At 43.8% G+C, this 576,716-nt stretch overlaps 7 protein-coding genes across 26 annotated transcripts; 2 read left to right on the forward strand and 5 right to left on the reverse strand.

The window, feature by feature from the left end:
- Positions 1 to 671: 671 nt before the first annotated feature.
- Positions 672 to 4,903, forward strand: LOC144485975 (transmembrane 4 L6 family member 20-like). Its single transcript, XM_078204068.1, has 4 exons — positions 672 to 842; positions 3,100 to 3,165; positions 3,313 to 3,464; positions 4,558 to 4,903. The coding sequence occupies exons 1-4, from the start codon at positions 672 to 674 to the stop codon at positions 4,901 to 4,903; spliced, it is 735 nt and encodes a 244-aa protein (XP_078060194.1).
- A 6,256-nt stretch (positions 4,904 to 11,159) lies between these two features.
- Positions 11,160 to 21,838, reverse strand: mrpl44 (mitochondrial ribosomal protein L44). Its single transcript, XM_078201944.1, has 4 exons — positions 21,585 to 21,838; positions 19,525 to 19,993; positions 13,714 to 13,892; positions 11,160 to 11,442 (listed from the first exon to the last, which is right to left on the reverse strand). The coding sequence occupies exons 1-4, from the start codon at positions 21,758 to 21,760 to the stop codon at positions 11,274 to 11,276; spliced, it is 993 nt and encodes a 330-aa protein (XP_078058070.1). The 5' UTR covers positions 21,761 to 21,838; the 3' UTR covers positions 11,160 to 11,273.
- Positions 21,839 to 27,797: 5,959 nt separating this feature from the next.
- Positions 27,798 to 54,146, reverse strand: mffa (mitochondrial fission factor a). Of its 8 annotated transcripts, none has more exons than XM_078205990.1 (8): positions 53,799 to 54,146; positions 48,335 to 48,568; positions 46,022 to 46,185; positions 44,132 to 44,220; positions 38,920 to 39,087; positions 34,998 to 35,060; positions 30,451 to 30,532; positions 27,798 to 29,210 (listed from the first exon to the last, which is right to left on the reverse strand). In XM_078205990.1, exons 2-8 carry the CDS (start codon positions 48,546 to 48,548, stop codon positions 29,079 to 29,081), a joined length of 912 nt encoding a protein of 303 aa, XP_078062116.1. In that variant the 5' UTR covers positions 48,549 to 48,568; positions 53,799 to 54,146; the 3' UTR covers positions 27,798 to 29,078. The 8 variants fall into 8 exon arrangements, with proteins under 8 accessions (XP_078062116.1, XP_078062112.1, XP_078062123.1 ...); XM_078205986.1 differs by having other exon boundaries at positions 48,335 to 48,552; positions 53,799 to 54,059; XM_078205997.1 differs by having other exon boundaries at positions 53,750 to 53,926.
- A 9,368-nt stretch (positions 54,147 to 63,514) lies between these two features.
- Positions 63,515 to 179,830, reverse strand: LOC144487994 (uncharacterized). Its single transcript, XM_078206018.1, has 42 exons — positions 179,797 to 179,830; positions 179,653 to 179,694; positions 177,854 to 177,925; positions 175,201 to 175,254; positions 174,588 to 174,644; positions 172,577 to 172,621; positions 172,260 to 172,313; positions 172,099 to 172,140; positions 168,666 to 168,753; positions 166,609 to 166,644; positions 164,010 to 164,165; positions 161,522 to 161,614; positions 157,623 to 157,715; positions 156,414 to 156,484; positions 151,502 to 151,690; positions 144,748 to 144,916; positions 141,497 to 141,589; positions 134,982 to 135,086; positions 130,722 to 130,819; positions 129,273 to 129,423; positions 128,306 to 128,419; positions 126,608 to 126,772; positions 122,823 to 122,912; positions 121,446 to 121,580; positions 119,097 to 119,195; positions 116,799 to 116,888; positions 115,479 to 115,618; positions 113,812 to 113,938; positions 111,225 to 111,305; positions 94,313 to 94,411; positions 92,158 to 92,208; positions 91,402 to 91,587; positions 90,173 to 90,306; positions 85,932 to 86,001; positions 83,653 to 83,724; positions 82,574 to 82,699; positions 79,813 to 79,911; positions 75,540 to 75,746; positions 74,037 to 74,214; positions 69,498 to 69,612; positions 66,075 to 66,247; positions 63,515 to 63,814 (listed from the first exon to the last, which is right to left on the reverse strand). Exons 2-42 carry the CDS (start codon positions 179,686 to 179,688, stop codon positions 63,739 to 63,741), a joined length of 4,329 nt encoding a protein of 1,442 aa, XP_078062144.1. The 5' UTR covers positions 179,689 to 179,694; positions 179,797 to 179,830; the 3' UTR covers positions 63,515 to 63,738.
- A 6,993-nt stretch (positions 179,831 to 186,823) lies between these two features.
- LOC144488060 (uncharacterized) lies at positions 186,824 to 292,145 on the reverse strand. Of its 3 annotated transcripts, none has more exons than XM_078206080.1 (9): positions 291,965 to 292,145; positions 203,479 to 203,535; positions 200,835 to 200,924; positions 199,787 to 199,831; positions 192,738 to 192,782; positions 190,971 to 191,033; positions 190,741 to 190,794; positions 189,547 to 189,573; positions 186,824 to 187,241 (listed from the first exon to the last, which is right to left on the reverse strand). In XM_078206080.1, the coding sequence occupies exons 1-9, from the start codon at positions 292,112 to 292,114 to the stop codon at positions 187,116 to 187,118; spliced, it is 657 nt and encodes a 218-aa protein (XP_078062206.1). In that variant the 5' UTR covers positions 292,115 to 292,145; the 3' UTR covers positions 186,824 to 187,115. The 3 variants fall into 3 exon arrangements, with proteins under 3 accessions (XP_078062206.1, XP_078062215.1, XP_078062223.1); XM_078206097.1 differs by having other exon boundaries at positions 187,154 to 187,241; positions 190,918 to 191,033; XM_078206089.1 differs by lacking the exon at positions 192,738 to 192,782 and having other exon boundaries at positions 186,984 to 187,241.
- Positions 292,146 to 292,264: 119 nt separating this feature from the next.
- On the forward strand, positions 292,265 to 476,093 carry LOC144488006 (uncharacterized). The gene is made up of 48 exons (XM_078206027.1): positions 292,265 to 292,411; positions 293,120 to 293,236; positions 293,378 to 293,420; positions 339,072 to 339,149; positions 355,244 to 355,378; positions 355,975 to 356,019; positions 356,217 to 356,333; positions 358,969 to 359,037; positions 362,057 to 362,092; positions 364,936 to 364,998; positions 367,354 to 367,389; positions 368,759 to 368,791; positions 370,136 to 370,207; positions 371,802 to 371,855; positions 373,373 to 373,435; positions 374,764 to 374,808; positions 377,161 to 377,214; positions 379,607 to 379,670; positions 381,253 to 381,348; positions 388,133 to 388,294; positions 391,550 to 391,642; positions 391,960 to 392,114; positions 392,779 to 392,851; positions 396,480 to 396,586; positions 401,079 to 401,262; positions 404,224 to 404,286; positions 408,525 to 408,632; positions 411,491 to 411,709; positions 417,003 to 417,164; positions 419,572 to 419,739; positions 421,854 to 421,997; positions 423,541 to 423,648; positions 425,085 to 425,266; positions 425,376 to 425,439; positions 428,116 to 428,190; positions 431,800 to 431,907; positions 434,563 to 434,670; positions 436,059 to 436,130; positions 436,574 to 436,702; positions 441,844 to 441,951; positions 445,070 to 445,228; positions 447,798 to 447,909; positions 452,358 to 452,492; positions 457,800 to 457,916; positions 461,766 to 461,954; positions 466,990 to 467,276; positions 468,583 to 468,884; positions 475,256 to 476,093. Exons 2-43 carry the CDS (start codon positions 293,175 to 293,177, stop codon positions 452,407 to 452,409), a joined length of 4,080 nt encoding a protein of 1,359 aa, XP_078062153.1. The 5' UTR covers positions 292,265 to 292,411; positions 293,120 to 293,174; the 3' UTR covers positions 452,410 to 452,492; positions 457,800 to 457,916; positions 461,766 to 461,954; positions 466,990 to 467,276; positions 468,583 to 468,884; positions 475,256 to 476,093.
- Positions 476,094 to 494,727: 18,634 nt separating this feature from the next.
- rhbdd1 (rhomboid domain containing 1) lies at positions 494,728 to 574,309 on the reverse strand. Of its 11 annotated transcripts, none has more exons than XM_078206168.1 (10): positions 574,140 to 574,285; positions 572,626 to 572,730; positions 563,639 to 563,746; positions 561,773 to 561,868; positions 560,558 to 561,097; positions 557,057 to 557,189; positions 552,834 to 552,922; positions 540,908 to 540,958; positions 527,929 to 528,048; positions 494,728 to 495,604 (listed from the first exon to the last, which is right to left on the reverse strand). In XM_078206168.1, the coding sequence occupies exons 5-10, from the start codon at positions 560,988 to 560,990 to the stop codon at positions 495,504 to 495,506; spliced, it is 927 nt and encodes a 308-aa protein (XP_078062294.1). In that variant the 5' UTR covers positions 560,991 to 561,097; positions 561,773 to 561,868; positions 563,639 to 563,746; positions 572,626 to 572,730; positions 574,140 to 574,285; the 3' UTR covers positions 494,728 to 495,503. The 11 variants fall into 11 exon arrangements, with proteins under 11 accessions (XP_078062294.1, XP_078062262.1, XP_078062236.1 ...); XM_078206136.1 differs by having other exon boundaries at positions 540,908 to 540,961; positions 561,825 to 561,868; positions 563,639 to 563,683; positions 574,140 to 574,271; XM_078206110.1 differs by having other exon boundaries at positions 540,908 to 540,961; positions 561,825 to 561,868; positions 574,140 to 574,271.
- Between the last annotated feature and the right edge of the window lie 2,407 nt (positions 574,310 to 576,716).

Raw genomic sequence — 576,716 nt, forward strand, 5'->3', positions numbered from 1 at the left:
CAGGCTCAAGCTCCTCTCTAGGATTTGTTGGCGATGAAAGAACGCAGCCAGGGCTGCCAGCCAACCAGGGTGTATTGATGGGTGTAAATAGGGAGGGTGAGCAGCAGGAACGGCCTCCGGCTGCAAAACCACCTGTTCAGTCCAAAACAGAAAAATAGGGCTGAGATAAAGGTGATCAACCCTGGTGTCCCTGTGTAATATAGGGAAAGGAAGGACTAGCAGGATTCTATTGCACTGAGAATGAAAAGATTATTACATGAAAATCATGAGATCACTGCCGTGTAACAATAGATCAGTTAATCCCAGTGTAAAGTTCTCAGCGGTAGGTCCAAACATCAGCATATACAAAGTACCGTATTTTCTAACAGCCCACCCTATGCGTAATCCTACTTTTGATCTGTTTCTTATCCGTGGCTGTTCTATATCTAACATGTACTGCTTGAACGACCTGAAGATGTTAATAATTCAATTTAGTGAGTCAGAACTGAAGTTCGTCATAAACACACCTACATCACAACTTCACTTTAAAAAAAATCCCCCAATATGGGCTTAAACTTTCGGCTAATATTTAACCGCAACATTTTAAAAATCAATCGCCCTGAAACTTTGTAATATATATTAGTCCCTGACTCCCAGCTGCTTTTTACTGCCGCGTCTGCAAGAGATCAGGAATGCCGTGTTTCACCTTGTTCAATGGTTCCTGTCTCCTGGCTTTGACCATTTTGGCCATTGTCCTGAATATGGTACCTCTAATCTTCAACTGTTACGATGGTCGGCTGTTTCAGAACCCCGTATCGTGTTACGAATGGTGGCTGCCCGGTGTTTTTGGAGGTGGGATCTTGGTAAGACATTGCACCAGCTAGGGGAGTCCTCTTGCAAGGTTTTAATAAGAGTTTGCTCCTTCCATAGAGGAATTGAATTAGAAATGGTTAGTATTAGACGAGGACTGGCACAAGGACCAGAACCGCCTTGGTGTAGATGCTTGACTGGGAGAGAATACGGCATATTTCAAAAGCAGGAATTCTGGATTGAGTACAATCATTTCATTCTGGAATGAAATGACTTCCAATGAAATATCAAGTCTGGGATTCTGGTATGTTATTCAGTTCAAAGTTATAATTCTATACCGACCGACAGACAGATATTCCAAGGTGCGTCCATGTTCTCTAAATAGGGGTGCCAAAATCATGTCTTAGTCACAACAAAAATAAAAAAATGCTGGAAAATCTGATCTGCTGACATGTTCCAGCATTTCTGTGTTTCAGATTCCAGCGTAAGGTGTTACTTTGCCTTTACCTTCATGTTTCAGACGGTGCATTTCCAATTCTTTTCTTTTTTTAACTTTGTAAAAACAGTTTAAAATTTATTTATTAGTGTCACGAGTAGGCTTTCATTAACACTACAATGAAGTTTAGAAGGATGAGGGAAGATCTTGTTGGATCTTATTGGGGCAGCACGGTGGCACTCTGGTTCTAGTTTTTCCTTCCAGTGGAAACATCCTTTCCCTTATTAATCAAGAATCTTTGTCTTAAAGACATTCAATGACCTGGCCTCCATAGCCTTCTGCGGCAAAGAGTTCCACAGATTCACCACTCTCTGTCTGAAGAAATTCTTCCTCATCTCTGTTTTAAAGGATCGTCCCTTTAGTATGATGTTGTGCCCTCTGGTTCTAGTTTTTCCTTCCAGTGGAAACATCCTTTCCACGTCCACTCTATCCAGGCCTCGCATTATCCTGCAAGTTTATTTATTACTCACAAGTAATAATTGCTTACTGCAATGAAGTTACTGTGAAAATCCCTTAGTTGCCACACTCAGGTACACTGAGGGAGAATTTAGCATGGCCAGTCCACCTAATCAGCATGTCTTTTGGACTGTGGGAGGAAACCGGAGCACCCAGAGGAAACCCACCCAGACACGGGGAGGACGTACAAACTCCACACAGACAGTGACCCAAGCCCGGAATTGAACCCAGGTCCCTGGAGCTGTGAGGCAGCAGTGCTAACCACTGTGCCACCGTGCTGCAATAAATCACTGCAAATGCTGGAAATCTGAATAAAGAATCAGAAAATCTTGCAAACACAGCACATGAAGGAACAATAAAGAATTGTTCTGACCAAAGGTCACCGACCTGAAGTGTTAATTTCTCCCTCCACAGGTGCAACTCCACCTATCCAGTACTTAGAGTATTTTCTATTTTATTTTAAGAAAGAGCACTTGTTGATGTTTTCGGACACAGTGTTTCATGTTGTAACAATAAAAATGTCTTGTGAAAATGGTAATTACAAACCAGCCTGAAAGAAAGCAAACATTTCACCGCGCTTGCTGGATATCTAAAATAAAAGCAGAAAATGCTGGAAACTCTCAGCAAGATTAGGCAGCGACCGCGGAGAGAGACCGCAGGAGCAGAGATCAGAAATTTCATCAGAAATTTAACACCATTTCCCTCTCCACAGATGCTGCCCCCCCCCCCCCCCCCGCTGAATATTTCCCAGAATGTTCTGTTTTTATTTGCCTCCCTATAGCTCCATCCGCATGGGCTTCTTAAGACACGAGGCAAGAAACTTAACGAACCTGATATTTTGTTTGATTCGCTGGAAGATACAAGCAAAATGACATATCGATAGGGGTCGCAGTTCAATCACATGTAGCACTTTCTGTGCCCTTAGATATCTTCGAAAGAAACATCTAGCTAAAAATGGTTATTTCCAGCATAATTACGTTGAATTATTTCTCTCTCACGTGTTACCATCTGGCTAAAATTGTAAGAAAAAAAAAGAAAATTCGATCAATCTCCACGCTCATTCAGTTCGTTCTCCTCAGTATCACAGCATTTTTGTGCCGTTTCTGGTATAAAAGCAGAAAATGCTGGATGAACTCAACAGGTCTGGCTGCATCTGAGGAGAGAGAAACAAGAATTAACGTTTCGGATCTAAATGACCCTTCCACAGATCTCCAGCATCCCCGGTATTTTGTTTCTATTACTGTTCAATCATACATCTGTTTATGCCTGTTGGATGTTTTTAAGATGGTCTGTTCTACAAATGACCAGCTCCAGAGTAGTTACTTCTGAACACTTGTTTCGGCTCCCGTTTGACACAGGTGATTCCAACGGTATCCATGACTTTGGCAGCAAGGAAGGGGCAAAACTGTAATACCAGAACGGGGGTAGGTGCAACCATCAAATCAAGCCTCCCAATCAATATTGAAATCATTACTTAATTTTATTTTATTTCTAACCTCGATAACAAAAAAACCTGCATGTGATCATTGCATAGACATTTTATTCTTACCATCCTGTGTTCTGACTTGCAGCTGTTGCTGTCTGCACTCCTTAGTCTGATCAGTGTTCTTGGAGCCCTGTACTGTGCATTGGTCTCACTTCATTCCCTTACTAAGGGGCCACTGGTCTGCGAGACAGAAAATCACAGTCTGGAAAATTGCAGCCTCTCAATAGAAGACATAAAGCAAGTATATTTTTGTGTGCACACATCATAACAACGGCTAAACCAAAATATTGGTGGAAGGACTCCTGCACAGCACAGCGGTACATTACACTGCAGCAAGACACTGATGCTGCTTAAAACAACCGCTCAGACCTGTTTCCTACACACCGGAGAACGGTTTTGCTTTATCGAACGAAAACAGAAAATGCTGGAAAATCTCAGCAGGTCTGTCAGCATCTGCGGAGAGAGAGTAGAGCCAACGTTTCGAATCTAGATGATCCTTCATCACAGCGTTTATCCAGGGTCACATAGACTAGAAATGTTGGCTCTCGTCTCTCTCCACAGATGCTATCAAACCTGCTGAGATTTTCCAGCATTCTCTGTTTTTTTTGTTTCAGATTGCAGCATCCGCAGTATGTTGCTTTTATCTTGGTTTATTGGACTTCTGGCTCACTGGTTTCCGTTTAATTTAAATCAATTCGTAATTTGATCTTTAAAGAAAGCGCTTAAAATAAGAGTGGGGCGTTAGGGTCCTGTTCCGGTTCTCAGGAAACAAATGAGACTTGGGGTGGAGGTGGGGGGAGGGAGGAGGAGGAGGGGGGAGTGGCAGTGCAAAGAATTCCAGGCGACGACCACAAGGAAGAGAGAATGGGACAGCGTAGCGAAAAGCACCTGAGCTGATCTGGGAAGCCACCTCTTCAGCTGGCAACCTGACAGCCAGTTTCCAACCACACATGGTGGAGGGACAAAGTCACGTTGTTCTTGGCTAAGTGAGGAATGGGGCAGCAAATCTTAAATTTACAGCAACAGTGCACTTTGAGTGAAGCGATGTTCCGGGTGGCCATAGCCTTGGTTTAATTGCGTTGTAGTCGATCCCCTGCATCTCTCTCTCTCTCTCTATATATATATACAGGACTCCCCATTAAAACAGGAAATAAATATCACAATGAATCCTTCTCGGGTAACCTGTGCACCCGCAGATTTACATCGGCAGAGACCTGATCCACAATCACAGCCCAGTCTATTGTGCGCTCTGTTAGAAACGCTCGCGAAAAATACTCAATTGTACCCAAAAAAGATGCATTGAATTCGTGAAAATCATTTTCTTTTCTAGGTCTCTTTCAAATCTCAAGATTGATTTGAAGTGGTTCCTGGAAGACGAGTGCGGAATTAATCAAACTGGCTTCCACACGCTACCAGTTGCGCCCTCGGAGCTACCAGGTGCCAACTCTTCTACCGCTCCTAACAATAAATTCATCGTCTCCAGCTTGAAAGCCGCATCGATTGCTCCCACCTTAGAGACGGATGTGAGCTTTCAAAAGGCGGTCCACATGATCACGTTCAGCGGGCTCTTTCTGATCGGGGTTTTGGAAATGATTGTCAGCGCCATGCAAATAATGGTCGGAGTTTGCGGTTGTGTGTGCGGAACATCCAGGAGGAGGCGCAGTAGAGCCGTGTGATAGAGCCAGCTTATTACAATAGCAATTGCTGGTGGGGCAAAAACCATGTTGGCGCCTCTATGCCGAATGTACTCTAAATAATATTTGTCTAAAGTGCATTGTACAAAAAAAAGTCATGATCTAGCGGATTTCCTTCCCCTCCACTGAAACCTCTTACATGTTGACTGTTTGAATGGTAACACATTATTGCAACTGTGAAAGTATCTAATTGTTTATATATGTAAATTTACACAATTCATATACAACACACGCTGACTCTGAACAAAATGAATCTCAAATATCAGCTACAATATTATTGCTTTGTATGAAAATTATCTAAAAATATGTGGTGGCTTCCGCAGTTGGCAGAATCTGGTTTTCGGCTCTGATAGTTTCTCACATACTCTTTTTCGAAAGCAAAATTAAACACCGATTTTACTCGCTGTTACTTAGAACCGAATTAAATGCCGTAACCCCCTCATGTGATATTATATAAATCCCAGGGTTTCAGTTGGTAGATTGAGGATTGTGGTAGTTTATACTGACAACTTTATTAGGGCGACACAATGATTGGTGGCATAGTGGACAGTGAAGAAAGTTACCTCCAATTGCAACGGGATCTTGATCAGTTGGGCCAGTGGGCTGACGAATGGCAGATGGAGTTTAACTTAGACAAATGCGAGATGATGCATTTTAGGGCAGGACTTACTCAGTTAATGGTAGGGCATTGGGGAGAGTTACAGAACAAAGAAATCTAGGGGTACATGTTCATAGCTCCTTGAAAGAGGAGTCACAGGTGGACAGAGTGGTTAAGAAGGCATTTGGCATGCTTGGTTTCACCGGTCAGAACATTGAATACAGGAGTTGGGACATCTTGTTGAAGTTGTACAAGACATTGGTAAGGCCACACTTGGAATACTGTGAGCAATTCTGGTCACCCTATTATAGAAAGGATATTATTAAACTAGAAAGAGTGCAGAAAAGATTTACTAGAATGCTACTGGGACTTGATGGATTGAGTTATAAGGAGAGGCTGAATACACTGGGACTTTTTTCACTGGCTGAGGGGTGACCTTATAGAGGTCTATAAAATAATGAGGGGCATAGACAAGGTAGATAGTCAATATCTTTTCCCAAAGGTAGGGGAGTCTAAAACTAGAGGGCATTGGTTTAAGGTGAGAGGGGAGAGATACAAAAGTGTCCAGAGGGGCAATATTTTCACACAGAGGGTGGTGAGTGTCTGGAACAAGCTGCCAGAGGTAGTAGTAGAGGCGGGTATAATTTTATCTTTTAAAAAGCATTTAGATAGTTACATGGGTACGATGGGTATAGAGGGATATGGGCCAAATGTAGGCAATTGGGATTAGCTTAGGGGTTTTTAAAAAAAAGGGTGGCGTGGACAAGTTGGGCCGAAGGACCTGTTTCCATGCTGTAAACCTCTATGACTATGACTCTATGACAATGGTTAGCACTGCTGCCTCACAGCGCCTGAGACTCAGGTTCGATCCCTGGCTTGGGTGACTGCCTGGAAGGGCTCTGCATGTTTTCCCCGTGTCTGCAGGGGTTTCCTCCGGGTTCTTCGCTTTCCTCCCACAGTCTGAAAGAAGTGCTGGTTTGGTGCATTGGCCATACTAAACTCTCTCTCAGTGTACCTGAAGAGGCGCCGGAGTGTGATAACTAGGGGATTTTCACAGTAACCTCATTGTAGTGTTAATGTAAGCCTACTTGTGACACTAATAACTAAACTTTCATAGAATCATAGATTTAACTTTATTATTAGCAAGTGTGAAAACCGAAAAGCTAACAATGAGAGTGGAATTATAATGTAATTACTGACCGCTTTGAGGCCGAGCTGGACAACTCGTACTTGTTACACGGTTCATATCAAAAATCCTCCACATCTGAGACTAAAGGTTCCAAAATGAACTGTTGTCTTTCACTTCTGAAGAGTTTGATCTAACCGCGTCCCATTTAACTGCCCATTGAAGCGAACAGATGTAGACAAGAACTGAACAAGCAGATGCACAAACTGGACATATTCTTCTCTGACTTGAACTGCTTCAGGATCCAACTGCTAAGTAGCATCATTAATATATGCAATTTGGCCATCAAACGACAAGGGCTAACGGGAGAATAATCTCAAAGGGCTTGTGTTTGTTTCTCCTTTTATTCATTCACGAGATAGGGCATCACTGGCAAGGGCAACATTTGTTGCTGACCCCTAACTGCCCTTGTGATGGCAGTGGTAAGCCACCTTCTTGAACCATTGCAATCGGTGTTGCAATCTGAAGGTATTCGCACAGTGCTCTTAGTTAGAATTCTTGGAATTTGACCCAGTGATGGTGATATCTCTCCAAAGTTGTGTGAGTTGGGGGGGACTTGAAGTTGGTGGTGTTCACCTGCACTTGCTGCTCTTAAATGGTAGAGGTTGTGGGTTTGGAAGGTGCTATTGAAGAAGATTTAGCAAGTTGGTATGAGGCATCCTGTGGATGGGACACCCTGCTGCAATTGTGAAGGGCCTGAACTTTTGAGGTGGTGGATGAGATGCTAATCAACCAGATTGTTCCATCCTGCATGGAGTCAAGGTCTTGAGAGAATTTTTGGAGGTGCACACCTCAGGCAAGTGGAGATTGTTCCATCATGCTCCTGACTTGTGCTTTGTAGATGATAGAAAGACTTTGGGGAGTTAGGAGGCAAGTCGCACATTGCACAATACCCAGTGTCTGACCTGGTGTTGTAGCTGCAGCATTTATACAGCTGGTGGAGTTACTTTTCTGGTCAATGGTGACCCCCAGGATATTTCTGGTGAAGGAAATTTGATGATGGTAACACCATTGAAGGGGAAGAGGTCAGACCTTCTCTTGTTGGTGATCATTGGTCATCTCTTGGAAGTCATCTCTTGTACAGCCTGAATATTAGATCGCTTTATCAGCCCAAGTTTGCATATTGTCTCAGTGGTTCACATGGGAACAGACTGAGGCATTGCAAATGCACATTAAACAATCATCAGCGAATATCCGTACTTTTGACCGTAAGGTGGAGGGAAAGCCATTGATGAAGCAGCCGAAAATGGTTGCCCTGAGGAACTCCTGCTGCAGCATCCTGGGTGAAATGATTGGCCTCCAGTAATCACAATGATCTTCTTCTGTGCTAAATATGATTCATACCAATGGAAAGTTTCCCCTTGATTCCACTGATTTTGCTCAGGCTCCTTGATACCACATCTGATCAAATGTTGTCTTGTTGATCCCTAGAATCCCTACAGAGCAGAAGGAAGCTGTTTGGCCCATTGAATCTGCAACAGCTCTCCACAGAACATCACACCCAAGCCCACTTCCACCCCTGCTCTATCCCCACAACCCCATTTATTTACCGTGCTAATCCACCTAACTTACACATCTTTGGACACTCAGGGGCAATTTAGTATAGTCAATCCATCTAACCTGCACATCTTTGGACTGCGGGAGGAAACAGCAGCACCTGTTGAAACCCATATCCCCTCTGATATTGTGTTTCTGTGCATGTTTGGACCAGGGCAATACCAAGTCTGGAACCAGGTGACCCTGACAAAATCCAAAATGAGAACTAATGAACAGGTTATTGGTAAATGTATACCTTCCATTATTTTGTCCGAGTAGACTGACAGGATGGTAATTCTCCAGATTCGATTTGTTTCTTTTCATGGGCAGGACACGAAGGGGGCAATTTTCACCTTTCCTGGTAGATACTCAATCATAAGTAAAATCTGTTGGAAAGCAGTGCAACACATGTTTTGACCTAAATGAGAAGAATCTGTCTGCCAATGTGCAAACTTTTCTGTGATTACAGCTTGATGATGGCCTTTGCTCCCACACTCCGATGATCAAAAAATTACCACTAGTAGTTAAGTATTGTCATTTTGATCAAATACATAAAAGGATTAATCTTTAACCTACCTGCTAAAGAGGTCGACAGTGCAGCAATGAGACCTTATTACAAGGCAGCAACATTGAGACTGCAGCTTCTTATAAGAAAGTGACGCTTCGAACATTAACATTCACACATGGCTAAAAAAAAAATCAATATCTGGTAATATACTTATTAGGGGATTCCTCCATCCCATTTTCCATCTGAAGGTGTCTGTTGGCTTCCTTATACCACATTGCAAATTGTATTTGTTTCACTTCATTCCAGGATTCTAAATTAAGAAAATACTGGGTGGCTAATATATCAAAGATCTCTCCTGACTGGGCAAAACTTCAGAGGATACCAGAATGTAACAAGAAAGTGAAACTGCATCTGTTGACTGGAGTCTTTCCTCTCTCAACAACGTACCTTTCAGCTGATTGCTACCAATAGAGACTTATGTCTTGTTTACTTCTCTGATTAATATAAAATTATTTTTGAGGGAAATGTACAATATAATTTTCAAGTTCCTTTACATTCTATTTGTGCCTGCTGCTTCTATGGATCTGGTTTTTACTGTGCAAATATTAATAAGTTCAATGATGCTTCAAGCCTTTTAAATTTGATTGCAGATGGGCTGTATTATATCACCATGTTTAAAGCTGAATAAAGCACACACTGTTCAATACTTTCACCTGACAATTTTCCCATTGAGCTGCATATAGGGGAGGTACCAGTGAGGCCATTCAGAAGTTATGCCTTTCAAGATATAGGCAACCACAGCTGTGCAAGGAAGCTTAAAAGGCACCATGCAAATAACAAGATTGTGCACAATGAAAATAATTTGAAGGAATCTTGGCATACACCCGGCCAATCTTTTTCAAAATTTAGTTACAGGATGTAGGTGTCACTGGCTAGACCAGCATTTATTGTCCATCCTTAACTGCCCTCAAGTAGGTAGTGGTGAGCTGTTTACTTGAACCGCTGCAATCCCAGTGTTGTTAGGGAGGGAGTTCCAGGATTTTGGCCTAGCCACAGTGAAAGAATGGTGATATATTTCCAAGTCAGAATGGTGTGTGGCTGGGAGGGAAAATTCCAGATGGTGGTCTAGATGGTACTGGTCATGGGTTTGGAAAGTGCTGTATAAGGAGCCTTAGAATGCATCTTGTAGGTAGTACACACTGCTGCAACTGTGCGCTGGTGGTGGAGAGAATGAATGTTTGTGAAAGGGGTGTCAATCAGGTGGGCAGCTTTGTCCTGGATGGTGTTGAGCTTCTTGAGTCTTGATGTTGCAGCACTCATCCAGGCAAGTGGAGAGCATTCCATCACACCCCAGACTTGTGCCTAGCAGATGGTAGACAGGCTTTGGGGAGATCAGGAGGCAAGTTACTTACTGCAGAATTCCTAGTCTCTGACTTGCTCTTGTAGCCATGTGGCTAGTCCAGTTGAGTTTCCGGTCAATGATAACCCATAATATCTACCTATTATCCCTATTCTCCATCTCCTGTCACTGAGTGCTAGTTTGAAAATGGTTAAGGAAAGTGTCATTTAAAATGTACTTCAAATATTATTGCAACTTTTTTTTAACAAAAGCATGGTAACGTATTTATATTTGAATCTATGGCATCAAGATGGATTGAAAATGTTTTCTGTATTGCATAGCAAGAAGACAAAAAAAGATTTTTTAGCAATATCATTACTCCTTTCAAAATTAATGTTGAATAAATTAAAAGGGTCAATCTGATGAGATTTTTCTGTACCAATCGTCCAATTAGATCTCGGAGGAACTTATTAAAAAAATTTGAATGTCAAACTGAAATGATCTTTTCACTCATTTCAATGCATCTTTCACCCAAACCTCGTCCCATCCTTGCTCATCAGAATAACCCTGAATTCCTTTCTTCATCGTATCTTTTTCTAGTGACTGCGATTATCGTTAACATTTTTAGTGTGACTGCCTGATCCAGTAGTGATATCACATCATCCAAAACCTTAATTCATCTGTCCTATTTACTTTAACTATTTGCTGTGGTAGAGATCCATATTCTCAACATTCTTTGGACAAAGTTTCTTCTATTCTTTATTTGCCTTTATGGTGTCAATCTCATATTTTGGTCTCTCTTCCCCAACCCACTAAGTGGAAACATTCTGTGTCTACTCTTTCAAAACCTTCCATAATCTTAAAGACTTCAGTCACCTTTCTTGAGCAGAACAAAAGCCAGCCTGTTGATGCTCTTATGATAGATATAACCTCATAGCTCTGGTATAATCATTGTAAATCTTTATTCTTGTCTCCACTCCAGTGCCCCTATCCTTTGTATAACATGGCGACCGGAACTGTACACTTGGATGGAACTTTCCCCAAATCCTTTGCAATAAATACTAAAAACTGATTTTTAATGTCTTTATTACAGCTGCAAAATGATGAATATTTGCACAATGGTTAAGGTCTCATAACCAGAAGAATATTTGGATGATGTACGTTACGTAGGATGGGTCCAGCTCATTAATTGCTCAGAGCCTTGGCTGCCACAGGTTGCTTTGTGAAGCTTGAATAATCCCAAGGTCGTCTATTTTCTGTATAGCCATAAATTTTACGCAGCGCTACACGTGCTGCCTCTTCTTCAGCTGACAGCACAGTTTCACCAGGTCCTTCTGCAATTAGCTGCTTATCACTGCAACAAGACATTGGACATCTGTTAATACTGGCATTTCCAGGTCAGAACTTTGTCATTTCTTGTATAAATGCATGACAGATGCTATTACTGATTTAAAACCAATATATCCTGGCAAACTGATGAGTTACTTGTCATGTGAAACTTCACTAATCAACCATTTCACAAACCATTTGACTCATCCCTTCATTAAACTCAGTCAATTGGAAAAACCTAATTGTTTAGACAAGTTGAAGGAAACTATAAAATGAAAACTCACGCCTGAAAGTTGGAAGTCCAAAGGACATCCCAGTTTTGGATCAAACATTTATTGAAGCAAAATATGCGACAACTCTAGAAATATTTAATAAATGCAATTTTATTGAATTGCCCAAGAGAACAGACTTTTCCTCTTAAAATAATCATGGTGTTATTAGGAGTTGATCACTTTGTTGGACTCTATTATAAATTAAAACAGCAGCTGCACACATTCTACCGAATGCCTTTGATCCACTTTTCTCCATTCGTCAGCTTTTCTCTCTCTATTCTTAGGTTAATTGTACCAGGCACTAACCATATCACAGACCAAAACACAATAAATCATTGCACACGTTCAAAGAAGCACCCTCAGCCCAAAACCCTTTAGCTGCTGCACCAGTGATCTTTTGTGTAAGATTTAGAGTTAAGTCATTCACTGACTGATTCACAATATTCAGCTCCATTTGTAACTTCCCCAAAGTGGGAAATAATCCATACCAGACTACTGCAGGACTCTGACAGCATCCCAATTTAGACCAACAAGTGGCAGGAACAACAACCAACTCTTCAGACCTTTAACAACACCACTGGACTATTCCCACCACTGGCGCATTTGAAACTAAAGTATGCACCATCTACACGATTTGCAGCAGGTCACCAAGTTTACGTTAACAATACTGGCTAGTCAAAAGAAGATCTACCATGGAGAAGGAGAAGTAATACATCTTGGGCATGTACCACCATTTATTTACTGTTGTTAGGTTAGAGCCCAGAATCCTCTCCTTCTACACCATTACAGGACAAACAGCACAAGAACTGCATTGGTTCAAGAAGGTGGCCCACAGACAAGTTTAGGGAACCAGGAATAGGGCACTGTGATCCTACCAGTGATGTCTACATCTCAAAACCAAACTAAAAAGGCAACAAGTCCTTTCCAGAACAGTGATGTTGTAGAAAATTTAGACACTGCAATATGTGCCTGGAAATGGCACAAGCTGATGTGCTTTTACTGTTAATTAACTTATGTCTTGAGAAAAAACAAAGCAGATATGCTAACTCTCATGAATTAATTGAGAGAGAGACAATTTCTAAGTGAAGTTAAGGCTCACCGTCAATCTATAGTGGTTTATGTTTGGAGGAAAAACTCATCTTTTTAACAAGTTCCATAAACTTTTAAGAGTTTGTCTCATGATTTATGAGACTTTATTTCTTACCACTCTCTGGTCAGTATGTCACCCCCACTTTCAGGATTAGCTCTTGCACATGTTTAATTGTGTTTTTACCACCTTTAAACTCAGCATTACGGTAAAAAAAAGTAATGCAGTGCTGATAGAAGAATTTTCACCTGGGTTCTTTGCCAGCTCACAATGTTGATCAGCCAGTGTGAACTCTTCTCCAAATAAATCACAGCTAGCTGGCAAACAAACTACTCCCATTACCAGCTCCTTTGTCAAAGAAAAGATTTACCACCCAAATCAATCAATCAGCAACCCTCCCCACGGCCAGCCAATCAGCAACCCTCCCCACGGCCAGCCAATCAGCAACCCTCCCCACGGCCAGCCAATCAGCAACCCTCCCCACGGCCAGCCAATCAGCAACCCTCCCCACGGCCAGCCAATCAGCAACCCTCCCTAGTCATGTCTCATTCAATCGACAACTCTTACCACTAAATTACCGTTCCACTACATAATGCACAAATCCTGCTTCAAACATCAACTAACCTTAAGCTTCTTACCCCTCTCCAATCACCCCCCAATACTTCTCATTAGCAATTAGATTTCTCCCATTTTCCTCACAGCTAACAGTCGGTGTCTTTACTCTATGTCAAGCAACAATTTCCAAACTTCTCAGTCGCTCTTTGGTGTACTAAAGCCAGTATTTTACATTTGTACGAACAACATATGATCATATAAAATTGAACACAAAATGTAAAGATTATAATAGCCCTACCATGCATTTTTGCAACAGTTTCTTGCTGATATTAAACCCAATAAAGTTACAGCTCAAACATGTTAAATAACACTTATCACGTACCTGTACAGCCCAACGAAATACAGCGGGAGCACAGTGCTGGCTCCAGCCTGCTTGGTCAGTCTGGACTCGGGAAGAGAGATATTCCTCTTTTTCAACTCTTCCACCAATTGTCCCATGGGATTAACAAGAGGCCAGATATCAAACAGATCCTTACCAATAAGTTGAGTAACCAGAAAGTCCTATAAAAAAAACAATAAATCAGAAATTTTAAAGTCAAATACTCTATTCAAAAGTGAAGACAGAAGCAAACAGACCAAGAGCTGTTAATAGGATGTTACAGTAAGAAGTTTAACAACACCAGGTTAAAGTCCAACAGGTTTATTTGGTAGCAAAAGCCACACAAGCTTTCGAGGCTCTGAGCCCCTTCTTCAGGTGAGTGGGAATTCTGTTCACAAACAGAACTTATAAGACACAGACTCAATTTACATGAATAATGGTTGGAATGCGAATACTTACAACTAATCCAGTCTTTAAGAAACAAAACAATGGGAGTGGAGAGAGCATCAAGACAGGCTAAAAAGATGTGTATTGTCTCCAGACAAGACAGCCAGTGAAACTCTGCAGGTCCACGCAACTGTGGGAGTTACAAATAGTGTGACATAAATTCTGATTCTAGGATCGCATGATAAAGACTCAGGAGGAAAAAAGCAGAAATATTTATGTGAAATAGTGTGACATAAACCCAATATCCCGGTTGAGGCCGTCCTTGTGTGTGCGGAACCTGGCTATCAGTTTCTGCTCCGCGACTCTGCGCTGTCGTGTGTCGCGAAGGCCGCCTTGGAGAACGCTTACCCGAATATCAGAGGCCGAATGCCCGTGACCGCTGAAGTGCTCCTCAACAGGAAGAGTCCTCCTGAGTCTTTATCATGCGATCCTAGAATCAGAATTTATGTCACACTATTTGTAACTCCCACAGTTGCGTGGACCTGCAGAGTTTCACTGGCTGTCTTGTCTGGAGACAATACACATCTTTTTAGCCTGTCTTGATGCTCTCTCCACTCCCATTGTTTTGTTTCTTAAAGACTGGATTAGTTGTAAGTATTCGCATTCCAACCATTATTCATGTAAATTGAGTCTGTGTCTTATAAGTTCTGTTTGTGAACAGAATTCCCACTCACCTGAAGAAGGGGCTCAGAGCCTCGAAAGCTTGTGTGGCTTTTGCTACCAAATAAACCTGTTGGACTTTAACCTGGTGTTGTTAAACTTCTTACTGTGTTTACCCCAGTCCAACGCCGGCATCTCCACATCAATAGGATGTTACACATTCACAAATCATTTGAATCACTAGTCACACAGAACAAAAGAGCCAGCAATGCAATACAATGCTATCACATAACAAGTCAAAAATAGCATCCGCTATTACACAGAACAGATATTAGTTCCAGCACCAGGTCAAATTATACACAATTGCAGCAGCACACTGAGTCAAGAAACAAGAACAACCTAAAGTTAGATTGGAATTCTTTCAATTCCACAATATAAATGGAAGCCAAATCCCTAAAGTATCAGATATTTTAACTGGACAAGCACCAGGTAATTTACCCCCGTGCTGTTAAGCTACAGGATTTCAGCTTGTGAGTTGAGCCTACATCGATACTACTACAACTGCTGTGCCAGCGATAAGCAGCTTTGCTTGGCACAGATGTATTGTAAATCATGCTATAAATCCAGGGCAAAGTCAGAAGCAGACTTGGAATTTACGTAACTTCGTAGCATTGAAGAAAAAGAGCACTGCACATTTGCAGTCCAGTTGTACTGTAATAACTATGTATAATATAGTGAGACACACAAATATTTAAATCTGGACATTAGAAGAAATCTGCAGCAGGGTTCCAAGAACCCATCAAGCCAGGTCCTCCCTCTCCCATGAATAGAATTTAGTTCTGATTTCCCCACCGCCTGCCACCCACTGCCATTCTGACCAGTGGACAGTCCAAATTCATTTTACTCAAAACTCCTTTTGTTGGCAAAGGTGATTTTAGTTCCTTCACTTTGTAATTCTGAGTTTACCCTGCAGTCCTCCTCGCATTATTTTAAAAAGATTCTGCTAATTTTCTCCCCTCCTAAAAATACTGGAATATGATTGCTAGGTGAGCTCCAATACTTGACCAGAATTAGTACTCATGTAGCTATGGCTTTCATTTTGAATGCATTGCACTTTAATGAGATGAAACGGCTCCAAGTGAAATGAGTTTTCAGTAATCTCAATCCAGCAGGCAACAGCAAAAACTTGTCCACAAATTAACAATCTTAGAGAAGCCATAAAGTTGGCCATGTAGGAAATCATCATAGAGTGCAGAAGGAGGCCATTCGGCCCATCGAGTCTGCACCGACCACAATCCCACCCAGGCCCTACCCCCACATATTTACCGCTAATCCTTCTAACCTACGCATTTTAGGATTCTAAGGGGCAATTTTTAACCTGGCCAATCAACCTAACCCGCACATCTTTGGACTGTGGGAGGAAACTGGAGCACCTGGAGGAAGCCCACGCAGACACGAGGAGAATGTGCAAACTCCACTCAGACAGTGACCCGAGCATCGAACCCGGGACCCTGGAGCTGTGAAGCAGCAGTGCTAACCACTGTGCTACCGTATTAGAGTTTGGGGTTTAAAGCAAGATAGAGAGAGTTTTACTCTATGCCTGGGTTTGCTGCACAACTTTGATGTTAGCTAAAAGAATTATAAATAATTTTCCATCACTGACATCTCTGACTTCACTAATTACAATTTTTGCCAAAATATATAAACTAAAGATTGGGAAGCTAAAAGTTCAACTAAAATAGATAAACTATTGCCAACATTCAAACATGCCAAGTGCTATTGTCCTCGTTCTTTGGTTTTGTGTATTAACACTTTAGCAAAACATACATTTCTTCATTAGTACCAGCAATTCTGTTTAATATCTTCCTTGCAATCACATAACATACCAATGGATATTTTGTTTTTAAGTCCACTTGGTATCCTCACCTTTCGTACAGCCTGACCCTAACTAGAGCCCAACCCTATAGAGTTCCTGACATACATCCCTTTCCTCATTAGCTCCAGCTCCAACTTAAAACCCATCTTTTTGACCATGTTTCTTGTTAACCCTCCTAATATTTCCTTGTGTCAAAATTATCAAGCACAGAATGAGGCCATTCAGCCTGTCATGCTGACTCTTTGGAAGTGCTGTTCAATTTGTCCCATTTCCGTTTTTCCCATAGCTCTACAAATATTTTCCTTTACAAGTATACATCCCATTCCCTTTTGAAAGGAACAATTAACAACTGCTTTTGCCACCCTTTCAGGCAATACAATCCAGCTCTCCAGCTCATAATCTAAAAACTAACTGGTTCTTTAGTCGATTACCTTAAATCTGAGACTGCTCAGGTTACCAATCTTCCCGCCAGCCCCACCATTCATTTTCACTTGATTATGCCTCTGTGAAACAACTTGGGATATTTTTCTACCTTAAAGATGCTATGTGAATTATATGAACGCAGTAACGATAGCAGTGCAATTGATATAAATATATATTTTTTATGTTTAAATGGAATGTTTGTTCTTTCTGCTACACGGTCGGTATGTCTGGTGGGAAAACAACTCAGATGCTGGGAGAGCAGGAAAATTACTCGTTTTAGCCTTGCAGAAAAAAGTGGTTAATTTAAGTAGAGTTAATGGTCTTTTGTTTACTTAAGTTCCCCTAGGATTTCTGATTAGAGTGATTGACAGGGTCATGTGATGATGTGGTTTGAGTGCATTCCTGGGTCTGCAGCAGAGAGAAACGGCTTTTGCAGAAAGCAGTTTAGTTTGCAGCTGAAACCTGGTTGAATTTACAGGCTTCTGTAACACATTTTCTCTCTGAAAGCTTCAAGACTGCATTCACTCATTATAGCAAGTTATATTTATAGTTGCTAACTATATTTTAAGTGACATTTAAGTTTGTTAGAAGCATATTGCTTATTTGGAACTGAAACAGTGAAAATTAGAAATTAAAGTTGCTTCCTTTTCATTTTTAAATATTGTTCAACTGTTAATAGTTAAGCTGGTTCATTTGTAGAGTTTTATTTAAACTGTGTCATTAAATAAAAAGTTTGTTTAACTATAACTGAGCGTTACTCAGTTAATGGTAGGGTGTTGGGGGAGAGTTACAGAACAAAGAGATCTGGGGATACAGGTTCATAGCTCCTTGAAAGTGGAGTCACAGGTGGACAGAGTGGTGAAAAAGGCATTCAGCATGCTTGGTTTCAGTGGTCAGAACACTGAATGCAGGAGTTGGGACGTCTTGTTGAAGTTGTACAAGACATTGGTAAGGCTACATTTGGAATACTGTGTACAGTTCTGGTCACCTTATTACAGAAAGGTTATTAAACTAGGAAGAGTGCAGAAGAGATTTACTAGGATGCTACCGGGACTTGACGGTTTGAGTTATAAGGAGAGAACATAAGAACATAAGAAATAGGAGCAGGAGTAGGCCATCTAGCCCCTCGAGCCTGCCCCGCCATTCAATAAGATCATGGCTGATCTGAAGTGGATCAGTTCCACTTACCCGCCTGATCCCTATAACCCCTAATTCCCTTACCGATCAGGAATCCATCTATCCGTGATTTAAACATATTCAACGAGGTAGCCTCCACCACTTCAGTGGGCAGAGAATTCCAGAGATTCACCACCCTCTGAGAGAAGTTCCTCCTCAACTCTGTCCTAAACTGACCCCCCTTTATTTTGAGGCTGTGCCCTCTAGTTCTAGCTTCCTTTCTAAGTGGAAAGAATCTCTCCACCTCTACCCTATCCAGCCCCTTCATTATCTTATAGGTCTCTATAAGATCCCCCCTCAGCCTTCTAAATTCCAACGAGTACAAACCCAATCTGCTCAGTCTCTCCTCATAATCAACACCCTTCATCTCCAGTATCAACCTGGTGAACTTTCTCTGGACTCCCTCCAAGGCTAATATATCCTTCCGCAAATAAGGGGACCAATACTGCACACAGTATTCCAGCTGCAGCCTCACCAATGCCCTGTACAGATGCAGCAAGACATCTCTGCTTTTATATTCTATCCCCCTTGCGATATAGGCCAACATCCCATTTGCCTCTTGATCACCTGTTGCACCTGCAGACTGGGTTTTTGCGTCTTGATAAACTGGGACTTTTTTCTCTGGAGCGTAGAAGACCGAGGGGTAATCTTATAGAGGTCTATAAAATAATGAGGGGCATAGATTAGCTAGATAGTCAATATCTTTTCCCAAAAGTAGGGGAGTGTAAAACTAGAGGGCATAGGTTTAAGGTGAGAGGGGAGACTTGCAAAAGGGTCCAGAGGGGCAATTTTTTCACAGAGGGTGGTGAGTGTCTGGAACAAGCTGCCAGAGGTAGTAGTAGAGGCGGGTACAATTTTGTCTTTTAAAAAGCGTTTAGACAGTCACATCGGTAAGACGGGTATAGAGGGATATGGGCCAAATGCGAGCAATTGGGACTAGCTTAGGGGTTTAAAAGAAAAAGGACGGCATGGACAAGTTGGGCCGAAGGGCCTGTTTTTACATGCTGTAAACCTCTATGACTCTATAAAAATATCTCTACTTTGTCAGTAGAATCATTCCTGGAAGGAAACATCCTTTCCTCACATTTATGCCAAAAATAGAAAAATCATTGAGGTCTCGTCTGGCTTCATGATAGATATATCTTGAGGTTCTGGTTGTTCCTGCTCATACAACCTGTAAATCTGCTTGAATTTCAAGCTATTGTCCTGTACCGAATGTAGTCTCTTGTTATTATTTACAACGTAGTCCATTGCCCCTCCCCCCCGCCTCCATTACAGTCCCAGTATCTTACCCGCATAAATAAGCTGGTTCTTTCACTTCCACTGCTCTCAAGCAAAGCTCCAACAAGAGCAAAGAATGTTCTTTGTAAAATCTCCTCTGGCACTGGGAACTCTGCACTTAGTATCAAGTCTTCCACAGCTAGGTTCCTGGCAACATGGCACACAACCTGTGACCCTGTGATGTGACTAGTAAATGCCTTAACACCATCAACAGGTAAGTTTGGATAGGCATTACTGAAACAGTCTTGGAAGTAAGTGTCTGCAAACAATGAGCCTTTGTCAAATAACTGTTGATTGTCTTTGAGATTTAACTTGATGTCCTCTCCTCCCAGTCTAAGTTCCCGGCGGCGTGCTTCCTCAAACGTAATATAGCAGGGATTGATGAACGCTGTTTTGAGAAGATCCAGGTTGAAATTCTCATGAAGACGTTGACCAAAGGCCACTATTTCAGCATGGTAGTCCCAGTTTGGCTGCTGTGATCTGACAATGCAACAAAATATTTTAAATACAACTCTCTCTGTTCCCTCTCACAGATCAATCATATTTGATGCTTTTATTAAAATGATATATTAATTTAAAATACTGCACTACTATAACATATCTAGAACCCAGTCTCAAGACTCTTGGCAATATCACTCTGTACTGTATGCTGGATGAATGAGATAACACAAGTGTCTCAGTAGCCAATTTTCCTTTCTTCTCTATGAGAAATCAGTTGCCTCTATTTGATGCTCACACACCCTCAGACAAATCAAAATTTTGTCATGACAATCAGATCTTATCACTCCATGGCACAATACATCAATTGGTTACATAAGGGGGCCACTGGTACTCACACAGATAACTGAGGCGCTAAGTTTCTAAGATTCATTTGATTATCCTTGCTCGGTGATGCTGACAGCTTAATAGGTCAATTACAAACTTAGGAGTATGGAATATGATACAGCAGTTCAGCATTCTTAGCCATGGACGTATTGTTCAAATTTGTATAATACAGATTAGAATCTTGATTACAGAATCACAAGATTCCAAACTACTGACAGCACACTGTAACTGGAAACTACTTTGCTCCATAGCCAAAGCATCTTTAGGAATAGTTTCCATTCCTATTCCTGGATCGGCATCAAAGAATCCAGGATTGGTCCTCTCAGTTACAAACTATCCTTTGGCAACAGCATTCACAGACACAAGATGCATACACTAGCAGCACCCAGGTCTACCACTTCACCATCGCTCTCGACTGCTTTGTTGCCTCTGCACCATCTCACTGCTCACCTGCCATCTACCTAGTCTCGGGCAAGTCAGTTTTTGCTCATTAAAAACTGGCAAGACCACAAACATCATTCTCAGCTTCCACGAGTTTTGTATCCTTGGTAATGCCATCGTCCCTCTGCCGGTCTCAGCTTGAATCAAAAAGTTGGCAACCTCTCTACCCAATTCAAACTAAGCTGCTGCCCTTACTTTCCCCTCTTTTACATCTACCTATGACCTTCCTCAGTAATCATCATTCATACTTTCGTCATCTCCAGACTCAGCTATTCCAATGCTCTCCTGACCAGCATTCTATCCTCCCTAAACTTCAATTTATCCAAACTCTTGTGCTCATAGGCTACTGCCCTAAGTTTTAATTCTGCTAGTCTATCATTCCTGTCATTGTTGACGACCAATTATTTCCATATCCTGCTTCAGTGCACCAATGTCTCCATTTCTCTTACCCCAGTCTTTTAAGACAACTCTGCCCCTCACCATTGCCAAACATTCTTTCGGCTCTCTCGGTCCCTTGGTTTAGTTCCCTCGCTAACCTTCAGCCTCTCCAACTTTAATGCCCTTTTCGAACATAACAAAATGTTATCACCTCTCCAAACATCTTCATTGGCTTGACCACCTCTGTGGAGCACCGAGAAACATTTGTCATATAAAAATGCAAGTTGCTGTAACGTACAACATAAATGAAGCTAGTGTACTAAGTACAAAACAGCAAAGACAAATTTATATTTTTTTCATTCAGAGCACCCATTCACTTGTGTCTATAAGGCCCTGTGGCCTGCTCCCTGTGCGCGTTCATACACACCGAGGTTGAGGCGGTGGAGGCCCTTCAAGTTTTTTCTTTCTTTCCATTAGTAACATGTAAGATTTCATCCATCTCTTCTTCTCCCTGGTCTGTGTGAATAGGGGGATGGTGTGACTGAGAGAAAGCCTTTGTCTGAAGGGACTGAGAACACTTCGGAACAGCGCCAGCGACGCCATGACAGATCCCAGAGCCGGCCTCAATCCGCGCCTGCGCACTACAAACGCTCACGCCAGGCCCAGAATACGCGTGCGCATTGCGAATCCGCGGAGCCCCTCAGATAACGCATGCGTATTGTGAACTCTCCCGCATCCTACACATGCACATTGCGAATCCTCTGGGACCCCTCAAACTGCGCTTGCGCAATGTGAATGCAGGGCGACCGGGAAGCGCCTGCGCAGTCGGGCTGGTCGTAGCACTTGTTAACTTGCTGGTGGATGGTAATGATATTCCGGCACTGACCAAAAAGAATAGGGGCAGTAATACCACGAAGTAGATATTTTCACTTATTCATGAACAATTGCAGCACAGTACAAAACCAAAATACTCAGGATGCTCTAAGTCTGAAATAAAAACAGAAAATGTTGGCAATACTCAGCTGGTCATATAGTATCTGCAGAGAGATAATTCTGCAGATTATCTGCAGAATAATGATGACTCTCAACCAAGGATTCCGGCGCTCCCCTGCTTTGGTTGACAGAGCCCTTAACTGTGACGATCCTGTTCTAGCACTTATGCCCTCACCCATTCTCCTCCATCCTAGAACCACAATAGGATTTCCCTTGTCCTCACTTCTCACCCCACCAGCCTCCATACTGAAAGGATTATCTTTGGTTATTTCTGCCATCTCCAGCATGATGCTAGCACCAAACACACATTCCCTTCCCCTCCTCTGCCAGCATTCCAAAGGGACCATTCCCTCTATCCACTACTCAATTACCCCCAACAATTTGTCTTTTTCCCACGACACCTTCCATGCAGGAAGTGTTAACATTTGTACTTTCCCTTCCCTACTCCTAACTGTCCACGCCCCCAAACACTCCTTCCAGGTGGAGCAATGACTTACTTGTACTTCTTCATTCTACTGAATCTGCTGCTCACAACATGGTCTCCACCTCATTGGGGAGATTGAATGCAGATTGGTTTGCTTTACAGAACACCTCCATTCAGTCCACAAGCATAACCCTGAGCTTCTGCTTGCTTGCCATTTCAATTCACCATCTTGCTCTCACGTTCACATTTCAGTCCTTGGCCTGCTGCAATGCTCAATGCAAGTTCAAGGAACAGCTCTTCTGATTAGGCACTCAATATTGAGTTCAACAATTTCAGACCATGAACTCTGTCTCTCACCTTGGTTCTGTTTGCCACTTGCTGGTTTAAATCTTGCTTTTGCTTTTGGACATTATTCAAACATTTACACTCACCAATTTGCATTAATGCTTTGTCTCTTTATTACAACCATTACTACTCCCTTTATCTTTTCATCCATGACACTTTTTGTCATTTAATCTCTGTCATCCTTGACTCGACCCCAAATCTTCCTATGTTCCTCCTAGTTCCCCCTTATAATGGTATATTTCTCCCCATCTTCAGTTCAGAAGGAGTCATGTTTGACTCAAAATGTTAACTCCTTTTCTCTCGCCACAGATGCTGCCCAGTTCTTTGTTCTATAGCCTAACCCGAATGGTGGGGTAATTTTTGGAAAAGTCCTGAGGGACCGTATTCATCATTTAGAAATGCATTGATTAGTGAAGGAGAAAAAATAGAACTCCATCTGGAGATGTGTGAGGCAATGCATTCTGGGAAGGGCAAATAAGGCAATGAAATACGTAATAGATGTACATGAGAAATATAGAGGCGCAGAATGACTTTGGGAGTGCATAATCACAGATCCCAAAGGTAGCAGGACAGGTCAATAAGATGATTGAGAAGGTAGAGGGAATGGTTTCCTTTTTTCTCCAAGACATGATACAGGAGTGGAAAAGCTATGTGAAAATTGCATAAAGCAGTAGCAAGGCTGCGACCAGAGAACTGTGTGGCGTATTGGTATTGGTCACATTACATGATAGTGATCGCACTAGAGAAGGCACAGAGGAGAAACACAATGATGTTCCACTAATGGAGAGAAGTTTAAATAGACTGCAGTTGTTTCCAACAGAAGAGACGAAGTGAAGATTTAATTGAGATGCACAAAATGTTGGGGTGGGGTGGGTGGGAGGAGGGGAAGAAATGAGCTAGATTGAACAGGAAAGAAATATTTTCCCCAGCAGAAAGGATAGTAACCACATCGATAAATGTAAAGTGATTAGTTGAAGTATTATAAAGGAATTGAGGAGAATTTCTTTTCATCTGAAGAACAGTGTGAGGTCTGGAACTGCCCGAAAGGATGGTACAGGCAGAAACTCTCATCACATTTTAAATGTATTTAGATATGCACCTCAAACATTGTAACCCACAAGATTGCAGCCAAGAGCTCCAAAACAGGATTAGGTCGGATTGCTTTTTCAGCCAGCACAGATATGATGGTTTCCAACTATGTAAATTTATGTGATGCTATTAGATACATCCTCAATTTTATTACAACTGTGGCTGGTGCAGAAATTACAGGAAATTATGAAAGGCACAGAATTTGGAGTCATCCCTCGCCCCCCCCCCTCCCCCCCCCAACAATTACATTCTACACAACATAACCAGCAACAATGCACCCCTCCCCAATGAGCTCAATGCAGTCTCTGCCCGTTTTGGGCAAGAGGTCAGCGAGAGCACATCTTCCACCCCTGAAGCCTCGGCCGAACCGGTATCTGAGGTCACCATCGCAGATGTCAGATCAGCATTCTTGAAACTTAACTCACGGAAAATGACTGGGCCAGATGGAATACCCGGATGAGCACTCGGATCCTGTGTGGACCAGCTGGTTGAGGTATTTGCAGACATCTTTAACCTCTCCTTACACCGATCTGAGGTCCCTACCTGCTTCAGGAAGATGACCATCATCCCTGTTCCAAAGAAAAGCCAGGCCTCAATGACTATCACTCAGTGATTCTGACATACATCATTATAAATTGCTTCAAAAGGTTAGTCATGGCATGCATGAACTCCAGTCTTCCAGATTTCCTGGATACACTACAGTTCACCTATCGCTGCAAAAGTTCCATCTCCCTGGCTCTACACTCAACCGTGGAACACCTGGATAACAAAGACACTTATGTCAGACTCCTTCTTATTGACTACAGCTCAACCTTCAACACATTATCCCAACATAACACATCGCCAAACTTCATGGCCTGGGGCTCAGCTCCTCCCTCTGCAACTGGATTCTAGACTTCCTAACCCACAGACCGCAATCAGTAATGATAGGCAACAACACCTCCTCCACGATCATCCTCAACATCGGTGCCCCGCAAAACTGTGTCCTGAGCTTCTTCCTATGCTCCTTATACACCTATGACTGTGTGGCCAAATTCTGCTCCAATTCCATTTTCACGTTTGCTGCTGATATCACCATAGTGGGTCAGATCTCAAACAATGATGAGATGGAATACGAAGAGACAGAGTAAAACAAAGGAAATAGTTATTGACTTCAGGAAGCGTAGTGGAGAACATGCTCCTGTCAACATCGATGGTAGTCATGATGTGGAGATGCCCTGTTTGTGAACAGAACTCCCACTTACCTGATGAAGGAGCAGCGCTCCGAAAGCTAGTGGATTTTGCTACCAAATAAACCTGTTGGACTTTAACCTGGTGTTGTGAGACTTCTTACTGTCGACATCAACAGTGATGAAGTGGAAATGGTCAAGAGCTTCAAGTTTCTAGGTGTCCAGCTCCCTCCACACTGACGCTACAGTTAAGAAAGCCCACCAACACCTATACCTTCTCAGGAGGCTAAGGAAATTTGGCATATCCACTATGACTCTCACCAATTTTTACAGATGCACCATAGAAAGCATCCTTTCCTGATGTATCACAGCTTGGTATGGCTCCTGCTCTGACCAAGACCACAAGAAACTATGAACGGTTGTGAAAGTAGCCCAGTCCATCCTGCAAGCCAGTCTCCCATCCATTGACTCCATCTACACTTCCCGCTGCCTTGGAAAATAATCAAGGACTCCATGCATCCCGAACATACTCTCTTCCACTTTCTTCCGTTGGGAAAAGATACAAAAGTCCAAGATCACGTACCGACCAACTCAAGAACAGCTTCTTCCCTGCGGCCGCCATCGGACTTTTGAATGGACCTACCTTATATTAAGTTGATCTTTCTCTACACCCTAGCTATGACTGTAACACTATATTTTGCACTCTTCTTTCCTTTTCCCCTCAGTACTCTATGAACAGTATGTTTTGCCTGTATACAATATTTTTCACTGTATCCTAATACATGTGACATTAATAAATCAAATCAAATTTTTGGCACATTATCTGTTGGAAGTTTTTGACATTTTGGTACTTATGGCAGTTACTGTTGTAATGTGACATTTTCTTGGTGTGCAAACTTGTTGAGTGATAACAAGATTAACATGGAGGTCAATGGTCAACAACACCTTCTTTGGGCATAGTACCTGAAGAGAGAGATTGCGATGGAGGGTTTATTCACCACTGAGGCAACAATACAAGGCAACAGCCCTTTTCGAATCTCCAGGCACAAAACATAACAGATCAAACCAAATAAAATCGGGTTTCAAGGGCCATATTGTCAGAGGTTGCATAGTGCCCCCAACAGCACATGATGTGCACTCCTATTCTACACTATAACCCATCACATCTATTTCTGAATTTAAAATAAAAAACTTCCAATTCCTGATTAATCATGGAATTACAAGTTTAGAAATGTGGCAAATTCCTGCTGAATCTCAAAATGTGGAGATTGTCAATATGCGCGATCTTCTTGGAGACTTGATTACCTGTAAAGACTCGCATTCCAACCATTATTTTGTAAATTGAGTTTGTGTCTTTATATGCCCTGTTTGTGAACAGATCTCCCACTCACCTGATGAAGGAGCAGCGCTCTGAAAGCTTGTGCTACCAAATAAACCTGTTGGACTTTAACCTGGTGTTGAGAGACTTTTTACGAATCTCAAAAAAAGTGCAGAAATTAAAACACCACCCATAATCTGCCTTGGGTACTTATGGGTTAAAATAGAATACGGTACCATAAGCTTATGGTATTTGCTACCAAATAAACCTGTTGGACTTTAACCTGGTGTTGTGAGACTTCTTACTGTGCTTACCCCAGTCCAACGCCGGCATCTCCACATCATGACTGTATTTATCAACCAGCCCTAGTTGCTCTGGAGGGCTGATTGTGAGCCTTCAACTAAGTGGCTTGCTAGGCATATTCAAAGGATAGTTAACTCAGCCATATAGGTCTGGGATCAGACTTGTATGTAACATCAAAAAAAATTGAAACTCTACTCAAGATAGTAGGACAACTGACCAAAAGATTGTTTGAAGTAGTATGTTTTGAGGAACATCTTAAAAGAGAAGTAAAATGGCAAAGATTTAGGGAGTGAATTCCAGAGCTCAGTGCCTAGACAGCTGAAGGCATGGCCACCAATGGTTGAGTGATAGAAATTGGGGATGTGCAAGAGGCCAGAATGAAACAGTGCAGAGGTCTCAAAGGGTGTAGGGCTGCAGAGATAGGACATAATGGGTAAAGACGAGTTTCCTTCTCTAAAAACCGTTTGGTTCTTACAGCCATCTGGCAATTTTGTAATGACCTTAACTGGTAACAGATATTTTATTTTCAAATTTTTAAAAGAAAAATATTGAATTCAAGTTCTCAAATTGCCTTCTGGGATCTAAATTCAGGTTCTCTGGATTATTAAGGCAGCACAGTGGTACTGTGCCACCATGCCGCACTGCTATCTCACATCGTCAAGGACCTGAGTTGAATTCCCGGCGGAGTTCGCACATTCTCCATGTCTCCGTGGGTATCCTCCGGGTGCTCTGGTTTCCTCCCACAGTCTGAAGATGTGCGGGTTAGGTTGTTTGGCCATGCTAAATTGACCCGAGTGTCAGGGGATTAGCAGGGTAAATATATGGGGTTGCAGGAATAGGACCTGGATGGGATTGTGGTCAGCGCAGACTCAATGGGCCGAATGGCCTCCTTCTGCACTGTGAGGATTCTATGGATTCTACTAGCCCAGACCTCTCGATTACTCGGTCCTATCTTCTCCCTTCCTAGATCACACACTGGTGAGAAAAAAAAACACAATATTCAGATTTAATTTTATTTATTGCCACATTGTATATAGTCAACTATATTTACATACACAATCGTACTTCTGATAATCTTGTGTAAGCTTGCTCCACATAAAAGATACAATAGAAAAAAAAAAGTTTGCCACATTTAAAAGATTTTTGTTTAATTTAAAGTTTGCTTACATTAAACGTTCCTGCAGTAAATGTCTTGAACTATGTCAAGATTTATTGTGCCTCTGCAGGTCAAGGGCAAAGTAAGTGATATACTAAAAGATACATCATTTAGTTGAAATCTTTACAGTGTAAACACTTGTCTGATCCAAACATGAATGGAATACGTTCGATCAAAGCTGCACAATGGCCTTTTTCAGCATTCATGGAAAAACATATTCCCACCCTCCCAACCTGCTCCGTCGCACGTATTTTACAAAACATTTTTTGGGGAATTCTATACAGAGTAGTACAACCAGAACAGATCCATTCACAGTATCAGGGGATGGACGTTCAAATGAAATACTGGGGGTTGGCTTCAGCTCTCAGCAACCTATGCTGCTGATTGCTTTACGTGGAGCACAGGAATGCTAGGAGCTAAAAGATAAGCACATTGGCATTTCAGAGGACAGCTAAATATGTCGGAAGGCAGAATTGCATGATGAAAATTCAAAATAAAATCAATGAAAGGTGGATATATTTTTAATGCATACTCAAAAAAAAAATTTTTTTTGCCTTATCCCACAGTATTTCTTTCGAACTCAGTGCAAAAACAGGAAACATAGGGGCCCAAAACCAGAAATTCATCTTCATGTGACAATGGAATACATGCACAATATGTTTATATACATCCCTTCGCATAAAACTCCTGCAAAATCATTTATATGCAATTCTTCCGATCAATAAGTCATAAATTCAAAAAACAGCTTGTCAGCTTTACTCTCTGTTCTGTTCCATGACACCCTCTCTACTGGTCCTGTACAATCGCATGCACATCAGGTTCAACAACATCTTTACAAGTCCTGAAAGCCACACATTCCCTAATCATGGGCATGCAAAATGAGTCGATAAATGCCTAATGAAGTGATATAATAAATACTTTTAAATGAAGCAACAAAACATCCCTTTGTCCCCATGATTCCTTGTCCCGTTTTTGTATGGAGTGAGCAATCAGTGCATGGACGTTGAAGAAGTCTGTACGACACAGAAGAAGCTATAAACAATGTCTGGCCCTTCGTGTCACTAGCTGGCTTTGAAAAGACCTGTTGTTCAGTTAGCACATGATCCGATTCATAAAATGCCTACTCAACGCCGGAACCAAAGCCAGCTATTGATCAACCAGAACCCCACTGTGATTGAGTAAATAATGATTTCCCGTCGGGTGCGTTCTCTGTTTTCTTCCTCCAGGAGCTGGAGTCGGCGGTTGAGTTTAATTATCTGACAGCAAGACAGAAAACAAATATCACATTTAAAGAGAAGCAGCTCATAAACTCCTATTCAATGTAATTTGAAAAGCGATTATGTTATAGGAGTACGAGCATTGTTCGAGTGTATTGTCTTCACATGCTTAGAAGACTTTCCTTTATTCTGGAAAGGCAAGTGGAACAGACGACACAGAGTCTACAGAGGGACATAGACAGGTCAAGTGGGTAAAAACTTGGCAGATGGAATATAATGTAGGAAAATGTGATGGCGCATTTCAGCAGGAAGAATAAAAGAACTGAATATCATTTAAATGGAGAAAGACTGCTGAAAACTGCAGTACAGAGGGATTTGGGAGCTCTCATGCATAAATCACTAGCATGCAAATTCAGCAGGTAATAGGGAAAGCGAATGTTGGCCTTCATTTCAAAGGAACGGAAGGGAAGTCTTGCTAAAACCATACTATGCACTAATTAGACTACATCTTGAATACCATAAACAGTTTCAGTCTGCTTATCTAAGGAAAAATATACTGGCATTGGAGGCAGTCCAGAGAAGATTCACTAGGTTGATCCCAGGTATGGAGGGATTTTCGTAAATGAGGAGAAGTTGGGTAGGTTGGAGCTGTAATTATTGGAGTTTAGAAGAATAAAAAGCGACCTTATTGAGACATATAGCATTCTCAGGGGGCTTGACAGGGTAGATGCTGAGAGGTTGTTTCCACTTATGGGCGAGTCTAGGAGCAGAGGGCATAATCTCAGAGAAAGGCATCACCCATTTATGACAGAGATGAGGAGGAATTTCTTCTCTTGAAGGGGACTGAATCTGTGGAATTTTTTATCGCAGAGGACGATAGAGGTTGGGTTGTTAAATATGTTCAAAGGCTGAGATAGACAAATTTTTAATCAGTCAGGCAATCAAGGGTTATGGGGATAAAGCAGAAAAGTGGATTTGAAGATTATCACATCAGATCAGTCATCATCTTATTGTATTGTGCAGCAGATTCGATGGGCTGAATGGCCTATTTCTGCTTCTATGTCTTATAGTGGGAAGGAATAGGAAGGGTAATGTTTAGTGCATTGTTTTATCTCCCTTCCTTTCTTACATTATGCACCATTCTCAGCCAAAAGATAACAAACGTCCTAAATCAAGGTCCTGCCAATTATGTTCCTCAGTTTACTTGCCATAATCCCATTAGATAGGTCTAGGTGAGCAAAAACATTGACGAGAATAGGTTAATAAATTAATGTAGTACCTGTCTTCGTAAGGAAACAGAATCCACTAGAGCCATGTCATCTGGTGTTCCTTCTGCAGGATCACAGTTGGAAATACTATACCTAGTGAAAAGGACAAAGTGAGACTATTTTTTGTACATCTAAATCAACACATAATTAATTGCATTTGTCTTTATCATTGTTGCACTAAGTTACTGAAGACTAACATTGCTGAAGATTTATTTGTTTCATTTCTCTGTCCTTGCTGTGTATTATTCGTTTGGGGAGGCTGTGGGATAGTGGTATCACCACTGGACTAGTAATTCACAGACCCAGGTAATGCTCTGGGGATCTGGGTTCGAATCCCACAATGGCTGATGGTGGAATTTGAATTCAATAAAACTTGGAATCAAAAGTCTAATGATGACCATGAAATCATTGTCAATTGTCGTATAAAAACACACCTGCTTCACTAATGTTCTTTAGGGAAGGAAATCTGCTGTCCTCACCTTGTCTGGCTAGCCTACATGTGATTGACTCTCAAATGCCCACTCAGTTGTTAAATATCAATCGCTGAAATCTTGTTCCTGTTACGCCGGCGGGATCTTACAGTCCCGCCAACAGTGCACCTCTGCTGCAGGTTTCCCAGCGGCAAGGAATGTGTTCAATGGGAAACCCTGTTGACAACAGCAGGGACTACAAGTTCCTGCTGCCAGCGAGCAGCAAGCCACCGCTTGCCACTGTCAAACATGCCACGGAAAGCAAGACAAACCCCACCCTTTAAAAAGGAATAAAACTGGATAGACCACTTGGTATCGATATAGGCAGCGGAAATGACAATCCAGCCTGCAAAGTCCTCTTTACTAAGATTTTGTGCAAAAATTGGGAGAGCTGTCTCACATACTAGTCAAGCAACTAAGTAATACTCACGGAATCATACCTTACAAATAATGTCCCAGATACCACCATCACCATCCCTGGGAATGTCCTGTCCCACCGGTGGCAGAGGTGGCACAGATGGAAGTTGCCCTGGGAGTTCACAACTCTGGACAACAACCTCACCAACCTGCCTGTCACAGATCATAGAATTCCTACAGTGCAGAAAAGGCCACTGGCCCATCGAATCTGCACTGACTCTCTGACAGAGTACCTTACCCACGACTTCTCCCCTGCCCAATTCCAGTAATCCCACACATTTACCATCTAATATGAGGTAAATTAGCATGTCCAATCCACCTAACCTGCACATCTTTGGACTGTGGGAGGAACCAGAGCACCCAGTGGAAACCCACGCAGACATGGGGAGAATGTGCAAACTCCACACAGAAAGTCACCCAAGGCCAGAATTTAACTCAGGTCCCTGGAGCCTTGAGGCGGCAGTGTTAAATACTGTGCCATCGTGCCGCCCCAATGAATCTGTCCACCGCAGAGCCTTGTGGAGATAAAATCCCATCTTCAAATTGAAAATACTCTCCACCGTGTTGTGTGACACTACCACCATCCTAAACGAGAGATTACAAACAGATCTGGGCATTCACAAGGTGCTGTGGGCCATCAGTAGCAGTAGAATTATATATGACCACGATCTGTAACTCATATCTTCAACTCTACCATTACCAGTAAACCAGGAGATCAAGCCTGGCTCAATAAAGAGTGTAGGAGGGCATGCCAAGCATACTTAAAAAAATGTCAACATGGTGAAGCCACAATACAGCACTACTGGTGAGCTAAACAGCATAGGAAGCAAGTAGTAGACAGATAGGTCTAAGCAATTTCACAACCAACAGGTCAGATCGAAACTCTGCATCCTGCCACATCCAGTCAAGAAAGATGGTGGGCAATTAAACAACTCACTGGAGGAAGAGGCTCCTCAAATATCCCCACCCTCGATGATGCAGGAGTCCAGCACATCAGTACAAAAGATAAGGCTGAAGCATTTACTATAATTTTCAGCCAAATTGATGATCCATCTCAGCCTTCTCTGGAGGGTCCCAGCATCACAGATGCCAGTCTTCAGCCAATGCCAGTCATTTCACATAATATCAAGACATGGCTGAAGGCACTGGATACTCAAAGGCTACGGGCCCTGACAATATTCCGGTAATCGTGTCCATAGAATCCCTGCAGTAGAGAAGGAATCTGCTCTCTCTGAAAAAGCATTCCACCCAGGCCCACCCCCAGGTCAATTACCACCCCATCAGTCTACTTTTGATCATCAGTAAAATGATGGAAGGCGTCATCAACAGTTTAAAGTTTATTTATTAGTGTCACAAGTAGGTTTATTCCTTTAACACTGCAATGAAGTTACTGTGAAAAATTTTAAACTTAAACTTTAAACTTAAAGTGATGAAAGGTGCCATCAACAGTGTTATCAAGCAGTACTTGTTTCGTAATAACCTGCTCACTGATGCTCAGTTTGGGTTCCATCTGGGTCATTGAGCTACTGACTTTGTTACAGCCTTAGTTCAAACATGAACAATTCCAGAGGTGAGATGAGGTGACAGTGACTGCCTTTGACATCGAGGTAGCATTTGACCGAGTGTGGCATCAAGGAGCCCTCGCAAAACTGGTATCAATGGGGAGCAGGAGGAAAATGTTGGGAGTCATAACTAGCACAAAGGAATATGGATGTTGTGGTTGGAGATCAGCTCCAGGAAATCACTGCAGAAATTCCTCAGGATAGTCATCCAATGTCCAACCATCTGCAGCTGCTTCATCAATGATCTTCTTTCCTTCATAAGGTCAGAAGTGGGGATGTTCGTTGACGATTGCACAATGTTCAGCACCATTCATGACTCCTCAGATACCGAAGCAGTCCATGTCCAAATGCAGCAAGATCTTGACAATATCCAGGTTTTGTCTAACAAGTGACAAGTAACATTCATACCAACCAATGACCATCACCAAAAAGGGAGAATCTAATCATCGCCTGTTGACATTCGATGGCATTACGATCACTGAATCTCCCACCTATCGACATCCTGGGAGTTTCAATTGACAGAAACTAGGCCTCTCCCCCACTAACAGCACAGCGGGTGTATCTACATCACCCAGACTGCAGCGGTTCAAGAAGGCAGCTCACCACCACCTTCTAAAGGGCAATTAAAGATGGGCAATAAACGCTGGCCTAGCTGGCGATGCCCACATCCATAAATGAATTTTTAAAAATCCAATCTGGTCTCACTTAAAACAGCTAAGTTGCTACATCGTCTTTGTGCAAGCTGAGAACCATCTGCATGGTTTATATTTCAATGATTCCATCTCCAATTATTGAAATGCTTATTTCAAACATTTTATATAATGAAATGGTCAGAAATTGTTTGGGAAGGAATTCTATTGTATTGAGGCAATGTGATTATTGTAATAATGAAATCACTTATTAATAGAGAAAACCCTACAGTTGTATAAGTCAATGAAGTAACTATCACTTGGCAAGCACTGCAAACAACCTCAGTCTAAATGTTAAACAAAAAATCAATTTATATTTTAGACCTCAAAAGCGGTTAAACCTTTAATAGGTGATAAAGGTTCAGCATCTCTTAAAGTACCTGTTCACTGGAGATAGAACCATAAAAAAGTTATCTTGTGCAAGGAGGCCATCATATCTACACCAGCCAAAAAAGGGAAAAAAGAAACTAGCCACTCATTTTAATCCCACATTCCAGCACCTGGTCCGTAGCCATACAGGTTACAGCACTTAAGACACTGATCAAGGTTTTGCCCCGTTTCTACTGACAACGGATCAAAAAACTGGATCCAAAATCCAACAAATGATTTATACTCAGTAAATTCTTCAATATAAAACATAAATCAATTCTACATAGTAAACCCACCTCTGTGGCAGGCTTCATCCAGAAACCAATTGAAAAGGGTACAAAATAAATGTGCCTGAGTCATGGCTTCATCTATTGTTCCAATGGAATCCAAATAGTCAATGTTGCATATCTCACCTATTGCTTTATTGAACCCAGGTCTCTACCCCACTAAAATCAAGATTTTAGTATCACCTTAGAAGCACAATTATCTAGACTCTCAATGAACTATTCAAGAGTCACAACTAAAATTAATTTATTTGCACCTTGCATGTCCCAAAGAAACTATGGTTTTGCTGATTTTTTTTAAAAAAAGGACCAACTTCAGTCAATGCATTTACACGCATTGCAAAGTCAGACAAGGTTATGTAACAAGTTCACATTATGAACAAGATATGCTACATCTCTTAATTCAAAATTGCTTAATTCAAATTATCTACATTTTCAAGGACTGCATTCCCAGCCTACTGTGATATTTAGATTAGCTGATTTAAGTTACAGGCCAATTCACTTTTTTAGTAGAACACCTTCAAATTATCAGGAATATAACAAGCAAGGAAGGAACTTTCTTCATGGCTATCACAAAAGACGACAAACAAATTAATTTTACATATTTCATTCTTTCACTGCTTGTATGGCAGATCACACTTCTGGAGTTAATAAACTATATTTCCGATTAGGGGTTTGTCAGTCAAACAATTCCTAAAAAAAGAAAAGCAAAGGATGACGGACTAATATCAAAGCCTCAAATGGGGACCACAAATGGCCATATTTACCTGGAGCCATCAAGCAGAGGGTTAGATGAAGTAGCACAACTTGACCCACCATGAAGTACTGCTCTGGTTTCCAGGAAAAGAGACAATAGGACAGGTGACAGTATTCAGGATATAGAATGGCAAAGGAAAGAACAGGAATAAGTACACACACACTTAGACAGACAGGCCTTAGATTATTATAACTATAAGATGCAGTGCTATGTTTTACTGAAAACATAACTTCCATTTATATATGGCCTTTAATGTAGCAAAACATCAGATTGTTTAGTTTTGAAAATAAAGCACAAGAACTTGCATCAAATATTGTAGAGATCCATTCCCGTGCACCGCATTAGTGTACACAGAAATAACCCTAACCTATCACAACCCCTGCTGCATCCTCCATGTTGCAGCTTTTAAAAACCAATTTCTTGTCACTATCACCCCCCACTTGGTGAAACCAGATGACATTACCTGTAACGCCTTCAAAGTGATTGTACAAGGGATCGGGATTCACAGTTTGTCATGTACACTTATTGTTCAATTTCATCTGACAAAGAAACACATTTAGCTGCGAATGAAAAGAAATTATGCACAAAAAACCGACAGTTGAATTGCATGGGAAAGCAACTCAACCACTCAGGTTACTGACCGTACTCCTAGCCTCATATTATGCTGAAGGTAATACTGAGACAGTCTCTCAGGAGCAGTTATCCATCTAATTCTTTTGCTTTACAAAATGGCACAGAGCTCGAGGTCCCATCTGAGCAAGTGGGAGGTTGGCAGAATTGGATTTGTGAAAAATAAGGATCCGCTTTTTAGTTTGCTTTGGAAGGTTTTAAATGTATTTGATGGTTGATTTATTGATATGGAGTAGGGGAAGAGAAAAGAGGAAGTTTGGTGAACATGTCTCACTCCTACACGTTTGGAACGCAAAATTTATACTCCAACATGGTGTCACTAATATTTGTAACAAGAATCTGCAAAGTGTCACAGAAAGTTAATGATATACGCATGCAAGAATTCTGCTAGAGGCTACACCTTTTCAGCTGCATGCTGCGCAATCTCCTTTAACACAAGGCACGATATAGTAGCAACACACACCACTTGTAATACTTCACATGATTGAAATTAGAAAAGCAAAAAAAAACTAAAAAGTACAGCTTTGCCAATAAACAACCTTGTGCAAGTTATTAGAGAATTTCCTTCTATAATTGCAGACCAGCACATGATTAAAATGCAATAACAGATTGCTATAAGTATCATATCACGTGCATGACGGGCAGGTCCAAAATTCACTTTCTGTGCACTGAATGTAAGCTTTCTCGCAAGACCTTAAAATTAATATTTAAAGATAATTTACAATTAATTATTAGTATATTACTTAAACTAATCAATATTTTTTCTAAACATAGGAACAGGAGTAGCCTTTCAGGCCTTGGAACATATGTCTCCATCCCAAATGTGTTGGCTGTGCCTGGTGTTCTATTTGTAAACCAGCTGGTCTTGGTTTTTAAAAAAATTGTGAGTCCAATATCCAGCTGTATTGGTTCTGCAGTGTCCTGTAAATATCAATTATTCTATTAACTTAGCACAACTGAGCAACTCCACTCCCTTTTTTTGCAGAGCTAACACAGTAACATGCTGCTGGCTGTGTTTACAACAATATCAGGCGCAACATTATTTAAACTATGCCCAGACTTATGAGATTTATGGATCATACAAAATTAATTTAAACTTTTTTTTTGCATTAGTGTGCCAAAATATGCAAGCCTCGTCTTGTAATAAATAGGAAGGGAATCCATTAATAATTTAGCCAAAAATTGTTCAATAAAGTGACCACTGATAAACTGACTGGCCGGTTTAGTTGGTATAATTGAGCATGAGCAAGGAAGTGACCATTTGCTGCTTTCACTAAATTAAAGAAAGCTTTCGGCTTACAACATCGTCACAACACTTTAGGCAGTCCGATAATGTTGATGATAGAGGAATTTTTCTTGGATAACGTATAGAACTCTTTATAAAAAGACTGCACATTTCTCGGTTTCTGTGCTTTATCATTCTCCAATATGATTAGGAAGTCCCTTTATGATTAGGAAGATGATTAGGTGGTGCCTTATGAATTTCTATGAGTAGCTATATGCAAGCAAAATCCAACTCATATTCCAGTTAATAAAGTCAATGGCTGAATTACAGTAAAACCAATCTTGAAGCCTATTACTTGATGAGGAATTATTCCATCCATATATTTTACTTTAGTCAGGATTATCATTTTCCTGAAGAATTAGTGGACAAATATGGAAGATCACTCGGGTTTGATAATTGGTACTTAAATTGAAAACATGCACTGCAGCAGCTCACCAAGTCTCCTTTGACAACACTTTCTAAACACACAAGATTTACCACCCAGGACAAGAGCAGCAGGTATATGGAACATCACCACTTCTAAGTTTCCCTCCAAGTCACAACATCCTGACATTTGAAATATATTGCCGCTTTTCAAAATTGCTGGGCCAAAATCCTGAAACTCTTAGTGAATAGTACTATGGGAATATTGTCATCTTAGAGCTTTAAGAAAGTGACTCATCACTTCCTCAAGGGCAAACAGGGATGGGCAATAAATGCTGGCTTTGCCATTGTAAACACACATCTAATGAATAATAGAGATAAAGCAAAACTGGGGCACCATGCAGCGAGACTGAGCAGCAAAACAAGCATAAATGCAGCAGGAAAAATTCAGCTGCAAAGAAAAAAATCTCAATTTTTGCCTCGTCAAGTCATGAATACTCAGCTTCTATGAATGGCAGCATAAGCCAAGGTGGAGTGTACTGAAGAAAAGGCTGGGCAAGGGACCACAAAATCTGCAGTCAACATACTACAAATAGATATACCTTGGGCTAATTGATGCCATCATATATTTCTAATGTGATCACCAGTTTTTCTTCCCCCACCCTTTCTCCTTTGAAGAGTTGACTTCTTGATGGTATATTAAGGGCATGCACAGGAGGTCATTTGATCAATGGAGACTGGGTGGCAAGAGCCACTGGGGAATCCATAGACAAATACAATCCTCCCTTTACCTCAAAATCACACGCATCTACTAAGGACCACCGTTGAGTGAAAAGCAGCAGCGATTCTGAATGATTTGCCCCATCGTATCAGAGGGGTGCTGAGATCAACTATTACTAGCAAGGCACTCAACAGGGCTCTGGGCACATTCCTATGAGTGAAAGATGCTTGAGATCTTAAGAGGTAGGAAAGTTAATTTGTGATATCAGTCACCATGATATCCTGCAAAGGTCAATGAGGAACTTCCCAGAGTTCTTTTCCAAATTCGACTAAGGTTTGTTCCCTTCACTCTCTCCACTACCACCTCCCTCTTCCACCCATTTTCTTTCCTCTTCCAAGATTATGTGCCTCTGTGGGTGGGAAAGATGTGGGGTCCGATGGGTTTAACGCTGTGTGTAGATTGTACCACGTAGGATAGGGCGAGCGTGATACATCAGTTGCTCTTTTTGCATATTTTTCCATTTTTGTTGCATTATACTATAGTTTGAAACTGGAACAACTATGATCTGTAGTCAGCTACTCACAGGATCAACTCATGGGACATGAGGAAAACTCTAGTTGTATTTATTATGTGAGTACAGTTTGTTTTCTGACTTCTCTTTGCGGGGGGACGCGCTATGTCCAGTTGAGATGGGAGCAGTAACCTGCTATGCCTTTTCAATGACAGCTAGATCGCAAATTTGAACTCATGCATATTCTGCTACTAACCACCTTAAAAGTGAATTTTGGACCCACCTTTAATATCAGAACATGGAAATTAGACATAAGCCACTGCTTCTAAATTATACATTATGGATGAGGAATGCCTATGATAAGCAATTAGCACCCTCCACTTATTACAGTACAACACAACTGAAGTCCAACAGCCAGTCACCTTCTGCGATTTTCATCTAGCATGTCCAAGACTTGCTGGTAGGCCCTACGGGTGGTGGAGTGGATTATTGACAAAATGCCGTGAGGAGAGTAAGCGTTTGATCCGTCTTCGGAGATGAGTGGAGGATAAAGACGAGGCTGAGGCTGAGGTTGGGGAGTTGGTGTCACACTGTCCATATGCACACAACAAAGTAAGAGAAAAACATGGAAATCAGATTCAGACAGAAGTACAAATAATGGACAGTGAGCTTCATACAAGTGATATTGTAGAGGACTGGTCTCCCAGTCACTTCCAAGCTCTGAACGTAGTTCGCTTTAAAGGTGATGGTGTACCTTTATGTGATTTGCTCATACTTTAAAAAAATACTTTTTCAAAATATTAGCAAAGAATGGATTGCCATTTCTTCAACATTGGAATGGAAAGCAGATAAATGGGAGGAACAACAGTCACTGGGATCCCCATGGAGTATACTTCATCCATGACAGTGTCAATTATGTTAGAATTATCTTTTTTCCACTCATCCCCAGTTTCCATCGAGCACTTATATTGTGTAGAATTTTTTTTTAAAAAAGCAAATACTCAGAGACCTGAAATATAAACAATCAATGGACACACTTCAGTCTGTGGACAGCTTCTAACTGCACCAATGTCAATACTATGGACTAGAAGTGCTCTAAGGGATCCTCTTGGCTTATGTTACTTCCATCATATACACTGAATGAAATTAACAATACATAGGGTTCAACTGCCCTATAGATGGCAACACTCCACCTTTAAAATAAATCCAAACAAGTAATATTTCAGCAAGTTACCATCTCTTAGGTAATATATGGTATTAGTGAAATGAATAACCGTGGCAGACTGTAAAATGCATTAATATTTTACAGATTTTTTTAAAATTCAAAAATACCATGGAAAATAGCATTTTTTCCCCCCCCAAGACAATTACCCTCCCTGGATTTTAGATGTGCCAGAGAACATTCAATCTGGTGTTAAATATTAGAAAAATTACAGACTTTGCAGATTTGAATGCAATATGGTGAACCATATACTACAGTCTTAGAGCTCAGTAGGGTAGTGAGCAGGTACTAGATCAAGGATATGATCATGGTTTTCTGCTTCTATGCCTACCAGCTCCCAATTTTCTACCCAATGGGTAGTGTACTTGAGTTTGGATATAGAAGCAGAAACCCCTGGTCTTTAGGTGCAAAAACATGCGATGTTGCTAAAATTGAAGGGAAGCATCACAGCTAGGAAGCTTTTTGTTACTGTACTGGAGGATTTGAATTCAGATCTTTAAATGGAAGCATGGCAAAAAAGTATAGAATAAGATGGTAAACACAATTGTGCATCTCAAATTCCCAATAAATCTGAGAAAGAGCAGGGTTGCCATTGCCCACAGAGAGGGAAAGAACGAAAAGTAAATTGAACAGGCCACCTGAAGTTGCAATGTTACACATTTTGGAAGCCATTTATACCCTTGATTAGGGTAAAAAGGATAGAATATTATGCCATCAAATTACTGAATTCGGAGGTCTTCTCTTTAAAACATGGACTAAAATAATTGTAGTTTCTTGCAGTGACATACATGTTCACTCACCTTGCATAGTTGCACATAAAGCAGACTTAGTTTTTTATGAGAAACCAGTAATACACTTGCTCAATATATTTTGTATAAACAAAGGATCCTCTAATACCAGGCCGGTCTGATCTGGTACAGTGACAAACAAATGGAAGTGCTGTGGGACTCTTCACAGGATCTCAAAAATCTTCCACTTTGCCCATCCCTCTTGCCATAGAAATAATGCTTATTTATATCATCCAGCCAGAAATTAAATGGTCCAGTGGCCATTTAAACTTCCTGACATGTGCTAAATGGAAGATGCCACTGCACAAAGCAGCCCATAGTCACAATATCCAAATTTTACTCAGTTGCACCTGTTCTTTGAAATATTAAAAAGATATGACGTTTATTTGTTAAATAAATTACTTGGATTTACTCCATAAAATGTTTTAGTATTAACTTTTTGAAAGTTTTCAAAAAATGAAATGGTTTTGTAGTAGTTGGGGAGGTGATGGCCTAGTGGTATTATCGCTAGACTATTAATCCAGAAATCCAGCTCCAGGTTCGAATCCCACCATGGCAGATGGTGGAATTTGAATTCAATAATAAAAGAAATCTGGAATTAAGAATCTCCTGATGACCACGAAACCATTGTCGATTGTCGGAAAAACCCATCTGGTTGACTAACGTCCTTTAGGGAAGGAAATCTGTCGTCCTTACCTGGTCTGACCTACATGTGACTGCAGATCCACAATAATGTGGTTGACTACCAATTGCCCTCGGGCTGGTAGGGATGGGCAATAATTGCTGATGTGGAGATGCCGGCGTTGGACTGGGGTAAACACAGTAAGAAGTTTAACAACATCAGGTTAAAGTCCAACAGGTTTATTTGGTAGCAAAAGCCACAAGCTTTCGGAGCCTTAAGCTCCTTCTTCAGGTTATTTGCCCTGTTTGTGAACAGAATTCCCACTCACCTGACGAAGGAGCTTAAGGCTCCAAAAGCTTGTGGCTTTTGCTACCAAATAAACCTGTTGGACTTTAACCTGGTGTTGTTAAACTTCTTACAATAATTGCTGGCCAGCCAGCGACGTCCGAGTCCCATGAATGAATTTTAAAAAAGCAATAAAACCCTCCGTTTTTAAATTGCCAACGTGGTTTAGAAATCATAGAAACCCTACAGTACAGAAAGAGGCCATTCGGCCCATCGAGTCTGCACCAACCACAATCCCACCCAGGCCCTACCCCCATATCCCTACATATTTTACCCGCTAATCCCTCTAATCTACGCATCCCAGGACACTAAGGGGCAATTTTAGCATGGCCAATCAACCTAACCCGCACACCTTTGGACTGTGGGAGGAAACCGGAGCACCCGGAGGAAACCCATGCAGACTCGGGGAGAATGTGCAAACTCCACACAGACAGTGACCCAAGCCGGGAATCGAACCCAGGTCCCTGGAGCTGTGAAGCAGCAGTGCTAACCACTGTGCTACCGTGCCGCACAAACATGCCGTTTGTTCCATTTCTGGTTTCAATTTTGTTAAACTCAATAAATTTCTTGGGAGTGAATGTAAATTTAAGATGTACGGTGATGAAAGATCAACATTCTGGACATCAGATTGCCTATATTCCAGCTGAGTTTCTGTTCCAAAAATAATAATAATAATGCGAACAAAGTTCTCTCAGAGGCTTGTCAATACTCTTGAGTGAATTTTTAATTAGAGGAATTGGGGCAAGATTTTGTTCAGAACTTCTTAAAAGTCAGAGATTAGTAGTTTCTTCCATTTAAACCCTTAGAAATAGTGACAAACTGGATTTCCCCAGTGTACAATTGTAATGGAGATGCTATTAATATGAGGTACAGCTTGTTGCCACAGTGTGGAAAAAAAACTTTAAAATGATCACTGATTTATTTGTCACATAATAAGAACTTAAAATGCAAGGAATAACTCAATACATCTGAATCATGCAATTTGGATGACTATTTCTGCACTCTAATCTAATTCTCAAAATGTGATCAGCTACTGTGAACTCATAATTGAGGGCGCTGTTGGGTTTTATACTTGCAGCAGTCTTAAGCCCATTTCTTTAAATGTAGTTAAGATTTCCCTATCAAGTGGTCCAGCCCTTAAGATGAATTTAGTCTTGGAAGTACATAGAATCCCTATAGTGCCATTCGGCCCATAGAGTCTGCACCGACTCAAACCCTAACCCTGTAACCCCATGCATTGACCTCACCGATCCCCCTAACCTACATATCCTGGGACACAAGAGGGCAATTTAGCATGGCCAATCAACCCCAAATGCACATTTTTGGATTGTGGGAGAAAAGACATGCAGACACGGGGAGAGCTTGCAAACTCCACACAGTCATCCAAGGATGGAATTGAACCTGGTCCCTGGCGTAGTGAGACAGCAGTGCTAACCATTGTGCCACCGTGCTGTCCCTTGCGCTGTTAATCAAATTATTAAGCCTGCGAATCAATGCTACTACTTTCTGATTCTCATAGAATCCCTTTGGCCCATTGAGTCTGTACTGACCACATCCCACCCAGGCCCTATTCCCGTAACCCCATACATTTAGTCTGCTAATCCCCCCTGACACTAAGGGTCAATTTAGCATGGTCAATCAACCTAACCCGCACATCTTTGGAGTGTGGGAGGAAACTGGAAAACCCAGAGGAAACCCACGCAGACAAGGGAAGAAAGTGCAAACTCCGCACAGACTGTGATCCGAAGCCTGAATTGAATTTGAGTCTCTGGCGTTGCGGCAGCAGAGCTAACCACTGTGCCATATTTGCTACTTTTCGTTGTGTTCTGTCAGGCATCCTCTTCATTTAACTAGTTTTAGATTAATTAACAGTAGGTACGTGACATATTACATCCCCAAATGTAATGCAAAATTTCAGGTGGCCAAAGGCCAAATTAAGATTCTTTGTTTTTTCAACCCAATAACCACGTGTGGATAAGCCATTTGGCTACAAAGCAACTAACTTAGATTCTCCCATCAAATACCATGTTTAAGTTTACTGTACAGTATAGAATGATTATTACAAATCACTTTTTCTGAAACCATTTGCTTTAAAAAGAACTGGAATAGTGACAAGATCTCCAGTCCACAGAAAATAGCGGGGTGGAGAAAAACGATAGAAAACCGAAAACTTATTTGAAAAATCCACCTTAATCATATTGGACTCACCTCTTCTCTGATTAAAGTACAGCAAATAAAACAGAACTGTGTTTTCTAATTATATAGTTATCATAAATGTTTAGATTATAACTTACTGTTCAGCTTCCCATTTGTTGAATCAAAGTGAAAGGGGAAGCAGCTTCTCTTTATGGGGGAAGATTGGGGTAATTCCAATGAGCTTTGATCAAGGTCATTAAAATGGATAATCTAACAAGAAACTAAATGTACTGCAGGACAAGAGGGCTTCATCTGGAAGAACATTGTTTCAAGGTCTAGATCATTGCATACAAAACTGGCCATGCTTAAAAAGCAATAAAGCAACAACCATAACAATAGATGGTCTAAGACAGCTCCAGTTTGGGAAACAATGCAACAAATAACAAAGGAACACAGAGGAAGAAAGAAAACGATTACTCAGGCTTTCAATGGAACTGAAATTTTGTCCGAGGCCTACTCACATGGACTCTGTTCTGACAAGCTGCCCATTCTGTCGGGCAGCATTTTCACTCATTGAACGCTCCCTCCGCACACGACTATGTGAACGAACCTGAAAAGAAGGTATTCGGTAAGCAGACAAATTTGTCTAAGTATTTCCAAGTTAAAAACACCTGCAACTTACTAAACAACCATTTTCTTCCAGAGGAAGCTTTCAACACCCAAGACATTTCCTTCTTGTGGGTAGCTTGTGAATCAAGTCAGCAACTGCCCTCCTTCTACAATCCTCATTTCTGTTTCTCTCCATTTTCTATTATACTTTTGTTATGTCTGGTACAGAAGTGTTAAAAAAATTATTTTAGTCTTCATTGCCTCTAATTGAAATTTTGGACATGTTTCTAAGTCTAGACCTCCAAGTTAAAAATGACAAATACTTTTTCAGCACCAGCCCAGGCAATAGTCCATTTTCATATACTACTGGAAGTGGGCAGCACGATGGCACAATGGTTAGCACTGCTGCCTCACAGCGCCAGGGACCCAGGTTCAACTCCGGCCTTGGTCACTGTCTGTGCAGAGTTTGCATGTTCTCCCTGTGTCTACGTGGGTTTCCTCCCACAGTCTGAAAGACATACTGGTTAGGTGCATTGGCCATGCTAAATTTTCCCTCAGTGTACCCGAACAGACGCTGGAGTGTGGCGACTAGGAGATTTTCACAGGAGCTTCATTGCCGTGTTGATGGAAGTCTACTTGTGACATTAATTAAAAAAAGGCTTCCTGCATAGAAACAGTTTAAATAGGAAACTAATACAAACCCTGCTTGGTGCTACTATAGCATTAGAAGATGGCAGTACTTTAAATAAATGAAGAAAACATTTGACAGCAATTGCGGCAGAAGGTTTAAGGGAAGACTGAAATGATCAAGCATCCAAGGAATACATTAGGTCATGTGGCATCTGTGGAGGACACAAGGAATGGAGTTTGGGGTTTCACTAAAGTCTCTTGAGATTTGAAACTTTTTGAACAAAATTTTCACTTAAAAAAATTAATGAAGTGGGTAGAATAGGCTCCATAATAAGGTACAATATATGTGTGTGGTGTGTGCAGGAATGGGCTTGGTAGCTGAATAAATTTGCTTTTTGCTTTCTGTTCCTGTGACAGAGGAACACATTTTGCTTAACATTCCATTATGTCATGCAATACGGTCCATCCCTAAATTACCTTCACACCCTCAACGTGTTCGGTGTAAACCTGCTGCAAATAGTTGAGGTATGACATGAGTACACTGCCTGAAATGTCGAAGCTTACCAGTTCTAAGGCACTCTTTGAAGTAACAACTGCTCTTTTCAAAGCAAACTTTACATGGTGTAAGTGTAAAATTATCTTACTCATTTAAATACCAGTTGAATCACGCACAAACCGAATTGTCAGGGAATTTTTGGTTATTATGGTGTTTCCCAGTAAGAACATAGAACAGTACAGCACAGAACAGGCCCTTCGGCCCACGATGTTGTGCCGAGCTTTATCTGAAACCAAGATCAAGCTATCCCACTATCATCCTGGTGTGCTCCATGTGCCTATCCAATAACCGCTTAAATGTTCCTAAAGTGTCTGACTCCACTATCACTGCAGGCAGTCCATTCCACACCCCAACCACACCCCTGATGTCCTTCCTGTATCTCCCACCAATTCAATTCAATCTCCAAGCTTCAATTCAATAGAGAAAAACTACAACACGCTGAGTAACTAAGAAACACATACATATTAGTGGTTGCATGATCAAAATGGAAATGATAAATCATTACTTAACACTCTAACTGCTGCAGAGAAACCCTGACACATGACAAAGAAAAATGCCTGTAAAATTACTACATATTTGGCTGCCCAAAAGACAGCTTGTATCATTATCTACTTACTTCCTCATTCTGTGGTGTTGGAGCAACAGGTTGCTCAAGATCCAAGAAATCTAAAGGCTGCTCGCTTAAAGTGAGCACACGAGGAGGAGTTTTCAATGCCAAAGGTTCCGTAGGGGTTAATGTCATAAGATCAAGATCCCTTGGTCTGGAATTGTTATGATCACCTAGAACAACAATCAGCACAGTATGTCACACTTTAGAAGGGTTTTTAGGATCATACAATTACTAAAACCTGTAAAAAGTGATACACTAATCATCAACACTAATTGTAAAGTTGACAAAAAGTCCTACCAACCAAATGTTGGCCAGCACTACACTGAAAATGCAGGACCATCAGTAACATTTGGAATGAAGGAGCAGGACTTTAATAGCATCAGACTGGTGCCTATAGCACAGGGTTTAATCCTTTCCAGCTAGGGTGGTTTTGAGACTTGCTTCATTGCCCTACCTGCGGTTGAGATTGCAGTTCTGTTGGTCAGACCTGCCGTTGGACAGACACTGAACAAACAGTTTTGCTTCCTCCTTCAGCATTAACATTAAACATTTACACCCATTGTCATATCTGTAAAGAATGCAACATCATTCAAAATTGGAGATGCAGGCATAAGACTACACCATTTAATAAGATCCTGGCTGATCTTCTACTTCAACTCCACTTCCAGAACCCTCTAAGATAGAATTCCAAACATAATGTTAATATTTTGCAGGAGCCAGTGTCTCTGCCCCTTTCCCTTAGAGGGAGGGACATAATTGAGAAAAAAAACCCACATTAAAAGGTTCTGTAACATTATGCTTTGATTAAATTAAGATAACTGACAGGGTGAAGGGCTTTTTTCATGTCACCGATCTTTTCTGGATGAGGATATAAATGGAAAGCCCACTGTAGGGACAAATACCACCTTTTTAAAACTTGCTGTGCATGTCATAATTTCCATGGGCTGTATCTGAACCTCCTTCCTCTCCCACCCCACTGAATACTCCATCACTTTAATTACTACTCCAGATCAAGGGTATTTAATGCTAACATAAACTGTAATACAAATGAATCCTGAATAAGATCATCTTGCACTCTCAGTCCACAGGAGGAGTGGTCAGAGTACGACCTTCAGGTTAGAGAAAGATGGGACAGCATGGAATAAAACCCAATCTCCAGGCAGTGAGGAGGAGGAGGATGGGGCAAAAAATACGTTTTTGAGAGCAGTAACAACAAACTAGGACAGTAAATTTCTCCACATTGCAACAGTGACTACATTTCAAAAGCAGTTAATTGACTGTAAAGTGTCTCAGAACCAGGGATTGTGAAAGGCTCCATATCAATGCAAGCCTTCCTTCCATGTTTGGTTTTAAAAATAAGATTTAATAAAGAGTCAGTGCTGTGACAAGTTGTTTGATGGGCAATCCGGAGAATGCCCTCAATCGTGGTTCAGAGCTTCTAGGCAAGCAGCAGGAGATCTTCCATTGGGCCACGTGCATGATCGGAGCTACATTTGCAGGGAAGAGATGGGAAAGGTGTTGGATGGGAGTCCAATGGACTTCATAGCTAGTCATTCAATCCCCTGTGCGGAGACTTGGTCTTACAATCGAAAAACATCTCTCACACAAGGATCATTTGGATTAACATCTGGATTAAGCAGCTGTTGATGAATATGTTTAGAACGCATCAGTGCATTTGAACAGCACGATCAAAGGAGCTGTTAGGTCTATCAGATAGCTGGGGTAATTCTGAAACTTCAGGAGTCTGCTGCATGGAAACACATTCATCAATTTGGAGACTGGTAGGGTAGGGAGGGTTTCCAAGAGAAAAGTCAATGAAGATCTCCAACTAGAACTGGTCAACTTCAGAGCTAAAGACTTTTCTCTAGAAAAGGTAAGGCTTAGAAATAACCTGATAGAGATCTTCAAGATTATGGAAAAGTTTAACTGAGTAGACGTAGAGATAATGTTTCAACATGCTGGTTAGACCAGAACTAGTAGCCACCAATATAAAAAAGTACTAAAAACCCTTTTACCCAGAGAGTGGTGAGAATGTGGAACTTGCTACCACATGGTGTAATTGAGGCAATTAGCATAGATGAATTTAAGAGTAAACTAGATGGGTAAAGGAGAGGGAAAGGAATAGAAACATGTACTGATAGAGTTAAATGAAGAGGGAAGATATTTGTATGGAGCATATACACCAGCTTATACAAATTGAGCCAAATTGTGTTATACCATGTTATACATTCAATGTTATAATTCTATGTTATACATTCAATGCAATTCAATTGCTGCATAATATTTCAAAAGCTGTAGCCTGAACCAGGAATGCAGTACCTGCTATAAAAATCCTTTCTGGCACTTCCATCACAACTGTGGTGCTCTGACAATCTCCTTTTGCCCACTTGTCTTCAACATCCTGTGCTGCTACCTGTAGCTTCTCGGGAACTCTCATTCGCTGGCTAATGCCTTCAGTATAATCCATTTCATACTGGATGCGGTTAATTTCTGCCATATCAGCGGTGGGAGAAGGAAATGCTGCCACGTTCATGATACTGAAAGTAATGATGACTGTCAGACCAAGGCATGGCAACCATAAAAGAAGTTAAAGATTAGTTAAAACACAGACTTTCAACTGCAAGACCACACACATGAAACTGAAATGGAACATACCAGAAATTAAAATAACTCTGATCAAGAATAACTGGTAAAGTCACCATAGTCCCAGATGACCATAGGCTGCTCTCCCCCTCAAAAGGGGGGACTGGTGGTGATTTAACCCGAGGATCACCATACTTCAGGTAAGGGGCAAGGTTGAGAAGGCGGGGCCTTCATGAATAACCTCAGCCAGTACACTTGAATGCACACTGTTGGTGTCACATCACAAACCAGCCGTCCAACCAACTGAGCTAACTGATCCCCATAAGAATAGCCACATCACTAAACATGTGTTCTCCCCACTCTCCCGTGTTGGCCCTAAACAGTTCAAAAATCTGAGAAGTTAGTGAACACAATAAAATCAGATTAGCGACTACAGTATCTTTTCCCTGATTTACAATCTGCATATGTCACTGCTGCATTGTCACTCGTACTTCAGAAAAGCATGATGGCAGATGCGTGAAATTTTCAACCGTCCAGTCCACTCAGTCACTGATACAATTACAGTTTTTGGAATTGGACAAGAACACTTGTGTTGTCTCTCGAGGCACCAATTTGAGCTACATTATACTACAACAGTAACTTGCATTTATATAGCAGCTTTAACATAATAAAATGTCCCAAGGTGCTTCACAAAGGCACATTCACCAAAAAAAGGATGCTGGATCAAGGAAGGAACATAAGAACTAGAAGCAGGAGTAGGCCATCTGGCCCCTTGAGCCTGCTCCGCCATTCAATAAGATCATGGCTGATCTTTTCATGGACTCAGCTCCACTTACCCACCCGCTCACCATAACCCTTAATTCTTTTACTGTTCAAATAGTTATCTATCCTTGCCTGAAAAACATTCAATGAGGTAGCCTCAACTGCTTCACTGGGCAGGGAATTCCACAGATTCACAACCCTTTGTGTGAAGAAGTTCCTCCTCAACTCAGTCCTAAATCTGCTTCCCCTTATTTTGAGGCTATGCCCCCTAGTTCTAGTTTCACCCACCAGTGGAAACAACTTCCCTGCTTCTATCTTATCTATTCCCTTCATAATCTTATATGCTTCTATAAGAGCTCCCCTCATTCTTCTGAATTCCAATGAGTATAGCCCCAGTCTTCTTAGTCTCTCCTCATAAGCCAATCCTCTCAACTCCGAAATCAACCTAGTGAATCTCCTCTGCAATCCCTCCAGTGCCAGTATATCCTTTCTCAAGTAAGGAGACCAAAACTGTACACAGTACTCCAGGGTGTGGCCCCACCAGCACCTTATACAGCAGCAAAATAACCTCGCTGTTTTTAAACTCCATCCCTCTAGCAATGAAGGATAAAATTCCATTTGCCTTCTTAATTACCTGCTGCACCTGCAGGAGATAATAGGACAGTGATCATAAGCTGTCTAAAAGAAGTGGGCTTGAGGATAGAATTCCAGAGTGTGGGGCACAGATCGTAGAATCCCTACAGTGCAGTAGGAGGCCATTTGGCCCATTGGGTCTGTGCCGACTCATGGACAAGAGTATCTTACCAGGCCCTCTCCTTGTTACACAATACATTTACCATGGCCAATCCATCTAACCTGCACATTTTTGGATGGTGGGAGGAAACCGGAGCACCCGGAGGAAACGCACGCCACACGGGGAGAATGTGCAGACTCCGCCGGAATCGAACCCAGGTCCCTGGCGCTGTGAGGCAGCAGTGCTAATCACTGTGCTACCCAGAAGAGTGAATGTAGTTCCTAGTGTCTCGGCAAAGAGAAGGGAGTGCAGAAAGGTGGAATACTGTTAGTCACAAAGATGGTAGCAGTGGGTGCCACCTGATGGGATGTATTACTAATGTTCCAAGACTGGATCAATTGCTAATATTAACATCACATTATACAACATTGGAGTATATAGAGTGGGATCCTCTGGCCGCGCTTGTCCAAAAACCGGAGAATTCCCGCCCAAGGTCAATGGACCATTGCGTGCTTTGCCCCCCCCTGCCCGCTACAATTCCAATGGCAGGCGGGACGGGAGAATTCCCCCCATAATTCTTGTATTTACAACCTACAGAGTAATGCAGTCACACCACTATAATTTGCACTATTAGGTCAGTGAATCAGTAAATGAAAGGCATAAATTTAAGGTCATTGTCAACGGGAAAGGTTGTGAGTTTGTTTATGCAGTGGGTTGATGGAATATGGAGATCCCTGATAGAAACAGTGTTGGCAGCAGAACACATACAGCAGCAAAATGGAAAATAGCTGAAAATTATAAAATCATAGAACCCCTGCAGTGCAGAAAGAGGCCGTTCGAGTCTCTGAAAGAGCATCTGACTCAGGCCCTCACCTTCATCCTATCCCCGTAATCCCGCACATTTATCATGGCAAATCCATCTTTGGACACTAAGGGGCATTTTGGCATGGCCAATCCTCCTAACCTGCACATCTTTGGAAAATGAAAAATGGTATGGGGAGAAAGGTGGGAATGTGCCCAAATGATTAACCCTTTCAGTGTTCCCTAAGATATGATAACCCTTTTCTATGCTGCAAAATTGCACTTTTACCACTTTAACTATATTTTACAGAGTAGCATACTTTCAAATTTTAAATATATAATATGTAGTCTTGTTATCAACTATCTGGGGCTGGTTAGCTCAGTCAGCTGGTGTGGTTCAGAACAACATCAACAACACGTGTTCGATTCCTGGACTGCCTTTAGTTGACTTGGGACCTGCCTCCACGCACTGCCTATGACGGTGGAAGGCAAGGGCAAACAAAAACTGCCATGAAAATAGCTCTGGATGAAGAATCAGCACATAACCTGCCTTCAGGAAAAGCATACATGACATGACAGTATTAACCGTACTCAAGTTAGATTTTCAAAATGCCTTTCAAAAGGGAATCCACTTGCTTTTACTCCCTACCATCTCTAGAAAAAGTATTCAAATGATGCTCATGATTCCCAGCCAAAATATTCTAGGAATAAGTATTATCACAAGATTTGAGGAGGGATGTGCTCAATTCTGATCATCAGTCTGAGGTAAATTAACAAAATATGAATAAATATATAAAGAGGAAAATTAAGTACTTCTGTGTGTGTCTTTTAGTATTGCACAGATGTCAGCCTCAATGCCTAAATGACGCAACCATCTTAATGAGTGTGCTACCATAGAGAACAAAAGTTGAAATTAATTATCTCTCTCCTACAAATCCATCATAATTCTCCAATATTTACAGAAGCGACAGAAGGAAAGTAATTCTTATTTGAAGAGAATTACTGGGTTGCAAGTATTGGAGCAGTTTATAAACAGAGGGAACACGATCACTTGTTGGGGATATCAAACAGTACATAGCAGCACCATGGTTACTGAGCCCCTCTCCAGGTCTTTCACATTGGAGCGGTGATTGTGTTCAAAACATTCTCCTCCAACCTCTACCACATGCAGTATATTTGCGTGTTGACACTTGCATCCATGGGATAAAATTTCCACATAGCTGAGGCCATAGTTTAAGGATGTACACACCTAAACGTGAATGTTTTCATCAACACAAACATTAGTTAAAGGAAGAATAGCTTGGGGGAATTTAGAAATGAAAACAAAAGCAAAACCAAAATGATGTACCAAATACTAAAACTAAAACAGAAAACGCTGGAAAATCTCAGCAGGTCTGACAGCATCTGTGGATGGTAGTCATGGTGTGGAGATGCCGGCGTTGGACTGGGGTAAACACAGTAAGAAGTCTAACAACGCCAGGTTAAAGTCCAACAGTTGGACTTTAACTGTTGGACTTTAACCGGGTTTTAAAGCTGTTGGACTTTAACCTGGTGTTGTTAGACTTCTTACAGCATCTGTGGAGACAGGATAGAGCCAATGTTTCGAACACACCAGCTCACTGAGCTAACCAGACCCTCTGTCAGAGCGGCTCTGATGAAGGTCATCGAGACTCGAAACCTTGGCTCTATTCTCTCTGATGTGGAGATGCCGGCGTTGGACTGGGGTAAACACAGTAAGAAGTCTCACAACACCAGGTTGAAGTCCAACAGGTTTATTTGATAGCAAAAGCCACTAGCTTTCGGAGCGCTGCTCCTTCATCAGGTGAACGGGAGTCGTGTTCACAAACATCCTGGACTTTAACCTGGTGTTGTGAGACTTCTTACTCTATTCTCTCTCCTCAGATGCTGTCAAATCTGCTGAGATTTTCCAGCATTTTCTGTTTTTGTTTCAGATTCCAGCATCTGCAGTATTTTGCTTTTATCCAAATACTAAAACTTCCTGACGTATTCAGCCCTGGCAAGAAATGACACTGCGAAAGCAACTAGTTAGATCTCTGAAAATCTTTGGTGTTGAATGACAAATTGAAAGCACTTCACCATTATTAGAATATTTCCTCCTGCAAGCTGCCATTTAAAAAAAAATCCATTCTGAGGCCTCTGACAATCCTGCACTGTAACTGGTGCCCAGAATTGCAAGTCCACCTCTTAATTTTCTCCTGCAGTTTCTTGACATCACCCCTGTTTATACTCATTGCCAGTCTCAACAGTGTGGAAAATACAGATGTGACCACAACACATTTCCATTTTCCTCCTGGTAGCCATCTTGCCCCAGACACTTGAAAACACTCTTACCAAAACACCCTCCAACTTTCTTTCATTCATTTCCACCTTCAGTAGCCTCCTTAAAATGACTTGAATCGTTTTGATTTTTTTTCTGATGAACAGCGCTGGAACAAGTTTCTTACATTGAAGACACTATATAATATCACAATATCACATAGGTGCTATACTATACACAATATCTACACGAATGGTTGCCACTCTACCCTGTAAAAGGGGGGCCACTGGGTGTCCAGTGGATGAGGATAATTGCAAAGCAGAGGGGCATTGAGGCCTAGCATTAGGTTTTGACCTCAAAGAACAAGCCCTAATAGATTGGGACCAAGATCTCCAGGTCCAACACCAGCTAACACCATCACTGAGTGGGAAGCTGTCAACCCAGGGCCAAATGTGGCAGCGAGGGAAATAAATGGTGGGGGAGAGAGACAGATGTGGGAAGGGTCAAGTAATGTCCTTCACTTGGATTTCATTTTAAAATGATTGATCTGGTACCATTTTCTTGGGAGAAGTTTTACCTAAAGGCTCTCCCCCGCGTTCTGGTCTTATTTTCCACCCTGTGTTTACCTCCACACGGCCGGACCTGCGGCGACTTCACTGGGAACAGGCCGGGGCTCCAACTCGATTCCAGGCCGCAGCTTCCCAGTTAAGAACGAACGAAACTTGTTTATTTTTTTTCTCTTCCCCTCCCACTCCCCCCCCCGGGTTGAATTCGGAGCTCGCCCCGCAATCACACCGTCCGAACCATTTCGAAGAGGCGGAGACCAAGCCGACCGGTTTACTGCCAGCGGGGGAAAAGCCGCAAGACGTGGACGGGGACGGGACTGTTCGGCCCCCGTAGAGGAGGAGGGGGGGGGGGGGGGGGGAAGCGGGGAGAAGAGGCGGCGGCCTGCACTGCGCATGCCCGTCAACGGCTCCGGCTCAGGTGCGCGACGGCGCATGTGCGCCGCGGACGCTGGGCCCGTGCTGCCCCCAAATACGCATGCGCCTGTCAGCATACCTGGGAGAGATTGTCCCGATGTGGAGATGCCGGCGTTGGACTGGGGTAAACACAGTAAGAAGTTTAACAACACCAGGTTAAAGTCCAACAGGTTTATTTGGTAGCAAAAGCCACACAAGCTTTCGGAGCTCTAAGCCCCTTCTTCAGGTGCTATGCAGACTATGCGTACTATGCAGACGCTGCGACAACGGATGAATGAACACCGCTCGACAATCACCAGGCAAGACTGTTCTCTTCCTGTTGGGGAGCACTTCAGCGGTCACGGGCATTCGGCCTCTGATATTCGGGTAAGCGTTCTCCAAGGCGGCCTTCACGACACACGACAGTGCAGAGTCGCTGAGCAGAAACTGATAGCCAAGTTCCGCACACATGAGGACGGCCTCAACCGGGATATTGGGTTCATGTCACACTATTTGTAACCCCCACAGTTGCCTAGACCTGCAGAGTTTCACTGGCTGTCTTGTCTGGAGACAATACACATCTTTTTAGCCTGTCTTGATGCTCTCTCCACTCACATTGTTTCGTTTCTTAAAGACTTGATTAGTTGTAAGTATTCGCATTCCAACCATTATTCATGTAAATTGAGTTTGTGTCTTTATATGCTCTGTTTGTGAACAGAATTCCCACTCACCTGAAGAAGGGGCTTAGAGCTCCGAAAGCTTGTGTGGCTTTTGCTACCAAATAAACCTGTTGGACTTTAACCTGGTGTTGTTAAACTTCTTACAGAGATTGTCCCTCCAGCAGCCAGGTGTGGTTCAGAGTTTACAATGTGTGTGTGTGAGGATTACTGATAAAGAGTGCTTGTAATTATTAACACTAAATTAAATCACATTCAGATAACGCAAAGGTTAAAGTTCCTTTTTCATTTCAGGCTTGAGACCGAGTGTGGATGGCGGTCTCTTTTGATTTGATTTATTATTGTCACATGCATTGGGATACAGTGTAAAGTATTGTTTCTTGCACGCTCTACAGACAAAGCATACCATTCGTAGAGTACATAGGGGAGAAGGAAAGGAGAGGGTGCAGGATATGGTGTTGCAATTACAGCTGGGGTGTGGAGAACGATCAACTTAATATGGTGGTTCCCAAACTTTTTTCACTGGGTCACACTTTCGGAATAAAAATTTGCTCACGTCACACCGAATTTTTTATTGATAAGAAATACATTCATCAAAAACAAAAAACAACAACTCCTAGCAGTGCTTGATTCATAACATAGAACACAACTACTTTATAATATGATCATGGGACATCCAGAAAGAATAAAACAATGCTTAAATGTTTCTTTGATTGTCCTTGAATCTTCCCGCCACACTTGCCATCCTCTCTCGCCGCACCAGTGTGGCGCGCCGCACCCTTTGGGAACCACTGACTTAATATAAGGTAGGTCTAATAAAAAAGTCTGATGGCAGCAGGGAAGAAACTGTTCTTGAGTTGGTTGGTACGTGAGCTCAGACTTTTGTATCTTTTTCTACATCAACGATGAAGTGGAAATTATCAAGAGCTTCAAGTTTTTCTTGTGTACTTTACAGGCAAAGCATACCATACATAGAGAAGGAAAGGAGAGAGTGCAGAATGTTACAGTCGTAGCTCTGGTGTAGAGAAAGATCAATTTAATAGAAGGTAGGTCTATTGAAAAGTCTGATGGCAGCAGGAAAGAAGCTGTTCTTGAGTCGGTTGGTACGTGTCCTCAGACTTTTGTATCTTTTTCCCAACTGAAGAAGGTGGAAGAGAGTATGTCCGGGGTGCATGGGGTCCTTGATTATGCTGGCTGCTTTTCCGAGGCAGTGGGAAGTGTAGACAGTGTCAATGAATGGAAAACTGGTTTGAGTGATGGACTGGGCATCATTCATGACCGTTTGTAGTTTCTTGAGGTTTTGGACAGAGCAGGAGTCATACCAATCTTGCGACTCGGCCAATGTTGTCTACTTGATACGTTGCAGGAAAGGATGTCCCAAGGCATGGTACATTGGCGAGACCATGCAGATGCTACGACAACGGATGAATGGACACCGCTCGACAATCACCAGGAAGGAGTGTTCCCTCCCTGTTGGGGAACACCTCAGCAGTCAAGGGCATTCAGCCTCTGATCTTCGGGTAAGTGTTCTCCAAGGCGGCCTTCAAGACACACGACAACGCAGAATCGCCGAGCAGAAACTGACAGCCAAGTTCCGCACACATGAGGACGGCCTAAACCGGGATCTTGGGTTCATGTCACACTATCTGTAACCCCCACAACTTGCCTGGGCTTGCAAAATCTCACTAACTGTCCTGGCTTGAGACAATTCACACCTCTTTAACCTGTGCTTAACCCTCCCTCCATTCGCATTGTCTGCGCCTGTAAAGACTTGATTACCTGTTAAGACTCGCATTCTAGCCATTATCTTGTGATTGAGTTTGTGTCTATATATGCCCTGTTTCTGAACCCAACTCCCAGTCACCTGATGGAGCAGCGCTCCGAAAACCCGTGCTACCAAATAAACTTGTTGGACTTTAACCTGGTGTTGTGAGACTACTTGCTTGTGGTTGAGTGTTCTATATTTGTACCATTTGTACCATTTTTACCATTTGTAAATAGTTTTATCATTTTGGATTTATCTGTAGCTAATAAATAACATTATTAGATAGCCAATAGGTTTATTATCTTATATTTATTCACCCTCAAGTGGAAACATTTTTATGCCATTCCTATCAAATCCTTTAATTATCCTAAGGCCCTCTCTTTGGAAAAAAAAAGCCCACCAATTTCAGTCTTTCTTGATAAGTGTACTTGTTCAGTTCTGAAAGGCATTGTGAATGTCTTTTGCATTTTCCCTAATGCCTTCATATGTTTTTTATAACATGGAGACCAGAACTTTTCAATATCATAACTGTGCATGGTACTCCCAAACGTTTAACATGATTTCTTGGATTTTCAGGTTTATCCCTTTAGAAATGGACCAAAGATCTTGGCTTCCTTTATTTATGGTCTGATTAATCTGTTTTGCTGCTTTTAGTGATTTTGTGTAGCTGTGCCCCTCGATCCCTTTGCTCCGCTACCCCATTCAGACTCTCATTATTCAAGCAATATGTGGCTTCCTTATTCTTACAAATTGCACCATGTTATATTTATGTATATTGAAATTCATTTGCCAAAAACATGCACATTCTGCAAACTGATTTTTGTCTTACAAAAACAAAATACTCCAGATGCTGAAAATTTATGATAAATTCTGATGAAAGATCATTGATCTGATCTGTTATCCTGCTGGGTATTGCCACTATTTTCTGAGTTTATTTATCGCTAACGTCTTCCAGTATTTTGTAATTTTCTTTTTATTTACAGCATCTTTATTTACACCAATTTGGTGTCATCCACAAGTTTTGAAATTGTACTTCCAACTCGTGAGTCCATATCATTAACGTAAATTGTGAACAACATTGATTCCAGTCCCGATCCCTGTGGAACATCACATTCCAATCATTATTCATTATTCTGTAAATTGAGTTGTGTCTTTATATGCCCTGTTTGTGAACAGAACTCCCACTCACCTGACGAAGGAGCAGCGCTCCGAAAGCTCGTGGCGTTTGCTACCAAATAAACCTGTTGGACTTTAACCTGGTGTTGTTAGACTCCTTACTGTGAACATCACATTTGCCAGTCTATGGAGCTATATTTAATAATTTCAGTTTGTAGCTAGCTTTCTAACTCCTGACTCCACAGGTTCTGGTTTTAGTCTTGAGTTTATCAAAGGCCTTTTGAATTATTGAATCACCTGTGTCTACTCATACTGTTAATTCTTAAAAGAATTCAACAAGATTGGTCGAGCATGATCTTCTCTTTTGAAATTCATGCTGACAATTCTGTTATATTTTTAATTTTTAGATGCATTGGATTCCATTATCTTTCGTACCACTGATGTTAAGCTAATTGGTCTTGTTCTTATTCTGTTAAATATAGAATACATATTAACAGTCCACCAGGCCTCTGTCACTATTCCCTTTTCAAATGAATTGTTATATTTATATGAGATAAAGCCATTCATCCATCTTCTACAGAACACGTTTACCTATTTTATCACAGAATATATGAATCTCCTAAGGAAAAATTCTGAATAATTAAATATTCTGTGATCCCCAAAAGTATCATAAGGAATGTTTCTGGAATATCTATTCAGTCCACAGCTCTTCTGTAATATCCAAGCTTGCTGCCCTCCACTGACTTTTAAGGATGACCAACTCTCCTCGAACAGCATACATGTGGTTATTTCAGTCTCTTGACCATGTGTGTTCTAAAGAACTTCAGGCTCTGTACACCAGGGCACTGAATGTCCTACCACTTAAATGAGCTGACCTTGCATTATTAGCACAAACACATGTGTGTAGATTGGGCTGCAGACTCCTGAAGCTCAGCACCCACGACTGAGTTTGCTTATATATTTAAAACACACCCTGACGAGGAAAGACTTTGCTTATTTTTTTGGAAAGATAACACATGTCACTCTTTGAGCTGTAGAGATTGAATTTCCACAGAGGTTCTCTTGATTGTCCATTGTAACATCAGGGTAAGATCCTCTGGGGTTTTCGGAGATTTTCTGCATGAAGTTAAAGCTGATGATTGGGAGAAACCTGAGAAAATGGATGGCAATACTTTTATTCGATGTGCCGAGCACAGAACTATCCAAGACTGGATTGGTTTTATCAACTCAGTTTTACTTGTAAATTTTTAACAACTAGTTATTTACAAAATGTTGCATAAAAACAATGGTTCCAAGAAATCAGAGTATGTACATAAGAATGTGAAATTATCAGCATTACCTACTCCCCAGTAATAAATCACTAATTCCAAAATGTTCTGCTCTTCATTTCATTGATACTACATTAGGCCACGGATAGCAAATGATTATAATGCCACATATACCTTTTTATATTGTAATATTTAAAGAAAAATTTAAAATCACACAATCAAAATTGCTTGGAGGTTAAAAAAAAGCTAGTACACATCTCCATTAAATGCTCTGACAAAATTATTACATTAATGTTTTAAATACAAGTAATGAAGTTTGTATGAACAAAACTTAACATCACATTGTTGATTATATTAAGAACATTCCACCACTGCAATCATTGTTTATAGATTATAACTTGTACCCTATCATAGGTTTTTATTTCAGCATAATACAATGAAATATTTAATACGGTAAAGGCTTAATCTAGTATGGAAGAGAAAAATTACTTGGAAATAACATTGCCAAGTGGTGTTAACAAAAGGGTAATAAATTATTCCATATTCTTGGCTGAGCATCCGCCATATAACCTTAGAGAAATTGGTTGCATTATTGGCTGTTAGTTGGTTCATAGAATCCCTACTGTACAGAAGGAAGCTATTTGGCCCATCGAGTCTGCATCGACTCTCTGTCAGAGTATGTTACACCATCCCTCTCCCCGCCCTATCCCCGTAACTCCACACATTTACCATGGCTAATGTGAAGTTATATGAACTAAGGAATAGCATGATGGGAAAATTGGTACAATATAAGAAAGACTGACTCCGCATAACTTAAAACATGACTGACCTCCGTGCAAACCTGATAAAGCTGACTTCGCATAACTTATGACATGAATGAGATCAGAGAAGGTCAAGCTATTCCAATTGCCTGACCTCTGAGGCCTGATTCTTCATAGCCTAAGGCTATAGGAGTAAATAAAACAAGATAAGGTCAGGGATGACGGAAATCACTGACCTTCGTCTGTCACATCAATGGGCAAGATAAGGGTATGAATGATGCGACAAAAAGTTCTAGGAGGTCAACAGATTATAACATGATTAATGGTATTGCTTATACTTCTATTAATGATCGAATTCCTGAATAAGCTCTGGTTACGCTAACAGATAATGATTATGTATAAATACTGAACTGTTTCTTTCTGTAAGCGCGGACTTGGGGAGGAATTAGCAAATTGTAATAACTGCTCTCTGAACCCAAGTTTCAGCCAAAACTGCATGCAGTCTTTTTGTAAATAAAGGCTTGTTATTTTGTCTGAACAAACTTTATTGAGTTTTTCTATCACAGTCAAGAAGCAAGAAAGTTTCCACTTCAACACTAAGCCATCTAACCTACACATTTTGGGACAATGAGAGGCAATTTAGCATGATCAATTCACCTAATCTGCACATTTTTGGAGTGTGGAAGGAAACTGGAGCACCTGGAGGAAACCCACGCAGACACGGGGAGAATGTGCAAACTCCACACAGTGACCCAAGGCCGGAATTGAACCCAGGTCCTTGGCGCTGAGGCAGCAGTGCTAACCACTGTGCCATACCAGATGTTATTAGTAGTCAGTGGCACCAGGGGACAACAGATATCAGCATCTAACATAAAAGGGAATTACACAAAGAATGGTTGCACCACTGATATAACATTGTCCTGACATAACATTGGCAGAATCTCCAGAATATTGGTGTGAATCGCCAGTTATGTGTTTCTTTGGGGTTTCTGTTAGTCTTCTTCAGAAATGTGGGAGAGTGAGAAAACCCCTGTGGAAACTACTAGAGATTACCCTCCAAAAAATACATTTTACTACTTTTTTTTTGTTCTTTCATGGGAAGTGGGACTTGCTGATAAGACCAGCATTTGTTGCCCATTCCTAATTTCCCTTGAACTGAGTGGCTTGCCAGGGCATTTAAGAGTCAACCATAATATTGTGGGTCTGGAATCAAATGTAGGTCAGATCAGGTAAGGACGGCAGATTTACTTCCCTGAAGGACATTAGTAAACCAAATGGGCTTTTACGACAATCGACAATAGTTTCATGGTCATCATAAGACTTCTAATTCCAGATATTGAATTCAGATTCCACCATCTACCATGATTGGTTTTGAACCTGGGTTCAAAGGGCATTATACTGTGTCTCTGGATTACAAGTTCAGTGACAATACCGCTTCACCATTACCTTCCAAAACTACAGAAATATAATTTTAAGGTAAATAAGTCAATTGTTTTGGATAGAGGTGGGGATCTTCATGGATGATTGCACAATGTTCAGCAACATTCACGACTCCTGAGATACTGAAGCAGTTTATGTCTAAATTGAGAAAGACCCGGGCAATATTCAGACTTGGGTGATAAGTGGCAAATAACGTTCACCCCACACAGGTGCCAAGCAATGACCACCTCCAACAAGAGAGAATCTAACCATTTCCCCTTGATGTTCAATGGCATTACCATTGCTGAAACTCCCACTATCAACATACTGGGGGGGTTACCATTGACTAGAAACTGAACTGGACTAACCATATAAATACTGTGGCTACAAGAGCAGCTTAGGGGCTGGAATTTCTGTGGAGAGTAACTCACCTCCTGACTCACCATTTTGAAGTGGAAACTTTCCTGCTTCTTGACTGCGATTAAAAAAAACTCAACAAAGTTCGTTCAGAAAAAATAACAAGCCTTTATTTATGAAAAGACTGCATGCAGTATATGGCTGAAACTTAGGTCAGAGAGCAGTTGGTACAACTGCTGATTCTTCCACAAGTGCGCGCTTACACAAAGAATCAGTTCAGTATTTATACATAATCATTATCAGTTTGCGTGACCAGAGCATATTCAGGAATTCGATTAGTAATAGAATCATAAGCAATGTCATTAATCATGTCATAACTTGCTGACCTCCTAGAACTTTTTGTCTCATCATTCATACCCTTATCTTGTCCTTTGATGGAACAGAAGAAGGTCTGTGACTCTGTCATCCCTGACCTTATCTTGTTTTATTTACTCATACAGCCTTAAAGTTATGCGGAGTCAGCCTTGCTTATATTGTACCAAATAGCTGACCAATTTTCCCATCATGCTATTCCTTAGTTCGTACAACTTCACACCCAAAACCTGTCTACGATCTACACGGCCCAAGTCAGGAGTATGATGGAATACTCTCCACTTGCCTGATACGTACAACTCCAATAAGACTCAACACCATCCAGGACAAAGCTGCCTACTTGATCAGAACACTATTCACCACCTCAAACATTCATTCTCTTCACCACTGTCAAACAGCGGCAACGTTTCTGTACCATCTACAAGATGCATTGCGAGAACTCACTGAGGTTCCTTCAACAGCACCTTTCAAACCACAACCTCTCCCACTTAAATGGGCAAAGTCAGTAGAAGCATGGGAACACTATCTGTAAGTTCCCTTCCAAATCACACACTATCTTGACTTGGAACTATGTCATCATTCCTTCACTTTTGCTGGGTCAGAATCCTGGAATCTCTTGCTAACAGCATTGTGGATGCACCTATATCACATGGACTGCAGTGGTTCAAGAAGGCAGCTCACCATCACCTTCTCAATGGCAATTGGGGATGGGCAATGAATGTTGGCCTAGCCAGCAACACCCACATCCTATGAATGAAAGAAAATGTTCTGGTGCTGCTCCTATTAGCTTGACTACATATTTACTGCATTCTTAACATGTGACATAATAAGTAGAAGCATTCAAACAAGGAGCATGTCCTTCAGACATCTGTACTTTGACCAGTTCAAGATAAAGTGCAGAGGTGTGTAGCAATTTACTATATAATGAAGTTGAGCATGGAAACTGATGGTATTAATGACTTATTGTGCACTTGCTTCAACTGAAGGCAGACCTATATTTCTCAATTAAAAATGCAAAAATTACCTTATGTTAAAGATTTATACTTCAGCTGCGCATTATCTCAGCCCTTAAGGTGTCTGAAAAAAATTGTATGTGCTAATTGTCATTTTCTCCATGAACAACCTTCCAATTCCCGGCAAAGTTTTAGTTCTTTCGTCTAAATTTTCAATGCAACCCATTATTGCACAATAATCTACAAGGCCCTGGAAGACAATGATTTCCTCTCTGGAATTTAGGCTTGGGTGTAGCTCAGGGCTTTAGGAGAAATCAGTTTGGGTACATTCATCTCAGTTTAAAATGGGTTGTGCTGTACTGGATACTACTTAGTACAACTTGAATAACTACTAAAATATATAGGTAACCGTGGGTACAAAGTCAATGCTCATTCACTTTATAGGGCTTAGATCATATATTAAGCACACATTATTAAATAAATTCTACTTGTGGCTCAAAGCTATCATGTAGACTCACAAATTAGGCCAAAGATATGTTGAAATCATCAGATGTCTGAAAATGATTAGTGTGTGATGCTCCATCAAAGTCTTACACTAGTTTTATTATGATGTGAAGATGGGTGGAATCCACATCGAGACTAAAAGACGCTTAAAATATTTATAATTAGTAAAGAAAAGTGGCAGAGGCTTTGCTAAGCTTGGTAACAGCACCATCACTTTATTGACTACCAATTACTTTGTTGGCATGAGTGTGTTTGTAAATGTTACCAACATAGCAAAGTGGCAGGTCTGTTAGCTGCATTTGCTAGAATTTAATCAGCACCGTAAAACAATAGCATCTGATTATTTTCAATGCTATATTAAAACATTTCAAAATATTATTAGGAATAGCACCATTATATCCTTTTGAGTCCACATTTATTTTGTGCAGACTTGACAGCGGCTGATTATGGATAGCAAATCTCCTGCCTTTAGTGTTTGTGGCCTGGGTTTCCTGCAACACAAATATAAAGAATTTCTTTAGGTTCATCTCATCAGCACTGTAATTATGCTAAGTTAGTAAATGGGTAAACTATGACCTCAACCTAAAATCTCTGGATTAATGAAGACAATGATCAAGTCTTTGCAAGGTTTTAAAGCAAAGCACCATATACACTACCTGTAGGATGAAGAGTCTGAAATGAGGGGAGAAATCTTCCATTCTGGAGTCTTAAGTTCTGTAGCAGGAGCAGATGTGGGTGTGATTTCCCCTGGAGGGAGGGATGACTAAACATGTGCGATCCTGCATTGTTCAGCTCATTACCTATCCATCCATGTGAAGCATGGCTAACCTTGTGGTGGGAGTGGGCAGAAAGTCACTGTCCCCATTGTTTCCTGATGAGGCTGAAGTTCCAGATGCTATATTTAAAGGGCACCCGGACAGCTATTCATTCATCGCAGGGCAGGAGCTCCAGTCTGGATGTCCATGATGTTTCCAGAGAAGAAAACAGCATGCGCCCTTGTGGTTGGCAAAGCTTCCCTGGAGACTCTCCTCCAGGCTGTCTAGGCAAGGCACAGAGTACTGTTTTCCCATGAGGTCCTCCTGTCTGATCATGGTGACCTGGACGGAGGTCACAGTGGAGGTTAGTACCTGTGGGGTCCAGAGCAGAGACAGCCAGCATTGCAGGAAGAGGATGATGATCTGTTGTTCTCCACCAGGGTATGTGCATCATCTACTCACCACAATCAGACACCCATAAGGACATTAGACAGTCCGAGGCCCAGACGTTCGGCTCCAGGTCGGGTTTGCTAAGTCAGGAGATTTCCTGACTCAGCAAACAGGATCATTAAAAATGTCCGCCTACAGGTTGTATTTTCAGTTGTGGGGGCAGACTGAATCAGGAGTTGGAGTGGGTGACTCTGAAACGAATGCACAGGCTGCCAGGTGCAGAGGTGGGTTGGATGCAAGGCATCCAATGTTGCTGCACCCTTGAATTCCCCTTCTGCCTCCACGTCTTCCCTGAAGTTCAACTTCGACAAGGATCCAAAATGGGTTGTAGTGGATTATATATATCCTATGTAATATATACATATATATGTTATATATATCCCATATTATCATGTATCCTGTGCAACATTCTTTTCTGTTGAAATGTGATGTGGCTCAATCTGTTACTGAATGATTTAAGTCCCTCCTGAAGTTGAATTACAACCATGATGTGTTTTCTTTCTTGTAAAAATATTTCTCATCTCTTTATGCCAAAATACAGGCTTTCAAACTGAGGAGATCCCCATGTCAATAGGTTTTGGGGCATTCATAAACAGTGCTATTAGAATTCTATAAATGATATATATTTTCCACTTGCTTAGTAGTCTGTTATTTCTGTTGTACAACAAGTAATTGTTTCCCCTGGAATGATAGGACTGTGTACTTCGTGCACTGTTAGAGGTTAGCACAGGCAGTTCCTGGATGAGAGTTAATATTTCTATTGAGTCACCAAATGTTTCGATATTTTTAAGAAGTCCCTGATATGGAAATGTTTGGAAAAGCCCAGTTTTTTTTACATGGTTAGAATTATAAATATTACTGTTTTATACCCAAAGAACTGTAAATATTCCTGTTTTATACCTAAAGGAAGCCACTAGAAAGGTAAAATTTATTTTGGGCAGTAGTGCAAAACCATCTTCAGCTGCCACATTAATGAGCTTCTCTCAATCATAAGGTCAAAATTGGAACGTTCACTGATAATTGCACAGTATTCAATATCATTTGTGACTCCTAAGCTAATGGAAACAGTCCATGCCAGTTTGCCACGAGAGCTGGACAATATCCAGGCTTTGCTGATAAGTGCCAAGTAACATTAACAAACCCAAGTCTCTGGCATTGTGAGGCAGCAGTGCTAACCACTGTAAAATATGTTGTCAATTTGCAGTCAATTGTTTTGCATTATTGTTCAAGATGAACTCAATTTCCAATGATTCTTCAACATTTGGTTCAGCATAAATTTCTGTTAGGGTACCAGAAAATATTACAATACCCCCAACTTGAAATAAACAAAAAATTTAAGGATGAAATAAATTAGTCTTTTACGAACCAACCAACTTCCATATCTAGCATATTAGCACTTGTACATATAATAATCTGGTCCACAAAGTATCTCCATTCACTTACAAAAGTGATAAATCCATGATTCAATTTATGTAAGGAGCTGAGAATAAATTCAATTTCACACAAAACAGGCACCAGTGACCTTCCTGAGGTACTATTTCTATACCTGAACATTTGTGAGGGATCCAATGTCGCCAGCCAAAAACTGTAGGCATTTGTATAATAATTGCACGTTCCCCTCCCATGGCATTCAATAAAGGGCGCAACACGAAATTCTTCTAAACATGAACCGGGTGAAGACAATGCTTGGCCTGACCCCTCTGCACCTGAGCTTCTGTGCTGTAGATGAAGGGGAGGAAAAAACCATTCATTAAAAAAAAAGTCACACAAGTACAAATGAAAAACAACGTTTACAGAGGCTAAGAGATTCATCTTCCTTTATACTGAATTGATCCAACGACAAGTAAAAGAGCACTTGTACTTGTCACAATTGCAACTTATTATAATAATTTGACTGAACTTTTGTCTCTATCCCTTTTTCTAACATGAATTCTCATAGTTGCCACAAACATCCTTCATTGCTCTGTCTGATCAATTGTGTCAGTCGGTGACCACTATCACTGAGTTCCTCCAATTCTGACTTCTTGACCCATTTTTAATCGTTCCACCATTGGCGGCTGTGCTTTCACCTGCTAAGGGCTTACACTCTGGAATTACTTCTTTAAACCTCTCTGTCTCTCTTCCTTTTTTTCCTCCTTTAAGATGCTCCTTAAAACTTACCCCTTTAACCTAGGCTTTGGTCATCTGATGAAAGAAAAGGAAAATAGGCAATCCAGAGTAAAATAATTAACTGGGGGACAGGCAACTTTAATTGGGCAAGAACAGAACTGGGCTGGTTAGACTGCAACAAGAGGTTGGCAAGAAAAACTGTAGCTGAACAATGGACTTCCTTCAAAATGAAAATGGTCTAACACAGTCTAAGTATATGTTCTTAAAAGGGAAAGGTAGGACAAAAAAATACAGCGCTCCCTGAATGAAAAAGTAAGAAGTCTCACAACACCAGGTTAAAGTCCAACAGGTTTATTTGGTATCACGAGGTTTTGGAGCGCTGCTCCTTCATCAGGTGAGTGGAGAGTTGGGTTCACAAACAGGGCATATATAGACAAAGACTCAATTGCAAGATAATCTGTCGATATGTGCAATCTTCTCGGAAATCCTCTCCGCTTTGAACCGGCGGTTTACGGTGTTGGTGGTAGGCATGATGTGGAGCCATGATCCACATCATGGATGAAAAAGGAGATACAAATTAAGATAAGGAAGAAAAGGTGTGCTTACCACAGATGAATCGTAGAATGCCTGCAGTGCAGACAGAGGCCATTTGGCCCATCAGGTCTGCGCCGACTCTCTGAAAGAGCATCCCACCCAGGCCTCCTCTCTGCCCTATTCCCATAACTCCACACGTTTACCATAGTTAATCCACCTAACCTACACATCTTTGGATTGTGTCTTGTATAAATTCAGTATAATCTCCTTGTTCTTGTACTCTATTCCCCTGTTAATAACACCCAGAATATTATGTACAGAATACAATGCAGAAGGTTCAAAGGGAAGTGAGTTAGAGAAATGAAGAGGGATTATGAGAAAAGACCGGCAGCTGCATAAAGGGGAATCCCAAAGTCTTCTATTGGCATATAAGTAGTAAAAGGGTGATAAAAGGAGTAGTAGAACCGACTAGGGACCTAAAAGGGAATTTACACATAGAGGTTGGGGGCATGGCTGAGGTATTAAATGAATACTTTGCAATCATATTTACCAAGGAGGTAAATGCTGCCCAGGACATGGTGACAGACAAGGAAACTCTATCCCTAGAAGGTTCAAAGTTGATAAGGAGGTAGTTTTGAATAGACTGTTGGTACTGAAAGTTGATAAGGCAGCGGGACCGGATGAGATACATCCAAGAATATTGAAGGAAGTGAGAACGTACTGGCCATAATCTTCCAGTCTTCTCTAGACTCAGGGGAGGTGCCAGAGGACTGGAGAATTTCAAATGTTACACCCTCGTTCAAATAAGGTTGTAAGGATAGCCTCAGCAATTACAGGCCAGTCAGTTTAACATCAGTGGTGTGCAAGCTTCCAGAAACAATTACGCAGAATAGAATTAGTAATCACATGGAAAAGTGTGGGTTGATTATGAAGAGCCAGCACGTTAAACTAACTTGCTGAAGTTTTTTGAGGAGATAACAGAAAGGGTTGATAAAGGTAATGCTGTTAATGTGGTGTACATGGATGTTTAGAAGGCATTCGATACAGCACCACATGACAGACTTGTGAGAAAAGTTACAGTGAATGGAAGAAAAGGGACCGTTGCAATGTGGATACAAACTTGGCTTAAAAATAAGAAGCAGAGAGTAATGGTCAATGGATATTTTTCAGGCTGGAGGAATATTTGTCGTGGAGTCCCCAGGAGTTGGTATTGAGACCATTGGTTTTTCCTGATATATATTAGTGATCTAGATCTTGGTATGCAGGGGACAATTTCAAAGTTTGCAGATGACATGAAACATGGAAGTATTGTAAACTGTGATGAGAACAGTGTAGAACTTCAAATGGACATAGGCAAGTTGGTGGAGTGGACAGATAGGTGGCAGATGAAGTTCAACGTGGAGAAAAGTGAGGTGATGCATTTTGGTGGGAAGAATATAGAGTAACAAATAAAATAAGGGTAAAATTCTTAAAGGGGTGTAGGGGTATCGAGGGACCTGGGTGTATATGTGCATAGATCGTTGAAGGTGGCAGCACAGGTGCAGAGAGCAGTTAATAAAGTATGTAGTATTCTGTGCTTTATTAATAAGGGCATTGAGTACAAAGCAAGGAAGTTATATTGGACTTATTTAAGACACTAGTTAGACCTCAGCTGGAATATTGTGTATAGTTCTGGGCACCACATTATAGGAAGGATGTGAACACATTTGGAGAGAGTGCAGAGAGGTTTACAGGAATGCCTCTGGGATGAGAAACTTCATTTATAAAGATACATTTAAAGAGGTTGGGACTGTTCTCCTTGGAGAGAAGAATGCAAAGAGGATATTTGATAAAGATGTTCAAAATCATGAGGGGGCTGGACAGAGTAGATAGGGAGAAACTGTTCCTGCTTGTAAACAGATCAGAAATGAGAGGGCATGGATTTAAAGTGATTTGCAAAAGAAGCAAATGTGATGTGAGAAAAAACATTTTCACACAATGAGTGATTCAGGTCTGGAACACACCGTCTGGAAGTGTGGTGGAGGCAGGTTCAATTGAGGGATCCAAGAGGGTATTAGATGATTACTTGAATAGAAACAAGATGCACGGGTATGGGGAAAAGGCGGGAGATTGGCACCAAGTCATGATGCTCATTTGGAGAGTCTGTGCAGATACAACGGGCCAAATGGCCTCCTTTTGCACCGTAACAATTCTGAGATTCTATGATCTGCCCTGTTATCTACAATGTGACTCGGTGTCAGATTTCATTTTTCTAATATCCCTGTGAAGTGCCTTTTTCTACTAAAGATGCTGTATAAGGACAAGATGTTGTTGTTCATACACTTACCATTACAAAGGAATAGCCAATCCACAAGGACCTCCAGCCCCTCGGGCATGGTGGGATCTGAACAGTTTGACTATGCACAGCTAGGACCATTGCAGGACTTTCACAAACGGTACATCTAGATAACAAGACACATTTACTGTTAGCGTAATGCGGCCTACTATTATTCAGTCACTTAACTATTGTCAGACCAATGTAATGTATTTAGCCGTGAATTCTTGCGTTTACATCATACTTGAAATGAATGGACAATTCAGTGTTTTAGTGTGAAAAGTGATGAAGTTATCTGTGAACTGTACTAAAAAAACAGCTCAAATACATTAAATCAGGCAACAAGACTTTTCCTAAGCAAAAGAAAGTGCCCTCTTTGTGAATGTTTAATTTTGTGCTCATCAAGGTGAAAGGCATCATTGAGAAATGGAAACAAAATCTAATCTTTTCTTCACTCAATGGCTGGGATTCTCCCAAAAACAACTAAGTGACCAACAGGCGGGAACACAAGAGTATTTCCCACCTGTTTTTTGGGCGTACTTACCTGAACGAATCTCTGACACTCTGTGCATCATGCCAGAAAGTTGGAAGGGTCAGGCCTTATCTTATCTCACCCAAGAGGCCAGCAGCATAACACTGATTGGGCCACTGCACATGCGCTGATCTGTCAGTGTGGAGATTGGCGCATGCGCACTGAACCTCCCCATCGCTGGCCTCCTGTTTATTCCCGAACCCTCACCCTGATCGCTGGCTTCCCCCTCCTGGTCGCTGGCCTTCCAACACTCCCTCCTCCCCCTGATCCCTGGCCTTCCTGACCCCCCCCACCCCGATTGCTGGCCTACCAGATCTTCTCTGGGCCAGCCCCGACCACCCCACCCCTGATGACCATCCCCGATCACCCGCCTCCCTCCCACCGATCCTATTGCAAAGTGGCAGCGGGTCCCCCCCCACGACCAATCACCCCCAATAGGCCCCACCCCCCAGTATGCCCTGTCTCCCTCTGGCCCCACTGCCTTGGCACTGCCTGATGCCTGGTGGGCAGTGCGAGTGTGCTCCTTGGCCAGTACCAGTGTGCCAGGCTGGCACTGCCCAAAGGGCAACCCCCCTTGCCCCTGACCTCCTGGTGGGGCCACAATGGCCTCTATCCCTACCAGCGGGATAATAACTGGTGGGAACCTCTCCCGGGGAAGGCGGGGGGGGGGGGGGGGGGGGGTGGGGGGGGGGGGGGGGGGGAAGGAGGAGATGCTAGCGGGCCCAGAGACTACCATCTCGGGTCCGCTAATCATATTGAAAATCAGATTTCAATATGCTAATCAGCTCTGCGATGATTTCCGGCGCGGAGCTGATTACTCTGAAAAAAAACAGCCTGTGAGACTTGCGAATCCCGCTGAAGGCCCCCTGCTGTTGTCACCTGGCACACTGGACTAGTCGAGTAGCGCAGTGGGTTGGGAGAATCCTAGCCTATATTCGGACATGTGAATTTTCAGTAAGGGTCACTGGGTGGTGATCAGGAATGGGAATACTGACTAATTTCCCCATCCCAAGTAGAACCCTAATGTTGGTCTGGGAACAGAGGAACAGAATTTGATTTGTTTTATTATTGTCACATTTGTATTTGTATTCAGTGAAAAGTATTGTTTCTTGCGCACAATACAGACAAAGCATATCATACATAGAGAAGGAAAGGAGAGAATGGAGAATGTAGTGCTACAGCCATAGCTAGGGTGTAAAGAAAGATCGACTTAATCGAAGATAGGTCCATTCAAAAGTCTGACGGCAGCAGGGAAGAAGCTGTTTTTGAGTCGGTTGGTACGTGTCCTCAGACGTTTGTATCTTTTTCCCCACGGAAGAAGGTGGAAGAGAGCATGTCTGGTGTGCGTGGGGTCCTTAATTATGTTGGCTGCTTTTCTGAGACAGTGGAAAGTGTAAACAGTGTAAATGGGTGAGAAGCTGGTTTGAGTGATGGACTGGGCTTCGTTCACAACCCTTTTTAGTTCCTTGCGGGCTTAGACAGAGCAGGAGCCGTACCAAGCTGTGGTACCATCAGAAAGAATGCTTTCTATGGTGCATCTGTAAAAGTTGGTGACAGTCATAGCGGACATGCCAAATTTCCTTAGTCTTCTGAGAAAGTAAAGGCTTTGGTGGGCTTTCTTAATGATAGCATTGGCATGGAGGGGCCAGGACAAGTTGTTGGCGATCTGGACACCTAAAACCTTGAAGCTCTTGACCGTTTCTACTTCGTCTCCATTGATGTAGACAGGGGCATGTTAAAGTTTATTTATTAGTCACAAGTAAGGCTTACATTAACTCTGCAATGAAGTTACTGTGAAATTCCCCTAGTCGCCACAGTCCGGCGCATGTTCAGATCATTGCACCTAACCAGCATGCCTTTCGGAATGTGGGAGGAAACCGGAGCACCCAGAGGAAACCCACGCAGACACGGGGAGAACGTGCAAACTCCACACAGACAGTGACCCAAGCCTGGAATCGAACCCGGGCCCCTGGCGCTGTGAAGCAGCACTGCTAACCACTGTGCCACCATGCCGTCCCACTACGCTTCCTGAAGTTGACAACTATTTTCTTCATTTTGTTGACACTGAGGGAGAGATTATTTTCATCGCACCAGTTCACCAGATTTTCTCTCTCTTTCCTGTACTCTGTCTTGTCATTGTTTGAGATTCGACCCACTACTGAGTGGACCATTTAGCACCTCGCCCTGTTCCACCATTCCATGCTGATTATGACTGATCTGTATCCTAACTCCACACACCGACCTTGGCTCGATGTCCCTTAATACTTTTGAATAGCAAAAATCTATCAATCTCAGATTTAAAATTGATCGAGCAATGATTGTCGTTTATGGAAGGGAGTTCCACAAACTTTTACCATCTTTTATGTATCGACGTGTTCCCTAATTTCACTCTTGAAAGGTCTGGCTCTAACTTTTAGGTGACAAAATGAACAGAAATAGTTTGCCTTCATCTATCCTATCTGTCCTCTTTAATATCATGAAAGTTTTGATCAAATCACCCCTTAACCTACTAAATCCTAGGGAATACAACTCTAGTTAGTGTAAACCCTCCTCATAATCCAACCCTTGAAGTCCAGATATCTTTCTGACAAACTTACACTGCACTCCCTCCAAGGCCATATATCCTTCCCAAGATGTGACATCCAGAATTGCTTGTAGGAACCTATAAACTAAGAGCAGAAGTAGACTATTTGGCCCCTTTGAGCCTGCTCCATTATTTGATAGCTGTTCGAATTGTGGCCTCATTTCTATTTTCCTGTCTACCCCTTTAACCTTTGACTCTCTTGTCAATGATAAATTTATGTAACTCAGCCATAAAAATATTCAATGATCCAGCCTCCATTGCTCTCTGGGAAAGAGATTTCCATGGACTAAAGACCCTCTGAGAGAAAATAATTCTCATCTTTGTATTAAATGGAAGACCCCTATTATTAAACAGGTCACAGTACAGGTGTGGTTTAATCAGGTGTTTGTACAGCTGAAGCATGACTTCTACCCCCTTGTATTTCATTTCTCTAAATATAAAGGCTAGCATGCCATTCATCCTTTTTGATTATTTTCTGTACCTGTTCATGACATTTTAGTGATCTATGTACTTGGACCTCCAAGTTTCTCTGAAATTCCACTGCTTCCAGCTTTTCACTCTGAGAATTACTCTGTTTTATCCATTTTATGTCCCAAAGTGATGACCTCACATTTGCCTACATTGAAATCTATTTGCTGTAGTTTTACCCATTCACTTAATCTATCAATATCTCATTTTGTGTTTCCATTTACGCTGCTTACAATGCCACCTATCATTGACAAATTTGGATATATGACTTTCTAATCCATCATCTAAGTTCTTATTAAATATGGTGAATAGTTGAGGCTCTGACACAGGTCCTTGCAGGATGCCACTGGTCACAATGATGCCTTGATCTGCTAACTCAGAGCATGTAGTGATTGAATGTGGGACTTTACTGATCCATAGTCACAGTAAGTAGTCTCACAACATCAGGTTAAAGTCCAACAGGTTTATTTGGTAGCACGCCATGAGGATGGCCTCAACCGGGATCTTGGATTCATGTCACACTATCTGTAACTCCCACAACTTGCCTGGGCTTGCAAAATCTCACTAAATGGCTGGAGACAATTCACACCTCTTTAACCTGTGCTTAACCCTCTCTCCACTCACATTGTCTGCACCTGTAAAGACTTGATTACCTGTTAAGACTTGCATTTCAACCATTATCTTGTAATTGAGTTTGTGTCTATATATGCCCTGTTTGCGAACCGAACTCTTCACTCACCTGATGAAGGGGCACCGCTCTGAAAGCTCGTGCTACCACATAAACCTGTTGGACTTTAACCTGGTGTTGTGAGACTACTTACTGTGCCTACCCCAGTCCAATGCCAGCAACTCCACATCACTGATCCATCGTGATCAATTATTCACTGGGTAACTTGCTAAGCCTGTCTGCATATCAATCTTTCGACTTCTGGAGAGGTGCTTACAGATTGTTTATTGAAAGCACTACCTGCTTATAAATGGCTTCAGTTCTTGTCCACTGATTGGAGCCATATCCATAGGCATTTGTCTTGAAGTTGACAGCCAGTAAGAATAGTCATTCCTTGATGCATAGTTACAGACATCATTCACATCACAGAACAAGAATGGCATGACACTGAATCTTGGCAAGCAACTTCCAGCAGCTCCTGAAAACCACATTAAACAGCAAGTAGATTAAACAAAGAAACATATAACGGAAATCTGTGCAGCTCAGCTGGACTGGATTCATACAACATGTTGCACTGTGTACCATACTAGTTAAGCACTGCTCCCAAATGCCAAGTGGGACAGCGTCTTTCTGTAAATTGAATGGGATTGTGGCACTGCTGTCAAATGCTATAATCAAACTTCAAAGTCTCTAGCTTGGCAGGATTTTATGGAATTCACAAGAGTGGGAAATGGGGTGAGTTAATTAGAGGGGCTGGAAAATTTCAATTTCCCAATGGCGGGTTGCAGTGATAAAGTCAACGGTGTGTTTGCAGCGTGTCAAGTTCTTACTGTGCCAGGATCTTGCAAAACATTTGCATACCATGAATACTCATTGATGTAACACATTTTTAAAATCAGTTTCTATATTCAAGGTAAAGTCAGTGGTGCACGAGAATCTCATGGCACCCGATTCACAATCACTGAAGGTGGCATGCACCAGTGGGTTTGTGCTGTTCTGTGTAAGATCAACAGTTTTTCTTGTTGGACCCCATGGCAGAAGGGAGTGGAGCAGGAGAGTGGCAGCCTGCCTGGGGCTTGGTATCGGCCAGAGTTAATTAATGGTGAGAAGAATTGTGGAGTGGGCCTGTGGGCATGGAGCAATGGAATAGGGATTCAGGGGAGGACAAAGGGTGTGATCAGGCATGGTAAGAAAATGGTAAATAGGGAAAAGGTAAGAAAACGAGGGGCCTCAAGGGCAGTGTCAGTACTGCCCAAATGGGGGTCCATCTCAGGGTGTTAGCTGGCAGAGTCCTTACATGGCTTTGTTCACCAGCAACATTTCAATTGTCCCTGCTGAGAGTGATCTTGGACAATCTCCTTTGAAATGCATGGAAAGAAGGGACAGCTGAGCAAGTTCAGCCCTGAGCTGAGTACAACACTGGATGAAAACATGAACATTCAATAAAGAGTGAATATAAAATACACATTGTTCTTTCCACAACACAGGAAGCAAATGTCCCCAACTCCCTTGGAACCAATCAATTAATTCCAACCTTGAGGCGTACCAGTATATTTAGCTCTCTGACTAAGCTAGTCTCAATAAATAATGATGATGCTCGCATGAATAAAATGAAACTAATGTGATGTAGAATAGTTACAAGTGAAATTTAAATTTGAAGAAAGCGTGTGCCGCCCTAATGCTCTTTTGCCAATGGTGATTACTTTCCTTGAAGCTCTGAATTACACTAAAACTGATAAGCAACAATCATGTTTTAAGCACATTTAAATTGTAACAAATTTGTTCAGGACTGGATTAACATACCTAAATCTTGTCCGTATGCACGTTTGTTTCCTTGCACATGGAGGAGAGAGTAGCCAACGTATAGCTGTTTAGTGTTTCCTGGACACAGAGGGATCTCTATAGTTTGACTATGTCGTGTAAAGATAACACCTTGGATATCCATTCTTGATGGTCCAGGGGTTCCCAGACCTCCCTGCTTTCCTTGACGACCTGGAAAGCCCTTTGGTCCTAATTTAAAGAAAAAGAACATATGTTCAATTTGCAACGAGATGAATAATTAGTGATGTTATTGCCTCATTTTACTTGCTCCAAAAGCAAAAAGTAGTGAAAACAATCCTCTGCCAATATCCTTGAAAAAACGTCAGCCTGTAGGATATATGCTGGCATGGTCTCAAAGTGTATCCTCCTACTTACTTCTTGGGAAAGTTGTCGGTTTTAGTATATGTCTCCTTATCAAGAAAGTGGTGAGCATGTGAGGACTTATAGGTTTGAACTCATGTTGTATTAATTTGTGAGAAGTATGTTAGAGATGTGCTCTTTATTGCAGCATTGCCAGATCCGCTCAGGATTTAAACCCCCAAAAATTTACATCATATATTGAGACTATTTTTAACTCCCTCCAAATGGTGGAAATGGAGCAGCAACCATTTAAAATGGTGAGACTTATCCACTCCACCACATTTCCTTGGACCTGCTGCTGAGTGGTCAAGCAGCTGTTTGAATCAGGTGGCAGCCTCATGAATTATTGCGGGTCAAGGTCTTGTAAGAGCTTGTAATGTAATTTTAATGTACCACTGGACAGAGGATGTCCTATGGACTCTCCATTCATCAAAACACTGAGAAATAATTTCCACTTACGGGGGGAATCCAACACCAAAACCTCCAACCTATCCGTTGCTGGGATTCTCCGGTGCCGCTGCGGTGAATGCACTTTTGGCTGAACGCCAAATTCTCCATTCTCACTGATAGCGGGCCGGGAATGGATGAGATTGGAGAATCCCGTACCAAAACTAGGGAGATGTAAATATATGCTAGTGTCTAACGAGTCCAGTAAGGAATTCAGGAGAAATGTATTTTGTTAGAATGGTGAGAAGGTGGAACTCTCTATCACACTGGGTGATTTGCAGAGATGTATTTTCAGGAAAGTTAAATAAATAAATGGAGTAAGATAAATTGATGGACCAAGTTTAAATAAGTAAGGAGGCTCATGCAGATTATAAATACTATCCCACATTGTAAAATCTGGTGGCCAACAGGAAGAGGCTCAAAAAGCAATGTTCTTTCTTTGTGGGGCCAAAAGGAGTAGAAGTGTTCCACTGCATTTAACGAACAAATGTAGACTGCTGCTGTCACAGCCATCAAGTTAATCAGGTCAAGTCAGTTGCCCTCCCCACCACCCCTCAGAAAGAGAATACCTTTCTTTTTCAAATTTTTATTCCATCCAAAAAATCAAATTCCAATTGAGTCCAATTAACGGTTCCCACAAGAGAGACAACCAAGATCCAAGCTGACAAGATGAGGCATTGCACCCTATCCTGGGCTTGTTCAAATGAGATCCAAGCTGACAATATGAGGCACCCCATCCCAGGCTTGATCTAATGCTTCATCTTAACCAAAAGGCCAACTGAGATGGCTTTGAAAAATTGCATCAGGTGATGCCTCCATTAAACCTCATTGGTTAAACCTCATTGGCTACTATGATCATTGACTCTACCCTAGCCTGGGAGATCAACCTGCCTGATTATTGGCTGTCTTGGAAAGAGAACACCTACCTATTTTTTCTTTATTTTTATTTTCTTTCGGAACTTTATTTCTAATCAAAAAAGTCAATTCAAATTAAGTCCAATCATGGTCCCCACATGAGGGACAACCAAGATCCAAGCTGACAAGATAAGATATTGCAACCCATCTTGGGCTTGATCAAACAAAATCCAAGCTGACAGGATGAGGCACTGCACCCTTGATCTAACGCTTCATCTTAGCCAAAAGGCGGAAATGGCTTTGAAAAAATTGCATCAGTTAAAACCTTGGTTTAACCTCATTGGCTACCCTGTTCCTATTCTGCCATAGCTTAGGGAAACCCACCATTGCAGGTATCAGCGCACCCCAGTGCAATGGGCTAGCCTTGTCATCTGCCTGACCATGGTTTCACCCCTGCCAGGAAGACGGCCTTGAGGAAAGTCACCAGGGTATTGTGGCTGAAAGGTGGCGCTCAGGGCTTGCTTCTCTTGGTGGACATCTCAATGAGCTGGCTTGCAGAAAGTGAATGTGTGTTGGACGCTGCTTAAATATGATGCCAGGAACTTTGACCCCATGAGGCCACAGAGGGCAGTCAAATCACAGCCTGTCCCACCATAGGATTGTGTGAGCAGCTCACTGGTGCAGAGTTAATGAGCTGACAAGCAGAAAATCAGGCATAAAAATCTGCCCCACCAACCGGCGGGAAACATGCTGACAATTCCACCTACCACCACACTTAGTCTGTAAAAGTGAAAATTCTGCTGAGTGACACTATGCCTACCATAGGAGTGACACAGTGGTTAGCACTGCTGCCTCACAGCACCAGGGACCCAGGTTCGATTCCCGGCTTGGGCCACTGCCTGTGTGGAGTTTGCACATTCCCCCCGTGACTGCGTGGGTTTCCTCCGGGTGCTCCGGTTTCTTCCCACAGTCTGAAAGACGTGCTGGGTAGGTGCATTGACCCGAATAGGCGCCGGAGTGTGGCGATTAGGGGAATTTCACAGTAACTTCATTGCAGTGTTAATGTAAGCCTTACTTGTGACTAATAAATAAACTTTTACTTCATTATTCTGCCAGTGGGATCAAGGCAGTCAGCATAATCAAGGACCCCACGCATCCCAGACATACTCTCTTTCATCTTCTTCCATCAGGAAAAAAATACAAAAATCTGAGAACACGTACTTACTGACTCAACAACAACTTCTTCCCTGCTGCCATCAGACTAATGAATGGACCTATCATATATTAAGCTGATGTTTCTTTACTTCCTATCTGTGACTGCAACATTGTATTCTGCACCCTCTTCTCCCCTATGTACTCTATGAACGGTATGTTTTGTCTGTAGAGCACACAAGAAACAATATTTTTCACTGTATCCCAATGCATGTGACAATAAATCAAATCAAAATCTCAGGATGCCCACTCTCACAATTAAAATAGAGTGCCACTGTTTTGATTGAAGAGTGTTTGGCAAACTATGGGCCCGATTTTACCATCGCGTTGTGCCCATTTTCGGATGCGAAAACTTGAAGTCGGGCGTGAGGTGAGTAGCACGATCTGCGCTCGGCTCTGCGCCGGTTCCCCCTTTGCCAAGGCCCGAAAATGGTCGAAATCGGGACCGTGCCTGAAACTGGCATGACGGCCATTTAAATGTATTTGCATGCATTGACTTAATGGCATGCCCAACCTTACCGACACTTCCCCCTTTACCACCGCGTTCGCCCATCCAGAATCGGCATGAAACAGGTGTGCTCTACAAAATTCCGATTTGGACACTCCAGCTACTGAGGAGGTAAGTGCTGAGCTTTCGATGGCTTTCTGCTTGAGATCATGGGGCTGGCGGCGGGGGAGGTGGGTCTGATGGCTCTCTGCTTCAGATCAGTTGGGGGCGGGGGGGGGTGTCTGCTGCCACTCTGCTTGAGATCAGTGAGGTGAAGTCCGCTGCCACTCTGCCTGTATTCAGGGGGTGGGGAAGGGGGGGTCCGCTGCCACTCTGCCTGCAATTGGCGGGGGGAAGGGGGAGTGGGCCGTGATTGGTCTGGGTGGTGTAGGGGGTGGGGGAATAAGGGGGTCAGTAATGTTGTGAAAGTGGGGCAAGGTCACTGGGGGCCCCTGAGCGATGTAGCAGGGGAGTCGCATTCTATCTTTTTTTCTCTGCGCATGTGCAGTCGGGGGCGCCGATTGGAGCTGCAGGATTTCGGGTGCGTTAAGCCCCGCCCACAGGCTTCTGCAGCGCGATTTGGACTCACTGTTTTTTTTCAGGCAGAGTGTGTATGGGGGCACCTGAGAATGGGTCCAAAAGTCGGATCTGAAACACTCCAGTTTCAAGTCCGCCCAGCACTTAGAATCAAAATGGTAAAATAGGGCCCAATGTGTGCTTACTTACAAAGACACAATGGTATAATTTGTTTTAAATATATTTTTAAATTTATCTTAACTGTATGTTGTATTATTAATATGAAATGACATATGCCTCCTCTCACTGTCCTCCCTCGCCCAATAATAATAGATTCTTAAGAATTGATCATTGTTATTCAAAACTCTTGTCGCTTACCTTGTTCTCCAGCAATTCCTGGGACCCCCTTAGGTCCTGGAGGTCCTCTACCTCCAGGACGCCCAATACCACCGCCTGGACCAGGTGGACCTGGGCTCCCTGTGTGTAAAACAAAAAAAAAGTAACAGTATCATGTTACAATAACAACTTGTATTTACATGGTGCCCTTGATGTAGGAAAACATTTCATCTTGTTTCAACAAAGCATAACAGGACAAAATTAACACAGAACCAAAGAAGAAGATATTTGAATGGGTGAATAAAAACCTCAGTTAAAGCATAAGTTGAAAAGAGGCTCTTAAAAGTGGACAGAGAGATGGAGAGGCTTAGGGAGGGAATTCCAGAGCTTCCAGACAGATATGGACACAGAATGAGGGAGTAGATGTGGCAGCAGCCAGAAGAGGAACACAGAGTTCTTGGAGGATGGTAGGGCTACAGGAGGACTACAGAGACAAGGAAGGGCCGCCATGAAGGGATTTGAGCAAATATAGGGCGAATGGATGAATGGAGCTGTGCACGTGTTAAGATATGGACAGCAGAACTTTTGGATGGGCTGAAGGTTTTGGAGGGTGAAGGAGAGGCTGGAGGGTGAAAGAGAGGCTGGGGGATGAAGGAGAGAGCAGAATTGGAATAATTGAGACTGGAGATACAAACAAATGGATGAGAGTTTGCCTGTAGATGAATTGTCGAGGTGGGCCATGTCATAAAGGGAGAAATGGGCCTCTTTTGGGACAGGGAACATATTAGCGCAGCTGATGGTGAAATGGCATAGTTAACGTCAAAGGAAATGCAGGTGGTTTGCAGTGGCTAGATTATGTACTGCTGCCAGTTTCCAGCCTGATGGGTTGAGTTAAAAATCAACTACTTTGTATGATTTTACGTTAATCTGCCTAGTGACAGTCCCATTTCCTTCTGCCCGGTAATGGGCATAGCTACTTCCTGTTCATCATGCCACTCAAGGTCAGCACTGGCATCATAGTTATGCAGGAATGTGCTGACCTGTTTCATTTGGGGCATAGCAAGAAAGACCAGAGTCATAGAGGTTTACAGCACGGAAGCAGGCCCTTCGGCCCAACTTATCCATGCCACCCTTTTTTCTTAACCACTAAACTAGTTCCAATTGCCCGCATTTGGCCCATATCCCTCTATACCCATCCTACCCATGTAACTGTCTAAATGCTGCTTAAAAGACAAAATTGTACCCTCCTCTACTACTACCTCTGGCAGCTTGTTCCAGACACTCACCACCCTGTGTGTGAAAAGATTGCCCCTCTGGACCCTTTTGTATTTCTCCCCTCTCACCTTAAACCTATGCCCTCTAGTTTTAGACTCCCCTACCTTTGGGAAAAGGTATTGACTATCTAACTGATCTATGTCCTTCATTATTTTATAGACCTCGATAAGATCACCCCTAAGTCTCCTACGCTCCAGGGAAAAGAGTCCAGTCTATCCAGCCTCTCCTTATAACTCAAACCATCCCGGTAACATCCTAGTAAATCTTTTCTGTACTCTTTCTAGTGTTATAATATCCTCTCTTTAATAGCGTGACCAGAACTGTACACAGGTATTCCAAGTGTGGTCTTACCAATGTCTTGTACAGCTTCAACAAGGCGGCCCAACTCATGTATTCAACCTTCTGACCAATTAAACCAAGCATGCCGAATGCCTTCTTCACCACTCTGTCCACCTGTGATTCCATTTTCAAGGAGCTATGAATGTGTACCCCTGGATCTCTTTGTTCTATAACTCTCCCCAATGTCCTACCATTAACTGAGTAAGTCCTGCCCTGGTTCAATCTACCAAAATGCAGAGGCTATAGAATAAAATTTGTTCTCAGTAATGATGGGAGGTAGGAAGCAATAATAGATGTTCAACTTGCCCTCCAGTAGTAAATCTGATGTTGCAGATCAATTTGCCCGATATAGAAACTACTGGGTTTTTTTTTCATTGAAATGCTAGTTTTACATCCAAATAGCAATTTGAAAATTATCCCAGAGTGTCTAAGCTGAAGCGAGATGGCTAAATGTCAGGGAACAAATAGGATAAACATTATCAACAGGGTAAACATTATCAAACGAATATGAAGTTGGAAATTTGTTTAGGCCCTTGTTTGGCCTGCAAAACGATACACCAGAACATGGAGATTGGAGGTTTTGTTCAAAACTAGGACTTAGGCCTCATTAGCATAATTCTGATGAACAACAATTGGGTGTCTGGTAATAGGTTGCTGCTTTCCAGCACACCAATTTGAGATAGTTATGCTGATCAGTAGTGGTCCTCATTTGGTTCTGGAAGAGGGTAGGCTGGGAAGTGGGAATGAGTGTGGGCTAGTAGTTGCTTGGGTTATTGTTGCTGTGCTAGGAGGCACTTCCTCCTGAGCAACATTCAAGTAAACTAAGATTAAAGGATTGCTGGTTAAGTAACAATATTACAGGGATATGCTCCTCTCGCCTTGAGCAAATTATTGAGAGGAGTCTTGAGACGTGTATGTGACTCTTTATTAGCATTTGCTCGGAGCCTGATGCTGATTTCAAGCAGCTGCTAGAGACGCTTAAATACCGTGAGACCCAAAATGGCATCAGACCCACCTCGGGCTTACATTGGGTACGAAAACCCAACAAAATTAGTTGACTTTGCCCACATTTTTACTTATAAAATGGTCAAAATGGCTTCAGTTTTTCCTTATAGTGAGATTGTGGTGCTTGTGAGCATTTGCCTGAGTAAGACTCAAATGTCAGGTTCTTCTGGAGTTTTGAACGCACCAATACATCCAGGTTGTCCAGGAGATCCAGGATATCCACAGGGTCCTTCAGGCCCTGGTGCGCCTGGGAAACCAGGATTGCCCTTTTCAAGTACTATGTCTTCTGGGAATGACATCCCTTTTGGACCTAAGAGCAAATGTAAACATTTAAATTTGTAACTATCTCTTTCAATCCTTTGAAAGAGATGTTCATTTATTCATCACAATTAATGAACCACTAACAAGATTATAATAAACATATAGGCCCCATATCCCCCTTGTTTCTTTTTACGCAGAAATGACCAATCATCATTCTTCTCATTGCCGATGAAAGGGAGAATTTTTTTTGTTATTCATTCATGGGACATGGGCATCGCTGGCTGTCCGACATTTATTGCCCATCCCTAGTTGTCCGAGGGCAGTTGAGACTCAACCACATTGCTGGTTGACAATGGTCACATACAAGCCTGACGAGGTAAGGACAGCAGATTTCCTTCCCTAAAGGACATTAGTGAACCAGATGGGTTTTTCTGACAATCGCCAATGGTTTCATGGTTATCAGTAGATTCTTAATTCAAGATATTTTTTATTGAATTCAAATTTTACCATCTGCCGTAGCGGGATTCGAACCTGGGTCCCAGAACATTAACTGAGTTTCTGGATTAATAGTCTAACGATAATACCACTAGGCCATCGCCTCCCTACACTATAAGAATGACAATCTTGTAGCTTTGATTCCTTACTTTGCAGAACTGTGTTAGATGGAAACCGTAGTCTCATTGCAACAGACACTGTTACATGCCTTAGCATGAGGTTTTACAATGTGCACCTGGAAGGACACTAAAATGAATTTCAAAAGTTAAAAATCACTTATGACATAGCAAGAAGTCTCACCACACCAGGTTACAGTCCAAAAGCTTTATTTGGAATCACAAGCTTTCGGAGCGTTGCTCCTCCATCAGGCTTATGACACAGCAGAAGATATTACCATACTCACCTTTCTATTCAAAAAGAAATGGCTTGCAAGAAATGTTAGTTCATGACTCAGTGATATTAATATTTTCTTCCTCACTCTTTGCTCTTGTTAACCTGTGAAGTTACCTGGTAGCCCAGGTAATCCTGGTGGTCCTATATCCCCACCCTGGCCTCGAACTCCTTTGTCACCTTGTAAACCTACAAGATTGAATAGAAAGATTATCAAAATTAGACTGAAGTAGAATATGCAATACATAAACTGACCATTTAGTCCAAGCAGCCCATCAGAGTCTGAAGAATACTTATCCATTAACTATGACATTAAAATACTCCCTACATTTGTGATGCCTGTAGACGTTTGACTCCCTGCACACCAGGCAAGTGACATAGGAACCCAGTTATCATTTTCCTACCTCTAATATAATTCCAATGCAAGCAGAAACTTTTAATTTCTTGAAATTTCCTGGTGAAATTTTAATGCAAGTGTGTTGTAATGTTGGTTTTTACCAAGGAAATTCATAGGTAACTGACCGATGCTGTTTTAGGCCAAAGCATCTTTATGGACAAATTTCCACTTTGTGGACACATCAATCAAAATCACTCAATTACAAAGTTTCTACCCCACCCCTTGAGCATATTTCCTAAAATTAAGCAAGTTATGCTCCTGTGTGGATCAATGCCTGAAAATTAAAGTGCAGCACAAACCAAAGTCAACTGATATTGTGGTAACTGAGATTTCTGGAGCATAATAGAGATTTTCTCCCTGGTATTTATTGGCCAGGATTCTGCAATCTCATTTATCCCGCCACTACTGCCGGCAAGAACGGAGGATTTGGCCCTCAGCCAAAACTCCAATCACTGCAGAGAATCCCAGCCGCAGGCGAGTTCGGAGAATTCGGGCCATTGACTTATCTAGCTGAGACTTGCATTTAATTATTGCCTCTTGCGTCAGAAGGTTGTCCCAATCCAGAGCTTTAAACACAAATATCCAGGCTACACTCCAGTGCAGTACTGAGGAGGTGCTGCACTATTGAAGGTGCCTTTTTTTAGATCAGAGGTTACACTACTCAATTAGGTGGATGTAAATGATCTCATGGCACTACTTCAAAGAACAGGGAATCTATCCTGGTGTCCTGACCAATATGTATTCCTCATTCAATATCACAAAAAAACACATTGGCCGGAATGTTATGGCCGTTCCCACTGGTGGGATTTTCCCATCCTGGTGCAGTGAACGGAGATTTGGCTGGTCGCCAAATACTCTGACTTTGCTGCACTGGGAGCGTAGCGTGAATGGTCAGTAAGATTGCACCCATTATTTGATCATGATCACATTGAACATAGTAGGGGCTTAATGTAGCGATTCCCACACTACAGCAGTGACTACACTTCAAAAGAACATAATTATTCTGTAGAAGGATCATTTAGATCCAAAACCTTGGCCAGAATTTGCCAGTTTCGTACACCCCGCTACTGCTGCCAGCGGGAATGGAGAATTCAGTGCTCAGCCAAAACTCCATCACTGCAGCGGGACCAGAGAATCCCAACCGCGGGCAAGGTCGGAGAATTTTGCCATCAACCCTGTTTCTCATTCCACAGATTCTGACGGACTTGCTGAATTTTTCCAGCACACTCTGTTTTAATTTCAGATTTCCAGCATCCGTTTTGCTTTCCTATAATTAGCTGTAAAGTGCTTTAGGATGTCCTGAGGATATGAAAAGTGATATATAATTGCAAGTCGTGCTTTTTTCTTTTTTATGATTTGGTTCCAGGTGCAATTCATTTAGTCACTAATTTGTGCTGCTTGGCTAGTTTGGTGGTTCCCTCCCACCATCTCTGCCTCCCGCATTGAGGAACATGTGGGAATCAGGTTCTAGAATGGGTGAATGATTCATAGAATCCCTACAGTTCAGAAGGAGTTCATTCGGCCCCATCAGGCCTGTACCGACAACAATCTCACCCAGGCCCTCGTCCCATAACCCCATGTATTGACCCTGTTAATCTCCCTGACACTAAGGGGCAATTTAGCATGGCCAAATCAACCTAACCCACACATCTTTGGACTGTGGAAGGAAACTGGAGCACTCGCAGGAAACCCACGCAGACACGGGCTGAATGTGCAAACTCCACACAATGTTCTGAGGCTGGAATCGAACCTGGTTCCCTGGCGCTGTGAGGCAGCAATGCTAACCACTGTGCCACAGTGCACTCTGCAGAAATAGTCAAGGTGAAAACGGTCTTCCCTCAGAGCAAAAAGATACATTTATATTCCTGCTGGAAGCCACATTAATGTTCCTTTGGCAGGAAGTTTTATAGCCAAGTCTGCAGATCATTGAAAGTTCATGCTGGAGTATTAATCAGATATGACAACATTGTTAAAAATAGCAGAAACTGCAGAGCAATACCTGGGAACCCTGGGGTCCCGGATGAACCACTCTCGCCTTTGGGACCTTGACTGGAAGTGCCAGGAATTCCCTGTAAGATTGAAGGAAGAGAACAGTCAAAAAAAGATGTTCTGTCTAGCGAGAGTGGGGTAGGGGAGATGGTAGCGGAACACTTAGAATCATAGAATCCCTACAGTACAGAAAGAGGTCATTCAGCCCATCAAGTCTGCACCGACCACAATCCCACCCAGGCCCTATTCCTGCAATCCCACACATTTACCCTGCTAATCCCGCTGACACTACGGTCAGTTTAGCATGGCCAATCAATCTAACCCGCACATCTTTGGACTGTGGGAGGAAAACTGGAGCACCCGGTTTCCTCCCACAGTCCAAGTGGTTTCACCACTTCTCCACCGGCAGTGTATATTAGAAACTTATCTTTATACAAATTAAAGCAGACAATATTTAGTGACCACATTTCCTTGATGGCTATTTAATGTTCTTATAATCCTTTGACGATGTGCGCATTCCAAAAACTATATCTTACATTTATACAGCCACAGGATTGCATTAAAAGTGAGTGGGAATCAGACTGCCCTTGATGTTATTATGTGTGCATAAATGAATACCCTTTGGTTTCTTCATAAGGATATCAAAAGAATGGCAACTTCACAATAGCCATGGTATTAACAGGGAAGCAGGGTGGATTGTTGAAGAAGCACAGCTTGTATTTCACGGTCATGAGAGTTCCATTGACTGCATACAGCTGATAAACAAAGAATACATGATTTCTGCAGCTGATGTATGCTTGGCAAGGCCAGGAATGTGGAGGTCCTCCTGAATTTAAAGGCAGGGCTTTATTATAATCTTTTCATTCCATTTCCTGCCCATCTGATCCAGAAGAGGGAGGGAGTGAGAAATTGGGACTGGGAATGAGTAGAAAGGCCATCAGGAAGAATAGGCGGGATCAGAGTGGCAGGAGGAAGGAGGCCATAGTGGATGGTAGGGTGGGAGTTGTGAGTATAAAATCGGGTCTAGGGGTGAGGAGGTTTGTGATCATAGTAGGGGAGACTGGAGGCATTCTTGGTCCTGGTTGACAAGTAAGTGATGGGGAGGAGATGGCCTAATGGTATTATCACTAGACTATTAATCCAGCAACTCAGCTAATGTTCTGGGGACCTGGGTTCAAATCTTACCGGGGCAGATGGTGGAATTTGAATTTTTTAAAAAGTCTGGAATTAAGAATCTACTGATGACCATGAAACCATTGTTGATTGTCGGAAAAACCCATCTGGTTCACTAATGTCCTTTAGGGAAGGAAATCTGCCGTCCTTACCTGATCTGGCCTACATGTGACTCCAGAGCCACAGCAATGGGCAGCATGGTGACACAGTGGTTAGTACTCATGTCTCACATAGCCAGGGACCCGGGTTCGATTCCCGGCTTGGGTCACTGTCTATGCGGAGTCTGCACGTTCTCGGCGTGTCTGCGTGGGTTTTCTTCGAGTGCTTGGAAATCTACAGTTTCACCAAGGGGACTTAGGTTTTACTCCAGTCCATACTGATGAGATGAAAGTCTCCTCTCATGCTGTTGGTTATAAAGTCCCTAAATTTTGACAATCTGCTCCCAGCTTCAGGTTAACACAGCTTAAAACAGTTTGGCAACAACTAATAATCTCATTCGGAGAGACTAAACTGAGAAAGCAAAGAGAAAATGGTTCTATAAATTAACAAAGTTCAACTTTTAGCACTTTGAGCAAAGCTTCCTCAGTAGTTGCAGGATGCTATCTCAGTTTTACCAAGAAAAAGTAACAACTTGTCTTTAATGCAGGAAAACATCCTAAGATTCTTCACAACTTGGATGCTGAGCCAGAGAAGGTGATAACAGGATGAGCAAAGAAAAGATTGGTCAAAGAGTACATTCTTAAAGAGAGTCTACGAGAAGGCAATGGATTGGAGAATGGGTTAAGGGAGGGGATTCCAGAGTGTTGAACCTAGACACTTGAATGAACAGTCTTCAAATGTGCGGTGAAGGGGTGCGAAAGGATCAGTGTCTACTTTTTCAGGAGGATAAGGAAATTTGGCATGCCCGCTATGACTCTCACTAATTTTATAGATGCACCACATAAAGCACCCTTTCCGGATGGATCATTGCTTGATATGGCTCCTGCTCTGACCAAGGCCATAAGAGACTACAAAGGGTTGTGAACGTAGCCCAGTGATCACACAAACCAGCCTCCCATCCATTGACTCCGTCTAGCAGCCAGCATAATCAAGGACCCCACGCACCCCGGACATACTCTCTTCCACCTTCTTCCGCCAGGGAAAAGATACAAAAGTCTGAGCTCACATACCAACCAACTCAACAGCTTCTTCTTGCTGCCATCAGACTTTTGAATGGACCTACCTTAAATTAAGTTGATCTTTCTGCACACCCTAGCTATAACTGTAACACTATATGCTGCACCCTCTCCTTTCCTTCTCCCCTAGGTACTCTATGAACGGTATGCTTTGTCTGTATAGCGCGCAAGAAACAATACTTTCACTGTATACTAATACATGTGACAATAATAAATTAAATCAAATCAATAGTCAGGATTAAAATGTAAAGAGTATAGGAGGCTATAGAAATAGGGAAGAGAAAGGCCATGAAGTTATTTAAATACAAAGGTGCATAATAGGTTCATGATTTTCTGATTTCCTTCTTCTGGTAACCACCGATATTGCATATCAGAAATGTGGACATATAAGAACATATGAACTAGGAACAGGAGTAGGCCATCTGTCCCCTCAAGCCTGCTCCGCCATTCAATACGATCGTGGCTGATATTTTCATGGAGTCAGCTCCACTTACCCGCCTGCTCACCATAACCCTTAATTCCTTTACTGTTCAAAAATTTATCTATCTTTGCCTTAAAAACATGCAATGGGGTAGCCTCAACTGCTTCACTGGGCAGGGAATTCCACAGATTCACAACCCTTTGTGTGAAGAAGTTCCTCCTCAATTCAATCCTAAATCTGTTTCCCCTTATTTTGAGGCTATGCCCCCTAGTTCTAGTTTCACCTGCCAGTGGAAACAACTTCCCTGCTTCTATCTTATCTATTCCCTTCATAATCTTATATGTTTCTACAAGATCTCCCCTCATTCTTCTGAATTCCAATGGTTTACTCAGTCTCTCCTCATAAGCCAACCCTCTCAACTCCAGAATCAACCTAGTGAATCTCCTCTGCACCCCCTCCAGTGCCAGTATATCCTTTCTCAAGTAAGGAGACCAAAACTGTACTCCAGGTGTGGCCTCACCAGCACCTTATACAGCTGCAACGTAACCTCGCTGTTTTTAAACTCCATCCCTTTCTCAATGAAGGACAAAATTCCATTTGCCTTCTTAATTACCTGCTGCACCTGCAAACCAACTCCTTGAGATTCCTGCACAAGGACACCCAGGTCCCTCTGCACAGCAGCATGCTGCAATTTTTTTACCATTTAAATAATAGTCCATTTTGCTGTTATTCCTACCAAAATGGATGACCTCACATTTACCAACATTGTACTCCATCTGCCAGACCCTCGCCCACTCACTTAGACTATCTATATCCCTTTGGAGACTTTCAGCATCCTCTGCACACTTTGCTCTGCCACCCATCTTAGTGTCATCTGCAAATTTTGACACACTACACTTGGTCTCCAACTCCAAATCATCTATGTAAATCGTAAACAATTGCGGTCCCAACACTGATCCCTGAGGCACACCACTAGTCACTAATCGCCAACCAGAAAAACACCCATTTACCCCCACTCTTTGCTTTCTGTTAGTTAACCAATCCTCTATCCATGCTAATACATTACCCATAACACCGTGCACCTTTATCTTATGTAGCAGTCTTTTGGTGCGGCACCTTGTCAAATGCCTTCTGGAAATCCAGATACACCACATCCACATATGTAGCACAAGTTGTTCTGGCAATTATTGAATTCATCCTGACAATGAAAAATAACTAATGCCTTATCACTCTAGGCTCAGTTGCAACGGTGAAGATGTGTAGCACCTGACTGCAATATCAGGTGCTATTTTACAATACAATTTGCAGCTCTTGTAAACTGGACAAGCCGCAAAAGTCAACAATTTGTTTTTTTTTGAAACCTCACCTTTGTCACCCAAAAGAATAAGTTTAACTAAAGTCATCAATGGAATTGTGACGTATGGCACAACCACATAATACACACACAAAAGTGCTGCATAAATTAATTGATGAATTCCTTACTGAATGTCCTTTTGTACCCGGATCCCCTCTGTCACCTGGGTTGCCTGGAAGTCCTGATGAACCAGGTGAGCCTTTTTCCCCTTTTAGACTATCTGGCCCTGGCTCTCCAAGTAATCCTTTCAGTCCACGGTGACCTAAATGTAGAGAGGTACCAATTTACTTCGAGAAGAATATTTTCCACTTTGTTTTATATAGTTTTATGTACATCTATTAAATACAGGTGCCTTAGGGTGAATTCAGTGGCCACAGCAGTGGCCACAGGCTGGAAAGCTGGTGGCAACACCCGTGCGGCCATTTTTAGAAACTCTGACTAAATTCAGAAATTTAGTGACTAAAGTCAGCTAACTGGGTTTCTATCCCTTTAAAGGGCAGAAAGGTCCTGCCCCTAAGAACGTTTGGTAAATCAGAGGGCTGTCAGCTCTTCAACCCCAGCAGCGTCACTGCGGGGACTGCAGCAGATCCAGACTAGCGAAGATGGAGAAGGCCCTGGAATGAAAATAGGTTTGTGGGGCTCACCGTGGCCAATCAGGCAGGCCTCAGAGAGGTCGGTGCGGAGGGCAGGTGGAGGGCTTTCAGTGGGGGCTGCCATTGCCACTGGGAAGAGAGTGGGGGTGGGGGGGGGGGGTGGTTGAGGGGACCTCAGTGGTCCAAAATGTCCTTGATCAGGACGGTCCTCACTCACTCAGCCTGCAGGGAGGCTGCTAGCTTTTACTGGGCATCTCCCCACATAACGTATTCGCACTGCTGGAATTCAAATTAGCCACTTAAGGCCTCAATTGGTATTGGGATGGTAAGACACGCTCGATCTTCTGCACTCTTGATTTAATTGGAGAAAGTCAGGAAGGTGGTAAAGGCTTCAACGCTCCTCCCCCCACCCTCCCTCACTTATCAGCCATGATTGAATGGCGGGGCAGACTCGATGGGGTGAATGGACTAATTTTGCTCCTATTATCTTGTGGTCTACAGGCTGGGAGTGCAGAATTTCCCAACCGGTGCTTTCAGCCTATGCCAGAGGTACTGATGCAGTAAATTCCTCCTTAGAAATTGTTACTGATCTGCTTCCTTAGAGCAATTTGGTCACTTGGAACATCGACCTCCCCACCCCCGAATCCCTTCTAGCATTGCACCTGTATTAAAACCAGAAATGGACACATTTGAGGCAGTCTGTGATCGGATTTGACATTGTTTTTTGGTTTTAATTTCTCCAACTGATGTAATTAAGAGTTTACCCGCAGGCCCAGGGGTGCCGTGTGGGCCTCTGTTTCCTTTGGGACCCTGAATGCTCATTCCTACAGGACCAGGTGGCCCATGTTCACCAGGGAGGCCTGGAGATCCACGAGGGCCTGGGTCACCATGTGGACCAGGAGGACCTGTTTGCGTCGTGTCACCAGGAGATCCTGTATCACCTTTGGGACCTGTTTGAATTTAAGAACAATATTAATTTCAAATCATGAGGACAACAGCTTGATATAGAGGGGGTAATTTTCCAAGCATGCACTGTCAGCAGGAATCTTTTCGACCAGCATTACATATCAATAATTGAAATCTGCAGATGTAAAAGACATGGAGGGTAGGCCTATAATCTTTCAACGTGCACTCTCAGTGGGAGCAGATTCCTGCCACGAGCATGTATTTGGATATTACCCACATATTATTATTACAAAAGTAAAAAGTTTATTTATTAGTCACAAGTAAGGCTTACATTAACACTGCAATGAAGTTACTGTGAAATTCCCCTAGTCGCCACAGTCCGGTGCCTGTTTGGGTCAATGCACCTAACCAGCATGTCTTTCAGACTGTGGGAGGGAACAGGAGCACCCGGAGGAAACCTATGCAGACACAAGGAGAACATGCAGACTCCGCACAGACAGTGACCCAAGCAGGGATTGAACCTAGGTCCCTGGCACTGTGAGACAGCAGTGCTAGCCACTGTGCCACCATGCCATGCATTGGCACAATGCTAGAAGTGTATATTTTAATCAAACCTGGTGAGCCTGGGAAGCCTGGCCGGCCTTTAGATCCTCTTCCAGGTAAACCTACATTGGGAATGAAGGAGAGAGAATCTGTATTTAATTTGAATGGCAACTACATCTTGACATTCTAAATTATTGTACCCTTAAACTGAACCATTAAATGTGGTTGACTTTAATTTTCAATGAACACATGAACACACGACTTACGGGCCCCTCAAGTCTGCACCGCCATTCAATAAGATCATGGCTGATCTGATTGTAGCCTCAATGTCACTTTCCCTTCTACCCCGAAAACTCTTTAACTCCCTTGTTCGTCATCAACATCTGCATTCTGACCCTGCCTCTGCCATTCTCTGGGGAAGAGAGTTCTACAGATTCACAGCAGACTCTGAGATAAAAGATTTCTTCTCATCTCCATCTTAAATGGGAGACCCCTTATTTTTAAATTAATTCTGGTCTGTCTCGCAAGGGAAAACATTTTGGGAGCGATTCTCCCCAAAAAATTCTAACGGACGAATTTGTGTAAAAACTGGAGTAAATCCCGCAGGTTTTTTCAGCGGGAGTTTCAAAATGAATCTCCCACACTCTGCGCACTGCCGAGTGCACTGGCGTAAATCAGTCCAAAAAGCTGTGGTTGGGGCCTATTTCTAATGAAGAGGCCGGCAGCATACACTGAACGGGCCACTGCGCATGTGCCAATCTGTCAGTGTTGAGATCTGCACATGCACAGCAGCCCGGCACTGCCAGCCTCCTGATCGCTGGCCAACCCGATCGCTGTCCAGCCCCGCAACGCTACCCCTCCAAGCCCATCCCCCCCCCGGCCCATCTCGAAATGCTGATCCTCCCCCCCCACTACCCCCACCGGCAGCCCGACCACCGCCCCCCCGTCCTGCATTCCGACTACCCCCCCCCCGCCAAGCAGGCCAACCTCTCCCCTTCTCCCCCCCCAGGCCCGATCGTTGGCATCCCTCCCTCTGTTACCCTGTCCAATTACAAAGTGGCCACGGGACCCCCCCCCCCACCAATCTTCCCCTCCACCGAGGCTCCAACATTAGGCTCTGCCCCTTGACACTGTCCCTGGGCATTGGCACTTTGCCCCTTGGGCAGTGCCGGGGGTCCAGGCTGGCACTGCCAAAGCAGCACTGCCCAGCAGGCATACCCCTGGCCCCTGACCCACTGGGGGCCTTGATGGCCCCCCTTCACTCCAGCGGGTTTGGGCCACTAGCTCCCTGCAAGTGGAGCTAATGATGAGTAAAGTACATTAAAATGTTAATTCAAGTAAATTATGCAGCTCCACGCCGATTTCTGGCACAGAGTTGAGCTCGCAAAATGGCCTCTGCTTGAGTCTCCCAGCCTGCTGCACTACAAAAGCAGCACAGCGGGCTGGGAGAATACCCCCCTTTGTCTCAGCATCCACTCATTCAAGTCCCCTCAGGATGTTATATATTTCAACAAGATCGCTTCTCATTCTTCTGAGCCCCAATGGATATAGGCCCAACCTGTCCAACCTTTCCTCATAAGATAGCCCTGTCATCCTGGGAATTAGTTGATTGAACCTTCTCTGAATTGCTTCTGATGCAATTATGTCCTTTCTTAAATAAGGAAACTAAAACACTACACAGTGCTGTAAATGCGGTCTCATCAATGCTCTGTACAATTAGAATTACATTACATCAGCCTAACCATTCCATATTGGTGTGTATTCCCCACACGATCAGTAGCCCATCTGTTCCTGTATCCTCTCTCCATTAACCACTTGCCCACTTGAATTTAAAATGTTCCTGAGTGCTCTTACTTCAGTGAAGGATTGCATTCCATAGCTTCACGATCCTCTGTTTAAAATACATTTCATTTATTGCCTCACCTAAATCTCTTTCAGCTTCTGGAATTTCCAACAGGGATGGGTGAAACCAATATCTTACCAAAATATGGCATCTTGATGTTTCAGGTCTCGGTGCAGGACTGAGGGGAATTTCCTCCACTCCGAATTCCTTACTACTCAATAACCTTGACACCGAGCTGAACCTCATCTCAGTGTAAATGTTGGTTAAAAGTTGGAACTGCGATCCACTTTGGGTGCAGGTATGGGCCACCCAAAGGAAAAGTAACACAAAAGAGATGCCGGCCTTGCATAATAGGGGCTAATGCTTTATATGGAAGTGTTCACCTGGATCTCCTTTTAGTCCATGATGACCTGGAATACCATCACGTCCTTGCCTGCCCTTTGCTCCTGTTGGTCCTGGTGGACCATGAGGTCCTATCATTCCTATATTAGATTTGGGATATCAAGAAAAAAAGGGTTAAAAACTTGTAACATTTGTCTCACAGGAGTTGCCAGAAGTGAAAACGATTTACTTTAAACAAGTTATTGCTGGTGTTATAAAATAGCAGAAGAATTTAGCAGGCGTGCTCTTCATCTTATCTACCATTATATACAAAAGTGTCCAGAGGGGCAATTTTTTCACACAGAGGGCTGTGAGTATCTGGAACAAGCTGCCAGAGGTAGTAGTGGAGGCGGGTACAATTTTGTCTTTTAAATAGTGTTGATGTAAGATGGACTTGGAGGGATATGGGCCAAATGAGGGCAATGGGACTAGCTTTGGGGTTTAAAAAAAAGGGCAGCATGGACCAGTTGGGCCGAAGGGCCTGTTTCCATGCTGTAAACCTTTATGACTCTATATATTGCTACTCATATCTAGAGTGATATTACTGAAACCAAAGAATTACATTAAAGCACATTCTGTTACTTCACCTTTACTCTGGGTCCATTATTTTAATGGGAACAAATCCAATCAGTATTATTAGTATCAGTATCAGTATGTATATGTGGCCAATCACTGATATGCTTCACACTGATCTTGCAATTGACCCGGATTTTGCTCTCAGTAGCAAAAGAGCAGTGCTCATCATTCACCTCCCTGAAAGCTTAGTGGAGATTTCCTCCAAGCTGGTGATTTTTCCCAATGCTTCAAAGTCAATGTTTATTTATTAGTCACAAGGCTTACATTCACACTGCAATGAAATTACTGTGAAATTCCCCTAGTTGCCACACTCTAGCGCCTGTTCGGGCCAATGCACCCTAACCAGCACATCTTTCAGACTGTGGGAGGAAACCGGAGCACCCGGAGGAAACTCACGCAGACACAAGGGAGAATGTGCAGACTCCACACAGACAGTGACCCAAGCCGAGAATCGAACCTGGGTCCCTGGCACTATGAGGCAGCAGTGCTAACCACTGTGCTACCCGTGCCGCCTTCTTCCTTGACATGGAATCAGGGGCATGTGAGAGCAGGGCAAGCAACAGCAATGCTCTTCAGAGAAGAGTCCTGACTGGGACATGCAGGCTGCAAAATTTGGCTCCTCTGCCATCATTTTTTTTTGGCATGACAAGTGCTCTTTTACGACCATAATAGCCTCTGTGGCACTTCTGGTGTGAGCTGTGTCATTTGGGTGAGGGTGTTAGTGCATACACAGAGAGCATCTGATAGAAGTGTAAGGAGTAGGGAGATAGTGACGTCAAGCAGTCTATAACATTGATTTGACACCGGCTTGACTACTTTGCAGCCCAATGCTCCAGCTAATGTCATCACTCAGCCTTGCACAGCTGTAAATGAGTTCAACAAGAGGAAGGATTCCCTTGCCCCTTACACTATTCAAATAAATCATCAAGTTCTTTCATGTTTGTTGCTATTGATTTTTATTGCCTTTTGCTACAATTTAGAAGTGTTTGGAGGTTTCCAGAGTTGTTAAAGATTCCCAAGGAATGGAGTCACATGCTCCAGGACTTTGTCCTGATTTCAGGGATTGTGCGTAAACTAATACAAAAATGAAATGCGGCAGATGGTGAAAATCCGGAATGAAAACCAAAAGTGCTGAAAATACTCAGCTGGTCATGCAACATCTGTGAAGAAAGAAACAGAGTAAAGTTTCAGGTAAATGATGACTTGTCATCAGATGAAGGGTTATCTGATGCTCTCCACAGATGCGGTCTTATCCACTGAGCATTTCCAGCATTTGCTGTTTATATATTTTTGCATAAAATGCTTGCTCACAGACATGAGTGCGGTTGTGTGCATCCCCCTCGGATTACAGCATGACAGGAAGAATGAACAGGGGTCGCAGAGAGTAGGGCAAGTTGCTCGAAGTAGGAGGAGAAGGCAAAGGGGGAGAAAGGTTCTCAGTATGAGGCCTCATCTGCCAAGCTTGTTCAGGGAACAATTCTCCTCCCTGAAAATCGGCGAGGAACAATGTGTGGAACATCTGTGCTTCAGTAAATAGGTGCTCACTGAAATCTGACAGTTGCTGTTTCTGCAACTGCAACCTCAGAGCAGGGTGAGGACTGCATAACCAGTTACTGTGAAGACAACCATGGCCATGATCTTTCCTGTGTGTGGCTCCTTCCAGGCTGAAACTGGAGTTAATTGAAACATCTCCTAGTTTGTTGTCCACTGTGGCCTAATGGAGGGTCACTGAGGGTCTATGTTTCAAGGGAGCTGAATACATGTAATTCGCTTTTGATGGAGGAAAGCAGGTAAAAAAAAAGCATGTGGCTTTGTGAGGATTGAAGGCTTTCCCATTGTACAGGGTGCCAGTGACTGCATGTAAGTCACTTTGCATGTTAACTCCACATGTCTAACCTAAAGGGAATCAATTCTTCAATGTTCAGCTGGGAGGCAACACATGCCTATCATCTTGTATCCTGGCAGCAGTCATGATGATTTCATTCTGCGGCAGTGCACTGTGTCATCTGCATCTGAGCCACCATGACAAAACAGAGGGTTGATACTTAGACACAGGGGTTATTCTTTGTGAAGTAGGGAAAAACATAAAGATGGATACATAACACATAAAATGGCTGCCTGGCACGTAAAAAGGTTACCTGGGAGAGAGACATTAAGCAGGCACTGACTTTTAGTGCAGACAGCTACTTGAAATTGAAACATACAGGACAGACAGTTATTTAAAGTTAAACATGCAGGGAACAAATACTACAGGAAACAGCCAGGGCTTGAGGCACTTTTAAGATAAGGACAGATCTAGGACAATAAGGACTGATAAAGAGGTTAGCCACAAACGGGAACGGGAATACATAAACGCAGGAAAACCGATTACTGTATGTATAGACCGAAACTAAGTAATTGATAGGGAAAATGTACCCATTCTATGAAACAATGCGATCTTAAAAGCCAATGTCTGTATATGTCTGGCTGTAACGATGTGTTAACTATCGATCCTACTCAACTGTAACAATGTGTTAAATGGCTAATGTCCAGACTATCCATTGTCTGAAAAGTATAAAAATGAACCACTCCTATTGTATCATTGAGAGAAGGGAGCTGCCTAAAGCACTGTGGAGTGCCAGTGCCTTTTCTCCACGAAGCTTCGTCAAATAAAACTCTATTGTTGAAACCTCCAAGTCTGACTCCAAAGTGGCAATTGTTGCCTCTTATCTGCCGCGCAGTCTGTTTTAACCCTTATACGGTGGACAAATAACTACGAGTAGACATCTTGTTAGTACAACCAATATTTATTTAAACCCACACAATCAATAATCACTCACCCAACCAACGATAAGTTATCTTACAGAAAAATACTAGAATTCAAGTCCAATATAAGACCTTAACTTAACTTTGCGTGACTGGCAAGTACCCAAGCAGATATTGGCCTTTATCTGTGCGCTGGTCTCGGTAGTCGTCTGCGTAGTCTGGTTCTTTGCTCTGGTCTGGCGCTCTGGCTCTGGTCTTCTTTCCTTCCTTCTCGGGTGTGGTGGCTCTCCTCGAGCTGGTCGTCGCTGGCGATGTTCACCATTGTTGTAGCCCGTTCATGAGGTCAGAGAGAGAGAGAGATTCCTTGTTGTGCAGCACCCTTTATACCCTGTTGGGTTTCACGCCCCTTTTGGCCATTGCCAATCAATCGACCAGGACTTGATCACCCTGATCGATAAGAGTCCAGTCAGGTGTTGCCACACCGATCCCTGGATGTGTCCCCAACGGTCATGTCTGTAGGTGCTGGAGGCACAGAGGCCACATACCTCCCTCCTAAATAAGGGGTCATGGTGCCCTTACGTCTGGTAAACAACCCAGTGTGACCAGAAAGTCCCTTTCATCCTGGAGATGACCCATATCCTGTTTATTCACTCGTCAGGATTGCAGCCTGTTTGTCTCTGTCTTTAGACTGCAGCCTGTCGTTTTAGTTCTTGTCCAATTGTCCCAGAGTGCTTTTCAAATCGCCATTTTAGATAGCCCGTTCGGCCACACAATTTTCCCACAACATTTGGTAACGTTACACATGACTCCAGTGCGCAACCTACGCACACGTGGGCAGCATGCATTTAATGAGAACCATGCTGCCACATGAAAAGTGACAGAGTAGGCCACTGGGGCTCTGAAACAATACTTCCACTGACTGGGGATACAGTGGAGGAACACTGCAGCATTCCAGTGGAGAAACTGTATATCCAAGACAGCCATTTCTTGATTTCCACCTTTATTTGCCCATGTGCAGACTATAGAAGTCATTGTCAGACCTCTTCCAATATAAAAGTGAGCACTGATCGGCTCGCTGTTATTCTTATTGTAAATGACCAGAATTAACAATGTGATTAATAAAAATTCTCTCCATAACAATGAGTGTAATTACTACTTTATGCAAGGGTTTGCTAATCAGATGAAATGACCTCTGTGGTGGAAGTCCCCCCTTTGATCCTGAATGCGAAGCATGCTGGATCACAAACTCAGGACCAGTATCTGTCAGGAATTCCCCAGTCACTCAACAGTCAAGCAAGGTCCAGGCATTGGCATGCGCAGTGATAATACATTCCTACAACATATTCCAGAAGCTACAGACAACAACATTCTACAAATACAAACAACCACATATTCTAAGCCCCGTTATTACAATAAGCTAGTTACCCACAAATGCAGACAATCAGGTATTCCAAACACCATTATTATAATAAACTAATTATAAACCAACATTCAAACAAACATTAGAATAAAGTATTCGCAGATCTGAGGCACATTTTGGTAGTAGAATTTCCAATGGCTCATTAGTACAAATCGTAAAATGGCAGGCTTCCTGTAAACATTGTTCTACTGAATTAGAGGAGACCATGGTTCAAGGACGGACCCTACATTCTGCCTCTGGGTGATCCTCTTTTCCATCGGCTGAATTGGACTGTGAGGATGATTAGATACACCAGGGTGAACAAAATCAGTACTATTGCCAGGTGTGACATTATGCGGACAATTGGATGGATTTGGATGTTTGGGCCCCAGTTCCAAAGGTCATCCCACCAAGAGGTGACTTTAACTTCCTTAATCCTCCTTTTTACCTCTTGGGTCTGCTGTACTACTTTGGTGAAGGTTCTGTGGGCTGTAGCCAATTTTGCCCGAATCAGGTTCAATTCCTCCGGCAGGAGGTTTAGGCTTGTGTCATATTTCTCATGGTACTCCCCTAGAGTCTGTCGGAGCTCGTCAGTGGCATTCAAATCTACCCTCTCCCTCTTATGGATGTCTATTAGTTGAATGAGGCCCACTCTGGCTGGTATGTCTGGTTTGATACAGAATGTAGTGTTAGTAATATTACAATGTGTCGCGCCATACTGATACTGTTTCAGGGAGGTGATGAGACAGTATCTCCCTGCTCCCTTGTATTTTTATTCCAATTCAATCAAATCAAGTCCAATTCAGAGTCTCAACAGGTTGAGACATTCCCGATCCAAGCTGACAAGACAGGGCTCTCACCTCCTGCCTTGGGCTTGATCTACATGATCCAAGCTGATTGGAGTAGGCATAGCTCCTCCTCCAAGGCTTGATCTCATTTGCAGCTTAGCCAAAAGGCCGAGATGGCACTTATAAAAATTGCTTCAAATGAAGCTAAAATGTAACCTAATGACTTCATCCAAGCACAGCATGTCGATACTACCCTTGATCGTTATGTCTGTGTCCAGGCTACGAGCTTCTACTGAGCAATTTAGGCTAGTGTTTGTTCTGAAGCCACACAGCGCATGCTCATTTAAGTAAACTGGGTACGGGCATGCGATTATTTCGTCAGCTTGCTGACATCTGTCCAGAGTAGTGCCTATGAGCCTCTCTTCTTTCTCCACTGCATATGGTAAAGTGTCGTCGTGCCCTATCCAGATATCCTCATGGATAGTCCCTATATTCTCCACTTCAAAGACCCTCAGTCCGACCCGGTCGCCAGTGATTATGGAGAGCCCTAATATCATTCCCAGGGCTTTCCCTGGAGTCCCTTTGCAGTCGTCGTTGAACCAGACTTTGGTCAACCATCGCATCTGGCAGCCAGATAACTCGGGGTATTTCTTACCCGTAAATAGGTGTTCCATCTGTTCGTCACTAATTCAAGATGGAACCTGTCCACTGCGTACCTGCTCAAGGTTTTCCCTTAGTTGTTCTATCATTCACTGTCCATATGCACTACATAAAGGCCGGTTCTGTTGTCCGTCATCATCCTCTAATTTTCCCCTGATAATTTGATTGTCTTGGCGTGTCCTTCCAATACAGCTACCATGTGGCTGTTGGCTGTGTTCCCCGTCAGTTCCCCTTCAGCATCCTGCTGATTGTCCTCATTGATAGAATTTAGTGTCTGTTTAACCTGTTGGGTCAGAACCCTAAGTTTATTGTCCAGGTCAGCTAAATCAAGGGCGTTGATGGTTGCTACCCCTGTCCCATATGCTGTGGCCATGTCATTGACTAACTCCCTCTTGGATCTTTCCTGTCTTTCATCCACTCCTACCTTCCGTCCTAACAGTCTGCAAGTTAAGTGGAGGTATAATCTCTTAAGTTGGGGAGAGCACCACTCTGGCAGTTGGGCCCCAGCAATATCCACCACCACAGGTACCAATTCGTGGTGGATGTTGTCATACAAGATTTTCCCTGTGTGTTTTAGTATCAATCCGTTCTGTGGTCCTGGGCTGGCTTCAGGACAAATCGAGTGGGATGAGTCTGGGGTTGGCTTCAGCCCAGTTCTTATGCCATACAAGGCAACGTTCCCCTCTGAGTGTCTCGGGGCACCGCTGCCCGAGCTCTAATCCTTTTTCTGGGCTATTGGCCAGACATCCAATTTCGGGGTACCCATTATTTGAAAATCCCCACCAATCCCCTGCTACGGTGACACTCAGATAACATTCAGTCGAACTGCCATTTGGTTTTTTGTATACCAGCCGCTGGTTGTTACACCCAAACATTATACTCTTCTCGGGGTGCACCCATAACACACCCTCCTCACATTCTCCTGCGTCAGGTGGGGCAAACCATAAATAACCGGGATACCACAAGTTCATCTTGCTTGGAATGTCCTGTGTGCTTATCCCGATGATGAGTCCGATGAGGTAGATCGTAGGTTGCATCTCTGTCGTTGTCCGTCGCTGTCCTGAGGAGATCAATGTAATTTCTGCTATTATCACCTCCAATATTTGATGTATATACATATATTTAAACTGTCCATGCTCCCCCTTTTTTCCCTATCCTTGGACACTTATTTGACAGTGGTGTGGTCAGGAGGACCCAGGTATATCAAGTGTCACTTGCATGTCGTAGTTTTTTAATCCTAATTGTGGAGCACTACGGAGCAATTTTGTTCAGATCGATGAATAGACGAGTTGTGGGGTTGTCAGAAAAGAGCTTACTTAACTGGCCAACAAAATCAAGGCGGCCAGTTTTAGTCGAGCAACAGCCACTATTAACTATAGGGATTCGAATTGCACTGGAGTCGGTCTGTAATGACCTGACGAGGTGTCTGTTCTATGAGTGCGTTGGAGTTTGAAGGCGGGCCGCATGTAAAATTTAGCACAAGTGCCTCTAAGAGTCGAAAATGTGTCCCTTTAACATTAGGGGTAAAGAGATGGATCTTCTTGTCATTAGACCACTGGAAATAAATTCTTAGTGTCACTTGGAATGCTAAGGAGCGGGGTTAAGAGCAGCTGCATATTGTCCCAGGCTTTCGTACTGTAAGAGTTTGGTTTCAATTCCTGTTGAAAATGCAGCTCAGTTGCCCTGAAGATTTTAAAATTTAGCACAGCTGCCTCAATGATTTGTATAATTGGCTTAGTGTTGTCTTTACTAAAGAAAGGTGACGAAAGAGCTGGCATCGAATTATATAATCAACCTGGTTAATCGTACTAGCAGTATACGACTGCTTGAGAGTGGGTGCTTCCATCAGAGATTCTTGTACCTTGCATTGGTCTGTGTTGTAGGTTGAAGGTCATCATTTGGATCACCTTAGATTCCTTCATTCAATATGTTCGTTAACCAATGGCCCAACAGAGACTCATCTTCTGAATCATTTGTCTTATGGGGCTCCATCATTATTTCCTCACCTGGTTTCCATACCCGTGTTTGTTTGTTGGACTGCACTGTGGATCTACGTTTGAATCAGGGTTCAGGGGTCCTTCATCCTTGTGTCCCAGTCTAATTAATCTATGTGTCTGGTCCCTTATCCATGTGGGGGATGCAGCGTCGGGTGTCCCCATCAAAATAACCCGGTGTCGTTTAGTCAGGACCTCACTGTTGGGTCTGGGGCTGTTAAGGTTTATGTCTATGGGAGAATCCATAATGCTGCGAGGGCAGATATCTGGCGAGTTGCGCCAGTCCTCCAGGGTGTGCAAGTCTCCTGTTATGCCTGGGTCGATCAGTACCCCTAGGGGCACTTCAAGTGTGGACGAGGCTCTGGGCTGTAGTGTGGTCGGGGTAAGGGTTTGGTCTGAACCTGAAAGTGGATGAGAAGGTGTCTGAGGAATTACATTTCTCGGATGAGGCCATTCCGGTCGTCTAGTGTCCTCCTCCCCCATTGCTAATGAGAGATGGTGGAAGTGATTACTCTGAGCCCCGTGAGCTTTCAGTTGATTAACGTGAAACCAACCAGTTTTCCTGTTGGCGATTAGGACTTTATACACTGAGGGGCTTATTTTGTCGGTGACGGTGTGCGGACCTGCGTATCTCGGGGACAGGAAAGAACTGAGGTTGTAGAGGGAAATCATCACCTGCTGGCCAATTGGATATTCTACCGGGTGTACTCTTTTATTGAAATATGCCTTGCTCTGTTTCCTTTTAACTCCTAATCGGACAGCCGCGGCGAACTGGGCTGCTTTAATGTTTTCGGTTATCTGCTGGGTGGCTTTCTCGTGGGTGAGCGCTGTGATAGCAGGCTCAGTTAAATCAAACCCCAATAAATATTCAGCTCCCCTCATAGGTCGGCCAGTCATTAATGTGTGGGGGGTGAATCCAGTAGAACTGGAAACGGTGTTGCGTACCATCATGAGGGCAAAGGGAAGTGCTGTATCCCATGTTGTGTTGTTTTGCTGCGCCGTCTTTCTAATGATCCCTTTTAGTGTTCGGTTCATGCGCTCGACGATGCCACTGGACTGTGGATGGGAGGCGATATGGAATTTCTGCTTGATGCCGAACATAGCCATAATGTTCTGCATCACCCGCCCAGTGAAATGTGTCCCTTGGTCGGACTCTATGCTGCGGGGAAGACCCCATCGTGTAAACACCTGCTGGGCTAATATCTTTGCGGTGGCCTTAGCTGTATTGGATCTAGTGGGGAATGCCTCGACCCATTTGGTGAAAGTGTCTATTATTACCAGGACGTATTTAAATCCATTCCTACATGGCGGTAGTGGGCCGATATAATCAATTTGGAGATTTGTCCAGGGGCCTTTGACTGGGCGTGTGTGTCTTAGCTCTGCTTTTCTGGCAGACCTATCGGGGTTGTTCTGGGCACAAATTAAACAATTGTTGATATAATGGGCAACGTCATCGTGCAGTTCAGGCCACCAACATAATTCTTTTAATCGCTCAGTTGTTGTCTCTATGCTTAGATGGCCATGTCCATCATGGTGCTGGTCGATGAGCTGATTTCTGTCCTGGGTAGGGACTATGTACGTGCCTGCCTTTAATATCAGACCATCCTGGATCTGTATTTTGTCCTTCCATTTCTCATATGGGCCTGGGTAGACTCCTTCTAAAATTTGTTTTAGGGAACTGTCAGTGCGCTGCGCCTGGACCAGGTCGGCTATATTAGTTTGGCAAATGGTCACAGCGTTTACTCGCTCTCCTGCAGGTGGTTGCCAAAACTGTCCCGTGCGAGCACCGGCTTTGGCGAGTGCATCAGCCTTACAGTTACCAGGTGGGGAGATCCTGTGGTGGCTTCTAACCTTAATGATTCCATATATGCGCCCTTCGGTGGCCTGCAGAATGTATTTTAATAAGGGGGCTGACGGTAGGGGCTTTCCGTCCGAAGATACGAAGCCTCTGGCTCCCCATAACGGTAGGAACTCAGTCAGGCTGTTGCACGCGTACATACTATCGGAGTGTATGTTGGCAGGGGTTGGGAATAGGTCTGGGTGGCTGCTAGTTCGGCAGCTTGAGCACTCAAATGGCTGGGTAGTTTGAGAGTGAGCTTATTAGTGGCTGTCCCTGTTGATTTTCTACATAAATGCCACATCCTGTGATTCTGGTCCCATTCTCTATGGTGGATGAACCGTCTACATAAATTCTCAAGGCTGAGTCTGTCCGTTGGGTGGCTGTTTGTTTTGTCCCGGATCGTCTCCCCTGTTTGTTTCGGGATAAACGGACCAGTGGAGTCCTTTGTGGCTATAACCTGACACTCATGTGGATCTCCCCCATAATTTAAATTATCTGCTAGGAACGTGGGTACCTTGGTTCACTTTAGTGATGTCCCTACCCTGCAGTAGTCATGTCCAACGGGCAGCACGGGCCTGGCTTACTGAGCCGTCTTTAACGTGGCCGTCCAGCAGAATCTGGGTTGGGGTGTGTTCAGTGAGGAAGGTTATTGGGTTCAGTCCGGTGATATCGGCAAAATGCTGCACGGCCCAAAATACCGCGAGCAGGTGTCATTCACACCCGGAGAAGCCCCGTTCGACTGGGTCTAATACTCGTGAGGCATAGGCTACTGGGCCTGGTCTACCATGTCTTTCTTGTGATAATACTGCTAACAGTGTGAGGTCGGTGGCTGCAACTTCTAAGGCGTGTGGTAGATCTGGGTCAGGGACTAGTAAGGCTGGCGCTGTGGCGAGGGTGTGCTTTAAATCGGTTACTGCAGCTGTGTGCTGCACAGTCCACTTCCAGGTTGTGTTTTTCTTTAGCAATTCGGAAAGTGGGGCTGCCTTAGTGGCGAAGCCGTCTATATGGTTCCGACAATACCCTACTAGACCTAGGAAAGATTATAGGGCACTCACATCTCGGGGCAGTGGAAGGTGCACTATGGAGTCTATCCTTTTCTGTTCAATCTCCCTCTTCCCATGGGTAATCACTGTACCGAGGTATATAACCTTGGGTTGCAAAATTTGGGTCTTTTTCGGGTCAACCTTGCAGCCTAATGAGTGGAGCAGTGCGAGTAATTCATCCAGCAATGTTATATGCTCCTCTTTGGTGTTAGTCTGTAACAATAAATCATCTACATATTGGACCAAGCATTCGGGTCAGGAAAACTAGCTAGTCCGGTAGCTAGTCGCCTGTGAAAGATGGACGGGGAATTATGGAAACCCTGTGGTCGGCAAGTCCAAGTGTATTGCTGTCCCTGGAAGGTAAATGACCTGGATGAGGAAGTGGAGGGATGGGTTGGTAAGTTTGCTGACGACACCAAGGTAGGTGGTGTTGTGGATAGTTTGGAGGGATGTCAGAAGTTGCAGCGAGACATAGATAGAATGCAAGACTGGGCGGAGAAGTGGCAGATGGACTTCAACCCGGATAAGTGTGTAGTGATCCATTTTGGCAGATCCAATGGGATGGAGCAGCAGTATAAAATGAAGGGTACCATTCTTAGCAGTGTAGAGGATCAGAAGGACCTTGGGGTCCGGGTCCATAGGACTCTTAAATCGGCCTCGCAGGTGGAGGATGCGGTCAAGAAGGCGTATGGCGTACTAGCCTTCATTAATCGAGGGATTGAGTTTAGGAGTCGGGAGATAATGCTGCAGCTTTATAGGACCCTGGTTAGACCCCACTTGGAGTACTGCGCGCAGTTCTGGTCACCTCATTACAGGAAAGATGTTGAAGCCATTGAAAGGGTGCAGAGGAGATTTACAAGGATGTTGCCTGGATTGGGGGGCATGCCTTATGAGGATAGGTTGAGGGAGCTTGGTCTCTTCTCCCTGGAGAGACGAAGGATGAGAGGTGACCTGATAGAGGTTTACAAGATGTTGAGGGGTCTGGATAGGGTGGACTCTCAGAGGCTATTTCCAAGGGCTGAAATGGTTGCTACGAGAGGACACAGGTTTAAGGTGCTGGGGGGTAGGTACAGGGGGGATGTCAGGGGTAAGTTTTTCACTCAGAGGGTGGTGGGTGAGTGGAATCGGCTGACGTCGGTGGTGGTGGAGGCAAACTCGTTGGGGTCTTTTAAGAGACTTCTGGATGAGTACATGGGATTTAATGGGATTGAGGGCTATAGATAGGCCTAGAGGTGGGGATGTGATCGGCGCAACTTGTGGGCCGAAGGGCCTGTTTGTGCTGTGACTTTCTATGTTCTATGTTCTATGTAAAGACAAACTTGTACTGGCAAGACCGATTTAAAGGGATGGACCAGAAGCCGTTACTAATATCTAGCACCGTGAAAAACTTTGCCTGGGCTCCCTGTCTCCTCATGGTGACGGGGCTTATGGCTACTGTGGGGGCCGTGAGCGGGGTAACCTTATTTAATTCCCGGTAGTCGACCGTTAATCTCCATGATCCATCTACCTTTTTCACGGGCCATATCGGCGCATTATTTGTGGATGCCACTCGTCTCAACACCCCCTGCTGTAATAGACTATCAATTACTTTGGCCACCTCCCCCTCTGCCTGTCTGGGGAAACCGTATTGTCTCTGTGGTAATGGATCCGGCCCTTCAATTAACACCTCCCCAGGTATCTGGCCACAATCATGTTTATGCCGTGCAAACACCCCATTGTTTCTTTGAAGCACCTCCCTGATGGCTGGATCGCTGCTAATCGTTAAGGTTTCAAACCAGAATTCCCCTATTGTGCTAACCCTATTAGCATATGTCCCGACTGGAATGATTAATGACGCTCCGCTAATCGTAGCCATCCGCCAAATAAATCGATTAGCTGGATCGAATGAAAGATTATATTTATTCATGTAATCGGACCCAAGGATGTGCTCAGTGTTTGGGGGAAGGTCGACTAACACTACTGGAGGTTAAACACACCATGTTACCTAGGCGGACCTGCATGTGTCCTGTGAATCCACTAAGTGTAATTGTGCCCGTAGTTGTCCAAGGGATGTCTGTTTTTAATTTTGATACATTCAGGGTAGTTCGGGAGCCTCCAGTATCCCAAAGGAATTCTACGAGGTGGCCTCTTACCTCACCGTTAACTAGGGGTCTCCCTACGCTATCCCACCTGGCGCTACAGATCCAGGTTGGAGAAGCCGGGCACCGTCAATCTAGGGTTCCACAGGCGGGAACAGTTGGATACAGTGATGGGCTCGTGCTTATGGTATGCATGGGGTGACCGGGACCTTCCATCGGTGGTGGGCGGTGTTCTCTCTTGTACCTAGGAGCTGGCCTAACTGGTGGAGCCGGTGGTCCTGGTAGTCTCGGGGACAGTGTATATGGTGGCGGGGGTCTCCTACAATCTCGGGCGAAGTGTCCAGACTGCCCACAATTAAAACATGTCCCTCTATCTCTCCCCGGGGCTGCTGTGTAAGGTGGAGCTGTACCTCTCTGGCGTTGGTGATCCCCTCTACCTTTGTTTCTCCATACTGGACCCTGGCTAGCCCTCATCGGAATCATTCTCGCCTCCCTTTCTGACCGTGACGTTGGGGCTCCCTGGACTCCCTGTTCCCAGGCTCGAGCTAAGCGCCTAAGAACCCATGCTTCATTGTGTGTGGTTTCTGCGGGGTCAAAATTAGCGCAGGCTTTCTTGCCTTCCTCTGTGGTGTGCGACACTAATGTCCAAGCCCATTTGGATGAATCAGCTTCATTCAATCTAGCCTGATCTAATTCCCCATATACTCCTGTGAAGTGGATCCATAAACAACCAGCAAAGGCAGTCGGATGTTCCCCTTTCCTCTGTCTACATTTATTTAACCCATCTACAGGATCCCCTTTATTAAACCCTACCGCGGGCAATATCGCTTCCTTAATTCCCCAACATTTTGAGGGGCTGGCAGGGCAGACCGTACAGACTTGCTCAAGCACATGACTATCAGCTTCACCTCTTCCCTTTCATCTAGCCCATGCATTATCTTCGTCTGCCTAACATCCTCAAAGAAACTGTATGGGTCAGCCGATGGCTCAAAGGTTGTGATTTTATTTGTGATCTCAGCCAATTGTGCCACCGTAAATGGGGTCGTGTATGTAACAGCTGGGTCCTGAGCCTCTCATGTCCGACGTTCAGTCGTCACTGGGTGCATCGGTACTGGAGGTGAATCTGGGGGCGCAGTGGGTATGACTTCCCCGGGAAAGATGGTGGTGGTCCCCACTCCTCGGTTTGCATAACGTAAAGTCTAGCACTCTAACTCTCCCCAATCCGCATTCTCTATCTCCTCTTCCTCTACTGTCCCGAAGATGCACATAAATCGCTTCTGAACCGATAATAGGGATTCCAGCCGTGAAATTTCTCACTGGCATTTGGAGTGGTCAGCAGTTGCCTGTCTCTGTTCTTGACTGACTTGATGTAGCGCTTTTATTGCCGCCTGCAGATCGGTGCACTTATCTTCCAATCGTGCTACTGCCCGCTCGGCTTCACCTTTGGCCAAGACAGCGCGCTGGGTGTCTTGGTAGGCTCTCTCATACTGGGTTTGAAAATTGCCCAGATGTAATAAATTTGCCTGGTTGGTTCTCTTTAATTCATCCACCTCTCTGTCCTTTTCGGCTCTTATCTGTTCTATCCTCTCCTGCTGTTGTTCCTTTAGTTTCTTAATCTCCTCCTCCTTTTCCCCCTGTGCCTGCTTCGATTCCTCCAGTTCCTTATGAACTGTGTTTAATTCCTTTTCTGTTCCTAGCAGCTGTCCTAAGCAGCCCACAATAGCAATCTGTTTCTCATATTTGTTTGCCCGTTTTCCCTGAACTTTCCTTAGATCATCCCAATACTTCTGCCCTAGGGATCCCGGTCCCGTCTCAGTATTGGCACAAGATTCTGTCCATAGGGGCCACCCTTTCTTCTTAATATATTCCCTGATTCTTTTTCCCATATGGGACACTTCTTTGTCTCTGTGCTGTTTCCTGCCATTCTATATTTAACGACAAGGGGTAGGGAGTCAATCGGAGTGCGGGTATAGCTTTGGGCTATGTTCCGGTCTTAATACAAACCTACAGAGTTTACCGTATCCTCCTTGTTAGTAACAATGCATGCACAATAAACAATTTCCCGAAAGCAGTTATTTGTCCAATAAGGAGTTTACACCTGTCGGCTCTGAGTTTTAAATAACCCACAACATAGATTCTTCGGAGCAATAAAGTTACTTCTTATCGAGCCCACCCAGGGACGCCAATGTTGCCTCTCATCTGCCACACAGTTCGTTTTAACCCTCATACGGTGGACAAATAACTAAGAGTATTCGTCTTATTAGTACAACCAATATTTATTTAAACCCACACAATCAATAATCACCCACCCAACTAGCGATAAGCTATCTTACAGGAAAATACTAGAATTCAAGTCCAATATAAGACCTTAACTTAACTTTGCGTGACTGGCAAGTACCCAAACAGATATTGGCCTTTATCTGTGTGCTGTTCTCGGTAGTCGTCTGTGTAGTCTGGTTCTTTGCTCTGGTCTGGCACTCTGGCTCTGGTCTTCCTTTCTTCCTTCTCGGGTGTGGTGGCTCTCCTCGTGCCGGTCGTCGCTGGCGATGTTCACCATTGTTGTAGCCCGTTCATGGGGTCAGAGAGACAGCGAGATTCCTGGTTGCGCAGCACCCTTTATACCCCATTCAATCGATCAGGACTTGATCACCCTGATCGATAAGAGTCCAATCAGGTGCTGCCACACCGATCCCTGGCTGTGTCCCCAACGGCCATGTCTGTAGGTGCTGGAGGCACATAGGCCACATACCTCCCTCCTAAATAAGGGATCACAGTGCTCTTATGCCTGGTAAACAACCCAGTGTGACCAGAAAGTCTCTTTCTTCCTGGAGATGAAACAACCCAGTGTGACCAGAAAGTCCCTTTCATCCTGGAGATGACCCATATCCTGTTTATTCACTCGTCAGGGTTGCAGCCTGTTTGTCTCTGTCTTTAAACTGCAGCCTGTCATTTTAGTTCTTGTCCAATTGTCCCAGAGTGCTTTGCAAATCGCCATTTTAGATGGCGCATTTGGCCGCACAGTTTTCCCACAACATTTGGTAACGTTACACATGACTCCAGTGCGCAACCTACGCACACGTGGGCAGCATGCATTTAATGAGAACCATGCTGCCACATGAAAAGTGACAGAATAGGCCACTGGGGCTCTGAAACAATACTTCCACTGACTGGGGATACAGTGGAGGAACACTGCAGCATTCCAGTGGAGAAACTATATATCCAAGACAGCCATTTCTCGATTTCCACCTTTATTTGCCCATGTGCAGACTATAGAAGTCATTGTCAGACCTCTTCCAATATAAAAGTGAGCACTGATCGGCTCACTGTTATTCTTATTGTAAATGACCAGAATTAACAATGTGATTAATAAAAATTCTCTCCATAACAATGAGTGTAATTACTACTTTATGCAAGGGTTTGCTAATCAGACGAAATGACCTCTGTGGTGGAATTCTTCATGCACTCTCCTCTTACTCAGATCTCTATTGGGGAGACACTGAATTGTTTAAATAATTCCAAGACCAATAACCTTTACTTAGATTATGGAACAGTGCAAAGTAACCCATCATTAAACAGAAAGAACTGGGGCTTAGATATGTAAATAATTTGAAAAGGTGGGAAATGCTTTGGAAATTCCCCCTCTCCATTGATGTTGCTTTGTTGGAAGTGTGGTGGAAAGTCGATTAGTGCATGTTAATGGTGTTTTCACCACATCTCTGACCAGGTAATGCCAGCTCCCCAGAATTTCCTCGTCAGAGTAGGCTTTAGTTAACGGAATAGCTGAATCCTACCTGGAGTGCCTGGGACACCTGGACCTCCTCGTAAACCTGGTTTCCCATCCAGTCCTTTACTGCCTTGAGGGCCTGCAGAACCTACATGATAACACCAGTAAAGGCATCATAAATAAAAAGAAGCTGAACGACACTGATATTTTGTACAATCCTGCTGAACAATTTCTGACACATTATCTACAACAACATGTATCTGTACGACCATCATTTAATTCGAAAGAAATTGCAGAACACTTGACAGAGCAGAGAGAGCAACAGACCCAGAGTGGGAGCGAAGAGTTGATAACTCGGAAATGTGGCTGAATGATACAAAGAAATGCAAAGGAAGTTACACAGAGTTGAATAGTTACGTGTGATGTCTTTTGTGAGGGTGCTCCAGAGGATAGATGCCTCGTGCGAAAACAGAAAATGCTGGAAAATCTCAGCCGGTCTCATAGCAGCCGTTAAGAAAGAACAGAGCCAACTTTTCAAGTCTGGAGGGGGCCATCCAGACTCAAAATGTTAGCTCTGTTCTCTCTCCACAGATGCTGTCGGACCTGCTGAGATTTTCCAGCATTTTCTGATTTTGTTTTAAGACAAAAGCATCCGCAACAATTTGCTTTTATCTTAGATGCCTAGTGGGCAGAATAAGCAGCAAGTAATAATGGAAAAAAGACAATGGTAAAAAGGAGTACATCCATGTCAAAAGAGTCAGTGTTGTAGCAGAGGACAAGGCCAAAGGAAATTGCCTGAGGTAGGATGAAGGGGTGAGATGGTGGAAATCTGGAAATTGATTTGGAGGGATCGGTGAAGCCTGTAAATAATGGAAGTAATGGGAATGGAGAGAATAAGGTCATGGATATTGCAATCTTTGGAGGGTGGAAGGAGAGTGGTCAACTTGGACAGAATTAGAGAAGTTGAGCTTTGAGGAGATAAAAAGTATGGATTAGCGTTTTAGCAGCAATGAGTGAAAGGTAAAGCCAAAATTAGGTTAATTAAAAAAAAATAATTATTGGGATGAGGCCATCACTGGCTCGGCCAGCATTTAAGGTCCATCTCTAATTATCCTTGAGAAGGTGGTGGTGAACTGCCTTCTTGAACCGCTGCAGTCCATGTGGTGTAGGTACAAGCACAGTGTTGGCAGGGAGGGAGTTCTAGGATTTTGACCTAGCAACAGTGAAGGAATGGCGATATATTTCCAAATCAAGGTGGTCAGTGGCTTGGAGGAGAATGTCCTGTCGGTGGTGTTCCTATGTGTCAGCTACCTTTATCCTTCTAGATGGTAGTGGTCATGGGTTTGGAAGGTGCTGCCTATAAAGGCTTGGTGAGTTCCTGCAGAGCATCTTGTAGGTGGCACACACTTGTAGATGCCAAACAAGTGGGCTGTTTTGTTCTGGATGGTGTTGAGTTTCTTGAGTGTTATTGGAACTGCACTCATCCAGGCAAGTGGGGGATATTCCACCACACTCTTGACTAGCGCCTTGTAGATAGTGGACAGGTTTTGGAGAGTTACTCGCTGCAGGATTCCTAGATTCTGACGTGCTCTTGTAACCACAGTATTTATATGGTTATTCCAGTTCAGCTTCTGGTCAGCAGTAACCTCCAGGGTGTTGATAGTAGGGGATTCAGTTATAGTAATGCCATTGAATGTCAAGAGGCGATCATTAGATCTTCTCTTGTTGGAGGACATTGCCTGTCATTTGTGTGGGGCAAAGGTTACTTGTCACTTGTCAATCTAAGCCTGGATATTGTTCAGATCTTGCTGCATTTGTACATGGAATACTTCAGTATCATAAGAGTCAGGAATGGTGTCGAACATTGTACAATCATCAGTCAAATCCCCATTTCTGACCATATGTGTGAGGGAAGGTTATTGATGAAGCAGCTGAAGACAGTTGGGCCTAGAAACACTACCCTGAGGAAGCCCTGCCGTATTGCCCTGGGACTATATGATACATGTAGGGAAGGAAACTGAATTTCTGGATCACACAACGTGTCACAGTTCTGTATAATCAAACCTACTGTAAACTGGCAGTTAAAGAGGTAATTGGAAATAAAAAAATAAGCTTTCATGAACAAACAGGAGCAGGAAAAAGATGACTTAAGCTTGGAAATAGATTTTAATTTGTCCAAGACCTGAAGCATTCGCAGAGGTGAACAGTTGTTCTGGGGTCAACAGAGGAGACAGTAAAGTCAAATGTATACAAGGTATATACATATGGGTCCTGGTCTTCCTAAAACATGATACCACCAAGGGACAACTTTTGCATGATGAGTGGAGAGAACCAAAGATAGAGTCTGGGGTACATCAAAGGTGAATATGTGAGTAGGAGTGGATACATATGGCTGGTGTCAGTACAAATATCAATGAGTTTAGAGAACCACAGTGCCTTAAAGAGGAACTGCTGAGGAAAGATGTCAGATGAGGATGAAACATCAATGGTATTGAAGGAGGTAGGAAGGTTGAAAAGAATAAGCAGGGACAATGAATCACAATCTCAGCCGCAGAGCTTGTCATTTGTGCTTTGACTAATTCAGCTGCCCAACCCCCCCTTCCCACCCCCATTTGACTTTTGGAGATGGTCTGAAGAAGTTAGAAACAAAATACCTGCACAACCAGATTGGCCTTGGTCACCTTTTTCACCAGGAGGCCCACTAGGCCCATCAGTACCTGGTTTACCTCGAGACCCAGGAGTACCTGGTGATCCTCTGGGGGCTGAAGGACTTTGATTACCCTAAAATACATGGGGATCAAATTAATATTTTGCTTTGAGACCTGGTACTGTCAATACAAGTTCGGAGTACCTGATAGGATGAAAGTAGTTTCAATTAAAGCACAAGATAGCTTCTAAGCTAGTGGGATAAACTTTACAAATCATTGTTCCTGCTGCAGAAATTTGACCATTTCTTGGGAATGTGGTCCCTGATGCCCTTGTACATGATTCATGAGCTGCATAGTTTTTTCATCCATTCATTGCTGAATGGAAAACTGTACGCTCTGAGATACAGGAACACTGACCTTGGAGTCCAGATTCCTAAAATGTATTTTTTTCTATTTAAAAAACAGCAGCACTGTTGAACTAATTATGTTTCTTCCTGCACAGTTGCTGTCAGACCACTGTGCTGCCAGGTGGCACAGTGGTTAGCACTGCTGCCTCACAGCATCAGGGATCCGGGTTCAATTCCCAGTTTGGGTCACTGTCTGTGCAGCGTCTGCATGTTCTCCCTGTATCTATCTGCATGGGTTTCCTCTGGATGTTGCGGTTTCTTCCCACAGTCCGAAAGATGTGCAGGTTAGGTGAATTGGCCATGCTAAATTCTCCCTCAGTGTACCCAAACATGAACTGGAGTGTGGCGACTAGGGGATTTCTCAGTAATTTCATTGCAGTGTTGACAAAGGGTCATCAGCTCTTTTCTGTCTTTACAGATGCTGTAAGAGTTTTAACAACACCAGGTTAAAGTCCAACAGGTTTATTTGGTAGCAAATGCCATTAGCTTTCGGAGCGCTGCTCCTTCGTCAGATGGAGTGGAAATCTGCACTCAAACAGGGCACAGAGACACAAAATCAAGTTACAGAATACTGATTAGAATGCGAATCTCTACAGCCAACCAGGTCTTAAAGCTATAGACAATGTGAGTGGAGGGAGCATTAAGCACAGGTTAAAGAGATGTGTATTGTCTCCAGATAGGACAGCCAGTGAGATTCTGCAAGTCCATTTCCACTCCACCTGACGAAGGAGCAGTGCTCCGAAAGCTAATGGCATTTGCTACCAAATAAACCTGTTGGACTTTAACCTGGTGTTGTTAAAACTCTTACTGTGTTTACCCCAGTCCAACGCCGGCGTCTTTACAGATGCTGCCAGATCTGCTGAGATTTTCCAGCATTTTCTCTTTTGGTTTCGGATTCCAGCATCCGGAGTAATTTGCTTTTATTTAATGGAAGCCTACTTGTGACACTAATAAATAAACGTTAAACTTTAGACCTGCTGAGAATTGCCAGCATTTTCAGATTTTATTTCTGGTTTCACTTTGCGGCCTTTTGACTGGTGTGTGTATATGTGCGTGTGTATATGTATGTGTGTGTATATGTATGTGTGTGTATATGTATGTGTGTATGTGTGAGCGTGTGCGTGCATGCATGCGTGTGTGTAGATGTCCAGCATCCAAAGTATTTTACATTTCAATCTATTTTTGGGTTCATGATATGAATTATTTCATGAAAGGATAATGACATTTTGCTGAATTATTTAAACTCACACATGAATATTAATCTACCTTTTCTCCAGGATGCCCTGGGTTGCCATAGGTTACTTCACTTGGTTCTCCTTTCTCTCCCTTTGGACCGGTAGCACCATTAGAACCTGGTAAAGCTGGAGACCCTGGTGTTCCTGAGAACCCTTTCTCTCCTTTATCACCTGATAAAATCATCAGAAAAAACAAGTCACAATACTTTATAGTACAGTATATAGTATCCAATACAGAGATCAACGCCACACACTGCTAATCAGAAATCAGTATCACGCATTCAAATGTTCAATTATATACCCATTACAGTTCTGTTTATTTTATTTATTAGTGTCACAAGTAGGCTTACATTAACACAGCAATGAAGTTACTGTGAAGATCCCCACAGTCGCCACATTCTGGCGCCTGTTCGGGTACACTGAGGGAGAATTTAGCATGGCCAATGCACATCTTTCAGACTGTGGGAGGAAACCGGAGCACCTGGAGGAAACCCATGCAGACAGGGGGAGAATGTGCAGATTCCACACAGACAGTAGCCCATGCTGGGAATCGAACCCAGGTCCCTGGTGCTGTGAGGCAACTGTGCCACTGTGCCACCGTGCCACCCAATTGTACTTCCCACTACCTCACCATCCTACATAGCACCATCAGGTGCTATTATTACACATCCAGCTTCATCTGGGTACCACATTTTAATGACATGTAATCACAAGGGGGCGGCACGGTAGCACAGTGGTTAGCACTGCTGCTTCACAGCTCCAGGGACCTGGGTTCGATTCCTGGCTCGGGTCGCTGTCTGTGTGGAGTTTGCACATTCTCCTCGTGTCTGCGTGGGTTTCCTCCGGGTGCTCCGGTTTCCTCCCACAGTCCAAAGATGTGCGGGTTAGGTTGATTGGCCATGCTAAAATTGCCCCTTAGTGTCCTGAGATGCGTAGGTTAGAGGGATTAGCGGGTAAATATGTAGGGATATGGGGATAGGGCCTGGGTGGGATTGTGGTCGGTGCAGACTCGATGGGCCAAATGGCCTCTTTCTGCACTGTAGGGTTTCTATGATTCTAAGTTCTACACAGCTTGACCACTATCCTGCTGACCACCAGTATTTTGCTTATTATAGTTTAACAGAAGTCTAGCGCTTACTCCCATTACAATTATACTTACTGTTCAGCCTAAACTTCTTCCATATTCACATCCAAGATCATTTACATTTCAGATTGAAAATCCAATTTATGTAACTCTTGGTCAATTCAGTCTAATCCTCATTTCTGAAATAAACTCATATTTGTTTGACTCATTATATACATTTCAGAAACTTACCCTGCTCCAATCTCATGTGCCAAGATTTGAACCTACCTGGCAGGCCCATTGGACCTATAGATCCTTGAAGGCCAGGAGGCCCCTCATTGCCCGGTTTCCCTGTTAAACCTGGATCTCCTGGTGGACCTGTTTGGAAAAAAACATAGAAGACAATTAGAAATTTTACAACTTTCCAGGACTAATCGTACAGCAACAGAAGACTGATTGCTTCTTCCTCTCTCAAGGGGGACTACAAAGCCAATTACAATATTGCAACACTTTGGGAAAGCTGGTTTGATGATGGGCTAGATTCAAATCTATAAATGGAACCAGAGACAAGCATCAAGGAGCACAGGCGCCTTATATTTACACACAATGGGCAGAATTTAATGTCCTCCCCTGAGGCGAGTTTGGAGGCCGGGGATATATAATTGGCCAGATGATGCTGGAGGGGGATCATGCTGCCTTCCCACTGCTGTCCTGATTGCAGGAAGGCTGGGGGATGGCGTTCTACCCTGATGCCAATTGAGGCCCTCAAGTGGGTAACTAATGCTGAGAGCCCACTTGCTGACAGCCATTTTCTTTGAAGCCCCCTGCAAACAAAGCCAATGACCCAGCAACCATCATCCTTCCTCTCACGCTGTGGACGGAATTTTATGACCTCTTAATGCCCATTTTGCGGCGGCAAAATGTCATAAAATCAGGCGTAAAGCGGCTAGTGTGAATGGCACCCGTTTTCATGCCTGTTGCAATTTTACGACACCCGGATTTCTGGCACGGTCAGCCTCTCCCCGGAAATGGGGGAGAGGCTGATTAATTTATTTAAATTTATTTAAATGTTGATTTCAATGTGTTTAGCAAGCCCGGCGCTCAATCGTCCAAGCTCGCTTGCCTTTATGGCATTGCCGGGAGAGGCTCTCCCCTTTGAGGAAAACACCTGCTCCCCATGAACTGGGAACAGTTGTGTTGGGCTCACCGGTGGAACCAGAGGCCTTTGAAGAGCGCCGGGGAGGCCGAGTGCAAGGCGGGGGTGCCCCTTAAGCAGTGCCAGACTGGCAGTGCCACCCTGGCACCTGAGGAATGCCAGCCTTGCACCTGGTCAATGCACATTGGGCACCTGGGCAATGCCCACCAGTCGGTGCCAACGGGGTGCCTGTGGGGTCGTGCCAGGGGGCAGGCCGATGGGGGAAGAGGAGGCCCGCTGCCACTTTGCATGTGATCAGTGGGGAGGGAACGGGGGCCGTGATCGGTCTGGGCAACGGTGGCTGCATCTCGGGCCGCAGGCCCCCGCGATTGCGGGGCGGGGGGGGGGGGTGTGGGAGCTACTTGAAGCTGCCTGCAGTAGCAGGGGCCAGACAGCCCTCTCCCTGGAGACCCCTGCTACTGATAATGCACACATGCAGCATCAGAGATCTGCACATGTGCAATACCTCCCTCTGCCGGCTGTCTGGCAAGTTAAGCCCTGCCCACAGCCTCTCTGGCCAGAAACAGACTAGTCCAAAATTTCAAAGACAGAGTGCATAAGATTGGGCGTGTAAACAACACCCAAAAAATGGATCTGGAACTCTCCCATTTTCAGATTAGCTGAACACGTAGAAAAAACCTCGTAAAATTCCACCGGTTCTGTCCCGTAATGCTGTCTGGTGGTTGCATTACCACCATTTCTTCAAGTGGCGCTGATGGCAATGAGGACCTGCTGGCTGGCAGCTCTGGTGGTGGGGGGCAGAATTTCCTCCTGCAAGATCCTTGTTGCCACCTGGGAAGGAACCACTGCTGCCCATTTAAGAGCCTAAATTACACTTAATACGGCTGGCTTTCTCCAAAGGAGGCCCTCACTGACATTCTAACTGGCAGGCGAGACCACCCCCCGCCTACCCCTGGATGCCTGGATTAAGTTCTGCCCAATGAGTTATCTCTAAATAGTTGGTTGCACAATTTATATCCTGCTACTTCAAGCAGCTTAGTATCTTAAACTGGTTTAGCTGCAGAGTGAGGCTAGTTTTAGTATAAAACAAGCAACCCCACTTCATTTTCCCAATGAATCTGAGAGGGGGAAGGAAACAGGAGAAATAAATAGAGAGAAAGTCCAGTCGCTAATGGAAGGTTACTGCTTAGAGTAGAAGGGAATTCTCATGTTGCTGCAGTCATCAGCCAGCAACCCCCAACAGAGATTCATGGGCAGTGGGGCTGTTAGTCTGTCCACAGCCTACTACAAAGGAGTTCATCCTATCTTCAGTTGTAGGAGACTCAGCCCAGATAGAGTCCCATACAGGTTAAAAGCAATACATTATAACAAGATTATGCTATAATTTGGCGATAAACTTGTAATGCTTAATTGTACTTAAATCTCAGTACCTGGTGGACCTGAAGGCCCTGGCACTCCGTCTTTGCCTTTGTATCCTGGTTCATTACTGGAACCAATCTCACCTTTTGTTCCTGTCGTTCCTCTCAAACCTGGTGAGGAGATGTTATATAAACGCAAATTACTGCAGATGCTGGAATCTGAAACCAAAAGAGAAAATGCTGGAAAATCCCAGCAGGTCTGGCAGCATCTGTAAGGAGAGGAAAGAGCTGACGTTTCGAGTCCAGATGACCCTTTGTCAAAGCAGCTTTGTACTGAGGTCACAAAGACAGACCGGGGTAACTGTGTAAGGATAGGAAGAGGAAGAAAAGCCATTGCAATTTTAGTTTTTGGTTTCGAGTCCAGATGACCCTTTGTCAAAGCTGCTTTAGTCAAAGGGTCATCTGGACTCGAAATGTCAGCTCTTTTCTCTCCTTGCAGATGCTGCCAGACCTGCTGAGATTTTCCGGCATTTTCTCTTTTGGGAGGAGATGTTATAGTTATGTTACTCTTGCAATTTTAACAACATCACTTTCAACTCCTCATCTTTTTTGGAGCACCCCATTTTAAAACTCATTTGTTTTCCAATCTCTTTCTTTGTCTGGCAAGTACATTCACAGCCAGGATCACACAGATCAAACTCCCGGATCTTTCCTAGTGCTGGTGATAATGCTGGCCTTTAGGCAGTGAAGAAATTAGGCCCCAGGGATAGCTCATCTGTCCATTTGCTTCATTCAGTGCAGAGACGTAGGCAGCCTGGGAGCAACGTTGACTTTGTATGATCGTGAAAAACGGTGAGAGAAAATTGGCAGCCTGCTTTTATATATCTCCCAAAGTTTAGCTTCATTGACAGGACTGCTGACTTGCTGTTGTTCACTGCAGCTGTTCAAGCACCTTCTCAAGGGCAATGAGGGATGGGCAACAAATCTTGGCCTTGCCGGCGATGCCCACTCCCAGGATAATAAAACCATCGTGCATTTTGAAACTAGTCCTAATGTCCGAGTGATGAAATCACTGGGTAAAAGTTTCATCTTGAATATTTGTTTCTGGAGAAGCTGCTGCAAAGTGCAACATGCAGACAGTGAAATGCCACAAACCCTAATCCTCTTCTAGATTCTTAAACCTTGTGCACAGCTGTAAAGAAGTTTTCAGTTAGAAAGATATTTTTTTAGTTTATTTGTTAGTGTCACAAGTAGGCTTACATTAACACTGCAAGGAAGTTAGTGTGAAAATCCCCGAATCGCCACACTCCAGCGCCTGTTCAGGTACAGAGGGAGAATTTAGCAGGGCCAATGACCTAACCAGCACATCTTTCAGACTGTGGGAGGAAACCAGAGCACCCAAAGGAAACCCACGCAGACACGGGGAGAATGTGCAGACACTGCACAGTGACTCAATCCAAAATCGAACCCGGGTCCCTGGTGCTGTGAGGCAGCGGTGCTAACCACTGTGCCATGGTGCCACTCATGTCAGGTCGTTTGAATTTGAGCACTAAATCCGGCATCATCTGTATGATATCTCAATTTTCTTTAATGATGGTATCCTGGACTTAATTGCTAAGAGCAGGAGGTTGCCACTAAGAGATATGTCTAATGTAATCTTTAGGCAACTTGATTTATTGTGGATAATATACAACTTCTTCATATTTTGTTTCTGATTTGATTTGATTTATTATTGTCACATGTATTAGTAGACAGTGAAAAGTATTGTTTCTTGCGCGCTATACAGACAAAACGTACCGTTCATAGAGAAGGAAACGAGAGAGTGCAGAATGTAGTGTTACAGTCATAGCTAGAGTGTGGAGAAAGATCAACTTAATGCAAGGTAAGTCCATTCAAAAGTCTGACAGCAGCAGGGAAGAAGCTGTTCTTGAGTCGGTTGGTACATGACCTCAGACTTTTGTATCTTTTTCCCAACAGAAGAAGGTGGAAGAGAGAATGTCTAGGGTGCGTGGGATCCTTAAATATGCTGGCTGCTTTTGCCGAGGCAGCGGGAAGTGTAGACAAAGTCAATGGATGGGAGGCTGGTTTGCGTGATGGACTGGGCTTCATTCACGATCTTTCATAGTTTCTTGCGGTCTTGAGCAGAGCAGGAGCTGTACCAAGCTGTGATACAATCAGAGAGAATGCTTTCTATGGTGCATCTGTAAAGGTTGGTGAGAGTCATAGCGGACATGCCAAATTTCCTTAGTCTTCTGAGAAAGTAGAAGCGTTGGTGGGCTTTCTTAACTATAGTGTCGGCATGGGGGGATCAGGACAGGTTGTTGGTGATCTGGACACCTAAAAACTTGAAGCTTTCAACCATTTCTACTTCATCTACATTTATTGTAAATTTTGAAAAGTTTGAAGAGTGCAGTGATTTACCTGGTAGCCCAGGGTCTCCCAATACACCTTTCACTGTCATATTACACGCAGCTGCTTTCATTCCTTTTTCACCTTTTTGACCTGCCATTCCAGTCGCACCTTGTTTGCCCTTTAGTCCAGTCTGACCTTTAGAACCTGCATTAAAACAGCAAGAAAAACAGAGAAAGAAAGGCACGTGACTTATTATTCTCACCAGCAATATTTCCTTGGAGTTTTTTTTTAATCGGAAAGGCTTGAAACGTAAAATGTTGAAGTTTGAGTGTCCATACCAGTCTCTGTGTACACAGCTATTATTGATTTGTGAATGAACTGCAGCTCTGAATCAAGAACCTTGAACTAAAAGGATGCTTTTTTTCCCACCCCATTCTGTCAGGTTGCATGCTCAGTGAAGAGTATGCATTGCAATATGTTTGTGATTCAACAGAATACGGGAAGAAGGTCTTGCCTGCGATTTTCATATGGTATTTTTGCTATCTCAGTCATACTATCTCAATGGGCATTAGCTGGGTAGAGGAATGGTACTTATCTACAGAGAGTGAGAGAAATTTGGAGGGAGAGGCAACCTAGTTCATAACACAGGATAAAAGCAAATTGGCGTGGATGCTGGAATCTGAAACTAAAAGAGAAAATGCTGGAGCATCTCAGCAGGTCTGGCAGCATCCGTATGGAGAGAAAAGAGCTGACGTTTCGAGTCCAGATGACCCTTTGTCAACTTTGACAAAGGGTCATCTGGACTCGAAACGTCAGCTCTTTTCTCTCCTTGCAGATGCTGCCAGACCTGCTCAGATTCTCCAGCATTTTCTCTTTCAGTTGATAACACATTCTAGTAGCTGGTTACAGAAAAACATTACTGTCACCTCCTTTCATTCTCTCTGCACCATATTCTAGAGTGAGAAGGAGAGAAGATAAGCAGCTTGTCTCTGATGTTCCCTTCAATAGGTTATCAGTTCATGTATAGGAGTTCAGGCCAATTCATGTGTAGCAGTTCAGGCCAGTACATGTGTAGGAGTTCAGGGTATTTATGTTTATCATAATAGATTGCTCTATTATCAATTTACTGACAGCTATCTTGGATTATATTCATAACATTTAGAAGTTAATAAATTTGTAATGAGTACAAAAAATAAGATTGACAAAAATCAAAATGCCACACACAAATTAAATATCACTGTATTGGATTTAAATATCCCGAGCCACACAGGATCACTGCTTTGAGATACAAATTTGAACCAGTAAATTAGATTTCTCAACCTAATTACAATTTGCCTAACTAAAAACATTTACAAAGCTGAGACATTTTGATCATGGAGTAAGGTAAAACCTAACGGCAAATATTTCTTTTTTGTTCCTGCACCCATGTACTATGCTGCGTTTTACCTTTGTCCCCTCTGGGGCCTTGAAATCCTCGTGCACCAGTTAATCCTGCACCTCCTGGCTCTCCCATAACACCAGGTTCACCTTTTGGACCTGTTTGAAGATTTAACAAAACATTATCAGACAAGACCTGGAAATATTTATTTGGCAAAGAATAAAAACTAAAATTTAAAACTTCTCTGAGTGAAATGTCACAAGGATTCAGAATGATAGAATCCTACAGTGCAGAAGGAGGCCATTCGGCCCATCGAGTCTGCACCAACCACAATCCCACCCAGGCCCTATCCCCATGCATTTACCCTTGCTGGTCCCCCTGAAACTTCGGGGCAATTTAACATGGCCAATCCACCTAACCCGCACTTTGGACGATGGGAGGAAACCGGAGCACCCAGATGAAACCCATGCAGACAAGGGGAGAATGTGCAAACTCCACACAGATAGTGACTCAAGCCGGGAATCGAACCCGATCCCTGGCGCTGTGGGGCAGCAGTGCTAACCACTGTGCCACTGTGCCGCCCAGTATGTTTTAGTGGCTTTGATTATTCGTTCAGTTAATTTTCTATAATAATTTTTTTAAATGTGCTTACTTACAATCCCTTTTAATGACCTCTGGTGAATATTTTACTAATTTGTTTGCACTTGTATCAGTATCCATTCCTTCAAACACGTCTATATTTGGTGATCTTTAAACATTCTTTTCTACCCATAATATTACTATATATAAACAGATCAAACAATAGCTGTTTACAGCCTCTGACACTAAGTGAAGACTTCACAACAAACTCTAGTTGAAAGCTTCATTTAAAATTACTATTTGTTAAGGATAAACATGATTATTTATTTATAAGAAGGACTCTTCATAAATTAATTGTTACTAACATTTTCGTGCAAACTCCTGACAAGGCAAAATAAGATTTGTTTCTCAGGAATAGAAAATGGTCATGAGACCCAGTTGGCTAGAAATTCATCTTCAATGGTAATGGAAGACAGGCAGTGTTGCATTGGATAATTATTGTACATCAGCTCAATATTCTATTCCTTGACTTAAGTGTAGCAAATCAGATATGACCGAAGCAATGGATTACTCAGTGAATAGGTTTCTGTTTCAACAAGGATTGAAGTATACGTGCTTGACATTAGCAGGAATGTGAAAATGATCAGAGTATGTTCTTTAAATATATCTGAACAACTGAGTGAATGAGATGGGTCGAATAACCCTTCCTCACTCCAATATCATATTTTTACAACAGTTTTTACAATGAGTTTGAACATCACTACTTTATGGGCTGGATTTTCATGGAGGAGACAGGAAGGTAGAATCAAGAGATCTCCAGAATTGGTGGATCTGTTTCCTTTAGATGGGCCCTCACCCACCATACTTTTTCCCCGGGCTAGAATGTCCACCTTCGCATGGATCTAGTATTAAAGCTGAATGTTAGGGCCTCAGACCTTCACCACTCACCATCCACCCCATACCCTTTCATATCTCCCATGCCATTTCCCCCAACTCCATGTGTCCTCCATAGTCACTCACCCAGTATCCATTATGGACTGAACTCAGGATGGACATTTAGAAAATTCTAACAATCTAGACTCATTCAAACACACCAAACTGAAAAAGTAGTCAATCTGTTGTAAAAATAAACAAACATCTATTTCACTAACCACATCAAAGACAGTCATCCTTTAATAACTTCTCAAAACACAATCTAAGTGTGAACAGAGCCTCCTGCTGAGATAAGTGGTTCCGGACATCTTGAAACTTAACAAATCATTCATAATGGGCTCAGCTGTCATAATAGACCATCCCAGCTTTTTGACAATGGAGCCTATTGAAATTTCAAAAACAGATGGCTACATTTTTCCTAAGCTACGTCAGACATCCAGTCAATTAATGCACCCGGCAGCAGGGTTTTTTTTTAATCAAACTGACAGCTGCTGAAAGTTTCTTTCATTTTAAAGGATTCTGAGCATTTAAATCACATTGGATCTTAACATCAGAGTTCCCAAACTGTGTTCTCTTCAGTTTTGAATGCATAAGAGCTCTTTTCCAAATGGATGTATCTGAACACCGACACAATGCCAGTCAATGTAATGGTTAGCTTTCCTTTTCAGGACAGAGCCCCATAATAAATTACTGCAGGAAAAACACAACTAAGTTGCAATACAGTATCTAACTGTTGAAACTGAATGAAAATATATTTTATTTTTGTATTTCAAGGTCTGTCAAAATGAAAGAATTCCAGGAACAGGAGACAATTTTCTTTTGGTTCCCTTTTGGGGATTGGGGGCTCTCTGATGTGCATGAGCCCTCTAAGAGGCTGTGAAACACATAAACGTCCAGAAGCTTTCGGGGGGTGGTGGGGTGCAGTGCCCACCCCCAATAATAGAGTTAACCAGGGCAGCGGAGCTGCATGCTAACTATCTATCTGCAGGCTTATTCTACACCAATACAAACAGGCAGAAACAGGAATGGAGGTGTGAATCCCAGAATTGGGAGTCATTTACCGCTTTTAAGGGGCTCCTGATTCGGCCCAATTCAGCAAAAAATGAGGCAGATATATTTATATACTGTGCCTTTAAGAAATGTATTTTAGTCATGTTCTCTGCAGTTTGTAAGAAGGCCTTTTTTTTGTCATTGGCCCTAAGCTGTCTGAGCCGAGGTCCTTGTATTGTTGCTGAAGCCACAGAATGGGCCTTTTGTTTATTTTTAATCTGGGCCTAATGCAGTGTTCTGGAGTTTATGACCCTTTTGGGAATTGTTGATTTGGACTGCTTCACAGGTCAGGTGGTATGTTTAAATAGTTTTTTTTCTCACAGGAAAATTCCAAAAGGTCTTTTGTTTGACAGAAGCTGTTTGTACTGCCGGCTGGATGCAGTGGTTTAGTCTCTCGCTCTCTGGTATTGGAGATTCTGCTGGCTGCTGGCTAGTTAGAAGCGAGAGGTAAATAGTGGCTCCTTTTCTCGAATTGTGCTGAAAGTTCCAGGGTCGGAAGGCCTCAGTTTTTTCAACTCAACATCCAAAGGAATAATCCACCACAGGGGTTGGAAAGCTGCAAAATCTAGCATCTTGTGAGCATACTTGTTTTCTGTGCTAAGACTAGAATGGGGTGTGCATTTGGGGCGACACGGTGGCATAGTGGTTAGCACTGCTGCCTCACAGCGCCAGGGACCCGGGTTTGATTCCCGGCTTGGGTCACTGTCTGTGCGGAGTCTGCACGTTCTCCCCGTGTCTGCGTTGATTTCCTCCAGGTGCTCCGGTTTCCTTCCACAGTCCAAAAGATGTGGAGGTTAGGTGAATCGGCCATGCTAAAATTCTCCCTCAGTGTACCCGAACAAGCGCCAGAATGTGGCAACTGGGGTATTTTCACAGTAACTTCATTGTAGTGTGAATGTAAGCCTACTTGTGGGCTAATAAATAAACTTTAACTTTGTTTGTAGGGATTTGTTTGGTTGGAACAGTATAGTTTAGCTGTTATATACAATATACAATGGTATATACAATACCATGATTGTTTTGTTTTCTTCGTTGTAATTGGCAAAAGTTATTGCTGATTTTTCTTATTATAGTTCAACAGTATTCTTAAATAAACTTTGTTTTACAAAAGCTCCCTAGTAGGTCATTTGAATCATACCTGGAGTGAAATATCTTATGCTTACTTGTGCCAAATTCAAAGTGCAAAACTTATGGTCTAGGCTGACTTCATAAAACACCTTGGAGTTTCTGACCTGGATTATAACAACTTTGTCATTTTCTTTCTCAGACTCCATTACATATAATGCTTTACCTGATCTACCCGGTATTCCTGGTCTTCCTGGATTCCCTGAAGAACCTCTTGGTCCAATAGCACCTGGACAGCCTGGAGCTCCAACTGATCCAGGAATACCAGGGAGGCCTGGAATGTCCAGTCCTGGAATTCCTGGATCTCCATTAGGTCCTCTACTTGGTGTTCCTGTAAACATAAATTCCCTATTGAAAATGATGGAATTGAAGCCTGTTTCAGCACACAAACAGGAATTTGGGCAGAATTTTACAGCCCCTCACGTTGGCGGAATTTTCTGGTCCCGTCAAAGTCAATGTATTTTTGAGCATCTCGCTGCATTTTCCAGAGCTGTCGGTGCTGCACTGTGGCTATACAATTTCAGTTCATCACATTTCCAACTCCTGCACTTGGGCGACTTAATTGAATTCCACTAATTCTAATTGAGTGTGGCATCAAGGAGCCCAACAAAACTGGAGTCAATAGGAATCAGGGAGAAAAAATTCTGCTGGTCGAAGTCATATCTGGCACTTGGAAGATGGTTGTGGTGGTTAATAATCAATCATCTCAGCTTCAGGACATCACTGCAGGAGTTCCTCAGTGTAGTGTCCTAGTCTCAACCATCTTCAGCTGCTTCATCAATGACCTTCCATAATCATAAGGTCAGAAGTGGGGATGTTTGCTGCTGATTGCACAATGTTCAGCACCATTCACGACTCCTCAGATACTGAAGCAATTCATGTCCAAATGCAGCAAGACCTGGATCTTGGGCTGACTAGTGGCAAATAATATTCGTGCCGCACAAGTGCCAGGCAATGACCATCCCCAACAAGAGAGGATCTAACAATGGCCCCTTGACATTCAATGGCATTACCATTGCTGAATGTCCCAGTATCAACATCTTGGGAGTGACCATTGACCAGAAACTGAGCTGGAACAGCCATATAAATACTGTGGCTACCAAAGCAAGTCAAAGGCTAGGGATCTTGCGGCAAGTAACTCACCTCCTGTCCTGATGAGGCACAAGTCAGAAGTGTGATCAAATATTGTCCACTTGCCTGGACGTGTGCAGTTCCAACAACGCTGAAGCAGCTCAACACCATCCAGGACAAAGAAGCCCGTTTGATTGCTACCCTTTCCACAAACATTCACTTCCTCCACCGCTGATAAACAGTGGTAGCAGTTTGTACCATTTACAACGTGCGCTGCAGCAACTCACCAAGGTTCTTTAGGCAGCACTTTCCAAACCCACAATCACTAACATCTAGAATGACAAGAGCAGGAGATACCTGGGAACACCACCACCTGGATGTTCCCCTCCAAGTCACTCGCCATCCTGACTTAGGAATTTATCACCATTCCTTCATTGTCACTGGGGCAAAATCCTGGAACTCTCTCCTTAACATCACCATGGGTGGGGTACCTACACCTCATGGACTGCAACGATACAAGCAGGCAGCTTACCACCAGCTTCTCAAGGGTAATTAGGGATGGACAATAAATGCTGGCCTAGCCAGCAATGCCCACATCCCAAGAGTGAATAAATAAAGTAAAAATAAGGTAAAGATGATGAGCCTCCAAATATGATTAAACAATAATATTAATACATAAATTATTTGCAGGTAAGTTGTTTTATTAACAACAAATATTTTAAATGACCACAAGCGAATGTCACAAAACTCTCTGAAAGATAAAAATAGGAAAGAAGCAACGTAATCTCAGTACCTTGTGGGCCAGGTACACCAGGTGGACCTTCAGTACCTGCAGGTCCAGGGATTCCTCTCCCTGGTGGTCCACGTAAACCCGTTGGCCCCCGAAGACCAGGACTTCCAAGGTTACCTATAAAGTAGAAATTAGAGCTCTATCAAATAAGTACGGTATGCGCAGAAGAATGCATATCATATACACACATGCATGCGCACACACATGCATGCAGACACACACGCACACAGACACATGCATGAACATGATTGGAAAATTGTGTCAAAAGGAAGGCAGCACTCACAGGAGTATATTGCCGTTGTGCCTCTGTGCAGATTTGACCGTTATTGAATATTTTTTCCTCCCTTGGTTGAAATGCCCACCATTGCATTTCCCACTATCTGAATACAACAGAGTACATCTAGAGACCTATAATCCTCGAGAAAACTGAAATCCCGTCCACCCATTCCCAATACAATTATTACGTCCTCAACAGGTTAGGGACAATTTGCTGGAGTTTCCAATAAGAGCCCTCAAAAACTAGCACATCCCAAAATCCCACGCAAATGCTGAGAACATATGAAAAATAATTAGTTCTTTCAAAATGATGAAAAAAAAATGGTTAACTTGCAATAGGTACACATGCTCTCCACATCTGTAATGTTACCTAATGGATCAGAAAGTTTCTGCCTCTCTTCACTTCCAAAGAAGATTGGACTCGAAACGTTTACCGTGTTTCTCTCTTCACAAATACTACCAGAACTGATGAGTTTATCCAGCACATTCTGTTTTTATTTCAGGTCTCCAACATCCACAATATTTTGCTTTTCTTTAAGGAGGTTTAGGCTTACATACATAAATCAGATGCTCTATGGGGATTGTTGTTCCCATTTCCCCTATCTGTTTGTAGCAACCTTAGTGAAGATTGTGTCCAGAATAAATTAACTAACGTGCTACTTTGATATTCAAAGGCAGAAGCAGAGTTCAATACCTTTTGGACCTCGAGGGCCACTACCACCAGGACGTCCTTCACCTCCAGGCAATCCAGGAGGACCTAAATTACCCTTCTCTCCTGGTAGTCCAATATTTCCTGCAGGACCTGGGGGGCCACGATTACCTGGCTGTCCATAACTTCTGTCACCCTGAAAAGAAGATACAATATTTTGCATCATTTGTACATTTTTAAAAACACAAGTCAGAATAATTAGCTAGAATTAACAAATAGCAAAATATCTTTCTCGCACTTCTTTTCTCTAATAAAATTAGGACAAGGACAGTCCAAAGCCAGTCCCTGAAGGAAATACTTCTAACATATCATAGCTTCCAATATTTAAAATATCTTCAAATCTCACCGAGTATTATACTTTTGCAATCATTGCTTACGCGAATGACAAAGAAAAAATACAATGTTCTAGGTCATTCAAAATACTATAATGCTGCAATATATGATAATCCAGTACCAAATTCCTGCATGATTATATTGTAGTGTAATTTTAACAGTGTAGAGAGCTAATAATAATGTTGAAATATAATGCTGTATATTAACATATTCTCCTGTAGTTTCATGCTAAAGCACTAGTACATAATATTGTCCAGTCATCAGAACTGGGTTGGCTGTGGAACCCAGATTTTGTCACTGCATGTGCTCTTTTGCCAACTATTTGACTCTCACTCATCCACTCAACCATCACCAACAACCTGTCCTGGTCCCTCCATGCCACCACGAAAGTTAAGAAAGCCCACCAACGCCTCTACTTTCTCAGAAGACTAAGGAAATTTGGCATGTCAGCTACGATTCTCACCAACTTTTACAGATGCACCATAGAAAGCATTCTTTCTGGTTGTATCACAGCTTGGTATGGCTCCTGCTCTGCCCAAGACCGCAAGAAACCACAAAAGGTCGTGAATGTAGCCCAATCCGTCACGCAAACCAGCCTCCCATCCATTGACCCTGTCTACACTTCCCGCTGCTTCGGCGAAGCAGCCAGCATAATTGAGGACCCCACGCATCCCAGACATTCTCTCTTCCACCTTCTTCCGTCGGGAAAAAGATACGAAAGTCTGAGGTCACGTACCAACCGACTCAAGAACAGCTTCTGACTTTTGAATGGACCTACCTCGCATTAAGTTGATCTTTCTCTACACCCGAGCTATGACTGTAACACTACATTCTGCACTCTCTCGTATCCTTCTCTATGAATGGTATGCTCTGTCTGTATAACACGCAAGAAACAATACTTTTCACTGTATACTAATACATGTGACAATAATAAATCAAATCAAAAAACATTTCTGTACACAACAGCTTGCACACATGGAAGGCACATAATAAAGGTGTCATGACTGTTCAAAACTAAGGCTACCTTAAAATTCTGTAAGCAAAGCCGTGCACTGATTTTTCACATGATGTAGAATTTGAAATTCTAGCCGGTAAACTGACCTTAGAACCTGTCACTCCTGGCAGCCCTGGTGCTCCAGGTGCTCCTGGTCTTCCTGGAGGCCCTGGAGGACCCAAAGGTCCAGGAGGCCCTGGGTCTCCTGCAAAACAGTAAGGTATGTGGAAAGAGTTAATTTATGGTTACACTCAATAGATATTCTGGGGACAGCAGGACGGAAATCATTTGTAATTGTTCAAGATAATAAGAACAGTTTGGATGATGGTCATTTGTGATAAAGGCAGTCACAGAAAATGCTTTTTGATGTTCCTTTCTGCACTACCAAACCACTAAAGATTTTCTTCCTTTTGTCACTTGAAGTTTTGCCTGTAACAAAGGGCTTCCCAGTTGGGAGGATGGGTGGCCGACATGCAACCAGACATCTGCCAATGCCATCTATAGACTCCCACTGCTTTTACATGGAGGAGCACAAAGCCTCTTTTCAGTATTTTCCAGTCGATATGAAAAAGCTGTCAATGTGTGGCATTGTTGGTGTGAATATGCATTGATGCCACTGCAGTGTCTCTAACCAAGGCAGTCCAGTACTATAACAGGCATTGGATCTCATTCTAATCCTTAATGCAGTGCATCAAAATCAGAGGAGAGTGCCAGACTGAGTGAATGTATCAATTGACCAATTGATGAAGCGTTTGGAATTAAGGTCATTTTCAAATTACAAAAGAAAATTACAGCAAGAAGCTGGGGAGGTGGGGGGGGGGGGGGGGGGGGGGGGAAGAGGAGGTGGGGATGGAGGGGGGGGGGGCGTGGGGGGGAGTGCTTAATTTGACTTTGGGACAACAATCTGTGCAGTGTGTGATCCACAGTCACTATTTGATTCACTTCATTAGAATCTTGTTCATTGTCACTATTGCACACCTGAAAAATGTGTCATCCGGCTGCAAGAAGTGTGCAGGGGATAGCTCGTCCAATATACTCGGAGCTAGAATTATGTTACACTTTTCTGCTCTGAACCTAGTGGTTCCAGCGGTTTAATTCATTTTTTAAAACCATTTGCCATCTTTACTGCCTGCTGTACCTACATACTTGTTTTCAGTGACTGATGCATGAGGACAACAAGGTCTCGCTGAGTATCCACCTCTCTCAACTTACACCCATTCAAATGATAATTTGCTTTCCTATTATTGCTACCAAAGTGCATAACCTCACATTTATCCACATTGTACTCCATCTGCCATGCAAATGCCCACTCACTCAGCCTGACCAAATCACGCTGAAGCATCTCTGCATCCTGCTCACAGTTCACCCTCCCACCCAGCTTTGTATCATCTGCAAATTTGGAGATAATACATGTAGTTCCCTCTTCCAAATCATTAATATATAATGTGAATAGTTGGGGTCCTAGCACAGATCCCTGCGGTACCCCATTTGTCACTGCCTCCCAGTCAGAAAAGGACCCATTTATGCCAACTCTTTGCTTCCTATCTGCTAACTAGCTTTCCATCCATCTCAAGACACTATCCACAATCCCATGCGCTTTAACCTTACATAGTAGTCTGCTATGTTAGACCTTGTCGAAAGCTTTCTGAAAGTCTAAGTAAACCACATCCAAAGAATTCTAATAGATTCGTCAAACATGATTTCCCCTTTGTAAATCCATACTAACTTTGTCTGATTATACCACTGCCTTCCAAATGCTGAGTTATGAAATCCTGTATAATGAACTCTAGCAACTTTCCCTGTACTGAAGTTAGGCTCACTGGTCTATAGTTCCCTGTTTTCTCTCTACCATCCTTTTTGAATAGCGGGCTTACATTAGCTACCCTCCAATCTGTAGGAACCAGTTCAAGATAGGATGCAAAGCTGGGCTGAAAAATGGCAAATGGAGTTTAACCCTGATAAATGTGAGGTGATTCATTTTGGTAGGACTAATTTAAATGTGGATTACAGGGTCAAAGGTAGGGTTCTGAAGACTGTGGAGGAACAGAGAGATCTTGGGGTCCATATCCACAGATCTCTAAAGGTTGCCAGTCAAGTGGATAGAGCTGTGAAGAAGGCCTATAGTGTGTTAGCTTTTATTAACAGGGGGTTGGAGTTTAAGAGCCGTGGGGTTATGCTGCAACTGTACAGGACCTTGGTGAGACCACATTTGGAATATTGTGTGCAGTTCTGGTCACCTCACTATAGGAAGGATGTGGAAGCGCTGGAAGGAGTGCAGAGGAGATTTACCAGGATGCTGCCTGGTTTGGAGGGTAGGTCATATGAGGAAAGGTTGAGGGAGCTAGGGCTGTTCTCTCTGGAGCGGAGGAGGCTGAGGGGAGACTTAATAGAGGTGTATAAAATGATGAAGGGGATAGATAGAGTGAACGTTCAAAGACTATTTCCTCGGGTGGATGGAGCTATTACAAGGGGGCATAACTATAGGGTTCGTGGTGGGAGATACAGGAAGGATATCAGAGGTAGGTTCTTTACGCAGAGAGTGGTTGGGGTGTGGAATGGACTGCCTGCAGTGATAGTGGAGTCAGACACTTTAGAAACATTTAAGCGGTTATTGGATAGGCACATGGAGCACACCAGGATGATAGGGAGTGGGATAGCTTGATCTTGGTTTCAGATAAAGCGCGGCACAACATCGTGGGCCGAAGGGCCTGTTCTGTGCTGTACTGTTCTATGTTCTAAGTCCAAACAAGTTTGGAAAATGACCACCAATGGATCTACTACTTCTAGGGCCACATCCTTAGGTACTCTGGATGAAGATTATCAGGCCCTAGAGATTTATCAGTCTTCAATCCCATCAATTTCCCCAAAACCATTTCTTTAATAATACTGATTTCCTTCAGCTCTTCACTAAAACTTGTTTATCTCAGAACTTCTGGTACATTATTCATGTCTTCCTTTGCAAAGACAGTTGCGAAGACAGAAGCGAAGTACGAATTTAGTTCCTCAGCCATTTCTTTGTTCACCGTTATAAATTCTCCCATTTCTGACTGTAAGGGGCCTACATTTGTTTTTGTCAATCATTTTCTCTTTACATACCTATGGAAACTTTTACAGTCAGTTCTTCCTTACCCACTAGCTTACTTTCATTCTCTATTTCCCCTTTTTTAATCAATGTCCTTTTACATCCTTTTCATAAATAGGAGAGTATATGCTAAGCTGAAATCTAATGATTTAATGAAGATACATGGGGAAAGTAGCCTCAAAGAAAATGACAAGATTGCACGTATGGGTATTAGATACAGCTGAAGTTAATTAACTAAAGCCACTAAAGTTAATTAACGAATAATAAAAGTGCATTGGAAAAAACAAATGATCAGGTGGCATTCCCATGGTAAAGCTTTATAAGTTCTAGTGGCCAAAAAAGCCACATAGGTCGTTTGGATGATTTAGCATGGTGGTAAGGAGTGAGAAATACGATGTGGCAGAAATGCTAATTGTATATTTTATGTTTCTTTTCACTGCTGAAGATGATACAGTGGTAGGTACAAATGCTTTAGATACTGACTCTTCAAATGTAAATGCATAAATGGCTTTAGCTTGGTTTGAGGCACTGAAGATTGATTAGGTTGCTGGACCTGACAATTTTTAACCTTAAATGCTGTAGGAAATTGGAGAGGTACTATGCGATTAATTTAGCTGATTAAGAGTTCTTAAAGATCTGGACTAGTTCAAATTGACTGGAGAAAGAGCTTAGAATTGAAAACATGGAATCATAGAATTCCGACAGTGCAGAAGAAGGCCATTTGGCCCAATGAGCCTGCACTGACAACAATCCCACCCAGGCCCTATTCCCATAACCCTATATTTACCCTACTAATCCCCCTGACAGTAAGGAGCAATTTAGCATGGCCAATCAACGTAATCCGCACATTTTTGGACTGTGGGAAGAAACCGAAGCACCCGAAGGAAACCCATGCAGACACGGGGAGAACGTGCAGACTCCATACAGACAGTCACCCAAGCCGGGAATTGAACCTGGGTCCCTGGCACTGTGAGGCAGCAGTGCTAACCACAATTCCATGTGATGTTGCAGCCTGAACACACCTCCCCTTTAAGAGATTTCAATGAAAATTGGATCCTGTCGACAATATTGCTTGGGATTCGAATTGGAAAGCAGTTGAGGATAAATGATGCTAGTTTCCAAAATTTGAAATGGAATATTGAGATGGACAGTGGTTTATTGCATTACTGAAACTCTAACAACTCTTCTTGTTGAACTTTCTTTAACCTCTTCAACTGGTTTAACCCGAAATTTGGATCATACTAAAGGTCAATAGAGAAAAATAAAATAAATAACTGTTCTGTACCTTTAGGACCTTGAGGACTTGGTAATCCTTTTTCTGATGGTCCTCTGTTTCCCTTTTCTCCGAAAGGACCTTGTGAACCATCTCTACCCGGAGGTCCAGGATTACCTGCAAGCACAATATTAAACTTGATCAACAAACACAAATCCCAGCATCCACAGTATTTCGCTTTTATATTAAACTTTATCATTTCAATCCATCTCAGCACTGAGTCGCTTCAGTGTTACTGAACATTGAAAGCCTCCTATTCACACAAAATTACAAATGCAGCTACACTACTGAACAGCAAAATTCCTCAATATACATCTCAGCACTGCTGAGGTTCAAAGCTATTGAGATGGACAATCTTACTGTTTCCCCAGCAGTTTAAAATTATTTCACTGGTAAAGCCAGGATTTGTTGCCCATCCCCAGTTGCCCTTGAGAAGGTCTTAACCACTGCAGTCCACATGGTGTTTGGAAGGGAGTTCCATGATTTTGATCCAGCAACAGTGAAGGAATGACGATATATTTGCGAGTCAGGGTGGTGTGTGACTTTGAGAGAAACTTCCAGGTGGCGGCGTTCCCATGTATTTGTTGCCCTGGTCATTCTAGGTGGCAGAGTTTGCAGGTTTGGAATGTGCTGTTGAAGGAGCCTTAGTGAGTTGCTGCACTGCATCTTGTCAATGGTATACACTGCTGCCACTGCATGTTCGTGGTGGAGGAGTGGATGTTTAGATTGGTCGATAGGGTGCCCATCAAGTGGGCTGCTTTGTCCTGGATGATGTTGAGTTTCTTGAGGGTTGTTCGACATGCGCTCATCCAGGCATGCGGAGGATATTCCATCACACTCCTGATTTGTGCATTGTAAATAGTCGACAGGCTTTGAGATGGTGAGTTACCTGCTGCAGAATTTTCACCTTCTGACCTGCTGCTGTGGTATTTATCTGGCATGTCCAGTTCCATTTCTGGTCAATGGTATCCCCAGGATGCTGCTGGTGAGGTATTCAGTGATGGTGATGATCATTGCCTTGTGACCATGAATGTTATTTACCACTTATTTGCCCAAGCCTGAATGTTGATGATGTCTTACTGCAAATGGACATGGACTGCTTCAGTATCTGAGGAGTTGTGAGTGATGCTGAATACTGTACAACATCAGCAAACATTCCCGCTTCCAACCTTATGATGGAGGGAAGGTTATTGATGAAGCAGCTGAACAAGGTTGGGCCTAGGACACTATGCCGAGGAACCCCTGCAATGATATTGTGGGACTGAGATTGTTAGCTTCCAACAACCAGAGCCATTTTCCTTAATGCTAGTGTTAGGGTAAATGAATAGATTCAGTAAAAGGAGGGATAATGTTAAAACCCCCGCATTAGAGTAAAAATCACATGCTGGTCAAATGCATATACTCCAAGGGAACATTGCAAACCCTTAAGGATAAGATCAACAAGAACCCTCCTTGGTTGTTTATGTCAGAGCAGATATTCTCTAGCAAATGTAGTCTGACCAGAGCCTTATAAAGCCTCAATATGGAGATGCCGGCGTTGGACTGGGGTGGGCACAGTAAGAAGTCTCACAACACCAGGTTAAAGTCCAATAGGTTTATTTGGAATCACAAGCTTTTGGAGAGCTGCTTTCAGGCAGAACACTGTTCTGCTTTTAGGTGAAAGGCTTAATAATACAAGATCAGAATTTTAAACAATGTTCTGTGTACTGACTAACAGAATAAACATGTGTATCGTGTAACATAGAATACAAAAGCAGGGATGTACTGCTGAGGATTTATAAGAAGTCTCACAACACCAGGTTAAAGTCCAACAGGTTTATTTGGAATCACGAGCTTTCGGAGCGCCGCTCCTTCATTAGTTGAGAGAAGATGAGTGAGCAGCTCTCCAAAAGCTTGTGATTCCAAATAAACCTATTGGACTTTAACCTGGTGTTGTGAGACTTCTTACTGTGCCCACCCCAGTCCAACGCCGGCATCTCCACATTGAGGCTTTATAAGGCTCTGGTCAGGCTACATTTGGAATATTGTGAGGAATGTTGAGCCCCATTTCTAAGGAAGGATGTGCTGGCCTTGGAGAGAGTCCAGAGGTGGTTCACGAGAATGATCCTTGGCATGAAAAGCTTGATGTTTGAGGAGCATTTGAGGACTCTGGGTCTGTGCTCAATGGAGTTTAAAAGGATGAGGGGGGATTTCACTGAAACCTACAGAATACTGAAAGGCCTGGACAGGGGGAAGATGCTTCCACTGGTAGGAGAGAGTAGGATCCGAGGGCACAGTCTGAGAGTAAAGGGCCAACCCTTTAGAACCGAGATGAGGAGGAATTTCTTCAGCCAGAGGGTGGTGAATTTATGGAATTCATTGCCGCTGAAGGCTGTGGAGGCCACATCATTGAGTGTATTTAAGACAGAGATAGGTTATTGATTGGTAAGGGGATCAAAGGTTATGGGGAAAAGGCGGGAGAAGGGAGTTGAGAAACTTATCAGCCATGATTGAATGGCGGAGCAGGCTCAATGGGTCGAATGGCCTAATTCTGCTGCTATATCTTATGGTCTTATCTGTGACTTAGAGGTGAGAGCTGTATTAGAATGCTGTCCCTGTGAGAGTTATATTAGAGTTTAGGGCTATATTAAGCACCATTGGAGTGCTGTTTCAGAGGTTTCTCTGGGATAGTTGCCTCTATGCTTGAATCATGAATAAACTGTTGTAACCTGCCCCTGGTTCTCTTGCGGTTAGTTGGAAGAAGTCCACCACAGCAGTAGGCATGACTCCAACCAATGGAGAGTTTTCCCCTTGATTCCTATTTTCTTCAGTTTTCCTTGATGCCACACTTGGCCAAACATTGTTTTGATGTCAAAGGCTGTCATTCTCACCTCACCTCTGGAATTCAGTTATTTTGTCCATATTTGGACCAACGTTTTTGAGGTCAGGAGCTGAAAGGTCCTGGCAGAACCAAAATTGAGCATCGGTGAGCAGGTTATTGTTGGGTAAGTGCTGCTGGACAGCACCGAGACCTGAGTCATTTCCGAAAATATGGTGAATAATGAGGAAGATACAAATTATACAAATCCAGAACTAGAGATCCAAGGGACCAGGGAGCATGATGAATTGAAATAAATTACTATTAGTAAATATTGGCGAAATTAATGAGACTGAAGTTTGCTAAGGCCCTCTGCCCTGATATTCTACATCCAAAGTGGTGAAAGGAGTTGCTATGGAGATGGTGAATGCTTGGTGATCACCTTCCAAAATTCTATATATTCCAGAATGGCTCTACAGTTTAGAAGAATAAGAGGTGACTTGATTGAAACCTTTAAGATTCTGAGGGGTATTGTACTCTCCGTGTCTGCCTGGGTTTCCTCCGGGTGCTCTGGTTTCCTCCCACAGTCCAAAGATGTGCGGTTAGGTTGATTGGCCATGCTAAATTTTTCCTTAGGAGGGATTATCAGGGTAAATACGTGGGATTACGGGGATAGGGCCGAGTGGTACTGTTGTCAGTGCAGGCTCGATGGGCTGAATGGCCTCCTTCTGCACTGTAGGGATTCCATAACAGGGTGGATGTGCAGAGGATGTTTCCTCTTGTTGGTGAATCTAGAACTTGGGATCACTGTATAAAAATAAGGGGTCATTCATTTAAGACAGTGATGAGGAGAAATTTATTTTCTCAGAGGGTTGTGAGTCTCTGGAACTCCCTTCCTCAAAAGACAGCGGAAGAAGAATCTTTGAATAATTTTAAGGCAGAGCTAGATAGTTTCTTGACTAACAAGGGGGTGAAAGGTTATCAGAGGTGCTGCTTGCTTTATTCACACCGCAACATAAAAATAAATCAGAATTTTGCCGGCCAAGTGCGAGCCTCTGCAAAACTGCCGCGAGGGAAAACTACCAAACGTTTCCGCTTGTGAGGAAAGAAATGTTACATATGAGATGAATGTGGGGTTGAGGTTACAAGCAGGTCAGCCATGATTTTAGTTAATGGCAGAGCAGGTTTGGGGTCCAAGTAGCCTACTCCTACTCCTAATTTGTATGTCTGTATGTTAGCAAAATTAAGCACATGGAATAGGAGGTAATATACTGGTATGGATTAAGGATTGGTTTACAGAGAAGGAATAAACAGGTATTTCTGTGCTGGCAGGCTGTGACTGGGGTCACAGGGGCTAGCGGGGTCCCACAAGGGTCAACATTTGGGTTCCAGCTGTTCCCAATATATACCAATGATTTGGATGTGGGGAGCACATATAATATTTCCAAATTCCTGGGTGACGTTAAAGCTTGGTGTGTTGTGAGGAAGTGGCTTCAAGGGGATGTGGACAGACTAACTGGGGGCGATTCTCCCAAAAGTGCTGAATTGGCGAGAAAACTGGTCTAGATCACAACTGTTTTTTTTCAGTTCAACTTCAGACCTGAATCTCCGCACTCTGTGCACTGCAGAAGTCACAATCGTGAATATCATTAAAAACTGGGGGGGGGGGGGGGGGGGGGGGGGGGCCTATTCAAGCCAGAGTCTGACAGCTCTGGGACTCTGTGCATGCGCAGTCAATCTCCCCGTTTGCTGAACAACCCGGTCGCTGGCCAGCCCGGGATCCCCGCAGTGCTGCCCCTCCAGCACCCCCCACAGCCTGATCACGGCCCCCACGCCAATTCCCGGGCCAGCCCCGACCCACCCCCCACCCTGGAGCGCCCTGCTGTCCAGCCCACCACCCCCCAGCAGAGGCAATCCCCCCCCCACCCACCACCACCACAGCAGACCTCCCTCCACCACTGACTCCCCCGGCAGACCAACACCTCCCACCCACCCTCCCCCCCCCCCCCCCCCCCCGCCCCCGGCAGCATGCCCCGATCCCTGGCCTCCCTCCAGCCCAGACCGATCCCCATGCAGAGTGGCAGCAGGACCCACCACCCCCACCGATGCCCCCCTAAGCCCCACAATAGGCCCCACCAAGGAAATGCCCACCGGGCATCAGGCAGTGCCAAGTTGCCCCCTTGGAATGGGCACTTTGCCCCTGCGGGCAGTGCCAGGGGGCACAGGCTGGCACTGCCAGGGTACCGGTGCCTAGGGGGCACCGCCCCCCGCCTCCCGACTTCCTGGGGAGTCCCGATTGCTCCCCTCCTTCACTCAGCGGGGTCTCCTGCTAATTCCCCGAATGTGGAGAACTACTCTAAATCCCGCCGGAGTGAAGTACTCCTGGTGGGGTGGGCGATGCTATCGGGCCCAGCATGTTCCGTGCCGATAATGACATTTAGAATAGATTAAAAATACATTTAAAACAGATTAAAATCACTTGCCTCTCTTCCCGCCGGTTTCCAGCGCAGTCCCGACTGCGACTGTTCTCTGGCTCTGGGAGACGCGCATGCATTGGACACACATGCGTGAACCCCGCGAAATGACCGACACGCGCATCTCCTGATCTGACCCCACCTGCCAGAAAATTTACGGGTTGCGATGGGAGAATCGCCCCCACTGAGTGGGCAAGAACATGGCAGATGGAATATAATTTGGAAAATTCACTTTGGTAGAATGAACAGATGTGCAGAGTATTTCTTAAATGGCGAGAGATTAGAAAATGTAAATGTACAAAGGGACTTGGGAGTCCTCGTATCCTCACTGACATCTAATATACAGGTACAGCAAGCAATTAGGAAGGCGAATGATATTTTAGCCTTCATTGCAAAAGGATATGAATACAGGAGTAGCAAAGTCTTGATTTAATTGTATAGAACCTTGCTTGGACCGCATCTGGAGTTGTGTGTGCAGTTTTGGTCCCTTTACCTTGGGAAGGATATTGTTGATTTACAGGGAGTGCAACAAAGGTCCACCAGACCTGTTTCTGGGATGGCAGGACTGACCGAGGAAGAGAAATTGGAAAATGGGAGCCAGTATTGTCTAGAATTTTGAAGAATGAGGTGATCTCATTGAAACCTAGAAAATACCTGAAGGAATAGACAGGGTAGATGCAGGCAAGATGTTTCCCTGGTTGGGGAGTGTAGAATCCGGCTACACAATTTCAAAATAAAGGGGAAGCCACTTAGGACAGAGATGAGAAAAATTCTTTTTTACTCAGAATGGTTGTGAATCTTTGGAATTCTCTACTCCAGCGGGCTGTGGAAGCTCAGTCATTGAATATGTTTAAAGCAGAGATTGGCTGATTTCTAAATATCAAAGATATGCAGGAAGATGGGATTAGATTGGAAAGGGCACTTGGGTATCTTTGGATCAGCATGGACAAGATGGGCCGAATGGTCCCCTTCTATGCTGTATCATTTCTATGGTTTCTATAAACGAATATGGGGATAATGTGGAAAGAGGCTCTGCAGTGATCAGCCATGATTGTGTCAAGTGGTTGAGCAGCCTCAATAGGTAGAATAGCCTACTCCTGCTCTCATGTTCCTTTGATCCCAGTGTGGCAGGCAGTAAGTAGCAATGGATGGAATGGCTTCCTCTGTGCAGTAATTGTTACGATAGTTAGCTTGGGTTTCTTAGTGCAACATTCACTTATTACTGAATTTGTCCACACTGAAGGATCTATAGTTACCTTGAAAGCCAGGTGGTCCTTGAAGCCCTGTTTCACCACGAAGCCCAGGCGGTCCAGGAACTGGAGGCACCGTGTTCTGGCCTCCTTTCTCACCTAGAGCAGAGACAAACAGTGAGAGAGTTAAACAATGCTGTGAATGTAACTATAAAAGAACGTCTTATACCAAATCTGGAACGCTATTTCATGGTATCTTAATTGCATAACATAAAATTGCCAGCAGGAACAGAGGTGCGATTCTCTTGAATTTCCAGTTTAAAAAAAAATCGGAGTTGAATTGCTGTGGGGAGGTAGGGTTAAGGGCAGCACGGTGACACAGTGGTTGGCACCGTTGCCTCACAGCGCCAGGGACCCGGGTTCAATTCCAGCCTTGGGTGATTGTGTGGAGTTTGCACATTCTCCCCGTGGCTGCGTGGGTTTCCTCCGGGTGCTCTGGTTTCCTCCCACAGACCAAAGATGTGCGAGTTAGGTGGATTAGCCATGCTAAATTGTCCCTTAGTGTCTCAAGATAAGTTAGAGGGATTAGCAGAGTAAATAGGTGGGGCAACGGGGATAGGGCCTGGGTAAGCTGCTCTTTCGGAGACTCGATGGGCCGGATGGCCTCTTTCTGCACTGAAGGGATTCTAAGATTCCAAGAAAATACAAAAGATGACTCTCTACTTGCATTGCATTCCTTGCATGCTTCCTCATGCCAGGTTTGGACCGCATTGATAAAGGTTTGGGAGCAAATGCACTGCCTTCTTAATCATAGCTGGCTCCACAGTCTCTCAAAAATTAGAGCTCCGCCAACTTTACTTTTCTGATCTTGATGAAGCAGCATTGAGTAACTGCTTATAATGAGTTAGGTTTTACTGCTAAAAGTAGGCAGGGCTCAGTATGGGAGATTAGAAAGTGAGGTCCCATCTATAGCATTTTCTACTTTCTTCTGCTGGAAATAGTTATTTCCAATAGGAAATAATTCCATGATCATGGACAATCCTGTGGCATGTAGGATGCTTCTTCTGTAAGCCATTGATTGTCACAAGGGTTATTAACTTATTTTTATTCATTTACAGGATGTGGGCTAAGCCAGCATTTATTGCCTATCCCGAGTTGCCCTTCAGAAGGTGGTGATGAACTGCCTCCTTGAACTGCTGCAGTACCTGAGGTGCAGGTACACTCACAGTACTGTTAGGGAGGGAATGGCAAGATTTTGACCCAGCAACACTGAAGGAATGCCGATATATTTCCAGGTCAGGATGTTGAGTGATTTAGAGGGCAAACTCCAGGTGGTGGTGTTCCCAAGTATCTGCTGCTCTTGCCCTTCTAGATGGTAGTGGTCGTGGGTTTGGAAGGTGCTGCCTAAGGAACCTTGGTGAGTTCCTGCAGTGCATCTTGTAGATGGTACACACAGCTGCCACTCTTTGTCAGCAGTGGAGGGAGTGAATGTTTGTGGAAGGGGTGGCAATCAAATGGGCTGCTTTGTCCTCGATGGTGTCAAGTTTCTTGAATATAGTTGGAGTTGCACCCACCCAGGCAAGTGGAGAGTATTCCATTACACTCCTGATTTGTACCTCGTCAGGACAGGCTTTGGGGAGTCAGGAGGTGAGTTCCTCGTTGCAAGGTTCCTATTCTTTAACTGCTCTAGTAGCCACAGTATTTACATGGCTAGTTTTTTTATTTGTTTATGGGAAGTGGGCATCGCTGGCTGGGCCAGCATTTATTGCTCATCCCTGAGGGCATTTAACAGTCAACCACATTGCTGTGGATCTGGAGTCACATGTAGGCCAGACCAGATAAGGACGGCAGATTTCCTTCCCTAAGGGGCATTAGTGAACCAGATGGGTTTTTACGACAAATGACAATGGTTTCATGGTCATCAGTAGATTCTTAATTCCAGATTTTTATTGAATTCAGATTTCATCATCTGCCGTGATGGGATTCGAACACAGATCCCCAGAATATTTCTCTGGGTCTCTGGATTACTAGCCCAATGACAATACCACTACACCATTGCCTCCCCTTAGTCCAGGTCAGTTTTGGTCAATGGTAATCCCTGAAATTTTGATAGTGAGAGTTTCAGTAGTGGTAATGCCATTGAATGTCAAGTGGTGATGGTTAGATCCTCTCTTGTTGGAGACTTTTGGTTATCAGAGTGGAGCACACTGTCTTCTCACTCAATACCCACATACATATATTTTCCAACAAAGTTTACCTTCCTAGTGCAGAAGCAATAAGACCATTTGCAGCACCTCCATACTATTATCTATGAGGTCAGATAATGCAGGCTCAACAAAGGATCAAACCTGATATGTTCTTTATCTATATGGCTTAGTAACAGAATGGAAAAGAGAGAAATTTATAATATAACAGACTCTTAAATCGTGTAGGCCTGTGATAGAAATGTATTCCATTTTTCAAATACAAAGTTTGTCTACCTTGGAAAGTACAAACATTAAACAAATTAAGTGGCAATTAAGGCTCCACAACATTGTGGTGCTGAATTTCCTGCCATCCCTCTATCCTTGTGCGGGACAGGAGTTGGTTCAGCCTTATATTCTGCCTGCCCGTTAATAGGCCTACCTCCTGGCCAAGCTTAGTACCTGCAAAAAGTGGTGGAGAAAATATGAGCTTGAACCCAGCATGATGCCCTGGAAATCCAATGCTGTGTAAAGGGGGGAGAAACATGGCATCAACATACGAATTAGGAGCAGGAGGAGGCCATTTGGACCCTCAAGCCTGCTCCTCCATTTGACAAGGTCATGGCTGATCTGATTGTGGTCTTGACTTTACCTTCTTCTCTACCCTTATACCCCTCGGCTCTCTTTTTCCTGACCTTTGGATCCCAAGAAAGGGCAAGGAAATTCTTTTTATTTTTGTTTGTCTTTGAATTGCCCGTCCTGTCACTGAAAAGATTTAAAATGTTATGGGCGGAATTTTCCTGTCCCGCCCGCCATGGGAATCGTAACTTGTGGGGGATGGACCATGCAAAGGTCGGTTGACTTCAGGCGGGATTTTCCGGTCTTGGGGCGAGCCCAGCTGGAAAATCTTGCCTTATATCTATTAGTGGATTGTGTTTAATAAGACGGAATGAAACAAAAAGCAAACAGGTCTAGGTTCTTACCACTAATGCTCATCACTCTACTCTTTGGCTGAACATATTCTGCAGGTCAATCAATGCTGCCCACAGGGATATACATGGAGTGAAGGGCTATGAACATTTTCACTACATGTAGACTTCCAAACCTCACTACAATCCAAACTGTCATACAAACCTGGGACACCATCAACTCCCCGAAATCCAGGCACACCACGGTTTCCTTTGACTCCTGGTGTACCTGGACGTCCAAATCCAGGTGGTCCAGGGTTGCCCACAGGTCCTGGGATACCAGGATTTCCAGGGGGACCTTGTAGGCCTCTGTCACCTTTTAGTGGAAATGGTGTCTGTAAATAAAAGGTTTTGCAAAATTAGCACTCATTAAATAAACTGATAAATGAAGAAGTATTGTGATTTTTAAGCTTTAAAACCATTGCTACGTCATATGAACATTTATAACTGTTTCTTTACTTAAGTCAGGTTTGGTACATCTTTTTAAAAATTGTTATTCATTCTTAGGATGTTCATCACTGAAAAGTCAAAATAGATTTCCAATCCTATTTGCTTTTAGGAAGGTGGTGGTGGGTCTTCTTCTTGAACCACCGCAGTTTATTTGGTAAAGGTCCTCCCACAGTGCAATTAGGGAGGGAGTTCCAGGATTTTAACCCAGGGATGAGCAGGGATGGTGGTATATCTCCAAGTCAAGATGGTGTCTAACTTGGAGGAGAACAAGGTGAATTTGGTGGTGTCCCTATGTAACTGCTGCCCTTGCCTTTCTGGTTGGTGGAAACTGTGTCTGCTGGAGATGCCTCATACCCAATGTACATATTTTTGGGTGTCTTGGAGCAGGAGCTTTATTGAAATGTCCAAAGGTAGGCAGGTGAGTCCAGCTGCAATTTTTGGTGACATTTGAACATGCAAGATAGTCCGTGTGCGCACGTTCAACTTTGGTGAGCATCGCTAGTGAACGCTTTGTTAGATGAAAATTCATTTAAAACTTATGGTAATGGAACTAATAAATCAAATCTGAATCTATCTTACCTTTTTTGATTTACTTACACTATTGAAAATTTGCACCAGCTGCTCTGTTGACTTTCCCTTAACAATTAGCAGCTGGCAATAGATTAATTTGAACAACTGGTTCAAAGCAGACAAAGACTCTCAGATAGAAATTTCTTAGTAATGGTGAATGTTCCTGCAATATCTTTCTTTTAAAACCTGAGTAAATCTCCTCAATTTGCACCAATTCTAGGCGCAGCGTCCTATGGGCAGGATGCCCCACTATCAGAAAAGTACTGCCTAAAATTACAAAGAAACATTAAAGAAGCAACAATATAAGTGAATTCTCAGTAATAGTCTTCAGCCTTGTCAAGCATGCAGTGTACGGCATTTTCCAGTCAGTTAACAATAACATAACGATGATAGCATTGAACCAGTAACCCAGAAGAAATGTCAGCCTTGCCTGTGATGTCCACATTCCCATGAAAAAAAATCCTGTTCAGTCATTCATTCTGTGGCACCAGTCTTGCTTCAGTATCACTTTCTCCATGCATCAGGAGGTTGTGCATTTAAGTTCACTCCAGAGACTTGAACACTGGTATTTATTGTAAAAAATCTTTCTTTAGAAAATCAAGTGAGCTGTAAAATTAGGTGAGTGATTCGCTATGACACATTTTTAACCTACCTATGGAAGTCAAAATGACAACCCCTACCCTTTCACTATTTTTTGTAAACTTTGCCAGGCTTCCAAATGATGTTTGCACCTTAAAAGAGGCCAAATGATGTTTTTTTACTCGTATGCCATGGAAGCAAGGAGAAGAATCAATTCATTGAATCTTCAGTAATTAAAATAGGGCAGGTTTCCAGAGATTTAACAATTCTACAGGCCCAGTGTTGCTCGGTAGAATATTGGGGGCTGATTTGATTGTCATTGTTGGGCAAGGATTTGGCAATACGGTGAAAAGAACTGCAGCACAGCATTTACCATAAACTTTCTCGCTGCTGTTCCAGCTGTCACTATTCAAAATGGGGAGCATTGGCCCCTACCAGAAACAGACAGGTGCCCCTTTAGCCCATGCGGTTGGGGTTCCGGTAGTGTTAGTAAGGCTTTGATCCAATTTTGAAGAGAAATGGAGTGTTGATGTTCAGGAGATGCTGGAGGCGGCATTGAAAACCTAACAGGTAAGTTTTTAAATGCTCTTTTAGGAACACATGAATTTAGCTCAATGCAGGGGAAAACTGATCTGCAAACTTCGATATTTTAAAAACTCTTAGGCAGCATTACAATTTACTGCAAACAAAATCTACTGAGCCCAATATATCCAAGTCCACAGTGAACAGAACTCCCAATTGAAAATGAATAATTCAAATCTATTGGTCCACTGAGATATAGAACTATAACCAATAATTTTAGATACGTCAATGCAGTGAACTGGGAAATAGTTGCACTGGACAAATGTCAGGAAGTAATTGTTTATACAGAATGCCTCTATCAGCTGAATGGGTCTCTAAGAAACAATTAGACATTGTAATGGGAGCATTGGTAGTCTAGAAAGCTGAGAAAAAATGACCTGAACCCCTTTTCATCTGAAGAAGAGGTGTATGGACTCGAAACATTGCCTCTGTTTCTCGCTCCACAGATACTGCCAGACCTGCTGGGCTTTTCCAGCATTTTCTGTTTTTATTTCACATTTCCAGCTTCTGAAGTATTTTGCTTTTATTCCTTTTTCAGCTAAACTTCCTTTGTGATATGAATCAAGTAATCTCTATTTGGTGTTGGACCAGATCATCAGTGGTGAAATGGAGATGTACGCCTCTTATCACATTTAAAAGTATATTTCTACCTGTTATCTTTAAAGTCTATTTATTAGTGTCACAAGTAGGCTTACATTAACACTGCAGTGAAGTTACTGTGAAAATCCCCCAGTCACCATACTCCGGCACCTGTTCGGGTACACTGAGGGAGAATTTAGTGTGGCCAATGCACGTAACCAGCACTTCTTTTGGCCTGTGGGAAGACACTAGGGGATTTTCACAGTAACTTCATTGCAGTGTTAATGTAAGCCAACTCGTGACTATTAAATAAACTTTAACTTTTACTGGAGCACCTGGAGGAAACCCACAGAGATACGGGAAGAACGTGCAGACTCCGCACAGAGACCCAAGCCAAGAATCTGTGCCACCGTGCTGCCCATTGACTGCAGTTAGGAGTAATTGGCAAAGTGATTCATGAGGTCATGTGGTGAAGTGTGGTTGCGACAAAGACATAGCCCCTTTGAAGTCATTGGAGGAAGGTACGCCCAATGCTCCAGTGCTCTGGTACCTGCTTTATAAAGCTTTTAAGCAGAATTTAACTACTTCAACTCTTGAAAACATTTTTCAATTTTTAAAAAAAAGTTTGTTTTTAAATGTTTACGAGTGTTTACAGCTGCCTTCAGGTATTTACAGGAGCCGGAGGTCCAGGGACAAAGCTCCTGGAGCCAGAAGATCTGGGCCATTACAGTTTTGATGTTGGGTTCAGGCTTCCTTGAAAATTCTTTCCAAGTACCTGCAGTACCCATTGTTCCTTTAGGTGGCACTATGATACACATATTCAATATTAAAGTCTTTTCATCAAATCATGAATTCATAAGAATTGTTGCAGTGCTGAAGGAGGTCATTTGGCCCATTGTGAAAGCAGCTCAGCTAGTCCCACTCCCCTATCCTTTACCTGCAGCTCTGCAATTTTTTTTTCTATTCAGATACTCATCCAATTTCCGTCTGAAAACCATCTGTCTCCATCTCATTCTCAGGCAGTGCATTCCAGATCCTAATCACTGGTTGTGTAAAAATGATTTTCCTCATTTCACCTCTAGTTCTTTTTCCAATCATTTAAATCTGTGTCCTCTGATTCCCGTTCCTCCCTCTAATGGAAACACAGTTTCTTCCCAGCTATTCTGTCCCAGACCCTTCATGATTTTGAATACCTCTATCAAACCTCCTCACAATCTCGTTACAGCCTTCCTGACTACGTTACAGCCTTTGTCCAAACATGGACTCAAGAGCTGTAATAAGGAATAAGGTGGGAATGACTACCCGTGACACCAAGGCAGCATTTGACTAAGTGTGGCATTAGGGAGCCCTAGCAAAACTGAAGTCAATGGGAATCAGGGGAAAACTCTCCGCTGGCTTGAATCATACCTAACACATTGGTTGTGATTGTTTGAGGTGAACCATCTCAGCCCCAGGGCATCACTGCAGAAGTTACTCAGGACAGTGACCTAGCCATCTTCAGTTGTTTCATCAATGAACTTCATCATAAGGTCAGAAGTGAGGATGTTTATTGATGATTGCACAATGGTCAGTACCATTCACAACCCCTCAGGTGCTAAAGCTGTCTGTGTATATATGCACAGCAAGACCTGGACACCATTCAAGCTTGGGCTGGTAAGTGACAAATAGCATTCATTCTTCACAAGTGCCAGGCAATGGTCATCTCTAACAAGAGAGAATCTAACCATCTCCCCTTGACACGATGGTATTACCATCGCTGATTCCCTACTATCATATCCTGATTGTATAACTGGACTTGCCATATAAATACTTTGGCCACAAGGCTGGACATTCTACAGTGAGCAACTCACCTCCTGACTCTCCATAGTTCACCATCTACAGGATCCAAATCAGGATTGTAATGGAATACTCTACATTTGCTTGGACGAATGCAGCTCCAATAGCACTCAAGAAGCTCAACATCATCCAGGAAAAAGCAGCCTGCTTGATCAATACCCCAACCACCATCTTAAGCATTCACTCCCTCCATGACCAGTGCTTAGTGGCAGCAGGAAGTACCATCTACAAGATTCACTGCAGCAACTTGCCACATCTCTTTCGACAGCACCTTCCAAACTCGCAACCTCTACCATCTAGAAAGAGAAGAGCAGCAGATGCATAGGAACACCACCACCTGCAGATTCCCCTCCAAGACACGACACCATACTGGTGTGGAAATATATCACTGTTCCTTCACTGTCACTGGGTCAAAAACCTGGAACTCTCTTCTCTCAATCACTGCTCACCACCACCTTCTCAAGGGTAATTAAGGATGGGTGACAAATGTTGGCCTAGCTGGCGAGGCTCCCTTCCCACGAAAGAATAAAAAAGTCCTCTTCCCTAAGGAGATCAATCCCAGTTTCTCTCATTTATTGTTGTTAGAGGCGGCACGGTAGCACAGTGGTTAGCACTGCTGCTTCACAGCTCCAGGGACCTGGGTTCGATTCCCGGCTCGGGTCACTGTCTGTGTGGAGTTTGCACATTCTCCTCATGTCTGCGTGGGTTTCCTCCAGGTGCTCCGGTTTCCTCCCACAGTCCAAAGATGTGCGGGTTAGGTTGATTGGCTATGCTAAAATTGCCCCTTAGTGTCCTGGGATACGTGGACTAGCGGGTAAAATATGTAGGGATATGGGGGTGGGATTGTGGTCGGTGCAGACTCGATGGGCCGAATGGCCTCTTTCTGTACTGTAGGGTTTCTATGATTTCTATGATTTCTAGAGTATATTTCCTGGCCACTGATTTCCCAAAGATTTATTGATAAAAATGGGATTGGCCTGAGCTCTCTGCTGGTATTCCTGCATTATTATACCATTAGCACTGCATGTTTTAATAAAAGTAAAATAACTTGCATTTATACAGCACCTTCATGACATCAGGATGTCCCAAAGCGCCTCACAGTCAATGACGTAGTGTAGGCATACAGTCACTGTTGTAATTAGGGAAACTTCACAGCAGACTTGTGCACAACAGGGTCCCACAAACACCAATAAAATAATTGACTGGAAAGCTTGTTTTGTTGGTGTTGTTTGAGGGATAAATATTAGTCAGGAGACTGGGCGACCTCTCCTACTCGTCTTTGAGTGGTGTCATGAGATCTTTACATCCATCTGATTTTGCAAATGGGACCTTGGTTTAAGGTCTCATGCAAAAGAAGGCATCTCTGGCAATGCAGATCTCCTTCAGTTGTGCAGTGCACTGAAGAGTCTGCCTAGACATTGTGCTTAAGTTCTGGATTCACCAGGAACGGCAACTTGTAATTATAAAAAGTCTTTAACGCAGTAAAAAATGCCAAACCCCTTCCTTCACAGGAGCATTATCAGGCAAGATTTGACACTGACCCACATATGGAGAAATTAGGGCAAAAAGGTAAAGTTTAAGGACTGTCTTAAAGGAGGAAAGAGGGGTGGAATGGTGAACAGGTTTAGGGATGGTCAAGCTCAGGACCTCACAAGCTGAAGGCACAGATACCAATGGTGGAGCAAATGAAATCTGAGATACACAAGGGGCTGGAACTGGAAGACACAAATATCTCAGTGGGTTGGAGGGCTGGAGGAGATTAGAGAGATAGGGAGGGGTGAGATTATGGAGAGACTTGGAAACAAAGGATGAGAAGTGTAAAATCAAGGTATAGCGTAACAGGGAGTAAATGCATGCCAGTGAGCACAGGGGTGGTGGGTGAATGGGACTTGGTGCAAGTTAGGATTGGGGCAGCAGAGTTTTGGATGAACTGAGCAGAGAGAACTGATAACAATAGCTGCTGACATGGGGATCAGGAAGGGGATAGAGATGGTCAACAGTTTCGTGGGAACATGGTTGAGGGATCAGGGGATGGGTCCCATGGACAGGAGGAACTCGGAGAGGACATAAAGGAAGACAGGATAGAAACTTGAGAAAGATGCAGTTTCAGGGCTAGTGTGGGGCGAGGGGGACCCAAGAGAAAGTTAGGCCTGGTGGGTTAGTGGGAACGAGAGAAGCATAGATGCAACTGATGGTGCTCTCAACGTTAATGGAATAAAAAGCCCTTGAGTTCTTGTTGCTGGAGGAGAGTGTAGAGGAAATTCAAAGAGGATGCTAACATCGAATCAAGGCTGGCGCATTAAGAACAGGAAGAAAGTACTGACTGGGTCACCCTTAGTTCCTTGGTGTCCTTGTGATCCTGGTCGACCTGGTATTCCGTCCTTTCCTTGCCTTCCTGGATTCCCAGTGAAACCTGGTTCACCTTTGTTTCCTTTTTCACCTTGGCTGCCACCGATTCCTGGATCACCCAACAAGCCAGGTGGACCTACAGAACCTGGAGAGCCTGGAGAACCCTAGAAGGTTGACAATTAAAAAATAGAAGCAACAATGTAAAGCTAGAACAAACAGGGAATTCCAATCGGTGAAATACATATGAACATACCAAATTAGGGGCAGGCATAGGCCACTCAGCCCCTCGAACCTGCTCCACCATTTAAAGTGATCACAGCTGACCTGATTGTGGCCTCAACTCCACATTCCACCTACCTTGATAATATTTGATTCTCTTGTTAATCAAGAATTGATCTAGCCCTGCCTTAAAAATATTAATTCTCCATGCCTCCATTGTCCTCTGGGGAAGAGCGTTCTACATGCACACAATGCTCTGAGAGAAAGAATTTCTCCTCATCTGCATCATAAATGGAAGATCCCACATTTTTAAACGGTGTCCTCTATTTTTAGCCTCTCTAACAAGGGGAAACATCCTTTCAGCATTCACCCTGTCAAGCTCTCTCAGGATTTTATGTTTCAATAAGGTCACCTTTCAATCTTCTAAACTTCAATAGACAAAGGCCCAGCCTGTCCAATCTGTCCTCATAAGATAATTCCCTCCATCTAGGTATCAGTTGGCACGGTGGCACAATGGTTAACCCTGCTGCCTCACAGTGCCAGGGACCTGGGTTCGATTCCCAGCTTGGATCATTGTCCGTGCGGAGTCTGCACGTTCTCCCCGTGTCCGCGTGGGTTTCGTCCGGGTGCTCCGGTTTTCTCCCACCAGTCTGAAAGACGTGCTGGTTAGGTGCATTGGCCATGCTAAATTCTCCCTCAGTGTACCTGAACAGGTGCCGGAGTGTGGCGACTAGGGGATTTTCACAGTAACTTCACTGCAGTGTGAATGTAAGCCTACTTGTGACACTGATAAATAAACTTTAAAATCAGTTGAGTGAACCTTCTAACGGATTTAAATCCTTTCTTAAATAAGGAGACCAAAACTGTACACAGTACTCTACATGTGGTCACACCAACGCCGTATCCACCTTGTAGCAACTCCCTACTATTATATTTAATTCCCTTTGTAATAAATGACTACATTTAATTTTCCTATCTAATCATTTGCTGTACCTGCATACTAACAATTCCCAATTCATATACCACGACACCCAGAATCCTCTGTATCTGTGCTCTGCAATCTCTCTCCATTTAAATAATATGTTGCTTTTCTATTCTTCCTGCCAAAGTTCACCATTTCCCATTTTTTACTCAATCTACCAGATGTTTGCACACACACTTAACCTATTGATGTCCCTTTTAGATTCCTATTTCCTCTTCCCTTCTCACCTCGCTTTGTGCCGTTTGCAATTTTTGTGACCAAACATTCAGTTCCAAAACATTGCTAAAAATTGTGAAGTGTTGAGGGCCCAGCACTATTCCCTGTGTCACTCTACTTGTCACACCTTGCCAACTCAAAATGACCAATTTCAGCCAACTTTCTGCTTCCTGTTGGCTAACCAATCCTCAACCCATGCTAATATCTTATTCCTGACAGCATGAACTCTTATTTTGCATAGTACTCTTTGATGTGGCACCTTGTTGAATGCCTTCTGGAATCTAAGTATGGTACATCCACAAGTTCCCCTTTATCCATGTTGCTTGTTACTTCCACGAAGAATGCCAATAAATGGTTTCATAAAACCATGTTGCCTCTGCTTGATAAAAATTGAGATTTTCTAAGTGTCTCACTATAACTTCTTTAAGAAGAGATTCCTGCCATTTCCCTATGACAGATCTTAGAGTCATAGAATCATAGAGGTTTACAGCATGGAAACAGGCTCTCTGGCCCAACTTGTCCGTGCCGCCCCTTTTTTAAATCCCTAAGCTAGTCCCAATCGATAAGAGTCATAGAAGTTTACAGCATCTTAAGCCATAATTCCTTTAATTTCCTACTTTCTGTCTCCTTCCTTTCTTGAATACTGGGGTCACATTCGTGATTTTCCAATCTGGTGTGACCTTTCCAGGATCTAAGGAATTTTGGGAAATTAAAACCAATGCATCTACTATCTCAGCAGCCACTTCTTTTAAGACCCTCGGATTAAGCCCATCAGGACCTGGAGACTTGTCAGCTTTTAATTCTAATAATTTTCTCAATTCCCTTTCCCTGGTGATTCTCATTATTTTAAGGTCCTCCATCCCTTTCACCTCCTGATTCACAATTATTTCTGGGAAGTTATTTTGTATTCTCTGGAGTGAAGACAATTCATCTGCCATTTCCTTATTTCCCATTATTAATTCCCCGTTGTCACTCTGTATTGGACAACTGCTGATTTGCTTTTTTCCTTTTTTACATTTCTGTAGAACCTTTACTATCTGTTTTTACATTACTAGCTAGTTTTGTCTTGTACTTTAATTTCTCCCTCATTATAAACCTTTCACCATTCTTTGCTGCTCTTGTATTCTGTCCAATCTTCTGACCTTCCACTCAATTTTGTGAAAACACTTTTTCTTTCAATTTGATCCCATCTTTAATTTCTTTCATTAGCCATGGATGGTGCCTCCTTTTCTTAGAACCTTCCTTTCTCATTAGAATGTACCTTTTCTGAATATCCTGAAATATATCCTTAAATGCCCGCTGTTGCATCTCTGATGATCTATCCCTTAAACTAATTTCCCAGTTCACTTTAGCCAACTTTATTTTCATGCCTTCATAATTGCCCTTATTTAAGTTTAAAACACCAGACTCAGATCCACTCCTCTCCCCCTCAAACTGCATGTAACATTCAATCATATTATGATCTGTGGTACCTATGGGACCTTCACTAGGGGGTCATTAATTAATCCAGTCTTATTGCATATTACGAGATCTAGTATAGCCTATCTTTTGTTAGTGCTAGACTATGCTGCTCTAAGAGCTCATTACCCAGGTTACCTTTGCCAATCTGACTTGTCCGGTCTATATGTAGATTAAAATCCCCCATGATTACCACCATACGTTTTTCACAAGCCCCCACTATTTCTTCCTGTATACCCCATCCTACAGTCCAAAGACACATTATTTTAAATGTTTGAAATGTGCTGTTAAGGGAAAGAAAGCGTAAATGATTTTGTATTTTGTTGCCACGGTTGTGCTATTTTTCTCTTTAATCTGAATCTTATAGTGGGGCACCGTCCAGAGTCGCACGTTAACGAGGAAGAAAGATAGACTTGCATTGTACCTTTCAAAACCACCAGACATCTCAAAGCACTTTACAGCCAATGAAATACTTTTGAAGTGTTTTTGTTTTTGCAAGGGGGAGGCTGTGGTAGCGGTACTGTCACTGGACTAGTAATCCAGAGACCCAGGGTGATACTCCAGGGATAAAAGCAAATTACTGCGGATGCAGGAATCTGAAACCAAAAGAGAAAATGCTGGAAAATTTCGGCAGGTCTGGCAGCATCTGTAAGGAGAGAAAAGAGCTTTTGTTAAAGTTAAAAGGCATAGAAAGTGGGAAATATTTATACTGTCGAGTGAGGGAATGAAAGTTGAGTCATAGCCACAGAAACAAGGGGAAAGGCTGCTAATGGCAGTCCATAGAGAGAATGCAAGGTGACTAGGAGAATAGCACCCTTTCCCCTTGTTTTTGTGGCTATGGCTCATCTTTCATTCCCTCGCCCTACAGTATAAATATCTCCCACTTTCTAAGCCTTTTAGCTTTGACAAAGGATCATGTGGACTCGAAACGCCAGCTCTTTTCTCTCCTTACAGATGCTGCCAGACCTGCTGAAATTTTCCAGCATTTTCTCTTTTGGTTTTTAATACTCCAGGGACCTGGGTTTGAATTCCTCTGTGGCAGATGGTGAAATTTGAATTCAATAAAAGTCGGGAATTGAAAGTTTAATGATGACAATGAAACCATTGTCGTAAAAAACCCATCTGGTTCACTGATGCCCTTCAGGGAAGGAAATCTGTCATCCTTACCTGGTCTGGCCTACATGTGACTGCAGATCCACAGCAATGTGGCTGACTCTTAACTGCTCTCAGGTATGGGCAATAAATCTGGCCCAGCCAGCGACCCCACATGGAATGAATATATAAACAACAGGAAATTTGGCAGCCAGTATGAGCACAGCAAATTCCCACAATGACCAGATGACCTACGTTGACTTAACAGGAATTAGAGTAAAAACAGAACTAGTCGGTTTTCGGTTTATTTATAACATTGCTGTTTGTGGGAATTTGCTGTGCACATATTGGCTGCTGCTTGTCCAACAGTGACAATGCTTCAAAATTACTTTTTTCGCTGCAAAGCACTTTGAGACATCTGACGGTCAGAAAAAAATGTTATATAAATGCAAGTCTTCCTCCCCTAACCTGCAGTTTCAAACAAAGGCGTGCCAAAGAAATTGATAGAATGTGGAAAGCTTGATGTTAGTTACTTTGCGGTTATTACTTGAAACTGAATACCTAATAGCTTAACTTTATCTGGAGTACGACAAGTACTGTTTTGGTCACTGATCATAGTGACTGTCAAAGCAAAATCATTTACCTGATTGAGACTATGCTCACGGTAATGGGAGAGAGTTGGTGCCTTCTGAAGCATCTTCAACAACTTTCGTTACAAAATGCTTTAAGTAGAGAGCTGGGAGAAACTCTTCCAGCCTGGGCTAGGGGAGTGTTCACTGTGAGATCCCTGCAAAGTGGGAGGGCTGTGGGGTTGTGGGGGTTCTTTATTGATTAGTGTCACAAGTAGGCTTACATTACCACTGCAATGAAGTTACTGGGGAGTAGGTGGTGGTGTAAAGGATAAATGAAAAGAATCTTACCGGGAGACCTGTTCTGCCACATTGACCAGAAGGTCCAGGATTTCCTTTTGGGCCTGGTGGTGCTGGTTCACCTATCGTGGAAAAAAAGCAAGTCATATATACAATTGGGGGCATTACAAAAACTTTTCAAGTTCCCGGATCTTGTTATTCTTTGAAGTTAAAGAGATCCTTATCAATAAGGAGACATTCTGAGAAGGGTATGAAGTGTCGCTTAAATTAGATGTTAAGCTAAGATAATTGTAATAAAAGTAACAGACATTTCTCTCCATCTTCTTTTCTTTTTTGTATGGGAAGCAATGGATCAAGGAACTGTTGAGGTTTGTGGGTTACCTTTACCAGTGTGAGTTGTACCAGATCTGGGTTTGCTGCCCTTAGTGGGCAACTCCCATCCCATCATTTGTTGCTTTCCCCAGTTCCTATGAACCAATAATGAATAATGTCCTGCCACCATTCATGTTTTCACTACCCCATCTTCATCTTACCATTATCTCATTTCTATCACTTCATGCACGGTTTTTCAAACTTAATTAAATTTAAATTCCACCAGCTGTTATGGCCTGGCCAGTGGGTGAGGGCCGGGGAGTCATTTATCAGGAAAGCCTGGATCTTCTGGTGAATGTGGCAGAACAGGTTTCCAGGTAAGATTATTTTCATTTATCCTGTGGGAATGGGGATTTATATGGCGGGGTGATCAGTGTTGGGGGGGGGGTGGTGAGAGGAGGGTTGGGGGGAATCCTGTGGGGGTTTGGGATTGTGGTAGAACTCCCGTTGCAGTGGTGGTCGGGAGTGGGGGGGCGGGGGGGGGAGGGGGGGGAGGGGGGGGTGGTTGTCTGTGTGGATATGTACAATGGTTATCCAGAAGCTGGAAGTGGTTTTAATTCTTATAACCTTTTCTTGGTAACTATTGCTGTAACACAGTTGGAACCATCCAAAGTTTGTGATTTAAATTATATTTTCAGGTGGTTCCCAATGCTGGACAATTGCACATCGGATGTTTGCACCTTCCCAGGTAATTGCTGTGCAATCCTTACTTGGGAACCTCTAGGGATGGGGGGTGGTTCCCCAGAACATCTTTGGGAGATACCCCAGATACATCGCCCTGGAGCTCAGAAGTCATGGCCTGTTGTGTTACAATGTGCACAATATATAAAGTAACAATCTTTATGTAGGTACAGGTATGAAACACATGAAACATCAACAATAGTTTACCAGGTATTCCAAGACGACCGGGTGCACCAGGAAGACCAGGAGGACCAGGGCGTAAATTATCACCACGTACTTCACACAAGTCACCTTTATCACCTGTAACAACAAAAACGGCTCAATTATAACTCACTAAAACCGCATTTACTTACATAGATTTAATATTGGGCCATAGCATATGAACCAAGACAACAATTTGTTAAACACCATAACTGACAGACACTGCTATATTAATTGTTGTACATTCAGTCAGCAAATGGAGCTATTAAAAACATACGAGTGATAAATAATGACTACATTCTGGTCCTTTATTCTTTCATGGGATGTAGGAATTCCTGGCCAGGCCAGCATTTGTTGCCCATCCCTAATTGCCTTTGAACTGAGTAGTTTGCTAAGCTATTTCAGAGGGCAGTTAAGAGTCAACGACATTGCTGTTGGTCTGGAGTCACGTGTACGCAGACAGGGTAAGGATGGCAGATTTCATTGCCGAAAGGACATTAGTGAACCACTTGGGTTTTTACAACAATCAATGATTGTTTCACGTCACCATGACTGAGACTAACTTTCAATTCCCGGTTTGGACAGTGGATCTTCTCCTGGATAAGTGCTGTGTGACGAGGATCCTGAGATATATTTTGTGACTAGCCTGCTCTATATTTTAAGGGAAATTTAAATTTAAATAGAGTTATAGAGTGATAGAGTTTTACAACATGGAAACAGGCCCTTCGGCCCAACTTGTCCATGCCGTCCTATTTTTAAACCCCGAGACTAGTCCCAATTGCCTGCACTTGGCCCATATCCCTCCATACTCATCTTCCCCATGGAACGATCTAAATGCTTTTTAAAAGACAAAATTTTACCTGCCTCTACTACTACCTCTGGCAGCTTGTTCCAGACAGTCACCACCCTCTGTGTGAAAAAATTGCCCCCCTGGACACTTTTGTATCTCCTCCCTCTCATCTTAAGCCTATGCCCTCTAGCTTTAGACTCCTCCACCTTTGGGAAAAGACAGTGACCATCTAGCTGATCTATGCCCCTCATTATTTTATAGACCTCTATAAGATCACCCCGCAGCCTTCTACACTCCAGAGAAAAAAGTCCCAGTCTATCCAGCCTCTCCTTATAACTCAAATCATCAGGTCCTGGTAGCATCCTAGTAAATCTTTTCTTCACTCTTTCTAGTGTTCATAATATCCTTTCTTTAATAGGGTGAACAGAACTGTACACAGTATTCCAAGTGTGGCCTTCCCAATGTCTTGTACAACTTCAACAAGATGTCCCAACTCCTGTATTCAAGGTTCTGACCAATGAAACCAAGCATTCTGAATGCCTTCTTCACCACTATATTAATGATTTGGATGAGAGTATAGGGGGCATGATTAGTAAGTTTGCAGATGACACCAAGATTGGTGGCATAGTGGACAGTGAAGAATGTTATCTCTGATTGTAACGGGATCTTGATCAATTGGGCCAGCGGGCTGACAAATGGCAAATGGAGTTTAATTTAGACAAATGCGAGATGATGCATTTTGGTCGATCGAACCAGTGCAAGACTTACTCAGTTAATGGTAGGGCGTTGGGGAGAGTTACAGAACAAAGAGATCTAGGGGTACATGTTTATAGCTCCTTGAAAGTGGAGTCACAGGTGGACAGAGTGGTGAAGAAGGCATTCGGCATGCTTGGCTTCATCTGTCAGAACATTGAATACAGGAGTTGGGACGTCTTGTTGAAGTTGTACAAGACATTGGTAAGGCCACACTTGGAATACTGTGTGCAATTCTGGTCACCCTATTATAGAAAAGATATTATTAAACTAGAAAGAGTGCAGAAAAGATTTACAAGGATGCTACCAGGACTTGATGGTTTGAGTTATAAGGAGAGACTGGATAGACTGGGACTTTTTTCTCTGGAGCGTAGAAGGCTGAGGGGTGACCTTATAGAGGTCCATAAAATAATGAGGGGCATAGACAAGGTAGATAGTCAATATCTTTTCCCAAAGGTAGGGGAGTCTAAAACTAGAGGACATAGGTTTAAGGTGAGAGGGGAGAGATACAAAAGTGTCCAGAGGGGTAATTGTTTCACACAGAGGGTGGTGAGTGTCTGGAACAAGCTGCCAGAGGCAGTAGTAGAGGCGGGTACAATTTTATCTTTTAAAAAGCATTTAGATAGTTACGTGGGTACGATAGGTATAGAGGGATATGGGCCAAATGCGGGCAATTGGGATTAGCTTAGGGGTTTTAAAAAAAAGCAGCATGGACAAGTTGGGCCGAAGGGCCTGTTTCCATGCTGTAAACTTCTATGACACTATGACTCATTCTGTCCACCTGTGACTCCACTTTCAAGGAGGTATGAACATGTACCCCTCGATCTCTTTGTTCTGTAACTCTCCCCAATGCCCTACCATGAACTGAGTAAGCCCTGCCCTGGTTCAATCTGCCAAAATGCATCACCTCGCATTTATTTAAATTAAACTCCATCTGCCATTCATCAGCTCTCTGGCCCAATTGATCAAGATCCCGTTGCAATCCGAGATAACCTTCTTCACTGTCCACTATGCCACCAATCTTGGTGTCATCTGCAAAATTACTAACTATGCCTCCTATATTCTCATCCAAATCATTAATATAAATGACAAATAACAGTGGACCCAGCACTGATGCCCAAGGCACATTGCTGGTCACAGGCCTCCAGTTTGAAAAACAATCCACTACAACCACCTTCTGTCATCAAGCCAATTTTGTATCCATTTAGATGCCTCACCCTGGATCCCGTGAAATTTAACCTTATGCAACAACCTACCACGCGGTACCTTCTCAAAGGCCTTGCTAAAGACCATGTAGACAACATCAACTGCATTATCCTCATCTACCTTCTTGGTTACCCCTTCAAAAAACTCAATCAAATTTGTAAGACATGATTTTCCACTCACAAAGCCATGCTGACTGTCCTTAATCAGTCCTTGCATCTCTAAATGCCTGTAGATCCTGTCTCACAAAATACCTTCTAACAACTTACCCACCACAGATGTGAGGCTCACCGGCCTGTAGTTCCCAGGCTTTTCCCTGCAGCTCTTTTTAAACAAAGGCAGAACATTTGCCACCCTCCAATCTTCAGGCACCTCACCTGCGACTATCGATGATTCAAATATCTCTGCTAGCGGACCCGCAATTTCCTCCCTAGCCTCCCACAATGTCCTGGGATACACTTCAGCAGTTAATCTACCTTGATGCACTTTAAGACTTCCAGCACCTCCTTCTCTGTAATATGTCCACTCACTATTTATTTCCCCAAGTTCCGTAACATCCGTGCTTTTCTCAGCATTAGATACTGATGAGAAATATTCATTTAGGATCTCACCCATTTCTTGTGGATCCACACATAGATGACCTTGTTGATCCTTAAGAGGCTCTACTCTCTCCCTAGTTACTCTTTTGCCTTTTATGTATTTGTAGAAGCTCTTTGGATTCTCCTTTGCCTTGTCTGGCAAAACAATCTCATGTCCCCTTTTTGCCCTCCTGATTTCTCTCTTAACTCTACTCCTACACCCCCTATACTCTTCAAGAGATTCACTTGATCCCAGCTGCCTATGCAATATTTTGCAAATTTCAGTATATTTCTGTTTCCTGTACAATTCTTGATTTAGCTGCTGGCATCAACGGACTCAAATGATGAATTGACCAGAGAAGGTTTGGATTGTTGCTACAGTGCAAGAAAATGTGGGCTTAAACTAGGCAAAGGGGAGATCTGGTGTTTTCAAACAGCAACTTACACCATGATACAAGAAAGATGTTTATGAACATGAGTGAATTTCAATTAAAGCTGTAGATTTTGGTAGAGGCACTCTGCTTGCATTGTTCGCTCTGCCATGAACAACACTGAGTCTAAATCAATGAACAAATGCTTACCTTTGAATCCAGCTGCACCACGAAAACCAGCAAAGCCCTTTGGTCCAGGTGGCCCTCGAGGTCCTGGTTGACTACTTATACGGATTCTCTCACCTGAAAAGGTTAATTCAAAATGTTTACGACTGTTTTCTATAAAATAATTTTGTCTTTGCTCCCCTTTCTTGTTCTTCAGGAGTGGGCCATTTGGCCCCTCAAGACGGTTCCAGCATTCATGGCTGATGTCCTCAGGCTTCAGGCTAATTTGTGACCCGTGTTACATTCTTGTCAGGGTTATGGTGGGAGTATGCCAACTGTGTTGTGGGTTTGTGGCCACCACATTCAGGACAAGCAAAATTCCAAGTAAAACACATGAGTGTGAAAGCACTTCCCACAGATTCCCTAATGAAGAACTAGTTGACATTCCTAATGAGGAAATCTAATTTTTATTCATTCAAGGGCTGTGGGCATCATTGGCTAGACCAGCATTTATTACCTATCACTAATTGCTCTTTAGAAGGTGGTGGTGAGCTGCCTTCTTGAAACAATGCAGTCCATGTGGTGTACGTACACCCACAGTGCTGTCAGGAAGGGAGTTTCAGGATTTTGACCCAGCAACAGTGAAGGAACAACGATATATTTTGAAGTCAAGATGGTGAGTGACTTGGAGGGGAAGATTCAAGTGATGGTGTTTCCATGCGTCTGCTGCCCTTGTCCTTCAGGATGGTAATGGTCGAGGGTTTGGAAGGTGCTGCATAAGAAGCTTTGGTGAGCTCCTGCAATGCATCTTGTAGATGGAACACATGGCTGCTAGTGTGCGTCGGTGGTGGAGGGAGTGAATGTTTGTGGAACAGCTAACTATCAAGCAGGTTGCTTCGTTCTGGATGGTGTCGAGCTTCTTCAGTGTTGTTGGAGTTGCACTCATCCAGGCAAGTGGAGAGTATTCCATCACACTCCTGACTTGTGCTTTGTAGATGACAGGTTTTGGGGGGGGGGTGGGGGGCGGGAGTGCACAGGAGGTGAATTACTCGCCACACGATTCCTAGTCTCTTACCTGCTCTGGTAGCCACAGTATTTAAATGGCTTGTCCAGTTGAGTTTCTAGTCAATGGTAACCCTCAGGATGCTGATAGTGAGGAATTCAGTGATGATATTGCCATTGAATGTCAAGGGATGATGGTTAGATCCTCGCTTGTTGGAGATGGTTATTGCCTGGCAGTTGTGTGGTGTGAATGTTATTTGCCACTTGTTAGCCCAAGCCTGGATGTTGTCCAGGTATTGCTGCATTTGGACATGGATTGCTTCAGTATCTGAGGAGTCATGAACAGTGCAGAACATTGTACAATCATCAGCAAAGATCCCCACTTCTGACCTTATGATGGAAAGGAGGTCATTGATGAAGCAGCTGAGTTGATTGGGCCTAGGATACTCGCCTGAGGAATTTCTGTAGTGATGCCCTAGAACTGGGATGACTGACCTCCAATCTCCAAAACAATCTTCCATCGTGCCAGGTTTGACTCCAACTAGCAGAAGGTTTTTTCCCCCTGATTCCCATTGACTCCAGTTTTGCTAGGGCTCCTTGATGCCACACTTATCAAATGCAATGTTAATGTCAAGGGCAGTCACTTTCACCTCACCTCTGGAATTCATTTCTATTGTCCATGTTTGACCAAGGCTAGAATGAAGTCGGGAGCTGAGTGGTCCTGGTGAAACCCAAACTGAGCATCAGTGAACAGGACATTGCTAAGCATGTGCCACTTGGTAGTACTGTTGATGACTCCTTCAACACTTACACTGATGATTAAGAGTGGACTGATGGAGCAGTAATTGGCTGGGTTGGATTTGTCCTACTTTTTGTGTACAGGACATATCTGGGCAATTTATCACATTGCTGGGTAGATGTCAGTGTTGTAGCTGTACTGGAACAGCTTGGCAAAGGGTGTGGCAAGTTCTGGAGCACAAGTCTTCAGCACTATTGCCAGAATATTGTCAGTGCCTATAGCCTTTGCAGAATCCAGTGCCTTCAGCCATTTCTTGCTATTACGTGGAGTGAATTGAATTGGCTGAAGATTGGCTGGTGGGGATGTCCAAAGGAAGTCGAGATGGATCATTCTCTTGGCACTTTCTGACTGAAGATTTTGGCAAATGCTTCAGCCTTTTCTTTTGCACTGATGTGTTGGGCTCCTCCATCATTGAGGATGGGGACATTTGCGGAGCCTCCTCTTCCAGTGAGTTGTTTAATTGTCCACCACCATTCATGACTGGAAGTGGCAGGACTGTTGAGACCAACAGCAACAACTCTTGTCATGTTTACTACAGTAACTTGTAGAACTGGGGCAACTGAAGCATGGCATGTCCAGGCTTCAACACATTGCACAAGATCATCACATGTAAACAACCTTAGAGTATACTGACACATTTTTGCCTTAATAAAGATTGGAGTTTACAATTCACTGCATTATAGCATTACAAACATGTTCAATATAAAATTAAAATGAAGTTAAGTATTGCACCTGGTGGACCCACAGGACCTGGTGGGCCTTGCAATCCTGGTAAACCAGGAGGACCTGGAGGACTTTCAAATATCTGCCCAGGGTCACCTTTGTCTCCTTTTGGACCAATCTTTCCAGGATGTCCAGGTTGACCATTAAGCCCACGTCCGGGGATTCCTAAAGGAAGTAGTAAAAGAATTAGGAACAGATACCATAAGATATATCAGTGACATATTTTTAATCTGCTGAATCTGACGCAGTGTTGCCTGCGGAAGCCACCTTCTTCTGCAAAGAGAACTTTGATTGCATGGGGTGCAGTAATGCAAAGAAGCAAAGGCTGCACAACAGTGTATTGATTACTGATAGACTAAATGGAAGGCATCTTACGAGCTGAAGATGGTAAAGAAGGGTAGATATTTTAGTGCAGTCAGTTCTATCTCTGCATAAATATTACTGAAAGTCAACTATTTCTGGCTTGTTGCAATAGCTCAGAAATTTCCCACTTATTTCTGTTCTGCGCTCCAATTTCAGAAAGGTACTGGCTAAATTGGGGTTAATAAGACTCTTGTAGGAATTATTCAGACAAATATGCGCTTACCCAAAATAAGTAATTCCAAATGTAAACCTGTAGAAGGATGTACTTATAGAACATAGAACAGTACAGCACAGAACAGGCCCTTCGGCCCATGATGTTATGCCGAGCTTTGGCAGTATTTGACAATTGACAGAGCTTAGTGTGGCATTATTCTTCAAACAGATACTTCTTCCATACACCTTACCAAACGTGGCAGGTCGTTAACATCATATTCACTTCCTGCATGATTGCCTCTCAAACCTACTCAACCAACTGTTTTGTTCTAGGTTATGCTTTCAACTCATTCATTTCAAGCCATTTGTCCATTACCTCACACCATCTACATTGATTTCCTTCTATTCGTTTTGAGGATATGGGTGTGGCTAGCATGGCCAGCATTTATCGCCCATGTCTCTTGCCTTTGATAAGGTAGTGGTGAGCTTTCTTCTTGAACCACTGCACTCCCACAATGTCATGAGGTAGGCAGTTCCAGGATTTTGACCCAGTGGCCCTGATATGGACAGGACCTAAACTCTCCAACGGCATTACAACATACAGCCTGTCAAATTGTCTAAATATGTTATGAATTTAAATTCTGCTAAACTGAAGCAAAACAGTTGTCTTGTCTTTTAACAAGGATAAAATATGGAGAATTTCATAATCCAATTTTGGAGAGGGAACTGTTTGTAGATAAGGACTCAATAAAAATGTTTTTAAATCCCTAGCAAATAGCGAGAATTCTACTGGAAACACAATAGAGATCACTGAGATGGAGGCACAATTTTCTGTGGTGTTAAGATGATGAAAAACATACTTCATTTCTTTAAGTCACTTCATTACATTACTGTTATGAAAATTAAATTTTCAAGCCATCATTTGTGCACAGTCGGCACCACATGTTATAAGTATTAGAGTAAGTGGAATGGTAAAAACCTATCTTTTATTAATGTAACAGATTCTGATACCATTAAAAATTCAGAAGAATACACGCTGTAGTACATGCCTCAGTAAGGAGAAATGAAATAAATTTAGAATAAATATTTCAACAAGTACACCAGAACAAGTGACTTCAAATCTTATTTTGCTTAGGATATTGGGTACGAAATTGTATCCTTACAGAGCTTGTGTAGATGCAGGGAATGTGTTCTCTGGCCTTCAGCATGGGGTAGTGGGCAGAGCTAGGTTAACCCATTAAGCAGGCTTTCAGTAGATGCAAATGATCAAGGAAATTTGTACAGAATGTTTGTTCCAGAATCTTATCACCGTTCACGCTGGTGGGATTTTCCCATCCCACTGCAGTGAACGAAGGTTTGGCTGGCCGCCAAATTCTCCGACCTCGCTGCAGCGGGAGCGTGGCATGAACAGCAGGTAAGATCGCGCCCACTGATGTATGAATTCCTTTGAAAAATCTCTGACCTTAACTTCCATAAAATTCTCTGATCTAAAAATCTCTGATCTTTTATCTTCCATAAAATTCCAGTTTTCATGGCTTTAATAGGAATTACTGAATAAATGTCAAACAGCAGAGTTTTGTTCAGTAATACTTGGTTGAGTTAATTAGTTTATAAAAATGCTGTGCTCACTTCATGTTACTATGCATGCCCTTTACTTTTTCATTCACTAAATAACTTTCCTATGTGTTTCTTCCTTCAGAATGTTGTGGTTTAAATCCTTTGTAGTCAATACTAACTCAAACTCAAGAGTTTGGTCTTGTGTCAATGGGATTGACATTTATTTTTATTCTTTCATGGGATGTGGCAATACCAATATTTGGTGTCCATTTCTGTTTGCCGTTGAACTGAGTAGCTTGCTAGGCTATTTCCTTTCCTAAAGGACATTACTGGCAATCAATAATAGTTTCACCATCACTGAGACCAGCTTTCAATCCAAAATTATTTTAACTAATTAATTTGAAATTCTATGAGCTGCATTGGTGAGATCTGAACCCACGTTCAACCCATTTGAACCTAAATTACTAGCTTAGTGACATTACTACTACACCACTATCGCTCATAGCTTTAAAATAGAGTGAGTACAGGGTCTTACCTGTTTCTCCTGGTAAGCCGGGCAGACCTGCAACACCTGTAGAGTTAGAAACAAATGGATCATTTCATTTCGTAACAAATGGATCATGAAACAAGATTGGGTTGTTGAATTGCTAAATAAATATAAAACACTTGTATTTGTATCAAACATAATTATTTGGCCATTGGGGCCGGAGAGACTTGCATTGTTTCTGCAGCATTCAGTGCCAATTTCTTGACCAATGTTCAAACCCTATCTTTGAGCACATGCAATGCTTTTTCATCAACTATGGATGCCACTTCAGCTTGACCACAGCTACCATCTGGTGCTTTAGAAATAAGTATAAAGAATCTCAAATATTATCTCGTGATTACTTCAATATCCATCGTCAAAGAAACTGATGACGGTGTTTTTTGTGTATCTTCTCGCTCAATATATTTTGCCTTATCTTCCCCTCTCATGTAACCTGCCTGCTCTTGGACCAGTTTGCATCATTCCTGGCCTAACTTCTGCAATGGTCTGTTAAAGGTTTGCAAGATCCATCAACGTCTTGGGGTTGTCACAGTCCATAAACTTATCTGGACCAGCCATATAAAACTGTGGGTATGAGAGCAAGTGAGAGGCTGGAAATTCTGTGGGTGTACCGACACCAGTGGTCCAAGAAGGTGGCTCATCACCATATTTTCAAGGGCAATTAGGGATGGACAATAACTGCTGGCTAAGCCAAAATGCTCACATTCCATGAAACAAGAAGATAAAGCAGTTTGATTCTCATCATCCACTAGCAACTCAACTTAGAGCATAGGAACCGAGGAGGCCTTTTGAGCCTTTTGTGCCATTCATTTAAATCATCGCTTTTTAAAATTCATTCTTGGGACATGGGCGTCGCTGGATAGCCAGTATTTATTGCCCATCCCTAGTTGCCCTTGAGAAGGTGGTGGTGAGCTGCCTTCTTGAAACGCTGAAGCCCACGTGCTGTGGTTTGACCCACAATGCCATTAGGGAGGGAATTCCAGGATTTTGACCCAGCGACTGCAAAGGAACGGCGATATATTTCCAAGTCAGGATGGTGAGTGGCTTGGAGGGGAACTTGCAGGTGGTGGTATTTCCATGTATCTGCTGCCCTTGTCCTTCTAGATAGAAGTGGCTGTGGGTTTGGAAAGTGCTGTCTAAGGATCTTTGGTGAATTCTGCAGTGCATCTTGTAGGAGATTTTCACAGTAACGTCATTGCCATGTTAATGTAAGTCTACTTGTAACACTAGTAAATAAACTTTAAAATTGAACTGTAGATAACACACACTGCTGCTACTGAGCATTGTAAGTGGAGGGACTGGATGTTTGTAGATGTGGTGCCAATCAAGTGGGCTGCTTTGTCCTGGATGGTGTCAAGCTTCTTGAGTGTTGTTGGAGCTGCACCCATCCAGGCAAGTGGGGAGTAGTCCATCACACTCCTGACTTGTGCCTTGTAGATAGTTTGTGAATTAACTATAGACAAAAAAAAACCTAGAAACTTGGTGAGAAAACGGCGAAAGATTTTGCTGTCTTTAGTTCCAATTAACCTGACTGCCTCACCAAGGGTGGAGAGAGAGAGGAAGAAATACTGTTAGGAAAATGGAGGAAGATTACATTTTGTGATATTTCATTGAGGCAAATTCAGTGAGGAACAGCAAGAATGCAAGAAATGGGAGCAGCAGTAGACCATATGGCCCATTCAATACAGTCGTGGCTAATTTTGGGCTTCAACTCCATTTTCCTGCCTGCTCCCCATATCCCTTAATTCCCCGCAAGACCAATGATCTGCCTATCCCAGCCTCAAATGTATTCAACAATCAGATGAGATATACTGATTGGATAAATACCAGGAAAAGGTAATAATCACTCACAGGTTATATAATGTAGTGATCAAGGAGGATGATCAGTTTTAGACTGCTGAAAGGCAATATGAGAAAAGAAGTAGATATGAATTTTCTCCCATATGGAAGAAGCTGCAGTAATCCATTACTGACTGATGCATTGTTCACAGTTGATAACCCAGAACTTCGAAGCATGGAAATAGAGCAAATTGACCAATCCTCACCTGGCAATCCTGGTTGGCCTTTATGTCCTTTGGAACCTGGGTAACCACGAGGTCCTTTGGCACAGAGTCGATCATCTGCTTCACTTTGCTGCCGAGAACATAAAAGGCAATGCTGGGTTATCATGAACAAGATTATGCAGTGGGATTCTGTCGGATGCAATGACCAGGATTCCCCCTGAATTAGTCCAGCTCCTTGGGATAATTCCAACAGACTGTAGGAGTTTGCTCAGTGGAGCTGCAGCGTCCTCTGGCCACTTCATGATATTACTTCCTAAACTGACAGAAGATTGTCAGCCTGCAAACTGGTTGAAATATTTAAAGTGTATCTGATTCAAGGGTAGATGCCATCGGATATATTTCCAATAATTTATGCTCAAATAATGCTGAGTGCCAACTGTGTCAATTCATTTCGGTGACACTTGGAGGAGGGGGCGGGGGGGGGGGGGGGGGGGGGGAGAATTACATTCTGAAGGCTGTACAGAAAATTGCATTGATTGCTCTGAAAATTTATTTTGTAAAGATTTGGTAGCCTTGCCCCACAGGCAGCTTGGTCTTACTTGCGAGTGTAAGTAGGTGCCAGAAGCCTGCCGCAATGAGTTTCCCACCTCACCAAGGTGGCGGTTCCATGGCAGAGATAGCAATTCCACTGGAAGCCCACCAGGAAACTGAAAATTAGCCTAATCCTAGAGAATTGGACAGCATCAGGGGCCAACCTCGCAAACTCAAAAGCAAAACTCACTGTCAATCATTATTCAACAAGTGAGGATTTGTACAAACGATACTTATACACACGACTGAGGATTGAGAGGTGGTGTTAAGAAACTAACCAGTGTAGGTGATACATCCCTGAATGTCTATGAGTTATATAAGATTTAGGTTAGGTGCATTGGCCATGCTAAATTATCCCTCAGTGTACCTGAACAGGCGCCGGAGTGTGGTGACTAGGGGATTTTCACTGTAGCTTCATTGCAGTGTTAATATAAGCCTACTTGTGACATTAATAAATAAATAAACTTTATTCATTGTTATGCACAATACAATATCATGCTCAAGAATTCTCTCTTAACAGCGTGATGGATCTGTAGTATTTGTGATAAAGGCTGTTTGTTCCAATGTTTGATTAAATGATGTGACCTTAATGTTATCCCACCCTGTGGAGAGTTTTCATACAGCTCCTCTTCCTGACTGAAATGCGCTTTGTCCAAAGTGGTACTAAAACATGGTTTAAGTGTTAAAAAGGCTTTTCATAATTTCATAAATTCGTAAAATATAAGAACAGAATTCAGCCATTCGGCCCATCGAGTCCGCTCCGCCATTCGATCATGGCTGATATGCTCCTCATCCACATTTTTCTGCCTTCTCCCCATAACCCTTCAACCCATTACCAATTAAAAATCTGTCTAACTCCTCCTTAAATTTACTCACTGTCCCAGCATCCACCGCACTTTGGGCTAGCGAATTCCACAGATTCACAACCCTTTGGGAGAAGTAGTTTCTCCTCAACTCTGTTTTAAATTTGCTACCGCTTATCCTAAGTCTAAGACCTCTCGCCCTAGAATGCCCCACTAGCGGAAGCATCTGCTCCACGTCTACTTTATCCATACCTTTTATCATCTTGTATACCTCAATTTGATCTCCCTCATTCTTCTAAATTCCAGAGAGTATAGGCCTAAACTGTTCAATCTCTCTTCACAATATTTTGCTGGGATCCACCCTTAATAATTGGTTGAGTCGGTTTAAGTTCACTAATAGTGATCATTTTCTGATGTGCTAAACCCATATCAGAAGCTAGGGTCACACCAACATGACCATTATATGGAAATGTGTATCAAATGACAAATGCCATTTAGTCCATCGTTTTTGTTTTGGCTCTTTGAAAGAACTAACCAATTTGGCCCACTTCCTGGTTTTGCTTTTTCTGTTAAACATGATTTTTAATTCAATGCAATACATTTTGCAGCAAGCCAAATAAATATTTCACAAGGTCTGCTCTCAGAGAGGAAATGAGAAAAGCTGGGAAAGCATACATTTTGCTTATACCCTCTTAGGGAGTCAGTTTGATCGATTGTTTTGACATTTATCTTCATTATATAGCAAGGCTTTTGCCACTGAAGTAAGCAAATGGGAAATTGAGAGGAGAAGAGTTGAAGAAATTAGGCATAGTCTTTGGGAGAAGTAGTAGCACGGTAGCACAGTGGTTAGCACTGCTGCTTCACAGCTCCAGGTCCTGGGTTCAATTCCTGGCTTGAATCGCTGTCATAGAAACCCCTACAGTGCAGAAGGAGGCCATTCGGCCCATCGAGTCTGCACCGACCACAATCCCACCCAGGCCCTACCCCCACATATTTTACCCGCTAATCGCTCTAACCTACGCATCTCAGGACTCGAAGGGGCAACTTTTTTTTAACCTGGCCAATCAACCTAATCCACACATTTTTGGACTGTGGGAGGAAACCGGAGCACCCGGAGGAAACCCACGCAGACACGAGGAGAATGTGCAAACTCCACACAGACAGTGACCCAAACCGGGAATCGAACCCAGGTCCCTGGAGCTGTGAAGCAGCAGTGCTAACCACTGTGCTACCGTGCCGCCCAGTTTGTTTTCAGATGATGATTGGGAGGCAAAGATTGAACCCCTGTCCTTGAAGTCCTTGGGGCGGCATGGTGGCACAGTGGTTAGCACTGCTGCCTCACAGCACCAGGGATCTGGGTTTGATTCCAGGCTTGGGTCACTGTGTGGAGTTTGCAGATTCTCCTCGTGTCTGCGTGGGTTTCCTCCGGGTGCTCCGGTTTCCTCCCACAGCCCAAAGATGTGCGGGTTAGGTTGATTGGCCATGCTAAAAAATTGCCCCTTAATGTCCTGAGATGCGTAGGTTAGAGGGATTAGCAGGCAAATATGTAGGGATAAGGGAGTAGGGCTTGGGTGGGATTGTGGTCGGTGCAGACTCAATGGGCCAAATGGCCTCTTTCTGCACTGCAGGGTTTCTATGATTCTATGAAATCTATGATTTATTCAACATTTGGCTCCATATCATCAGTATAAATCTGAATCCACTTTGTTTTCAGATGATGATTGGGAGGCAAAGATTGAACCCCTGCCCTTGAAGTCCTTGGGGCGGCATGGTGGCACAGTGGTTAGCACTGCTGCCTCACAGCACCAGGGATCTGGGTTTGATTCCAGGCTTGGGTCACTGTGTAGAGTTTGCATGTTCTCCCTGTGTCTGTGTGGATTTCCTCCGGGTGCTCCGGTTTCCTCCCACAGTCTGAAAGACATGCTGGTTAGCTGCATCGACCCGAACGGGGTGCCGGAATGTGGCGACTTGGGGAATTTCACAGTAACTTCATTGCAGTGTTAATGTAAGCCTTATTTGTGATTAATAAATAAACTTTTATCTTAAAGTGTTATGCTTTTTAAACAAAGGTGAGTACTTACTGGGCCAGGTGGTCCTTGAAGACCCATTTCCCCTTTCCTTCCCTAGATTAAAATAATAATATTTAGTATGTTACACATGTTACAAATATATGGTACATGCGTAATTATTACAATGAAACCTAATTGTATTGGTCAATTAGTCAGAATGCACAGCAACTTACTGGAGTTCCCTCTCTTCCTGGAAATCCGAAGAAACCTGGATCACCTTTCAATCCCTGCGATACAGAAAACACAGAGTTCAGAACATGGTCACTCCTTTGTATTCAACCCCAACTTTGAAAAATGATGTCTAAATTTAAGATGGCTTATATCAGTGATGTGATTTTTCAGTTGAAAATATTAATAATTAAGTTGAGGCTACCAAGAGATTATGGAGTAGTCTTCTAAAAATGAGGATGGTTAGAAAAGCGAAAACCCTCTGCAAAAAAGCGTAACTTATGAATGTCGGAATTTTATTGTTAACAGAAGTCAGACCCACCTGGAGCCCTGGCAGTCCCGGTGCTCCATTTTTACCTGGTCTTCCCTACAAATAATTTAAAAAAAATTATTGGAGTCATTTTACAACTCTATGATTCACTTTGATAACTTTAAAGAGAAAGTTGAAAACATGAGCACATATAGATTGTGAGCTACAGACTGAGATAAGCTTGATTTGAATGTTGTCATGCTAACAATAAGGGTCCGATTTTACCAAAATAAACGGGCGTGAAATCGTGGTAAAGTTGGGCGTCGGGCCTGTACCGCAATCTGCACCCGATTCTGAGCAGATCGCGGCTTTACCGACACCCAATTCGGGCGGCCCGACGATTTAAATGCATTAAATCGACTTAATGAACCGCGTGCCCAACCCGACCACCAAATCCCACTTTACCGTCTTCTGGCCTGTTCTGCATCCGCGCTGTAAGCGACCTGCAAAATGAAAGTCTGAAGTCGTCGCTGCAGCTTCCGAAGAGCGGGGTCAGAGCCTCCAATGGCTCTCTGACCCAGGTCATCCTTTGTTTGGGGGGGTGTTGGGAGGAGGGGGGCGGGACCCAGATCATCCTCAATTTCAAGAGGAGACACTGGAGAAGGACCAAGCTGGGCCTGTAAAGGGATACTCCATCACTGGTACACTACCAGCACAGCCATCTCTCCCGCTCTCTTGCCCCTGCAGGGAAGAGTAATCTGTGGCTGGTAGTGTACCAGTGATGGTGTATCCCTTTACAGGCCCAGCTTGGTCCTTCTCCAGTGTCTCCTCTTGGACTTGTGCTGATCTAATTGCCGGTTTTCATGCGGATTCACTGTGGAATCGGCCGGTTCTGCTTCATCTTCTTAGCGAGGAATCGCTTCATCCTGAAGGTTTTGTGGGATGGCACGGCCGCACGTCCACTCCGGCAGGAGGGATTCATTCCTCCGGTGGGGAGGAGGGATCGCCTGCAGAGTGGCGGCGGAACCCCTGCCCCCTCCCTCCCCACCGATCGGCCGCAGACTGGCAGCGGAACCCCCCCCCTCCGACCAGAGGATGATCTGGGACCCACCCACCCCACCCCCCCCCCGACCAGAGGATGATCTGGGACCCACCCCCCCTCCCCACCCGACAAGAGGATGATCGTCAGATGTCTAACTGTAAAATTTGTGACTTGTTCATCATTATAGAAACCATTCAATTTTCATTCCCATGAAAATCAAAATCAGGCAGTTCCTCTGACAAGCAGCTCATTTGCAACACCAGTTTTACACTCTGGTGATAGGATAATAATTGAGTCAAACATAATCTTTACAATACATGCACCCTTCAGATTTCTTTATTATGAACCTACGCAGTCCAACGATTATTAAATATGCAAGAGAAAACAGTTGGGAAATCATGTTGCAGCTATATAAAACCTTGATTAGGCCGCATTTGGAGTATTGCGTGCAGTTCTGTTCACCACACTACCAGGAGGACGTGGAAGCTTTGGAGAGAGTGCAAAGAAGGTTCGCCAGGATGTTGCCTGGTCTCAAGGGCTTTGGCTATGAGGAGGAGTTGAATAAACTAGGATTGTTTACACTGGCAAGATGGAGGCTGAGGGGAGACCTGATAGAGGTCTGCAAAATTATGAGAGGCATAGACATGGTGGATAGTCAACGACTTTTTCCCAGGGTGGAAATATCAATTACAAAAGGGCACAGGTTCAAGGTGAGATGGGGGAAAGTTTAAGGGGGATGTGCGGGGCAAGTTTTTTCATGCAGAGAGTGGTGGGTGCCTGGAACGCGCTGCCAGTGGCTGTGATGGAAGCAGTTATATTAACAACATTGAAGAGGCATCTGCGTGGGTTCATGAATAGAGGGATACGGACCGAGTAAGGGCAGGAGGTTTTTTTAGTTTAGTTGGGGCATCATGATTGGCATGGGCTTGGAGGGCCAAAGGGCCTGTTCCTGTGTTGTACTTCTTCTTGTTCTTTGTTCTTGTTCTTCGAATGCAGAATTTTTTTTCCCCTGAACTAATCAAATCCGAAATCAGGTCATACCGGAGGCCCTGGGTTTCCATGTTCTCCTTTCTCTCCCTTGCAACCAGATGCAGAACCCTATAAAACAAATTAGGAAGTTTTCTATTATTTAACACCAATCAAAATGCCAAGAGGATTCCACTACCTCAAACATCCAAAATCTAACTAACAGCAATAAAGATATTTTATTATTTGCCCTCTTAGGTTCAGATTAAGACGAAGTGCTCCTTTACTTAACTGGAACTAAGCAGTATTAGAGGAGAGGTGGTGGCTTAGTGGTACTGTCTAGTAATGCACATACTCCAGGGTCTGAGGACCTGGGTTTGAATACTCACCAGGGCAAACAATGAAATTTGAATTCAATAAAAATCTGGAATTAAGAGTCATTGGGTTGAATTTTGTGGCTCCGTCATGGAGGGGGTGAGGCTGGAAAATGTGGTGGGGCTGGAAAATGCAGTGAGCCATTCAAAAGTCCATTGACTTCAGCAGGAGAGGAAAGTCCCACCATCAGAAAATTCCACCTGGAGTCACATGTAGGCCAGACCAGGTAAAGACTTCCTTCCCTAAAAACCAGATGGGTTTTTATAACAACATAATTGTTTAGAATAATAGATTAATCACCACAGATACTTACTGATAAACCTGTGGGGCCTGGAAACCCTGGGTCTCCCTGAGGTCCTGGACTGCCCTGTGGAAGAAAATACAATTATTTGACTGGAATTCCAGTCGGTACAACTTAATACATGTACCATTTTCACGCTAATTCTGGATGTAAATGTTTTACATTTATTCTGCGTTCATCACACTTCTAAGTGCCACATTGGCCAAATTTCATACACAGCAGCATTAGTCACAATTTAACAGGTACCAATGTACAAGTCGCATCCATAAATGCAAACTATTATGAAAAAATTGTGGAAACATAAACAACTTACCAAGAAAGGATCAGCGGTCAGCAAACAGCTATCTATTAATACTATTAACACAGCAACTAGCCAGGAGGAGAGGGGAATCCAATTACATGACTTAAAATTTTCTTTTGAAAATTTTTCTTGTTGCCATCTTGTTTTGTCACAGTTCCAACCAAAGTCCTTCTATCTTACCCGTCAACTCGTCGACTCCAACTTACCCATAACTTACACACTCCAACAACTCCTGCATGCACACTCTGAGGGCCTCACTACTCTGGTCTTGGGTCCTAGCTCTCTCCTCACACAAATCTGTTCTGTGATATGCCAGTAACATTAAAAACAATCCTTCTCAGGCCTTGTTTTAAACTACAATTACCTGGGCCAGGATTTTACTGGCACATCCGCCCAAGGCCAACGGAGAATGCCGTTTTCTGAGCCTCGCCCGCCCTGATTTTGGGGTGGGTGTGCCGGTAAAATCAGGGCCTTGGTGTCAACACATGGCCCACCTTCTGACGCAACACATGCACATATATGAAAAACAAGTTATTGTACCTTCCCACCTAGATTGTCACTGCTCAGGGTAACCTGCTCTAAATCTCAATTTTGCAGGGAAGTGCTACTTCTCCACTTGTCCATCTAAAGTCCTGCATACATCAGTGATTAGTCTCTAGATGGAGTCAAGCTTGTTGCAGCAGTGGGGGAGGTCATTAGAAACACAATAAAATCATTGAACTGCTGTGGGAATGCAGTCTGAGCCAGCGAACAGTTGTGAAATGTTGTACCTCTGCTTCCCTCAACTCAGCACCAGTTTGCACCTCCAATTGGCAATCGACCTGGCGATATATCATACATATATATATATCGTATATCTTTTCAACTGGAGTATATCACCGACTGAATTTTACAGCCCCCACTCCCCAACAATATGTTGGCAGGCAGGGTCCCTGTAAAGTAGCTGCCACGTACCACCCACCCCCGGGTGGCGGGAAAGGGGTCGGGCCCATAACCGTCCATGTAGCATTTGAGGCCCCTTTAAGTGGCCAGTTAATAGGAATTAACCTGCGACGGGAGAGGCCCACACCAAAGCATCCTGTCCAGCAGCACTCACTGCTTCCAAGGTCAGTGTCCATCTCTAGTTCTCTTCTCCCTAAGCTTGTCTATCCCAGTTCCCCCTCCACCCCGCCCCATGGCTCAGGACTCTGGCAGTCTGTTAGCCCCCATGTTTTAATTTTACTGTTGGTTTTGTAAGAAATGTAAGCTACTTAATTTTATTTTAACAACAACCCACATTCTTAACATTGCACCATTACAGTTAAATGGCCGTTCCCGTTGTAAATCAGCTCTATCCCAGGAGGGATACTGGAAAATTCTCACTTATTTGAGTTATGGCTCTGAGCGGTCTCAGTACATTAAACAAAAACCTATCTAACATAGCACTTTGGATTTAAAAAATAATATTGTATCTTTACTTGATATTCCTAGAATCTCATGCACTGATGAAAATAGAAGTAACCAGTGTTTTATACAGTGTAGGGGGAGATAATCGGGCTTTATGGAGAAGGAGGGATATCACATGGAGGAGAAGAAGCTGCTTCCATTCGTACTCATGAAAGAAAAGAGAATAATTTAATTGTTATTCATGGAGAGTGTAAGTTACACTTTGTTATACTACAGGGATAGTTCCTCAAACAACTGATGAAGGAGCAGCGCTCCGAAAGCTCGTGCTACCAAATAAACCTGTTGGACTTTAACCTGGTGCTGTGAGACTTCTTACTGTGCCCACCCCAGTCCAACGTCGGCATCTCCACATCATTCCTCAAACAAGGCTGATGCTAGCATTGACTGACAACTGAATGTCTTCACCAGTTGTGTCAGTAAATCTATTGCGAATCATTATTTTGTATCATTATGCAAACTCAGAAATGTATTTAATTTTATTGGACAGTCGCTTTTCTATCCACTAAAGTATTGTGAGATTTACAACTAAACAAATGACACACTCAGCAAGGATAGTGTCTGTCCTCTGTCTCAAGGCTCTTCACTGGACTGTCAGCCTAGATTATGGGTGGGATCTTGGACACCCCCTTCCCGCCCCCCCCCCCCCCCCCCCCCCCCGCCATGTTTTGCGGTTATGGAGGATGCCCGCCATTGGCCAGTGATGGGATCTTCTGGTCCTGCCGCTGTCAACAGGTTTTCCCATTGATTGCACACTCCGCCGCTGGGGAACCTGTGGCAAGGGGACGCCGTGGCAAGGGGACCAGAAAATCTTGCCGGTGGGAATGGCCAGAAAATTTCTGCCTATGTGTTCAGGACCTAGTGTAGATTTTGGAGCCACAATCTGTAGATTTAGTTGCTGCATTGGAAAGCATTGCCTACCTTCTGTCCTTTCTCCGTAATGGATGGACCACCACCTGGTCGATAAACAGGGCCAGGAAGACCTTTCACACCCTGTTTCCAACATAAGCATCAATTTATCAGAAGATGTTATAACTTGAGAAATGGTTAATTGGAATGCATCTGCTATTCATCAGTTTAGACATAATTACAGAAGTGTGTTTGAAAAAATATCACAATATAGGTGCAGAATCAATCAGTGGCACGGTTTGCAGTCACAGGGCAGCACGGTGGCACAGTGGTTAGCACTGCTGCCTCACTGCGCCAGGGACCTAGGTTCAATTCCAGGCTTGGGTCACTGTCTGTGCAGAGTCTGCACATTCTCCCCATGTCTACGTGAGTTTCCTCTGGGTGCTCTGGTTTCCTCCCACAGTCTGAAAGACGTGCTGATTAGGTGAATTGTCCATGCTAAATTCTCCCTCTTTGTACTCGAACAGGCTCCAGTGTGTGGCAAATAGGGGATTTTCACAGCAACTTCATTGCAATGTTAATGTAAACCTACTTGTGACACTAATGAATAAACTTAAAGCTTAAACATGCTAGCGCCCAGTGGTTTCAAAGTTAACAAAGGCTAACATCTCAAACATCTGGAATGTAAGACTCCTTTGCATATCATAGACATTCCAGCCCAGCCAACACAATGACCCAGCAGACGGTTGGTCTGCTCTAGCCAACTCGAACAAAGATAACCATTCACATATCCTAATCTCCAATAATGATGCTAATGGCCCAAGTGTTTTAACACAAATGGTTTCAACATGAGAGCCTCATTTAATAACTTGAAGTCAGTATCACAGGACTGAGACTTTGACTAGTTGACTTTCTTTAAGTATGCAGTCTTCAGATCTTGGTGAGTTACAGTTTGACCTCCAATGGGAATCAGCCTGTGCAGGTGGCAGATGATAGACCTCTGGCCCTCCTCCAAACTCTTGGAACACTTGGATTTGTGCCTCCAAGACTAACTCACACCATGTGCCTTTTGCCATCGTGGAAGTCTTGCCTCTGGAAAGACAGGGTCACTGTACAATCAGTCAACTTCCCCATTACAGGAACATTCCATTTGACTTTTGATTCTGGACTTGGAACGCAAGTAAAACCCTAACTTGTATTTTATTGTGATCCTGCACTGAACCCTCTTCCTTTCTTCTTATTCCCCGTCTATTGTGTGAATGTGAAGGGATGAACATTACGAAACCTCTCTCGCCTTTGTGTGTGTGTAAAAATAAACCAACTCTTCTTATTTCATCTCACCTCGAGTTTGCTGGGCAAGTTATTCATAGAGGATTGGAACACTCTCAATTTAAGAATCCAGGAAAAGACACCATTTATAAAGTGGGAAATCAGAATGAAAAAAAAAACACTTTTCTATTTATGGATGAGTAGTGAGCAGGGAAATCAGGGCGGTTTAAATTGACCACCCCTGAAATAACCCCTCAGAGGCCGCTCTGTCCCTTCACCAGATTTCCTTTATTTACAAACTCTGTTCCACTTCTGGAGTGCTTCAGGTACAAAGACAGAATCTGGAGTGCCAGTGGACCTGACACTCGCATATTTATAGATAGGTGAGGCTCCCTGATTGGGCAGGTTATTATGACCTCAATCAGGGAGCTCATACTCCAGAAGGCCGACTTCAAGGGTCTTGGTAAAGTCATTACACCCCTCTCCTGTCCGTATCAATGTCCATTTTCCACGATTCATGGTCAATTTTGTTTAAATATACAAATTGTTTGATCTCATATAACCCATTCCCGATCACAATCCTAATAACAAATTTCTGTTACCTTGTCACCCTCGGGACCCACAAAGAACAATCCCATGTTGCCCTGCACAAAGAAAACAATCAAGCAGATTTATATTTCATCAAAGCTTTAAAAGAATCTTTTTAAAAGGAAGGAACGAAGCAAAGCCGGCTCCACACATTTTACCTTTGGTCCTGGACGACCAGGTTGCCCTGGTGGACCCTAGCAACAAATAGAAAGATCAGAAATTAAAATTTAAAACATGTTTCAGGAGTGTGAAACTGCTTGTTCAGTTTTGTCAGATCACATCTGGAATATCTCAACGGCTGTTCAGGCAGGTGGAACTGCAGCAGAATAAAAGCCTCAATTGTCCCCGTCTCCTTGCCTTGGGATCAATGTTTCATTCTGTCAAGACACAGGTGGGAGCTGGTGTGCAACAGTTGCCCCATGCTGGAAGATATCACGCACAGACGTCTTCCTTTCTGAGCTCATCTCCCAAGCCCTTTGACGACCAGTAGATGGTGATAGGAACAGGATTGTGTTCTCTGAAAGCTTCTAGTTATTATTAATGACCAGACATGGGAAACGATCATCCATGCTTGCAATAGATAGCCAATAATCTGATCATCAGGTCACCAATAAACACTACTGCAAAATTGGACTCACTTACAAAATCATTCATCAAAGGTAGGGGAGTCTAAAACTGTGGGCATAGGTTTAAGATGCGAGAGGAGAGATACAAAAGGATCCAGAGGGGCAATTTTTCACACAGGGGATGGTGAGTGTCTGGAACAAGCTGCCAGAGGTAGTAGTAGAGGCGGGTACAATTTTGTCTTTTAAAAAGCATTTAGTTACATGGGTAAGATGGGTATAGAGGGATATGGGCCAAATGCAGGCAATTGGGACTAGCTTAGTGGTAAAAAAAAGGGTGGCATGGACAAGTTGGGCCGAAGGGCCTGTTTCCATGCTGTAAACCTCTATGACTCTATGACATGCCACAGAACAACAAATGTCTTATGTGTCATGCAGTCTGCCGATCTCGAATGGGTCTCATTGGCCAACTTTGGACTCATGGGAGATGATCATCTTTGCTTGTAAGGGATAGCCAATAATAATGATAATCAGATGGCACCAATAAACACGACTGCAAAATTGAACTCACTTACAAAATCCTTCACTTAAACAGTTTGTGATTTGATTCAGAGAACACTGTGTAAATGGATAAGTTTGCTTGTTTTTTAGGTTGCAATTTCTTGTATTCCTTGGAAGTGAATGTTACATTTTATTTTTGCTCTGTGAATTGAAGATTATGTAACCTTGTTATTTTCCCCATGCTCCCCATGTCTACTTTAGGTGGTTGGGTGGTGGGGAGTGGGCGGGGTAGGGGTGGTGCGTGGAGGTGTCTTCAAATCACTCGTCCCTTCTCCTGGACAAGATGCAAGTGAACCCTTGTCCCACTTCCCTCAAGTCTCTCTACTCCATCCTTTCTTATGTTCTCTGTTTGATTTATAATTGATTTGGGTACCAGGATTACAGATTACTGCATTAATATTGGAACCTCTTGGTGATATGATGAATTATATTAAAAAGTCATTTTAAACTGCCTTAGTTTTCTGAAATTTCACCTTTATGCCTTAAATTCTTATTACATGGAAATATTTTCCCACAGAAAACTGGTTTCATCGCTAACATGCTTTGCTTTTTTATAGTACTTAAAATGGCAAATTTGCAAATGGATAGCAATGGATACTATGAGGCAAAATCTTTCCTTAACTAAGATGGGTTAATTTTGGGAAATCACACAAATATGTTAATCCTATTGCCTGCATTCTCCATCACAATGCCCCACTCCCTTTTGGTCCATGTATTTTTTATATTAATTCCTTCCTAGTTTGGCAGGGGGGTGGGATCCAAAGCAGTAGGGAGACAGAAGAGAAGTTTGAGGACGGCACAGAAGTTAAAGAGAGCACTATTTCAAAGACTATTTCCTCGTGTGGATGGAGCTATTACAAGGGGGCATAACTATAGGGTTCGTGGTGGGAGATATAGGAAGGATATCAGAGGTAGGTTCTTTATGCAGAGAGTGGTTGGGGTGTGGAATGGACTGCCTGCAGTGATAGTGGAGTCAGACACTTTAGGAACATTTAAGCGGTTATTGGATAGGCACATGGAGCACACCAGGATGATAGGGAGTGGGATAGCTTGATCTTGGTTTCAGATAAAGCTCAGCACAACATTGTGGGCCGAAGGGCCTGTTCTGTGCTGTACTGTTCTATGTTCTATGTAGAACACATTAATTAGTAAAGGCAGTGTCAGTAATCCTAGTACCAGACAGTTCAGGCAAAAGCAAGACAGAGAGCAAGGGAAGTCCAGATTAAACTGCATTTATTTCAATGCAAGAGGCCTGACGGGCAAGGCAGATGACCTCAGGGCATTGATGGGTACGTGGGACTGGGATATTATAGCAATTACTGAAACATGGCTAAGGGAGGGACAGGACTGGCAGTTTAATGTTCCAGGGTACAGATGCTATCAGAAAGATAGAACAGGAGGTAAGAGAGGAGGGGGAAAACGTCATGGCCGTACTGAGAGGGGATATATCCGAGGGTTCGGCCACTGAGTCGATATGGGTAGAACTGAGAAATAAGAAGGGGTAAATCACTTTGATAGGGTTGTACTATAGGCCCCCAAATAGTCAGCGGGAAATTGAGGAGCAAATATGTAAGGAGATTAGCTCCAAGAAAAATAGAGTGGTAATAGTCAGAGATTTTAATTTTCCCAACATTAACTGGAACAGCAATAGTATTGGAGGGTTGGATGGAGAGAAATTTTTGAGTGTATTCAGGAGGAATTTCTCATTCAGTATGTGGATGGTCCGACTAGAGAGGGGGCAAAACTTGACCTCCTCTTCGGAAATAAGGAAGAGCAAGTGACAGAGGTGTAAGTGAGGGATCACTTTGGGACCAGTGACCATCATTCTATTAGTTTTAAGATAGCTATGGAGAATGATAGGTCTGTCCCAAAAGTTAAAATTCTAAATTGGGGCAAGGCCAATTTTGATGGTATCAGGCAGGAACTTTCAAAAGTTAATTGGGAGAGTCTGTGGGAAGGCAAAGGGACATCTGGTAAGTGGCATGCTTTCAAAAGTCTGTTAACCAGGGTTCAGGGTAAACACATTCCTCTTAGAGTGAAGGGCAAGGCTGGCAGAAGTCGGGAACCCTGGATGACTCGGGATATTGAGGCCCTGGTCAAGAAGAAGAAAGAGGCACATGACATGCATAGGCAGCTGGGATCAAGTGAATCTCTTGAAGAATATAGGCGGTGTAGGAATAGAGTAAGTGAGAAATCAGGAGGGCAAAAAGGGGACACAAAATTGTTTTGGCAGATAAGGCAAAGGAGAATCCAAACAGCTTCTACAAATACATAAAGGGCAAAAGAGTAACAAGGGAGAGAGTAGGGCCTCTTAAGGATAAACAAGGTCTTCTATGTGTGGATCCACAAGAGATGGGTGAGATCCTAAATGAATATTTCTCATCAGTACTTACTGTTGAGAAAGGCATGGATGTTAGGGAACTTGGGGAAATAAATAATGATGTCTTGAGGAGTGTACATATTACAGAAAAAGAGGTGCTGGAAGTCTTAAAGCGTATCAAGGTAGATAAATCCCCGGGACCTGATGAAGTATATCCCAGGATGTTGTGGGAGGCTAGGGAGGAAATTGCGGGTCCCCTTGCCGAGATATTTGAATCATCGATCGTCACGGGTGAGGTGCCTGAAGATTGGAGAGTGGCAAATGTTGTGCCTTTGTTTAAAAAGGGCTGCAGGGAAAAGCCTGGGAACTACAGGCCAGTGAGCCCCACATCTGTGGTGGGTAAATTGTTGGAAGGTATTTTGTGAGACAAGATCTACAGTCGTTTAGCGATGCAAGGACCGATTAGGGACAGTCAGCATGGCTTTGTGAGTGGAAAATCATGTCTCACAAATTTAATTGAGTTTTTTGAAGGGGTAACCAGGAAGGTAGATGAGGGCAGTGCAGTTGATGTTGTCCACATGGACTTTAGCAAGGCCTTTGACAAGGTACCGCATGGTAGGTTGTTGCATAAAGTTAAATCTCACGGGATCCAGGGTGAGGTATCTAAATGGATACAAAATTGGCTTCTTGACAGGAGCCAGAGGGTGGTTGTAGAGAGTTGTTTTTCAAACTGGAGGCCTGTGACCAGCAGTGTGCCTCAAGGATCAGTGCTGGGCCCACTGTTATTTGTCATTTATATTAATGATTTGGATGAGAATATAGGAAGCATGGTTAGTAAGTTTGCAGATGACACCAAGATTGGTGGCATAGTGGACAGTGAAGAACGCTATCTCCAATTGCAACGGGATCTTGATCAATTGGGCCAGTGGGCTGATGAATGGCAGATGGAGTTTAATTTAGACAAATGCGAGGTAATGCATTTTGGTAGATTGAACCAGGGGCAGGACTTACTCAGTTAACGGTAGGGCGTTGGGGAGAGTTACAGAGCAAAGAGATCTAGGGGTACATGTTCATAGCTCCTTGAAAGTGGAGTCACAGGTGGACAGAATGGTGAAAAAGACATTCAGCATGCTTGGTTTCATCAGTCAGAACATTGAATACAGGAGTTGAGACATCTTGTTGAAGTTGCACAAGACATTGGTAAGGCCACACTTGGAATACTGTGTGCAATTCTATTCACCCTATTATAGAAAGGATATTATTAAACTAGAAAGAGTGCAGAAAAGATTTACTGGGATGCTACCAGGACTTGATGGATTGAGTTATAAGGAGAGGCTGAATAGACTGGGACTTTTTTCTCTGGAGCGTAGGAGCTGAGGGGTGACCTTATAGAGGTCTATAAAATAATGAGAGGCATAGACAAGATAGATAGTCAATATCTTTTCCCAAAGGTAGGGGAGTCTAAAACTAGAGGACATAGGTTTAAGGTGAGAGGGGAGAGATACAAAAGTGTCCAGAGGGGCAATTTTGTCACACAGAGGGTGGTGAGTGTCTGGAACAAGCTGCCAGAGGCAGTAGTAGAGGCAGGTACAATTTTGTCTTTTAAAAAGCATTTAGATAGTTACATGGGTACGATGGGTATCGAGGGATATAGGCCAAATGCAGGCAATTGGGATTAGTTTAGGGGTTTTAAATAAAAAGGCGGCATGGACAAGTTGGGCCGAAGGGCCTATTCCCATGCTGTAAACCTCTATGACTCTATGACTCTTCAAGTGATGTGGGCATCATAACATTTGTTGACCATCCCTAATTGTCCTTGAACTGAGTGTCTAGCTGGGCCATTTCAAAAGTTAACCACAGTACATGGATCTGAGGTCACATGTAGGCCGGACCGGGTAATGATGGCAGATTTCTTTACCTAAAGGGCATTAATAAATTAGATGGATTTTCACACCAATCGATGGTGGTCACCATCACTAAGATTAGTTTACAATTCCAGATTTTTTATCAATTGACTTTAAATTCCACCAGTTGCCATGGAGGGTCCGTGAACCCATGTCTTAGAGTATTGACTTGAGCCTCTTTACTAGCTCAGTGACATTACCATTCTGCCACCATCTCCCCCTAATTGGGAATCATGTACCATAATTGGCTCTTAGAAAGTTTCTAATCCTTCTGTGAACATTCTTCTATCATAACAGGGTAGTATGGGGGTTTGTGCCACCAGGAGGAAGCTCACCCACATTGCCCACAATTTTTCATCTATTGAGGAGTTCTCCGCCAACAATTCAGAAAATTATCGCCATGGATCAAAGGGCTGAGAATCGTCTTGTGTCCTTCACGTATACATTCCCTGCAATTCAGCATGTTTTTGAATAGTCTCCCCAATCAGAGGCGAATACCTTGAAAAGAAATTTGACTGAACTGAAAGTGTTGCTTTACTTTTCCCTTGTGGCTCAGTGTTGGGCTTGGGGCTGCTCCTGTGCTAAATGATTCCTCAAAATCCCAGGTGTGAAGTCTGGTGCATGCGGAATGATTTAGCTTCCCTCAGGCAAAGTAGAGTAACTTTATTTGCTTGACTGATTTTCTTGGATTTTCTTGTCGGGCAAAACAATTTCACTTTCTTATGCGTTCAGCCATCTCTTGACCTCATCACTTGCAGTGAGGCACAGTATTGTCTGAGATACAGAGCTGTTGAGGCAGTATTGTGATTCAAAGTTATTAGGTGCACAAAATTAAGGCTAGTCTGCTACCAGTGAAGTATATATCATACTAACAGAAGCAGTCATCCTTAATCTTTGGCATAAAATGACACGGACCTTTAATGTAGAAAAATGAGACACTTACCAAGAGGCCTGGTGGCCCACTAGATCCTTGCCACCCTGGAGGTCCTTGTTGACCCTTAAATTAGATAATTAAAAAAATGTTTTTTTTTGCTAAATGCTTTTGGATTCTTGACTAACAAAAATCAATTTATTCTCTGGTGGTGTCTGATCAACAGAAGTAACATGCTGCAAATAAATAGTTGATATTCAGGAAGACCTCACATTCTGTGAAGGAGGAGCAAGGTTGGGTGCCTGGCCATTGGGAGACTACCCATTCTTCTGACGTCAACAGGAAACCCCTAACAACAGAGGAAGGTCCGAGGCTGTAAGTTGTAGGATGTGTCTGCAGTTCTACAACCGTTACCTCCACTTGCATAAAAAGTGTGGCATGTAGTTTGGGCGCAATGAAAAGGGTGTGTGCCAAATACCAATGGTTGCGCACAATGTTCAAAATGGTGTCTCTCAGAAGGGCTGTTGATAGTTGAGAAGCCCCACAAGAAACATGCCTAAAATTGAAAAGAACATAAACCTTTGCCTTCCCCTTGGTAACTCATTCGCAGCCAGGCATTCCAAGCAAGTTCTTCATCTGCCAGAATATTATTCAAATTAACAGGTGGAATTTCTTTGTAACCTTCAGTGTGTCCTGCTCTCTGAAATATTGCCAAAAGCGAGTCTGCACCACAGACTGTTGTGAAATCAAGGCTGTGGTGTCACAGTATAAATATGAGTGAGGTGTCAGTTAGAATTAAGTGGTAGTTGAGACAGTAGCAGCTAAACAGCAGGCAGTACTGTGCCCAATTTTGAACCCTGTTCTGTTATATCAGATATTTTATATCTGATCAGCCTCATCCTATACGTCAGTGGTTCCCAAACCTTTTTCACTGGGCTGCACTTTCGGAATAAAAATTTGCTCGCGCCACACCAAATTGTTTATTGATAAGAAATACATTCAAAAACAAAAAAAACCAACTCCTAGCAGTGCTTGATTCATAACATAGAACACAACTACTTTATAATATGATCATGGGACATCCAGAAAGTATAAAACAATACAATAGAAGAATACTATTGGCCCTATTTTACCATTTTGATGCTCTTGCTCTCACTTTGGAAAAATATCTATCCATGTTTAAATGTTTCTTTGATTGTCCTTGAATCTTCCCGCCACACTTGCCATCCTTTCTCGCCGCTCCCTTTGGGAACCACTGCTATACGTCAAACACACCAGATGTTAACGCACGTGTTTGGGATGTCACACTTACTGGAGGGCCTGGAGGGCCTTGAGGTCCACGGCTTCCTTTGTTTCCTGAAGGTAACACTCGAACGGGTTCACCCTTTAGAGATAAATGTATTGCAAAATGAATCAGTTATGGCATTAACGACCCCACCACCCGCCCGCAACCCAGGTTAGCAAATATTAACTCCATACAGTTGTGTAACTCTTAGCCTATTGAATAAACGGAAACTGTGCACAGTTGTACAACAATTTAAACCGACCCTGGTAAATGAGGAAGAAATGTATGCGCAGTCAATAGGCCAGCATTTTCCAATCCCCCCATGGTGGGTTTTCCACTGTCAGAGGCAGCTGTCCATTGGCCACCGACTGGATCTTCCAGTCCCGCTGAAATCAATGGCCATTTGCATTGCTCACTGGTCACACCGCTGGGTGATGGGAAAGCCAGAAAATCCCAGCCTAAGACTGCACCAGAGCCATTTTTCTTCACTTATGTATCAGGAGATATTTATTCATCTGTTGTCCCCGGCCGTTTCCAAAAACAAGATTTGATTATTGAGAAGAATACTATTGGCCCTATTTTACCATTTTAATTCTAAGTGTTGGGCGGACTTGATACTGGGAGTGTTTCAGATCCAACTTTTAGACCCATTCTGAGGCGGCCCCATATGCACTCTGCCTGAAAAAATATCTGTCAGTCCGAATGGCGTTGCACAAACCTGAGGGTGGGGTTTAACGTGCCTGAAATCCTGCAGCTCCAATCGGAGCCTCCAACTACTTACGCGCAGAATCAAAAAAATGATAGAATGCTGGTTCCCTGCCACATCCCTCCCGGGCTGGATAATGCCTACCCCTGGCCCCCACAGACATTGCCCCATCCCCATAACATTACTGACCCCCTTGCCCCCTCACCCCCTCCCGCACCCAGACCAATCGCAGGCCCCTTCCCTTACCCCCTCACTGATCTCAGGCAGAGTGGGAGCGGATCCCCCTTCCCCCCCCCACTGATCTCAGGCAGAGTGGCAGCGGATCCCCCTTTCCCCCCCACTGATCTCAGGCAGAGTGGCAATGGACCCACCTTCCATCACCCCCCCCTCCCCCACACCGTTCCCCCCCCCCCCCCCCCAACTCCCCAATTGGTGATGGGGGTCCTCATCGAGTTTCGAGGAACTTCCTTCCTGTGAAAGCTGCCAACCAATGAGAGGCTGGCAGCTCTACAGTAGCAGCAGCGATACCAGAAGCAGTGGCCACTGCCGGTCCTGCGGGTCCAGGAGCCCCGGAGGAAAGGCATCGCTGGGACCAGCCTGGGAGGCCCTGATGTTGGGGTGGCTGGGGTGTTGGTTATTTTTAAGGGCAGGTGGGTGTCTTCACGTGTGGACAACACTTGCTGCAGGATGGTTCCTCCATTGGCATAGATTGCCAAAGTAGGAGAAACTCTACCCCGCCAGGCACCACAACAACACCCCCCCCCCCCCCCCCCCCCCCCCCCAACCAGCTCATACACACAGCAGGATGTGCCCGGTCATTGCCATGCACAGCCCTCACCCGGCACCGCTTGAATACCAGTAGCAGTGGAATGAGGCCCTTACGAGGCCCTTACATTGCTCTTTGTGGTCAGTTAACTTCAATTAACTTAATTCACCTCCAAGCGAGAAAGCAATCCTCAACCCTTCCTGCCTTGGACTTAATTAAGGGGAGCAGCGAAGGCAACTGGAGCTCCAGCTCACACCTTCCCGCCTGATTACATGGGTCCCTCTCCTCCCTCCTGTCTCCAGGGAAAGCATTAAATTCTGCCCTCTGGGCGGGATTTTCCATACCCGCCCACTGACAGGATCATTCAATCCCAACGAAAGTCAGTGGACTTTTGGATGGGCCACTGAATCTCCCGCACCAGGTCCCACCACAAGAGGGTTGGAAACTCCCAGCCTATGAGTGAGTTACACCCTCAGCTGTTGTGGAAATAATCATCCTTGCTGTCAATCTGTGGATACGCATCCTCACCATCAACAGTATCCAGCTGTTTGTGGATATTCACTCTCGAGGGTCAATTTAGGTGTTGCTTTTCATCATCGTTCATGCTTCAAGAATATTTTCATCCTCATTGTTGCTAAGTGAACATTAACCTTCACTGCAACTCTGTTAGTAATCAGTCACAACTTGATGACAATAAAAACGTCACCCAAAGAACCCAGATATTTTGACCATTTCGGTTTGGAATAGCAAAATACAACTCAAAGTCATATTCATGCAGAAGCTTTAGCCAATCAAGTTCTCCCTAGTATACCAGCAGGTAGAATTAACTTTAAACGAAAGATCCTCTTAGAATCATAGAAAGTTTACGGCACAGAAAGAGGCCACTCTGCCCTTCAGGCCCGTGCTGGCTGCCTTCTTACTGAACGACGTACCTTTAGTCCTGGAAACCCTGGACTCCCCTGAAAGTTAAAGATTAAAGAAACATCATTCAGGATTTTGACAGAAACGTACTTCAAATTTTGAAAATAAGTAAGGTGGGTTCACATGGGAATTTAGCTCAACAGCTCCTCTTGGAAAAACTGACATTGTTATATTTGACGATAGTTTCGACTTTCTGCCGTAATATAAATGGGTGACAGTGAAATGGTGGCCTATTTCATTCCTCTCTTGATATTAATGAGAGACTGAGTAGACTGTGAATATGCTTATTGGAATTTAGTAGAATGAGGGGAGATCTTTTAGAAACATATAAGATTTTGAAGGGAATAGATAAGATAGAAGCAGGAAGGTTGTTTCCACTGGCGGGTGAAACTAGAACTCGGAGGCATGGCCTCAAAATAAGGGGGAGCAGATTTAGGACTGAGTTGAGGAGGAACTTCTTCACCCAAAGAGTGTGAATCTGTGGAATTCCCTGCTCAGTGAAGCAGTTGAGGCTACCTCGTTGAATGTTTTAAAGGCAAGGATAGATAAATTTTTGAACAGTAAAGAAATTAAGGGTTATGGTGAGTGGGTGGGTAAGTGGAGCTGAGTCCACAAAAAGATCAGCCATGATCTTATTGAATGGCGGAGCAGGCTCGAGGAGCCAGATGGCCTACTCCTGCTCCTAGTTCTTATGTTCTTAGGTTCTAATTTCCACTGAAGCCCACTGATTTAAAAATCAGGAGAAAAGTATGACAGGTATGATGTAAATCAGGCTGCCAATTCACTACAAAAGACTTGCCATTGATATGGCACCTTCATGACTTCAGGCAACTTTCTGAAGAGCTGTCATTGTTTTCATGTCTAATGTAAGGTCGTGCCTGTTTAACACGACCACAAAAAGCCAAAACTGCTTCCCTCAAAATTCACTGATTGGGGGAAAACTACTTGGCGTAAACAGTCAGCATAAAAGGTGAGTGGTATTGGAGCAAGTTGCAGTCTCTCAACTCTGTAAGCAGTATTATCTCTCAGCCTTTTTCAGTGATATGCAAAGCCTCTTTCTATAAGTGTATCACTTTTTTATTATTATCGTGTGCTTTCTGTGCAGAATAAGCCTGGAACACAAGGAAAAGGGACATCGACCGGGGAGGGTGTAAATACAATCTACCCAATAGCATTGTTTTCAGTAAGCTTTGAAAAATACATACGTGATGTCCTATAGGTCCCTCTGAGCCAGGAATTCCTGGAAAGCCAGGATCACCCTGCAAAAGAAAGTACTTACAACGTTTATGTGTCCCCCTCGGAGGGCAATATTTACATTCTCCCAGACGTCTCGAATTAACAGCAAATTATAATGGAAATTCAGAATACTTCCTGATCTGCACCTGAATGCTGGCCATTTTCTTTTGCCAAATTGATGTTTTAAAGTTGAACGTACCTTGGTGCCATTGCATCCTGGTATACCTTTAGGACCTTGGGGACCATCCTTTCCAGGGATACCCTAAACAGAAAAAAATGTGCTGGGAGTTTATTTCAAAAACCTTACTAATGAACAGGAAGACATGTTCTGATATCAAGAGTGAACGTACGTGAAATAACTCCTCAGAGGTTGGTGTCCCTCTCTCGATGTGAGTTGCTCGTCTGGCTCTTACTGGAACATGGAGCTAATTTGTGTCGAGTAGACTTTATGGGCCTGAAAATTATTTGCTCTGATTTTCAGCCAGAAAGGTTGCAATTCATGTTGTGCCTGCAGCAGCTCAGCCTGGGGAGGGAGTGGGGGTGGTGGGGGTGGGGGAGGGGAGTCAGCAGTCCAGGCAGGCTTAGAGACCGTCCCTGCCTGTCTTGGTACAGGAACATCACAGGCAACCCTGCTGAGGGGCTCCCCTCAACCATCATTGAGCTTTCTTTTTACGCATTCATAGGATCAGTGCATCAATGGCAAGGACAGCACTGTTTGGCCATTCCTAATTACCCTTGTGAAGGAGTCCAGCTCCAACATGGCATAGTTGACTCCTCACCACAGCCTTTCTCCATCTTCCCTATGGCACTGGGCACCCAGGGGCACTGCCACTGCTGCCCCTATCCCTGTTCCACCTTTCGATTGAACAGATCACCTATTCTTCCTTCCCTATGAGGATGCAGCAACTCTTGATAATTATATGTTAATATATTAAAATAATGTTTCCGGTGTTGAATATTGGGAGACCACGTCACGGGTTTACATCAATGTAAAATTTGACTTTGGCCTTTTCCATTTCTGTCGTCGAACCTGGTCAATGTGAATCGGAGTGGAAAGTTCTGGCCGTGATGTAGTGAAGAGGCAGAACTCTAATTCAAATGCATATACCTCAAGGATTGAGAACTTGGAACTGACGAGTTGCTAAGATTGGTGCACCTTTCCTGGTCCCTTGGTGTCCTCTGATGATGTGGAGATGCCGGCGTTAGACTGGGGTAAACACAGTAAGGAGGCCTCACAACACCAGGTTAAAGTCCAACAGGTTTATTTGGTAGCAGGCGGAGTTTTCCAGCCCTCAGCAGGCGGAGCCTGGCAGCAACATGTCACACTATCTGTAACCCCCACGACTTGCCTGGGCTTGCAAAATCTCACTAACTGTCCTGGCTGGAGACAATAGACATCTGTTTAACCTGTGCTTAACCCTCTCTCCACTCACATTGTCTGTACCTTTAAGACTTGATTACCTGTAAAGACTCGCATTCCAACCATTATTTTGTAAATTGAGCTTGTGTCTTTATATGCCCTGTTTGTGAACAGAACTCCCACTCACCTGACGAAAGAGCAGCACTCCGAAAGCTAGTGGCTTTTGCTACCAAATAAACCTGTTGGACTTTAACCTGGTGTTGTGAGACTTCTTACTGTGCCCTCTGATGAGACAGAGCACAACAGGAGAGAACTGCATATCTGCTGCAGTACAGTTTCACAAATACAGCGCTCATCCTTTGACGCACCCGGGATGTTTTACTATGTTAAAGGCACTATATGAATGCAGGTTGTTGTTGATAAATAAGAACCAGGACACTGGTCCACAATGTTATGCTATCTCATGACAAGCTTTACATTGTATTTATTTTGTATTTTCTCTTGGAGTTTGAAGCTGTCTGTATCCTGTGCTGAAAGGAAGTCTGGCATTGCATGGAATGTTCTGTGTGGGGGAAAAAACATAACCTGTCATTTTTATTTACTTACTGGCACAGCGGGATCCCCTGCAAAGCCTGGTAAACCTGCAGGTCCCTATGAAAATGAAAAGAACTGACGTTATAAAGTGATCCAGTTTCATCACAGACCATGCAGTATATGGGAAATGCGATGAGCATCAACAAACACAACGAGGAACTTGTTTCTTTAACACAGCCACTGCTAGACAGATGGGCTGAAATCCCAATGTGCATTATTGACATATAAAAATTGGCGTGTGTTTCTTTGAAATTTCTGCAGGAACAAAGGCTATATTGGAGTTGACAGACTGTTATGGGTGGGGCCTCGGTGTCACACTCCAACTTGACAATGTCTATAATTCAATTATTATGACTGATCCTGGCCATTCCACAGAAGACTGACAGTCCGAGACAATATTAGTTTTACTTTAATTACTTTGGGAACTGCCGGGTGGATTTATAGAATCATAGAATCCCTGCAGTGCAGAAGGAGGCCATTTGGCCCATTGAGCCTGCATCGACAACAATCCCACTGTGGTGAACCATCGTTGGTTCACCACTGGGGTTGTTATTGTATTACTGTTGGGCTAGGGTGTTGTTGTTATGGGGGTTGTACTATGTTGTTGGGATAGGGTGTTTACCTGTCCTAAGTGTTATCATGGCACACTCCAGTGGGGTCCCGCCTCCGGTGGCAGGGTATAAGACCCCCTGCTCCGGCAGGACCCCTTCAGTCTGAACGGGTGAATTTGTGTTAGTAGTTTCATTGTTAATGTATTAAAGCCTTCAGTTCTAAAGCCTTGTTTCCGGGTGCTCATTGAGGTGCATCAATTTAATACATTAACTGAGAATATGGAACAGATCCTAAAACCGGATCGTCTGACACTGGACCCACGTGCGGTCGGTGCAGCTAACACGTTCGAACATTGGTGGAAGTGCTTCGAGGACTACCTGGCAGCCTCGGTAGCTATCACTACAGACAGTGATAGACTCCAGGTCCTCCACGCAAGGGTAAGCGACACGATTTACCTAGCCATTCGTGCAGCTTCCACTTACCAGGGTGCCGTCGAGCTCCTAAAGAATAGGTACATTACGCCACCCAACGAGATTCACGCTCGTTATCTCCTCGCTACACGACGTCAGCAGTCGGGCGAGACCATAGAAGACTACGCCAATGAACTCCTGCAGCTTGCCAGGGGTTGTGACTGTAAGGATGTCTCCGCCGAGCAGTACATGCAAGACCTCGCCCGAGACGCGTTCGTAGCAGGGGTAGGGTCCTCGTACATCAGACTTAAGTTATTAGAAAAGGGGAAACTCAACTTGACCCAGGCAATGGGGATGGCCGTGAGGTTGGAGGCGGCGTCGAAGAGCTTGGCGCTGTACCCCGAGGACCACGTGCAGTCAACGTGGTTGGAGCAAGCTCTGCTCCCTCCTCGCCCCGCGAACCCGCGCTCCCAGATCGATTCGACGACGGCGGCAGCTCCAGGTGGCCAGCGATGCTATTTTTGCGGTGGGGCCAAGCATCCACGGCAACAGTGTCCGGCAAGAACGGCAATCTGCAGCCAGTGCGGTAAAAAAGGCCACTACGGCAAAGTCTGCAGGTCCAAACCTAAAAACGGCAGTGCAGCTTGTAACCCTCCAGAACGGAGACCATCTCTTTCGGCGCTGCAGTACCCACGAGGTCCGACCACGTGCGATCTCAGGACAGCGCCATCGTGGCAGACAGAGGAGGAGGAAGACCACCAGGAGTCGCTGCGCTTGGAGCCCTCGGCCACATGCGATTCATGTGGGCGGCCATCATGGTCCACGACGACTAGGAGCGACCAGCAGGGGTCCTCAGCATCCACATCGGCAGCATGCAGCAGCGACCAGCAGGGGTCCTCAGCATCCACATCGGCAGCATGCAGTGACACCCAGGGGCCAACGGTGGCGTCGATCTCTCTGGATCAGACCAGGCATTACAGACTGGAACATTCCATGATGGAGGTAAAGGTTAGTGGCAGAACTGTAAATTGTCTGTTTGACAGTGGGAGCACCGAAAGTTTCATACACCCTGAAACTGCTAAAAGGTGTGGACTCCGGGTTCTCCCTGCCAAACAGACAATTTCCATGGCATCACAGTCCCGGTCTGTACCGATCCAAGGACAATGTATGGTAACTCTTGAGGTACAGGGCACAGTTTACGAGCAATACAGGCTCCTTGTGCTACCTCACCTTTGCGCGCCAATTCTCCTCGGACTAAACTTTATGGCCCACATGAGGAGTGTGATCCTACAGTACGGTGGGCCACTCCCTTCACTGGCAGTAGGGAACCAGCCGCAGCCTCCAAATTGCCCAAAGCGCCCCGCATGCAATCTATCCACCCTGAAGATCACGACACCATCCCTTTTTAAAAATCTGGTACCTGGCTGCAAGCCCATCGCTACTAAAAGTAGGCGTTACAGCGCTGAGGACCGGATCTTTATTAGATCTGAGGTTCAGCGGCTCCTCAAGGAAGGGATCATACAGGCCAGTGCTAGTCCGTGGAGAGCGCAGGTCGTGGTAGTCAAAAGCGGGAACAAACCTCGGATGGTCATCGACTATAGTCAGACCATTAATAGATACACGCAGCTGGATGCGTATCCTCTCCCGCGCATTTCTGATATGGTCAATCAGATTGCGCAGTACCGAGTGTTTTCTACCATAGACCTTAAGTCCGCCTACCATCAACTCCCCATCCGCCCAGAGGACCGACAATATACGGCTTTTGAGGCGGATGGTCGTCTATACCAATTCCTCAGGGTTCCATTTGGTGTCACCAATGGGGTCTCGGTCTTCCAGCGTGCTATGGACCGAATGGTGGACCAGAACGGGTTGTGGGCTACCTTCCCGTACCTGGATAACGTCACCATCTGCGGCCATGACCAGCAGGACCACGACACGAATCTCCAACACTTTCTACGCACTGCATCTCGCCTGAATCTGACCTATAACAGGGAGAAGTGCGTATTCCGTACGCATAGGTTAGCCATCCTCGGATACGTGGTGGAAAACGGGGTCATTGGCCCTGATCCAGACCGTATGCGCCCACTCACTGAACTTCCCTTGCCCGCTAGCACGAAAGCACTGAGGAGATGCCTCGGGTTCTTTTCGTATTATGCACAGTGGGTCCCCAACTACGCGGACAAAGCTCGTCCGCTCATTAAGTCCACGACCTTCCCACTTACGCCGGAGGCCCAATTGGCCTTCAAGGTTTTGAAAAGCGACATCTCGAAAGCCACGATGCACGCGGTGGATGAATCCATCCCTTTCCAGGTGGAGAGTGATGCATCGGACTTCGCCCTAGCCGCCACACTAAACCAGGCAGGCAGGCCCGTCGCGTTTTTTTCCCGCACCCTTCAAGGCCCAGAGATTCGGCACTCAGCGGTGGAAAAGGAGGCTCAGGCCATTGTGGAGGCAGTCAGACACTGGCGCCATTACCTGGCAGGTAAGCGGTTCACCCTGATCACGGATCAACGATCCGTGGCGTTTATGTTCAGTAACACGCAGAGGGGCAAGATCAAGAACGATAAGATCTTGCGGTGGAGAATTGAGCTCTCCACCTATAATTACGATATTATGTATCGTCCAGGGAAGCTCAATGAGCCCTCGGATGCCCTCTCGCGCGGAACATGCGCCATCATGCAGGAGGACCGCTTGAAGGCTCTCCACAATGATCTGTGTCATCCTGGAGTCACCAGACTCTACCACTTCATAAAAGCCCGCAACCTACCCTACTCGGTGGAGGAGGTCAGGTCAGTTACTAGAAGTTGTCGGATTTGCGCAGAATGCAAACCACACTTTTATCGACCAGACCGGGCACATTTGGTCAAGGCCACTCGCCCTTTTGAGAGGCTGAGTGTAGATTTTAAGGGCCCCCTTCCCTCAACGGATCGGAATGTCTATTTTCTTAACATAATAGACGAATTTTCCCGGTTTCCGTTTGTTTTCCCCTGTGCGGACACGTCGACTGCCACCGTCATCAAGGCATTCAGTGAGCTTTTTACCCTGTTCGGGTACCCCTGCTATATTCATAGCGACAGGGGCTCGTCGTTCATGAGCAACGACTTGAGGCAATTCCTGCTCTCATTCGGGATTGCCTCTAGTAGAACCACGAGCTACAACCCTAGGGGTAACGGACAGGTGGAAAGGGAGAATGCTACAGTCTGGAAGGCTGTCCTACTGGCACTGAAATCCAAGGGCCTTCCAGTCTCCCGGTGGCAGGAGGTCCTTCCAACTGCGCTCCATTCTATCCGCTCCCTCCTGTGTACGGCAACCAATGCTACTCCCCACGAGAGGATGTTCTCATTCCCTCGGAAGTCGTCCTCGGGGACCTCATTGCCAGCCTGGTTGACGTACCCAGGACCCGTCCTTCTGCGGCGCCATGTGAGGGCTCGCAAGTCCGACCCCTTGGTCGAACCGGTCCAACTCCTCCACGCCAACCCTCAGTATGCCTATGTGGCATATCCTGACGGGCGAGAGGACACTGTCTCCATTAGAGACCTGGCGCCCGCAGGGGACGTAGCAACTCCTGTCGCTCCTATTCCCCCAGTCACAGATCCACTACTCCTCATTACTTCCCCAGACGTGGCGCGGTCAGCACCGGGACCAGTGCATAACACTTTTACTCCCATGTACAGCTTGCCTGAGACTCGGAGATCGGCGCCACCATCATCACCACCACCACCACCACCAAACGTTCCAGGATCCCCTACACCATCGCCTCATCAGGGCCGGCCGGCCCGGGAGTCTTTGAGGGGACAGCCAGATGTTGTTTTGAGAGAGCCACCGCAAGCACCTGCTCCGGTTTCGCAACCGGTGTTGAGAAGATCGCAGCGTCGGTGTGGTCCTCCAGACCGTCTGGACTTGTGAATCCTGTTATTTTTTTTGTCATTGTCTGTTTTCATCCACCCCGCCACCTTTGGTTCCTAAAGGAGGGGTGAATGTGGTGAACCATCGTTGGTTCACCACTGGGGTTGTTATTGTATTACTGTTGGGCTAGGGTGTTGTTGTTATGGGGGTTGTACTATGTTGTTGGGATAGGGTGTTTACCTGTCCTAAGTGTTATCATGGCACACTCCAGTGGGGTCCCGCCTCCGGTGGCAGGGTATAAGACCCCCTGCTCCGGCAGGACCCCTTCAGTCTGAACGGGTGAATTTGTGTTAGTAGTTTCATTGTTAATGTATTAAAGCCTTCAGTTCTAAAGCCTTGTTTCCGGGTGCTCATTGAGGTGCATCACCCACTCCCTACATATCCCCCTGACACTAAGGAGCAATTTAGCATGGCCAATCAATCTAACCCGCACATCTTTGGAGCACCCAGAGGAAACCTACGCAGACACGGGGAGAACGTGCAACTCCACATAGACAGTGACCCGAGGCTGGAATTAAACCTGGGTCCCTGGCGCTGTGAGGCAGCAGTACTAACCACCGTGCCCGCCCCTATGTAATCATCAATTTCATATAATCTTTTAGCTGAAACATGCAAAACTGTCAAAATGAAATCTTTTTGTTGATGATGTAGATTTTGTTCCTGTTTTTTGGGTCCTGGCCCATGCAAGGTTAAAATTCAGACTCACTCACAGAGAAATTCCAGAAGTGCCTGAGGCTGGATTTTCAACCTGCCACTTGGGCCTAAAAGAAGTATTTTGGACCAAACCGCCTGTTATAGAAATCGCTCCATTTTTATTTAACGCAAATTGACTAGTTTCTGTAATGGACAGCTGATTTGCTTTCTAGCTTTCCAATAGGAAAGTGGACATTTATATATTTTTCAGAATCCCACAACTGAGTGATTTAGATGGCAAGTGAACATGCATATTGAAATTCTGTACTTACTTAATGATCCATGGTGTTCAAAAAGCAGATTATTAATAGATATTGACTGTATTCTCACTGTAACATTTAGGCAGGGTGGGATGATTTGTCAACAGGGAGGGAATCAAGCCATTCAATTCAAATACATAGATCGGAATTCTCCGGTCTTGCACGCCCCTCTACTGCTGCCAGCGAGAATGGGGAATTTGGCATTCAGCAGGATCCCAGGAGAATCCCAGCCGCAGGCATGGTCGGAGAATTCTGGCCATAGAATCATATAATTATACAATGGTTACAACACAGAAGGAGGTTATTCAGCCCATTGTGTCATTACAGATTCTCTGTAATGGGAACTCAGCTAGTCTCATTCCCCTGCTCTTCCTGGTAGCCCTGTGAATACTTCTGGTTTCATGTTCTTATCCAATTCCCTTTTGAAAACCAGATTGTACCTGCCTTCTCCACACTCTCAGGCACTGCATTCCAGATACTAACCACTTAATGCGTAAAAACGTTTTCCCTCAGTTTGATCCTTTTGTTAATCAGTGCCCTCTAGTTCTCGACCGTTCTGTCAATGAGCAAAGCTCTTCTTTATCTGTCCTGTCCACAGCTCTCATAATTTTGAACAACCATCCTTTAAGGTAAATGTTTGACTGGTGGCTCTGATTGAGTTCGACGGATAAATTGCAAAACCTCTTTACAACTTCAAAAGACTCTTACTAGTATATCTCCAGCTGTTTTAAAGTCATCACATAGGCATTGGGCAGACACCATGTGATTGGCCATGTGCAAGGGAGTATGATTGAAGGTTCAGAATTTACTGGATGTTAGTGCAGGGAAAATGACTGCCATTTTGTATATTCTGGCATAGTTAAATGCACAATTATTCTTAATCTTTCATTTGCTTTTCCTTCTATTTGTTTATCTCTCTACCTCTTAAATTACTGTCTCATAGTTTAATTCCAAGGCATGATCCGAAATAGTGCTTACTCTTCACTTTCACAGAGAATCACATAGTTCACCCAGCAACTAAAATATAATGAAAAGGGTGCTCTATTCAACCAATGAACATGGAATATTTATATAGATAATGGGCAAATAAAGGTGAAATCTAGGTTGTAGGGTGGGAAAGACTGATGACATTGAGGGAAACATCCAGGTAAAACCATGACGGAATCATTGCAAGACCAGTTTGGAAGCAGATGTTACTTCTAAGTTTACTGTCCTGTCTGCTAAGTATGGAAACACTTACCATCAAACCTTTCATTCCTGGTGGTCCAGGAAATCCAAGGTTTCCCTGTTAACATCAAAAAGAAAAAGAAAAAAAGTTGTATTGTGTTCAAATTTAGCTATGAAAATGTCAACTATTACAATCGTCATTAAGCTAAGTGTTCGAGACAAACTTCACTTTGTAATTAATAATGGGGAGGCAGTGGCATAGCAATATTGTCATTGGATTAGTAATCCAGAGGCCTAGGGCAAGATCTGGGGACCTGGGTTCAAATATCACCATGGCAGATGGTGAAATCTGAATTCAATAAAGGATATGGAATTAAGTGACCAATGATAACTATGAAACTATTGTTGACTGTTGTAAAAACCCATCTGGTTCCTCCAGTGGAAGCCCCACTCTCAGCTGGTTTACCCCTGCCCCAGCATGCCTTCCTTCCAGAGGGATGAGTAGCCTACTCGCTCTCCTGCAGCCCTCAGCTAGTTTGTCCGGCTCCCAACTGAAATAACTTCCAGTGTCTCTTCACCAAAACTGATTTATTTACAACGGTTTGCAATACTCAGGCAGGTATAGAGTATTCACCCCGAGTGCGGGCGACCCAAACACTCCACATTATGGGTGGGATTTTCCAGCTGCGGTCATCCCAAGACCAAAAGATCTCGCCTGAGATCAGTGGACCTTCGCATGGTCCTGTCCCGCCTGCTATGATTCCCGTGGTGGGTGGGACAGGAAAATTCCGGCCTATATGTCTCTGTAGAGCTCCCTTAACAGGCTTCAATTTGGGAGCTCATATTCCAGCAGGCCCAACTCATGGACCTCATTGAAGTCTTTGCACAAAACTGTTATGGTTGTGGGGTTGGCTTCTTTCCGGTATGTCGGCTGTTGGCTGACTTTCATGTACATTTTTATTTGATTATTTAATCAGCTCCGATGGCTAATTTACACCTGGGAGAAAGCAGACATAACTGCAGTGTGATTGTTGTTGCTTTGCCGTTACAATTCTCCATCATAACAAACTTGGTTAGTCCTTTCCTTATTTTAACTCCAGTCCTTTATGGAGCTGACGTACCTTGGGACCTTCTGGACCTCGAGGACCCTCTGTACCTGGAAACCCTGAAATTCCAGGTGGACCCTGTGAACCAGGGAATCCTCTTTCACCCTGCAATGATATGGAGGAAGATTAGGAAGTCAGCTTTGTAGAAGTACTTGAAAAGTTCAATCAAGCTAAGATTAACAACTCCTCTCGCCTCATGGTGTATATCTTAATATGCTGAGGAGGATAAAAGGAAAATCTGGAGGTCTTTATTAATAAATTGCTGAACAGAAGTCAGATGCTACGGTTGAAAACAAGTAAACATAACTGCATTTAAGAGAGAGTCAACGACACATCCTTTAGCATAATATTAAGATCGTTTATGCACCAAATATGATCTCAATTTCACTCAAAACTTTCCCAGCAAGCATGCCACTCTGGGCAAACCCAATACAATGACCTGGAAGTGACCTGCAGCATGAACTGAGCCAGACTGGCATTTCGCCTCAGGCCTCAAGGATAGCATTGAGAGGGAAGAGGACAGTGATCAATGGAGGGGAGGGCAGTGATTGGGATTTATGTATTTACAGCAGCAATTGATACCAATTCACATCAGTGTACATATACTGTTGATGCACAAGCTCACGCTCCCATTCACACAGGGCAGTATAATATCAAAGCCATGAGTAGTTTTCTGCAAATTACCTGATCAGTATGTCTGAGGCATGACACAAAAATAACACTCTTAACATTCTCACCTGATCAGATTATTCAGCTGCATAAAATTTTCCTTTAACAGTGGTGGTGGCATGGTGGCACAGTGGTTAGCACCGCTGCCTCACAGCGCCACAGACCCGGGTTCAATTCTGGCTTTGGATGGTTGTCTGTGTGGAGTTTGCAAGTTCTCCCCACATCTGCGTGAGTTTCCTCTGGGTGCTCCAGTTTCCTCCCACAGTCCAAAGATGTACAGGTTAGGTGGATTGGCCATGGTAAATGCGTGAGATTATGGGGGAGTGGGGTAGTAGGCCTGGGTAAGAATGCCCCCTTCTGCACTGTAGGGATTCTATAGTTCTAACTTGGCCTATGGTATGTAGGATTTCTCACTTTCCCACTGAACTGGCTCAGCACTCGGTCACCAGCAGCCGTGTTCCATTTGAGGTTCTTGGATACGAATAACACCAACAAGGCAAATGTCTACAAACTCTCTCTTACCCGGGTCACATCAATCCTGGTGGTGTCACTTTCCTGAGTTCCTTTTCAACCGTCCAACCAACAATGCACAGTTCACGATCTGAGCTCTGATACAAACTCTCATCTCTTTTGTATGCCTAAGCTACCTGCACCTTGTTGAGGATTCAGTTACTTTTAACTCACTTGGACACTGCTTCCTCCAAAGTTTCCGGAATTCCATTCTCTCTCATTTACCCTGATTTCTGGTCAATAATGATCCAATCACATTCAATTCATATCTTTGCTCTCACTCCTTTCCTTTTATTTCACAATAATGACCTCACCATCCATCTCATTAACCTCCAGTTACTCATCATATTCAGACATTTCTGCCATCTATTACACGATCCCACCATCAAATTACATCTTTCCTGAAGTCTTCCTGAGAGATTGCTCTCTTAATGATACCATTTTCAGTTTTCCAACAACACTGCTCCTGGCTGTTTCATCCCAAGTGATTTCTCATTCAGTCAATAGTACTTGCCCATATTTCACTGTCCAGTTACATGTATCTTCCCATTGTACTGTGTTTGTTGCTGTTGGGGTTTCCTGTGGACCAGATGTGACTTGAACAAATAAGATCACCGTTGAAGCATTAATGCATCAGTATGTAGCCAGTACGGGCTCCCTCTACACCCAGAAAATGATTACTATTTAATTCATAATAATGCTTCTCTGAGGTTTATCGCAAAGGAGGTTGGAGAACCTGTGAAATAAAATAAGGGACACTTCGACAATGGGCCTGGGGCAGGGCTGGGCATGCAGAGTTGGCTGGTGACCATAGGAGCAGGATCTGTGAGAGCAGAGAGGAGTTGGTAAATATCAGAGTGGGGGACGTTTCAACATAAAGAGGGATGAGGAGGGGGGTGATCAGACCATTATAGTTATTTTGTTGCATCACAACGTTATCACCTCTCTGCTAGCTGACTCATTGGCTTACAATCCTGGTAAACTCATCCTACAGGCTGTCCTAGATTTACAAGAGAAAAGGTGTCCCTCAAGGGACATGGGACAAACGGTTAAAATAAGGGATGATCCTTGAAAATACAGGGCAGTTGGCCACCCTATGGGGAACTACCATGGCAACTTTATCCCTCCATGTCTAAGAGATGACAGCAACAAGTGACAAACTGGTCCAAGTATCAGTGAGTAACCTGCAGGGCAGAGGGAGAAAGGAGAGCAATAAAATAAACCCTCAGTTTACCTCATTCTCACTTTGCAGTATTGGGTATGAAGTTCACACTGTGTCCTCACAGGAGCTGGCATTGAGATATAGCTGAATCATGCAGCATTTTCATTTACCTAGTAAATGGTCTACGTAAAAGGTGCAATAATTTGGAATATTACTAAATTAATATATTTAACTTACATCACAGCTGGCAATTCTTTCACTTCTAATCTTTAAAGTGCAGACTATGCACTGGTTTGTAGGAAGCACTGACAGTCTTACCTTATCACCTTTCACTCCATCACAGTGACATTGCGATTTACCGCTACATGTACAAGCCTGAAAGAAACAGACATGAGAAGCATAAGAAAAGGGAACAGTTCAGAAGTGATTAAACTTTACTGTACTGTGTAACCTAGTCATGTGGGATTAAACACAAGGATCACTGGAAACAAGTCATTTGGAACTAAGTATGAAGGTCAAACAAGAATGAAATGAGAAGTTCTTTGTGGCTTTACTGCACATTTTTCAGGAGTCCAATGTCAACTTGACCGTGTCAAAGTGGAAAATGAGTGCATTTTAAATCTTTGATGATACAGCATTTAATAAATATACCAGTAGCTTCTAATGGCAGATCATCAGTGCTGCATCAAGCTGTCAAATAAAATTCTCTTAACTGCCTCTTTGAGTTGTCTGGGAAAATGTTGACATCTGGCCGGAACTACCATTGCAAAATATTCAGTATAAATACCCAGTAACACTCTCCAAGCACTGGACACTGAGAAACATTGCAGAAAAATCCTGGCTGAAGGTGTTAGATAAGTACCAGCCCTCAACATGGTGAAATAGGCCAGGTTATTGCCACCTTCCAAAATAGAGAAGGGTGGGAATCTCCGGCCATGCTTGCCCCAAAACCGGAAAATCCCGCCCGAGGTCAACAGACCTTTGCATGGTCCATCCGCTATGATTCCTGTGGTGGGTGGGACAGGAAAATTCTCCCGTGTTTCTGAATGGAGGGCTGTGACAAGTGGCATTCCTCACCGATCAGTGCTGGGACCTTTGCTGTTCGTAATATATATATAAATGATTTGGAGGAAAATGTAACTGATTTGATTAGTAAGTTTGCAGATGACACAAAGGTTGGAGGATTTGCAGAGAGCGATGAGGACCATCAGAGGATACAGCAGGATATAGATCGGTTGGAGACTTGGGTGGAGAAATGGCAGATGGAGTTTAATCCGGACAAATGTGAGGTAATGCATTTTGGAAGGTCTAATACAGGTAGGAAATATACAGTAAATGGCAGAACCTTTAAGAGTATTGATAGACAGAGCGACCTGGGTGCACAGATACACAGGTCACTGAAAGTGGCAACGCATATGGAGAAGGTAGTCTAGAAGGCATACGGCATGCTTGCCTTCATCAGCGGGGCACTGAGTTAAAAAATTGGCAAGTCATGTTGCAGATTTATAGAACTTTAGTTAGGCCGCACTTGGAATATAATGTTCAATTCTGGTCGCCACACTATCAGAAGGATGTGGAGGCTTTGGAACAGGTACAGAAAAGGTTTATCAGGATGTTGCCTGGTATGGAGGGCATTAGCTATGAGGAGAGGTTGGAGAAACTTGGTTTGTTCTCACTGGAACGATGGAGGTTGAGGGGCGACCTGATAGAAGTCTACAAGATTATGAGGGGCATGGACAGAGTGGATAGTCAGAAGCTTTTTCCCAGGGTAGAAGAGTCAATTACTAGGGGTCTTAGGTTTAAGGTGCGAGGGGAAATGTTTAAAGGAGGTGAACGAGGCAAGGTTTTTACACAGATGGTGGGTGCCTGGAACTCGCTGCCGGGGGAGGTAGTGGAAGCAGATATGATAGTGACTTTTAAGGGGCGTCTTGAAAAATACATGAATAGGATGGGAATGGAGGGATATGGTCCCCGGAAGGGTAGGGGTTTTTAGTTCAGTCGGGCAGCATGGTCGGTGCAGGCTTGGAGGGCTGAAGGGCTTGTTCCTGTGCTGTAATTTTCTTTGTGTAAGCTGACTGATTTTTGTATCTCCCACGACATTTAAGTTAAGCCTAAACTCAAAGACGGCTCTGTTCTCTCCACGCTGGCTTTGGGCGGGCGTCATGGTCACTCTGCCGACTTCATGCCTATTTTGGGTAGAAGCCAAAGATTTTCCGTTTTTTCACTGAGGCATCACTTTTTCACTCCAATTATACTGTGGTAAAAACTGTCCCCTTTCCTCCCCGCTGGTATTCAGTACGATCATCTACCTTGTCAAATAAATGTTGATATTTTTCTTTGTTTTGATGGGAAGTTAGCTCAAAGGAAGCTTTGATATGCCCAACAGTGTCATATGAGTGTTTCCTTTCACTCTTTGTCACTGGCCTTTTCTCATTGTTTTAAAGATGCTGTATAAACGCAACTTAGTGTTGTTATTAACTCCATCCACTTTTGTCACTGAATTACGGGGATGTGGCTGCAGGATGACAAGGATTGGGTCCTGAATAGTGAGGGGTATATGATATTCAAGAAGAATTGGAAGCTAGGTAAAGGTGGAGGGGTAGCACAGTTAATCAAGGATGGCATTTGTGCAATAGTGGGAGATGACCTTGGCTCAGGAGATCAGGATGTAGAATGGGTTCGGGTGGGGATGAGGAATAGTAGGGGATAGATGTCAGTAGTGGGAATGGTCTACAGACCCCTGAACAGTAACCAAAATATAGTGCACAGTATACAAGAAAAGATATTGGGTGGTATTTTTTGTTCATTTACAGGATGTGGGTGTTGCTGACCAGGCCAGAATTTATTGCCCACCCCTAATTGCCCTTCAGAAGGTGGTGGTGAGCTGCCTTCTTGAATTGCTGCAGTCCCTGAAGTGTAGATACACACATAGTGCTGTTAGGGAGGGAATTCCAGGATTTTGACCCAGTAAGCATGAAGGATTAGTGATATATTTCGAAGCCAGGATGGTGAGTGACTTGGAAGGGAACCTCCAAGTGATGGTGTTCCCAGGTATCTGCTACTCTTGTCTTTCTAGATGGTTGTGGTCATGGGTTTGGAAGGTGCTGCCTGAGGAACCTTGGTGAGTTCCTGCAGTGCAGGTTGTAGATGGTACACACAGCTGCCACTGTTAGTCAGTGGTGGAGGGATTGAATGTTTGTGGAAGAGATAGTAATCAAGTAGATTTCTTTGTTCTGGATGCTGTCGAGTTTCTTGAGTGTTGTTGGAGTTGCGCTCACCCAGGCAAGCGGAGAGTATTCCAACACACTCCTGCTTCTCCCTTGTAAATGTTGGACTGGCTTTGAAAGGTCAGGAAGTGAGTTACTCACCACAGGATTCCTAACCTTTGGCCTACTCTGGTAGCCACAGTATTTATCTGGTTGGTCCAGTTCAGTTTCTGCTCAATAGTAACCCCCAGGATGTTGATTGTGGGGAATTCAGTGTTCGTAACGCCATTGAATGTCAAGGGGTGATGGTTAGATCCTCTCTTTTGGAGATGGCCATTGCCTGGCACTTGTGCGGCACAAATGCTACTTGCCACTTGTCGGCCCAAACCTGGAATTGGTCCAGGTCTTAAATAGTTAGATTAACTGTTTCAGTATCCAAGGAGCCGTGACTGGTGCTGTACGAACATCCCCACTTCTGACCTTATGATGGAAGGAAGGTCATTAATGAAGCAGCTGAAGATGGTTGGGCCTAGAACACCACCCTGAGGACCTCCTGCTGTGATGTCCTGGAGCTGTTATGATTGACCTCCAACCACCCAATCATCTTCCTTTGTGCCAGGTATGACTCCAACCAATGGAAGTTTTCCCCCGATTCCCATTGACTCCAGTTTTGCCAGGGCTCCTTGATGCCACACTTGGTCAAATGCTGCTTTGATGTCAAGCGCAGCCACTTTCATGTCACCTCTGGAGTTCTGCTCTTTAGTCCATGTTTGAACCAAGGCTGTAATGAGGTCAGGAGCTGAGTGACCCTGGCGATGTGTGTGATAAAGGGACGGCAATAATCACGGCTGACCGTGAATAAACTAGAAAAATCAGATTGGCAATAGTAACCTGAATGAGGAGTTCATAGAATGCTTTCGAGACAGTTTCTTAGAGCGGCATGTTCTGGAATGAACCAGAAAGCTAGTTATATTAGACTTGGTATTGTGTAATGTGACAGGATTAATTAATGACCTCAAGAGTAAAGGTAACAGCGACCACAATATGATTAATTTTTACATCCAGTTTGAAAGGGAGAAGAGTGGGTCTAAGACTAGTATTTTAAACTTAAACTCTTAAATTCTACCGGCTGCTGTGGTGGGATTTGAATCCATGTCCCCAGGAGTTGTGGCCTGAATGTCTGTATTACTAGTACAGTGACATTACCACTCCGCAGCCTTGATCTTATTGAATGGCTTGAGAGGCCAAATAGCTCACTGCTGCTCCTATTTCCTATGTATGTTCGTAGTCATGTCTGACTAGTTGTCTCTTTCAAAATCCCATTCGCAGTTGATACAGTATAAAGTTCATCAGGGTGTTTTGACCTTTCCTTCGTGATGAGTCACAAGGTTGGTGGGAATATTTAACTCTGTGACTCAGTCAATCAGAAAACACAACCAGCAGATTCCCCTTTAAATGAAGAGACAGATTGTTAGCTGGCCCAATTCTGGAATGCTGCTGTGAATGATGCAAATTATACCAATCGGAGAGAGAGACTCGCTGCAACATTATATTACCCGCTTAAAACTCCACTGGACGAAATTTAGCATTGGGGAGACAGGAGTCTCACCCACCAGTTGGAGAACGAATGGGAACCCCACGTTGCTTTTCTCTGGGAAGCTCAATGCAATTACTTGGTAAGCAGGCATTTACCTGGGCAGCTTAAGGCTCCCTGTCAGGTTAAAACCTCCAGCAGCATCTAAATCCTGCCCCTGAGAGCTGCCAGCCAAAGACTGGGGGGGGTATCTCTTCATTCTCAGCAATACCACCAGGAGCAGTGACCGATGCCTGTAGCAAACTGGGACTTTCACCGGGGATCATTGCTGGATCTCCTGAAAGAGGAGCAGGAGGGGTCCATGGGGAGACTGTCTTGTGGGCAAGAGGTATGGGGGCTGGGGGGGAGGGGCGGGCAGTAGATGCAAGAGCCTGGGCTGGTTCTCAGCCAGTTTCTCCCTTGTCCCAACACCAAATCCCTCAATTGGGCACAGCTTGTGAACAAGCTCCCACAGATTAGTGAGCAGCTTTCTGGACGGACAGGAGACCCTTCCAAGTGTTAATCCCTGAGCCACCATTAAATCCCTATGGGCCCAGGGATAATTGGCTTTAAACGGTCCATTAACAAGCCTAAATGTCTTCTCGCTGCTAGCAGGTGGGTGTCCCGCATTGGCCCATTTCCACGGCTCACTAAATGGGAAACAGCTTTCCTGCAGCCGGGTGTCTGATGCGTGTCTTCCCGTGTAACCTCCCAGCTCGCCCACTGCACCGCCTCCTCTCAAGGGCTCCACTAACCTCCCCTCGGTATTGTTCCTTCAGTCAACTTTAAAATAAATGAACTTGCTGAGCAGGCCTGACAAAGAGGAAGGCATAGTGATCGCTTGCGGTCAAGTAGCTCACAGCGGTGTAATCTAATGGGCAGGAGCATGTCGATTTTATTAATTGGTTTTGTATAACGTCAGATGCCAGCCACACCTGAGCCCTCAGCCCTCCATTATCACCAGCTTTGTATCAAATTACTTGAATCATGAAATCATTCGTCCTTTGCCTCAGGCAGATGTATGACAACCTCGTAAGTCAGAAGGTATGAATGTTTTGGAATATCAATCCCCTCATTTCTGGTGCAAGTCCTGATTGTAAATGCGCCAAGGCAATAATCGGAGAATCAATAGTCACAATTCGCTGTCCTGGATTTTGGGGTCATCACTGCAGCAAGAGTACTCGTGGCTGACCATGAAGAAAGCTGCCCACAAAGATTTGGTGATCTCTTTACGGTTTGCCATCCTTTCTGACAGCAGTTTACATCTGGTGCCAAGTCAATGGGCTGTCTTGGTGTGTTAGAGTGGTGATGATGTCAGCTCGCAATTGCTTACACAGCACATCAGGAAGTTAAAAATAGAGTTAATATCATCCCCTTTCAATTTAATTTGTAAGATATTGAAATACATGATTATGACTGGATTAAGAAAGAAGTTTAAAGTAAAGAAAGAAATAGAAACATAGAAACGAGAAGCAGGAGTAGGCCATTAGACCCTTCGAGCCTCCTCCACTATTCAAAGAACAAAGAAAATTACAGCACAGGAAAAGGCCCTCCAAGCCTGCACCGACCATGCTGCCTGACTGAACTAAAACCCCCTACCCTTCCGGGGACCATATTCCTCTAGTCCCATTCTATTCATGTATTTGTCAAGACGCCCCTTAAAAGTTACTACCGTATCCGCTTCCACTACCTCCCCCGGCAACGAGTTCCAGATACATTTTGATCATGGCTGATCATCAAATTCATTATTCTGATTCCACTTTCCCTCTCCCATATCCCTTGATCCCTTTAGCCCCAAGAGCTATATCCAATTCCTTCTTGAAATCAGACAACGTTTTGGCCTCAACTACTTTCTGCGGTAGTGAATTCCCCAGATTCACCACTCCCTGGATTAAGAGGTTTCTCCTCACCTGTGTCCTTAACCTCAAACTATTACCCCTAAAATCTAAAAATTAAAAATGTCAAAAATATGTGAAAGTCTTCATCATAGTGGAGAAATTTGTCATTCCACAAATATAAAATTAGCTTTTCAATTCCAGTGTTTCAGAGTAGTTATGAAGTTAGTTTGACTTTAAGAAACGTAATTATGCATCATTTAACAAGGTGTAACTTTTTTCAAGGGTTTTTACAGTGTAAGAGTGGAAGTTCTTGTTGGTTCAACTGATTCTTCATTGATTGGAGTCAGCAGCACCCCCTCTCGAGGAGTGCAGACTCACTAACAGCAAATTCATGTCAAGGCTGAGACAGACAGACAGATTTTTAATCAGTTAAGGAATCAAGGGTTATGGGGATAAGGCAGGAAGGTGGAGTTGAGGATTATCATATCACAGTCATCTCATTGAATGGTGGAGCAGAATCGATGGGCTGAATGGCCTACGTCTGCTCCTCCATCTTGTGGTCTTGTGGGCTGACTCTCGGGGGGGAAATTTTCCTGTCCCACCCACCGCAGGAATTGTAGCGGGCATGGGGTGGACCATGCAAAGGTCTGCTGACCTCGGGCGGGATTTTCCGGTTTTGGGGCGGGTGCAGCCGGAAAATCCCGCTCCAGAGGTTGCTCTCCATTTCAGTGAAGCAATGACAGTAAACGCTGACAGTTTGCCGTCATTATCATCGCAAAACTTAGGTCACACCACAGTGCACCCCAATCTGCAATTCACATCAAGATTTTAGTCACAAAAGTAACAATTATTTGTTAATTTAAACAGTAAAATGTGATTCCTGTGATTGCACCAGAGTGAGCCCATCAGGGCTATTTTGCAATGGTATAATTGTCAGAGGCAATCACAGTGGTGTTAATTCAGCAAACTGGATTCTGCTGTCGAGGAGGAAATCTGCCATATTAACCCATTCTCTTCTGTATGTGGCTGGATAGTTGATTCTTACTTGTCCTCTGAAATAGCCAATCAAGCTATTCAGTTGACCCAAACTTCTACTAAAAAGGAAGAGTAAAACCAATGGACCACCCGCTGATCTGGACACTGGGAAGAACAATAATCCTCACAAACATCGTTGTGCTAAATTTGGGAGAGCGGTCCCACAGATTAGTGAATAGAATCGTAGAACAACCCTACCCAGGCCTCAACCCTGTAATCCACATATTTACCCTGCTAATCTCCCTGACAATAGGGGCAACTGAGCATGGCCAATCAACCTAATCCACACATCTTTGGACTGTGGGAGAAAACCGGAGCACCCGGAGGAAACCCATGCAGACATGGGGGGAACGCGCAAACTCCACACAGACAGTTACCCAAGGCTGGAATTGAACCAAGGTGCCTGGCGCTGTGAGGCAGCAGTGCTAACCACTGTGCTACCATGCCGCTCACAAACAGCCTGATAAATTTATATACACAGAATCAGCCAAAATCCCAGATTACTTTGTTACTACCTCTGACATGCCTGTCCCATAGACCATAAGACATAAAAGCATACTTAGGCCATTTGACCCATCATGTCTGCTCTGCCATTCAATCATGGCTGATATGTTTCTCAACCCCATTCTCCTGCCTTCTCCCCGTAACCCTTGATCCCCTTACCTATCAAGAACCTATCTACTCTGTCTTAAATATACTCAATGACTTGGCCTCCACAGCCTTATGTGGCAATGAATTCCACAGATTCACTACCCTCTGGCTGAAGAAATTCCTCCTCATCTTGGTTTAGAGTGCCTTTGCTCTGAGGCTGTGCCCTCAAATCCTAGTCTCGCCTACTAATGGAAACATCTTCTCCACGTCCACTCTATCCAGGCCTTTCAGTATTCTGTAAATTTCATCCTTCTAAACTCCATTAAGTACAGACCCAGAGTCCTCAAACACTCCTCATACGTCAAGCTTTTATTCCTGGGATCATTCTCGTGAACATCCACTGGACCCTCTCCAAGGCCAGCACATCCTTCCTTAGATACGGGGCCCAAAATTGCTCACAATATTCCAAATGTGGTCTAACCAGAGCCCTAGAAAGCCTCAGCAGTACATCCCTGCTTTTGCATTCTAGTCCTCTCAAAATGAATGATAACATTCCATTTGCCTTCCTAACTACCAACTCAACCTGCAAGTTAACCTTATGCGAATCCTGAACTAGGACTCCCTAATCACTTTGCACTTCTAAATTCTGAATTCTCTCCTCATTTAGAAAATATTCTTAGCCTCTATTCGTTTGATAAGCGTTTGATAAGGTTCCCCATGGTAAGCTTTTACAGAAAATACGGACACATGGGATTGAGGGTGATTTAGTGGTTTGGATCAGGAATTGGCTAGCTGTAAGAAAACAAAGGGTGGTGGTTGATGGGAAATATTCATCCTGGAGTTCAGTTACTAGTGGTGTACCGCAAGGATCTGTTTTGGGGCCACTGCTGTTTGTCATTTTTATTAATGACTTGGATGAGGGTGTGGAAGGATGGATTAGTAAATTTGCGGATGACACTAAAGTCGGTGGAGTTGTAGACAGTGCGGAGGGAAGTGGCAGGTTACAGAGGAAGAAGTTTAACAACACCAGGTTAAAGTCCAACAGGTTTATTTGGTAGCAAAAGCCACACAAGCTTTCGAGGCTCTGAGCCCCTTCTTCAGGTGAGTGGGAATTCTGTTCACAAACAGAACTTATAAGACACAGACTCAATTTACATGAATAATGGTTGGAATGCGAATACTTACAACTAATCCAGTCTTTAAGAAACAAAACAATGGGAGTGGAGAGAGCATCAAGACAGGCTAAAAAGATGTGTATTGTCTCCAGACAAGACAGCCAGTGAAACTCTGCAGGTCCACGCAACTGTGGGAGTTACAAATAGTGTGACATAAATTCTGATTCTAGGATCGCATGATAAAGACTCAGGAGGAAAAAAGCAGAAATATTTATGTGAAATAGTGTGACATAAACCCAATATCCCGGTTGAGGCCGTCCTTGTGTGTGCGGAACCTGGCTATCAGTTTCTGCTCAGCGACTCTGCGCTGTCGTGTGTCGCGAAGGCCGCCTTGGAGAACGCTTACCCGAATATCAGAGGCCGAATGCCCGTGACCGCTGAAGTGCTCCCCAACAGGAAGAGAACAGTCTTGCCTGGTGATTGTCGAGCGGTGTTCATTCATCCGTTGTCGCAGCGTCTGCATAGTTTCCCCAATGTACCATGCCTCGGGACATCCTTTCTTGCAGCGTATCAGGTAGACAACGTTGGCCGAGTTGCAAGAGTATGTACCGTGTACCTGGTGGATGGTGTTCTCACGTGAGATGATGGCATCTGTGTCGCACACACAAGGACGGCCTCAACCGGGATATTGGGTTTATGTCACACTATTTCACATAAATATTTCTGCTTTTTTCCTCCTGAGTCTTTATCATGCGATCCTAGAATCAGAATTTATGTCACACTATTTGTAACTCCCACAGTTGCGTGGACCTGCAGAGTTTCACTGGCTGTCTTGTCTGGAGACAATACACATCTTTTTAGCCTGTCTTGATGCTCTCTCCACTCCCATTGTTTTGTTTCTTAAAGACTGGATTAGTTGTAAGTATTCGCATTCCAACCATTATTCATGTAAATTGAGTCTGTGTCTTATAAGTTCTGTTTGTGAACAGAATTCCCACTCACCTGAAGAAGGGGCTCAGAGCCTCGAAAGCTTGTGTGGCTTTTGCTACCAAATAAACCTGTTGGACTTTAACCTGGTGTTGTTAAACTTCTTACTGTGTTTACCCCAGTCCAACGCCGGCATCTCCACATCAAGGTTACAGAGGGACATAGATAAGCTGCAGAGCTGGGCTGAGAGGTGGCAAATGGAGTTCAATGCGGAAAAGTGTGAGGTGATTCACTTTGGAAGGAGTAACAGGAATACAGAGTACTGGGCTAATGGTAAGATACTTGGTAGTGTGGATGAACAGAGGGATCTGGGTGTCCATGTGCATAGATCCCTGAAAGTTGGCACCCAGGTTTATAGGGTTGTTAAGAAGGCGTACGGTGTGTTAGCTTTTATTGGTAGAGGGATTGAGTTTCGGAGCCAGGAGGTCATGCTGCAACTGTACAAAACTCTGGTGCGGCCGCATTTGGAGTATTGCGTACAGTTCTGGTCGCCGTATTATAGGAAAGATGTGGAAGTGTTGGAAAGGGTGCAGAGGAGATTTACCAGGATGTTGCCTGGTATGGTGGGAAAATCGTATGAGGAAAGGCTGAGGGGCTTGAGGTTGTTTTCGTTAGAGAGAAGAAGGTTAAGAGGTGACTTAATAGAGGCATACAAGATGATCAGAGGATTAGATAGGGTGGATAGTGAGAGCCTTTTTCCTCGGATGGTGTTGGCTAGCACGAGGGGACATAGCTTTAAATTGAGGGGTGAGAGATATAGGACAGATGTTAGAGGTAGGTTCTTTACTCAGAGAGTAGTAAGGGCGTGGAATGCCCTGCCTGCAGCAGTGGTGGACTCGTCAACGTTGAGAGCGTTCAAGTGGTTATTGGATAAACATATGGATGATATTGGAATAGTGTAGATTAGAGGGGCTTTAGATTGGTACCACTGGTCGGCACAACATCGAGGGCCGAAGGGCCTGTACTGTGCTGTAATGTTCTATGTTCTATGTTCTATTCTTCTTACCAAAGTGCATAACCTCACACTTTCCCACATAGCATTCCATGTGCCACTTCTTTGTCCACACTCCTAACTTGTCCAAGTCCTTCTGCAGCCTCCCCGCCTCCTCAATACTCCCTGTCCCTCCGCTTATCTTTGTATCATCTGCAAAACTAGCCACAATGCCTTCAGTTCATTCATAAAGATCATTGATGTATGAAGTGAAAAGTTGTGGTCCCAAAACTGATCCCTACGGAACTCCACTAGTCACCGGCTGCCATCCTGAAAAGGACCCCTTTATCCCCACTCTCTGCCTTCTGCCATTCAGCCAATCTTCTACCCATGCTAGTACCTTGCCTCTAACACCCTGGGCTCTTATCATATTCAGCAGCCTTCTGTGCAGCAGCTTGTCAAAGGCCTTCTGGAAATTAAAGTAGATAATGTCCGCTGGCTCTCCTTTGTCCAATCTACTCATTACTTCCTCAACGAATTCTACAGATTTGTCGGGCATGACTTCCCCTTGATAAAACCATATTTTACTATGCACTTCCAACTATTCTAAAACCTCATCCTTAATAATGGACTCTAAAATTTTACCAACGACCAAGGTCAGGTCTGGCAGGAGTCATAGAGAGCATGGAAACAGGCCCTTCGGCCCAACTTGTCCGTGCTGCCCTTTTTTAAAAACCCCTAAACTAATCCCAATTGCTCGCATTTGGCCCATATCCCCCTATACCCATGCAACTATCTAAATGCTTTTTAAAAGATAAAATTGTACCCGCCTCTACTACTACCTCTGACAACTTGTTCCAGACACTCACCACCCTCTGTGTGAAAAAATTGCCCCTCTGGACACTTTTGTATCTCTCCCCTCCCACCTTAAACCTATGCCCTCTAGTTTTAGACTCCCCTACCTTTGGGAAAAGATATTGACTATCTACCTTGTCTATGCCTCTCATCACTTTATAGGCCTCTATAAGGTCACCCCTCAGCCTTCTACACTCCAGAGAAAAAGAACAAAGAACAATTCAGCACAGGAACAGGCCCTTTGACCCTCCAAGCCCGCGCCGCTCCCTGGTCCAAACTAGACCATTCTTTTGTATCCCTCCATTCCCACTCTGTTCATGTGGCTATCTAGATAAGTCTTAAACGTTCCGAGTGTGTCCGCCTCCACCACCTTGCCCGGCAGCGCATTCCAGGCCCCCACCACCCTCTGTGTAAAATACGTCCTTCTGATATCCGTGTTAAACCTCCCCCACCTCACCTTGAACCTATGACCCCTCGTGAACGTCACCACCGACCTGGGAGTCCCAGTCTATTCAGCCTCTCCTTACAACTCAAACCATCAAGTCCCGGTAGCATCCTAGTAAATCTTTTCTGCACTCTTTCTAGTTTAATAATATCCTTTCTATAACAGGGTGACCAGAATTGCACACAGTATTCCAAGTGTGGCCTTACCAGTGTCTTGTACAACTTCAACAAGACGTCCCAACTCCTGTATTCAATGTTCTGACCGATGAAACCAAGCATGCCGAATGCCTTCTTCACCACTCCGTCCACCTGTGACTCCACTTTCAAGGAGTTATGAACATGTACCCCTAGATCTCTTTGTTCTGTAACTCTCCCCAACGCCCTACCATTAACTGAGTAAGTCCTGACGGGGTTCAATTGACCAAAATGCACCACCTCGCATTTGTCTAAATTAAACTCCATCTGCAATTCGCCAGCCCACTGGCCCAATTGATCAAGATCCCGCTGCAATTGGAGATAACCTTCCTCACTGTCCACCATGCCACCAATCTTGGTGTCATCTGCAAACTTACTAACAATGCCCCCTATATTCTCATCCAAATCATTAATATAAATGACAAATAACAGTGGGCTCAGCACTGATCCTTGAGGCACACCGCTGGTCATAGGCCTCCAGTTTGAAAAACAACTCTCTACAACCACCCTCTGGCTCCTGTCAAGAAGCCAATTTTGTATCCATTTAGATACCTCACCCTGGATCCCGTGAGATTTAACTTTATGCAACAACCTACCATGCGGTACCTTGTCAAAGGCTTGCTAAAGTCCACGTGGACAACATCAACTGCACTGCCCTCATCTACCTTCTTGGTTACCCCTTCAAAAAACTCAATCAAATTTGTGAGACATGATTTTCCACTCACAAAGTCATGCTGACTGTCCCTAATCAGTCCTTGCATCTCTAAATGCCTGTAGATCCTGTCTCTCAAAGTACCTTCCAACAATTTACCCACCACAGGTGTGAAGCTAACAGGCCTGTAGTTCCCAGGCTTTTCCCTGCAGCCCTTTTTAAACAAAGGCACAACATTTGCCACTCTCCAATCTTCAGGCACCTCACCCGTGACTATCCATGATTCAAATATCTCGGCGAGGGGACCCGCATTTTCCTCCCTAGCCTCCCACAACGTCCTGGGATATACCTCATCAGGTCCTGCAGATTTATCTATCTTGATGCTCTTTAAGACTTCCAGCACCTCCTTCTCTGTAATATGTACACTCCTCAAGACATCAATATTTAATTCCCCAAGTTTCCTAACATCCATGCTTTTCTCAACAATAAATACTGATGAGAAATATTCATTTAGAATCTCACCCATCTCTTGTGGATCCACACATAGATGACCTTGTTGATCCTTAAGAGGCCCTATTCTCTCCCTTGTTACTCTTTTGCCTTTTATGTATTTGTAGAAGCTGTTTGGATTCTCCTTTGCCTTATCTGCCAAAACAATTTTGTGTCCCCTTTTTGCCCTCCTGATTTCTCTCTTAACTCTACTCCGACACCCCCTATACTCTTCAAGAGATTCACTTGATCCCAGCTGCCTATGCATGTCATGTGCCTCTTTCTTCTTCTTGACCAGGGCCTCAATATCCCGAGTCATCCAGGGTTCCCGACTTCTGCCGGCCTTGCCCTTCACTCTAAGAGGAATGTGTTTACCCTGAACCCTGGTTAACACACTTTTGAAAGCATGCCACTTACCAGATGTCCCTTTGCCTTCCCACAGACTCCCCCAATTAACTTTTGAAAGTTCCTGCCTGATACCATCAAAATTGGCCTTGCCCCAATTTAGAATATTAACTTTTGGAACAGACCTATCATTCTCCATAGCTATCTTAAAACTAATAGAATGATGGTCACTGGTCCCAAAGTGATCCCTCACTAACACCTCTGTCACTTGCCCTTCCTTATTTCCCAAGAGGAGGTCAAGTTTTACCCCCTCTCTAGTCGGGCCATCCACATACTGAATGAGAAATTCCTCCTGAACACACTCAACAAATTTCTCTCCATCCAACCCTCGATATGGCTGTCCCAGTCAATGTTGGGAAAATTAAAATCTCCGACTATTACCACCCTATTTTTCTTGGAGCTATCTGTCATGTCCTTACATATTTGCTCCTCAATTTCCTCCTGACTATTTGGGGGCCTATAGTACAACCCTATCAAAGTGATTTCCCCCTTCTTATTTCTCAGTTCTATCCATATAGACTCAGGACAGACCATATAGGACAGACCATCAGAAATGCCAGGCTGACACTGCCTAAGGGGCACTTGCCCAGCCCTGCCTCCCACCACCTTCAATGGCCTCCGGTTCCACCGGCGAGGCTATCACATCTGGTCCCAGCTGATGGGGACCATATGTGATCCTCACTGGTGAGGGCCTTGGCTGGTGAGCAGGTAAAGGCAAGTGAGCCCGTACTAATTATATTTAAATTAACTAATGAATATTGAAATCAGCTTTACGTCCTTCATGTCGGCAAATAAATGCGGGTAACATCGCGAGGGCGAAAAACCGAGTACAAACCCAGTTTTGCGCCTTTCATCTGATTTTACTGGGTTGCCCTGCCGATTGATTGGTGGAACAAGCCGGTAAGATCACCCCCAGAGTGTCCTTATTGGATAGCTACTTGTGCACATATAATGGGCCCGATTTTACCAAAACGTCACGCCGGAAAACGGGCGGTAAAGTTGAGCGTTGGGCCTATACCGCGATCTGCACCCGATTTCGAGCAGATCGCGGCTTTACCGACACCCGATTCGGGCGCAGGTCCGGCCCGCGCCCGAATTGGGCGGCCCGACGATTTAAATGCATCTGCGCGCCCAACCCTACCGCCAAATCCCACTTTACCGTCTTCTGGTCCGATGCGGATCCGCGCTCTAATCGACCTGCAAAATAAAAGTCTGAAGTCATCGCTGCAGCTTCCGAAGAGCGGGGTCAGAGCCTCCAATGGCTCTCTGACCCAGGTCATCCTCTGGTCGGGGGGGGGGGTTTCGCTGCCAGTCTGCGGCCGATCGGAGGGGAGGGAGGGCAGGGGGTTCCGCCGCCACTCTGCAGGCGATCCCTCCTCCCCACTGGAGGAACGAATCCCTCCTGCTGGAGTGGACGTGCGGCCATGCCATCCCACAAAACCTTCAGGATGAAGCGATTCCTCGCTAAGAAGTTGAAGCAGAACTGGCTGATTCCACAGTGGATCCGCATGAAAACCGGCTACAAGATCAGTACAAGTCCAAGAGGAGACACTGGAGAAGGACCAAGCTGGGCCTGTAAAGGGATACACCATCACTGGTACACTACCAGCCACAGCCATCTCTCCCGCTCTCTTGCCCCTGCAGGGAAGAGTAATCTGTGGCTGGTAGTGTACCAGTGATGGTGTATCCCTTTACAGGCCCAGCTTGGTCCTTCTCCAGTGTCTCCTCTTGGACTTGTACTGATCTTGTAGCCGGTTTTCATGTGGATTCACTGTGGAATCGGCCGGTTCTGCTTCATCTTCTTAGCGAGGAATCGCTTCATCGTGAAGGTTTTGTAGGATGGCATGGCCGCACGTCCACTCCGGCAGGAGGGATTCGTTCCTCCGGTGGGGAGGAGGGATCGCCCGCAGAGTGGCGGCGGAACCCCCTGCCCCCCTCCCTCCCCACCGATCGGCCGCAGACTGGCAGCGGAACCACCCCGACAAGAGGATGATCTGCGTCCCACCCACCCCCCTCCCACCCACCCCCGCCCCCTCCCCCACCCCACCCCCAACCCCCACCAGAGGATGACCGTCAGAGAGCCGCTCTCTCCGCTTTCTGCTTTTTTTTTCTTTCGCGCCCGGGCGCACTGTCAGATTATTTTCAAACTGCGCATGCGCAGTTCAGAGCTCCGATCGGTCCGCCAGCGCTAAGCCCCGCCCACATCGCAAATCGGACCGGAGCCGGCAAAACGCGTATGGGCGCGCTGGAAAGAGGATTCCAGGCTCGGATCTATTTGATGCCCGGATTCGGCACTTAGACTCAAAATGGTAAAATCAGGCTCTAAGAGACACTTATTGACATTGGTGGTGGGTTGTAGAGTTTGGAGCTGTATGTTCGTAGCATTTATCTTTGTGAATAAATCTAAAACTGAGTAAAGATTGACTTCTGGCCTCCTCCTCCATCATCTGACTGTAAGGGATTCAATAAATGAGAACATCACAGACACCTGCAGATTCCCCTCCAAGCCATACACCATTCTAACTTGGAACCTTATCGCCATTGCTTCGCTCTGGTCAAAATTCTGGAAGTCCCTTGCTAACAGCACGGTGAGTGTACCTACACCACACGGACTGCAGCAGTCCAAGAAGGCGGCTCACCATTACCTTCTCAAGGGCAATTAGTGATGGGCAACAAATGTTGGCCTTGTCAGTGATGCCAACATCCCCACAAATGAATAATAAAAATCTAGGTCAATCAAAGGAATCTCTCGCAGAATCACACAGCACAGGATAAAAATGAAAAACAAGTTAACAGCTCAGTGTCAGACCTGTTAGCTGTTTCTGCTAAAATTCTCAGGCTTTTAATTCCCATTCTTTGTTTAATTCCACCTTTATTTCATCGTGGGTATGGTGACTGCAGTTTGAACCCACAGAGTTCCTCTATGTGGTGGAGCTTTGGCAACCAGTTGATGAATCTTCACGAGCAAGTTTTCCTGTTCATCTGCCATAGTAGAGTCATGGGGGGAATTTTCGCGTCCTGCCGGCCATGGGAATCATAGCGGGTGGGGGGCGGACCATGTAAAGGTCCGTTGACCTTTGGGATTCCGTTTTGGGGTGAGCGCTGCCGGAAAATCCTGCCCATAGAGTCATAGAGTAATATAACACTGAAGCAGGCCCTTCGGCCCAACCGGTCCATGCTGACCATAGTGCCCTCCCAGCTAGACCCAGTTGATAATTTTGATGAAACAGCTGTGGAAACCCTGGGAAGGCATCACAAAGGATTTTTCTGAGGTTTTATGCATTGTTTCTGCCAATGTTAAGATGGCTGATTGAGAGACCGAGGTGGAAGTCCTTTCCCCTCATGATGCTCCACTATTGATTTAGGTGGAGGAAAAGGCAATCCCAGAGGGATTGGGATGTAGGAAGAGCTTTTATAGCAGACGGCAGTATCGAGGCAGCTCAGGTACCACCCTGGACAATGTTATCTTGAGCTGATTAGGAGCCTGCATCTGTAATAAGCCATTAATATTGCAATACCCATGTCAGTTATAATAGCCACTCCCTAAACATTTCTACAAATGATTGCTTTCTGCAACAGTGCAGCATAGAAACATGGAAACTAGAACAGGAGGAGGCCATTTGGCCCTTCGAGCCTGTTCCACCATTAATTTTGATCATGGTTAATCACCAAATTCAATAGCCTGATCCTCCCTTCCCTCCATATCCCTTGATCCCTTTAGCCTCTAGAACTATATCTAATTTCTTCTTGAAATCAGGAGAGAGCAATCAATTTGTCTGTTCTGGTGACTGTGATGGACCAATAAAAAGTCAATTATAGTGACAGATTGCCAATCAAATTCCATAGCACGGGTTCTCGGGCCTTCCCCTTTCAAGAGCTGTCCCTTTTACTTTGTCCCGGTGGCACAGTGGTTAGCATTGCTGCCTCACAGTGCCAGGGACCCGGGTTCGATTCCAGCTTGGGTCACTGTCTGTGGGAAGTTTGCACATACTCCCTGTGTCTGCATGGGTTTCTTCTGGGTGCTCTGTTTTCCTCTCACACTCAGAAAGACGTGCCGGTTAGGTGCATTGGCTTTGATAAATTCTCCCTCAGTGTACCCGAACAGGCAGCAGAGTGTGGCGACCAGGGGATTTCACAGTAGCTTTATTGCAGTGTTAATGTAAACCTATTTGTGATACTGATAAATAAACTTTTTAAACTTATTTAATTCAGTTTAATTGTTTGACTCAAATGAGTTGGGTTGCAGGGCCCTGTGTTTTCAGGCAAGGAGGTCTCATGTTTATTCCTTACTTGATAGACTCAATGCATCCCAATATGGGTAGGCAGCACTGAACACACCAGGAGTTTACAGGACAAGAGTGCTTAAGGTACAGTAAGGCCTCAAAAATCATTTAACTTTGGGACCCTTCCAAAAAAGCAGCTGGAGCAATTCAGCAATGCTCCCAGCGGCCTCCACAGTCCAAGGTGCTGCAAGAGAGATCTGTCTGAAAAATCAAATACCATGCTGCAGGGTGTCTCACTAGTTGATCCGAGGCCAATTATCTCCTGTCCCACCTTGCTCCAGGCAATCAATATTCAATTTATCTTTCTGCCATATCATATTGAAATTTAAAATAATAGCAGAACTGTACACGGCTGCCGACACTCGCCATTGTGGGTCCTGGCTCCATGGCACTACTCAAGCGGAGCATCATTAAAAGAGTCAAGTGGATTAACGTCAATGACATCATGTTTCAACATTTCTTTGTTGCAATATTGAAAGCATTGTAGTTATTTTAAAATGGGTGACATCAAGGCAGCTAGCTCAGTGTCGTATGTAAAATTGCCTGAACCACACCTGCCAGCACCGACAGTTCGCAGCGATGTAAATAGAAAGACTTTTAAGCTACAGTTCTTAATATCATTAATTATATTTAAGGCAGTCTGTGAGACTAAGGCCAGACACGAGAGTGAAAGCAAAATTACCCTTTTGTTCAACCGATAATGACAGGAGACTGATATCCACCCGGGTCTTAGAAACAGTATCACTGGGTTATTAATTGGTAACATAATCTAATTGAGCTGGATTGAAGCAGGACTTGTCAAACAGCTGCTTTTGTGTGTGTGTGTTATAGATTTTGCAGCCCATTGTTCAAAATGAAGTTCCTTAGGCTGAATTTTTAAAAGGAAACTCCATTAGTAAGTGTTTTATGGCTTTGAGATTCCAAACTCTGTTCTAGCTGCAAGAAGTACAGAGGCAATGCAACAGCTATGTCGGTGAGATGCCTACAGGATTCTACACCAATAGCAGTTTTCTCCTTCGGATGAATATTTGGCCACTTTTTTGACCTATTGATATCCATGGCACCCTATCCCAGATTCCTTTCCACATAAGCTTCGGTTTTAACTCATAGAAAGCATGGACTTCCCCAATGGAGGCTTTTGTTTGAGATACAAGTTACCTCGAGAAGGTAACTTGTATCTCAAACATAAATTACAGAGCATTATGCACTGAAAAAAAAAATTACTCAGATGTTCCAAAGCACTTCACAGGTAAGTAATTACTTTTGCAATGTAATCACTCTTGTTATGTAGGGAAATGAGCTCACCATATGTGTGATCAGCATGGTCCCAGAAACAGCAATGGCCACTTAAACTGCCGTTGCTGATTTTGGTTGAGGAAGAAACTCCCTTCTCTTTTTTACAGAAGTGCAATCTGAATATGGTGCTGCATTAACACCTTATTTGGAGGACAGAGCCTCCAACGGTGCTGCATGCCTGCATTCCTGCAATGGCCAGCTTACATTAGGTGCTCAACATACTTCAATCTCATCTTCTGGCTGAGAGGCACGAATGCTACCAGCAAGTCAAGCTGAGATACAAGTAGTTCATGCACCCTTTTAAAATGGTGCACTGCCAAAAGCAGAAGGTACTAGTGCATGCTTCCAACAAGGCCTGTATAGCTGTCCTCCATGCTTTAACTATTCAAAGGTGGAAGAAGCTTGGAAGGTTGGTTTAGGGAAAGTTTGGTACTTGGTACAATTACTGTTGATGGCATCTGTTTGTAACCCCACTATCCTGTGGAGAAAACCACAGCGAGGTATATTTGTGATCAACAATTGTGATTGAGCTGACATTTGAAATACTGAAGCAGCAGAGGTTGGATTATATGGAGCTGCTTTGCTGCTGCCTCCAATATGCTATTTTCATGCACTTCTTTTCTCACCCCATGCTCCTTTCTCGCCTTACACTCCTCCTCAAGATAGTGTCAGTACTAATGGTCTTTGGCAACATGTTGGCAATGTGGGAGGCCAGCAGCATTGAGAAATAAACAGTTTTGGCTGCAAAAGAGCTTCGTAATGACCTTGCAAAGAAATCATTTTCACATTCGGTAGATCAGGAGTCTGAGGATGTGAAAGTTAGTAGATGATAAGAAATTAGGATATTCCAACAGAGTATGATTACATTCAGCCACATGTCACTTAGTAACTGGAAAGTGTTTACGTGCATCTCTTCTCTGATCCCTCCTCGTAACAAGAATATTCATTAATCTTCATAAATGAAACATTTCAGGTATTTTTTGACTATTGGAGTTTTAAAAGTTTACCACCAGAAAAAGACCATCAAGACCAGCAAAGCAATGTTTGATAGACCATTTTGTTTAAGAAAAACTCAGCATTTTATATCTGATGCAAATCTAAACTGTATCTCTATTTATCTATTATGTAATACCTCTGCATGGTTATTAGTGCTGATTACACTTTAATTTTTTAAATATCCTGTGCATTCACATACTGGATTAATATTGGTTCAATTTTTTGTCAATCTTTATATTTTCAATTATTCTTTCTTCAAATCTGTTATTTAATAATGCATCTGCTTTTCGTCCTTAACCTTCCTACACCCTTGTGTTTCCCTTTCTGCTTTCTAATTTTGCATATTGCTCACCCTTGCTGGATTCACTGAAATTCTCTTTCACAGCACGAGTTACTCTCTGAATGAGGGCAGTAGTTCTTGGCTGTAGTAGAAGCATCTGGTACATTAAGGGTTAACATGGAACTGAGTACAGTGCCACCCACCAGTGATGTAAAAGGCACCTGACCTAGAGTTTAGGCCAGCAGAGCTGAGCTAGGTAGCAGCAGGTAAGGACATGCCATGGAGTCCTCGCCATAACTTTACCGTCTACTGTAACCATGTACATAGCTCAGAAACGACACTCATCAAACTCATTGCCTTGAAAGACCCTTCGTTAAACCAATATGCATCCCTTGAAAAACACAAGAAGTTGGCAAAGACCTTGAAGGCTACTTCAGAGAAAGCTGCGCTAGAGTTGTCAGCAATGACAAATGTACTCACTGATACACAGCTCAAGAAGGCATGAGCACAACAAAAAACATTTGAAAGAGCAGCTACTTGTCCTTCAAGAGCAGATTCAAACACAGTTCATTACTCTTTGGCAACACAACAAAATACTGAATATCTTGAGCAACAGAATGGCAGAACAGGCTCGACGAGACTCTGCTGAATTACAAGACTCGGGATGAAGTACTTGAGCTCTGCAAGATGGCAAAGGAAAACCTGTAGAAGGACCTTTGCATGCTACAAGGATCCATCAGGTCCAAGTTTGTCCCTCAGGGACATTATGAAGCAAGACAAATTGAACTTACTGCCACTCTGAATGAACTGACAACCCAGTTTTCATGGAATATTCATTAATCTGGGAAGAAGCTGAGCGGTACAACAGCACTGAAGGAAACAGTTGCACATCTGCAAGGAAATTTGGAACAACTTACTTTCCCAAAATGTCTGTGAACAGCTGAAGATCAAGAACATGGATTGGCAAGTGAAGGTTGAAGTTCTAAATTGCATGAGCTCTTGCAAAACCAACTGGCAGAACAGCAAGCACAGAATTTGCCCTTGGAAGGTTTCATTGAGGAATTATACACTGCCAGGGAAGAACACTGCATGGCAGAAACCAGCACTCACTTGTAATCCAATCAAAATGGCATCCTCCAGAACGCTCAACCACAAAACCACATTCAAATGTTCACTTTGTAACCTCTCTTTCCTGGTTATGGAGAAGGTGTTTTCTCCTTTCATTTCCCTGAACTGAGTCAAGAGTCAGACCATCCCCAAGAGTCAGTTACCACAGCAGCCCCAGTGTTGGTGATGCCAGAAGCAGAATGACTTCCAGAAGTACCTTTGCCTCCACCAGCAACTACGGTGCAGTCAGTTGAGATGTCAGCCTACACACAATTCCAGCAACTATCAGTCATTGTGATGAAACCGTCGGATCCACTGGAACCAGGAAGTAGCTCAACACAAATATTATCCAACAAAGGTAAACCACCTCTACACTCTTATTCCATCCACAAGACAACTCCGCCTTCAACCACAGAAGGCTTCCAGACTCTGGGAAAGGTGGAAGAAGAAGGGACGCAACCGATAGCCAGACAGACGCCCCTCCTGTCCTCCCAAAAAGAAATAAGCACCACTCATTGTACCAAACCACCGCCGCAGCATCCCGACCGACCTGACGTGCTGCTACACACACCAGTAGAAAAAGTGCATGAAGCCATGCCCTCACCTCACTCCAACCAATGATTCACCACCAAGATGAACAGCCTTATATCCTACCATTCACCTGATGGATGGGCAAATGAGACATGGCAGGGGTACAAGACCCCTGGACTGTCTCAAACCCTGAGTTCAAAGACTTGAAGGGGGGAGTTGGGGTAGATGAACTCTCTTAATGCATGCTGTTAATGTTGTAATGTTAATCACAGAGCAGTTTAGTGCAACAGCGAAGTTGAGTACACAAGCCTTATTCCAACACAGGACTTGAACCAAACTGTAAGTAACTATGATAAAAGCAAATTATTGCGGATGCTGGAATCTGAAACAAAAACAGAAAAAGCTGGAAAATCTCAGCAGGTCTGACTGCATCTCATAGAATCATAGAAACCCTACAGTGCAGAAAGAGGCCATTTGGCCCATCGAGTCTGCACCGACCACAATCCCACACAGGCCCTACCCCCCCTACATATTTTACCCACTAATCTCTCTAATCTACGCATCTCAGGACACTAAGGGACAATTTTAGCATGGCCAATCAACCTAACCGCACATCTTAGGACTGTGGAGAGACAGCAGAGCCAACGTTTCGAGGGAGACTAGCAGGGTAAATATGTGTGGTTACGGGGATAGGGTCTGGGTGGGATTGTTGTTGGTGCAGGCACGATGGGCCAAATGGCCTCCTTCTGAACTGTACGGATTCTGTGAAACTGAGTGACCCTTTGTTAGAGCTTAAAACATTAGCTCTGTTCTCTCTCCACAGATGCTGTTGGACCTACTGAGATTTTCCAGCATTCTGTTTTGGTTGTAAGAAACTATTGTTCGTCTGTATTCAAGGATAAAAACTGTGGGGGAGGTGTAGTAGAAGGATCTGGCACATTAAGGGTTAACCTTGGACTGAGTACCACCCAACGGTGATGTATGGAGGAACCTGACACAGAGCTCAGGTCAGCAAAGTAGAGCTAGGTAGAAACACGTAGGGGCTTGTGATGGAGCTCTCTCCATATCTTTATCCCCTGGTAAATATGTACATAGCTCAGAAATTATGATGAAGACTTCTTGGTTACAGCTACAACATCACTTAATGGTGTCTAAACAACACACACCATAGTTAATGACAACCCAACAAAACATTGGCCCTGCTGTCAATTCTACTCCAGAATTAGTCCAAAAGTTCTGAGTCTCTCTATCTTATTCCTTCTTTCAAGCTACGCATTTATTATTCTGTTGGGAAATGTAGTACTCGACAAGAGCATGATACCAAGATTTATACAGACAAGTTTTGCTCCTTAATCTGTCATCTAATTCCTAGAACACTCTTTGCAACATATATGGTCATTCCCCTTACCTCTTCAATGTTTACACCATGGAGAGATTACAGACTTCTTGAAGGTGAAAGTAAAGGAGTTGCACAAATCTTTCTTACGAGAGAGACTGGTGATAGTCTCCCAAGAGAATACCTGAAGTAAACCTGAAATTAAGTTTATTTATTAGTGTCACAAGTAGGCTTACATTAACACTACAACTAAGTTACTGTGAAAATCCCCTAGTCGCCACACTCTGGCACCTGTTCGGGTACAGAGGGAGAATTTAGAATGGCCAAAGAACCTAACCAGCATGTCTTTCGGATTGTGGGAGGAAACTGGACCATCCGGAGGAAACCCAAGCAGACACGGGGAGAACGTGCAGACTCTGCACAGACAGCGACCCAAGCCGGGAATCGAACCTGGGTCTCTAGCACTGTGAGGCAGCAGTGCTAACCACTGTACCAGCGTGCCAACCCACCTGCACGGGGGAGCCCCATTGGATTTCGAGTCCAAGTGGGACTAGTCATAAGAGGAAGCGTAAATTAATTTATAAAAAGTTGGTTATGGGGAGAAAACAAAGATTTATGGTAAATTGGTTGTGCTCTGATTGAGGGTAGGTTAAAAGTGATACATTCCAAGTATTGCAGTGTATACAAGGATGATTTGAACTTTGACATAAGGAGCACAACATTGGTCGAGAGTATGCCGTCAGCTGCTAAGTGACAGTGCACGCTGCTGTCCTCAAACAATGATCCCCACAAAGATATCGAGATTTCTGTGATGTCGATTTCCCCTTTCCCAATTTGGGTATTCATTAAAGGGGTCACCAGCAACAACAATGTCATGGATCATCTTGACCCAGGAATGGTATTCGGAAAACCCCAACAATGAGGACCACTGGGAACCTTAGGTCCAAGTTAAGCTTTTTCCTTCCAAGCCCACCATACTTGCTACAAGTGATATACAGGGATCTAACAATGTAAGTAGAATTTATAGTTGAATAAATAGAAGTATAATGTACAAGAGGAATGATGTTAGACAATGCAAGACAATGGTAGCCACAGTCAGAGAGTAGTAGGTGCAGTTTTGTGAATTATAGAAAGGACATTAAACTCATAGCAGGTATCCAGCATAAATTCATAGAATCCCTACAGTGCAGAAGGAGGCCATTCGGCTCATCAAGTCTGCACTGACAACAATACCACCGAGGCCCTATCCCCATAACCCCACGTATCCTGCTAGTCCTGACACTAAGTGACCATTTATCATGGTCAATCAACCTAACCTGCATATCTTTGGAGTGCAGGAAGAAAGTGGAGCACCTGGAGGAAACCCACGCAGACACGGGGAGAACGTGCAAACTCTACACAGACAGTGTCCCAAACCAGGAATCCAACCCGGGTCCCTGGCGCTGTGAGGCAGCAGTGCTAACCACTGTGCCACCATGCTGCCCTAATTCATCACAATTATACCAGGAGTGTGATAATAGAGTTATTATTAATAACAATTAGATTATTTCCACTGTAACAGAGAAGACAAAGAGACTTAATAGAAGTTTAAGAAACTATATAGCGTTTTGACAGGTTGATTGGAGAATCACCATTTTTCTCTGAGGTGTCAACAATCAGTTTAAGGTTATTAATAGGACAGCAGAGACACAGGGTAGGAATAATTTATTTACGCAGAGTTGTTCAATTGTGGAATGCTTTGCCAGAGGAATTATTCCATTGCTAATCGATGAGAAATATTCGAAGCAGAAGACAGGACAATGAAGAGAAAATGAAAGTAGGATTAGGTTTGGATTTCTCAAACAAAAGCCAAGATAAATGATTTTAGCTTGGAAGGCAGAATTAGATCAGACTGCAAAATGCCTAAAAATGTAACTGTCAAACTGTCAAAAATCAGAATCTTTTAGGAAGAATATGTCCATTGAGGATAAATCCCATGCCTTGAGCATTCACATTTCCTTTCATTAATTCTTCAATCCATTGTAAGCTAGTTTCTATCAAATGAACAGACATTACCATGCAATTACATTCACATTTTGTCTACTTTGCTTTTTCCCCATTACAATAAAAAATGATCAAGCGTTGGGTATAATTTCAGTTTAAATTGCGATATGTCTGTGTCTCGCTACATTTTCAATCCAGTTTCTTGAGTTCATGTGTCACATAACCTGCATTCAGGGCTGTTTCCAATTTTGTTTCCAATTTTTTGACAACTCAGTCAGTTTTATGAAGCTATTTGCTAGGTTATGATAAATCTGCAAGCTGCATTTACATGGGAAGGCTTGTTGTCATTTTACACTGAGTTTCGAGAGTGCCGCATCCCTTGATTTAATTTCAGTAATTCAGTGAAATTTATGGTAGCCTCTCCTTGTAGCACTCGCCTATTAGAGCCTTTAGTCTTACAACAGTTTTTTTTATTCATTTGCGGGACATAGGCATTGCTGGCTGGTCAGCATTTATTGTCCATCCCTAGCTGCCCTTGAGAAGGTGGTGGTGAAATGGCTTACTAGGCCATTTCAGAGGGCAGTTGAGAGTCAACCACATTGCTGTGGCTCTGGAGTCACATTTAGGCCAGAACAGGAGTAGTCCAGCAGATTTCCTCCCCTACAGGGCATTAGTGAGTCAGATGGGTTTTTCCGACAGTCGACAATGGTTTCATGGTTATCAGTCGATTCTTACTTCCAGATTTTTTTTAACTGAATTCAAATCCCATCATCTGTCATAGCGGGATTCGAACCCAGGTCCCCAGAACATTAGCTGAGTTTTTGGATTAATATTTGGATTAATAATTATCAAGCGATAGCATTAGGCCATCGCCTTCATAGGAACTGAAGGGGGAGATGATGGTGTAGTGGTAATATCACTGGACTAGTAATCCAGAGGAGAGGACATGGGTCCATGAGGCTCAAGAGTGCTCATTTGCACTCCCCACCAGTTCAGATACACACACCTTGGTGGGCATTAATGGCAATTCAGGAGGGGGTCACATAATCTGGTGGTCACCGCACGGACATGTGTCCGCAACAGGAGGGGGCAAGTTGAGATGAGCTCCTGGCTCTGGGAGGAAAGCTGGGGAAGAGACATCTGTGGGATCCCAATCTGATGATGAGCCTTTGGAAACAGCCTTCTGACTTATGGTGGAGGGTCAGCAGGAGAGCCTCAGGAAGAGCTGTTGGATGCCCTCAGCAAAGTGCCACTCGAGTCAGAGGAGTCCATCCGCCTGCTCTCTGATAAAGTGATGCCCACACCGTGCATGCTTCAAAGTCTCCATGGGGAGGGTGGCAGACACCATGGAGACCCTGATCTAGCAGAACGCAGAGATGGGGACAGAACTGCACTCCATCACATTGCCATGGGTGAATTCATGAAGCGGCAAGGCGAGTGGCAAACAGAGCACCTTTATGTCCCTCCAAGTAGCCCTTCCTCTAGAGGAGTCAGGCCGAAGGAGGAGCAGCAGCAGCAGCTGGACAACCCCTGGCTCATCCACTCAGGACTCTCCGAGGTTGTCCACTCCCCCCGAATCTCCTCAGTCTGTGACCCCTCCAACCTCGTCTTCTGTCACCGCAGAGTAAGCAGCTGGCCAACAGTGGAAAGCCGAAGTAAACTGGGGGCCCTCCAGCCTCTGCGCTCCAAAGGATGGCCACCAAAATAATCAATGGCAACAGGGCCGACAACTCCACAAGCTGCCTCCATCCCTGCTGTGGATGTCCTGGCAGCACGAGTGGTGCACAGGTGAACACTGTCACTGAGCTTTTCCAATGCTGTCTGTTGGGATTCTCCTGCAGTTATCCATTTGAGCTGACCAGTATCTCCTCCCACCCACTCCCAATCAGCCCGTGACCTTCCATCACGAAGATCCACTCACTTTTGATTTGCAATGACGGCACTCAGTCTTAGCTCCATCCTCATTTCCCCTCCCCCCCTCCTTTCCCCTCCCCCCATTACCCATGTCCTCTCCTCCATTACCATAACGCCTGCTGGCATCACCTTTGACCTCCCCTCCATCACCCTTCAGCCCCAACCCTTCTCCTTCGATGACTGGGTGAACATTCATGTTCCCTACCCCTTCCAAAACATTCCAGCCCCATCCACACTGACCTCCCCAAGCCCCTCATTCTGGCTGAGCTAGATTTTTAATCAGTAAAGGAATCAAGGGTTATGGGGATCAGGTGGGAAAGTGGAGTTAAGGGTTATCATATCCGATCAGTCATAATCTCGTTAAGTGGTGGAGCAGACTTGATGGGCTGAATGGCCCACTTGTGCTCCTATGGAAGGGATTTTCCTCCCACAGTGGGAGGCGGCGCACGCTCGCTTGCAGTGGGATTTTATGGTCCTGCTGTTGTCAAGGGGGGTTCCCATGCCGCCAGGAAACCCATGGTAGGGGTGCACTGTTGGCAGGGTTGTAAAATCCTGCCGGCATGAATGGCAGCAAGATTTCGACATATGTTTTATGGTCTTATTCTCTCCCCTGAGGTCCGTATATGCATCCTGAGTCACACCAACAATTCTCGCTGCCCCTTCCACCCGTACCGATGTACCCTCATCCTCCCACTCTACGGGCTCCCTCTGCCCCCTTTCACATTAACCATCCCTTTGTCCCATGCCCGCTCTCAGTTCATTCTCCAGGAGACAGACATTGACTCCACAAACTCATCCCTTGTATGTTCTCCTGGATAATCCCCTTTCCCCCCCAAATCCCCTTCCCCCATTCCTTCACCACTCCTTATTCCTTCCCTTACTCCTTCCTCACCCCCAGACATCTTCACTCCTCCGAATTCCCTCTCCAGCTCCTTCCCCATGACACCTACCTCCAGACTTGCATCTTTCTCCCCAGCTACCCCTTCCACCCTCAAACCTCCAAACTCCCTCCTTCACTCCCAGCTTCACCCCCTGACACATTAGTTCCCCCACTCCTAAGGTCTTCCTCTCCCACCCAAATCTAACCCTCCTCCCCGCAAAGACCTCGAAGTTCCGAAGCAAGTCCAACATCAGTGAAGCCAAAGGTGCTGTGTGGAGACCTCCCACCTTGTGAGAGGCACCATGGACATGAGGATCCACCCACCCTTCCAGGTGATGTCTTTCTAGAGTCCAGTAGCTGTGGGCCTCTTGTCTTCTGAGAGCAAGGCCCTACAGGTAAATCCTAATGTCTGAACACCATGTTGACACTGGTGTGTTCCGGAACACTGTGTTTTCCCACTGGCATTACGGAGAATCTGAAGTGGGTGGGGGGTGCGGAATTGATTTCACACCAGGCTCCCACGGGATTTGTGATCCGCCATGGGAGGCACCAGCAGAAGATCCCGCGGGAAGTTCATGCTGATGTGAAATTGATCTTTCTGCCTCCCGCCAAATTCTTCCCCCCTCCCACCCCCCCACCATGCTGCCCACCATTAGACCTGTCGGTGGGAACATCGGAGAACTACACCATATAAGATCGATATTGTAAATTGTGAAAATAGACACACATTGTTCAAGTTTTTCACCTTGTATTCATCAGGCCAATTTGCAAGAATACCAAATGTAAAGGAAACAACATTCTATACTGCATAAGAAGAGAGTGCTGATTGGTTGTCAAGTGGACTTGATTGGTGAGACATTGCCATGGATAATGCACTAGTTAACTGATGACCGATAGTTAACAGCCAAGTTTTGTTTAAATTCAAAAGACAGGTTACTCCTGATTGGTCAAGGCATTGTCCCTGGGGAATGAACCAGAGAATGGCTGTCACCTGTTTTGTTTAGATGAAAAAGGCACAATGTGTGTACATGTTCTTTCTGTCTGCAAAGGACAGGGCTCTGTGTATTAATATATTAGCTTCTGTCATGGGTAAGTGAATCACACAATGAGCCTGACAGATAAACTTAAATTTTTAGTATAATTCTTGGCACATTCAGGTTTAGCAAAAATCCAATCCTGGAATCATATCTAATATTGGACACTGTGTTTTGAGTTTTGCAAGAATGGGCTGTTTAGGTAAGGTCTGTATCTTGCCTGTTGTGAACAGCGCAAGGACATGCTATTTGATACAATCTGCCAGTCTTTGGGATGTACAGACTACATACCTAACATCACACTGACATTGAAATTCATAGACATTATTTTTTGTGTGATAGGCTGAATGTCTTATTGGCTTGATGGCAGCATCCAGTTAGTGGTGAATACCACTTGTGTTGGTACTGCATAGTATCAGAGTGAAACAGCTAGCTTCACCTGTTGCTTACATTTTTAAGGTACCTTACTCTTCAGGGTTTTGGAGGTAACTGGGCACATTTTGGGGCCTAATGTGGTGGCCTCAGGTCCATTCATGAGTTTGCGTGATATACAGCGAGCAATGATCTGATCAGGTAGTCATTATCTCGCAGGATAACTTTGATGCATCCTATTTTAGCATTCAGCTTGCACAGTGAGCAATAGCTCCGGCCCTATTTACGGGGTTGCTGATAAGGTCAATCTTATTGCATGTGGAACTGTAGGAATCCCAGTGTGTATATTGACCAGTGAAGGTCGGCGGTAGTAGAGAACCGACCAGCGTGACAAGGGAAGGGAGCTGATTTGACTGCTCCATGAATTTGAGTGTGGGATGGAGCCCTTTAAGGTGTGCAAGCAATGCGGGTCCTCGATGGAATGATACCTAAACTCCTACCCCTTGCATATTTCCCATTTGTAGATGATACATTTGCTATTGTCGAACCTGCAGCTGCTTGTAAGAATGTTCTTACACACCTGAACAGAGACCAGAACTGGTATCAATCACATTGTGACTGTGACAAGCAGCAAAAACACTTGCACAAAGTCCACTTCTAGTTTTGTCACTTTGGAATGATCCAAAGTTTACTTATTTTCCATGTGGATCCTGGCAATAAATACCCACTGACTACCCTCCCAACCCCTTGACTACCCTCCTTATCAACAACCCCCCCCCTCCCCCGCATCCCCCGATGACCGGCAATAAAATGAAGTTGATTCCTCTAAGTCTTTCGCTTTCTAACACTCTCTTTGAACAAGCTGGCACAGTGACACAATCTTTTGGAATGAGGTTTTTTTTTTGAGTGCACTAGACCAAAACAGCCAATGGCTATGGGTTCTGCATATGTAAAACACGCCAGCTACATGCCTTTCTCCCAGCATAAGAAGAACTTATAGATTCAAACTTGAATCAATGTCTCCATGTTTCACTTCTTGGAGACACAATAAATTCATTGTCCCTCGCTGCCTTGTTACGTTTAATGAGTTTTATTATCTATGGATTGGAGACTGAATTATCTCTTGGTTCTGTGAGATCGACGTGAGGTGTTGGATCTGCTATGTGGAATTATCAGATGTATTCAGGCTTTTTTACGTACTTTCTAAATCTCTAAACTGTGTCAAGCCTTTGATGTCAATGTAATCCTGCAGATGCTATGATCAAAGAGACAATAACACATCAGATAAGTGCCTTTACATTTTTTTAACATTATTTTCCTGTGTCTTTCTGTGTACACCCTCCCCTCCCCCCCCCCCACCATCCCCCACCCCCGCATACTCTCTCTTTCATAGCTAGTTGTCACTGCGCTGTAACCCATAAAGTGGAAGAGTGGGTAAATGAGCTGCAGGCTCCCCTATGTTGTGCTGCTTTTCACTGATCTACAGACACTCTTCTGTGGGGTTAGACAGGGAGGGACTGCCCAGCTAAGATCCCAGCGGCTTAAGAACATCTTCCATATTGTTGGAGGGTTAAGATTTATGGGAAATTCAGAATTTGGATCACACAACTCCCTCCGTCAGATCTGTAGTCTGATTCTTCAAAGAATGTTGTATCACGGAGTAACTGGAGAAATGCTGAGGGCCATCTCTTTAACAGGTCATGAGCAGTCAGCACAAGCATTTTCCCAAGGGAAAGGCAAATTCAATGATAGAATGGATATCAGACAGGGAGGAGGTTGTGGGGGTAAAGGGGGGGGGGGCGATTCTCCGACCTCGTTGCGCCTTTAGCAGATCGCGCCGATCCCTAGAAATTGGTTTCACACCCGGCACCAAACAGTTTGGGATTTTCCTGGCTCCTTTCTAACGGCGCGAACTGGATTGCGTCCCGAGTCTGATATGCATATTTAAAGTAGTATTTAAATATGCATAGCCCGTTCGAATCTCAGCTCCCAGAATTCTCTGGCCTCTGGGCGTGGTGCGATAATGGTGACAATCATGCTGGCCTCCACAAGCGGAGACCTAACGCGATGGTCACGTTGGGGGGCTCGTAGGCCACTGAAGCCCCACGTGGTCGGGGGTATGGCCGGACAGTGTCCATTAGGCAGTGCTCAACTGCCCACCAGTGGTGCCCAACTGGCATACTGGCAATGCCCAGCAGTGGCCACCAATTTGGGGGGGCTCTGAGAGATAGGGGTACCCTTGCGAAATGGGAAATTGTGCCCAAGCGCTCTGGAACCAGGCACATCGGATTGATTAGGCCCATTCCCCAAGTACTGGTGTAAAACATCCATTTCTCCAAACAAGTGACTGAATGTGGGAGGATTGGGGTGTCAAGCATGCCTGAAAAACCAGCGCCGATCACTCCAGTTTTCTTGCCTTTATGACACTTAGCAATCTTTTGAGAGAATTCCACCCATGGGGGGAAGACATGACGGATTGAAAGCAAGACATGCAGCCCATATTCAAGCCTCTTTGATTGCCAGTTAGTTTTCCAGGTTAGCATGTATTGGGGTAAGGGAAGTAGCCTTTGCTAATATTCATCTATTAAACCCTGAAAATATTTCTGTGAGACTTATACAAAATGATCTAATTCCTGGGAATTCCCAGAAATTCTGACCTCTGGAAGGTCATATCCAGGGGGTAGCTCAGAAGATGCGCTGGTGGATTCCCCAGATGCCCCCACGTAAAGACTGCACAGTAATTGCCTGTGAACCTTTGGATGCTCCAATTTAAATGAAAGACTTTGGATGGTTCCATTTCTCTTACCAGAATAGTTTACCCAGTAAATGTTAGAAAGATTAAAACCACATCTAATACCTGGTAACTATAATACTGACCCTCTTGACTCCCCTCACTGGAGCCCTGATTACCCCCCCCAATCCCAACTCCCCTCTACCAGCGACTACTACTCAAACCCTTGATTACTTTCTCACACCCCTATCGCCCAAATCGTCCCAACTACCCCCAACCTGACTACCCCCCCAACTCATGACTAGCCTGAAAACCCTCCTGACACCCCAAATACCTCCCAGCCCCCAACTAACATCCAGTCTCCTGACTATGGTGAACTCCTGAATACAACCAGCGACCCCCTGAATACCCTCCATCTCACGACTATTCCCTCATCCCCATGACTATCCTACTGACCCAGACTATCCCCAAACTCTCATCTACACTCACTAAGCCCCATTCCCTAGTTGCCACACACCGGCACTTGTTCGGGTACACCGAGGGAGAATTCAGCATGGCCAATGCACCTAACCAGCATGTCTTTCGGACTGTGGGAGGAAACTGCCGCAACTGGAGGAAAGCCACGCAGACATAGAAAGAAAGAAACCCTACAGTGCAGAAGGAGGCCATTCGGCCCATCGAGTCTGCACCGACCACAATCCCACCCAGGCCCTACCCCCACATATTTACCCGCTAATCCCTCTAATCTACGCATCCCAGGACTCTAAGGGGCATTTTTTAACCTGGCCAATCAACCTAACCTGCACATCTTTGGACTGTGGGAGGAAACCGAAGCACCCGGAGGAAACCCACGCAGACACGAGGGGAATGTGCAAACTCCACACAGACAGTGACCCGAGCCGGGAATCGAACCTGGGACCCTGGAGCTGTGAAGCAGCAGTGCTAACCACTGAGCTACCGTGCCACCATCATCCCATTCCATGAATTTGATTTTTGCATGGTTCACTTCCTACCTCTCCAAATATAAACAGAACATTGCGGTAATGGCCTCTCTTCTTGTCCCCTCATCCTGGCCAGCAGAATCCTCCAAAGATTCATTCTAGGCTCTTGCTCAACCGTATAATAGTGACCCATAACTCCCATGAATGACCTTGACCTATCTGCAGGTACAGTGTCAACTTTCATACGTATGCCATCAGTATATTCTCATCATTTCAATAGACTGCAAGATTTGAATTAGCCAGAATTTTCTCCAGATGGTCAATAGTAATGCTGAGTATTTATTTATTTCAGATTTCAGTCATTGTATTATTATGGAAAGCGATGCTGTGTTTTAGGATGATGCCACCGAGGGGTAGTAAATAGATGCAAAAAAGGAGGGTGTAAAAGGAAATTACACGTGATTCCCTGGCTCCAATTTGGGAGATAAGAATGGGAGAAGGTGACTGCAGTGCCACCCAGCTGAATTTCAATGTTTTTATTTCATTTATTTATTTGTGTCACAAGTAGGCTTACATTAACATTGCAATGAAGTTACTGTGAAAATCCTCTAGTCGTCACATTCTGGCACCTGTTCAGGTACACTGAGGGAGAATTTAGCACGGCCAATGCACCTAACCAGCGCGTCTTTCAGACTGTTGGAGGAAACTGGAGCGCCCGGAGGAAACCCATGCAGTCACAGGGAGAACATGCAAACACCACACAGACAGTGACCCAAGCGGGGAATCGAATCCCAGTCCCTGGCACTGTGAGGCAGCAGTGCTAACCACTGTGTGCCACCCACAGTGGAGAGGGGTTGGAGGAGGGAGGATGGTGTGATCAACTGTGTCAAGGGCGGCATAAAGGTCGAGGAGGATGAGGAGGGATAGTTCACCTTTGTCACAATCACATATATATCTTTAATCAGAGCTAAATAGTAGCAAGAAGCATGCCGGTAGGAGATTAATTGGATTACTAATATGGCGATTCAACTACTTTTGAATCATTTATTTTAAATATCTTAGGAGTGATATGGTTGAGTTAATACAATCAAAAAGAACCCATGGAACTGAATTGTGATGTAGAATATTTGAACATTAATCTGCCTTTTCCCCTATTAGAAGCTGATCAACTTTCAGTGCATTTTAAGCATCTCTTGTTTTTAAACCTTGAAGTGAGAAAAAGCTTCTTGGAAAAAAAATTGAAAATGAATGCTCCAATAGCGGGCAAAGGAAAGTCATACAATGTTTCAAACATTTGTTTGCTATTTCTGCCAGCAGTAATTTCTAAAGATACTGTTCCTTTGACCTTGTCAAAACTTCTTGTGCAAAAAATAGAAACGTGGTTGAAAATGTGAATTACATGTTGAGGAACAGAGAACTGCATTTTGAGATCCTGTGGACCTGACGGCCTTTAAATCCAGCAGATGTAATGTTAATAAGTTTTAAAATAATGATTAAGAGAAACATGGGCCTGAATCTTCAGGATGGCGAGCCTCTGGTGCCCGTCGTCTGGAGAATCGGAGGGAAACGCATCCCTACCGACTCCTACAGATCCTCTGCCATTTGGCGCTCAAACTTCAGCCGACAGCTCTCCAATCCATCCAGGCACAGCGCTGCAATGGCCAGAAGAGATACTGCAATGTCATGCCTGAGACTAAGACCCCAGATCACATTTCTGGTAAGTAGCAGGGGCCCTGTTGGTGGTGGGGGTGGGGGATCACCGTGTCGGAGGTATGTTGGGAGATTGGGGTGGGGGGGTGGGGGGAAGGCCCATAATTGGCCACTTAAGGACCTCGACTGGGGCATGGGTGGGCTTCCCATCCGAGGCCCTGTGCGCTCAAAACAAAAATTGCATCGGGGTGGGGGTGGAAGGGAACCCATCCATGCTATTTTACATCCCCCCCACCACCTGCCCCCCCCCCCCCCCCCCCCCCGTCTCAGAACCCGCCCGGTGTGGGGGTTGGGGGGTGGGGGGGGGGGGGGGGGGGTGCTGTAGCATAAAATTCTGGCCATAAGAAAGAAAAGCCATGGGGCTGAATTCCTGTGCCCTCACTGGCGGGACCAATGGCGGGTGGTGGGTGGGGGAGGGGGGGGGTGGCAGAATTTGGCAGGAGGTCCAAATACCGGTTTCACACTGGCATGAAATGACAGTGGGATTTTCCGATGCTGTCCACCATGGCGGGTCAGGAATCCCACTGGAGGCTGCTGTGAAACTGATTTGCATCTCACTGATGAAGGTCCAACTGGAATGTTCCCCCCCACAACACCTAATTCTCCGCAGTGCCAGCAGGAAAACACGCCAGTCCAGAACATATCTGGAACAGCGTGATATGCAGAAGTCAGATCTTCCTTGAAGAAGGCCCGGGGTTGCCTCCGGAGATCAGGATGGAGGCCACCAGTGATCCTTGACCACCGCAGTGAGTGGGGGAGCATCTACCCAATGGATTTTCTAGCTTCAGTGTCACGGAGGGGGTCCATCTTCCCAGCCTCAGAGTGTTCCTGGAGATTATTCATCTTCTTTCTTTAACAGTAGGTCAGTGATGTAGGGCACCATTTAAACATGCCACCCAGATGTAATGGCAGGACCCCCGGATTCATAATTAATTACGCCGAGGATGGAAGATATGGCGTGGTTTTCGTTTGGCCTCTGCAGCGGGAAACGTTCCCCATCCCTGCCCTCGCCATGGGAATTAGTCCTGGCTGGGAGAATTCTGCCCAAAAGTTCAAAAAACACAAATTTTTAGGGAATGAGAATGGAATTAGGAAGGAAAGGTGAAAAAAAGAAGCTGCCAGTCAAGGAGATGAACAAGCTTGGCCTACTTCATTCAACTTTGAAAAGAAATAGAGAGTGCACAAGGGTAATAAAGTAGATGTAATATATGTGGATTTGTAAAAGGCCTTCGATACAGTTCTGCACAGGAGAATCGTGATAATGGTTAAAGCACGTGGAGTAGGGGGACGATAGCAGAATGGATAGCACATTTGTAACAAAACAGATGAGACTCAAGATTAATGGGTTAAGGGCAGCTTCTCAGAGTGATAAAAGACCAGGAAGTAATGTTCAACAAGAATTGGTGCTGGAACCAGTGTTGTTCACTTATTTGTTTAAATGATTTGGACTTGGGAATTAGGAGCATACTTTCAAAATTTGTGAATGTCACTAAATTGTGGTGAGGAGGCAGGTGTGGGGAGGTGGGTGGTTACGGTATTAGTGAGCAAGACTGCGACAAAATGCAAGAAGGCATTAATAAACCTGCATAATGAATGTAGAATCGACAAATGAATTTTGACAGCAGCTAAGATTTTTTGATTTGATTTATTATTGTCACATGCATTGGGATACGGTGAAAGGTATTGTTTCCTACGCGTTATGCAGACAAAGCATAGCATTCATAGAGTACATAGGGGAGAAGGAAAGGAGAGGGTGCAGAATGTACTGTTACAGTCATAGCTAAGTGTGATGTGGTGCATTTTAGTATGAAGAATAAGGAAGCCAAATACTTCCTGAAAAGTAATATCCTATACATTGTAGGTAGGAGCAAAATGATCTCGGGGTTCAGATGCAAGGATGCCTCAAGTAGTGACACAAGTAGTGACGCAAGGTTCATTTCTGGAGGGACTGAATTGAAAAGCAGAGAAGTTCTGGTAGATGACTATGAGTACTTTTCACAGTTCTGGTCTACATGTTATAAAAATTATACAGAACAGGCGAAGGTGTAAAAATAAATTTATAATGAGGAGCGTGGATATATTTATCAGGAAAGGCTGAACAGACTGGGTTTTGTTTCTCTGGGAAAAGAAAGGTTGACTGGTGACCTGTTAAATAAAGAGATCGTTAAATTTTGAAAGCGTTTGAAAAGGTAAATGTAGAGAAGATGTTTCTACTTATGGGGGAGACTAAAACTAGGGAACATAGGTAAAATCTCACTAAGGCTCCTTCGACAGCACCTTCTAACCCGTGACCTCTTATCACCAAGAATGGTATTCTTCCAACTTTTTTTCTGGTGACCCACTTTTACCAATGGGCTATTCCTTGCGACCCATGTCAGGTGGGATGTGTAATGAAATATGACCTTTCCACTTTGTACTAACACTTTACAGTAGATTAAACATCAGGGAATCTGTTTCAGATCCATTTTATTGGGGCCATATTCCAGCTCAAAGGAAATTGGGGTCAGTATTTTGTAAATTCCTCTCATCAAAATATACATTCAAAACAAATTTCTGAAATCAGACAATACACTAATTTACCGCGCATCAACCATCCACAGAAAATTGACTGCCGTTTTACTTGTGACAGATTTCTTGTTTAAGATGCACCTTTGGAATGCGGAATTCACCAGATCAACGTGCTGCTTTTAGGTGGAAACTTAATAGGGCAGTCGCCAATTATCTTTATCTGTTACCCTCCCTGGAAGGTGGGATATGTCACATCAATAACTTCATTTTGCTGCATCCATTAAAGTCTGTGGTTAAGGTGCTGGACTATCCTTTCTCACATACAGCCGTCACTCAAAACAAAACGTCACAATGCCTTTCCTATTTTTCAAACGTCATCTCATTTTGAAATCGATTCAACAGCAAATATGCACACGGGGAAAAATAATGAATTGGATTTTGAGGTAATGACTATACTTGTCAAACTCTGAAGTTATAGCCAGCCTTCACGGCGAGAAATTTGAGGTTCAGTCGGAGTCCGCTGACCAGACAAGCGGCAGTTCTGCTGCTACGGTCGCAATCTAAACTGGATTTACTGTACATTTAAAAATGCACTTCTCTCCTCATCTTAACCTTTCCCTTTCATAAAGCACACATAACTTGAATTGTATCAGGTAATACCAAGCTTTTCCTCTGCACCAAAATTCCTTATGCTGGCTATGTCATTGCCTGAGAGATCCTCATTATCACATCGTCCTCTACAGAATGTGCACTGTAAACAGAACATACCTCGTTTTTTTTGAACAGGATCACAGAACATCTTGTGTTTTTATTGAACAGGATCAGTTTATACAGCAGTGAGAATTTACCCACTTTGAACAACCCTGATCTCAAAGGACAAGGGCAGAGGATGCATGGGAAGACCACTACCCACAAGTTCTCCTCCAAGCCACACATCATCCTGACTTTGAACTGTATCACAGAATCCCTACGGTGCAGAAGGAGGCCATTCAGCCCATCAAGTCTGCACCAACTCTCTGGCAGAGTATCTTACCCATGCCCTCTCTCCTCGCCCGATCCCCGTAACCCCACACATTTACAATGGCTAATTTCCCCCTATCCTACACACTTTGTGACACTAAGGGACAATTACTACCATGGCCAATCCACCTAACTTGCACATCTTTGGACTGTGGGAGGAAACCCACCCAGGCATGGGGAGAACATGCAAACTCCACACAGACAGTGATCCAAGGCTGGAATTGAACCCGGGTTCCTGGCGCTGTAAGGTAGCAGTGCTAACTACTGTGCCACCATGCCACGATAGGGCTAGAGAAGGCTCATGTAGAGCATAAACAGTAGCATGGACCAATTGGGACAAATGTCCTGTTTCTATGCTGTATATTCTATGAAATGTATGCTTTTCTTGAATAATACTATTATTATTCATGTTTTCCTATGTGTTTTAAGTTTTTTAAAATAAATTTGGTATGGTTATTGTATTGACAATGGGTGGAATCTTCTGTTCCCGCAACCGGAATCTTGTGGGGTGGATGCACTTAATTTGGTCGGTGGCCAAAAAATCTGTTTCCCAATTTCGGGATGAACTGTCGGAATTTTATTCTTGGGATTTTAAAGGGGGGGTTAGAGGCGAGTCGAGTTCCCTGACAAGGAATGTCGGAAGGTTTTTTGCATTTATCAGCATCTCATGCAAGCTTATAAATGGCCCATCTCGCCAGAATGAAATTCTCCATCAGTTTTACTATTGTAAGTAAGTAGTGTGCACCTGGTAAGCTTCGTCTCTTCCACGACTCTGAGGTCATAGATGCTGCCATCAGCTTAGGGACCGCTCACAACCGCAGTCATATCAGGTGCCAGTAGCAAAAGCTTGACATTAGAATCCTGACAGTGCAGAAGGAGGCCATTTGGACCATCAAGCCTGCACCAACCCTTCAAAAGAGCACTCTACCTAGGCCCATTCCCCGGCCTATAGCCATAACCCCATGCATTTACCATGATTGATACACCTAACCTACACATCTTGGGATACTAAGGGGCAATTTAGCATGGCCAATCCACGGAACCTGCACATCTTTGGACTGTGGGAGGAAACTGGAGCACCCAGAGGAAACCCATGCAGACACGGGGAGAATATGCAAACTCCACACAGACAGTCGCCAAAGCCAGAAGCGAACCCGGGTCCCTGGTGCTGTTAGGCTGCAGTTCCAAGGCTAGACATGGGAAGCAGTATCTGTGGGGAAAGGGTAGAGTGAAGGCTGGACAGGAGAGAGAGGACAAGCAGGAAAGGGTGCTGCTCAGACAGGACCAGAGAGGGAGGACCAACACACAAGGGTAGTGCGAAGGCGGCCACCACCCTTTCCATGGAGGCAGCCAATAGCTCATATGCCAGAGCCACAGCATCAGACAGAACATGAACGGACTCCTCCAGCGTTCAGTTCACTCTGCACATGTCCTCTGGCAACTCTGCCTGATATTCCCCTGCCTGTCTCTCCATCTCTAGCATGTCTCTTTGGGCCAATTCCAGGCACCTGCCATCTGCCTTTTGCTGGGCAGGGGCTTGGTCTCCAGCATTTCTCCGAGTGTTAGAGACTTCAGATGTCATAATCTCCACTAGCTGTGGACCTGTGTCAGTGATGTACTCAGCAGCTTGTGACCTAGGCCTATTCTAAGATCTGAATCTATTGAGGTGAGTGTATCTGTGCTGGTGGAAGGTGCAGGTGAACACTGTGACAGTGCATCCTCAGAGGCTTCTGAGGCATTCCCTCTGAGGTGGGGTTGGATACGGGGTTGTGGCTGGTCTCCCTTATTGGCCTCCCCCTTTTGTTGCTGGTACCTGGAATAGAGAAAAGAAAGATTTAGTGATTGATAATGCAGGTTTCTTAATTAAATCAATGTCTTACTCTGTGGATGCAGCTGACAGCTGCAGACTGTAGACATCCTCACTTGCTTCCTGAGGGAATCCTGTCCTGCTCCTGTGGCTTGGGATGAGGACTCAAATGTCCGGAATTCTGCCCCCGGCCTGGGATCGCTCCGCTTGCTGTGGGCATTCTTGTGTGCAGAAAGACAGGATTGATTGACATCCCAATGGTTGCATGGGTAGTTCAGCAGCACGTATGCCCATGGCAGCTGCTGAGCCATTGCCAGTAAGTGATTAAGAAGCAGGATGTCCTGCAACTGATACAACGATGAGAGTATGGAGTGGCTGGCACATACTCAGTGCAGATGTCTCACCTTCTGATGAGTGCTGCAATCCAATCTCTGGTCTGACATCCCTGTGCACTCGCACACTTAGACTGCCAGATGCCCCTATCAGTGCCTGTCTGAAATGAGTAGATGGTGCAGGCGAGGTGATGGCCTTGTGGTATTATCGCTAGACTATTAGTCCAGAAACTGAGTTAATATTCTGGGGACCCGCGTTTGAATCCCACCAGGGCAGATGGTGGGATTTGAACTCAATAAAAAATAACTGGAATTATGAATCTACTGATGACCATGAAACCATTGTCGATTGTCGGAAAAGCCCATCTGGTTCAATAATGTCCTTTAGGGAAGAAAATCTGCCGTCCTTACCTGGCCTGGCCTACATGTGACTCCAGAGCCACAGCAATGTGGTTGTCTTTAAACTGCCCTCCAAGGGCAGCTAGGGTTGAGCAATAAATGCGGACCTAGCCAGCAACCATATACCACGAATGAATAAATAAAAACTTACCCTAGTGAAACACAGATCATTCATCCTCTTCCAACACTGCTGGGCATTTCTGTGCCGGGCTCCATGGCTACTAACCTCCGCTGTGACCTCTGTCTAGGCCGCTATAGTCAGGCAGGAAGACCTCCTGTTGTCATTCCGGGGAAACTGGAAACCGGCGAGCTCCAGCCTTTCCTGGATGGGCTGGAGAAGAGTCTCCAGGGAGGCTTCGTTGAACTGTGGGACCCGTGCAGTGTTTTCTTCTCCAGGATATAAAAGGGCAGCTAGATTTAAAGCTCCTGGGCTGCAATGAGTGAATGGCTGTCGTGGGGGTGGGGGGAGGGTTTTAAATATGGCACGCGGATCTTCGACCTCATGAGGTAACCGTGGGGACAGCGACTTCATGCCCACCCCCAACATGAGGCGTAGAGAATCATTCATAGAATTATAGAATCCCTACAGTGCAGAAGAAGCCATATGGCCCATCGAGTCTGCACTGACTCTCTGACAGAGTATCTTACCAAGGCCCTCTACCCTGCCCTGGCTCCCATAACCCCATACATTGCCCATGGCCAATCCACCTGTGTGTATGTCTTTCATACACATCTTCAATTCTTGCAGCCTGTGTTTCTTAAAAGTTGCACAAACTCATTTTCTTTTAAAAAGCAACACAAACATAGCTCAACCCCCAAAACCAATTCCTATGGGGGAAACAGTGAAACTGATTAAAAATCCCTAAACATGATAAGCGTAGAAAGTGATACACTCAGATAAGCCTTATAAACATAGCTGCTCAGGAACAATAATATTAATCAAGAGTATACTCGTTCCTCATTGTTTTAACCATGAAATGTGGTGGGAACCTCAATGGCCTGAATACATTGAGCTCCAAACTCCACATTTTGAGTTATCCTGGCACCATTTCATAAATCCCCTCCCTTCATCCGAAGCTCCAAGTTCAGTTTCTCCAAAGTGGCTCTCAATAGCCTTCGAAACTCATCCACAGATTTCAATTGATTCAGAATTCTGGCAACACACCCTATCCTGACCTACCACCCATGTTCTCACCAACCTCCACTGACTCCCACTTCTATCGGTCAAAGAAAACACAATTTCTAATTTGTGTTAAAAAATTATTTTCTCTTACCCCACAACACCTAGAATCATAGAATTCCATTCGGCCCATCAAGCCTGCATCAACAACAATTCCACCCAGGCCCTATCTCTGTAACCCCATGCATTTACCCTGCTAGTTCCCACTCCCCACCCCACCCATCCCCCACCCCCCGACCCTAAAGGACAATTTAACATGGCCAATCAACCTAACCTGCACATCTTTGGAGTGTGGGAGGAAACCAGAGCACCCGGAGGAAACCCACGCAGACACGGGGAGAATGTGCAAACTCCACACAGTCACCCAAGCCCAGAGTTGAGCCTGGGTACCTGGCACTGTGAGGCAGCAGTGCTTACTGAGTCTTGGGAGGAATCTTCGGCTCTTAGGATATGAATGTAAATTGGAGCCATTTTCATGCCCTGAACCTGCTTTGGTTGTCAGGGCGCCACCTGGGAGATCTTCCCAGGAAGCAGCCAATTAAGGACAGTAGGCAGGTCTTTGAGGGCCTGTCGGACCAATCAGAGTCCTTGGAAGGACTACAGGCCAGTCACCATGGTTGCAGAACCTGAGGTGCTCTCTGAAGAATTATTAAGTGGAATAAAATAAATGGTGGCCACAGCTGTCAGGCTACCCTTGCAGAGAGGAAATCCATTCATAGGATGGCTGGCAGTCATAGCTGTGGCTGCTGATGGCTGCAGCTTTGTTGGTTGGTTAACTGTAGGAGGCCTCGTGGGCCCTGAAGACCAGCCATTGGTTAATCGCCTTCAGGCCCTCTGCTGATGGGCTTTTCCCTCAACGGAGGTGGGGGGCTGACCAACTACTTTCCAATCAGCTTATAGATTGCCACTTAATTCTGCCGGTTGGTTACGTGGTGCAGCCGGCTTGGGTAGCCTCTGCCAGTGGTGACCTGCCTCCGGGAAGATCACCCGGAGATGCGAACACATTGACCAGACGCTTATATCTCTGACATTCCTCTGATCGAACCTTCAAGCCCACACTCGCAGGTCCAGGAAGTTTCTCCCCTTCCCATGCCTTATGTTGTTCTCAGCCAGGGTGGATGGGCAGGCAACTTGTGTTGGGAGATCAAAGATAGAAGTCCAAAGAATGCCTGTGATCATTAGTACAGAAATTATGGAGAGGACATTTAATATTAACTGAATTAAGGTCACTGTGACTGAAAATATTTTTCTGAACAAACAATGTTCTCAGCAGTGTCTGCAAATTGCAAGCAGCAACCTCCCGTGAAATGAATATCCTGTAACATCAGTGTGCATATTTTCCAAGTACTCCCTAGGACAATTTAATTGTCGCTCAGTGTTATTCCAGTCAGCAGTGCATCCTCCCTACAAATATTTATATTGCACTCCCAGGATGCCCTCAGCTTTGGGACCTCAAAGCCTTCTCTATGAAGAATCTCAAAGTGCATTCGGAGAGTTTGAACCTAAAGTTGGATAGCTTTAGTTGAATCTCGCCCTGCATAATTTTTTTGTTTCAAAATAAATTCCTTTCGGGATTCAAATTTAAACTAATGACGTGTGCCTGTTTGGTGCTAGCATAGTTACTAGGATTAGAACAGGGTGGCACGGTGGCGCAGTAGTTAGCACTGTTGCCTCACAGCGCCAGGGACCCAAGTTCAATTCCAGCCTCGGGTCCATGTCTGTATGGGGTGTGCACGTTCTCCCCGTGTCTGTGTGGGTTTCCTCCGGGTGCTCTGGTTTCCTCCCACAGTCCAAAGATGTGCGGGTTAGGTTGATTGGCCATGCTAGCTTGACCTTAGTGTCAGGGGGATTAGCAGTATAAATGATGGTTACAGGAATAGGGCCTAGGTGGGATTGTGGTCCATGCGGACTCGATGGGCCGAATGGCCTCCTTTTGTACTATAGGGATTCTGTTTAGAACAGATAATCTATATTGGTACTTCAGAGCGGTACAAAGTGTCAGAGAAGCTTCGGGATGAGATGTTAAACCAAATGCTCCAATGCCTGTTCCAGTAGATGTATTTGAACAATCATTTTCACGGTATCCTGATCCATGTACATCCCTCAAACAGAACCACAAACAGCTTAGCATTTAAAAAGATTTACCTTACATTACTATTTGTGAAACCTTGCCCTGCAGAAGCTGGCTGCTATGTAATTACTTACACAATAACAGTGACCAGACATTAGGTCACTGGCTGCAAAGTGCTTGGGGCTCCCTGAGCACATCCAAGATTTCAATATAAATGCAAATTTTTTGTGTCAAATGAATTGGTTGTAACCAAATAAAAACAGTTTTTGATGGGAACTCTTTAAGTGTAAAGTGGTCTGCTGTCAGATTCAGATGGTTCATGACAAAACTTACTGCCAAAATAAGAGATTTTATTTTCAAACACTAATTCCTGGTTTTGACCATGTTTTCAACAATAAGGAGGCATTCAGCAGAGGCCAGACATTTCCATACAGAGAGAAAACCCAGAAAGAGAAATATGTTCCTCCCCCACAGGGAAGTAATCTCCAGATACACTTCTTAATTATTTAATTGCGTGCAGTTGGTGGGAATTAACTGAGGAGTCACTTGTGCCCCGACCAAAAAGAACCTACAGTGCCCTTGAAGGGGTGGGTTATTAGTTTGTTGAATTGTTGGACTCAAAAAAGTAGGATTATGAACAAGCCCAAGACGGGATGCAATGCCTTTTCTTGTCTTGTTTGATGTGGAGATGCCGGTGTTAGACTGGGGTAGGCGTAGTAAGAAGTCTCACAACTCCAGATTAAAGTCCAACAGGTTTATTTGGTAGCCCGACCTTTCGGAGCACTGCCCCTTCATCAGGTGAGTAGAGGATTGGGTTCACAAACAGGGCATGTATAGATACAGACTCAATTTACAAGATAATGGTTGGAATGCGAGTCTTAACAGGTAATCAAGTCTTTACAGGTGCAGACGTGTACTGGAAGTACTGGACGTGTACTGCAAGCCCACGGATAACCTCACGATGCTCCACTTCTCCAGCTTCCACTCTAAACACGTTAAAGAAGCCATCCCCTATGGACAAGCCCTCCGTATACACAGGATCTGCTCAGATGAGGAGGATTGCAACAGACACCTACAGATGCTGAAAGACGCCCTCATAAGAACAGGATATGGCGCTCGACTCATCAATTGACAGTTCCGATGAGCCACAGCGAAAAAGCGCACCAACCTCCTCAGAAGACAAACACGGGACACGGCAGACATCCAGTACTTCCCCGGAGCGGAGAAGCTATGACATCATCTCCGCCGCCTTCAACATGTCATCGATGAAGACGAACATCTTGCCAAGACCATCCCCACACCCCCACTACTTGCCTTCAAACAACCGAGCAAACTCAAACAGACCATTGTCCACAGCAAACTACACAGCCTTCAGGAGAACAGTGACCACGACACCACACATCCCTGTCACAGCAACCTCTGCAAAATGTGCCGGATCATCAACACGGATGCCATCATCTCACATGAGAACACCATCCATCAGGTACACGGTACATACCCTTGCGACTCAACCAACGTTGTCTACCTGATACGTTGCAGGAAAGGATGTCCTGAGTTGTGGTACATTGGCGAGATCATGCAGACACTACGGATGAATGGACACTGCTCGACAATCACCAGGCAGGAGTGTTCCCTTCCTGTCGGGGAACACTTCAGCAGTCAAGGGTATTCAGCCTTTGATCTTCGGGTTCTCCAAGGTGGCCTTCACGACACACGACACCGCAGAATCGCCGATCAGAAACTGATAGCCAAGTTCCGCACACATGTGGACGGCCTAAACTGGGATCTTGGGTTCATGTCACACTATCTGTAACCCCCATGACTTGCCTGGGCTTGCAAAATCTCACTAAGGTTCGGCACAACATTGTGGGCCGAAGGGCCTGTACTGTGCTGTACTGTTCTATGTTAACTATCCTGGCTTGAGACAATTCACACCTCTTTAACTTGTGCTTAACCCTCTCTCCACTCGCATTGTCTGCACCTGTAAAGACTTGATTACCTGTTAAGACGCGCATTCCAACCATTATCTTGTAAATTGAGTCTGTGTCTGCATATGCCCTGTTTGTGAACACAATCCTCCACATACCTGATGAAGGGGCAGCACTCCGAAAGCTTGTGCTACCAAATAAACCTGTTGGACTTTAACCTGGTGTTGTCTTGTTTGGATCTTGTTTGTCTCTCTTGTGGGGACCATGAATTGGATTCAATTTGAATTTGAATTGGTTTTTGGAACAAGCCAAGGAGATGGATTAAGGGCTTGCCCTATCCACTCTGCGCAATGGCTTTGTAACTTTAAGAAAGGAAACAGCCAAAACTGTGGTAGTTGAGTAAGAAGACGCATGATTATTTAAAAAAAAATTACTCCATTCTTAAAGTTACATAGCCAATGTGCAGAGTGACTGAGCAGACCTGAATCCATCTCCTTTCTTGCTTCAAATACCAAGTGCAATCTCTAATTAGACACATTGAAAAATATGTACACATTGGTTCGGACCTCTCCTTTGCCTTCTGGCTTTCTGTAATAGGATAGCAGGAGGACAAGTCTGCCCATCTTCCCGAGATGAAAACAGTATCGGATACTTAGTGCAAAATCTTCTGGTCCCACCATACATACAAGTTAGGAGCAGAAGGCCACTCGGCCCTTCACGCCTGCTTCATCATTCAATAGGATCATGGCTGATCTGACTATAACCTTCTGCTGACCCTGATAATCTTTTACCCCCTTGTTTATCAAGAATCTATCTATCACTGCATTGAAAACATTCAAAGAGTCTGCTACTGCTATTTTTTGAGGAAGGGAGTTCCAAAGACTCATGACCCCCTGGGAGGAAAAATTTCTTCTCATCTCTTTCTTAAATAGGTGACTCCTTATTGTTAACTGTGATCCCTGGTTTTAGATTCTCCCACAAGAGGCAATATCCTCTCCACATCCACTCTTGTCAAGACAAAGATGTGCGGGTTAGGCTGATTAGCCATGCTAAATTGACCCTAGTGTCAGGGGGATTAGCAGGGTAAATGTGTTGGGTTATGGGAATAGGGCCTGGGTGGGTTTGTGGTCGGTACAGACTCGATGGGCCAAACGGCCTCCTTCTGTACTGTAGGGATTCTAAGACTTCTCAGGATCTTATGTTTTAGTCAAGTCCTGCTTACTCTTCTAAACTCCAGTGGATACAAGCCTAGCCTGTCCACTCTTTCCTCTGCAGACATTAATCTGGTAAACCTTCTCTGAACTGCTTCCAATACATTTACATCCTTCTTTAAATAAGGAGACCAATCCTGTACACAGTACTCCAGATATGGTCTCACCAGTGTCCTGTACGATCTCCCTCGTTTTATATTAAATTTCCCTTGCAATAAAGAATAATATTCTATTAGCTTTCTTAATTATTTGCTGTACCTGGATACTACTAGCCTTTGTGATTCATGCACTAGGATACCAAGATCCCTCCGAATCTCAGAGCTCTGCAATCTTTCACCATTTAGATTATGCTTTTTCATTCATCCTGCCAAAATGAACAATTTCACATTTGCCCACATTATACTCCATGTGCCAAATCTTTGCCCACCCGCTTAACCTATGTCCCCTTGTAACCTCCTTATACCCTCTTCATAGCTTACTTTCCTACCTTTCTTTGTATCAAGGGCATATTTAGGAACCATTCCTTCTGTCCCTTCATCCAAGTCATTTATATAAAAAATGTAAAATGTTGATGACCCAGCACTGATCTCTGTGGCACACCACTTGTTACAACCTGTCAACTAGAAAAACACTCATTTCTGGCTACCCTCAGTTTCCTGTTAGCTAGACAATCTTCTATCCACGACAATATGATATCCTGTACACTATAAGCTTTTATTTTCCACAATAGCCTTTGATGAGGCGCCTTATCAAATGTCTTCTGGAAATCTAAGTACAGTACATCCACCGGTTCTCCTTTATCCACAGCACATGTGACTTCTTCAAAGAACTCCAATAAACTGGTTGGCCAGATTTTATGGAACTTGAGTGGGAGCACGCCTGACCTGGCGTGAAATTGGACGAGAAGACATTGGGCACGCATCCTGATGTCAGGGCACCCTTGTGTGATATTCCGCAAGAGTCAGTGCCCGCTGACTCAATTAAGCCCATTAAGCATGCACCTGGCCCTAATTTTACATGGTGTTTGTTCAATCGGCCAGGCAGAGTTCACGTTTGTTTCACCATTCCCGATCCAGCGCAGGATAAAATCTCCAGGATGAAATAAAATAAAAAGAAAATGTTTGAGGGCTGAGGTGTTATGTGTTTTGCTGTCAGTTACTTGATTCTGCAGGACAGAGACAGTTTGCAGCAATATTTGTAAATGTCAACTGGAGCCCCCTGAGGCAGCTGTCAGGCTTCAGGGAGCTTGTTGGAAACTCCCTCATTTCTCTCACCGTCTGCCCCCTTCCCGCACTCTCCAGTAGCCCTCAGCCTTTCAGAGTGAGTGTCTCAGGCCAGCTGGCCAAGAATCAGCCGCTGTGAACTCATGTTCTGAGTTTGATTGTGGCCAGAAGTGTGTTTCATGCCTGCTTCCAGATCTCCCAGTGTATGCATCTCATGGGTGAAAAATTCAGGCTATTGATTTCTCTTTTACAAACCATGTCGGCGCTGCCTGATCGCTTTGAATTTTTCCAAGTGGTCTGCCAGAATATCTTTAATTGTAGCTTCCAATATTTTCCAGTGACTAATGTTAGGCCAACTGGTCTGCAGCTTCCTGCTTTTGGTCTCCCTCTTCTTTTTGAATAATGGAGTTACATTTTCTATTTTCCAATCTAATGAAAACTTCCTTGAACCTAAGGACCTTTGGAAAATTAAAACCAAAGCATCAACTATCTCAATAGACACCTCCTTTGAAACCCCAGGATGAAATCCATCAGGACCCGGGGATTTGTCCGTCCGCAGCTCCAACAATTTGCTAAGTACCATTTCCCTGGTGATTGTAATTTTCCAGAGTCACTTCCAATTCCCTTCCAATTCCTGACTTACAACCGTATCTATGATGTTGATTGTCTCCTCTTTTGCTGATGCAAAATACCTGTTCAATTCATCAGCCATCTTGTTATTCTCCATTATTAATTCCACGGACTCGCTTCCCATAGGACCAACACTCACTTTATTAACTCTTTTCTTATTTAAGTATCTATAGAAACTCTTACGAACCCTCTCTATATTTTTAGCTAACTTTCTCTTGTGCTCTAACCTTTCCCTCTTTATGAATCTTTTTGTCATTTTTTGCTGTTCTTTATGTTCTATCCAATCTTCTGACCTGCCACCCAATTCCTCCCTTGGAATTTTTCTCTCTTGATGGAATGCATCTGTGTATTCTGGAATATCCTTTCAAACGTCTGCCATTGCATCCTTATTGACCTAAACCTTAATCTCATTTGCCAGTTCACTTTAGCAAGCTTTTTCACTTCCTTATAATTGCCCTTAAAATATTAGTCTTGGACCCACTCTTCTCTTCCTCAAGCTGAATGTAAATTTCAATCATGTTATGACCGCTGCTAACTAGGGGTGCCTTCACTATGAGGTTATCGATTAATTCTATCTCTTTGCACAATACCAGGCATGGTGGCACAGTGATTAGCACTGTTGCCTCACAGCGCCAGGGACCCAGGTTCAATTCCGACCTTGGGTGACTGTCTGTGTGAAGTTTGCATGTTCTGTGTGAGTTTTTAACCGACTGCTCCGGTTTCCTCCCACAGTCCAAAGATATGCAGGTTAGGTGGATTGGCTATGCCAAATTGCTTCTTATTGTCCCAATATGTGTAGGCTAGATGGATTAGCCATGGGAAATGTGTGGGGTTCCGGGAATAAGGTGGGGGAGAAGGCTGGGTAAGGTATTCTGTCAGAGAGAGTCGGTGCAGATTCGATGGGCCAAATGGCCTCTTTCTGCAGCGTAGAGATTCTATGATAGCTTTCTTGTTGGCCCCAGAACTTGTGTATCTAAGAAATTACGCCAAAAATATATTCTATGAATTCCTCACCTTGAATCCCCGTCAGCAGCAGGAAGCCTGGTGGATGGGGAACTTAAATTGGCATGATGCAAAAACAAGTTTCCCGATAGCAGGACAAACTCTAACAATAATGTTCTCGTGACTTCAAAGGTTGGTAGGGTTTCCTGATGGACCATGTCAAGAAACCATTTTGCATGCATTAGCATGAAGTGCACGCTTATTAAAAGGCCACGTCACTGGAATTAAATTCCCGCTCCAAATTATTTCTCCGCCAGTGAGAAATTGGAACCTTCACTTTTACAACTGCGCCTGGCAGGGTAGATTTCTCCCATGATTAACGGTGAGTTGCCGCAGCATTGTCCTCTTTGGGCAGTGTATGTAATGCCGGCCTGTGCTTGAGACAGGGTGGCGGCCGTGCAAGTTGTGTGGAGGATGACCAAAGGAAGAGATGAAGGATTAACAAGTAAGGGGCTCAGTGGCCCGGCAAAGATGAAAGGGATAGTGCAGCTGCTCTTTAAACATATGGACCAGACGCTCAACCCCATGAAGTGATGGTGGAGATGGCAACTTCCTGCCTGCTCTGCCTCAAGAATTGGTGAGCTCGTCGCGGTTGCATATGTAATGAGGTAAATAGCATTAGGTCGCACATGATCAGCCGTCCCATTGGAAATGATTTTCACACCGGGCCACCAAACTTAGACTCCAGGGTGAAAGATTCTGACTGCAGAAACTCAGTAGAGAGAACTAAAGGCAGTTCAAGTAGACAAGGTTGTAAAGAAGGCATATGGAATACTCTCCTTCATTGGCAGAGATATAGAATATAAAAATAAGGATATAATGTTGGAATTGTATAAAACTCTGGTGAGGCCACAACAGGAGTATTGTGTGCAGTTCTGGTCACATTACAGGAAGGATGTAAATACTCTGGTGAAAGTGCAGAGGAGGTTTACAAGAATGTTGTCAGGGCTGGAAAAGTGTAGCTTTGAGGAGAGATTGGATAGGTTGGGGTTACTTTCCTGGGAACAAAGAAGGCTGAGAGGTGGCTCGATAGAGGTGTACAAAATTATGAGGGGAAGAGATAGAGTGGATGGGATAAAGTTGTTTTCCATGGTGGAGAATTCTAGGACCAGAGGACATAGATTCAAGAGAAGAGGCAGCCTGTGTAATGGGGACATGAGAAAAAACTTTGTTTTACGTGGAAGGTGGTGGGTGTCTGGAACTCACTGCCCGAGTTGGTGGTAGAGACAGAGACCCTAAACTCTTTTAAAAAGATCTGCATCTTAAGTGCTATAAACTGCAGGACTATGGGCCAGGTCCAGGAGGGTGGGATTGGAAAGGCCACCTGGGTGTCTTCGGGCTGGCACAGACAAGATGGGACGAATTACCTCCTTCTGTCCTGTAACTTATCTATGGTTCTATGGACTGGGAGGGACAGAAAAGATAAAATAATTTTGCCAAAAAAAAACCTGATTTTTTTTATGTGTTGGGAAGGGGAGAAGATAGATATATAGGGCACTTTCAAACTTCTTTGGATACCAGACATTTTTCATCTGTTATAGCAGATAAAATTATCAAAAAAATGGCAGATTGCAATTGCAGACATAACAACTGGGTAACACTAAGATAGCCATCTAGTTAGAGAAATGCACAGATTGCAGTCCAGATATAGTTTTCCTCTTGAACATAAGGATCTGGGAGATATCAGATGATTCCTAAAGTCTTACAATGCAGGCATTCCCAGGGTTACATGAACCCGTTACCTCATGGGGGGTCAAAGGTCTGAGTGCTCTAAAAAGAAAAGGGCACCTGGACAGTCTGCTGTATCCATTCCACATTTGTCCAGCCACTGCCCACCTTCCCCCATCTTGTGTATTTGCTGGATTCCAGTTTTTATTGTGCTTCAAAAGAAAATCATCTGAGAATGCTTTCATTTAAATGTGCTTACTTGTCCTGAAAACTATGAACAATGTTCCGACTAAGAAAGCGTTAGCTTCTTCATTTGGCTCCACATATTGGTTGCAGCGAAATACTGTAACTATTCCTGGGCAATGTGCCATTATATATATTTTTTAAATTAATTACTTTCTGCTCTCCTACAATTTGATAAATTATTTTGCCATAGTTCAAATTACTCTCCCCTTCATGTTGATTCAATTGACGATAAACAGAATCTCAGAAATGTCATAAAGATAGCTGGCGAAGAAAGTGGAAAATCATCAACTCAGAGGGTGACCAGATGACCTTTCGTCTGGATTTCTTCAGTGCTGCTCTTGAACAGGAGATATGTGAGAGCGACAATTAAGGATGATTCAGATTCCCTTCTCCCCCTCTGAGGAGGCAGAGTGGGTTTGCACATTTAACTTTTGCCCTTCAGTGTGAACCCAGTTTAAGTGCAGAAAATGAAAAACTCTTCCCTTTGTTTCTTGTGAGTCCAGATTAGGTGCTGGGGACCTGGAATCTGTGACTGGGGATGGGGGCCACATAAAGTGTTTGTTTGAGCTCCACATTTAGCCAGTTGGCTAGGTCAGCAGCAGCATGCACATGCTCCTTGACTGGCATTTTGGGACCTTAGTAAAGCTTTAGTAAGAAAAACAGACACTATACAGCCTAGTTCTTAGACCAATATATCTTCCAAGAAAACTTTTAATGATGTTCAAAATAACATCCAGTTGGTTGAATTTCTTTATTGAGTGGATTCTGGGTCATTGGGTATTCACTCCTCTCACCTTGGCTGATTTGGTAAGATCATTGGCCTTCTTGAGGCAATTGATTAGACATGTATGCAGTTCTTGGGGCATGTTTAATTCCATTGCTGTGTCCAGGGGTTCCCTCACCTCTGCTGAGTCGGCGAGTCTCTATCTTCCTTCAAATCTCACTGAGGCAAACTTCTGTAGAGGCAGAGGGTTGGATACAAATTCGCAATTTAATGGTAGGACCTGCTTAACATTTTATCTCTTGTTTCCCATCCACAGTCAGCCAGATGGAGAGATTGGCTGGTTGACAGCACCAGCCAGGGAGCGGCGAGGAGGGAGGAAGTGGTTGGAAACTCTGGAGTGGTGAGGGAAAATTGGAGTCAGGTTGGAGGCTGGAGTCGGCAGGGGGTGGGTGGCAGATCCATAGCCAGGTGGAGGAGATTGGAAAGGTCGGAGCGGGGAGAGATGAAGAGGGTTGAAGGAGGATTGGGAGGAACAGGGAGAGTTTCCCATTGCAGGGTGAGGTCTTGGTGAAGCAGGGAAACTGAGTGCAGAAGACAAACCTCTCACATAGGCCCCCGCCGTCCTCACCTCTCTTTAGCCAATGGGTTTCCTGAGGCCTGGAAAACATGGCTGGCCAGGGTTAAATTTAAAATGGTGGTTATGAGGCACACTGAGTCATTATAATACAGTATTAGCCTCGCTTCTTTCATGCCTCCATTAATGATTGAGTGGGAGCAGGAATTGGGCTCAGGATTCATATTTTTAACACTTTAATATTCCACCCAAGGCCCTCCAGTTTTAGATGGTCAAAATTCCTGTACCATTTTTTACTCATTTCTTTTGCCAATTTCCTTTGCCATTCTTGAAACTCCAAGCTATGTTGGGTCCTTCAAGAGTCTGGAAACATTTGAAATGTGCAGTTGTTGCTAATTCCTGCACTTGCCCGCGGTAAAGCTCACAGTTAGGAGCAGGGCACTTGTTGGGAGCCTTGCCACACATGCCTGCCTTCCATTCACCAGAAAATGGGAAATACCTCAGGACCACATGGGCAGGTGGAAATCGGAACTCAATACCATGACGGCAGCAACGTTCCCAAAGGAAACAGTCTCCAATGTGTGGGAAGAGCTGATTTAAGGTCTCTTCATCATTCTCCAGTACTGTGCTGTACTGTGAAACTTAGAACAAGAACACCCTGTACTGGATCCGTCCGATTTGTTCCATATCTCAGGCATCTCTCTGAGCAAGGTTAGCAATCCTAGTGCTATGTCTTGGGCTCGCTTGAGTTGCATTTATTACGACTATCTAAAATTCTCAGAACTGGCAGAGAAAGGTTTCCGTCTGGGTCACATTCGAGCCAAGGCTCCAGTGGGGAAAGGACACCATTCTCGATCATAATGCACCTGCACCCTCATTGCAACATATTCTAATCTGAAATATCCCACTCTGATATGTATTTTATCCTGAAATGTGCTACCAGTGTTTGTTACAAAATGTCTTATTAAAGAAAAAAGCCATGGGAAAATTAAGCTACTGAAGGACAAAGTTGTCCGGGAATCTGAGACGAGTGAAAACAACCCCCTTTTCGAGATAGCTGAAGAATTTAAGGCTCAATATTTGGATCAGAGCAGCCCACAGACAGATTGTGTGAACTCTGTCTAATAACATACCGGAATTAAATTCCCCTCTAACCCCCGCCAACCCCTACCTCCTCCATCTTCATTGCCTAAAATTTCTGAAAAGTAAAATGTACCATAAACTCACTTTTATCTTCATTTAAACTGCTACAAAAATATTGACATTGGCGTCGGGGTTCTGGGGCGGAAATTTCCCTATGGGCTTTGAGCCTCCCTGTCAGGGTCAACTAGGGTCAGAAGACCACCCCTGCGGGCAACAGTCAACCGGCCATGATTTTTCCAAAATTGACCCCTGGACGGCAATGGTGGCACACTGCTGCCTCACATCGCCAGGGACCTGAGTTCCATTCCAGCCTTGGGTGCTTGTCTGTGTGGAGTTTGCAAATTCTCCCCGTGTCTGTGTGGGTTTCCTCCAGGTGCTCTGGGTTCCTCCCACTGTCCAAAGATGTGCGGGTTAGGTGGCTTGGCTATGCTAAATTACCCCTTAGTGTCCAAAGATGTGTAGGTTAGTGGGATTAGCAGGGTAAATATGTGGGGTTACGGGGATAGGGCAGGGGGGTGGGCCTGCATAAGATGCTCTATCAGATACGATGGGCCAAAAGCCTTCCTTCTGCACTGTAGGGATTCTATTCTATGATTAATGGCCAGAGGGATGGTTGACTGGTGGGCTCACAAATCTGGAGGACCAATAGGAGACACACAGATGAAGCATCTGGCTGCCTTTTTCAGTGTGAGGCTGTCCCATGATGGAGGTGCCCTCTGTCCAACATTTTAAAATTTACAATATAATAAGTTCTTAGCAGCCATGTCAACACTGGGGCAGGAAACCCAAGCTCAAGGCAGCCTCTGGCTCCAGCCTAAACAAGCAGGCAGGAAGGGCCCCTAACCTAGCCAAGAGCATTGGTCCTCTGATCTGCTGCCGGGAATCCACCCCCAGGCAGTTGTACTGTTCCCCAATACTTTGGGAGACCCGAAGGTCAAATTTAGTTGGCATTCACCAATATTCTTAATATGCCACTTAGGGGCAGGTATCATGGCACCAGCCCCCCAACCTCCAAAGTCTCACCTTTGGGAATGGGATTATGCCATCATTTTTGATTTGATTTATTATTGTCACATGTATTAGCATACAGTGAAAAGTATTGTTTCTTGCACGCTATACAGACAAAGCATACCGTTCATAGAGAAGGAAACGAGAGAGTGCAGAATGTCGTGTTACAGTCATAGCTAGGGTGTAGAGAAAGATCAGCTTTAGGTAGGTAACAAGGTAGGTCCATTCAAAGGTCTGATGGCAGCAGGGTAGAAGCTGTTCTTGAGTCGGTTGGTACCTGACCTCAGACTTTTGTATCTTTTTCCCGATGGAAGAAGGTGGAAGAGAGAATGTCTGGGGTGCGTGGGATCCTTAATTATGCTGGCTGCTTTTCCGAGGCAGCGGGAAGTGTAGATGGAGTCAATGGATGGGAGGCTGGGATGAGGGATCATGCTGACCAATGGCACAAATCTATTTCCTCACCTCCCCATGCCCTTCCCCACTGGGACTTAAACATTCAGCTCCTGAATTCAGTGAGCTGGGAGGCAGGAGGGCTGGTAATTTGGTGGAAGATATTGGCTGCGGAGCCTGACCTCTTCCTGCTGCTATGCCATTTTACCAGCAGTGGTAACATTTGGGGTGCCAATTGAGCCACTTCATGGCCCAACAAGGACTACTTACTGCCTCTGTTGCCATTTTGCCTGTGAAAGAAAGACCTGCTGCTGGATTCACAGAGATTGGGACCCTGGAACTCCCTTCCACAGCCCATGGAGAGACTCCCCAGCAGTGGTGGCTGCCCCAGAGTTACGGTGTCACCCCAACACCCCATTCACCAGGGCCTGCCTTCCTGGCCTGGCTCTTTAATTCGATCTGACCTCTCCTGCACCTGAACATTGAGGTGCGTGTCCTTCATCTTGCAATCCCAGAGGTGGCCATCTATAATGGTGGCACTGCTAAGGTCGCTGAGCTACCACTCCTTTGATTAATTGGCTTTTGCTGGAGAAATGTCATCTAAGCATCCTGCATGCAAAATCCCTTTTGGTCCCAATGACTGGACTACTTTGATACTGACCAATTCATCCCAGTGTGATTTTGGATAGACAATGTTTTTCCTCCAATGTTTCCTGTATTACAACAATTCATGCATTAATGTCCTTTTTTTATTTGTTCATGGGATGTGGGGATTGCTGGCTAGGCCAGCATTTGTTGCTCATTTGTTGCACTTTTATCTCCCTTGAGAAAGTGGTGGTCAGCTGTCTTTTTGAGCCGCTGCAGCCCATGTGGCGTAGGTGCTCTAGGAAGGGAGTTCCAGGGTTTTGACCCAGCGACAGTGGAAGAATGGCAATATAGTTCTAAGTCAGGATGGTGTGTGGCTTGGAGGGGAATTTGCAGGTGATGGTATTCCCATGCATCTGCTGCTCTTCTCCTTAATCACAAATTTATCACAACCTTAAGAATATTCAAAGACTCTGCTTCCATTGCCCTTTGAGGAAGAGAGTTCCAGTGACTCATGACCCTCAGAGAAAACACCTCTCCCCACCTCTGTCTTAAATGGGTAACCTCTTACTTTTAAACAGTCGTCCCTAGTCCTAGATTTTCTGTCAAGAGGAAACATCCTCGCCACATCCACCCTATCAATACCTCTCAGGATCTTAAAGATTTCTTACTCTTAGTAGCTTGGGCTATATGCAGTTTAGTGGAAGTGTTCTTTTAAAATTTATATGTGGCTCAGAGAACCCTATAGTACACACAAAAGCATCTTCAGCCATGCTCTATATTACATATAGAATACAGTGCTAGAAAACAGGGATAGAAATTTCTGTGCCTACAACAAACTAGTTAAGAGGCATTCCTGATGCATTATTCTGCATAGTATGCATTTTGACTTTGGGTATTTGTAAAATGGGTGATATCGATTAAGCCGTTTGTTCTTTATCTCTCCTGATTTACTCTATCAAAAACCCTCATTATTTTGAATATCTTTAAGAGGTCTCCGCACAAGTCCTAGCCCTGAGAACAATAATCCAAGTCCCTGGTATCATCCTCATAAATGTTCATTGTACTCACTCCAAAGCTTTGGCAACTTCCATAAAAGTGTGGTACCCAGAATTGTACACAATATTTCAGTGGAGACCTAACGATGTACAACAGGAAACTGACTCAATTTTGTCCAGTTACACTCTGACCCAAAGTCAAAATAATTCCCAGGGTTTGTTACTTCCCAATAAGACACACCAAATACACTGATCCTGGGCGTGCTGGTTCACTGTAATTGACTGTGTTATTTTTGGCCATTTGTCCACAGGAAAGATTTGGAAACATGTTACACTTAAGTGGTGAGTTTTAAAATGCAAATGGATTTGCACCAAGTTCTTCTCATGGACATGTGATGCAGCAATGGTGACAAAGAGGGGTTTGATACATTTATGAGTCAAACATTGAAGATGTCTTTGAGAACTGATAGAGACAACAACTCGGGGAGTGAAGGTGTTGCAGGGGCTCAACTCCTGCAATGTGTGCCGAGAGTCTGTTAAACTCACCCCCCAGATAAACACAGCTGGAACCCAAATATGTTGGCTGCTGACTACTGAGCCTAGTTTCTGAAAAGGTTTTCTAGTAGTAGAGCATCTGAACTCTTTGTCAAACACTGAGGAATTGGGCTGAACTGAGGAATCAGGCTGAGGTTGTGGCTTACCGGATCTGTTTTTCCAATTATTCCTTTATTATCCTCAAATCCAGCACCAAGCTCACGGTCTACAGAGCAGCTGTGGTCCCCGCTCTCCTCTATGCTTCAGAAACATGGATAATGCTCAGCAGACACCTCAAATCAATGGAGAGATATCACCAACGTTGCCTCCACAAAATCCTGTCAATCCATTGACTGGATAGGTATACCAATGTGAGCGTCGTCTCCCAGGCCAATATCCCCAGCACCGAGGCATGCTTGGCCGGCTGCGATGGGGGGGGGGGGGGGGGGGGGGGGCGGGGTGCAGATTGTCCACATGCCCGACACAAGACTCCCGAAACAAGTGCTCTACTCCGAGCTCTGCAAGGGCAAGCTATCCCGAGGAGGGCAGAGGAAACGCTACAAGGACACTCTGAAAACCTCCATAAATAAATGCAATATCCCCATCAACACATGGGAATCGCTTGTCTGAGAACGCACAAACTGGAGAAGAAGCATCTGTGAAGGCGTCAATCACCTCAGGCATCACCAGGTGGAGCGTGCGGAGACCAAACGCAAACAGTGGAAAGAGAACGCAGAATCCAGAAAGTCCAACCCACCCATCTCATCGAACACCGCCTGCCAAACCTGTGACAGAGTCTGCGGCTCCAGGATTGGGCTATTCAGCCACTGCAGAACCCATCTCCCCAGAGTGGAAGCAAATCATCCTCGACCCTGAGGGACTGCCAAAGAAGAAAACTCTCTGATGTTTGTCTATATTATTTTGACATCTCTCCACCTTTTGGTCTACCCATTCAATAGTGATTATGTACATCCCTCACCAGTAATGGCACTCTTATATCTGTGTAACACATCAATCTTTGTTTCACATTAGCCAGGATTTTCTGCTCCTGTTCTTCTCGGGTGGGTTTGGTGACAGGACTGGAAAATCTCACGAGAGACCCAAATCGCATTTTACGTCAGTGGGAAGTCTCATCGCAATTGTCTGCGCCGTCCCACCCCCCCCCCCCCTGCCAGAGACATAACAGGAATCCTGACATTCGATGTTGGGGACACCATTACAATAAAAATCATCATCATGCCTCTACCCGGGTCATCCCCACCGCTGTCGGTGAGAGGGCAGAGCCGTGGGAATTATCAGGGGTCTCTCACAGTGTGCACCTGATGGGCAGTCCTCCCAGAGCAGCTCAGGTGAGTGCACCCACTCGGGAGGGAAGAGGGCCATCCACAGGCACTGCCCCTGCCCCTGCCTGGGTAATGTCAGGGGACAGTGCCAGAGGACAAGGCTGGGGGGTTTGGGGGTTCCAAGTGATCTTTTGTAAACCAGTATGGCCTTTAAAAATGGAACCCCGATCTTTAAAAAGTGAAGTTGCTGATGGGGCAGCCCCAATCAGATCCAGCATGACGCCGTGCGAACAGCCCCTTGAAGTTTTTTTCTCTATGTCCCTCCAATACAGCGGGGAAAGTCACCATTGATACCGATGGCTTCAACGCCACTCTTCCTGCCCGCTGCCAACAACAGGTAAAATTCTGCCCATTATATTTTTTAACGTTTATTTATTAATGTTACAAGTAGGCTTACGTTAACACTGCAATGAAGTCACTGTGAAAATCCCCTAACCGCCACATTCCGGCGCCTGTTCGGCTACACCGAGGGAGAATTTAGCACGGCCAATGCGCCTAACCAGCACGTTTTTCAGACTGTGAGAGGAAACTGGAGCACCCGGAGGAAATCCACGCAGACACGGGGATAGCATGCAAACTCTGCACAGTCACCCAAACTGGGAATCAAACCCGGGTCCCTGCCGCTGTGAGGCAGCAGTGCTGACCACTTTGCCACCATGCCGCCCATTACATAATCGGTTGGTTCCAACTCAAGTCCATCTTCTGCTATTTTCTGCTTGTACTGATGTTTACATACATACCGTCAAATACAAAATGGACTATTTTGATCCAACTGCTTATTATCGAATAATTTTCGATTCGGGACAGATGAATTACGTTGCAGCATTAGCCATAGTTAAAATAATCCCCAGTGTGATTGTCAATGATATTTCCACCAGTTGCCATATCTAATGTCAAAAGTTTATTCCTAATGGTCCTGTATCAATGCAAAGTGTTTGAAACTATGCGTTAACACATCCTGCCCTCTGTTTGATCTTTTTATTAAGAATACATTTTATTTCTTGCGCCAGAGAATATTATCTCTTCCTGCCACTTGATCAGCCATGAACAAAGCACACTGATGTTTACTGAAGCATCAAATAATAGAGGTACCTGTGTAAACACTTTCTGTTTTAGACGGAGTGTGTGATGCAAGCACCCTCTGCCTTAGACAAGAGATATTTGAAATCTTGTAATGACCATTTCCAAACAGTTAATTAAGATAATTCTCAGGTTCCTTCTGTTGCTTATGTACAACGTTGAATTGAATGGGGGTGGAATGTGTTTGCTCTGGTGATGCAAAACGTGCAATACCAAATGGGCAGGTCCTTTTACACTCCATCCAACTCTATTTTCAACTGAAGTCTGTCAATTATGGCAGGTCTTGGAGGACATCACCTTATGACCTGCAAGTTCTGCTGCTATTTCTCTTCCTCATTCAGAATAGATTGCAAGATCATAAGAAGTAGCAGCAGAAGATGGCCATTTGGCTCCTTAAGCCTGCTCTGTTGTTCAATAAGATCATGGCTGATTTGAGTGTGACCTTAACTCCACTTTCCTGCCTGTCCCCCATAACCCATGACTTACAAATATCCAGCACAATAACACCGGATCCTGGGTGGACTGAAATTGCCAGCTGCCTATACCCATGCTGGTTGGTGTCCAGAACCCACATCAACCGGTCACCTGTACCCATTGCAAAGTGATGGTTGTATTTTTGAACTAGACTGGAGAGCTGTGGGGTACCAAACAAGGGTTATGTTCATGGCCAGATAAAGGCTGACCAATATCAGACCACCTTCGGAGTCACCAAAGTAAATGTAGAGAAGCTTTGAAGATCACTAAGGAGAGAGATTGCAGTGAGAAGTGGGAGGCAGCAGCCTTGATTACTTTTGGAGGGTTTGGAGAAAGAATGCTGTTCCACCAGACCCTTGCAAAAATAAAATCCAAATTACTTTGACTGACCTCGATCTCTCCTCTGTCGCCTGCGGTAAGGATCAGAGTAAGAATGGTACATGTTCTGACCATTTCCAACCTCAAACGGCAATCAGGGGCCTAAGACACTGATTTTCACATTGAAATGGTCTTACCCCCTGAAACAGGCAGGTACTTTGGGGGTACTTTCCCACCAAGGGAAAGTGAACACCAGTTGGGCCCTTTCAAATTGACCACGGCCTCTTTGTCTGTGTTAACCAAACAGTAAAGCTGCTGACCCCAATTTGTGGCTTGCACCTTATTTAAAGTGAAAACTGGCCTCTTAATCCAGCTTAGTTCACAAAGGAATTTCAGAAACACGCATAATATGTTAATGCACCACACCACTATGTATTAACATTACTTAATGTGCACTTTAGCTCTAAGATGCAGAGGAATTTCATCTGCCAAGAACTGCACACTTGTCTGATTAATAATAGTCACAGTTTTCAAACATAATTCATTGTGTGAAATGTAAGTTTTGAGCTGTCATGATGATACACCACATAGGTATATCTTTTTAAGCTGTTTCTAGTTCACATTTGGTCAAGGTTTTGGTGGGGGTATTAGGTTTCTGATATGTGATAATGCAGTGAGCAGAGGGAAAGTGAACATAATTGTGGGGATAGTTCTCAGTGCAAATGTTATGGGCTCCAGATCCCTCAGCCTCAAGCACAAAACTGAAACTTTACAGTGCAGTAATAAGGGAGAGCCTCACTGTCAGAGGTGCTGTCTTTTGGACAAGATGTTAAACTGAAGCCCCACCTGCCCTTCTAGGTGGATGTGAAAGATACCAGGCGCTGTTATGTTGAAGAGCGGAAGAGTTTCCTACGACATCTTGGCCATGTCTACACTTCAGTCAATATCCCTAAAGAAGAATCTCTGGTCATTGTCATGGTGTTGCTTATGGGAGCTTGGTGTGTGCATATTGGCTGCTGTGCATTTTATTGTATAACGCTGAGTACATGTCAAAAGTATTTCATTAGCTCTGAATTTTTTAGGATACAATAGGCACTATATAAATGCAGTTTGTCTTTCTTTGGATTATTGACTAGCTCTGTGTTTTGTAGATTGCTAGGTATCTGTACTTGCTATAAACATTTTTGCTGGAATTTTCCGGCTGTTCACACCTTGCCGTCGCTGCAAGCGAGGGTGAAGGATTCGGCGCTCAGCTAAATCTCCGTTCACTGCAGCGGGACCAGAGAATCCTTCCGGCATGAATGGCCTGAAAATTCTGGCCTTCATTTTGTAGTCATGACTACCAGCATTCTTTAGATTTATTGCATAGTTTGTACAATCTTGCTCGAATATTACCTAGCTCTCTCTGTTCTATAGATTGTTGATTATCTCTGTATGTTGAAGACTCCTGGATAGGCTTCTTTGTTCTATTATTTGCTAGTTCTGTCATCTGTAAAGTATCAGCTCACTTGAAATTCGACAGCTTCTTTGATTTTATAGATATTCTATAGATTTCATAGAACCACAGAATCCCTACAGCGCAGATAGAGGTCATTCGGCCCATCAAGTCTGCCTTGACTCACTGAAAGAGAACCTTACCCAGGCCCACCATGCCCCGCCCTATCCCCATAACCCATGCATTTACCATGGCCAATCCACCTAACCTGCACATCTTTGGACTGTTCCCGTTCATTTATGTTCTTAATGGAGCATTCCCTCATTTTCCTGGTTTTCTCAGAATGGCAATGAAATAAATGGCCAGATAATCTGCTTCAGTGATAAATAGATACATTGACCAGGCACCAGAAGGATATTGAAAATGGAATATTTTATGTCAACCTGAGAGGGCAGACGGAGCTTTGATTTAAGGTGCAACCACCTCCAACAGTGCTGTATTCCTTCAGTACTTCACTGATAGTCTGCAAGGATTATAAGGGCAAACCTCTGGAACAGATTTTGCATGCTCGATTTTCTGATTCAGAAGTGGGACTGCTACTACTGAGCGAGGAAGGTGCAGAAAACTAATGAGGAAGTTACAGAGAACTGAGATCATAAAATCATAGAATTCCCACAGCATAAAAGGAAGCCATTTGGTTCATCAGTCACACCCAGGTCCTATCCACGTAACCTCATGCATTTACTCTGCTAATCCTCCTGACCCTAAGGGGCAATTTAGCATGACCAATCCACCTAACCCCGCACATCTTTGGACCGTGGGAGGAAACCGGAGCACCCGGAGGAAACCCACACAGACACGGGGAGAATATGCAAACTCCACACAGTCACCTGAGGCAGGAATTGAACCTGGGTCCTTGGCGCTGTGAGGCAGCAGTGCTAATCACCGTGCCGAGATATCTAGAAATCTTTAGAATACCGAACCAGATTCTGTAAAAAAACAGAGCTATCGAATAGTATGCAGAAAAGAGAGAAATAGCAGGAAAATGTGGAAACTCTAGCTAACCAAAAATGAGTTGAGGACATGCATGCAACATATCTACAACAGAGGGGAAGAAAGAAACTATGGCAACTAGAGCTAGTAATAAACATAGCTGAGAATAGTTCCGAATCGACAAAGAGGTCAAAAGAAATTTAAAGCTAGGCAGAAATCTATAGTCTATTGCCTATTAGTCTACTTAGTCTGGTATTTCTTGAAAGTAAGAATTCTTAGGACAAGTAAAAGTTGTTATCACCAACAAACCTGATCCTTTTTGTTTGCTGTGAATCCTGAGTATCCTTGTCCTCTATATCCTAATTGCTTCTTTTTCCAAAACCTCACTTTGTTGTAATTTCAACCCATCTGTACCTACCTTAGTCACTTATTTGCCAATTTCATTTATCATTATGTGAATAAAATTCCATCTGAATTCCCTGCTTGATGTTAAATTCCTAATCTTAACTTACATCCTCTACTTTTGGAACTTTGGCCATGTGAATAATTAAATGAGCCAAGAACGTAGAGAACAAGAAGGCAAGACTGAAGGCTATAGAATGATAGTCAAAATACCTACAATGCAAAATGAGCTTAGAATCCAGGAACTGATTTTACACTCTCCAGCTGGCAAGTTTGAAGGTGAAGGAAGGGCTTGTTAACTTCAGTGGATGGCATGCCCGCTGTCTACCAGCCCACCCCTGCCCTCACTGCAATAATACTCATGCTGGGATTGCTGGTGATCCACCTTCCAGTACGTCAATTGAAAACCTTATCTGGGCAATTAATTCCCACTTAAGGGCCTCATCCCACCACCTCTGGGATTTAACCAGTGGCGGGAGAGACTCATGTCAAGTAGCCAACCTTACAGTTTCCCTGTGCTGGCTGGTGGCAGGCAATGGTGCCCTGCCTTAACAGGTCCCCTGTGCCCATCAGAGCCCCCCCACCTCACGATGTTATACACCCCTCCCAGCTTGACACCCACTCTACCCCCATTGGACTCTCAAACCCTAATCTGTTATCCCCTTTCACCCCAATTTGGCACCCAGCAGGTGCCCCCCCCCTCCCCTCCCCACATTGACCCAAACCCTGATCCAATGCCCTAAGCCTCTGCCCTGAAGTTGTTGGGGGATAGCTAGCCTCTGATTGGCCAGCAACTCCAAGGCAGAACTTGTTGTTCCTGAGGGGCAGAATTTCTGCCTCCCTCCTATTAATGGTTAACTGGCCATTAAATGGTGTGGGGATGCTGAGGTTCGCCTTGGTGAGCACCCTCCAGTCACTTTGGCCTGCGGGTGGGATGGGGAATCTGGCACTCCTATCATTCAGCCCCACTGCTGGAGAATTATGCTGTGCTGCACTCGTACATGAATATTCTGTATGTTTGAATCAGTCCTATGTTCAATATTTTAACCACTTACTTTCCAATGGCGGGCAAAGGAAACTCACGCAAACATGCTCAGTGCACGTATCACAACGTCAGAGAATTCGGCACGCTGATAAAATACAGGAACCCAAAATATCTAGAAACTAGAGTTAATCAAACATTTATATGGCGATGAGTTAACTGGAAATTCATAGGCTGACAATTAGTGATTAATGTATTGAGCATGTACAAAAATTAGAGACAACTCTTTGAATTGTTCTGGCTAGATTAGCAGATATGGAATATAAAGTTTTACAATATTTTGCAGACCATAATCATAACAAATGACAGATACAGTCTAATTTTATGATTCATACGGTTTAGGGGTTTAACTTTTAATTTGGGGATAGGCCGGAATATTCCAACCAGTCCACCCGGCAGTGAATCCCCGCCGTGGGTTTCCTGGCGACTGGCGGTGCACACAATGGGAGATTCCATTGACAGCAGCGGACCAGAGGATTGGTGGGCTACATCGTCACCGCCTAACACACATAGGGGGCGCATGGAAGAGCCCACCCCTACATTTGTGAATGTAAGATGAGTGGGAATTCCCAGTGAGAAGCTGGTAAACAGACCTGAAGTAATTGCCATTCAAACGGTGGCCTGTAACAAGGTCCAAATTGGATGTGGATAAACATTAAACAATGGATGGATCCTTTCCGAATTTCTTGTGGGGACAAGATGCGTACAGTCATCTTCAAAAGGGGTTTAAATTATTCATGTAATTTCCCAGATCCAAGAAAGGTTGGAAAGCAACAGAGGAGGTTTACCAGGATGTTGCCTGGTATGGAAGGGCTTAGTTATGAGGAGAGATTGGGTAAACTGGGGTTGTTCTCACTGGAAAGACGGAGGATGAGGGGTGACCTAATAGAGGTGTTTAAAATTATGAAAGGCATAGATAGGGTGAACGGTGGGAAGCTTTTTCCCAGGTCGGTGGTGAAGTTCACGAGGGGTCATAGGTTCAAGGTGAGGGGGGGGCAGGTTTAACACGGATATCAGAAGGACGTATTTTACACAGAGGCCTGGAATGCGCTGCCGGGCAAGGTGGTGGAGGCGGACACACTGGGAACGTTTAAGACTTATCTCAATAGCCACATGAATGGAGTGGGAATGGAGGGATACAAAAGAATGGTCTAGTTTGGACCAGGGAGTGGCGCGGGCTTGGAGGGCCGAAGGGCCTGTTCCTGTGCTGTATTGTTCTTTGTTCTTTGTAAACTAACAAAGGTCTGAAAGTATCCATGGAGTGCCGCAGGGATCAGTGCTTGGTCCTCTGGTCTTTGCGATTTTTATTAATGATTTAGAGGAGGGGGCTGAAGGGTGGATCAGTAAATTTGCTGATGACACCAAGATTGGTGGAGTAGTGGATGAGGTGGAGGGCTGTTGTAGGCTGTAAAGAGACATAGATAGGATGCAAAGCTGGGCTGAAAAATGGCAAATGGAGTTTAACCCTGATAAGTGCAAGGTGATTCATTTTGGTAGGACTAATTTAAATGTGGATTACAGAGAGATCTTGGGGTCCATATCCACAGATCTCTAAAGGTTGCCACTCAAGTGGATAGAGCTGTGAAGAAGGCCTATAGTGTGTTAGCTTTTATTAACAGGGGGTTGGAGTTTAAGAGCCGTGGGGTTATGCTGCAACTGTACAGGACCTTGGTGAGACCACATTTGGAATATTGTGTGCAGTTCTGGTCACCTCACTATAAGAAGGATGTGGAAGCGCTGGAAAGAGTGCAGAGGAGATTTACCAGGATGCTGCCTGGTTTGCAGAGTAGGTCTTATGAGGAAAGGTTGAGGGAGCTAGGGCTGTTCTCTCTGGAGCGGAGGAGGCTGAGGGGAGACTTAATGGAGGTTTATAAAATGATGAAGGGGATAGATCGAGTGAATGTTCAAAGACTATTTCCTCGGGTGGATGGAGCTATTACAAGGGGGCATAACTATAGGGTTCGTGGTGGGAGATACAGGAAGGATATCAGAGGTAGGTTCTTTACGCAGAGAGTGGTTGGGGTGTGGAATGGACTGCCTGCAGTGATAGTGGAGTCAGACACTTTAGGAACATTTAAGCGGTTATTGGATAGGCACATGGAGCACACCAGGATGATAGGGAGTGGGATAGCTTGATCTTGGTTTCAGATAAAGCTCGGCACAACATCGTGGGCCGAAGGGCCTGTTCTGTGCTGTACTATTCTATGTTCTATATACTTTTCAGATCAAGGACAGTCTTGGAAATTGAATTTAATTCATTTAAATCTGTATTTGCGGCATCCCAGGTACGCCACATGGGGATAGTTTTCGGGGAGCTATCCTTTTGTTTTACATTTATCTGTACATTTATCTGTATCTAACAGCGCAGGCAGGGAGACATCAGTGGAAGCCATTTAGTGGGCTCCTAGCTGGGCATCACAGCCACCACGTGCCTCCAGAGCACCTCCTTGTCGTACCTGAGAGACTAAACATCTGTCCATCTCCGCCTTAAATGTATTCAATTATGGAGCACCCACAGCTCTCTAGGGTAGAGAATTCCAAAGCTTTCAGAATGAAAACATTTCTCATCATCTCAGTCCTAAACAATTGGGTTCCTGATGCCTACAGGAAAATTCAGCCCAATGCGCCAGACAGAAACAGTATTCTAAGAAGGCTGTGCATTTGAACACAGAAATAGATTTGAAAAGCACCTTTGTTATGTTAATTATAGCTGAAAGTGACTTTGTGCCATTTGCAGTTTCTGTCCTCATCAAAGCTTCTTTAATATTGTTTCTGTAGCAGCTGCACATGCTTAGGGCTCTGAAGCTTCCAGCTGACGATTTGGTGTCCAGCTTTATTTCAGACAGTAAGAAATACAAGATATGTCTGTTTCTAATGTCATTAAAGTTTCTCCATGGTTGAGAGATATTCCCATCCATCAGTGTAGGGAGTTGGTTAGCTTGGATGGCTGGTTTGTGATTCAGAGCGATGCCAACAACGTGGGTTCAAGTCCTGTACCGTCTGAGGTTATTCATGAAGGCCTCACCTTTTCAACCTTGACCCTTGCTTAAGGTTTGGTGATCCTCAGGTTAAAAGCGCAAAGAGGAGAGCAGCCTATGGTCATCTGGGACGAGAGCGACGTTACCTACTTTACATTGAGCGAGGAAGCAAGTTGGACTATTCACTCCACCTACCTTTAGATATCACTATTTCACCCAGTGGACCAGCTGAGATATTTCGGGAAAATGCTTCCCCAATCAGGAAGCCACCATGGCTGAAATGAATTTTCAAAACTTTTATTTGACTGTTGAAAATATCCATGCTTTGATGTATTATCAGTGTATTTATTATGTGGAGCATTCCTGCAATAATGACTGTGACCATACACAATTGGCTACTCCAGTTTCATCACTGTTGGTGCCTATGTCCATCCAATTAATTTAAATTGGGTGACACCTCCCAACCAGAAATTCCCATGGGGGTCAGGTGTGTAGCTGGCCAGTGTTGAAGAGTTTACAATCTGCTATTGTTATAATGGTGGAGTGGGATGGCAGATTTTCAGTGCTGGGTACTTTATACAAGCATATCAGCAGACGGGGGCTGCATGGTGGCACAGTGGTTAGCACTGCTGCCTCACAGCGCCAGGGATCCAGGTTCGATTCCTGGCTTGGGTCACTGTCTGTGTGGAGTTTGCACATTCTCCCCGTGTCTGTGTGGGTTTCCTCCGGGTGCTCCGGTTTCCTCCCACAGTCCAAAGATGTGGAGGTTAGGTGGATTGGCTATGCTAAATTGACCCTTAGTGTCAGGGGGACTAGGTAGGGTAAATGCATGGGGCTATGGGGATAAGGCCTGGGTGGGATTGTGGTCGGTGCAGACTCGATGGGCCAAATGGCCTCCATCTGCACTGTAGGATTCTATGATTTTATACCTTTCAAAGACAAAACTCAGAATAACTTTTAACCCTATATTTCAGTCCAGCAAGCCAGCAGACCAAGTTACCAGAAGATACAGAACTGTAGTTAAACCCAGTTAAAACAGTATTCTACATTTAAGTGACTCTGTTCTTAAATCATGGTGGTGTGTGGTGAGGTTTTCTTTGAGGCCTGTCAACCACTATTACCCAGAACAAAAGCAGCAATATTAAGGGGACCCAATAGTTTCTAAGTTCCTCTCCAAGTCGCTCAGTATCCTTACTTGAGTATATATCACCAGTATAAATGAAGTGTCAGAATCCGGACATTCCTTACCTAAAACCAATGTCAGAGGATAGTCATTGCAAAGACTTCAGTGGTTCAAGATGGTCCAACACCATCCATTCAAAGGCAACTTACCAAACTTATCAACATTCCTTGAACAGGGAAACGTATATGTGTAGTCCACAGGCAAAGTACTGGAACTATAACTCCAGCATTGATTATTTGGGCCACTAGAAACAAAGTGAAGATTTAGCTCAGAAGCCAGTGATTGGGAGACTGTAATCATACACCGTAGCAATCTAGTGGAAAACTGTAAACATCAAAATGGTGCCCTCTGGTTCTGAGATCAAGTTACACCACAAGTGGCTTTCACTTTCAAATCAGAGTATTTTTCTTTATCTATCTTGAAGCGAACACCACCCTCCAATCAATTATACATTCTTTATACTACTTTTCACTTCTTCCAAAATGGCTTTCCAGTTCAGCCTTGGAATTCTGTAACCCATCTGCAGCTTGCTGTAAGCCTAAATTAGGCCCAAGCCATTCAGTGCATAGTGAGTAAAATGCACCAAGTCTTTCAGCACTGTCCAAAGTCAAGTATAAGAATCCGTACAGTGCATTCTAGGTACTGCAACTGGATGGCTCTCGTATCTTTCTGTACCTGTAATGCTGTACACTGGTGAAGTTATATCCTCATATTGGTAGAAGGAAGAAACAAAGACATTGCAGCTTTGTGCACAGCAAGCTCCCACAGACAGCAATGAGATCATCTCCAAATAATCCACTTTTGTGGTGTTGATTGAGGATAAAGGTTGGCTAGGTCACTGCAGGAACTCCCCTGCTCTTTGACTAGTACCACAGAATAACTTAAGTGCGACTGAGAGGACACAGAACCTCAGTTTACACTCAAGGCAACACCCTCTGACAGTGCAGAATCCTCAGTCCTGTACTCAGAGGATTAACCTAAGTCATGTGCCCAAATCTTAGGAGTGGGTCTTGAAATTACAACTTTCTGACCCAGAAGCAAGAATGCTACCACTGAGATAAGGCTAATGATTGAAAAACCAGTATTTAATAGCCCAAAAGGTTCTTTATTCCAATGACTCGCATCAATATATGACCTGATAACTCCTTGCATACTCTGTTTAGATCAACCCTGCAGGGCAGTTTGAAACCAACAGAACGAAAATGCAACAGTGTATATATTTGTTCGTCAACGCAACATCAACTACACATTTTATCTTTATTGTTTCATGGGATGTGGGCTTCACTGACAAGGTATTTGTTGCCTCTTGCGAATGATGATAGTTGTCATGGTCAGGATTACTGAGACTAGCTTTATATTCCAGTTTTATTAATTGAATTCAAATTCCACCAACTGCTGTGGTGGGATTTGAACCCACATCCTCAAAGTATTAGCTTGGGCCTCTGGATTACCCGTCCAGTGACGGTACCACAACACCACACTCACTGAAAGTTAGAATAAACCCAAGATATGTCGTGAGGAAAAGATTCTGAAATAAATCATGATTCCTGCAGCTAATGTGTCCCTTCGTGTCTTTTTCAATATCCTCGTCCTTTTGGTAAGTAGCTCTTTGGAAGACGCTGACATTGAGGTTATCTTTGCTTTTCTTCCTGGGCTCTGTTATAGCCCTTCAATATTGATTGTCTAATGCTGAAAGATGCCATCCCGTCCTCTTCCTTTGAAGAGGATCATAGGAGCAGTTTTCCTCCTTTTTCCTCAGACAGTATAATGGTTCTCTGTCGAATAATTCAGCCACTATAGAACATAGAACAGTACAGCACGGTACAGGCCCTTCGACCCTCGATGTTGTGCCGAGCTTTGTCCGAAACCAAGATCAAGCTTTCCCACTCCCCATCATTCTGGTGTGCTCCATGTGCCTATCCAATAACTGCTTGAAAGTTCCTAAAGTGTCCGACTCCACTATCACAGCAGGAAGTCCATTCCACACCCCAACCACACACTGAGTAAAGAACCTACCTCGGACATCCCTCCTATACCTCCCACCATGAACCTTATAGTTATGCCCCCTAGTAACAGCTACATCCACCTGAGGAAACAGTCTCTGAACGTCCACTCTATCTATCCCCCTCATCATCTTATAAACCTCTATTAAGTCGCCTCTCATCCTCCTCCGCTCTAAAGAGAAAAGCCCTAGCTCCCTCAACCTTTCTTCATAAGACCTACCCTCCAAACCAGGCAGCATCCTGGTAAATCTCCTCTGCACTCTCTCCAATGTTTCCACATCCTTCTTATAGTGAGGTGACCAGAACTGCACACAATATTCCAAATGTGGTCTCATCAAGGTCCTGTACAGTTGCAGCATAACCCCACGGCTCTTAAACTCAAACCCCCTGTTAATAAAAGCTCACACACTATAGGCCTCCTTCACGGCTCTATCCACTTGAGTGGCAACCTTCAGAGATCTGTGGATATGAACCCCAAGATCTCTCTGTTCCTCCACATTCCTCAGAACCCTGCTGTTGACCCTGTAATCCGCATTCAAATTTGTCCTACCAAAATGAATCACCTTGACTCCATCTGCCATTTTTCGGCCCAGCTCTGCATCCTATCAATGTCTCTTTGCAGCCTACAACAGCCCTCCACCACATCTACTACTCCACCAATCCTGGTGTCATCAGCAAATTTACTGACTCACCCTTCAGCCCCCTCCTCCAAGTCATTGATAAAAATCACAAATAGCAGAGGACCCAGCACTGATCCCTGTGGTACACCGCTGGTAACTGGTCTCCAGTCTGAAAATTTTCCATCCACTTACTTACTTATCCAATTGGCCAAATTTCCCTCTATCCCACACCTCCTTCCTTTCTTCATGAGCCGACCACGGGGAACCTTATCAAACGCCTTACTAAAATCCATGTATACGACATCAACTGCTCTACCTTCATCTACACACTTAGTTACCTCCTCAAAGAAATCAATCAAATTTGTGAGGCAAGACTTACCCTTCATGAATCCATGTTGACTATCCCAGATTAAGCTGCATCTTTCCAAATGGTCATAAATCCTATCCCTTAGAACCTTTTCCATTAACTTACCGACCACCGAAGTAAGACTAACCGGCCTATAATTACCAGGGTCATTCCTATTTCCTTTCTTGAACAGAGGAACAACATTCGCCACACTCCAGTCCTCTGGCACTATCCCCGTGGACAGTAAAGACCCAAAGATCAAAGCCAAAGGCTCTGCAATCTCATCCCTTGCCTCCCAAAGAATCCTAGGATATATCCCATCTGGCCGAGGGACTTATCAACCCTCAGGTTTTTTCAAAATTGCTAATACATCTTCCCTCAGAACATCTACCTCCTCCAGCCTATCAGTCTGTATCACACTCTCATCCTCAAAAACATGGCCCCTCTCCTTGGTGAACACTGAAGAAAAGTATTCATTCATCGTCTCTCCTATCTCTTCTGACTCCATGCACAAGTTCCCACTACTATCCTTGACCGGCCCTAACCTCACCCTGGTCATTCTTTTATTTCTCACATAAGAGTAAAAAGCCTTGGGATTTTCCTTGATCCGAACCACCAAGGACTTCTCATGCCCCCTCCTAGCTCTCCTAAGCCCTTTTTTTAGCTCATTCCTTGCTACCTTGTAACCCTCAAGCGACCCAACTGAACCTTGTTTTCTCATCCTTACATACGCTTCCTTTTTCCTCTTGACAAGACATTCAACCTCTTTTGTGAACCATGGTTCCCTCACTCGGCCATTTCCACCCTGCCTGACAGGGACATACCTATCAAGGACACACAGTATTTTTCATTTGTCCCTTTCCCTGACAGTTTCTGTTCCCATCTTAAGCTCCCTAATTCTTGCCTAATTGCATCATAATTACCCCTCCCCCAATTGTAAACCTTGCCCTGCCATATGACCCTATCCATCTCCAATGCGATAATGAAAGACACCGAATTGTGGTCACTATCTCCAAAGTGCTCTCCCACAAACAAATCTAACACTTGGCCTGGTTCATTACCCAGTACAAAGTCCAATGTGGCCCCACCTCTTGTCGGCCTATCCACATAGTGTCAGGAAACCCCCCTGCACACACTGTACCAAAAACTGCCCCAGGAACTATTCGACCTATAAAGGTTCCAATCAATATTTGGAAAGTTAAAGTCACCCATGACAACTACCCTGTGACCTCCACACCTATCCATAATCTACTTTGCAATTTCTTCCTCCATATCTCTATTACTATTTGGGGGCCTATAGATAACTCCTAACAACGTGACCGCTCCTTTCCTATTTCTAACTTCAGCCCATATTACCTCAGTAGGCAGATCCCCCTCGAACTGCCTTTCTGCAGCCGTTAAACTATCCTTGATTAACAATGCTACTCCTCCACCTCTTTTACCACCTTCCCTACTCTTACTGAAACATCTATACCCCGGAACTTCCAACAACCATTCCTGTCCCTGTTCTAACCATGTCTCTGTAATGGCCACAACATCGTAGTCCCAAGTACCAATCCACGCTCCAAGTTCACCTACCTTATTCCGGATGCCCCTTGCATTGAAGTAGACACACCTTCCTGTCTGCCGGTACACTCCTGCGACCTTGATACCCTCCTCAGTACCTCACTACACTCAACACTGGCTTCTGGACTACAGCTCGTTTTCCCATCCCCCTGACAAATTAGTTTAAACCGCCCCCCCCCGAAGAGCCACTATGTTGTATATGGATGCATCATCTGCGTAGGCATGAACATGTAAATTGTGAACATCTGATAGTGTATTGTGCATTATCTGATTTTTTAAAAAAGATTATCTCACGAGATATTGGACTCTTTTTTAGAATGCAGACATAGGTGGACAATGGACATCAATTTCAAGCAGAATGCTGTGTTGAAACATTGATATTCTACCAAGCTGACTTTCTTTTCTGGTGGTTGATAGAGAAATAGGCGGCTGATATCTGAATATGTTAAATAGCATGATACATAACAGCATGAGTCTTGATTAATAAATTTCCAAAATCAGAGAACTTGGCTGTCTTTGCACAGGAGCCTTGATGCTCAGAAATTAGGATGTAAGAAATAGGAGCAGGAAAAGGTCATTTGGGCCTTTGAGCTCTGATCCTTGTGGTACCCCACTAGTTGCAGCCTGCCAACCTGAAAAGAACCTGTTTATTTCTATCTTTTCCATTCTGTCCATTAACCATTTCTCCATCCATGTTAATGTGTTTGTATCTTTCGGGGGGGAATGCAAGAATGTCCTTTTAGAACTTCATTGTTCCACCAATATTTGTGCTGGTCTCTCCCTAAAACATCACCTTGGAGTTCAAGTTCAGAACCAAAAGTATCCTGGCATAGACACATAGGATGATTTCCTTCCCCTGCTCCCACTACCTACATGGAGAAAGCAATACATTTCTTCCTGAAACTTATTAATGGAATTAAGTAAAAGGATAATATGCTCCTGACTCTACTGAGGTCTTGTTAAAATTGGGATAAGGAGGTAAGGTGGCACAGTGGCGAGCACTGCTGCCTCACAGCGCTAGGGACCAGGGTCCAATTTTGGCCTTGGGTGACTGTGCGGAGTTTGCACATTCTTCTCTTGCCTGCATGGATTTCCTCCGGGTGCTCCAGTTTTCTCCCGCAGTCCAAAGATGTGTGGCTTAGGTAGATTGGCCATGCTAAATTATCCCTCAGTTTCAGGGGGATTAGCAAAATACGTGGGGTTACAGGGATAGGGCTTGGGTGGGATTGTTGGTGCAGACTCGATGGGCTGAACAGCCTCCTTCTGTATTATACAGATTCGATTCTACATATGAAAGTTAATTTCATGCTTCCAGTAGGAAGTTTCACAGTGATGTGCATTGGAATTTACAACACATGTTTGTCATAATGTTTCATCCATTAATTTAAAAATGAATATATTACTGTCTGTACATGCTTGTGAGTTACAGAACACTCCTGGGTGCTGGTAAATCTTCATGGAATGATCCTATGTTGTGGGGAGGGGAGGTGGTAGTGGTGTAAGACACTCTTAATGGTAAATTCATGCAATAACTTAACTATTGCCTGTATTGTCAAATGGTAATTTACTGTCAATGACAATTAAAGCCACTCAAATGGAAGTTAGTTTTAATAAATTCATTTACCATGTTCATGGAATCATAGAATCCTTACAGTGCAGAAGGAGGCATTTCGGCCCATCGAGTCTGCACCGACCACAACCCCAGTTATTGAGTGAATGACTTGTCTGCTGTTTGTACCAGTCACAAATCCTCCAAAGTGATAAGCAAAGCTAAGTTCATCAAACATGTTTCAGGAAGAGAGGCTACATTTTCCCACATCATTCTGTGTTGCTCAGAAGGGAAAGGGGGAGAGGAGTAGAGCATTAGTCATTGGGGACTCCATAGTTAGGGGGATAGATAGGAGATTCTGTGGGAACGAGAGAGACTCGCGGTTGGTGTGTTGCCTCCCAGGTGCCAGGGTCTGTGATGTCTTGGATCATGTTTTCGGGATCCTTAAGGGGGAAGGGGACCAAGTCGTGGTTCACATAGGCACCCAAGACATAGGTAGGAAAAGGGATGGGGATGTAAGGCAGAAATTCAGGGAGTTAGGGTGGAAACTTAGAGCTAGAACAAACAGAGTTGTTATCTCTGGTTTGTTACCCGTGCCATGTGCTAGCGAGGAGAGGAATAGGGAGAGAGAGCAATTGAACATGTGGCTAGAGGGATGGTGCAGGAGGGAGGGATTCAGATACTTGGATAATTGGGGCTCATTCTGGGGTAGGTGGGACCTCTACAAATGGGATGGTCTACACCTGAGCCAGAGGGGTACCAATTTCCTCGGGGGGGGGGGAGAAAAATTTGCTAAGGCTCTTCGGGAGGGTTTAAACTAATTCAGCAGGGGGAATTGTAGCTCCAGTGTACAGGAGGTTGAGAGTAGTGAGGTCATGAATAAGGTTTCAAGGTTGCAGGAGTGTACCAGCAGGCAGGAATGTGGTTTGAAGTGTGTCTACTTCAACGCCAGGAGCATCCGGAATAAGGTGGGTGAACTTGCAGCATGGGTTGGTACCTGGGACTTCGATGTTGTGGCCATTTCGGAGACATGGATAGAGCAGGGACAGGAATGGTTGTTGCAGGTTCCGGGGTTTAGAGGTTTCAGTAAGATCAGGGAAGGTGGTAAAAGAGGGGGAGGTGTGGCATTGTTAGTCAAGGACAGTATTACGGTGGCAGAAAGGACTTTTGATGAGGACTCGTCTACTGAGGTAGTATGGGCTGAGGTTAGAAAGAGGAAAGGAGAGGTCACCCTGTTGGGAGTTTCTATAGGCCTCCGAAAAGTTCCAGAGATGTAGAGGAAAGGATTGCAAAGATGATTCTGGATAGGAGCGAAAGTAACAGGATAGTTGTTATGGGGGACTTTAACTTTACAAATATTGACTGGAAACGCTATAGTTTGAGTACTTTAGATGGGTCAGTTTTTGTCCAATGTGTGCGGGAGGGTTTCCTGACACAGTATGTAGACAGGCCAACAAGAGGCGAGGCCACATTGGATTTGGTACTGGGTAATGAACCAGGCCAGGTATTAGATTTGGAGGTAGGTGAGCACTTTGGTGATAGTGACCACAATTCGGTTACGTTTACTTTAGCAATGGAAAGGGGTAGGTATATACCGCAGGGCAAGAGTTATAGCTGGGGGAAAGGAAATTATGATGTGATTAGGCAAGATTTAGGATGCATAGGATGTGGAAGGAAACTGCAGGGGATGGGCACAATTGAAATGTGGAGCTTGTTCAAGGAACAGTTACTGTGTGTCCTTGATAAGTATGTACCTGTCAGCAGGGAGGAAGTGATCGAGCGAGGGAACCGTGGTTTACTAAAGAAGTTGAATCTCTTGTGAAGAGGAAGAAGGAGACTTATGTAAAGATGAGACGGGAAGGCTCAGTTAGGGCGCTTGAGAGTTACAAGTTAGCCAGGAAGGACCTAAAGAGAGAGCTAAGAAGAGCCAGGAGGGGACATGAGAAGTCTTTGGCAGGTAGGATCAAGAAAAACCCTAAAGCTTTCTATAGATATGTCAGGAATAAAAGAATGACTAGGGTAAGATTAGGGCCAGTCAAGGACAGTAGTGGGAAGTTGTGCGTGGAGTCCGAAGAGATAGGAGAGGCACTAAATAAATATTTTTTGTCAGTATTCACACAGGAAAAAGACAATGTTGTTGAGGAGAATACTGTGATACAGGCTATTGGACTAGACGGGATTGAGGTTCATAAGGAGGAGGTGTTAGCAATTCTGGAAAGTGTGAAAATAGATAAGTCCCCTGGGCCGGATGGGATTTATCCCAGGATTCTCTGGGAGGCTAGGGAGGAGATTGCAGAGCCTTTGGCTTTGATCTTTATGTCGTCATTGTCTACAGGAATAGTGCCAGAAGACTGGAGGATAGCAAATGTTGTCCCCTTGTTCAAGAAGGGGAGTAGAGACAACCCTGGTAATTATAGACCAGTGAGCCTTACTTCTGTTGTGGGCAAAGCTTCGGAAAGGATTATAAGAGATAGGATTTATAATCATCTAGAAAGGAATAATTTGATTAGGGATAGTCAACATGGTTTTGTGAAGGGTAGGTCGTGCCTCACAAACCTTATTGAGTTCTTTGAGAAGGTGACCAAAGAGGTGGATAAGGGTAAAGCAGTTGATGTGGTGTATATGGATTTCAGTAAAGTGTTTGATAAGGTTCCCCACGGTAGGCTATTGCAGAAAATACGGAGGCATGGGATTGAGGATGATTTAGCGGTTTGGATCAGAAATTGGCTAGCTGTAAGAAGACAGAGGGAGGTGGTTGATGGGAAATGTTCATCCTGGAGTTCAGTGGTGTACCGCAAGGATCTGTTTTGGGGCCACTGCTGTTAGTCATTTTTATAAATGAGCTGGATGAGGGTGTAGAAGAATGGGTTAGTAAATTTGCGGATGACACTAAAGTCGGTGGCGTTGTGGAAAGTGCGGAAGGATGTTGCAGGTTACAGAGGGACATAGATAAGCTGCAGAACTGGGCTGAGAGGTGGCAAATGGAGTTTAATGCGGAAAAGTGTGAGGTGATTCACTTTGGAAGGAATAACAGGAATACAGAGTACTGGGCTAATGGTAAGATACTTGGTAGTGTGGATGAGCAGAGAGATCTCGGTGATCATGTGCATAGATCCCTGAAAGTTGGCACCCAGGTTGATAGGGTTGTTAAGAAGGCGTACGGTGTGTTAGCTTTTATTGGTAGAGGGATTGAGTTTTGGAGCCATGAGGTCATGTTGCAGCTGTACAAACCTCTGGTGTGGCCGCACTTGGAGTATTGTGTACAGTTCTGGTCGCCGCATTATAGGAAGGATGTGGAAGCATTGGAAAGGGTGCAGACGAGATTTACCAGGATGTTGCCTGGTATGGTGGGCAGGTCTTATGAGGAAAGGCTGAGGGACTTGAGGCTGTTTTCGTTAGAGAGAAGGTTAAGAGGTGACTTAATAGAGGCATACAAGATGATCAGAGGATTAGATAGCGTGGACAGTGAGAGCCTTTTTCCTCGGATGGTGATGGCTAGCATGAGGGGACATAGCTTTAAATTGAGGGGTGATAGATATAGGACAGATGTCAGAGGTAGGTTCTTTACTCAGAGAGTAGTAAGGGCGTGGAATGCCCTGCCCGCAGCAGTAGTGGACTCGCCAACATTAAGGGCATTTAAATGGTCATTGGATAAACATATGTGGATGATATTGGAATAGTGTAGGTTAGGTGGGCTTTAGATCGGTTTCACAGGTCGGCGCAACATCGAGGGCCGAAGGGCCTGTACTGCGCTGTGCTGTAATGTTCTATGTTCTATGTTCTTTTATGTGTTTTGGTTATGTAGCTAAAATAAAGTAAATAAAGTATCCTATTTCATTAGGGATGCTGAAGAATGGAAGGTGACATCCAATGACTTTAAAGGGATGGATTGATTTAAGTGATTCGCAACAAAGGAAGGAGGAAAATGTAAAAGGTTCTGTTCAGAAAAAATCACATTGTTAGGAAGAGTACTCCACATCATACAATGACGGAATTCATTCAGCTAACCAATTTACAATATCTGCATGCTACCGTGTTATTTATTACTCAGATATCAGATGAATGTAATATGGGTTTCATATTGTAAATTATATCATTTTGACACATTTGAAATGTTCAGCGTCATCATGTGTACTTTTCATAAATTTGAAGAGAAATAGAGTTCAAAATCTAACCCGGTATTAATTGAAATGGAGCTTCACAGGTCACCCATTAAAAATCAAAATTTTATAATTATGTTCACATTTTCACAGGTGATTGTGTCTACATCTGATGTTAAGAATGCCTCGCTGGGCACACGCCCATTGTGATTATAGAGGGAGTGGATGAAATGGAAGCAGAAAGTTCAACGAGCCAATATTGAAGGAGCAGAGCAGAACCTCAGCTGACGACAGAGAAACAAAGACTTTCAGAATAGAACCACCTCAGAAAAGGCACAGGACGTCAGATGCGCACATTGCAAAGGGAGAAAGGACCATAGTGGTGGAAACTAAACTTTCAATATCACACTCTGAATCAAAAGGAGAGAAAGGGTGTAGAAGAAAATACTGCCATTGCTGGAAATATACAGAATGACCATAAGTATCTTAAAAAGAAAAAATATAGGTTAACATTTTGCATGTTGCCATGAGAACATAAAGGTGGCAATCCAAAACAGTTAATTCTCCACAACTGATGTTTGAGTATTTCAACCATTTTCTATTTATGTTTCAGCATCCACAGCATTTTGTCTTCTGCTTTTGACCCTAATAAACTGCCTGCCTTGTAGTGACTGCATGATGTTGCTATCTATAACGGAGTATCTAGCAAAGCTAAGTAAGCGGTCCAGTTATTAATTCCTTGACCACACTGGTCTGCCACAAGCCACTGTCTTTTATATAGAGTTAAGTAATCTTAAAGTTAGAACACAGTGGAGCAAATTGGCAGGGGATACAGAGAGAACAAAGTTCTTCAACTTTCCTCTGGAAAAAGACTTAAATTCTCGTTCTAATCATTCTTTGGTCATTAGACTAAGCTGTGCAGGCACAGGGAGTGTTTACAGAAATGTAGTCAGAAAACAGCCACTGACATAATTATTGGGATGCCTTTATTCTGAAAGTTTAGTGACGCTAAGAAGTGGTTTCTGTTTTACTGTAAATATGGAATCAAGACTCGGCTTGGCTCCAGAGGAAAGCAGAGTGAGACTTTCTGGAAGATGTAAGGGTAGAAATTTGCATCAGGAACCTGTACCAGGTACTCCACGTGCTTTTCAGCTTTATTCAAGTCAATCGAACTGAATATTAGCGTGGGCATATCATGGGCACTAGATTTGCTACCATCTGAGTTACATTTGTACCCTGTGGTCTCAGCCTATTTGGTTATAAATGCAGCACTAAGTTAAAGTTGGATTACAAAGTGCTGGTGGCTAAACTGGGACCCTGAACACATTTTTAAACCCTACCTGTTATTAAATGGTTATGACGGAATGGACAACACTGGGGGCAAGCCTGTTTTCACAGGCAATCAAGTGGATAGGAGCCAGTTGGTGAGTATAGTTTTATTGCTTGGCTAAAACCCTGTGAATTAACAGTATATTTCAATATAATGAGGCTTAATGCTGTTGTTCTTAGGCTACATGCACACTTAAGCACAAGTACATAAGCCTCTGACTATTGGTGAAATGACTTTTCCATGATTACATACGTTATAACAGCACAATCCTGCCACCCACCTTTTACAAAGTAGTCTCCTGTGAATGACAAACTTAGGAACAGAGGAACAGGCGTGGGTCGTTCGGCCTATCAAGCCTGCTCTGCCATTCATCTAGATCATGCCAGATTATCTACCTCCACAATACTTTCCCAAAGCTATCCCCTGGATGTCATTAATATCCAGAAATCTGTCGAGTTGTATCTTGAACTCACTCAATGATTGAGCTTCCACAGCCCTCTGGGGTCGAGAATTCCAAAGATTCACCACCCTCTGAGTGAAGAAATTTCCCCTCATCTCAGTCTTAAATGGCCCACCCATACAAAGAGTTGTGAACGTAGCCCAGTCCATCACACAAATCCGCCTCCCATCCATTGACTCTGTCTACACTTCCCGCTTTCTCGGGAAAGCTGCCAGCATAATCAATGTACCAGTACCCTGGATATACACTCTTCTACTTTCATCCATTGGGAAAAAGATACAAAAGTCTCAAAACACGTACCAACTGACTCAAGAACAACTTCTTTCCTGCTGTCATCAGACTTTTGAATGGTCCTGTCATATATTAAGCTGATCTTTCCCTTCACCCTACCTGTAACCACAACGCTATATTCTGCATCCTCTCCTTTTCCCCTACTAACTTTATGAATGGTATAATTTGCCTGCATAGTGTGCAAGAAACAATACTTTTCACTGTATCCCAGTACACGTAACAATAATAAATTGAATCAAACCTTATCCTGAGACTGTGTTTCATAGGGTCATAGAGATTTATAGCATGGAAACAGGTCCTTCGGCCCAACTTGTCCATGCCACCTTTTTTTTAAACCACTAAGCTAGTCCCAATTGCCCTCACAAAGTTACAGTTCAATGGAGGTGCATTAACACTAGCCAAACAGCATTACTGGACCGAGCTTCATGTACTTACTCAGTTTTGTACACTGGCAGTTAGATCAGGGTTAGGCCTGACATTACAGATGTAAGAAGCCTCACAACACCAGGTTAAAGTCCAACAGGTTTATATGGTATCACAAGCTTTTGGAGCACTGCTCCTTCATCAGGTGAGTCACCAGTCCAACGCCGGCATCTCCGCATCATTACAGATGTGCATTTTATGGATGCTGTTCTACCCCTTCCACACTATCACAAGCACGTGTGTCTGTCAATTGGTCTGCAACAAAGAGCAATTTCACTAAAACTCCTGCAATGGCAGCAAACCACTGCTGGGGGCTCCATAGAAACCATATAAACCCTACAGTGCAGAAAGAGGCCATTCGGCCCATCGAGTCTGCACCGACACCCAGGCCCTATCCCCGTATCCCTACATGTTTACCTGCTAATCCCTCTAACCCTCATATTTACCCACTAATCTACGCATCCCGGGACGCTAAGGGGCAATTTAGCTTGGCCCAATCAACCTAACCTAACCTTCCCACAGTCCAAATTAAACTCCAACGGGAATAATCTTTGGACTGTGGGAGGAAACCGGAGCACCCGGAGGAAACCCACGCAGACACGGGGAGAATGTGCAAACTCCGCACAGGCAGGGACCTGAGCCGGGAATCGAACCCAGGTCCCTGGAGCTGTGAAGCACTGTGCGAACCACTGTGCCACCGTGCCGCTTGCGGCCACGTGGAGTTCAGGATCCTGACAGACCAAAATAAACAGGAAAACAGCTGAGCGGCCACGGATTGCATTACAATCTCGGAAGTAGCGACTGCATTATATCTGACAGGCAGTTTGACACTTGTTTCTGATCCTCCTGGAATTCGGGCCAGACCCGGTTCCCAGCGGATGGACTATTGGAATATCTCGCTGCAAAGTCAGTAAAATCAGTGCTGTACTTAAAGCCTTCTCTCTCTCTCTCTCTCTTCTGCCTTCCCCAAGTTGCGTGAAGCGCATAAAAATAACCAGCTACAAATAAATCTCCTAAAATAAGTGAGCGGTAGCTGAGAAGCCAGCGCTGGTATGTATGTACTCTGCTATGGGCACCACATGACCCACTCGAGGACAAAGCTGGGAGATGGAACTTTTATTCCCGTTGGAGTTTAATCTAAATCGGAACCAGAAGTGACAATTTGCCCCGTGAATGGGCAATATTAAGGTACCCGGACCACGCACTCACCGCCCTTCACCCCTCTTCATGTCGATATGTAAAGCCCCCTGCCCCTACTCACACACATTTACCATTCCGTACGGATACTCATCCAACCAACCAACTTCAGATACACACATACATATACAATTCCAACAGGTAAGCACCCTGAACACATACAAATATTAACGCCACACACACACCAATCCCATCCTATACACAGATAACACACTCAATCAACACAGAAACACCAACTCCAAATACAAAAACACAACACTCAATGCACACAAGAGTGTACCCTGGGTGGGAGCTTCAATGTCTATCGTCAGGAGTGAATTGATGGTAACACTACTGACTAAACTGGCCAGGTCATGAAGGAAACCAGCTTGACTGAGATTGTGGGGGAGGTGAAATATCACTTAACCTCATCTTCATCGATGTACTGGTCACATATGAACTTGCCCAAGACATTATTGGCAGGAGTGACCACCACACAGTCTTATGGAGACCACATCTTATCTTCACCCTCTATTATGTTGTGTGTCACTACCACTGTTCTAACTGGAAGAGGTTAAGATATAGCACTTCAAAATTGGAGAACCATGAGAGACTGTGTGCCATTAGCAGCAGTAGAATAGCATTTTAACACCTGTAATGTCATGCTTGCCATAAACTCACTCCACCATTTCCAACAAGCCAGGCAACCAACCATGGTTCAATGAGAAATATAGAAGAGTAATATTAAATTAGGGACTCTGCTACCAACCTTGTGAAGCCACACAAGACCATAGAATCCCTACAGTGCAGCAAGAGGTTATCTGGCACAACGGGTCTGCACTGACTCTCCGAAAGAGCATACCACCCAGGCCCTCCCCTCCACCCAATCCCCGTAATCCTGTACATTTATCTTGGCCAATCCACCTAACTGACTATAGGAGGAAACCCACACAGACACAGGAGAATGTGTAAACTCCACACAGACAGTCACCCAAAGCCGGAAACGAACCTGGGTCCCTGGCACTGTGAGGCAGCAGTGCTAATCACTGTGCCATCATGCCACCCAAACGTCAAGTATAGTGTTTCAAAACTGGCAATCTCATGAGGAGGTCCATGTCACATTTTGGATCTTATGGGTCTGGAGATTGAGGTTGGGGCAAGGGCCATTGAGACCACTCTGCACAGGAAAAGACAGGTGCACAAAAGTCGGTGTGCCAGCTGGCCAATGTAGCACTTAGCTCAACAAGCTGCTAAGTTTTTAAAGTTTATTTTATTAGTGTCACAAGTAGGCTTACACTGCAATGACGTTACTGTGAAAATCCCCTAGTCGCCACACTCTGGCACCTGTTCCGGTACACTCAGGGAGAATTTAGCATGGCCAATACTCCTAACCAGCACATCTTTCGGACTGTAGGAGGAAACCAGAGCACCCGGAGGAAACACACGTAGACACAGGGAGAACGTGCAGACTCTGCACAGACAGTGACCCAAGCTGTGAATCGAACCCAGGTCCTGGGTGCTATGAAGCAGCAGTACTAACCACTGTGCCCCTCGTGTTTTGCTCTTCTAATAATACTGGAAATTCATGTATGGCAGCTTAAAAATGTCTGTTTTTTGTTCATCACAGGATTTGAGACACTGCAGCTGTGTATGCATGCTAGAGAGCAGGAACAGAGCTAAATAATCTCACAACCAGTGGACCAAAATTCTGTAGTCCTGTCATCCAGCTGCAAATGGTGCTGACAATTAAATAACCAATAAGAGCAGGAGGCTCCGCAAAACATCCCCATCTTCAACAATGGCAGAGTCCAGCATATGAGTACAATAGACAAGCCTGAAACTTTCTGAATCATCTTCAGTCAGAAATGCTGAGTGGAATTTCCATCTCAGCCTCCTCCTGAGACTCACAACATCACAGGTGTCAGTTTTCAGCCTATTTGATTCACTTTATGCAATGTCAACAAATGGCTGAATGCACAGAATATAGAATATGCTATGGGCCCCAACAACATTGTGGTTCTAACATTGATCAACTGTGCTCCAGAATTAACTGTGTCTTTAGCTAAATTGTTATAGTACAGCTACAATACTGGAATTTAACTGAAGAAGTGAAATATTGCCCATGTATGTCCTTCCCACAAAAAACAGGATGAATCTAATCCTGCCAATGATCAGCCATCTTCATCAACGTAATGGAAGGTGTTACTGACAGCATTATCAAGTGTCACTTACTTGTAAATAACCTGCTCACCGATGCTCAGTTTGTGTTTTGTCAGAGCTCATTACAACCTTAGTCCAAAAAAAAGGACCAAAGAGCTAAATTCCAGAGGTGAGAGGAATGACCCTTGATATCAGTGCAGAATTTAACCATGTGTGTCATGAAAGTAAAGTTGAAGTAATTGGAGATTAGGGAGAAAGCTTTCCACTGACTTGTGCTATAATTAGTACAATGGTTATAGTTGTTGGAGACCAATCATCTCTGTCTTGGGATATAGCTCCAGAGTTCCTCAGGGTGGTGTCCTAGGGTTAACCATTGTCAGTTACATCATCAAGACCTTCCCTACATCATCAGGTCAGAAGTCAGAATGTTTGCTGATGGTTGTGGTGTTTCATTCCCCTCACAATTCCTCAGGAACTAAAGCAGCCAATACCCACAAGCAGCAAGAACTGAGTAATATCCGGTCTTGGGCTAATAAGTGAATAGTAACATTTGCATCTCAGAAGTGTCAGGCAATGACCATTTCCAACAAGAATGAGTCTACTTATCTCTCCTCAACATTCAATGATGTTGCCATCATCAAATCTCCCACCATCAACTTCCTGAATCTCACCATTGATCAGAATCTTCAGTGGAAATAAATACTATGGCTACAAAATCAGGTGAAGCTGGATATCAATACAGTGCATGCCTTGCTTCCAGACTTCCCCATGCCTGCCCACCATCTACATGGCAGATTGAGGAGTCAGGTAGAATATTCCCCACTTACCTGAATGGGTGCAGCTCCAACATAAATCAAGAAATCATAGAATTATAAAATTCCTACAGTGCAGGAGGCCATTCAGCCATGTGGATTACAGGGTCAAAGGTAGGGTTTGTGGATTACAGGGTCAAAGGTAGGGTTCTGAAGACTGTGGAGGAACAGAGAGATCTTGGGGTCCATATCCACAGATCTCTAAAGGTTGCCAGTCAAGTGGATAGAGCTGTGAAGAAGGCCTATAGTGTGTTAGCTTTTATTAACAGGGGGTTGGAGTTTAAGAGCCGTGGGGTTATGCTGCAACTGTACAGGACCTTGGTGAGACCACATTTGGAATATTGTGTGCAGTTCTGGTCACCTCACTATAAGAAGGATGTGGAAGCGCTGGAAAGAGTGCAGAGGAGATTTGCCAGGATGCTGCCTGGTTTGGAGGGTAGGTCATATGAGGAAAGGTTGAGGGAGCTAGGGCTGTTCTCTCTGGAGCGGAGGAGGCTGAGGGGAGACTTAATAGAGGTGTATAAAATGATGAAGGGGATAGATAGAGTGAACGTTCAAAGACTATTTCCTCGGGTGGATGGAGCTATTACAAGGGGGCATAACTATAGGGTTCGTGGTGGGAGATACAGGATGGATATCAGAGGTAGGTTCTTTACGCAGAGAGTGGTTGGGGTGTGGAATGGACTGCCTGCAGTGATAGTGGAGTCAGACACTTTAGAAACATTTAAGCGGTTATTGGATAGGCACATGGAGCACACCAGGATGATAGGGAGTGGGATAGCTTGATCTTGGTTTCAGATAAAGCTCGGCACAACATCGTGGGCCGAAGGGCCTGTTCTGTGCTGTACTGTTCTATGTTCTATGAATCTGCACTGACAACAATTCCACTCAGGCCCTATCCCCGTTACCCCGCTAATCCCCCTGACACCGAGTGGCAATTTACTATGGCCAATCCACCTAACCTGCACATCTTTGGTCTGTGGGAGGAAATCAGAGCACGCAGAGGAAACTAACGCCAACATGAGGAGAACGTGCAGACTCCACATAGACAGTGACCCAAGGCAGGAATTGAACCCGGATCCCTGGAGCTGTGAGGCAGCAGGGCCAACTACTGTGCCACCGTGCCACCCTTCAGGACTAATCAATTCTCTTGCTTGGCACCACATCGACTACCATAAACATTAATTCCCTGGTACATAGTGGCAGCAGTGTGTGCCATTGACAAATGTAACTGCAGCAACTCGCCAAGACTTCCTCCACAGCACTGCCCAGCAGAACAATATCAAAAAGATGCATTGGGAACATCACCACCTGCAAGTTTCCCTCCAAGTCACATATCTTGCTGAGGTGGAACTATACCACAAGATGTTCCTTCATCCTTGCTGCCTCTACAATCCCGCCACTTCCCCACCCAGCAGCAATGCTGGTGTCCCTACAACCACGAGGACTGCAGCCCACCACCACCTTCTCAAGGGAGACAACAGATTTGGGCGATGGCCACACACTGAGGGTGAACTAGTGAAACTTTAAAAGTACCCTGTGCTGGTTCTCAGAATAAGGATCCTCTCCGGAGCAGAGGACAGTCTTATCCACATGTAATTGTAGACGGGCAGTCAACAGCAGATTATAGCTCTCTGTAAGCACAGTATTAATGAAGTGTGACCACAGCAGGCTGGGTCACTGCAGGCTGCCCACCTGCTTTATACGGACAAACGGCGATACTCGCTTTCCTGTCGTAATTTAGTAACCCCCTCCCTGCCCCGCCCCGCCCCCCATTAAAACAAACCACAGTCCAGTATTGCTGGATAACGACAGAAAAAGGCACTCACCGCTTCTGTCAGGGTCGCGATGCCCAGGAGCACCAAGAGACAACTGAGGATTGGCATCGGGCTGGGCATTTTCCAGACAGCAACTCTCACCACATTACGGTCTCGGATGTTGGCGAGTGAATCTTGTGCTTCTCCTCGGGCACACCTCATAACCACCCGGGGCTCCACCTCCCACTTCAACCGGCGGAGGCGCAAGAGATTGGGAGAGCCTCTCCGCGGGCTTTCTTCCAAAAAGAAAAGGGACTCCCTGCCCCGCCCTCCCCCCCTCTCACCCCACTCATCGCGGGTGCTCTCCTTTCCACACCAGTCGTTAAAAAACACTTGGATCCAATTCTTTGCCCCTGGCTTCCCAATTGCAGGTGGAGAATGGCCGGCAATGGCACTGGAGTGTGAATCTTGCTGCCTGGAATTGGAGACGGGTCAGTGTCAGATTCACCGCTAGATCCGGTAAGTTGTCCTCGCAATGCTGTAAGGTCAGATCTTGTCAAGTGTTTATTCCACCTGTCTCCCGCTCGCCACCCAGTAACCAGAGGGCAGAGAGTAACTTGTCACCGACAACCTTGACAGGAGCTAGAGACTGAGGGAGAATCGCGTAGAGTGTAGCAGGAGACCATTCAGCCCATTCCGACGGTGCCAGCTCTTTGCCAGAGCGGTTCAATGAATTCCACTCTCTTCACCCTTTCTCTGCACGAATCCCCCCCCCCCCCTCTCCTGTCCAATTTTAGCTGAATATTGGCTCCTTCCACCCTTTCCCCGGGCAATGTATCCCACACCCCGTACACACTGGCGCGATTTTAACAGCTTTCCTTCTTGTCAGGTTTTTTTTTCCTCTCCAAGAAAGTTTCTGATTTGCATTTTCTTTCGGGAGAGATTCACCTGCAAGGATAGAATTCCTCCTTGTCAGGTTTTTAAAAATTCCTTCCTCAAGAAAGTTTCTATTTCACATTTTCTTCCACCTGCGAGAATAGAAGCACTGGAAAATGTGCACTTATTGGGAAATCATGATCTTTCTGTCACAAGACAGTTTAATATTCTAGGTTTTATTTTCTGCGCCATACGTACTGTCCTCTGAACTGATTTTCTTGTTAATATAAAGAATGAGAATTGATTATTTTTGGGATGATTTTATTTTCCTGTCACTTATTTGTTTTGAAGGTGCCGGGCAAACTCTCGGAGAGCTCTTTATCATCGAGAATACCAGCACTCGTGAATGGCGCCAAACGGAATCTTCCACAGATGTCCTCTCCGGATTGTCCCCTTCAGCCCCCTGTGGTAGGGAGAGAGACATTTACTTTGTTTCTTACGCACTAAAACTGTTTTGATACCACTTCCTTATTCGACAGCAACACGCTTAAGTTCAGCAAGTGGACTGATCACTAATCGATGAATTATTTCTTTTCCTCCTCCGGCCAGGTTACTGTTGCTCCAACTCCTCTGGCTCTGGGTAACTCATGCGGTAAGTGAGCGACATGAACAACCCGGTCTCCTGCTCATGTGTGACAACACATAACGGGGCTGAGGTGATTAATACGATTTAAGACTAAATCACATCCCGTGTAAAGTATCCACACAGGTCTAATCTGATTTGCAATTCGCCCTCTCAAAATGAACCTTTTGTTGTTTACTTTTTTTAAAAGTTCAACCCTGTCAGAAAGAGAAACGAAATAATCTGGATATTAAATCTACCACCCCTGATCTAAATCATCCAAAACTCTGCTACCCTTATCCTATCTTGCACCAAGCCCCATCTGCTCACCAGGCCTGTGCTCGCTGACCTACACTGGCTGGCTCACTTTCCGGAAACCTACTTTGTTTTTCAAATTCTCATTCTTGTTTTGCAAATCCTCTCAAGTCTCCCTATCTTCGTATTCTCTTCCAGCCTGACAAATCTGAAATCTCTGCACTTCTCTCCAGTGCTGGTCCCAGATTGAAATTTCCATTTTGAGACATGGGGCGCGACCTTAGCGGCTCGTCGCACTGGTCGATCGGCGTGGCAAGCCGGTAAGATAGGGCGAGAGACGGAAAATCGGGTTTTTTGCCTCTGCCGATTGTACCGGCATTGTTTTGCTGGTGAAATCAGCTTTGCGCCCTAGGCTAATTTCAATGTTAATGAGATAATTTAAGTATCATTAGTGAGTCCTGGATGCTATCGGGATCCGGAGACCATTGAAGCCCCCAGGTGGTCGGGGGCAAGGTCTGGTACTGCCCACCTGGCACCTTGGCACTGCCCGCCTGGCACCTTGGCACTGCCCGCCTGGCACCTTGGCACTGCCCGCCTGGCACCATGGCAGTGCCAGGGACAGTTCCAAGGAAGTGGGGCCTGAGAATGGGTGGAGCCATGCTGAGGGGAGACAAGGGGGAATCTGTGGAAGTGAGGGAAAGGGGGAACTCTGCAGATGGTGTTGATCGTTCGGTGGGTGGGAGGAACTCTGCACGGCAGCATTCGGGGGTGGGGTGGGGTGGGGCGATGTCCTGGGGGGAGACCGGCACTGAGATTGATCGGCGGTGGGTCCCAATGTCTGGTGGAGGGCGGGGGGGGGGGGGGGGGGGGGGGCGGGTGGTGACTGGAGATTTCCCAGTGCACTGGGAGATCATAATGTCTGCACAATGGTGGCCCAAGAGCTCTGCAGCCAGCTTGCTCAACAAGATTAAGCTCTGCCCACCCCCTTCCTGGTGAGAATCGTATGACAGCTCCTGATTTGCACAGAGTGCCGAAAAATCACAGTCCTTATCCTTGCTGAAAAACCGGCAAGAAAATATACCTTTTTCTTGCCCGTTCAACACTTAGAATTTTTTGGGGGAAATTCTGCCCGTGGGAGCATAAGTGGGCCATTCGGCCCATCCAGTAGCCATGCCTTTAGCTGCCTGGGCCTTAAGTTCTGGAATCTCCTCTCTTAGACCTTGCCACTCAGCTACTTATTTCTCCTCCTTCAAATAATGGCATAAAACCTATCTCTTTGACCACATTTTTAGCCAACTGTTCTAATCTTTTTAGATAGTAGGTGTCAAACTTGATTTGAAAATTCCCCTTTGAAGTGCCTTGGTGCCTTTTTACTACATTAAAGGCACTATATAAATGCACCTTATTGTTATTTTTCCTCCTGACTGACAAGAAGTTGTTGGAACTCAATATTGATACAATTTCTGACATGTTTCCATATCATTGTGGAAGTTGACAGCCACAGAATAATGGCGAGTGCCCAATGTGAATGTGGAGGTGATAGAGTAGGATGAGTTTAAAGAAGATATAATGTATTCTAACCATGTTCTTGGCATGTCATCTCAGTTCAGCTCATAAATATTATTTCTGTAGATGGCATCTTTTATTAGAAATTCTGCAAAGTTTCTCAGTTGCTTCATAGATGTACTTGAGTTTTGTATCGTGTTCCGTATACTTGTACTTAGGACTTCTGCAGAATTTTCATGATGCCCAAAAACCTAGATTCAGTGATTTATGTTAAATTCGTCTGGCTCCCAGGCATATGGTATACAGGCCTGAGGGCGTGTGATTATTAGCTGCCCACAAACTGGAATAAATAGTCCATTATTCTGTGGGTGTCTTGGGAGAGAAGGCTGCTAAGGGAGTAAACCCCGACAGAAAATCCAGAGTGCACTACCGTAGCTGGTAGTCTGCCATCTATCAGGCAACCTTCAGGCCACTCCAGTCACAGAGCTGGTACCTAACAGTACTGGTTTCATTACGGGATAGAGGATTAGTTAGCTAACAGGAAGCAGTATTAGGCATAAATGGGTCATTTTCAGGTTATCAAGATATCATGAATGGAGTGCCACAGGGGCCTTAATTATTTACAATCTATATCAATGATTTGGATGAAGGGACCACATGTGTAGTTGCTAAATTTGCTGATGTCACAAAGCTAGGTATAAAAGCCAGGTGATAGGGACATATACTGTCTGCAAAGTGGTATAAATAGATTAAGTGAGTGATCCTGAATTTGGCAGATGTGGGAAAATGAGAACTTGTCCATTTTGATAGGAAGAATAGAAAAGTGATACATTATTTAAATGGAGAAAGGTTGCAGAACTCTACAGAGGGATCTGGGTGGCCTGGTCCATGAATCAAAAAAGGTTAGTATGCGACTGATTAGGAAGGCAAATATCATTTATTGCAAAGAGAATGGAATATACAAATAGAGAGGTTATGCTTCAGTTGTACCCTTGCGAGTACACATCTGGAGTACTATGCACAGTTTTGGTCTCCTATTTTAAGAAAGGATATAATTTTGTTAGAAGCAGTTCTGAGAAGGTTCACTCAACTGATTGCTAGGAGGAGAGGATTATCTTATGAGGAAAGGTTGGACAGGTTGGGTCTGTATCCTTTTGAGTTTAGAAGAATGTGAAGTGATTTTATTGAAGCATTTAAAATCCTGAGAGAGCTTGACATAATGGATGCTGAAAGGATATGTCCCCTTGTGTAGAGAGCAGCATTAGGGAACACAATTTACAAAATAAAAAATCTTCCATTTTAGATGGAGATTAAGCGAAATTCTTTTTCTCAGCAAGAAGTCTCACAACACCAGGTTAAAGTCCAACATGTTTATTTGGAATCGCAAGCTTTCGGAGTGCTGCTCCTTCCTCGGGTGAGTTCTTCTTCTCACAGAATTGTGGGTTCATAGAATCGATAGAATCCCTATAGTGCAGAAGGAGGCCATTCAGCCCATTGAGTCTGCATGGACTCATGAAAAAGTATCTTGCCCATGCTCATCCCTCTGCCCTATACCCGTAACCCTGCGCATTTACCATGGCTGATCCACCTAACCTGCACATCTTTGGACTGTGGAAGGAAACCGGAACACCCAAAGGAAAACCACCCAGACACATGTGTAAACTTCATTCAGTCAGCCAAGGCCAGAATCGAACCTGGGTCCCTGGCGCTATGATGCAACAGTGCCAATCACTGTGCCACCATGCCAGGTCTGTGGAACTCTTTTCTGCAGAAGAAGCAGGGTTATTTAATATTTTTAAAGCACAGGTAGATAGACTCTTGACTAGCAAGGGAATCAAAGGGTATTGGGGTAGGAAACTTAGTGCCCTTGAGGCCACAATTGGATCAGCCATGGCCTTATTGAATGGCAGAGCAGGCAGGGGTCAAGTTGCCTACTCCTGCTCCTAATTTGTATGTTATCTCCTTTGGCCAATACTTAGCAATGCTGATGGGGAGTGAGGAGGAGAGAGGGTCCAGATGCTTGGGCAAATCAGGATCTTCATGCCCAGGCCTGCACCCTGGAGAGGACAGTCCAGCTTCATAGTTTATGTTGGCATAACACAAAAGCAACAATTACCAGTTATGATCTTGTGCTCCATAATGACCTCTATAACCACAACAGATAATATTCAATCCAGAAGTTATATACTATGGGCGAAGTCCATTGTCTCCCGAGAAGGACATTACTCCACGTAAAATTCCTTATGAATCATGTAGAAAGGTACTTGGAATTTATGTAGAACTCCTACAGGATTATCTTTGTATTTGAATTCCTTGTAAAATCTGTTCAGGATTTTCTCTGTTGATATTTCAGGGTGCAGCATTTTGATTGGTTAGTGTATATATAGTGTGTTGTCTCTTCAATGTTGCGCATAGATACTGGGGTTTGTGCATATTGCTTTCAAATGTACTACTCTTTACTTCTATATTTAGGGTTTTCTGTGTCTGGATTTAGAATAGAACACACATGAATATCTATGACCTGTACTTAGTGTCTCTGTGTAATGCTCTTTGATAGCCTGTGTCCACACTTTCACTGAATTGTTTTTGTGAATTACTATTGTATTTAAGGCTTGCACAGAATGTTTCCTCGATGGTTTCTTAAAAAAAACACTTTTGATTTCCCAGAACTGAATTTCGTGTCAGTGTATAATTGAATGAAACCATCCTCTATCTGCATTGGGGAGTTGTACAGAAATCCTTTTTGATGCCACCAGCTTAGTTATGTTTGTGTTCATGTACAGTTTCTTTTGGATATCTCAGAGCTAGATTTGGGATTTGAATAGCATTAGTCAGGGGTGTCCTACACCAACATTTTAAATATATTGCAATTACAACCAGTAGGATGGGTGTAGAATTTCTACTTATTGTAATGGAATTGCATTTAAGATTTGTTTAGAAATGCTGTTGTGTGCTTCAATATTTATGAAGTTGCATTTATTTTTTGGATAATCTATTTGGCATTTCTCCTCTTACCCCCACCCCAAAATGGTGCCAGCATGAGCTAAATATAGATGAAGAACAATTTCCCCATTTTTTTCTCTTTCTCCTCATGCTAGATTATGGTTGCATTGGCACCAGCAACTCTCCAGTACTGGTGTGAACTGCCAACAAGCTATTCATGGAAGGTAAAATACCTAAGCACTTAGTCCTGTCCTCAGCTGTTAGTGATACACATAAACAGGGGCCAAAAATATAAGATAGTCAATAATAAATCCAGGAAGGGATTCAGGAGAAAATGTTTGAGGCATGGGTACATTTAATGGGAGCTAGGTAAGTGCATAACAGAGGAAGGAATAGACAAAAATGTTGATAGGGTGAGATAGATTAAATAGAGTAAGACAAGACATGAACACCAGTTGAATGGCCTGTTATATCTCTGCTTCTCAGGCTCTCTTTTTTTGCCTTATGGCCTACATCTCTGACCAAGCTTTTGACTATCTGCCTTCCTAGTGTAACATTTTGTGGCTTGTTGGCAAATGTTAATTTCTGATGCTCCTATGAGGTGTCTTGAGATGTTTTATTATGTTAAAATGTCTATGTAAATTCTATATTAACAAAAGCTTCCAGTAGGAGGTCCCTGGATGGTAAATATGAACCAAACTGATTTCTTCCCCTCGATGACTTGGAGCTATTGAGGCCAGCTGTGGAGGTATTGAGGCCAGCTGTAACATATGCATTGTAGTCCTGGCTGAAAAGAGCCACATTAACACAGACGAGGAACTGGACCTTGGGCTTTCTCTTTTGGATGGCTTGGTGCTATCGAATTTATTCACAAGCCTTTGAGTAGCTGACTGATTAAACATAATTGGGAATCTTGGGGCCTATAGATTTGGGTGAGTTTACAAACAATAGCAAGTGTAAATTTGACAGATGGGTTTTGACTTGGTGTATCAATTCAAGGGGGAGGCCCCCACCCATGATTATTAGGAATTTTCTGGAGACTTGAAGCAGTCTGTGTAGAAATTGTAAAAATTACCTGACCGTTGACGGATATTTTAGCTATCTTTTTAATGCCCATTTAAAAAAGGAAAGATGGCTCCAGAAAGCTTTCTCTCTCCATATATGCAGTCCATGTTTAGTTATGAATCTGCCTTTACTGGCATCACAGTAACATAGAGTGCAAATATCTTGATATTGCAAAACTTAACATAGCTCACTGGTCTTTGGACATCAACTCAGTAATGCATGATAGAATTTGTAAATTAATGAACATCATTTCAATGATGATTCATTTTAGTTCTTGAGTGATGACTTTGATCTCAGTGATATTTAAGGTAATTATCGAGAGATAGGCATTGTTTTAATGATTCTTTACACAACATGTCAAATGATGAGTATCCTCTTGTCCTTGTTTGGCAGAACTCATTGAGGAGGACCGTTGTATTGCTACGTTTGTAACATATTGAGTGACCAGCCTGTTCCTGCTGATGTTTGTTGTAACTTATTGAGCGATACATATTATGTCATTTATACTTCAAATTACTTATTGATTGATGAGCCAAATCTCAATGATTTGCAATAAAAGGTACTGATAGATATGCGCCACCTTGCTGATTACTTTGTACCACGGTGTGATGTGGTATAAACTTGTGAATATGTTTGTGGTTCATTGTTTATTTTTGAAAGGAATGTTGCTGAAAAGAGAGACATGTTGCCAAAACCTTTTGTCTTGCACTCATCAGGATTTAGCGATTGGGCAGCACCTGCCGAACAATCCTGAGTGTGCTGAGAGCTGCACTAACAACCAATTTAAGATAATCATTTGCACTCCTAATGTAACTTATTTATGTCTGCTAGCAGTGACACTTGTTCATACACGGACGCACCTGTTCTCTGCAAGTGAAAAGAATATGTTCAAGCCTTGCATCTTTTTTGAATTACCAGGAGTTTGGAGACTCTGTGGTTTCCCATTACTTTCTCCACAGCAACACCACGGCCAGTCAGAGTTGACTTGTCAACCAATCAACACCCTTTTCTCCTCCCGTATAAATTGATGTGATTGTTTTAGATTTGGCATTCCAGCATTTTCCTGGTGAGTGTAAGATCATAGAATCCCTACAGTGCAGAAGGAGGCCATTCGGCCCATTGAGTCTGCACCGACCACAGGCTCTATTTCTGTAATCCCACATATTTACCCTGCTAATCCCCCTGACACTAGGGTCAATTTAACATGGCCAATCAACCTAACCCGTACATCTTTGGACTGTGGGAGGAAACCGGAGCACCCGGAGGAAACCCATGCAGACACAGGGAGAACGTGCAAACTCCACACAGACAGTGACCCGAGGCCAGAATTGAACCTGGGGCCCTGGTGCCGTGAAGCAACAGTGCTAACCATTGTGCCACCATGCTTCAGCAACGTGCCTCTCTTTTCAGCAATGTCCAAGTTCTGTATTATCAAATGACTTTTTAAGGGGAACTTGTTATGTGCTAATTTAACAGAAGATTTAGGAATTATAAAATTAATTGCCTTTTTTCTCCCGTGGAAGGTTGGTACTCCTGACATTATTCATGATGTCATGGAAATAGAGTTGAATGATTTAAAAAAAAAATTCTTTAGTGGGATGTGGTTGTCGCTGGCCGGGCCAACATTTGTTGCCCGTTCCTAATTTCCCTTGAACTGGGAAACTAGCAAGGCCATCTCAGTGGGTGGTTAGTAATCAACTACATTGTTGTGGGTCTGGAGTCACATTTAGGCCAGAGCAGGTTTGGAAAGTGGATTTCCTTCCCTAAAGGAAGTGAGCCAGATGGACCTGGCTGCCAATCAAAAGTTTTACAGTTACCATAAAAAAAAACTAGCAATGCTGTGTGATTTGAAGAATTAATCTGTTCTGAATGGCGTTTACAAATGTCCAGCATCTGTTTTGATGTTTTAATTGGATTACCTAAATTGTTGCCAAAATGCTTTTTAAGTTCACTGAGTGGAGTTGGCACTATGGAAGTAATCCAGCTGGAGTGGACCATATTTTCATAGAATTTTATATAATTTGTATCCATCACTCATAAACGTATGAGAAATTATCAGCCGTAGCTAAGCATGTGTCTTTTGTCACCTGAGTAATGTTCTCACTGATTAGCCTTACTATTGTCATATATATTCATAGGAATAAATGTGCTCGCGGTCATACAGAAAATGTTAGCACATCAGTGGTGGGGTGGGAGGGGGGGATGGGGGTGGGGAGCTTAAAATTGCATGGACGGGATTTCCTGCACCGCCCCAACCGAAATGTAATTTCACGGTGGGGAAGGCAGGGCCTCAGGTAGAAAGCCCACCCAAGCTCCTATTAAGGCTCTTAAGTGGTCATGCAAGCCTTGATTTTTAGGCTGATGGGTGCTGGTCGGAGCCGGGTAGGAAACTGAAAAAGTTACAAATCTCCATCTCGGTCAGGAAGTTGGAGGGGGGCCTTCAGATTTGGGACGCTCTTCGCTCCACGACATGGGCACTCTGGCCCTCTCAGCCACCCCATCCCCAAGGGTGGATGGAAGTCCTGCCTGCTACATGACTGAGCATAAAATGGCACTGGGCCTGTTGGGGTCAGCGGGGTAGTCACACACCGACTCTCAGGATGGCAGATGCTGAACACTTGCCATCCTGAAAATTCAGGCCATGGTTAAAGTGGTAAGCATTTAGAAGATCTTCAAAAGGAGGTGAGAATAATGGGCTGGAAGAAGTGACCTAGAATGATCCCAAGTGAGAACCTAAGGTGACTGAAGGCAAGGGTTTTTGTGAAATTATTAATCAAGTTACAGTAAGTTGGGAATTTGGTTTCATTAGCAAAAGGACAAGGTACACATCTAAGCATGTTGTATTCTTGCCAATGTTGATTAGTTCCCATTTCAAAAATTGTGTAATCCCGTTTACTTAATCAAGGGAATAATAATAAACAGAACCACAGTAAGCAAAAAAATGATCATATGTATCTGGAGTTCAAGTTATGAGGAACTAACATATATTTATTTTAAGAGTGAAGAGCTGAAAAAAAATGGGATGTGAAGTGAGTAGAAGCAATAATTAACAGTTGAATTCGAATGCCAAGATAATATCATAACTTGCCAAATAATTCTAACGTCCTATAAAATTTGTGCAGTTTAACTTCCCATCTTTAGAAAGAAGCTTTTCCCAAAGAGTCAAAAGCATAATTGAGATTATTGCTTTGTAGTGCTTGAACATTGCTGAAACGAAGAGGCATTCTGTCGAAGCTTTATTTTCAGTAATAATTACGATTCAGGACGTATTGTCTTACTGAGCTGAACTTGTTTTCATTGGAGAAAAGAAGATGGGAGGGGAATGGGGGCAGGGGAGAGGAATGTGTTCTAACTCTTTAAAATGCTGGGAGGTATGGATGGTAGTGAACATGCTATTTGATCTGGACTGTGGACTCAGAACTGGAGAAATGTGTTCAACATTAACAGGTCTTCAGTGAATCTAAGGATTAGAATAACTTTTCTAGGGAATCACCTTAGAATCATCTAAGGGACTAGACCTTAGAATTACAAGTTTCTGCAGTGCCATTGGACTTTGCGAAACACTTTGATAAATACTTAGCTAGGTTATAGTTGAATAATGGATATATGGGGATTGGTAGACTTCTAGTTTTGCTTGATTTATCATTTTGTATTCAAAGTGTACACCAAGAACACATCATTGGGTGCATTCCTTATAGTTTTGGTTGCTCATGGTTGATTAGTACAATAGTGAGGGATGACCTTAGTTCTAAAGATAAAGATGTCAAATCAATTTGGGGAGAGATACGAAATACCAAAAGTAAGAAATTACTCGTAGTAGTTTGTTGATCCCCTAACAGCAACTACACTAGAGGATGGAATATATAAAAATAAATAATGGGGGTTTGTAAGAAAGGTACTGCAATAATCATGCATGATTCGAATCGACATATAGATTGGATGAATCAGACTGGCAGAGGTGACCTGGAAGGTGTATTCATCGTGTTTTCAGACAATTTTGGGACAGTTTCTTAGAGCAGCATGTTTTAGAACCAACCAGAGAGCAGGAAGTTCTAGACCTGATACTGTGAAATGTGACAAGGTTAATTCATGACCTCACAGTGAAGGAGCCCCTAAGTAACAATGATCATAACATGATTGAATTTCACATTCGGTTTGAGGGTGAGAAGGGTGAGTCTAAGGCTAAGGTTTTAAACTTAGATAAAGGCAAGGGTATGAAGACAGAGCTGGCTAAGGTGAACTGAAAAATTAGGTTAAAGGGTATGACAGTAACATGCAGTGGTAGACATTTAGGGAGAAATTTCGTAACACTCAGCAAAAATACATTCCATTGAGAAAGTAAGACTCGATGAGAAGGACACACAATACATGGTTAACTAAGGAAATTAAAGATAGTTTTAAATTGAAAGAAAAAAATTACAACTGTCCAAAAATTAGAAGTAGGTCAAAAGATTGGACAGAATTTAAAAACCAGCAAAGAGTGATGATAAAAGTAAAAAGTAGGAAAAAATTAGAGTACAAGGGACAGCTTGCTTAAAATATAAAATCAGTTAGTAAGAGTTTTTACAGGTATTTAAAAAGGCAAAGAGTAATTAAAGGAAGTGTTGGTCCTCTCGAGAGTGAGAATGGGGAATTAATAATGAGAAGGAAATGGAGAAAGTGTTGAACAGATATGCTATGTCTGTGTTCACTGTAGATTCTACATTGTAGAAGATACAAATAACATCCCAGAAATACTTGTAAATCAAAAAGTGAAAGGGAGGAACTCAAAATAATTACGTTCACCAGGGAAAGGGGACTGAGAAAATTATCGGAACTAAAGGCTGATGAGTCCTCAGCACCTGATGGCTTGCTTCCAAGGATCTTACAAGAAATGGCTGCAGAGATAGAAGCTGCATTGGTTGTAATTTTCCAAAATTCACTAGATTCTGGAAGTGCCCCATCAAATTGGAAAATGTAGCTCTTATATTCAAAAAAGAGGGAGACCAAAAGCGAGAAACTACCGTTAGGCCAGTTAGCTTAACATCTGTCTTAGGGAAAATTCTAGAGTCTATTATTAAGGAGGTTATAGCAGAACATCTCAATGCAATCACGCAGAGTCAGCATTGTTTTTGAAAGAGAAATCATGTCTGACTATCATGGATAAAGGAAAACTTGTAGATGTGGTGTACCTGGATGTCCAAAAGGTATTTGATAAGGTGCTGACTCAAGATTTAAGTTCAACAAACTGTGATCAGAAGCTGGTTGGCCTGCCTGGGGACAAAAGGAAGACGTGATCATAGTGGATAGAGCAGAGATTTGGTGAAATGCAAATCTCACGTGTGTGCCCTAACCAGAAGGGGCAGAGATTGGAGTCCGAGCAACAAGACAGATGGGAGATGAATCTGTGAGGTCAGTGAAGAGCGTAGCCATGTGGATACATGCCAAGAGTTTGATAGTGGAGGGAACTAAGAGAGGACTTACTTTGACAGAACGAATGAGATCATTCATTCGCTTCCTGCACTGGATGGCGCTTTGCAGGAGGGTGACAGTCATGCTGACGTCCTGGGCAACGGCCTCCCAGGTTGGAGAGGTAATGTTGGAGTGCTACTTTGAGCCATCCCTTGGGTAGAGAACATGCCAGTGGCGTTTGTATGCCTGTCTGTTGATGGAAGTCATGTGCATGGTGAATCCAACTGTTTTTATTCTGTGTTTTAGTGTGGCCTTCTATATAAAATGCAACTTTGATAAAGCAGTATTACTAATATTGTACTTTTTCTTTATCTCAAAAACTACATAATTGATAACCCAGATGTATTTAGGTTACTGAACGTGCCAGGGAATAAATCTGACCTTAAAATAGCACCCTGGCCGACCTTGCTTGCTTCCTTTTTAAAAAATATTTTATTCCAACCTTAAAGTTACAAAGCCAATGCTCAGAATGGTCCGGGCAAATTCATTCATTGCTTGCTCTAAAAACCAAAATCAGAATCCAATTCATTGTCCCCACAATTGAGACAAACAAGATCTAAGCTGAGAAGATAAGGCATTGCACATTGGGCCTGATTTTGGCCAAAAGGCCGGGAAGGCATGCTTTCTTTGCGTATATGCTATTAAAAGAAAACCCACTTTTTAGTGTGTAGACACACTTTCCTCCATTAAAAACAAGGTCAATCTGCCAATAGTTTGCATTCTCTAGACAAAATTTCACCCATAACTAGCGTAAACAGAATGACTCTCTCCCAACCACTACAAATTTAAATATTTTTGCTCCCCTCTCTTCAACAAGGCTCAGTGAAAGTCAGTGCATTAAACACAGAGGTGCTTTTGTTTATTTTGTGGATTGATTGATTTATTTGGAAGGCTGCATCCACCAGTAACTGTGGGCTTACCGAGTTAGCTTCATGCCATTCTCAGTCCCTCTCCATGCGTGTTCACCGAGGTGAGACAGTGGCTAGAATTTCGCCACCCCGCCCACCACGGGAATTGCAGCGGGCGAGCGGCTGAATGTGGAAAGGCCTGTTGACTTCAGGTGGGATTTTATGGTTTCGGGACAGGCGAGGTCGTAAAATCCCGCCCACCCAGTCCACTCCATACTGTATATGAGGTGGATGCGCTCCCCTCCTGCTTCCCGGCTCACACCAATCCCACCTCCAGCCAGTACTCATTTCCTGACTCATCTAATCCATATTTCCGATAGGATTGGTGATTATTCTGGGGTTGGCAATCAATCCACAGCCTAATTATGAACTGAAGGGGTTGAGGAAAGTTCTGCTCTTTCTGATTACTACTGCTCAGACTGCCATCTAGAATCAGGTGTAAAAACAAAAGTTACAAATCCTGCCATATCTTCCATTGTCCCTCCCCCTGATCATGACACTCTAGTCGGTCACTTAGCAGGGAATTAAGATTCTGTGATTCTTGTTATGAATGGGCGAGGAGAGGTGAAATGGTTCCCTTCTTTTCCCACTTCGTGTTTGATCATAAAAGGATTTTTAATTTAAAAGGAATTACTAGCTAATTCCATAATTGTTTAGCTACTAAAGATGTGGACAAAATCGAACAAGACCTCTTCACCGCACAGGACCTTCAACCGACGCTATACACTAGATATATCGATGACATTTTCTTCCTTTGGACTCATGGCGAAGAATTGCTGAAACAACTGCATGATGACATCAAAAATTTCCAACCCACCATCAGACTCACCAGGGGCTACTCTCCAGAATCGGCTGCATTCTTGGACATACGCATCTCCATCAAGGACAGTCGCCTCAGCACTTCATTGCACCGCAAGCCCATGGATAACCTCACGATGCTCCACTTCTCCAGCTTCCACCCTAAACACATTAAAGAAGCCATGCCCTGCGGACAAGTCCTCTCGATACACAGGATCTGCTCAGATGAGGAGGAACGCAACAGACACCTCCAGATGCTGAAAGATGCCCTTGTAAGAACAGGATATGGCGCTCGATTCATCGATCGACAGTTCTGACGCGCCACAGCAAAAAACTGCATCCACCTCCTCAGAAGACAAACACGGGACACGGTGGACAGAGCAGCCTTCGTCGTCCAGTACTTCTCCGGAGCATTCAACATGTCATCGATGAAGACGAACACCTCGCCAAGGCCATCCCCACACCCCCACTACTTGCCTTCAAACAACCGCGCAACGTCAAGCACACCATTGTTCGCAGCAAACTACCCAGCCTTCAGGAGAACAGCGACCACAGCACCACACAACCCTGCCACGGCAACCTCTGCAAGACGTGCCGGATCATCGACACGGATACCACCATCACACATGAGAACACCACCCACCAGGTACACGGTACATACTCATGCAACTCGACCAACACTGTCTACCTCATATGCTGCAGGAAAGGATGTCCCGAGGTATGGTACATCGGCGAGACTATGCAGGTGCTATGACAACGGATGAATGGACACCACTCGACAATCACCAGGCAGGAGTGTTCCCTCCCTGTCGGGGAACACTTCAGCAGTCAAGGGCATTCAGCCTTTGATCTTCGGGTAAGCGTTCTCCAAGGCGGCCTTCAAGACACATGACATTGCAGAATCGCCGAGCAGAAACTGATAGTCACATTCCGCACAGATGAGGACGGCCTCAACCGGGATTTTGGGTTCATGTCACACTACGTGTAACCCCCACCATTTGGCCTGGGCTTGCACAATCCTACTAACTGTCCAGACTTGAGACAATTCACACCTCTTTAACCTGTGATTATCCCTCTCTCCACTCGCATTGTCTGTACCTGTAAAGACTTGATTACCTGTTAAGACTCACATTCCAACCATTATCTTGCAATTGAGTCTTTGTCTATATATGCCCTGTTTGTGAACCCAACTCTCCACTCACCTGATGAAGGAGCAGCGCTCCGAAAGCTCATGATACCAAATAAACCTGTTGGACTTTAACCTGGTGTTGTGAGACTTCTTACTTTAACTACTAAGATATTGTAACCTTAGTTAATAGTCCTTTAATGGTTACAGTGTCTAAGTCGTGGAGGTGAGTGTGAGGCTCTTGCACCCGATCTCAGGTTGTTCACTCAATTTCACCCTCACACACATCCCATCCACTCACACTCTCCCTTCCACATACACTGACTCTCTCACATACTGGTCATTTTTATTACTTTTTAAACTTTTTAACAATTTATTGCTCATGCACTGCTGTACTTTTGTTCATAAATTGTTTCTTTCCTTATCCTCCCCTTTAGTGAGAATAATATGCAAATATGGTCTTCCAAGTGAAAAGGTTAGACAAGCCTTATGGAAACCAATAGGTGACCTGTGATCAGACACCCCACACTCTGAAACCAAGTGACAAAAGCCTCTCAGAACAACTTCCACGGATTTCTCATTAACTCCCGACAGATACATGTCACATTGTTAGCTGACTGGTCTCACTGGAACTCTATCTTTCACAAGAAGGTTTCCAATTTTTGCTGTCAAAGATCATACCTTGGAATCTTCTCCCAAACTCTGCTTTCACTCGGATGTCTTCAAAGATCCACCTCCAGAGTTTCAAACTCTCCTTCTGGTGCTCCTCTGCCCTGGTGTGCCACATGTATTTGAGTTAAGCCTTCCATGCAATCTTTCAGATACACAGCCTCCAACAGAACATCACCGTTTCACAGCATAGTGGTCATAGAGGTTTACAGCGTGGAAACAGGTCCTTTGGCCCAACTTATCCAGGCCGCCTAGTTTTTCCCATTAAGCTAGTACCAATTGTCCGCATTTGGCCCATAGCCCTCTATACTGATCTTACTTGTACAACTGTCTAAATGCTTTTGAAAAGACAAAATTGTATCCGCCTCTACTATTGCCTCTGGCAGCTTGTTCCGGACATTCACCACCCTCTGTGTGAAAAAATTGCCCCTCTGGATCCTTTTATATCTTTCTCCTCTCCCCTCTCCCCTCTCACCTATGCCCTCTAATTTTAGACTTCCCCACCTTTGGGAAAAGATATTGACTATCTATCTTATATATGCCACTCATTATTTTATAGACCGCTATAAGATCACCCCTAAGCCTCCTATGCTCCAGGGAAAAAAGTCCCAGTGTATCCAGCTCTCCTTATAACTCAAACCATCAAGTCCCAGTAGCATCCTAGTAAATCTTTTCAGCACGTTTTCTAGTTTAATAATATCCTTTCTATAATAGGGTGACCAGAACTGTACACGGTATTCCAAGTGTGGCCTTACCAATGTCTTGTACAACTTCAACAAGACGTCCCAACTCCTGTATTCAATGTTCTGACCAAAGAAACCAACCATGCCATATGCCTTCTTCAACACTCTATCCACCTGTGACTCCACTTTAAAGGAGCTATGAACCTGTATTCCTAGATCTCTTTGTTCAATAACTCTCCCCAACGCCCTACCATAAACTGAGTTTGACCTACCATGTAGTAAGGAGTCATCAATCTTTGAGTCTCCTTAGATCTCTGGTCTCCAAAAGCAAGGGTTATCACAGGTCTGCAACCTGCAACCTTGTCTTACAACTTGGAGGCTCTGCTTCTCACTCTTTACTTAACAGCACCTTTTCCAAATTCCAGTTCTTTCCCTTTGATGGTAAGGTCTTCTTGGAACGTCCTTCTGTCCCTCTCCCTGGTTTTAGGACCTTCCTATTCGTTAGGTTGGGGCCTACTCTCTGCAGTCTCCCTTTATGTTCTGATGGAGAGCGACTTAAACTGTTCCCTGCACCTCAGAGCTTAATCACCAAACCTGAAACTAGTTTTCTTGGGGCAACAGCCCAGTTTTCTAAAACCTGGGGGGGGATTTTGCACTCCCATTTTTTGGGAGGTGGGAATGGTAGAGGGGGTGGAGAATTGAGTGGGAGTCTGTTAACTCTTTTACATCAGTGGGATTGAGTTTGGAAGTTGAAAATGTCCTGAAGACGTGCTTATTTCAAACAGTGATTTTTTTTAATCCACTGGCTGGAAACTTGAACTTTGGAGGACAGACTTTTTAACACAACAGGCAAAAGGGAGGACTGGAAATCATAGCCAAAATGATATAACAGGAATCCTGACTTTTAACATCAGGATCCCCATTTGCATCCATTTAAATATGCATATCAGGACTTTACACCTGATAGTCCCCACATGTTAAAATGTCCAATCATGACAAGTCCCCCACGAGCTTTGAATGAGCCTGCCATGCCAGCATAATGTTGTGGGACTCATCCCATCTCTATTTATTGAGAAAGTGTTTAAAAATATGTTGGGGAAACCTGGCAGCACAGCCGGCAGGCTACTCTCCGCTTTGCCTGTCCGAGGTGTCACTTTGCCAAAAAATGGCAAAATTCTGCCCACTCAGTTTGCTTTAGAGTTGTAAAACCTCATTAAAATGCAGGCATCTTTTAGAGTGGAAGTAACCTGAGAGGGAGGCGATGGCCTAGTGGTATTATCGCTTAGACTATTAATCCACAAACTCAGCAAATGTTGTGGGGACCTGGGTTCGAATCCTGCCACAGCAGGTGGTGGAATTTAAATTCAATAAAATATATCTGGAATTAAGGAACTAATGATGACTATGAAACCATTGTTGATTATCTGAATAACCCATCTGGTTCACTAATGCCCTTTAGGGAAGGATATCTGCCATCCTTACTCGGTCTACCTATGTGTGACTTCAGAGCCACAGCAATGTGGTTGACTCTCAACTGCCCTCAGGCAATAAATGCTGGCCAGCTAGCGACACGTGTCCCACGAATTTATATTAAAAAATAGTTTCCTTAACACTCAACTGCAGAAATATAAATTAAGTTCACATTTAAAGCCACACCCACAAATACAAATATAAACTACTTAAAAACTATCTCTCTTTCCAAACACCAGCCAGCTTTTTGGCTATGATTTCCAGTCCTCCCTTTTGCCTGTTGTGTTAAAAAGTCTGTCCTCCAAAGTTCAAGTTTCCAGCCAGTGGATTAAAAAAAATCACTGTTTGAAATAAGCACGTCTTCAGGACATTTTCAACTTCCAAACTCAATGACAATGGTCAAAATACCATGAGCAACAGATAACAAATGATTTACATTTTGGTCACTTTCCGAGATCTTTGCCTCGTCTGGAAGCTGAGAGGTATTTAACTGATAACGCTGATGTATGCACGAACTGATATCTTTTAACCAAATTTTCATGGAGGTCATCTAGACATAAACAATGCATGTAGTCTGCGTCAAAAGACCGATTTGAATCTCAAGCCAATAAGATAGGGCTGCAAATTATGTTTCTCAAGCTTACTGACATGCTCGGATCTGTATTATCAAATTGAAAGTTTGTTGTCATTTGAGAAAGAAAGGAATTATAACATAGTTACAGTTAACTATGAGATTGGGTAACCCAATCCACTATAAAAATGCATTCCTCTTCTGCCTTGCAATCAAAACATAACAATTGCACATAATAGTTCAGAGAAGGTTCACTCCACTGACTCCTGGGTTGAAGGGATCCCTTCTGAGGGAAGGTTGGACAAGTTGTTTCTGTACCCATTGGTGTTTAAAAGAATGAGAACTGATTCTAGGGCCAGCATAGTGGCACAGTGGGTAGCACTGCTGCCTCAGTGACAGGGACCCGGGTTCAATTCCGGCCTCGGGTAATTGTGTACAGTTTGCACGTTCTCCCTGTGTCTGCGTAGGTTTCCACCTGGTGCTCCGGTTTCCTCCCACAGTCCAAAGGTGTGCAGGGTAGCTTGATTGGCCATTCTAAATTGCCCCTTAGTAAATCAGGATTAGCAGAGTGTCAGGATTAGCAGGGTAAATACATGTGGGTGGGATAGTTGTTGGCTCAGTATAAATGGGTTGAATGGCCTCCTTCTGCACTGTAGGGATTCTATGATAACATGTCAGATCCTGAGGGGATTTGACAGACCTACTGCCTGCTGAAAGGCTGTTTCCCCTTATGGGAGAGAATAGAACCAGGGGACACAGGTTAAAAATAAAGGGCCTCCCATTGACAATGGGGGGGAATATTTCCTCTTGAGGGTTCTTATTCTGTGGAATTCTCTTGCTGAGAGCAGTGGAGGCAAGGCCACTCAACATTTTTAAGGCTGAGTTAGATAGATTCTTGGTAAAAAAGGTAGTCAAAGGTTATAAAGGGGTATAGGAAAGTAGGGTTGAAGCCAAGATCTTATCAAATAGCAGAGCAGACTCGAAGGGCCGAATGGCCTACGCCCCCTCCCAGTTCTTGTTTGCTTAAATACAGTTGCCACCTGATCTTGAGTGCTGATTACTATTTTGTTCAGATTACTCTGATAAATTAAATATTTGAGCATGGCTGGTATGGACTGCGATCTGAGAATTGCCTAGCACCATTTTTTAAACCCTGTCTACATTTGTTAACCCAACATGCGACCTCCCACTCCTCCTATTTCTCAAACCTCCCCTCTTCCAATGACAATGCATTTCCTAGCCAGCATCAGGTGCTGATCCGACCAAACCAGATCCTGAAGGTGAGTTCCTCTTGTGGAGCATGGAGAACCTGCAGTACTCCTCCAGGCTTCACAAATTTAGCCTGAGCCACATCCCCAGCACCTCCCATCCCATCATCTTCTTCAGCACATGCCCCCCCCCCTTCCCCGCCGCGCCTTATGCCAGCAGAACTACCTGACAGGGTGAAGCTTCTAAGCTGATGGGCTGCCTTCATGAGCTGGTTCCAGCTGCAGTCCCTCCACTGATGCAAATGAGGTCTAAAAGTCAAAATTGACTGGATCCAGACACCAAACCAGTTGCTAACTGGCTCGGCTGAACCGATCATCAAAACAACTGGTCCAGTTGAGCCGCCCCCCGTTGGAGTTGCGACCAGTTAGCCTGGTTAAGCTTACCCAGCCCAACTGGTTCTATTCAAGACCAGCTATAAGTAGGGTGCATTCTTTTTTTTAAAAATCACTTTGCTCATGGAGTCAAGGTGATAGCGGTTGTGGGCGGGGGTTGAGGTTGTTGATGACAACTGTGAGAGCACAAGGTGGGGTCTTGGTAAGCGTGATAGTGGGGAGGGAGGAAGGGTTTAGACATCCATTACTCTTGTTGAAACAGCTGCGCCCCGGGAAAACATTGCTGGATTGAGTGCTCTGGCTGTCTGATGTCTGCTGTCAATTGCACAATGGTTATTTACAAAAGGTTAAATCGATTCAAAGGCTTGTGCTTTCAGTCATTGATACTTTAAAGTGTCTGTTCGATTGACATTTTTAGTGGGCTGTAATGAAAGGTACATTTTTAAGATCATAGAAAGTAATGAATGAATTACATTTTAAAGCAGTTTTTACACGTTCCACTGTCACTGTAGGGTTTATTGATTCTATACATTGGAAATGGATAAATAGGCATGGACATAGCATAGCTTGGCATCAGAGGCATTAGCAGCCATGGAGCTAGTTGGAGTTCCATAGCTTTATGGGGCACCCATGGGAGGTGGGTGGAGGGGAATAGGATGACATTTAGAACCATAGAATCCCTACAGTGCAGAAAGAGGTCATTCAGCCCATTGAGCCTGCAACAACTCTCCAAAAGAGCGTCTTACCTGGGCATTGTGGGTACGAAGAGTGGATGAGCTTGTGAGGTGGCACGGCAAGGGTATGCAGAGTATCTAGGGGGTGATGGTTTGAGGGTCTGTTTTATTTTAACTGGGACACAGTCCCACAGGACCGAGGCGGGCCTTTTAAACAACCCCGCCTCTGCAACTAGCAGCCTCTATGACAGCCTCTGACTTCTTTCCTAAGTCAGCTAGCCTGACTGCAGACTGCACCGCCCCTGTCCCCCATCTTCTCTGAGATGTCAATACTCCGGCAATGAAAGGAATAAGCAGATAAACAGCCTTAATGAGCCCAATTGTTAACCCATTGCTTCATTCTTAGCAGTTCATCCCCATAAGGCAAACCAAGGTCATTTAGGCATTTCCCGGAACCTGAGGAGGAGGTCATCAGAAAACTAACCAGCCTTTTCTCAGTACTACTGTCCACGAAGGGGACATCTCATCACCCAAAGAGGACATCACAGCCTACATATGGTGTTGCCTTTGATAGCGTGTGATTTCTGTGACGAAAGATTTTGCAACATCTCCAATGTTGCTAAATTGTGGACAGAATCTCCCACAAACTAACTTCTCCTCAGGTCAAGGGATCCCCAGATACCAACAGCTGAAGACTTTATGAATAGTGAATTTGACCTTTGCCTGCATCCAGATTTCCTCCGGTATCTAAATCCCACCTGGCAGTTTTACCTCTAAGTAAAATCAGGGACATGCTCAGCATCTGACAAACTGGAAGATAATACAACTCGACTCAGATTAAATATACATGAGGTTATCAATAGCTCAGTTTCACTGAATGACAACCTGTTAGTGGTGGAGGCGTGTATAACAAGAGTTCAAGTTTTCAGGTGTCCAGATCACCAACAACCTGTTCTGGCCCCTTCATGCCGACGCAATAATTAAGAAAGCCCACCAATGCCTCTACTTTCTCAGGAGGCTAAGGAAATTCAGCATGCCCGCTACAACTCTCTCCACTTTTTACGGATGCACCATAGAAAGTATCCTTTCTGGATGTATCAGAGCTTGGCATGGCTCCCGCTCTGACCAAGACCATAAGAAATTACAAAGGGTTATGAATGTTGCCCAGTCCATCACGCAAATCAGCCTCCCATCCATTGACTCCGTTTACACTTCCCGCTGCCTCGGAAAAGCAACCAGCATGATAAAGGATCCCACACACCCCAGACATACTCCCTTCTGCCTTCTTCCATCAGGAAAAAGATACAAAATTCTGAGGTCATGTACCGACCGACTCAAGAACAACTTCTTCCCTGCTACCATCAGACTTTTGAATGGACCAACCTTGTATTAAGTTGATCTTTCTCCACACCCTAGCTATGACTGTGACACCACATTCTGCACCCTCCCTTTCTTTCTCCCCTATGTACTCTATGAATGGTATACCTTGTATAGCGCACAAGAAACAATACTTTTCACTGTATACCGATACATTTGACTATAATAAATCAAATCAAAAATACTGCACCTACCGTCATAATGATCCACCAATTTGTGCTGAAACCGTCATTGATTATTTGAAATTTAATCATAATTATCATTAATTATGATAATTATGATTAATTATCATAATTTGTAAGCGGGAGGTCGTGCCTTACAAATTTGGTGCCTTACAAATTTGGTGGAGCTTTTTGAGGAAGTGACAAAAATGGTTGATGAAGGAAGGGCCGTGGATGTCGTCTATATGGATTTCAGTAAGGCATTTGACAAAGTCCCACATGGCAGGTTGGTTAAGAAGGTTAAGGCTCATGGGATACAAGGAGAAGTGGCTAGATGGGTGGAGAACTGGCTTGGCCATAGGAGACAGAGGGTAGTGGTCGAAGGGTCTTTTTCCGGCTGGAGGTCTGTGACCAGTGGTGTTCCGCAGGGCTCTGTACTGGGACCTCTGCTATTTGTGATATATATAAATGATTTGGAAGAAGGTGCAACTGGTGTTATCAGCAAGTTTGCGGATGACACGAAGATGGCTGGACTTGCGGATAGCGATGAGCATTGTCGGGCAATACAGCAGGATATAGATAGGCTGGAAAATTGGGTGGAGAGGTGGCAGATGGAATTTAATCCAGATAAATGTGAAGTGATGCATTTTGGAAGAAATAATGTAGGGGGGAGTTATACAATAAATGGCAGAGCCATCAAGAGTATAGAAACACAGAGGGACCTAGGTGTGCAAGTCCACAGATCCTTGAAGGTGGCAACACAGGTGGAGAAGGTGGTGAAGAAGGCATATGGTATGCTTGCCTTTATAGGATGGGGTATAGAGTATAAAAGCTGGAGTCTGATGGAGTCTGATGATGCAGCTGTATAGAACGCTGGTTAGGCCACATTTGGAGTACTGCGTCCAGTTCTGGTTGCCGCATTACCAGAAGGACGTGGAGGCGTTAGAGAGAGTGCAGAGAAGGTTTACCAGGATGTTGCCTGGTATGGAGGGTCTTGGCTATGAGGAGAGATTGGGTAAACTGGGGTTGTTCTCCTTGGAAAGACGGAGAATGAGGGGAGACCTAATAGAGGTGTACAAGATTATGAAGGGGATAGATAGGGTGAACGGTGGGAAGCTTTTTCCCAGATCAGAAGTGACAATCACGAGGGGTCACGGGCTCAAGGTGAGAGGGGCGAGGTATAACTCAGATATCAGAGGGACGTTTTTAACACAGAAAGTGGTGGGGGCCTGGAATGCGCTGCCAAGTAGGGTGGTGGAGGCAGGCACGCTGACATTGTTTAAGACTTACCTGGATAGTCACATGAGCAGCCTGGGAATGGAGGGATACAAACGATTGGTCTAGTTGGACCAAGGAGCGGCACAGGCCTGGAGGGCCGAAGGGCCTGTTTCCTGTGCTGTACTGTTCTTTGTTCTTTGTTCTTTACCTTGCCATCAATCACACGGTGCAAAATTGCTTGCTGGACGTTTCCTGTTTCGCGCGGTGCTGAGGCTGCAGGCATGCCCAATACTTTTTTTGCCTGGTGGCACATCACTTCGTCTTGGCATGTCTGACATTTCTTGTTGCAACATAATGCTCCGGGCCTGTTGATTATTTTTGCTGCTCTGGGGACTTGGGTACAGCCTCTGATTGGCCAGCTCAGCAGCCTCGTCCTGGGGACTTTCGCTGCCATGTTCTTACCCAAACCCCCATAGCAGCGATTCCTTTCTCTATACTGACATTGGGGGCGGCACGGTGGCACAGTGGTTAGCACTGCTGCCTCACAGCTCCAGGGACCTGGGTTCGATCCCCGGCTTGGGTCACTGTCTGTGTGGAGTCTGCACGTTCTCCCCGTGTCTGCGTGGGTTTCCTCCGGGTGCTCCGGTTTCCTCCCACGGCCCAAAAATGTGCTGGTTAGGTGTATTGCCATGCTAAATTCTCCCTCAGTGTACCCAAACAGGTGCCGGAGTGTGGCGACTAGGAGAATTTCACAGTAACTTGATTGCAGTGTTGACGTAAGCCTACTTGTGACTAATAAATAAACTTTAAAACTTTGTTTCCCTTGGACCTTTTTGGCTTGGGCAGGCTTCTCTTTCTGCCAGTGAGGCGATGCTAGAAAACTTGAAATGGCATGCACCCATCTCTACCCTCGCTGCACAGATCAGTAATTTTATAACTTGGCAGCTTTTTGCTCATGATGTGGAGATGCCGGCGTTGGACTGGGGTAAACACAGTGAGAGTTTTAACAACACCAGGTTAAAATCCAACAGGTTTATTTGGTAGCAAATGCCATTAGCTTTTGGAGCGCTGCTCCTTCGTCAGATGGAGTGGAAATCTGCTCTCAAACAGGGCACAGAGACACAAAATCAAGTTACAGAATACTGATTAGAATGCAAATCTCTCCAGCCAACCTGGTTGGCTAATGGCATTTGCTACCAAATAAACCTGTTGGACTTTAACCTGGTGTTAAAACTCTCACAGATTTTTGTTCCACAGAAAGATGCCAGCAATGGTAGCATCAGCTTCCAAACAAACAGTATCGGGGACAGGTGGCCTTGGGGTGTGGTGTTGAGGACTGTCAGTGTTTTGGGGCAGGTAGGATCTAACTGGGTTAATGGGAATGGTGCAGAGGGAATGGGGTGGAAATGAGACTAAAGTTGCAGAAAGCATTTTTCCTTTTCCTCATAATACCGTGGCTTTGGAATTATAAAGAGGAATAGGTTTCAGTGTTTGTAAATTATATACCCCGTGACTGCAACGCCATTTAACTTTTACAATTTTCTTCCCATATAAATTGATTTCAAAAATAGCTTCAGATCATTTAAGTAAAAGCAGCAAAATATCATTAAAATTTTTAAATTCAAACGGGGGCTTGGAGATAGGGACATAGGAACTGGAGTAGGTGGGTTTAGCAGGGTAAATACGTGGGGTTACGGGAATAGGGTGGGCCTGGGTGAGATGCACTGTTGGAGAGTTGGCGCAGACTCGATGGGTTTTATTATTTTTTAAATTCATTCATGGGACATGGCTGTTGCTGCCTGCCAGCATTTATTGCTCATCCCTAGTTGCCCGAGGACAGTTGAGACACATTGCTGTGGCTCTGGAGTCACATGTAGGCCAGACCAGATAAGGACGGCAGATTTCCTTCCCTAAAGGATATTAGTGGACATTAGGGTTGAATGGCCTCCTTCTGCACTGTAGAGATTCCAAGTTTCTATTCTATGTCTAGGCCACTTGGCCCCTGCAGCCTGCTCTGCCATTCAATTAGATCATGGCTGACCTTCTACCTCAGTGCCATTTTCTTGCAGTATCCCCATATTCCTACATATATTTACGATCTAGAAATCCATCAATCTCTGTTTTGAACATTCTCAATGATGGGGCCTCCAAAGCCCTGCAGATTTATCACTCTCTGAGTGAAGAAATTCTTCTTCTTCGCAGCTCTAAATGACCTGCCCCTTATTCTGAGGCCGTGCCTCCCTGGTTCTGGAAACCCCCAGCCAGGACAAACATCCTTCCTCTTTCTAGCTTGTCAAACCCTGCATGTTTCAATAAGATCACCTCATTCTTCTAAACACGAGAAAATACAAGCTTCTCAGTCGCTCCTCATTGGACAGCCATGTTATCCCAAAAATTAGTCTGCTGAACCTTTATTGCACTCCCTCTGTGCCAAGTATAACCTTCCTTAGGGAAGGAGATCAAAATTATGCATAATACTGCCGATGTGGTCTCACCAAGGCTTTATATAATTTCAGCAAGACATCTTTACTCTTGTATTAAAATCCTCATGCAACAATGGCCAACATACCATTTGGCTCATGAACAAGGACACCTAACTCCCATTGGACATCAACACTTCCCAATCTCTCGCCATTTAAAAATATTTTGCATTCCTGTTTTTTTCAGTCCAAGTGGATAACTTTGCAGTTTTCCACTTATATTCCATCTGCCATGTTCTTCTTTTCCAGGATTGCTGCTGAGAAAATGTATGTCTCTCTGGAGAATCAAGAACATAAGGGGCAAAATTTCAAAGAGCCTGCTGAAGCCGGCATTGTTGTAGGGGAGCCATGAGGATCAGCCGGAGTCCTCGTAGCCTATTCCCGGCACATTTGGAGGGGGGTCCCCCATAGGGGACCAGTTCAGCACCTTCCGAAACACACACAGTAAGCCCTGCCAGGCTTGCCAATAGTCTTGTTGGGGTTCCTCGTTCATAGGCGCTTGGTGCTTGATTTGAGGAACCTGACTTTGGAAAGGAATGGGTGCTGAAAGCCACCCCCCCTGACCTTGCGTCTGATCCCTTCTTTCCCCTTGCTGGCGAGTCCCTCTTCCATGACCCCATTCCAGCCCACTTACCACTCCAGGGATTCAGTAACAACCCCTGGTGAAGGCCTCGGTACATTACCATCAGCAGCTGCTGGTAATGGAGCTGCTGGCCTCTGATTGACCAGCAACTCTTACGGTCAGGATTTCCACTCGACTTGGGCCTTGATTGGGTGGGAGGAGAAGTCAGTGCCTGATTGCACTCAGATAGCATTGAGCCCATGGAAATGCAACATGGGGTTCCCACTGGTTCTGCAATTGGTGTGCGTGACGCCCATTGCCACAACTGAATTCTGTCCAAGATCACAGGCCATGAATAATCAGTCAGCTATTTAGGATTGAGATGAGTAGAAATTTCTTCACTCACAATGTGATGAATCTTTGGAATTCTTTACCCCAGTGAGCCATAGATATTCAGTCATTGAGTAAATTCAAGATAGAGGTCAATAAATTTTTGTATACAGAGGGAAGTCAAGGGTTTGGGGATAGTGTGGGAAGATAGAAGGCCAGTCAAGATCATATTTAACGGTGGAGCAAGTTCAAGGGGCAAAATGGCCTACCCCAGCTACTATTTCTTATTTTCTTACGTACATTACTTTGCCTAAAAATGTCTTTTTAAAGCACCTTGGGACATTTTCCGAGGTCAAATTGCTCCATGGATGCAAGTTGTTGTTATTAAACCAGATATATAGTTAAGGTGGCCTGAGATTATCTGTGGACCATCTGGTAATCAAAAGAGCCAATTTGGTAACAAATCCTAAACATTCTTGAGTCAAGGAGGTTGACCAAGTTCTTCAGTGGAAGCGATGGGAATTCTAGAGGAAACAAAATTGGATTGTCGGTGACGATTTCAGATTTGGTTAAAAAGATATCCGCAATAATTTAATTTCCATGAAAGCTCTTGTCACTTGTTTGCTGTCAAACAAAATGTAGCTTTGATGATGTTGAGTATTATTAACAGGTATGCTTTAATCCTTAATCATAGAAGCTGGTGATTATATGGGGAATTCTAAGATCAGTTGACAACAAGGTGAAGATAAGTTTATTGCATTGCTAAAATGTGACAGGATGTGCATTTGCCATGTTTAAAAACTCTTCAAAAATACCAGACACTATCATAGCTTGAAAATCGATAAGCCCATTGTGGGCAGTGTGAACGGGATAAGGTTCCTTTGCAAATGCTGCCAGGTATTCCTGTTTTTTGAGAACACTGGGTCTGTCACACACCTGGGGAGTTTACATGTTCCAGCCTAGACAATGTTGTTATATATCTGCCTGATAACACAGGTTATCTATCAGAGCTCCTCCAACACAAGCAGAAGGTCAGGTGTTCATAACTCAGGATTGTCTGCCTACAGGGTAGGTAAGTTTCTCCAAATTTAGCACAGGCACGATAAACTGAGTTCTGCACGGAAATGCAGGAAAATCTTGGACTGTGAAAAGTAGATAGCGACTCGTTCACTGCATTTAAAGTGTGCGTGACGCCCATTGCCACAACTGAATTCTGTCCAAGGTCACAGGCCATGAATAATCCTGAGCCACTGAGAGTAGTAATTGAGAAACTTGTAGCATCTTGGCATTTGATGGCAAATGACTGTCAAGGGAGTGTTAACTTCCTTTCTCCAATTAGTTTGGAAAAGCAGGGGGTGTGCTGTAATTTGTCAGTTTCAAGGATCATAATTGAAAATTATTTGACCGTTTAGGGAGTGTTTCACTAATGGGTAAAGTACTGTGTAAGACTTAGCTGTTCAAGTTGATGTAGAAAGTCAAGGTAAGAAATAAGAGCAGGAATAAATCATAGGGCCTGTTGAGCCTGCTCTGCCATTCAAAACGAGCATGGCTGATCTTCAGCTTCAACTGTACCTTCCTTCCCACTCCGATGTCCTTTGATTTCTTGAGAGACTAAAAATCTGTCTATCTCAGCCTTAAATAGATACACAGGTGGAACATCTGCAACTCTCTGGGGTAGAGAATTCCAAAGATTCACAACCCTGCTTCTTATCTACCCTAAAGGATCAGCCCCTTATCCTGTGTTTTTCCCTGCTTTAGATTGCCCAGTCGGTGGAAATGACTTGCGTGTCTACCTGTCAAGCCTCTTCAAAATCTCGCGTTTCAATGAGATCCTTCTAAACTCCAGAGTGTATAAGCACAATTTTCTCATAGGACAACCTTCTCATCCCAGCTGTGGCAGCCTTTGTGATCCCAGCACATCATGATTAAGAATTGACCATTGTGTTGTTTTCCTGATTGTGTTAAAGTAAAAGTAAAAAGTTTATTTATGAGTCACAAGTAGACGTACATTAACAATGCAATGAAGTTACTGTGAAAATCCTCTAGTCGCCACACTTCACCGCCTGTTTAGGTGCACTGAGGGAGAATTTAGCATGGCCAATTCACCTAACCTACACATCTTTGGACTGTGGGAGGAAACCGGAGCACCCAGAGAAAACCTACACAGACACGGGGAGAACATGCAAACTCCATACAGACAGTGACCCGAGGCCGGAATTGAACCCGAGTCCTTGGCGCTGTGAGGCAGCAGTGCTAACCACAGCGCCACCGTACGAAACTGAGCATCTAAACGATAATTTGCGAGATTTCTGGCTGCTCTGTAATGAAGTAAACCATCCTCATCCCTTCCTTTGGTTTGAATATACATAGACTGTACTGAATCCAATAAATAAAATGTACGTTTTCCCTGCACTGTTTTGATACTGTGACCTAGTGGGTGTTTTAGCTATTGGTTCTACCTCTTTCAGGATACTTTTCTTGCTGCCTTAATATATCCCAAAATACTACACTGTTATATACACCCGTACATCAAGAGGTGATTAGTCAACTTTTTTCCAGAGTTCTATGATGCTGTGGTAGATGATGTTGTTATGATTTCCATAGAGACTAATAACTTTTTAATGATTCAAACTTCCAGTTACCACCTGAAACAAAGACGCAGCAAGATTTCATCTTTTAGAACTTTTACTGCAACAAATCAGGGTGGCACAGTGGTTAGCACTGCTGCCTCGCAGCCCCAGGGACCTGGGTTCGATTCCCGGCTTGGGTCACTGTCTGTGTGGAGTTTACACGTTCTCCCCAGGGGTGCTCTGGTTTCCACCCAAAGGCCAAAGATGTGCAGGTTAGGTTGATTGGCCATGCTAAATTGACCCTCAGTGTCACGGGATTAGCAGGGTAAATATGTGGGGTTACAGGAATAGTTCCAGGGTGGGGTTGTGGTTGTGCAGACTCGATGGGCTGAATGGCCTCATTCTGCACTGTAGAGATTCTATGAAATTACCAAAAGCACTATTTTCTTTTTTGTAGGTAACTTATACTTTAAACTACAGAAAGTTTCCTTTTAATACTTATCACCCATTGCACTCCCCTTATGACAAGCAGTCCATCAATGTTCCCAGCTTCCAGTGGATTCCTATTCTGCTGATTGTGAACTTTGAATGACTGTCTCCAAGTACTTTCCTTAGTTTTTGGAGATTCTTAAATCCATCACCAGCAGCTGATGATCCTTCTTCTCCCTGGCTCTGTCATGATAAACCTACCGGAATCCTCGGATGACTGCAGGATGAGTCTGTCTCTTTGGCTAGAGACTGTCTCCCTCTCGCATCTGGCTGTGGTAGCTCACAAGCCAAGTAATCTTTTCTCAGGTGATCACACAAAACTCTGATGTCTGACTGTGATATTCATTGATTTCTAGGGAAGGCTGTAACCTGATATCAAAAATAGCTTCCTCTTCTCTCTTTCCCCATGGCAGTGTGAAATACATCAATCTTGCATCCAGGTAGAAATGATAATTAGCTATCCATGATCCCAACTCCCTTTCAACTTAGAAGTAAATGGCAGTTTATAGCACAACTGTTTACAATCCAGTACCAACACCATCTTTCTGGGACTTTTGGAGACTGTGTTTACTCATTGTGAGAACATTAGGAGCAGGAGTAGGCCATGTGGCCCATCAAACCTGCACCACCATTCAATTGAATCATGACTGATGATTTACCTCAATGCCACTTTCCCATGCTGTCCCCATATCTCTTGATGTCATTAGTATCCACAAATCTATCAATTTCTGTCTTGAGCATGCTCAGTGATTCAGCTTCCACAGATTTGTGAGGTAGAGACATCCAAAAATTTACCAACCTAATGTGTTTCCCACTGTAAATTCCGAGACTGCTGCCATTGTCTCCTAGCGTAAATACCTTGCACCATCAGCTTACTAAACCAATTAAGTCCTCCCTTGCGCTTTAACAATTAAACCACACAGGTTTACTGCCAAACAGATTACTGAACCGGTCAAGGAAGCCCCTTCCTCCAGTTCAAAATATAATAATCTTATAAACCTCATAATTGTAACAATGTGGAATAAAAACATCAATCATACCATTCTATGGTAGTCATGTTTGAAGCTACAACATGTAAAACATCACACCCGATTGTATTTCTTCTACTTTTCTGTGGTATTGGACAAGTTTGACAGGATAGTAACTGTACAAAAAATCATAAACAGAACAGAACTGGAGGCAGATGATTCACAGAAGTTACCAAAGCAACCTAATCTGCACTCCAAAGTAAATATTGTGTCGCGTTACAAGGACAAGCTCCATATATATAAACACCTACTGATCTAGCATAATAACAGAAAATAAGTCACATTTCTCTACAGAGCGAGAATTAAATGATCACCTGAGTTGTTCAGGATTAAGTTTTTAAACACTGTGTTATTTCAATAGGCAGCCATTGATTGGATTTACTAAATACCACAGACCTCCAGGACTTGTTCAGACAGATTTTTAGTCAGAGCTACAGATTAGAGTTGTTTGTTGATAGGACAGGTGCTGATGGCATCTTCTGTGTGGGTGAAAATGTGAATAAACATTTTTGGACAGCACAAACACTAAATATTATTGGGTGAATATTGCTGCTGATGTTCTAGCCACTCACACTGTGGGTTTCCCATTGAATGGTTTACCAGACTAATACCTAGGGTGGGATTTTCCGGCCGTGCTCGCTCCAAGACCAAAAAATCCCGCCCAAGATCAGCGGACCTTTGCACGGTCTGTGTCCCGCCCGCTACGATTCCCGTGGCGGGCAAGACAGGAAATTCCACCCCTGGAATGTCTGGATTGTCTTCTGAGGAAAGATTGGACAGGCTAGGCTTATATCCGTTGGAGTTTCGAAGCGTAAGAGGTGACTTGATTGAAACATATAAGATCTTGAGGGGTCTTGACTGGGTGGGTGTGGAGAGGATGTTTCCTCTTGTGAGAGAATCTAGGACTAGGGATTTGTTTAAAACTAAAGGGTTGCACATTTAAAATGAGACGAGGCAAAATCGTTTCATTCAGAGGGTCGTGAGTCTTTGGAACTCTCTTCCTGAAAAGACGGTGGAAGTAGAGTCTTTGAATATTTTTAAGGCAGAAGTGGATAGATTCTTGGTAAGCAAGGGGGTGATATATTATCGGTGTAGGCGGGATGCAGATTTGAGGTTACTATCAGATCAGCCACAATCTTATTAAATGGTGGAGCAGGCTCAAGGAACTATGCTGCTAAGAAAAGGACCTGGGGATTGTAGTTTTGAATAATTTAAATTAATTAAAGGTTGTAATGCTGTTATAAAAGTAATTTAATGATATGTAGCCAGGATAATTAACTCTAAAACCTGCAGAAGCCCAATCCTTTTCTTCAGTAAGGCCATGGTTTGACTACAAGAATGCTGTCAAATTTTGTTGGTGGTTGAGGCCTTAAACTAATTGTTGGGCAATTGCTCCTTCTCTAAACATTTTAAGGGCTCTTGGGTTGCTTGGGGAACTGGCCCTTTTTATTTTGGAAAAGGACTTTGAGGGGGGTATGATTGAAATGTTTAAATTTATGAATGGCTTATATTCTGTCCACATTAATGTGATATTTGAGCAAGATCAGAAAGCAGTTCAGGGCAGAGGGCATGAGTGAAAGTTACAGAAGCATAGACTTGGGTCAATTGGGGATTTATGATGTCGGTCACTCTGGTCTTTGAAGTGCAGTGTTTTTGGGGGTGTGAACGGAATCTCCCCTTTTAAAACTTAGTCTAATATTTTTCTTTTTTTTATCCTCCTTTCGAACGAGTTTTTAATCTATTCTCTACCCTCTTTCGAATACAATGTGTGTGATCTTACTGGCTCACCATGCTGGTTGATCGATGTGGTGAGCTGGTAAGATAGGGTGAGAGGTGCAAAATCAGGGTCGTGCATGGTTTTTCACATCTCGTGATCTTGCCGGCCTCAGTTTGCTGGCAAAATCAACCTCGTGCCCAGGAAAAGCGCATGGCTGATTTAAATATTAATTACATGATTAACATGTCATTAACGAGCTCCAGATGCTTTCGTTTGGGCTCACTTACCTTAGCTCCCTCGCTGGTTGAGGTCCTCACTGGCAAGGATCACAGATGGTCCCCACCAATGGGAACCAGACGTGATGGCCTCACCAGTAGGACCAGATGCCATTGAAGCCCCCCTGTGTGGTTGGGAGCAGGGCCAGGCAGTGCCCATGAGACAATGCAGCCTGGCACCCTGGCAGTGACAAGGGATGGGGCCTGGGGGGCAGGGTAGGGGGGAGCAGGGCCTGAGGGGATGGAGCCTGATGGAGTAGAGCCTAATTGAGGGGGAAGGTCCATAGGAGGGGAGAGAAGGGAAATTCTGCAGGGGCCGGGGAGAGGGTGGGGGGGTTTGATTGTGGGGGTGGCGATCAGTGACAGATATTTTTGTTCACCATTTGCATTTTTGAGACTGGACAGCTATTTCTCAGGATTTGGGAAACTTGTCTGCCAAACCAAGGTGATGTTTCCACTTTGGCCACCACCCATCGTCGGACATTCACTCCAGCCCTCCGAGGGTAACCTACAAGATTTCTGACAACCACTGCCCCTCTTTCCCCATCCCCCCACCCCAATGACCTCCCCTACCCCCGACCCAAAATCTCCCCACCAACCCAGGTTGGACCCCCAAGGTCGTGAATGCAGCCCAATCCATCATGCAAACCAGCCTCCCATCCATTGACTCTGTCTACACTTCCTACTGCCTCGGCAAAGCAGCCAGCATAATTATGGACATTCTCTCTTCCACCTTCTTCCGTTGGGAAAAAGATACAAAAGTCTGAGGTCATGTACCAACCGACTCAAGAACAGCTTCTTCCCTGCTGCTGTCAGACGTTTGAATGGACTTGCCTTGCATTAAGTTGATCTTCCTCCACACCCTAGCAATGACTCTAACACTACATTCTGCATTCTCTCGTTTCCTTCTTTATGAACGATATTCTTTGTCTGTATAGCGCGCAAGAATCGATACTTTTCACTATATGTTAATACATGTGACAATAATAAATCAAATCAAATCAATGCTTGGGACACCAGGATGGGCTCCACTTCAGGATGGGCTTACCTTGTCGAATGACCTCCCCTGATTTAACACACTCACACTCTCTCACTCTCCAGGTAAGTTACAATCCCCCTTTCACCTCAATGACCGGGATATAAATCCAGCCTATACTGCTCAAGTAAACCTTTAATTTTTTTGCTCGTTGTAAAGGCCCATCACAAATATGTTTGGGTTGCCTTAGCTGTGCCCTTGGTTGCTGGGACTCAAACAACATTGAAATGTCCACAATTTAAAATTAGTGGTCGTTTAATTGACTTGAAGGAGCCACAAGGCTGGCTGGTGCATGACATAAAACTACGTCCCAGAGGAATGTGACCTGCTCCCCAGCAACGTGACCCTATAAATAGGAATAGCTTTGCTTTGAATTATTTTCAGCAGTTCTGCACAAAACCATAACCTTGTTAATGTGTGACTAAAATTTACTTCAGCAACCTTTACTTCCAACCTTTTAACATGGAACATGGTGCATACTTTTAAATTTGAATAATCATCCCACAGGAATATTCTTAAATATTATGATGTTTAAGACAAAAGGAAGGAGAGAAAAAGGGGATATGGAGGTGAGGGGGTAAAAAGAGCATGGGTTATCATCAGCAAAGCACTGTTAGACTTCTGGGGTTAAAGTACACCCTTTGGTGTCCTAAGTTTGGCAACATTATTGGACCTGTCAGATTTGATCCCACAAGATAATAATTACTGGTATTGGACAGTTCATTTTGGGACGGGATAATAAATGGTTAGTACATTAATACATAGCATTAAGCCAATAGTTCTGTGGGCATAAGAGTAAGACTTTTCCTGGATTGCCTATGATGGACAGATCAATGCTTGAAGAAACAAGGAAGAAATTGGATTATGCTCTTCATTACAATTTTCTGAAGGTCCTGATCAAGGGAACTGCACTTGAGAATGGAATAAAGGCAAGCAACATGCTAATATTCAAAACTTGATGAGATGCGAACCTGGAGTTTATAAATTAACCAGCCCGACATTCCTACTAGGAATACTGTTAGAATATTATATAACAATGCTACAAATAATTATCTGAAGAACGCAAAGGCCATAAGATATGGTTTGCATGGATTTGGACTTGATATATGTCTCATTCATTTACTGGAATTCTTCAGGGAGTAGCTAAACAAAGGTTGAAGACCATACACTATAGGTCAAAGCAATACAGCAGATATCACTTATCTGAATTTTTAGAAGTCAGTTCATGATATTTTCCATTTAACACTTTTTAAATTCATTCTTGGGACATGGGCATTGCTGGCTGGCCAGCATTTATTGCCCATCCCTAGTTGCTCGAGGGCAGTTGAGAGTCAACCAGATTGCTGCGGCTCTGGAATCACATGTAGGCCAGACCAGGTAAGGACAGCAGATTTCCTTCCCTAAAGGATATTAGTGAACCAGATGGATATTTTCAACAGTCAACAATGGGATTCATGGTCATCAGGAGATTCTTAATTCCAGACTTGTTTTATGGAATTCAAATTCCACCATCTGCCGTGGCGGGATTCGAACCCGGGTCCCCAGAACATTTAGAGAAGATGGAATTCAAGAGAAATTAGACAGGCAGAAGGCTAGCTTAGAAATCATAAACAGTAAGTAATGTAAAAGCTTTGTCCCATTGACACTGAGGGTGGGATTTTCCGGCCGCACTTGCCTCAAAACCGGAAACTCCTGCCCGAGGTCAACGGGTCTTTGCTGGCCTTGGAAAGGGTCCAGAGGGGGTTCACAAGAATGATCCCTGGAACGAAGAACTTGTCGTATGAGGAATGGTTAAGGACTCTGGGTCTGTACTCATTGGAGTTTAGAAGGATAAGGGGGGATCTTATTGAAACTTGCAGGATACTGCGAGGATAGAGTGGACGTGGAGAGGATGTTTCCAATCGTAGGAAAAACTAGAACCAAAGGGCACAACCTCAGAATAAAGGGACGATCCTTTAAAACAGATGAGGAGGAATTTCTTCAGCCAGAGAGTGGTGAATCTGTGGAACTCTTTGCCGCAGAAGGCTGTGGAGATGGGGTTATTGAGTGTCTTTAAGACAGAGATAGATAGGTTCTTGAATAATAAGGGGATCAGGGGTTATGGGGAAAAGGCAGGAGAATGGGGATGAGAAAAACATCAGCCGTGATTGAATGGCGGAGTAGACTTGATGGGCCGAGTGGCCTAATTCTGCTCCTATGTCTTATGGTCTTATGCCCCACCCCCGGCCCGCCACGATTCCCATGGCGGCGGGATGGGAAAATTCTGGACAGAGACTTGGATTACTATAAGAGGTCTATTCTAAGTCCGTAGATGTTCATGCTATTAAGATATTATTTGGTGGAGAGCACTCGTTTGACCAAAAATGTTGCTGATGACTTACATTGGGTGTAAACCAGTTTTGGAATTAGATCATTTGAAACGCCATCAATATATGAATATTAAGGATTGCTCCACTGGTTCTAATGGAGGAGAATCTACTTCCATATTTCACTTCTAACATGGCTTTGAAAGCAACATTAGAACAAACACCATAATGCAGTAAATGTAGCACTTGTCAGCTTCTCTCTCCCCCTTTCTGAACCCAGCCTGAATATTCAGGTAATAATTCAGGTAATTTTAGGTAAAACAATATTGGAAGCCTTCCTTGGAGAGTTGTTAACTAAACAGACAGAATCTACTGAAGACGTGAAAACAATGAAGAGCAGTAAAGATAAGCAATTTTTATTGAATGTCATGTACGCCCACATCTGTTACACTTCAATATGTAGACAAAATTATATTTCCTGCTGCTCTTTCTGATCCTGATAGCCCATGGTAGGAGCTGAGGATTTACAAACTGTTGCCCATTACTGAAACTCCTAACATGATTTTAGGATGTGCTTATTGCATCTTTTCCCCACAGGCTCGAGGATTGACTTTAAAGGGAGGGCCAAGTTTAAACATGACCCTTTCTGAACTGCTAAGCATCACACGGTGTAGTCTTAATGTGTTGGAGGTCTTATGGTGCAGTGGGTAGCGTCCCTGCCTCTGAGCCAGAAGCTCTGGGTTCGAGTCCCACCACAAGACTTGATGGCCAAGGAAGGTGCATTCATTACGCGGTTAAACAGGTTGAGTGTGTCAACGTCCTTCCAACTGGCTTGCAGTAAGAGAGGAAGAGACTCCTGGTCAGCCACACTTGATGTGGAGTGGCACTCCTCAAGCTATAAGCCTCTGATGACAGACCAGTGACCTGTTTCTAGTGACACTAGCTATGGAAACAGATGAAAGTCTGCCTCAGTGCACCACCAGGTGCAGGAAGAGAATTGGAAAGGGGAATTAGGGATACTTACTAGGATGCTACCGGGACTTGGTGGTTTGAGTTATAAGGAGAGGCTGGATAGACTGGGACTTTTTTCTCTGGAGCGTAGGAGGCTGAAGGGTGATCTTATAGAAGTCCATAAAGTAATGAGGGGCATAGATCATCTAGATAGTCAATATCTTTTCCCAAAGGTAGGGGAGTCTAAAACTAGAGGGCATAGGTTTAAGGTGAGAGGGGAGAGATACAAAAGTGTCCAGAGGGGCAATTTTTTTCACACAGAGGGTGGTGAATATCTGGAACAAGCTGCCAGAGGTAGTAATAGAGGCGGATACAATTTTGTCTTTTAAAAATGTTTAGACAGTTACATGGGTAAGATGGGTACAGAGGGATATGGGCCAAATGTGGGCAATTGGGACTAACTTTGTGGTTAAAAACAAAGGGGCGGCATGGACAAGTTGAGCCGAAGGGCCTGTTTCCATGCTGTAAACCTCTATGACTCTATACTCGTCGTCAGAGAATTGTTAGTATTTTGAAATGAGAAAAACGTACTTGTCATGAATTCATTTTATCTAAAAACTTTCCATTGGTTTAACATAGATGGAAAATAGAGAAAGAAAAAGAAAGATTTGCATTGATATATGACCTGAGGATGTCCAAAAGCCTTTTACAGCCAATGAAGTACTATAGAACACCTCCATTCGGCCCATTGAGTCTGCACCGACTCTCCGAAAGAGAACCTTATTTAGGCCCACCCCCTGAGGCTCTATCCCTGTGACCGCGTGTATATTTACCACAGCTAATCCACCTAACCTACACAAATTTGGATTGTGGGAGGAAACCCACACAGACATGGGGAGAATGTGCAAGCTCCACATGGATAGTCACTTAAAGCTGGAATTGAACCCGGTCCTGGGCACTGTGAGGCAGCACTGCTAACCACTGTGCCACCGTGCTGCCCATACTTTTCAAGTATAGTCACTGTTTAGCATAAAAACTTTGTAGCCGATCTGTGCATGGCCGTGGTCCACAAACAGCAAGAATTCTGTTGGTTCTATCCGAAAGATGAACGGGTTAATTTATGAAATGCAGAAGGTTGAATGACATATAACAAGCGGCAATAAAAATGAAACACATTAAAAGGGAATAGATAAATAATTCACCAGTTCAATATTAAGTCACCACAGTCTGACCAATTCTAAAATAGTGTCCCTATCTTTGGTCCTTGGCAGAAGCTCTTGATTCTGAATATATCTGCATGAGCTGATCATTGACATATTTACACTGGAAGCATATGATAAAGTTAAAGATAATCATGAGGAATATAGAATATGTAGTTGGGAAGATAGTAAGGCTAAAAAGGAATATGAAAGGCACCCTAGACTATTGAAAACCAGAAAGGAGGGAGCAGAGGCTTTGACTACAACTTTTCAATCCTTAGACGTATAAATATTGTAACTGGATGACAGACGTAATGAAGAAGAATGATAAATTGAGTAACTAACGCAGTTCATATTTCAGGTGCAGATAAACTCTTTAGAACTCATAATTCAAGATAAAGTTATTGAACATTTAGCAACGCATGGGTTCATCAGTACAGAATTGTTAAAAGTAAGTCATGTTTGACAGACTTAATTGAGGTTTTTGAAAAAAAAAAGACTGATTTGGAAAGATAAAGGGAATGCTGTTTGTGGAATTTCAGAAGGCATCCGATAAGATACCTCACAAGGGGCATGCTAGACAAGTCCAGGTTTTCTCCCCGGCAAGTAGTAGCATCGAAATCGCTCTTGTGGAGATCATATGGCACAGATTGCCTGGGATGACACTAAGCATGGTGACTGAGTTGTGAGTCGAGACTGACACTGCTTGAGACTATTTCCACTTGAAAGAAAAGTGGGGGGGGGGGAGGTGGGAGGCGGTGGATTTCCTGCTCCCGTTCCTTTTGGCCAAGTTTGGCGACGGGAGTGGAAAATATTGCGAGAGGCCCAAATTGTGATTCACGTTGATGTTAAAGCACAGTGGGATTGTTCCAATACCCCCCCCCCTCCCCCCCTCTGCCCCACCCCCTGCCCCCAGTGACGTAACGGGAATCCTGATGTTCAACTTCAGGAATGTCATTATAATACATTTGCACATCATTGCACATCAGAAGGTGAAGTTGCATGGGATCAGAAGTGAGCCAGCAAGGTGGATACAGAACTGGCTCGGTCATTGAAGACAGAAGATAGCAGTGGAAGGGTGCGTTTCTGAATGGAGGGCTGTGACAAGTGGCGTTCCTCAGGGATCAGTGCTGGGACCTTTGCTGTTTGTAATATATATAAATGATTTGGAAGAAAATGTAACTGGTTTGATTAGTAAGTTGCGGACGACACAAAGGTTGATGGATTTGCGGATAGTGATGAGGACCATCAGAGGATACAGCAGGAGATAGATCAGTTGGAGACTTGGGCGGAGAGATGGCAGATGGAGCTTAATCCGTCAAATGTGAGGTAATGCATTTTGGAAGGTCTAATACAGATAGAAAATATACAGTAAATGGCAGAACCCTTAAGAGTATTGATAGGCAGAGGGATCTGGGTGTACAGGCACACAAGTCACTGAAAGTGGCAATGCAGGTGGAGAAGGTAGTCAAGAAGGCATGATTGACTTCATCGGCCGGGGCATTGAGTTTAAAAATTGGCAAGTCATGTTGCAGCTTTTTATAGAACCTTAGTTAGGCCGCACTTGGAATATAGTGTTCAATTCTGGTCGCCACACTACCAGAAGGATGTGGAGGCTTTGGAGAGGATACAGAAAAGATTTACCAGGATGTTGCCTGGTATGGAGGGCATTAGCTACGAGGAGAGGTTGGAGAAACTTGGTTTGTTCTCACTGGAACGATAGAGGTTGAGGGGAGACCTGATAGAAATCTACAAGATTATGAGGGGCAAGTGACAGAGTGGATAGTCAGAAGCTTTTTCGTAGGGTGGAAGAGTCAATTACTCGGGGGCATTGGTTTAAGGTGCAAGGGGCAAGGTTTAAAGGAGATGTACGAAGCAAGTCTTTTACACAGAGCCTGGAACTCGCTGCTGGGGGAGGTAGTTGAAGCAGATACGATAATGACATTTAAGGAGTGTCTTGACAAATACATGAATAGGATGAGAATAGAGGGATACGGTCCCCGGAAGGGTAGGGGGTTTTAGTTAAGTCGGGCAGCATGGCGGTGCAGGCTTGGAGGGCCGAAGGGCCTGTTCCTGTGCTGAAATTTTCTTTGTTCTTTGTTCATTATCAGGCGTCTATACTTCAATCACTTGATTTGATTTATTATTGTCATATGTATTGGAATACAGTGAAAAAAAGTATTGTTTCTTGCACACTACACAGACAAAACATACTATTCATAGAGTACATCGGGGAGAACGAAAACATAGGGTGCAGAATAGGGTGTTGCAGTTACAGATAGGGCGAAGAGAAAGATCAGCTTAATATATGATAGAACCATTCAAAAGTCTGATGACAGCAGGGAATAAGCTGGTTTTGAGTCGTTTGGTACATATTTTTAGACTTTTGTATGCTTTTTCCATTGGAAGAAGTTGGAAGAAAGTATGTCCGGGGTGCATGGGTTCCTTGATTACGCTGGCTGCTTTCCCAAGGCAGCGGGAAGTGTAGACGGAGTTCACAGATGGGGGGCTGGTTTGCATGATGGACTGAGTTACGTTTACAATGCATTGTAGTTTCTTGTGGAATTGGATAGAGCAGGAGCCATACCAAGTTGTGATACAACCAGAAAGGATGCCTTCTATGGTGCATCTATATAGATTGGTGAGAGCCGTAGCGGATCTGCTGAATTTCTTTAGCCTCCTGAGAAAGTAGAGGCATTGGTGGGCTTTCTTAACTATAGCGTCGGCAAGGAGGGACCAGGACGGGTTGTTGGTGATCTGAAACATATCCACTTCAATTTGGGGGATGAAGTTTAGCGATGGATTTCATTCAAACAGCGCTTCTGACTCTGGATAAGTAAAAGGGGTTTTCAGGACTAGCTGAAGCCTGTAACTTAGAAAGATTTAGCTCACCCTTACAGGCTCTGGACTCTGTGTGCTGAAACTGGACTTCCAAAGGACATTCTACAGAGCCTTCTGCTGTAGTAGAATCTCTGCCTTCAGCTTCCAGGCTCTTTGAGGTAGATAGGGGCATACCCCCTCACCCCCCCAACCCTGTATGAAAATCCATTCACATCAGCAGACCGGCGTGAATTAGGACTGGTCTCCCACAGCATGCATCTGGCGGACAAATCTCCTAGAGGAGCTCAGGTCTGTGCATCGCTTAGGAGAAGAGAGTCATGTCGGATACTACCTGGTCTGTGCCCAAGGCAGTGCTAGGGGCCCATGACATTGTGGAACCCACGCCTTGAAGTTTTCATTTTCTATATTCCCAATAATATGGTGGAGAAAGCCACTGTTGATGCTGGCAACTTCTGTGCAACTTTTCCCATCACTGTCACACTGTGGAAGGCATTTTTTAAATAATGGCTGCATGGGTCAACTGTCTGCTGACGTATTCAGCAATTTACTGTTATGAATAGTAAGGTGTTCAAATTCAACACAGGCTTGCTTTTTTACAAGTCAGATAGCGAAGATGTTCCCAAGAGGCTGAGTAATTTAATTAATAATTTTAAAAAAAATGTTTTTTCTTTTTTGAACTCGGAGGACACATTTTGAGGCTCAAAGTTGGGGGTGATATTTAGCGATGGGTTTCATTCAAACAGTTGCTTCTGACTCTGGATAAGTAAAAGGGGTTTTCAGGACTAGCTGAAGCCTGTAACTTAAAAGATTTAGTTCACCCTTGCAGGCTCCGGACTCTGCCTGCTGAAACTGGACTTCCAACAGAGATTCTATGGAGCATTCTGCTGTAGTAGAATCTCTGCCTTCAGCTTCCAGGCTCTTTACTCTGTAGCTTTATCTAGTGGATTTCCTTAGCATCTTTCAGTATTTTTTTGAGGTTGAGGGTTTTCACCCAAATTGACACCATGTTTGGATGGTGTCAGTTGCACAATGTATCTGGTTAAAAAGTCTTCACAGCCTTCTGTATGATAACAGCAAGTCTTTATTAACCATTTGTAAGTATGAACATATATACAGTAAAGGGTCCAGGCAAGGAGCTAGCTCCATGTCCAGGGTCATAACATGTCTCTGTTCAACACCATACTGACCCTAGGTCAAGTTCATGTTGATTCTTGCATCACTGTGTGGGCGGTACCATGCTCAGTCTCACAATAACTCCGTATGTGCCAGACCCTTATATTAGACAACCAGCTTGGTGGACTGTGGGGCTGGGTGGAAAGAGGGGGAGGGGAAGGCAAGGACTTGACCTTCAGCTTTGACCCACAACCACAAGCAATGCTGAGGCAATAAAAGCAGTTATGTGTGAACTCCACAATAAGAGGAGGTAATGCACAGGCAGGGATGATAAAAAGAGAAACTGTGTAAAATGGAATTATAAAATGTTGCATCACAGAAACAGACAAATTGGTCATGAATCTTCCCTGGTATTATTCTCAATACAAGACATCTGCTCCAAACATAGTCATCTGCTCACTCTCCTTATCCTCTAGTATTCACCTTCCTCGAACAACTAATGCCCCCTAAATATTAAGGCCATAATCAGATCAACTTATAGAATGGTGAAGCAGGCTCAATGGGCCGAATGGCCTATTTCTGCTCCTGTTTCTTTTGAAGTTGTGACCTTATGCCTCAGCTTTACTTCACCATCACTAGTCTCGACATCTCCATTGTCTATAAATAATCAGACTGCTTGTCCAACATTTAGTATTGAATGAACATAAATTTTGTTCAGTTAAATATTGGGAAGATCTAATCGGCTGCCTTTGGATCCCGTGACAAACTTCATTCCCTAGTCACTGACATCATTCCTCTCCCTGGCAGCTGTCTGTGGCTGAACCAGACTGTTTACAACCTCGGAGTCCTATCTGACTCTGAGATAAGCTTTTAACTACCTATCTGTATCATCGTTAAGACTGCCAATTCCATCTCAGTAACATTGTCTGACTCTGTCCTTACCTCAGCTCATCTGTTGCTGAGAACCTGTCCCCCATCTGTCTCGCCTCTGGACCTGATTATTTCAATCTCTACCGAGACAACCTCCCATGTCTTCCCTCTGTAAACCTGTCATCAAATATTCTATGGCTCGTTTCCCAACTCCCCTGGTTAAGCACCATCTCGGTATTAGAATTCTCATTGCTCTTTTCAAATCCCTGTATAACCTCATCCCTCCCTCTCACTCTGTAATCTAGCCTGGTCCCAGAACCTCCCAAAATATATGTGTTCCTTTAATTCTAGCCTCATGAGTATCCCGGATTTTACTTGCTCTACTGTTTGGTGGCTGTGCCTTCAGCTGTCAAGTGCCTAGGCACTGGAATTTCCTCCTTAAACCTCTGCCTTGCTACCGTCCTTTCCTACTTTGAAGATGTTCCTTAAAACCTATCCCTTTGGCCAAACCCTAATATCCTCTCATGAGGCTTGGTGTCAGATTTTGCTCTATTATGCTGCTGTGATGCACCTTGTGATGTTTTATTACATCAAATTCCGCCCAGTGTCTTCAATCATTTTTTGGTCTATATGTCAACTTGGAGGAAAAGGCAGTGTGTAACCCGCCAGTTCCACTGCCAACTTTCTCCACCATATATTTTTTGATACGTAGACAAAAACGATCTTGGAGGAGGGTCCCACAATGTCTCACTGGTTGGGTGAGTTCTGAATGTGCCTGTCCCGCCAACAACATTGGCTTTCAAAGACGCCCAATCTTAAAAACAAATCCCCCCCAAGAACATGGGAATCCCCCAACAGAAGTCCACAATGGAACCTCCTCTCCTAGGAGTGCTGGGGGCAGTGCCTGGACACTGTCACCTTACTGCGTGGGCATGATCCTTTCCCCCCTGGGGATGGTTCACCAGGCCTCTGTTTGGGAAAAACTGTTGTAAACCCCTCCAACATGACGTCACGCCAGTGGGATGGGGAAATCCGAAGATGGGGGTAAGATACAGCGGGGAAGCTTGCTAATGATGTGTAACACTATGGTAATGGAGTTTCTGGTCTTTCAAGGCAGCAACCACATTAAGGCATGGGTGGGTGGACAGGGAAAATGGGAGTGGGAAATCCCGCCGGCCTAAGATCTATTTGGGGATCACATTGGATTCTCCACCCCTACTGGCTTGCCTGCCTTCTGAAAAAGGGGTGGAGAATCCTGGCCGCTATAGTTGTTGCTTTTGGCTGGAATGGCCGAGTGATATTATCGCTACTATTAATCCAGAAACTCAGCTAATGTTCTGGGGGCTGGGGTTGGAATCCCGCCACGGCAGCCGGTGGAATTTGAATTTAATTTAAACAAAATCGGGAATTAAGAATCTACTGATGACCATGAAACCATAGTCGATTGTCAGAAAAACCCACCTGGTTCGCTAATGCCCTTTAGGGGACGAAATCTGCCATCCTTACCTGGTCTGGCCTACATGTGACTCCAGAGCCACAGTAATGTGGTTGACTCTCAACTGCCCTCAGGCAACTAGCGATGGGCAATAAATGCTGGCCAGCCAGCGACAACCATGTCACATGGATGAATAAAGAAAAGAAAATGTGTTGGGTCATAGCTTCAACATTGATATTGCGATATTGATGCAATTAGTGTCACTGAGGAACAAGACCAAAAGCAGCAGTAATTATTTTTGTGACTGTCATTGTGATGATGTTCTCTGAATATATTCCTAGTGGAAGCTTTTGCACTAACAGTACCATTTGCAGGTGTTAGCAGTAACTCAAGCTATCTTCAGTACCTGGAACTGTGCAACTTTGTGATTAGCTGGTGGAAGCACTTCCTCTTCCCTGCCATGCTGGCAGTAAAAACACAAGCAACCCTAATGCTGCCCGATTAGGATCGCTTAGATTCTTCTACAAGGAGATAGATAAAATTTTGCTTCACAGAACAAGACACTGTACTTTAAGCACATGCAAACATTCTCCACTCTGAACTGCGTCTATTCATTACCCATCGGGAATTTAGTTTGGGAACTTGCAGCCAGCTCCCTGCTTGCAAGCAGGCATTTCCTGTGCATCGCACATGTGCCCCAAATTTAGCCCCTTCCCTAACCGCAGCTCATAGACGACAGAATGGGAACAGCAGGGTGGTAATCACCAGACCCATGCTGCACACCCGCCCGGTGCCATTTTAACCTCTTGAGTTTTGGGTTGCATGTGAAGTCCCCATCCCATGTAAAGCACACTTCATTAAAGATCCAAAAGTCTTTGATGTTGTCATTCAGCTCCAGGCAACATTTTAACCTGCAAACTGAAAGTATTGTGAACTGTGAGAAGGAAATGTTCAGTGTCCAAAGGAGAGAGACAGGTCGTTGGATGAGTGGACAAGTGGCATTTGATACTTAATGCAGAGAAGTGTGAAGTGATTCATTTTGGTCAGAAAAGAGTGGTGAGAAAATATAAAATAAAGGGTACAATTCTAAAGTGGGGTGCAGGAGCAAAGGGACCTGTGCATAAATCACTGAACGTGGCAGGACGGATTGAGAGCGCAGTAAATAAAGCATCAATCTGATTAGGCGCGGCATGGCGGCACAGTGGTTAGTACTGTTGCCTCACAGCGCCATGGACCCAGGTTCAATTCTGGCCTCGGGTGACTGTGTGGAGTTTGCACATTCTCCCTGTATCTGCGTTGGTTTCCTTCAGGTGCTCTGGTTTCCTCCCACAATCCAAAGACATGCAAGTTATGTTGATTGGCCATGATAACTTGCCCCTTAGTGTTAAGGGGATTAGCAGGGTAAATACGTGGATTATGGGGATAGGACCTGGGTGGGATTGGTGTTGGTGAAGACTCGATAGGCTGATTGGCCTCCTTCTGCACTGTGGGGATTCTATGATTCTATGATGTGGGATCCTGGGCTTTCTAAAGAGAACCACAGAGTACAAAAGCAAGGAAGCAGTGTTACAACTGTAAAAAAACACTAGTTCAGTGTCAACCAGAGCATTGTGTCAGTTCTGAGAACCACACTTTCAGAAGGACATGAAGGCATTGGAGTAGGTGCAGAAAAGGTCCACAAGAATGGTTCCAGAGATGAGGAACTTTAGTTCTGTAGATAGATTGGAGAAACTGGAACTTCAGTGTCTAATCTGGCCCCACAAGGAAACCTTGTATTTCACCTGCCTGAGACTTCTCATGATCTCTTCGGCCACCCACTTCTTGAATTACTTTGCCGGGATTCATTCCTGCAAGACCATGACTGCATTTGGCCTTTCTGTTGAGTTCTGGATTAAGAACATCCTCAATTTATTTTGCTGTTTGACTCAGGTGTTTACTAATCGTTGTTTTGTTGATATTTTCTGCATTTTACCTGCCTTTCACCCTCGATTTTCCTGTTTCAGGGTCAGATTGGCTACACAGGTCCCTGTGACGGAAGAGATTGCTCAGTTTGCCAATGCTTTCCAGCAAAAGGAGCCCAGGTATGTGAACAGTTCCACAAAGATAAAGGCAGTATTTTCTTTGTTTTGCCTTGGTATATATGTATGGGTAACTGGGACATTGTGTACCACCACACACTCATTCTTTACTCATATTGCAGAAGTTGTGGTTTATTAATTCCTCTCCTCAATTTTGAGAATTTGTTGCAAATGAAGGGCAGGATTTTCCGGCCCTTTCCGCTGGTGGGATCTTCTAGTGTCGTCGAAGGTGATCTCCTGCGGGCGGGTTCCCTGGCAGCAGGAAGGGCAAACGACGCAAGACGCCCTCGACTTTGGCGGGACTGGAAGATTCCACCGCTGGCCAATGGTGAGCCGACTCTGACGTTGAAAAACCTTGCCCAGAGGATTTGGGAATCTTGGTAATATTTAACCATTGCTTTTGATTTGCTTCACCTTTTCCTGTCATTCTTTTCAACTTTGGTCGTGTCCTGCGTTATGGTTGTCATCCTCCTTCGCTTTTGATCTCTCAATACAAATATATAATTTGTTATTATTTGAAAGGGGTTGTGCAGGCAATTTTTTTTTTCTGGGTTACTGACAGATGGTAGGAAGTGGAGAACATGGTTTTCCCTTTGTGGCTGCCATCTTAAATCTAGTTGCAAAAAATCTGGACCTGCATCCTCCTCTCCTAAAACAAAAACTCTCAGTCCCTTTCTTAATACCTATCTATAGTGGTTACCACCCCATGTAAATATAGAAACTAGAAGGAGGATAGGCATTTGGCCCTTTGAGCCTGTTCCGCCATTCATTATGATCATGGCTGATCATTGAATTCAATATCCTGATCCCCCCACCTTTCCCCCTCCATATCCCTTGGTTCCCTTTAGCCCCAAGAGCTATATCTAATTTCTTCTTGAAATTAGACAACGTTTTGTCCTCAACTACTTTCTGTAGTAGTGAATTCCCACAGATTCACCATCCTTTGGGTGAAGAGATTTCTCCTCACCTCAGTCCTCAAAGGTTTACCCCTTATCCTCAAACTATGACCCTTAGTTCTAGACTCCCCCACCATCAGGAACAATCTTTCTGGATCTACCCTGTCTAACCCTGTTAGAATTTTATAAGTTTCTATGAGATCCCCTCTCACTCTTCTAAACTCCAGTGAATGTAATCCTAACCAACTTAGTCTCTCCTCAGATGACAGACCTGCCATCCCAGGAATCAGCCTGGTAAACCTTCACTGTATTCCCTTTAAGCAAGGACAACCTTCCTCAGATAAGGACACCAAAACTGCACACACTACTCCAGATGTGGCCTCACCAACGCTCTATAAAATTGCAGTAAAACATCCCTATTCCTATACTCAAATCCTATGAAGTCAACACACTATTTGTCTAAATCTTACTTTTGATGCATGGCCAGCCCCTTTTGTCTCCCTGTATTAGAATAATGGATGTATCTGAGATGTGTTACCGAGTGCAAATAATTGAGGATGGATGACTACGTAAAAAGCAAGGAAAAATACATCATGGTTTATAACCATCAGATTCGATTACACCCTCAAAATGACTCCATAGATTTATTACTATACACGTAATAATATAGAGTGGGCTTTCTCAGTGCGGATGACAACTCTTTGTGCATTCATTTCAGTGATGTTGTTAGTGTTCTTCGAAGAGGGTGAATTATTGTGATCACATCTCGACAACAGTCTGTAATTGACTTGTGGGATTTTTTTTTGCCTGTTGTCTTGCGATGGAATGAGATGGTAGATACAGCAAGTTCTGACACGCTGCTGGAGTTACTTACTGAGCTAAAATCTCCACTGAGAGGATTTGAGAATCTTGGGAATATTTAACCACTGCTTCTTGATTTAATTCACCTTTTTCTTTAACGCTTTTCAACCTTGGTGTTGTCCTGCAATATGGTTGCCCCCTCCTTCACTTCAATCTCTCAAGCCAAATGCATACTTTTATTTTATTTTAGAGGAGTTGTGTGGAAGGCTTTATTTTCCCTGAGTTACTGACTGTTGGAGATAGTAGGAAGAGGGGAATATATTTTTTTATGACTAGTGGAGTTGAGGATTTTATCAGATCAACCATGATTTCATTGAATGACGCAGAAGATTCAGTGGGCCGAATGACCTACTTCTGGTCCCACGTCTTATGATCTTATGGGCTACCACCTCAAATCTAGCCGCAAAAGGTCTGGTCTTGCTAATCTCCCTAAATACCTGCCCTGTCCACAGTCCCTTTTTTAAAACCCATCAACAGTGGTTACCACCCCGTGTAAATCTTCCACTGGGATTAAGCCCGACACCAGTAAGTTCTGGGTCAGACTAGAGGGAGAGGAACCTGTTACATGGCACTGTCACTTCATGAGGGAGTATAGGATCATTGCCGCCATTACCAGGAGCCTTCTGCCCACCAGCAGTAATAAGGAGGGAAGCCGGGAGGAAAAGCCTCCAGGTATGTAGGCCCTAATATTTACTTGAAATGTGTGGAGATGGACAGGCCAGCTCTGGCCAGGGCGCGCAATGGTAAGGGGCAGAAGAAGGAAATCATATTTACTGTTATTTTCTGAGGCTATCCCACCAGTTTCCAGCTGGGGTCATAGCCAATGTGTTTAATGAAGCCATAAAAATATCAGAGCAAATGCAATTCGATGTGAAGATAATAAACATCCATGTATTAGTATTCAGAGTTAACTACAAAGCATTGGCGTTTAATCTCAGAGTTGTAACCCCAGAATGGTAGATCAGTGCACATGAGGAACAGTGCATGGAACAAATGGAAGGATACAAACAAATTGGATGACTTTAGGAAGTTGTTTGAGAAAACATTGCTAATGTTAAGCATCATTTAGCATTCTCTATTGTCTCTGCTGTCTCCTAGTGGCTATTTGGAGCCATCTCCAGTAACTTCCTGGTTCCAATTATTTTTATTGGTTCTTTGAAAATAACTTGCCAAAATGTTATTTATTTTCTTATTCTTGCTTCAGATTGTTTTCTATTGTTTCTCCCTTGCTTTCCATTGACTCTAGTCTCAATATATTCTGTTCCTCCAAATAAAATCAGATAGCATGACCTAGTCTGTAATGGGGTAAATGGATAGCTGAACAGAAGCCTTGTGATTATGTTGGCTCTCATGTATTTTTCCCTGCTTCTCTATGGGAAAGTGAGCAATATTGGCTAAGATCAAGTGTCAGTACAATCCCAAGATAGGGTGCAACGGCTTATCTTGTCAGCTTGGATCTTGTTTGTCTCTCTTGTGGGTACCATGAATTGGATTCAATTTGAATTTGGTTTTTGGAGCAAGCAAGGAGATGGATTCGGGTTTGCTCTGACCATTTGTAACTTTAAGAATGGAGTAAAAAAAAATTTTTAAAGAAATGAGCGATATTACTAGGACATTTTTTCCAGAGGCATCAATGGAAACTCACCTCCTCTCTTAGTGGCATAGTATATCAGTGTCTCAGTATTGGCGTGCTGATATCTTCAATCTCCCTTTCCTTTCCAAAGTCCTTGAATTTTGCTGTAATGGCCCAAATCTATAAAGTTTATTTATTTTTTGGTCACAAATAGTCTTACATTAACACTGCAAAGAACTTACTTCGAAATCCCCCTAGTCGCCACATTCAGGCACCTGTTCGGGTACACTGAGGGAAAATTTGGCATAGCCAATTCACCTAACCTGCGCATCTTTAGACTGTGGGAGGAAACTGGAGCACCCGGAGGAAACCCACGCCGACATAGGGAGAATGTGCAAACTCCACAGAGACAGTGACCCAAGCTGGGAATTGAACCTGGGTCCCTGGCTCTCTGAGGCAGCAGCGCTAACCACTGTGCCACCATGCCACCCTGTGCCCATATTCGCAGAAATTCTGTGTTTTAATAATTCCAATTAGGTTTTTGCCCCACCGGAAATCTTTATAATCGCTTGATAGTACAGAACTTGAATCCTGCTGAAAAAAAAGGCATGGTGTTGAAGCTTTTTATCTTGTATTCTTGGGCCAGGTGCAAGGCTACCAAATTTCAAAGGGAACAACAGTTTATACTGCAGTATAAATATAACACTTTCAAATTTGCCATTATAGAATTCCTACAGTGCAGAAGGAAGCCATTCGGCCCATCAAGTCTGCACCAACTCTCCAACAGAGCATTTTACACAGGCCCACACCCCACCCTACCCCCTAACCCCAAGTACTTACCCGCTAATCCCCCTAAGCTACACATCTTTGGATACTAAGAATCCACTGAACCTGCACATCTTTGGACTCTGGGAGGAAACCCATGCAGACCCAGGGAGAATGTGCAAACTCCACACAGACTGTCACCCAAGGGTCTCTGGCGCTGTGAGGCAGCAGTGTTAACCACAGTGCCACCGTGCTGTCTCTTGCATCTATCCTGATGAATGCAAGATGAAAAGCTTTGACAGCATGTCCCTTTTTCCTTCAGTACTTCATATGTACATATATAGCGCTTTTAAAGTAATGAACTGACCAAAGGCCCTTCACAGTAACATTATGAAACAAAAAGCAACAGTCAGACACATGGGATGTATTAGATCTGAGACCAAAAGCTTGGTCTAAAGTCAGGCTTCAAGAAGTATCCTAAAGGAGGAAAGCAAAGTATAGAGGTGGAGATGTTTAGGCAGGATATTCTAGAGCTTAGGGCCAAGGTGACTGAAGGGATGGTCATCAATGGTAGAGGGATTAAAATCAGGAATGCTCAGGAAGCCAGAATTAAAGGGATTGAGGAGATTACAGAGATGGGGAGATGCAATGGCATTGAGTGATTTGAAAACAAGGATCAAAATTTTAAAATCAAAATGTTCTTGACCGAGAATCAATGAAGGTCAGCAAGCAGCAATAGGAAAACAGGACTTGGTGTGTGTTAAGACATAGGCAGCAGAGTTTTGGCTCTTATTAAACTATCCCTCCTTATCCTTTTCAATTTGTCTGTAACATTTGACGTGGTTCACCACACAATCCTCTTGCAACTCCATTGTCCAGTTGGGTGGGATGGCAATGGCTTGACTTCCAGCTCCAGCGCCATTGACTCTGGTGTCCCCAAAGGACTATTCCTGTACCCATCCTTTTTCTTGTTCACATTCTCCCCCTTGGCGAGATCATCTGAAAAACATTTTTCACATGCGCACTGATGATTTGCAGCTCTCCATTACAGCCATCTCTCTCAATCTCCCCCCTACCTTTATGTTGTCACACTGCTTGCCCAATACCCAGTATTGGGTTACCAGAAATTTCTTCCAACTAAATAGTGCGACGATTAAAACCATTGTCTTCAGTGCCTATTATCAAGCTCCATTCCCTAATGTGATGATACTGTGCCTTTAAGGAATGTATTTGTGTCATTGTGAAATTGTTGTGGTATAATGGATACAATTTGCTACCAGCCTGTTTTGCAGCTCCACTAAACTTAGTTCAACTTTACCTCGATAGTGTGGAATATATATACATGTATAGTGTGTGTGTATAAATTTAAAGTGGATATCCCAAATTTATTAATGCCATCGGCATCCTAGATTTAAAACATCTGAAAGAGAGGAAAGTGCGGATATTGGTTGACTGAGAAATATAAGGCGAAGGAATGCTGTACTCAATCATGATGCAGAGGTAATAACTGTTTCTGATCAACATAAATGATCAGACTCAGAAAATTACTGTAAGTGGTTTGAATTCACAGTTGGAGGAGGCAATAGACCACAACAAGCTGCTGAGACACTTGCAATTTGATCTCAGCATGCTGACTAACTTGCTCCTTTCCAAAGCATCCAGATTAGATAGTAAAAGCACTTAAAAAAAAAAAATCTGATTTTCAAACTAACACAAACTTTTTTTGTGTAATCAGTGCCACCTGAGCAGCATAAATACAATTGATAGAATTTGATTGCAGTAGAGGACATATGATAGAAGCAGTCTGCAAAAGGGTATATGCAGATTTTGGTGTATGAGAGCAGAAAACGTGTAAAGCTTTTAAAGTGACAGTTTGAGGAATTGTAGGATCGACATCATACACACCTGTATAGGATTTATCTTAGTAAGAAGTCTCACAACACCAGGTTAAAGTCCAACAGGTTTATTTGGTAGCAAATACCATAAGCTTTGCTACCAAATAAACCTGTTGGACTTCAACCTGGTGTTGTGAGACTTCTTACTGTGCTTACCCCAGTCCAACGCCGGCATCTCCACATTAGAATTTATCTTCCAGAGGTGCAAGGTGGCTCTGACAGGAAAGGACTATGGTTCCCAAGGTTCTGTGCTCAAGTGCAATCATTCCAACAATTGTACTCTGAAATATGGCCAGTGCTTTCAAGTAGGATGAAAGTCGCCTCCACAGTTAATGATTCACGAGTAAAATGCAGCTATTCCACTATCAAATTGGCCCAAATTTTCTGCATGTGGATTGTTGGAGACTGGGGGCCCGATTTTACCATTTTGGTTCTAAGTGCTGAATCTGGGCGCAATTCAGATCCGACTTGGAAACCTGTTCCCAGGCACCCCCATATGCACTTAGCCTGAAAAAAAAATCGTGGGTCTGAATTGCGCTGTGGGTGGGTCTTATCGTGCCCGAAACACTGCACCTCCCTTCGGAGCTTTGAACTACGCATACGCGGTGAGAAAAAATTGAAAAACGTGCCCCTGTCACATCACACCCGGGCTGCGGCCCGGAAGCGAAAAGCGGGAGCGATGGCCCCCACAGATATCGCCCCACCTCCACAACGTAACTGTCCCCTTTATCCCCCCACCCCCCACGCTACCCAGACTGATCGCGACCCTCTGCTCCCCCTTCGCTCCCCCCCCCCCCACCAATCGCCCGCAGAGTGGCAGCGGTCCCCCCCCCCTCTCCCCACCTGACCCCACCACCAGAGATCCATCTGGCCTCCCCCCACCCCACCAAAGAATGATCGGGCCTCACACAACACCCCCTCCCCCCCACCAGAGATACATGTGACCCGCCTCCCTCCTCCCCACAGAGAACGATTAGGCCTCCTCCCTCCCCCATCCCCCACCCATCAGTGAACGATCGGGCCCGCTTTCCCTCCCACCGCCGATCTGAGTTAGAGAGCCGTTGGAAGCTCTGAACTTATCTCCTCAGAAGCTGGAGCCCCGAAACAGATCTTTGCTGAGCATGTCTGCTTCACGCCGAATCTGGATGCGCGAACGCGATGGTAAAGGGGGAAATGCTGGTAAAGTTGGGCGGGCAGCTCATCAATTCAATTTAAATGCATGCAAATGCATTTAAATCACCGTTGCGCCCGTTTCGGGCGCAGTTCAGATCGCAGCCATTATCGGGCCTTGGTAAAGTGGGCATCTGCACAGACGCGGGCGCGGATCGCACTAAAGGCCTCACGCCCGACTTTACCAAGTTTTCGCACCTGAAAACAGGCGCAACGCAATGGTAAAATCGGGCCCTGGATGTATGACTGAGATGTGCGTCAGGACCCGGTGGAAGTCCTGATGCATGGATCTAGATGGGAGTTGCCTGGGAAGTTTCAACTTCCGATGGGCAATTCCTCTGCTCCCCAGGACCCTCTGCCCACCCCACCAGCCCACCCAACTATCCTCTGACTTGACCTGACCACCCCGCTCCCCCGCCTACCTCTTCAATTGCCATCTCAACAATCGTCTGTGCACTTACCTCACCCACCCTACCACCTGAACCCACTTACTCATTCACTCATTCATCCATTCACCAACATTCATACTGGACATTTAAACTTACCATAAGGCAGCTATGCTGAAAGAATTTGGGGGGGGGTTGTTCTGTCTATTCCCCAACCACTTGTTCTTCACTGCAATGGAGTTTTCCAAGGGAAGTTGCACTTCATATTTCTGGGAAAGCTGGACTCGGAAAGTCCTGGAAAGAATGCAGAGCAGCATCAAGTCAAGGGAAAGTCCAATTGGAGCAGCAATCTGATGGCGATTGATGCTCGGAGGAGGATCCAGGTTTTGGAACTTCTCTCTTACATATCTCTTACATTTTGGAACTTCTCTCTTACATATAACTGGCAACTGGACAAATGACTAGTTTTTATGAGACTTTCTTTTCCAGTGCATTTAAATCTTTGCCACTAGGGTCATAATGGTTGGCCATATCGCATCATTATATTAATGAGACCAGATGATCCAATTTGATGCTGCCTCTGATTTCATTAGGCATGTACAGTCTGACCAACACTGGAGCATTCAGTTTCTAATCCAAGGCATCTATGATTCACACTTGTTTATTTTCTGTGAACTGAGGGATAGGTTTATACTTATCAAAAGGTTTTTAAGTTTATTTTATTAGTGTCACAAGTCGGCTTGAATTTAGCGTGGCCAATGCACCTAACCAGAATGTCTTTTGGACTGTGGGAGGAAACTGGAGCATCCAGAGAAAACCCACGCAAACATGGGGAGAACGTACAGACTCCGCACAGGCAGTGATCCAAGCCGGGAATTGAACCCGGGTCCCTGGCACTGTGAGGCAGCAGAGCTAGCCACTGTGCCACCGTGCCACCCAGTGATGGCAGCGCCACTTATTCATGGATATTGGTCGGTTGTGCCAATTCCCCACCATTCCAATAGAACAGTTCCTCCGCCATTCAGGGAGGAGTAAAAGAGGAAACTTGGAGGAAGAATAAAGGGATTGTGACAGGAATTGGTAGAGGTTCTCTCTCTTAGTGAGAATGCAAGGCTTAATGGGGAATGTATTCCCTTGACTATCGATGTTCAATGGGTTTTAGGTTTTGGGAAGGAATTGATAGAGTGGATAAAGAGGGTGGGATTTTCGGCCCCTCCCCAACGTGTTTTCTGGTGGAAGAGGCACCTTGCGGATCTTCCGGTCCCACTCAGGTCACCCACTGGTCTCTGCGGCATTTTGCGTGACTTGGTCACCCCACCGCCAGGGAAGGGCCAGAAAACTCTCTTCCTGCTGGTGGTTAGTCTGGGATAAAGGTCATGGACTAAAAATTGGATCTTTGTAGAATAAGTTCTGTTTGTGAACAGAATTCCCACTCACCTGAAGAAGGGGCTCAGAGCCTCGAAAGCTTGTGTGGCTTTTGCTACCAAATAAACCTGTTGGACTTTAACCTGGTGTTGTTAAACTTCTTACTAAAAATTGGAGCCAGGCCATTCAGGAGAGAAGTTGGGAAATATTTCCACATGCAAATAATGATTGAAGTGTGGAACCATCTCCCACAAAGAGCAGTAAATGCTAGCTCAATTAAAAATTGAAAATCTGGGATTGATAGATATCTTTTCTAGCCATGAGTATGAAAGGATATGGAACTAAGGTGGGTGGATGGAGTTTGGATAGAGATCAGTCATGATGTTATAGACTGGAAGAACAGGCTTCTGAGACTGAATAGCTTTACACTGTTCCTGGGTTCCTCCTGACTGAAAATATGACTTTGGTTGGAAACTTTTCTCTTCATGTGCGGTGTAGCTCCTCTCCCAGGTCTCGCATTTCAAAACTGCTTTGGTGGGCTGTGACAGAATCTTTACAGTGCATGCCATTTGTTACAAACACATACCTGTAAGCACCCAAGGGTGTAGAACATGAGCTCATTTCAGTTTAGCAGTTCTAACATTTTTAAAACAGCTGCTCAGGTGTGGTACTTTCTCACGGAACAAGACATGTTTATTTGTGATCAACATTTCAACTTTCTCCCCAAGTTAGATATTGTTATTTAGTGTATTTTTGGTTCGACAAGTTGGCCTGAAATTTTCAGTAAACAACGAAGGGATGAAGCTACCTGCTGACCTCGAAGGAAGCTGCCCACAAGAGGTTTAAGCATGCTCTAAAGGGTTACTTTTCAGTATTCTGACATGATTTTGAACCTGGCGTCATCAATAGGGGATCTGTGGTGTCCAGCAAAGTGAACCCATTGCGCCTGCTGATCAGCTAATTACCAGGCTAATAATAGCTGAAATGGGTTGGTTGTCTTGTGAGGAAAGATTGGACAGGCTAGACCTGTATCTGCTGGAGTTCAGAAGAGTAAGAGATGACTTGATTGAAACGTATAAGATCCTGAGAGGTCTTGATGGGGTGGATATTGAGAAGATGTTTGGGAGAACCTAGAACTAGGGGTCACTGTTTTAAAAAAGGGGCTGCACTTTTAAAATGGAGAAGAGGAGAATTTGTTTTCACTCAGAAGGTCATGCGTCTTTGGAACTCTGCCTGAAAAGGTTGTGAAAGCAGAATCTTTGAATATGTTAAGGCACAGGTGGTTAGATTCTTGGTACTCAAGGGAGTGATAGATTATCAGGGTAGGCGGGACGCAAGTTTGAGGTCAGCCATGATCTTATTAAATGGTGGAGCAGGCTCCAGGGACTGAATGGCCTGCTCCTTGTTTGTATACATGTATGAAGTAAAAAGCTTGGATTATGATTCACTTTTAATCAGTCAAAAATTTGGGAAAATATTTCAAAATATGGATGGGGAGATATATATTTTGAAATATTTTCCCAAATTTTTGACTGTCAGGTTTTTAGTTCCTGCGATTATAATTTTGACATTATCTTCCAAAGAGAATTCTTGTAATTCTGTGCAATGTTCAGATGAAAACAAGATGAAAGAAAGGATCCAAGGCTGCTCCAGAGGCAGATTAGCTGCACCCAACTTTGCCCATGCAAATCACATTCATAAGTAGGGGCACATCTGCCATGGAATGTGAGAGAAGAGTTGCCAATACAAACTTCTTTTCACTATGGTTGATTTCCCAGATTTAGTAATCTCCTTGAATCTTATTTCCAACCAAGTTCCACCACGGGGACAATTCTTCCAGGTTCACCACATGACTCTGAACATTTGAGCGCCTGGCTCATGGCTACAGGGACATCAACAATCCAGTTACAGATCACAAATATATTATACAGGTCACTAATTTCTCACTAGGACACTGTAGTTTAATTACCTTTCCCATAGATAATTAGCCAGCACAAAGAAGATGCTACATTATTTTCAGTTTGCAAGACTCTCCCAAGTCCATCCTCCCCCCACCTCTCTGCTCTCTCTGCTGTCTTTTTCTTTCGCGCCCGGATGCGCTGCTTCAGATTTTTTTTCAAACTGCACATGCGCAGTTCAGAGCTCCGATCATTCTGGCAGCGCTAAGCCCCGCCCACTGCACGGATCGGACTGGAGCCGGCAAAAAGCGTATGGGCGCGCTGCAAAGAAGATTCCAGGCTCGGATCTGCATTGCGCCCAGATCCGGCCCTTAGACTCCAAATGGTAAAATTGGGCCCTTCATTTGCCTTGGCAGCGCACCGTGTGGAGAAGCAGAACATCACCCGACAGCAAGTTCTAGATTTCAGCAATTAACTCAGCATGTATTATAGCCACAAGTTCTGTCAGTTTCACAAGGTACTGATGGTGAGTGCTGAAGGCTTCACCATCATTCTTATCACAAATTCCGCACCGTAATCCAGGGAGTATCAACTTTCCATTAACCTGATGGAACACCAAAATTCTGAAATTATATCTTGACATTGGAGTGCAGTGGAAAATAGTCCACAGTTTACAAAGCTTTCTTAAGTGTTATAACACAGGACTTGATTTTTTTTTAAATAAGTAGGACAAAATTTTAACTGCCAAGGGGAAAACAGGTTTGGGGGCAACTCCAGGGCCTAAAGCTCTGAAAAGTGACGTCAGATTGAATAACTGACATGATCCAGCCCACTTCTGAGTTTAACCAAATGGATTTGCAGGTAAAGAGGAAACTCTTATGGGAGCTGTTGGATAATGAATTAAGATTGTCAAAGAGAGAATTAACTGAGGATTTTGCCTGGTGCATGGATTCCTTGAGCTGTTTGGAACCCACCAGGGTCCACTAGGCAAGAGCACGTGAGGAGTGCTTGTTCAATGAAACTGGCAGGATGGGGAGTTTTTGAATAGTGAAATTGAAGAGCAACAGCTATGTCCTAGTGAGAGACAGGTGCTCACTTCACTTCTTTGCGAATGTGCTTTCACTGTGTGGTAAAAGATTTTTTAAAAATATATTTTTTGGGATTATGTTGATAATCTGTATAGATAAAGATATGTGTGTGTGTGTGTGCGTCCAAGGTTAATTTAGTTAAACAGTGGGAAGGTTACTAGAGCCAGGTTGTCTGTGAGGGCTAAGAGATGAAAGGTTAAAGGTGTTAGGATAATGTAATTATACTGACTGGTTATGGTGGGTTTGAGTTATGAGTTAATATGTTGGATCTGAAATTTGCATTGTGAGGTAAGTGGGAAACTTGGTTTTTCAGTTTTTGAATTTGAAAAGGGGGTTCATAGATGGCAAGGAACATTGGTGTCCTACAAAGGTTTCATGGGTAAACAGGGGAAGATATAAGAAATTTTATTGACCGGAAAGTAGAGACAAAATAGAAAAACATGAAATGTTTTTATGTATGGAGAAATCGAGTCTAAAGAGGTGTTTTGTGAAAATGGAAGGGTAAGGCCACAACCATGCTGTTCACTTCCTTGGCCATTTCCATCCATGTCTGCTTGGTTTGAGGGGGGATTTGCCCTCCTTGGTAAATATTACCCAATTTTGGTCCTTGCAATCCCACGGCAGGAGCTCCAGGTAATTGTGAGGGACCCGGAGGCTGCTTTCCCAGGTCTCCTCTCTATTCCTCTTGTTGATGAAACCAGAGGGATCAATGCCCAATTCATCCATTCTGACTCTGTCGGGCTCCCTTTAACTAGAAATCTTTCCTCTGACAAGTTTAAACAACAAGCCAGCCATCCTCTCTGACTGAGAAACAAGGAGGCAGGATGCTAATTCTCTGGTTGAATGCTGTCACTTTTCAGAGCTGCCTTGAGCTATCCCCAAACCTGTTTTCCCCTTGGCGGTTAAAATTTTGTCCTACTTTATTTTAGAAATTAAACCCTGAGTTATAACACTTCAGAAAGCTTTGTAAACAATGGACTATTTTCCATTTCATTCTGGCATCAATTTTGGGCGGCACAGTGGTTAGCACTGCCGCCTCAAAGCACCAGGGACCCGGGTTCAATTCTGGCCACCAGTGACTGTGTGGAGTTTGCACATGTGGAGCTTGCACGTTCTCCCTGTGCTCCTGTTTCCTCCCACACCCCAAAGATGTGCAGTTAGGTGGATTGGTCATGCTAAATTGCCTCTTAGTGTCCCAAGATGTGCAGGTTAGGGGGATTAGTGGGGTAAATATGTGGGGCTACGGGGATAGGGCCTGGGTAAGATATTCTTTCGGAGAGTCAGTGCAGGCTCGATGGGCCGCATTGCTTCCTTCTGCACTGTAGGGATTCTATGAAAGGGCCATTACAAAGCATATTGAGAGAATAAACAGATTCCTAGCTGCTGTCTTTTGGTAAGAGCTCCCCCTCCCTTAATGTCCATTAAAGAGAACTGTCTTTGGTAAGCTGCACATTTTCTAACTCTTTCTGCCAATGAAGAATCATGAGCTAAATGCTCATTTATTTCTATTAAGAATACTGAAGAAAGACAAATCATTGTAGTTTAAAATCTATTTTAACTCAAAAGCATGTAATGTGACTGTTGCCTTTGCTTGCATTGTTCATGGATTGATCGTACTGCAGTTTTGCTTTGTGCTCCAAATTATTAAACAAAGTCTGCCATTCATTGAAATCTCTTAATCAGGTATATTTAAAAATGTTAGGTCTGTACTAGGTATTCTCTCTTGTTCAGTCATTCCAGTATGCAGGTCTATATCCCTGAGAATCTGGAAAATAATGGCTCCATTAAATGTAATTAGCAATTGCATAACTCAGGGACAATAATGGTAACATCCCTCATTGTGTGTACAGTATTGGACTGTGTAAGCTCACATGTGGCACAATGCATATTTGCGTCCCTTTTCAGAAAATAGACTTACAAGGGCACTCGTATTTCTTGTGCCACCAACATGACTTCAACTAATCGCGGGAGACAGTGTCATAGTGATAATGCCACTGTACTCACAATCTGGAGGCCCAGACCACTGCTCTGGGAATGTGGGTCCACCACAGCCGCTGGTGGAATTTGAATTCAATTAATAAATTCTGGGATTAAAAAGCTAGTCTCAGTAATAGTGACCATGAAACCATTTATTGATTTTTTGCAAAAACCCATCTGGTTCAGCAATGTCATTTAGGAAAGAAAATCTGTTGACCTAAGTTGGTCTGGCCTACTTGTGACTCCAGAGCCACAGTAACGTGGCTGACTCTGAACTTCTCACTGAAATGGCCTAAGCCACCCAGTTCAAAGCCAATTAGGGATGGGCAAAAATGCTGGCCTGGCCAGCGATGCCCACATCATATGACAGAATAAGAATGAAAAACTTAAACGTCATCCATGTCTTCAAAGTGATAGTTCCAGTCACAAAACTGTCCAAAGTTGGCCAATTCCAGAGCTCATGACCATGACCTCTGATCTTCCATTAGCAACCTCTGTTGAAAATAGGCCCAGGAATAGGAACCACCACCTTGCAACAGGGACTGAACAACTTCCCATTGTCTTAGATTGAATGGATTTAATTTTAATGACTAACTAACTAATTTTCCATTGGGACAAATTATCAAAAGTCTTAACCAGCCATTATTCAGCATCTGCTTTTTACTATCAAGTCATAAAAGATTGCTGGGACCCTGGAGAGTAACCCCTTGTAATCTGAACTTGACTTTACATCAGAAACATATTTTGAATCAAACTTAATTGTCTTTAGGTGACAATCTCAAAATGCATTTTATTTTGTTGCAAAGTACAGTGACTAAAATTCATCCAGTCACTAACTGTGCAACTGTGCCATCCAAGAAAATGTAATTTGTCAGCATCTCATGCCTGCAGGACTGATATTTCCATATTATTTAAATTTGCCCAGCATGAGACGCAATAGTCAATTGTGTAGAAGAAACCTTCAATTGAAGCATTGTCATTGCTGTTTAAGGGAATTGTTTTTACTGATCACTTAGATCACAGACCAACCGAGTCTTGAACCACAGCCTGAAAAATTGCCTTTGTAACTTAACACAGCTGCTGTTCGCAAGTGTGAAAGATTACATCTGCATCTAGACGTTATAGAAAAATAACAACTGCTCAGTGAGTAAGGGGAATGTGAATCTGTAAGGAGCAAGTTATCCCGTCCTCCAAATAAAAAAGCTTTGACTGCAAATTGCATTCTTTTTAAGGGTACATGTTGTCAGTAGAAATGCATGTTTATCAAATTTGACATCTTTTTTGCGCTAACTTAAAATGCAGTCAGTTTTGCAAGCTGATGCAAATCCACAATTGGGTTGTCAAGCTGAAATGAGAATGGGTGCGCTGACCAATTATCTTTCATCATTTTACTCTTTCCAGCTTCTCTGGGTATGGCTCAGGTCTTCTGTCACACACAATTTCCTATAAACAAATACAAACATTTTGACTTTGCCTTGACGCAGAAAGAAATATGGAAAAGAAGTCCACGGATTGTAAAGAAACAGATATTTTGCCATTTTTTTGCACATATCTCATTTTTTTTGGATTCAGATAAAACAGAAAACACTCGATGGAATGAAAAATAGCAAAACGAAAACATGCCCCCATTGTCTGTGAATTCCTTTGGGGATTTTCTTTGAGAGATGTGATAAAATTCTATGCAAGCTCTTTACTTTTCCATCACGGCGCATTCAAAGAAGTGTTGGGTGAATAACTGGTTGGGAATGCTTTCGAAGATTTAGATCCAAATACAGGTAGTCAAATACACTGTAGAATATTCTGGTTTCTGCATTGATAAACCAAGAGAATGTCATGCTTAGGAAAGTACCTAGTCAAGAATGAACAATGTAGGGTACATGGTAAGTTTTATGGTTAGATATGTGTTCTGGAGTTCTGCTAGATTTCCTTTCATGGGGGGCAGGAAGAATCATTACAGATTTTCTCATCAGGAGATTGTGTGGGTTCGTTAGAGTTTGTCATAAAGTGAATTGTACCTAACTTGGGGAGGCATTAAGCCTTTTTAACTGAATGGCCTTTTACGTTTCTTGTGGGTGGGGGTGGGGGGAGAAGAGTATCGGCATCCTTCTCTGTACCTGTTTTAGATGACATAATGGAGATAAGTGAAGTTAACTGCGGAGCTTTGTTTTATTGCAAAATTGTTTTCCTGAAAGAGAGTACAAACATTTTATCTATTAATTTCAGGGGCATCCAGGCTTACTAGGAAGACGTGGTCAACCAGGTTTCTCCGGCCTACAAGGACCACAAGGCCCACCAGGATTAAAAGGACAAAATGGAGATCGTGGACTAGCTGGATTTCCTGGAATAAAAGGGGACAGTGTAAGATGAAACAAAACATAGCTGCATGCAAAATGTTTTACCCATCACCATCTCATATAATGAGAGTAACCCAGCCATTGCCAACGTGCAGCAACATTAGGGATACTGCCCTCAGATTGAAGTGACAGCTAGTCAAGTGAGCGGGAAACTCTCCATTTTGTAGGTCATTGTTACTGTGCAGACTAATAGCCCTGTGGGTGCACTTACACCACTGGAGTGGCCCAAGAAGGCAGCTCACCTCCTTCTGGAGGGCAATTGGGGTTGGGCCGCAAAAGCCAGCCTAGCTGGCAGTGCCTACATCCTAGGGAAAAAAATTAAAAATCCTATTGGCATTTGAAAACTGGAAAAATGACTGTTCATGGTTTTACAAATTTAGGTGGGGGGAAAAAAAACGTTCAATTTTATTTAGTTACCATTTGACAAAGGCAACAAGCACTATAATTACCCAGGGCCGCTGTGGTGCACATTCTAGAGGCCATGCTGGAGCAGCTTTGGTAGAATAGCGGGAGCTGATCAGCCGTTTGTCCTGTTAATTGTTACAAAGAGAAAGGAGAGAAAATACTTTACAGAATCCGATAATGGTTTTCATTTTCCAGGGTCCAACTGGTGTTCCTGGCTTTCCAGGATTGGATGGCATTCCAGTGAGTATTTATTTGAACTTTTTCCACTTGATGACCAGAGTGTAATTGTGGCTGGACATTTATTTCTGCTAGACTGACCTGATCTGCTTATGATCGAGTCAGATGCTAAATTTCCCAAGTTCAGCACCACACAGTAATATAAATCCTGCACCTACAGGTGGTTTCATAATGACTTACTGAAATATTGATGATTTTAGGGTTTTCCAGGACTGCAAGGCCCGAGGGGGCCTCCTGGATTGGATGGCTGCAATGGATCTCGAGGAGACCCTGGCCCCTCTGGAAGTGCAGGATATCCAGGAAGAGTTGGTTTACCGGTAGGGAAATCTTTTTGAATCTCATCATAAGGCTTCGTATCTTCAGATGGAAAAGTTACTAAGATATGAAAAAGTGCATCACCACCTACAGAATGGAATACTAATGGATTGCAGTCATTGCAAAAGGAATTGGATATAATTTTCACTCCAGAGAGTAAAAGGATATGGCACTGGAGAGAAAGGTGATTTAAAAAAATTAGGTCGAGGAAAGAACCTGGATGATTGGATGAGCCATTGTGTTGACTGCATTTTTCTCGTTTTTTTTAATTTTCTTGTATCTTTCAGAGTTTTCCACCCTCACCCCTTTTAGAACAGCCCCATTCCTTATGGACCAGCTCTTCATAGGTCATCCTCAAAACCTAACTGGTCACAATTTGAAACCTTAAATCCTATTTGATTCTCTGCCTTCATGTCTTCTCTCTTGCAAAATACTCCACCTCAGTAGCATCCACCGTCATCCCATCTGTCACTGAAACCTTCCTCCATGCCATTTGTCATCTTCATACACAACTATCCCATGGCTCAATCTATCTGTATCGGAATTATTGAGATTCTGTTGTTCAACAAAAACTTGAGAAGCAGTACCTGATCTTTCAATCAGGCACTTCACAGTCTTCCACACTCAATATTAAGATCAACAATGTCAGACTAATCTCTGCCCCAATTCTGCTTCCTTTTTCTTTCGAAGTTTCAGCTTTACTCTTGTTTTTCTCTTTATAGAATCCCCACAGTGTAGAAGGAGCCATTGCCCATCAAGCCGGTACTGACCCTCTGATGAACATCTTATCCAGGCCCACGCTTTGCCTGTAGCAGTATGGATTTACCGTGGCTAATCCATCTAATTTACACATCTTACCCAGGCCCTATCCCGTAACCCCTCATATTTACCCCACTAAACCCCCCTAGCCTCCACATCTTGGGACACTAAGGAGCAATTTAGCATGGCCAATCCACCTAACCTGTACGTCTTTAGACTGTGGGAAGAAGCCAGAGTACCCAGAGGAAACCCACGCAGACACAGGGAGAACATACAAACTCCACACAGTCACCCAAAGCTGGAATTGAACCCGGGTCCGTTGCACTGTGAGGCAGCAGAGCTAACCACTGTTGTTGTTTTTGCTTTTGGATGGAAGATGTTAACCATTCTACTAGTCACATCTTCTCTAGACGCATCTTTTGTTTCTTTACTTGTTCCATTACCTTTGGCCTTGCATTGCCACCCGTTTTTCATTTACTATCTCCTGCTTCTCACCCTGTCACAGAACTTCTCTTTTGTTTGTATTCCACCTTTACCCACCCCCCCACCCCCACCCCCCTTCTCTTGCTTAAAATCTATTACGTTTCTAATGTTTCCTCGTTCTGACAGAAGGCCATTGACTCAAAACATTCGCTGGAATTCTACCCCCTCGCCCGCCACTGAATCGGAGCAGGCCAGGGACAGACAACGGAAATGTCCGTTGACTTCGGGTGGGAATTCCTGGTCTCACTCGAGCAAGGCTGTAACATCCCGCCCATTAACTCTGTTTCTCTCCCCACAGATGCTGGCTGACCTGCTGAGCATTTATAACACTTTCTGTTTTTGTTTCAGATTTCCAGCATCTAAAATATTTTGTTCTGGTACTCCACAGCTCTCCTGGTCCCTACGTATTAAACTTCAGCTAATCCAACCATGTCTTGTTCTCGCTAACATCAATTTCCACTTTCTACCTGTACTCATTGTCTTACATTGGTTTTCAATCTTCCAATATGTTTAATTAGAAATCCTCATCCTTGAGTTCTCTTCATGGCCCATTAAAGCTGGTACCGACCACCCTACATTCCTAGCTCGGCACAACATCGTGGGCCGAAGGGCCTGTTCTGTGCTGTACTGTTCTATGTTCTATCTTCCTAGCCTCTCCTTTCCTCTGAATCTGACCTGTTCGCACCACTTTCTCAGCCCTCTTGAACCCACGCTCTGAAATTCCCTCCCCAAAAACTTCTGCTTCTCTTTATTTAAGACACTGCCCTCTTTGACCATGCTGTTAGTCACCTCTCAAGGATCTCTTCTTTGGTTTGGTATGTGTTTTTCAATAGGCCTATATACCCCAGGAGACTGGATTTCTGTCTGTCAGCCACAAAAGTAAATTAACAATGCTTATTAGAGTTGCGGTGGGATGGAGGTACAAAACAGAAATGCGAGAGGGAGGTGGGATTGGTGAACGTGGGAAGCAGTGAGCAGCTGAGGGAAAAGGTGAGTAAAGGTACTGGATTTTGGAGAGGCTAAGAGTGTTGATAAATTTAAGGTGGATCTTCAGCATGAAGTGACAGCAGAAGGGTACCTTTGCAATAAGGCTCAGTTGGTGGTGTTTTGGAGTTTTCGAACTGGAAAATCAACTAGTCAGAAGTTGAATAAACAATTATGTTTAAGTGTATTAAATTTTTGGAAACAGCAGAAAAATAAAATATTACTGGCCTCACTCATTCACAATGCAAACGTTTTAATAAATTGTAGGTTAATATTTAGTATTGGATTATAACTAAGGTTTAAAGTATGAATATCTTTTGGTAAGAACCGTAAGTTGCCTATGTCAAAAAATGTTGGTATTGCTATTTATTTTAACAATTTCGTATAAAAATTGTCCCATATTTGTTGCAGGGAATGCCCGGGCCGAAAGGGCCAAAAGGAGATTCCATATTTGCTACATTTTTTAATACGGATTTCATGGTGAGTGTTCCGTTTAAAGCATTGCTTACTCTGGGTTCCTCCCACACTCCAAAGATGTGCGGGTTAGGTTAATTGGCCATGCTGAATTGACCTTAGTGTCAAGGCAATTCGCAGGATAAATATGTGGGGTTACGGGAATAGGGCCTGGGTGGGATTGTGATCGGCACAGACTCGATGGGCCGAATTGCCTCCTCCTGCACAGGAGGGATTCTGTGATCTATGATTTTACTGTATCCACATAATTCAGGCAGTTGTGGACAAAGATGGTAAAAGATGCGGAAGGCAAAAAAGTAGCCTTTACTGTGCCTGAAGGGAAAGGAAAATAAGAGGCAATAGGTAAAAATTGTGGTTAGATTTCATGGCAATAGCTGAAGAATATCGAACCTATGCTAATTAACTAACCATAGAAAACTGGATACTTTTGTTTTGAGTCATTTGCGTTCAATTCGAATTGTTGAAAATCTGTGCTCGAGTTTATTGCAGGTCAGTGTGAACAGTAAATTAGTGCAATAATGTCGTGTCTGTGATTGAATTAGAAACATAGAAAACCACAGCACAAAACAGGCCCGTCGGCCCCACAAGTTGTGCCGAACATATCCCTACCTTTTAGGCCTACCTATAACCCTCCATCCTATTAAGTCCCATGTACTCATCCAGGAGTCTCTTAAAAGACCCTGTTGAGTTTGCCTCCACCACCACTGACGGCAGCCGATTCCACTCGCCCACCACCCTCTGTGTGAAAAACTTCCCACTAACATTTCCCCTGTACCTACCCCCCAGCACCTTAAACCTGTGTCCTCTCGTAGCAGCCATTTCCACCCTGGGAAAAAGCCTCTGAGAGTCCACCCGATCTATGCCTCTCAACATTTATTGGTGTATCTTTTTCTACAGTTGTTACAAAATGAGATTATGCTTCAATGTTTGATTGCCAATGTCTGTTCAGCTCAGTTTATTTGCTTGAAAAACAATCTTTGCATTTAGTCTGGGTAATCAGTTGAACAATCGTTAGCTGCGCAATCAATATAGAACACAAACCAATATGCTCAGACTATATTTGAACTAGCTGAATGCCTTAATCTACTGGTTCACATACACATGCACGTACTTCTATATTAAACTTCTTTACTTTTTAAATGGTGTATTTTCACCTGGTTGCTTAACCTTTATGATATACAGTAGGCTATCTTGTGGGTAAAAGTGTGGGCAACATAACTCGGTAAGAATTACTTTAATTGTCAAACCAACCAGATTCTGATTTCAAGCTAATTTTACTACAACAAAGGAAGCTTGGGAAATTGGCAAAGGTTGGTCAGGAAATTGTTGACTGGTTGATTTTCCACCTAAAGGAAAACAGTGGGTGGGATTTTCTGTGCCCCTATACCCCTTCCTGCAACATGTTCTTTGGCAGCGGAGGCAGTTTGCTATTGGCGGGGTCTTCCGGTTCTGCCAAAGTCCATGGCGTTTTGCATGGTTCCCCTGTCCCACAACCGGGGTGTCACCTTTGACGGGGTCAGAAGATCCAGCCAGTAGGTAGGGCCGGAAAATTCCACCCAACGTGCTGGTGATGAAGAGGATAAGCTCCTACTTGTTATGGTGATAATTGATGGTCTGCTAGAATTTGCTCACCGTCATTGACTGGATGTTGCAAACCAGCAACTCAATGAGAAGCTCTTATGGATGACACCTAGACACCTGTTCAATGTTATCTGAGAATGTCCAGAACCATTTAAAGTCAAGTAAAGTTTGTCTCCTTCTAAAGAGATTTTTATACGACCGAAGGGTATCTCTAGAGACCTCACAGTGGAAATAGTGAGACGTAATAGGTAGAATTTTTGGGCCCCGCTGAGGGTGAGAATGAAGGCAGACCAGAACCAAAAATGCTGACGTTGGTTGACTTTCCGCTTTCCCGATGCTGTTTCTATTGCCAGCCAATTAGCAGAGGCAGGATTGTAACTGGTAGGGCGACTGGCCCTCACACAGCAATCAAGCTTGATAAGAGTCTTGTTAAGCCCACTTAAAGAGGTCAACTGGGGTTTTCTGCTGCAGCTTCGAGTTCCCCACACTGGCAGGGGCCAGTTAAGGTGTATACGCACTGGTGATGGTGTGAGGGGAGGTGATGGTGTGAGGGGAGGGGAGGGGAGGGGATGGGGGAGGGTGTGTGGTAGCACCCCAGACAGCCCAAGAGGCCATCCCTGCAACAGCAGCCACTGACTACCTTGGAGAAGAGATCCCCCTTGTCCATCCACTGGGCTGATTGAAAGAACTGTTTTTAAATCACAGTTTTAAAAGTGTTTTGGGAGAGGACACCTCAGTGTTGAAGCACCTTCTCGGTTACTTCTCTGCTACTCCTTTCAAACCAGAAGGCCTCTGATTGGCCCTCTAACTTCAAGGAGTCTGCCTTAATTGGGAAGGGAACTTTTCATATCAATTAAGGAGGTGTCTCACCTGCGGTTGGGTTCAGGATCGAGAAACTGCCCCACCTTTTTTTTCCTGTCCCTGTCGGGAAAGTCCAGCCCAGGGCTCTAAATTGAGGAGCAGAAGACTATACAGGATAGGTATTGGGTTACGTAGATTGGCTGCGCACAAAGCAACAGTATGAGATGAAGGTACTCCAGCAGGGAACAGTACTTTAAAACAGTTGCACCCAGAAAAATAACAGAATATCGTGGCTGTACAGTGGGGAACAGTGGGTTATAGAGGATTACAAAGATAGGGTTTCTACTCATTGACTGTGAACAACTAGACAAATCTAACCCACATATACCAAAATACATGATGGAAATGTAGAACACAGGAACTGTTTGTGGGGAACAGCTAATAGAGGTTCTGCACAAAGATACAAAGCAGAATGTTAGGAATGCCAACTGTGGATGAAAATTGTGGGAAATTGAATTTATCCAGCAGTTAATAACTGGGTGGTTAATCTGATTGGGCAGATAAACTTTGTTAGATTTGCGTTATAGACAATTGAAGCATTTACATAGAAAATTAATGGAGTAATTTGTTCTCTTTTCTTTAGGGAGAGCAAGGATTTCCAGGGCCAGCAGGCTATCCTGTAAGTAACAATGACTTTCCTTACTTTTGCTTAAGTGTTTTCCTTGGCTTTATCTGCTAAGCAGTGATTAAAGACCTCTCCAAGTGATTAAAGATAATGATCTGATGCGGAGGATGAATCAGGTTATGTTATGAACTAGGAGGGGAAGTGAACAATTAGGCCTGACAATTAATCACAGTTAACTTTAATGCATTACTTTCAGATTCCAGCATTTTGGTTTCAGATTCCAGCATCCGCAGTAATTTGCTTTTAACTTTAATGTATTACTTTCTTGGCAGTTTTTTTGTTAATGTGTTACATGTTGCAGTTACAGAGGCAGAAATTCCAGAACAGAATTTGGGGAGGGAATATCCAAAAGAGGAAAAAGAGCGGGGTAACGGCAGGAATGGGATGCAGGAAAATGCTGAGGCAGCAGGGCACAGCCAGGAAGGAAATACTGGGAAGGAAAGTCTAAGAGACGATGGGACGAAATTATCTGGAGGGAAGATCGGAGTCATTTGGAAACGGGGTTCAGGCTCGGGGAGGATGCCACCCAGTCAGATACAGTTAACGTTCTACTCAGAAAACATAACCTTTACTAAAGATGGGAATGGCTTGAAATGTAACTTTAATTTATTTTCCTTTGGCTTTCAAATATTTTGATTTTTGAGCACCTCTGACTAACTCTTAAATCAAACATGCTGAATCATCAATGCTTTTTGTGCTAATTTATCCACCTTATGATCAAGCTTTGCCCCAGCAGATCAATCAGTGAACATTGGGCAAGTGGTGGTGTAGTGGTATTGTTACTGGACTAGTAATCCAGAGGCCCGGGTAATGCCTTGAGGACGGCAGATGGTGCAATTTGAATTCAATCAAAATCTGGAATTAGAAGTCTAATGATCTTCACCATGGGCGACATGGTGGAAACAGTGGTTAGCACTGCTGCCTCACAGCACTAGGGAGCCGGGTTCAATTCCTGGCTTGGGTCACTGTGTGGAGTTTGCACATTCTCCCCGTGTCTGCGTGAGTTTCCTCTGGGTGCTCTGGTTTCCTCCCACAGTCCAAAGATGTGCGGGTTAGGTGAATTGACCATGCTAAATTGACCCTTAGTGTCAGGTGGACTAGCTGGGGTAAATGTGTAGGGTTACCGGGATAGGGCCTGGGTGGGATTGTGGTCGGTGCAGACTCGATGGGCCGAATGGCCTCCTTCTGCACTGTAGGGATCCTATGATTCTAGATCACTATTAAACTGTTGATTGTCATAAAAACCCATCTGATTCACTAATGTCCTTACGGGAAGGAAATTTGTCATCCTTACCTGGTCTGGCTACAGATCCACAGCAATGTGGTTGACTCTTAAATACCCCCTGAAATGGCCTAACAAGCCACTCAATTCAAGCGCTATTAGTGATAGGCAACAAATTTTAGTCCAGCTGGCAACGTCCACATCCCATTAATGAACAAAAAAAATGAGAAGGAGGGAGGAATCTTCCAGCTCTGCTCACTGCTGGGGTCATCCAGTCCTGCCAAAAGTCATTCGAGTTTTAATTTGGCTGCTAATCTCCCAAGGTGGGTCCTGCAACGACGGAGCTGGAAAATCCAAGCTATTGTCACACAGACAGAAACAGACACCAAATATGCCCAACAGGACAGTCAGAAATAACCACAGTAAAACTGGTACTTAGCAAAATGATAACAATAGTAACAACTAAATATGCAATTAACACCAAGATTTACTGAGATTAAAAATTTTTCATCAAGCGATTAATTATATATATTTTTAAAATTGTTTTTAAATCTGTGATATAATCGTAGACTTTGAATTACTTCAGAAGACACAAGATCTGTTTTTCAATAATGTATACATTATCAAATTAGTGTGTGTGTGACTTTTGTAGAAGATTAGTGGAATTAATAGAAAAGTAGCTTGTTAGACAAAGGCTGCCTTGGAAGCCGAAAACAGAAGGTACTAATTAGACAAGGACGATATCAAATTAAGTGGCCAAGTGATGAGTTTAAGGAGAATTGGTAGTGTTCAAAGCAATTTGGACCAATTGCACATACAGAGTGAGCAGTGCTGATGGATTTTACTGTTAGTAAGTGCAGAATTAGAGAGATTGAAACCATGTAGACTGAGTAGAGGTAGAAAAGGAACGGAATTCTGGTACTGATTCACCATTCACTAAAATAATGCCAGTGAAGCTGCGATCAACAATTCCGATCACGTGTTAGAGAACAACTTGGAGCATTTAATTCTAATTCAAGTTATAATAATACCACACATTCAATATTCCATGTTTAATAAGAATGTGACTGTGTAGCTGATTATGATGTGGAGATGCCGGCGTTGGACTGGGGTACCAAACACAGTAACCTGGTGTTGTTAAAACTCTTACTGTAGCTGATTATGAGCAGATTAAAGATTATAGAAAGAAAAGTATAGATGGATGATGATCAAACAGTGAAACATAATGAAATGAAACACAATGGTTTCTATTTGGGGCAAGCTGGCTGGAACATTAATTAACGTTGAAGTAATGAAATGTTTTTTTCATTTATTCTCAAGTTGTTCATGAACAGTAACCAATGACAAAAAGTAATTTATAGATAAGTAAAATTTCATCCTAATCATTGACGCCAGTTCCTGAGAATAATGACACTCCAACGTGTTAAAAGGTAGAAATGGAATCATAAGAATGATGTAGCAGAAGGAAGTCATTCAGTTCATTATGTCTGTGCTGGTGCTTTGAAAGTTCTGTCTGATTGTAGAATCAGTCTTGCACCAAATGCAAGCTTTATCCTTGTCCTGTTGTCATTGATCATCAATGGCAGGAATTCATTTTTCTTTTCCTCTCTCTTAGGGTTCTCCAGGAATTCCAGGTCTCCGAGGTATTGAAGGACCGAGAGGTCCACCAGGTTTTCCAGTAAGTAGATTATGACTAAAATGAGTTTGCTTCACTGTTTTCTGGACACATCCAAGGGTTCAATAATTGCCATCGGAATAAGGAACTGCTATGGCAGTTTAATCCACGCAGCAGAGAAACCTGTTTTAAATGAGATCATGACAGTTTCACAAAAAAGGATTGAACCATCCTGAAAACAGGTTAATTTCAGCATTTTGTGCTGAAAGAATACATGGGGGCAAATGAGATCCTGCAGGCATTGAGGTTATATAATGGACTGACGTAGGACAGTGTAGTGCTGGAAATAATTGAGCAAGTAAAAGTGGGTCTACTGGATGGGGAGTGCCTGAGGTTAATTCCGTGGGCTAAAGGGAGCTATCCACAGTGCTGATTCATCCCTGGGAAACAGCCACAACACTGATCATTCCTGGGAACTACTTAAAACACTGACTGTCAGGGTACTGTGCCCACAACACTGACCATCAGGGTGCTGCGCCCATGATGCTGACCGTCAGTGCGCTGTGCAATCTCGCTGACCATCAGTGCACTGTACCCACAATGCTGACCGTCAGTGCACTGCATCCATGACACTGACCGTCAGTGCACCATGCCCACAACACTGACCATCAGTGTGCTGCACCCACAACACTGACCATCAGTGCACTGTGCAATCTCGCTGACCATCAGTGCACTGTACCCACAATGCTGACCGTCAGTGTGCTGCACCCATGACACTGACCATCTGTACGCTCTACCCAAACTCTGATTCATTAACAAAGACCTCAATGAATTAACAAAAGCCCTAGTATGCAGAGCAGTTAGCATCTTCACACTTAGCGACACATGAAAGAGTTAGAGAAATTCCATCAGCAATGTGTTTACCATAAGCTCAAGATTTAATGAGGGCCATCAAACTACTGTTAACATTCTTCCTGAATCCAACTCCACAAACACTCAAGAAAGACTCCAACAAAATCAACTTTGCTGCACTGGGCACTGTTCGGATGGCTGGAAATGGCCTGCTCCTGTGCTCTCATTGTAAGCTTTCCTCAATTCGAGGATGGGAGTGAATTGCTGCCACCACATGTGCAATGCACAGTGGGCTGACAGTCTCACCCGGCAGGGATAGACAGGAATGCCCATCTCACTGGCATCTGTACTTTTGGGAAGCATTATTAAAATACTTTTTATGTGTAGAACTTTAATCTTATGAACCTTATATTTTTATAATTTATCATTTGTTTATAAGTTTTCATTTATTGCAAGGGGAATGGAATATAAAAGTAAGCAAGTTTTGCTACAGCTGTACAGGGCATGGGTGAGACCCCTCCAAGACACACACCATCCTGACTTGGAACTATATCACGATTCCTTTACTGTGGTTAGATCAAAATCTTGGAACTCCCTTCCTAACAGCACTGTGGGTGAACATACACTACATGAACTGCAGTGGTTCAGGAAGGCGGCTCATCGCCACTTCTCAAGGGCAATTAGGGATAGGCATTAAATACTGTTCTGACCAGCAACTCCCATGAATGTAAAAACAAAACTAGAGTACTGGTCTCCTAATTTAAGAAAGGACTTAATTGCATTAGAAAGAGTGCAGAGAAGGTTCACTCGACTGATTCCTGGAAAGAAGGGGTTATCTCATGAAGAAAGGTTGAACCTGTATCCATTGGAATTTAGAAGAATGAGAGATGATCTTATTGAAGTATGTAAGATCCTGAGGGTTCCTGACAGGGAGGATGCTGAAAGGATGATTCTTCTTTTGGAAGAGACTAGAACTTGGGAACACAGATTAAAAATAAGGGGCCTCCCGTTTAAGACAGAATATTTTTCTCCGAGGGGCGTTAGTCTGTGGAATTTTCTTCCCAGTGAGCTGTGGGGGGGCAGTGTTATTGAATATTTTTACGGCTGAGTTGGATAGATTCTTAGCTAAGGGAGTTAAAGAGTACAGGGGATAAACAGGGAGTAGAGATGACAATCAGACCAATCACGATCATTTCAAATGGCGGAACTGGCTTGAAGGGCCGAAAAGCCTAATCCTTCACATAATTCGTACGTTCATAGGTTTAGATAATATTTTTTATAATTTAGTTTATAATTTGTATATATTTGGAAATGAATTTTATTATTTGGATGGAGCGAGTCGGATTACTAATGAAAAGCGGTCCTACACTGAAACAATATGAGAATCAAAGTATTAAAGACATTTCAGAATAAATACAATGTTAATTCAGCAAATCATTGGTAAAAATAAATGTTGGCATTGAAACCTGGGTTGGAAAAAAACAAATGATATTCTATTTGCAATATGCCTAGATTCCTCATCCCAAAGGAAATACTTGAATTAATATTTATAAATCCTTTATCCAGGGACATCCTGGTTCTCGAGGCTTACCAGGTGACCAGGTAAGTTTTTAACTATCTTGTGGTCTGAAGAATTGTTTGGCTTGAATGTTGAATTCGATTAAGTCTTCAACTAATTGCATAATGTTTATTTCTTAATGAAGAGTTAAGCTGTGAATAACTTGTATTTTTAAGTCTAATTCTAAGCGATAATGGATGTTCTTCTCGTGTATTAATAGTGTTAGTCTGAATGATTGGTTATGATGCATGTACCCAGGATATGCTGCCGTAGAACATTGGTGATGCCTCACAACATTATGGAAAAGAATGTTTCATTAGTACACAAGTAATGGTGGGAATATTTGGAATTCCTCTTTAATATAGTGGTTATCATTCCCGCCTGTCATGTGGGAGACCAGCGTTCCATTCCCTGACGGGGAGCTTAGAGGTTGTATTAAAAAAGTTGCGCCGGCAGGCAAGGTTTGCTTTTGGGGCAGCACAGTGGTTAGCACTGCTGTCTCGTAGCTCCATGGACCCAGGTTCAATTCCAGCCTTGGGTGACTGTCTGTGTGGAGTTTGCATGTTCTCCCCTTGTCTGCGTGGTTTTCCTCCCACAGTCCAAAGATGTGCAGGTTAGGTGGATTGGTCATGCTAAATTGCCCCTTAAAGCTCCAAGATGTGTCGGCTAGGGGGATCAGCAGGGTAAATACGTGGGGTTTTGGGGAAAGGGCCTCAGTAAGATGCCCTGTTGGGCTCCCTCTAAACTGCAGGGATTCTATGATTTGAACTGACACAGGATTGAGTTAATTACCCAACTAAGCTGTTTGACAGCGTGAGTCACCTCATACTATGGGAAAGGATTCATTCTCTCTGCTTTGTTGTACCTCTAAAGTCAGTCTCCACTGGGTGGAACAAGACAAGGTTCAGAAAAATTGTACTTTTGGACACCCAAGGGAGCCTAATCAGGCAGCCTCACATGATATAAACAAATGGGTAATCGGTTTCCCATTAATTCCTAATCTCTCAATTTTGGGAAGAGGGGAATTGAGACCCTCGACAGACTATAGCACAAATAATCTAAGATTGATGGCAATTATCATGTGTTACTAAGAGAAATTATGAATGGAATTTGAGAAGGTTTAATATCTGATAAATGCTGAGGGCATCCAAGTATACAAGAGCTCAAACTGGAAAATGGGGTTTGGGTAAGGGAAGCAAAACCCTGAAATTACCTACAAAGCAGTTAGATGCTGTGATAGATCTTTCTGGATGGATGAGCTGAGATGACTTATCTGCCTTGAGTGATCTTGTGATTTGAAGGGATGTCTTTCAATGTATTTGAGGCGCTCACTCGCTGCTGATTTCAAACCCTGCCAAACAAGTCTCAATGGGAATTTCTTTTCTCAAACGCATATTTTATCATTTTTGGCAGGGCATGGGATTTCCAGGCCAGAAAGGCGAGAAGGTAGGAGGATACGTATTTCATTCTCCACAAGTATTTTCTTATACAATGGAATAGCTTTTTAAAAATATTCCCCATAGATATTAGGGGTGGCACAATGGTTAGCGCTACTTTCTCACAGAGCCAGGGACCCGGGTTTGATTCCCAGCTTGGGTTACTGTCAGTGCGGAGTCTGCATGTTCTCCCCATGTCTGCGTGGGTTTCCTTCGGGTGCTCTGGTTTCCTCCCACAGTCCGAAAGACTGGTTAGGTGCATTGGCCAAGCTAAATTCTCCCTCAGTGTACCCGAACAGGCACCGCAGTGTGGCGACTAGGGGATTTTCACAGTAACTTTATTGCAATGTTAACGTAGGCCTACTTGTAACACTAATAAATAAACTTTAAAAACTTTTAAAAACTTCTTCCACTTTGGGTCTTTTGAGAAAGGATAGTAACCACAGATAAACTTCCAATTTGTAAATTTTAAGTTTTTGAAGTAACATTATGAACTTGCATTGTCCATCCCTAACTAAATTGAGTTCTCAGGTATGATCCAAATTGTCTAGACATCACTGGGATATGGGTCAATAGCTCAGCAATGAGTTATAGCTGTAACATTTAATCCTGTTCTCAAAGAGATATACACCTGTCTCACCTTGGATAGATGTACTGGCATTGCTTTCATTGATTCAGAATGGAATTAAATTAAATAACTAATTTACATCATTATTATCCATTAAGTGGAAACAAATGGCTGCTAGGGACTGCAAGTTATCCCTTACTTTATTTCATATTGCAGCTAGTTACCGAGTTGATTGATATCTATGGATGGGCCACTGAGCTTGCCAAAGTCTCTTCTCAGCAGCGCTCCCCTCGGGCTTGTTTCAGATAAACAATCGTGATTTTATGTTCTTCTGTTCCTTCTCTTGTGTTGTCTCAGTGACGAAAAATAGAAAAACATCTTGGGCAGAGAAAACATTACTATTTGAGCCAATAAAGGATAACCATCGCAAAAACAAACGGCTATGTTTTTGAATGTGATGGTTTGGCAACAAGGTCACTGTTCTAGTTATTTAGAACTTCCTTTTAGAGTAGACAAAACCATTGTACAGATATGATGAGTGCTTGTTTGTTTAGTGTCTGCAGGCTAGGCTCAAGGATGGTATAGGCTGAGACAGAATTCCAAGCAGAAATGAGCCTGTGTTAACTTCCCTTGTGAGTAACCTGTGCCCTAAATCTCTTGCGATCGATCGTGTAAGAATGAAGTGAAGCTGCATCAAGTTCTTCTATCCCATCTATAAACATTGACATCTGCTTGTATGTCATTCCCACTATTTATACCGCCTGCCTGTTCTCTCCTCCTCTTCAGGGTGAACAAGGTGACCCAGGACATGTTGAACTCATCCAGCCAGAGGAAGAAATTGTCTTTAAAGGAGATCAGGTATAATTAACAAGCAACAGGCATTCAGCAATCACGTTATGATCCTGTGGCGCCGTGGTCTACAGTCTTTTTAATGCTCGGGCCATTCACACATGTAACACCATAGCAACAATGTAGGTACTTTTCATTAATGCAAAATGTCGCAAGTAACCAGTCACAAAATAAAACAGCATACTACTTAGCACAACCAAATATTTGAATTAAAATATCTGCAGGAGTAATATCTAAATATTGCTCTTATGAACATGAAAAAGAAAGACTTTCATTTATATAGCTCCTTTCCCAACTTTATGATGTTCCAAATCGCTTTGCAACCAATAAAAGATTTTTGAAGTGTAGTCATTGTTGAATTATAGGTAACACGGCAAAACCAATTTCCACACATCAAGCCCCAAAAAACAATGAATTTTAACCAGATCATCTGTTTTAGTGATATTGGTTGAGAGGCATATATTAGCACACCAGGAAGAACAGCTCAGATCTTCTTTGAAACAGTGCCACGCTATTCTTTATATCCACCTGAAAGGGTAGAAGGAACCTCAGTTTAATATTCCTTCTAAAGGAAGGCACCACTTACAGGGCAGCACCCTGCGAGGACATCATCTGAGTGTCACAAGGTCTGGATTTGTATTTCTACTTGCTGCTCTCTCGTTTCATCTGACACTGCCCAATCTGCCTGCTAACGACACTTCTCCCTGCATGGAAGGGCCCAGAGAGGCCAATCAGTTTCCCACCATTGCCACCTGCTGGCTGAGATCCTATTAGACCTGGATCCTTTATTAATCTTCCTAGAAACCTCCCTCTGCTGGCCATTTATGTATGGTAACCTCAGGTGGATAAAATGCACAATGCAATTTTCAATACACGACAGTCAGCCCATCTCTATCTATTACCTGGAATACAAAGTTATTTCCCTCTGCCTCTGTCTTGGCCTGGTGGGAAGAGCAAAAGCAGGTTCCAGCAGACTGCACATCTGGTAGTGCTGCACTCCCTCAGTACTTTACTGAAGTGCCAGCCTTGAATTTTGTGCTCAAGCCCTTGTGGGACTTGGGGTGAGATTATCTAGCCTGCCCTCAACATTTTTCTCAGCAGCAAAAGGCAGCACGCCATTTGCTTGTGATTGGATCCTCTCAGTCCCGCTGCTGTCGATGGGAATTCCTGTTGAAGTCACCCCACACCACCAGGAAACGCATGGCAGGGGATGCGTTATCGGTGGGACCAGAGACTCCCACCAGCAAGAATGGCCAGAGAATTCCGGCCTTAGACATACAACCATGTGGATTGAGCCAAGAGTGGCATCAAGTGAGCCACCACTGACAGTAGAAAGATCCTAACCTCCTAACATGATCGGGGTGTATCAGCATCATGAAATGATTCAATGCAAATAATCATGCTGAATATAGGTGTATCACAAAGAGATTTCTAATAAATCTTTGACCTGCACAATTCATATAGATAAATCTCTGTTAAACGTATGCATGCATAATATAATCTTTGAACTGAAGGGAAATTACTCATGCCTTCGTTTGTATACATAATGTTGGCTGAACAAATAAATCAGCTCTTGGTGTAAAAGAAAAAACTTATCTTGCAGGGTGAGAAAGGCCCCAGAGGGCCTCCTGGGCCTATGGGATTTCCTGGACTGTCAGTGAGTACAAAGCATTTTCCTGAGTTATAATCCTAGAGCTTCCCACCTCCCATTATTGTGAGACTCTATCGTCACAGAGGCTGAAGTGAATCAAAGAAAGGGGGTCATTACCATCTTTCCAGGGTAACTGGGATGGGAAATAGAGGGAGGTAGTGGTATTGTCGCTGGACTATTAATCCAGGGGCCCAGGGGGGTGATGCTCTGGGCCCTGGGTTCGAATCCCCACCATGGCAGATGATGAAATTTGAATTCAATAAAATTTGGAATTAAAGAAGTCTAATGATGACCATGAAGCCATTGTCGATTGTTGGAAAAACCCATCTGCTTCACTAATGTCCTTTAGGAAAGGAAATCTGCTGTCCTTACCTGGTCTGGCCTACATGTGACTCCAGATCCACACAATGTGGTTGACTCTTAAATGCCCCCAGGGATGGACAGTAAATGCTGCCTCAGACAATGGCACCTGGTTTCCATAAACAAATAAAAAAATGAATGTTACCTTGCTAGGCATTGCCTACATTTTCAGAATAAATGCTAAAAAGAAAAACTCATTAAAGGAGGAATTAAAAAACAAGCCCTATTCTCATTGATTCAAATTCACTTTTAGTTAGGGATTGTTTCAGTCTCAATGTAGATCTATGAAAGCTTTGTTTTGATTTAGAAAAAAAAATCATTTGAAGCAAGAGGATTTGAGTCGAGGAATAGGGATGTTTTGCTATAATTGTATAGGGCATTGGTGAGGCCACAGCTGGAGTATTGTGTACAGTTTTGGTGTCCTTATCTGAGGAAGGATGTTCTTGCTATAGAGGGAGTGCAGCAAAGATTTACCAGGCTGAGTCCTGGGATGGCAGATCTGTCATATGAGGAGAGACTAAGTCAGTTAGGATTATATTCACTGGAGTTTAGAAGAGTGAGAGGGGATCCCATAGAAACTTATAAAATTCTAACAGGGTTAGACAGGGTAGATTCAGAAAGAATGTTTCCAATGGTGGGAGAAGTCCAGAACTCGGGGTCATATTTTGAGGATAAGGGCTAAACCTTTTAGTACTAAGAACATAAGAACTAGGAGCTGGAGTAGGTCATTTGGCTCCTCAAACTTGCCTGCCATTCAATAAGATCATGGCTGATCTTTTCGTGGACTCAGCTCGACTTACCCACCCGCTCACCATAACTGGGGTGAGGAGAAATTTCTTCACCCAGAGGGTGGTAAATGTGTGGAATTCACTACCACAGAAAATAGATGAGGCCAAAATGTTGTCTGATTTCAAGAAGAAATTGCATATGGGTCTTGGGGCTAAAGGGATCAAGGGATATGGGGGAAAGGGGGGATCAGGATATTGAGTTGGCTGATCAGCTGTGATGATAATGAATGGCTGAGCAGGCTCGAAGGGCCGAATGGCCTACTCCTGCTTCTAGTTTCTATGTACTTCCTAATAAATTTACTCATAATGTAAATTCAGTTCAATAAGTAAAACACAAATAATATCTGATTTTTCTTTTTCTTTGTTCACATCAAGAATTTGCCTCATGGTCCTGGTGAAAAAGGTGAAAAAGGGATAATTGGTTTCCCTGGGCTTCGGGTAAGCAGCAAAACTGATTTTTGGTCTATATACAAATGCTCCCTTCATTTACAGAATCCTTTAAGTAGGAAAGGTGTTGTAATAGCTTGGTGTGCAATACATCAAAAATTAAATTGCAAGTTGATTCTACAGAATTGATGTGAATGGAGAACGAACTCTTATTAATGGAAAATTTCAAATAATGGGTGAGATTTTCCAGTCCTTCCCGCTAGTGGGATCTTGCAGTCCCACTGAATGTAACCCCACCCATGGTGGGTTCTCAGATGGTGGGGCAGACAAGCGATACAAAAAGCCATGATGTTGGTGGGAGTGGATGATCCCACCAGCAGTCAATGGCGAGCCAACGCCACCACTGGGAACCGCACTGTGGATGGGCTGGAAAATCCCACCCAATGACTATCCATTCAGGTCATGAAATGAAGGCCACGTAAAAGCAAGAAATATAGACCAGGATTCCCCGATCTCGTCTGCCCCGCCACTGACAACAGCGAATTTGGCTCACAGCCAAAACTCCATTCACTGCTGCACCGGGACCCAAAACTGCATTCACTGCACCGGGACCGGGGAATCCCAGCCGCAGGTGAGGTCAGAGAGTTCTGGCACGAGCAACAGGAGTGGGCCATTGAGCCTATATTGTCCTGACATCCAAGGCTGATCCATAGCATAACTCACACACATTGGTTATCTGACCATCCCCCTAATGTCCTTGCCAACAAAAAATTATCAATCTTAGTTTTACAATTTTCGATTGACCTAGCCACAACAGCCTTGTGAGAGAGAGAGATTTCCAGACTTCCATTGTCCTTTGCATGGAGAAGTAATTCCTGGATTCACCTCTGAACACTGGATTCTCCCACCAAGGAAAATAGTTCATCTGTCCTATCAAATCCTGTAATCATCTTAAACACCTCAACTGGATCACCCCTTAGTCCTCACTACTCAAGTCAAGTCTGTGCAACCTGCTTACATGATTTAATCCTCTTGGCTCCATTATATTTCTGGTGAATCTGTCATCTGACATGTTGCTGGTGGCTATGAGCCCGCAGTTTTAAGTTGCCAATAATGTGATGTTACATCAGCAATCTGCTACATGAATTGCTACTATGGGAGGTGAATGTTTGGCACTGGCTCAGAGGAGTTTTTCATTAAAATGTTTGGGATTAAGACAAATTTGGGGTCCAAGAAACTGTTACACTCAAATGTCCAGCACTGACCCCATTCAACTTGATGATTGCCATTAAAAATAGGAAATATTTTGGACTAAAATGTATAATTTGCAAACAGTGTCAGTTGTCTTGTATGCTGATGGTAATCTGTTTCTTTTCAAGGGTAATGCTGGACAGGATGGCTTGCCGGGCTTTTCAGGAAAAAAGGTTTAAAATAAATATCTTTTGTATCATTTTCCTGTTTGATTTACCATAAAAGTTGCTCAAAACCTGTTAAAAATATGTTGGTGTTGTACACAGAAAATAGAAGCAGGAGTAGGCCATTCGGCCCCTCGAGCCTGCTCCGCCATTCATTTTAATCTCGAGGATCATTAAATTCTATATCCTGATCCCTCTTTCCCCCCATATCCCTTGATCCCTTTAGCCCCAAGAGCTATATCTAATTTCCTCTTGAAATCACACAATGAAACCCATATTCAGATTACCCCAACATGTCTCAGGTGAAATGTAGACAAACGTAGTTTCAAATCCACTTTCATGCTCATATATAAAGCAAATGTGAAAAAAATACCAAAGACTATCATGTGAAGAATCTTTGATTCGACAACGATCATTTATATTTGCATCGCTGTTGTAACATAAATGTCAAAGTGCTATCAGAAGCATTGTTGGACAAAAGTGGATGCTAATGTGAGAAGTGGATATTAGGAGATATCACTAAAAGTTTGGTCAAGGAGGTGCGTTTTAAGGAGGTTGTTAAAGGAAAAAGAGCTGGAGAATCAGAGAGGTTTGTGAAGGGTTTATTTAGATCATAAAAGGCTAAAAGACTTCTGCCAATGGTGGACAAATATTGATGCATAATGGGCTGGAGTTCAAGGAATGAAGAGTTTTCAGAGGGTTGTACGATTGAAAGAAGTTACAGAGATAGGGAGGGGGTGAGGCCATGAAGAATCTTCATATGGTTCACAAATGTCCTTTAGGAAAGGAAATCTGCCATCACTACCTGGTCTGGCTGAAATGTGACTCCAGAACCACAGCAATGTGGTTGATTCTTAAAATGCCCTCAGGGATGGGCAATGAATGCTGGCCCAGCCAGCGCCGCTCACATCCCATGAACGAATAATAGAAAAACCTTAAAACACAAGAAAAAACAATTTTGAGTTTCAGGTTTGAGCTAATGTGGATCAGTTTGACCAGGGTTGATGGATCAGTGGGATTTGGTGCAGGAATTCTCTGCCCACTGAGGTGGTGGAGGCTACCTCGCTGAATATGTTTAAAGCGCGGATGGATGGATTCCTGATCGGTAAGGGAATTAAGGGTTATGGGGATCAGGCGGGTAAGTGGTACTGATCCACGTCAGATCAGCCATGATCTTATTGAATGGCGGGGCAGGCTCGAGGGGCTAGATGGCCTACTCCTGCTCCTATTTCTTATGTTCTTATAGGTAAGAGGTGGCTGAGTTTTGGGTGAGTTGAAGTTTATGGAGGGTAACGCATGGGAGGCGGCCTGTGGAATGGTCAAACTGAGAAGTGACAAAGGCACGGGTGAGGTTTCCTCAGTTAGACTGAGACAGTGGCAGAGGTGAACAGTGCTAAAGTAGGCATTTTTCTCTGAGGGAGGGAGGGGGTGTGATATTGGAAGCTCAAATGGGATGCTGAGGTTGTAGTCAGTCTGTTTTATTTGGAGAAACAGACCAAGGAGCAGACTGAATGAAAGGAACCCTTTACCATTTCAACATCATTGCTGTACAGCCGCGCACTGATCATTTCAATCTTCTCTGATAGACATGGGAAATGTTTACTCTGTCCAGTATGCCACTGTATTGGTGATCAAGTGTGATATGTCACCAGTGTCAATTTTTTGAATATACATCTCATTGAGTTATAAGTAAGTTCATAACCACTTATCAACTGTTCCAGTGTGATTGCCGCTTCAAGCTCCAACTGTTGTTGGGCAACATCTTATTGTCTTGTTGGGGGTGAAGCAATCAGCTGTGCCCTGTAACTCCCTACACCATCACAAATGCAATGCACATTTCGCCAGTAGAATAACATAGCTTTACATATCCCCCAATTATCTTTGCTTTAGCAACTCAGCAATAAGGTCATAAACATCTTTATCTAAAATAATCTTTCGTCCATTTTAGAATATAAAGCCTGCTTTGCCTTCACCATCTGGGTGGCATGGTGACACAATGGTTATCACTGCTGCCTCACAGCACCAGGTTTTCTGGCCTTGGGTCACTGACTGTGTGAAGTTTGCGCCGTCTCCCTGGGTCTGTGTGGGTTTCCTCCAGGTTCTCCAGTTTCCTCTCACAGTCCAAATGACATGCTGGTTAGGTTGATTGGCCATACTGAAATGTCCCTTAGTGTCCCAAGATGTGTATGTTAGGTGGGCTGGCCGTGGTAAATGTGTGGGGTTGTGGGGATAGGGTGGTGAAGAGGGCCTGGATAAGGTACTCTGTCAGAGAATTGGTGCAAACTTGATGGGCCGAATGGCCTCCTGCACTGTAGGGATTCTATAATCTGAACCACTAATATTTCATCCTATCTATTTTAGGGTCAGCGTGGACTCACTGGTAGACCTGGACCAGATGGCTATCCAGAGAGAGAGGTATTTTGTCAACTAACCCAGCCTTCACTGTGATGGGCAAATATTTACCTGTATTAAAAACAGCTAACTGAAATGAATTAAAAAATGATTTTACATCCCAACTGTGCATGAACAGTGTTCATCTTTTGTTAAACTTCTAATCGTTGTTACAAAGTATTTATAATTTCCTGCTGCATTGGTGGGAATGCGATATTGGAATCAGGAAACAAGTATTCATCAACCGTTCAGTAAAGGATTACTCTGGCTTAAAAATTTGGTTCAAAAGTCAGATTCCTTATTATCGGTTAGCACATTGTCATTTTATATCTAAATTATAACTGCCTGTGAGAAGTTTGCGCATTCTCCCCGTGTAGGTGTGAGTTTCCTCTGGGTGCTCCGGTTTCTTCCCACAGTCTGAAAGACGTGCTGGTTAGGTTGATTGGCCATGCTGAATTGCCCTTTAGTGTTCCAAGATGTGTAGGTTAGATGGGTTAGCCATGTTCCTAATTTAGATATAACTGATTGCCAGTCTCATTTAGAAACATTATAAACAGACGTGCACAATATTGCACTGGTGCCATAGGCTGATGCTCAAAATTGGAGAACCTTTCTCTTCCACCCTCTGAAAACCGAAGTTTTTCATAAAGACTGGTTCCTGTTATTTGAAAATATTAGGGGCAAGCATTTCAGTGACACTTTCAAATTTTTAAATTAAACTTTACTGCTGAAAAAAGACACATCCTGTCGAGGCTTTTTGGTCTTGCACTCATCAAGACAGATGCAAGAATGCCAAATTTCAAAGGGAACCATAATTCATACTGCATGAGAAAAGGGGTGCCGATTGGTCGGTAAGTCGGCTCTGATTGGTTAAGGCATTTCCATGGCAAATGCACCAGGGATCGATTGTTTGTTCAAAAAAGGTGCAATGTCTGATTATATGTATGTATATGTAGCTTCTAGCAAGTGGAAATGAGCCACAATGCAAGCTCGACTGATAATCTTCAATTGGTTGTTGAATGTAGTTCTTAGCACACTGGGATTGTTCAGTAAGTGTTGGCCAATTGCAGAATCACATTTAACATTAGACATTGTGTTCTGAATTTTGCACCATGAGTTGTGTGAGAATGGTCAGTACTTTGCCTGTTGTGAACAGCCGAAAAGACATGTTGTTTGATATGATCCAGTGGTTAGGACGTGTGGCCAATGTATTAGGCATCATACTGACACTAAAAGTCATGTATAAGGCCACCACTTTCATACCTAAAAGGTGCTCAGTTAATCTCCAAGTACCCTTGATGGATAAAGTACCCCAACAATTTGAGCAACAGGTGAAACAAACCATTTCACGCTCCTAGTACGCAGTGGCAACATAAATATTTCACTAACGGGATGCTGCTGCCGTCAAGCCAAAAATGCATTTACCTATCATACAAATGAATGATGTGGTATCTGAATTACAGTGCCATCCCATTCAAAGTAGGTAATGTTATCATTTTGTGAAAAGTTTGACAATGGCCCAGATTTCTGCTTCCAGATCAGGTGCACAAAGACTGTGCAAGCCTGACCTTTAAAAAAAAAATAGCTGTCTGCAATTCTGATTTTAATTCTGGGGCATTGGGGAGCTGGATTCAAAGTTGGGTCCACCGGCCTAAAAGAAGTGTAGAGGCTGTCGGCTGCGGAGACACGTTGGGCAGGTCTGCCTCCATGCTCCAGCACTTTGTTGAATTAAATTTTAAAAAGATTGAAACAGAAAACATCTTTCACCCCTCATCCCCCACACACTCCCTATGTTCTCTCATCGCCCTTCATACCCACTCTGTCAACCCATGTCTCTGTACCTATCCCCCGCATCTCCATGGCTGTTTATAACTTACTGCTAGCCCATGCCCACACCCTTTGTCCTTACCCCCTCCTAAGCAACTTACCTGGTCTTCTCTGACAGTTCTATTGCAGCCATAACAGCTTTGTCAGTCCTTTGACATATTTGACAGTTCTTTGACAGCTTTGAGAGTTCCAGTGGGTTTATGCACTTTTTAAACACAAGCAGGTTTACTTTGAACAATCCAAAAGGTGCCCTGGGACCATATCAAAAGGAGTACCTTACCTCTCCGAAAGAGGTACCTTGCTACCAAACAAATGGACAAAGTTCAGACTTGCTTTTACCTAGTCTAATCTCCACAATCCAGGTTTCACAGTCCTGGCCTACCAAAATCCCACTTCAGTGGAGACAGCTGGTGATTTAAATGGCAGGCTGCCGAGGGAAACCGTGCATCTGCAAACCGCAGTCCTGCCCTCTTCATCGTGGCTAAAACTTGGGCCAAAGTTTGGGAGTTGAGCAATAGGTAGAAAGAAAGAATGTGATGATGATATAGATGTGTCCTAAAAGTAAATCTATCTGTTTTGCTTCTTTCAGGGGGAGAGAGGAGAGCCAGGAGCCCCTGGAGCACCAGGACCCATATACTGTGATCCTCCGAGAGGTTAGAATCTATCAAGTTGATAATTAAATCATCTAAGTCAGATTTTAAAAAAAACAATAATTGTCCAAATCTTCCAGTCTTTGGATCATCAGAGATGGGACATAACACTGGAAAATACATAACTGGACCCTGCAGTAACCTTGATGCAGATATGTGCAGAGATCGATGGCACAGTGGTTAGCACTGCTGTCAGGGACCCGGATTTGATTCCAAGCTTGGGTCTGTCTGTGCGGAGTCTGCACGTTCTCCCCATGTCTGCGTGGGCTTCCTTTGGGTGCTCTGGTTTCCTCCCACAGTCCAAAAGAAGTGCTGGTTAGGTGCATTGGCCATGATAAATTGCCCCTTAGTGTACCTGAACAGGAGAGTGGCAACTAGGGGATTTTCACAGTAACTTAATTGCAGTGTTAATGTAAGCCTAATTGTGATGCTATTAAATAAGTAAGATATTGCCCAGCAAGCTTAAATTCCAATGGGGTGATTCCTTGCTGCCTGGGACCCTCTGCTAATGTCCCTTACCTGGAAATATTAAACAGTTTAATACCTGCTCTAACTCAGTGGCTAGCCAGCATTATTCCAACTGAGCACCACAACAGACTCCATCCAATCACCACCCACTCCCCCAGCACCTGACCATTCCCTGACCACCTGACTATCCATCTTAAAAACTCACCTACATAATCATTCACCCACTCACCTGTTCACTAACTCACTCACTGACTGAAAGACTTGGACTTTTACAAGCTTACCTGAACACAGCAGCAGCTACTGTTGTGTAAAGTGGATGTGATCTCCCTTCATCCGTCTCTTTTATTGCACCTGATGACCTTCGCTGGGAGTGGTTGCGATGATCCTTTGGTGCTTCAGCTGGGATCAGAAGTCCTGGCTGAAAAATTATGCACGGATCAGGTCTCAGGAATCTTTGGGCAGCATCAATGCATTCAGCACTGACTCTGTCCATAAGATTTGAGCCAATGTTTTTAATGTGCAAAGTCAAACTTAATTCCAGGTGTTGTAAGGTAAAGTCGCCATAGTCCTAGATATCCATAGGCTGTGGCTGGTGGTGATTTAAGCTGAGGATCACTACACCTCAAGTGAGGGGCAAGGTTGAGAAGGTGGGGCTTTCATGAATAACCTCAACTGATAGAGGAATTGAACCTGCACTGTTGGCGTCGCTCTGCATCACTAGCCAACTGAGCTAAACCAACTGCGATGCAACTTTGAGTTAATGGTGTATTTGTATTCCGAAATCCCTTTGTTCCTTTACCCAACCTGGACTTGTTCCTTACAAATAATAAGTGACTTCACAATTCTTCCTACCAAACTGTACCATCTCATATCTAGTGGTGTTGAGTTGCATGATTGATGCCGAGAGCACTGTACCCCAATTAAGTATCAATGCTGTCAAGTCTTGAAATGAGCATCTTCAAAATTGATATACATTTTTCCATCATTCAGGAAAAGTTGTTTTAATGACTACTGAGATATCTACTGTTTTAAACATTATTATGAAGACATTGAATGGCTTTTGGTTTAATATAAAGGGAAATCAATAATTCTGGACAACATTATCTTTGTGTTACAGGAGACCTGGGTAGACCAGGTTTACCAGGTGAAGAAGGGGAACCAGGACTGTCAGGTTTTCCCGGGCAACCAGGCAGGCCAGGTGAAAAGGGAGCAGGTAATAGTTTACCTTAGCTCGTAGCGCATACAATTATTTAATGACAGAGAGGGTAAAATGATAGTTTACAACAAAACCGTAACCTTTCAAAGATGCAGGCATTTTGTGGTGTAATGAATTAGCACACTGCACTTCTAGCTCTGCAACCTGGTTTTCATTTGATTGGATGTGAATTGAGTTTTCAGTCCGGACTGGCTATAAAAGATTACCATGAAATGATATTAGGAAACATCCAATTCACCTCACACCAGGTGGGAAACTACTACGCAAAGGATTGAGTAACTTGTTATTACTTTGCCTGGAGTTGGCAGTCTGCTTAGAAAGAAGACACCCAGTGTGGAAAATAAAAGTGAGAAATTGTTCCTTTAGCCCAGTGTTCAGGAGGACAATATGTATAAAAAATACCAGTTTCTGGGGCAATGGCCTCATGTCTCAAGAATGGCGGAAATACATCCAACTCCATATTGAATGGAGTGATTTATTTTCAGGCATCACTGGCTCCTTTCACATGTGCAAAAGGTGACATAAGGGATAATCGATTTCAACTCTGATGCATAGTTCCTCTGAGGGAGCAGTTAAGGCACATGACTAGTAGCCAATGTAGAGTTTGACGTATCTCTAATCTATAAGATACTTGAAATAAGAGTCGCTGATGTACCACTGGTTGCAAAAGTTGGGGAAATGTTCATTCTCCCAATTCTTGAATCTTGCATCTTCATGATAGCAGTTTACTCTCCAACTTCAAAAGAAACTGATAGTTATTGCAGAGAAACCCATGTTCAAATTAATCTGATTTGCCAGTAAGGAAATGTAAATTGGAGTATTGACTTGTTTAACTCCTTTTTTTTTAATGAAGTAATTTTGTTCCTGTTTGCTCTATAGAATTCCTGCAGCATTTGGAGAGGGGCCAATGCATTTCCTAACCTTCACCAGTTCTACTCTTGAACTAGTCACCAGGAGGCATAAGATTAACCTCCATGATCTTTCCTAATTTTTAGGAAAGCACTTGCGACCACTCCAAATGCACTGGTTAAGATTAATGACTAAACATGTAGGGAACTTGAGGGTGAATCTATATTCCAAATATTGCATTTGGCTGCCTTTAAATAAATCATTTGTTTGAAGATGTTTGTATCATACTTAAAATCTGTAATTTTTTTATTCATTCATGGGACATGGGCATCGCTGGCTGACCAGCATTTATTGCCTACCCCTAATTGCCCTTGCTCAGAGGGCAGTTCAGAGTCAACCACATTGAACATAGAACATAGAACAGTACAGCACAGAACAGGCCCTTCGGCCCACGATGTTGTGCCGAGCTTTATCTGAAACCAAGATCAAGCTATCCCACTCCCTATCATCCTGGTGTGCTCCATGTGCCTATCCAATAACCGCTTAAATGTTTCTAAAGTGTCTGACTCCACTATCACTGCAGGCAGTCCATTCCACACCCCAACCACTCTCTGCGTAAAGAACCTACCTCTGATATCCGTCCTGTATCTCCCACCACGAACCCTATAGTTATGCCCCCTTGTAATAGCTCCATCCACCCGAGGAAATAGTCTTTGAACGTTCACTCTATCTATCCCCTTCATCATTTTATACACCTCTATTAAGTCTCCCCTCAGCCTCCTCCGCTCCAGAGAGAACAGCCCTAGCTCCCTCAACCTTTCCTCATATGACCTACCCTCCAAACCAGGCAGCATCCTGGCAAATCTCCTCTGCACTCTTTCCAGCGCTTCCACATCCTTCTTATAGTGAGGTGACCAGAACTGCACACAATATTCCAAATGTGGTCTCACCAAGGTCCTGTACAGTTGCAGCATAACCCCACGGCTCTTAAACTCCAACCCCCTGTTAATAAAAGCTAACACACTATAGGCCTTCTTCACAGCTCTATCCACTTGAGTGGCAACCTTTAGAGATCTGTGGATATGGACCCCAAGATCTCTCTGTTCCTCCACAGTCTTCAGAACCCTACCTTTGACCCTGTAATCCACATTTAAATTTGTCCTACCAAAATGAATCACCTCACATTTATCAGGGTTAAACTCCATTTGCCATTTTTCAGCCCAGCTTTGCATCCTATCTATGTCTCTTTGCAGCCTACAACAGCCCTCCACCTCATCCACTACTCCACCAATCTTGGTGTCATCAGCAAATTTACTGATCCACCCTTCAGCCCCCTCCTCTAAGTCATTAATAAAAATCACAAAGAGCAGAGGACCAAGCACTGATCCCTGCGGCACACCGCTAGCAACCTGCCTCCAATCCGAAAATTTTCCATCGACCACCACCCTCTGTCTTCGGTCAGACAGCCAGTTACCTATCCAATCGGCCAACTTTCCCTCTATCCCACACCTCCTCACTTTCATCATAAGCCGACCATGGGGGACCTTATCAAACGCCTTACTAAAATCCATGTATATGACATCAACTGCCCTACCTTCATCAACACACTTAGTTACCTCCTCAAAAAATTCTATCAAATTTGTGAGGCACGACTTGCCCTTCACGAATCCGTGCTGACTATCTCGGATTAATCCGCATCTTTCTAAATGGTCGTAAATCCCAACCCTAAGGACCCTTTCCATCAATTTACCAACCACCGAAGTAAGACTAACCGGTCTATAATTACCAGGGTCATTTCTATTCCCTTTCTTAAACAGAGGAACAACATTCGCCATTCTCCAGTCCTTTGGCACCATCCCCGTGGACAGCGAGGACCCAAAGATCAACGCCAAAGGCTCTGCAATCTCATCCCTTGCCTCCCAAAGAATCCTAGGATACATTTCATCAGGCCCAGGGGACTTATCGACCTTCAGTTTATTCAAAACTGCCAAGACATCCTCCCTCCGAACATCTATTTCCTCCAGCCTATTAGCCTGTAACACCTTCTCTTCCTGAAAAACATGGCCCCTCTCCTTGGTGAACACTGAAGAAAAGTATTCATTCATCACCTCGCCTATCTCTACTGACTCCATACACAAGTTCCCACTACTGTCCTTGACCGGCCCTAACCTCACCCTGGTCATTCTTTTATTCCTCACATAAGAGTAAAAAGCCTTGGGGTTATCCTTGATCCGACCCGCCAAGGACTTCTCATGTCCCCTCCTAGCTCTCCTAAGCCCCTTTTTCAGCTCATTCCTTGCTAACTTGTAACCCTCAATCGAGCCATCTGAACCTTGTTTCCTCATCCCTACATAAGCTTCCCTCTTCCTTTTCACAAGACATTCCACCTCTTTCGTGAACCATGGTTCCCTCACTCGGCCATTTCCTCCCTGCCTGACAGGAACATACCTATCAAGGACATCCAGTATTTGTTCCTTGAAAAAGTTCCACTTTTCATTAGTTCCTTTCTCTGACAGTTTCTGTTCCCAACTTATGCCCCCTAATTCTTGCCTAATCGCATCATAATTACCCCTCCCCCAATTGTAAACCTTGCCCTGCCGTACGGCCCTATCCCTCTCCATTGCAATAACAAAAGACACCGAATTGTGGTCACTATCTCCAAATTGCTCTCCCACAACCAAATCTAACACTTGGCCCGGTTCATTTCCCAGTACCAAATCCAATGTGGCCTCATCTCTAGTCGGCCCATCCACATATTGTGTCAGGAAACCCTCCCGCACACACTGCACAAAAACTGCCCCATCCAAACTATTTGACCTACAAAGGTTCCAATCAATATTTGGAAAGTTAAAGTCCCCCATGACAACTACCCTGTGACCCCCCACACATATCCATAATCTGCTTAGCAATTTCTTCCTCCACATCTCTATTACTATTTGGGGGCCTATAGTAAACTCCTAGCAACGTGACCGCTCCTTTCCTATTTCTAACTTCAGCCCATATTACCTCAGTGTGCAGATCCCCCACGAAGTGCCTTTCCGCAGCCGTTAAACTATCCTTGATTAACAATGCCACTCCTCCACCTCTTTTACCAGCTTCCCTACACTTAGTGAAACATCTATACCCCGGAACGTCCAACAACCATTCCTGTCCTTGTTCTACCCACGTCTCCGTAATGGCCACAACATCGTAGTCCCAAGTACCAATCCACGCTCCAAGTTCATCTACCTTGTTCCGGATGCTCCTTGCATTGAAGTAGACACACTTCAACCCACCTTCCTGTCTACCAGTACCCACCCTTGACCCTGATACCTTCCCCAATACCTCACCACCCTCACTGACTTCTGGACTACAACTCCCTTTCCCACTCCCCTGACAAATTAGTTTAAACCCCCCTGAAGAGCCGTAACAAATTTCCCTCCGAGGATATTGGTGCCCCTCTGGTTCAGGTGCAACCCGTCCTGTTTGTACAGGTCCCACCTTCCCCAGAACGTGTTCCAATTATCCACGTATCTGAAACCCTCCCTCCTACACCATCCCTGCAACCACATATTTAACTGCACTCTCTCCCTGTTCCTCAACTCGCTATCACGTGGTACCGGCAACGTACCAGAGATGACCACATGTTTCGTCTTGGCTCTCAGCTTCCAGCCCAGCTCCAGAAATTCCTGCTTTAAATCCCCGTCCCTTCTCTTACCTATGTCATTGGTACCAATGTGCACCACGACTTGTGACTGTTTCCCCTCCCCCTTCAGAATCTGGAAAACACGGTCTGAGACATCACGGACCTTGGCATCCGGTAGGCAACATACCATCCGTGAGTCTCTTTTGCTGCCACAGAACCTCCTATCTATCCCTCTAACTAACGAGTCCCCAATAACTATCGCCCTCCCGCTCTCCCCCTTTCCCTCCCGAGCCACAGAGACGGACACAGTGCTGGAGATCCTCTCACTGCGGCTCCCCACTGGTATGTCATCCCCCTCAACCGTATCCAAAGCGGAATACTTGTTGCTAAGGGGAACGACCACCGGGGATCCCTGCACGGACTGCTTCCTCCCAGCCCCTCTCACCGTCACCCATCTGTTTTCAATCCTCGGAGTAACTGTATTCCTAAAGCTTGTGTCTATGGCCATCTCTGCGTCCCTGATGATCCTAAGTTCATCCAACTCCAGCTCCAGTTCCCTAACACGGTTTTGGAGGAGCTGCAGATGGGTGCACTTCCCACAGGTGTAATCAGTAGGGACACTGTCGTCGTCCCTCACCTCAAACATAGTGCAAGAGGAACATTGCACTGCCTGCACACCCATCCCCTCTAGATACCTTGCCAGTACCAGGTAGAAAGTGCAAAAATGAATTCAACTCACCCCTACTCGCCCTTTCAGCCTAAGCCCTGTGAGCCAAAGTCTTATAGCTCACACTCTGCTTCCCACACACTCCACTGCCCGCTCCCGACGCTGCCCGCCGTATACTGCAACCTACCTTTTATACTTCACACCCTTCCCAGACTCCTTTGCTGCCCACTTCTAGTTTTCACTTTAAACTTGAAAAACTGCTGTTAAAGTAAAGGCCAAAAAAATACACACACTAGCTGACTAATTAAATAAATAAACAATTCAATTAATCTCTCACCAGCACTGCTGCCTTCAATCACCCCTCTCAGCTTGCTCCAGTGGATCAATGAGGGGGAACCTCCCAGGTAACTGACTTTTAAAGTTAAAATAAAAACCCTTCCCAGACTCCTTTGCTGCCCACTTCTAGTTTTCACTTTAAACTTGAAAAACTCTCTGGTCTGGCCTATATGTGACTCCAAAGCCACATTGCTGTGGCTTTGGAGTCACATATAGGCCAGACCAGGTAAGGATGGCAGATTTCCTTCCCCAAAGGACATGAGTGAATCAGATGGAATTTCCCAACAATCGTCAGTGGTTTCATGGTCATCAGGAAATTCTTAATTCCAGATATTTTTATTGAATTCAAATTCCACCATTTGCCGTGGTGGGATTCGAATCTGGGTCCCCAGAACATTAGCTGAGTTTCCGGATTAATAGTTTAGCGATAATACCACTAGGCCATTACCTCCCCTCACATGATCATTTTACATTAAGACCTTTGGAATGACTTTAATGATCCTATGTTTTGACCCTTTCAATATTTTGGGGTCTACATTGCCGGTGTGAGGTGACAGCAAGTTTAATGCAAAGGTTTTGGGCAGAAGGTTTCCAAAAATTGGTATTCCCTCCTTGTCTAATTGAAATCCATATCCCAAATGAAGCTGCATATATAATTCTTGATTTTCAATCCCAGTATCGTTTATTTGACACAATAATGTTTGCTGCTAACATGGATACACCTATCCCACAGGAGGCAGGTCACACACGACATCTGCTACAAGTGGTAACCAGGAATAAGTATTAGCTGTTGTACTTTAATTGAAACCAGTTGTTGCAATCCCTAAGTATGTGCCAGAAGCCCAGTGAGCTGAAAGGAAGATCAGACAGTGAGTTTAACCATCTCCATGCTCCACTATAGGCTATCTGGTAAATGGTGATTATTGGGAGCCATTGTACTGTTATGCTAGATTATAAGTATAAATCATTACTATCAGTAATAATGCTCTCACGTTTTATTTGGCAGAATAATTGCCATTTCATATTAATTTAAATTTACAATCTTCAGAATTACTGATTCTAAAGGAGCAGAATCTGATGTAATATTGTCATTTTGCTATTGTAAAAGCATCCAAAATTTGAACTGCTGGTAATAATTCTCCCGTTCACGAAAACATTTTCTCTTGGTTTAGATTTAAATCAGTGTTTAACACTCGGTGACACCCTACCTTTTCTTCTGCTGCAGTTATATTTAATTTCTGTGCTGATGCAGTTAGCAGCGATTTATTTTTCAAATTATAATTAAAGGTATCTTTTCTGTGCAGGTTTGCCAGGTCGGGCAGGGTTTCTGGGTTTAGACGGTCCTAAAGGGGAGAAAGGACGAAAAGGAAGTGCTGATTGTCCGACACCAGAGAGAATCCCAGGTCCTCCAGGGCCCCAAGGCATCGTAGGACCTCCAGGTCCTCGTGGTGTAAAAGGCAGCCCAGGTATGTGAAAATATGGTCAGAGGTCTATTTGATAATCAGGCTGCAAAGAACATAATGGCCAGAATTTTGCCGCCCCACCCGCCCCAGAATTGGGGTGGGCGGGTTTAGCAGAACGGTATTCTCCGTTGGCCTCGTGCGGGATCTTACGAGCCTCGGGCAGGCGAGGCAGTAAAATTCCGGCAAATATGTCCAAGGAACATCTCACTTAAAGTTGAATGTTAGAAAGAGTCAAACATGTCTAAGTTGAAAGTCTATTATTAACACAGACATTCATATCGCAGCACAGCAAACTGAAGTCATGGTGAGGGGAAAAATTGATCTTGGTGTCCTCAGCATTCACTCTGGACCCCAGAATGTCAAGTCAATCAATATCTAGGAAGAGTCCTTCTGTTTACCATGTGCTGCAACGGACGTTTAACACCGTTTGAAGGAAGCAGACACACAAAATATACTCCGCTTATGGGCCTTCAAGCTTGCTTTGGTGCCACTACCATTGACATGCTGTCTGAGTCCTAAACAACATGGCTGCCAGATCGGGGCCTGGGTCAGATGGTTAGGAAACCAACATGATAAGATAGCCTACTTAACCTTGTCCTCACCAACCTGATTGTTCAAGGTCTGTCATTGCAGCCCCAGGGATTCACTGCATGAGTTACACGTAGCAGTGTTCTCAGCCAACCATCTTTATCCATTTCATTAATGATCAGAATTTTAGAAATGGGGTGTTTGCTGTGTTCAATTCCATTCATAACTCTTCCAGTGATGAAATAGCCTCCACTTGGATGAGCACTTGAAACATCATAGGGTTCAAGGATATGGGACAAGTGCTGGAAAATGGGATTAGCGCGACTTTAGTGGTAGTTATTGTCGGTGCAGATTTAATGGGCCAAAGGGCCGTTTCTGGGCTGTACGACTCAATGACCAGATTACAGCAAGGCTTGGAAAACATCTAAGTTTAGGCTGACAAATAACAGTTTGAGCATACCAAATAAGTACTAAATAATAGCCATCTTCGACAGGAAAAGGCACAACCATTTGCCTCTTTAATGCCATCATTATTGTCAAGTCCACCACCATCTGAGCTAACACTAACTACAAACTTAACTGAATTGGTCATAGAGTCATAGAGATTTACAGGTTTACAGCATGGAAACAGGCCCTTCGGCCCAACTTGTCCACGCCGCCCTTTTTTTTAAAACCCCCTAAGCTAATCCCAATTGCCCACATTTGGCCCATATCCCTCTATACCCATTGTACCCATGTAACTATCTAAATGCTTTTTAAAAGATAAAATTGTACCCGCCTCTACTACTACCTCTGGCAGCTTGTTCCAGACACTCACCACCCTCTGTGAAAAAATTGCCCCTCTGGACCCTTTTGCATCTCTCCCCTCTCACCTTAAACCTATGCCCTCTAGTTTTAGACCTCCCTACCTTTGGGAAAAGATATTGACTATCTACCTTGTCTATGCCCTTCATTATTTTATAGACCTCTATAAGGTCACCCCTCAGCCTCCTACGCTCCAGAGAAAAAAGGTCCCAGTCTATTCAGCCTCTCCTTATAACTCAATCCATCAAGTCCCGGTAGCATCCTAGTAAACCTTTTCTGCACTCTTTCTAGTTTAATAATATCCTTTCTATAATAGGGTGACCAGAATTGCACACAATATTCCAAGTGTGGCCTTACCAATGTCTTGTACAACTTCAACAAGACGTCCTATCTCCTGTGTTCAATGTTCTGACTGATGAAACCAAGCATGCCGAAAGCCTTCTTCACCATTCTGTCCACCTGTGACTCCACTTTCAAGGAGCTATGAACATGTACCCCTAGATCTCTTTGTTCTGTAACTCTCCCCAACGCCCTACCATTAACTGAGTAAGTCCTGCCCTGGTTCAATCTACCAAAATGCATCACCTCGCATTTGTCTAAATTAAACTCCATCTGCAATTCGTCAGCCCACTGGCCCAATTGATCAAGATCCCGTTGCAATTGGAGATAACTTTCTTCACTGTCCACTATGCCACCAATCTTGGTGTCATCTGTAAACTTACTAACCATGCCCCCTATATTCTCATCCAAATCATTAATATAAATGACAAATAACAGTGGGCCCAGCACTGACCCCTAAAGGCACACCGCTGGTCACAGGCCTCCAGTTTGAAAAACAACTCTCTACAACCATCCTCTGGCTCCTGTCAAGAAGCCAATTTTGTATCCATTTAGATACCTCACCCTGGATCCCGTGAGATTTAACTTGATGCAACAACCTACCATGTAGTACCTTGTCAAAGGCCTTGCTAAAGTCCATGTAGACAACATCAACCGCACTGGCCTCATCTACCTTCTTGGTTACCCCTTCAAAAAACTAATCAAATTGTGAGTCATGATTTTCCACTCACAAAGCCATGCTGACTGTCCCTAATCAGCCCTTGCATCTCTAAACGCCTGTAGATCCTTTCTCTCAAAATACCTTCCAACAATTTACCCACCACAGATGTGAGGCTCACTGGCCTATAGTTCCCAGGTTTTTCCCTGCAGCCCTTTTTAAACAAAGATACAACATTTGCCACTGTCCAATCTTCAGGCACCTCACCCGTGACTATCAATGATTCAAATATCATGTCAACAATATCACTATGGGAGTAGAGAGAGGCTGCATTCTTACCTGCTAATCCTTCAGTCCATCTCCACCATCTACAAAGTTTATGTCAGGAAATATCTAAAGGATTATGTCCAAAGTAATATCAGCAAATATCTAAAGGATTATGTCCAAAGTAACATTAAAGAAGGTTGATGCTATCAAGTGTCGCTTGATTGGCTCCAGTGCCACAGGAGTCCATTTGCATTCCCTCAAGCTGCCACGCACAGTGGTTGCAGTATGTATTATCCACAAGATACACTGCAGTTACTTCATCAGATCCGCAAGCATCCAATTATGTTATCACTGTCCTGTGTCATGTTGTTTTTGGCCTGCCCTATTTGCGTTTCCTGGCTAGAGACGATCCTACAGCCTTTAGTATTCACGATTGGGACATCCTTAGCATGTGTCCGGGGAAAAGGAATGGGGAAATAAAATTTCCTCTGGACTGTCTTACCTGGATTCCCAAAATGAAAATGTAACTGGGAGCAGTGGAGCTAGTTACTGAAATACAAACCTCGAAAATAATCCCAAATACATGTCAAAAATTGCAACTATGCCAAACAGAAATGTGGTTGTGTACACTGACGATTTATTTTGTCTGGATGAAAGTATAGGTTTTATTTGTGAAAGACCGGGTTCTCCAGGGCTGCCAGGTCCAATGGGTCGCCAAGGATCTCCAGGTCTAACAGGAAATCGGGGTTTAAAAGGTAAGTGTTATGACACTAATGGACACTCTACTACGAATATACTTAATTACTTTCTTTTAGTCAAATTCCGTAGGCTAGGATTTTCCGGCTCCGTCGGATGGGATGTGATGGCCCAGCCAGAAGTCCATTGACTTTCAGCAAGACCCGATGGTGGCTGGGGCCAGAGAATCCCATCCATTGTGTCAAACTGGTGCATATGGACTGAATTTCACTAACCAAGACCAAAAATAAGTCTAATGGTTAGATAAGAAATATGCAAGGAATATTTTCGCTAAATTTACTTTCCATTATATTAAGACTTGGCTTTTGTTGAATAGGAGATCCAGGGGATTGTGCCTACACCCCAGGTACTCCAGGACCCCCAGGAAATCCAGGTATTCCAGGCCTTCAAGGAAATCCTGGAAATCCAGGAAGAAAGGGAGAGCAGGGTGACCATGGAGCACCTGGATCAGACGGATTGCCAGGACTTACTGTGAGCATAGTACTAGTAAATTATCTGAAACAGTTATTTATAATGAGTGAAAAGGAACAATACATATACTGTTTGAATCCTGAGTTTATTTGGGAAAGGATTCTTGTAAATCAGAAATAAAACATTGAGTGCTTTGATATTTTGATTCTAATACGTGTGTTGAATATTGTACCTTGTGATTGTAACTCTACATCAACACTTTGGTGAGGGTGGTGTTTGCAAATATTGGATGACAGTACTGTCCTTCATAACTGGGGTCTTGGTTTAAATCTAACATTGATTAAAGGGATTAAAAGTGTAAATGAAAGAAGTTTGAGCTGGCTCATCCAAGTTGCAAATTGGCATCAATCTATAGCATAAAACCTTTGGCAATGGAGCATACATTGTTAGAATTTATCCAGAATCTAATCATATCTGAGGATGACAGTATAGTTGCCGTAGAAGCACTTTCCTATTATTGAAAACAATCTGCATTGTTGAGACAATTTAGAGATGACTTTGAGATGTGTCTAATTCATGGTGTATCAGATACCAAGGAGGTTGCCAATGATTGCTGTTTCATTGCCCTGTACAGTCTCTTAATTCAAGAAGAATAAGAACATGACCCAAGACTAAACTAGGTTATGCCAGTTCTCAATCTGAGTGTCATTGTTTATACCCATAGGGACCTCCTGGGAACAACGGCTTTCCAGGTACAAAGGGCCAGAAAGGAATACCAACTCAACGGGCAAAAAAAGGTAATCCTACATTAAATTGTTTAAACCACCTAAAGTTTCCTACTAAGACATAATTAAATATTGTGACTATACTGTGCCTTTATGCAGTGTATTTGTGTCATGTTTCTTGTGAAGGTGATGTTAAGATTCAACTCTGTTTAAAATGGAGCTGAATTGTCCAATACCGGTAGCCCACACATGCTGATAATACAGAAGAATGATTACTCTTAATTATTGGAGTGTTTGTTTTAATCTGAGTTAATGCAACTTTTGTTACTGCTGGGTTGCTTCTTGCGGTTTCAGAGTAGGGTTTAATTAAGTTGATTGACGAGAAGAAAACCCAGGCTTACAGAGAGAAAAGCAGGCAGTTGCTGTTTTAATTTGTATAAAGCAGTAGCTCTCTCTCTCTCTCTCTCTGGAAATTGAGGTCAAGGACCTGCTAGAAAATAGGTATCTCCCTCCAGCAGTCCGTAAAAGGCAAGAGGTGTTTTCTCCTCCTCTCTCTGGAATTCTGCTGTGTGAAGACAGGTCCTTCGCTGGAGTTCTACTGTATGAAGACAGGTCTTTCTCTAGAGACTGCTGTCTGAGAGTCTGAGACTGCTTTTGAAGAGGAGTTTACATCTATGGGATATTACTTAAATTGGAACTAATAGAGATAGCTAACAGTTAAAAATGATACCTTGTCATGTTTAAATATTTCAATTGGTAAAAGATATACTAATTCTGTTTGTTATAGTTAAACTGTGTTGTCAAATAAAGTGTGTTTTAAATTACACTTCCTCGTGGGTCAATAGAATCACGCATGGAGCAAAACGTCTTAAGCTAACACTAATGCCAAAGTCAAAAATAGTTGCGGTCTAGGCTAACTTCATAATATATCTTGGAGTTTCCGATCTGGTCCCTAACAATATATTGCTACAGATGTTATAATCTGCATTGCAATGAATATTTGCATAGTGTTCATTACATTTGAGGATGAAGCTACAATTGCTCGCTTAAGCTTGAGGTTAAGGTACATTGTGAAGACAATGTAAGGTGAGATTGTTTATCTGTATCTAATCCTGAATTTAAATGGTTTTATTCTCCAAGTCTCTAATGTCCCAATCATCCATTACCCCTGTGCTTGATAACTGTAAGAGTTTTAACATCACCAGGTTAACGTCCAACAGGTTTATTTGGTAGCAAATACCATTAGCTTTCAGAGCGCTGCTCCTTCGTCAGATGGAGTGGAAATGTGCTCTGCATTTGACGAAGGAGCAGCGCTCCGAAAGCTAATGGTATTTGCTACCAAATAAACCTGTTGGACTTTAACCTGGTGTTGTTAAAACTCTTACTGTGTTCACCCCAGTCCAACGCCGGCATCTCCACATCTTGATAACTGTGCCACTGATGTTTGTGTAGAGCAGTTGTGTCCAATTGCAGATTTTTTTAAAAGCCCATGTTGGAGAATGCATCCATCTAGGTGTGTGATATAACCACGCTGGTGAGCCCTGCTTCAGAGCGCTTGGGCGCCATTTCGCAAAGGTGCCCCAATTTCACGGTGTACCGTGAGACACCCTCCCTCCCCTACAGACATCATGTTCCCCACCCTTCCTCGACACGGGTCACCGGCATCAGGGTCCTCCCAATGGGTCCCTCATTGTGACAACTGACATGCACCCCCCCCCCCCCCCCCATCATGACCACCCCCCCAACACCAGTAAAAAGGGACCAGGTCAATAGCAAACTGTTTCATGCTGGGTGCAAATCCAATTTTTCCAGGATTGGCCAGGAAAATCTGTGCCAGGTGCGGTGAGTGGGAAAATTGCCCCCATCTTTTTTTTTCAGCCCAAATCCATGTCACCAAAATGAACTGGAGAACTTGCTGGAGAGAAAATGTTATCTGCCTGTATTCAGTCACGGATATATTTCTGCTCCAATTCCCTGGTATATTCTGTTGTTAGTAAAGACTAGAAACTAACTGGACCAGTCACTTAAATACTGTACTGACAAGAGCTGTTCAAATGTTGGGAGTTCTGCAGCAAGTAACTCACCACCTAACCCCATCAAAACCATCAGCTACAAGGCATAAATCAGGAATTTGATGGGATGCACTCCACCCTGGATGTGTGTGGCTCCAACAACACTCAACACGCTCAACAATATCCAGGACAAAGCAGCCCTCTTAATCCATCACCTTAAATCTGCACTGTGTCCACCACTGGTGCACAGTGGTAGCAGTATGTATCATCTATAAAATGGATTGCAGCAACTCGCCAAGACTCACTCGACTGTGCTTCCCAAACTTGCAACCTCTACTACCTAGGAGGACAAGGATAACACCATCTGCAAGTTCCCCTCCAAGTCACACATCATGCTGACTTGGACATATTCCTTCAGCGTCGCTGGGTCAAAATCCTGGATCTCTCTTCCTATTAGCACTATGGGTGTACCTCTACCACGTGGAATGCAGCGGTTCAAGAATGTGGCTCAACATCACCTTCTCAAGGGCAGTTACAAATGGGACATAAAGGTTGGCGTTGCTTGCGACGTTCACACCCCTTGAATGAAGAAAAAAACTGCTGATGTTGGAAGTCTGAAATACAACCAGAAAATGCTGGAAATGCTCAGCAGGTCCGGCAGCACCCATGGAGGGAGAAACAGAGTTAACGGCCTAGGTTTTCCAGTCTTGCCTGTCGCAGGAATCATCAGGGGTGGAACAGAAAATTTAACGGAACAGCAAAAAGTCCTGTTCACTTCAGGCAAGAATGGGGCGGCACGGTGGCACAGTGGTTAGCAGTGCTGCCTCACAGCGCCAGGGACCCGGGTTCGATTCCCAGCTTGGGTGTGACTGTCTGTGTGGAGTTTGCACATTCTCCCCGTGTCTGCATGGGTTTCCTCCGGGTGCTCCGGTTTCCTCCCAGTCCAAAGATGTGTGTGTTAGATGGATTAGCCATGCTAAATTGCCCCTTAATGTCAGGAGGACTAGCTAGGGTAAATACATGGTGTTAAGGGGATAGGGCCTGGGTGGAATTGTGGTCGGTGCAGACTTGATGGACTGAATGGCCTCCTTCTGCATTCTATGAATGTCCGGTCCTGCCCAATATTTCCGGTTATTATCCTTCCATCAGAACTGGGAAGGTTAGGGATGCTACATGTTTTAAGCGAGTGAAAGTGTGCAGAGTGGGAAAAAGAACTAATGTTCCTCTCTCTGCAGACGCTGCCTGAAATGCTGATTCATTTCATCTTTTTCTACTTTTTATTATGGAAAAATCAGCTGACTGAGAGTAAGAATTTCATAATGGAAGAGAGTCATTTTCTGAAATGGGCCACTTGTAGGGCAAACAATTATGCTGGGACATACATAGAAACGCTTTAACCGAAAATTAAAACATTTGGAAAGCTCACTGAATAGGACAAACTGTGTATAAGAGGTTGCAGGTCACATCTTCTACAAAACACACTTCTTTCATAAATACCTGCCCAATAATATGAGAAGCTGCATTGGAAGAAAGGAAAATGCTTGCATTTCTAGAATGCGATATATCTCAAAACTTACAGAAATGTAGCAAGTGCTTCATGTACAATCATTAACTCCTCTAAAGTATAGTTATTGTTACCTATGTTACATACTGCAGATACTGAATTTTTTTATATCTTTCTTCAACAGGAGCGAAAGGAAATCGAGGTGATCTAGGAGCTCGAGGAGCTTTGGGAAAACCAGGACAATCCGGTCAATTTGGAAATTCAGGCCGCATGGGACCGCCTGGAATTCCAGTAAGTATCTCAAAAGCAAAGTCCTGCAGATGCTGGAAATCTGATATTAGATAGCAGAAAATATTGGAAATACACAGCTGGGCCGGCAGCATCTGAAGAGGGGGAAGCAGAGCTAAAGGTGGGGATTTTACTGGCTGGGGTAAGCCCTGACGTTACCACCAGACCCGCTGTCCAGTTAAGGATGGCAGGCTGGCTCCTCACAAGGATGACCCAGTCAGAGGGCGGGCAACTCTGCAGCCTCAGCAATGCCACCAAGAGGTGACCCCTGCAGGTCTGTAAAGAGAACGAGAGGCCACCCTTTTGCAGAGGAGGAAGTCAAATCGCTTCTCTGCTGAGGGAGGCACACAGCAGGCAGATCCTGGTGATTGGAGGGGTGTACCCTCCAGTGGCAGTGACGCGGTTATGGAGATGGCCATTACCGTGTGGAGTCCTTCCCTAGTTGATCTATCCCAGGGATGGACAACCTAGGCTAATGAGTGGACCGCATTAGTGGTCCTCTTTCCTCTCAGTGGGCCGCAATATTGAAATCAGGCTTGTTCTCTAACCATGACCCCATGAATAAGATTGAATATATTTAATATGCAATGAATATCTCATAAGTTACAGAAAATGCTTAATCAGTTATTTATTAATAGAATTATCATCAACTTCAAATGGCAAAAACAAAATAAATATTTACACTTTGGATGCAGGGGGAGCACACGGCTCTCACTATCAATGTTGTGAGCAATCAGCATGCACCTCACTTCACTTGCCCTTGCTTTATGTGCAAATCATTTCAGTCATAACAGTAGGGAAAAAAAATTAATGTGGCAACTTTGCGCATGGACAACGGTCAACAAAATGTCTCATGGTCCACACTCAGAACGCAGGTGGACTGTATGTGGCCCCTGGGCTGCAAGTTGTCCAACACTGGTCTAACTGCATCACCACCGTGAAGCCTACATGCAGCCTTCCCACACAACACCAGGTTGCTCTGCCACTGACAAACCTCCAGCGACCTGGGAAGATGACCCTCGGTTGGGTCTTTATTTAGGTAAGGAGCCATTCCTGTTCCCACCATTGGTAAAATGATACGGCAGTGGGAGTGCATCAGGGGACCCTCCCCACGGTGCTCTCCAGCATTTTCATAGAATCCCTACCGTGAAGAAGGAGGCCATTTGGCCCATTGAGCCTGCCCTGACGATTCTCTGAAAGGGCATCCTGCTTAAGGCCCTCCCCTCCACTCTGTCCCCATAACCCCAAGCATTTACCATGGCTAATCCATCTTTGGACACTAAGGAGAAATTTACCGTGGCCAATCTGCCTAACCCGCACTTCTTTGGACTGTGGGAGGGAACTGGAACACCTGGAGGAAACCCATACAGACCTGGGGAGAACATGCAAAACCCACACAGTCATCCAAGGCTGGAATCGAACCTGGGTCCCTGACACTGTGAGGCAGCAGTTCTAACCACTGTGCCACCATGCTGCCCCTGCTGACTCTGCTCCCCCCACCTCGCCTCCTAACCCAATCTCGGAGGGGTGGGGTTGGAAGTTGGTAAAATCTTGCCCGTTTGGTTGATGACCTTTCATCAGAACTGGGAAATGGTAGAGCGGTAACGGGTTTTGAGCAAGTACAGAAGCAAGGAAGGGGTACGGTGGGGGTCAGGAGAGGAGGGAGCACAGAGGGAACAAAAGGGAAGCGTTCTGAAGGGGTGGAAGGCACGAGGGATTAAATGACAAAATGGACGATGCTGCAAAGCAAAAGGAGACTGTAAATGAAAATGAGAGCTTGTTTGTGGGTGAACCCTTATAACGTCTCACCTTCATCCTCTTCATTATTGTAGTGGTCACCCCAGTCTCTTGATCGTGAACTAATGGGATAGAATTTCCACAGGATTTCCTCAATTTCATTTACCTGATTTCTTTTGGTCTTTTCCCAAACCTATGACAGGAAATCAGGGGGATCTCTTGAGTAAGTTTTACCCCTTTAGGTTGAGGGGCCTGGAAGAGTGGAAAATGATACTAACGCAGTGCTCCATTATCAAAATGATCCCAAGGAACAAGTACTTTTAAAAAATTGCCAGTATCCATACAGTCCATTTCAGTTGCACCAACAATTACTTTGCTAAAACTGGCTTATTAAAAGTTAAGTTCTCTCTGCATCGTCATTCTTTATTCCCACGTTCAAAGGAACAAATGACCGGAAACAAATCATGATACACATTTTTCTCATGTGCATGTTGTCATTACCAGGTATGAGAGGACGAATGGCATAACTTATCCCCAAAATTTGGGTAAAGGAGTGGTGACCTGGTGAAACACCTTCCCAGCCCACAATTTACGTCCACCTGCACTTCTGTGCCAAAGAACATAGAACATAGAACAGTACAGCACAGAACAGGCCCTTCGGCCCACGATGTTGTGCCAAGCTTTATCTGAAACCAAGATCAAGCTATCCCACTCCCTATCATCCTGGTGTGCTCCATGTGCCTATCCAATAACCGCTTAAATGTTCCTAAAGTGTCTGACTCCACTATCACTGCAGGCAGTCCATTCCACACCCCAACCACTCTCTGCATAAAGAACCTACCTCTGATATCCTTCCTATATCTCCCACCACGAACCCTATAGCTATGCCCCCTTGTAATAGCTCCATCCACCCGAGGAAATAGTCTTTGAACGTTCACTCTATCTATCCCCTTCATCATTTTATAAACCTCTATTAAGTCTCCCCTCAGCCTCCTCCGCTCCAGAGAGAACAGCCCTAGCTCCCTCAACCTTTCCTCATATGACCTACCCTCCAAACCAGGCAGCATCCTGGTAAATCTCCTCTGCACTCTTTCCAGCGCTTCCACATCCTTCTTATAGTGAGGTGACCAGAACTGCACACAATATTCCAAATGTGGTCTCACCAAGGTCCTGTACAGTTGCAGCATAACCCCACGGCTCTTAAACTCCAACCCCCTGTTAATAAAAGCTAACACACTATAGGCCTTCTTCACAGCTCTATCCACTTGAGTGGCAACCTTTAGAGATCTGTGGATATGGACCCCAAGATCTCTCTGTTCCTCCACAGTCTTCAGAACCCTACCTTTGACCCTGTAATCCACATTTAAATTAGTCCTACCAAAATGAATCACCTTGCACTTATCAGGGTTAAACTCCATTTGCCATTTTTCAGCCCAGCTTTGCATCCTATCAATGTCTCTTTGCAGCCTACAAGAAGCAGATAAAATTAGGAGCCCGTATTATTCTTCTGCACAGAGATCATTTGGAACATTGTCTCCAATTCTGGTCCCTACCAATCATCAGGAAAACATTAGTTGAATATTTTTGAAATGGGGGACATGTTGCTGAAGCTTTTCATCTTGCACTCATCAGGAATGTAAAGACAAGAATGCCAAATTTTAAACAGTCACAACAATTTATAGTTGTTTATAGGAGAAAAGAATGCTAATTGGTTGGCAAGTTGGCCAAGGCTTTGTCATGGCGAAAGCTATGGGGAACTATAGGCTCACCAAGCTCCTGGGTCATTCATAAAAAGTGTAAGGCCTGAACATATTCCTTTTGTGGGGAATTGGTCCCATGATAGTATTTCAATTCTAGCAGAGGTAAATGAGCCACAATATGAGTTCAGCTGATGGTCTTAAGTTGGTTGTTAGTGTTGCTTTTGGCACACTCAGGATTGTTCAGCAGTGGACGTTTTCTTTCGGGTTTTGCAAGTGCAGGATGGTTAAGTACGGTCTGCAATTTGCTTATGATGTACAATTGAAGGAACGTGTTGTTTGATTCGATCAGCCAGTCGCTGAGACTTATGACCTATATACCTGGCATTGCAACAGGCACTGAAATTCATGTGCAATGTATGTCTGGCAAAGCGTCTGTTTGGACTGACAGCAGCAACCTGTTAGTGAAAAATATCATTTGCATAGTCAACCAAGGAAATTCTGGGCACTGAGGATTTAACATTATGAGGAAGCTGAGTAGATGAAAAATAGGAGACATTGAGGTCACCAAATTGCCATTTCCAAGAACTTGAAGAGAGCTGTTCAAAACTGATGTATGTAATCACCAAGGGGTAAGTTAGAAATGAGGTGCTGGAAATCCCAGCTTCTCCCACAAAAGTAGAATGCTTTTTTTTGGACCTCTTTTGGCTCAAATCTTCTTCCTTGCTGAGTTGGCCTGGTGGGGAAACTCATTCCCAATCAAGCTGCCTAGTAAAACCTGTTGTCATCACCTGATGGCACCATCAGGACCAGACATGCATATGTTAAAAAGGACCCGGATGGTTTTGAGCTGTGATTTTGGCTGCCTTCTCAGGAAAGCTGGTGAAAATTGGAACCTGTCAGACCCTATTGGATCCAGGATAGGTAAAATTAATCTGGGTGACTTTTAATTGCCCACTCTACTGATTTCTGACATGTAAGGTTAAAGACATTCTTCATCATTTTTATCTTGATACTGAAGCTTAAATATTTAATTGCCTTTGTATTTATATTTCCCATAGGGCGATGCAAAGCATGGACCTCCAGGGGACAAAGGTTTATGGGGGTTTCCAGGACGTTTGGCTAGTCCAGGACCACCCGGACCCTCAGGTTCAGGTTATCCTGGTCCAAAAGGTCAAATGGGTCCTGTGGGAGAGAGAGGCTTTCCAGGAGAAAGAGGTTCTAAAGGCCAAAAAGGCCTAAAAGGTAATGAAATCTGAAATAGTCCAATGTGAAATTTGAAAAACATTTTTTAATTACTACATTACAAGTGTCATATAAAGATTGATTTTAACAGGAAATTAATGTAACATAGGACTGCAAACCTGACTGTAATGTAGGGCTGTAATGTAATACTACTCTAATGCAATGCAGGTTTGTGAAACTGCAGGGCTATGAACCACATTTTCGTGGATTTGGGCTGTTTCCAGAAGCCTCTCAAAATGGTGGGCGGAGTCCGATGCCGGATTCCTGCCCCTAATCCCGACACTGACAATTTTCACTGGTACGGGAAACTGTACAGGTAGTGAACCTGTATTGTACATTCCAAATCTGTTTGGTTCCATTATGGAGGTAGGCATCTTGTACCCCACCACAATTGTCATGGAGTCAAGCCGATTTCTTGAGGACTAAGGTTCATAGTCTCTCAGAGGCGTTGTAAGCTATTGTCCTGATTCAGAAACCTTTTGAAAGGCTTACTTAAAAGGTTTGCCAATGTTTTCATCTTAACCTTTCCATGCCTCACATGCTCATGCCCCCCCATGCCCCCTTCGCGCCTACTCAGCCAGTATGCACTACATACAGAACCAATGAGCCATATCATAACAATGGCAAGTCTTGAAATGCTCATAAAGAAAGAAAATACCCATTCAGAAATTCATTCATACATTCATATGTTCTATGCCTGAAAGTGAGTCCTTGGCTCATTGTGTGTTGATGCTTAATCTTGAGCCATTTTCTTTGTTGTTTTTCTGTCAGTGGTAGTTTGCCACTGTTGTGGGAAAAGTACCACTAGGTCAGGCTTGAAGGTTTCAAGAATAGTTTTATTTTAACGAAGCTTCGTGGAGACAAGGCACTAACAAGCAGCAAAACCTTATCTCAATGAGACAATAGGAGCAGTCCAACTTTATACCCTTTACACGATAGATGGACCGGCATCTAGCCATTATCACATGTTTGTCTGATTGGCATTTTATAGGATTGTAAGAATGGCGGAACTTTTTTTTTCCAGAGATGGATTTTTTTCTAAGCAGTTCCACACATGCCATTTATTAAATGGCTTATTGGTGCTTTACATGCTGTACACTGGGTGAGTGGGCATGGAAGGAGCACAGGTTAACATGCAGAATGTGAAGGGCCATTAAGGAGGTGGGTGAGCACATGAATTGACATTGCGTCGATGGGGGCATGGGTTGGCATGGAGGGCATGGAGGTGGGAACAGAAGCGGGTGGGAGAGCATATGTGGTGTGAGGGGTAAAAGGCCTGATAGCCTTTAATATCACTGGGTCAAAGTCCCAAAGAGCTAAGGAGAGTCTTTAAACCAGTCCACCGTGGCACCAGCTGTCCATGAGGTCATCTAACCTTTGTTTCCTGGGTTGATATGCGCCTGCCTCGGTAGCAGAAATCTGTCTGAGCCAGTGTATTTAAAAGCTGAATTTCTCTGTATCAGTTCCGATGGGTCAAAATAGTCAATGCTATATTTTGATAATAAATATATCTGGATTATGACTTTGCACTTGTGTACCAACCCATACTTTCTAAAACGTCTTCTGAAATTCAAGATAAGGTATCAGTCCCTACTTTATCAAAGTGCAGCCACCAAGGTGCCTCAATCAATGTCAGGGAGAAATATATTTTTTTCTCGAATCGAACATCTTTATCCCTTAAAAGGTATTGGTCCTGATGCCAGATTCTCAAGACCCATCACAAAGCCAACCTTTTTGACCATAAGACCATAAGATATAGGAGCAGAATTAGGCCATACTTCCCATTGAGTCTGCTGTGCCATTCGACCATGGCTAATAAGCTTCTCAACCCCATTCTCCCGCCTTTTCCCTGTAACCTTTGATCCCCTTACCAATCAAGAACCTGTCTTAATCTGTCTTAAATACACTCAAAGGCCTGGCCTCTACAGCTTCCTATGGCAATGAATTCCACAGATTCACCACCCTCTGGCTGAAGAAATTCCTCCTTACCTCAGTTCTAAAGGATCGTCCCTTTACTCTGAGGCTTTGCCCTCGGATCCTTGTCTCGCCTACTAATGGAAACATCTTCTCCATGTCCACTCTATCCAGGCCTTGCAGTATTCTGTAAGTTTCAATGAAATCCCCCCCTCATCTTTCTAAACTCCATCATTTCCTTGACTCTTTTGTGTACAGAGTTCTTAATCCATACAGAAATCTTAACCACAAAATCCTGATTAAGCATAGCCTGAATTGGATAAGTTTATCAGTTTCAGGTTATACAGTAGCATACTTTGTAATATTATCTGAAGTTATATTTAGAAATCTTAGAAAGATAATTGGATAAGTTTATCAGTTTCAGGTTATACAGTAGCATACTTTGTAATATTATCTGAAGTTATATTTGCAAGCTGTGACGAATTAATACAGCAGTGTGATTATATATTATGGGCGGCATGGTAGCACAGTGGTTAGCACTGCTGCTTCACAGCTCCAGGGTCCCGGGTTCGATTCCCGGCTCGGGTCACTGTCTGTGTGGAGTTTGCACATTCTCCTCATGTCTGCGTGGGTTTCCTACGGGTGCTCCGGTTTCCTCCCACAGTCCAAAGATGTGCGGGTTAGGTTGATTGGCCCGGTTAAAGAAAATTGCCCCTTAGAGTCCTGGGATGCGTAGGTTAGAGGGATTAGTGGGTAAAATATGTGGGGGTAGGGCCTGGGTGGGATTGTGGTCGGTGCAGACTCGATGGGCCGAATGGCCTCCTTCTGCACTGTAGGGTTTCTATGATTCTTTCTATGATTCTACATAGAAACATAGAAGATAGGAGCAGGAGGAGGCCATTTGGCCTTCGCGCCTGCTCTGCCATTCATTACGATCATGGTTGATTGTCCAACTCAATAGCCTAATCCTGCTTTCTCCCCATAACCTTTGATCCCATTTGCCCCAAATTACATTAATTATTCACAAACATCTTTCTTCTCTGGTAGGTGACTCTTCATGTCCAAGTATCTCAGGCCCACCCGGCCCAAAAGGAATGCCAGGGCCTCCAGGTATTTAGCTTTAATTAAGTCCGATGACAGTATTGCACTTTGGAACAAGTGGCTGTGAGGCCTGTAAACTATATGTTAAAAATATGTTAATTTGAGCAACAGGCAGATCTAACAGAATGAATGACAATGTGGTTGAACTACTCAAAAGCAAGAAATTGAGAATTGAGTTAAAGTTTTGACATTTAATCTATGGTTAGGTCATTGCCTTGTAATCTGTCCGCTATTATTAACATATATACAAGAGAAAGAAGCCAGGCGCTAGATTTTCATGAATCCGGGGAGACTCCATGAAGTGGCGAAAATTGTGGCCAGGACCCAATTCCAGGATTCCTGACCCTATTCCTGGGGTTTTCGATTTTCAGCAGTGCTGTTTAAGGGTGAGAGCTGGTTCAAGCACCCTGCACTTCCAACCTGGACAGCTCCGTTGTGGGGATAGGCATGTCCTAGTACACCGCAACGTTCAAGGTGGGGAGGGCTATAAACAAGCAGATAAGGGATGCGTGTAAAAACGGAACGGCAATAATCATGGGGGACTTCAACATGCACATTGACTGGCAGACTCAAGTCGGTAAGGGTGGAATGGAGGAAGAGTTCTTAGAATGCTGTCGGGATAGTTTCCTTGAACAGCATGTTACGGAACCGACGAGGGAACGAGCTATTTTGGATCTGGTATTGTGTAACGAGGTAGGTAGAATTAAGGATCTTATTGTGAAGGACCCTCTTGGGTCTAGTGACCACAATATGGTCGAATTTCTGATTCAGATGGAAGAGGAGAAAGTTTGGTCTCAAACCAGTGTCCTCTGTTTGAACAGAGGGAAATATGATAGGATGAGGGATGAATTGGCTAAGGTAGACTGGGAGAGCAGGCTGGCAGGTAGGATAGCTGAGGAACAGTGGAGGATTTTTAAGGAGATCCTTTTCAGTTCTCAGCAAAAATATATTCCAGCAAAAAACAAGGATTGTAAGAAAAGGGAGAACCAGCCGTGGATAACGAAGGAAATAAAGGAGAGTATTAAAATAAAAACAGCTGCGTACAGAGTGGCCAAAAATAGTGGAGAAACAAGTGATTGGGAAAAATTTAAGAAACAACAAAGAGAGACTAAGAAAGCGATAAAGAAAGGAAGGATAGACTATGAAGCTAGGCTAGCAATTAATATAAAAAATGATAGTAAAAGTTTTTATAAATATATAAAAAGGAATAGAGTGGCTAGAGTGAATGTTGGACCCTTGGAGGACGAGAGGGGGGAGTTAATAGTGGGAAATGAGGATATGGCTGAGTCTTTAAATAAGTTTTTTGTGTCGGTCTTCACGGTGGAGGACACAAATAGTATGCCAAATATTAACGATAGAGGGTTGGCAGCAGGAGAAATACTTAATACGATTAATGTTACCAGAGAGGCAGTGCTGGGTAGACTAATGGGACTGAAGGTGGACAAGTCCCCGGGTCCGGATGGAATGCATCCCAGGGTATTGAAAGAAATGTCAGAGGTAATAGTGGATGCGTTAGTGATTATTTATCAAAACTCGTTGCATTCTGGGGTAGTGCCGGTTGATTGGAAAACGGCTAATGTTACGCCGCTGTTTAAAAAAGGAAGGAGACAAAAGGCGGGTAACTATAGGCCGGTCAGCTTAACGTCTGTAGTAGGGAAAATGCTGGAATCCATTATTAAAGAGGAGATAGCAGGGCATCTGGATAGAAATGGCTCGATCAATCAGACGCAGCATGGATTCATGAGGGGAAAGTCGTGCTTGACGAACATGTTGGATTTTTATGAAGATGTGACTAGGGCGGTTGATGGAGGAGAACCGGTGGATGCGGTGTTTTTGGATTTCCAAAAGGCGTTTGATAAGGTGCCCCATAAAAGGCTGCTGAAGAAGATTAGGGCACACGGAGTTGGGGGTAGTGTGTTAAAGTGGATTGGGGACTGGCTATCCGACAGGAAGCAAAGAGTCGGAATAAATGGGTGTTTTTCCGGTTGGAGGAAGGTAACTAGTGGCGTGCCGCAGGGATCGGTACTCGGGCCGCAACTGTTTACCATTTATATAGATGATCTGGAGGAGGGGACGGAGTGTAGGGTAACGAAGTTTGCAGACGACACAAAGATAAGTGGAAAAGTGAATCGTGTGGAGGACGGAGAAGATCTGCAGAGAGATTTGGACAGGCTGAGTGAGTGGGCGAGGATATGGCAAATGGAGTATAACGTTGAGAAATGCGAGGTTATACACTTTGGAGGAAATAATAACAAATGGGATTACTATCTCAATGGAAACAAATTAAAACATGTTACCGTGCAAAGGGACCTGGGGGTCCTTGTGCATGAGACGCAAAAGCCCAGTCTGCAGGTACAACAGGTGATCAAGAAGGCAAATGGGATGTTGGCCTATATTGCGAGGGGGATAGAATATAAAAGCAGGGATGTCTTGATGCACCTGTACAGGGCATTGGTGAGGCCGCAGCTGGAATACTGTGTGCAGTATTGGTCCCCTTATATGAGGAAGGATATATTGGCATTGGAGGGAGTGCAGAGAAGGTTCACCAGGTTGATACCGGAGATGAGGGGTTTGGATTATGAGGAGAGGCTGAGGAGATTGGGTTTGTACTCGTTGGAGTTTAGAAGGATGAGGGGGGATCTTATGGAGACTTATAAGATAATGCGGGGGCTGGATAGGGTGGAGGCGGAGAGATTCTTTCCACTTAGTAAGGAAGTTAAAACTAGAGGACACAGCCTCAAAATAAAGGGGGGTCGGTTTAAGACAGAGTTGAGGAGGAACTTCTTCTCCCAGAGGGTGGTGAATCTCTGGAATTCTCTGCCCACTGAGGTGGTGGAGGCTACCTCGCTGAATATGTTTAAAGCGCGGATGGATGGATTCCTGATCGGTAAGGGAATTAAGGGTTATGGGGATCAGGCGGGTAAGTGGTACTGATCCACGTCAGATCAGCCATGATCTTATTGAATGGCGGGGCAGGCTCGAGGGGCTAGATGGCCTACTCCTGCTCCTATTTCTTATGTTCTTATGTTCATGGAGTCATGGCCAGCTTTTCAAAGAGTCCCAGTTCACAGCACTTCAGTGGTGTCATGACCCATTGTATGGATGAGGGAACCTTTTGAAAGGTAGGTTCAAAAGGTCTTACCAATGCTTCCCCCGCCCATCCCAAGCCAAGAATGCATAATGAGGCTTGGCTGAAAAAAGAGACATCCATTAGAGTGCTGAAAAGGCTGATTCCCCAGGGAAAATATTAGTTGATTGACAGTTCTTACGTTGTGATCTCTTCTGTCAATTTCACCATGTTTATTTATACAAGATAAAGAGGTTTCGAGTGTTTACAGTTTCTGCTATTTAAAGGGTCTGAATGATTGGCCTGTCGTGAAAGCAGTTTTTAAGAATGAATTATTAAAAAGCCTTTTGGACGCATCCTATCATCACGATAGGGTTCATTGTTCATTCTATACAGCGAATAGTTGATGAATTTGTATGGGAATGTCAAAGCTTGCCTTGGAGGGGTGAAGAGCCATGACAGTGGGTGCAGGGGTTTAATTTTGCATAGAGGGTATGAGATGCCATCGAGGGATGAGTGGAGGGTATGAGGGGGGGATGGATGGAACGTGGGGATGTGTGGGATGATGGCCTTTCTGTTTTTATTATAACTGGAATGAAGGACCAAAACACCAAAGTGGATCTTTTAAACTGGCCGCCTCTGCAACCAGCAGCCTTTGTGGCTGCCGCTCAGGGGCAGTGGGCCCAACCCTGTTACAAAGGCAGCACGGTGGCCCAGTGGTTAGCACTGCTGCCTCACAGCGCCAGCGACTCGGGTTCGATTCCTGGCTTGGGTCACTGCCTATGCGGAGTCTGCACGTTCTCCCCATGTCTGCATGGGTTTTCTCCGGGTGCTCCAGTTTCCTCCCACAGTCCGAAAGGCGTGCTGGTTAGGTGTGTGCTAAATCCTCCCTCAATGTACTCGAACAGGGACTGGAGTGCGGCGACTAGGGGACTTTCACAGTAACTTCGTTGCAGTGTTAATGTAAGCCTACTTGTGACACTAATGGATAAACTTAAACTTAACCTAGTCCCCCTTTGAGGCCACAATCCCTGAAATTTCTCAACTCCTGCTACCCACCTCGAGGATGAAAATCCAGCCAAATAAAGCAGTTAACTATCTAACAGTTCTGATCTTGCTGCTGTTTTGGTTTGCATTGCATGCTTGTTGCAATTCACCCATTCTCTTTTCCCTTCCACAGGCTCAAAGGGTACTCCAGGAATTCTTGGCAGATCAGGGAAACTTGGCTTCGATGGACCTAAAGGCCTAAAGGGTGAACCGGGCCTGCAGTTGTATAACGAAGAACCAGGTGTGAAGAGAAAGGTTCTGTTCTGTAGAAGGATCATTTGAATCCAAAATGCTAACACAGTTTCTCTCTCCATAGATGCTGCCAGACCTGCTGAGTTTATCCAGTGTTTTCTGTTTTTATTTCAGATTTTCAACATTTGCAGTATTTTGCTTTTATTTTAGCAAAGAGAAAGAGACTTGGGAAATCAAACTAGATCATTTGATTTTGGGTGTACCATGAATCTGATTATTTCTGAATTATAATTTAGAATCTGATTACTTTCGGTAAATGGAAAATGTTGACCAGTTTTGCCACTGAGTTTGCTTTGGCTTCAAAATGCTAAATAATTTGTATTTGCAAATAAAGGCAGTCGTTTATATCTGTATGGTGGATTTCTTTGTTCTAGCTTTTTGGCAATAGCTCCCCTTTAGCTCAGTTTTTAGGCACACTGTGTGATATAATTCTGAAGAATTCAGGCCAAGAGTTCCTGTATTATGGCTCTAAGATTGAGCTGAATTGAGGGGCGACACAGTAGTTAGCACTGCTGCCTTACAGTACTAGGGACTCAGGTTCAATTCCAGCCTTGGGTAACTGTCTGTGTAGAGTTTGCACGTTCTCCCTGTGTCTGTGTGGATTTCCTCCGGGTGCTCCGGTTTCCTCTCACAATCCAAAGATGTGCGGGTTAGTTGGATTCGCCATGCTAAATTGCCCCTAGCAAGAAAAGCTAAACTAGTGTCAGGATTTTGCAGGGTAAATACATGGGGTTGTGAAGATAGGGCCTGCGTGGGATTGTTGTCAGTGCAGGCTTGATGGGCTGAATGGCCTCCTTCTGTACTGTAGGGATTCTATGAATTAATTTGTCTAAAACAGAGTGGGAATGGAAAAATGCAATTGGCTTTAGTCTTCTCCAGCTCTTTTTTTCTCTTTGCTCTTTCTCTTACTCTCTTTAACTATTTCATTCTCTTTTTTCACATTCACTATCTCTCCCAGTCTTTGTTCCTTCCTCTTTCTTTATAGGTACTTACTGTGAACATTGCTGAATAGAAAGTTCCTTCTCTGCTCCAGTTATACTATCTAAATTTCACTGCCCTTTTTCCAAATGCTACAACTACCCTGCTCCAAATATGCCATCCTACATGCAGCTCTTCCACACTACATTCTTACTTTGTAAATCCAAGACTTATCACAATCTCCTACACAGACACATTTTTCCCCAAGAGCAGAAACTGGGGCATTATTTACTTTCCTCGGTTTTTCTTTCCCCTCACAATCTTATCAGCTTTCCACACACAAATTCAGCACATTTTAAACATTACTTCTTGACGTATCTTATCCACTCTCCTCCTCTTTTCAAACTTAAAGGTATCTGTCCTAAGGACATTGGTTCTTCACTTTGATTTGTGGGCGGGCCTGGGTAAGATGCTCTCTCGGAGAGTTGGTGGAGACTCGATGGACCCAATGGCTTCCTTCTGGACTGTGGGGATTCTATGGTTCTATTTAATGAGCCTTTATGCATATGTACAGATGTGGTTAGGACAGGATCAGTGTTGGTTATGTTGGTCCCATATCTTGTCAACGCTCACACTGGAAAAGCTGTGTTGAAGTGAGACAGTGAAAAGCTATCAAGCATCTGAGAAAGCACTTTCCAGCATTTATAGCAGAGGCGAAATTAGAGAAAAAACAAGTGTTGCATTAAACATTCAATTACTATATTATGTAAGAAAGGATTAATGATTTGCATTGATGCAGCAGAATGTTCCAGAGAGCTTTACAGCCAATTAACGTCTAGTCACTTTTGTAATGCGTTTCCTGTTTCCAGCTATTTTAACAAAGACCTTAACCAATTTCATACAGGGTGATTGCTTTATTGAAATAGTAATGAAATGCAGTAGTTAGCCTAGAATGTGTCATCATTATGTCTGCAAAGTAAGAGTTGCTGATGACATTTTTAATCATACGTTTGCACAAAAGCACAGCCATATTTTTGAAAGCATAGTAATAAGATCATAAGTAATAGGATCAGGAGTTGGCCATTCGGCCCATTGAGCCTGCTGCACCATTCAATAAGACTATGGCTGATATGATTATGGTCTTAATTGAGCACTCAGTCTCCACGACTCTCTGTGGAAGAGAATCCAAAGACTAACAACCTTCTGGGAGAGGAAATTCCTCCTCATCTCCACCGTAAATAGGAGACCCCTTATTTTTAAACTGTGGCCCCCAGTTCTAGATTCCACCCCCACTTCCCGAGAGGAAAGATCCTCTCAGTGTCTACCCTGGCAAGTCCCCTCAGAATCCTATATGTTAAAAGTAAAATCACTTCTCATTCTTCTCAACTCCAGTGAGCAGAGGTACAATTTGCTTAATTTTTCCTCACAAGTCGACCTCTTCATCTCCGAGAACAGTTCGGAGAAGTTTCACTGGGCTGCAAGTATATCCCTTCTTCAGTAAAGAGACCAAAACTGTATGCAGACCTCCATGTGCAGTCTCACCAATGCCTGGTATGTCTGCAACAAGACTTCCCGACTGGTACCATTTTAGGAAGAAAGCAGTCAGATTTGGATAGATTAACAATGTTTGAAAAACAAGCAGCATGGGGCTAAGGAAGATTGATAACATGTTGATGACTTGGAGAAGGTAATGGCACCTCAGAGGCAAACCATTGGAGATCTTTGCCAAAACAGTGCTTTTGGAGATGCTTGTGACACTGACATCTGGGAGGGTGGCAGGAATATTGAGCAAAGACAGCAATGGGAATGAGGGAAGCATCAGACAATAATACAATATGGTCTGCTGTTGCTCTGTTTTTAGCTTTAACTTTTAGCATGTCAGCTGTTGATGGGAGCAGTACAACTAACTTGCAGCTTCTTTCTTCTCAGGTTTGCAAGGATTCATTGGTGACCAAGGTCTTCCAGGACCTCTTGGACCTTCAGTAAATGGAGCACTTGGCTCTCCGGGCTTTCCAGGTGTTCCAGGAGAAAAAGGTCCACCCGGTGATTCCTATGATGGTCCAGCAGGTGCCCCTGGACTATTTGGAAGGAGAGGCTTAAGAGGTGGAAGTGGAGATATTGGAGGTCCAGGTCCTCCAGGAAGGCAAGGTAAAGATCGAAAGACAGGTCTTCCCTTCATTTTTCATTTTCTACTTATCAATTTGGTCTAAGGGTTAGTTGCTAATAATGGAGTTAAATATCTTCACCTGGTTATCAGTATCCTTATTTCGAAACAAATTTGATAACACTTTGCCTGTTCAGCACAACACAGTATATGGGCGGCACGGTGACACAATGGTTAGCACTGTAAACAGTCTGAAAGATGTACTGGTTAGGTGCATTGGCCATGCTAAATTCTCCCTCAGTGTACCCGAACAGTTGCCGGAGTGTGGCGACCAGGGGAGTTTCACAGTAACTCCATTGTAGCCTACTTGTGACACTAATAAAATAAATATTTTTAAAAACTTTTAGTATGAAGACCCAACATTACCAAATTTGCAATGGGTTTGCTGGCTATCGGAATAACATCTGTCCACAATATTCTCCATTTATGCTGCAATTGGAGCAGAATCTAATGCAGAACATGTTTACTTATGACATGCCTCTGATCTATCAGGTTAACCCATTTAAAACTGTAAAGACAGAGTAAACTCGCACAGTTGTAACTGTACAGGTAATCCTTTTTGATGATCTGTGATAAGTGGCAAGTTAAGTGACTGTGTTGATTTTGCATCAATCAGCAAACTCACAGCTTTAAATATTTAACTCATTAATACACACCAGCCTCATATGCATCTCCCACAGGAAACCACCTTCAACTTTTTATTCCTATTAAGCTGGTGTATTAGACAGGCTAGTGAGCAGGGCAATAGGACATGTCGCTGCTTGAATGAGGCTCAATGGCAGTTTGCATGTATCACACAAAAGAAAACACTGCATTCTATACACAGTGACATTAAATTGACAGCAAACAACCCTCTTCCTAGAGTTATATATCATTTCACTTGATAGAAGTGCAGATTTTTATTATCATTTAAAGAGAGATGGATTTCATTTAAAACTGTAGTTTGAGTTTCACATGGGTTATTCGTATCATGCTTCGAATGATAATCTACAAGCATAATTCATCCAATTTCTTGTGCTGTCTTTGCAAGTTCATAGCCCAGGCTGTGAAAAGGGAGAGAGGACATGAATAAACCTGTCCATAATTCTTTGCTTCACCTCAGCTTTTTGAGTAAAGGCCTATTTAGTATTTTATCTTGGACGTTGCTTATTGGAGGACAGACTTATTAGTACCTCATGACAAAGGGTAAATTTATGATATTTATTGCCCATTTTCAAATATTCTGGTTCTTATGATCATTACACAGGGGCTTGAACTTTTCAGATGGCGGGGACTTGATCCATGTTATCCGGAGAGAGGGTGAGGAACACATCCCTGTTGACTCTTGACAGGCCCGCTGACATTTTACACTCAAATGAGCATTTATTAACAGCAGGTGGGACTTCCATCTGCGCTGGAAGTCCTGGCTCAGAGAACTGTTGGCCAGTTGCCTTGGCAGTGGCTGGAAAAGGCCTTGCAACAGGCCATGCCTGTGACTAAGTGCAGGGAGCCTGAGTGAAGGTGAATGGCAGGGGTCCCAGGGAGGGGAAGGTAAGGGATGCCTTGTGGTAGTTGGTGGCGGGGGGGGGGAGGGGCGGGGAGTAGCAGGGGAGAGGGGGGAGGAGCAGGGGAGAGGGGGGTGGATAATCCTCAGGGGAGGTCTGTAGTGTCAGGGGACAAAGGTAGTTTTAAGTAATGTATATTTGTATTTTTGGGTTTAGAAAGAATGTATGGCTTTAAGTAAGTTTAATTTTGTGTTCCTGTGTAAGAAAGGTTTAAAACTTTAATTAGCTTCATGTTAAACAAAGGCACCTGCATGGAAGTTTTGCTTTCATTTCAAACTGTGCTTGCATTGTAATTTAAGGTTTACGACATAAAAGGAATCCTTCAGGTTAAAAAAAATCTAAGCAGTTGCTTAGCAACCAGGGGCTCACACTATAATCACTTGTGGTTTAGTTGGAACCAGGGGCCTGATTCTCCCAAAAAAATTCTAAGTGCCGAATTGACGGGAGAAATGGTGTAATTCACGATTGTTTTTTCAGTGGGAGCTCAGACTCGAATCTCCCCACACTCTGTGCACTGCAGAGGTCACAATTGTGAATATCATTAAAAGCTCAGGGGTAGGGTTTATTCACACCAGAGCCTAATAGTTCCGAGCCTCTGCGCATGCACAGTGGTCCCAAACTGTCAGACTGCAGTTTTCTGGCCAGCTCAATCGCTGGCCAGCCCGGGACCTGAGCGCTGCTGCCCCTCGCGAAACCCCCACAGCCCGATCGCGGCCTGCACCAGCATTCCCGGGCCTTACTTTGTGTTCCCACTGATTTCCAGCGCGGTCCCGACTGCGCCTGCTTTCCGCTGGTGGGAGATGCGCATGCGTTGGGAATGCAGGCGCGAATCCCGTGAAATGGCCGACACGCGCAACCCTATGCGCCAAAAAATGTGCGTGTCGGGATGGGAGAATCGGGCCCTAGGTGTCTGAGAGGAAAGCAGTTCTCATAGAAACTGCCAGAGGAGGTAGAAAAATGGAGAAAGGCAGAAAAAAGCCAGAGAAGCTATCAAAATGGCCCAGAGTCCAGGAGATGAAAAGAGAAGCCGTTGGAAAACTGATGTCAAAGGGACAAAGAGCTGGAATCCAAACAAGGTACTGTTGAAGGAAGTTAGAGGCAGGGGCAGAGAGAGAGGCGCCCAGTGAAAGATAGAGCAGGTGAAGTCAGCTAATGGGAAGCCAGACATCTGAAGTAATCTTAAGGTTAATAACACCTTAATACAGCCTGAGAAGCAGTGATGTTCTGTTGGTTTGGCTGGGTATCTGAGAGGTTGTGCGTAAGCTTGAATGCACATGGCAATCCAAGACAGAGGATTACTGGAAGGAGAGATTGTAATCCTGGAAGTGGATCCTCGGTGAGGCATCTGAGAGGAAAGCATTGTTTGGGAGAAAATTCCAAGACGTGTGTTTTTTTCTTGAGGATGGAGTTTGGAAAATCCCGTGGGGAAGCCAGAGTTCCAATGAGACTGGTTGGCTCACAGTGTGATAAACATATGGGGGGAATTTGATGAGAAATATACATAAGTTCTATTGGATGGCATCTTTAAAGTTTATTTATTAGTGTCACAAGTAGGCTTACATTAACACTGCAATTAAGTTACTGTGAGAATCCCCTAGTCGCCACATTTCAGTGCCTGTTCGGGTACACCGAGGGAGAATTTAGCATGGCCAATGAACCTAACCAGCACGTCTTTTGATCTGTGGGAGGAAACCGGAGCAACCGCTGGAAACCCACACAGACACAGGGAGAACGTGCAGACTCCGCTCAGACAGTGACCAAAGCTGGGAATCGAACCCGGGTCCCTGGTCCTATGAGGCAGCAGTGCTAAGCATTGTGCCACCGTGCCGCCCCAGTAGAGTGTTCTGTGTCTGACCACAGTTGACCTGTTGATTTACTTGGACTGTGTACTTACTGAGGACATTATAGCATTAGATATATGTTGTAACTTGTGTTATCCTTAAAAATCTCCGTACATCTGTGAAGATATAGATGGGATGAAGGAGTACTGTTACAGTCAATCTTTTCATGTTTAATAAATGTTTTATTCTCTTGTTAAAAGTTAATTGGCTGTCCTGTGACTCTGCTCATAAACATCTCAAAACAAAAAACAATAGAAGTTCTGCTGTATTAAGCCAGGATTCCATTCTGTGACCTGACTGTAATAACATCAGCTGGGATCGTGACAGAAGGTATCTGGTCCATGAGGGGAGGGCGCCCTTAGTCAGAAAGAGGCTTTCGGTGGAGGCACCACCTCACACACCTATCCACCCGTGATAAGACCATAAGGTGTAGGAGTAAAAGTAGGCTATTTGGCCCATCGAGTCTGCTCCACCATTCAATGAGATCATGACTAATCTGATATGATAATCCTCAACCCCATATTCCCATTTTATCCCCACAATGGTTGATTCTTTTCTTTTACTGATTAAAAATCTGTCTATCTCAACCTTGAACATACTTAGAATCAAAGAATCCCTACAGTGCGGAAGAGGCCATTTGGCCCATTGAGTCTGAACCGACTATTTGACAGGTCCTCCGCCCTATCCCCATAACCCTGCCCATTTACCATGGCTAATGCAACTAACCTACACATCTTTGGACATGAAGGGGCAATTTATCATGGTCAATCCACCTAACCTGCACATCTTTGGATTGTGGGAGAAAACTGGAGCACCTGGAAGAAACCCACGCAGACACGGGGAGAATGTACAAACAGCGCACAGACAGTAACCCAAGGCTGCAGTGCTAACCTCTGTGCCACCATGCAGCGCTTAACGACCCAGCCTTTGAAGTCCTCTGCGATAAAGAATTGAACAGATTCAATACCTACTGAGAGAAAAAATGCCTCCTCACCTCAGTCTTAAATGGGCGACACCTTACTCTGAGATTATCCCTTCTGTCCTAAGATCTTGGATGGTGATTTTTTTTCTATTTCCCACCCTGAGTTATCCGGTGGCTGCCGGCCTGAAAATTGAGGGTGGGTGGGCGAAGGCCCTGAAGTGGCAATTAAGTGGCCATTAAGATTCTTAACTGGGGCTAGGGCAGGCTTCCCATCCAAGGCCCTGCCCGACCCACCATAAAATTACATCCAGGTCAGGGCGAGCGGGGTCCTGGAGATAATCCGTCCATGTAATTTCACACTCCCAGCAACCTCTCCCATCATCTCAAAACCTGCTGTGGGGGAATGTAAAATCCCAGGCCAAGCTTCCCGAAGGGTTTTGTTTTCACCTCTTGCCATTCCCATTCAAGCATTTGAATATTAATATCCTTCGACATTGAGATTCCAGTTTGAATTTATTGAACAGAACAAGAATATTCTTGAGACATGAACTGGTCCCAGTGCACTCTATAAACCGGCCAGTGCATTTGCATTAAGTGCCAGTAAGCACAATTTAAACAAAGTCACTGATACATTTATATTGTGTTAATGATTTTGTTAAAATGGAGCACACAGGAATGTAAACAGTGTTAAAATGTATCAGGCGAAGGAACTTCTTTATGGATCAGACTAAATTTATCATTTTATGTTGCTGACAGGAAACTGATGTAAATGTGTGTAAATTGTGCACCCTGACTGGAATTCATTTACCATAAAACAATTTAATATCGGTTGCAAAAGAGCAGATTGAAGAATTTAAGATGAATATAATAAATGCTCCCACTGTGCATTTTCTGGGCAGTAGCTCTGAAATCACATCATGCCTGCTTTCTATTCTAAGTAATAATCATGAGTTGCTTCCATTATTCTCAGGGCGTGATGGAGTTCCAGGATTCCCAGGACATAAAGGATCCCAAGGAGATCGAGGCGTGTCTGGACAACCAGGGAATCCTGGTCCACCAGGTTTCCCTGCGGAGAAAGGAGAACCGGGTCCAGTTGGGCCTCCCGGCCGCCCCGGTTTACATGGCCCTCCAGGTGAAGGGTATTTGAAACATTCTGGCACAACTGGGGGAGTCACACACGCAGAAACCAATTCACATCAGAAGATCACAGTCAAATTATAACCTCACCCCACAACAGGTGGGAGAGAGTCCAGGGGAATTAAAAGTTTGAAATCCTGTAATGTGACCCTGTCGTATCGTGTATCCAGCTGCCACCATTTTTATATCTCCAGCCCCTCAAACAAATCTTGATCGGCCAATTGACCCTGAAAACCCATAATTCAGGGCATTCTTCCTCACTGACCGCTAGTGCCTTGTGTCCACAATCCCTTCCTTTCTAGCTCCTTGTCTGACCCCCCCACCCTGTTTCCCCCCTCCACATACCCACCATTTCTGCCTCATGAACTATCGTAGTCCCGATTTTTGGTTCAGCTCCCTTCCCTTCTCCTGCGTGATCTCTCCTGTTTGTCAGCCACAGTCCCAAACGCTCCCAACTGCAGACTTCCCAACCGACATACCTGTCAATCCGGCCAACTGATAGAGGGGCGGGGGGGGGGGACATTTTGTTCTGTTTTGGGGATTTCTGACTTTCCCTCCCACCACCATGCTTCCCGTGTTCACTGCCCTCACCTCCTCTCAATTATCAAATGCGTATTTCACTTTGCGGAGGATTCCCCTTTGAATGGTTTCAGCTTCTTCCGTGGACGCACGTTTCAATGACTTTTTATGTTCCTGTTGGTGTGACCACTTGTTATGAACCTTTGTTGATTTCACATTTCCTTAGCAGCTAAAATGTAGCCTCTTTGCTTCTGCCCTACAAAGCTCAGAGCCACATTTTACATCTAGAACACACTGTTGAAAGTCGTATATAATGCACCCTTACAGTAACTGGCACACTTCCTCCCTGCAATGCTATTCTCCTCAGATTTTCTTCAAAGCATCCCATTGTTTTAAAATCTGCCCCCTGGTAACACATAGGAGTGGATGTTTAAAAAAATACTTTAATCCCTTTTTCTGTGATTGTCATTCAATTGTTTCCTTGCTTGCTGCTCAACACCTTTAAATGAAGCTACAATATAGGATGTGGTCTTACGGTTTATTATTAGATATATCCTTTTATGTGCATTTTAGAGGATAGAGTATCTTGTAACATTAATGGGAATGTTACACATTGCTTCCATGCATCATAGGGCAGCATTTTATATCAGGCAACCTGCTCCCTTCACCCCCTACCCCTCCGTAAATGTACAATAGGGGGTGATGATGTTGGGACGGCAACACAATGTCACCACACCATTCTCCAAAACAATCAATTAAATATAGTCCTTCTAGTTTAATCTGCAGTAAGTTTCAAACATACTGCCAAGCCTTTGAAACGCTTTAAGAGCGAGCAAGTTGTGTTTTGAAATAAATCTAATTGATTACGCCAGTTAATTTGGTAACAGCGACCAGGAACATGTTCTTGTGTTTCAATGAGAAACTAGGAGGCAGGATTCTATGGCCGCGCTCGCTCCGAAATTGGAAAATCCCGTCCGAGGTCAATGGACCTTTCCATCGTCCGCCCCGCGCCCGCTACGATCCCCATGGTGGGCGGAACTGGAAAATTCGCCCCTAAAGCTTCTTCAGTATGGAGATCGGGCAGATTATGGATAGTGATTTTTACCATTTCCTTCCCTGAGTTATCCAGTGACCGCCAGCCTGAAAATTGAGAGTGGGTGGGAGAAGGCCCTGAAGTGGCAAGTAAGTGGCCACTTAAGAGTTTTAATTGGGGCAAGGACAGGCTTCCCATCTGAGGCCCTGCCCACCATAAAGTTACATCCAGGTCAGGGTGTGCAGGGTCCTGGCAGCCATTTTGAAATCACGAATGTACAATTGAACTTATTGATAACCCAATTGTCTGAAATTTTCCATTGCCCACTGCATTCTTTGGCCGTCAGCAGTGAAAATATGTGAGAGTGTAGTATGGCAGCTGTGGCGAGGTAGCACAAGGGTAGAAGGAAAGGCCTGCGACCAGAACCATGGCAGAATGTAAAAGCAGAGTATGTTGGTGAGGGCGTCAATGTCTGCTTGCTTTTTCAAAATAAATATAGACATTCAGAAAGTGGTGTGGAGAGGAGCTTTTAGATTTATAGCCGTGAGCAAGCTCCTGTTTGCGGCATGACCCTTCTACTGCATGACTTCCTGTTGGACAGTTCCAATTGGGCGCGGAGCCCTCCTTTGCACCTCTGAATGTCCTCCTTCCTACCAGCATTTGACCAAACTTGATTGGACAACTTGAGATGGCGGGTTCAGGAGCGAGGAGACCACTCAGTTTCCATTCTGCCTCCCACACCTCACCAAAGAACATCAAATCCTAGAGAATAGGGTGCCTTGGGATGGGTTTTATTTTAATGTGTACCTAAGGGAAAACTGCTGAATATTTAATATTTGTCCTGTTTCAGGTCAATCTCTGAGAGGATTTCCAGGAAATCCAGGTCCCATGGGTCCAACTGGGTTGAAGGGAGTTCAAGGAATTCCTGGAAATCCGGGACTGCCTGGTCCAATGGGCATGCAAGGCCAACCAGGTCCTGTGGGCAACAGCGGAACACCAGGATTTCCTGGTCCATCTGGTAGGTTATGTTGAATTCCTCATATTTCCTGAGAGTAAATAATTGAGCAAAATCTTCCATTTCAACAATCTGTTTTTCATTCTTTTTCACCCTTCAAGTGCTGAGTATTCATCCAACTCAACTCACCTTGGAGAGAAAATTAGACAAAGTTTATTTATAATGCAAATTATTCATCATAACCGTCCCCCCTACTGAAAACTGCTTTATACTTATACTTACTCTTTCAGTTTCCTCTTGTTCTGAGTGGCCATTAACATCTTGGCCAACAGTTATTAAAAATCAGGAGGGAACATTATTCAGCAATTCCATAACAAAGCTTGAGAAAGTTACATAATTGCTATGTCGGTGGGATTTATTTTTATTGTTTGCACAAATGGCAGATTTCCATCTAAGTAGATTTCGGGTGTAGGAATTGACTTGGTCCTGCGAAAATCAGAGCTGAACTTCTCACAAGATAATGTAAGGTCGCATTTTGACAGGCAGTGAGGACCTAAAAAAGGTTTCCTTTTCCCCCTATAAATGTTCTTCCTCCCATGCTTCCAGGCACTCTAGATTTTCTGTGGTACTTTGCACATAATGGTTATTTGAGGGCCTTACTCATGTTTGGAATCTGCTCAGCAACAGGGCCAGCACAGCTAAGCCCAATCGTGCCCTCCCTTCACACAAACATCTCACACTCACATATTACACACACACACACACACACACATAATCACATATTACACACACTCACATATCGCACACAGACATGACACACACTCGCATATCACACCCACATAATCATATATCTCACACTCGTATCACACAGTAACTTCATTGCAGTGTTAATGTAAGCCTACTTGTGACTAATAAATAAACTTTTAACTTTCACGTATCATATACATCTCACACACACACCACATATTCACTACATGCATGCACAATCACAACATGAACACACAATCACAACATGAACATACAATCACATATCACACACATTGCATCACACACAAACACAACACACAGTCACATATCAGATCACACACATAATCACGAATCTCACAGAGTCACCTATCACACACATCACATATCACATCACTCACACAAACACATATCACTAATCATTGATTTGATTTATTATTGTTGTCACCTATATTGGGATACAGTGAAAGTATTGTTCCTTGTGCACTATGCAGACAAAGCATACCATTCATGTAGTACATGGGGAGAAGGAAAGGAGAGAGTGCAGAGCATAGTGTTACAATCTTAGTTAGGGTGTAGAGAAAGATCAGCTTAATATAATGTAGGTCCATTCAAAAGTTTGATGGCAGCAGGGAAGAAGCTGTTCTTGAGTCAGTTGTTACATGATCTTGGACTTTTGTATCTTTTTCCTGGTGGAAGAAGGTGGAAGAGAGAATGTCCGGGGTGCGTGGTGTCCTTCATTATGTTGGCTGCTTTTCTGAGGCAGCCGGAAGTGTCGACAGAGTCAATGGAATTGGAGGCTGGTTTGCGTGATGGACTGGGCTATGTTCACAACCCTTTCCAAGCTGTGATACATCTGGAAAGGATGCTTTCTATGATGCATCTGTAAAAATTGGTGGGAGTTGTTGTGGAAATGCCGAATTCCTTAGCCTCCTGAGCAGTAGAGGCACTGATGGGCTTTCTTAACTATAGCATCAACGTGGAGGGACCAGAACAGGTTGGACACCTAGAAAATTTGAAACTGTCGACCATTTCCACTTCATACTTGACGATGTTGAAAGGGGCATGTCTTCCACTGCGCTTCCTGAAGTCCATGACTATATCCTTCGTTTTGCTGACATTGAAGGAGAGATTATTATCGTCGCACCAGTTCAGCAGATTCATACACGTACCCCATCATTTTTTCTGATACTATCATAGATAAACTTCAGTCCCCTACTTTATTCCAGATGAAAACGGTTCAGACTCTTAAAACTAACCTGTGACAACTACTCACAAGGTAATAGTCACTCAACCATTTGAGGAGAAGGGGAAAAATGGAGTAACTGATTGTAATTATTGTAATTACAGATGACTGCTGTAATAACTTATTGAAAGTGCACTTTATAAGATGAGATCATTCACTCATTGAGCGTATTCTTTTCATGCATTAGGCAATAAAGGTAGCCAAGGCATTGGGGGATTTCTAGGAGCACCAGGTCCACGAGGACTTCCAGGAATTCCAGGTCAACCAGGACCACGAGGGGATGAAGGAGTAAGAGGCTGTGATGGAGAAAATGGAATTAAAGGATTCAAAGGTATCGAGCATTGAATCTCCTTTTTAGTTTACGAATATAAGGAATGTATCATAGTATTTTCTTCAGCTACATTAACAAAATTAGCAATGGAATTATTTAACTGCAGGGAGCAGCATTTCTATTACAACAATAATGGAGATTCTTTTGTCTCTAATAGCTGATGGTGGCAAGAGGATTATGAATTATTTTCCTCGCTTTCTCTCCCCATCCTCTCCCCCTCTTTCCTCACTTAAAAAAAATCTTCCTTTCTTTGCATCTCCTGCATCACAGAACATTCTTCAACAACACACCTTGAGTTCACTGCTTAGACAAGTGTGCATGTGATGTGGTGTGTTGTCCCAGTCTCCCTTTGTACTTGTCTTTTGCATGGTCAAATTTCAAAGAATGGCTCAACTTGAATGATGAAAACAACATATAAGGAATTGTCACATTTTTTGGATATTGCTGGTGGAGAGGGTTTAGAAAGTAATGATATTTTAAATAATTACTATCCTTAAAGCAAGCTGTACTCACACGTTTAACAAAGGAATGAAAGGAATGCTAACCAAGTTGCTTTCTTGAAGATCAAAAACGATGAACAATTTGTTAGCCGCTCCTGGTATTCATAAATACCTTGTTTTAATTCACCAAAGACTCTCTGGCAAAGGCCATCCCAGCATATTGAATCATAGAATCCCTACAGTGCAGAAGGAGGCCATTCGGCCCATCAAGCTGCACCGACCACAACCCTACCCAGCCCCTATCCCTGTAGCCCCATGTATTTACTCTGCCAGTCGCCTTGACACTAAGGGGCAATTTACCATGGCCAATCAACCTAACCCACACATCTTCGGATTGTGAGAGGAAACTGGAGCACCCAGAGGAAACCCACACAGACACGGAGAGAATGTACAAACTCCACACAGACAGTGACCCAAGCCAGGAATCGTACCCAGGTCCCCGGCGCTGTGAGGCAGCAGTGCTAACCACTGTGCCACCGTGCTGCCCTGTTACAGGCTGTAAACAGAGGAAGCAAATTAGACATGAGCCACGGGAGGGGGGGCGGGGGTGGAACTTCTCATTGACTCCATCCCACGCCACCAGGAAACCCATGGCAGGTGTGCACCGTTGATGGGTCCAGAAGATCCCACGCGTGAACTGCCAGAGAATTATGACCCACACATTGAGAATCAGCTGTTTAAAGAGGGAGCTAGGAGAGCAGACATTTGCAAAAGTCAGGTTAGATTAGAGGAGGCTACTAATAAGGCAGCAGTACTATCCACTGTGTCACCATGCCGCCACTACAACACAGACAGCAACATAACCTCTAGCCCACAACTGACTACCAAAATATTTCAGTTGCCTGATGATAACTGAACTGCTGTCATTTTTGACTTCTGGATAATTCAAAATCTCTTGTCCTTCCAATCTATATAAGGAAATGTAATCTTAATGAAGGAATCTGAGGGACTGCAATCCTTTATAGGGAGTTCAAACTGGTTGTGTTGTTAAGCTACAGAAAAACTATTGCATTAACAGGGAAATTTTAATTGCCTTGTTTCAGGAGTAACAGGGGATCCGGGGGATGACAGTATGCCTGAGATCTTTTATGAAAAAGGCAACAGGGGAATCCCAGGTATTCCCGGTGAACATGGATTTACAGGACCACGAGGTAAGGAAAACAGAGTCAAACTAACTTTCAAACATCCTAGGATTTAGTTAAAAGATTATTTATTTAGCGATGAGTCACTTTTTGAAATAAATGGTTTATTCTTTCACTTCTGGAATGAATTGGAACCTGACCAAACGAGATAATGGAAGTCACTCATGGCTGTGATAGTCGAAGAGTAATTCATTTGGGTGAAATGTTAACCAACCTCCTGGCAAGGACTAGAGTACAGCAGAAAACTCTACAGGCACCAGCTTAAAAGTATCCGATGTGGGATGTGAAAAAGCTCTACCTGTGCTATAAGGATCCTGGCAAAGATTTAAATGCACTTCTTAGAGATTGGCTGATATCTGAACCTAGTGCTCTGATCACAGTCATTTGTAACATAGGGCAGGAATCCCCCCCCCCCTCCCCCCCCGGGCGTGCTTTCTGGTGGTGGAAGCGGCTCGCCATTGACTACGTGTGGGATCTTCCAATCCCGCCGATGTCTATGGTGTTTTGTGTGGCTCACCTGTCCCGCTGCCAGGAAAATCCGCACAGCAGGGTGGGAGAGTTTAATCTTCTGCAGGACTGAAAGACCCCACCGGCCAGAAGTACCCGAAAATCCAGCCTATATTTATAGGGTGGCATAGTGGCTAGCACTGCTGCCTCACAGTGCCAGGGGCCTGAGTTCGATTCCCGACTTGGGTACTCTCTGTGCGGAATCTGCACGCTCTCCCCGTGACTGCGTGGGTTTCCCCTGGGTGCTCCGGTTTCCTCCCACAGTCCGAAAGACGTGCTGGTTAGGTGCAGTGGGCATGCTACATTTTCCCTCAGTGTACCTGTGGTAAACCACTGTTATCTGTTATCTGTTGTGGTTAACCACTGTTAGTTAGTATTTATTATTACGTGTATATGTGGCACATCCCTGTCGGCTCCGCCCAAGACTCCTTCCCTTGGTCCGGGTATAAAGGCGGTGGCTTCTCCCCCTAGCCTTTAGTACAGACCAGATCTCCGACAGGAATGGCTCCAAGTTCTTGTTCATAAAAGCCTATTTGTCTTGCTTACAACTAGTCTTGACTTGATTGATAGTGCATCAGTACCCGAACAGGCACCGGAGTGTGGCGACTAGGGGATTTTTCACAGTAACTTCATTGCAGTGTTAGTGTAAGCCTACTTGTGACACTAATAAATAAACTAAAATGAAGGAGATCCAAAATGATTTTTTTTTAAAAAGGTAATCTTTTAGTGTTGGGAACACTACTGTGTTCAAGATGTCACTGTGGGTGGCATCTCACTATAGCCAATGACCTATACAATCTGTGTTAGAGGTTTGGAAGGGTAGGTTAGTGTTGTCTTGTGCCAAAAACTTTGCTGTGTTACTATGACGGGCTCTTTTGAACGTGAACGCAAGTAGTTTTGTTTTCAACGCACTAACTTTATTATAACGATTGTTTCAGGTGAAAAAGGATTACCTGGGAATCCAGGGGTTCCTGGATTCCCTGGCAGTCCTGGTCTTCCAGGCTTCGAGAAAGGTTTTTGTGGGATGATTGGACCATCTGGTCTACCTGGGCGACAAGGATTAATTGGGCATAAAGGTCAAAGAGGTATCATTGGATTTCCTGGAAGTAAGGGAGAGAAGGTAAGTATGAAAAATCACTATAACAGCTTCTTGAGGTATTTGTTATAACATCAGAACTATTGTATTGCAGAAGCTTCAGTAAAATAATTTGTGATATATTTACATTTAGGGTGACAGTGGAGAATTGGGATTTCCTGGACCCCAAGGTGAACCTGGTTGCAAAGGAACAAAAGGTATAAGTACAACTGATTAACTCCCTATTGCTTATTAATGAACTTGCAGGTTCCTATAAAAGCCATTCATTGTATTTTAACCAAGGTGACCAACATTCCCTCTCACTGAACTGAGGGAATGTGATTGAGTTCCGCTGACTTCTATGGTTTGAATGACTTGGGGCCCCAAGTTCACAAGTTTCTTGTTTAGTGGTCGGGTAAACGTTTTAAAAATTATTTAAATTATTTAGTGAGATCCCTTGATAACTTACGCGAAAGTGCTGCCCAATGTACTACAAAGCCACACACACCGTGCGTCATGGTTTGATTCCTGGTCCACCCTTTGTTGGGCAACACTTGGAGGACTAGTCTTGGCCCCTGTACTCCTGAGCTGAGAGGAGGATATTCCCACCACTGATCACTTTGTGGTTGGTCAGATTGGAATAAGAAAAGCCTTGGTAAGTCGGCCACCATTCCATCTGAACCCTGGCCTAGTTTTCAGCCTCCCCGGGTGGGTTGATTTAAAATGAAGGCCAAGTTCCAAAAACAAAGTGTTCTATTCTCCACAATTAACATCCCTCATTTCATGAGCATTAAAAAAAATTGCATGAGAATGTAAGGAAGGTGGTGTGGGGAGGGTGGAAAAGGAAGACAGGTGATATTTAACAAGATTTTTAAACGAGAGATGAAGGTGTATTTATCTCCACCTGTAAAATGAATGACAAAATTAGTAATTGCCTCTCAAATTACAGGTTCAGACCGTAAGAAATGGGAGCAGGAATAGACCATTCAGCCCATTTAGCCTGCTCCACCATTCAATAAGATCATAGCTGTTCTGATTGTGACCATAAATTCACTTTCTTGTCTGCTCTCAATAATCTTTGACTCCCTAGTTGTAAGACCTGCCTAACTCAGCCTTTGAATTATATTCGATGACCCAGCCTCCTCTGCTGTCTGTGGTAAAGAATTCCAAGCACTAACAACCCTCTGATAGAAGAAATTCCTCCTCATCTCTATTTTAAATGGGAGCCGCCGTATTTTGAAACTGTAGCCCCTATTTCTAGATTCCCCCACTGAGAGGAAACATCTGCTCAGCATCTATCCTGTTATGCCCCCTCAGTATCTTATATGCTTCAATAATATCACCTGTCAATCTCCTAAACTAAAATGAGTATAGGCTGCGCAACCTTTTCTCATAAGACAATCCTTTCAACTGAGGAAACCAACCGAGTGAACTTTCTCCGAACTGTTTTCAATGCAAATACGTCCCTCTTTATTTATGGAGACCAAAACTGTACATGGGTGCAGTTTCATTGTATAGTTGGAGGAAGACTACATTTATAATCAAATCAAATGGCGGCGTGGTGGCACAGTGGTTAGCACTGCTGCCTCACAGCGCTAGGGACCCAGGTTTGATCCCTGGCTTGGGTCACTGTCTGTGTGGAGTTTCCCCGTTCTCCCCGTGTCTGCCTGGGTTTCTTCTGGGTTCTCCGGTTTCCTCCCACAGTCCAAAGGTGTGCAGGTTAGGTGAATTGGCAGTGCTAAATTCTCCCTCAGTGTACCCAAATAAGTGCTGGAGTGTGGCGACTAGGGGATTTTCACAATAACTTCATTGCAGTGTGAATGTAAGCCTACTTGTGACTAATAAATAAACTTTCAAATCAAATATTCCATTCCCCTTGAAATAAAGGTCAACATTCCATTTGCCTTTTTAATTACTTGCTGTTCTTGTATGCTAACTTGTTGTGATTAATGGCACAAGGAGACCAGATCATTTTGTACTGCAGCATTCTGCTGTTTTTCTCTCTCTGTTTAAATAATATTCACTTTTCTAATCTTGCAAATTAGACAAACTCACATTTTCCCACATTATACTCCATCTGCTACATTTTTGCCCACGCACAACCTATCTACATTCCATTGCAGATACTTTGTATCTTCCTCACCTTTCCTATCTAACTTTATATTGTCAGCAAATTTCCCTACCATTTCTTTCATTCAAGTTATTGATATGGATTGTAAATAGTTGAGGTCCCAGCAGTAAGCCCTCGGGTAATGCACTAGGTCCAGTTTACCAACCTAAAATGACCCATGTAGCATAACTCTGGTTCCTGTAAATTAACCAATCCTCTGTCCTTGCTAATATGTCACCCTCAGACCATGAGCTGTTATCTTGCATTGAAGCCTTTTATGTGGCATCTTTCAAATGACTTTTGGAGATCCAAGTATACTACAGTTCTGACAGGGCTGGACAGACTGGATGCAGAGATGTTGTTGCCTCTGGCAGGGTGGTTTAGAACAAGGGGTCAGAGTCTCAGGATACAGGGTAGGCCATTTAGGGCTGAGATGAGGAGGAATTCTCTAACACAGAAAGCTGTGGAGGCCAAAGCACTAAATATATTTACTCAGGAGTTAGATAGGTTTTAAGATTCTAAAAATGTCAAGGGGCATGGGGAGAGCGCTGGTTGAGATAAGATGATCATGCTTAATGACAGAACAGACTTGAAGGACCGAATGGCCTACTCCTGCTCCAATTTTCTATTTTTCTACATCTATTGATTCTCTTTTATCCATCCTGCTTGTCACATCCTGAAAGGACTCTGATAAATGTGTCAAATTCGGCCTAATATTATTTATTATTACCCACTGTATGAAAATCTTCCTGGAAAACTAAACTACCAATGTTTCTTTCAACAGGTGACACAGGTGATTCTATTAGTTTGCCAGGATTCCCTGGCACCAAAGGGCAGATCGGTGACCCAGGCGAGCCAGGTAAAGTGGAATTGTTGAACAGTCAGAAATTGCAGTGACTGGGTGTAGCATTTGGTTGGGACATTGTCCATTGATATCTGCGTTCCTTATTTGAGTCCAGCACAACCTGATAGGTTGAAGTCTTCTTCCAGCCGGAAGAGTTACTCCTGATCATTTTCTGTAACTTTGGCAGAAGAAGAGGAGAAATCTTGGAATGCGTTTGAATTGTTTCTCAGAGATTTCCTCTACTTTTCCCTTGACGTTGCTATGGGCAAATGAAAAAACACATGTGGAAGTTAATTCTCTAAATTGTCTCTTATGAGATAAGACTAACTAGTCTATGTTCCTGCAGGCAAAGGCACAGAACAGCTGAAGTACCTATTCTGATATCATTGGCAATCTGCCTCAGGGCACAAAGATAGCTGGTGTGAGAGTTAGAAACATCTCTGCATGTAGAAGATGTTTTCTTCTGAAACTGGGATGAAGCTATGTTATTAGGGTACAGTAGTCGAAGGTTTTTTTTGTGCCTGCGTTGGCCGTGAGAGGAAACGGCAACATGGGTGTAAAATATCACAAGCCTCAGGAACTGAGAATCTCACCAGTGAGATCTCCTTTTCCGATTCTTCCTACCCCCCAACCCCATCCCCATACGGTGATGTAACACGGTTCCCACTTTCCCACCCACCCAAAAAGGACCTTATTTCAATAAATTTAAATATAATTAGTGGGATTCCCTGCTGCATCGCACCCCCCCATTTGGAATTTCCATGTCAGCGAAGTTTACAACTGCTGACGAAGGGAACCTGCCAAGGGCGCACAGGTAAATATAACCCTGGTGGGGGGAGATGGACATGCCCAGGCAGTGGCAGGGTTGTGGGGATGGGCCTTTGGGAAACTTCATTAGTACGGAGGAGTCCCCTTGGGTGTGTGAGGAGCAGAGGCCCCCATGGCTGTGGGGGGGTTTCTGCGTTGCCTATAGGGGAAGAGAACGTCACGATCTCGGGTTCCCCAGCTGCCAACTTCTTCCGGCCCCACCAGTGTGATGGTGTGGGCCATGTCTCCAGATTCTTTCTGCACAGGGTGCTCGATTATCTGGAAAGGAAAGCCGACTGTGCAGCCTGTGAGCTTCACACCATTTTCATGCCTTGGAGCATGAAAATATTTTTCAGCTTTCATGGGATGTGAGTGTTGCAAGTGAAGCCAATATTTGCTGCCCATCCCCCATTGTCCTTGAACTGTTAGGAATCAACCACTTTGCTGTGGGTCCGGAATTGCATGGAGACCACACCAAGTATGGACAGCAGATTTCCTTTATTAGTGGACCTGATGGGTTTTTGCAACAAACCATTATAGTTGTCATGGTTACCATTACTTAGACTATCTCTCCATTCCAGATTTAATAGAACAGGAACAAAGAACAATAAGTGAATTTAAATTCCACTAGCTGTCATGGTGGGATTTGAACCCATGTCCCTAGAGTATTAGCTTCTAGATTACTAGTCCAATGGCATTACCACTACACCACCATCTCTCCCAATGAGACACTCGAAAATATTCCAAACCATTATGCTAAGTTGTTTAAAGTTTATTATTGTCACAAGTAGTTTTACATTAACACTGCAATGAAGTTACTGTGAAAATCCTGTGGGAGGAAACTAGAACAACCGGAGGAAACCCACGCAGACATGGGGAGAACATGCAGACTCCACACAGACAGTGACCCAAGCTGGGAATCCCACTAACCACTGTGCCACCATGTAGCCTGACTCTTAGAATTCACCATTTGAGATCAAATTATTATGCGTTTAGGAATGCATGGGTCAGTCAGGAATAACCAGCACAAATCCATTAAAATAAGTTGTATTCAAAAGATTTGTTATGATTCGGAGTGTCTAATGTGAAATAATCTGTTATGACAAAGTTTGTAAAGTAAAAATGGAACCAATTAATCAAGCAACTGCAAAAGCTATAACTTGGAAACATTTTCAGCAAGCTTTCAATAATGTCTCTCACAAGAGGATTGGTAAAGTGGTGAGATATATAAAAAAACTTCAGAGGAAGACTAATACAGAATTTAATGCCATCCCCAGTGGTGAGTTTGGAGGCCAGGGTCATTTAATCAGGCTGGAGGATGGTGGGTGTGGACCTTGCTGTCTTGTTCCTCCCTCTGTCTGATTAAGTCTGGGCTAGGAAGGCTTATGGATGGCTTCCCACCTAGATGTTAATTGAGGCCTTTAAGTGGGCAATTATTATTAGCACCTAGTGTTCAACCGGCAGCAGGCGAGGGAGCCACCTCACAGGGTATCTGAAATGTGAACTCTGTTGGGTTTGCATGCAGGCTTCCAGAAGAGGTTCCTCATCCAAAGGCACTCAGTGTCTGATCAAGGGATCTGGCCACAGGAAGGAGGGGTTGCCCACTGCAAGCCTCCCTCCCATCCTTTTCTTCCAACCAACACTTCCCCACCCCTTAGCCAGCAGCCTCCTCCAGTGCCCCTTATCCTGTCCTCATTGACCTGTGATCTGGGACTTGTCGATCCTAGGCCTCTGGAGGGTACATTATTGGCAGCAGTTACCAATCCCAGTGGCACTGGTGGGCAATGGAGAGTTGCAAGTTGCTGGCCTCTGATTGGCTGGCAGCTCTCAGTAAGCAGGATCCCCATCTCCTACCCTGATCTTAATTCCCGGGGAAGGCCCAACGCTGACCAGTTAAGCCCAGTGAGCCTTCCCCAACAGGGGTGGGAGAGACCACATCATTAATATTAAGTTCTGCCCATCAGGTTTTTAAAAAGCGAATTCTTGGCTTGTGGACAACACCAGCCAGTATTTATTGCTCATCCCTCATGAGCCTGAGGCATTAAACCAACTGTGTAATGATGGACTGGAGTCATTTATGGCCAGAACAGTTAAGACTTACTTCCCTGTAGTACATTAATGCAGGAGTTGGAATTTTACTGAAGATTTCATAGTAATTTCCTGCTCCTGGCCCACACGTTGGCAGATTTTGGAGTTCAGGTTTGAATTTAAACCTCCATGACCCCTGGGTTCATAGTCCAGTACCATAATCACGAGGCTGTTATAGCCTTGTAGCAATGCTATTGACAGATGACAAGGAAATGTCATACTTAGAATCATAGAATAGAATCATAGAATCTCTACAGTGTAGAAGGAGACTATTCGGCCCATCGAGCCTGCATCGACGACAATTCCACCCAGGCCCTTTCCCCGTAGCCCCTACTAATCCCCCTAGCACTAAGGAGCAATTAAGCATGGCCAATCAACCTAACCCGCACATTTTTGGACTTGACTGTGAAGTATTTGACAATTTAATGTGCTCAATCTGGTCATTAATAAATATAAAGAAAAAATTGTGAAGGCTTGAAATCTGAATAGGTCAGTATCTATAAACAGCAGATCTAGGGGTATAACCAGGCCAGATACTGAATGGTAAGTTGTCACTTGTAGCGTTTTCTGCTTTTAAGTGTTTTGGATGTTGTCTGTTTGTTCTTCATAAATCTACATTGAACAGTAATGAAGACAATTATTGTCCTTCTGCACAGTAAACCTGCCTATGCCACTTGCAGTACTTGTAAATTGCAGCACAAGAATTGATTTTTAATTCTCCTTTTTTAGGCGAGAATGGTTTACCAGGTCCGCCTGGTCTCCCTGGTCTTGATCGACAGCGAGGTGCACCTGGAGTAAAGGGAATTCACGGTGATCCAGGGGTTCCAGGTTTCCCAGGTATTCACAGCCGTTTAAAAGGAACAACTGAACCACTACCCGTTGGTTATTGACATGTTAAACATGATCAGTGTGACAGTCAGATATAGAGATTATAAGGTGGCTTTGGATGAAGGAACAAAGTGGTTTACAGCACATCTGCTCTGTCACCTCTCTGCAGGCTCTTAATGAAAGAATCTGTTTGGAAAATAGTAAGTTTTAAAAATTATTTCATTGGATGTGAGCATCATTGACTAGGTCAGCAATTATTGCCATCTCTAATTACCCTTGAGAAGGTGATAGTGCGCTGCCTACTTGAACCTTTGCAGTCCCTGAGGTGTAGATACATCCACAGCTGTTTGCAAGGGAGTTCCAGGATTTTGACCCAGTGAAATTGAAGGAACGGCGATATACTCCCAAGTCAGGATGGTGCGGGGCAAGGGGGAGAACTTGCAGTTGGTGCATCTGCTGTCCTTTTTTTATGGTAGAGGTCGTGAGTTCGAAAAGTGCTGTCAAAGGAGCCTCGCTGTTACTGTGATGCATCTTATAGACGATACACACTGCTGCCACTGTGCAAAGGGGACAAGAGAGTGAATGTTTACAGTGATGGATGGGAAGCCAATCAAGCAGGCTGCATTGTCTTGGATGGTGTCCAGCCTCTTGAGTCTTGTTGGAGCCTCACTCATCCAGGCAAGAGGAGAGTATTCCATCACACTTCTGACTTGTGCTTTGTAGATGGTCAACAAGCGATGGGGAGTCAGGTGTATTAATATAACTGGTCCAGTTCAGTTTCTGGTCAGTGGTAACCCCCAGGATGTTGATAGTGGGGTATTCAGCAGTGGTAATGCCGTTTAATGTTAAAGGGAGATGGTTAGATTCTCTCGGTGGAAATGGCCAATGCCTGGTACTTGTATGGTGTGAATGTTACTTGCCACTCAGCCAAAGTCTGGATATTGTCCAAGACCTTTTGCATATGAACATGAATGTGATTCCGTATCTGAGGAGTTGTCAATGGTCCTGAACATTGTGCAATCAACAGCGAACATTTCTGACCTTTCAATGGAGAGAAGGTCACTGATGAAGCAGCTGACGATGGTTGGCCTAGGTCACTATCTTGAGGAACTCCTGCTGTGATATCATGGAACTGAAATGACTGGCCTTCATCCACCGTAGCCATCTTCTTTAGCGCTAGGTATGACTCCAACTAGTGGAGACTTTTCCCTACGATTCTCATTGACTTCAGTTTTGTAGGGCTCCTTGTTGCTACACTCAGTCAAATGCTGCCTTGATGGCAAGGACAGTCACTCTCACCTTGAGTTCTGCTCCTTTCCCCATATGTGGAACAAAGCTGTAATGAGGTTACAAGCTGAGTAACCCTGGAAGAACCTAAACTGACCATCAATGAATGCATTATTGCTGTGTAAGCGCTGTTTGATATCACTTGTAACCACACCTACCATCACTTTGGTGATTGAAAGTAGACCAATGGGGTAGTAAATGACTCAATTGGATTTATCCTGCTTTTTGTGGACTGGACATATCTGAGTAATTTTCCATGATATTGGATAAAGCCAATGTTGTAGCTACATGGAAGCAGCTTGGCTAGAGATGTGGCTAGTTTTGGAGTTAGGATCTTTAGCCATTGCAGTATTCGGTGCCTTCAGACATTTCTTGCTATCATTTGGAGTGAATCTAATTGACTGAGGATTGGCAGCTTTGATGCTGGGGATCTCCAGAGGAGGCTGAGATGGATCCCCCACTTGACATTTTTGGATGAAGTTTGTTGCGAATGCTTCAGCCTTGTCTTTTGTGCTGTTGTGCTGGACTCCCCCTCAATTGAGGCTGGGTGTATTTGTGGAGCCTCCTCCTTCAGTTAGTTGTTCACCATCATTCACAACTGGGTGTTGCAGGACTGCCAGATGTTGATGAACAATTAGGAGATGGATGCCACTGCACACACGGTGCTGTATAACGCCCAGGAACTACTGCACAATTGGGGAAGAAAAGTAACACGATGCCTCAATCACAGACTCTTACAACGGAACCTTCACAAAAAGAAGTGATCGGTGCTGCCTGCAGCAGGAAGATACGAAAGGCTGGAATTTTACCGTCCCGCCTGCCACGGGACTCGGAGCGGGCGAGGGGCGGACCATGGGAAGGTCTGTTGACCTCAGGCGGGATTTTATGGTTTTGGGGCGAGCGAGGCCGTAAAACCCTGGCCATTGTCCATAGTTACTGGCATTGTGTTCGTAACATCCCACTTCACATCTGAAACCGCAGGAGAGGAGGGAGAGGGGCTTGGAATATCTAAGAATCTGAACATATTGCAACAGCTGCATCACAGCGACATTCTCTTTTTATTCATAATTAGGTGGGACGCAAACAAGATAGAGCTGAAAAGCTGACTATATCTCACTAATGATATAAACTGTGATATAATCAGTGAAGAATGCATTTGCAAGCAACATATAGTTACTTCTGTAGAATTGGCAGTAGGAAGCATGCTTCATAGGAATAAGTAGTCCGCTCATTTTTGAAGTGGATTATGTGATGTGTGGGGTTATGTGGCACTGTGACAGTGTATTAGGCAGGCATAAACCAAGAGTTAAAAGTCATATTCAGAATGGCCACTTGATCAACTTGTGCTATAATGATTGTGTTAATTAATCTCATTAGGATATCAAGGACCTCCAGGAGACCCAGGACGCCCAGGACCAACAGGATTACCCGGCATCCAAGGAAAACCAGGATCTGTGGGACTGCCTGGCCCACCAGGCTCCAAAGGTAAATTGGGATATATCGTAACCAGAAGCTAGTGACTATTTCAATAATGACTATTTAAAAGTGGGGAAGTGGTAAGAATCCAGAAGTTTTACTACTACAAAGAATGTTCAAAGCAAAACAAACTGAAGAGTTTTCCCAGATAAGTTTCTATAATGATCATATCCAGGAGCTTAATTCATATAAACAGAATCACACAAAATATACAACTTCTGTTTTACTGTCTGCTCTCTTGGTTGGAGTCTTGTTTATTTCTGCTTCAAAGAGTCTGAACTACGGGGGGTCAATAGTACTAAGAAAAACCTAGTGTTCCTTGCCTCTCCTGTGTTTTTTCCACCACTCAGTTTGAAGGTGAGACATATGGGTCTGAAACTAGAGTCATAAACTTACATGAAAGTTATTAAAAGGGTATGGAGACAGAGTTACCTAAAGTGGAGAGTAGGTTAAAAGGTAAGATGCAAGTGGCATATATTTATGGAGATATTTCATAACCATCAACAAAGATATGTTCCATTGAAAATGGAGGACTCTACAAGAAGAATTCACCCATGGCTGACTAAGGAAACGAAGGATGGTATCAACCTGTTTAAATTTTAAAACAACACTTGGCAGTTAACTGTTAGTCACCATTACCTGGTGCATTCTCTATGGCACTGCCTCGACTAATCAGAGTCTACTTACCAATCAATCAGCATTCTCTTAAATTTATTAATGTTCCTTGAGGATGTAACAAGGAGGGTCAATAAAGGGGTACCAACAGATGTAGTGTATTTGGCATTCAATAAAGTGCCACATAAAAGGTTATTGCACAAGAGTTTATGGAGATGGAGGTGATATCTTAGCATAGATAAAGCATTGGCCAATGAACAGGAAACAGTGTAGGGATAAATAGGTCAGTTTCAGGCTGGCAAACTGTAACTAGTGGTGTACAGGGATCAGTGCTTGAGCCTCAACTATTTGTGATCTATAATGACTTAGATGAAGGGACTGAGTATATTGTAATCAAATCTGCTGATGATACAAAGTTATGAATCATGGAGATGTCTTTCATGGAATGTTGATGTCATTTTCAAATCCAGCATGTATTGTCCTTTCCTATTTACCCTTGAGAAAATGGTGGTTAGTCATCTGTTCTAGTTTGTGAGATACAGGATCAAATCTTTGGCCTAAACCTTTTCAAAACCTGAACTTGACAGCCCAATCAATAGAAAACAGCCACTTCAAAATGCTCAAATCTTTGTTCTGAGAAATCTTTCAACTAGGGTGCTGATCTACTTTCGGAACTATTTTCAGCTAAGAATATCAGTACTAAAATACTCTTAGACTTATTGTGGCTGTTGCCTTTAAAAGAGACAATTAAGATATTAGAAACAATCTCCCCTTTATTCTAGGTCAACTTGGATCACCTGGCTTACATGGTCTAAATGGATTGCAAGGACAAAAAGGAACACCTGGACCTCCAGGTAAAAGCTACAGGATTATTGCCTGTAATTTTACAGTTAAAGTGTTCAACCATTCCTTTCAACTAACCAACTCTTGAAATAGATACCAGTAGTACCCAAACAACATTTTTTCCAGATTATTGCACTGAAATACTTCTTTCTGGATACTGATATAAATCATATCCCTCTGATATAGATAGCACATCATCTTTGGGGCATACGTAGAACTCACACCTAAATATTGTCATGTCAGAACAGATGCCCATCACACTGACACCATTTTGTGAACACAGATATCAAATACATTTAGACAAATTGTGCCAATTCTCTAAAATTTTGTTCACTTGGTTGCTATTTTTTCATTGTTGCTGTTTGATATTAGAGCATTAATTACCTTTAGGTTATAACTTCAGCTTTACCCTCTGATGCGTCACACAATTATTAATATTTCTGTAATTAAAAAGGACTGAGTGAACTTGGACCAGCGGGATCGCCAGGACCATGTGGATCAAAAGGTGAAAAGGGTTCCCCAGGACCTCCAGGAAGCCCTGGTCAATGCCCAAAGGGTAGAGTAGGAGATCGAGGACCAGAAGGTAGGAAAGTACGTTACCCTAAAGGATCATGTTTTTTATTTGCATTGCACCACTAGACTATTTAGATTCCCTGTGGATAGACAGAACCAGAGATTGCTGCCTGTAAGCCCCATGCAGCTTTCCTCATTGGCATTGCTTCCACAGGCAGTGTACCATGGCATTCACTGTCCTTGGTATGGTTTTGAAGTGGTACCACCCAAACCAACTTTTCCTACATATGTTCTGATACTGAAATAAACGCATATCCAAGGATGCTTTGCCCCCCTTACCATAGCTGTATTACTTGTGCAAACAATTTGATTTGATTTATTATTGTCCCATGTATTAGTATACAGTGGAAAGTATTGTTTCTTGTGCGCTATACAGATAAAGCATACCGTTCATAGAGACGGAAAGGAGAGGGTGCAGAATGTAGTGTTACAGTCACAACAAGGGTGTAGAGAAAGATCAACTTACTGTAAGGTAGGTCCATTCAAAAGTCTGAAGGCAGCAGGGAAGAAGCTGTTCTTAAGTTGGTTGGTACGTGATTGCAGACTTTTGTATCTTTTTCCCGATGGAAGAAGGTGGAAGAGAGTATTTCCGAGGTGCATGGGGCCCTTGATTATGCTGGCTGCTTTCCCAAGGCAGCGGGAAGTGTAGACAGAGTCAATGGATGGGAGGCCAGTTTGCATGATGAACTGAGCTTATGTTTGAAGTTTGTACTTATTGAAAGTGTTTGGTTTGCTTCTCCTCTTTGTGCTTTTTCTCTGTTCCCCCTCATTTTGCTAGATAGACTCTTAACTGCATTAGACCCTTTGCTGTGCTTTTAAAATCATATGCTAGATAAGGCAAACTTTAATTTACAGAGCCCTAAAAGGATTGTAGGGTCTTCTGGCCTGCCTGTTGAACTGCACCCCTCTACCTGTCAATGGAAGACATGCTGAATGTACTAGCAACTGAGAGCTGCACTGACTGACACAGGGGCACATTTCAAAAAGGCAGGTTGTGCTCACATTAGGAGGCTTCACTGAGCTTCTTAAACCATTTGTGCCATAAGAAAAAGTCTAATTTCGCATGATAGATAGATATTTGGATAGCAGCTTGTATTGGACAAAGTACCCATGCACAAATAACCTTTTATAAAGTGATTATCATTATTATTAGAATGTCGGCCATTGATTGAAGGCTTAGATATGCGACAGGTTCTAACATTGTGCAGAATTTTACATTCCCCCACCAACAAGTTTGCAGGCGGCGGGATGGGAAAGGGCCATAAAATTCCTGGGCTGGCTTTTGCCCGCCCTGACCTCTCTGCAACTTAACAGTGGGATGGGTGAGGCCCAGGACAACCTGGCTGTGCTTGCTCCAATTGAGGCCCTTAAGTGACTAATTAATGACAACCTGAGAACTGTTTCCTGCCCAGCCTCAATTTTCAAGCTGGTGGGAGAAGTTCAGGGGGCAGTGGAGGGAAACCTCAAGTGACCCTGCTCAGGCCTCAGGCTTTCAACATTGGGACTTGCTGGTGCTTCCCTCCCCCGCCCCTCAGCTTCTTTTCCAACACCTCTGCCACCCTGTGCCCACCCTCCAGACCTCACCCCAGCTCCCCCCACCTGAGCCGCCCCCCCCCCCCCCCCCCCCATACTTACCTGGCCCTCCGGAACCTCGATTCTGGAGTGCTGTCCACTGCAACTTCTGGCGCTGCTGAGACTAGAGAGCTGCTAGCCAATCAGATTGGCTGACAGCTCACTGAGGCAGGAATTCCTCCCGAGCGAGAGGCACAAATCCCATCTCCATGGAATTAACTAAATGGCTGTGGGGCAGTCGATATTGACGGCGATGCATTCGACATTGACTCTTCAGATGACCGGCAGGAAAATCCTAACCATTGTTAATCTTTCATGGAATGAGGGTGTCACTGCCAAGGCCAGCAGTTTGTCGCCCATTCCTAATTGCATTTGAACCAAGTGGCTTTCTCGGCCATTTGAGAAGCATTTAAAAGTCAACCACATTAAGCAAACCTGGATTAAAAAGAAAATTGTCCATTGATCGATTCTAACACTAACCATTGGGAAGATTACTCCATCTTACACTCTTCATTTGGATACTTGGAGACATGGCTGGGTCCAATGTTGCTTCATGTTGTTTCACCCAGTGAATGTTGTCACGTTTTTGTGTTTGTGTTGTACGAAATGAAGATGCCTGTTGTCATGTTGTATTAATTCTTGTTTTGATTTGCATGTTTGCATCTGTCTTTGTCTAATGCCATCACATGAATCCTTAATGCCTCCCGCTGTTTGGTCATGGCCTTTATGAACTGAATCCAGGCCCTCCAGGTGAGCACTTCAATATAAAGATCACTTGAGTTTTAATTATTAAAGAAAATTGCTTTTCCCACATCAGTCATTTGTGCTGGTAGCTGTATCACAGGAATGTGCAACTGGTAGTTCTAACTCTTCCCCTTGATCCAGTGATCCAACATTGTACTCCGTATCCCTTATACTAACAAACGCTTTGTAGAAAAATTCCCCTTCGGTGACATTGGTGCAATAATCTTACTGAGGCCTTCTTCCGTTTATTTACATCATACTCAAGGTGCCACTCAGCGGCTGCAGGGTATAGGTCAGCCTCAAAGTCTTTCAACTGCAGATCTGAGTGGAGCCAGCTAGTTCTAAACCCCCCACTGCGCTACACCTTCCCTATTGGGTGACCCTCCACTCACCTAATAGGAGAGCTCACATTCTACAAGGCCTATGGGAAGATCTATAGAGTGGAAACCTTCGCTTCTAAAGGAAGCGCCATCAAGTCATTGACGCTGGTTCTTCCTGGGGTTGATTGGAGGCAGGACCGGATCTGGGGGTGTGAAGCGGAGTGGAGATCTTTGCTTTTAAAGGAAGCGCCACCAAGCCATTGATGCTGGTTCTTCCTGAGGTCTTTCTTCAGTTGGGGTGCCAGTCTCTTCCACTTCCATCTCGGAATCCGCAGGCGTAGGATCGATTTCTGCATGTGGCTTGATGCTGGCAGTGGTCGTCCCCAGGGCTGGTAATGAGGCCTGCACTGGCACAGGCTCCCTACTCCTGAGATGGTCCAGGTGATTCCTCACAATTTTGTCCTGCACTTGGACCTCATAAGACTCAGCATTATTTTCTCCATTATGATCCTGGGGACCCAACTGAAGCCGTCCCTGAAGTTCCTCACGTAGACTGGGTCGCCGGTTTTGAATGTTCTGTCTGTCCTTACAGAATCATAGTTCTTCTGGTTCTCTTGTTGGGACTCCACCCTCCCCGCCAGGTTTGGGAAAAGTTGGCTTAATCTTGTCTGAAGCCTCCATCTCATTAATCATTCCACCGGTGCAATTTCTGTCATTGTGTGAGGGGTAGTCCTGTAGTTGAATAAAAATTGCACCAGTTAGGGCTCTGTGGATGCTGCAGGTTGCTTTTTCATGCCGAGTTTAAAAGTCTACATCGCTCGTTCAACCAACCCATTCGATGACAGGTGGTAGGGTGTTTGATTCAGTTGGAAAGCATCAAGGTCTGAAACTCGGTGCTGGTAAAGGCAGTGCCATTGTCAGAAACCAGGACTTCAGGTATCCCATGTGTGCAGAAACTTTGTCGTAGTTCCTCAGTGGAATCTATGCGATGTATCTCCAAACATTTGGAATGAACGTCAACTATAATCAAGAACGTGGAACCCAAAAACAGCCTGGCGAAGTCTACATGCACTCACACCAGAGCCTACCAAGCCACTCACATGGATGTAGGGAGGCTGAGGGGGAAATTTTTAATTCTCTTGGAATGACTCACACTGTTTGACCAAGTTGGTAATGTCTGCATCATCATACATAGCCCCTGAATAGTACTTTCATCTTCGAAAGCCCAGGGTGGCCATGGTGTAATTCCATAAGGGATGAGCCCATCATCATTGAGTAATCGGGACATATACCTGTGCATTTCTCTATTGATCTGTTGTGCTCCATGGACTTAAGATAATACATAAAGTGGAAGTTCCCAATTGCATTCAAAGAGTCACCAACCTCATTTACCCATCTTACCAAGGCCAGGTGGGCTTCATCAATTCAATAGAATTAACCCATTTTTTCACCTGCACCTCTGTTATTGTCCCTATCTCGCTGGTCACAAAATTGGGCTCTGTAGTGCCACTGATCTCAGCACAATGGGTACGGAAGGGGGTTTAAAAACAGTAGTGGATCTGCTTCTGGCCAGGTCTAACGCAGCTCGTTCCGGCTGTCATCTTAGGAAATATGATAGTTTAGGCGTCCCATTTGTGTGCCGGAAGCATGCAGAATGGACAGATCATGATATCAGTCAAAGTTCAACGTTGGTTTGGCAACAGACCTGACATTTTGCACCTTTTAGAAATGTAGGCTGGCCTGGAGAAATGTAGGTTAGTTTTAACTCTCACACATCTTGGTGCCCTGCTGGGCTTGCAGTAGTATGTTTAGCTCGGGACTGCATGCTGCAGTCATGAAGATGAGCAGAGAGCATGAAATTTGCATGTTGTCTGTATCACCTTGATCAGGCATGGGGCCAATTACAATCCCAGTGCCTGCGAGCCATCCATCATGAACTTTTAGCTCATGGGCTCATATTTTTCCTGGCTTGTTCTAGTGCTTTCTCTGGGACACTGATTTTCTGACCCTTTCAATAATGTACTTTTACTCCACAAGCATCACTCCCAATGTGATACATCAATGAGTGTGCACAAGGTTTGGCGCTGACGCTCCTAGATTCCTGAGTAACTTATCGAAGCGTCGGAGCCTGATCTTGAAACATGGACATAAGGAAGGAGTGAGAAATATAATTCATTGAATAAATATCTCCTCCTATAAAAGTTAGGATCATGCAGCAATTTGGATAACTACAGCTCCTCTTTAAGCAGACAATATATTCATCAAATACTATGAATTCTAATATACTCTGCTCAAATGCAGAATGTGTGACAAAAATATAACTTCTATCAAGTACTACAGTGACTTCATTGCAGTGTTAATATAAGCCTATTTGCGACACTAATAAATAAACTATAGTTTCTAATATCTGTCGAAATGTGGAATGTATGACAATGATATAACTGTTCATTAATCTACTTTAAGTACTAAGACTGTTCATTTCAATATGTCCAATAAATTTGCATTGAAATTACAGGTCCACGGGGAGCATCAGGACCTCCAGGTTTAAGGGGACCACCTTGCGATTATTTCTCCGTTGGGCCGCCAGGAGATCAAGGTCCACCAGGTTTCGATGGTCCACCAGGTATGAGAGCTTTTGCCAAGTCAGTGACCATAGAGAAACCTAAATGAAAGCATTCGTACTCATTTCACCAGGGTTTTGTGTGGGATTTGATCCCACTGTTCATCAACCAACTAACTGCCTTGAGAAGGATGGCGGGAATTTTAATCCAACCCGCCCGCCTATGGGGAAAATGTTGTGTTTGGGCAGGGTGCAAAAGCATTGTTTCACCAGACTCTGTGGGTTTCCTGTATGATGAGTTTGTTTTCAGCTGATTCAGTCAGTAGATTGAGTACTCTACATGGATTACTTCTTGTTACTAAGACATATAATTATTTACTGTTTGATTCTTCAAAAAACAGCTAAAAAGCAATGGGAGAATGGTTATTTTTCTGTGCAACATCCTAGCACTATTGGAATTCTGAATGTGTGATCTTGGCTACATTGCTTTATTGCAGAAATGCACTGTTCTCACCCAGAATTCCACATTGAGATCTTCATACAGTCCACGCGGCCTGTAAATTCTTCAGGAGGAAGGATGAACAAGACCTCATGGAACACATGCCTCTTTATTATGTGATGCATCAGTCTCATTCCTTCTTGTTCCTCCCACACCCATTACATTTGCAAATTAGGCAATCCTCATTCGGAGTCCCTCATGTAGCGCCCAGAACGTCTTAATGTGGGTGGGGGTAAAAGTAACCCGGGCAGTCTCATGGCGTTAAGATATCGATGGCAGGGCCAGCTCTGTCCAGGTGCAAGCCACATAAATAGACATTTTATAAACCTTTCTGCAACAATCTTATTCACTCCTCAGAGTGACATGATGACATGAACAACAACTTATATTTGCAGCTCTAACATACAGTCATAGGGTCATACAGTGCAGAAAAGGCCCTTCGGCCCATCGAGTGTGCACCAACACAATCTGCCACTAAATATAGTAAAAGGAGAGATTATCAAACCAAACTTGACACCAGGCTGCACAACGAGATATTTGATTAGTGTTCAACAGGAAAGTTTTAAGGAGGGTCTTAAAGGAGAGGTAGAAAGGAGAGATTTAATGAGGGAATTCCAGAACTTAGGTCTTGATTGCTGAGGGCATGGTTGCCTGATTAAAATCAGGGATGGTTAAAGGACCAGAATTGAAGGAATGCCCCATCTTGGAGGCTGCAGCAAGGCTGGAGGAGGCTACAGTTGTTAGGGAAGGGCAAAACCGTGGAGGGACTTGAAAACAAGGATGTGGATTTTCAAATCAAAGCATTTCTTAACCAGAAGCCAAAGAAGGGCCGCACAATGGTTAGCATTGCTGCCTCATAGCACCACAGACCCGGGTTTGATTCCAACTTTGGGTCACTGTCTGTGTGGAGTTTGCGCATTCTCTCCGTGTCTGCGTGGGTTTCCTCCGGCTGCTCCGGTTTCCTCCCACACTCCAAAGATGTGCGGGTTAGGGTGATTGGCCATGAAAAATTGCCCCTTATTGTCAGGGGGATAAGCAGGGTAAATATGTGGGGTTACAGGAATAGGGACTGGGTGGGATTGTTGTTGGGACAGACTCAATGGGTTGAATGGCCTCCTTCTATAGAGATTCTATGATTCCAAGGTTGATGGGAAAACAGGACTTGTTGCAAGTTGGAATACAACAGCAGAGTTTTGGACGGCCTCGGCTTTACAGAGGATGGAATATGGGAAGCTGGCCAAGAGTATGTAGGAACAGTCAAATCTAGAGGCAGCAAAGATATGGATGAAGATTTCAGCAACAGATGAGCTGAGGCAGAGGCAGAGTCGAGCAGTGTTAGAGTTGGGAATAGGCATGGATATGTAGTGACAGTGTGCTGTGAGACATGCATCATATTTACAATAAAATATAAGCTTTTGGCCCCAATGAAATTTACACTTACAGTAGAGACCTTTTAATAGTCCCATACTACCCCAGAAACCCTCTGTGAACTACAAATGAGCATTACTTGGCCTGTTACCTTGCTGATACTGCTGATTTGGAAACACAATGAGCTTTGTTCTTAGAGATCCAAATGAACTTGCACTTCTTGGCAAGTTTCAGATGTAAAATGAGGGTGGCAGTAATTTGGAAGTGATTCTGTGGGAAGGATCTATTTCCCTCAGTTGTTGTTTGGTGATGGCAGTCCTGGGGTTCAGAGACCTTAATGTTTGCACAATGATGCTTTATTAAAGGAAATATTAATGAATAGCAGCCACATTGCAGGAGCCTGTACATTGTGACTTACTCATCCATTGCTCCAAAGGTATCATGGAATTATAGGATGATTTAGCACAGAAAGAGGCCTATCATGCCTGGGCTAAACCTTTCAAGGAGTTACCAAATTAGTTCCATTCCCCTCTCCTTTCCCTGTCGCTTAGCAAACTTTCCCCCTTCAAATATTTATTCCACTCTTTTTCAAAGCCATTATTGAACCCGCTTCCAATAATCTTTCAGGCAGTGCTTTCCAGGTCGTAACAACTGCTGATATCCACTCCATCTGACGAAGGAGCAGGGCTCCGAAAGCTAATGGCATTTGCTACCAAATAAACCTGTTGGACTTTAACCTGGTGTTGTTAAAACTCTTACTGCAAAGATCCTTAGACCATAAAGTACTTTTTTAACAGTTGCAATCATCTGTTCCAATTCTGCTGTGCCCCAGTGCAGTATTGCCCAATGTCACACACAAGTTACAGTTGGTATCACAGGTAGGTATTTTTAAGGATTGACCTCCACCACCGCCCCACCCCCAGTTTATGACGAGGAGGGTCCTGGAGAGTTGTCGATGCTGAGAATCCCTACTCAAAACTGCAGCATCAGAGAAGACGGATTTATATCTGCTTATGGCTCATATTGTCTCTATCAATGAGTGTGAATTATGAACTTCATGTTATTTTATGAAAAATTCCTATACTGCAACTAGCAGTAATAGAGCAATGAGAACAGGAGGGAAACACAAGTTTCTTTACTCAGTAGCCAGAGGGAGATCTGCATTAAAGCACAACGCTATAAATTATAGCACAATTATAACCGTGTCATATGTATATGATTGATCCTACCTAATGGGTATTATGTGGGATTACTTGCTTTCATTGTTAGATTATCTGCCTAATTATTTACGTTCAGCCATCTTGTCTTTTACAGGTCCTCCTGGTTTCCCTGGTGACCCGGGGCTCGCCTGCACACCATTTAAAGGGGATCTGGGAGATCCAGGCCTACCAGGCAGAACTGGCACTCCAGGTCCACTTGGAGAGCAGGGCCCATGTGGCTTATCTGGTCCTCCAGGGCCGCCAGGTCGCAAAGGTATTTTCAAAGTACAATTTTAAATGTACTTTTCAGTAAGATATTGGCATTGCCATGTGCCACAAGAATACCCAAATGCTAAAAACACCAATGCCAATCCGCCACCAGATCTGAAATCATTGTAGAAGCAGTAACTTTCCAAATAATAAATCCCTATTTCATGATAGATTCTGGAGGTTGATTGAAATTGTAATAACATTTTATTGATTTTATTTTGCCTTTTTCCACAGAAGCATTAAAAACCAGTTGACACATCATGGCCAGAATTCTCCGACCATTCATGTCGGCAGGATTCTTTGGTCCCATCGGCAGCGCATCTCTGCCCGTCGGTTTCCCACCAGCGTGGGGGCAGGCAGGAATTCCCATTGACAGCAGCGGGACCAGAGAATCCCGTCGCCAGCAAACAACGTGCCACCGCCTGCCAGTGGGGAAACATGTGGCTGGGGGGGGCCGGAAAATCTCACCCCATATCTGTGTAATTCACCCAGCCCCCCACCCTCCCTCCCCTTAATCCCATATCTTCCTAGCTTTTTAAACATATCTCCACATGTCCCTTAGAATGAAATACTAACAGGCTGCATCATCCTGATGTCTTTTATGCTTTTTTCACTTGTTGGCAAATCTACCTCTGTGTCATCGGAATCTTTTTAAATTGCATTCTCTATGCCCCAAGTCCAAATCAGCTATATATGCTGATAACAAATGTGGATTTGTTGCCTATGTTACAATCTGAGCAACGCCTGCCCACGCTCTTTCTTTGGGTGGGATTTTACAGCCCCGCTCATCCCAAAGCCATGCAAGGGCGGCACGGCAGCGCAGTGGTTAGCACTGCTGCTTCACAGCTCCAGGGTCCCGGGTTCAATTCCCGGCTCGGGTCACTGTCTGTGTGGAGTTTGCACATTCTCCTCGTGTCTGCGTGGGTTTCCTCCGGGTGCTCCGGTTTCCTCCCACAGTTCAAAGATGTGCGGGTTAGGTTGATTGGCCAGGTTAAAAATTGTCCCTTAGAATCCTAAAATGCGTACGTGAGAGGGATTAGCGGGTAAATATATGTGGGGGTAGGGCCTGGGTGGGATTGTGGTCGGTGCAGACTCGATGGGCCGAATGGCCTCCTTCTGCACCGTAGGTTTCTATGATTCTATAATCCCACCCGAAGTCAACGGACTGCCCCTCGCCCGCTCCGATTCCTGTGGCGGGCGGGATGGTAAAATTCCAGCCAAACAATTTTTTGCTGATGTGCTACTGGCTTTCCACTTGCACCATATAAATGAATTTTCCTTACAAGCCTGAGTCTCCTTATTTAATGGAGTTGCAAATTCCTCTTCTCCATCCAATTAGTTACTTCTTCAAGAATCTCTTCAGAATTTGTCAATTTATGCCTTTTACGAATCCATGATTGACCCGTTTATTTTTGCACGCTCATTCACTTTTTCTCTAATCACTGATTCTGGATTAGTCTCTAGTTCACAATCTTATTTTTCTCTCGTTTCTTGAACACTGATGTTACTTCAGCTCATTTCCAGCCACCAATGCAGCCCAATTTACATAGATGTGCAGGAATAAAAAGTTGTGAGCTGACCCTTTATTTCCTGTTTTACTTCATTCAACAGCCGAAGGCACGGCCCATCAGGATCTGGTGGCTTATCCATTTTGAATTCTGCTAGTCCTTTCAGAACCAGTTCCTCTTTTTCAGTTATACCTAACAGTTGTTTTGTATCCACCTCGAGGGAGTCAAAGGTTACGGGGGGCAGGCAGGAAAAGGAGTTAAGTTCATAATCAGACCAGCCATGATCTTATTGAATGTCTTGCTTTTGCCGTCATTTGTAAAGGAAATTTAACAAAGTTCTTATGTAATATCTCCACCATGCATTATCCTACACAATAGGATTCCATCCTTCTTCCATCCTTTAATTAATCTTTTCTTTTTAAATGCATTATTGTATGCAGTGAGGATGAATGACGGCTGACATATTGCACTCTGCGCACATCATGAGAGTTCCCTGCACTACCATATGTCTGTGTTTTAAGTTATTGGTTAGCACATTCACCAGAGTTGGATTCCACTCACTTATTTCGCACAAGTATTAATAATTGGAAAAAAAATCCTGCCACAGAAACATAGAAATTAGAAGTTGGAGTAGTCGGAGTGGCTCCGCCACTCATTTTGATCATGGCTAATCATCAAATTCAATATCCTGATCCCACCTTCCCCACCCACCCCATATCCCTTGATCCCTTTAGCCCCAAGAGCTATATCTAATTTCTTCTTGAAGTCAGACAATGTTTTGTCCTCAACTACTTTCTGTGGAAGTGAATTCTACACATTCTCCACCCTCCTCACCTCAGTTCTAAAATGTTTACCCCTTATCCTCAAACTATGACCACCCCACCTCCAACTGCACTTGAAGCTGCCTAGCCCTAAATGCTGAATTTCACACTCCTCCAACCTTTCACACTTGGTCAGGTTCACATAGCTCAAACATGGGTTTTTATGTTAAAAATTATTGCAATTTGTTTCTTTTTTCCAAATACAGGCTGCAGTTATAATTCTCTATTCTTGCTTATTGTTAAGGTGAAATCGGTGACCAGGGCTTGCCTGGGTTCTCTGGATTTGATGGACCAATGGGGGCTCCAGGTGATCGAGGTGACCCTGGTTGTGTTGGTCCACCAGGGCAGCAAGGTCAGCTACCTTTGAATTACCTTCTGAACTTGTGGAGTGAGGCAAATCTATTTGAATAATTTAACAGTAAACTATCAAACTCCTCAGATGTTAGGGTGGTATGGTGACACAGTGGTTAGCACCGCTGCCTCACAGCGCTAGGGACCCGGGTGCAATTTCAGCCTTAGGTGACTTTGTGTAGCGTTTGCACATCCTCCCTGTGTCTGCGTGGGTTTCCTCTGGGTGCTGTGGTTTCCTCCCACAGTCCAAAGATGTGCACGCTAGGTGGATTGGCCATGCTAAATTGCCCTTTAGTATCTAAAAATGTGTAGATTAAGGGGATTAGTGGGGTAAATATCTATGGTTACGGGGACAGGGCGTGGCTGGGCCTGGGTAAGATGCTCTTTCGGAGAGTCAATACAGAATCGATGGGCTGAATGGCCTCCTTCTGCAGTGTAGGGATTCTATGATTCCATAACATTACAACCGATATTTACCTGAGAATATTTTAAAGTCATATGTTTGAGTGCATATGCATAGCTGGAGATATTGCAAGTTCTCACAATGAGGTTGGCATGGTACACTGTGGTTAGCACTGCTGCCTCACAGTACCAGGGACCCGGGTTCAATTCCCGGCTTGGGTCACTGTCTGTGTGGAGTTGGCACATTCTCCCCGTGTCTGGGTTGGTTTCCTCTGGGTGCTCTGGTTTCCTCCTACAGTCCAAAACACATGCTGGTTAGGTGCATCGGCCATGTTAAACTCTGGTCAGTGTACCCGACCAGGCACCAGAGTGTGGTGACTAGGGGATTTTCACAGTAACTTCATTGCAGTGTTAATGTAAGCCTACTTGTGACTAATAAATAAATGTTAACTTTTAATGATGTGAGGATGCCGGCATTGGACTGGGGTGGGCACAGTAAAAGTCTCACAACACCAGGTTAACGTCCAACAGGTTTACTTGGAATCACTGGAGTGCTGCTCCTTCCTCCAGTGAGTCACCTGAGGAAGGAACAGTGCTCCGAAAGCTCGTGATTCCAAAGTTCTCACAAGATTTGTGATAGGTGAACCTCTTCCTTTTAATCAATCTCAGCACGTGGCACTCAGAAGGCTCCTAGTTATAACTGTGCTAAAAAGAGAATATCACGCTCCAAGATAACAAAGCTCCAATAAAGGAACCATTGAACTGGAGCGTCTTGAAGAAAATATTGGATATATTTTAAGTAGTTTGGTGCCATTTTTAAAAAAGCTAAAATAACTACCAAATTCAACAAGGACATTACTATACAATGATCTTATATTAGTAATCAGCAAGTGTGGTTGACTCTTGAATGCCCTTTGAAAAAGCCTAGCAAGCCACTCAGTTCAAGGACAGTTAGGGATGGGCAATAAATATTGGCCCAGCCAGTGATACCCAATTCCATAAACAAATAAAAAATAATTACTTTTTTGTCAAATATATTCCTTTATTTTAGAATTATATCATTTTATTATCCCGAATAACTTTTCCTCTCCTATTTCTTTCCTGTTTCTGCCACTTCACTTATGAAATGCATCACCATCAATAATTTGACCAAGTTTTAACTTCAAGTTTGTCTCTGGCTGCTGTTGTGAATTGAATGCTCTTAATATGATTCCCAGCTGACTTGGAATTTTCCATTGCTTTTTCTCTTCCAATTTCAATATCTCGGGAGACACAATAGTTTGCATGCATTTAAGTTGTGAAATTTGTGCACCTGGCCTTACTTTTATCAGCTCTTCCAAGTGACACCTGATCCTGGTTAACCTACCACAGTTAAATGTATTGGACTGCGACATGTAAATGCCACTCCGGCACAGCTGGGCTGCTCTTTGAGGATCAGAGCAAATTACTGCAGATGCTGGAACCTGAAACCAAGAGAAAATGCTGGAAAATCTCAGCAGCTCTGGCAGCATCTGTAAGGAGAAAAAAGAGCTGATGTTTCCAATCCAGATGACCCTTTGTCAAAGCTTTTGGTCTTTGAGGATGGATATTGGAGAATCTTCCTCATAAGTGGCCTCCTTTCAGATCCTTTCTTCCTGAATTCCAAAGTCACCATGTACAGAATAGCACATGTTTTCCCTCACTTAGTTCCTACTGCTTCTGCCTCTCTTGTGCCGAGCAATCTAGAATTTATGTTTCCAATCTAACCCTTGTGATTTTTAAATTTTCTCCTTTATGGGACATGGGCGTTGCTGGCTATGCAGGCATTTATTGCCCATCCATAACTGCCCTTCAGAACTGGTGGTGGTGAGTTGCCATCTTGAGCCGCTCCAGTCCATGTGTTGTAGGTACACCAACAGTGATATTAGGGAGAGGGCTCCAGGACTTTGACCCAGCGACAGTGAAGAAATGTCAGTATATTTCCAAGTCAGTAAGGTGTGTGATTCGAAGGGGAATTTCCAGATGATGGTGTTTCCATGTGTCTGGTACCCTTGCCCTTCTCAGTGGTAGAGGTCATGGGTTTGGAAGGTGCCATCAAAGGAGCCTTAGTTAGTCGCTGCAGTGCATCTTGTAGACAGTACACATTGCTGCCACTGTGCATCGAAGGTGGAGGAAATGTATGTTTATTGTGATGGATGGGATGCTAATCAAGTGGGCTGCTTTATCCTGGAAGGTGTTGAGTTTCTTGAGTGTTATTGGAGCTGCACTCACCTAGTGCAAAGTATTCCATTATTTATGTGTAAACATGTAATTCACATTTTGATATGGTCATCTGACTATTGGCATTAATTCTTTCTTTGTTTTGGTTGTTGTGCTGCGTTCCCTCTTGCTGCTGAATCTGTGACTTCTTCAGGCAGTCCAGGTGAGCTATAATAACTGACTATCCAAAAATAATTTCAATAAGCACCTTCAACAATGTCAAACATCAAAAGCACATCGAAGGAGTGTTATCAAACAAACTTTGGTGCAGAGCCACATGAGGAGATATTAGGACAATCCAAAGAGGGAGATTTTAAAGGGGACGAGGGAGCTAAATAAATAGAGGGGTTCAGAGACAGAATTCCAAAATGCAAAGCCTAGTTAGCTGAAGGCATGACCACCAGTAGTAGGGCAATTAAATCAGGAATCTGAAGGGTCCAGAATTAGAGGAATGGTAGATACCTTGGATGGTTGCAGGGCTGGAGGAGATTACAGTGATGAGGACGTATGAGTGTCTGGAGGGATTTGAAAATGAGACTGAGAGTTTTAAAATGCAGTTGTTGCAAAAACGGGAGCCAATGTAAGTCAGTGAGCAGAGGGTTGATGGGCAAATGGGATTTGCTAAAGTTAGGATACGGGTAGCAGGAATTTAGCTGAACTCACGTTTATGGAACTTGTAAGATTGGAGACTGGACAGGAGAACATTGGAATAATCAAGTCTAGATGTAACAAAGGTATGGTTGAGATATTGAGCAGCTGATGTGTTGAGGCAGGATGGATGTTATGGACGTAGAAGTAGGGAGTCTTGGTGATGGAGTTGATGCATGGTCACCAGCTTATCTGGGGGTCAAATAGGATGCCAACGTTGTGAAAAGTCTTCTTCGTCCTTGGATAATGACCAGGGAGAGGAATGCGGATGTCGGCTGTGCAACAAGTTTTGTGGCGTGGACTAAAGGCGGCGGCTTTCATTTTCCAATATTTCATCAGAGGAGATGTTTTCTCATTCAGTACAGCATGTCAGGTGAGGGATGGAGTTGGTGGCTGGGGGGAAGTGTTTGTGGTGGGGACTGAAGACAGTGGTAACATCGTAACTAAGCAATAAAATAACTTGGTGCTTACCAATGGAGTGATTCCACGCTTTGTGCAGATTAATTTCTGGGACAGCTTTAACTATTCTGTAGGAGTCCAAAATGAGTTTGAAATTGAGAAAGAGCTCACTGATGCATTCTGTGAGTGCAGCTCAGGGATCTTCAGAGGGGCAAAACCTGACATCGTAAATTGCTTCCTACAGTTTTGAAGTCTGCGTGAGACTCAGTCAGGAAAATGTTAACCTCACTTCCAGCGCAGAAAACCCATGGGATCAGGAGCAATGCTGGTTTTATATCTTCCATTGACTTCAGTGGAAGAGACGATTGGGCAGAGGTAAAACCAGCGACACTCCCAATCCTGTGGCATTCCTGACAGATGCATTCAGCCAAAATTGCTCCCAAAATTGTACCTTTTAAATGTAAAAATTTATATATAATAGATTTGTATGAAAAAATACCAGTTCTTCTGACCTCCTTATTTTTTAATTTTTGTAACCAAAACTGCTGAGCTTTCCTGCTCTGGCCTTCTGAACTTAGATTCTGAAAGGTGCATGTGACCATTAACTTTGAATTGGAAGCGCTAATATTTTGGACTCCTCCAGCCATTTCTGTAAATACTTGCATATTACCATGACAGATAAATTTTGGTACATATTGAAGTTGTCTCTTTACATTTTGAATCAGAACGTTGTTAATTAATGACTTATTTATTGACTGTGCTATAGGTCCGCCTGGTACAATTTTCCCATTTGTTGGAGTGGATCTGAGTCTTTATAGAGGGGATCCAGGGCCACCAGGACCCTTAGGTCTTACAGGACAACCGGGAAGAATGGGACCTTCTGGGTCACGTGGCCCTCCAGGTATTGCCTGCTTTTGTAGTATACACTGTGTATGGGTTCTATAAGTTGGGGAATGTCCTCTGTGAGATAGTGATGGTATCAATCTTGCCTTAGGTCAGGTGTATCGAAGGGAGTACACGACAGAAAATGTTGCATGCAATACCGTGAAACCATTTGGACGTTTCCTGAAGGGTATCGGGTGGATAACCCAAGGCTAGCTAAAAGATTCTGTGGAAATTTCAAACAAAACCAATGGAAACAGGGCAGGTCAGAATGTGCAACAAAGCACAATAGATATAAGCAAAATGTGCATTAAGATAGGAAGCTCATTATGTTATTACGTGCTGTGTTCTTTCATTTGGTAAAATCTAGCCTTTAAGTTTATTTTGTGCTTTCTAAAGAAAACAATCATGAAATATGCAGTGTTCATGCCACCATGTACTTGATAACTTTAATCGCTTTAGTACTGGGAGTGTAGCTTTAGAAGTTGAGTGTTACACAACATTTTCTTTGTTTTCATATAAAAGCTGCATAAGCAGCAGCTGAGATTAACAGAAAGGAAAGTAAGTCTTACACTGAAATAGGGTGGGATTTTCCCCACAGCCTGCCATGTGTTTCACAGTGGTGAAGGTGGCCTGTCATTGGCCAGCAGCGGGATCTTCTGGTCCCGCGGTTGTCAATGGGGTTTCCCGTTTAATGCATCCCTTGTCGCAGGGGTGTGCTGTCGGCAGGACTGGGAGATCCCACCGGCGTGAACAGCTGGAAAATTCTGGCCATGGACTCTGACATTACCACTTTTGAAGTGTGTTCACGGTTATTGTGCAGGAAATTTGGCAGCTGATTCTGTGCACAGCGGGATCCCAAAGACAGTGATGTGATAAACATGCTTTACCGATGTTAGTTGGAGGTTGACGATTGCCCTGAGCATCAAGGAGAACACCTCTGCCCTTCTTCCAAAAAAAATGCAGTGGAACCTTTTTACGTCAACCTGTGGGATCAGACGGGCCTTTTGAATGATAGGTTTAGCCTATCATTCAAAAGATGGCACCGCTAACAGTGTAGCACCCCCACAGCTAGATATTGGGATCCTGTAGTCTCTGCATTAGGACTACACAAGAGTAAGTGTAGCAAACCATACAATATAACCTGGAGCGGGACTTGAAACCACAATCTTCTGGCTGCCATAGCAATACACACTGAACCACAGCTGACACCCAAGCTAAATTTCTTGTTCCCTCTTTCCCTGTTGTTGAAGCATCCAACTCCAGAAAATTGTTGAGGTTGGGTTTAAGGTAATTTGTTCGCAGAGAGTTTAAGGAGGTTTACTCTACAGCTAACCAATGCCATACCTGATCAGGGTGTCGGTATAACAGCGAGTGCATGCTTTGACAATTGCATTGTTAAGCTCATTGCCTTGTTAAAGACAGTTGCTGGTTAATGACTCAACCTCCAAAAGCATATAACTGGACACAGGCGGAACAGTTGCTGTGGGGAACCATAAGGAGTTTGTATCTCTGCTGTATGTAGAATAAACTTGCTGATGATAAAAGACAAGCCTTCCATCATTATTATTCCTTCATCAAATTCTATAGCTGAATGTAACACTGGGAGCACTTGAAGCTGACACTGGGAAATGTATTTCCTTTCTTAACTACTGCCACTACACAAAAAAGGAAGATGATCATTTAAAAATGAAATGCAATTATTAGGCACAAAAAGTATAATTTTTCACAGAATCATAGAATCCCTACAGTACAGAAGGAGGCAATTCTGCCCATTGAGTCTGCACTAACTCTCTCTGACAGAGTACCTTACTCAGGCCCTTTCCCCCACCCTATCCTTGTACACCTGTACCCACACATTTATTATGGCTAATCCATCTAACCTACACATCTTGGGACATCCTGCCCATCATAATGCCCGCTGTTGGCGATTGCAGAAAATCCCATCAAAGGGCAGCATGGTGGCACAGTGGTTAGCACTGCTGCCTCACAGGGCCAGGGACCTGGGTTCGATTCCGGCCTTGGGTGACTGTCTGTGTGGAGTCTGCACATTCTTCCCGTGTCTGTGTGGGTTTCCTCCAGGTGCTTTGGTTTCCTTCCACAGTGCAAAGATGTGCAAGTTATGTGCTTTGGCCATACTAAATTGTCCCTTGTGTCCCAGGATGTGTAGGTCAGGGGATTAGTGGGGCAAATACGTCGGGTTACAGGGATAGGACCTGGGTGGGATGCTCTGTCGGAGAATCAGTGCAGGCTTGTTGGACCAAATGGCCTCCTTCTACACTGAGGGATTCCATGATTTCTTCAACTAAAAACCCACATTTATCCCACTTACTTTACCTGCATTTGGAGCAAATAAACTGCTTCCAGCTTCCCAAATACAGGGAACTGCTAAGTGTCCGATTAGTGGGGATGTTCAGCTGGCAGACAAGAACCCGGTCACACACTTTAAATTCCTCCCACTCTTTTCTCTTAATATTTTCACATTCAACGCACGGAGTCTGGTTGGGACATTTTTGCCTTTGTGCATTGCAGACACACACGTTTTAACAACCATGCGTAATGGACTGCATGAACATTCAAATTCTGCATACGTTTTACCACCCAGTAAGGTCATTTGTTCCCTCTGATTTTCAATCTTTTTTTTTCTCGAACTAAGAACATAAGAACATAAGAAATAGGAGCAGGAGTAGGCCATCTAGCCCCTCGAGCCTGCCCCGCCATTCAATAAGATCATGGCTGATCTGACGTGGATCAGTACCACTTACCCGCCTGATCCCCATAACCCTTAATTCCCTTACCGATCAGGAATCCATCCATCCGCGCTTTAAACATATTCAGCGAGGTAGCCTCCACCACCTCAGTGGGCAGAGAATTCCAGAGATTCACCACCCTCTGGGAGAAGAAGTTCCTCCTCAACTCTGTCTTAAACCGACCCCCCTTTATTTTGAGGCTGTGTCCTCTAGTTTTAACTTCCTTACTAAGTGGAAAGAATCTCTCCGCCTCCACCCTATCCAGCCCCCGCATTATCTTATAAGTCTCCATAAGATCCCCCCTCATCCTTCTAAACTCCAACGAGTACAAACCCAATCTCCTCAGCCTCTCCTCATAATCCAAACCCCTCATCTCCGGTATCAACCTGGTGAACCTTCTCTGCACTCCCTCCAATGCCAATATATCCTTCCTCATATAAGGGGACCAATACTGCACACAGTATTCCAGCTGCGGCCTCACCAATGCCCTGTACAGGTGCATCAAGACATCCCTGCTTTTATATTCTATCCCCTTCGCAATATAGGCCAACATCCCATTTGCCTTCTTGATCACCTGTTGTACCTGCAGACTGGGCTTTTGCGTCTCATGCACAAGGACCCCCAGGTCCCTTTGCACGGTAGCATGTTTTAATTTGTTTCCATTGAGATAGTAATCCCATTTGTTATTATTTCCTCCAAAGTGTATAACCTCGCATTTCTCAACGTTATACTCCATTTGCCATATCCTCGCCCACTCACTCAGCCTGTCCAAATCTCTCTGCAGATCTTCTCCGTCCTCCACACGATTCACTTTTCCACTTATCTTTGTGTCGTCTGCAAACTTCGTTACCCTACACTCCGTCCCCTCCTCCAGATCATCTATATAAATGGTAAATAGTTGCGGCCCGAGTACCGATCCCTGCGGCACGCCACTAGTTACCTTCCTCCAACCGGAAAAACACCCATTTATTCCGACTCTTTGCTTCCTGTCGGATAGCCAGTCCCCAATCCACTTTAACACACTACCCCCAACTCCGTGTGCCCTAATCTTCTTCAGTAGCCTTTTATGGGGCACCTTATCAAACGCCTTTTGGAAATCCAAAAACACCGCATCCACCGGTTCTCCTCCATCAACCGCCCTAGTCACATCTTCATAAAAATCCAACATGTTCGTCAAGCACGACTTTCCCCTCATGAATCCATGCTGCGTCTGATTGATCGAACCATTTCTATCCAGATGCCCTGCTATCTCCTCTTTAATAATGGATTCCAGCATTTTCCCTACTACAGACGTTAAGCTGACCGGCCTATAGTTACCCGCCTTTTGTCTCCTTCCTTTTTTAAACAGCGGCGTAACATTAGCCGTTTTCCAATCAACCGGCACTACCCCAGAATGCAACGAGTTTTGATAAATAATCACTAACGCATCCACTATTACCTCTGACATTTCTTTCAATACCCTGGGATGCATTCCATCCGGACCCGGGGACTTGTCCACCTTCAGTCCCATTAGTCTACCCAGCACTGCCTCTCTGGTTACATTAATTGTATTAAGTATTTCTCCTGCTGCCAACCCTCTATCGTTAATATTTGGCAAACTATTTGTGTCCTCCACCGTGAAGACCGACACAAAAAACTTATTTAAAGACTCAGCCATATCCTCATTTCCCACTATTAACTCCCCCCTCTCGTCCTCCAAGGGTCCAACATTCACTCTAGCCACTCTATTCCTTTTTATATATTTATAAAAACTTTTACAATCATTTTTTATATTAATTGCTAGCCTAGCTTCATAGTCTATCCTTCCTTTCTTTATCGCTTTCTTAGTCTCTCTTTGTTGTTTCTTAAATTTTTCCCAATCACTTGTTTCTCCACTATTTTTGGCCACTCTGTACGCAGCTGTTTTTATTTTAATACTCTCCTTTATTTCCTTCGTTATCCACGGCTGGTTCTCCCTTTTCTTACAATCCTTGTTTTTTGCTGGAATATATTTTTGCTGAGAACTGAAAAGGATCTCCTTAAAAATCCTCCACTGTTCCTCAGCTATCCTACCTGCCAGCCTGCTCTCCCAGTCTACCTTAGCCAATTCATCCCTCATCCTATCATATTTCCCTCTGTTCAAACAGAGGACACTGGTTTGGGACCAAACTTTCTCCTCTTCCATCTGAATCAGAAATTCGACCATATTGTGGTCACTAGACCCAAGAGGGTCCTTCACAATAAGATCCTTAATTCTACCTACCTCGTTACACAATACCAGATCCAAAATAGCTCGTTCCCTCGTCGGTTCCGTAACATGCTGTTCAAGGAAACTATCCCGACAGCATTCTAAGAACTCTTCCTCCATTCCACCCTTACCGACTTGAGTCTGCCAGTCAATGTGCATGTTGAAGTCCCCCATGATTATTGCCGTTCCGTTTTTACACGCATCCCTTATCTGCTTGTTTATAACTACACACTGATATCTCGGCGTTTTAGTTTTCAAAATTAGAAGCAGATCTGGAAAAGCAGATTTCAATTGGTAATGTAGATCCTTGGAGAAACGTAAAAACGTTCATCCTTCTGTACACCTGCAGGACCCAAAGGGCGGAAAGGGGAACCTGAACGGCCAGGTGCTGAGGGTTCACCTGGCCCCCCTGGGCCAAAGGGAAATGCTGGTGTACCTGGACGGCAGGGAATCACCGGGGACCAAGGTGAGAACAAATTCTACCCATTCAACTGCTTTGTTTCAACAGAAAATCTGGAGTAATTTTACGAAAGTAACACATACCGAATTGTATGAAGTACAAGTTTATCCTTTGCATACTAAGATCTGACTTTCTTGCCATAATTGCCAGAAATTCTGCTGAAATCTTGCTTTGATATCTCGTGAGAAAGGTTTTGGCTCTGGAATTATTAAACCGCATGAGAGCAGGTTGGGAGATTTCCATTTGGGTAGTTTAAAGGATATGAAGATATATTTGGGTGGCACGATGGCACAGTGATTAGCACTGCTGCCTCACAGCACAAGGGACCCGCTTTGATTCGCAGCTTGGGTGACTGCCTGTGTGGAGTTAGCACGTCCTCCTCATGTCTGCGTGGGCTTCTTCCGGATGCTCCGGTTTCCTCCCACAGTCCAAAAGTGTGCAAGTTAGGTTGATTGACCATGCTAAATTGTCCCTTAGCATTAGGGGAATGTCAGGGGGATTAGTAGAGTGAATATGTGGGGTTACGTGGATAGGGCCTGGGTGGGATTGTTGTCAGTGCAGGCACGATGGGCCAAATGGCCTCCTGCACTGGAGGTATTCTATTCAAGATGGTGAGAAGACTGTCCAGAATTTGTGATTCTGGCATTAATGATCTCCCCTCATTCTTCTAAACTCTAGTGAATATGATCCTGACATGGTGAAGGTGCACCTAGGTAGCAGTGATCATAATATGATTGAATGTTACATTCAGTTTAAGGGAGAGAAGAGTGGATCCAAAACTAGTATTTTATGCTTAAATAAGGGCAATTGTGGGGGCATGAAAGCAGAGCAAGCTAAAGTCAACTGGGAAATGAGGTTCAGGGATAGGTCAATAGAGCTGCAGTGGCAGACATTTAAGGGGATGTTTCATAATATACTGACTGGACACATTCCAACAATAAAGAAAACTTTCAAGGAGAGGATCTACCAATTGTGGTTAACTAAACATGTTAAAGATAACTTAATGACTTCAATCAGGCCATTAAGGTTGGCCTATTGGAATATGAACTCCCTGATTAAGGAGTGAATTGCTGGGCCAATCAGGGAATCTTTTCCTTGTATTTAACTGGGAGTGTCAGCTCCTCTGGCACTCCCGAAGGTAGACTGCTCACACTCTGTATACTGCTGTTGGAATTATAAATAAAGGGATTTTGGTAAAGGGACTTCTGCCTCTGAAGACTTATCACAGATAGAATCAAACTTAAAGAAAAAGCATTAATTGCACAATGCTGGGTGTAGGGGCAAAAGACTGGGCAGGATATGAAAAAAATGCAAAGATCTTATTGAATGGCAGAGCAGGTTCAAGGGACTGGGTGATCATTTCCTGTTCCAAATTCATATGATCATATGTTTCTCGCGTGCTTATAGGAGGTGGAGGAAGTGTTGGGGTGACTGATTGAACCAGATTGTCATGGAGGGAGCAGACCCTTTTGGAATCCTGAAAGTGGATGTTGGGATCATGATGTGGAGATGCCAGCGTTGGACTGGGGTAAACACAGTAAGAAGTTTAACAACACCAGGTTAAAGTCCAACAGGTTTATTTGGTAGCAAAAGCCACACAAGCTTTGAAAACTGAGTCTGTGTCTTTATATGCCCTGTTTGTGAGCAGAATTCCCACTCACCTGAAGAAGGGGCTTGGGGCTCCGAAAGCTTGTGTGGCTTTTGCTACCAAATAAACCTGTTGGACTTTAACCTGGTGTTGTTAAACTTCTTACTGTTGTTGGGATCACACACTGAAGGTGTTGGAAATGGTGGAGGATGATCCATTGAATGCAGAGGCTGGTGGGGTGAAATATGAGGACGAGTGGAACCCTGTGATGGCTCTGGGAGGGAGGGGTAGGGGTGCGAGCGAAACTGCATGAAATGGAACTGACACAGCTGAGGGCCAGTCAACCACTGTTGGAGGAAATCCTTGGTAGAGGAAAAAGTAAGACATTTTGCAAGTGCTAATATGGGAGGTTGCTTTGCCTGTCATCTTACGAGAGATGTTGAATATACTTTGTCCGAACAAATTCAACAGAGAAGAATAAACAGGGAGAACAGAGTGCTGATAGGAAGTGGGGCACATGAGGAAGTGTTGCCAAGGTAGTTGTGGGAGTCAATGGCCTATAGTGAATATTGATAGAGTCATAGAGGTTTACAGCATGGAAACAGGCCCTTCGGCCCAACTTGTCCATGCCGCTTTTTTAAAAAAACCCCTAAGCTAATCCCAATTGCCCGCATTTGGCCCATATCCCTCTATACACATTGTACCCATGTAAATATCTAAATGCTTTTTAAAAGATAAAATTGTACCCACCTCTACTACTACCTCTGGCAGCTTGTTCCAGACATTCACCACCCTCTGTGTGAAAAAATTGCCCCTCTGGACACTTTTGTATCTCTCCCCTCTCACCTTAAACCAATGCCCTCTAGTTTTAGACTCCCCTACCTTTGGGAAAAGATATTGACTTTTTACCTTGTCTATGCCTCTCATTATTTTATAGACCTCTATAAGGTCACCCCTCAGCCTCCTACGCTCCATAGAAAAAAGTCCCAGTCTATTCAGCTTCTCCTTATAACTCAATCCATCAAGTCCCGGTAGCATCCTAGTAAATCTTTTCTGCACTCTTTCTAGTTTAATAATATCCTTTCTATAATAGGGTGACCAGAATTGCACACAGTATTCCAAGTGTGGCCTTGCCAATGTCTTGTACAGCTTCAACAAGACGTCCCAACTCCTGTATTCAATGTTCTGACTGATGAAACCAAGCATGCCGAATGCCTTCTTCACCACTCTGTCCATCTGTGACTCCACTTTCAAGGAGCTATGAACATGTACCCCTAGATCTCTTTGTTCTGTAACTCTCCCCAACGCCCTACTATTAACTGATTGGTAAGCTGTCTCCAGAAATTGAAGCAGATAAAGAAGGGAAGAGTAAAAACTGGAAAAGGAGGTGAGAAATCGAGCCATGGAATGATAGGACAGTGGAAGTCCAATCCCTCTACACCTTCATCGGGATGGTCTGACATCTCTCCACTTCTTTCATGAATGGAGGCCCAAACAGACCCCACCCACTACCACCCTCCTTCACCTGACTGAACTTGGCCTGATGGTGAACAGCATCTCCTTCAACTCCACTCACTCCCTCCAAATAAAGGATATTATGAGTATCCATGTTGCTATGGGTAACTGCATGGCTCCCAGCTATATCTGCCATTTTGTGGAATGTTCTTTACTCCAGTCCCACTCAGGCCTCACATTACAACAAAAACATACAAAATAATTTTAGAGCTCCTTCATCTGTGGAGCATTCTCGAATCCGATTCCAATTGGACAGAGATGGAGAAAAGTGCAAACATGGTTTAGTTGTATGAAATTGTGTCAGGTATCACTTAAAACTTTTACATCAACTCTGGGATCTTAATGAGACTACAGCATGAAATTTATATTTCAACTCACTAAATTTGGAAGAATGCTAAATTATAGCCCAGAAGAATAATGGTGTAGGATTTGCTCGCCAAGTTCTGTGTCCTCCAAGTCAGCAATGCTGCTATCACCCTGGCAAACAGGGCTACTGAATTGGCTCTGTAGCATGGCTCTAATCTCATGTTAATACGAGCACAACAATAACAAGATTTGCAGCTACTGGTTCTATGATCACATATTACCAGAGGAGGATGACCTCCAAAGTAGTTTCAAAATCGAAACCAAAATGAATACAATTCCAACAAATGTATTGCAATTTGTTCAGCTTTGATTAGTTTGGATATTGGATGACATACAATTGCCATTCCTCTACTAAAACCATAATGAAACTTTGTCCTTCACTTCAGGCCCTCCTGGACCACAAGGCCCACCAGGAAATCCAGGCCAGTGTCCACCATTCTCTGCTGGTTTCTTGATTGCGGTGCATAGTCAGTCACAGAATATACCGACATGTCCTCAAAACATGAATAGCCTTTGGCAGGGGTATAGTTTGCTTTATCTTGAGGGCCAAGAGAAGTCCCACAATCAAGATCTTGGTAAGTACCAGACATTGCTTAACCATTTACATCAGATATAACCTACCACTTGTTATATTTTCATATTTTGGGTCTAAACATTTATAGAGTGAAGGTTGATGTGTTTCAAAAATGCTTTTTAAACCTCCAGCAGCAAAGTGCAAGCTGACTGTACCTTTCAGTAATATAATCCCCAGCTGTTCACTGCTACTCAGCTGCTTATTGTTAGAAGACATTGCTTAAAGTGCTAGCCATCAAAATGCTTTTAATAAGCGCTAGCAGTCAATTTAATTGTTAATCAGCTCCTTAATAATTCTCCAGACAGCCATTTCTAGTGCACACTTAAACTCCTTTACCAAGATGATGTATTACACTAAATGTGGATGAAATCAGCATTATAACTCAAGACTCTAACTTGAGCACCTCAAAGGCCTGTAAAGTAACCAGGGAAAATTACCCCATCCATTATTCATTACCACATCATAGAATCCCTACAGTGGAGAAGGAGGCCATTCGGCCCATCAAGTCTGCACCAACTCTCCAACAGAGCATCTTGCCCAGGCCCTATCGCCGAATCCCCACATATTTACCCCCACTAATTCCCCCATCTTGGGACACTAGGGGACAATTTAGCATGGCCAATCCACCTAACATATCGTCAGTAGAGATTTTCCTTGAGTATCAGGTTCAGACTTACGGATGATCAATGAATTCTGACACCACCCAGCTCAACCCCTCTAGTTTCAGTGTTGGCCAGGGTGCTTGTTTGACACCCAGCTTTGGATGAGCCACAATTTTCTCCAGTTAAACACTGAGGAAAGAACAATGAAAAGCTTGCATTTATATGTTGCCTTTCAACAACCTCAGGATGTCAAAAGGTGCTTTTCTGACAATTAATTACTAAGTATAATCACTGTTGGATAGAAACCAAATACCGTTGTCTGCTGGTTCACATCACAATCTCTATACCCTTGCCACTGATTCCATCTCCCTCTCCAGCTTGTGCCTCAGGCTGAGCCTGAACTTTTGCAACCCTGCGCTGAACTTCTGACCCCATATCCTCTCAACCACAAAGACCAAGTACTTCCACCTCCATAATATTGCTTGCCTCTCTCCATACTTCATACGTACCTTCAGTCTTGGCCAATCACATATTTTTGTTTGGTGGCACAGAACTTGAGTATGACTGAAAAAAAAGAGACATTTTTGTCAAAGCTTTTTGTCTTGCACTCATCAGGACACAAATGGAGAGAGACTGTATGTGAGTGAAGTACAGAGGGACCTAGGTGAATGAATCAGAAAAAGCTAGCAGGGCAGGTCCAACAAGAAGTTAAGAAGGCAAATGGCATTTTGGCCTTTATTGCAAAGGGGTTAGAGTTTAAAAATAGGGAGGATTTGTTGCAATTGTAGAGGGTACTGGTGAGGTCTCACCTAGAATACTGCGTGCAGTTTTGGTCCCCTTATCTAAAAGGCATATTGTAACATTGGAGGCAGCCCAAAGGCTAATTCCTGGGATGAGTGGGTTGTCCTATCAAGAGAGTCTAAATAGTTTGGGTCTGTATTCCTTGGAGTTTAGAATAGTGAGGGGTGACCTTATTCAAACGTATAAGATCCTGAGAGGGCTTGACAGGATAGATGGTAAGATGTCTTCACTGGTGGGAGATTCTCGAACAAGGGGACATAGTTACAAGATAAAGGGCCAGTCATTTAAATCTGAGGTGCATAAAAATGTCTTCTCGCAGAGGGTGGTGAATCTCTGGAATTCTCTACCCCAATGGGTGGTGGAGGTTGCATCATAAGAAGTATTCAAAGTGGAGACGGATAAATATTTGATATATCAAGGAATGGGGGGTATGGGGAAATAGCACAGTATTGAATGGCGGGGCAGGCATGAGGGGCCTGGTGCTTTTCTATTTCTTGTGTTTGTTGCAAGAATATAACTTCAAAGGAGACAGCAATTCTATACTGTATGAGAAAACAGCACCAACTGGTTGGCAAATGTATCCCAACTTGCCATAGAGAATGCACCAGTTGATGGTGACCAACCGTTAACTGCCAAGCATTACCTGAAATTTAAAGTAGGTAGCTTGAATTCGATTGGTCAAGGCACTGACCCAAGGAATGAACCAGCAAATGGCCATCAGTCATTGTGTTTAGCTGAAATCGGCACAATGTATGCACATGTTCTTTCAGAACAAGGCCCTATGTATTCATGTAAAAGGTATAAGATAAAGTTGCCATAATACCAGATAAACATAGGCTGCTCTCCCCTTTGGGGAGAGACCTGACTGGTGGTGATTTAACCTAAGGGTCACCACACCTCAGGTGAGGGGCCTGGATGAGACGGCAGGGGGTTGGTTTTACTCAGTTGAGTGGACAGCTGGTTTGTGATGCAGAGCAACACCAAAAGCGTGGGTTCAATTCCCATATTGGCTGAGGTTATTCTTGTGTCATTAATATGTGCAGCTTCCAGTACATGAAAATGCTCCACACTCTGAGCCCCACTCACAATCTTAAATTGGTTGTCAGTGTAATTCCTAACACTGTAAGGATTATTCAGCAAATGTTGTCCAATTGTGGAATCAAATCTAATGTTGGACACTGTGCTTTGAGTTTTGCAAGCTTGGGCTAGTTGGGTACAGTCTGCAGCTTGCCCGGTGCTAAACAGTGGAAGGGACATGCAGTTGGATATGATCTACCAGTCTAAAGGATGAGCGGCCTACACACCAGTATCATACTGGCACTGAAATCCATGTATCACATTACTTATTTGTGTGATCAGCAGATGGTCTTGTTTTTTTTTGGGGGGTGGGGGGGGAAGAAGAGTTCCACTTGCCAACTATTTTGCGGTGGCTTCCCATACAGTATGGATTTGTTGTCTCCCTTGGATTTGTATTCTTGCAAAATGTCTTGATGAATAAATAAATGTCAAGATGAAAAGCTTTGACAGAAATTATCTTTTATTTCAGCAATACTCAATATTTTACTTACCCAACTTCAAAGCCAACACCTCAGTAAACCTCTGCTCATCCAGAACTCCACTATCTGTAATCTATTTCCCACCAAGATCCACTCACCCATCACTGCTGTCCTAGTCTGCCGACACTGGCTCCTGGTCCTTCAACAAGGTGCATTGGCCCGAACAGGCGCTGGAATGTTGCGACTAGGGGAATTTCACAGTAACTTCATTGCAGTGCTAATGTAAGCCTACTTGTGACAAATAAATAAGTAATAAACTTCGCTGGCTAGAGTTTAAAATTCTTATCCTTATGTTTCAATTTCTCCATGGCCTCACTCCTCCTCACTTTGACAGCTTCTTCGAGTCCTACAACATTCCCCCCATCCCACTGAGTAACTTAATCAGGGATTTTAATTCAAAACAACATGCTTTTTCAAATTAAAATGTCGTGCCAGACCTTTCTTGTAAATGAACAGACAAAAGATTGAGAAGCATCCAGCAGTCTAGTTAGATAACTTCTACAAATAGATGATCACGTTTCTCCAGAAGGAACTCTTCAAAATGCAGCTAATGAAACAACAACAAAACTTACTCCAACTTATAAATCAAAGAAAGCGTTTAATAAAGAAACTTCATTACTCCAAACTTGGGGCCTCACCCAGGGCCACTCCAAGCTACCCACAAGTCTACATAGTTCCTTATTTATAGTGAATCAGTTGGTCAGCTGACTATTGCATCACTCTGTGATTGGTTCCATGTTTTACTGGGTCAGCTGACCCTCGCATCTTGTTCCCATTAGTCACATTATATCCAATACAAAGTTGTCACCAGTTACATTTTAACACTCTATAGCAGTTTGCTTCAGCCACCTTGCTTTGAGTCCTGTGAGAACTGAATGGTATAATTTATTGGCACAGACTTCCTAACTCACTGAATTTACAACTATTCCAGAGTGTGGCAATAAGTGGTTTACTTTGGAAACCAGACTCAGCAGTGTCACACCACAGCATGAGACTTTTTGATTTAAAGTTTATCTTACCTAAATTTATCCTTTTCCTTTAATCTTCTAATTTCTTCAATTAGATACTGTTCACGGTACAGCAACCACTCTCCGGTACCTTGTCCACGTGCCAGAGCTGAGCCTGACAGTGGTGCAGACAGGCTGCCAGCTTTGATACACTTCACACCCAAACCCAATCCATCCTCACCCAACATCCACACTGAGGTCCCGGTGTAATTGGCAGCATCTTCCTCAACCTGGGCTGCTGCAATTCAATGGAGTTCTCCTCTCACGGCCCCCTGATCAGCAGCATGGCTTGCACTTCAGGCCTTCCTTATCTGTGTGGTTTGCCAACATTGATTTCACTTTAATTCTGCGGTGTTGCTATTCAAGAAATAAAGTGCCACTTTGGACACAGCAGAGGATTGCTACTCAGAGACTAAGATAGCTGCAGCTTGGCAAGAACATCTCCTCATGGACTAGGCCTGAGAAACAAGACAGGGGGCAATCTGACTGCATTGTTACACCATTTGATCGGGGAGATGGAGGGGCCGCAATGGGGTGGGGCGTGCACGATCGAGGGGATGGGGGTGTGATATGTGGCAGGAGTGGGGGGGAAGTGACAATCTCCTAGTGCCCTGTGTACTCTTGTACATAGTACACTGGGAGATCAGGTTGCATGCGCAATAGCGCCCTCTAGTAGTCTGCAGCCAGCTTCCCGGCAGGGCTAGACTCCATCCACTCCCCCTAGTGGTGAGAATCACATTCTCCTCTTTTTTTACATAAGTGTTGTAAGATAGCATCAGGGAGCTGACCCAAAAAATGGGCGCAATTCTCTCCTGTTTTCATGTTCGTTCGGCACTTAGAATGTTTTTGGTAAGATTGCTCCTGTGTGTCTGGTGCTGTCTCCATACAGTAAGTGGAGGCCTCTGCCCAGGAGCAGCATTGCTGTGCTTAGTGTACAATTTGAAAACTAGTTTAGTTTGTGTTTTGACAACTAAATGGCAAGGCTCTCAGGACATTTCATTTATGTTACTTCCGATCATTACGTCAGATAGTTATTGCTAACCATTACTGCAATCTTGCTGTTCTTCCAGGTCTAGCTGGCTCTTGTCTGCCAATGTTCAGTACTATGCCATTTGCATATTGCAGCATTGATGAAGTTTGTCACTACGCCACTAGAAATGACAAATCATATTGGCTGTCCACCACTGCACCTATCCCCATGACGCCACTCATTGAGCAAGACATCGAACCTTATATCAGCAGGTGTTCTGTCTGTGAAGCGCCTTCTGTCGCAGTGGCTGTACATAGCCAGGACCAGACCATCCCTCCTTGCCCATCAGGGTGGGTCAGCCTTTGGACTGGTTATTCCTTTTTGATGGTAAGCTGCATTTATAATCAGTTGTGCACTGAAAATAAAACATTTATACACATCATTCTAAAACCAAACTGTGATATATTGGCTTGAAATTTATCACATGGTTGTAAAGTGATTAGTTGCAATGGCAATTGAAAAGTACATCTAGTTAAATAATGGAACTGGTGGCATGGCAGTTCAGATTTGTAAAATAAAAATAAAACTAGGAGTATCAGAGGTTAGTGGTCGAAGGGTCTTTTTCCGGCTGGAGGTCTGTGACCAGTGGTGTTCCGCAGGGCTCTGTACTGGGACCTCTGCTATTTGTGATATATATAAATGATTTGGAAGAAGGTGTAACTGGTGTAATCAGCAAGTTTGCGGATGACACGAAGATGGCTGGAATTGCGGATAGCGAAGAGCATTGTCGGGCAATACAGCAGGATATAGATAGGCTGGAAAATTGGGCGGAGAGGTGGCAGATGGAATTTAATCCGGATAAATGCGAAGTGATGCATTTTGGAAGAAATAATGTAGGGAGAAGTTATACAATAAATGGCAGAGTCATCAGGAGTATAGAAACACAGAGGGACCTAGGTGTGCAAGTCCACAAATCCTTGAAGGTGGCAACACAGGTGGAGAAGGTGGTGAAGAAGGCATATGGTATGCTTGCCTTTATAGGACGGGGTATAGAGTATAAAAGCTGGAGTCTGATGATGCAGCTGTATAGAACGCTGGTTAGGCCGCATTTGGAGTACTGCGTCCAGTTCTGGTCGCCGCACTACCAGAAGGACGTGGAGGCATTGGAGAGAGTGCAGAGAAGGTTTACCAGGATGTTGCCTGGTATGGAGGGTCTTAGCTATGAGGAGAGATTGGGTAGACTGGGGTTGTTCTCCTTGGAAAGACGGAGAATGAGGGGAGATCTAATAGAGGTATACAAGATTATGAAGGGTATAGATAGGGTGAACAGTGGGAAGCTTTTTCCCAGGTCGGAGGTGACGATCACGAGGGGTCACGGGCTCTAGCTGAGAGGGGCGAAGTATAACTCAGACATCAGAGGGATGTTTTTTACACAGAGGGTGGTGGGGGCCTGGAATGCGCTGCCAAGTAGGGTGGTGGAGGCAGGCACGCTGACATCGTTTAAGACTTACCTGGATAGTCACATGAGCAGCCTGGGAATGGAGGGATACAAACGATTGGTCTAGTTGGACCAAGGAGCGGCACAGGCTTGGAGGGCCGAAGGGCCTGTTTCCTGTGCTGTACTGTTCTTTGTTCTTTGTTCTTTGTTTCAGTTCCAGCTATGAATCTTACGCTCTCGACCTTCTTCTCGTAGCACACAGGAGCTGGTGGTGAAGGAAGCGGTCAGTCTCTAACGTCACCTGGCAGCTGCCTGGAGGATTTCCGCTCAACGCCATTCATTGAGTGCCAGGGAGCGCGTGGCACCTGCCACTACTTTAGCGATAAATACAGCTTTTGGCTGACAACTGTGCAGCCAAGCCGCCAGTTTGGACAATCTGCTCCGTCAGAAACTCTGAAAGCCGAGCATTTACAAAGACAAAGAGTTAGTCGATGTCAGGTTTGCCTGAAAAGATAAATAATTTCTCCTGCATTGGAACTCTACAAGGAAAGCATATGGTAAGACTTTTTTTACCAATGGGAAGATAACAATTCAGGCCTAATGATTAATGGTGCTCATTTTAACTTCTCTCTCTTCAGTACACATTCAACTTCAACCGATCAGAAAATGTATGTCAGGAGAATGTAAAATTTACGCTGGCACTAGCATGCTCATGATAATCAATATATTTGAAAGTAAAATCTATGGAGATTAATTTTTTTAATGAAATGTACAGCAACTTAATTGACATTATCAGTGCAATTTAACTTATCTGTAAAATTATTTTTTAAAAGCTGAAAATTAAGATGATAAAAAAGCTACAGATCATTCATAGTCAGGGCATTTGAAAGTGGTCTGTAAAAGGTTACTGCAACCATATTATTGCTAATAGCAATGGTCCCGTCGATAAGTCCCTGGCATGTTCAGAGCGGAGGGGGGTGCAGTATTAGGGGTGAAAGTTGGAAGAGATCCCAGCACGTTGGTTTATAATATTTGAACGGTGCTACACATTATAACACTACTGCTGGGTTTGATGTTGAATTTGCGACAGTGGATGTGGCATGGACCCACCTGGTGTGAACTCACCTGGAGTATTTGATGGCGTTTGACGCTGAGGCTAATTGAGCAAGAAGAGTTGTAATGCATTCAGGTTGATCACAGGCCGCACCAAGGTTTAATACCACATCCTTTTTGCACTGTTGGGTGACAAGTAGGAGAACAATACTCCTCCCCAGCAGTGCGGGGAAGAAACCTGCAGCTGCATTGAAGACAGCATGGCTGGAGGTGGCCCAGGAGGTCAGCAGCAGGCACATTGCACCCCCACACCTAGCTCCAAGCAGGAAGTGCTTTAATGAGTTTACCAGGTCGGGAAAGTTGAGTACAGTTGCACATTCGTCCTAATCCCACTGTGCACATCATCTTCCCAACCCCTTCCTTCACTTGGTCACATCTGCTCCATCAGATGGTCTCACACCCACTTGGCTTGCAAGTGCACCCATTGTCCTCTTTCTGACCACCTCCTCAGACCCCATTTGTTCATCCAACACTGCCACTCACCCTGATCCTTCAGCTGTCTGATGCCACTCCATAATAGTCACGCTCATCAAATGCACTATCTCCATCAGGTGAAACACGTGCCATTACGATCATGCATAGGACTGTTCACACGCACACTGCAGAGGGGAGCCCAGGACAGTAGGGAAAGGGGGTAATCGTACACAGATTTTCCAGCTGGCAGCTGCAGAGGAGGAATCAATGGAGTTTCATGCTGTTTTGATGTCCCTTACTAGAGAAGGTGGAGAGATTGGGACATTCCAGTGGCCTGGGGGTGGATTTTACAGGTAGACGGATTACGCAGTCCAGCGTGGAAAGTCCCTCTGCACCACCCTGATCAGAAATGAATTTTGGAGGTGGGGGGGTGTTGGGGGGGTGGAGGCAGGAGGGCGGGGCAGAGTGGGATCAGAGGTTCTACCTTATATAGCTGCCAGTCAATCTGTCCAGCAACCCAGTAGTCTCAGCAGCAACAGAGGATGATAGTGGCATATAGGCAGTCCTGAGAAAGGAGTGGAGATGTCTCCTGGCCTTCAAATAAGTCTGAGGATTTTGGGCAGGCTCGGCTAGGACACTCCAGTGGGCAGTTGAGGGGGGTGGGGGGCAGCAGGTTAAAGAGGTCTGGGGGCAGGGGGAAGAGATAAAGATTGGGGGGGACCATCTTGGTGGTGCCACCAGTAGGCACAGGCAACCCCCAACACTCCTCAAAGGAGGGAGGCCCGTCCTGCCCACCAATATCTCATGCAGTGTGTTGGCATGGCCCTGCAATCTGAAAAAATCCAGAAGAGGCCCTTGAGTGGTAGTTAATTATCCACATGGGGACTTCAACAGGCCTAAGCAACAGCCGGCTGCTTGATGCCTTCCCTGCTCCCTTCCTATGCGGGACAGGCTGGCTGTTGGCAGGAAGGTGGTGAGATGGCAACCTGATTTATTCTATGTGGCCAAGCCTTCAAATGCGCTAGCAGGGAGCCACAGTGCCAGGTGACAGAATTAAAGATCAGCAACACACACATCATAAAACCCTCAGTCACCTTACTTCATTTCAGCAGCAAAAGAAATTTGATCATCTCCCTAATGCTAAGTTGCAACATCCTTACCTTCCTTCACCAGGGTCTTCACACGTACGGCAGCAGTTGATGGGACCTCCTGGATGACGAATCCTCCGAGAAGCTGACTGCTTTTGAGGGTGCTTCATCCTACAGGACTCATACTTAACCTCACACCAGCACAGATACTCACACTTCAGTGGGACCCGCTGGCTAACTGGGTTGATATCTCACCTGACGCATGCCTCTTGCGCAACCATGAGCAGTCAGTGGCAGCGACAGCTGCATCCATGTTCAGCTCTGCTCAGGGGAACCCAGCAGGAATATGAGCAATCTGCCTCTGCTGGAGCCACGGGTGTTGCAGTAGGAAGACTCGATACGATAAGGAAGTGTAAAGCTTTATAGTTTAACATTGATATGCACATGGGTGTTTGACAAACTGTTAAACATTAAGTCACCATTATTTATTCAAATCATACAAAATTTATTCCTTTGCACCACTTTCTCATGCTGCCCATTCTTGGTGACTGGGTGACAATCACCTTTTCATGTTGATGAATGAGAAGGTATAAATTAATGGGAACCAGTTGAATGATGTGCAATGGGTGGACGGGTTCGAGGCTGCTTTATGTCAGTGGGATTGAGGGGGAGGACAGTGCAATCACTGGATGTAATTCTTACATCGGTACAGTGGTAGTGGCTAATTGAACTGTGCAGCTATAAAGGAACCCCGTGCATTTCGGGCAGCAGTGTGAGATGCTGGTGTGTTGGGGTTTCCAACTTCATCCTCTGTTCTTCACTGGATTTGTCTGTAGACAATTTGTGTTCATCACCTTGTTCTTCCTTCCAGTCCAATCCTTGTTGTGCAGCACACTACAACCAATCTGTGGGCCCTCACTGACACATACTGAACGGCACCTCCAGATCAGTCCTGACAGCTGAAGAGCTCCTTGAGTGTGCCAAGCACGTGCTCATTGACACATCTAGTGGCCGATTGGCTATTGCTGTACTGCTGGCCTTCACTGGTGGGTGTACATGACTTGTAAGTGAAGTCAACCATGTTTGATGGGGATTTCCTTTGCCTCCAATCAGCCAGCCTGTAAGTCTGCATGCAGAGCCAAAGAGGTTGCATTGCTGCAGAACTGCATTGTGGCAGTTTCCCTGCAGCCCCCCCTGCAGCCCCCCTCTAGCTGCTGCTGATGGTCACTTTGCTGCTTATCCGAGGCCAAATCTAAGGCAAACCATTGCATCACCCATTCTGATCCTCCAAAAGTTCCAAAACCTCCAAGTTGTACAAATTAGCCTCTCGGCACCAAGACTCCCAAGAAACTGTTTCCCCGTGCAAGGTTAAGGAGCAGCTGTGAGCACTGAGCACTTATTGATATCCAGATGCCTGACTTTTAATGAGCTCCACGGAATGCCTTATCGTCTTTGTTTCATTGGTGAGCCTGTGGAATATGCACATGCCTTGTTAAATTTAAATTCCGCTGAAAACATTGTTCAAACTGTTTCACTTAAATACTATAAGCAACAACCTGCCTCTCTGAGGGATAGGTTGTGCATGTACACACTCCTGAATTATAGTCGGATGTTGACATATCTGAACCAGCTTCTAGACACAATCCTCAAATCTCCACTCACTCTTCACTGTTAAAACTACTTCCCTTGATGTGTGAAATGCTACTGTGACTATATCACTGTGATAATAGTAATAGGTCTGGGATAAGTTGCTGTAACGATATTCTTGTGTTAATATCAATAAACATTCCAAACACACAAACAGCAAACTCTGCCAATTTAGTGGAAGATGATCAAATTAATAAGTTGGCCTTTTTCCTCATCTGGCTTCATTTAAAGTGTCTTGAATGTAGATAGACTTAAATTATGTCATTCTTAAGATGTCAATAAAAGGTTCAAGGGGCATCTGCTATTTTGCCAGGGTATTTGTTGAGGTGGTATGTATTTTGAATATGATTTAGCCAAATAGTGTCATAAGATCTGGTGCCTCAGATGTAAATAAGGCTGGATTACTTTTCCTGTGTGGCCCCAGCCCATGGCTTGATTTAATGGACAGAAAATATATATTTTTAAAATTTTTATTCCATCCAAAAAAACATTCAGATTGAATCTAGTTCATGGTCCCCACAAGAGGGGCGAACAAGATCCAAGCTGACAGGATGAGGCATTGCACCCAATCCTGGGCTTGGTCTGACGCTTCATCTTGGCCAAAAGGGGAGTCAACGCTTCGGTTGAACCTCATTGGCTACCTTGATCATTGAATCTACTCTAGCCTGGGAAACCAACCTGCCTGATCATCGACTCTGACAGAAAATCATGGGCTGGGAGGTGGAGCAGCCAGGGAATCATACAGTTGATGTAGTCACTTTTAAGATATTCAGTGCATGTTTCAAATAATTCACTATACTGTACCGGCCTTTCAGAATGTACAGACACTTTCTGCTGGCTTATTCTAGGAGACAAAGCAAGAGTTCACTGATGTGCTGAACTTACTAAAGGTTTTCTGTGAATGCATTGGAAAATTCTTTGGTGGTTTCATGAATTCAAAGCCACATATTTAGCACGATTGGACACAATGATAAGCAACTTTTCTGTTGCTTTTATGTACCCATACTTTGGTTTAGGACAAATTGCACTCCATTCATGAGCTCTGATATTTTTGTCACAATATTCATTACTCCAAAATGCTGCTGCCATAATTAGCAAGAAACAAAGTATCAATCCGTCACTCAAAAATTATATAGATTGCCATTTCCAGCGTATCTATACTTCTACTGTTTGAATGCTTTTCACAATACAAGTGTGTGAAGTTCACTGTAATACAGGTATTAAACATTCTACTTAGATGAAGATATAAAAGACTAATTCAACTATAGGATTATGGTGTGAACATGAGATATGTATTACAATCTGTGTATATCCATATATTCAAAATTGAGAAGCAGCTCATTACTGTCCCTGCATTTAAGGACAATTATTATTGCGAGAGACACAAAAGCTTAAGGGGGAAAATTAACCCATTTGTATGTTAGCTTGAATCTCTTCAACTAACAGGGATCGTAAAATGACAGATAACTTTTCTATAGACCGGCCAGTGGTCGAAACAAATCCCAAAGCACTCCAAGAAGATGGAATTTGAAACAAGGTAGAGAGATGAAGGACCAAAAGTCTGCATGAACTGAAGGTGTGTGAAAAAGCATTAGATGTTGCACTGTGTACATTATATTTAAAGTAGAATGTACTGGGTGAAATTCGGTGTCAATGGCAATTCCATTGTAATCACCTTCCTTAAAGTATAAGCCATATGTATGTGCAATTATATTCATCATGGTCAGCCGGCCTACATGAGGTGGATCTAATTACTGAACCGATCATCGTCCATTTCAATGCAAGAAAAAATATCACAGCTCTTTCCCGTGATGAAACAATAGATTATGTTAGATAATAGAAATACATCCAATCATCTGTTTTAGTTGACAAAGCAAAGATTCGCAACTTTAACCTGAGACTCAGGGTTGTTCACAGCTCAAGTCCAAATGCACAGCATTTCTTTTCCCGCTTGCTCGCCAACCTGCCTGTGGAGGTTGGAAAATGGTGCTTTGTTAAACAGTGACCAGAGTGTGTGTTTTGCTGAAAGAGCGAGACATGCTTTTCATCCTGCAGTTATCAGGACAGACTCAAGAATGCCAAATTTCAGAGGGAGCAGCAATTTATACTGCATGAGAAATGGGTGCTAATTGGTTCAGGCATTACCATGAAGAATGAACCAGAGAACTATTGTCCCCCAAGCTTTTGTTTAAAACAAATAAGATACAATGCCTGGACATATTCCTTTTGCCTGCCTGTGAATGAATATATGTAGCTTCTAGCAAGCGTAAGTAAGCCACATTGTGAGCCCGAATGATGATCTTAAATTGGTTGTTAGTATAATTCATAGCACACACAGGATTATTCAGAAAGTGCTGTCCAATCGTGGAATCACATCCAATGTTAGACATTATGTTTTGTGTTTTGCAAGCACGGACTGGTTGAGTAATATCAGTACTTCACCCATTGTGAACACAGTTGACCAATCAGCGCCCTTTTCTCATGCATGTTACTCACTTTAAAATTTGGCATTCTTACATCCATCCTGATGAGTGCAAGATGAAAAGCTTCAACATCATGTCTCTTTTTTTCAGTAAGTTCTGTACCATGTAACGACTTAGAGTATGTGTTGTTTAAATGTATAGTAGTCAACTGATGTTGCATTGTTTTACTTTACTCAATAACAGTTTTATTCTGGCATTGTAACAATCTGAAAAAACTATTGAAATAATCAATGTAAGTATACATTTGTTATTCTCTGAGCATGTCATTTCGTTATGAAATAACTGGCATTTTTTGAGAAATCTTGTCCGCATTTCTATGTATATTAACCTAAGATTTTACAATGTCTTGTTGGTAGTGGCCTTGATGGCTCAAAGCAATAGTGAATTAAAAGATGTGCGCTGGAATTTTGCCGCCCCTCCCATCACGGGAATTGGAGCAGGCGAGGAGCGGACAGTGGGAAGGTCCGTTGACCTCGGGCGGGATTTTATGGTTTCGGGACAAGTGAGGCTGCAAAAATCCTGCCCGTGGTGTGTCATTGTCGAGAAAAACACCTAGTGCTACATTATCATTGGTTAAGTTAAACTTGTTAATGTGGTGACAGTTACTATAGTGGTTGGTTAACAAGGAGGGAGAGTATTTAAAAAGTGTGATTTAACATATTATAGAGATGTGAAAAGGCAAAAATGTGACCTCTTACAGATTTACCTGATGTAAACTATTCACTTGTGCAAGGTTTTTGACATGCCCACACACATTTCTATGTTTAAGAGGCCATAGGTTTTGATATGGATCCTAATGCAATAACCGGCGCAGACGCAATGGGCCAAATGGCCTCCTTTTGCATCGTAACAATTCTGCGATCCTGTGACTGAAAGTACAATTCAGCGGATTTGTAAACTTACATCACTGCATGACAATGCCTGAGATTTTACCAAGCTGTTAAAAACAGAAATTGTGCCTTTTGCCTGTCTTTGTAAAATTGGTCGATATACTAGAAATAAAACAGGTTTTGGTTCTGTCCTCCCCATTGTCATTTCTTGTGCTGAACCTTACAATGAATAGGAAATGACACACATTTAACATGTAACACACATTTAACATGTAACACACATTTAACATGTAACACACATTTCAAACTCTTCTGCATTGATTTTTTTTCTTTTCATCTGAGTAATAAATATCACATTAGTGGAGAGGTTTTCATATCTACTACACAAACGTACACTGCACATCTAATTACATATGCAATTTGGAAGGAGCATCACAGACATATTGCATCTAATGAACAGGTTTGAAGAGTGCTGTGCAGAAATAGGAACAAAATCTTACAATGAACAGGTGGAAAGGTGAAGTTGAAGCCCAAGATCAGCCAAGATCATATTGAACGATGGAGTGGTCTCAACAGATAATTCACAACTGTCCTTTCCTGCTCCTGTTTCATACATTGTTATATTTTTGAGACACTCTGGAGCACATTGCAAAAGCATAATCAGGCAAAAAGTAATCCAAAGCTAAAGAAGGAGATCGTAGAATCATGGAATCCCATCGTGCCCGCACCAACTCTCTGAAAAAACATCTTAGTGAGGCCCTCCCTCCACCCTATCCCTGTAACCCCACGCATTTACCCTGCTAATCCACCTAATCTGCACATCTTCGGACTGTGGGAGGAAACCAGAGCGCCCGGAGGAAACTCAGACAGACACGGAGAACGTGTTACTCCACACAGATGTTAGGAAGATTATCAAAGTTTGGTCAAAGAGATGGTTTTTAAGGAGGGCCTCAGAAGGAAGAGAAAGGCTGAGAAGTTTCGGGAAGGATTTTCAGAGCTCAAGTCCCAGGCTGCTGAAGACACAACCACCAATGCCCAGCTAAAATGAGGGCGAATATAGAAATGAGGCCAGATTTGGAAGAATATCAAGCTCTTGGAGCACCCTGATTTTAATTGTTCCACCATTTATGGCCGAGCCTTCAGCTGCCAAACACCTAAGGTCTGGAATTTCTTCCCTAATCCCTGCTACCTCACTGACTCTTTCCTCCTTTGAGACCCACAAGTGTTTGCTGCCGCAGTGTGTGACATACAGAGCAAGCAGAAGCAGCTTGCTTCATAAACCGAGTGCGAAAGTCAGGAATTTGATGCAAATGAGAATTTAGTGCAATGGGGGAAGGAGCTGCTGCATTTTATTCTTTATATTTAGTTGTTGGTGAGATTTTTTTGTCTCCAGGCTAGAAGACTCTAACTTGCTATTACTTTACTAAATTAGTAAGAAGTTATGGTCAAATAAATAAATGAGATCAGACAGACAAGGCAGGGCAGGTGGCATACTGTAACTGCAACGTTTTGGAGTTTGTGTAAAGCTTTGCAGTCCCGGACAACACTATCTGTGACGGTGGTAGAGTGGTTAGCACTGCTGCCTCACAGTGCCAGGGATCTGGGTTCGAATCCCGCCTTGGGTCAGTGTCTCCCTCAGAGTATCCGAACAGGTGCTGGAGTGTGGCGACCAGGGGATTTTCACAGTGACTTCATTGCAGTGTTAATGTAAGCCTATTTGTGACACTAATAAATAAACTTTAAACTATGGTGGCTGTAGCTCATGCAACTTCAATTCAGATTTGATGAGCTGGAGTTCAAGCTGTAAACATTGCGGAGAATCGTGGGGGTTAGAATTACCTGGACACTCGTTCCAGGAGGGAGTCACACTCCCGAGGTTAAGTAGAACTTTAGAGGTGGTCAGGGACAGAAACGTGTGACTGGGAGTCTGAAAGGTATGGGAACCCAGCATGCAGTGATGAAGGAGCCCCAGTCCATGACTTCGACCAACAGGTGGATGAGAACAAGGACTGCAGGCGGATAGATACAACTCTCCCTCATTTAGTACTCCTAATACATTCCTAAAAAGCAGCATGCTACATGAAAATGACCAAAATGGAAATCTTTCCCATAATAAGGGAATTATTATCCTGACCAATAATTTTACATGAAAAACTGATTCCCAACCTACCAGTGGGGAATGTAACTTAAAGTAAAAGTTTATTTATTAGTAGGCTTATATTCACACTGCAGTGAAGTTACTGTGAAAATCCCCTAGTTGCCACGCTCTGGCGCCTGTTCGGTTACACTGAGGGAGAATTTACCACTGCCAATGCACCTAACCTGCACATCTTTGGGAAGAAACTGGAGCACCCGGAGGAAATCCACGCAGATATGGGGAGAATGTGCAAACTCCACACAGACAGTGACCCAAGCCAGGAATCAAACCCAGGTCCCTGGCTCTGTGAGGCAGCAGTGCTAACCACTGTGCCACCATGCCGCCCCCTTCTACCTGAGATGTCAGGCAAACAGTCTGACAAAGCAGAGGCTGAAAGGTGCAGCTGGATCAGTGTGCAATCTGATTTTGTATTTTTGTATGATTTCGCCAAAGGAACAAAAACAACATTTAATGCAATATTTTTACAAGCTGATGAATTTAAACCCTGAATCAGATCTTTAAACCCGAAAATCCTCAGGAATCCTTCGAGTGGAGTAGAGCCATTCACGCTCACAGCCAGCTCACCAGACCTTGTCAGCAATCACAGAGTCAGACTATCGTAAGTATCTTGGGCAGGTACCCACTGTAGTAGTGGGGACTGGTACGTACAGGGTTAATGTAGGACCAAGTGCAGCATCGCCCACACAGTTATGTAAGAAGGCACATAACCCGGAACCAAGGTCAGGCTAGAGATGGACAGAGATGGGTAAAGGCCGAGGATGTAGTCAGCTCCATACCCATACCCTCCACTGTACTTAGTTATGAGTTGTTAATAAAGACTTGCTGTTAATATACTCAAGAATATTAAGCCTACTTCCTGGCATCCAAGCAAGATTTTTCAACCAGTAGACTGGGAAAGCATCTCTGCAGCCTCCACAACAAATGCCAAAATTTTTAAAACTTGTAATCTTGATGTTTTCTGCCAATTTTGATAATAATTGTTGTGCTTCTCACTGCAGTTCCAAAACACTTCTGAATCCTTAGTGCCATAGCAACCAGCAGGGTCTCTCCAGTGTCCTTGGTGTTCAGTGTTATTTGGATCGTGAATGAGATAAATAGATTATATAATGTGTTTTACTCACACACATCCACCCATTTGTGGGTAGCTGCATTATGAACCTGAATATTAACCTGAAGAAAAGCAGGATACTGATCGATACAGATTCCAATCCCTCATTCATTGGGCAGGATTTTCTGGCCGCGCTCGCCCTCAAGGCCGGAAAATCCCACCTGAGATCAATGGACCTTTGCATGGTGTGTGTTGGGAATCATAGCGGGTGGGATGAGAAAATTCCGCACTTAGAGTCCCTACAGTGCCAAAACAGGCCATTCAGCACTTGACATTCTGACAGAGTATCTTACCCAGATCTTCTTCCCTGCCCTCTCCCTGTAACCTAACACATTTATCATGGCCTATGCATCTAACCCGCACATCTTTGGACTAAGCTGGCAATCCAATGGGAAAACACTCTTTCCCCCCTCCTCTCCACTCTGCAATATCAAAGCCTTAAATTTCAGTTTTTGGATACAAAGTTAGACAGTTAAAATTCAGTTATCTGAATTTTCTCACAGCTTCTAAAGTCTTGGAAACTTCAAGAATTGATAGAAGCATCTACCAGAATGCACTAAGAAGGTCATATTGGATTAAACATTGCAAATGGCACCTTTCTGGATGTAGGTTCACACCAGCTACTCTCCACTATACTGACTACTTGTCACATGTTCATGCTCCCAGTGGCCTTCATAAGAACATACGAAGTTGGGAAGTAGTAGGCCACTCGGCCCTTCAAGCCTGCTCTGCCATTCAATAAGATAATGGCTGATCTGATTATAACCTGAACTTCACATTCCTGCCTATCTCCCATAACCTTTCACCCTATCAACAATGTACCTACTTCTGTCTTAAAAATACTCAAAGACACTCCTTCCACCACCTTTTGATGAAGAATATTTCAAAGAATCAAAACCCTGTAAGAGAAAAAACTCTCTTCTCCTAAATGGACAACTCCTTATTTGAAACAGTGGCCCCTTGAAAAATCCTCTCCACATGGACCCTGTCAAGACCCCTCTGGATCTTATGGGCAGAAATTTTCAGCTCTGTCAGGGGCAGGTCTGGAAAATGTGGCGAGCCATTCAAACTTCAGTGGGACTGGAAAATTCTGCTGGTGGGAGGAGCTGTAAAATTCCACCTCATACTTTACAATCAAGTCGCCTCTCACTCTTCTAAGCTCCATGGGATACAAGCGTAACCTGTCCAATCTTTCCTCATGAGACAATCCACCCAATCCAAGTATTAGTCAAGTAAATCTTCTCTGAATTGCTTCCAATGCATTTACATCTTTCCTTAGGTAAGGAGACCAATACTGTACACAATACTCCAGCTGTGGTCTCACCAATGCCCAGTCTAACTGAGGTATAACCTCCCTACTTTTGTATTCAATTCCCCACGCAATAAATAATAACATTCTACTAGCTTTTCCAATTACTTAATTACCTTTTGTGATGTAGTAGGACACCAAGATCCCTCACTCATTGAGTGGATTTTCTGGCCACGCTCGCCCCCAAAGCTGGAAAATCCGCCTGGATTTTCATCCATACGAGCTCTGCAATTCTCACCGTTTAGATCATATGCCTCTTTCTAATTTTTGTGCCAAAATGCAAAATTTCCCACACTATTCACAGAATTGTTACAATGCAGAAGGAGGTCATTCAGCCCATCATGTCTGCACTGGCAATACATCATTTGCCAGGTCTTTGCTTCCTGTTGACTAGTTAATCTTCTCTCCATGCTAATATGTTATCCCCTACATCATGAGTTTTCATATTTCGTAATAACCTTTCAAATGCCTTCTGGAAATATAAGTACAATGCATCCACTGGTTCCCCTTTATCCAGAGCACATGTTACTTCTTCAAAAAACGCTAATAAATTGGTTAAACATGATTTCCCTTGCATAAAACCATGTCAACTCTGCCCAATTGCCTTAAATTTATTTAGGTGCCCAGTTATTACATTTTCAGTAATAGCTTCTGACATTTTCCTTATGAGAGATATTAGGCTAACTGGCCTGTAATTTCCTGTTTTCTATCACCCTCCCTTTTCAAATAAAGGAGTTACATTTGCTATTTTCCAATCTAATTCCTCCATCTCTTCCATTTCCAGCTTCCAGATTTAGAGCTATTTCTGGTCTGTTACTTCTATCTTCTGTAGTGAAGACTGATGCAAAATACCTGTTCAATTTATCTGCCATCTCCTTATTTTCCATTATTAATTCCCCAGATTCACTCTCTGTAGGACCTTTCACTTTCTAAGAAATTATCCTCAAAACATTTTATGAATTCCTCATCTAAGCTACCTTTGTCCATCAATTTTTTCCAGTCCATATGAGATTAAAATCCCCCATGATTATTACCATCCCTTTCTGACAAACTCCCATTATTTGCTCCTTTATACTTCATCCTACCATATCGTTACTGTTTGGGGGGAAGCTGTACACCACTCCCACAAGATAGTTCTTGCTGTTGCCATTTCTCATCTATACTGTTAGGGTCCTGATCAGAATCCCAAGTCATATTCGGACAGAGACAGATCCCAACAATGTTTCTATTTTGGCATAAATGTGAGGAAAGGATACTTCCTTTCAGGAATAATTCTGCTGACAAATTGGAGAACTTATATAGTAAAACCAACTTTATTTAATAACACTGGTTAAATATTACACTAACAAATAAAGCAGTTCAACTATTAATAGTTGAACAATATTTAAAAATGAAAAGGAAACAACCTAATTTCTAACTTATTACTGTTTCGGTTCCAAATAAACAATATTCCTCTTACAGACATAAAGGCCACTTTCAACTTAATTGCTGAAGAAATAAAATTGTTTTTTTAAAGCAGCCTAATTTTGTGATATCAGATTATGTGTAAAGTACTAAAGAATGTTCAGATCAGATATCCAGTTCCGCACAACATTCTGATGTGTCATATCCAGGTCATATGCACAGCTCATATTTGACTGACCAGTTACCCACTAACATCAGATGAACCATATTCTAAAGTTTCCAGTTCAGAAGTGTTGTGTTATAATAATGGTATAATACCTTGGGGTTATTTCCTGTACAAGACATAAGGAACCAATCACTCAGAAGGGATGGGGTGGACATGTGGGTTCATCTACTGCGATTAGGCACAGGAGAACAGTTATACAGAGGTATAAAGCTCAAAGACATCAGAGCTGTGTGTGTGTGCTCTGCTCAAAGCAAAAGTGAAACTAAGATGCATGAGACATTTCCCTTCAAGTGATGGCATGCCTAAATGACAACACAGAACAAAGAAAATTACAGCATAGAAACAGACCCTTCGGCTCTCCAAGCCGAAGCACTGACCATGCTGCCCAACTGAACTAAACTCCCCTACCCTTTTGGGGATCATATCCCTCTATTCCCATGCTATTCATGTATTTGTAAAGACACCCCTTAAAAGTCACTTTTGTATCTGCTTCCACTACCTCCCCCGGCAGCGAGTTCCAGGCACCCACCACCCTCTGTATAAAAAACTTGCCTTGTACATCTCCTTTAAACCTTGCCCCTCACTGTTATTTGTCATTTATATTAATGATTTGGATGAGAATATAGGAGGCATAGTTAGTAAGTTTGCAGATGACACCAAGATTGGTGGCATAGTGGACAGTGAAGAAAATGATCTCTGATTGCAATGGGATCTTGATAAATTGGGCCAGTGGGCTGACGAATGGCAGATGGAGTTTAATTGAGATAAATGCGAGATGTTGCATTTTGGTAGATTGAACCAGGGCAGGACTTACTCAGTTAATAGTAGGGCGTTTAGGAGAGTTACAGAACAAAGAAATCTAAGGGCACAGGTTCATAGCTCCTTGAAAGTGGAGTCACAAGTGGATAGAGTGGTGAAGAAGTCATTCAGCATGCTTGGTTTCATTGGTCAGAACATTGAATACAGGAATTGGGACATCTTGTTGAAGTTGTACAAGACATTGGTAAGGCCATACTTGGAATACTGTGTACAGTTCTGGTCACCCTATTATAGAAAGGATATTATTAAACTAGAAAGAATGCAGAGGAGATTTACTAGGGTGCTGCCAGGACTTGATGGTTTGAGTTATAAGGGGAGGCTGGATAGACTGGGACTTTTTTCTCTGGAGCGTAGAAGGCTGAGGGGTGATCTTAGAAACATAGAAACATAGAAAAAAACTACAGCACAAAACAGGCCCTTCAGCCCCACAAGTTGTGCCGAACATATCCCTACCTTCTAGGCCGACCTATAACCCTCCATCCTATTAAGTCCCATGTACTCATCCAGGAGTCTCTTAAAAGACCCTATTGAGTTTGCCTCCACCACCACTGACGGCAGCCGATTCCACTCGCCCACCACCCTCTGTGTGAAAAACTTCCCCCTAACATTTCCCCTGTACCTACCCCCCAGCACCTTAAACCTGTGTCCTCTCGTAGCAGCCATTTCCACCCTGGGAAAAAGCCTCTGAGAGTCCACCCGATCTATGCCTCTCAACATCTTATATACCTCTATTAGGTCTCCTCTCATCCTACGTCTCTCTAAGGAGAAAAGACCGAGCTCCCTCAGCCTATCCTCATAAGGCATGCCACTCAATCCAGGCAACATCCTTGTAAATCTCCTCTGCACCCTTTCAATCTTTTCCACATCCTTCCTGTAATGAGGCGACCAGAACTGAGCACAGTACTCCAAGTGGGGTCTGACGAGGGTCTTATATAGCTGCATCATTATCCCCGGACTCCTAAACTCAATCCCTCGATTGATAAAGGCCAGCACACCATATGCCGCCTTAACCACCTCCTCCATCTGCGGGGCCGATTTTAGAGTCCTATGGACCCGGACCCCAAGGTCCTTCTGATCCTCTACAGTACTAAGAGTCTTTCCCTTTATATCGTACTCCTTTATCCCATTTGACCTACCAAAATGGACCACTACGCATTTATCTGGGTTGAAGTCCATCTGCCACTTCTCCGCCCAGTCTTGCATCCTATCTGTGTCCCTCTGTAACTTCTGACATCCCTCCAGACTATCCACAACCCCACCAACCTTCGTGTTGTCGGAAAACTTACCAACCCATCCCTCCACTTCCTCATCCAGGTCATTTATGAAAATGACAAACAGCAAGGATCCCAGAACAGATCCCTGGGGCACACCATTGGTGACCGATCTCCATTTAGAAAAAGACCCATCTATACCCACTCTCTGCCTCCTTTGGGCAAGCCAGTTCTGGATCCACGGGGCAGTAGCCCCTTGGATCCCATGCCCTCTCACTTTTTCTAGAAGCCTTGCATGGGGGACCTTATCGAACGCCTTGCTAAAATCCATATAAACCACATCTACCGCTTTCCCTTTGTCAATGTGTTTAGTCACATTTTCGAAGAACTCCACCAGGCTCGTAAGGCACGATCTGCCTTTGACAAAGCCATGCTGAGTATTCTTGAGCATACTAAACCTCTCTAAATGCTCATAAATCTTGTCCCTCAGGATCTTCTCCATCAGCTTACCAACCACTGAGGTTAGACTCACCGGTCGGTAATTTCCTGGGCTATCCCTATTCCCCTTCTTGAAAATAGGAACCACATCCGCAATCCTCCAATCCTCCGGCACCTCTCCCGTCTCCATCGACGACGCAAAGATCATCGCCAGAGGCTCTGCAATCTCTTCCCTCGCCTCCCTCTTATAGAGGTCTATAAAATATTGGGGGCATAGATCAGCTGGATAGTCAATATCTTTCCCCAAAGGTAGGGGAGACTAAAACTAGAGGGCATAAGTTTAAGGTGAGAGGGGAGAGATACAAAAGGGTCCACCGGGGCAATTTTTTCACAAAGAGGGTCGTGAGTGTCTGGAACAAGAAGTAGTAGTAGAGGCGGATACAATTTTGTCTTTTAAAAAGCATTTATTCAGTTACATGGGTAAGATGAGTATAGAGGGAAATGGGTAAAATGCGGGCAATTGGGACTAGCTAGGGGTTCACAAAAAAGGGCGGCATGGACAAGTTGGGCCGAAGGGCCTGTTTCCATGCTCTCTGACTCTATGACTCCATGACCTTAAACCTATGCCCCTTAGTAATTGACTCTTCCATCCTGGGAAAAAGTTTATGACTATCCATTCTGCCCATGCCCCTCATAATCTTGTCGACTTCTATCAGGTCGCCCCTCAACCTCTGTCGTTCCAGTGAGAACAAACCAAGTTTCTCCAACCTCTCCTCGTAGCTAATGCCCTTCATACCAGGCAACATCCTAGTAAATATTTTCTGTACCCTCTCCAAAGCCTCGACATCCTTCTGTCGTCAGATTCATGCCCCTTAAAGGCATATTACAATGCTCAATATGAAATTTAAATGTGGGATATGGTAAGGCATTTAAAACCTAAAATTGTTGTGACTTAATCACTGATTCTTAATTTATCTTAATTTATTTATTTTTAAATTTATTTTCTGCACCCGTACAAGAGTAGGCTCTTGGACTATAGGCTTGACCCTTCACCTAGATCTACCAATTAAACACATTGGGTCTAGATTACATCAACTTTCGAACCATTCACAAAATTGGACCTTTTCTTCCTTTAATCTTCAATATGTACTGAAAGAGAGACAGTTTGAATCCAGTTCCTGTATTTCCTCACTGTCTTGGTGAGCATTAAGCCAATCAAGTTAATTTGATTTTATTCAGTTAAATATTTTAACCGCTGGATCAAATTATAATTTGGAGCCTGACTCGAGCTGCCGGATGATTGTTCCACTTCAGACTTTGAAATGTAAGCAATGATTTATGTCTGCAGATGAGTAACTTCAGATGATTTGTTGACCTCCCTCCAGCGAGATCGTAGTATCCCGCCCGAGGCCTACGGAGATTTCCGTTCTGTGAGCCTCGCCCTCTCCGGAATCGGGGCAGGCAAGGCGGTAAAATTCCAGCCATTCCTGTTTCAGTTTATGGAGATTTGGGAAAATGTGTCTTTCATTTTGTGCAGTTTGCTAAAACAACTCAGTCATCATCACATAATTAAAATGTTTTATTTGGAACATAAATTATTTATTGAAGTAAGCCCTTGTTACTGGCTCTGGATGCTTTTCCCCAACTAATTTTAGAAATCATAACTGCACACTGCTGTCCCAGCTGTGACCCAGTATTTTCAGTAGAGGGCGAACCACTGCCATAGCAAACACAGTAAGAAGTTTAACAACACCAGGTTAAAGTCCAACAGGTTTATTTGGTAGCAAATGCCACAAGCTTTCGGAGCCTTAAGCTCCTTCTTCAGGTGAGTGGGAATTCTGTTCACAAACAGGGCATATAAAGACACAAACTCAATTTACAGAATAATGGTTGGAATGCGAATCCTTACAGCTAATCAAGTCTTAAAGGTACAAACAATGTGAGTGGAGAGAGCATTAAGACAGGTTAAAGAGATGTATATTGTCTCCAGACAGGACAGCCAGTGAGATTCTGCAAGTCCAGGCAAGCTGTGGGGGTTACAGATAGTGTGACATGAATCCAATATACCGGTTGAGACCGTCCTCATGTGTGCAGAACTTGGCTATCAGTTTCACCAGGCAAGACTGTTCACTTCCTCTTGGGGAGCACTTCAGCGGTCACGAGCATTCGGCCTCTGATTTTCGGGTAAGCGTTCTCCAAGGCGGCCTTCACGACACACGGCGGCGCAGAGACGCTGAGCAGAAACTGATAGCCAAGTTCCGCACACATGAGGACAGCCTCAACCGGGATATTGGGTTCATGTCACACTATCTGTAACCCCCACAGCTTGCCTGGGCTTGCAGAATCTCACTGGCTGTCCTGTCTGGAGACAATACACATCTCTTTAACCTGTCTTAATGCTCTCTCCATTCACATTGTTTGTACCTTTCAGACTTGATTAGTTGTAAGGATTCGCATTCCAACCATTATTCTGTAAATTGAGTTTGTGTCTTTATATGCCCTGTTTGTGAACAGAATTCCCACTCACCTGAAGAAGGAGCTTAAGGCTCCGAAAGCTTGTGGCATTTGCTACCAAATAAACCTGTTGGACTTTAACCTGGTGTTGTTAAACTTCTTACTGTGTTTACCCCAGTCCAATGCCAGCATCTCCACATCATGGCAAACACAGACAGGTTGGCCGATGTTTGAGAGACTGATGGATGTTTTGAGATGTGCACCAAGTAACTCAAATCTCAATGTAGCTGTGTACCTCAGATCATGTCGTCCAAACCTGTACACTAAAGCAGAACCCATTTTCCCAATTAATGTGTTCACAATAGCCACAGGAATTACTGCAGTTTACATCCAAGGATTCAGGAATTATTCAGAAATAATTGGAAAATAAACAGGTCAGGCAACACTGAAGAAGGAGAAGAAATTAATTATATTTATATAGCACCTTTCATGAATTCAGGACTCCTCCAAGTGTTTTATTTTCAGCCAATAAAATATGTTTGAAGTGTCATCACTTTAGCACTGTGGGTGTACCTACACCCCATGGACTGCAGCGATTCAAGAAGGAAGTTCACCACTACCTTCCCAAGGGCAATTCTCACCTCTTGAAAGAATAATTTTTATTAATGAATAAAGAGACCTGGGTGCGTACAAACACAAATCTTTGACAGTGGCAGGACAAGTTGAGAAACCTATTTTTAAAATGTATACCAAATCCTTGGTTTTATAAACAGGTATAGAGTACAAAAGTAAATAAGTTAACTCTTTATAAAACACAGCCTTTATAAAATAGCCCCCTGCTGGAGCATTATGTTCAATTCTGGGCACCACAGTTTTGGAAAGATATCAAAAGCTTGGAATGGGTGGAGAAAGGATTTACCAGAAACACGTGAGGGATGCTGGACTCCAGTTACGTGGAGAAACTAAAGAGTCTGAAGTTGTTCTGAGTGCAGGGAAGATTAAGATTTAATCAGAGGTGTTCAAAACTATGAAGGGTTTTAATAAAATAAATGAGGAGGTGGAAGGGTTGATAACCAAAGGATATAAATTTAATGGGATTGACAAAAAAATTGGGGGCAAGATAGGAGAGTTTTGTTTTTACACAGGAACTCACAATCTGGAATGTGCTGCCTGCAGATCCAAAGGGGCGGCACGGTGGTACAGTGGTTAGCATAGCTGCCTCTCAGTGCCAGGGACCCGGGTTCGATTCCTGGCTTGGGTCACTGTTTGTGCGGAGTCTGCACGTTTTCCCTGTGTCTGCGTGAGTTTCCTCCCACAATCTGAAAAGACGTGCTGGTTAGGTGTATTGGCCATGCTAAATTCTCCCTCCGTGTACCCGAACAGGCACCGGAGTGTGGCGACGAGGGGATTCTCACAGTAACTGCATTGCAACGTTAATGTAAGTCTACTTGTGATATTAAAAAATAAACTTTAACTTTATTAACTTTCAAAAGGGAATTAGTTAAGTGCTGGAAGAGGAAACATTTGCAGGGCGATGGGGAGTGGGGTTAATCAGAACTTACAAAGAGCCAGCTGAGCCAAATGGTCTCCTTCATGGCAGCATCATTCAGTGTTTCTGAAACCTGGCCCCAGCTGGTGTTCCTGGTGACATGTAGCAAAATGTCTGCAAGTTTACAATAAATGGTCAGCTTTATATTACAACACGCAAGCCCGAATTTTAACTCAGCACACTTAGATCGAGAAGATTTTAGTTCCCAGTCTTCATTGGCATCGCATCAGCTGATCTGTCACCTGAAACCAATTGGGTAAGAAATTGGGATCTTTAATAAGCTTGTATTTTCTACATGGCGTAAGATTTTTGAGGTAAGCTAAACAACATTGATTCTCTCTCTGGAAAGGCAGTTTCTAAACATACCAATGTCCAAGCAATCCCTGGAAACATCAGGGTCACTTGGCACATGCTGCCACATTGACATTCCTAAGTTGGTAGGATGGTATCTTGTGTACCCCTTGTCTCTACCAGTCTTTAGAAAGGGCCAGGAATTGACCCTCAGCATGATGTAAATCTTAAAAAATTGACCTTGAGCAGGGTAACAAACAGGAGAGGGGGTAACGACCCTGACAGTTTGAGTACCTGTCCGGTATCCATTGTTCAGAAGTACTTGAATTGACAATTGACACTCAGGAAGCTTCCAGCCCCCAGAAAAAAGGGTACATAACAAATGCTCAGGGACAGGGTGCCGGGAGGTGGCAGTGCCCGTCAGCAGCTGCCTTCTTCAGATGGAAGATGGAACAGAGGAGGAGGAAGATATAGTTCCCTCATGTCAACGATGAGGCAGAATGTTGCTAACACAAGCTCCTGAGATCAACTGTACTAACCATCAACATTGGGGATTATTCTCACGTCAAATACTTTATCTAATTAATTTGTGCATTGTATCTAAATTGTTGCTTCTCAGTTACCTATTTCAAAATTATTTATGAATAGTTGACTGCCTACCTTAGGCGTATGTTGCTTCAAATCCAAAATGTCTTACAATGGGAAGTGGCAGCTGACTGGCTGGGGATGGGGGGAGAGGGGGGTTGTCAGGATACCATGAATGGATCAAATAAACAAATTGTGGCAATCAGGTGAATCGCAGGGATAAGATTACATTTTTTTTTACTCATTCGTGGGACATGGGCATCACTGGCTGGCCAGCATTTATTGCCCATCCCTCGTTGCCCTTGTGAAGGTGGCAGTGAGCTGCCTTCTTGAAATGCTGCAGTCCATGTGCTGTGGGTTGACCCTCAATGTCATGAGGGAGGGAATTCCAGGATTTTGACCCAGTGATTGTGAAGGAACAGCAATATATTTCCAAGTCAGGATGATGAGTGGCTTGGAGAGGAACTTGCAAGTGGTGGTGTTCCCATGGATCTGCTGCCCTTGTTCTTCTAGATGGAAGTGGTCGTGGGTTTGGAAGGTGCTGTCTAAGGATCTTTGGTGAATTGCTGCAGTGCATCTTGTAGATAGTACACACTGCTGCTACTGAGCGTCAGTGGTGGAGGGATTGAATGTTTGTAGATGTGGTGCCAATTAAGTGGGCTGCTTTGTCCTGGATGGTGTCAAACTTCTTGAGTGTTGTTGGAGCTGCACCCATCCAGGCAAATGGGGAATATTCCATCACACTCCTGAGTTGTGCCTTGTGGATGGTGGATACATAATGATTAGTGGGAAAGTGTAAATGAGGGAATACTGGGGTTGGAGGGGCAGTGGAAATCCCAGGGCAGTGGAGGTTGAAATGGCTCGGAGGAACACGCTTGTTCCCCCAGTCACACATTGAAAGTCAAAATGAATAGTGAGACACAGCTTTCTCATCTCTTTTGACCCCAACTCTTTTCCCCATTATATTGCATTGGCTTCTTTTCACTGGTCTTCAGTTAAAATAGCATTTAGTTATTGATTATACCACTGAGTTTCCAGTTGCGTATCATCCCGCTTGTTCAGGAAAGTAATTTAAAAGCAGAATCTCCAGGCTCAGAGTGTCACATTGGTGGATAAGTGGCATGGACAATTTTAACTGCCCAGCCAATTTCCTACTTGGCAAGGTGTCACAAAAAAGTGGCATTCTTCAGATCATTTGATAAGACCGCCTACATTAGCAGGTGACTTTAAAACTCTTGTATTATCAGCTTTGCACATGATTCATGCTAATCACTGTGCCACCGTGCTGCGCCGTGCTGTGCCGTTTGGGCGAGGGAGGAGCATGAAGTTGTATGGACCTGTCCCAAACAGGGAACAGTTTTATATCTAAGCATCCAGGGGATTGGGGGGGGGAGGGAATGGGGAGCCTGCTCTTGTCCCAATTAAGGCCCTTAAGTAGCCACTTAGTTGCCACTAAAGGGCCTTTTCCCACCCAGCTTCCATTTATAGGTTGGCGAGTGAATGACATTGTGGGGGCAAACAAAAAATTGACCAAACCTACATCCTGAGCAGGAAAGAGGATGGACAGGGCAGACGCCTCCATCAGATGCCCCCTTCTGACTGGGGGTACCCTCTCCTCAAGGCTTGGAGACATCCCTGGTGCCAATTTCTCTAGTGCAAGCTACAGCCACAAGGACTCTGCAGGAATGATGCAGAGCTCCGGATCTGCATTGAGTGAATGTCTGGGTGCAATTTAAATACAGCACCAGGATCTTTGATCCCATGAGGAATTTCCTGCCCACCTTGCCATGGGATTTGCCGAGATCCTCACTGATGCATAACCAATGAACTAAAAGGCGGACAATTGCATCAGTTACCCGCCTCACTACCCAAAGGCAATCCCGTCAACTTTCCCACCAGCCACTAGACTTACAGCAGGATTTACCGACCTCTCCTGCCACCGGGATTGTCTGGTCTCTCAGAAAGTCGGTGGACCTTTGGCTGGCCCTCCGCCGCTCCAGCTGATCTCAAAATCCAACAGGTTTATTGAAAACTCTGGTGACAGGGAAGAACTGGTCATTTCAGGCTGCTGCCAACCGTCCTGAAGCCAGTAAACACGCTGCTCCAGGGTGGGGGCAACTCTGCAATGAGGCAATGTCATGATGTACAGTCTTGACTTCATTATGTTTCTGTTTGTATGGATGCGTACTGGGGAAAAATGTCACAGTTGGTCTACAGAATGGTGGGCCCACAAAGTGCAGTCGATGTACAAAAGATTGGCTGCACGTTAAGTAAACATGGGAGAATTACACAGTTGGCTCACTCCCTCATGGTCTATTGCTGTAAATGCTACAATCCAGTGGAGGTCAGTGCAATTGGCAGCTGGTTCTGGGACTGCAGCTCCTCTTTTCACAGCAACAACCTCCGTCAAATAAATGGATTTGGGAACAGCACCATTGGAACAAGTGCCAGGAATGATGAAAAAGCAGATGTTAAGATGGTAAACATACCCAGCAGAGAGAGAGTTTGGAAAGAAGACAGTTGCAGGGCAAAAACCATAAGCTCTGTTGTTGTAGTCAGTGGTGACGCAACAGCACTTGCCTCTGACCATGAAGAAAGGTGCTCATGGAGAGCTCGCAATCTCTGTGATGTGGATCTCCTGATGTTAACTTGAATCTGGCACCAAGTCAGGGGAGTTCCAGGCATCCAGCAACAGTGATGTCAGTGGGAAAGTAGCCAATTACATTGAAGTATTCCCAAAGACAGTAAAGTAGGACTTACAATGCACTAATTGTCCTTCACTTGTTTATAAATGTTTCAGCGTGTGAAATAGATAATTGGGGCAATAGTGGCCAAAATATCAATCATCAAAATAATTAGAACATTTTAATGTAAGAATGGTAAAATAAGACACTACACAAACGTCAAATTGGTTTTCTAAAACTAGAGAGGTTTTTCACCAGTTGTGACTCGGTTTGCTATTAATAACTCAGTTACGCTTCATTATATGGGCACAGTCATTCTTTTTTAATAACAATATTAAAGCTACAATGAGGAAAGTTCTTGTCAATTCAGTGATTTCTAATGGATTGTGGTCTGCAAAAACTTCTACAGTGCACCCTCTGGAAAAGTACAAAATCACTGACAAACTTCTGGATTCCATATTCAACTATACATATGCAGACTCTTGACCTTGCTGACAATTTTGGAGGAATATTGATGGTGAATGCTGGCAGTTAAACCATCATTACTATCCCACCTGCCTCGAGGTAGAAGCTGCGGGTTAAGTACCACTCCAGGACTTGATAGCCACAGAAGGTGCATTCGTAATGTGGCCAAACAAGTTATCAACCTGTAAATCCTTCCAATATGCCCAGAACAGTTGGCAAAAGCAGGAGAGTTCTAAATTAAGACTATCACAAGATCCAGATCATCGTGTCAGAGACGGGCTCAACTGGAGGGGCTCAAACATGTTCTGCAGTTGCAAAATGGGGAGGTGGTACTCAAAACAATGAGCCCCTATTGCTAACCTCATAAGTCACAAACCCCAGTGTCACTTAGTATTTATGGCTTTAGTATATATAATTGTACAAAAGGATGTGTTACACACCTAAAGCAAAGCCTTCCTTATATACAACAAAAACAGAAAATGCTGTAAAATCTCAGCTGGTCTGAATAGCATCTATGAAGTGAGAATAGATCCAACGTTTCGAGTCTGGATGCTCTAGATGAGCACTGACGAAGGGTCATCCAGACTCAAAACATTGGCTCTATTCTCTCTCCACAGAGAGAGATTTTCCAGCTGAGATTTTCCAGCATTTTCTGATTTCTGTTTCAGATACCAACATCCGTAGTGTTTTGCTTTTACCTTCCTTATATACTTGGTAAAACAATTTTACAAGGCAGTGCAGGCAACATAACTTGAGGAAGAATAACATTATTTTATCTCTCTTTTTCTTCTCCAAGTGCAAAAGCCAAATGGTTATAAAATGTTGGTTATATTACAAACTCATTTTAAGGCTCTGAGATCCAAGTAGCTCCAATTGAAACGAAAGACATTTCTAAATCAGGGAACTTGGCAATGCCTCTGTAATTATCCTGCTCAGATGTGGTCAAAGAAGGAAACTGTCTGACTGTTGTGCTCTAGCTCCAGTTGAGTTTGGATCAGTTTCATTCAAACTGTTCTTCTCCCTGACCCACACTTGCAAGTTCCATCAATGAATACACATTGTGTTTATTGAATGCAAGTGTAATAATCAAAAAGTTAGAAGGATTCATAAGACACACATCATATACCATTAAAAGGATAATTAGAGGACTTTTCCTACCCACATGAAAGGTTGCTTTGAAAAAAATAAAATCTATTGGTTTCTAGAGATTGTAACCAGATCTAAAGCTTGTTATGATTCATATTTTCAAAACCGATTTCAAACTTGAATAAGTAGCAGCAATAAGAAAAATCAAATCATTTACAGCCAAGTCTTCTGTGTTGTTTTGATATGATGTATGGAGCTTATTGTGTATCATACAATTGTAGTGGTAAGTATATATTTAAAATTAGCTGCTTTCCAACGATATAACAAGTCATACACCATTCCATTCACCTTGACCTGTTCTATAATGATGAACATAAAATTTATTTGATTTACGACTTTTGGGTATTGACATGAAGTCTCAAAAGTGGCTGATATTTTGAACAGCTCCCATCTGTTCAAAGAATGTAACTATCTAAGTTCAGTTTTTGTTTGTCCAATTCACAACAACTATCGTTCGTGGACAGCTTCCCTCTCTTCCGTTACCTTCTGTAGCAGTAGATTGCTCCAAAAGGTAAATTGTTGGAGATTATTTTTGAATTTCCTTGTAATGCTCCTCACTCCTTCCCCTCCACTACCAACAAAATGACTATTTAATGCCCTGCCTCATCATTCATCCATCGAAGACAAAAGAAAAAAACAAATTCTTTATAATTCATACTAAATGCAATAGAGTTACACACTGGTCACTGTAAACAGCACTGACTGCTATAGTTCAAATTTTCACAAAATGAAACATCTAACTGCACTCCTGGCTTTAACTATTTGGTATGTATTACTTTTGTTGGACTTACTATCGTAGATGGTGTGGATCCATTTCCTGCGTCGTCTAGATTAACTATAAAATTGTCAAAATGTAAATGTTGCTATCTTACAAATTGAAACATGTATTGCAGCATATACAATGCTGCAACATCATTGAACTCCAAATAAAGGCAAATAAAACCATTAATAAGAATAAATTTTATTTTTTTTTAACCATTGAAAACTTTCAATCCCTTTTCTCTCCAATTTAACTGAACAGTTCAGCAATGGACTACAAAATAACTATTGCACTTCAGTAATATAGTACATGTCTCGAGACATTGCTGAGAGAATTAGTAAATGTGCTATACTAGGTTTCTCATTGCTCTCCAGGCTGGAAAGATACATCAGAAATTCCACCATCCTGTGCTTCCAGCAGATAGCTATGTGTTGGAGCATCAGTATACAGCCCTAACCATGTCCCTCACTCTTGGAGTGTGACTTCCCAGCTGGTAGTGCAAGATTGTTTCCGGCATTCCCACCTGTGTTACCTTTGAGTGCCAATGCCATTCCGGAAACGGCTTCCCAATTGCATCCAATTGTTTAAGTGGAGCTCGAGTTTTCACCCCTACCAGCTAGCTTGGCAATTCATTCCAAGTTTTAAAGCCATTCGTGATGCTTTATTTTGGTACAGAAAGGTTTTCTTCCATCCCGCAGAGAAAACCAGAATGACTTAAAGCGCATTTAATTGAACGCACAGGTTAGTTAAGACTATGATTTCATACTTGCCCTGCTGGTCAACATCCCACCAGTTTCAACATCACGGATGGAATTTTTGAAGAAATTTAAAAAAACACTTATCTGATGTTTGAGCCAAGGTCATGCAATAAGATCATTACAAAAAGAAAAATGGATTTTATATGAAAAAGGTGCAAAACCAGTACAAACAGTAACAATGGGTAACTGATAAAGGCATAGCAGTCAGCAGCACAGGAAGGAAGGAGTGTCCATCATCATTTGGCAAATCGATAAATTCTTTTCTGCCTCAATTCCTCTTCACTCAACCATCCTGGTCTCCCAAAGGTGTCTGATCTTCTGCGATTACTATGGGTCCCTGAAGACACAGGATGAAAGCTGAGATTAGGACTGATTTAGGCTTGAAACATGGAATATTTACTTTAAAAGCATCCAGAGCAGAGGGGATATCTACCATGTGTACCCAGCTTCCATTATTGGTGGTAGAGTCAGCAGCTGATTATTCTGCTCAATTAAAGTGCCAAAAGTATATTTTTTAAAGTGACAGCGCATTAGGGAAACAAGTTACATGCGCATAACCCATAATTATAGACACAAAACACAAATTTTGAAACGAGAAATTATATTTGCTAATTATGAAAAAGTTTGAAGTTCAAAATCCACAACTCCCAGCACGCAACTTTACTCTTCAAAACTAAAGAAAAATTAAATGTTTTAATTCTGAGCAGCAAACAATCCTTCAACTCAGTGATATCGAGGAAGAGACAATCCACCCATACAGAGCTCAACCCTAATCAATAAACAGAAAGTCAATTTCCCATATAAAGCAGAAAGATGAACACCAGTGGGGAGAAATGAAGGGAACAAAATCAGGACAGCAGCAATATATACATGAAGTAAATGGGGTCATTTCAGACTGCTTAAAGTCTACTTAGAATCATAGAATCCCTACAATGCAGAAGGAGGCCATCCTGCCCATTGAGTTTGCACTGACCCTCACCCTGCCCTATTCCTGTAACCCCACATATTTACTCTGCTAATCCCCCTAACCTACACATCTTGGGACACTAAGGGGCAATTTAGCATGGCCAATCCACCTAACCTGTACATCTTTGGACTGTGGGAGGAAACTGGAACACCCGGAGGAAACCCACGCAGACACAGGGAGAACATGCAAACTCTACACAGACAGTCACCCAAGGGTGGAATTGAATCCGGGTCCCTGGCGCTGAGAGGCAGCAGTGCTAACCACTGTACCATCATGCCACCCTTGTAGACGGGAGACAAGTACAAGATTAAAAATATACAGAATGGTCCATTTAAATTAATTCTCCCAACATCATAGGATCAGAAAGAATTTATAGTATAGAAAGCGGCAATTTGGAACATAATGGGCAGTAATTAATGCTCGTGATGGTTGGCCCATTCACTGGCTGATGATCTGATGGCAACCCTGCTCTGGCCATTCTGTACTCCTCCTGACCCGACTTGGTGATAAAGAGGAACTTACCCTGCTGGCAAGAAGGTCCTGGCTATTTTCAGGATGGATAGCCCACACACCAGAGACTGCTGGTCAAAATGTTTCGGGCCAAAGTGAGTCTTCATCCATGGGTGGCCCATGTTGCCAGGCCACTGAGCATGGGCTGCTCAGGTGGAAGGTGATTTCCATTCTCTCCCACCCATCACTCGCCTCCAGACTTAATTGTTGGGGAGACGGTGGGGAGCGAGACGGGGGCCTCCACCTGCCTGCCTAACTAAACAGTTCCTCTGCTGGACTCTGGTGGGGCAGGGGTGGGGGTATTAAATTTTGTCCCATGTGTATGCAGCCCCATAGATTCTCCACAACCTATTTAATCGCATGACATGGATGAACAATCGCAGGCTGCACAGTGCAGGAAGTTAAACTGTAGTTGGTAATATCCTTGGAGCTGCTCAGACTTCACCACTTCTGCAGCGGCAATCCCGTTTATATGTGCAAATTCTCACCCCTTGTAAATACTCCTTTATCCTCAAAGATCAAAGCAAGAAATCACAGGTTTTCCATGCACAGTATGCAACTAACTAAGTGGTTGCAATCCATGGACAACATTGCCATAAGTTCAATCGGAAACAAACCATATTATTTCACATCATCTGTATCCAATGCCTTGCTATTGAACCAGATTCCTGGGCACAAGCCAACTATATAGACATTAAAAAAACAGAGCCTTCTTCTCAAAAGTTATGTTTAAAAGCAACATCTGTCAATTTTGTCCGATAGAAACCACTGACTAGTCATGTGGGCGGCACAGTGGTTAGCACTGCTGCCACACAGCGCCAGAGGCCTGGGTTTGATTCCTGGCTTGGGTCACTGTCTGTGCAGAGTCTGCATGTTCTCCCCATGTCTGCGTGGGTTTCCTCCAGGTGCTCCAGTTTCTTCCCACAGTCTGAAAGACATGCTGGTTGGGTGCATTGGCCATGCTAAATTCTCCCTCAGTGTACCTGAACAGATGCCAGATTGTGGCGACTAGGGGATTTTCACACTTACTTCATTGCAGTTAATGCAAGCTTACTTATGACACTAATAAATAAACTTTAACTACAATGAGATTGTTTTATACACATGCACTAATTTTAGTGGAAAACGCCTCACTATACTCACAATACAGGTAAATATACTTCATGTATATTCTTATTTAACATCTTCCACAATTCAGAAACCATAGAAGCGATGCATTCACAAATACACACACTGCTTTTAGTCTTAGCAGTTTACTCGTCAGTATACAAGGTTAAAATACACAAGCATGCATAGACTGCAGAAGTGAGTGTTGTGATCATATGCTCAATGACTTGGGTCTTTGACTCATTTTTAATTTACTGATTAGATGTGCAATTAGCCAAACGTGGATTGCTAATTAACCATGTGTCCAGTGGATAATATATTGGAGAACATGAGTCTATCACATGCACGGTCAAGGCCAATAGGAATGGCTGTTAAAAACACTGAAGAGCGAATCAAAGGCTTGCTTCTCCAATGAGTGCAGAGCTTGTAGAAACCATGTAAGCATCCAATCAAGAACAGTGTGCGTGCATGATCCAGTTACTCTTCAGTTATTCCTATAATGCAGGAATCTGTTTGAGTGCCTTGATTACACCAAATAGTTCTACAAGAGATGAATTTCCAAAGCAGATTCACATAGTAAGCTGATACCAATTCTACAGTTGCAGTTCCAGTGAGTTACTACATACTAACTCAGAGGTTTGCACTGCAGGCAATTTATTATGGAGTGCAAACTCCAGAATAAGTACAACATGCCCCACTAAATGAAGAAATGACAAGATATTTATGAATGAGGATGGCCATTCAGCCCATTTTATTAGATCAAGATAGAAAGATGCTCTAATCATACTATGAAATAGTTTCTCAAAACGATTCCTGGATTTCTGGCTTTGCCTCTCTGTCTAGTTTGTTCTTTTTGCGTAAAGAACTTTTTGATCCCAGTCCTGAAAGTATCTCCTACTGGACCAAACTCACGTCCTCTTCTACTTTCAGTTTAATTTAAAGTAGCATTCTGAATTTCTTTTCCATTCCCTTCACTGTTCCAGTACAGACACAACACTGGCATCTACCGGACAATGTGAAAAACTGTCCGGGTACATTCTGTACACAAAAAGCAGAACAAATCCAACCTGGCTAATCACCGCCCATCAGTCTACTTTCAAACATCAATAAAGTGATGGAAGGGCCACAGCTTGGTATGGCTCCTGCTCTACGCAAGACCTCATGAAATACAAAAGGTTGTGAATGTAGCCCAATCTATCACGTAAACCAGCTCCCATCCATTGACTTTGTCTACACTTCCCGCTGTCTCTGCAAAGCAGCCAGCATAATTAAGGACCCCATGCACCCCAGACATTCTCTCTTCCACCTTCTTCCGTCGGGAAACGTACCAACCGACTCAAAAACAGCTTCTTCCCTGCTGCCATCAGACTTCTGAATGGACCTACCTCGCACTAAGTTGACCTTTCTCGACACTACATTCTGCACCTTTTCCTTTCTTTCTCTATGAATGGTATGTTTTGTCTGTATAGTGCGCAAGAAACAATACTTTTCACTTTATACTAATACATGTGACAATAATAAATCAAATCAAAGTGTGGAATCAATGGAGTCAATGGGAATCAGGGAGAAAACTTTCCGCTGGTCAGACTCATACCTAGCACAAAGGAAGATGGCTGTGGTTACTGGAGGTCAGTATTCTCAGCTCCAGAACATCACTGCAGAAGTTCCTCAGGATCGTGTCCTCAGCCCAACAATCTTCAGCTGCTTCATCAGTGACCTTTCTCCCACCATAAGGTCAGAAATGGGGATGTTCACTGACGATTGCACAATGTTCAGCATTATTTTCAACTCCTCAGATACTGAAGCAGTCCATATCCAAATGCAACATGACCCAGACAATATCCAGCCTTGGGTTCACAAGTGGTAAGTAACATTCACGCCAAACTAGTATCAGGCAATGACCATCTCCAACAAGAGAACGTAACCATCATCCTTTGACATTCAATGGCATTATCATCGCTGAATTCCTCCGCTATCAACATCCTAGGTGTTACCATTGACCAGTAACAGAACTGGACTAGCCATATAAATCTTGTGGCTACGAGAGCAGGTGGGAGGCTAGAAATCCTGCAGTGAGTTACTTATTTCGTGACTTCCCAAAGCCTGTCCACCATCTACAAAGGCATAAGTCAGGAGTGTGAAGGAATACTCTCCCCATGCCTGGATGAGTGCAGCTCTGCAAACACTCAAAAAGCTCAACATCATCCAGGACAAAGCAGCCAGGTTGATCAGCATCCCTTCCACAAACATTCACTCCCTCCATGACTGAGGTACAGCATGTACCATCTACAAGATGCACTGCAGTAACTCACCAAGGCTCCCGAGACAGCATCTTCCAAATCCACAACCACTGCCATCTAGAAGGACAAGGCAGCAGAAGCCTGGGAGCACCACTACCGAGAAGATCCCCTCCAAGTCATTCACCATCCTGACTTGAAACTATATCGCTGTCCCTTCACGGTCACGAGGTCAAAGTCCTGATACTCTATCTCTAACAGCACCGTGGGTGTACCTATACCACATGGACTGCAGCAGCATAAAAAGGCAGCTCACTACCACCTTCTCAAAGGCAATAAGGGATGGGCAATGAATGCTGGCCCAGCCAGTGAAGCCCACACCTGTTGAATGAATAAACAGAACTACTTTATATATCATTACAAAGGCAGTCTCTCAGGCACTTCCTAACCAGCTCCAAAAGCACCTCCAGTCTTTCCTCGTGAATCAGAGTCCTGACATTACAGATGAGCCTCAGTACAAAGTTTACAGAAAATGTGAACTGTGAAAATAACTGACAGCAGCTCCTCCCACAACACATTCCAACAATAAACTTCCTGCATGCGAATCAAAACCTTCTGAATTTGGATTTCGCATCGTTAAAGTAACTTCAGAGCCCACGAAGCAACATAGCTACACAGATAAATGCAGCATCCAATCCGGCTATGTTATTACGCCATGCTTGAAATTTATTATGGCCTCTTGCCTTTCTTCCTTTACACAAATCCGTTTGACTGCAGCTCCGATTACACTCTCATCCCACAGAAGATTGCATTCATCCTAAGTGATTGCTGCCACTGCCCTGAGCTGAAGTTAACACAGAGAAACACTCTCCATCTCCCCACCCCTTTCTGCACACCTGCCGACAAGCAACTCGATTCCTGACATACAGCTGGAAACTCAGACCCAAATGCTAACCACCTGCTCCCAGTGTCAGACAGCACCAAGCAGAGGGGAGGAGAATCTCGACTAAGCAACCCAAAAGCAATGACTTTCCTCTCTCTCCCACATACCCACCACTGCTTAAGACTTGCTCAGTTCCTGCAATTAAACAGTAACACTACAATAAATGAAACAGCCTGCAGCAAACACAACTGTTGAAGTGGTTAAGATTTGGAGACCAATTTCCACATGACTCGAGTTTGTGGACAATCAGCATGGAGTAACCTAGCAACAGGGATGTGATGCCAACTAACTTCAAGAAAATTCAAATGGTCTGCTCATCTAGGCTGCAATTCAACAGTCTGGAATGATAGTTTATCAGTTCAGCTTCTATCTTTTTGAGTTTGAACGTTTAGACGGATGAAATGAGGGTCAGATTACCATCCATTCCACTTCCCTTGAAATCACTATCTCTCTTTCTCAGAAATCACCAGACAGACACCCCTGTCAAAGATTCAATCCTCTCCATTTCCCAGAAAGGCTGATCAGCCCTTCAAAACAAACAGGACAAACTGCAATACACCCTTTCTCCCTCTAAATCCACTCATTTTGCTTGTCACAGACTGAATTCACCATTCTCACACTCAATTAATCAGCCACTATAAGGATGGTCATCAACCCAAGGTGTTTTATTAATTATTGAATCCCTAGGAGGCTGTTTTGGCCCATTGAGTCTGCACAGACTCTCTGACAGAGTATCTTACCTAGGCCCTCTCTCCCTCCTTATCCCCATAACCCTGTACATTTACCATGGCTAATCCATCTAACCAGGACATCTTTGGACACAAAGGGGCAATTTAGCATGGCCAATCCACCTAACTTGTACATCATTGGACTGCGGGAGAAAACCGGAGCGCCCAGAGGAAACCCACGGAGACACAGGGAGAAAGTGCAAACTCCGCACAGATAGTCACCCAAGGTCAGTAATGAACCTGGATCCCTGGCGCTGAGAGGCAGCAGTGCTAGCCACTGTGCCAACTTGCATAAGGCGGCCATTCGGCCCATCGAGTCTGTACTGATTCGCTGGTACAGCATCTCACCCTGGCTCACCCTTTCCCTATCCTCGTAGTCGCCCACGTTGATCCCCCTAATTCCCCTAACCTAGGCATCTTTGGACATTAAGGGGTAATTTACCATGACTGATCCCCCTAACCTGTACTTCTTTTTTGACACTAAGGGACAATTTAGCATGGCCAATCCACTTAACCCGCGCATCTTGGGACTGTGGGAGGAAATCGGAGCACCCGGCGACAACCCATGCAGACACGGGGAGAACGTGCAAACTCCACACAATCACCCAAGACTGGAATTGAACCCAGGTCCCTGGCACTGTGAGGTAGGAGTACTAACCACTGTGCCACTGAGCCATCAGATCATCTATATGTAAATCAATTCAGCTCTTTTCATGTGAATGGGAATCATAACAAACAATTTGACCGTAATCTGCATTTACAACAATTCAATAAAATTGAGAAAGTCTTTTTTGTAAACAGAAATGTTGGAGTAAAAGAGTGTTAAATTTTCCTCCATCCTCGGCACCCCTCAATCCCTGGATTACAGTAAGGGAGAGGGCAGGTGATCTGTTCTCAGGCTTTTACTGTATCCCACAATAAACAATGAGGGCAGATGAAGATGCCTTTTCCCTTGGACTTTCTTTTCTCTTTCCTCCACAATCCAGCTCCCGAAAGCAATACTGCTCCATTTGGGAATCGGCCACAAAAGGGAACCATAGATATTAACCTGCAAACCCATGTTTAATTCTATTCCATGCACCACAACAAAAGGGATTCTGATTTGTTAGCATTCTCCTACAGCCAGGCATCAACACATTCTTGGGTTAGAGGAGCATTACAACTGAAATAATCTGTATTGGAAGAGTTAAAATCCCTGTAACTATTGCACATTCCTAGGTTAGGATAATCTGGATTTCATCTGAATGGATATGGAATTCCTAAAGCATTGCGAGTGACTGAACAGTATGCATTGCAGAGTCTCCAGTGGAGGCCCTGGGCTTTGTGTGCAGTGATTAGATCCAGATGTTTTCTAGCTTCTTAATTAATGGGAATATATTCCCATCTGCCAAGACAGAAAAAAGCCATTACCAAACACTGGTCACACTCAAATTATGTTCCTCTTTGCAGGAGAACTCACATAATATATGAAATTTAAAAATCTAAGAGAAAGTTAACATTGGATGAACTTCATGTCAAAGCACAAGTATCTTGCATAAATAATAATAGTGGTCCTCCAACAGGTAGGAATATAATTTTTTTTATACATTCGTGGGACATGCATAAATAATAATAGTGGTCCTCCAACAGATAGAATCATAGAATCATAGAAACCCTACAGTACAGAAAGAGGCCATTCGGCCCATCAAGTCTGCACCGACCACAATCCCACCCAGGCCCCACCCCTACATATTTTACCCGCTAATCCCTCTAATCTACGCATCCCAAGACACTAAGGGACAATTTTCAGCATAGCCAATCAACCTAACCCGCACATCTTTGGACTGTGGGAGGAAACCGGAGCACCCGGAGGAAACCCACGCAGACACGAGGAGAATGTGCAAACTCCACACAGACAGCGACCCAAGCCGGGAATCGAACCCAGGTCCCTGGAGCTGTGAAGCAGCAGTGCTAACCACTGTGCTACCGTGCCGCCCCTTTTATTCATTCGTGGGACATGGGCGTGGCTGGCTGGCCAGCATTTATTGCCCATCCCTAGTTGCCCTTGAGGTGGTGGTGAGCTGCCTTCTTGAATCGCTGCAGTCCATGTTCTGTGGGTTGACCCACAATGCCATTAGGGAGGGAATTCCAGGATATATTGTTATACTTTAAATGACGTTGCAGATTAGCAGCTATCAACAATCCTGTTCAGCTTGTTCCAGGAACCTCGTCCCGTTTCAGGACCCAATCAATTTTCCTTCCCCCGAATCACAAACCTATAACCCATTATTATATTGCTTCCTGGATTAGAAATTCATCTGGCCGTCTTCTAAACACTTTGCACCATTGGCTGTTGTTGTAGCTGTGCAGTGCAGCATCCTCCAAATACAATACTGCCTAACCCCACTGAACATATGAATCATACAATTATGCTGAAGTCCAACCCACAGTTATGATAGCAAAGTCCACTCATGGTGCACTCACACACATTGCACCATCATTAAAAACTACTGCCCAGAGGAGCAGAACCTATTTAAGTGCATTTAAGATCATAAGGAATAACAGTAGTAGACCATATAGCCCCTCAAGCTGCTACACCATTCAATATCATGGTTAATCTTCTACTTGACACTCCTTTCTTGCCCAATCTCCATATCATCCAGAAAGTTATCAAAAAGTCATTCACCGATCAACCTTCTAGGATCATCCCATCATTCACAACTTTCTAGGGTAGAGAATTCCAAAGATCGAGAACCCTTCAAATGAAGAAAGCTCTCCACATCTCAGTCCTAAATGACTGATCCTCTTTATTGAGACTGTGATTCGTAGTTCTCGGTTCTGCAGCCAGGGAAATAAGTCTCTCAACACTTACCCTGTAAAACCCTCAAAAGATGTTAAATGTTTGTAAGAGAACACCTCTCATTTTTCTGAACTCCAGGGCACATTACTTAATTTCTCTTCATCAGTTAGCCCTCTCATACCAGGAATAATTTTCGTGAATCTTTGTTACACTCTCTCTAAAGCAAGCACATCCATCCTTAGCCATGGAAACCAAAACTATACACATTCTAGGTATGGTCTCACTTAAGCTTTACTAAAAGCAACAAGATTTTGTTCCTGTTATACTTCAACCCCCATTGTGATAAAGGATAACTTACCATCTGTCTTCTAATTGCTCTGGGTTCCTTCGTGTTAACTTTGTGATTCTTGTACAGGATATCCAAACCTAAATCCCTTGGCATACCAACATTTATTCATCTCTCACCTTTAAAAGATTCTGCTTTTGTTGTCTGCCAATGCTATATTTCCCTATATTGTACTCCATCAGTCACTTTTCTGCCGATTCACAACCTGTCTATAATCGCTTTACGGCCTTTTTGGACTTTCTCACAGCTTACTTTCGAGCTAGCGTCAGATCATCAGCAAATTTAGATACACGACACTCAATACCCTCATTTAAGTTATTTTAAATGTAAGATTGTAAACAGCTGAGGTCCAAGTACTCCAGACTGGGCCTGCATTTATTAATGTTCAGAAGGATGACAGGAGATCTGATTGAAATGTATAGGGGGCAATTCTCCCGGTCCACTGCGCTGCTCAAGTAGCGCAGCAGACCGAGAGATATCAGCCTGTAGTGGGACTTGCGACCGGCAACCGGCTGACTGCAAGTCTCCCAGGCAATGTTTTTGGACACTATTGCTGGAAATCTGTGTGAAACTGATTACCATATTGAAATCGCAATAGCGAGCCCAGGATGGTATTCGCTGGGCTGGCTAGCGGGTCGTTGTCTCCCCAGCCCCCCCCAAGAGAGCTTCTCACCAGTGGGGATCAAAGCTGGTCCCCATCAAAGAAGACCAGGCGTGATCACCCTGCTGGTGGGGAAATCGGGGCTTCACATGGGGCTTGTGGCGGGGGGTTGGATAGGCCAGGCGAGCCAGCAGGAGAAGAGGGCCTGTAAAGAAATCGGGAAGCCAGCAATGGTGGCGGAGTGTTTGGGAAAGCCACTGGGAATCCGGTGATGGGGTGGCCAGTGTGCTTGCGCCGATCTTCCCACTGACAGATCAGCGCATGCGCAGTGGCCCGCTCAGCACGCTAAATCTGGCCTCTCCCACTTACTGGCATGAATCTCCCTGAGGCACTTTGTGGAGCACAGAGTGCCGGAGATTCATGAAACTAAGTACGCCCAAAAAACAGGCAGGAAAATCTCTCGTTTTTCCGCCTGTTGGGCACTTCGTTTTTTGGGGGAGAATTGCCCCCATAAAATTCTAAGAAGGCTGGACAGGCTAGCTGCAGGGGCGGGGGGGGATGATTTCCCTGATTGGGATCAAGAATCAGGGGCACAGTCTCAGGATATGGAATGGGCCATTTACGAATGAGATGAGGAAAGAATTCTTCGCTCAAAAGGGTAGTGAACCTGTGGAATTCTCTAGCACAGAAAGCTGTGGAGTCAAGTCACCGAATATATTCAAGCTATGGAACAATTTTTAGATTTTAAATGGCATCAAATGTTATGTGGAGAAAGCAGAAATATGGCATTGAGATTGAGGATCAGCCATTGTCGCACTGAATGGCGGTGCAGACCCAAAGGGCCGAATGGCCTTCTCCTACACCTAGTTCTATGTAATTCTTGTGGCAGCCCTACTAGTCACACCCTGTCATCGTGAAAATGACCTGTTTATTCCAATTCTCTACTTTCTGTCCATTAACCAATCCACAATCCAAGATAATATATTAGCTCCAATCCAATGAGCTCTAATCTTGTGCAACAACCTCTTGTGTGGCACCTACAGATGCCTTTTCAAATCCAAATATATTATTTTCATTGATCCTCCCTTATCTACCCTGGTAATTATACCCTCAAGTTTGCCAAATATGATTTCCCTTTCTTAAAACAGTGCTGACTTGCCTAATTATATGATTTTCCAAGTGTCTTGTTACCACGTCCCTTATAATATTCCACCATTTTCCCCACTATAGGCTAAATAGCCAATAGTTCCTCGATTTCCCTCTCCCTCCTTACTAGAATAGCAGGCTTATTTTTGCTACCTCCCAATCCATGGGGAACATACCAGAACAGATTTTAGAAGATCAACACCATTGCTGTCACCTCAGCATGATGCAGGCCATCTGGTCCAGGGGATTTGTTAGATTTTAGCACCATTAAGTGTGTGAGTAATTCTTCTTTACTAACATTATTTACTGTAAGTCCCTCAGTCTGATGAGTCCCTTAGTTCCCTACAATTTCAAGTATGTTCTTTGTACATTCTAAAATGAAGACGGGCTCAAAATGGTTGGAATTTTAGGTCCCGCTCGGTGGTGGGGAGAGGTGGGCAGGTGATGAAAACACCATCACCAGCCAGTTTCCCATTGCTGTTCCCACCACTGGTTAAATTTCATCAGTCTAGGGATGGGTGGGACTGAGAACCCACCAGATCTGTTGCTAAATGCAATTAAGGTCATCAGAGCTCACTGAGGAGTGTGTTGAGACTTTGCTGAGGACACATAGGCTGCATATTGGGTCGATGCGGACCGGATGCTTGGGAGGGGCAATACAGCGTGAGCCAATTAAGGCCGCCCCAGAGAATTAGGCGGGCATGAAAGGAGAACAGCGCCGGGGGGGGGGGGGGGGGGGGGTGGTCCTAAGCCATTGGCACAAGGGGCTATCGGCTATGTGCAGGTTATGGGGGAAAATGTTCGGTGTGCGCCCGGGCAATACCGGGGTGGCATCTCCCTCCTGGCATCATGGGGGTAAGGCTTCCCTCCACAATTGGGGGCCACCTGAGCATAAAGAAGGCAGCAACTGGCAAGGGGATTGCGACTCTCAGATTTGGGCTCAGGTGGCAATGAGGGGCATCACTTCCTTTCCAGGACAGGCAGAGCCCCAATCATCAGGGGAGCAGCGGAGAAGAGGGACAGAAAGGCAACAGAGACCTCTGCACGGGATTCGCCAGCGAAGACAAAGCTACCTGGACATGTCCAAAAACAAAGTGCTACAGGAGCCCGTGACTGAGCCAGACAGATGGTCAAAGATTTGCACCCTAGTTAGGGAAGACGTCACACCTCAGTTATCGAAATCAGAGTCATAGTCAGAGAAGATGTCACACTTCATAGCACTGTTCACCATTCCTTGTCAGTAAACATCCAAGTCACTGTGGCCTAGAAATTCTTTGCTTCTGGCTCCTTCCAAGGGTCAGCCGTGGGCCTTGCCGCTGGTTCAATAACAGCTGCAGACACTGCACTTCATAGGTCACTGATGCCCTTTTTCCCCAGAGCTGGATAGTACATTTAATTCTGAATAGATGGGGCCCTGCAGACAAAAATGACAATTACTTTTACCTCCACTGCTGGATTCCCCCAGGTGCAAGGCATCCTTGATTGTGCCAATGTGGCCATCAAGGCACCCAGTGTTGCCCAGTAGATTCACCAGGAAGCTTCTACTCCATCAATGTCCATCTGAACCACATTAGGAGTTTCCTGCGTGTGTGTATTTGCTCTTCTGGCAGCCCTCAGTTCTGGTGCATTTGGAGGAGGTGGAGGCAAGATGTTCACTTCTCCCGGCCTGCAGCTGAAATGCATGTGATGGTTGTCTCCTCATAGGAGCCAAGTGGGACAGCCTAAAGGCTGCTGCACCAGCAACAATGCAGGAGCATCCTCCATCACTGGGCCCTGCTGTGCAGATGTTCCCTTAGTGAGGGGTCAAGGAGGCCATTGATGTTGGTGCCCCCATAAAGAGTGGCACTTGGTACCCTCATCGTCCTTGGTGACTGTCTCAGCACTTGGCTGGCACACAAGATTGCTCAAGGGGAATACCAGTGGAGGCACAACTGGCATCCTTCCAACCATCTCTGCGCCATCAGCACCACTGGCCAGTCTGTATTATGGTATGCATTCTGTCAGTGCACATTTCCTACAGGCTCTCCAACCTGCCACATATGGCTCTCCTTGAGGTTGGCTATGTGAACCATGGTGGTTCACGTGAGCTGAATGGACTCCTTCATGCTCTGTTCATAACTGCACACCTCTGAGGGGGGACTACCCACAGCTACCTCTGCCACCTCTTGGACATTCAAGATGTACTCACCATCCAGCGTCACTTTCTCTCTGTACGAGGACCCATCAAGGTGCCTGGCTGGGGCAGGTACCATGTGTAAAGTGTGACACTGATGGCGGAGGTCTGCTCTGGCAGAGTTTGGCCTGGTAATGGTACAGTTGGTTTTTAAGCCTCAGTCAGAACTTGTGGGAGACAAAATAAATCAAGAAAACTAGCCTTGGAGACCAGAACCCCCTGCAATGCTGAGGCTTCTCAATTCAGCTGTGTCTTTGGCAGGCTGCCAGACAGGGTAGAGTGCAATACACCCAGTTCATCTACAGATTCCAATTACTGTCCACCTTCTACTGTCGCCTAAGAAGGCGTATGGAATACTGGCCTTCATCAATAGAGGAATTGAGTTTAGAAATCGGGAGATAATGCTACAGCTGTATAGGACCCTGGTCAGACCCCACCTGGAGTACTGTGCCCAGTTCTGGTCACCTCATTACAGAAAGGATGTGGAAGCCATAGAAAGGGTGCAGAGGAGATTTACAAGGATGTTGCCTGGATTAGGTGGTATGCCTTATGAGGATAGGTCGAGAGAGCTAGGTCCTTCCTTCTTGGAGAGGCGAGGGAGAGGTGACCTGATAGAGGCGTATAAGATGTTGAGGGGTATTGATACAGTGGATTCTCAGAGGCTTTTACCCAGGGCTGAAATGGTTGCCACAAGAGGTCACAGGTTTAGGGTGCTGGGGAGTAGGTACAGAGATGTTAGGAGTAAGTTTTTCACTCAGAGAGTGGTGTGTGCGTGGAATCGGCTGCCGGTAGTGGTGGTAGAGGTGGATTCGATAGGGTCTTTTAAGAGGCTTTTGGATATGTTCATGGAAGTTAGTAAGATGGAGGGTTATAGGTAAGCCTATAACCCTCCATGGGACATGTTCAGCGCAACTTGTGGGCCGAAGGGCTTGTTTGTGTTGTAGCTTTTCTATGTTCTATGTTCTCCACCAGAGCTGTCTATCTCACCTTCTCCTGGTGGTCAGCAACCCTCACAATCTCCAGTGCTTCCTCTTCTATGGCAGTGACAAAGTGAAGGATGGGGATTCCTCCGCTAATTTGTTTCCTTTCAGAGGGAAAGACAAAAGGGTCCAAAATATTGCTGACCTTTACGGCCAGTGCTAAGGGCTCATATTCAGAAGAAGCTGCATGTATTGGCAAGTCCTCAACAGCACTAGGGCCTCGGAGTGTTGCTGAGGCCTTGGGCACACACTCCTTCCATGTTTATGAGCAGCATGTGCCCTCAGGCACCTCAGCCGGAGCGACTACTGAAGACTGAATGCCCAGGAGGCCTATACTGGCAATGCTCTCACCTTCCCAGAGTGAACAAGGTCATTAAATCTCTTTCTGCACTAGCCTCCTCTAGACCACACTTTGCCAGCTTACTGCCTCCACCTCTTCTTGCACTGGACTCCTCTGGACCACACTCCACCTGCCCACTGCCTCCACCTTCTCATTCCAGGTCTGCTTGTTCTGTGCCAGATCAGGATCTGAAACGGTAACTCTCTTCCTCTCTCTGCAGATGTTGCCAGGCCTGCTGAGTTATTCCAGCATTTTCTGTGGTTAGTTCTATCCAGTTTGAGAGGGTAGCCTTTTCCCGTCATCCTGCAGAAAGTGGATCTCCTTCTGTCTCGAGGATGATCTCCTGGTCAGACCAGCGAGGGGCAGCCCTGCTCTGGGTTCCAACCCTCTGTTTATCTACCAGCAGGTCTTTCGGTCTAATTTCTCACTATCTTGGCTAATTCGCCCCTCATACCTGCGTAATTGGATTTATTTAAATTTAAAACCCAATTTTCATCATCACTCTCAAACTCAACATGGAATTCCGTCCCATTGTCTATGTTTCTACAGCACTTGGGGCGCACGGGATCAAAGGTTATGGGGAGAAAGCAAGATTAGGCTATTGAGTTGGACGATCAGCCATGATCGTGATGAATGGCGGAGCAGGCTCGAAGGGCCGAATGGCCTCCTCCAGCTCCTATCTTCCATGTTTCTATTCCGATCCCTTCTTCAGAGAATCCTTTAATGCAAGATGCCTAACGAACCCTGTCTCATGATACAAGATCTAAAATAGCTTGTTATTTCTAATGCAGTGCTTTCCAACCTAATACAACATGTTCCGATTTAACAGCATCACTGAATAGAACATTGTTTAACTCAGTGTACTGTTGTCAAAGGCAAAGCCATTGAACAGCCATTTGCAACTGAGCACCATCTAACTTAGCTCAAAGCAACCAGCAAACTGAAAGGAGCTGGATACCTAGGTGAGTATACACACACACAAAACACACACTACTTCTTTATAAAGTTAATTCCCACACATTTATTTTTCCAGGTAGTACAGACCCTCACCTCGGCCAGAGACATGCGAGCAGATATGCTGCTTTTAAGCTAAAACAGCAGGTCATGATGTACAAGTAGCAAAGGCTAGTCCCTTTTTTGTGATGAACCTCTCTGCCCGGCTTGCTCTATACACATTCCAAGATAGTAAGAAGTCTAACGACACCAGGTTAAAGTCCAACAGGCTTATTTGGTAGCAAAAGCCACGAGCTTTGCTATCAAATAAACCTGTTGGACTTTAACCTGGTGTTGTTAGACTTCTTACTGTGTTTACCCCAGTCCAACGCCAGCATCTCCACATCATGACATTCCAAGATCACAGTGGAAGTTAGAAACAGGCACGCGAAATCTGGCATCAGAAAGAGTCTTAATTTGCCAACAGGTGGCAGTATAGACAAACTTTAGGAGAGAGAGAGAGTTAAAAATCTTAGACAATAAATGAGTCAACAAAGCCTTCCTGCACAATAAGCAGATTTTGTTATTGTTCAAGAAATGTATTAAAAAACACTAGCGAGAAGCCAAGGCAATGTGTACGAGCAATGGCAGCATTGTCGAGCTGGATTAGCAAACGAGGCAAGGATTAACAGCCCACTGCCTGCAGTCTCTTTGCTTGTTTGTTCATCAGAATGTTTTGTGGAATGAACAACCCGTGGAATTCCTAATAATCCTGAATGAATTGGAGAATTCAAACTTGCTGGAGTGCACTAAATTGTAAAAATAAAAAAAGTGGTACATAGGCACATTCTGGGATGATGACTAAGAACAAATCTACTTTGAAAAAAACTCTTTGAACAATATGTACTTGGCACAAACACTTTTGTATTTTATTTAGGCGCATTTAACAGGAATCTCTTTTCCCTGTTACCTCTATAAAGAAACTGAGAAAAAAAAACTGTACATCACTGCTGTGTTTCATGGAGAAGCAAGGAGACCGATTATGCCACAATCAAACACTTCGAAGGGATAATGTCTGCTTTTAAATTATAGCTGTCCTCTCACCTTTTCCTTTCCAACTGTTGGATATAGTCAAGTCAGTTAGAGACATAAGGATAGGAACAGATGTAACAAGTAGGTGGAAGACAGTTAGTTCCTGTCAATATGGTTTTTGCTCATGTTCTTTTCCCCAACCCACATTGTGCAGTGAGAAGCTTGGAATACACATTATAGTATCATCCTCACAGTCACAGACAGAAAAAGACCAACACAGCACTTCGTATTAAATAAATAATCCTTCAGGCTGTTAAGCCACTTCTGTTTGCCAGTCACTTCAGTTTAAAATGCAACTTCCCATTTAAGTTTTAAGTTTATTTATTAAGTGTCACAAGTCGACTTACATTGAACACTGCAATGAAGTTACTGTGAAAATCCCCCAGTCGCCACGCTCCAGCGCCTGTTTGGGTACACTGAAGGAGAATTTAGCACGACCAATGCACCTAACCAGCACGTCTTTCGGACTGTAGGAGGAAACCAGTGCACCCGGAGGAAACCCATGCAGACACGGGGAGAATGTGCAAACTCCATACAGTCACTTGAGGCTGGAATTGAACCCGGGACTGTGGCGCTGTGAGGCAGCGGTGCTCACCACTGTGTCACCATGCCGTTTATTCTCTACAACCATCAGTGGAAAATACAACCTTGTTCCTTTGTTTGTGATGACATTTCATTCCACCTCTCACTCCCTCCACTCTCGAAAAGAAAGGAGAAAAGAGAATACTGACAAGTGACCGAATTGGAGTCAAGATGTTAAAATGGTTTGATAGGATACGTACAGACAAGATATTTCCTCTTGCAGGCAAGGCCAGAATTAGGGGTCATAAACACAAAACGTTCAATGATAAATTCAATAGGAAATTCAGCAGGGACAGTGGCTGGAATGTGAAACTCGCTATCACAAGTTGAGGCAAATAACACAGATGTATTTAAAAAGGGGAAGTGAGATGAGATAGATCCAAAGGAGAACTGCGATAGCCAAGACCAGCTTTGTCACAAGGATGTGTTATCAAAGAAACTGAACCTGAATCTTAGGAAAAGAATGCCAAGGTGCTACATTTTGTCATCTAGGTTATATATCTTGGAAACATGGGACAAACAAAGGGACTATTGATAAGCTGAATGCATTCAGGATGTGGATATATAGAATGTTCTGCATACCCTTCATAGACAAGGACTAATGAATGCTGGAAATGGCTGGAAAAAAGAGGAAATTAGTGCACAACATCAAAAGGATATAATACTTTGGTCACATCATTATAGCATATAATTATTGCAGGGAAAGATTGATTGAAGCAGAGAAAACGGATGATGGATATTCACTTCGGTGTGAAAAATAGTAAGAAAGAGCATTATCTAAATTCTAATATATTCGGAAGTGTGGATGTACAGAGGGATCTGGGTGTCAATGAAAGTGGAAAGGCAGTTGCAGCAAGCAATTGGTATGTTGGCCTTCATTACAAGAGGACTTGAGTTCAAAAGTCGGGATGTCTTACTGCAGTTGTACAGCCTTGGTGAGACCACACCTGGAGTATTGCATGCAGTTTTGGTCTTCCTACCTAAGAAAGGATACACTTGCCAAAGAAGGAGTGCAATGGAGGTTTACTAGGCTGATACTGGGGCTGGCAGGACTGTCCTACGAGGAGGGAATGATTCGACTGGACCTACATTCACTAGAGTTTAGAAGGATGAGGGGATTTCTGATTGAAACGTATAAAATTCTCACAGGGCTGGACAGACTAGATGCAGAAAGGATGTTTTCCCTGTTTGGGAAATCTAGAACCACGGGACACAGTCTTAGAATATGGGGGTGGCCATTTAGGGCTGAGGCGAGGAAAAATGTCTTCACTCAAAGGGTAGTGAAACTGTGGAGGCCAAGTCACAATGTATTCAAGAAGGAGATAGATCAATAACATCAAGGGGTATGGGGAGAAAGCAGGAATATGGATTGAGATCGAGGATCAGCCATTATCATATTGAATGGTAGAGCAGGCTCGAAAAACTGAATGGCCTCCTCCTGCTCCTAGCTTCTATGTTTCTGTATAATGGACTGGATGCAGTCAACTTGTGAAGAATGTGTAAGGACAGCAAAAGACAGAGAAGATACAGATCCAAAGGTAGTTAATCTTCTGGGAAGAAAATGGCATCAACAAATGAACAAACCACTTCTTGCAGTTTAATACATCTAATTTGCCGCACTCTCATGAAAATTGAAGTGTGTAATTGCCATTTGGAGTTTTCGTTTAGTAAACCATGTACATTTGATACATAGTCCAAGTCTCGCATGCATAGAATAGAGTAGGTGCCTCTATTGATGTCCATTTGGTAGACAGACTTTTCATTCCCAGACTGACGTTCAAAGTTTGCTGGAGGCTGCACTTGCTTTGGCAATTCTTACCTTGTGTCTCGCCATCAATATAGACAACTCGAGAGAATGTGCTGTTGAGATTATTGAACTTATCCTCTGTTGACGGATTTTAGTCACGGACTAAAACCAAGAGATCAAAATAGGGCTTTCCTGGAGCAGGCCAGCGCATTACTTCAGCTTTCTTTGCCTTGATCATAAGACTGAAGTTGTCACATGCAATGGGGAGGACAAGTCCATGCTATGCTGCATGTCCAGCAGCTAGATCCAGCGACTAGTGCACGGTCAGTCATCGACAAACAAACAATCGTGAATTATACCCTTGGAGACCTTAGTTTTTTTCAAATGCCATCTAAGATTGAGAGATTTCCTGTCCATGTGATATCAATGTTAGGATCACCATCCTGGAAGCATGGAGGAGAAAAATATTCTAGAGGATTGGCATTAGCATGCAGCCCTGGTTAACTCCATTGTGATTGGGAATGGGTCAGAAAACTCAACATAATCCAGAACACACAAGAGCGTGCCATCATAGAAGTTGAACTAGAGTGATGAATTTCTCAGAACAATCAACTTCTGCCATTACTTTCCAAAAGCTTTCATGGCTGACTCTGTCGAAGGAATTGGTCATGTGAACAAACATGGTGTTGAGGTCCATGTTCCATTATTGGCATTTTTCCTGGAGTTGACTAAATGTGAACACCATAGCAGTACCTCCTCCTTCAACCTTTTCTGAAACTGCACGGACTCTCAGGCAGCAGATCCTGGTAAAAATGTGGCAAGAAGTGGTTTAAGGATTTTAGCAATGGTTTTGCCAGGAAGGGAGAGGAGTGAGAGTCCTCTATGATTATTGAAAGATTGGCGAATTCCTTTCCACTTGTATGCATGGATAATGGGGATCTTTGTATTCGTGCAGGTTGACTGAAAGTCTATACAGCTATAGTCCTACCCACTCTGCTCCATGCATATGAGACATGATCTGTGTACCAGTGCCGTGTGCCAAGAAGCTCAATGATTTTCACTTGATCTGCCTTCAGAAGCTTCTGGTGATGAGATGGCAAGACAAAATACCAGACTGAGGTGCTCACCAGAGTTAGCATGTCAAGCATTGGCATCATATTCAGACAGTCGCAACAGGATTGTCTGGTTATGTAGCCATCTCGCTTACCAAAGCATATTTTATATGGAGAGATGAGTCAGGAATGCGTTCTTATAGCTGTCAAAGACAGGGTTACAGCACACTCTTACTGAGGCGTTTCGGCATTGGTACCGGAGTCCCGGAAGAAGTTCACCCAGGATTTCTGCAACTGTTGCGACCAAGTAAAAAAAAAAAGGTGCAGCCTCCCCAAAATCAAAAAAAGAGAGAGGAAATCCCAAACCAGCAACTCATCCAAAATGCAATCGTCGGCGGCATTCTGTCCTAAATGTATCAGAACCTTCCAGATGCAGACTGACTTAGCAGTCAACCACATACTGACCGGGACCCTATCAAACAGCTCAGATATGGACATGGTCATTTTCACCTCCAAGGATGAACAACACATTTGACACATGCAATGCAAGTATTAAGATTGCCATAATGATGGCTAGGATGCTTGCTTATTTTAATAGGTCGTTTTGGGGTGATGCATTGCACTGTGCCGTGATACTTTGATTCTAGTATTGATGCCAGAGAAAGTTCATCAAGCTGCTAAATTGACAACTACCACTTGCTGCCGAGATTGAGTTGTTTCAGTGTCTGACAAACTAAAATCCAAATATGGCAGATCCCCCCTAGTGGATTGGATCTCAAACAATGATGAGACAGAGTACAAGAATAAGATAGAGACTCTGGTGAGCCGGTGCGATGACAATAATCTCTCCCTCAATGCCAATAAAATGAAGGAGATAATCAATCAACTTCAGGAAGCGTAGTGGAGAACATGCCCCTATCTACATCAATGGGGACGAAGTAGAAAGGGTTGAGAGCTTCAGGTTTTTAGGTGTCCAGATCACCAACCACCTGTTCTGGTCCCCCCATGCTGACACTATAGTTAAGAAAGCCCACCAACACCACTACTTTCTTAGAAGACTAAGAAAATTTGGCATGTCTGCTACGACTCTCACCAACGTTTACAGATGCACCATAGAAAGCATTCTTTCTGGTTGCATCACAGCTTGGTATAGCTCCTGCTCTGCACAAAACCACAAGAAACTACAAAGAGTTGTGAATGAAGCCCAGTCCATCACGCAAACCAGCCTCCCATCCATTCACTCTGTCTACACTTCCTGCTGCCTTGGAAAAGCAGTCAGTATAATTAAGGACCCCACGCACCCCGGACATTCTTCCACCTTCTTCCGTCAGGAAAAAGATACGAAAGTCTGAGGTCACATACCAACCGACTCAAGAACAACTTCTTCCCTGTTGCCATCAGACTTTTGAATGGGCCTACCTCGCACTAAGTTGATCTTTCTCTACACCCTAGCTTTGACTGTAACACTACATTCTGCACGCTCTCCTTTCCTTCTCTATGAACGGTGTGCTTTGTCCGTAGAGCACGCAAGAAACAACATTTTTCACTGTCTGCTAATACATGTGACAATAATAAATCAAATCAAAAATCCTTGTTGTCTTTACTCTCCCCTGCAGAGAATTCTCAGGAGGAAGTACTAAAAGGGCACTTTTATATTGCCATTTATTTAGTTTTGTCTGTGGAAAAGAGTGGAGTTAATATCCCACTTCCCCATATTTACACTTCTAAAATTGGCAAATTCTGAGACCAACTGAATGAAAATATTATCACTGAATGCTCGGTTGGGCTATCAACGGTCCATTTGAAATGATGGATGTATGATTAAGCGATGAGCAACTGCATTGTTGTTAATGTTGATTAACAGCTATTTGTATGTAAATTCAAATATGCTGAATGGATAGCAAGTAGATAGGAAATTCTTGTCTTCTCAGCAGTGAACAGAACTGCTTAAATGAGCACTTTTAGTTATCCAGGATGCCTGGGGTCCTGGATTATACCGGCTGCTTTTCTGACGCAGCGGGAAGTATAGGCAGAGTCAATGGATGGGAGGCTGGTTTGCGTGATGGACTGGGCTACTTTCACAACCCTTTGTAGTTTCTTGCAGTCTTGGTCAGAGCAAGAGCCATATCAAGCTGTGATACATCTGGAAAGGATGCTTTCTATGATGCATCTGTAAAAATTGGTGAGTCATAGCAGACATGCCGAATTTCCTCAGCCTCCTAAGAGACTAGAGGCATTGGTGGGCTTTCTTAACTATAGCGTCGGTGTGAAGGGACCAAGACAGGTTGTTGGTGATCTGGACACCTAGAAATTTGAAGCTCCATACCATTTTCACTTCATCCCCATAGATGTAGCAGGGGCATGTCCTCCACTACGCTTCCTGAAGTTGATGACTCTCTCCTTCGTTTTACTGACATTGAGGGAGATTATTGTTGCCGCACCATTTCACCAGATTCGCTGGGTGGGATTTTACAACCTCACTCGGGCAAGATCATAAAATCCGGCTTGAGGCTAGACATTTCTGTTCTGCGAGCCTCGCTTGCCCCGATTCTGGGGCAGGTGAGGTGGTAAAACTCCGGCCTCTATCTCTTTCCTGTACTCCATTTCATCATATTTGGCAAATGCAATATAATGCGGACAAATGGGAGGTTATCCACTTCGGTGGCAAAAACAGGAAGGAAGATTATCTGAATGGAGGCAGTTTAGGAAAAGGGGAAGTGCAATATGACATGGGTGGCATGGTGGAACAGTCACTGATGGGGGTTAGCAGGCAGGTAAGCAGGCAGTGAGGAAAGCTAATGGCATGCTGACCTTCATAGCAAGAGGATTTGAGTATAGGATTAAGGATGCCTTGCTGCAGTTATACAGGGCCTTGATGAGACCACACCGAGAGTATTGTGTGCAGTTTTGGTCTCCTAGTCGGAGGAAGGGCATTCTTGCTATTGAGGGAGTTCCAGCGAAGGTTCACCAGACTGATTCCTGGACTGACATATGAGGAGAGACTGGATCGAATAGGTTTGTACTCACTGGAATTTAGAAGAATGAGAAGGGATCTCATAGAAACATATAAAATCCTGATGGGACTGGACAGGTTAGATGTTGGAATAATGTTCACAATGTTGGGGAAGTGCAGAACCAGGCATCACTGTCTAAGAATAAGGGGTAAGCCATTCAGGACTGAGATGAGGAAGAACTTCTCCACTCGAGAGAGTTGTGAACCTGTGGAATTCTCTACCACAGAAAGCTGTTGGGGCCAGTTCATTAGATATATTCAAGAGGGAGCTGGAAGTGGCCCTTGTGGTTAAAGGGATCAAGGGGTATGGAGAGAAAGCGTGAGTGGGATACTGAAAGTGCATGATCAACCATGATCATATTGAATGGTGGTGCAGGCTCGAAGGGCTGAATGGCCTATTCCTGCACCTATTTTCTATGCTTCTATCATTGTTTGAGATCCGACCAACTACGGTGGGGTCATCAGCAAACTTGAAAATGGAGTTGGAGTGGAATTTGGCCACAGTCATAAATGTATAAGGAGTATAGTAAGGGACTGAGGACACAGACCTGCAGGGCCGCGGTGTTGAGGATAATCATGGAGGAGATGTCATTGTCTATCCTTACTGATTGTGGTCTGTGGGTTAAGAAGTCTAGGATCCAATCGCAGAGAGAGGAGCCAAGCCCTAGGCCACGAAGTTTGGCAATGAGTTTCATAGGGATAATGGTGTTGAAGGCTGAACTGTAGTCAATAAATAGGAGTCTGACATAAGTGTCTTTGTTATCCAGGTGTTTCAGGGTTGAGTGCAGGGCCAGGGAGATGGCATCTACTGTGGACCTGTTGTGGCGATAGGTGAACTATAGTGGATCCAGGCAATCTGGGAGGTCGGAGTTGATGTGTGCCATGACTAATCTTTCAAAGCACTTCGTAATGATGGATGTCAGAGCCACCGGGCAGTAGTCACTAAGACACACTGCCTGGCTTTTCTTTGGTACAGGGATGATGGTAATCTTCTTGAAGCAGGTAGGGACCTCAGATCGGTGTAAGCAGAGGTTAAGGATGTCTGCAACTACCCCTGCCAGCAGATCTGTAAAGGATTTCAGTGCTCCTCCAGGTACCCATCCAGGCCAGTCACTTTCCGAGGGTTAACTTTCAAGAAGGCTGATCTGACATCTTCGATGGTGACCTCTGATATCAGTTTGATCGAGGCTTCCGGGATGGAAGACGGCCTCTCACTGACCTCTTGTTCAAAACGGGCACAGAATGCATTGAGCTCAAGGTGGAGATGTGCATTGTTGCCGGTGATTCTAAACACCTTCACCTTGTAGCCTGTTATGTCATGTAGACTTTGCGATAGTCGGTGAATGTTTGTGTGCAATATGATAATAACCAGATAGTGTGTGTGAGATTTTGATTGCAGGATAAAGGCTGGCCTGGACACTGGGGATAACTCCTCTGCTCTTCCTATGAAATAATTTCAATGGGATATTTTTCATCCATTTGACAGGACGGCTAGGGCCTCACTTTAATGTGTCATCTGAAAAACAGCACCACCTCAGCAGAGGTATGCCCTCAGCACTGGACTGTAGGCCACATTTTGTGCACAAGTCCTGGAGTGAGACTCGAACCCATTATCTTATTTATTTGTTCACGGCACTTGAGTATCACTAGTTAAGCCAGCATTTATTGTCCTTGTGAAGGTGGCGGTGAGGTTCCTTCTTGAACCACTGCAGTCCACATGATATAGGTACACCCACAGCTCTGTTAGGGAGGGAATTCCAGGATTTTGACCCAGCGATAGTGAAGGGACAGCGATATATATCCAAGTCTGGATGGTGAGTGGCTTGGAGTGGAACTTGCAGATGGTGGTGTCCTCATGGATGTTGCCCTTGACCTTCTAGGTGGCAGAGGTTGTGGGTTTGGCAGGTTGCTGTTGAAGATGCCTTGGTGAGTGGCTGCAGAACATCTTATAAATGGTACATACTGCTGCCACTGTGCATCGGTGGTGAAAGGAGTGAATTTAAAGGTAGGAGGTATCAACTGAATACAGCTGGAAAATAGGGGGAGAATGGAGTTTAAGTTAAATTTATTTATTAGTGTCACAAGTAGGTTTACATTAACACTGCAATGAAGTTACTGTGAAAATCCCCTAGTCGCCACACTCCGGTGCCTGTTCGGATACACGGAGGGAGAATTTAGCATGGCCAATGCACCTAACCCGCACGTCTTTCAGACTGAGAGAGGAAACCGGAGCACCCAGGTGAAACCCATGCAGACACGTGGAGAAGACTCTACACAGACAGTGACCCAAGCCGGGAATCGAACCCGGGTCCCTGACGCCGAGAGGCAGCAGTGCTAGCACGAGCTCAGGAAGAAAGAAAAATAGAAATCTATTTTTAAAATTTTACCACACGCAAGAGTTCGACTCACCAGTTTCGATCATTTCCTTTCTGGTCTGGTGAGGTCGAATGGCATTGCAGGAACATAAATCCTGCTATTAAAAGGGTCCTTATGCTGTTAGTACCAGCTCCAACATTCTGCACTGAGCTTAATTTACATTTGCTGCATAAAAGCAGAAATTTCTTGAAATTAACAAGATAGTTGACAGCGAGCTGCTGTTTTCACAAGGATGGTGGCAGTATGCCACCAATCACCTGGCAATTTGCCATTATTTGCAACTCATGGGGGTATATCTTTCTGCTACAAATTGCATGCACATTAAACTTCTGTTTTTTCCCCAGGGAATTCTGACCATTATTTCAAGGCAATTGCTAAAGTGGTTATCATAAAGACACTTTCCATTGATGTTTTGTTTATTCATTCATGACATGTGGGCTTCACTGGCTATGCCAGCATTTATTGCCCAACCCCAATTGCTCATGAAGGTGGTGGTGAGCTGCCTTCTTGAAAACCTGCAGTCCATGCAGTGGAGGTACACCCACTGTGCTGTTAGGGAGTTCCAGGATTTTGACCCAGCGACAGTGAAGGAGCGGCGATATATTTCTGAGTCAAGGTGGTGAGTGGCTTGGAGGGGAACTTCCAGGTGACAGTGTTCCTATGTGTCTGCTGCCTCTGCCCTTCTAGATGGCAGAGCTTGTGGGTTTGAAAGGTGCTGTTTAAGGAGCCTTGGTGAGTTCCTGCCGTGCATCTTGTAGATGGTACACACTGCTGCCACTGTGCGCCACTAGTGGAGGGAGTGAATATTTGTGAATGGGATACCAATCAGGTGGGCTGCTTTGTCCTGGATGGTGTCATCAAGCAACCCTAACTCTAACCCCCAGGATGTTGAAAATGGGGGATTCAGTGATGGTGTTGCCACTGAATGTCAAGGGGAGACGATTAGATTCCCTCTTGTTGGAGATGGTTATTGACTGGCACGAATGTTACTTGCCACTCGTCAACCCAGGCCTGGGTATTGTCGAGGTCTTGCTGCATTTGACATGGACTGCTTCTTATGGCACTTGTACTTTGTGCAATAGCCAAAAATTGTCATGAGGCTGCACATATGACAGAACAGTAAGTATTTAAAATTGTTCAAATTGACTGCTCCTTCAAATTCTCTACCATAGTGCCAGCCAGCGTGTCCATAGTGCCAGCCAGCGTGTCCATAGTGCCAGCCACTTCCATGTCATTGCATCAGTCTGTGCTGCAGTTATTCTCTGCAAACATTTGTAGCTTTGCAGGTTTTATGTTTCCATAATAGTCATTGGAATTGGGCCATTATAATTCTGGGAGACCACTTGAAATACAAGACATATATTTAGAAAATAAGGTGAGTGAAAATTCTGCGTAACTGTGCCATTCAACTGCAAGTTGGTAAAACCTACACCCAGTTTTATATCATAGAACCCCAAGTATGTCCATCTGTGCATTCTACAGTGCAAAAGACAGCGTGAGCCCAGTGAGATGATAAAAAGCAAGAGAGACAGAGTGGTGCAGGGTAATAGCTCTCCTTAAACTGCAGTAAATAGGAAATGCAAAAATATTGACATGGAATTGTGTATATTCCTGCTTTAAAAGATTGAGGGAGGTAGCACAGATACAGAGGACCTCACACCTGTGGGAGGAATGTGGGAAAACAGCATAGAGAAGAAACGCATTTACTCTTTATCTGGCAGAACTTCCATTCCGAATACTTAGACACAAAACTCAAACAAACGTGTTCCTTATCCATGCTGTAGCTCCTGAGTGAAACACATCAAAAGGAATTCCAAGTGAAAGGAGCAACAGCAGGCCTTCAATAATTTAAAAAGGACAGTAACTCCACTCTATGTATTTTGGCTTCTCTTTGGCAAAATAGATAAATAAATAAACAAAGGGAAGGACATTTGAAAGACTTTCAGCAGTAAATTGTGCTGACACATGTACCTGTCAAACTGCATTCACCAAAATAGAGGGGAAAATATTCAAGTGAAAATTCCCATCTTTTGTTGAAACCAAGGAGAAACAATTGCAATTCAGAGAGTTTACTATATCATAGAAACCTTACAGTGCATAAGGAGGCCATTCGGTCCATCGCATCTGCCCCGACAACAGCCCCACCTAGGCCCTATCCCCGTAGCCCTACATATTTACCTCACTAATCCCTCTAACGTATGCATCCTGGGATACTAAGGGGCAATTTAACATGGCCAATGCACCTAACCCACACATCTTTGGACTGTGGGAGGAAACTGGAGCATCCGGAGGAAACCCACAACAGACACGGGGAGAACGTGCAAACTCCACACAGACAGCGACCCAAGCCGGGAATTGAGCCCAGGTTTCTGGAGCTGTGAGGCAGCAGTGCTAACCATTGTGCCACCATGCTGCCCATATACAATATATACAAGAGAATATAGTGCAACTTATCCACATTATTTCAAACTATTAACTGTTAGAATTACAGTTTCATAAACTTGCAAAATGCACATTATGAATTGTTTATAATTGACAGCATAAACCTCAAGTGCTTAAGAAACAACAAAAAGCTAACAAAGATGAACTGAATTTAGGACATTAAGCAACTTCTTCTTCAAACATTAAACTGGGAACCATACATAGAGTCATACAGTGCAGAAAAGGCCCTTCGGCCCATCATTTAGAAGTAGTTGGGAATCTCCTCTAAAGGGACACAAGGATAGCTGGTGGGAAAAAAATAAAAGGGTTGGAATAAAGCAATGGAGAATGGAGGAAAGCACATTGCTGGGACTGTCAAGAGCTTTACCTCTAACTTGTGCTGTCTGAGAGATGCCTGACGCTGGGGCTAAATATAAAAAAGTGTGAAACAAGTGTTCTATTTGTCCCTCACATTGATAAGCAAGTGATCGCCAAGAAATGTAAAAAAAGTTCACAGATACACACTTCAACTCTACAGGAAAGATCAGTAAACTGCGGCATCAAATAAAACCATCAGTTGTTTTAACTCTCTCCCCTTCCATCCATTACCAGAGTTTTTAAGCAAAAGCTCTGCTACCTCAGACTCAGAAGTACACAGCTGGTACTTAATGGTATCAAATTGGACCAATGCAAAGGGATCAAAGAAAATAGTGTCAATTATAATCAGATTATTTTATTTTTGATTAGTATTTGTTACTGAGATTCTACCAGTTAAATTTTATAATGTCAAAGCAAATATTTTTAATTTAGTAACAGAGGATGTGCTTTAAACAAAATGCACTGAAGTCATAACTCTACAATGTTGTAAAACTGTGGAGAACCCAGAAAAGGCTACAGTAAAAAAAAAAAGAGAAACTAAAAATAAAAAGCAAATACTGGTCATATATTGCTATATACCTCTATGGATTTGGCCTGGTACACAACTTTCAGCGAATGAACTCAATAGACTATTTCCATTTACATTCTTAATATAAATGCTTCTGAAATACTGAAGATGTGCATGGTGGCACTATATTTTATATGTTTGTTAAAGTTGATAAGACTGTTTCAGTATTTATATATTTCAGTCCTCCTGAAACAATGACTACAACAATCACCGCAAGGTTCAGATATTGTACGCACAGATGCAGGAGCCATCAAATTACCTACAGATTATGAGCTGAATTCTCGCTCCAGAGTTGGAAGAGCAGAATTAGGAAAATTCCCAACTTGGAAGGTAATGTGGCGGATAGTCAGATTTTTGTTCTGGAAGGTTGGGGGGGGGGGGGGGGGGGTGGTGTTGCTGCTGGGAGTCAGGTGCCCCACTCCTGGAAACACAGTGCAGAGGTAGCCACAGGAGCTCTCGTGTACCAAGGGTTGTTTAAAAGCCCATTTTGATCTCTGGGACTTTACTCCAGCGGTAGAAAATACAATAAAACCAAAAACAGCCTTCTGGCCCTTAATCCCATACATCCCCCAGGCCCCATCTATACCAAATCTGCCATTTCATGCCTCCCACCCTCTCTCCATCTCCTCATACCAACATATCTCTTTCTAGCCCCTATGCCAACTTAGTGCCAACTCATGTCAATCCATGACACCACCACCTCCTCACTCACCAGCCTTTGCCCTTACACCCTGCATGCCAATTCATCCAGATTCACAAAGACAGACCTCAGCGGTCATGCAGAGGTGAAATAAAATAAAGTTTCCATGTCTGTTGACGAGTTTTGAAAAAAAAACCTCATTCATAAAAAAACTCATTCAATACATTTAAATTGCTTCAACTACTTAACCCCTTCTGAAAACAAACATTGTGGCTGCGTTTCTCCCATCTAATTTTTTAGCGCAGCGGACCAGAAGAATCCCGCAGCGGCCGATTCGCGGCTATTGCGCACGCGTTCGTGCCCCATTGCGTCTCCCAGCGCCAGATTTCCGGCAGCGTCTGCTCTGTGTCAGAAATCGGCAGGGAGATATACAGACCATTAAAATGGTCATTTCCCTACAATTTAGTGAGATTAGCAGGCCTGGGACTGAATTCTCCTGCTAGCCTCTCCCACCCCTACAGAGTGTTTCACTCCAGTGGGGATTACACGAGCTACTCACTTTTGGGGAACTAGGGGCCCGACCCCGCTGGAGTGAAGGGGGGATAATTGGGACCCCAGAGGGGGTCGGTCAGTAGAGGGGGGGGGTAGTGCCCCATGGTCATGAGAATCTGGCAGTGCCAGTTTGTGCCCCCGGCACTGCACAAGGGGCAAAGTGCCGATGCTCAGGAGCACCGTGGCACTGCCCATCAGGCATCGTTAAACATGCTAGACAACACGTTAAAGAAGCCATCCCCTACGGACAAGCCCTCCGTATACACAGGATCTGCTCAGATGCGGAGGATCGCAACAGACACCTACAGGCGCTGAAAGACGCCCTCATAAGAACAGGATATGGCGCTCGACTCATCGATCAACAGTTCCGACGTGCCACAGCACATCATCTCATAGAATCATAGAATCCTACAGTGCAGAAAGAGGCCATTCGGCCCATCGAGTCTGCACCAACCCACAATCCCACCCAGGCCCTATCCACATATCCACCCACTAACCCCTCTAACCTATGCATCCCGGGACACTAAGGGGCAATTTAGAATGGCCAATCAACCTAGCCCGCACATCTTTGGACTCACGATCTCACGGGAGAACACCATCCACCAGGTACATGGTACATACTCTTGCGACTCAAAGTTGTCTACCTGATACGTTGCAGGAAAGGATGTCCCGAGGCATGGTGCATTGGGGAGACCCCGCAGATGCTACGACAACGAATGAATGAACACCGCTTGACAATCACCAGGCAAGAGTGTTCTCTTCCTGTTGGGGAACACTTCAGCGGTCACGGGCATTCAGCCTCTGATCTTCGGGTAAGCGTTCTCCAAGGCGGCCTTCACGACACACGACAACGCAGAATCGCTGAGCAGAAACTGATAGCCAAGTTCCGCACACATGAGGACGGCCTAAACCGGGATCTTGGGTTCATGTCACACTATCTGTAACCCCCACGACTTGCCTGGGCTTGCAAAATCTCACTAACTGTCCTGGCCGGAGACAATACACATCTCTTTAACCTGTGCTTGGCCCTCTCTCCACTCGCACTGTCTGTACCGTTAAAACTTGATTACCTGTAAAGACTCGCATTCCAACCATTATCTTGTAAATTGAGTTTGTGTCTTTAAATGCCCTGTTTGTGAACACAAGTCCTCACTAACCTGATGAAGGAGCTTGAGACTCCGAAAGCTAGTGCTGCCAAATAAACCTATTGGACTTTAACCCCGTATTGTGAGACTTCTTACTGTGCTTACCCCAGTCCAATTATGGCATCTCCACATCAGGCATCGGGCAGTGTCAAGAGGGCGGAATTGGGGGGGGGTCCCACTGCCATTCTGTCTAAGGATCGGTCAGGGAAGGAGGGAGGCCAGCGATCTGCGTTGCGGGGGCCGGCCAGCGATCTCGACGCTGACAGATCGGTACATGCGCAGTAGCCCGGTCAGTGCGCTGAAATTTAATGATATTCATGCTGGTGGCCTCTGCAGTGCACCGAATGTGGGAGATTATTGTCTGAACTCCCACTGAAAAAAACCCAGCATGGACTCCAGTTTTCACGTGAATTCGACACTTAGAACTTTTTTGGGGAGAATTCCGTCCTGTATTCAAGCCCCACATCAAGGACTTTGTAACGACATGGGAGGTGTCATAATGTGAATTTACAGGTCCCCCATTGTGATAATGATAGGTTGTGGAAGTCAGTCACGCAGCATGAACTCTTTGATGATAGCCCTCAGATACATATCAACAGGCAATGAAACTGCATGCAGCCACAGCAGGCTGTTCTCCTTTTTTTAATTAATGGGATTTGTAATTTAAATGCCATGCCGGTTCCAATGAGTTTATTGACTTTTTATGCACTTTCATGCCTAATTGTAACAATCCTAAAGAGCACATGCCCTCTTAAAAAGGGTGCCCTACCACTCAAAATGAAATGTGACTTGCACATCCCACTAATGGAAATGGTATCTGTTTGAAGGTAGCCTCTGTGAACCACAGGTGTGCAAAGTACGATCCACCTCATTCCCCCACCAAAAAAGTGGGTGCCAGGTTCAGGGTAGGACTCCTGGACTCAGGGCTTTGGCTCATTTTCTCTAAGCCAGGGGTCCCTTTCATCCCATGAAATTTTGGGCCGAAGTGTGCATAGTATACCATTGATCACAATGAGAAAAATATTGTTAAAAAATACCATCAAGTCTTGCCATCAATCACAAAGAGATTGGAACACTTTTTCCATTGGGCCTAAAGGAAAACTTTTCTATAGTTGGCAGAATTAAAAGTCCAAGTGTTTCTGCCAATTTGTATTCCATGCTTCATGGACTGGACCCAAATGAATTACAACTTCCCAAAAACTGCAGATCACATGCACAACATTACATTAAAGTCAATACATTGATTATTGATCTAGATATTTTTAAAAAACAATGAAGAAACCTCTACTGGATCATACAACATACCATAGTCATTTAGACTTGCCCGAGTTGCTTCTTCCAATTGTTCCTCCTCAGTCATTCCTCCCGTATATCTTGTCCTGTAGTGTGAGGCAGCATTGCTATAATCATTGTAACCAGAATATCCTAGGGTTTAGAAAAACAACCTAATTAGGGCGATTAAATAGGGGTGTTGGAAAGAAAGCAAAGAATCACGTCAATTATTGTCCACTGACCTAAAGCATGAACTGTTTCTTCCTCCACAGAACCTTTAGCATTTCTGTTTTTACATTGGTTCTGTATGTGCTGTGAATCAAGCCCATTACTGTACTCTAACCTTTGAAACTGCATGCAACATCATATTCCAACATCATAACATCTACTCCCAGTGTGTACTCTTGAGGTGCTCCAAGCTGGGATAAAATTACTCTTTTTCTTTCCGTCTTGGATAACAAGAGACAGATACAATAGCAACATTTAAAAAGCATTTGGATAAGTACATGGATGGGAAAGGATTAGAGGGATATAGGCCAATTGCAGGTCATTGGGACTAGCTAGGAGGGCACCATGGTCAGCATGGGCCAGATGGGCCAAAAGGTCTGTTTCCATGCTGCATTGCTCTAGGACTCTATAACAATGTTAATGTCAGGCTATAATGCACGTTTGGCAACTGCCAACAGCCTCTGACCTGCTTTTGAAAAGCACAAGTAAATGCACGCTTATAATTAATTTTTCCCAAATACTTTGTAAAAGAAATCCTGAAACATAACAACCATTTTATTTGCAAATACATCTGAACAGTAGTTCTAGCTTGCACAATGTAAGAGGATAGTATTTTTTGCTATATGAGGCACGGTAATAGAAGAATGTGGTTGGAATTCTTTATGTTCTCTATAGCATGCAGTTTATTACAGATGAGATCAGTTGTTAGACTAGGCTAAATAATTTATATACAAAGAGAATAGAGACAAACACAAGTTGAATCTTCAGAATACTCTACCCCAAAGGGTTGTGATACCCCCATCATCAGGTATATTCAAGGCTGAGCTAAGCAGATATTTGGTGTCTCAGAGTTTCAAGGAATAGAGGGAGCAGGGGAGTGGATCTGAGGCAGAAGATCAGTCCTGATCTTACTGAATGGTAGATCAGGTTTGAAGGGTACTATAGTCTTCTCTTGTTCCTATTTCTTACATTAAGCTCATTGAAAAAAATTAGTCTGCTCATGGAAACTATCAGCAAGCCAATTGCACAAAACAAAAGATTTTGGGTAAAAGCTTGAAATAAAGATCAATGTAGTGCAATCAGCTAATTAGTTCTGAATGAGGAAAATCACAGAATTGTGACAGGGCAAAGGGAGGCAATGTCAATGAATCAGTGATTACGTTGTTAAGCGTAATTACATTGTTAAATTCAAATAATAAGCATTGCATCACCTATAAAATGACACAAGGGGGTTTTGTGGCACAGTGGGAGCACCCTTGCTATAGGTTCAGAAGCCTGGGTTGCAATCTAACATCAGGGCTTATTGTTAGGACCCAGGCCAGAAACTCCAAAGTGTTTTATGAAGTTAGCCTAGACCCTAAGTTTTATCATTTGATTTTGGCATTGGTGAGCATAAGGTGTTTCACCTCAGGTATGATTCAAGTGACCCACTAGGAGGCTTTTATCAAACAAAGTTTATTTAAGAACACGGTTAGAATATTATAAAAAAATTAGCATAACTTTTACCAAGTACAAGACTGAAACACACAGTATAATTCTTAACAGCAAGCTATCTCTGTTGTTCCAATTTAAAGCAACACCCCATAGACACACACCCTTCTTCAAAATTAGTACTAAAACAAGTACGCTCACATGATACTAGATTTTCAGCTTTTTAACACTTATGGACAGAAACCCAAACAGCAGTTTTCAGAGAAGGATATATCCTCAAGGGAGCCAAACAGAGAAGTAAACCCAGTCTCCAGCAGCTTCCAGTCTTCAGATTTCAGAGACAGAAAAGGATACCTCTCTCTGTGCAGCTTTCAAAACAGCAACACTCTAACAACAGAATCTCCAACTCCAGAGAGGGAAAAAAAACATTACTCTCTCTCAACTACAAACAGCATCTGAAACAGCAACTAAGCTGGAATTCTCTGAAAGCCCAGTTATTTCCAGTCATTCACTCCTTCACCATCGACGCACAGTGACAGCATGGGAACACCACCACCTGCAAGGTACCCCCCACATAATCCTGACTTGGAACTATATCACCGTCCCTACACTGTCACTGGGTCAAAATCCTGGACCTCTACAGCACTGTTGGTGTGCCTACACCACATGGACTGTGGCAGTTCAAGAAGGCGGTTCATCCCACATCAAGGGTAATTAGGGAAGGGCAACAAATGCTGATCTAGCCAATGATGTTCACATCCCAGGAAAGATTTTTTAAAAAAATATAGATTCTAGCCACACATGGAAATAACAAGATGCTTTAATATCATAAAGGTTAAAGTTCTTTCGCAGATCAGAGCATCACTGCACGTTACTTTTACTTCATGGGCTAACTCAGTTAGGTGTAGAGGCACAAATTTTACATTCATCCAAAGTAAGTGTGTAACATGGGCAGGGGAGTGTAAATGTTTTCTTTGGATATTTGAATCATCGACAGCCACAGGTGAGGTGCCTGAAAATTGGAGGATGGCAAATGTTGTGCCTTTGTTTAGGAAGGGATGCAGGGAAAAGCCTGGGAACTACGGGCCGGAGAGCCTAACATCCGTAGTGGCAAGTTGCTAGAAGTTATTCTGAGAGATAGTGTCTACAGGCATTTAGAGAGGCAAGGACTGATTAGGGACAGTCAGCATGGCTTTGTGAATGGAAAATCATGTCTCACGAATTTGATTGAGTTTTTTGAAGGGGTAACCAAGAAGGTCAATGAGGGCAGTGCAGTCAACATTGTCTACATGGACTTTAGCAAGGCCTTTGACAAGGTACCGCATGATAGATCGTTGCATAATGTTAATCGCATGGGATCCAGGATGAGATAGCCAATTAGATTCAAAATTGGCTTGATGATAGAATAAGAAGTTTAACAACACCAGGTTAACCTGGTGTTGTTAAACTTCTTACTGTGTTTACCCCAGTCCAACGCCGGGTTGTAGAGGGTTGTTTTTCAAACTGGAAGCCTGTGACCAGCAGTGTGCCTCAAGGATCACTGTTATTTGTCATTTATATTAATGATTTGGATGAGAGTTTAGGAGGCATGGTTAGTAGGTTTGCAGATGACACCAAGATTGGTGGCATAGTGGACAGTGAAGAGGTTATTTTGCATTGTAACGGGATCTTGATCAATTGGGCCAATGGGCTGATGAATGGCAGATGGAATTTAATTTAGATAAATGTGAGGGGATACATTTTGGTAGATCGAACCAGGGCAGGACTTACTCAGTTAATGGTAAGGTGTTGGGGAGAGTTACAGAACAAAGAGATCTAAGGGTACAGGTTCATAGCTCCTTGAAAGTGGAGTCACAGGTGGACAGGGTGGTGAAGGCGGCATTCGGCATGCTTGATTTCATTGGTCAGAACATTGAATACAGGAGTTGGGACATCTTGTTGAAGTTGTACAAGATATTTGTAAGGCCACACTTGGAATACTGTATACAGTTCTGGTCACCCTATTATAGAAAGGATATTATTAAACTAGAAAGAGTGCAGAAAAGATTTACTAGGATGTTACCGGTACTTGGTTTGAGTTATGAGAGGCTGGATAGACTGGGACTTTTTTCCCTGCAGCATAGGAGGCTTAGGGGTGATCTTATAGAGGTCTATAAAATAATGAGAGGCATAGATAAGGTAGATAGTCAACATCTTTTCCCAAAAGTAGGGGAGTCTAAAACTAGATGGCATAGTTTTAAGGTGAGAGGGGAGAGGTACAAAAGGGTTCAGAGGGGCACTTTTTTCACACAAAGGGTGGTGAGTGTCTGGAACAAGCTGCCAGAGGTAATAGTAGAGGCGGGTACAATTTTGTCTTTTAAAAAGCATTTAGACAGTTACATAGGCAAGATGGGTATAGAGGGATATGGGCCAAACGCGGGCAATTGGGAGTAGCATAGTGGTAAAAAAAAGGGTGGCATGCTGTAAACCTCGATGATTCTAAGATGACCTCCCTGCTGTGTCTTTATCTTATGTCCCTGAGCATATTTCTGAAATGAGATAATTCAAAAACAAAAGCCTTGAAAGTGGTGATGGCTCATCAACTTATACAGGCAGCGCTTTGAATTCCATGCTTTCAGAAATCAGTCAGTGCCAAGGCATTAACATTTTGGAAGAAATCCTACATTTTTCTCAAAGCCTAGGCATGCCCATTGCTGGAACTGCTTTACCAAACAATGGGCAGGTTAGCAAAATGACTGACAGTTTGTCAAATGAAGTGCTTGCAAAGGCGCATATTTCAGTACTGCTAGACATTAAGCTTTATCCTTGTGCTCAGATGGTGCACATATCTTTAAGCTTGACCTATGCCAAACTGGAAGATTAGGCAATCTCCAATTGGCCACAGCTGATTTCTAAAGAAAAGTGAATGCCAAAGTTGTCGTGTTCTTCTAAGGCACTATTGGCAGCCTCATTGGATTTATGAGCTTTGGGCCTATCAACATCATAATCGGGCTTTGTATCAGAAGAAATAAATTAATGTACTAGAGATGTTTTGGGTATCAAGAGACAATGACGAGAAAGTGAGGCATGGAGATGCAGCAAGAGTAAAATCAGATCTTTTTTTAACATTTGATTAGATTAAGAGTAAGCAGGAAGATTCTGAATGCCATCACAAGCAAAAATTGTAGAAAATATATCAATAGAAACCAAACCAAAATGTGAAATGAAGGAAGAACTGAAACCTTGATTGAAATTACAGCTGTTAAAAAACCCAAAATGTTTATTCCTGATGTTAAAAGTTCCCTGAGAGGGCTGCCTGACCATGTTCATAGACCTTGCACAGAATTAACCAGATGGTAGACTGTGTAACTGCAACGTGATATGTTTACATTGGTGAATCCCATTACTTTGAAATAGGAAATGATAAAAGTTGTGACATATTGTGTAACAAAAATGAAACAATAAGTGAGGCGGAGAGCAAATGGGTGAAGATGCAAGAGTTTTAGGGATACATACGAACAAGGAGCAGGAGTAGTCATTCAGCCCCTCAAGCCTGCCCTGCCATTTAATCATGGGTAATCTGATAGTACGCTCAAATCAGCATCCCGCATACCCCAGTAACCTATCACCTGCTTTGCTCACCAAGAATCTATCCACTTCTGCCTTTAAAATATTCAGTCTCTGCTTACACATGTCCCAGAAGAGAGTTCCAAAAACTCAGCCTCGAGTGAAAGAGTTTCACCTCAACTCTGTTTTGAATGAGTGACCCCTTATTCTTAAACAGTAACCCCTAGTTCTAGAGATTCTCCCACAAAGGGAAAACATCCTCTCCACATCCACCCGGTCTAGACCACTCATGAATACAAACCTAGTCTGCCCAACCATTCCTCATAAGACACAGGTTTGGTAAACCCTCCCTGAATTGCTTCCAATGCATTTATATCTTCCTTAAATAAGGTGACCAATACTGTACACTATACTCTAGATGTGGTTGCACTAGTGCCCTGTACAATTGAGACATAACCTCCCCACTTTTGTACTCATTCCCCCTTGTAATAAATGATTACATTCTATAAGCTTTCCTAATTTCTTGCTTTTTTAGAATTCATTTACAGGTTGTGGGTGTGGCTGACTAGGCCAGCATTTATTGCCCATCCCTTGTTGACCTGGACAAGGTGGTGCTGAGTTGCCTTCTAGCACACTGCAGTACCCAAGGTGTAAGTACACCCACAGTGCTGTTAGGAAAGGAGTTCCAGGATTTTGACCCAATGACAGTGAAGGAATGATAGTATATTTCCAAGTCAAGATGGTGAATGACTTGGAGAGGAACTATCAAGTGGTGGTAGTCCCAGGTATCTGTTCCCTTTGTCCGTCTAGATGGTACCTGTCGTGCGTTTGGAAGGTTCTGCCTAAGAAGCCTTGGAGGTTTCCTGCAATGGATCCTGTAGATGGTACACACATCTGCCACTGTTCATTGGGAGTGGAGGGAGTGAATGTTTATGGAAGGGATACCAATCAAATAGGCTGCTTTGCCCTGGATGGTGTCAAGCTTCTTGAGTGTTGTTGGAGTTGTACTCATCCAGGCAAGTGGAGAGAATCCATCACACTCCTGACTTATGCCTTGAAAATGGTGGGCAGGCTTTGGGGAGTCAGGAGGTGAGTTAATCACTGCAGGATTCCTAGGCTTTCATCTGTTTTTGTAGCCACAGTATTTACACGGCGAGTTCAGTTCAGTTTCAGGTCGATGCTAACCCCCAGGATGTTGATAGTGGGGGAATTTAGTGATGGTAATGCCATTGAATAGCAGGGGGTGATGGTTAGATTCACTCTTATTGGAGATGGCCATTGCCTGGCACTTGTGTAGCACTAATGTTACTAGCATGAGCTTTTTGGGATTCATGTACTAGGGTTCCCAGATCCCTCTGCACTACAGAGCCCTGCAATTTCTCACCATTTAGATAATATGCTTCTTTTTTATTCTTCCTGACAAAATGGGCAATCTCATATTTTCCCACATAATACTCCATTTGCCAGATGTTTGCCCACTTAACCTATTTAGATATTTTTGTAGCCTTCTTATGTCCTCTTCACAACTAACTTTTCTACCTATCTTTATGTCATCTGCAAATTTGGCAACCATCCCTTAATTCAAGTAATTTATGTAAATTGAGGTCCCAACACTGATCTCTGTGGGACACCACTCGTTACATCTTGCGAACCTGAAAAGATCCATTTCTGCCTACTCTATGCTTCCTGTTAGCCAGCCAATCTTCTATCCATGCCAATAGGTTACCCCCTATAACATGAGCTTCTATTTTATGCAGTAACCTGTGATGTGGCACTTTATCAAATGCCTTCTGAAAATCAGTACAGTACATCCACTGGTTCCCCTTTATCCACAGCACCTGTTACTTGCTCAAAAGAACTCCAATAAGATGGTTAAACAGGATTTCCTTTCCACAAAACCATGTTGACTTTGCCTGATTATCCTGAACATATCCAAGTGCACTGCTATAACTTATTTAATAAGAGCTTCTAAATTTTCCCTATGACAGATGCTCGGCTAACTTGGTCTATAGTTTCCCTCTTTCAGTCTCCATCCCATTTTCAATAATGGAGTTACATTTGCTATCTTCCAATCCAATGAGACCTTCTCAGAATCTGGAAGTTTTGGAAAATTAATCAAAACTTTCAGCCAGTTTCTATATAGGGCATCCAATAGCAACTAAACATATAAGCCAGGGTGGCAAATTGAAAATCTATTCCATGCAGCCCGAGCTTACTCAACCTCAGAAACAAGCAGGAGTAACAACGTGATGGTCACTTGCAACGATGAAACTAGTGTGCACCCATGTTATTTCCTTCGGTATTAAGGCAGTGATAATCTTACTTTTCCTTCTGCTTCTAGTTTCCTTTTATTCGAATACGTTTTAATCATTCTGTTTCCAGCTTTATTTAATACATAACTGCATGCACAATGTCACTGATAGAGAGAGCAAGACAAGGCTAAAAAACTGTGTGGCAGTGAGACTATCCCAGAATTCACAGAACAAGTGAAAAATCAGGATTCACTGGCATGACACCACAGGATAGTTAATGATGAGGTAGAAAGTGAGGCTGTGATATCGGATGAAACACACTCAATGCTAGAAATAAATTGGCTCCCACCCATGCAGCAAGCACCAACATGATGCATATTACAGAGAGGAAAAAGAACAGACAAGACAAAAAAAATGACATCTGAAAAAAAAATAAAAACAAAGGAATTTGAGATTGTTTTTCCCAAAAACATGCTTAAGGGATTTAGCAAGTTGAAATGGAATGTTTGTCACTTTGATCTCACAGAGTCAGCATCAAGCACTTTCACATCACTGAGATCCTTTCTCCTTTAAGGGCAGCACGGTGGCACAGTGGTTAGCACTGCTGCCTCACAGTGCCAGGGACCCAGGTTCGATTCCTGGCTTGGGTCACTGTCTGTGCGGAGTTTGCACATTCTCCCTGTGTCTGTGTGGGTTTCCACCCACACTCCAAAAGAGGTGCGGGTTAGGTGGCTTGGCCATACTAAATTGCCCCTTAGTGTCAGGGGAATTGGTAGGGTAAATGCATGGGGTTATGGGGTGGGGTTGTGGTAGGTACAGACTTGATGGACCGAATGGCCTCCTTCTGTAGAGATTAGAACATAGAACATAGAACATAGAACAGTACAGCACAGAACAGGCCCTTCGGCCCACGATGTTGTGCCGAGCTTTATCTGAAACCAAGATCAAGCTATCCCACTCCCTATCATCCTGGTGTGCTCCATGTGCCTATCCAATAACCGCTTAAATGTTCCTAAAGTGTCTGACTCCACTATCACTGCAGGCAGTCCATTCCACACCCCAACCACTCTCTGCGTAAAGAACCTACCTCTGATATCCGTCCTGTATCTCCCACCACGAACCCTATAGTTATGCCCCCTTGTAATAGCTCCATCCACCCGAGGAAATAGTCTTTGAACGTTCACTCTATCTATCTCCTTCATCATTTTATACACCTCTATTAAGTCTCCCCTCAGCCTCCTCCGCTCCAGAGAGAACAGCCCTAGCTCCCTCAACCTTTCCTCATATGACCTACCCTCCAAACCAGGCAGCATCCTGGTAAATCTCCTCTGCACTCTTTCCAGCGCTTCCACATCCTTCTTATAGTGAGGTGACCAGAACTGCACACAATATTCCAAATGTGGTCTCACCAAGGTCCTGTACAGTTGCAGCATAACCCCACGGCTCTTAAACTCCAACCCCCTGTTAATAAAAGCTAACACACTATAGGCCTTCTTCACAGCTCTATCCACTTGAGTGGCAACCTTTAGAGATCTGTGGATATGGACCCCAAGATCTCTCTGTTCCTCCACAGTCTTCAGAACCCTACCTTTGACCCTGTAATCCACATTTAAATTTGTCCTACCAAAATGAATCACCTCACATTTATCAGGGTTAAACTCCATTTGCCATTTTTCAGCCCAGCTTTGCATCCTATCTATGTCTCTTTGCAGCCTACAACAGCCCTCCACCTCATCCACTACTCCACCAATCTTGGTGTCATCAGCAAATTTACTGATCCACCCTTCAGCCCCCTCCTCTAAGTCATTAATAAAAATCACAAAGAGCAGAGGACCAAGCACTGATCCCTGCGGCACACCGCTAGCAACCTGCCTCCAATCCGAAAATTTTCCATCGACCACCACCCTCTGTCTTCGGTCAGACAGCCAGTTACCTATCCAATCGGCCAACTTTCCCTCTATCCCACACCTCCTCACTTTCATCATAAGCCGACCATGGGGGACCTTATCAAACGCCTTACTAAAATCCATGTATATGACATCAACTGCCCTACCTTCATCAACACACTTAGTTACCTCCTCAAAAAATTCTATCAAATTTGTGAGGCACGACTTGCCCTTCACGAATCCGTGCTGACTATCTCGGATTAATCCGCATCTTTCTAAATGGTCGTAAATCCCATCCCTAAGGACCCTTTCCATCAATTTACCAACCACCGAAGTAAGACTAACCGGTCTATAATTACCAGGGTCATTTCTATTCCCTTTCTTAAACAGAGGAACAACATTCGCCATTCTCCAGTCCTCTGGCACCATCCCCGTGGACAGCGAGGACCCAAAGATCAACGCCAAAGGCTCTGCAATCTCATCCCTTGCCTCCCACAGAATCCTAGGATGCATTTCATCAGGCCCAGGGGACTTATCGACCTTCAGTTTATTCAAAACTGCCAAGACATCCTCCCTCCGAACATCTATTTCCTCCAGCCTATTAGCCTGTAACACCTTCTCTTCCTCAAAAACATGGCCCCTCTCCTTGGTGAACACTGAAGAAAAGTATTCATTCATCACCTCGCCTATCTCTACTGCCTCCATACACAAGTTCCCACTACTGTCCTTGACCGGCCCTAACCTCACCCTGGTCATTCTTTTATTCCTCACATAAGAGTAAAAAGCCTTGGGGTTTTCCTTGATCCGACCCGCCAAGGACTTCTCATGTCCCCTCCTAGCTCTCCTAAGCCCCTTTTTCAGCTCATTCCTTGCTAACTTGTAACCCTCAATCGAGCCATCTGAACCTTGTTTCCTCATCCCTACATAAGCTTCCCTCTTCCTTTTCACAAGACATTCCACCTCTTTCGTGGACCATGGTTCCCTCACTCGGCCATTTCCTCCCTGCCTGACAGGAACATACCTATCAAGGACATCCAGTATTTGTTCCTTGAAAAAGTTCCACTTTTCATTAGTTCCTTTCTCTGACAGTTTCTGTTCCCAACTTATGCCCCCTAATTCTTGCCTAATCGCATCATAATTACCCCTCCCCCAATTGTAAACCTTGCCCTGCCGTACGGCCCTATCCCTCTCCATTGCAATAACAAAAGACACCGAATTGTGGTCACTATCTCTAAATTGCTCTCCCACAACCAAATCTAACACTTGGCCCGGTTCATTTCCCAGTACCAAATCCAATGTGGCCTCACCTCTAGTCGGCCCATCCACATATTGTGTCAGGAAACCCTCCCGCACACACTGCACAAAAACTGCCCCATCCAAACTATTTGACCTACAAAGGTTCCAATCAATATTTGGAAAGTTAAAGTCCCCCATGACAACTACCCTGTGACCCCCACACATATCCATAATCTGCTTAGCAATTTCTTCCTCCACATCTCTATTACTATTTGGGGGCCTATAGTAAACTCCTAGCAACGTGACCGCTCCTTTCCTATTTCTAACTTCAGCCCATATTACCTCAGTGTGCAGATCCCCCACGAAGTGCCTTTCCGCAGCCGTTAAATATCCTTGATTAACAATGCCACTCCTCCACCTCTTTTACCAGCTTCCCTACACTTAGTGAAACATCTATACCCCGGAACGTCCACCAACCATTCCTGTCCTTGTTCTACCCACGTCTCCGTAATGGCCACAACATCGTAGTCCCAAGTACCAATCCACGCCCCAAGTTCATCTACCTTGTTCCGGATGCTCCTTGCATTGAAGTAGACACACTTCAACCCACCTTCCTGTCTACCAGTACCCACCCTTGACCCTGATACCTTCCCCAATACCTCACCACCCTCACTGACTTCTGGACTACAACTCCCTTTCCCACTCCCCTGACAAATTAGTTTAAACCCCCCTGAAGAGCTGTAACAAATTTCCCTCCGAGGATATTGGTGCCCCTCTGGTTCAGGTGCACCCCGTCCTGTTTGTACAGGTCCCACCTTCCCCAGAACGTGTTCCAATTATCCACGTATCTGAAACCCTCCCTCCTACACCATCCCTGCAACCACATATTTAACTGCACTCTCTCCCTGTTCCTCAACTCGCTATCACGTGGTACCGGCAACGTACCAGAGATGACCACATGTTTCGTCTTGGCTCTCAGCTTCCAGCCCAGCTCCAGAAATTCCTGCTTTAAATCCCCGTCCCTTCTCTTACCTATGTCATTGGTACCAATGTGCACCACGACTTGTGACTGTTTCCCCTCCCCCTTCAGAATCTGGAAAACACGGTCTGAGACATCACGGACCTTGGCATCCGGTAGGCAACATACCATCCGTGAGTCTCTTTTGCTGCCACAGAACCTCCTATCTATCCCTCTAACTAACGAGTCCCCAATAACTATCGCCCTCCCGCTCTCCCCCTTTCCCTCCCGAGCCACAGAGACGGACACAGTGCTGGAGATCCTCTCACTGCGGCTCCCCACTGGTATGTCATCCCCCTCAACCGTATCCAAAGCGGAATACTTGTTGCTAAGGGGAATGACCACCGGGGATCCCTGCACGGACTGCTTCCTCCCAGCCCCTCTCACCGTCACCCATCTGTTTTCAATCCTCGGAGTAACTGTATTCCTAAAGCTTGTGTCTATGGCCATCTCTGCGTCCCTGATGATCCTAAGTTCATCCAACTCCAGCTCCAGTTCCCTAACACGGTTTTGGAGGAGCTGCAGATGGGTGCACTTCCCACAGGTGTAATCAGCAGGGACACTGTCGTCGTCCCTCACCTCAAACATAGTGCAAGAGGAACATTGCACTGCCTGCACACCCATCCCCTCGAGATACCTTGCCAGTACCAGGTAGAAAGTGCAAAAATGAATTCAACTCACCCCTGCTCGCCCTTTCAGCCTAAGCCCTGTGAGCCAAAGTCTTATAGCTCACACTCTGCTTCCCACACACTCAAGCCCTGTGAGCCAAAGTCTTATAGCTCACACTCTGCTTCCCACACACTCAAGCCCTGTGAGCCAAAGTCTTATAGCTCACACTCTGCTTCCCACACACTCCACTGCCCGCTCCCGACGCTGCCCGCTGTATACTGCAGCCTACCTTTTATACTTCACACGCTTAAAAAACCCTTCCCAGACTCCTTTGCTGCCCACTTCTAGTTTTCACTTTAAACTTGAAAAACTGCTGTTAAAGTAAAGGCCAAAAAAATACACACACTAGCTGACTAATTAAATAAATAAACAATTCAATTAATCTCTCACCAGCACTGCTGCTTTCAATCACCCCTCTCAGCTTGCTCCAGTGGATCAATGAGGGGGAACCTCCCAGGTAACTGACTTTTAAAGTTAAAATAAAAACCCTTCCCAGACTCCTTTGCTGCCCACTTCTAGTTTTCACTTTAAACTTGAAAAACTGCTGTTAAAGTAAAGGCCAAAAAAATACACACACTAGCTGACTAATTAAATAAATAAACAATTCAATTAATCTCTCACCAGCACTGCTGCTTTCAATCACCCCTCTCAGCTTGCTCCAGTGGATCAATGAGGATTCTATGATTTCACCTCAAAATTAGGGAATGGAATGAGAATTAGATGAGGAAAACAAAATTTAAACTAACCTTGGTTATTGAATCTGGTTTGTCGTCTGGAATAACTATTTGATGAAACACCTTCTGTCAAATAAGAACAAGATATCATATAATTAATCCAAAATGCTTAGGGCTTCAAGTCATATCAGTAAATTGAGTATCACACGAACAACAAAACTGGTCATCCAAGTAGCCTTCCAACGTTATTTGGTCAAAATTTACATTATGTTAATTATTTTTAGTGTGGCTTATCCCATTATATGTAATTATTCTTTCCCCTCCAGTAGTGTTTAGACTCATTGTCCAATGGAATATAAATAATTACAAACACACTTCAATTCATCAGGATTCTGACAGGGTAAATTTTCTTGGAGGTAGTTTATACCCAGTGAGTACTAAAGCCACAAACTCAGCTTTTACTTGTGTTATTTTAAAATACCGCATATGGTGGTATAAAAGTTGACATTTGAAACCTCAAAAAATCCTTCCAAAGACACGGGACAACTTATATAAAAGTGAAATGCCAGCTTGTGCGGTCACTATCTTTATTTTTCACCGTTCAGGATCTGTTCTGTGTGGGGATGCGAATTAGACTCCTGCGCATCTTTGCAACACAGCCCGTAAACGTCTGCTGAGTCCCCTGCATTCAGTTCTAAGGTACTGCTAAATAAAACATCCATTTGTGGGGTGAAAGATTGAGGCTGACCATTAATGTGAGCATAGTATGTCGTGGCAGAAAAAGTGGCTTGAGTTATACGTCGCGACCTATGGTAAGGAATTAACCCGCAAGGCATACAAATCGACCTTTGCAGTCTTGAAAAATCCCACCAAAAAATGACAAGGAAATGAGCAAAAGCACTTTTGCTAGCTCCATCAAAAGACTGCTCAATGGAAAATTTCTCATTATTACTAGGTTCAGTGCAGGGTTGGGTAAAGAAAATAGATTTCTGCTTTAAATCCACACAAGACCACCAGGAAAGGTCATTAATTCTGATGCTGATTCGTGGCACAAATTGGGGATTCTAGGATAGCCTAATTGGGGCAGATCGTCTACCCAGATCTACAAGACCTTCAACGTGGGAGAGTTGGGTTAGAATCTTTGGAATTCTCCAATTTGAAACCTTGTGTAGCTACCGTGGAGGTACATCCAACTCCCCGAACACTTCGCAGGAGTAGAGCAAACATGGGAGACGCAGGCCTGGATTTCTGCACAGGAGGTCATATTTTTTATGAAAAAATATTTAAAAAGAAAACGTGTCACAATATTTGTCTTAGAGAAAGCAGCACTTCCCCAAACCACCCCCATGTTGGCTGCCAAATTGGTTATCAGAAGTCAACTTCTCGGCTTACCCGAGATTAAGAGTCTGTAACCTACAGGTCTGGAGTTGTATGTGGCTCATTAAGGGATTCATGTACGATTCCTGCCTTTCAATCAAATCCATTTGTATGGAAATCAAATGCACTTGCAAGAATTTTTCATTATTAAACTTTTTTTGTAAAACCTTTAAAATATTAAAATGTTTCTTTGTCCAGTTTTCCATTATTATTGATATTTGATGAACAGCTTTGGGGTTAAGAGGAGATGCTTTTGACGACATTTATAAAATGGCTCCTCTCATTTTCAAGGTTACCAACCCCTGCCCTCGATGGACCTCCACCAAACATCAAAGGCACTTTTCTTCTGACTCCATGTCTTGAGCCCTCAAACCTCATTAAATGGGATGTTAAATCTGTGGTAGAACTGAAACTAAAGATAAAGCTCTTCATAACAGATCATTTCCTTGTCAAAAGATTTTTTATTCCAACACTGCATGGTTGAGGCATTTCTATGCAAACTACTGCCTTCCAAGAAAATACTTGAGACCATGCAAAACCCTTTGGAGATATCTCACACATGTTTGTCAGCACATACTTACTAAATGATGATTCATGGACATATCAAAACTGGAATACCAATGAGGGAAAGCATGGCCTTTGAAGAAGAAAATGCTACAGTAATGTTTGAAGAATTCAAGAAGACACTCGTACTCATACCTCACAGGCCTTTGAGGCTCATACTCTTAGATCACCCAATGCCAATATTACCATACCAAGCATTTAGGATAAAAGCTGGAGAAACTGCCAGGTCACAAAGAAGGACTGAGTGTTTTCTTCCCAGCTAAACTAAGTGAAAATTCCCATTTTATCACTGTTGCTCTTTAAAGTGATTGTCAATGCATTTAACTATGATGTCTTCCGAAAATGGGTGAACCCTGAACAGTGGCTCCCAAAGTGCAGTCCTGTAATAATGTGCGGAATTATTGCACTTGGAGACTAAGTGTCATGTCGTGGGTGGGATCATGGAATGCTTCCTGCTGTGGCAGCCAGCAGGAAAACACACCAAATCTTCCAGGCCCGATCTCATTAACTAATTATGCACCGGGTGTTTCACATCCTATTCAGTGTTGAGGCAGGTCTGGATGGGGCCTAGTCCGCCATTGTATCCGGGTGCCACATTGAAAAGGAATCCAACATCACTGACCCGCTATTGAACAAAGAAAATGGACCTCCTGAAAATGATGATGGATTTCCAGGAGCACTCGAGGCCAGAAGACATATCTCCAGGAACATTCCGAGGCTGGAAGTTGGACCCCCTATCTGGAAGATCCACCTAAAAATGCTCCCCAGACCCACTGCTGTGGTGTTCCAGAGTTGTGGGCAGCCTCCATCCGGAACTCCGGAGGCAGCCCTAGGCATTGTTCAAATGAGGCCCGGCATCTTCATGCAACGTTGTTCCAAATGTGTTTCACACCAGTGTGTTTTCCCATAGCATCAGGGAAAATCTGGCATGGGGGTGTTAGGCCTTCATCTGCATCCCATTAACTTAACAGGAGGTTCATGCCAGCCTTTGGCAGGTTTTCCGACCCACCAAGGAGGGCACCAGCGGAAGATCAAGCTGTAAATTCATTCCGGTGTGAAACAATCATTCTCCTCCATATCCACCATTGAACCTGCTGGCGGAGGCTTGGGAGAATTCCGCCCAGGCTCGCTGGTGGGTGAAAGAGAGGGTAAAACACAAGGGGAAAACAGAAGGAAGACAATAAAGGCAAGCCACTGGTTTGTATAAAGAAATGGTAGTATGGGTTGGTCCCACACATCAAGCTAACAACACATTCATCCCTGAAGCCCTGACTGCCATGGTTTTCAGCGATGGGTCTGCATCTACTTGAGGGCAGAGCAGGTAACAGTTACATTGGAGCAGCTCGTCCAAGGCGCACTGAATTTGGACTTCTGCAGTGAGAAGTGCCATTAAAATGTTGCATGGCCTGCTGAGTATTTCCAGCATTTTCTTCTTTTATCAATCTCTTTTGGATTTAATTCTTGGAATCAGTTTGACTTAATCAAAATTCTTTGTATGATTAATAACAGAAATTAGGCTGGATTTGTGCGGGTTGATAACTATTTCCAGGAATATAGAATTGGTGGGAATTAAACTTGTATGTGTATTGGAGTTATTCTAAAGAAAACAGTAACCTGCAGATGACATAGAGTCAGACAGCTGTTAATACTGATTTGGCCAATAACTGTTTGCATTGGATGGAATCTGTGAACTGATTGCCTGTTAATAGTATACTTACCCAATCTTTAACCAAATTAAAGTAGTTCAGTTGGAGCACACTAAAATTTTAGTGGAGTCGCACTTATCCTTTATATCTCTGGTTTGTCTGGTCTGAAATTGCTACTTTATGTAATTACCTAGTTTCTTAAAAGTACTGAAACACATCCTTACGTGCAGCACTTTCACATTACGATTATTATAATTTCGACAAGCGTCCACGATTCCTAATCCATTTTGTAAAGGAGTTCTTCAACCAAAAAGGTTGAAGAACCACAGGTATAGGCTATTTCTTTACATGGAGATAGAGGTCAAAACCAGTGCTGAAAATGAATGGAGATGTCTTACAAAATAGGCATTCTGCATTGTCATGAATTGGTTCCCTCAATTTCAGACTTTTTCAGCAAGGCCTTGTGAAGAAGTAGAGGCTAACTTAATGCTGTTCAAAACTAAGGGCTGAATATTGTGTATGTTCCTATTGGGCAAGTATCTGGCAGCTGGCATATTTAAATAAATAATCAAGGGTCAATTATGCTCATTATTGATCTTGATAGTACACTGCCTATGCCATAAAACATCTGACATGGGCAGGAGCAGGCAGCCTGATTTTTTTCAATGAAATGTTTGGGGGTGGGTAGGTGTTGGTCTTCAGGTGCTGCCCCTTCCAATGGCAGAGCATCCTCTGCTGAGATCAAAACCTCCTTCCTTCTTATCTGCTTCTTCCTTTAAACCCATCCACTTACCACCCCTCTCCCTAATCTGCAGTCTCAGCAGTGGCCACCAGTGCCTTCCCGGCACTGCCAGGACTGATGGAATTGCCAGCCAGTCCAGAGGGCAGGATCTCCTCCCCAGGTGAGGGGCAAAAGCCCCACTTGGGGCTGCCCTTAATCTGCCCCACAGGGCTTTTTGGCTGGGGAGGTGGGTTGGCATGGAGCATGTTGGTTCCACCATGGCGTTGTTTCTGGGTGCACGAGTCCCCTCCCCATGCTATTCCATCATATATCTCAAAGAAAAAGAAATTTGGACAGTCCTCACAACAGGATATATGAATCTCAAAGTTTGGTGTCAGCATTTTGAATTCATAAACTGAGGTGTTTTATCCTTTTACAAAAAGAAAGACATATACCAGCACGGAGAAAAAAGTTCTGGAATCAATTTCAAGTAGTTGACAAAGGTTACTACAAGTTAGAATTAACTGTTATTTATGCAGAAAAGAACAAAGAGAACTTTATTTCTTGGAAATTGTATTATCAAATAGAGAAAAATAATTCAGAACCTTCATGAAGGCTGAATCAGAGATGACCATAAGGCTCTTGTAAAACCTTACACAAAAAGAGAATTTTAAGAGCTATTTCTCATACGTGTTGTGCTAGAAAATGGCGATAGTTTTAAACTATAATTTGCAGGTGTTAGGAATAAGAAATGGCTTTAGGTTTAAGCTTAATTTATATTTCTGCAGTTAAGTGTCAAGGAAAATAGAGTTAGTTTCACTTTAAAAGATGCCTGCATTTTTAAGTGAGGTTTTTACAGCTCTAAAGCACAGAGTAAAAAAAAAAACTGGGATGCTGCCCAGTAACAGAGAGGCCACAGGGGAACAGAAAGCAGTTTTGGACCCATTGAAAGAATGTAACCCAGAAGTTAGCAGCTTCTCAAAATCTGCAGGAACGGGCATGAAAGACGACTATAAGAGCAGGCCTCAAACTAAAGAACACAAAGGTCCTAAGACCAGTGAGAAGGACAGAAGGATGTTCCAAGAAAACCTTTTAGCCGAAGGAACAGGAATCTGGAAAACAGGTCCTGTTCAGTGAAATTAAGAGTGAGGAGCAGAAGATGTGGGAGATCAGGGAGACTTCCGGTATCCCTGACGACAGCACCTGCAAAAGATGCATTCAGCTGCAGCTGCTAGCAAAGCGTGTTAGGGAACTGGAGAAGGAGCTTGATGACCTCCATCTAATTCGGGAGAATGAGAAGTTTATAGACAGTAGCTTTCGGGAGATAGTTACACCTAAGCAGCAGAGCACAGGAAATTGGGTTACTGTAAGGAGAGGAAATGGCAGTGTGAAAGGACAGGCAGAGCAGGGTTCCCCTGTGGCCATACCCCTCCACAACAGGTATACTGAATTGGATACTGTTGTGGGAGATGCTTTACCTGGGACAAGCTGCGACAGCCGGAACTCTGATACTGGTTCTACAGCGCAAAAGGGTGGGATGAAGAAGAGGAGAGCAGTAGTGATAGGGGACTCAACGGTCAGAGGTACAGACCGGAGGTTCTGTGGTCGGGACAGAGACTCCCGCATGGTTTGTTGCCTCCCAGGTGCCAAGGTCAGCGATGTCCCTGATCGCGTGCACAGCGTTCTAAAGTGGGAAGGTGATCAGCCAGATGTCGTGGTACACGTCGGTACCAATGACGTGGGAAGGAAGAGTGAGGAGGTCCTAAAGAGTGAGTACAAAGAGCTTGGAAGGAAGTTAAAAAGCAGGACCCCGAGGGTAGTAATCTCAGGATTGCTACCTGAGCCACATGCCAGTGAGGGCAGGAGTAGGATGCTTGGGCGGATAAACACGTGGCTGAGGAACTGGTGCAGGGGGCAGGGTTTCCAATTCTTGGATCATTGGGACCTCTTCTGGGGCAGGTGGGACCTGTACATGAGAGACGGGTTACACCTAAACTACAAGGGGACCAATATACTTGCAGGGAGATTTGCTAGTGTTATTGGAGAGCGTTTCAACTAGATTTGCAGGGGGGTGGGAACCAGAGTGCCAGAGCAGATAGTGGAGCAGGGGTAAAAAGACAGGTTAGTTCAAGCAAAATCACAAATGGAAGGGTAGAGTGTGGTGGAAATAATTTTTTGAGGTGTGTCTATTTCAATGCCAGGAGTATTGTGGGGAAGGCAGATGAGCTGAAGGCGTGGATAGACACATGGAAATATGACATTATAGCCATTAGTGAAACTTGGCTACAGGAGGGGCAGGACTGGCAGCTCAATGTTCCAGGGTTCCAATGTTTCAGGCGGGATAGAAGCAGAGGGATAAAAGGTGGGGGGGTGGCATTGTTGGTCAGGGAAAATGTTACAACGGTACTCAGGCAGGATAGATTAGGGAGCTTGTCTACGGAGGCCCTATGGGTGGAGCTGAGAAACAGGAAAGGTATGACCACATTAATGGGCTTCTATTATAGACCACCCAATAGTCAGCGAGAATTGGAGGAGCAAATCAGCGGAGAGATAGCTGACAACTGCAAGAAACACAAAGTTGTGATAGTAGGGGATTTTAATTTTCCACATATAGATTGGGACTCGCATACTGTTAAAGGTTTAGACGGGGTAGAGTTTGTAAAATGTGTTCAGGAGAATTTTCTACATCAGTATATAGAGGTGCCAACTAGAGAGGATGCGATATTGGATCTCCTATTGGGAAATGAGTTAGGGCAGGTGATGGATGTGAGGGAACACTTTGGACCCAGTGATCATAATGCCATTAGTTTCAACCTGATCGTGGATAAGGATAGATCTGGTCCTCGGGTTGAAGTTCTGAACTGGAAAAAGGCCAAATTTGATGAAATGAGAAGGGATCTGGGAAGTGTGGATTGGCACAGGCTGTTCTCTGGTAAGGATGTAAATGGAAAGTGGGAGGCCTTCAAAGGAGAAATTTTGAGAGTGCAGAGTTTGTATGTTCCTGTCAGGATTAAAGGCAAAGTAAATCGGAATAAGGAACCTTGGTTCTCGAGGGAGATTGTAACACTGATTAAGAGGAAGAGAGAGTTGTATGAAATGTACAGGCAGCAAGGAACACATCAGATGCTCGAGGAGTATAAAAAGTGCAAGAAGCTACTTAAGAGGGAAATCAGGAGGGCTAAAAGAAGACATGAGGTTGCTTTGGCAGACAGAGTGAAGGAAAATCCAAAGAGCTTCTATAGGTATGTTAGGAGCAAAAGGATAGTGAGGGACAAAATTGGTCCTCTTGAAGACCAGAGTGGTACACTGTGTATGGAACCAAAAGAGATGGGGGGAGATACTAAATGGTTTTTTTGCATCCGTATTTACTGAGGAAACGGGCATGGAGTCTACGGAAATAGGGCAAACTGGTAGGGAGGCCATGGAACCTTTACAGATTAAAGGGGAGGAGGTGCTCGCTGTCTTGAGGAAAATCAGAGTGGATAAATCCCCAGGACCGGACAGGGTATTCCCACGGACCTTGAGGGAAGCTAGTGTTGAACTTTCAGGGGCCCTGGCAGACATATTTAAAATGTCAGTATTCACGGGGGAGGTGCCGGATGATTGGAGGGTGGCTCATGTTGTTCTGTTGTTTAAAAAAGGTTCCAAAAGAAATCCGGGAAATTATCGGCCAGTAAGTTTGACGTCGGTGGTGGGCACGTTATTGGAAGGTGTGATACGGGATAGGATCTACAAATATTTGGATAGACAGGGACTTCTTAGGGAGAGTCAACATGGCTTTGTGCGTGGTAGGTCATGTTTGACCAATCTATGAGTTTTTCGAGGAGGTTACCAGGAAAGTGGATGAAGGGAAGGCGGTGGATGTTGTCTGCCTGGATTTCAGCAAGGCCTTTGACAAGGTCCCTCATGGGAGGTTAGTTAGGAAGGTTCAGTCGCTAGGTATACATGGGGAGGTAGTAAATTGGATAAGACACTGGCTCAATGGAAGAAGCCAGAGAGTGGTTGTGGAGGATTGCTTCTCTGAGTGAAGGCCTGTGACTAGTGGTGTGCCGCAGGGATCGGTGTTGGGTCCATTGTTGTTTGTCATCTATATCAATGATCTGGATGATAATGTGATCAATTGGATCAGCAAGTTTGCTGATGATACAAAGATTGGAGGTGTAGTGGACAGTGAGGAAGGTTTTCAAAGCTTGCAGAGGGATTTGGACCAACTAGAAAAATGGGCTGAAAAATGGCAAATGGAATTTAACGCAGACAAGTGTGAGATATTGCACTTTGGAAGGACAAACCAAAGAAGAATGTACAGGGTAAATGGTAGGACTCTGAAGAGTGCAGTTGAACAGAGGGATCTGGGAATACAGGTACAGAATTCCCTAAAAGTGACGTCACAGGTGGATAGGGTCGTAAAGAGTGCCTTTGGTACATTGGCCTTTATAAATCGGAGAATCGAGTATAAAAGTTGGAGTGTTATGGTAAGGTTATATAAGGCATTGGTGAGGCCGAATTTGGAGTATTGTGTACAGTTTTGGTCACCTAGTTACAGGAAGGATGTAAATAAGATTGAAAGAGTGCAGAGAAGGTTCACAAGGATGTTGCCGGGACTTGAGAAGCTGAGTTACAGAGAGAGATTGAATAGGTTGGGACTTTATTCCCTGGAGCGTAGAAGATTGAGGGGAGATTTGATAGAGGTGTATAAGATTTTGATGGGTATAGATAGAGTGAATGCGAGCAGGCTTTTTCCGCTGAGGCTAGGGGAGAAAAAAGCCAGAGGGCATGGGTTAAGGGTGAAAGGAGAAAAGTTTAAAGGGAATATTAGGGGGGGCTTCTTCACGCAGAGAGTGGTGGGAGTGTGGAATGAGCTGCCGGATAAAGTGGTAAATGCGGGGTCACTTTTAACATTTAAGAAAAACTTGGACGGGTTCATGGATGAGAGGGGTGTGGAGGGATATGGTCCAAGTGCAGGTCAGTGGGACTAGGCATAAAATGGTTCGGCACAGACAAGAAGGGCCAAAAGGCCTGTTTCTGAGCTGTAATTTTCTATGGTTCTATGACTCCAAAATGATAAAACTGCAGGAAGCAGACGTAAAAGGAAATGGGCTTGCAAAAAGTCAGAGATCCAAGGTGACAAAAGGTTGGTTTCACATTACTACAGGCCTGTAAAGCAATGGCATTCTGTTGGCACAGCTGGGTATCTGACAGCTTGCATGGAAGACGAAGTTTGAATGCACATGGTGATCTAGGAAGAAGAAAACCGAAAGGAGTTGAAACCCTGGAGCTGGATCTTTGGTGAAAGCATCCGGGAGGAAGTGTCATTTGGGAGAAATTTCCAAGGCGTGTTCTTCGAGAGCAAAGATGGGAAACGCTCGTGTGAAAAACAGAGTTCCAGTGAGGCCAGGGACCAGTTGCTCACAGCATATCATGCATCTGGAAGAAATATAATGAGAAATCCATCAAGTTGTTTCGGGTGACATCTGCCACTTGGACTCAGAGTGTGGGGTGTCAGACTATGGATCGCCTATTGGTTTACATGGACTGTGTGCTTAATGAGAACATTAGAATACAAGATAGATTTTGTGATCAAGAATAGGACAAAATCTTGTCCTATTTTCCTTGTCTTCAGCTGTGACGAAGGGTCACCGACTCGAAACGTTGGCGCTCTCTCTCTCCATAGATGTTGTCAGATCTGAGATTTTTACAACATTTTCTGTTTTTGTGTCTGTAAATGTATAGTTGAATGAAGGAGTAGTGCATTATTGTTCATCTTTTCTTGTTTAATAAAAATGTTATTCTTTTGTTAGTTCATCAACTGTCTCCTGTAACACTGTCAAAGTATTGACCCTCCACACTTCCAAAAAAAAAGTAGGATCTATCAAGCTGAGAGCAGACCTCTCCAGTAGCAACATTAGCTGGGACTGTAACAGTTAGAAATATCCACTGGATATTTGTGTGGCATTTAATTTGGAATAGGTAGAGAATTAAGATTGGTGTTATAAAATTTGGTTTACTGGAAACTGCTTAAGTTTTGTTTTACTAGGAATAAGGAATGAGATAAGAGAAGCAGTCCTTAACATGTTGTAAAAGCATGATCAGCCAAGAATAGAAATATGTGTGGCCCTTGAAGATGGAATGTAACAGGGGCTGGGGTTTCTTTCCATAGTTTGAACAAAGAACTTCGACATGCCTTGGGGCATCTTACATTAAAGGAAGCCCTTCCTGACAAGACCTCGTTGTCCCATAAGGAATCCCAGGTTCTGCCCTGAAAACAAAAAAGTAAAAATGAAATTTTAGAAGATCTCCCCTGCAGGTGGCGAAAGGGAGAGCTCTTAAGAACAGATCTACGCTGACTTCAGTCTAGCACTTTTGGGTAGTCATGAAGAGATGAGGGACTGAAGAGAGAAAGTGAAGTTTATAGAGTTTATTTATTTATTAGTCACAAGTAAGGCTTACATTAACATGCAATGAAGTTACTGTGAAATTCCCCTGGTCACCACACTCTGGCGCCTGTTCAGGTCAATGCACCTAACCAGCACGTCTTTCAGACTGTGGGAGGAAACTGGAGCACCCGGAGGAAAGCCACACAGACACGGGGAGAACGTGCAAACTCCACACAGACAGTGACCCAAGCCGGGAATCAAACCCGGGTCCCTGGTGCTGTGAAGCAGCAGTGCTAACCACTGTGCCACCATGCTGCCCTGTATGGAAACGGTAAAGCTATTTGCATAAGTCAGCGGTCCTGTCCAACTTGGACAGTTATGTTACAAGTCCCGATCATTTGTTTTTGCTACACAAGTACTGTATTATACTTCCTCCTAAACCTCTAATTAAACACAACATACCCACTATATTGGTTGCAATCGATCCTGTATTTTAAAGATTAAAAGATAACACATGAACCCACTCTCCACCACCAAACATTAGATCTATCCCATTTTCTGCAGACGATAAGTAAATACAGAAAATCTGGATTGTTTTCTGTGAACAACGAACATAGAAAAATTTCAGAGCATGTCAATAGTTAGCTTGGCAGCACTTCAAACAAGCCAGCAACAGCTGATAGACGTACACAGGTGCCGCCAAAAACACTCCATGAGTAACCTGCCTATCTTACTGGCCATGGAAAAGGAAATATTGCCGCCAAGAGAGTACAGAAGTCAGAATAGAACGGCGTTCAAATTTGGCACTCCTAGCCAACATTAATGCTCGAGCATTTCACTCACTGGCTCATTTTAAGACACAACATACAACTGTGTGGGGTGGTGGGGCTAGTGGAAGAGGTGGTTAGAAAACACGTAAGGAGGGTACATAACCTGATATGTTTTGCAATTATTTATATTTAGTAAAAGTTCTTTATTGTCTGTGTGAAGAAAGAAAAATTAACTGAAATGTACACCAATTCTGATCTAATATTGCTTAGTAAATAGTTTTAAACTAAAAGATGAATCTTTTTCAGAAACAAAATTTGAAAACAGCTTTGGTTACAGCATTTATGAAACAAAATTTCTCCCTTGTGTTTTTGTCTCATTCTCCAGCTCTGTCTGTCTGTAGCGGTCTGGGATTGTTAGGTACAGTGCCATGTGGCCAGTTGAAAAGTGCAATATGCACTTCCGATGTCTACATGATGAAAGGGTAGGGAGCCAACAGGGAATTGTATTTTGTGACTAACTAAAGCAACGAAGATTGTTGCACCAACCTGCACACACTTCCATCCAATTCTTCAAGGGTCCTTTGGTGTACAGTAACCCAACAAGAATGCCCGAAAGATGGCCAACAAATGATGATCTAGAAAAAAATATATAACTCTGAGCAAGTGCATGCTTAAAGTGACATTGATTCAACAGTATCTGCAATAACAGTTATTCAGACAATTTCAATTAAGAGCTATATAGTTCAGCTTTTAAAAAAAATGTCAATGTTAAAATGAATATAAAATGCACCTCTAAAAATTCCAATTTATCAAAAAGCAACCGAAGTGATTACATTCTCTCCTACAGGAACCCCTTAAATGAAATGTTACTACAAAGGCCTTTCTGAAATGGACTATAAAACAGCTGTAAAATCTCATCCTCACCAAATATGCCATTTAGGATTAAAAAATATTTCATTGAACTATTGGTTTGTATATCTCTATGAAACAGGTCATGTCATTAACACAGACTGCAACTAAACCATTGCATTGCCCTCCAATTATTTACCTTTTCATTAAAACAAATGTCATCTCTGCCCAAAATGCTGGAACCTTTTAAGCCATGTAATTTGTGTGATTGCGAGTATAGCTGGACACAAATGCAAAAATAACTGTAGCCAAACACTCATATCAGGTTCAGCAAGGGATTATTGAATGAAAACATGGCTTGTTTGTTAAATTCAGAACATAACATTGTATGTTTGTAGCTCAGGTTTGGCTCCAATAACTACTGCTCTCTTGTTGGGATTCAGACATAAATAAAATTACTTGAGCAAGGTATGAGAGCAATCAACACCAATACAGCCATACCTTGCAAGAATCAATGGTTTGGAAAGAACAGGCAGGAGGAGAAGAGAGATATTGGCTGGGATTTTCCACTCTGGGCCCAAGTCCCTTGACAAGGACAGATTAGTGCATTTGGCTCTGCGGAGCACAGTGGGGAATCACGTGATGTGATTATTATTAATTCTGCAGCCAGGAGTTTCACGACCTTGTTAGCTGAGGGACAGGCAAGAAGTTGCGCTCCTCACCGTCATATCCCTGACAATTGCTGTTTTTTTCCCCACTCTGAACTGTGGCCCAGGAAGAGACCTGGAGACCCCCAAGCAGCATCAGCACCCAGATTCAGTGATTCATTCCTGGAAGTACTGTTGAACGCAGTGAGGATGGATGGAACATCCTCTACCCCAGGGATGAAAGGAGGAGGCCCACCCAACTCACTAACCCTGCGTGGGAGGTAGGTGCCAGGGTGGCGAGTGCCAACAGTATACACTGGAGGAGAGCCCTGCAGTGCAGGATATGGATGAATGACTTCATCCACACTGCCAGAGTAAGTGAACCCTCTACTGCTCAAACTTATCTCACAGAGTGGGAACTGGGACATGGGCCTCAATGGCCGGGACACCATCTGTGCTGCACATGTATAAAGGGCTCCTCAATGATGTGTTGATGCCTCATAGCCATACTACAGTGCATGTATTCTGCAGGTAGAGAGGCGACTGCAGGTCATTGACCCTACCACACAGAGAAATATTACTTTGTAAGGGGGGACAGCCTGGCATAGGGGCACCAGCAGGCACAGCTGATGCTCTGCCTCCTTGCACCTTACCCTATCTGCCCAGGTTCACTGTTCTGCTGGGCACGACGTGGAGATGCCGGTGTTGGACTGGGGTGAACACAGTAAGAGGTCTCACAACACCAGGTTAAAGTCCAACAGGTTTGTTTGGTAGCAAATACCATAAGCTTTCAGAGCGCTGCTCCTTCGTCAGATGGTGTGGAAATTTCCACTCCATCTGACGAAGGAGCAGCGCTCCGAAAGCTTATGGTATTTGCTACCAAACAAACCTGTTGGACTTTAACCTGGTGTTGTGAGACTTCTTACTATGCTGGGCACTGCCAAAGAACCCTAGTGAACTAGCTGCAGTGCTTCTTTCACATGGCATATTGTAGCCAGTGGATTGATGCTGTCGACTGGCAGCATGTGAATGTCACCGCCATCCCAAGTGTTCTCAAAATATCCTCTCTCCTTGTGCAGGGCAACAAGTGAGAGAGAGAGGGGACAGGAGGAATCATGGCTCAACTCTGGCAGCACATACCATACAAAGAGAGGGCTAGAAGAGCTGGCAGGGGAGGATTAGGACTGAGCGTGTGGAGATGGCGAGTTAGACACCCGACTTCCATCCAGTAAAAAACAATACTTAAAGTTTCTACTTAGAAACCCAAACAGCCCAGACACATTCCCGCAGCAGGAGGAAGCAGGGGTAGCCAAGCTCACTGGCATTCGGAGCACTGCTGGGGAAGGGGCCCCTGCAAAGTCCGAATCAGATCACAAGTCGCTGAGACTAGTCTTTAACAGAGACACATTAAGAGGCAGGGCAGCATCAGACAGATATTGGGGGCACTCAACAGACTGGCATGTGAGGTGGAGGGATCAGTCTGCCTGCTGTCTGGGGAAGTGGCACCAACACGTGCATCATTGAGATCTCCGTAGGGAGGGTGGCGGATGCAGTTTCTGCTGGAGACGCACGTAGACCTGCATTCCATCACAGTATCCATGGACAAAGTTTTTCAATGGCTATAGGAGATGGGGACTGGAAACTTTGACCTCCATCTAGGTGCCTCTTCTCCAGGAGTCAGGAAGGGGCACTCGTACCCAAAGGATAGAGGAGCAGCCAACTGACCTCCACTCAAACTCTTGAGGGTGTACAGCCCTTCAAAATTCCCTTTCTCTGTGACTGCATCAGCTTCGGCCCATGACTGCAGAAGATACAGCTGCACCAGAGCAGGAAACCCAAGTAGCCCTTCGTCACAGCTCATGGATGCCATCAAGAATAAGAGGGAAGTCTGCCTCCCCCACTGCTGCGAAGGTCAGGGTAGAACCTAGACATAGTGGCAGGCAATGCAAGGTTAAGAAGTTCTGATTTCATATGTGGTTGCACGGGTGCACTTTCATAGTTCAATGTTAATACACTTTAGTTAATAGATTGCACTTCCACGATGTCTGATGTGGTTTCATTGTGATTCTTAGTTGTTAAGCCTGTGCCCACCACCATTGCTCACCTTTCATAGAAATCATAGAAACCCTACAGTGCGGAAGGAGGCCATTCGGCCCATTGAGTCTGCACCGACCACAATCCCACCCAGGCCCTACCCCCACATATTTACTTGCTAATCCCTCTAACCTACGCATCTCAGGACTCTAAGGGGCAATTTTTAACCTGGCCAATCAACCTAACCCGCACATCTTTGGACTGTGGGAGGAAACCGGAGCACCCGGAGGAAACCCATGCAGACACGAGGAGAATGTGCAAACTCCACACAGACAGTGACCCGAGCCGGGAATCGAACCCGGGACCCTGGAGCTGTGAAGCAGCAGTGCTAACCACTGTTCTACCGTGCCACCCACCTTTCTGGATCTACATCCCCCAGAATCAAGCAGAGGCAAAGATCTTTGGGCCTTGGGAGATATGTGCAAGAAACCTCCCACACACACCGGCCCTTTGCCCTTCACATGCTCATCGGTTCAAACACCTTCACATTGTAAAGATTACATGTTGGGGTTCCCGTCAGTTGTCCAGTTGAGCTGAATTGCAGCTTCATCCATGCAATGACTCATCCAGCATCCCAATTTCTCCTCCTCCAGGTTCTGGGCAGTCAGGCTGAGTACGCTTCAAGACTCCTCAAGCAACTCTTATCCTCCCTCCCTAATCATTGATGCTCCTGGTGAACACACCTCCCCCATCCCACTCTGTCCCGTACATGTGCCCTCCCTTACATGTCTGTTAGAATCCAGTAGCAGCAGAAAGCAGGATTCCACTGTGTCGTGTCAGACAGGTCAGCATCAATTTAGCATGTAACAAAATTTTTTTAAAGCATCCAGGTGAAAGCAGCATTTGTGTATCTTCTGCTCCCCAAGGTTGTCAACTGTTATTTTCCCTCAGATCTCCTTTGCTTTTAAACTTTAATGAATTCTGCGCGAGCCCTTTTTCGTATTCCAGTATTAAATGAATCCTGAAAAAATACTATTTGTTGTATCCTGGAATTATAATTACACCAACAAGTTAGGGCTTCACTATAATTGAGAAAAATTGACATTAAAAAGTCAGCAATCTAATTTTTTTAAATAATTCAATAACTGTTTGTTTCTGAGAAGAATTGGAGTAATCCTTCTGGGAGTTATTGCAACATCTATTAAAAGTAATTTACTGTGTCACAGATTGTGTACTTACCCTGGAGCAATCAAATGAATTGCTACCAACTCAGCCCAACACGCATACTGTTTCCGCACTGGGAATCCAAACACATAGCTGAGGCCTCCAGGGTTGTCATAATTATTCACAACTTTCAGGGCAAACAAAACACCTGACACAGAAAGAGAATGAACATACACCAAATGAGACACAATACTTCCTTTCATGTCCACATACTGCGTGGTTACTCCATGGATTCTGCAAGTACATCAGTCATTTTAAACAGTTACCCAAACCCCAGATCCTAGGCCACATACAATTTTCAGGAAGTCTGGCCAGGCCTAGTATTGCTCTGTCTGCATCTTGCCGCAGGTACACGAGAGCAGCCCAAGAATGACTCATTTTCTGATTGCACCACCTCCCGGTTGATGGCCCCCACTTAGTGCCTCTGGGCAGCCAAGTTCGAATGGAGGAAGAATTGCATGGTGATTTTGTAGGCACAAGCTCTCAAACCTGAATCATCTTGTTTCCATTACACTGACGCACCCTACTGTGTAAAACAAAGCTGTTTTCTTATAGGAACTTCAAAGCAGCACCTCTCTCCCTTTCCAAATCCCATAAATGATCGAGTGGCAACTTAAGCATCAATTGCCTTTCCCTGCGGGAGGTGGATTGTTTCTATCAGATACATCTCCCAACTACATAACGAAAGACAGGGAACTATTGTATGGAGGTTCAAGATTCTAATTCATCTCCTGTCATTTTAGTGCAAGTGATTTTGTGCAACAGTTGTGCTACAGCAGATGTAAATCTTTTACAGAAACAAAATCTTGGAAAACTTCCTGACATGAGGGACTGAGATTCAAAATACTGAATATTCTCCTGTCAGAACAGAGTTGGAATCTGGAGCAGCCTGAAAAGGATGAAAGTCTTTTCTCTGTGTTGGCTGTAAAAGTCCTATCTGGAATGAGTACAGCCAGTATCAACAAATTCCCTAATGAATGCAGAACCACAGCAGAAAACTGTAAATGATTAGATGAATTGGCAAACCTACTCAGAGGGACTGGGGTGGCTGGTATGGGAAGCTGAAAAATTCACAAGAGGAATAAGCCATTCAGCCACTCAAGCCTATTCCACCATTTAATAGATCATGGTTGGTCTGTGACTCAACCCTCTACCCATATTAATTGTCCCCATATCTAACAAGAAAACACTGAACTCAGTTCAAGGAGGGGCCCAGAATTCTACTGCACTTTGTGCGAGGAAGTCCTGATTTGACTCCTCAATATCCAAGTTGTAATTTTGATTGTGCCCCCTTGCTCTGAATTCTTCATTATGAATAATAAGACCATAAGACATAGGAGCAGAATTAGGCCATTCGGCCCATCGCGTCTCCTCCGCCATTCAATCATGGCTGATCTTTTTCTCATCCCCATTCTCCTGCCTTTTCCCCATAACCCCTGATCCCCTTATTAATCAAGAACCTATCTATCTCTATCTTAAAGACATTCAATGACCTGCCCCCACAGCCTTCTGCGGCTCTGGAGCAATACCTTATAAAGCCTGAGCAATATATCTCTGCTTTTGTATTCTATTCTGTCATTATTTAATGATAATTCTGTCACTAAAGTCATCTTTGATGTATGCGTATCCTCAGGATGTATGTGCACTTAGAACGGAACAATCTCATTAGTGACAGACAGCATGGTTTTGTAAGAGGGAGGTCGTGCCTTACAAATTTGGTGGAGTTTTTTGAGGAAGTGACAAAAACGGTTGACGAAGGAAGGGCCGTGGATGTCGTCTATATGGATTTCAGTAAGGCATTTGACAAAGTCCCTCATGGCAGGTTGGTTAAGAAGGTTAAGGCTCATGGGATACAAGGAGAGGTGGCTAGATGGGTAGAAAACTGGCTTGGCCACAGGAGACAGAGGGTAGCAGTCGAAGGGTCTTTTTCCGGCTGGAGGTCTGTGACCAGTGGTGTTCCGAAGGGCTCTGTACTGGGACCTCTGCTATTTGTGATATATATATATAAATGATTTGGAAGAAGGTGTAACTGGTGTTATCAGCAAGTTTGCAGATGACACGAAGTTGGCTGGACTTGCGGATAGCGATGAACATTGTCGGACAATACAGCAGGATATAGATAAGCTGGAAAATTGGGCGGAGAAATGGCAGATGGAATTTAATCCAGATAAAGGCGAAGTGATGCATTTTGGAAGAACTAAAGTAGGGGGGAGTTATACAATAAATGGCAGAGCCATCAAGAGTATAGAAACACAGAGGGACCTAGGTGTGCAAGTCCACAAATCCTTGAAGGTGGCAGCAAAGGTGGAGAAGGTGGTGAAGAAGGCATATGGTATGCTTGCCTTTATAGGACGGGGTATACAGTATAAAAGCTGGAGTCTGATGTTGCAGCTGTCTCGAATGCTGGTTAGGCCACACTTGGAGTACTGCGTCCAGTTCTGGTCGCCGCACTTCCAGAAGGACGTGGCGGCTTTAGAGAGAGTGCAGAGAAGGTTTACCAGGATGTTGCCTGGTATGGAGGGTCTTGGCTATGAGGAGAGATTGGGTAAACTGGGCTTGTTCTCCCTGGAAAGATGGAGAATGAGGGGAGACCTAATAGAGGTGTACAAAATTATGAAGGGTATAGATAGAGTGAACAGTGGGAAGATTTTTCCCAGGTCGGAGGCGACGATCACGAGGGGTCACGGGCTCAAGGTGAGAGGGGCGAGGTATAACTCAGATATCAGAGGGACGTTTTTTTACACAGAGAGTGGCGGGGGCCTGGAATGCGCTGCCAAGTATGGTGGTGGAGACAGACACGCTGGCATCGTTTAAGACTTACCTGGATAGTCACATGAGCAGTCTGGGAATGGAGGGATACAAATGAATGGTCTAGTTGGACCAATGAGCGGCACAGGCTTGGAGGGCCGAAGGGCCTGTTTCCTGTGCTGTACTGTTCTTTGTTCAATAATATCCCTTATTTGCCATCGTAATGATCTCCTCACAAGATATTCCCCTATTGTCAACACTGGCGAGTAGTTTTAACTTGTTAGGGTGGCACGGTGGCACAGTGGTTAGCACTGCTGCCTCACAGCGGCAGGGACTCTGGTTCAATTCTAGCCTCGGGTAACTGTCTGCGTGGGGTTTGCACTTTATCCCCGTGTCTGCATGGGTTTCCTCCGGGTGCTCTGGTTTCCTCCCACAGTTCAAAGATGTGCAGGTTAGGTTGATTGGCTATGCTAAAATTGACCCTAGTGTCAAGGGGATTAGCAGGATAAACGTGTGTGGTTATGGGAAGAGGGCCTGGGTTGGATTGTGGTCGGTACAGTTTCGATGGGCCGAATGGCCTCCTTCTGTACTGTAGGGGTTCTAAATTACTAAATGGAATAAATGCAGTCAAATTAAATTGAGAATTTGGCATTCCTATTTCGAAAGGAGTAGGATAGGTTTGACTCTGTATAAAATAGGTCAGTGGCTAAAACATTGCTACACTTATCCTGGTGAGTGTAAAATTCAGCAAGAAGTGAACTTCCTTACCTGAGAAACCAACTGCACATTGGTATTTATAGGAGTGGTCCTTCATCAGTTCTGCAAGCAGTATCTCCACCGCTAAGTAGACGACTCCAATCAATGCAGAGAACACAGTCAAAATGTAGGCAAACCACTTGGTGCCTAGCCTTTGCTCCAATGTGATCCCTTTGTATAGCATAGACACCATGTTGAAATACAAGTGGCGGTCATCAGCGTGGTGAAATGTTGAATAAAAAAGACGCGACCAATCTCGTCCATTCCAGGTTTTATCCACACTGGTGCAAACATCCATTAACGGCTTAATTGGTGATAAGAACAAATAGATATTCAGCCCCATCGTTATCAGCGTAGCCGGTGGAATATTATCAAATCCCACTTGAACTAACTGACTTAGCAATAGAACAAGTCCCAAGTTTATGTCTCGCCGCCGGGATTGCATGACTCCTACTGTCAGTGGGTAAACAGTATGAACAGTGATGACAGTTCTTGGAGGTTAGTTAATACTGAATTCAGCAATGAAGTTAGCTGCAGAATTGTCACTTCCACCTGAAATTACAATAACAGTTGGGGTTATGTAACATACATTTGCATTTTTAATTTTGATGAAAAAAATTAATGAATGCAAGAAATTTCATTTTAACAGCATGTTGGTAAAAAGCAAATACTACACTGCTCAATCGTTATGGTGTCATCACCTACCCAGCTCACCCTTACGACCTTTTAAATGGCAACACATTTTCTTTGCTCTTGGCTAACTAAGTTTATCTTTGTATAACATTAAAGTTACTTTTTTAATCGATATAAATATTCACTTAATTGTGGTAGAGAGTTCATTGCTTTAAATAAAAGAAAATAAATTACACAAAGATTTTATATAGTAAGGAACAGTTACAATTAGGCAGTTTCAAAGAGTTGGAAGGAATGGCAGGAGACTTTAAGAGACAGCAAGTAGAATGAACTAATCAGATATGCAGGCAATGCTGGGGTCATAACACTGCTGTGTTTTCAGCAGGGGAGGTGGTTCACCATTGGACAGCAGTGGGATCTTCCAATCCCACTGATGTCAACGCTGCTTCGCGTTGTTCGCTGGCCACGCCACCAGGGAACCCACTGAAGGGAGGGCAGGGGTCAGTGGGAAGGGCTGGAAAATTCAGCCCACTGTGCAATTAAACTGTTTACATCATGACTATTGCCTGGCAACTTAAAATGTATGCACTCAACTGTCTGTCAAGGTAAGAATTGTCCTCTTGGTCAGATGTCAGTAAAAAATTACCTTTAACTTTGAGGCAGTTAGAAGGAACGGTCTACCTACAGTAACTGTAAAAGAAGAAGACAAGGCATGTGTTAATGTTACTGGATTGGTAATCCAGAAGCCCAGGCTAATGTTCCGGGGACAAGGGTTCAGAATTCACCATGGCAGTTGGTAGAATTTAAATTCAATTAATACTCTAGATTTGGAAAGCTGTCTCAGTAATGGTGACCATGAAATTCTTGCCACCAAAAACAAACAATCTGGTTCACTATGTCTTTATAAAGCCAACATGTGATTACAGACCCACAGCAATGTGCTTAACTCTGAATGGTCTTCTGAAATGGTGCAGCAAGCCACTCGGTTCAAGGGAAATTAGGGATGGACAAAACAGTGCTGGTCTTGCCTGTGAGGCCCACATCCCATGAAAAAATCCATTTTAAATAAAGGAATAAGTTCACCACTGTCCAGGCACTTACTGCCCACTTTTAGTGAAACTCGAAGAAGGACTCCTTCAGTCATTCTGCAACAGAAAATTGGTCAGAATGCTACACAGACGAGACCAAAGCTTCAAATCCAGTGGGTCCTATATTTATTTTTTAAATTAGCAGCATTCAAGGTACTTCTTTATATTAAAAACTAGAAATAGGATTGGTCACCACTGAACTCATCCAAGATATTAGTTTTCCGAGTTCATGGAAGGCAAACCAACCTTTTAGTGAACTTGTTAGGACTATATAAGCCATCTTATTAATAAGGAGATTATAGAAATAAATTAAATAACCCCAGAGTTATATGTGTGCAACAGGAGAAAAGTAAAAGTTTATACAACATCTGAAGCAAATATTAAGTAATAAGCGCAGCATATTTCATATGAAAAATGAACACCAATTCTCAACAGGCTTAAGAGCACGTCAGTTCTTCCACTCTTGACATATTTACTGTGGATTTCAGCCATAATCAGTCAGCAATGACAAAGCATGGGCTGCTTAGCTCTTGTGCTTTATGCATGTATTTTTCATTGTGGTTCTTAATACCAATTCAAGGCACTCTGCACATTTTTATAAGTAATTGAAGAAATGAAACTTTAGGGTAAAAAAAAAATCAGCCAAGAAAACTGCAGCTCTGAAGATTGAGAGAAGAAATGGCCTTTGATGCAAAATCATTTAAAACTAAACTAATTCAAGCACTTAAAAGATCAAAAATCCCTGAGGAATGCTACAACCACCAAGGACACGGAGAATTTGGTGTTTCCACCCATTCTGTCATCATGAACCTTTATACAAAAGAATGAAGCAGAATGGAAGTCTCATCTTGCTCCATTCTTTTTCTTTAAAAAAAGAGGTCTAAAATAACACTCTTACGTTGAGCCAGGGGACAAATCTCAAAATATAACATTGATACATGTTTGGCTGGATTTTCATTCTGTGAAGACAGCGGGTTTTTAGGCAGGCGTGCTGGTAATTTTATGCCACAGGTCAGCGTATCCATCTGCCATCGTGCTCCCACCTCGAACCCATTTCCAGTGAGACTGCTTCTGTGGAACGGGGTGCTGGTGCTCACAACTTCAAACACTCCTGTGGGCTCTCCCAGCTGTGGAGCCTCTCTGCTGTCCTTAATTGGTTGGGGCTCCTAGATGCAGGCTCTTCATAGGCTGCTTCCTCCAAAATCTCCCTCAAGGCCCTGCCGCTGGCATTTCTGGGTTCCTGACCATATTTCAGCCTGACAGCAGAATTGCGACCCAAAAGCAACAATTCTTCCCATTGTCTCTCCCTGTACAGGAAGATTAAAAATCCAGACACACATCAAAAACTCTTGGTGGAAATGCTGAATATTACCTTGCCTGAGAAATTTCTTTCAGAATGTTCAGTGCAGCTTTGACTCTGTGTGATGAACAACCAAGATGATCTTCCATTAATTCAGATATTCTGTTGCACATTAGATATCTAGACAATCACAAAGGGGTATTTTAGATAATTATAAAAATAAGGAAGAAAATTGCACTTCAGGGTAATACAAGGGGTAAACTGTCCGAGCCCTACTTAGTGTGGACATCAAAACAGTTGTGATGCAAGGCAATCTTCGTGCTTTGTCTGTGGTTAACTACTGATGCCGCAACTGTTGTTGGCTAATGATCTAAAATTACATTATCGGAAACTAGCTAACAATTGCTTAACCTCTCTGCTAGTGGATGCAACAGCCCTTCTGAAATAAATAGGTTAACATCTGTGTAAATAGTAGGAACTGGAATTTCAGATTTCCTTAAGCATTGTACACCACTATCCCCTAATGTAATTTCAGGACAAGTGGTTTAAATGCATACTTTTTCTGAAAAAAAAATCAGCCTAAAATGCGTTCTTTCCCCAATTACTGCCAGGGTACTTTATTCGGTTATTGATTAGTCTCTGAGCTGTGTGCTTATATGGTAGCCTGTAAATCATTCCAAGTTATTCAATATCCCATTCTGAAGTTAATGCCTTTGAGATCTGCAACACCAAAGTATTGCAAAAACATAATCCTGCTTCCATGCTGCCCTATGTTCAGATAGTCACAAACAAGACAGAGTAGAATTGCTCCAATGATCCAGACAAAGCTCTGAGATAATGCAACAATAACTTCTTCAGGATTCCAGCCACGAACTGACAGAAGTTCTTTTGTTAAAAAGCCATTAGTAAAGGATTGGATTATGACAAGAATACATTTGGATATTGTTACAGTAAAGGATAAACAGATGTTTTAAAATGAGGAATGTTAGATCATTATTTGAACAAAGCTCCCTTTTGAGGGAAAAAAAAATGACAGGCAACCTGTTTGCAGTTCATGGAATGCAAATTCCTCCTTAAAATGGATGTTTTGAGAAGCTGTCTGAAGTTATCCCTGTTTTGGTCAGCATGCCTTGATTAAATAACAGACCAAAGACACTGGGTGAATTGTTCATTTTCTGCAAAAGACTTCCCAAGCCCTGCTGCCACCCCCAAATGTACAAATGTTAAGAATACCCTTCAGGCAAACTAGCTGTGTTGACTGAGCCTGCCACGTGCCTACATATTTGTTAACCGACTCAAAAATAAATTGAAGTTGTAGGAAAAAAAAAGAGTTCCATGAATAATTGTACTTGTTTTGAGTGCTGTGCACAAGTGATTTGTGTTAGCATTTAAACCATTTCAGAAATGTGCATGTTCACCCCAGTCTTGGATATCTGAAATAGTCGCCCAGTGTGTGTCTACTTCTGCCTGCAAGATATGGTACATTTTCCAAGATAATCGTTTCTCTTCCGCAGGTCGGTTTTAGACAGGCTTCTTGAAACTTTTGTTTCCAGATGTTATGTGAGAATTAACTTGGTACGAGTTTTAACAACACCAGGTTAAAGTCCAACAGGTTTATTTGGTAGCAAATGCCATTAGCTTTCGGAGCACTGCTCCTTCGTCAGATGGAGTGGATATCTGCTCACAAAAAAAAGTATTTAAAGTGGAGATGGATAAATATTTGATAGCCCTCTATCCCTCGATCTATGGGGAAATGAGTTAAAGCTGGCATAGATCAGCCATGATCGTATTGGATGGCAGGGCAGTCTTGAAGGGCCTGGTGACCTACTTCTGCTGCTATTTCTTGTGTTTTGTGTGTTATGAGAGAAAAAACTCCCCATCTCCGTCTTGAATCAGAGATAAATTGCTTTTCATATTTAAAACTTATTAACATTTTTAAGGCAAAACTCAGGACTACTTTTTTTTGTGAGCAGATTTCCACTCCATCTGACGAAGGAGCAGCGCTCCGAAAGCTAATGGCATTTGCTACTAAATAAACCTGTTGGACTTTAACCTGGTGTTGTTAAAACTCTTACTGTGTCTACCCCAGTCCAACGCCGGCATCTCCACATCAGAATTAACTTGCACAGGTTTTACAACTAAAAAAATAACTGGAATATAATTCTAACATTTTGAAATGGAATTTCTTTAAAATGTTGGGCCCAAAATTCTTGAAGGTTCTGGGTCCAGGGCAGAACGTTTGCTGCACAGTGACCTTGCTCCAAATCAAGAGAACCTGATGTCCATGATACAGCATTGCTGAGCCTCCACCCAGCTTCCATATCAGCAGAAAATGGGACATTTCAGGGCGTTTTCTTAACATTACATTCCAAAACAGAAACTGCCTAAAAAGGCTTGACTAGAATATTCATCAGTCTTCTCAGCCGTAAATACGAATGATGGTCAGAAGGTTAAAGTATAAATGACTAAAGCAGCAGAATCCTAGGGAGAGATTTAAGGCAACGCCCATGAAGGAGGCAAGAGGCAGAACCTGCCACATAATATGTCACATTCAAATGTGGTGTTGAGACTCAAGATCAAATGCCTCACAATAGCAACTAGTCATGTGAATTCCTGTAAACAAGTGATCTTACTAAAGACCAGTCTCATCATAACCCAGTCACTGTGAAATACAAATATACATAAGCTATCTAAAACTATTGCAAAGAAAAATCAAAAGCCGTAACATCATAGAAAATTAACAAGTGCTTTCTAACAATGTCAAACGGGCAAGAATAATCCATTCCAATTGGTTTGGTCAGCCAGGTTTCGGATCACAGAAATGCCCATCACCAAGTTTAGAACAGTTTCCAAACTAGACTACTGAAAAATTCACACCGGTGTAGTAAGCGCTTGGTCAATATGAAGTACATTCTCTTCATAATACCCCACATGTCCACCCAGACCTGACCCCCACAAATTTGTTGCCCGACCCAACTCCAGAGAGCTTAGTTGCATATCGGCAAACATCAAGGACAAAGTAAATTCACCCATCACCAAAAAATAGTGCACATGGGTAGGGTGCTGGTTTGCCAATGCAACTGTTGTTAGTCTCCTTCTAGATGGTAGGGACTGCAGATTTAGAAGGTGCTGTTGAAGGAGCTGCAATACACCTTGTATATGGTACACACTGCTGCATTTGTGCACCAGTGGTGACTGGGGAGCTGATCTGTGCTGGATATTGTCGTGTTTCGAGTGTTGGTGAAGCTAGTCACCCTGGCAACTAAGGAGTATTCCATCACAGTCCGGAGTTTTGCCTTAAAAATGTTAAAAAGTTATAAATATGAAAAGTAATTTATCTCTGATTCAAGACGGAGATGGAGAGTTTTTTCTCTCATAACACACAAAACGCAAGAAATAGCAGCAGGCGTAGGTCACCAGGCCCTTCAAGACTGCCCTGCCATCCAATACGATCATGGCTGATCTATGCCGGCCTCAACTCATTTCCCCATAGATCGAGGGATAGAGGGCTATCAAATATTTATCCATCTCCACTTTAAATACTTCTAATGATCCAGCCTCCACCACCCTTTGGGGCAGAAAATTCCAGAGATTCACCACCCTCTGCGAGAAGAAATTTCTACACATCTCAGTTTTAAATGGCTGGCCCTTTATCTTGTAACTATGTCCCCTTGTTCGAGACTTTCCCACTAGTGAAAACATCTCACCATCTACCCAGTCAAGCTCCCTCAGGATCTTATATGTTTGAACAAGGTCACCCCTCACTCTTCCAAACTCCAAGGAATACAAACTCAGGCGGTTTAGTCTCTGTTGACAGGATAACCCTTTCATCCCAGGAATTAGCCTGATGAATCTCCTTTCGACTGCCTGCAATGTTACTACATCCATTTTTTAAGTAAGGGGACCAAAACTGCACAAAGTATTCCAGGTGAGACCTCACCAATACCCTGTACAATTGAAACAAAACTTCCCTTTTTTAAACTCCAACCCTTTGCAATAAAGGCCAAAATGCCGTTTGCCTTTTTAACTACTTGTTGGCCGGGCTTGCTAGCTTTTTGTGATTCATGCACTAGAACACCTAGATCCCTCTGTACTCCACTCACCTGCAATCTCATTTACATAATAATCTGCCTTTTGATTCCTCCTACCAAATTGCCTCACATTTCCCCCACATTAAACTCCATTTGCCAGGTTTTCACCCAGTCACCCAATCTATCTATATGCCATTGCAGAATCAGAATACCCTCAAGACAACATGCCCTTCCATCTATCTTCATATCAACGGCAAATTTAGAAACCTTATATTCTATTCCATCCTCCAAGTCATTAGAGAACAACTGTGGGTCAAGAACTAATCCCTGCAGTATTCCACTAGTTACATCTTTCCACTCTGAAAAGGACCCATTTAGTCTAACCGTTTTCTAAGTGACAGCCAATTTTCAATCCATGCTAACACACTTCCTCCAATTCCATGGACTTTTACTTTATGCACAAGCCTCTTATGTGGCACCTTGTCAAATGCCTTTTGGAAATCTAAATACATTACATCTACAGGTTCCCCTCTATCTACTCTTCCTGTTACATCCTCAAAGAATCCAAGCAAATTTGCCAAATGTGATTTACCTTTCATAAAATCATGTTGACTAGGTTTGATTATAGCCAGCTTTCCTAAATGATTAGTTATTTCCTCTTTGATTATTGACGGCAGCGTTGTGCCAGTAATAGATGTTAAACTAACTGGCTTATAGTTCCCTGCCTTCCGTCTTTCTCTCTTTTTGAACAAGGGCATCACATTGGCTGTTTTCCAATCTTCTGTTACCCTCCCAGAATTTAACGAGTTAGGAAAAATTTCAACCAATGGGTCCACTATCGCTGCAGCCACTTCCATTAAAACCTTAGTGAGCAGTTCGTTGGGTCCTGACAACTGGCGGGTGGCACAGTGGTTAGGGTGGTACCTCACAGCACCAGGGACCCAGGTTTGATTCCTGACTTGGGTCACTGTATGTGTGGAGCTTGCACATTCTCCCCGTATCTGCATGGGTTTCCTCCGGGTGCTCCAGTTTCCTCCCACAGTCCAAAGATGTGCCATTAGTGTGAGGGGGACTAGCTAGCGTAAATGCATGGGGTTGTGGGGATAGGGCCTGGATGGGACTGTGGTCAGTGCAGACTCAATGGGCTGAATGGCCTCCTACTGCACTGTAGGATTCTATCATAGTTTCTAACTTGTCTACCTTTATCCCCTTGAGTTTCTTCAATACTCTATCCCTTGTGATTGGGATATTTGTAAGTTCTGCCACATTATTTAAAATCAGTCCATCTGATAACTTAGGGATATTTGCAATGTCTTCCACAGTGAAGACTGATGCAAAAAAAAATGTATTTAGCATTGTCAGGACGTGATCAAATTGCCACAGAAATCCCAACCTCTGACCTGCTTATATTTGTATGACTGGTCTGGTTAAGTTTCTAGTCAATGGTAGTGTTGATAGTGGGGGTTCAGCAATGGTAATGCCATTGAATGTCAAGGGGAGATGGTTAGATTATCTCTTGTTGGAAAGTCTTTGCCTGGCACTTATGTGGTGCAAATATTACCTTTCACTTTGTTGAAGTAGTAAATCAGCCACAATCTTACTGAATGTCACAGCAATCTGTTGGGGCTTACGAGTTACTCATGCTTCTTTGTCTCATGCTGTTATGTTCTAACTCTATCAAGCAGTACAGAGACTGCAGTGGTTTAAGGTGGCAATACACCATCACCTGCTCAGGGATATAGAGCATAGAACATAGCACAGTACAGGCCCTTCAGCCCTCGATGTTGTGCCGAGCTTTGTCCGAAACCAAGATCAAGCTATTCCACTCCCTATCATTCTGGTGTGCTCCATGTGCCTATCCAATAACCGCTTGAAATTTCCTAAAGTGTCTGACTCCACTATCACAGCAGGCAGTCCATTCCACACCCCAACCACTCTCTGAGTAAAGAACCTACCTCGGACATCCCTCCTATATCTCCCACCATGAACCTTATAGTTATGCCCCCTAGTAACAGCTACATTCACCTGAGGAAATAGTCTCTGAACGTCATGGCAAAGTATAAGGTAATATATGCTGCCAATGACCATATAACATGTATTATATATACATATACACAATACACATTTTTAATATCATAGAATCCCTACAGTGCACAAATATACACAACATACATTAATATCATAGAATCTCTACAGTACAGAAGGCCATTCAGCCTGTCGAATCTGCATCGACTCTCTCTGACAGAGTACCTGACCCAGGCCTTTTCTCCCAACCTATCCTGTAACCCCATTTACCATGGCCAATCCACCTAACCTGCACATTTTTGGAAGACTGTGGGAGGAAACTGGAGCACCCGGAGGAAACCCCCGCAGACTCCACAGTCTCCACAGTCACCCAAGGTCGGAACTGAACCAGGTCCCTGGTGCTGTGAGGCAGCAGTGCTAACCACTGTGCCACCGTGCTGCTATATGTTTTTAAAAGGCACCAAGCCCTGGATACATGGGATGTGTTTTCATCCCTGACTGATAGACCACTGGGAAAGCAATACACACAATCTCCATAACTTGCCAATAATTCTGAATCTCTGTATTTAAAATACATACAACATATTTGTATTTCTCCAGTTTCAGCACCATACTACCTTTACAATGTGAAAACTACGCAAACATGTTTGTGCAACATGTTGCAACTGATCGGAAAGGAAAGAATTGTTTTAAAGCAATTTGAACCAATGGATCAATACTCACATTTCTGGGGGGAATACTGGTCTAGAAATCCCACCATGGATACTTTAATTGCAAGAAAAGGACAACTATACCTAATAATGGTCTGACTTACAATTCTATTCTTCTTGTTTTCAAATTCCTCAACAGTCTCTCCCCAACCTATCTCTGTAATCTTCTCTCGGCCCTACTACTCCCCACCACCCAGATCTATGCATTCTTCTCATTCTGGCCTTTTGCACATCCGGGACTGTTTTCACTCCACCGTTGGAAGTGGTACCTTCCATTGCCCAAAACTTAAACTTTGGTTATTCCCTCTATACGTCTCCTTTAACATTTCTTAAAATTTACTTCCGCAGCCAGCTTTTGGTCACTGTCAGAGCAATGTTGTGTTTCATGTGACATTTTGTTTGTTAACACTCTAGCAAAGCCATCTTGGGACATTCTGCCTCATTAAAAAGGTGCTATATAAATTAATGTTGTTGTTACTCAGAATCTACCCATTTTTCTGCAGAAGTTATGTTCCCCCTCCAATGAAAGTATGGCTTTGAATTTTTCTACATCATGATTAAAGAGCACACCGGCACCCTCCCATTTTGGGAAGAATGCCTCTCAGCTGTTTTCATTCCATTCCTCCCAAGTAGTTATTCTCACTTCTACTGTTCAAATCTTTTGCCATTTCCTTTTTATTCATTACTTCTTCTTAACCTTGGGAATAAATTTAAAAAGGAAAGTTGTTGCAACAACAAAAAAAAATATGCGCACTTGCTGAACTTTTGCTTTTCTTGAAAATTGTTTAAGCGGTAGGCATTCCAGATACTTATGCTCATCTGCCGATTAACGGTACAGATTTTTCACTGAGCTCTTCCCCAATGCCACTTTAAACACAAGGTAGCAGGATTGTTGCATTAATTGAGTAACCATGGCCCTATATTCTCTGACGTTGAGCAGAATGAGAGTCAATCTCATTGAAATGTACATGATTCTGAAGGGGTTCAAAAGGGTAGATAGACACTGAGACATTGGCTGGGGAAATCAAGAATTCAGGGGCACAGCCTCAGTATGAGAGGTTAATCATTTAGGACTGAGTTGAGGAGCAAGTTCTTCACTTTAAAGGGTTGTGAATCTTTGGAATTCTCTACCCCACATGGTTGTGGATGAACCATCGCTGAATATATTCAAGGCTGAGATATAGTGAAGTTTGGTCTCTCAGGGAATCCATGGGCAGTAGGCGGGAAATTGGAGCGGAGGCAAAGATCACCCATGATCCTACTGAATGGCGGGGCAGTGTCGACAGGCTGTATGGACTACTCCTGTACCTATTCTTTATGCTTCAAAACCACAGAATTGTTATGGTGCTGGAGGAGGCCATTTGGCCAATGAGCCTTCACCAGCTCTCCAAATGAGTATTATGACTCAATGCCATTCTCCGGCCTTTTCCCCATACCCCTGCATATTGTTTCTATTCAAATAATCGTCTAATACATTTTTGAATGCCCCAATCATAATTCCAGGCAGTGCATTCCAGACCCGAATCACTCATTGTGAGAACATTTTTCTTATATCGCATTTTCTTCTTTTGCAAATCATTTTAAACATGTGCTGTTTCGTTCATGATCCTTTTATGAACAGGAACAGTTTCTCCCCATCTACTCTGTCCAGCTCCTTCATGACTTTGAACATCTCTATCAAACCTCCACTTAGCCTTCTCCTCAAGAATAGTCCCAATCTATTCTCATAACTGAAGTTTCTCATCCCTGTAACCATTCTTGTGAACCTCTTTGGCAGTCTTCCAATGCGTTAATGTCCTTCCTATAGTGTGGTGCCCAGAACTGTACACAATGTTCCAACTGAGGGCTAACTATTGTCTTGTATAATTTCAGCATAACCTCCTTGCTCTTGTTCTCTATGACCCTTTTAATAAAGCCCAGAATACTTTGATTTATTAACTGCTGTCACCACCTGTCCTGCCACCTTCAATGATCAATGCACACATACACCTAGATCTTTTTGCTCCTGCACCTCCTTATTTCATATTGTCTCTCCATGTTCTTCCCACCAAAATGCATCACCTCACACTTCTCCACAATGAACATCATTTGCCACCTAACTGCCCACTCCACCAACTTGCCTACATCATTCTGAAGTCCTACACGGAGTCTTCATCACAGTTTACAATACTTCCAAGTTTTGTATCATCCACAAACTTTGAAATTGTCTCCTACATACCAAGATTTAGATCATGAATATATATCAGGAAAAACAAAGTCCCATTACTGACCCCTGGGGAGCACCACTACAAACCTTCCTCTAGCTTGAAAATTATCCATTGACCATTACTCTTGGCTTCCTGTTATTCAGCCAATTTTATGTTAACAGCAATCTCTAGGCACTGGGGTAGATCCAAATCTATTCAAGAGAAAAACAAAAAATGCAGGAAAATCTCAGCAGGTCTGAGAGAACAGTTGGAACTGCAGCACATTAAAACAGAGATTTCATGCCACAAGTTTTAATGACGAAATTTGCGAAGTTACACGCAAACATCCAAAGGTGTGCAATTGGCCATGCTAAATTGCCCCTTAGGTAAAGGTGAAATACTGCAGATGCTGGAATCTGAAACAAAACATAAAATGCCTGAAAATCTATGCAGATCTGACAGCATAGATCATAGAATCCAACAGTGCATAAGGAGGCCATTCAGCCCATTGAGTCTGCACCAACCACAATCCCACCCAGGCCCTACCCCACAACCCCATGCATTTATCCTAGTTAGTCCCCCTGACACTAAGTGGCAATTTAGCATGGCCAAGCCACCTAACCCACACATCTTTGGACTGTGTGAGGAAACCAGAGGATCCGGAGGAAACCCACACAGACATGGGGAGAACGTGCAAACTCCACACAGACAGTGACCCAAGGCCAGAATTGAACATGGGTCCCTGACGCTGTGAGGCAGCAGTGCTAACCACTGTGCCGCCCACAGCATTTGTGGGGATAGAATAGAGTAATTGGGTCACCCAGACTCAAAATGTTAGCTCCCTTCTCTTGCCACAGGTGCTGTCAGACCTGCTGAGATTTTCCAGCATTTTCTAAATAGCCCCTTAGTGTCCCAAGATGTGTAGGTTGGGGGGGAATAAATATATGAGCGGTTACGGGGATAGGGCCTGGGTGGGATGCTCTGAGGGTTGGGATGCAGACTCAATGAGCTGAATGGCCTCCTTCCGCACTGTAGAGATTCTATGAAACCAGTTTGCATCCAGTGGGAATGGGGCGGCACGGTAGCACAGTGGTTAGCACTGCTGCCTCACAGCGCCAGAGACCCGGGTTCGATTCCCGGCTTGGGTCACTGTCTGTGCGGAGTGTGCACGTTCTCCCCGTGTCTGTGTGGGTTTCCTCCGGGTGCTCCAGTTTCCTTCAACAGTCCAAAAGGCGTGCTGGTTAGGCACATTGGCTATGCTAAATTCTCCCTCAGTGTACCCGAACAGGCACCGGAGTGTGGCGACTGGGGGATTTTCACAGTAACCTCATTGCAGTGTTAATGTAAGCCTACTTGTCAATAATAAATAAACTTTGAAGAAGGGCGCCCACAACTTTCCCCTTTTTTAACGTTTGGTGAAGATCCGTCAATGTTAAGTCGCGATTTGAAACCGAAACTAGGGGTGGTTAAGTGTACAGCTCGCAAAGGCCATTGGCACGGCGGGAGGGTGCGGTTGCGGCGGGAGGGTATGATTGCGGCGAGCGGGTGTGGTTGCGACCAACTGTCTCCCACCTGTCCACCCGCGCGCTCGGCCGTTACCGTTTCAAAATACCATACTCACTGTGACATCAAAAGGAGCCTAACTGTCAGTAGACCTGCGCCTGTCTAATGATCATCCCCCCCGCCCTGCGACCGGGGCGAAAGGTTCCGCCTGGGACTGAGCTCGAGCTGACGCAAGGGGGGCCTTTATTTCTCATCCCCCGTCCTGTCAGATGGAGACACGTCAGGAACAAGGGCCAACGGATAAACAAACCTCTGGAGGTGCGTGGAGACATTGCATCAGATGGAGTCATTGAGGGTGGGCTGAAATGGTTTCAAGCTCCATTTCAGCAATTGCATCATATATATATCGAGTGCAAGAGGTAAAACAAGAGCAGGGAGAATGCTCAGCAGGCCTGGCAGCACCTTTAGGGGAGAGGAAACAGTGTTAACGTTTGCCTCTTCATCAGTAGGAGAGAGAAATGTGTTCGATATTACCCCGTGTCTGCGTGGGTTTCCTCCCACAGTCCAAAGATGTGCAGAGTTTATTAGTGTCACAAGTAGGCTTACATTAACACTGCAATGAAGTTACTGTGAAAATCCCCTAGTTGCCACACTCCGGCGCCTGTTCAGGTACACTGCGGGAGAATTTAGCATGGCCAATGCACCTAACCAGCACATCTTTCAGACTGTGGGAGGAAACCGGAGCACCCGGAGGAAACCCATGCAGACACGGGGAGAACGTGCAGATTCCGCACAGACAGTGACCCAAGCTGGGAATTGAAACCAAGTCCCTGACGCTGTGAAGCAACAGTGTTAACCACTGCCACCCTCAGAAATAGGTGGCATGGTGGCACAGTGTTTTGCACTGCTGTTTCACAGCGTCAGGGATCCAGGATTATTTCTGGCCTTGGGTGACTATGGAATTTGCACGTTCTCCCCATGTTTGTATGAGTTTCCTCCGTGGGCGGCACGGTAGCACAGTGGTTAGCACTGCTGCTTCACAGCTCCAGGGACCTGGGTTCGTTTCCCGGCTTGGGTCACTGTCTGTGGAGTTTGCACATTCTCCTCGTGTCTGCGTGGGTTTCCTCCGGGTGCTCCGGTTTCCTCCCACAGTCCAAAGATGTGCGGGTTAGGTTGATTGGCCATGCTAAAATTGCCCCTTAGTGTCCTGGGATGTGTAGATTAGAGGGATTAGTGGGTAAAATATGTAGGGATATGGGGGTAGGGCCTGGGTGGGATTGTGGTCGGTGCAGACTCGATGGGCCGAATGGGCTCTTTCTGTACTGTAGGGTTTCTATGTTTCTCTGGTTTCCTCCCACACTCCAAAGATGTGCAGGTTAGGTTGATTGACCATGCTAAATTGTCAGGGGATTAGTGACATAAATATGTGGGGTTAAGGGGTTAGGGCCTGGGTGGGATTGTTGTTGGTGCAGGTTCAATGGGTCAAATGGCCCCTTTCTGCACTGTAGGGGTTCTATGATTAAACTATAGCTGAGAATGATTGTAACAAGACGCGACAATGTTAACAACAAAAGACAGATGGCCCAGTCGGGGGGAGAGGTGGTGGGAGGGCGGATGTTGGTTACTTCATGAGGCAATAAATGCATGGGATATTTTTTTTTAAAGGTTTATGATGGTGGAGAAACACCATCTTCAAAGGTTGTTGAACACAATGCTGAAACATCAGCAGGGAAATGGGAAGCAATGAAGGTGAACATGGGAAGGATGTTCTCGCACTAGGAAATGTGCAGAGCACATTCAGCAGACGAGCACTTGAAACACCATAGCCTACAAGGCGACGGACCAAGTGCTGGAAAATGGGATTAAAATACGTACGTGCTTGAGGGCCAACACAGACATGATGGGCCAAAGGGCCTCTTTCTGTGTTGTAAAACTCTGATGCTATGACTCTATGTTGCCTGGGCTGGAGAGTTTCAGCTGTGAAGAGAGGCTGATTAGACTGTGTTTGTTTTACTTAGGCATGATGTGGATATGCCGGCGTTGGACTGGGGTAAACACAGTAAGAGTTTTAACAACACCAGGTTAAAGTCCAACAGGTTTATTTGGTAGCAAATGCCATTAGCTTTCGGAGCGCTGCTCCTTCGTCAGATGGAGTGGATATCTGCTCTCAAACAGGGCATACAGAGACACAAAATCAAGTTACAGAATACTGATTCGAATGCAAATCTCTACAGCCAACGTTGTCTTAAAGATACAGACAATGTGAGTGGAGGGAGCATTAAGCACAGGTTAAAGAGATGTGTATTGTCTCCAGACAGGACAGCCAGTGAGATTCTGCAAGTCCAGGAGGCAAGCTGTGGGGGTTACTGATAGTGTGACATAAACCCAAGATCCCGGTTTAGGCTGTCCTCATGTGTGCGGAACTTGGCTATCAGTTTCTGCTCAGCGACTCTGCACTGTCGTGTGCCGTGAAGGCCGCCTTGAAGAACGCTTACCTGAAGATCAGAGGCTGAATGCCCGTGACCGCTGAAGTGCTCCCCCACAGGAAGAGAACAGTCTTGCCTGGTGATTGTCGAACGGTGTTCATTCATCTGTTGTCGTAGCGTCTGCATGGTTTCCCCAATGTACCATGCCTTGGGACATCCTTTCCTGCAGCGTATCAGGTAGACAATGTTGACCACGACACCACACAACC

Source organism: Mustelus asterias, chromosome 3, assembly GCF_964213995.1.
Source record: "Mustelus asterias chromosome 3, sMusAst1.hap1.1, whole genome shotgun sequence".
Taxonomy (NCBI): Eukaryota; Metazoa; Chordata; class Chondrichthyes; order Carcharhiniformes; family Triakidae; genus Mustelus; species Mustelus asterias.

Excerpts from the sequence above, each read along its gene's own strand:
- LOC144488060 (XM_078206080.1), bottom strand. The coding sequence starts at position 292,114 with ATGAGGTGTGCCCGAGGAGAAGCACAAGATTCACTCGCCAACATCCGA. Across the intron at positions 203,536-291,964 it reads TCGCGACCCTGACAGAAGCG|GCTTGTACATGTAGCGGTAA; the intron begins GTGAGTGCCTTT and ends TGTTTCTTTCAG. Across the intron at positions 187,242-189,546 it reads CAGGGTTTCCAGGACTAAAG|GGTGAACCCGTTCGAGTGTT; the intron begins GTACGTCGTTCA and ends TTATCTCTAAAG.
- LOC144488006 (XM_078206027.1), top strand. The coding sequence starts at position 293,175 with ATGGCGCCAAACGGAATCTTCCACAGATGTCCTCTCCGGATTGTCCCC. Across the intron at positions 381,349-388,132 it reads GCCAGGTGAAAAGGGAGCAG|GTTTGCCAGGTCGGGCAGGG; the intron begins GTAATAGTTTAC and ends TTTTCTGTGCAG. Across the intron at positions 392,115-392,778 it reads ACGGATTGCCAGGACTTACT|GGACCTCCTGGGAACAACGG; the intron begins GTGAGCATAGTA and ends TTATACCCATAG.
- mrpl44 (XM_078201944.1), bottom strand. The coding sequence starts at position 21,760 with ATGGCGTCGCTGGCGCTGTTCCGAAGTGTTCTCAGTCCCTTCAGACAA. Across the intron at positions 13,893-19,524 it reads GAACCAGCTTATTTATGCGG|GACTTTCTGGTTACTCAACT; the intron begins GTAAGATACTGG and ends TTTTTTTTATAG. Across the intron at positions 11,443-13,713 it reads TATTTCGTTGGGCTGTACAG|TGATAAGCAGCTAATTGCAG; the intron begins GTACGTGATAAG and ends GTCTTGTTGCAG.
- LOC144485975 (XM_078204068.1), top strand. The coding sequence starts at position 672 with ATGCCGTGTTTCACCTTGTTCAATGGTTCCTGTCTCCTGGCTTTGACC. Across the intron at positions 3,166-3,312 it reads ACTGTAATACCAGAACGGGG|CTGTTGCTGTCTGCACTCCT; the intron begins GTAGGTGCAACC and ends TCTGACTTGCAG. Across the intron at positions 3,465-4,557 it reads CTCTCAATAGAAGACATAAA|GTCTCTTTCAAATCTCAAGA; the intron begins GCAAGTATATTT and ends TTTCTTTTCTAG.
- mffa (XM_078205990.1), bottom strand. The coding sequence starts at position 48,548 with ATGAACGTGGCAGCATTTCCTTCTCCCACCGCTGATATGGCAGAAATT. Across the intron at positions 46,186-48,334 it reads AGAAAGGATTTTTATAGCAG|GTGATCATAACAATTCCAGA; the intron begins GTACTGCATTCC and ends TTGTTGTTCTAG. Across the intron at positions 39,088-44,131 it reads CTTGTCAGAACAGAGTCCAT|TGTGACACCAACTCCCCAAC; the intron begins GTGAGTAGGCCT and ends GCATATGGACAG.
- rhbdd1 (XM_078206129.1), bottom strand. The coding sequence starts at position 560,990 with ATGCAATCCCGGCGGCGAGACATAAACTTGGGACTTGTTCTATTGCTA. Across the intron at positions 557,190-560,557 it reads ATGTGCAGTTGGTTTCTCAG|GTGTTTTGTTTGCCCTGAAA; the intron begins GTAAGGAAGTTC and ends TTTCTGTGTCAG. Across the intron at positions 495,605-527,928 it reads GGCAAGTCTAAATGACTATG|GGACCCATAGTAATCGCAGA; the intron begins GTATGTTGTATG and ends CTGTGTCTTCAG.
- LOC144487994 (XM_078206018.1), bottom strand. The coding sequence starts at position 179,688 with ATGGGATTGTTCTTTGTGGGTCCCGAGGGTGACAAG. Across the intron at positions 168,754-172,098 it reads TTCAAGGACCACCTGGCCCA|CAAAGTGAAGCAGATGATCG; the intron begins GTAAGTACTCAC and ends TGTTCTCGGCAG. Across the intron at positions 113,939-115,478 it reads CAGGGCATCCTGGAGAAAAG|GGTAATCAAAGTCCTTCAGC; the intron begins GTAGATTAATAT and ends CATGTATTTTAG.